The 558,872-nt window shown below is 44.1% G+C and overlaps 4 protein-coding genes, 1 long non-coding RNA gene and 1 other non-coding gene across 7 annotated transcripts; 2 read left to right on the top strand and 4 right to left on the bottom strand.

The window, feature by feature from the left end:
- Positions 1–52,176: 52,176 nt before the first annotated feature.
- VLDLR (very low density lipoprotein receptor) lies at positions 52,177–82,513 on the top strand. 2 transcript variants are annotated; one of them, XM_030293105.2, is made up of 19 exons: positions 52,177–52,314; positions 64,093–64,212; positions 68,209–68,331; positions 69,711–69,833; positions 71,779–72,150; positions 72,272–72,394; positions 72,482–72,604; positions 73,064–73,183; positions 73,321–73,446; positions 74,438–74,609; positions 75,211–75,429; positions 76,361–76,479; positions 77,013–77,152; positions 77,454–77,595; positions 78,410–78,556; positions 79,414–79,497; positions 79,874–79,954; positions 80,810–80,979; positions 81,861–82,513. In XM_030293105.2, the coding sequence occupies exons 1-19, from the start codon at positions 52,233–52,235 to the stop codon at positions 81,894–81,896; spliced, it is 2,622 nt and encodes an 873-aa protein (XP_030148965.1). In that variant the 5' UTR covers positions 52,177–52,232; the 3' UTR covers positions 81,897–82,513. The 2 variants fall into 2 exon arrangements, with proteins under 2 accessions (XP_030148965.1, XP_030148966.1); XM_030293106.2 differs by lacking the exon at positions 79,414–79,497 and having other exon boundaries at positions 52,180–52,314.
- A 70,677-nt stretch (positions 82,514–153,190) lies between these two features.
- KCNV2 (potassium voltage-gated channel modifier subfamily V member 2) lies at positions 153,191–165,368 on the top strand. The gene is made up of 2 exons (XM_030292892.1): positions 153,191–154,591; positions 165,087–165,368. Exons 1-2 carry the CDS (start codon positions 153,191–153,193, stop codon positions 165,366–165,368), a joined length of 1,683 nt encoding a protein of 560 aa, XP_030148752.1.
- Positions 165,369–212,604: 47,236 nt separating this feature from the next.
- Positions 212,605–251,000, bottom strand: PUM3 (pumilio RNA binding family member 3). The gene is made up of 17 exons (XM_030293398.1): positions 250,576–251,000; positions 249,047–249,265; positions 246,172–246,307; positions 245,493–245,568; positions 244,160–244,253; positions 243,830–243,896; positions 242,395–242,569; positions 241,342–241,445; positions 240,258–240,336; positions 237,995–238,093; positions 237,068–237,121; positions 233,308–233,388; positions 227,975–228,117; positions 220,738–220,960; positions 219,148–219,235; positions 216,246–216,336; positions 212,605–212,893 (listed from the first exon to the last, which is right to left on the bottom strand). Exons 1-17 carry the CDS (start codon positions 250,655–250,657, stop codon positions 212,761–212,763), a joined length of 1,944 nt encoding a protein of 647 aa, XP_030149258.1. The 5' UTR covers positions 250,658–251,000; the 3' UTR covers positions 212,605–212,760.
- Positions 251,001–310,039: 59,039 nt separating this feature from the next.
- LOC115499948 (histone-arginine methyltransferase CARM1-like) lies at positions 310,040–558,199 on the bottom strand. The gene is made up of 16 exons (XM_030294235.1): positions 558,073–558,199; positions 557,809–557,961; positions 554,736–555,119; positions 554,251–554,697; positions 457,102–457,227; positions 407,864–407,970; positions 407,230–407,334; positions 386,158–386,268; positions 348,050–348,227; positions 342,991–343,081; positions 327,800–327,881; positions 326,537–326,622; positions 323,160–323,249; positions 320,837–320,974; positions 311,785–311,874; positions 310,040–310,170 (listed from the first exon to the last, which is right to left on the bottom strand). The coding sequence occupies exons 1-16, from the start codon at positions 558,197–558,199 to the stop codon at positions 310,158–310,160; spliced, it is 2,328 nt and encodes a 775-aa protein (XP_030150095.1). The 3' UTR covers positions 310,040–310,157.
- LOC115499515 lies at positions 432,855–447,276 on the bottom strand. Its single transcript, XR_003964182.1, has 3 exons — positions 446,942–447,276; positions 434,606–434,974; positions 432,855–433,187 (listed from the first exon to the last, which is right to left on the bottom strand). It is a non-coding gene; the product is annotated as an uncharacterized LOC115499515 (long non-coding RNA).
- LOC115500230 lies at positions 455,693–455,799 on the bottom strand. Its single transcript, XR_003964466.1, has one exon. It is a non-coding gene; the product is annotated as a U6 spliceosomal RNA (small nuclear RNA).
- Positions 558,200–558,872: the final 673 nt, after the last annotated feature.

Genomic DNA, 558,872 nt, shown 5'->3' with positions numbered 1-558,872 from the left:
ACCCTATGCCAAGATGTTTATAAGCTCATTTACTGCTCTTAACACCCCTTTGAGGCAGGTATTATTATTGCCCTCATTTCACAGTGAAAAAACTAAGGTACAGAGAGGCTAGATAACTTGCCTGAGGTCACACAGCTAGAAATTGCAGTTAGGAATTTGAACTTAAGGATCTTTACTTTAGATCGAGGGTCAGCAAACTTTTTCTGTCAAGGGCTAGATGGTACCTATTTTTGGCTTTGTAAGCCATTTTCCATTGAACTGTGCTGTGGTTGCTACGTCAACAAATAGGCATGGCTGTGTTCCAATAAAACTTTATTTATAAAAATGGGCAGCATGCATGATTTAGCTTATGGGTCACAGTTTACTGACTCTTGCTTTAGAACTCTCACTGTTCACCTCTAGGTCATTAACATTTGCCTTCTTAACTTCTAGTGAAGCGCCTATGCAGATTAGGAGACTAAAATATTCTAATAGCTATACTGAGACAGGAAGGCATTGCAATTCAGATATTAATCAAGCATGCCCTTATTGCTAAAGAAGATGTAAAATCTATGTTCGTACAGCAGTATATTCATTACTGATGTGAAGAAATTTTGTTTTTTAATTGCAACATATGATCAAGTTAAGCAGATTTGATCATTTAAGCTCATACTGCAATTTTCTACAATATAAAATCTATATATAAGCTTGTCATTTGATTTTAAATAAGTATACAATCCACCTATGTTGGGCCCCATTGCTTTACATAATCTATTTGGACCCCGGGAAGTAGGGAGGCCAAGGGATCTTTGGAGCTACCAAGGATCAATACAGTCCAAAAATGTTTAGGAGACACCACTCTCAAGACTGAGGGAAGCTTCTGAGGCCCCATTATGTCTGGAAGGAGAACCCAATGCCAGTGGTAAGGAGTGAGGGCATTTTATTGTTTTCAGCAGTTGTACACAATGGTTCCTCTTATAAACTGAACTGTGTTTCTCCAAAATGCATGCTGAAGCCTAAACCCCCCATGTGACTATATTTGGAGATAGGCCCTTTAAGCATGTAAATAAGGTTAAATGAGATCGTGACTGTGGGGTCCTGATCTGACAGACCTGATGTCCTTCTAAGAAGAGGAAGAGTGACTAGAGCTGTCCTCGTTCTCTCTCTCTCTCTCAGTGCACATACAGAGAAGAGGACAGGTGAGGACAGAGCAAGAAAGCAGCCATTTGCAAGCCAGAAAGAGGACCCTTAACAGAAACCAACCACGCTGGCCAAGGACTTCCAGCCCCGACAACTAAGAGAAAATAAATGCCCGGGCACCTGGGTAGCTCAGTTGGTTATCCAACTTCAGCTCAGATCATGACCTCATGGTTCGTGGGTTCAAGCCCCACGTCAGGCTCTATGCTGACAGCTCAGAGCCTGGAGCCCGCTTTGGATTCTGTGTCTCCCTCTCTGCTTGTTTCTCTCTCTCTCTCTCTCTCTCTCTCTCTCTCTCTCAATGAACACTAAAAACAAAATTTTAAAGGAAAAGAAAAGAAATGTCCATGTATAAGCCAGTCTGAGGTGTTATGTCATGGCGACCTGAGCCGACTAACATAGCTCCCAACTTTAGAATGTGAAAAATAATATGAACTTCCATAAGATGTTAGTCATATATTCACTATCTCTTGACTGAGATTATATACAAATGCATACATACACACAAATAATTCGATATGACTTCAGTAATGCCCACGTTACTATTCATAACAGTATATAAATATCTTCGGGACAAATAGGTTTTGTGGGGTTTTTTATGTTTCAATCCCCTTACAACAGTAATTCCATTGACTACCCTGACATCCCCAGTCTTCTGGGAAAAAAAAAATCATCTATTCCTAGCCCCTTTTAAGTCTGACTAAATTTGCACTACTCTTGGCTCAGTCCCTCTCAACCCCAGCTGTGCCCTGACTGAGGGTGGGGCAGGCACGGAATATAACATGTCAGATGCAGTTTAAGAAAATGATCTAAGTGCAGGAATCCCAAGGGCCAGAACAGGCTTTAGGCCAAGGAACAATCATGGCAGCAGTTACACTGAATGCTGACCTCGTGCCATGTAACTAATCACGTTTCATTCTTATAGGCCTGACACTGGGAGCCCAATGGGAAGAAGCACCATCTTCAACTTGAACCTCTTTATAATTATTATTTTTTTTTTTCAACGTGTATTTATTTTGGGACAGAGAGAGACAGAGCATGAACGGGGGAGGGGCAGAGAGAGAGGGAGACACAGAATCGGAAACAGGCTCCAGGCTCTGAGCCGTCAGCCCAGAGCCCGACGCGGGGCTCGAACTCCCGGACCGCGAGATCGTGACCTGGCTGAAGTCGGACGCTTAACCGACTGCGCCACCCAGGCGCCCCTAATTATTTTTTATTTACGTAAATTCAAGTTATTTAATATATAGTGTAGTATTGGTCTCTGGAGTAGAACCCAGTGATTCATCACTTACATAGAACACCCAGTGCTCATCCCAACAAGGGCCCTCCTTAATGCCCATCACCCATTTAGCCCATCCCCCACCCACCTCCCCTCCAGCAACCCCCCTCAGTTTGTTCTCTGTATTTCAGAGTCTCTTATGGTTTGCCTCCCTCTCTGTTTTTATATTATTTTTCCTCCCCTTCCCCTATGTGTATCTGTTTTGTTCCTTAAACTCCACATGAGTGAAATCATGATACTTGTCTTTCTCTAACTTCTTTCACATGGCACAATACACTCTAGTTCCACCCATGTTGTTGCAAATGGCAAGATTTCATTCTTTTTCATCGCCGAGTAATATTCCATTGCATATGTGGCAGATATATGTGTATATATACACACATGCCACATCTTCTTTATCCATTCATCAGTAGATGGACATTTGGGCTCTTTCCATAATTTGGCTACTGTTGATAGTACTGCTAAGAACATTAGGATGCATTGCCCTTTTGAATTGGCATTTTTGTATCCTGTGGATAAGTACCTAGTAGTGCAATTGCAGGGCCATAAGGTAGTTCTATTTTTAATTTTTTGAAGAACCTCCAAACTGCTTTCCAGAGTGGCTGCACCAGTTTGCATTCCCATCAACAGTACAAAAGTGTTCCCCTTTCTCCGCATCGTTTGTTAATTTTAGCCATTCTGACTGGTGTGAGGTGGTATCTCATTGTGGTTTTGATTTGTATTTCTCTGATGATGAGTGATATTGAGCATCTTTTCATGTGTCTGTTAGCCATCTGGATGTCTTCTTTGGAAAAGTGTCTATTCATGTCTTCTGCCTATTTCTTCACTGGATTATTTGCTTTTTGGGTATTGAGTGTGGGAAGCTCTTTACAGATTTTGCATACAAACCCTTTATCTGTCATTTGCAAACGTCTTCCATTCTGTCGGTTGCCTTTTAGTTTTGTTGACTGTTTCCTTCACTGTGCAAAAGCTTTTTATCTTAATGAGGTCCCAATAGTTCATTTTTGTTTTTATTTACCTTGTTTCCAGAGACATATCTAGTAAGAAGTTGCTGTAGCAAAGGTGAAAGAGGTTGCTGCCTGTTTTCTCCTCTAGGATTCTGATGGTTTCCTGTCTCACATGTAGGTCTTTCATCCACTTTTAATTTATTTTTGTATATGGTATAAGAAAGTGGTCCAGTTTCATTCTTCCACATGTTGCTGTCCATTTAAACCTCTTCCCTATATCCCTTGTGAAACTTATCCTTATAAGCACTTAATATTGTTAAACAGAAAAGGGATCTAGACTGGGGGATTTTCAACCTTGGCTTATCATCTGTATTACCAGAGTAGCTTCTAAAAACATGGGCACCTAGCCCTACCCTGAGGGGGTGGACTCTGAGGAATTATGAGGTAGCTACACTCCTTGCACCCTCCCGATGGCAATCGAATGCAGCTACCTTGACACCATTTCTCAGATTTGCAATTTGATCATGGCATTAGATGAATATAACCCATGGCCTCAAATAATGGCCACCCCATATCCCTGCCCATTCCCCTGTAACTTTGTAGCACCCAAGCATCACACTTTGGCCAAGAGAATTTTAGGAAACTTGATGCAAGAAGAGACGTGGAAAAGTGTTTGCTTACATGTTTCCATTTCTTGCCTTCAATCCCTGCCACTGCAATGAGAATATTCCAGCCTAGCCCAGTGGAATGATAAGAGGCACATAGAATAACACGGAGTCATTCCGGGCAAGGGTAGGCTGGACCAGCTAGCCTCTGCCCTACCCAACACTGCAGATGCATAAGCAAGCCCAGCTATGGTCAATCAAGACCAACCCAGATCAGCAGAATCACCTAGTGAACCATAGACTTGGGAGAAATAATTAATGGCTATAATTTTAAGCCAGTAAGGAGTGGAGGTAGAGGAGGGTTTGGAGGATGTGTTCCACAACACAGCTGGCTGATTTAACTTTGGTTCAGGGGTGCCTGGGCGGCTCAGTTGGTTAAGTGTCTGACTTCAACTCAGGTCACGATCTCACGGTTCATGAGTTCACGCCCAGTGTCGGGCTCTAAACTGACAACTCAGAGCCTAGAGCCTGCTTTGGATTCTGTGTCTCCCTCTCTCTCTGCCCCTTCCCCACTCATGCTCTCTCTCTCTCTCTCAAAACTAAACATTAAAAAAAAAAAAAACTTTGGTGCAGAGCAACCAGGGGGACAGAGCAACTCAATGAGAGGCTAACATTGATGCTGTCAGAGACTTTTGCAGAACTTTTCAATTTACATTCCATAGGAATGTAAAAGAATGTAATAGAAAGGAAAGAGAGGGTTTCCCAAGGTCAAGTATCTGGGAAATGCTAAGTTAAAGTTTAGCTTAGCTGGTTTCTTTGCTGCAGAATTCCAAAGCCTTTAATATGAGCCATGATAAGTCTTCTAAAGGAAGAAATTATAAGCAATGTTTCCAAACGTATTTGAGCACAGAAACTTCACTTTCCTCCACCCCCATGCTGAGCATTACATGAAATGAATATCCTGTAGAACATATTTTGGACATTATCTAAGGCAAATCGGTCTTTGTCCTGCTTCCGTGTTGTTCCAGAGAGAAGAACAACAGCATTTAAAGCGTGAGAGTTACAGTGATAGGAAGTGGAACTCAAAGAAGTCAAACAAAGACTTGGCAACTAAGAGTCATCTGAAGACAGACTCGCCTGCCTAGGGAAGCAGTGGCTCTAAACCCCAAGACTGAAAGTGTCCAATCAGAGATAAATATGAGGTTTAGAAATTTTTTGTGTGTGACTACTAGTTACTTTCATTAATATTTAATAGCATGAAAAATTTAGATTCTTTCAGTTAAAGGTAGTATGATGGTTAATTTTTTTTATTTTAGAGAGAGAATATGAGTAGGAGAGAGGAGGAGAGAGGAAGGGGGAGGGGGGAGAAGGGGAGAAAGAGAGAGAAAGAGAGAAAGAGAAAGAGACAGAGAGAATCTTAAACAGGCTCCATGCTTAGTGCAGAGAACTATGCAGGGCTTGATTCCACTGCCCTGGGATCATAATCTGAGCCAAAATCAAGTCAGGCACTCAACCAACTGAGCCACACAGGTACCCCTATAATGGGTCATCTTATGTGTTGACTTGGCTGGTTATGGTGCCGAGTTGTTTGGTCCAACACTAGCCTAAACATTTGGCACATGTGATTAACATTTATAATCAGTAGACTTTAAGTGAAACAGATCTGTCTCCACCCTGTGGGTGGGTCCCAGCCAATCAAACTCCCTCAGTTTCTCTCTCAATCTCTCTCTCTATTCACACTCAAACACACATGCATACAGATAGTCTTGGTCTGTTTGGAGAGCCTTGGCAAAATACAAGTAGCTAGCAAGCATCATTTATATTTTAATCACTGTCCTGGATTTAAAATATCCCCTAAAAATTCTTCTCTAGCTGCCTCCCAGTACTTGTCCCAGGCAGATCAAAGTGCTAGGTTTTCCATTTGTTCCTCTGAGGACTCTCCTAGGCAGTCAGCTGCGAGGAGAGCTCATAGTTGCATTATAGTGATAGCCAGCAGGTGACATTTCTAAAATTCCCTTTTTAAGAAGGGCCAATTTTATGGGTCACCTTGGGGTAGCCTCGTAATTTTGCAGCTGTGCAATATTTGTGAAGAACTGACAGTCCCTTACAAGCCACAGTGACCCAACTTGGCAGGGCCCCAGAACCTATTTATGGCCTGAAATACAGGGGAAGAGGTTACAGGAGGTGGTTCTCTTCTGGAATTGAGTCAGACAGATGATAACACTCCAGGTCAGAGTTAACACAGAGTTTCATTTACTGCATCAAGTTCTCTGAAAGATTTCCAGGGAGCCTAATGGGAGCCTCAGTAAACTACTACAGATCTTGTGTGGATATCCAATACTCAGTCATTTAGGGAAAAACAAAACAAAAACAAAAAAACAAACCAACAAACAAAAGCAAGAAAAGAACTGGAGAAGGTCAACAAGAAAGAAGACTTTAAAATAGGAGGGGCACCTGGATGGCTCAGTCAGTTGAGTGTCTGATTTCGGCTCAGGTCACGATCTCACGCCTCATGAGATCGAGCCCCACGTCGGGCTCTGTGCTGACAGCTCAGAGCCTGGAGCCTGCTTCGGAGTCTGTGTCTCCCTCTCTCTGCCCCTCCCCCACTCATGCTCTCTCTCTGTCTCTCTCTCTCTCTCAAGTAAATAAACATTTAAAAATTTTTTAAATAAAATAGGAGAAATAAATAAGGAAAAGACTACATGTAGTCCAGTGACTGTGAGGATCCAGAGCCAGAACCACCACCCTCCCATGTCAGGCGCCCTGTTCAAGTATTTGTCCCAAGCCTTCTCACACTGTAGCAATGACCATCCGTAACTAGTTCCTTGAGGACAGATTCCTGTACCAGTCATTCTTCTATCTCCTGTACCTAGTTCAATGCCTGGTACATAGCAGGAACTTAGAAAATGTTTGCTGAGTAAATGAAAGCATAGAGGCATACAAAGCACTTGGCATCCATGTAGCTAGAGTATCCAGATAGCATTATTTCCCACCCGACCATTGAGCGTAACAAGCCCATCGTGACCCAGAGCCTGAGAATATTTCTTTCGAAACGTGCCCTGATAAATATGTGCAGATGTGAGTTCTCAAAATCTTTAGGGCTGGAGTCTTCCAACTGTGTATGTATATTTGTACTATTTCACAAGGGTTGCCATAATAATGCACCATGGCGGGGCGGGGTGGGGGGCACCGGGTGCTTAAACAATACAAAGGCATATCCTCACAGTCCTGGTAGCTAGAAATCTGAGATCAAAGTGTCAACAGGGTGCATTTCTTCTGAGGCCCCTTTTTGGCTTCTAGATGGCTGTCCTGCCCTGTGTCTACACATGGTTTTCCCCTCTGTGCCTTCCAGTGAGCTCATCTTCTTTTATAAGGACACCAGTCATATTGGATTAGGGCCCGGCCCAATGACCTCATTTAACTTAATTACCTTTTTAAAGCACCCTACCTCTAAACATAGTAACATTCTGAGACACTAGAGGTCAAGACTTCAACATAGGGATTTGATTGGGGGAGGGGGACGCAAATATACACACACATAACATATATGCATCATATATATGCAAGTATTTTCATCGTTTTAAGGTCAAGAAGGGAAGGTCTTCATATGTATTCTATGTCAATATCACCTCTCTCACCGAATAGACCCCCTCACTACGTGTGATGGGAGCGGAACTAGAAGCTATATTTTTTGTCTCTCTCCTCTAACTGGTAATGAAGTCACCTTCCAATTCATCGATTTCTTTTTCATTTATCTCAAGTTGTTATTTCTCCTTTCAGAATCCTTGAAAGCTGAACACAAGAGTCTAGCTGTGGCCCGCAGAGAAGCCACTAGATCCTGAGCTCCTTGAGAAATGACTGGAACGTGTACCTGTATGTTGCCAGCATATAACACATTACCTGGGATTTAGTACATGTTCTAAAAATACATGGTTAAAATAATGCATACAGGAAAAAGAACCTCATGCTAGGTTCCTGTTTTCAAGTTCCAGAATAATATTGGCCCCGTAAGCAATATTCCCATATGCTGACTCATGTTGAGCCCATTGTACCCTTAAACTTTTTAAAACCACATTTAGGTACAACCACTTACTTCCTGGAGTTTAACAGACTTGTGTGTGCAGCCATCTACATTAAAACAGGAGCTAACAGTCTTCAGAAACGTACTTCTGCATAAACAAAAACCAAATGGCATCACCTGTGACACAGTCAGCATTGCTGATTCAGGAACCAACCCCACTGATACATATACCAGCAGTGATGCATGGTGCCCTCTTGACTTCCATCACTGCTGAGGCAGCATATTCAAGAGGCACATACCTGGCAGGGTCAGCTTGACTCATGATCTGGCCTTTGCCCTGGCCCAAGTAGCATCGTCCAGAGGAAAATGTGGGTACTCGGCTATTCTTCAGGGCCCTCCTCGTCTAATACCAACCAGCCATTCCTCTGATGGCCTGTAATCCATCAATAAAAGGCCCTGTTGCTAAAAATCTAACATCTAACATACCGTATCTTGGACCCGTGGCTGGCTCTTTGACTCAGATCCCTGAACGAATGTTTCTGATCTGGTTAACTTCCTGTCTTGCAGCTGTGGACCCAGACTCCATGCACTCTAGTTCCTGTTATGACCTGCTTCTCTATCTACGATGGGGTGAGGACATCAGTAATGGCCACTTGACCCAAAGACTAATCAGCAAGTTTTCTCCCTGTTAATTCAGAACACAGTGGTCAAGAAAACAGAAAACTAAACCCCATAATCTCCAGATTCAGACTGAAAGGTCTTATTTTTTTTTGAAGTTTATTTATTTATTTTGAGAGACAGCATGAGAGAGCGCACATGCATGAGCAGAGGAGAGACAGAGAGAGGAGGGGGAGAGAGAGAGAATCCCAAGCAGGTTCTGCACTGGCAGCACAGAGCCTGATGAAGGACTCGAACTCACAGACTGTGAGATCATGACTTGAGCTGAAAGCCAGAGTCCAACATGCAACTGGCTGAGCCACCCAGGTGCCCCTGAGATTGAAGGGCCTTGAATGACAGATATGTGGATGGGTCACAGCTTAGCTCCTTAAGAAATGGCATTCATCTTCTACAAAAGCAGCGATAATGGGGCGCCTGGGTGGCTCGGTCGGTTGGGCGTCCGACTTCGGCTCAGGTCATGATCTCGCGGTCCGTGAGTTCGAGCCCCGCGTCAGGCTCTGTGCTGACGGCTCAGAGCCTGGAGCCTGTTTCCGATTCTGTGTCTCCCTCTCTCTCTGCCCCTCCCCTGTTCATGCTCTGTCTCTCTCTGTCTCAAAAATAAATAAACGTTAAAAAAAAAAACAACAAAAAACCCCACAAAAGCAGCGATAATGTAGTAATTCTGCCCTAGCACTGAACATCAATGCCAAGTCCTGGAATGTCACCACCCAGCACTCAACTAACAGTGCCACGTGGTTTCCCATCACCAAATGGAGTTAAAAGTATGATATGATAGGGATGCCTGGGTGGCTCAGTTGGTTGAACGTCCAACTTCAGCTCAGGTCAGGATCTCATGGTTCTTGAGTTCTGGCCCCGCATCGGATTCTCTGCTGTCACCACAGAGCCTGTTCAGATCCTCTGTCCCTCTCTCTCTCTGCTCCTCCCCCACTCATACTCTCTCAAAAATAAATAAAACATTAAAAAAAAAAGTATGGTACCATGAACACTGCACCAAGGGTCATAAAGGCCCAAATTCAAAACTCAGCCCCATAGTGACCACATTCTTTAAGCAAGGTACCAAGCTTGCGTTGCAGTTTATTTACATCAGAACACCCGTATGTAACAACATCAGAATTACCAGTACTGTAAGGATCCCATAAGATACGAATCATTCTGTCCAGTAGTCAACCAATACTGAGTGGGGCCACACTAGGTACCCAGCATCATTCTAGGATCTTAGGATATAACTGTAAGCGAGCCCTGGAGGGGCTCATATTTTATTGCGGGGCGAGACAGCCAAAAAAATTAACGCTCATATACATGAGTAGGGCAAGGAGACACAACTAGTAATACACTTCCAGAGCCTCTTATTTCAGACAAGGTGGTCAGGCAGGGCTTTTCCAGTGCAAAGACATACGCACAGAGCTCAGGATGGAGTATGGGACTGAGACATGCACATAGTAGAGGGAACAGCTGGTGCAGGAGTCCTGAGGCAGGACGAGGATGTTGGAAGTAGCATACAGAGGCCAGTGTAGATGAAGCAGAATGAGCAAGGGGAAGATGGCAGAAAAGGAGGTCAAAAAGGTGGCTTTTTATCACGTAGGGCCTTGCAGGACAGGGATAGGAATATGTCTGCATTCTGAGAATCACTGCTGTATTGAAAAAGACCAGTAGACGAGACTGGAATCGGGGAGAATGGTCTGGAGATCATGGTAGTGCGTAGGTGACTAAGAGTAGAGACCTGGGCTAGAGTGATAGGGGTGGAGGATACATTTTTGAGGTGGAGCCATTGGGATTTGCTAACAGGTTAGATGTAGACATGAGATTAAGTAGGTGGTACACGGTATTATTCAGTCATGTTGATTTGGGAATACTACAGGGCGGCATCCTCCTCAAGAACACAGATCAGAACGAAAAAGATTACACCCAGGCATAAACTCTAAAATCAAGGCAGAATCCTTCATAACCAAGATCTGCTGTGTCACCTTAACAAGACAATCCAGTACCACTGCCAGCAAGAGGAGACTAGACTTCAAAACTTTTCATATGGCCAAAGAAGGGATGTGCCAGCCAAACGGAGGTTTCTCCAACATGAAGACATATATAAGAAGAAAATTATGGAGTCAGAAGCTGCCTGTGTCTTTATAAACACCATCCAGAGAATGGGGAGCCTTTGCCAAGGGATGTTAATTATTATGTTCCCATTGGCCAAGCCAGCTCTACTGTAGGGATTGATGTAAGAAACTATAGCCAAATGACTTCGAGTATCCTGGACTTTTGGCAAGATAAGCCTCATTGTGGTGATGAATGTTGATTATTTGGTAAGTATGGCAGGCGGTAAGAAGGGAAATTTGGCTATTGAGTCCAGGAGGTGGCTATTAACAGGAGAGAAGGCACTAAGACAAAGGGCAGACAAATCAGCAAATTATTGTTTTTTGGCTCAGGTCTAAGAACTGTGGTCAAACATAAGTCCTCCATTCTATCTAACCCCCGGTTTGCAGTATCACCTTTAAATTAAAGGACACTAAGACTTGTCATGCATGCACAGACATGCTTGGATAAGAAGGCATTTTGATAAATTTTTTTTTAACCATGGTGCAAAGCAGTGGAGAACCTGATGGGTTGTTTTCAATGACTGAAATATCAATGCTAATTGTGTTAGCTCTTGCATAATTCAGTTTGAAAGGAATTTTTCCTCGGGGTGCCTGGGTGGTTCAGTCGACTGGCCATCCGACTTCAGCTCAGGTCATGAGCTCACGGTTCATGAGTTCGATCCTGCTTGCGATCCTCTGTCTCCCTCTCTCTCTGCCCCTCCCCTGCTCGCTCTCGCTCTCTCTCTCTCTCTCGCAAAAATAAACATTAGAAATTTTTTTTAAAAAATGAAATTCTTCCTTGAAAATGGCATGCTCATGCTACTGACACCCTAGAACATACTTTTTAAAAATGTTTGTTAATATGTGAGACTTATCAGGTTTTAGAAGACAGACCATTCCATCTCCATCAAAATACCAATGGTATTTTTTACAGAACTAGAACAAAGAATCCTAAAATTTGTCTGGAACCACAAAAGATCCCAAAGAGCCAAAGCAATCTTGAGAAAGTATCACAACCCCAGATTTCAAATTATACTACCAAGCTATAGTGATTAAAATGGTATTGGCACAAAAAAACAAACACATATAACACAATAAAGAGGCCAGGAATAAACCCATGCTCATTTGGTCAATTAATCTACAACAAAGGAGGCAAGAATATATAATGAGGAAAAGACAGTCTCTTCAACAAATGGTGTTGGGACAACTGGACAGCAACATGCAAAAAAATGAAACTGGACCACTTTCTTAGACCATGTACAAAAGCAATCTCAAAGTCAATTTTTGATTCTGTTTCCTCAGGCAAGGGCAACAAAAGCAAATATAAACAAATGGGACTGCATCAAACTAAAAAGCTTTCCCACAGCAAAGGAAACCATCAATGGAATGAAAAGGCAGCCTACTGAATGGGAAAAGACGTTTATATATAACATATCCGATACAGGGTTACCATCCAAAATAATAAAGAACTCGTACAACTCAATAAAAAAACAATCCAGTTAAAAACTAGGCAGAGGTCCTTAATAGACAATTTTTTCCCCAAAGAGAACATACAGATGGTCAACAGGCACATAAAAAGATACTCAACATTATTCATCATTAGGGAAATGAAAATCAAAACCACAGTGGGATACCACCTCACATGGGTCGGAATGACTATTAACAAAAAAGACAAGCAATTGCCAGTGTCGGTGAGGATGTGGAGAAAAGGGAACCCTTGTGCAGTGTTGGTGGGAATGTCAACTGGTGCAGCCACCGTGGAAACCAGTATGGAGGTTCCTTAAAAAGTCAAAAATAAAACTATCATGTGATGCAGCAATTCCACTTCTGAGTATTTATGAAAAGCAAACAAAGAGACTGATTCGTAAAGATACATGCACCCCTATGTTCACTGCAGTATCACTTACAGGAGCCAAGATGTGTAAGTAACCTAAATGCCCATAGATTGATGAATGGATAAATAAGTTGTGTGTATGTGTGTGTGTGTGTATGTATACACATATATATGTGTATACGTGTATACACACACACACACACACACACACACCATGGAATACTACTAAGCCATAAAAAAAGAATGAAATCTTATCATTTGTAACAACATGGACAGACCTGGAGAGTATTATATTAAGTGACGTGTCAGACAGAGGAAGACATGTACCATAGGATTTCAGTCATATGTGGAATCTAAAAAACAAAACAAATGAACTAACGAAACAAAACAGAGACTCCTAGATACAGAGAACAAATTGATGGTTGCCAGAGGGGAGGTGGCTAGACAAAATAGGTAAAGAGGATTAAGAGGTAGAATCTTCCAGTTAGAAAATACAGAACACACGGGGATGTAACGTACAATACAGAGCATACAGTCAATAATAAATAATGTAAAGACTTGGTATGGTGACAGATGAAAACTAGACTGATAATCATTTCATAATATATAAATATTCAATCACTATGTTATGTATCTGAAGCTAACATAATATTATATGTCAATTATACATCAATAAAAAGCCATTTCACATTAATGGGTATTTCACATGATTGATTGCCACCTGTAGACAAGCCAGTATTTAAAGTATACTGACAAAAATCATTCTAAAATAGAGTACTGTACCTTCTTTCTTCTTAAATAGAACTCTCTGAAGACCCTTCATACTTTTCTTAATGAATCAGACTCACTACTGTGAACATTAGCAATCATGATGCCCTCAGGAGCCACTGACCTCCACAAAGTGACATGCTCCATAAATAAATGGTCTCTCTTAAAAATAAAATGTTGTATTAGTTTTTTCTTTGATCACTCCCCATTGAAGGCCTTATTTATACTTTCTTTGGCTGTTGCTGCTCTATGTGACTTTAGAGGGTGCTGTGGAATGAATACTGTCCCCCTACAATACATATGCTGAAATCCTAACCAACAATGTAACGTTATGAGGAAGTGGGGCCCTTGGGAGATAATTAGGTTTAGATAAGGTCATGAGGATGGGGCTCCCATGATGGAATTAGTATTCTTATAAGATACCACAAAGCTTGTGTGCTCTCGCTTGCTCACTCTCTCTCTCTTTCTCTCTCCCCTCACACGCACATAGAGAACAAGCCATGTGAGAAGACAGGAGGCTACAAGCCAGGAAGCAGGCTCTTACCAGGAACCAAGTCAACCAACCTTGATCTTGGACTTCTGAGCCTCCAGAACTCTGAGAAATCAATGTCTGCTGTTGAAGCTCCCCAGCCTGTGGCATTTTGTTATGGCGGCTGAGCTGACTGAGCCACGGGGGGACCACATTTCCATTTTGGGTTCATTGCTTCCAATCTGCCGTGAACTGCTTGATCAATTTTTGCTTAAAGTAAAAGTTTGAATGTGATCCACGGGTGCTATTTCATTTATTTTGACTGCTCTGGTATCTTCACTATTTACTTTCAAATTCCCAGTTAAATTTGGCACGCAGACGTTCAGTATTTACATTTGTTTCCAAGGCTGCTAATCGCTCAAAGTTGGTTTACCAAATTAAAAGCACAGACCGTGATTTGGTGGGTTTTGTTTCTTCATTTCAGGAAAGAAGAAGAAAGTGCTTAATTGTCCTTCTAACTGGCTGAGCTAAGAGAAGACTTTTAAAGCTCTTGAATTCAAAGAGACAAGAGTTCCTGTGAGAGGCCATGCTATCTTCTGACTTTCAGCAGTGGTGGGGGTGGGGCGGAGAGCCAAGGGAAAATGTATATGCTAGCATTTGTTTCATCTTCAAGGATACAGTGAAGACGTTATTTTTAGATGGTTGGGAGTTGGGGAATCTTGGGGGAGGGGAGCCAGGGAGAGCTGTTGTCATAAAGCCTCTGAAATAATAAAAATGATTAGTATGCAGTTCATGTCAAACGTATTACTACTATGGTTAGATGACAAGAGAAGCAGAAATTGTAAAAGGCTATTATTATTTTCAGAGGACATAATCTGACCTCGGACCAGTTTTCTGAGTAGCGGGAGCTAGTAGTTTGCAAGGGTCCCTTGAGATGTTTTTTCCTAAGGTTTTTAGCAGACAGCTTACCAATGAGAGGCTAGGGTGGCTCAAGAGAATGGGGTCAAGGAATACCCGACGAGGAGCCTGCTGAGGAGATGACATTTTAAGATTATCAGTTGCTAATAAGGCCTTGAAGAGGAAAAAAGTGTGCTTTGCAAGTAATGACTTGTTATTTCATGTACGTTTTCTGCCATGTGTCTAGGATGAGGGCTCCAGGATGTAAGAGAGAGGAAAGGAAATGGAGCTTAGTTAGAAAGCAAATAAAGAGACCATTTACTTATTTCAACTTCCACCTTTGGAGCAGAGCCAAGTGCGTCATGCGGGCCATATGTAGGATGAATACAAATATTCTGTGGGCCAAGTGCCGGAATTTTAGGAGTGGCAATTGAAAAATGAAAATTAAGACAAGCAAGAAAGAAAATGATGGGATTCTCTCATCTCTGTGATAAGCACAAGATCACATGTGGAAGCGTCTACTGTGTCCCTCAGCGAATTGTATAACCTGGTCAGGCACAGTAGCTCACACAGTAGGGCAGCTGACAGATACTCGGGCACGAAATAGCTACATTTGTGAAACGGTTTGCTGTGCACTTTCCCCTAATTTATTCCAACAGCCTCTTAACACGTGGCATTCTTCTTCCTAATTTACAGATGTGGAAGGCAAAACTCACCAAGTTGAATTTTTTTTTACCTAAGATCAAATAGCCAAAGAGGATCAAAGAGAGGCTTCTAACTCAGACTTGACTCCAAATTAAACACTCCTCCCTACTCCTATGTTTTGACAATAGACACCAGAGAGGCACGGGGATCCCCAGCACTGGCTTCCAGCATGGTGTGGCAGCACAGGAAAATCAGCCACAGAGTTAACAACCCACATCCAGGTCATTGGTTTCACAGAATACCTTCAATTTCCTACCTTATTCCAGATACCTCATTCTAGCCAAAAGGACAGTGACATCCTCCCTTGGGAAGACCATCTAATCACGCGTCCATCATGAACCGTCACTGTAAGACATGCATGTAATTGCTCAAAAGCTTTCTGGCTATCATTTATTGCTCAGTTTTCAACTGTTTGTCTGGTGGTAGCATCTGAAATAACACAGCTTGTTTGCAGGGAATGACGGGGTCATTTCTAGGGAAGCTCAAGTTTATGGACCAGCAAGACCAAATATGTAAAGTGAGGTTGAAAATGCGATCACATCACACAGTTTTGAAGGCGTTTCAATATTTAAAGATTTTTCAAAGGATGCCTAAGAATCACCCAATCACTCATACGTGACTTTAGCGTGAGTGGAAAATAATTTCAAAAGCTACTTTTCCATGATGACTTTGAGCAGGATTTTTTCCCCCAGAATTTCTTATTTAAGTTCTTTGATCTGATCCGCCACCTGCAGCATTTTCTATCCTATTCCATCACACATCCTGTAGAGCCCAGCTCACCCTCCATGGAAAGGTCATGAGGGTTCCAGGGGTTTCTCCTTTCCCTGAGCTCCCGTGGCCTTCTCATGTAAGTCATTAAGGCTGACACATAACCCAAGGTCATCTGTTGTTTCTTCCTATAGAGATGTCTTTTGTTCCTTGTCAAGATTATACCTTCCCTGAGGGCAAGGACTGCATTGTATACACATCATACTATAGCAACATCCACAGACAGATAAAGTAATTGAACTGGGTCTTTAAAATAGTGGGGGTCAAGACATGGTAGGAGCTTAGAGGGTTATAGAAGAGTTGAGAAGCCAAGTAGAAGAAGGCACAAGTTAGCAACCCCACTCTCTTTGGGGTCAGGCAGACCATGGGACAGTGGTGTTACCACAGCCCAGAAGCCAGGGCCTTCCGGTAAGAGCTGGAACCACACAGGAGGCACAGCTACTGTCACAGACACCAAAGGAACAAAAAGACAGGTGAGGAGACCCTGATTCCTCCGTGATCCCTAGTCTTGCCCTCCTGTTTTTCACCAGTGGCTCCTTTGGGTCCCACCTCCTTGGAAGCCAAAGAGTGAGAGAGCCTCTATCTGTGATATAAACCAAAGAGGCAAAGGAGCAAGGAGTGAATCTGATGGTAAACAAGCATTTTGCAGAAACAGTGATCCATAAATTCCTCCTGGTAGACACAGACATCAATTAAATCCTATGTAATCATTATACATTACAATTCAATTTCCTTCAATTCTTCCTCTCTCCCTTTTCTTTCTTCCTTCCCTCCTTCCTTCCTTCCTCCCTTCCCTTCCCTTCTTTTTCCTTCTCTTTCTTTGAGAGAGCATGCATGCAAGCAGGGAAAGGGCAGATGCAGGGGGAGGGGGGGAGGGAAAGGGAGGAGGAGAAAGTTGAGAAATATTTTTTTTTAATGTTTATTTTTTTGAAGGAGACAGAGACAGAGTGTGGGGGAGGGGCGGGCAGAAAGAAAGGGAGACACAGAATCCGAAGCAGACTCAAGGGTCCGAGCTGTCAGCACACAGCCCGACATGAGGCTCGAACCCACAAACCGTGAGATCATGACCTGAGCCGAAGTCAGACGCTCAACCGACTGAGCCACTCAGGCGCCCCAAGAAATATTTTTTTAAGATGGTAAGATGGTAGAAAACATAGAAGTTTTAACATTCTTCTGGAATCCTGGAAGGAAAGGAGAGAAAAAAAATGAGGCCAAAGGAACTTTGAAGAAACAGTGTCTTGAGAGTTTTCCAAATTGATGAGAACCAACAAATTGTGTATTCCAGAAGCCCTCTGAATTCCAAGTAGGATAAAATAAAGAAATTCCCATGTACAGGCAAATCATAGTAAAACTGCTAAAAGGCAAACAAAAAGAATATTTTTTAAGGCAGCTGGAGGAAAGCAAGCAAGCAAGAAAAAGAAAACAAATGCTTTCAAAGAAGCGATGAAACCAACATAAAACATAAAAATGAGAGCCAAGTGTCAAAGGAATGATTTCTTCAAAGCCATTGCCTTTTGGGGGAGAAACAGTTCCATGCGTCTCAGGTATGTAACTAAACCTCACCTAACTTCATCTTTCTCATTTCTGATCCCAAAGGAAGCCTGGCTGCAATGAGCAAATAAATCTACTCATCGCAAACGTTCCTATCAATAGTATATGAAAGATGCTTCCAGAGCTTATTCTTAAAAGCCATTGTTGTTCTCAGGGCCCACTGCTTTTAATTATTTGTCAAATTTTAAGTAACAAATTCAATAAACAAAGGGGAAAAGCTAGGTCTTGTAAAATTAAGCCATCGTTAGTTGTACGATCTCAGATCCCTGACGTTTCTAATGTCTGCCTGCTATCAGGATGACCGGAATGGAAACGAACTTCATTCTAGTGGTGGCTGGACCGCATCCCTACCGCTGTCACACGTGCCCCCACCTCCCACCCAGGGGCTGTCACCAAAGCATGAAGAAAGCTAATTGCACAGAGTAAGAGTTTTAATTGGGGAGTACCAGGGGCGCCTGGGTGGCGCAGTCGGTTAAGCGTCCGACTTCAGCCAGGTCACGATCTCGCGGTCCGTGAGTTCGAGCCCCGCATCAGGCTCTGGGCTGATGGCTCAGAGCCTGGAGCCTGTTTCCGATTCTGTGTCTCCCTCTCTCTCTGCCCCTCCCCTGTTCATGCTTTGTCTCTCTCTGTCCCCCCAAAAAATAAATAAACGTTGAAAAAAAAAATTTAATTGGGGAGTACCTGACCATTATAGCAAGTTCTACTTCCAGAAGCATCCCAGCTGACATGGTTATAGAGTAGCATCACTGAAAAGAGAGGGGCTAATTGGAACAATTAATTAAAAACCCATAATTAGCTTCCATGGTAACTTTTGTTGTTGTTGTTGTTCTTATCCCCCTAGCTTGAGGCCTGTGTGGATTTTATTGAGTCTTCCCACACTGGAGGTTGTCAGGGCTGAGAATTAACAAGGAGAAACTCGGAAAAAGAGGGTAGAGCTCTAAGCCCAACCGAGTGATGGAGTTCGGCCGGTTTTCCTCCATGGCAAGCCAGAAACAAAGACCAAGAGCCTGAATGAGAACTCCAAGTGGGGTCTGAATGAGAGCCATCACAAAGGAGAGATTTCATTCTCTTGGCCCTCTGTCTGTAAAGGCGTAAGATTCCCCCTACTTCCTAAGAATATGGAGAAGCCTCATTAGTGGCTACAGTGTTAGCAGCAAGAACACCACCCCTTTGCAGTTGAACACTGTCACCCCCCAGCCTGACCTTTGGGGATTTCAAGGTTTGACAGCTGATTTCTAGAATAAAGTCTGATTTTTTCGTTCCACCTTGGAATGATAAGGAGTCGGAACATCTCTACAAGGACGTGAAGAGTCAAAAAGGGATATATTCTCCTCCACCCACGTCCTGATTGTACAGACAACTGAGCCCGCTATCACCTGGAAATGGGTAGAGACTATACCAGTAAGCCCAGCATGCAGGGTAGACCAGAGAAATCCCTTCTATATATTTAAAATCAAGATGTCAGGTGGCTGAAGCTTACACCCAGGTGTCTGGCCACAAAGGAAGCTGAAAGTGAATGACTGAACTCAAAGGAAAGAGTCTCATTAATCAGAGCCTTCTCTCTGGAAAAGGTCGCTACACGATCTCATACGTCAGTGTGCAAAGGACCTGCCTGGGTTTTCCTCCACAACCTTTTCCCGGGCACTCTGCTAGTAAATAACATTCCACAGAGGCTTCCTTCTGCCTATGAGCAATCTCTTCCAATCAGATGGAGCTGGATCGCGGTGACCAGGCTCTGTGAAGGAGATGCTCCAGTGAGTCAGTAATATGAATTAGGCTCTTTTTCATAGCTGCTTTCAGGGTCTAGTCATGTTATATTTGAACAAGAAGATCAATTTGATAATTCCTGGTTACAAATAAACCAGTGCCTTTGTTTCTCAATTTCAGTTCAAGCCCAGAACTTGAAATACCTAATTTCTTTTAATGTTTACTTATTTTTCAGAGACAGAGAGAGAGAGAGAGAGAGAGAGAGAGAACGAACACAAGTGGGGGAGGGGCAGAGAGAGAGGGAGACAGAGTCTGAAGCAGGCTCCAGGCTCAGGAACTGTGAGATCATGACCAGAGCCAAAGTCAGGTGCTCAACGGACTCAGCCACCTAGGTGCCCCAGTACCTAACTTTTTAATTATACTTTTATAGCCTTATGACAATCTAGGTGCAGAGGCAAAATACTGACCAGTTCTATAAATGCCTACACATTTAATAGGAACAAATAGTGAACAGATAGAAAACAGTGCAAAACCTATCTAAAAATCACTTGGCCAGAAATTTGAAATCAGTAAAGCTTGTAACAATGACTCAGAGGAAAGAGGTTCAATGTACCTTTATTCAGCTCTCCCACTTAATTCAGCTCTTAGCTCTTGTAGCAACGACTGAACATTTGATAGATTTCTCTTTAACCTCACACATCCTTGCATTTTCTTGGCCAACCCCCAGCTGAATGCACATAAATCCTACCTACTTACGTTCGGTAAATATGTACATCACATAGCCAATCAAGAATTTATGATGCTTCAGTGATTAATGCAAAATGGCAAAAGATTTTAATTGCGTTATATACCCCAGGCTTCCAGCTCACTCTAACAAAACCAATTAAGGCACCGGCATAACATTTGGCAGAATAGAATGAATAGACGTAACCTCAAATTGCATTCATTACCAAAACTGTTTCAATCAATCAGGGTGAGAGAAACTGTGTCAAAATGAGAGTATTACAGAGGATATTTAGAACCGTAGGTACTGATATTCTGCCTTAGATATCAACCTCCTCACTCTACCAGGATTGCAGAAGATGAGAATGCACAAGAAACAATAGCATATAGGGGGCAAGGAACTACCATGTGTGTTTATGGGCCTGATATCAAAGGGGAAAGCTTGGAGAAGTTAGTACACATAATAACTCCCCATGTTTTTCTATTTGAATTAGCCTAAATAGCTTTAGCCTGAAGCAAGCTGACCTACCAGCGCAGGCAAAAACACAATCAGAAACAGACAACAAAGCGGAGACTTTCCTTGGATCTTAGTCCAAGAACTGGCCCAAATTTCACCATTACCCAAGGGAGAAGAGAATAAAAAGGAGGTAATGAGATCGCTCATCCTTCCCTCGTTTAGGAATGGTCTTGACCTTTGTAATTCAGCTGTTATGTGGACAAAATGGAAACAGCAAGCTGTGGTCTGTGGCTAAATGTGATCTTGACTAATATTCGAGAAGCAATAGTCATCAGGAATGCTTTCCGCGGACAGTAAGAGAAAGCCCATCTAACACTGACTCAACTAGAGTATGTTTTCTTCCCAAAGGCAGGCTGGAGGCAGGCCATGATTAGTACGAGTTCACCAGCTCAAATACAGCACAACCTGTGTTCTGCTCTTCTCTCGGTCTTTCTCTTAGGTCTGGTACCCCACAGTTGCAAGATGGCCACCCAAATCCAGGCATCACATCAGAATTCAAGGCTGGCAGTAAGGGAAAGGGTTCCACTATCACTGTGCCCTCATTCAGAAAATGAGACTCTTGCCCCAAACCGTCAGCAAAGTTTTTTTCATATGCAATTGGACAAAGTTGTGTCACATGGCCACTTTTTGCTGCAAGTATATGGGGAAGTGGGAAAGGAAACTGTCCTGGAGAAGAGTGAAGGGTGACACCAGGGGCAAGACAGAAACAAGAAATCAGAGCCCTGACAGAGATTATCAGACTTTGAGGTAAGATCGCTAGAGGTGGCAAAGAAACACTGCCTTCCCGGATTTCGGTCACACAGGAGAATATTTCACCAAAGAGCAGAATATTTCACATCAGCTGACCCTAACAGGGAGAGCGTAAAGGGTTTCCCTGCACGAATACAATCAAAAGCAGGATCCAGAAATGCCAGAAGCTTCATCAAACTTGGCCGGCCAAACTCTTTATAGGGCTTTTTTTAGTATTTTTATTGGGCTATTTATAGTCTTTAGTATTTTTATCTTCCAAACAACAAATAAGACGGGAAAATAAATGTGGCAGTAAGACACAGTAAAAGCCCTCGCACTGACAATGCACGGCCTGGTATCGAAAATGTGAAAATAAATAGAACATGTGACTACGGATGAGAAAGGCAAGATAACTGAAACTTACTACTTCTTTTTTTTTTTTTAATATTTTTTCTCAAGGTTTATTTATTTTTGGGACAGAGAGAGACAGAGCATGAATGGGGGAGGGGCAGAGAGAGAGGGAGACACAGAATCGGAAACAGGCTCCAGGCTCTGAGCCATCAGCCCAGAGCCCGACGCGGGGCTCGAACTCCCGGACCGCGAGATCGTGACCTGTCTGAAGTCGGACGCTTAACCGACCGCGCCACCCAGGCGCCCCTGAAACTTACTACTTCTAAAAGCACCTGAGAGATGGAAAGTTTAGAAGTGAAATGGGAAAAAGGGGAAAAACAACCTAGAAAACTTTTCTAAAAATTAATTGGTGAGATGGTCAGGTCAGATCAAGCAGAAGTGGCTTATTTTTTTCCAAGTATATAGAAATCCACTTGGAGCAAAATACTTTGGCCAGGACCGTAATTTCACAGTATGTTTTTCTTTTCTTTTTTTTTTTTCAAGGTTTATTTATTTTTGGGACAGAGAGAGACAGAGCATGAACGGGGGAGGGGCAGAGAGAGAGGGAGACACAGAATCGGAAACAGGCTCCAGGCTCTGAGCCATCAGCCCAGAGCCTGATGCGGGGCTCGAACTCACGGACCGCGAGATCATGACCTGGCTGAAGTCGGACGCTTAACCGACTGCGCCACCCAGGCGACCCTCACAGTATGTTTTTCAAGGCAAACATACACTACTTAGAGTTTAATGTGCTTTGATGTAAAAGGGCTTGGAAGTAGTTTTCATTTACACAATTAGCCAAGTTTTGAGTTTTGTTTTTTTTTTTTTTTTTTTGAGAGAGAGATGGAAAGAGACAGAGAGAGACAGAGACAGAGGGAGATAGCATGAGCCAGGAGAGGGGCAGAGAATCTGAAGCATGTTCCACACTCAACACAGAGCCCGCTGTGGGGCTCGATCCCATGATCCTGGGATCATGACCTGAATCAAAATGAAAAGTCAGACACTCAACAAACTGAGCCACCCAGGTGCCACAGCCTATTAACTAGACTCATTTTAGGGCTTTGAAATTTCCAGATGTCTTGGCCCCCAACTCCTCAGAAATTGATTTAACTGGTCTAGGGTAGAGCTCAGGAATAGGCCCATTTTGTTTCTTTGTTTATTTAAGCCTCCTGCATCCATTCCAAAGCGAAGTTATAGTTAAGAAAAATTGGATCCGGGCCCCTGGGTGGCTCAGTTGGTTAAGCTTCTGACTCTGGATATTGTCTCAGGTCATGATTTCATGGTTTATGAGCTCGAGCCCCACATCTTGCTCAGCGCTAACAGCACAGAGCCTGCTTGGGATTTTCTCTCTCCCTCTCTTTCTGCCCTCCCCCGCGTGCACACACATTTTCTCTCTCTCAAAAACTAAATAAATAAATATTAAAAACACTTAAAAAGAAAACATTTAAAAAGAAAATGAAAAATTGGATCAAAAAATAATACTCAATGGCATTGAGGATATAGTTAAGTCAGAGCACACATGAACACTGATGAGTGAAAATTAGTATCATCTGCCTAAAATACAATTTGGCAAGATGTCAGATGCCTAAACGAGTTGATTCCCTTTCTAAAATCAGATCCCAACGAAATGGGCAGAGAATCAAAGATAAATCTACTGAAATGTTCACTGCAACATTAGTTGTTGTTGACAAAATCCAATAATGGGTGTAATTAAACAGTCTGACACATTTGTGTTAAAACATCTTCAGTGAAAACCTTCACAAGTAAGCAGCCACCAATGAGATGTATCTAAAGTTAGGATGAAAGTGTATATATGGGCTGGTTATGTGAAAAATACACACACACACACACACACACACACACACACACACACACAACACAGGAAAGCAAACACACTAACGTATTAACATCAGAGTATTAACAATAGTCTCATGATGGGATTACCTTAGCAGTACTTACATTTTTATACTTTTCAATATTTTTTCAAACATGTACACATAGTGATTTTACAACCTGGAGGGAAAAGCGCTTCTTTTCAAAGCCTTTGGTTGTAGTATTTGTGGGATCCTTATTTGGTTAGAAACCCCTAGATTACTGCTACATTCCCTAAGTAGAGGGGCTTCTGGTTTGAAGAAGAAACGATCATGTTTTTTCATCATGAAATGATCAAGTCAAGTAAGTGGGAAAGGAAGTACTCAAAATACTTTGTAAGAAAGTTTCCACAGCTCCTTTACAAAATTAGCTCTTCTATTTTATAACAAGTATAATTTAATCTTCAAAAATATAATTTTAAAGGAATGGAACTCTCTACAGTATGTCTGATGAGCTCAGGCCAATTTTCTATTATGCTGTTGCCAAACATATTAACCTCTTGGGAGAAATTTAACCATAACTGATTCTTAACATGTTAAATATGTTTAGGTAATCCGTGATACAATAAATAATAACAGGAAGGCTGTGGATAGTCATTTATTTTTATTTTTTTAATTTAATTTTTTAATGGTTTATTTTTTGAGAGAGAGAGAGAGAGGCAGAGACAAAGCAGGAGGTGGGGGGGGGCAGAGAGAGAGGGAGACACAGAATCCGAAGCAGGCTCCAGGCTCTGAGCTGTCAGTGCAGAGCCCAATGCAGTGCTCAAACCCACAAACTGGGAGATCATGACCTGAGCTGAAGTCGGACGCTCAACTGACTGAGCCACCCAGGCGCCCCTGTGGATATGCATTTATAAAGGTGTTCTCCCAGACCTGGATACTCTTTTTGCCTCCCTTCTTGTGTTCCCATGACTGTTTCCCCAAAAAAGAGAGGTAGTTCACTGCCCCCTCTAAACTGAACTATTTATGATACTTGCAATATTTGGAATGTTTAGTTTTGTCTCACGGAAGCTCAGGGCTGAGGCAAGCACATTGCAGCAGTGGCCTCGAACTGCACATTTCCCCAGGGAACCAGCTGGCCTAATGTCATGGTTACTGAGTTAATTGCTGTTTTGATGACTTGGGGTAATGACTTCTATAACCCCCTAATTTAAACCACTTCAGAAAATATGCACAAGCTCTGGAGGGTGTGGACAAGAGTCCAGTCTGAGTCACGACGTTACAGAGGAAGATGGCTGGTGCCATGTTGGCTGAAATGGTAGAAAAGGAAGCTGGCTACGTTGCTGGCATTATAGGGTGGGGACCCCTTGCTACTTGCTTATCAACCTTCCAAAAAAAAGGCTGCTTCTCAGTGGTTTGGGAGAACCAGACTTGAGCTACTGTTGAAGCCAGGAGACTTCAATATGCTCAAGGGGGGGTGGGGGGGGAGTGTGTAGTTATCACTGGACACACAGAGGAACATTAGTTTACATGGATTCAGTTCAGCCAAATTAGTGCATAGAAGAGGCCAATCTAAAGGCCAGGGATGGTTAAAGAGTCTGCAATTGTTAAGGGTGAAGACAGTGGGCTCTAGATAGTATCCTAGGCAGTCCCAGCAAAGAAGCTGAGTGTAAATGAGCTCAGTAAATCCTCTAAAATAGGCTGTTGGTCTTTGGGTATCACCTGCTCTACACTCTGGCACCAACGCTGCTCCCCAGGACCCACCTCAGGTCCCTTCTTTGCTTTCAAACAATTGTCAGTTAACTCCCACTAACTCTAAAACAGCAAACGGATGGGCTGATGGGCCACACTGCAAGGGGTGACCCTCTTCATGTCTATTTACATGTTGGAGGGAGAAGTGAAGGGATGTGCAGAAGTCCAGGAAAAAAAGACCTTACTTGCTGCCTTGCAGGACCAGCGGCTCCCGTCCTCCCAACCCCTCAGCAGGAGCTTCCATGAAGGGGACGTAAGGCATCTCCATTTCTCTGTCATCATCCTAGTGGTTGGGGGTGAAGTGGGGGCTGTACTAGATAGAATTAAAGGGACCCTAGTGATCGCTTGAGACTCACTTAAATTTAAATGAACAAATCAAGACAGTAGGTCTTGTGTGAAACATCACTGACTGCTCATCTAAACCTTATAAGCAGTTTACCCTATGCCCACCTCAAGTCTGCTCACACCCCCAGAAATTCAGCAGGGATCTAAGACTTTGATCACTGAGAGAATATTAATCATGTTATAACAACAGTTATTGGACATTCACTACGCTCTAGACTCAACTTCATTAAAAAAACATGAAATGAACTTGGGTTAGACTATCACCATTATTGTCATCCTCCTCTTCCTCCTCCTTCTCATCATCATCATCATCATCATCACCACCACCACCACCACCACCACCCTTTCCAGATACAGAAATAACCTCAGCAAAGTGGAAGGTTTTGTCCCAGGTGACATAACCACAGTTGGATCCAAGGTCAACCCCAGGCAGTCCCATCACAGAGCCATGTTTTGAACCACTGACTAGACAAGGAGGAAGAGAAGGAGAGGACGTAGAGGAAGAACAGTAATTGTGAGGCAATCACCCCAGAGTGCTGATTCTATGCCACCCTCTCTGCTAAGCACATTTCACACACTACATCTGCTTATTCCAGCATCCAAAGATAGGCTTGTTTCATCTACTCCTATTTTACACATGAGAAAATTGATGTTCAAAGGGGTTACCTGATCTGTCTCTGTTCCCCGGGCTGGTAAATGCCAGAGCCAGCCAGTGTCGCTGGACCCAGTATTCCTTCCGCTCTTAGGAAGAGGGGCTCCCTGAGAGGTCTGGCTGGTGCTTCGATTTCTGAGCATGTTCTAATTTCTAGGAGGATGAAGAAAGTTTTGTTTTGCGTTGATGTTTTACGTTGTTCAGTTTGTTTCCCTTAAAAAAGTATGGGGCACGGGGATGGGGAGAGGGTCCTTGAACACTGTATCTTAACCTTGAAAAGAGATGCCATTACAGCACAGAGAAAAAGTGGTTTAAGTACTCTTCCTCATGGACCGCAAGTTTCATCATTGGGGAGATACAGAATCCAAAAAAAAAAAAAAAAAACCCACTAAAAATGGTACATGCAAAAACAGGGTTGTTCTTTAGTAACATTATCTAATCAGAGACTCTAAATAGAATCCCCCCACCCCCACCCCTGTAAACCAAATACAATTGACAGCCTGAGTCCTGAATCTCAGATGCCTGTTGGGGAGCCTATTACCCACCATATTATTTCCCTGGTTTTTGAGAAAAGTGTGAAGGGATGATGAAAATTTTGGCAGGCTTTATACAGGGCTGATCAATATTTTCTATTTCCCCGTTTTATGTGCGTCTACAATTCACCAGCTGAGAGGACACGGTAACCGGATGGAGCAGGAGAAAGCCACAGGGACCCATAAGTCAAGGCAAAAGGAGAAAAAAATTAATGGAAAAAAGCTGGAAGAAGAAGGGTTAAGAGGAGCACAGCCTCAAGAAAGTCACAAAACGGCTTGTGAATTGACCACTACCCGCAGACAAAGGTGGCCAAGCTAGCGAGAAAGTCCCCTACCTACACCCAGCACTGGCCCAGCATGACCAGTCTCGGGCTCCACGGTGTTGCCAACAGTTCTGGGAAGCCCAGGTGTCAGGTGCCAGGCTTAACACCGCAAGGAGACCCAGAAGAGAACCTTGGGACCATGGCCAATCTCAACACCCACTCCCTCCCTCCCAGATCGGCACTGGTAGGCTGCAGGTGCCTGTTAAAAGGGATGTTGAAGCTTAGGCTCTAGGCTCCAGAGCCACTGACAATGCTGAATTTTGGTGCCTTGCTTCCTGGGTACGCCCTCGCTCCCGAGGGCTTGAGAATTGGCAGTAATGAAACAAAGCCATGCAGATCCTGGGCGAAGTCACATCTTAGCCAGATGGATTACCAGCCCCTCCCTCCCTCCAAGCCCACTAGGGGGTGTGAGGTGAAGAGAGTGAATCAAGCCCACTGCTGGGTTTCTTCAACTAAATCAAGCAGAGCCTGGGGACGGTGTACATTTAAGAATATCAAAGTCAAACCATCACACGACCAGGGGATCAGGAGACAGCCAGGAGTCCAGGGTTAGAAATGTGGATATCTGGGGCGCCTGGGTGGCGCAGTCGGTTAAGCGTCCGACTTCAGCCAGGTCACGATCTCGCGGTCCGTGAGTTCGAGCCCCGCGTCGGGCTCTGGGCTGATGGCTCGGAGCCTGGAGCCTGTTTCCGATTCTGTGTCTCCCTCTCTCTCTGCCCCTCGCCCGTTCGTGCTCTGTCTCTCTCTGTCCCAAAAATAAATAAACATTGAAAAAAAAATTAAAAAAAAAAAAAAAAAAGAAATGTGGATATCTGAATCCCAAAGAAGACAACAATAAAGAGTGGCATCAGGAATGCTGAAGGCCCAAGCTAGGGCTTCTGGGATGGAAAGGAGACTAGGAGAGGTCATTAAGGACCTAGCTGCTTACACAGATGGGAGGCTGGGGAGACAGAGCTCCAGAAACAGGCCCTGCGGCCTCCAGGGGCCAGCTGCACCTGCTACAGTCTCCTACATCAGATTCTTCCTCATGAGTTTGCCATTCCATCTGCTTATTTTCCCACCCAGTTTGGGTAAAAGTGGACCTTTATTCGATTTGCTTCTGAAATAGAGTCCCGTCTAGCATGCAGGACCTAATGATCATGTCAACTGGACCTTCACAGAAGCAAGAGGACAGCCTTCTGCTAAGCTCCAGTTGACATGACTGTGCAAAGAAGGGCCATCGGATGAGTCTTCGAATTAGTGAAACACACACCTGGTAAGGGTTACCTCTAGGACAGGCAGGGAAGGATATGGGACCAAGCATCAAAAAGAACTTTATTTCTATCTGTAATTTTTTGTTTTATCTAAAAGGTGACATTTGGAGCTTAAAATGTTGATTATAAATGCTGCGTGGTGGAAATAAATTGTTATTCCCAGTGCTTTTCTATTTTTTTTAACGTATCAAAATAAGAAGAAGAAACCAGGGGGCCTGGGTAGCTCACTTGGTTGAGCTTCCCCCTTTTGATTTTGGCTCAGGTCGTGATCTGATACCAGGGTCGTGGTATTGATCCCCATGTCAAGCTCTGTGCTGAGTGTAGAGCTTGCTTGAGATATTTATTCTCTCTCTCTCTCAAATAAAAAAAAATTAAATTAAAAAAAAAGAAGAAAACACCACACTCCCCCCCCCAAAAAAAAAAAGATGACAGGGAGGGAAGAAGGGCAGGGGATAAAGAAGAGGGGGTAGAACTAGAGTGAGGCAATAGGAGGTGAGGGCTCCATGGGAACAGAAGAGGGAGGGAAGAAACAGTCATGGTGAAGGGCTCCGTGAAGGCTAATGAACCCAGTGATTAGTGGACACTGAGACCCAACTCCATCTAACTGCTCACAAGTACCCAAACTAAAGGAAGAATGGAGATGTTCTCAAAGTCCTGAATACAGAGGGACATGCTTAGAATCCAGGGACAGACCCAGACAAGTCCTTCTAGAAACAGTGCTACCTGAGGCCCCAAAGGAGAAAAGAGAATTACAGGCCACAAGTAAATCCCATGGATGGTCACAGAATCGCAGGGACCTGGTCACCACGTGAACCTCCCATCAGACGTTTCGAATTGGTTCCTGTAATGCAGCATCACAGTGTCCCTCCGGATTTAGAGTAGAAGCCAGTGACAAAATTCACTTGACTGTTACACTCTGAGTCCATGTGTCAGGAAATTGGCCTTTTCCATGACGGAGCACCTCTCCTGCATTTACGTTTCTGAAATACAAGCATGGGCGGTAAACATGCTACCTGGTGACATCCTACACGTGCCAGATGCACAACAAACGGTTCCTTTTTGGAATAAGAAAAAAAGCTGGGTGTTAGGTCACTGTAGTTTTTTTGTATACATAAGACTTTGACATCCACGGGTAAAACAAGCGGCTTAAAAAATTTTCCATGTTGGAGAGAAGAAACCATTGCCAACGTGTATTGATTGTTTCCTTTCATTAACTGAATACTGGTAACGGAGGAGAATTCGTAGCTGCAGGACAAAATCTACTCTCTCATCCATCCTAGCTGCTTAATTAAATCAACAGAAAGGTTCTAATTTTATTGTGTCTTTTCAAATACTTGCCTTCGTGGATTGGGAAAGGAAGATTTTAGATGGCCCAAGTCACATTTGGTTGAATTTCCTCAGAAGAAACAGTCTTGTACTACAAAAGGGATTGTCTGAGACAATCTACTGACAGATTCCCTCCCGGTACTTTTTAAGGCTGTCAGAGAACAAAGCAATCATTCACAGTGGGACTGATTTCTATGAGCCACAGATGATAAAAAGAAAAATGGTTAGCCTCTTGGCTTCATAGTCGCACTTCAGTCCCTGGAGACAGTGGAATTGTACCGCAGCATCTGGCCTGCACAAAACTACCACAATTTCAGAAAATGCACTTAGGTCTCCCTTCCGGGAACGGAAGGTAATTCAAAAAGAAACGCAATAAGAAATCTACAGTAAAGGAATGTCAGAACCTAGAGGTCATTCAAGACAGGACTTCAGTGAATGTGTGATTGTATTTAAGCATCAGCAATGTTGTATTTCTGGGAGGAAGAAATGCAAAACTGAACAAGGTGAGTGAGCGATTGCTGGGATGTATTTGCATATGAGGACGAGTTTGAATGTAGACGCCAGGGTTTCCCTCTATAATCAACAGGTGACTTTTGGCCCCTTTCTCCCCAGGAAAAAAAAGAAAAATCTTGACCATGAAACAAAAGGGACACCTGGAAAACCTAATTTAAAAGAGAAAAACTTGGGGTGCCTCGGTGGCTCAGTCAATTAAGCATCTGACTCTCGACATCAGCTCAGATCATGATCTCATGGTTCGTGGGTTCGAGCCCTGTGATGAGCTCTGTGCTCACAGTGCAGAGCCTGCTTGGGATTCTCTCTCTCTCTCTGCCCCTGTCCCACTGGCACATACACTCTCTTTCTCTCTCAAAATAAATAAATAAACTTAAAAAAAAAAGATGGTCTTTTAAATAAATATAAAGAAAGAAGAAAAACTTGCCCAAGAGTACCACTCTATCACATTATTTGACCCATTCAATGTTCTATCTCTTTTTATGAAAAAGCACGCGTATATTTTATAAAGTGCTATAGGAGATGCACTTGTTCCATCGCGAGATACACATGAAATTGAACCTCCAATCCCTCTCTCAGCGGGGGGGGGGGGGGGGTCTCAGAAGGTCATAAATCCTTAGGGGGCTTCTGATTTCACAGTCAGACCTCCCTCTGATTCTCAGTTTCTGCTGAGTTCCTCCCCTCCACTCATCTCACCACTCCCACCCCACACACCCCACCACCACTAGTTGCTTTACTCATTGCCAATCCATTTGAACAGCTGCTTCTCATTTCCCCCAAGGCACCGCTGACTCATGGCATATCACATTTTACGGAAGGTCTGAAAACCATGGAGGAGAGTATATCACAGCACGACATATGCCCCAATAATATCAACCATGATAGCTTATTCTATGCTGCTTAAATGAAAAGTGATACAAAATTGTACGTAAATTCTGATTTTGTTGCCATTACCCATGACGAAAACAAAAAAGGGAAGGAACCATAGCCAAGTGTTAACAGTAATCATCTTAAGGTAATACGATTATTTTTTTTTCTTCCCCAAACATTCTCCATCTTCTTTGATGCACTTCTTCCGGCCCCCATACCTTTGCTTTTCCTTCTTCTATCTGTAAAGGAATGTCCTCTCTGCCCCAGCTTATCGACCAAGTACAAGCCTGTGGCTCTGCATCTATGGTCTGCAGAGAACTGCATTCCATGAACTTAGGAGAGATGACCTCCAACTCTTTGCTGCTCAATATTTTGCAAAAGTTCAGTTGAAAATGAATAGTATAAATGGAGAATTGTCTGGAGGTTCTTTCTTTTCCTTTGTAGAATTAAACTTTGGCAAAACGCCAACAATGAGGGCTGTTCAATAAAGCAGTCCTATATAATTCAGTGGCAGTCACTGTGGGGCATTTGAGGAAATTCATCATCAGAGCTCAGAATAGCCTCTTTATGCATACCTTGGAGAACACATACTTCTGTTTCCAGTGGCAGGGACAAGCGAGCTCCTCCTAAGAAAACTCATTTTTAAAAATCATGTAACCCAAAGAGATTTTTCCTCTTTGCCCTGGTCTCTGGGAAGCCCAGAGCTAAATTTCCTTTCTGCGAGCACACATTTTCTATGTGTAACTTTCACTATTTTTCTTTCCCCTTAGTCCTTCTATTTTGTACTCTTACTGTTTACATTGTGCTAACGTCTTTATGAAACAAGGCAATTGTAAGAAAAGTGCTTGCCTTAATGTTATAAAGGAAAACAAACTTGAAAAAGTGCCCAGGAAGTGATGGAAGCAGAAGAAGCCGGCATCTTCTTTGGCAAAACAACGCCAATAGAAGAAAACAGAAACTTCCTCAACCTTTAGGATTGTCTCAAAGAATCCTGGGCTGCTTTCCGTATGAAAGCTGGATCTCTTTAAGAAGTTTCTGAGCTAGCAAAATGTTTTCACTGAATACATTCCAACAACTTTTCTCTGTGGTTTGTCCCTGGAAAATGTGTGTGCATGAGAGTGCCTGGTTGCTTCTTTTCCATCCAGATAACCACACATTAATATTTGCTTTTTAGGAAAAGAGTGTGGGTTAGGGAGAATCACATGAATTTTTGTCCCAGGTCCCTTTCACGCAGAGCAGTGAGAGATTCTAACTCGGCCTAGTTAAGGATAAGATAACGAACCCGTGAAACCATGGTGGCCATCGCATTCACCTCCAGCTGTATCAAGATTATTGTGTGGCTGTCATAATGCCTTACTCAGAGGTCCCTTGGGACCCAGTATGAAGTAAGAAGAATCAATACCCTTACATATTCAGGGTTAAATAAAGATATCTGCTTTCATGTTTCAAACACTCCATGCAAGACAAACCAGAGTTTGCACGTTTTCCTAAATTACTTTCTAGAAAAACTCCCATCCCATCCCTTTTTGCTGAAATATAACTGTACCTTGTCACAAGGCTGTTCTAGGTTGCCTCCACTGTGACTATGCCATTCCCCACAAAAATAAGCCCTCAAAGAATGCCCGTATCACATAAGAAACAGTAGTTCAATGGATTATCTTCTTACCATATGCCTGAAATCCTACAAAGCTCTTTACTAAAGATGTCACAATTCCTTATCATCAAAGAAGGAGGAGGTTTTTCCTATTTTCATGTTGAGGTTGACACCACGAGTAACTTGTCCAGGGTCACACATCTACCAGAAGACAGAAACAGGTTTCAAACCCAGATCTAACTTCCAGTATACCCCCTTAAACATAACCTGATTGGATTCTGCTTGTCCAGAAGAGCCCCAAGTCTAAATTCTCTTTCCAGGGCCTGCCCACCTCAATAGATCTAAGGACTCCCCAGGCACTTACCCAGGGACAAAGGGCCTATTAGTCCTTCTTGCTCCCAGTTATCCCCTAAAGCCAGGACTCAGACATCCTCCTTTAATATCAGAAGACCGTAATAGCTTCCAACAGACGATGGTTGCTTTAGAAAATAAAGTTAGGCTAGAAACTTGGTTTGGTTATGGACTGAATGTTTGTGTCCCTCCTCCTCCCCAAAATTCCTATGTTGAAGCCCTGGAGGGGAGTTCTTTGGGAATAATTATGTTTAGATGAGATCATGAGGGTGGGGTCTCCAGGATGGTATTAGTGTTCTTATTCAATGAGGAAGAGACCAGAGTGTGCTCGATTGCTCTCTCTCTCTCTCACTTACTCTCTCTCTCTCTGCCTTTACGGATGCAGAAAGAAGTTGGCCGTCTATAAGCCAGGAGGAGAGTTTTCATCAGGAACCAAATCAGTCACTCTGTCTTAAAATTCCCAGCTTCCAGAACTGGAGAAATAAATTCTTGGTGTTTAAGCCACCAAGTTTATGGTATTTTTAGTACGGTGGCCCAAGTTGGTTAATACACCTGGTGTCCCATTAAGTACAAAAAGTCTTCCACTGGGGTGCCTGGGTGGCTCAGTTGGTTGAGTGGCCGACTTCGGCTCAGGTCATGATCTCGTGGTCCATGAGTTTGAGCCCTGCATCGGGCTCTGTGCTGGCAGCTCGGAGCCTGGAGCCTGCTTTGGATTCTGTGTCTCCCTCTCTCTCTCTGCGCCTCTCCTGCTTGTGCTCTATCTCTCTCTGTCTCTCAAAAATAAATAAATGTTAAAAAAAAAAAAACTTAAAAAAAAGTCTTCCAATGATATATAAAGAACTTAAACAACTCAACACAAAAACAACAAATAATCTGATTAAAAATGGGTAGAGGATCTGAATGGACATTTCTCCAAAGAAGATCTACAGATGGCCAACAGACATGAAAAGATGCTCAACATCACTCATCATCAGGAAAATTCAAGTCAAAACCACAATGAGACCTCACCCTACAGCTGTCAGAATGGCTAGAATCAAGACAAGAAATAACAAACACTGGCGAGGATGTGAAGAAAATGGAACCCCTTATAAGCAATATATAGATTCAGTACAATCCCTATCAAAATACCTACAGCATTTTTTCACAGAACTAGAATAAATAATACTGAGATTTGTCTGGAACCACAAAAGACCCCAAATAGCCAAAGCAATCTTAAGAACAAACCTAGAGGTACCACAATTTCAGATTTCAAGATATACTACAAAGCTCTAATAACCAAAACAGTATGGTACTGGCACAAATATAGACACACAGATGAATAGAACAGAGAGTCCAGACATAAATCCACAGTTATGTGGTCACTTAATCTACAACAAAGGAGGCAAGAATATACAACGTGGGAAAGACAGGTTCTTCCATCAGTGGTGCTGGTAAAACTGGACAACTACATGCTCAAGAATAAAACTGGACCACTTTCTTACATCGTTAAAAAAATACCCTCAAAGACCTAAATGTGAGACTTGAGACCATAAAACTCCTAGGAGAAAACATAGGTAGTGATAACTTTGACACTGGCCTTGGGAACATTCTTCTAGATCTGTCTCCTCAGACAAGGGAAACAAAAACAAAAATAAACTACTGGCACTACATCAAAATACAAATATTTTGCATAGCGAGGGAAACTATCAGCACAACAGAAAGGTAAACCACTGAATGTGAGAAAATATTTGCAAATGACTTATCTGATAAGGGTTAATATCCAAAATAGAAAAGGAACTCAAGTAACTCAACACCGAAAGAAGGAAGGAAGGAAGGAAGGAAGGAAGGAAGGAAGGAAGGAAGGAAGGAAGGAAAGAAAGAAAGAGAAAGAAAGAAAGAAAGAAAGAAAGAAAGAAAGAAAGAAGAAAAAAAAGAAAAGAAAAACTGATTAAAAAATGGGCAGACAATGTTAAGAGGTTTCCACAGAAGACCTACAGATGGCCAACAGACACATGAAAAGATGCTCAACATCACTCATCATCAGGAAAATTCAAGTCAAAACCACAATGAGACATCACCTTACAGCTGTCAGAATGGCTAGAATCAAGACAAGAGATAACAACTACTGGCGAGGATAGGTTGAAAAACTCTTGTGCACTGTTGGTGGGAATGTAAATTGGGGCAGCCACTGTGGAAACCAGGATGGAGGTTTCTCAAAAAATTACCAACAGAAATACCCTATGGTCTAGTAACTCCACTACTGGGTATTTACCCAAAGGAAACAAAAACACTAATTCAAAAAAAAAAATGTAGACAGCCCTATGCTTATTGCAGCAATATTTACAATAGAAAATTACGAAAGCAACCCATGTGTCCATTGATAGATGAATGGATCAAGAAGATGTGGTATATTCACAATGGAATATTACTCAGCCATAAAGAAGAATGAGACCTTGCCATTTGCAACAGCATGGATGGACAGAAACAGTATTTTGTTAAGTGAAATAAGTCAGATGGAGAAAGACAAATATCCTGTGACTTCACTTATGTATGTGGAACCTAAAAACAAAACAAAAAGCAGAAAGAGATTCATAAATACAGAATACAAACTAATATTTGTCAGAGGGAAGGAGTACGGGGGGATGGGCAAAATGGGTGAAGGGGAGTGGAAGATACAGGTTTCCAGTTATGGAATAGTCATAACGATAAAAATGTAAAGCATAGGGAATACAGTCGATGGGATTATAATAGCATTGTATGGTGACAGATAGTAACTACATTTACTATGGTAATCACTGAGGAATATACAGAATTGTTGAAACACTAGGCTTTACCAGAAACTAATGTACCATTGCATGTCAACCATACTTCAATAAAAAAATTTTTATTAAATATAAAGTCTTCCATTGGCTATCTCTGCCGTCACTGGAAAGCGTGGTCACTTCCAGCTACATTCAGAGGAGTGTGGTGAGCTGGGCCTCTACCCTAGTGCCTCTCAGTGATAATGGTCCTACCTCCAGAGGGGGTTGGGGGACCGTAAGAACACATTTTGGTTGTCATCATGACTGGAGGTGTGCTGTTGTCCCTTAGTGGGAAGGACCAGGGATTCTAGACAAAGACAAGCTGGCGACATATAGAACACACCAAGAAAAGTGGCCCACACGATTCAAACATCCAAAGATATCCCACCAAGTATTAAGCGCTTATCCTCTGCTGATAATGATCTGAGCCTAGATCCCGGTTCTGTTTTCTATGTAAGCACAACATATCTACGTGGTTTTAACATATGCCCAAATTTCCAGGAATGCAGCTACCAGGTCCGGTACAGGGAAGATGGCTGTTTATTGTGTTTCGAACACGACTACTTATGGCTCACCATTTGAAAAAATCGTGTAACTAATAGCTACGCCCTTGTGATAGGAGTCTCCAACTCACTACACCCTTGGCATCCATGACCATTGTGCTCACAAATATCGTGCGTGCACAGTATCTGACTACTGGATAGCGTCTTCTCATGTGGTTGTGTCATATTGCCTTAGGACAAATCATTTATCATTCCTTTTTATGTTACGCTTAGGACATTATTCTGATATCTTGTGGACTATATGTATATATGTAATATTATCTATGATTTTCATTTCAGGAGAGGGAAGGGGCATTTCAAGATACTACATAAAGGGAACAAGTGAGTAGTGAGAACCACCCCCGTCTCTCACCAAACAGAGTGCAGACTCCTGTCTGAGCAACACGGATCTTCAGTTAGAGGGACAGAGGGCCTCCTATTCAGTGTTATCTCAGCTGAGAGAACTTGGGATGCCATTCAACAAACAACCTGGGATCCCACGTGCCATTTCTTCGGATTCATCCACCCAAGCCATTTGCTCAAGGCCAGATCTCTTGCTTTTTCAAACAAGCCATCTAGCACCACTTTCTTCCAGTACATTTTTCTATCCCTAGTGCTTTGAATAGAGGCCTTTTTATCCTTCTATGCTATTTGGTCACCCACCCCACCCTGAACGTTTCTATAACCTGAAACACAATAGGAGGGCATTGAGATTTTGGACCCTTTTTCTTCCCCAGGAGGGTCATTAAAGTCCTTACGTAGATTTACTTACCCCATCCCCTCCTTCCCTCATAATTTTATTTATTTTTAAATGTTTATTTTTGAGAGAGAGACAGAGCATGAGTGGGGAAGGGGCAGAGAGAGAGAGAGGGAGTCACAGAATATGAAGCAGGCTCCAAGCTCTGAGCTGTCAGCACAGAGCCCGATGTGGGGCTCAAACCCACGAACCGTGACATCACGACCTGAGCTAAAGTCGGGTGCCTGACCGACAGAGTCACCCAGGCGCCATATTCCTTTATAATTTTAAATTCTGACCATCAATACACTGTCACAGTGAAAACTTCACTCGATGCTCCGTGCAAACCACTGACAATCACTTCTGTGTACAGTCTCTCTCTGGAGCCAGATGAAATGCTGTAGGAAGTAGGGAGGGAGAAACTGGTCTCCCTACTCCAGATAACCAAAGTGAGGTTCAGCAGGAGTTAAGGAGCCTCCTCAAGGAGGCAGAGCTCAGGACAAACAGAGTCTAGATGCAAACCCCAGTTTCTGAATCCAAATGCCAGCACGGGTCACATCGCATTAAACTGATAAAATCAAAAATGTTGCAAAGCCATCCCAGAGTGAAAAAAAAAAAAAGTCCCTTCCACAACACTCCTTTGAAAATGTATCCTTTGTTTCTTAAACAAGGCAATGGAGTCACCCTCTAGACAAGCAGAGAGGACATGACTTACATTCTGGGCATTATCTTATCACCAGGGGGGTCCAGAAATCCTTCGCAACACACACGCACTTAACCATCTCCTACCTGTTATTCACTCAGCTGCTTAGTAATGGAACATGTCCAGGCAACTTAAAATTGTTTAATTTTTAAGTTTATTTATTTACTTTGAGAGAGTGAAAGCGAGAGAAGGGGACGAGCAGAAGGAGAGGGAGAGAGAGAATCCCAAGCAGTCTCCTCACTGTCAGGGCAGAACCCAATCCAAGGCTGGAACTCAAGAACTGCAAAGTCATGACCCGAGCCTATATCAAGAGTCGGACGCTTAACTGACTGAGCCACCCAGGGGCCCTCCAGGCAACTGAAAATTGTATCCGAGGGCTGCATACTTCATACTGGAATTATCAAACACCACTGATTATTGCCCAGCACGTTCCTGAACTCAAAGGCCCTAGAGAACCCAGGGAAGAGCAAAAACTTTCAAGAGTGTCACTTTTTAGTATGTTCCCCATCATGGCAGGAGGGCTATGTGTTCTGAAATCCCATGTTGCTTTGACAAGGGCCATTCTCTCTTTCCCTTACCAAACATGGGCACCTGTTTCTCCTCACAGGGCACCTGTGAACTCCCAGAGAGCTCTCCAGGTTCTAATGGAATCGCTCTCCTGCACACGTCTCAGAGCTGACCCAGATCTGTGAGCACCTGCCGCTCTGTGAGAATGGCTATGGGTTTCTGAGACCTTAAACCAGTGCTCACTACCATGAACTAGAGCATCTCCAGGTTGCAGGCATAGGACAGACCCTCCCCCCGCCCCATCTCCAGTGTCTACCCATCAGAGCTCATTCCTTAAGAATGGTGTATGTTCTGGGGCACCTGGATGGCTCAGTCAGTTAAGCGTCGGACTCTTGATTCTGGCTGAGGTCACAATCTCACGGTTTCATGAGTTCGAGCCCCGTGTCGGGCTCTGTGCTGGTAGGACAGAGCCTGCATGGGAGTCTCTCTCTCTCTTCCTCTCTCTCTCAAAAATAAATGGATAAACATTTTTTAACAAGAATGGTGTATGTTCCATATAATCTAGATCACTGAACAAGTACCACGGATCACATCCAATGGTTAAAATTACACACAGTGGAACTCTACTGGTAACTTCTTTCCATGAAACAATGTTAGTACGAGACAGGTGTCTCTTGTGTCCGGCCCCAGACCCTGTGTTGCCAACTCACACAAGAATTCTAGCATAAAGCATCACATGTAGGAGAGGGCCGTGCTACATGTTCCAAAGGACAGAACTATATGAAAACTTCAAACATGTTAGATCTGAGATCTGATTCCAGTAGGAATTTCAGCAGTTTATAGAAGGTACAGTCACAAGATGCAGATTATTCCCACGAACCACTTAAAGGCCCTTTGCATATGTGTACATGTTGGAATCTCCTAATTGTTTGGGCTCCATGGTTGTGATCCCCAGAATTATCAGAATGTCAATGCAGTTGAAGAGACTGGACAGAGTCCTAAAAGTTTAAGAACAACAAACGGAAGGCAGAGTTAAGTGGAAAATAGTAATGCTTTGTGATCCCCAATCTTCTCAGGTATGACAGCATGTACGTAATGGCAAAATATTCGTATACCCCTTTGCACAGGATACTAGCAACCAGGGTCAAAGGTAGAATGTGAGAAAACACAGGACTGTAGCAGGGGTTCATGAGGAGGAAGAGGGGATGATGAGCTCACAGAGATAGGCGGACGCAGGAGACCCCAAGTGTCCAGACTAAGGGGGGTTAGCTTTTGGAAGGAAAGACACTGGAAATTTCTCACCAAGTGTAATGTGTACAAAAAAGGATATCTATGAGGATGAATTTGGTGGTCCAATTATAAATAAATGTCGCAGTCTCTTTACTCTCTTTTTAACATTTTTTAATGTTTATTCATTTTTTTGAAAGAAAGAGAGCACAAGTGGGGGGGGGGAGAGAGAGAGAGAGAGAGAGAGAGAGAGAGAATCTGAAGCAGGCTCCAGGCTCTAAGCCTGACATGTGGCTTGAACTCATGAACTCGAAGATCATGACCTGAACCGAAGTTGGACCCCCAACCAACTGAGCCACCCAGACGCTCCCACAGTCTCTTATTCAATGCAAATAAATCAAAGATTCCTACCATACCCCCAAGAAGATTTTTTTTAATTAGGGGAGTATGTGAGGAGAAAAACACAAAGAGCCCTCCAAAAATCCAGACAGCCACATGAAAAGGCACAGTCGCCTTGTTACTATGGTGTAAACTCAACGTGGACACTGCCAAGTCTGGATACAGAACAAGTATTTATAGCTGAGCAAGATTTAAATGGCCAGTAACATTTCCTTCCAGAGGTGCTTTGGTGATGAAGAAAATAAAGATTCTCCTCTATCTGACAGGGTACCAGACCTGTTAGCAGAAATAAACGAACTACCACCATTTCACATCAGAGCCCAGGGAAATGGGAAGAGACTTGACCTGATATGTAAATAGTTCCCGCCTTCGCCTTCATTTTCCAAAAAATCCCTGCTGTGATATTTCCAATAATTTTTCCAGCGAATCTGCCCCTGAAGTGGGCCTGATTTCAGGAAATATTAGAGCTACAAGACACAGTTTCATTCCTTTTCATATTCTCTGAATTTCCTTCCATGGGCAGAACCTCCTGAGATTTCCTGAGAGAGCCAGTCAGGAGTCAGGGCAGAGATTGAGGGGGTACGGGGTGGGGGGGGGGAGGCAAATAAGCAATTTCATTGGATGGGATTAAAATTTCCTTGCAAAGACAGGCACAGGAATTTAACTGTCACAAATGAGAACTACTGGTCCCCACCCCCCTCAAGTTATCAACAAAATCTCTCACTACTGCTCTCTGCCATGAGATCCTAATCAAAACAACAAAGGGAGATGGGATGTTTTCATTTCTCTCTTCAACGACCCTTCCCTAAGACTCCAGGTTCTGTGTGAGGTGAGCCAACGAAAACACAGATACTACTTGGTATCTCTTGTTTTGTTCTGTCTTTTTACTTTTGTCTTGTTCCAGAAACAAGTGCTAGGTGGAAGCCTACTCTAAGCATGGCCATTTGGGGGGGAAAGAAGAAACTACAAAAATGTTCAGTGTGCCTTTGTAAAGACTGTGGCATAGGGTGAATCAAGAGACCTCACCTAGACTTCAGCTAGCCGCCTTTAGTGTGGACGCCCATCTTTCCGTGAGATTTACAACCCAAACAATCTGGAAAGACTCGCTTTGACTCAGGAAGGGCACTGATGTGTGTTGCAGCTCCTCCAAACTGCTGAAGGGAGATGATTCCTGAGTGTGGGTCCTCCCCGGAGTAATGAGGTCATGCGTGCAGAGTGCTTTGAGCCTTCTCAGAAGAAAGGCAGAGTGCCAATTCAAGACATCCTTCTCACCCCATGTAAGACACAGCCTTCATTTTTTTTTTTTGGTTTCACCTTTAGAAAACTGCCCCTCTAGACAGATTATACCAGAAAAGAAAGAGACAACCTTCTATCACCTTCACAGATTTTCTATCAGGAATTCTGAATAATCTTTATGCCAACCAGCCCTCTCTCCCTCACCTCTCTGTTCTTCGTTGCAGTCTTTGGAAAAGCAAAGGAAGAAATGAAGAAATGTCAGGTGGTCAACCTCCCTGCAGTCACTTATTCCCAGAAAGGTGCCTCTCAGGAGTTCACCAAGAGAACCGAAGAACCAAGGGGCGCCTGGGTGGCTCAGTTGGTTAAGTGTCCAACTCTGGATTCCAGCTCAGGTCATGACCTTGCTGTTCATGAGATTGAGCCCCCCATCGGGTTCTGCACTGATGGTGTGGAGCCTGGTTGGGATTCTCTCTTTCTCTCTGTGCCCCTCCCCTGCTCATGCTCTCTCTCTCTCTCTCTCAAAATAAAATAAAACATAAAAAAAGAGAGAGAGAGAACCAAAGAACCTGAATAAAAGATCTGCTCGTATATTCACTCTAATTCAATTTCACAAACATGGCAGGCCCTCACATATTTAAACCATAACTTTTACCCTCAAGGTGCTTACATCTGGGGGCAGGAAAGGAGTAAGTTTTGATTGCAAAGAAGGATGTTGGGGATGTTGGTGTGTTAGTGTTAAGGAGGTGAAACGTAAGCATTAGATTTAGTGCAGGTCTCAGGTATGTGTCTTCTCCCAAATCCCCTTATCCCAGTTCCCGTACTATCCCCCCTCTCCATCTCTCTAAAGACTTCTGATCTGTGCTTCCAAATAGCCTTCCATTACCTTCTTCCCAAGGCAAAGCCAAGCCAACTCAGGAACAAGCTCTGATTGGGGTCATTAACCATCAATCATCCTTCCATATCGGTCAGTAACCGAGAACGATCCTTCACCTCCAGAAGGAAGCCTCTCCCAAAGGTTGAAGCATTCTATTTCCCTCCCACGCAAGAACCATCCATCCAGAAAAACAATCAGACCCAGCCCAGAAAACTGCTGTAATAAACACACCTTCTGAGAGAGTTCCATTTCTCCGGGACGGGGGGAAATAATTCTTAAGATTGCAAGATAGGATTCCAGTTTCTAGCAGGTGTTCATTGTATTCCCACCATAGTTATCAAAGCCACAGCCTGCACTTTGTGATCCTATCCAATGATCTGCTGAAATCATTATTCGTTTATGTTCAAAACCATACTTTCTCTCCCACACAATTTATTCCAGGGCTCCTTTAAAGATTTCAGGGGAGGGCTCAGCTCCTGCTAAAAGTACTCCTCCAATTACAATGGAATCCCCTTAAGTCTTTGATCTGTCTATCCATTTATTCCCGACTTCTGACTCCAGGAATCATTAAGTGGCCTTTTCTCTCTTAGATGGCAAACTCTGTCATGCCTCATAATTGAGTGGGCACTCGATAAATGAATGCTACAGTGCTCTGAAGAATAACACACTTCCTATTGGCAGCGAATCCGAGAGAAACTTCCTTAGAAGAAAGGACTGTCAATTACCACTGAACAAGCCTGAATTTTGGCTCCTGCAGAAAAAGCAAACACAACAGTAACAACTCACCCCCAACAGCAGCCACATCGCTATCTGGCCACTGCCCTCCTGTCACCTGGCAAGCGGCTGGCCCCACAGCAGATCTATGTTGGTAGACTGACTCATACAGGCCTGAGACCGGTGATACGTAATCCATCACTGATAGGTAGACGCCAGCTGGGGGCCTGACCGTCTGGCTCGGCAGAGCTTCTGACCTCCCGTGGTCCTTGGCTCTCTTACAGATGACACATCTAGCTGCCTGAGAGATGTCAGGGCCGGGAGCAGGATGCACAGGGAAGGCTGGGAGAACATTCTGGAACACTGGACTTGCCTTTGTTCCTTCTGCAGCAGGCCGCCACGACTTCCCCGTCTCCCCAAGGATGAAGCCTGTTCCAGCAACTACCCCGCCTTGCTTCTACGCTGCCCTGGGCCAGCCTACAGCTTCGGGCTCGACACCAAGGCATCCACACGTAGAATGCCAGTCGCCTAGGAAGCTCACACCCCGAGCTCCACTTCCAAACTTCATTTCCCAACTGGCCTAGGGTAGAACTTCAGTGTCGATATTCTGACCGGCTCTCCAGGGGATCTGAATGTGCAGGCAAGGGGGCAGGACCACTGCACCCACTTTTTCCCACCCCAGGGCCCACACCTGCAATCGCTTCCGTGTCTTTTACAGAGGGGAGGCTGCTGCTGACAAGAAATGTCATTATCAGTAATAGTAGCTCAGGGTGCCTGGCTGGCTTGGGGTTAAGCTCCTGACTCTCGGTTTCGGCTCAGGCCACCATCTCACGGTTCGTGGTTTGGAGCCCCGCATCAGACTCCACGCTGGCGGTTTAGAGCCTGCTTGGGATTCTGTCTTCCTCTCTCTCTTTGCTCCTCCCCCGCTCATGCTGTCTCTCAAAACAAATACATGCAACTGAAAAAACATAGTAGCTAGGGGCACCTGGGTGGCTCGGTCAGGTTAGCGTCCAACTTCGGCTCAGGTCACGATCTTGCTTTTTGTTGGTGAGTCCGAGCCCCGCGTCGGGCTCTGTGCCGCCAGCTCGGAGCCCGGAGCCTGCTTCGGATTCTGTGTCTCCCTCTCTCTCTGCCCCATCCACCACTTGTGCTCTCTCTCTTGCTCTCTTTCAAAAATAAACATTTAAAAAATAAAAAAAAAAAAAGAAAGATTAGACACTTCAACTATCCACTTTCACAAAACTCCTAAACGCTTAAAAGTTGCATTATCGTGACGAAATGGTAGATACTTCAAGACCTTGCTGCGTTACTCCTATAACTCGCAGATTAAAATTCTTAGGCCCTAATGAACATTTAGGCTTAGCTGGCTCCACAGCAGCCACAAAGTCCCCATTTCCTTAGAAACTCCCTGTGTATGTGTGTCTTATTATTGTTTTTTAATCTTTATTTTTGAGAGAGAGAGAGAGACAGAGTGCTAGCGGGGGAGGAACAGAGAGAGAGGGAGACGCAGAATCCGAAGCGGGCTCCAGGCTCTGAGCTGTCAGCGCAGGGCCCGACGCGGGGCTCGAACCCACAAACCGTGAGATCATGACCTGAGCCGAAGTCAGACGCTTAACCAACTGAGCCACTCAGGCGCCCCTCGTGTGTTTTAAATGCTATAGCACTACGTCCCAAAAACCTCCTATAAACTGCGGTTACGACATAGGAGACCAATCAAATTCGAGGCCAGAATCTTAGGAATTAAATATCAAGAGTTTCTGGAAAATACACTTAAAACTGGTCCAGCGCTTCGTTCCTTGATTGAAGAACAGACAAAACAAAACCCCGAACCCTGAAAATACAGGACAGCTGTGTCACAATGCAACCAGGCTGTGGATGTCCTGTATTAGTCTACTTCAATTTGAAACATAAACTTCGTGTGGTTCACTTTACTTTTCCCAGGTCGGTAAATCCCCCTACGGCCCTCTGATGCTGCATTCACATCTGTTTTTCTACGGAACAAACCCCCAATCGTGCTTTCTTTGTTCAGACAGAGAACATCTTTCTACCAAGCCATCCAATTTCCAAATAATGTCCCCTGACCCTACTCATTACATACTGCACATTACAGAATCATCTGACTTCTCTGGGTAGCTCAGGATGTCTCAACCGTGGCACCACTGACATTTTGGACCAGACAGATCATTGTTTGTTGTGGGGGCCTGTTCTGTGCCTTGTAGGCTGTCTGTCGACCAGCAGCCTGGGCTCTATCCACTGTATGTCATTAGTACCTGTCCCGGAGGCATGAAAACTAAAACTCCAGACACTGCCAAATGTTCCGGGGGGGTGGGGGGGTGGAGGAGAGGTGGGGGGAGCAGGGGACGTGGGGACAAGATGACTGGCAGTTGAGAACCACTGGTCTAACCTCATCCTCAACCTATTTGGAGTTTTATTCCGGCTGTAAACTCTTTACCAAGTTTGGCTACATTTTCACTTTCTGAAATTGTTCAAAAGCAGCCTGCCAAACAGCATTCGGCCTGGATTTCTAATGAGGTTTTGCGAGAAGGTAATCCTCAGTAGGGGCACTGAGCATTTGATTTGGGTTGAGGGAGGGGTGGGGAGCTGACTTGACCATGATGCACAAGAAAGTAGCTTTTAGCAGAGTCTTTCCTAGTACGCTACCCTCTGAATTCCCTCCAGGATGAGCAAGTTACCTTCACTGGATGGAGTTTTGCCCAGTGCTTTACAGGATGCCCACTACATCCCTTAAGAGGGCACCTCGAGGGGCACCTGGGCAGCTCAGTCAGTTAAGCGTCTGACTTCGGCTCAGATCTCACAGTTCGTGGGTGCAAGCCCCGTGTCGGGCTCTGTGCTGACAGCTCAGAGCCTGGAGCCTGCTTCGGATTCTGGGTCTCCCTCTCTGCCCCTCCCCCACTCACACTGTGTCTCTCTCACAAAAATAAGCATTAAAAAAATTTTTTTTTTTATTTTTTTTATTTATTTATTTATTTTTTTTTGGGGACAGAGAGAGACAGAGCATGAACGGGGGAGGGGCAGAGAGAGAGAGGGAGACACAGAATTGGAAACAGGCTCCAGGCTCTGAGCCATCAGCCCAGAGCCTGACGCGGGGCTCGAACTCACGGACCGCGAGATCGTGACCTGGCTGAAGTCGGACGCTTAACCGACTGCGCCACCCAGGCGCCCCAGCATTAAAAAATTTTTAAAAAGAGGGCACCTCTGTCAGTCAGTTACTTATTACCAAGTGAAAACTCAATCCAAAAGGCCTAATGCAAACAAAGGGAATTCACGGGCCCAGGTAAGCGGGAAGTCCTACAGAATCACAACTTGCAGGAGACTGGCCTCAGGCTGGGGGTCAAGTTTGAGGGCCGTCTCTCTGATTTTCTCAGCTTCCTCTTCTCCGTGAGTCAGGCTGGCCTTCAAACCGGCTTCCTTCACGGTGGCACAATGTCTGTACATGTTCCGGCCAAATGTCCATACACCACGTTGCTCTAAAGAGGGTGCCTTTCTAGCCAAGAAAAGTCTTGTATTTCGCTGCAAGGAGACAGGCCTGAGTTAGATGCTTAGGGCTGAATCATCCCAACAGCATGGCCAGAAGGCCATGGGCTGACAGGTTGAGGCCCTTGAATCAATCACAGGGGCTGAGGGGGGGTAAGTTATGTTGAGGAGTTTAGAACACTGGTTCTCAAAGTGTGTTCCCTGACCAGTGGCATCAGCATGACCTGGGAACTTGCTGCAAATACAAATCTTCAGGCCCCGTCCCAGACCTGCTGAAACAGCAAGTCCGGGGTGGGGCCCAGCAATCCATGTTTTCATAAGACCTCCGGGTCATTTCTGACAGAAGCTGGGGTTCATGCCCACGGGTTTAGACCACCAGGCCCCGCTCACAGAGCCTGGAGTGGGGTGAATCCCATGCACGTCACTGGCCTGTCACTCGATCAGAAAAGGATCTGGCGGAGGCCCCAGAAGTTACAAAATCCTTTGAAGGGAGAAGTTTACGTCACTTCTCCCTATGGCACAGCTACGGGGGAGAAAACACAGTAATTAGTGCTTCAAACTATCAGTTCGAGGATGCCTTCTGCTGTCCCAATTTGCTAGTGCACAGGGCTTAAAGAAAAGGAAACGTCCCACGTTCGCACTTGCATTTTCTGGGGCCCCACCCTGCCGGCCCTGGAGACATTGGACAAAGACGTGTACGCATATCTGAGAACAGTGAAGCTGCCCGGCTGTTCAAATTGCAGCGAAGGAGACGTTCTCTAACAAAGTTTCTTAACCACAGTCCATCCTAAGAATCAACTGGACTGAGATAACACACACGGCCCTCTTGGGCCCTCTTGGGATCCACTGAGTCAGGATCTCCAAGGGAGGATCTGGGAACCTGCGCTTTCAGCCGCCATTGCTAGGGAGCCTCATGAATTATGTGTTTTTGGAAAACTCCATTCTAAGAGATACAAGCAAAGGACTGAGGAGAAAAATCTCACAGGGGCGCCTGGGTGGCTCAGTCAGTGAAGCGCCCAACTTCGGCTCAGGTCGTGATCTCTCAGTTCGTGGGTTCGAGCCCCACATCTTGGTTCTGTGCTGAAAGCTCAGAGCCTGGAGCCTGCTTGGGATTCTGTGTCTCCCTCTCTCTCTGCCCCTCCCCCGTGCTCTCTCTCTCTCTCTCAAAAATAAACATTTAAAATAAATTTTTAAAAAAGAAAAATCTTGGGGCATGTGGGTGGCTCAGTCGGTTGAGTGTGCGACTTCAGCTCAGGTCATAATCTCACAGCTTGTGAGCTCGAGCCCCGCGTCGGGCTCTGTGCTGACAGCTCAGAGCCTGGAGCCTGTTTCCGATTCTGTGCCTCCCTCTCTCTCTGTCCCAGCCCACTCACATTCTGTCTCTGTCTCTCTCAAAAATAAATAAGCATTAAAAAAATTTTTTTTAAGAAAAATAAAAGAAAAAATAAAAAGAAAAATCTCACAAAGAAATTATATGAACACGACTGAGCACAAAAATAGTTTCTTCCTCTTGCGTACACATTCCCCTCACTACCAAGGCCCGTAAGTGTTCTTCTTCTCATCTTACCTGCTTCCCAAATATGTCATTCTTCATACCACTGCCAGTGTGAATGTTCTAGACTGCACCGGATATCAGGGCTCCAATCAAAACTCAAAATAACAGTGGACTAGATGTGTTCACAGGGAATGACCTCCATAGATAGGTGTTATTGTCAATATTCTGTTACTAGGGAACAGCAGTGGGCCCGTGGATATTTTTTTATATTTACAGAAGTAAATTAGCAAATAAAGAGAGCCATAACTATACCGATGATAGGAATGTCGATATAATTTGTGCCCTGAGCGTAAAGTTAAATATATTTTTAAAAGTTAAGAGATGGAATATGTTAATCTCTCTCAATACTCAGAGTAAGGTTTAAAACACTTTTTTCCTGTGTATTTTATAATTACTCCTTAGTGAATTATATGGCTTACTGAATTAAAGTAAAATTATTTTAAATAGTTATTTAAAGTTAAAAAGAAAAAAAAGCCCATCACCTCGCCACGGCCTTCAGGATGGAGAGCAAAGTCACCATGACGTACAGGTCTCCACGGAATCCAGTCCTGACCTTTCCTCCGCGGCCTTCTTTCACCCCATTGGCGCACTTGAAACCCACCCTTGAAACATCCTGCATCCCTGGTATGGCCTTGAACACCTGATTCTCTTTTGCCTTTTTCTTAACTTGCTCAACCCCACCTTCCTTCTCCATTCTCCCAGGGAGTCAGCCAGGGTTAATGCTAGTCAATGCTTCTCCCGAGACCCAGGTGGCAAATATTTCAGGCTTTGCGAGCAACATAGGGTTTCTGTTACATATTTTTCTTCTTTGTTTTGTCCGTTTGTTGTTTGGGGGTGGTTGTTTTTGGTATAATCCTTTTTTAAAAATGTAGAAACTGTTCTTAGATCCCTAAGCCCTCCAAAAGCAGGCCGCTGGCCATTTGCTGACCTCTACTCTACGTGACCACTGCCAGACCCATATAGACAGCAGAGAATTACTCACATAGTCATCCACAGATCGGGTTCACGAAGCAGTCCTATGTTGAGCATTTCTGGTCATCAGACGGCAGACAAAAGACGGGGTCTCACTGCAAGCCATGAAATGCTCCAGTCCCCAAGTGGCGCCCTGTGACTTCTCACAAATAATTGGCCAAAATTCGTCTTTCAGTCCCGCCCAACCAACAGGGGAGCCGGAAGGTGGGATCCCAGCACGTGCCCAGCAGTCCTAAGAACTGGAATAAACGTGGAATAAACATGATGCGTCTACTCAGCCCCAAGACACCTGCTCTGGAAAGCCTTGTTGGACACGCTCGTTCCCCAGCCAGATTAGCTACTCTTCCCCTGTCATCTTATAGCACCTGGAGCATTCCTTGGGCTGTGCCGAGGATGCCGGAGCTGCTGCTTCTCTGCCTTCCCCAGCAGACCTTGAGTTCCTTGGGGAGGCATCTCCCTATGCCCACCGCATAACACAGGGACCACGAGCCAAGGATGCCCGATGTGTGTTGTCTCAACAACAACAAAAATGAATGTGATGGACTGTGGGAGTGAATGGCTGCCTCTGCATTTCCCCGAAGGCTCCTGGAGCTAGCAGTGTTAACCCTTCTGAGACCAGCTAGTTCAACCACACCAGTCTCCACTTGTGCTAAACATCACCATCTTGGTTATCCAGCCCTTTTCTCTCTTCGTCAAACTCCTTTCTTCTTATAGCTGTTTTCTTCTAACCATCAATGCTTTGCAGCAAGATGGTCCCTGAGACCAGAGAGCACTCTGACTTTACGTGGACTGGTTTGTTTTCAGTTTACAGGGCAGAAGGCAGGCACAGGGAGGCACCGTGATTTTCCTACACTGCACAGCCAATCAGAGGTAGAGCCAAGAGTTACGCTTCCTTTCGAAGCAACAATAAAGCGCCACGATGGAGCCCAGAGCCTCAGCTAAATTCACCGGCGGTTTATTTATACCCCTTGGAGAGGCAGACATCATAATACGTGTGTGTCAGCCGTGAGCCTACTCCGTCATACCCGTGTTTAGGTCGTGGTACCCAGGCACTGATCTCCGAGCAAACTATTAGAAACAAGCCCCATGACTATTTATTAACGTGGCGCTTTTTCCATATCGCTTCCACTCATCTCTTCCTCTGGAAAGTGACACAGCTCACTCTCAGAGGGCCTCTCAGAACCCTGAGGATACCGGAGACGATGTGCCCCGAAGGCTGTGTACACCTTCATGCCGACGAGGGGAACGACCCTTGCATGCGTTTTCACTGCTGAACGGCCTACAACAAATTTGGATTCCGTTTCACATGCCCCATGTGTATGGCTGCTGCATTTCGTGTGGAATGCGCAAGCAGAGGCTGGGCAAGACAGCATGCAAAAAGCCCTACAGTGCCACACTCCACCAACACACAGGATGGAACCCTTGAAGGCTGATCAGTCACCACCCTGACATCCTCTGGCCCCGGCAAAGTGTGTCCTGACCTTAAGTTTTCCCCTCTGGCCATCTCCTGGAGACAGGAAGTTCCTAACGAACGTCCCATCTGGTGGCCAGCCTTGACAAAAGTCCAGAAGCACTGGGGGCAAAGAGAATATAGCTAAGCAGTGCCCACCAGATCACCAAGAGACTCGTGCTAGAATGAGATCCCCTCGAAACCTGTGAATGTGGGGTCATCCCATATAAAAACTTAAAAGCCAAATAGCTTGGTACGCCCTGCAACTCTCATGAAGTGCTTAAAAGACCACAGCAGACCCCGCACCTCAACCAGGGGAAAGTGTGCGAGAAAGAGGAAGCACCCCAAACAACAAATCATAAGCTCAGGTACCGCCGGACACCAAACAAGAATCAGTCCTTAAAAGGAATCCTGGCCTTGACTTCCTTTTTCTGTTTCCCTAAGCCTCATAATTGAATGTTACAAAGTGTATCAGGAACCGCCAACCCAGGTTCCCCCCTTCCCCCAAACAAGAAAAGGTTAAGCTTTTAATTACAGGCCCTCAAACTACCGTTCTGTGCAATTATCAATTAACTATAATCGTGGATGAGCGAAGGCAGGGCTGCGCTAGCAAATTCCGTCCGCCCAGGCTGGGTTATTTCAGTCCCCTTCCATTACCGAGAACAAACCACAAACGCACGCACCCTCGCGCGCACACACACGCTCTCGCTTAAAGGCACATTTCACTTTTGGCGAAAATGGCACCTCGGCGTGCAGTTGAGACCCCCCCCCCCCCCCGGGCTCCATCACTTTCGGGTGGAGACAGGAGGCCCGAGGAAGACGCTACCTACCAGCCTTAGAGTACCAGCCTCTCTGGGGCGCAGGAGAGGGGGGAGGGGGAGAGAGAGGGAGAGAGAGAGAGAGAGAGAGAGAGAGAGAGAGAGGAGAGAGAGAGAGAGAGAGAGATGCGTGTTGCCCTTGGAAGCCGCAAGTCCCCCCGGGCGGCCAGCCCCGTTAGCGGGAAGGCGATGGCAACAGCAGCAGCAGTTGCATCAGCGCTAACTACTGCCGCCGGCCGCCGGGAGGGTACAGTAACGACCGCAGGGAGCGTGCAGCTGCTGCGGCGGCAGGTTCCCTGGATCAGGAAATTAGGGCAGGCACCGGGGATTGGAGGCGAGGGCGGCGCGCGAGCCAACCAGCGGCCGCCCCGGGCCCCCGTGAGCCCCGGGCGGACGCGCGGAGCCGCCGGCCCCAGGAGCAGTCCCGGTGGCGGCGGCGGCGGCGGCGGCGGCCACGGCCACGGCCACTCACGCACGCACACGCTCGCACTCAGACTCGCACACCCCCTGCGCAGGCACCTGGCTGCCCGGAGCTTATAAAAGCGGCGCGTCTAGGGGAAAGGAGGGCTGGAGCCGCCGCTCCCCACCCCCTCACACCCCCCTCACCCCTCGCTGACCACTCCCCCTCCTGCCCCCTCCTCGCAGCTCACCCCGCGCTCCGGAGGCAGCCGCCAGTGTGGGTGCTCCGCGGCCGGCTCCGCTCTCCTCTGCCTCGCTCCTCTGCTCTCGGCTCCCCACCCCACCCCCTCCTTCCCCTCCCCTCCTGTACCCTCCCCTCCTCTGCAGCGCCTGCATTATCTTCTGCCCGCCGGCTCGGCTTGCACTGGTGCTGCAGCCCGGGGAGGTGGGTGGGTGGGTGGGTGGGTGGCTGGTGGGGAGGAGATTGTGCAAGTTGTAGGGGAGGGGGGGTGCCCTCTTCTTCCCCGCTCCCTTTCCCCCTTGCTAACTCCTTCCCCTCCTCCTCCCCCCTCCCCCCTCCCCCCTCCCCGCCCCCACCTCCTTCCTCCTTCGCGAAGGGCTGGTAACTTGTTGTGCGGAGCGAGCGGCGGCACCATCCAGGCGGGCACCATGGGCACGTCCGCGCGCTGGGCGCTCTGGCTGCTGCTCGCGCTGTGCTGGGCGCCCCGGGAGAGCCGCGCCACCGGAGCGGGTGAGTGAGGACGCGCCCCTCCGCTGGCTGCCCGGACCCAGCCTGGGCGCCAGTGGGGGCTGGGGGGGGGCGAGGCCCGGGTCTCCTTTTGCCCACCCCCCTCCTAGGAGGCGCCTCTCCGCTCAGCTCGCCTTCTTTCCCTCCCAACCCTGGTGGCGCCTCTGAGCCGACTGTCATCGCCGCGGCTACGGGGAGCCGGGCTGGGGGGGGGGGGGCGGGCGGGCGGACAGCGGGATTTGGGGTATCCTAAAGCCTGGCCTGAACTCTTCATTCCCTAACACTGTCTCCCCCAGAGCCACTGCCTTGCCTCGTTTTTCACCCTGCTTGGTCGGGGCTGGGGAATGTGGGCTTCTGAGCCACTGAACAATGGTTCTGTCTGCCAGGCGGAGTGTTAGGAAGGAGGCAGAGGGCCGGGTCTGGCCGAGACGCGCTCGGGAGCCGGGGGCGCGCTCTTGGGACTTGAGGTGGTGGTGGGGGGGTGAGTGGGCGATGGACGCAGGTGGGCGTGTGCGGGGACGCGGGGCGCCGGGTGCAGGTCCTGGCAGCGAGACCCTGGCGGCGGCGGGGAGCGGGCGCACGTTCAATGGGCGGCAGCGGGCGGGCTCCCGGGGAGCCACTACAAGTGCACAGCCTGCTCACCCGGACTGCGACTCCCCCGGCGCCCGGTGGTCGCTGTGGAGTACGGGTTCAAATAGGACTCCCCACTGGGTGTTCCTCCCCTGCTCGCTCCCCTTCGCGCAGTGTTTGTAAACCTCTCGGGTCTCGCGTACAGCTGAACGGGGGAGGGGAGCGGAACGAAGACTTAATCAGGTTAGTTTGCTGCTCTTGGTTCCCGGTGAGATTTCCTCGAGAGAAATTGAGCCCTAATCTGGTGACTGTGTAATTAGCCTTCATTCCAAACAATAGATCAAAGGGAGTAGCGCGAGTGGCGGTGGTGACGGCCGTGGAGTCCCCAGGGTCTGCCGCACTGGGCCCGGGAGCCCTGTGCTCAGCCACGCTCCGCTTGGAGCCGCACAACTTTGCTGGGCAGGCGACAGCAAGCCCTTCTAAGGATTCCGTGGGAAGCCTGGCGGGTCCCCGGAGTGATCTTGACAGGACAGCACGGGGCTTGCTGGCCAGCTCTACGGCAGTGGGACAGGAAGGTGCCCCCGTCCCGAGTACCCATTTCAGAGTCCCTAGCTCCTGCAGCCCGGTGGCCTAGGAGGCCGGCCTGCCTGCAGTCACGTGTCTCCTAAAGTGAGCCAACTTTACAGTGTGCGGTCAAGCAGCCTCTTTCGGGCAGGGCAGTACGTGGGGGCTTCAAGCCTCCGACCGCCCCCCTGCCCTTTGGTCCAGCTGTCCCGAGCGAGCATGTGAAGCAGGGACGGGCTTTTCTGCCCTGCGCGATTGGCTGGCCGCCCGAGCACGTTTGGGTCGGTCACATGTCTCCGCGTACAGCAGCCGAGGAGCATTATCTTTAAGGGAATGTACAAGACCCGACAGGCTCCCCCGGACTGTTCGCTGAAATGCTTTCCCCTTGAAAAAGGCGAGTCCTGGAGATAGCCTGTAATGTGCCACACACGTTAAGAGCCTGGAAAAGTCCTGCCTACAAGAATTTGCAGACTGGAACATGAATCGTTCATGGATGAGCAATCCCAACTTATTCAATGATTTCTCACGATAGTGCGGTGCATTATACTTTCCGTAACATCTCAAAAGACTGAGGTATGCCAGAAACTACTGCTAACCGGCCAGGAGGTGGGAGACAGACTCATTTTTGGTGCATGTTCTGTTCCTATTCTTTTAATTTAACATGTGATAGCTTTCCATGTGGGGTTAACTTTATCCTACAGGAAGCTGGGGATGCACTTGAACTGCTGAGATGGGTTAGCTGAAGCTCTGTGTTCACCTTGGAAGAGGCAGGTGAGGGTCCCCTTGGCTCCCCTACGTCCACGTGTGAAACACGTGCGGTGCCATGAGTAGTGAAAAGTAGGAGCCCATGCAAGACTTAAATTCTTCCAAGGAAGAGAGGCACATCATTTTTCACCTGGATAGAATCTGGGGTTGGCCGAAGGAGGAATGGATCCCAAGCCAACCCAGACTGGCTTCTGTCTGAAGTTCAAAGTCCCAGGCCACATGGGCCGGCTTTTGGCCGTTTTCTCTACATCCCTTCTTCCCAAACCCTCCCCACATCCATACATGCTCACGGTAGCCATATAAAATATTCTAGGATGGGGGAGGGGCAGCTGTGCCCTGATATCCTGGCCTGGAACTTAGGCCAACAAGAGAGGTTGAAGTTCAGTAGTGTAGTATGCCTGATGGCAGACACCTGGGAGTTTTAGCACGTGTTCCTCCAGCCCAGGTGCTCAGGATTAGGCTGTGGGGTACCACATTTTCAAGCCAGAGTCTGGAAGAACCAAGGTGTTATGAGGGGTATTCAGATGTGGCCAGCACCCAGGAAAATGAGTAGGCAGAAACTTCTCTAACTTCGGGAGTCGGTTGGGGAAGCCGGCAGTAAGAGGAGACCTGGAGGGCAAGGAGCAAATAAACTTGAGCCAGCCTGTAGCACCGCGGGAAAGTGTCACGGCGATCACGAGCCTCAGGCCGAGGAATGAACATGTGAGTCTGGACTCCTTAAGGAGGATCACCAGGCAAGTGACAGCTTCCTCAAGCCGGAGCACCTCCCTTCCGGGCAGCGGCCTGTTGCTACTCCATGTGACATTTGGCTGTAATGTCTGTCCTGTGTTGTTAGGATTCTTTCCTTTTCCAGCCTGCGGCCCCAGATGCCTGATGCCTGCGTAAAGGCCAAGTGCAGCCAACTGTTGAGACTTTACCACAATAAGCAAAGGTAGTAAGGGCACGGCAGTCCCCTTGCTTTGAAGAAGTCCTGATCGAAGTGTTTCTGCCTTTCGTAAAGTCAAATAATCATCAATTTGATTTCACGGGAGCAGTTTGACTACCACCTACTGCTCGAGACGCGATGAAAAGTAGTTCCAAGCCCCTTCTACTCCACAAGTATCAAACTGATAAGACCACAAGAACTCCTCAAACATGGCTGTAAGGTCAAGGGAGTAGGTAGCTCTCAGGCACATGGCTTTGCGTTTTCAGCCAAAGATGGGAAGACTCAGAGCACAGCATAGGTAAATGGGTACCTCAGAGTAAATATCTAGAGCGTTTTCCATTTCTTACAGAACGTGAGTGAAGCTGTCCTTTTTGGTAGAAAGAAGAACGATCAAGGGTAGGCGGTTACCTGTTTTATGTCAAGTCATAATTACGTTTACTGTGGCTACTGACCGTTCTTTGGAAAGCCACCTTCACCTACTAGCCTAGGAGACGTTAAATGCCTCAAAGAGCTGTGATAAGGTCTGTAATGATGTTTATGATACATGTACCTGCCTTAGGAGAGCTGTTCAGGGTGTGCCTCTCTCTAGATGGTTAGTTGATAGACTCAGCATGGTCGAGTGTGTTCCCTTCTACTTTAAGTCAATCTCAAGAGGGTTCTCAGGGCACAGCACGAAGACCACTTCCAAGACAAAGGGTCCAAAAATACCTTCTGCAGAGGTGACGGAGGAGATGTATCTGTTGAGCAGAAGTGGTCCAGGGACATTTTCTTCCCCCTCTCCCCAGCTGAAGAATTTTTAGCTAGGAAATTGAGGACTGATTGCTTTTTAGTTTGCAGACTTCACTGTAGCAGAAATCTTGCTGGATCATTTCCCTCTGCCCTTTTCAATATGAATTGGTGTCCCTTGGCTAACCTGTTTTGTTGACTTAGCAGTAAAAGCTCTAAGCATGGCTAATGCCACCTGGTTAGATACACTAGCCCCGCAGCAGCAACGCCCTGAGAGGGCAGGTGATACCTTAAAGTTAGCCTATTTTTTCCTTCGTGCGATGTGTCCTGGGAAAGCTTAGGCCTGCTGGTTATGTGGGGGCCCTAAATTAAGCACAAGGATGCCTGCTGGGTGCTGGGAGACTTCGTACAGAGATTATGCAAAAAAAAAAAAAAAAAAAAGAAGGAAGGGGGTGCTTAATGTTTGCTTGGAGAGCCTTTGACTTCTTTGTATTTTAAAAATGTTCCATGGGTGGATAGAGTTAGGGAAGGGCATGCACGCTCTTGTTTTTAAAACGTAACTTTGGGGACAGAAACCAGAAGATGGGGACCACTGGCTGGAGTGGATGATTTTGCCACCAACTCAGGTCTTCTGGGTTGGCCCTCCTGGCTAGGAGCCTTTATGTATATAGCCATTTATGTATATGCTTTTGGCGGTAGGGGGGTGGGGCCGGGCTTGCAACTTGCCCAGCAAAGGAGATGATAAAACCTTGCTGATAGACAACATTTGCAAATTGCTTCGCGGGTTCGGATGTTATAACCTCACACTTCCCCCTAAACACATTTGCAAATTACTTCACGTGTTACCACTTAATTCTTCCCACCAAATACTGTTGAGTTGTAGACAGCCCCTAGTCTTTCGTTTTTCTAGAGACTTCCCAAGACCTGACTTATTAACTCATCTGCAGGTTCCCTGAGTAGGTGGTAGAGTCGCACTGGCGTCCCTTGTACTTCTGCTTATAACCACTGGACATCCATCTACTGAGCACCACCAGGCATGGCCAGGGGGTGGGGGTGGGGGGTGGACACAGTAACTACGGACTTGGTCCTTTCTTTCATGGCATTTGGTCTAGTGGGGAAGTCAGATCAGAAGATCAATGCTCCAGGGGCACCTGGGGTGGCTCAGTCAGTAAAGCGTCCGACTTCAGCTCAGGTCATGATCTTACAGTTGGTAGGTTCGAGCCCCGCGTCAGGCTCTGTGCCGACAGCTCGGAGCCTGGAGCCTGCTTCGGATTCTGTGTCTCCCTCTCTCTCTGCCCCTCCCCCACTCAGGCTCTGTCTCTGTCTCTCAAAAATAAAAATAAACGTTAAAAAAAAACTTAAAAAAAGAAAATCAATGCTCCAAAGACAGCCTGGACTACAGGCTCTGGAGAGAAGTGAGCAGATCCGTATTAAGGGATTAATCATACAACAGGCAGATAGCAGCCAAAGGTCACAGGAGTTCTCCCCCGCTACGTGTGTGATAGCCTACGTTTTCCCAATCGTCCCCAAGCACTTAGACCTGAATCTGACCAAGCCAGACACTATTCCACCTCTGCAGATGATCTTACAAAAGTGACGAGATTCGAGCAAGAGTGGGTTGCTACCAACGTGACCAAAGAGCACTAAAACATGTCCAAAGTGAAATCCGGGTCCCCTACGTCAAATTTCTAACTTTACCAGTTAGCTGCTGCTACTGTTTCCCTGGGTCTTGGAAGCTTGCTGCTCACAGGGAAATGAGGCCGACGTACCCTCACTGACACACTCCCCCCCGCAGATCAGTGTGGAAAGTGCACAGTTTTTAGGTAATAAAGTGGCACAAAGATGAGGTGATGGTACGCCCGCAGGCAGAGGGAAGAGTGGATTTTATAGCATAGAGTCTCTCCACCCAGGAATACTCATCAGTGCTCAAAGAATCTTTAGAGGTCAGGAACCTGGTCCCAAGTTACAAATTCTAGGCCCTTCCTAACGGGCCTAGAAGATATAGAGATGGAAACAGGCAGGTAGGACAAGTATTCCCAGTACGTGACACCCATGTGACAGGCACAGGGGACCACGGTGAAGCAGCCAGACCTCACCTGGTTGGTCAAGAGAGGACCTGAGGGCCTCATTCAAGGGCAGACCTCTGTGCACACTTATCCAGTGGATAAGTGGACGGGAGTACCGTGAGTAACAGTGAAGACACAGGCCTGGGGAAGGGGGTGGGTCCCTGGGTATACTCGCAGCAGGTGGCTGGTGGGAACCAAGAGGGAAAAGTTGGGTGAAGTAGGGAGGGAGCAAGGCTCAGCCCTAGAGCCGGTGAGAAGCCTAGAAGCAATACGACCCTTGGCTTTTCAGGCCACTCTAGGCTGCTCGAATCGCCGTGTCGATTTGGATGGAGACTGTGGCAACCCGGAGGCAGAGAAACTGGAGAGGAATTCACATCAAGTAAGGGATGAGAGCCTGGACAGGGCCAGGGCCTGATGGCGAAACATCAGGGGACAAGAACCGGGGCTCCCTACCGGACCACTGGTTTCAAGCAAGGGAGGGAGCCCCTCAAGAATAGGGCTCCTGGGGAAGAAAAGAGAGACTTTAGAACTTATTTATGGTGCACGGCTGTTAAGGCATCTTGACTGAGTTTGACCTGCCTCAGGTTGTCACCATACTGTCAGCCTTAAGACCAGCATTTGTCACCTGTGTCCATCCAGTGATGGGCGGGACAGCTTATGGGGGCAAGAGATGTGCAGTCCAATCCCTAAAATGACATAGTCCCTTCTGCTGTGGTGGAATCTTAGCCTCCTAACCTTGAGGGAATGATTTCTGAGTGTGATCAGGGCCCAGCAACACCAGTTCTGTCTGGAAACTCAGAAATGCAAGCGTGGGCCCCGCTCTGCTCCCACTGCATTTGGAACTCTCGTGCTGACTAAGCCGTCCACCCGCCACGGAAACTAGTAGCTCCCCAATATGCCGCAACTTGGCCAATGTGCCCTAGACAAGAACCAAGCTCTGTAGTCCTTGTAGAAGCCCCCCTCCCACCTCGCTGAAGATACTCCAGCAGCTTTTTCTTTTTAAATGAAAATGGGGGAGGGATGGAACACCATCCCTCAACAATAAGACTGTGTTAGGATAGCGTCATCCGGACAGGTGAGACTGCCTAATTCTGGATTGCTTTCAACTGACTCCACTACCTGAGTCGCCAAAAATCAACAGAAATATTCTAGCGGGAAGTAGTCCTGAGTTAGGTGTTTTAGATTGTGGGCATGCTCAGTGTCTGGAGACAGAATGCCAGGGTTCAAATTCTCATACCACCCAAGGGCTGTACCTCCCCCCCTTCTGTGGACAGGTTTCCTGATACATAGATGGGGCATCGTAACGTTCAAAGTATACGATTCAGAATCTACCTGAATTAAAAGACTAAAGTCTTAGAGCTGCGTTTAGCAAACGATGTTTAAAAAATTATTTACCCACAGTTCCTGAGATTATCTGAATCTAATGTCAATGGAAACACGGTCAGTGGGACTGTAAGATTCACTTGTTTCAGTGAATGAGAAGGATTAACCTACGTATTTAACAGTTTTTCGCTGGTTATGGCAAGTGCTTTAGAGGCTGACTCGAGGGCAGGGACACAACATTTGTGCCCGACACTCAGGCTGTTTTCCTGACTTCCTGTCACTAACTAGCCTCCTCTCCCGAGAGAGAAAACTGCTTTGCTGACTCAGAAGTCAGCTTGTCCTGAGAGGAGTTTTAGCCTGTAAATAGAAAGATTGGCATTAAAGTAGCAGCGAAAGTGAGCGGGACTAAAAATAAATGCCCTCGGTGGCCCCAGAAGTAGCAAAACAAATGGACTCAAGAAATTCCTGTAGATAACACCCCTGTGCTCTAGCGATGAGAGAGAGAGAGAGAGACATCTGAATGCTTGGCCCTGCTGGTCCCAGCACAGTGACAGCCTGAGCCCCTAGGTGCAGGTTCAAATTCATACCTGAGCCCGATACTCAGAAACCCCTCTGCACTCAGGGCCGCCCGGAGCCCTCTTGGGAAATGCGTAGCCCACGTTGGAGGGTTTGTATTTACTGTGAGATCTGTACAGTTCAATGAAGCTTCCATACTGTTCTTCCCTGTTAACCTTTGCGGGGAAAGTTAGACAACAGCAGATCGACTTCTATAGGCATTGAAAACTCTGAATTTCTTGGAGGCAGTCAATTGCCAACCTGTCTGGGAAGCAGCATTCACTCTTTAGGTAAACGAGGTTCCTGGGACAAGGGTGCCTTGAACTAAGTTTGCAGGGTCTGATTCCACGTGTGCGAGTGACAGAATTAGGCAGCTGGCCTTTGACAGACACTCCTGGGCCTTCGTTCATGACACGATAATGCAAACAGCTGTGACTAGGTCCATAGGTGGCTACGTACAAGCGACTTCCTACCCACTGACCCAAAAGGGGAGGGATATTCATTCTTAAGTAGCAGAGCTAAAAGAAAACCCAGATCTAGGCCAACAGTTTGAGGTCTTAAAGCAACAGAAAGAGCCCTTTTTAAATCCTTAAACACAAAACTCCTGTGTTGAAAAGAAAGCCTTCCCGGTGGAAACAGGTGGATTCCCCTGGTTCGTGACCAGGTTCCCCACGGTCATGGCCTTTCTCCCTGGTTCAACCACCCTTTTGGTGCTAAGGCATTCCCATGAAACCTCATGGCTTTGAGGAACCTGCCAAAAAACACATTTACTCCAACTGTTCTCCTTTCTGAGCTAAGAGACGCTGGGATACAGATGTCTAGAGCCTCTACTTACAGGGTTATTTTTTGAGGCATCGGCGGCCTTAGCTTAGCCTAAGAATTAACAGCACCTTGGGTATAGATGATTGCAAGCTCACCCCGTTCGCTTTATGCAAGACTAATGCTGAACCTGAGACTTAACTGTCATGGATGAAAATAGACTACAGGTCCACAATCCTGTAATCCCCCAAAAGCTTTGGAAACCTAAAGCTTCTTAACTTGTTTGGTGCTTTCAGTTCTCCCGGAGCTGTGTACGGCCACATTGCCAGCTGAGCACCAAAACGGGTGAGGGAGAATCTTTCTGAAACCTGGACAGAAGACACACAGCCCTGCAGCCTGGCTGAGGTCACAGCAGTCGAGATTCTGGCGTCAAAGCCCTGGTTGCTGTGCACAAGGCAGGGGATTAAACCGAATCGGGAGGACTTCCTGCCCAGGAGGCATCTCTCACGACTGAGTGCTTAGATAACAAGAAACTGAGGCAGGGCCAAAAAGACTTAAGGTCTTTACTCACCTCTCTTTAAAGAAGGCATCGTTTATAAGGCAGCCAGCCAGCCTTACCCACCCCCACCCCGACCCTGCTCCCCTTTTAAACAAGCAGCAACAGTCAATAGCTTGTCTCCACATCTAACCCCCATGGTAATGGAGAATCTTGTGTGTGTCCTGGCAAAACATACTTTTATGACAGTCGGGCAGAAGCTTGGGTGGGGTAGAAATATCTGAGATCACAAAAGGTAGAAAGTAAACTTCTGTTTGTCTTACGGCCTTGGAATAAACACGAAGAAAACAGTTATGACTCCTGGTGTCAGCTCAGGTCGTGGTACCACAGTTCGTGAGTTCAAGCCCCGCGTGGGGGCTCTGCACAGGCAGCGTGGAGCCTGCTTGGGATTCTGTCTCCCTCTCTCCCTGCCCCTCCCCGTGCACTCACGCACGCTCCCTCTCTCAAAATAAACAAACAAACAAACAAACAAACTTAAAAAAGAAAAGGCTAATGTCTGTCCGGAGTCTGCTCAGGATCTGCCCTTAAAGCAGCGTTGCTGGAATTTTAGTGTCACTTAGGACTGACTGTTGGCTACAGCTGTGTTCAGAGACCCTCCTTAAAGGTGCCGGTGAACCCAACGCTAGCCTTACTGTACTGCGTGCCTGTCCCGCATCCCTGGCCAGCTTGGCTGTCCATGTACTCTGCGGCTTCCAAACTCACTGTCACGATCTTTCGGTACCTCGGCCTCGGAAAAGCGACATTTGACACCTACTTTCTTCTCCCCGTCCAAGCCTGATTGTGCGGTTACCTTTTGGGCGCTGTAGATATCCATGTCTGAGTTTGTGGCTCATTTTGACTCAACAACCTTTGGCACTAAAACCTTGAGAAACAAATTTAGAGCCTTCCCGTCTCCACAGCGTCCTCATGGCAACCTGACTGGTCTTCCCAACCATATTTCTATCGATGTTCTCTGATGACTGACTGTTCTTTGTCTGCTTTTCACATAGAGTACTCTAAGTAGATCCTGACCAGTCCTATAGCCCTCAGAAGTCGTGGGGACAGAGAACTGAAGCCAGTGGCCCCTAGAGCAGCACTGGGAACAGTCACAATCTATCGAGACTATATGCCTGGTGTGGGGGGGGGAGGCAGCCACTCCAAATCGGTTAGGAGTATAAAAATCAGCAGGTACCACTTCCTGGCAACAACATCTACCCTTCTTTTTTTAACTTTTTAAAAAATATATATTTATTTATTTTTGAGAGAGAGAAAGAGACAGACAGACAGACCAGGAGCAGGGGAGGGGCAGGGAGAGAGGGAAACACAGAATCCGAAGCAGGCTCCAGGCTCCGAGCTGTCAGCACAGAGCCCGACGCAGGGCTCGAACCCACGAATCCTGAGACCGTGACCTGAGCCAAAGTTGGACGCTTAACAGACTGAGCCACCCAGGCACCCCAACACCTACCGTGCTGGATCCCTGACACCTTACCCCCAATAACCTACTTGTGGAATGAACACATAGTATGAAATACAGGTAGGGAACGCCATCAAAACACACTGCTTTGTAGCTGGGGCCCCGCTTAGCTAGACCCTTGACAACAGAATGGCCCATACAGCTACCGATACATTTAGTAGCTAAGAATGTACATTCATAGGGCAAAGCTGACTTGGACCAAAATTCGTGTCCGCCAGGGAATTAGCCACGCGGGTCTAGAATGCCCCCGGACAGTGGGGAGGAGCCGAACGCAGGGAGGCCAAGGAGAGTATTGTGTACTCAGCACAAGAGTTCTAGTCTGTGCTTGGCACTGTCCCATCTGCTCTCAGGCCAGCAACACCACAGCTGCAGATACTGAAAGGTGGCAGGGCATCGGACGGCTTTCTGCCGGGAAGGCCTCCCTAAGTAATCTGTACGAGCCACGGGGCACCTCTCGTCTTCTCGCCTCTTTGCAGTATATACTTGCATTAAGCAACCAGATCCTTGCCTTTGAGCTCAAAGAAATCGCATCCTCCAGAAGGACAGACATAATGGTAGGAGACACCTGAATGCTAGCTGTCCCATGCCAGGCAAAAAAAAAAAAAAAAAAAAAGACGCTCTACTTACAAGTATGAGTGTATACCACTGTGTGAAGTAAATACCCATCAGAAAATGGAGATTCAGAGAAATAGACCCCAGGACTGTGGTTCTACCCGCCCTTCCCCGCCCCCGTCACTAAAAAGGATCTCTTCACCTCTCAACTGTACCTTCTTGATCCTTGTCGTGGAGCCATTTTGTAAGCTTGTCTCTTTCTAATTAGACCTCAAATCCTAAGATGAAGAGCCATGTACTAAACCTCTATTCTGTCCCTTCCTTGCTACCCCTTCTAAATCTCCCTTAGTCTGCTTGTAATAAGGGGCATCCTCTGTGAATCACAGTATAGAATATGGCCAAGAAATGCTATTAATGGATTAGGATTTGGCTGTGTGATTACAGCTACGTGAATGAGTTAAAGGAGGGGAAACGAAGCTAGAGGCAGGTGAAGCCCAACCCCACTCCCCGTGTTTTCTGGACGATCCAGGTTCCTTCTTTCTCGGTCTGGCTCCATTAGCCCAGGATCACTACTGCAGACACCGGGGCCACTTTTCACGAGCCAGAAAGGAAAAATGGGCAGGAAAATGGGATCCCTATGGCTTCGAGGACAGTTCCCAAAAGTCCTATTTACTATTTCTGTTGATATTCCAGTAGCCAGACCTTAGCCCCATCCGTGGCTATGCCTCACTGCAAGACAGGCTGGGAAATCTAGTCTTCCCCAGATCGCATGTGCCCAGCTAAGAACTCAGTCGCAGTCAGTCGTTGCTCCAGTGCCCACCCCACCCTGGCCCCTAGAATGTTCTACCTGCCGAGTCTGCAGCTGCCCCTCCAAGAAGGACCCTATCCACGGGTTTTGGGGTAACTTGCATGTCTGAATTACCACACTTGTATCCCAGCTTAGCTAAGCACTCCCTCCTGATTTTAGGAAGAAAAGCCAAATGTGAACCATCCCAATTCCAGTGCACAAATGGCCGCTGTATCACGTTGTTGTGGAAATGTGATGGGGACGAAGACTGTGCTGACGGCAGCGATGAAAAGAACTGCGGTAAGTAAAGAGCCTGACAGCATCACTGGCCTCCCCACGAGGACACATGCATTTGCCGTGACGCTCTTTCTAAATGTATTGAGGTTCGGAAACTATGATCCATGGCTAAGAATTGCCCTGAAATAGATTGATTGAATGATAAATAAATAAATAGATAAATAAATAAATCAATAGGGTGCCTGAGGGGCTCAGTTAAGAATCTGGCTCTTAATCTCAACTCAGGTCATCATCTTGAGGTTCATGAGTTCGAGCCCCGCATCAGGCTCTGCGCTGACAGCACGGAGCTTGCTTGGAATTCTCTCTGCACCTCTCCTGCTCGTGCACTCTCTCTCCCTCTCAAAATAAATTAACATTTTTAAAAATATATTAAAAATTATATATTTTAATACGTTTTATTTTTATTTTTAGTTAATAAATATAAATATATTCAATATATATTTCGTATATATCATATATGTTAAATACTTAAATATATAATATAAAATATTATAATAAAAATATTTATTAAATATATTTGATACATTTTATATATTAAAAATATATAAAAACTCCAAAGAGTCTATACGTCCTGGTCTAGAGGAATATAGTTGAATGTTTGACATGGGGCTATCAACCTGAGTGTGGGACGTGGAAGATAAAGTGGAGGTGCTTTCAAATGACAGGACCTGTTTGTAGATCAGGCAAACATGTGGTAGAGGAAGCAAGGAGAGGGGACCCCAGGACCCGAAGCAGAGACAGACAGAAGCTTGCTTGGAACAGACTTCCTTTTATTTAATTCTCAAATGGCTCTGATCCCCACCCCTGAAAATAAAGGAAGCCACGAGCAGTAAGAAATCCCCTAAGGTTTTATAAGGTTAATAAACTCCTGGCATAGAAAATACAGGCCAGTGCAGATCATACATCACAGTACAGAATATGGTAAGGATTTTTTTTTTTAATTCTCTACCTACCACAACTGGTAATTCTAAAGCACTAAGCAGAGTGCAAGACAGTCTTTCCCCAGGACAGTGGGGATATACCATCATAAGCATTGATCAGCATCTATCCAAAGATCATTGTGAGAAATGCCCCTATGCAATCTGTGTACCCTCGTGTTGAGCCACCACAGCTGAGAAATACATATCAAGGTGGCACGGAGGGACCCTGAATATATGCCCCAGTTTGCTTTTTGATCCCTTTGTTCTGTGGTATAAAAATCCTGAAACGATGTTGTGTACGAATGCCGGGGACAACACTGTCATTTGCCTCTTAAAAGATGTTATACACACACATGTCCGCTGTACAAATTAGAAACACACAAGAAAAATAGAAGCCAAATGTAGATTGCATCAATTGCCATCTCGTTATTCCTTTCTCTGCTTTTTCATGCATCATTACAAAAATGGCATAGCCTAAGCATCATGGCGGACGATCTTATGCTTGAGCTCGCCGAGCAATAGCATAGGTGTTTGTACATCGAGATAGGGATTAGCAGCTCACTTGGAAACAACAGAAAGTCCTTTCTAGTCTCAGGGAAGAAACTCATCTCCAGTCTCAGGACCAAGAGTCTTCCTGGCATCAATATGCCCCTATTTACACCCTAAAACTGGGATTTTAGTCTATCCTACAAGACATGGAGTTCTTGCCACTGCTAGGTTACGTAGGTGATATAAATCCTTCACGAAGTATCTCCCTGCAAGGACTCACTCTTGGCAACTCTTCTTTTGGAAAGTAACAATTCTTCCTGCATGCCCAAATGTATATTTGGCAAGACCCATTGTTCTTTGTCTTTCATTGTTCTTTCCAGAAGCCTCCTTTTACCATCTAACTTGGTAGCACCTAACCTGGGGCCTCTTAGGGGTCACCACTGGCTTTTCCTAAAAATAGTCTCCACCTCAGTAACTTCCAGACACACAGCAGGAAGATTGAGAAGATTTGAGGAGGCAGATGTAGTCATCACTCACAATCACATGAGGTGGTAAAAATTAAACATATCCTTGGCCAGAATTGGTCTCTGCCTCGTGGTTCTGAAGGTAGAGAAGGAACATGGGAGCCCTGCTCAGGGAAGCTCTGAATGCTTGTTTTGAGATCTTCCTCCCTGGAAGAAAAAGGCAGCAGAAATGCTTAAAACTCAGAAAGCCTTGTAGTATTCTTCCTATCCAGCCTCTTGATGCTGAACTTGGTTGCAATTTCAGCAGGGCTGTTTCTTTCCAGCGTGTCGACCAGCATTTTCAGTCAGTTGAAGGGGAGACTCCAGAAGGCAGGTGCTTCCGTGGGTCTCAGTAACTCATCGTTTTACAAGTGTTGGGCTGATCTGATTAATCAGTAACTTTAGCTCTCCGAGGAGGAAACGGGTAGCCCTCCTTCCCGGTGGCACACCTGAATCTCTATCCACTTCTTCAGGTCCCATTCCAACAGCCTTTCTTGACCCTCCCAGACTGTGTTCAGAATGGAGAGAGACAAACTCAAGCAATTTGTCTGTCCCTGTTTGCCGTCACACTTTGCAGAGTCTCCCCTCTTGCCCATCCCTGTACCATTTTAATCTGTCTTCAAACCAGTGTGGTCTCCTTAAAGCCATTTCCTGCCTCCTCTTCCTGAGGACCATCACAGGTTGAATTGCAGCAAGCAGCTCTATGGATGTTCTAGCACCTTCCTACATGCGCGGGAGCACATGGGCCCTGGATATGGCCTTCACCATTAACACTGGGGTTTGAGTATTTCAGGGATTTTACAAACAGGTGCGAATCCAAGAGCCAATGTGGCTTTTCTTGTTTCCTTGGCTACACAATTCAAGGAGATGAATAATCCTTTTCAGATCATCATGATTCATCACCACAACGTGAGTTCTCGGAATTGACCGTAGTCACGATTTCCCCTGCCGCACGGTGTCTGAGGCGAAACGAGAGCGGCCCTGTACTTTAGCGTCCCCTACACCCTGCAAGTTGTATGCAGCTCAAACCCTGGACCTGAAGCAGTCCCTTTCAAGTTTTTAGCAAATTAATGGGGTTTATGCTGATTTACCAGTACAGAATATTCGTTCGAGAAGATCTTAAACTGGAAATTTAGGTAGAAAGTATAGGCACATGAGAGAAGGACAACATAGCCTGGGAAGGATGAGCCTAGAACACCCTGTGTGGCTGCTTATTGAGATTCCTCTTTCTCTCTGACTCCCTTGTGGAGAAGGTGACCAAGCCACCCGGCTGGTTTAAGAGAGTCCGGGTTTATGCTTATCTTCCTGGTATTTAACAGTGTCCCCTTCCTCCTGAGATTTTCCTTATTTGGACAACAACCTGAGTCACCAAAATTCTAGGAGAAAAGTCCTGCCCTAGTAGGAATTCACAGACACGTGATACCTTGTTATAGGCGACTTTCACTCTAGGCCTCAAAGAGACTGGTAGCTTCCACAGGGGCTTCGGTGACTTTCAGTCAGTCGATGTTAGTCTGTCTCTAGGACTCTAAATGTGACTTCTTTTGTCCTCGTGTTTAAGCTTTTTCTGTTTCTTACTGGGCGGGTTCCTCCACCCCAACAGACCTGTAGGAGTGACAGTATTCAGTCCTGAAGCGTGTCCCAACTCTACACTAAACCCGTGGACTGTTTAGAGAAGCCCCTAGAACAATTGTACTGTGATCCAGTCATAGGATGGAATGTTTGGCTTTTAAACCTTAAGGAGGTTATTCCAATGACTTGGAAGAAATGCATAAAAGCATGAAACTATGACTTACACTCAACAATATGAAACTTGCAAGAAGTTCATTAGGAAGTATCCCTGAGCTGTCAGGTAATGAGCAACCTTACCGTGACTTCTGTCCCCTCCAGCTCTCTCAAGTGGGCCCCTTTCTCCTCTGGAAAAGTGAAAATAGGTTTTTCTAGTGTTCTCCTGGACACTGTCACAGTTGAGAGCCAATTGACTCAGCCTTATTGTTAGAAGCCAACGTACCAGCATTCATTTTTACCCCCCATGGGAATATAAGCTCTTGGGTGACTTCGACTTTAACCCTGCAAATACACTTTTGTAGTGAAGAAGACATGTGCCGAGTCGGACTTTGTTTGCAACAATGGCCAATGTGTCCCCAGCCGGTGGCAGTGTGACGGAGATCCCGATTGTGAAGACGGCTCTGACGAAAGCCCCGAACAGTGCCGTGAGTGACTGCTTTGGACCTTAACGTTTCCAGGCTGGTTTGTGTCTCAGAGCTCCAAGTATGGTTTCATCTGAAACTTGGTTGTAGTTTCCCTTTGCCGACCGTGATGTGTAGGCCCTTTGACTCCAAGGTCAGTCGAGTCACGAACAGTCGATCCGTGTCCTTTAAAGAATGTTCTCCCTAGTCTAACAAGACTCACGTCCTCTTGGGTAGCTTCACTATTGAATATTTACGACGGAAGCCAGCAGATTTGATGAAGAACTCCTTGACTAGGTGCATAGATTGCAAATGTTTGGTAATCAGGACTCCGAGCAGATGGCACTGTGGTCCTGGAAGCTGAGCTATATGAGGGACCACTTGCGCCAAGGATAAGCTTTTAGATGCACAGCTTAGGCGATTGGAAAAAAAAATCAATTACTGATGGGGTAAGGTGGCTAAATATAGGGGGACATCGTGATTTTTAACAAACCTGTTACCTAAGGTTATTGAAGTAGGGTAAAGCTTACAGTTTGTTCTTAAATAAGAGAAACCTCATAGGTATCCAAAGGTCTATCTGTGTCCTTAGGCTGATATTCAGGAAACGGTCTGTGACATCACAGAAGAGGAGGATTTGGGACAGATAAATTGGGATCCTTTGACTGTCATGGTGAAGCATGTCTTGGCGTTCATTTCAAAGCAGGAGAGACCTGTGAAAGCACTGAACACGCAGTCCCAATAGGAGCGAAGTTTAGGTCTGGAATAGGATTTACAAAACACAGTGACGCAGAAAGGAAGCTAAATGTGTCCATCTCAGTTTTCTAGGCAAGAAATAAGGGGAGCGATCAGAACATTGGTCAAGGCAGGTAAGTCCCCACAGGTAAAGACAGGTTCCACAAAGACGTGGCCCTGAGGATGGCCCGGTGAGGTCAACCTGCAGGAGCCGTCCCCGTTTTGCCAGTCTAAAGTAGGTTGTGAAGAAGCCTATAAAGGAATCTAGTCAAAGGAAGACTTCACAGGTGTTAGACCTTCCAGCCTTTAATGAAGTTGGCATCGGGTGACCTTATCTGATATCCGATAAAAAAAAAAAAAAAAAAAAAAAAAAAAAAGGTCAAGGAGCAGGCCGGCCAGTAAGCCTAACCATGCCAAGTAAAACAAAAGCCAGGACTGAGCGCGCCATGGAAACTTGAAGGAGTAACACGGTCCAGGCTCTCAGGTGCACTGCCAGGTGGCACAGGTTGGCAGGGCTCCCGAGCCGCCCCGGGCTTCCGCCACGGTAGGTCCGATCGCATCCGCCGGCCAGGCCGCTGAGGTGCAGGTGTGACCACTCACAGGCAGCACAGGAACAGCAGCTTTGCCCTGATGAGTTTGGAGGCTCTTTTGAGACTGTATATCGTCAACAGATATGAGAACATGCCGCATTAATGAAATCAGCTGTGGCGCCCGCTCCACTCAGTGTATCCCCGTGTCCTGGAGATGTGATGGTGAACACGATTGTGACAGTGGAGAAGATGAAGAGAACTGTGGTAAGAAGACCAGTGTGGAGTGGCTTGTATCCCAGAGACCCCTTTTCTCAAGGGTGGGCAGGGAAGCTCCCCGGAGCGTGAAGAGAACAGCTCCGTTGACGCGCTTTTCCGTGATCTCACTCTCTGCTCGACTCCTTGGCTTTCCTCACTGCCCTGAAACTCGGCCACACGTTCCCATGGTAACTGACCACGGCTTGCTTCGGGGTTTCTTCTAGGCAGATAGCGAGAAGCAGGTAAGTCATTCAGGGCACTAGCGTTTAGAAGCAGCTCAGTGAAGCCACAGAATCGTGCGTTGGGCTCCAGTCTCCGTCAGGACAGGAAGTCGTGGGCCTTCCTCACTGGGGCTCGATGAAACGAGGAGGGGACTAGGGCCAGAAAGCTTATTCCTCGGTCTCCAGTGGGTCTGCTGATTGGAATAAATTACGTGAACATCATACAAGCCTTTCGTAGCCCCCCCACGCCCACGCTAGATTCTAGCTCGACCTTTCCCAAGGGTAACTTGGTGCACAAACGTTCGTTCACATCTTGCCAGCACATGCCCAAAGAAAACTCCATCCCACCGATGCCACTTTTGTCTCTTCTCACGGTCCCTGCCTGTAAAAACGAGCTCGGTTTCCTATGCTTTCACGTGTCTGTTCCTGGAAAATGTGTAATAAAGTGCCGCATGTCTCAGGCCAGGCCCTGGGAAAATACCTAGGTTGAACAAACACTGCTCTGAGCACTCTTTCGAGCTACCGCCCTTTTATAGGGCCCAGAAAGCTGCACCTCCCAGGTCTGACGGGCACGGGCCTCCTGATGCAGCAGAGTAAGTGAGCTGAGGGTGTTTGCGGTCGAAACGTCCATTTTGCGTGTGTACAAGTCGACTTCCAAGGTCAATATCACCGCACCTAGTCCAGTGAGTTTTGGTGTTCAATCTTAGAATGGAGCTTTTATGGCTTGGTAAGCCCGGGAGCTGCCCAGAGTTTCCCTCTTCAATCTAGACTTTGCTTCCCAAGAGAGTCGTGGTTTCTACCCTAATTACCACTAAACTGTGACCTTGATTCATTCGGCAGGAATCTGAATCCAAGCACAAACTGGCTAGTCTGCCTGGCTTATCGTTATCAGCCTAGCGGGCTGCTAGATTGAGATTCTAGCCCTAGCAATGACTTTCTAACACTTGAAAATATTTAAGACCCGTGATTCCGGATCCTCATTTGAAGGACCAGCAGAGAAGGAACCATGTGTGGTAGTATAACATGATGACTTCTTTTTGGTGACAGTGTCATAATGCTTATTGCGAGTGTCTTGCCTGTATACCTGGTACACAATAGTTTTAGCTAACAATCCGATCCGTGGTCTATCCATTGAGAGATAACTGAGTCTTTGCCTTTCAAAGTGAACTGCCCCTTTCTCGTTCAAGTTATCCGTCGCTTTAAGTTACCGATAGATTGTGGTTCTCCTCTCCAATTAACTTAATTGTCTTCAACTCTTTTCTTTTATTTTTTTTTTTTATTTTTTTTTTTCAACGTTTATTTATCTTTGGGACAGAGAGAGACAGAGCATGAACGGGGGAGGGGCAGAGAGAGAGGGAGACACAGAACCGGAAACAGGCTCCAGGCTCCGAGCCATCAGCCCAGAGCCTGACGCGGGGCTCAAACTCACGGACCGCGAGATCGTGACCTGGCTGAAGTCGGACGCTTAACCGACTGCGCCACCCAGGCGCCCCAACTCTTTTCTTGGTCCTTTATTTCTGTTCTTATTCAAGAGTCCCTGCCTCTTGTACATACCGGGACGGCTTGCTAGCTACTCCACGAATTTGGATATTGATAGAGATCCACGTTAGCTTTTTAGTGAAGCTGGAAAGCTAGGGCTCGTGATCTGAGATCCCGCATGCTACACTGTGGGACCAGAGTCTGGAAAGCACGCGCGGGACACGTGCTCAGCGGAGCCCACTGTCTCTCCGCAGGCAACATCACGTGTGGCCCCGATGAGTTCACGTGCTCCAGCGGCCGCTGCATCTCCAGGAATTTCGTGTGCAACGGCCAGGACGACTGCAGCGACGGCAGCGACGAGCTGGACTGCGCGCCCCCGACGTGCGGCGCCCACGAGTTCCAGTGCAGCACGTCCTCGTGCATCCCCCTCAGCTGGGTGTGTGACGACGACGCCGACTGCTCCGACCAGTCCGACGAGTCCCTGGAGCAGTGCGGCCGCCAGCCGCGGATGCACACCAAGTGCCCCGCCAGCGAGACGCAGTGCGGCTCGGGCGAGTGCATCCACAAGAAGTGGCGGTGTGACGGGGACCCCGACTGCAAAGACGGCAGCGACGAGGTCAACTGTCGTACGTAGCCTTCTTATCAGTAGGGCCTATTCCCTCCTCCCCCTCCTCCCCTCCCCCTCCATTCCTCGGCTGGGACGGCTTGGCTGACCATCCCTCGGTCTTGCCTCCCCCCGCCCTGCAGCTTCGCGAACCTGCCGCCCTGACCAGTTTGAGTGTGAGGACGGAAGCTGCATCCACGGCAGCAGGCAGTGCAATGGTATCCGAGACTGCGTGGACGGCTCTGATGAAGTCAACTGCAAAAACGGTAAGGGTCTCGCGTCCTGGGGGTGAGTCGCAGGATTGCTCTGAGCGGCCCCACCGTGGAATCTCACTTTTGTGTTTCTCTCTGTAGTCAATCAGTGCTTGGGCCCCGGCAAGTTCAAGTGCAGAAGCGGGGAATGCATAGATATCGGTAAAGTATGTAACCAGGAGCAGGACTGCAGGGACTGGAGTGACGAGCCCCTCAAAGAATGTCGTAAGTGGACCCCGGCGGCCTGAGTACAGGGTGGGGAAGGTCAATGACCTGGCCCACAGTTAATGATGCCACACAGACCCGTACAGTGCCTGCTTAAACCACTCGTGGTGAACCGACTTCAGTTGTTGGGCTCCAGAGTGGCATTTTTATGCCTTAGAAGTCGAAGCAGTGACAAACTGGTACACAGTCTTACCTCCTTATAAATGACAGAGCAACAATGGGGAAATTGACTAATTATACTTAGCCAACTAGTAACTTGCCAAGGAGACGGGTTTTCTATCCCCCAAAACCCTCCGAGATGCATACCTTGAAGACAGATTAGATCTGAGGAGGAAAATCTTGGGTTGGGCCCGACTAACTAGATACCTTATCACAAAAAGCCCCAAGGTTGAATGTTCATCAGGGCAGACACCAATTTGGAGTAAGGTGCTGAGTAACTCTAGTCCCTTTTTATTTCAGATGTCAACGAATGCCTGGTTAATAACGGTGGCTGTTCTCACATCTGCAAGGACCTTGTTATAGGGTACGCGTGTGACTGTGCAGCTGGGTTTGAACTGATAGATAAGAAAATCTGTGGAGGTGAGTCAGGGAGGGAGCCTGAGCCCTGGCCGGGGTCGGGGGGGGGGGGGGGGGGGGGGGGGGGGGGGGGCTTGGAAAAGACTGTGTATCTCTGTATCATCTAGGCACAGCAAGACTGATTCTAATTTCCCTCCTAGACATTGACGAATGCCAAAACCCGGGAATCTGCAGCCAAATTTGTATCAACCTAAAAGGCGGTTACAAGTGTGAATGTAGTCGAGGATATCAGATGGATCTTGCCACTGGCGTGTGCAAGGCAGTAGGTAAATGGACTTGGGTTCGTGTTGCTCTGGTACCTTAGGAGCAAGTGCTTACGAAAGCTACAGCCAGTGACTCCAAGAGTCAACTCAGTATGGAATTAAAACAGTGCAGCTCTTCCTTGACTTACGATGACGTCACAATGCAATAAACCCGTTGTAGGCTGAAAATATCCTAAGTCGAAAATGCATTTAACATACCTAACCTGCCAAGTCGCGTGGCTTCGCCAAGCCCACCGTAAATGTGCTCTGAACGCTTACATTAGCTTATTGTTAGGCAACATCATCTAACACAAAGCCTGTATTATCATCAAGTATCGAGTAGCTCCTGTCACGTATTGAGTACTGTACTCAAAGTGAGAAGCAGAATGGTTTTATGGGTACAGATGGGCGTTGGTGGATCGGTTGGTCACTCGTGTAATCGCGGGGCTGACCCCGAGCTCCTGCTCAGTATCGTGAGAAAACATCCCAAGAGAGGTTGGTAGCACCTATCCCTGGCCCCGAGAAAAGATCCAAACTCTGAATTCAAAGTGTGGTTTCTACAGAACGCAAACCCCTTTTGTACCATCGTAAGGTTAAAAAGTCCTAGTTGGGGACTATCTGTACTTGGGAACCGTGCTACTGATTCACAGTGCAGTATCATAGGTTAAACAGACTATCGTTTCCCCAGACACCTGCCTTAGTCAGTTTCTTTTGCGTCTGACACCATGAACACCTCCCAGGTTTGCTTACTCTCTACTTCCCAGACTTGAGCGCAATCCCAGTAAGTAACTTACCCATCAGCCACCCTCCCATTGAGTGCTGTGACCCCAGGATGGCGTTTTTCCGATGGTGGGAAGTACTTGCAGTCCCAGGGAACACGGAGTGCAGCAAGAATATTCCTCAGGTGTTTAGCATTGCCTTTACTTTCCAAGTGCTCCTCCTCCAAGAGGAGCGGACTCAGAAGGACCTTGCCTTCTTACAGCAAAACCAAATAAACCTGACTCCTCTCTCGCAGGCAAAGAACCAAGTCTGATCTTCACTAATCGAAGAGACATCCGGAAGATTGGCTTGGAGAGGAAAGAATACATCCAACTAGTTGAACAGCTAAGAAACACAGTGGCTCTGGATGTGGATATCGCTGCTCAGAAGCTGTTCTGGGCTGATCTAAGCCAAAAGGCCATCTTCAGGTAACTTCAGTTCTGTGCATGGTGTCTCGACATCAAGTCCTTGTCACTTGGTCTTTGGGAAGGTTTGGAGGAATTTGTAGCTCCAATCTAGTATCTAATGAGCTGGGACTCTTAAATCTGAACGCTGATTGATCATCCAACTATTATATGACTATTAGTTCCTCCTTAGAAACTAAATCATCTGTCAAGTACAAGGTGGCTATAGCTATAGGATTATCACAAAGCACATCTTAACTTTTCCTATTTTCACCCCTTTCTCTCTAGTTAACTGACAATTGTTCATAGCTGCTATTAGCTAGAAATGGTAGTGACAGCTTTTTCTTAACCGCAACTAGGGAAACACAGACGATGGTTCCTGAAACAAATAGCTTCACTTAGAAATGGGTCATTCTTGCATATCGAATACGTAACAGCAACTAAATAATGGACAGTATTGTGTAGGACCAGTAAGAGGCATAGTGAAATAATCTGAGTGGTGAGCTGTGGTGTTACTAGAGTTTCTTCTGAACAAAGCTGTTGACCATTTTGTAAACAGAAAGTCCATTCTCCAGGCTCTGATGGTGTCAAACTCTTAAATTTCTTGTGACCTATTCTGTTTCAGTGCCTCAATTGATGACAAGGTTGGTAGACATGTTAAAATGATCGACAATGTCTATAATCCTGCAGCCATTGCTGTTGATTGGGTGTACAAGACCATCTACTGGACGGATGCGGCTTCTAAGACTATTTCAGTAGCTACCCTAGATGGAGCCAAGAGGAAGTTCCTGTTTAACTCTGACTTGCGGGAGCCTGCCTCCATAGCTGTGGACCCACTGTCTGGGTTTGTAGTCTGCTTTTCATCTTACAGCCTTTTGGATGCTATCTGTGTATGCCAGGAGCTATCCCCGTGGCTGAAATAGTACTGAAATCCCAAGACTTATCAGCTCTCTACAACAGACGAGGTGGGGCACGTTCAGGGTGGTGTGGCCGTAGACTCAGCCCCCCACAACAAACAATTATCCAGTTCAAGATGTCGGCGATGCCATGGTGGACTGTACTACAGGCCCTCCCTGGCTGTATGACCGGTGCTTGACATTAATGAAACGACAGGTCTGCTGTGACATGCACCAAAAGCTGTACCTGAGCCCTTGTGGCCACCCACCTTCTTTCCGAGTGATTTTTAATTTTTGTCTGAATTCTTTGTCACGTTAGCTCCCAACGAGCAAACCCAAGTACCAGCACGAGTCGGGGGATTGTGGTAATCACAATACCTCAAAGCTTTCATCTACATGTCCAAGTTGTCTGAGAGTCCAGGGGAAATAAATGGACCTGTCTAGCAACACTTCACAGAGACATCTCCCTAAATTGCCACTAAATAATATAGGGAAGCAGCTGGGGAAGTTGACTGAGCCTGTAGTACCCACTGTTGACCCCCATGAATCCTCACTAGAACATAATCAGCCAGCCCCTACCCTAAAACTTAGCATGTATTTGTTTTTGGGTCCTCTGAAAGAATTGGCCTTTTGGAAAAGAAAGACCTAACCTGTGACTTGGGGTTGAAATATAAGTGCCACACTTATATAGATTAATATAGTCCATAATGAGCTTGTAGATTTCTCAGTGTTCACTTTTGTTTCCCCAGAACATAACTTAGACCCTGAATTGTCACTGATCGTCTCTCGAGTTTTCTATTCATTCTTTAAATGTGTGTCGCAAACTACGAGTTTATGCCTTCCACACTGCTGAGGCTTATCTCATTTAACTCTTCCCAGCTTTGTTTACTGGTCAGACTGGGGAGAACCCGCTAAAATAGAAAAAGCGGGCATGAATGGATTTGATAGACGGCCTCTGGTGACAGTGGACATCCAATGGCCTAATGGAATTACCCTTGGTACGTATGTTCTTCCTTCCTTGACCGCCAATTCTGCAGTTTTCGCTTCTCTCTACAGTTTATTCTGCACTATGGCAGACAGTTCTCTATGGTTCCCTTCGTAGCAGGACTTTTGGAAGAGAGTAACTGAGCAATTCAAGTGGGACAGTGGACTTAGCAAATTACTTGCTGCACCACCGCTAGCTTTTATGTCCATTTGGACCCAATAGGTGACAGGAATTCAGGGAAGCCTGAACTTGGGCCTTGGAAACTCTCATCCCGTAGGGGCAGAACAACACGCTAGCTTAATACTTCTATATAATGTAACATTTCTCAAGGCAGCTCCCTGGAGAACCTCAGGCACTCCCTTAGTCTCCCAGAATGAATATGTGTACAGATTCTGCCAGCTGCTTCACAAGGTTTGTGGGACCCCCTTACGAAACTGGGCTGGAGAAGGAACCCGCGAGTGTAGAATGTTGGACTTTTTGGATATTTTCAATGGAAGCCAGAGCCGTGACAGCTTATCATGCCTTGACAATTCTTTTCTTCCCCAGACCTTATAAAGAGCCGTCTTTATTGGCTCGACTCCAAGCTGCACATGTTGTGCAGCGTGGACTTGAATGGCCAAGATCGTAGGATTGTCCTCAAGTCTCTGGAGTTCCTAGCTCATCCTCTCGCACTAACGATATTTGAGGTGAGATGTGTGCCTCATGTCTAAGTGTGTACCTCTGAGTTACTGTAGCGTCCTGGGAGAGAAAGAACAGGCACGCGGGAAGAGGGGGTTGGACACTTACAACATGGGACAAATTCTATGCTGATTTCTTATGGCACTTTAAGAAACCTCAACTTGCATCTTTTATAGTCTGGGACATCCAGTGTCCCAGACCAGTGTTCAATAAATTTGGTCCATTAAATTGCAAGTAAATGATGATGACTTCAGATAATGACTTGTGTTAATCCCAGGTACACATGCTCGTTTGGGTGTTCTGTTTTAGGATCGTGTCTACTGGATCGATGGGGAAAATGAAGCAGTCTATGGGGCCAATAAATTCACTGGATCAGAGCTGGCCACTCTCGTTAACAACCTTAATGATGCCCAAGACATCATTGTCTATCACGAACTTGTACAGCCATCAGGTAATGTGGATGAGCACGGCCCGGCAAGGCCACTGTAAGGACAGCAGCATGACGTAGTACCTGCTTGGGTAGCGGTAACTCTTTAGCAACTCAACTTGGTCTACAATGGAAAATTTCCCTTCCTTCCCCTCACTTCAAACACTTCAAAGCTGATGTTTTTTAAAATTTCTGACTTCCTCGAGAGCTGTAGAACTTCAACTCATGTGTTCCCTTCCAACCCTCAGCGTTCAGTCTTTTATTTCAGGCTTTCCATAACTTTTGGCCGTCAATCTCTTATACTAAGATGATTGTACTATCATCAAAAGTAGCTTTATGCCAGAAACTTTCTCTGCCTCCCCATCATGACACATCTTCTATGTAGATCCTCAACCACATCTGTTCATACTATCTCCTGCTCAAAATACTTGACTGTTTCTATGTAACAGAAAGCCTTAAACCTCCCTGTAGCTGGGCTCCTTCCACTTTGTGGGAGCAAGGCAAAGCAAAGACGAAGGAGAACATGCTAATCTCCTTCCCTTGAGTCTTCACTATAAGCTTTGGACCAGTAGTGGGTACCTCCTTCCCCACCCACCTGTTCAAGGCATAATCCTTATGCGACTTCCCACAAGTTTCTTTGGATCTGTGGTATCCTTAGAGCATGCTTCCTGTACCCTTATATTTTTTCTTCACTGTACTGGTTGAGCTCCAAGGCTTGACAGATAGACAAGTTTCATCTCCTTGGGGACAAGGGCTCATGTCTTCAGCATCTAGAACAGGGCTCCATGTATAGCAGGCACCAGAATACCTATTTTAAAGGACTTTTATTTCTCAATAGGTAAAAACTGGTGTGAAGAAGACATGGAGAACGGAGGATGTGAATACCTGTGCCTGCCAGCACCACAAATTAACGATCACTCTCCAAAGTATACCTGTTCCTGTCCCAATGGGTACAATCTAGAGGAAAACGGCCGGGAGTGCCACAGTAAGGCTTTTTCCTTTACAACCACCAACGGGACGCAACAGTAGGCAACAGAATAAGACACTAGCCATAAAACCAGCCTGGGTTTTTAAATAATTCTGTTCTAACTGATTCTTGGAATAGATTTGGGAATGTATCTGCTACTTGCACGCCAGGGTTTCATGTCTGTACTTCAGAACTGACTTCTAACTCACGTCAGCATCAGGCGAGTCTGTAGCTGACTCAAGAGTGATTGCGACTATACTGATTTGCACCAGTGAGGCCCGTAACAGCACTGAGCTAGCCAACTTGCAGATAACTAAACCGAGTCTTAATATTTTCCTCCCAAGAGGCCATCATTACAGGAACCCTTACGGCCCCAGTGGGCGATGCCATCTTCTTGACTTTCATCTTTTGTCCTTAGCTTTTCATTGCGTGGCAAATTAAAGTCACTTCTTGTGAGCAAGGAATTCGCAGTGTGAGGCTTTTATTAGCTTACTAAGGAGTCCCTGCAGGGCTTAGGTCAGTTTACTAAGAAAGTCATTCATTGCAAGGCAATCTGACAGTAAGAATAGTACGTTTGCTAATCTGGTTTTGAGAGCGTTTCTTGTAACTTCCAGGACGGTGCTGACAGGGGTAAGTGTGGCTGTGCATCTTCTTGAATTGTCAAATTCCAAATGTTGACTGTTCCGTCCCAAGTCTTACGTGTCTTTGGTTTTGCATGAAGACTTTCTTTCAGCCTTGGCCGTGCAACTTTAGCTCAGCAGTGATTTGTCTGTCTCCCGTGGCGTTAAGTAACCATTCTCATGATTTATCTGGACGAAACGGCTCGCCACTCAGGAACCTTGGCATTAACCAGGTTCTTGGTCTTTGTAATTCAGGTACTGCAACTACTGTGACTTACAGAGAGACAAAGGGTTTCAACACGATAGAAAGTTCGCCAACTAGTGGACTAGCTCCTGGAGGTACTGGGCCAGTACTGCCAACTGTGAATCTCAACTAACAGCCACACTCCCTGTATTTATTGCTTATGTAATTAATGCAGCCTGTAACTACTCATTCTGCCCCTGATTGGTAACATGCATTTGAACTCCAAAGACTTAGAGCCTGCGATTCTTAGCCTGTTCTGACTTATTAAGATTTCTATTAGCAAACTGTTAGTGAAATAGCTGTTCTAGCACGTGCCTCTCAAATACTTGTAGACCAGTTGCTCCTGGTATACAAAGCAGTAGATACTAAACATCAGTAACGAGCACCGGGTATGAGGTGCTCCGCCAGACGGATGCATTTCTAAGTCTGAATTCAGGTCCATCTAAACCGATTCCTTTTATTCTCCTGTAGGGATCAATGTGACCACAGCGGTAACGGAGGTCACTGTTCCTCCGAAAGGCACTTCTGCTGCCTGGGCCATCCTTCCTCTCTGTAAGTACATTCCCTACGTATCTGGGTCTGATGAATTTGTTCACCACCCACCAGATGGACATTTCTCATCCATCTAGAGACCCCTCTCCCATGGTCACAGTACTCGTGACATTGACCACATTCACTCTGTCCCCAGCATGGCACACGGAGTCCATACCTTTCTCTTCGATGGTATACTTAGCACAGTGACTCGCAGTGGTAAATTCTCAGCTATTCCATGAATGGTGCTGATTGCTCTCTACTCCACAGTTGTTAGTCTGGCTCTTCCCCTTTCACAACCCATCCCTTTAGGTAAAGAACACAGGTCTGTTCCCCTCTTTGAAATGTATATGATGCGTCACACAGGGGTGACATACAGATACTTTAATGCCTTCCTGAGGAGTTGGAGGACTTGTACAGGGTAAATTAAAAATGGTTAAGAATTATTAAACCCCGGGGAAAGAACTTCTAGAGCAATTTTTGGGCATGAGGATTCTAAAGCACTGGGCTAAAAGGGTCACTTTATCCTCAACTACTGGATTCCAAGCCTAGCTAACACGCCTGGGGGAACACTTGGAAAGCCCTCCAGAAACTTGTGCAGTTTTAATTCAGTTGGCCCGGGAAGGGGGCCCAGGACTCCACACTCACCCACATGGCTGTGTGGAGCTTAGCACCAGTCCACGGAGTGACACTTAACCGCTGGTCTGAACTTGTCTCAAGCTCCTGACAACATTTATCTTCCAACATTTAGCCATGCCAACTTCCTAAAACCTAAAATTTGTATTCATGTCACCTATCACCGATCCCTGAACATGACCCTTTTTTTTGGACGTTTTGAGACTAGAGGCTGCCTAGTCACCTTCTCACTTTTTTCAGTGCTGTTGGCAATGGCAGCGGTGGGTGGCTATTTGATGTGGCGGAATTGGCAGCACAAGAACATGAAAAGCATGAACTTTGACAATCCTGTGTACTTGAAGACTACCGAAGAGGACTTGTCAATAGACATTGGCAGACACAGTGCTTCTGTTGGACACACGTACCCAGCAGTAAGTCAGCTTTGTGTCTTGATACACCATGGCTTGCTGTAGGACTTTCTGGAAAGGAGACGGCTGACTCAAGCTATGGCTGCTTGGGCTGGAAAGAGCCATTGGGATCACAGAGCCACCAAATACATCTACCACCCGGAGAGTAGACAGTCTAGCCTGTTAGAACACATGCCAGTCAGTTGCTAAGCATCTGCCCCATATAGAACAAGTAAGTCGATCTAAGGTCATCACTGTACTATTGGAGATATTTCTTGGTTATGGAAAATGTATGTACCAACTTATATGAACCAAGTGGCTCCTATCTGAACTGTTAAGGCCGCTGTCTACCGGACACTTAAAAATTAGCACATCCTATATAGGGGAGTTGGCTTAAAGTCAGTGTATTAAGCGAGATTCGTTTAGCCATCAATACCAAATGCTTGGAAGTGGCCTATCCCATCTACTATAGCTAGCTTCCTTTCAGCAGCAGAGTCAGCTGCTTGTTCTTCAGTTGAAACACAACTGGAGTATTTGGCCTTCACTTAGGGAAGAATGTGAACCCAACAAGTACTCAGCACTCCCTCTCTCAAGCTCTTGGGCAAAACAAAGAATGGTGGTCAATTGATGGCACACATGTGTCTTTCCCCTATTCTACTTAAGATCATTAAGTAGAATGGCAGCATCAGTTCCACTGTTTTCTCTGTCTACCAAGTAGATACCAGTGGATTCAAGTTAAAAATGCATCAAGGACACAACTCAATACTTTTTTGAGATCTGACTTCCTTCGATGCCCCTTTGGTCTCTGAATGACCAGCCCAAAAGCAAGGTCCTTCATTTCAGAGACTGGAGTTACTACCAGTGAGTGACCACCAAGCTCATTCTGTACTCTTTCTCTTCCACAGATATCAGTTGTAAGCACAGATGACGATCTAGCTTGACTTCTGAGACGAGTCTTGACCTTTGAGGTCTAGACCAATACCCTCCCCCCACTTCGGAATGGTAACCGAGCCAACGCCTGAAGTCTTTCTTCCTCCAGTCTGGAAGAACATCAAGATATCTTTACATGGATCAAGCTTGTCTACTTGACCGTTTTTATATGACTTTTGTAAATATCCCTGCCCACATTCTACTTCAGCTTTGGATGTGGTTACCAAGTATCTAACCCTTGAACTTCTAGACAGTATTGCCACATCTGGCCAAATATGCACTTTCCCTAGAAAGCCATATTCCAGCAATGACACTTGTGCTATAGTGTAGACCACCTGTACATACATTGTATAGGCCATCTGTAAATATCCCAGAAAACAATCACTATTCTTAAGCACTTTGAAAATATTTCTATGTAAATTATTGTAAACTTTTTCAACGGTTGGGACAATGGCAATAGGATAAAACGGGTTACTAAGATGAAATTGCCAAAAAATTTGTAAACTAATTTTGTACGTATGAATGAAACCTTGGACCTCAGTGGAGGCTTGCAAAGACTGAGTGTTCAAACTACTGTACATTTTTTTTTCAAGTGCTAAAACAATTAAACCAAGCAGCTTACCCACGGTTTGTGCCTATTCCTCTAGGATAAACTTCTATAAACAGCCTGAGTAGAATCAAGCGTTCTAATGAACTATAGGAGCTACGTGATACAGACCTTGATGTTGCATAACTAAGCCTGTAATTTGGCTACTTTCTCTTACAACCAAGTACCAAGAGAACAAGGTACCACTTCATATTTGTTCCCCAATTATTTATTTTGTAAAAGAAGCTGACTTAGCCTATACCTAGAATTCCTCTTGTTCAGGGGAAAGTTCCTTTTCTCATTCATTTGTTCCCTGATCTAGAAACCTGTGCTAAGATTTCTGCCAATTCTGCTTGTTCATGCTTAAGTCTCTGTTTTCCGTGTCCTATCATTATATGTAGCTCCACGATGAGTGCTTCTTGTCCTTGAGCTAAGTATGTTCTGCTTTTATACGTGTACACAGTCTTCCATGAAGAGGGCTGGAGAGGTAACATTCAGTGCCATTCTTGAACTCTAAGGTAGTGGTTCTCAGTGGGGTTAACATCTCCATCCTCTGAGAACTTGTTAAAAATGTAAGTTCTCAGGTCCCTTCCCAGACCTGCCGAATGAGAAACTCTGGGGGTGGGGTCCAGGAATATGTTTCCGCAAGCCCTTCAGGTGATTCTGATGTAAGCTAACATTTGAAAAACCACTGTTCCAATGTGACTTCATGGATAACCTGCAGTACCTTCTAATTTTTCAATCTGGCTGGCATGGATTCCTTCTATGGAAAATGTCTGACATTTTTAGTATGAAGGGCAGATAAGGAATTTGGGTAGAAGAAAAAGTAGCACGGGGCTTTAATAAGTTTTCCATCAGGTTGGCCATTGCCTCGTTTCTCTCAAGTCTCAGGATGTGGGCAAGCAAGGGAAGATAGGAGGCGTGAATTCCTGGGAAGATGCTCTAATTCCAAAATGAGGTGCGGAGTCTGCTGCAGAAGGCAGGATTCCTTTTGGGATTAAATGACCAATGTGGGAGCAAGAGGATGAAGAGGTATTTTGAGATAAGTGGATGACAGATCGGTGGGTGACTCCCATTCCACTTGCACGTGGAATATAAGTAAGGCAGTTGACACCTCGGTTGTGGCTTAAGCAGAGATCAACAATCCAAGATGAAGTTGCTTCTGCCATATTGTTTAATAGATACCTGTTGTGATTTTGGTCAGATGGATCAAGGTGAAAGGCATGGGCTTTTGTTGGGGGGTGTGCAATTCCGGAATATAGAAGGAAGAGGCTGTAGCCGTGAAGGCAGGATTCTTCAACTGTCCACCTGTTACTTCCTCTTCAAATAGTCACTACAGTAAACAGGATGTGGCCTGCCGACATAGGGTATCTGAAGTGCCCGTGTGATAAGTAGGTTAGCATTCATCGTATCTGAACTCTGAAGGTCCTTTGGTTGCCTGGTACTTTGACCCTATGCTACAAAACCCACTGATTTATTTTTTTTAATTGGAGCAACACAAAGTTCCCTCCTGGGAAGCTTGAAGATACCAGTATTTTCCCCCATTACGAGGTCAACTTTAAGGCCCAAAGCCATAGTTTTTAAGAATAAAATCAAGCATTATTCTCCATCATCTCCTCTTACATTCCAGTCCCACCTGTATTCTTTTAGGTTCAAGGTCCCAGTCTCCAACCTTCTAAGAGTCTCCAACCTCCATCTTTTACCTTGCCCTACCCCCTGTAAGTAGCCAAGGACAGAAACTCTAACTCAAGTGCTGAAGATATGAAGCAACTACGTATTAAGAATAGTTAATATGGCTGGTCAATTCAGCATGTAATGACACTTTATGAAGAACTAGAGCCTTGGGCTTCAGTATCCAAATAAGAGCTATAAGAATCCTACATGAAACATATTGGCCTAAGTTTGCTATGTCCACAGAGTTTACTAGACAAGGCGAGAATTAGTTAAGAGGTAAAATATGAAACTTATCAAACAATGAAGGAAGATGCTTGGAATCAAGTGAGTCGTACACAGTCACTGAAAGTGGGTCCTCCGGAGACTTTAGGACTTGCTGCAAAGACTGGTAAACAATGAGTAAATACATTTGTGGCCCCTGGTAAAGAAATCCAGCCACGTCCCTGAGTCCAAATTTTTAAGTGGCCTTTGCAAGCTATTTGGCAAGCAAGTACCCCCAGTTGTTCAAACAACCCCCTTAAGACATTCTTACAGCTATTTTAAAGCCATGGCATCATCTTCAAGCCTCCAGTGTTCTATTCTTGATGAACACAAGGCAAAAAAAAAAAAAAAAAAAAAAAGAGAGAGACTTCGACTTTGTCACTTACTTCTGTTCCTTGTATCTTTGGAAGTCAGATAGCCCTTCTCAAAAAATGAGAAGATGGGCTTTAAATAGCAAAACTAGAGGGCATTGAAAAGGACTAACTCTTCAGTTTAATGCTTACAAATGGGAGACCTCACTGAAGTATACCTTTTAACTCTTCTCACCCCCCTGGTGGAATGTTCCATCTCATTAGTCTAACTAGAGGAATTTTCTAAAATTCTTACCTAGTGAAGAGGTTTATTCTTTTGAACCCAAATGGAAGCTAGAATCCCTGATTTTAGTGGGCAGGAAACTTACAAATGGCTTATTCACTTTTGCTGTGATAACTTAGGTTCGAGAATTTAGAACACAACCTGCTCGTCCTGATCATGGAGTTTGAGCTCCACAGTTTCACAATTAAGCAACCAGCCTGACTCTTTGGAAAAACTGGGAATTATATGATCAATGTTTCAGCCACATCATGGACCTAAACTGTGGAGGTTCAGGAATATGTAGAAGTAGAAATAGTCTCCAAAGATACCTTGTTTCCAAATATAGGAGACATGAATCTCAAGATTCTACAATGGCGTTTTGGGGACTTACTTCTCTCAAGTCAAGCATGGAACTTTTCCAAGTCAAAACGGTTTCATGTGAGGGGGAGTAAACCTTCTATGTACATCATCCTTGTCTGCTTTCACAGATCAAAAGCTGAACACGAGTTAGCAGCGAGGTCCTATGCATGAATCTTGGGGGTTCTGCAGATAAGCTATTAAAGAACAGATGACAGGAGTGTCTCATCTCTACTGTGTCCCCCAAATCCGTTGAGCACTTCTGAGCCTGGCTAATTCAAGAAACAGGAACCAAGGGGGACCACCTACTGACAGTCTCCCTGTAAACCTACTAGCCATGATTTCAGAAGGAAGCCTAAGATAGGCTGTAGGTGGGTCGTGGGCTCTGCAGGGGAGCAGAGCATCCCGAGTTTGCTTCTTCACTTTGCTTAAGGAGAAAGTCACAGATTGGCAGCAAGGAGGTTCACAAGCACTGACTGTGGTGTCGGTCTTGATGTGGTCGTTCGGGCAAGCTGCTAAGCCCTTCTCGGGGTGGACGTGGTGCGGACTGTGTTGCTGTGCCACGGTGAGGGTTAAGTGAGAGTCCACAGAAGGGCTCAGCACAGTGCCTGGCACGTAGCGGGTGTAAGGCGAGCGTTCCCGCTGGAGATCGCTCTCGATGCTACGCCTCCATTTATTTGTTGTGGCACCATCTCGAAAGTGCTAAGTGACTTTGCCGGTGAGAGTGACAGTAACTTGACTCATTACTGAGCCTAACACGCATGAGACCTTGTCCCAACTGTTTCCCACGACACTTGTCTGATGAGATCGAGGTGGGAAATTCAGGTGGTGGTATCACCTTTATACAGTTAAAAAGTCTTCAAGGCTTACGTGATTTGAACCCTAGAAACGGAGCTGGTGTATCTCTGCCTCGACCTTTTGGCTTTACTGCCTGGGACATGGAAACGAGTTTTTGGTGGCCTGCACAGTGTTTGGATGGCAGCTCACACACTTTGACTCTCCCTTCACTTCTTACCGTATGCTTAAGAATATGCTAGATCGATGCTGGCATGTATTTTATGTGATCTTTATGTATTTTATGTGATTTTATGGGACCTGGGTAGGTCAATGTCTGCATCTTACAGATGGGAAAACTGGGGCCACTGATAACAGCAGATTCCAAACTCTACATGCTTACTGCCATTCCCCTCTCAGAAAAGGAGGCAGAGCTGTGTCAAGGTTAAGATGGATGTCACTCCACACGGTTGCAGAGTCCACTTTACTACCGATGTTAGGGGTCCTTGAGCAGTTTCCTAGGTGTCTCAGATGCCCTTCATGGCTGGCGTCCAATATGGGGGCATGCCGGAAGTAGAAAACTAGCGGTCCCTCGGGTCAGCACAGAAGAATATTGTCAGTTACATGCTGTGAGCCAAGAAGCCAGAAGTCCCAGCGTTATTTTCCTTGGCCGTCTATATCAAGTAGCAGCAGGTTACTGGATTGCAACGTGAGAGGTAAAGATTCTCTGAAGGAAGCGCTGGGCATGCAACATCGCTCCTGTGTAGACAGATACTGGAGCCAACAAGCTGTACTACCCCCTGTCATACACTGTAAGGTTCTCCTAAGGAAAGACACGCCCAAGCAGAGAGGAAGGACGATAACTTGGGTCAACTCAACTGACTGATGGGTCTTAGGTATTCTGGAATCCACCCCTGACACCTGGGTTTTTCTCAGTTTATACACTCGCACTGGGGGAAAGAATTCTTTGGGGGAAAAAATAAAATGACTGGCTTTGAAAAAACGGTCTTGCCCCTTCTAAAATGTCACTCGATACCAAAATGCGATTTAAGAGCATGTAATGCCTCAGGAGTCCAGAGCGTATGACGACGTTCTAACGCTCAGGATCCTCAATTCCTAGAGTCTCATGTTGGGAACACATCCAGTCCTGCTGACCTGTAGATAAGCATCTTTCTTTTATTAATAAACTGTACATGTAACTTAAATAAAAGTTTATTTTTTGAAATAACTGTCATAAGCCTTTCCTTTTTTCCTACAGAACTTAAAACAAAAAAAAGCTTTTCCTCACGTCTTTCTCCTTTTTTGCAACTCAATCACTGAAGACGGCTCAGTCACCCCTTTCTGGAAAACGTCCTCAAAGGGTGGAAGATGTCACCTTCCTTGCCATACTTAGAAGTACAGTTAGTGTCTCACCAGAAGAAGCAAAAGCCTCACCCTCTCCAACTCCCCCTTCCCACTCCTCCCATGAAAGAAATGAAAATCAAAGCTACTCTTACCAGGGAATATTAGGCCTCCCTGTGCGTGACAGAACAGATGCTTTGTGGCCTAAAGGAGGAAGCCCCCTGGGGTGGCAGGACAAGACTGGTCTTGACAGACAAGTAAAATCATTTTGATACCTTATCCCCATCATCTCCTAAGTGGTTTGTGTTGAAACTCACCTAGGATTCTCCTGTGGTTTCCTTATCTTTTCTTCCCCCTTCCTGTATGTTCATCTGTTTTGTTTCTTAAATTCCACCACAAGAGACTCTTAAAGATAGAGAACAGGGATGCCTGGGTCGCTCAGTTCATTGAGCATCCGACTTTAGCTCAGGTCATGATCTCATCGTTCCTGAGTTTGAGTCCCACATCAGGCCCTCTGCTGTGAGCACAGAGACCACTTTGGTTCCTCTGTCTCCCTTTCTCTCTGCCTCCCTCTCTGTCTCTCACTCTCTCTCTCAAAAATAAATTAACATTAACAAAAAGAGAACCAACTGAGGGCTGATGGAGGGAAGTGGGTAGGAGATGGTATAGATGGGGGAAGGATACTAAGGAGGGCACTGTTGGGATGAGCACTGGGTGTTGCATGCAATCACAGAATTCTACTCCTGAAACCAGGATTGCACTGTGTGTTAACTAAAATTCGAATTAGAAAAGTAAAAGAAATTCACATATGACAAACCTAAATGCTTACAAGTCTTAGAGATATTCCATCTGAAATTTTTCTAAGCAGTAAGCCCCTGTTGAAATCCTACTGTGTGCTAAACCTTGATATTGGCTCAAGGGATCAGAAACAGTAGTGGGGGGGGGGGGGGGGGGGGAGAAAAGTAAGTTGAGGGAAAAAGAAATTGCTCCCCCCACCAAAAAAATCTTTAAAAGCTCCAGAGTAAGTCCTTAATGAATAAAAGGATTCACTTAATGAAAGGTTGAGTGAATATCAGCTGTGCAGTGAGAAGGAAGCAGTGAGTTTGGACCTTTCTTCCACTACTTAATTAGCTACACCCGCAGGTTAACTGCTTGCCATCCAAGCCCTGGCCTCCCGTGGAAGTAACACCCACTCTCGTTGGCTTCTCATAAGAAAGAGAAGCAGGGGTGCCTTGGTGGCTCGGTCGGTTAAGCGGCCGACTTTGGCGCAGGTCATGATCTTGCGGTCCGTGGGTTCGAGCCCCGCGTCGGGCTCTGTGCTGACAGCTCAGAGCCTGGAGCCTGTTTCAGATTCTGTGTCTCCCTCTCTCTGACCCTCCCCCATTCATGCTCTGTCTCTCTCTGTCTCAAAAATAAATAAACGTTAAAAAAAAAAAAGAGAGAAGCAACCGATATCAAGTGCTTCACTCAAATAACTAATGTTTTCCTCTCTCATGCCAAAAAGCCAGCGTTCATTTTAAAAAGAATGTAAGTCAGGGGCCCCAGAGTGGCTCAGCTGGTTAAGCAGCCGACTCTGGATTTTGGCTCGGGTCATGATCTCGTGGTCATGAGTTGGAGCCCTGCATCGAGCTCTGTGCTTACAGCTCAGAGCCGGCTTCAGATCCCTTTTCTCCTTTTTTCTGCCCCTCCCCCACTCGCTCAGCCATGCTCTCTCTCTCTCAAAAATCAATACACATTAAAAAAATAAAATAAAAAGAACAGAAGTTAAAATGTTTCACTTGTGCCCTCTTGGAGATCTGATTGTGGTCTGCACGTTCACATTCAATCCCATTTGCAAGGGTGTCCCCTTGAAATGCTAGCATTTGGCCGTCGGTTTTTACCCCCAAGAGAGAAAGATGAATCTTCCTGCCTCTGGAGGCTTTGCGGAAAGTCTTGTGTGCACGGCCCTCTGCTGATTAGAGGGCACAGGCTACTGCTTCAATTATACAGAGAGGTCTGTTTCATCAGTGGGAAGGGACAATGCGAAACTCTGCACTGCTCCAGAAGGTCAAGTTAGCATGCTCTTTCGATCCATCAGGCTCCATCATGTGATGGGCCCATAATCTAGGACGTGTCGGAGAATGCTAAATTTGGGTTCTGAACATTTAACTAAAGCTGTAGTCTCTCCTTTGGAGACATTTTTGCCTACCTGTTGATTGAAGACAGACCAGATTTTTACACCCATGGTTGCTTATGTTTTCTTACATTCACCCGTTTACGTGTGAACTTTGCTGAGAATGAGGACTTTTAAAGCCAAAAGCCCATTTGCCTTTTGGGCCGACCCAAAAGAATAGCCCCGTGATTTCCCGAGGAGGGCTTATCAACACTGGACGATGGTTTTAGGTATAACTAGTTACCAACTGGCCTCTGGGGGGCCTACAGTGACGGTTACTAAAGTATCATAGATGGTTTTATACTTCACATGTCCTAGTATGAATGTGCATTATGGGTTAATGCAAAACATTCTTGGATTTTTAATGAAACTGAGGAAGGATGTATGTGGACCAACCCTTCAGAAGGTGCATATGTATGTGCACATACACACACACATACACACACACTCCCCACATTATCTGTCCTCGCTTCACTCATTTGGTCAACACCTCCCATGTGCCACACTTTGTTCTGGATTCTGGGGAACTAGTGATAGGCCCAAGCCCCAAACTTCCCGGGGCTCATTCTAGCTGGGAGTCAGGCACAGAACATTTAATATGCCAGATAGTGATAAGAGCTACAAAGGAAAACCAAACAGAGTAAGGGACCGAGAATGACAGAATGTGCTGTTTTAGGTACAGTGGTCAAGGAAGCCCTCCAAGGAAGTGACCTGAGCAGAGATGCTGGACCAGGATGTATGGGAATGAGCCACTGAGGACACAGCAGAGGTGGGAGGTCCTGAGGCAGGAACCTGCCTGATCCTTGTATGACAAAGCAAGGCAGCCACATAGCTGGAAGTGGCCATGGTAGAGAGGGAGAGAAAAGCAAAGACCTAGTGGTGTAGATTTCAAGGGCTATGCCTGGGATTTAAGACTTTTGGGGGGTGGGTAGGTGGCTCAGTCGGTTAAGTGTCTGACTTCGGCTCAGGTCATGATCTCACTGTTCGTGAGTACAAGCCCCGTGTCGGGCTCTGTGCTGACAGCTTGGAGCCTGGAGCCTGCTTCGGATTCTGTGTCTCCCTCCTTGGTCTCCCTCTCTCTCTGCTCCTCTCCTGCTCGTGCTCTCTCAAAAATAAATGTTAAAAAATTTTTAGAAGTCTTCTTTTTTAGAGCAAGCAAAAGAGAGAGACAGTGAGCAAGCAAGCAGGGGAGAGGGGCAGCAGAGAGAGAGGGACAGAGAGAGAGAGAGAGAGAGAGAGAGAGAGAGAGAGAGAGAGAGAGAGAGAGAATCCCAAGCAAGCTCCACACTCAGTGCAGAGCTCTTACATGGGGCTCAATCTCACAACCCTGGGATCATGACCTGAGCCCAAATCAAGAGTCTGACACTTAGCCAATTGAGCCCCAGGCTCAGGCACCCCAGAATTTAGCGTTTTAAGTGACGGGACATCGTTAGAGGGTTTGGGGGCAGGAGAGTGACTTCCCATCTTAAAGGGATCACGTTGACTGATCTGCTGACATAGATTGCGGGGACATAATGGCAAAAACAGGGAAATCAATTAGCGGGCTACAGCAGGAAGGCAGGTAGAAGGCCATGGCTTGGGCTGGACTGGTGGGGGTGCGAGAAAGCTCTACTCCGCATCTGGCCTGCAGGGATGTGCACAGGCTTTCTCCCGGAGTGGCCAACCTGTCATGACAGGTGGTCCCTCCTTCAGGAGAACCTAGCTGGTTCCTAGCTCAGCTGTGCTATCTGCACGGTATCAGTTCGGCTGCCCCCCGCCTGGGCAGGGGTGACAGGCACCGTCCCTGCATCAGTGGACAAACTCAGCAAGGCTGCACGGAAGCTGGGAAGCAAGCCTGAATCGAGAAGGAAAGAGCCTGGAGCGTAATTCCCAATTCACCCAAGTACAAGGGTTTCACCCGTTCAAAGGGAGTTCTTTCCTACCTTCAGGATAGAGCCCTCCCCGGGGTCACAGCTTGGCAGGGTCATTCTGGTACGGAGCTCTGTGCAGGCTCTTAAGTAATGTCCTCTAGAGGCAGGTTTTCTGCAGGTGGCACCAATGACATCTATGTAATGGCTTTAGACGGGATCGAGCAGTTTCCATCTATTCAGCTGCTGTCTATTTTCCATATTAACTGCCTTATCCCTAGAGGCACTGGAGAATTCTCCAAACCACGTTCCCTAAGAAACTTCAGGGTCCTGGGTCAAGAGAGACCCTAAGGTCACGGAGGCTGGTACTTGTCTGACACAGTTGGTACCAGGCCCCAGGCGGGGAAGAAGAAAAGGTCTATCTCAAGTGACCCAGCAAGGAGACCCCCATCCACCAGGCAGCACCCGAAGTCACCCACAGCGTAATGTTCGCTCTCGTAAGAAGGCTAGAAACTCAGCAACAGCCTGTGACCCTTGAGCATAAAAAACAAAAGAGAACACTGTTTTGGAAAATAAAAAGCATCCTAGGATACTGGTTTTTTCCTTTATGTAGGAAGAAGGTCAGGCTCTGAAGGGCACCCGTGCACGTCACAGAGTAGAAGCCAAATATTAACAAACAGTCCTGAGACCGAAAAAGCAGCCTCTTCTCAGACGTCAGCCCCAGTACCTGCTTCCACTCAGAAAAGAAAACCAAACTTCTTTATCTCAGGATCTGGGATCCTCCCACAAGGAGGCGGCTGAGCATAGAGGCTACGTGCTCTTCTCCTCGCTTCTCCCTCCCCGGCAGCGGGCACTGTGTTCCAGGCCCCTGCGCACGGTCTCCATTAGGGGGCAGATAAGATTTCAAGGGGCCTAATTTATAGTGCCAATTTGCCTACAGTGGCACACCAGTGAGTTCTCTCAGAAATCCAGGGAAGTTGGGCTGGGAAAAGGTTGCTTTCAACCCAAACTGACTGTAGCTCCTTTTGTCCTGGGAGAGGGCTGGCAACATCCTTGGGAAGGGAAATTTCTATATTGCGAAGAGAGGAGGAAAACCTTTGGATTCGCCAAGAGAGTCCCCGGCTGAGGGTGGGGTTGGGCTAGAGATGGCTCAATGGCGCTGTACCCCGAGAGGGCTTGGACCAGGGGTGGGGAAGGGATGGGAAGGACCAAGGCGGTGCACCGTGGACGTTGAGGCTCAAGCGGGCGGGCCACAGGAACACGTCACCTACAACTGTGGACAGGTCACATTCTCTGTGCCCCCAACCCAACGCTCTAACGTCTCCTGCCCTCTGGTCAAGTTTATGGCACCGTGACGGCTGGTGTGACTGGCTTTTGATGAAAGTCCTAGAAAGGAGCCCAGGCCTAGGTCTGGGCTGACACGGCAGAACAAGGAAGGGACTTTCAGAACAATCCAGTAACTCAAATGAACTTAGGAGTTTTGAGAGCTCAGATCCACAGAGTATAAAGCTTCCAGAAGTCTCTGGTGAAGAAAGTGGACTTTCCACACGATGGAGAATGGAAGTTCCAGCCCACACTATCTGGTGCTTAGGGGGCAGAGTGACTCCACCTAATGTCATGAATTATTAACTTTATAAGGTGAGATCAGGTGGCTTTTTGGATGCTGTACTGCTTGCAACCCCCCCTTAAACACCACCCCTCCCCCCAAACTCAAACACAGGGCTGCTTTGTACACAAAACTGTCCCTTTTCTCATGCTCGTTTCTCTGCTCTCAGTGTCTTTTTGTCTTTCTCACTTGGCTCTTACTCTCCCTTCCAAGGTTTTGTTCAGGTATCACCTCCTCCAGGAAGGCTTCCCTGTTGCCCCAGTTTGAGTCACAGGTCTTGTGCCTAACCAGCATTCTATAATAACACGCACACCATTAGACTGAGATTGCCTATTTTTACGTGTGGCTTCCTGAGTGAAATACAACTGCTTTAAGAATGGAGCATTGGTGGGGCGCCTGTGTGGCTCAGTCGGTTGAGCGACCGACTTCAGCTCAGGTTATTATCTCATGGTCTGTGAGTTCGAGTCCCGCTTCGGGCTCTGTGCTGACAGCTCGGAGCCTGGAGCCTGCTTCGGATTCTGCGTCTCCCTCTCTGCCCTATCCCCATTCACTCTGTCTCTCTCTGTGTTAAAAATAAATAAAACATTTTAAAAAATTAAAAAAAAAATAACGGAGCATTGGTAAACTTTGTGGCCCCTCCCACAGCACATATACCACAAAGTTAAGCACTTTTTAAGTGCCCCAATACTATTTGTTAAGCTACATTGATCCCACGAATACAAGCAATATTTTGTTAGCAAGCATACCAAAGTTTAGGCCTTCAATTGCACCTTTTCTCTCACGAGAAGTTCCCTTAAGAAATCATTTATCTATGGGAATGAAATCCCATACCCCACACAAATTGGAGGTCCTTCTGTGAACATATGTTCAGGGAGCACAAAGCTCCTTGGCACACATATCATTGTAGCAAACCTTCCATCCTTGAGGGTAGACTTAATATCTTGGAACAGGAAAAAATCACTGTGTGTTCCGTCAGGGAACACGATAACTTAACACACCAGTTAAGAGCATTTGGAGACCCTCCATGGCGGTCCCAACAAGAAAACCTTACAGAACACCCTTAGAGCCAAAGGCGCCATCTTTGAAACGAACGCACAAGCAGCCATGGGGATTACGCTAAATGCAGTAACACTCACCTCAGTTTCTATATCCCGTGGAGACCATGGAAAACCTATCCCGATACTTGAAAATCACACCGGTTACTTCATTTTTGTCTTCAGACTCGATCTGCCAACTAAATACCTTATACAGCATGGCTACAAAAATTCTTGATCCCACAAGCCTCCGCATGCTCTAGGACAGGAATTTAAAAGATCCGCGCTCCCATCTTCATTTTGCCACTCACCCGCTTTATAATCCCAGTAAATTCTCTTTCATCTCCAGGCCTTGATGTCTTCATCTGCAAAATGAGTTAATGATAAAATCTGACTTAGTGATCAGAGTGCTGAAAGTTGACATTCTTCAATCTGTGATTTTTTTATGTGTATTTGTTTGTTTTGGGGGGGGGGCAAGTGTGAGCAGGGTAGGGGCAGAGAAAGAGGAACGAAGAGAATCTCAAGCAGGCTCCACACTGTCAGTGCAGAGCCTGAAGCAGGGCTCGAACTCACAGACTATGAGATCATGACCTGAGCTGAAATCAAGAAGAGTCTGACGCTTAAGTGACTGAGCCACCCAGGTGCCCCCTGCCCCTGTGAACAACTACTCCATACACAGCAGCGTTCCGGGTACTCTGAAAAAACACATAGATAATAGAGACACAGTCCCTCTTTCTTACACATGCAGTTAAGTAACAAGACAAAGAAACCCATGTTTAATGGGCACAGATCAATATGGCAGGCAGACAACATGCTCTCAGGGAGCTCAAGAAATGGAAAAATCTTTGGGGACTGCGTTGGTAGCAGAAAGAAGGAACTATGTCTACGCCCATCAGAGTAATGGTTCTTCAAAAAACACACTCCTCTTTAAAAGTATAACCGATTGGGGAGCCTGGGTGGCTTAGTCGGTTAAGCGGCCGACTTCGGCTCAGGTCATGATCTCGCGGTCCGTGAGTTCGAGCCCTGCGTCGGGCTCTGTGCTGACAGCTCAGAGCCTGGAGCCTGTTTCAGATTCTGTGTCTCCCTCTATCTGACCCTCCCCTGTTCATGCTCTGTCTCTCCCTGTCTCAAAAATCAATAAATGTTAAAAAAAAAAAAAAATTAAAAAAAAAAGTATAACCGAACAGGGGTGCCTGGGTGGCTCAGTCAGTTGGGCATCTGACTCTTGATTTCAGTTCAGGTCATGATCTCACAGTTTGCGAGTTCAAACCCCGTGTGGGGCTCCGCACTGACAGCGCAGGGCCTGCTGGAGATTCTCTGTCTCCTTCTCTCTCTGCCCCTCCCCCACCTGTTCTCTCCCTCAAAATAAATAAACAAACTTTAAAAAAAATGTCTACCAAAACCAAAAACTACTCCCAGAAAGAAACATACATACGCACAAATTTTTATTTTTCATTTCAGGGAGTCCTGTACCTCCTAGTGCCTATGTATGGATTTTAAAAATGCCCTCACCCCAAGTTAGGAATTTCTAATTTATACATTTAAGTAAACTCGCATTTTCTATGACTATCTCCTTTTTCCCTAAGATTCTATTCATCAGGTCTCTGAAACATCATCCAAACAGTGTATTAAATGGACCGAAATAATATCTTACTTACCAGCAAAACACAATGGTTCTTTCTCTATGGAAATGTAACGTTTGGGAATTTCTTTCTAAAATGTTCAAATCCAGGGGAGTAATACTGGCTTGCCCTGTGTTATGACGTACCAGGTATGTGTGTTTTGAGTACCGCAAGCTGGTAAGCTCTTAATCACCATATCCGTATTTTCATTCCAGAGAAGCAAGGTGCCATAAAGGGAAAGGCACAGAAGCCAGACTTCAGAGGTTTGAATTCCAATCTTTGCTTTGCCACTTATCTCCTTTATAATCCTAGGAAATTCTCTTCATCTCCAAGCCTCCATTGCTGCAACTGTAAAATAAGTCAATGAAAAAATCTTAGTCCCTTCCACATACATGTTCTAAGGACCAGATGGGATAACAGATGTGTACTACCCGTATGTGAGTTTGTTCCCCACCCCCCCCCCCAGGGCTGTTTGGAAGAAAAGACATTTTCCTTGCGCACAATTTGCAGGTTGACTTCCCAGAAAGAGAGTTTATGGAAGTTTGACATCACGGATGTGTAGTTTACAATGAAAATCACTGTGCAGGATTTTCTGTTTAAAGTGACACCACCCATGTTGACAATGCTAAGTCACTCACACGGATGCCAAGTGAAAGCCGTACCCCAATCCACCGAATTTTCCATTGATGTCACCTGTGCCTCCCTCCCAATGGCACATTATATTAGAAAGGTGTGTGCCAGCTTTTCTAATATGTAGGCATCGTTTGAGTTGCAGGGCAGAAAAGTGCTTCAAGCTATTCACATACGACTGATAGGTGGGGAAAGATGTTCCCTCGTGCGCTGAAAAGAGCTGGTGGAATACAATGGTTTCAGTCTTCAATTCATTCACGTTGTTCGTTTTGCAGTTTTAGTTACTAAGCTCTTTGGCTGGCACTGGCCTGGCCTCACCTATCCCGAGCACTGATGCAATACAATGAAACTCTCCGAGTGTGGCTGCTGCCATCAGATGATCAAATTGCAGTATTGTTCTTCACTACTCATCAACAGGGCAGAAGGGGATTTGGAGGCTATCATGCCCAAAACAGGTGGCTGGACTTGTTCAAAACAACAAAGGTCCAGTGTTGGGGGAAAGTGGCAAAGTCCCTAAGATTTGTGTTTCTTTTCTGACTCTCTCAACCTGTAAGGGAAATCTGAAATAATCCCTTTCCTAAAACAAATAACAAACAAAAAAAAAAAAACAGTCACTTAAAAACGCTGCCCTCGGGGCGCCTGGGTGGCACAGTCGGTTAAGCGTCCGACTTCAGCCAGGTCACGATCTCACGGTCCGTGAGTTCGAGCCCCGCGTCGGGCTCTGGGCTGATGGCTCGGAGCCTGGAGCCTGTTTCCGATTCCGTGTCTCCCTCTCTCTCTGCCCCTCCCCCGTTCATGCTCTGTCTCTCTCTGTCCCAAAAATAAATAAACGTTGAAAAAAAAAAAATTTAAATTAAAAAAAAAAAAAAAAACGCTGCCCTCTGACCGTGGTCTTAGCAGTTCATGAAGCAAGTGTCCAACCGGGCTGGATTTATTTAGCTGAACGAGAAACCCTGGCCACCAAGGGTCATTTTTAAGTGACAATGGCTGGAGCCCCCTCATTGCCCCTCCATCAAGAAAAAGCATCTTTCAGCCGATTTTCGGTTTTCAGCAAATGGAGTCCCCTTTCTTTCTGTGTGGAGAATTTCCTACAGCCTGTGAAAGAGTGAGCCGAGCTTTATCATGCAGGAATTTGGGAAGTAATAATATAATGTTGCTCCTAGTACTTAGAGCTGCTAGCCTCTTTCCTGCCCAAGGCTGCCAGATTCAACTTCCCCAAACACACTTTGTGGACCTCATCTTCTTACCATGGGAGCCTGTGAAGGTTTCAGAGCAAAGGCCAAGCTCTTGAGTCTGTCATTCAAGGCCTTCCGAGTGGCTTTACTAGTGAATTCTACCCAACACTTATGAAAGAAAGAATACCATTCTACCCAATCTCTTCCAGAAAGCTGAAAAAGAGAGGATCTTTCCTAACTCATCCCAAGGGACTCTGATACCAAAATAAGACAAGGACATTACAAGAAAACAGATTAATATCCCTGATGAACATCAGTGTAAAAATTCTTAACAAAATGTTGGCCAGTCAAACCCAACAACACATAAAAAGGATAATACATCATGGTTACATGGGGTTCACTGTAAAATGCAGGGCTGGTTTAACATTTAAAAATAAATCAATGTAATTTATAACATTAGTAGATTAAAAGAAGAAAAACTCTATGATTGTCCTAATAGATGCAGAAGTAGAACTTGACAAAATGTATCTACTCCTGATAAAAACTTTCAGCAAACTAGAAAAAGAACTTCCTCAACCTCACAAAGAGCATTTTCCAAATGCTTAGAGCTAATAACACACTTAATAATGACAGACTGAATGCTTTCCTCCTAAATCAGGAACAAGACATTTTCTCTCACCCTTTCTATTCACCATTGTATTGGAGAGTCTAGACAGTGCAATAAGGCATGAAAAAAAAAATGAATAAAATGCATCCATACTAGAAAGAAAAAAGTAAACTTTCTTTGTTGACAGACAACATGATAATCTGTATAGAAAATCCTATGAAATTTTCCCATAAAAAACCCACTAACATTAACAAGTGTATTTACCAAGTTGCAGGATACAATTGCAATATCAAAATATTGTCTTTCTATATTTAACAGCAACAATTGGAAATTGAAATGTAAAATAACAGTACTTTTTAGATCATTAAAAATATGAAATACTTAGGGATAAATCTGAAATATATGAAGATCTAAACACAAGAATATAGGGGCACCTGGGTGGATCAGTTGGTTAAGCGCCCAACTTCAGCTTGGGTCATGATCTCATGGTTTGTGAGTTTGAGCCTTATGTCAGACTCTATGCTGACAGCCCAGAGCCTGGAGCCTGCCTCAGATTCTGTGTCTCCCTCTCTCTCTGCCCCTCCCCCACTCACACTGTCTGTCAAAAAAAAAAAAACAACAACACTAAAAAAAACCACAAAAATAAAATCTATCTTGATAAATGTCACATGTGCACTTAGACTGTATTCTGCTCTTATCACGTGGAGTGTTCAACTTATGTCAAATCAAATTGGTTGATAGTGTTGTTCAAATTTTCCACATCCTTGCAGATTTTCTGTCTTATCAATGATTGAGAGAAAAATGTATTGAAATCTCTAATTACAAGTGTATACTTCTCTTTTGCTTCTTGTATTTCTATCAGTTTTGGCTCATGTATTTGATGCTCTGCTTTTAAGTAAAATAATCCTGTTCTACAACTGAGAGTGATTGTGTACATGCATACACAATCACATACATGCCCCTGTAGATTGGTGTCACTTGTGAATGCAGATGAAAAAAATCCCAAACCAAATGCTACCACATCAACTTCAATGATATAAAGGACATAACTCACCATGACCAAATCATAATTCTCAAACTATGTTAGGATAATTTAATATAACTAATCTAATGTGGCATATCAATGGATCAAATGAGACAAGTCTTACAATGAAAAAAAAAATGTCCCAAAGGCACTTTGTAAAATTTATTAAGCATTTTTAAATAAAAATTATTTGAGGGGTGCCTGGGTGGCGCAGTCGGTTAAGCGTCCGACTTCAGCCAGGTCACGATCTCGTGGTCCGTGAGTTCGAGCCCCACGTCAGGCTCTGGGCTGATGGCTCAGAGCCTGGAGCCTGTTTCCGATTCTGTGTCTCCCTCTCTCTGCCCCCCCACCCCGTTCATGCTCTGTCTCTCTCTGTCCCAAAAATAAATAAACATTGAAAAAAAATATTAAAAAAAAAATAAATAAAAATTATTTGAAAGTCAGGATTACAAGGACATTTCTTAAAAATGATAAAAATATATAGAAATGTTAAGCCAATAGCCATTTCATATTCAATCATGATATAAACTAGAAGCATTCCCTTTAAGGTCAGAAATAAAACAAAAAAAAGCTGGGTTTTTTTCCAAAGATGTTTCCAACTTGCTCACTTTCACTCTCTTCATTTTATATGCCTCATGGCACCAGAGTCCTTCGGTTCCCTGAGTTCATGCCAGAGATACTTGCTACAGGCTATTAGATTACTTGGTGTCATAGGGCTTGCACCATACACTTCCTAATTTAGCCAAATAATCATGCAAAAACATCTGTGAGCCATACAGATGACAATATTAGAAGTAGAAAATAAAGAGTCAAAATGACTGGGAAAACTATTTCCTTATAGCTGTATCACATGGGAAAACAATTTTTTTTTAAAAAAAGATAACTTTTTAGTCTTTATTTCTGAAGAGCTCTGTCCCCTGGAGTAGCGTATCAACAAATCCCTTGTCTTACTCCTGAAATGTTTATGGAGACAGAAACTACAGAGTGAGGAAGTTCTTGGTTGTTTTAAATAAAAAACACTATCCTAGGGGTGCCTGGGTGGCTCAGTCAGTTAAGCATCTGACTTGGGCTCAGGTCATGATCTCATGGTTCATGGGTTTGAGCCCTGCTTCAGGCTCTGTGCTGATAGCTCAGAGCCTGGAGCCTGCTTTGGATTCTGCGTCTCCTTCTCTCTCTGCCCCTCCCCCTTTCATTCTCTTCTCTCTCGAAAATAAATAAAACATTTTTTTTAAAAGAAAAGACACTATCCTATTACACATATCTTATAGGCTGCATATTTTGCCATATGTAATGACCATTTTCCTAGTAATGTATGCTGGTATACATTATGACTTTTATAGGCTTCATAATATGTCATGATGTGGCTGCACCACAGGTTACTTAATCTTGTCCCTATTAGTGGGAATTCATTTGGCATCCAATTTTTTAAAATTTAGCATTTTAAAGAATATTTCCACCTCCTCCCACCCATACAACAAATAAGAGACCCCTTAGATTTTTCCTTTGAATCCAGATGATTTTTTCCCATAATCCTGATAGTTGTCCACAAGTTTACACTCTGGAAGTAATCAATGAGAAAGACTGTATAAAAATATAGCAAACAAGTTGGGAACCCACTTCGTCCATTTCAAAGGCTCCAATCCTTCTTAGTTTCCAGAATGATTCAACCAGATTTATAGTCCTATCTTCATACACACCAGACCAGAATTTGGAGATTTTGATTCAACCAAGAAAAAGGATCTGCAGTTACCAATGATTGGAATTCCCACTCAAAATGGCCAAACCCTGGACTCTATCATGGGTAGGGAAAACCATCAGTCACCAAGCCCTGCTCACGCACAGTTTTACTCATCATTTCAGTCCATTATTAAGTAAGAAAAAGCCAAGGATCACTCAAAGCCAAGGATCACTCAAATTTTTAGAAAAACATTCCACAAAGAGACTAAATTAAACAAAGAGAAAACAAAAACTTAAGAAAGAATGTCAATGGAAAAAACAGAAGAACTTGTCCAAAAAACCCTTGTAAATCATAGCTTGGAGACAAATGATATTGCAATGTATAAAGTAAGTACAAGATGCTCTTAAAAGGAACACTCAGAGACTATGAAAAGCTCTTAGAAGTTAAATACTGTAAGTAAAATATTGATCCATATATACTTATTGCCATCTTATTATTTTTTTCTAGCTGTTTTTATGGTTATTCTCTGTTCCTTTCTTCTCTTGCTCTCTTCCTCTATGGTATGATGGCTTTCTTCAGTGGTATGTTTCTGTTACTTTCTCTTATTATACCCTTGTGTATTTACTGTAGGTTTTTCTTTTGTGGTTACCACGAGGTTTACATGTAACAGCTGGCATGTGTAAGTCTAGTTAACATTCTAAGCCTCAACATCTTTACTCTCCCCACCACGTTTTTGATGTCACATTCTTTTATCTTGTGTATCCCTTAATTATTATAATTATAGTTATCTTACTACTTTTATCTTTTAACCTTCACACTAGCTTTCTAGGTGATTAATCCACTACCTATACTGTATGTTTACTTTTCCACTAAGATTTAGTCTTTCATGTGTTTTCTTGTTACTAATCAATGCCCTTTCTTTTAGGCTTAAAGTCCTTTTAATATTTCTTGTAAGGTTGGTTTGGTGGTGATGAACTCCTATAAACTTTGCTGCTCTGGTTGGGTGTATTCCACCACTTTGTCTTTGACTTGACTGATCCTTTCTTCTGCTTCATCTAGTCTGCTGTTGTACCCCACCCTACCAGTGTATATTTCATTATTGAACTATTTCAATAATTTCAGTTATGATATCATTCCGCTATGAGACTTCTTCTATTCAGTACTTTCTTGTATTTTCCTTCTCTGTGTTGAGGTTCTTGCTTTCTCCATCCGTTTTTCTCCCTAGTTCAGTGAGCATCTTTATGACCATTACTTCAGATGCATTGGGTAAATTACTTATCTACATGTCATTAATGTTTTATTTTCTGAGGTTTTATCTTCTTCTTTCATTTGGAACATATTCCAAATATGTTTCCTCATTTTGCTTTGCTTGACTCTTCTGTGTTGATTTGTATCCAAGAGATGAAGCAACTATCTCTCCCAGTCTTGAAGGAGTGCTCCTGTGTAATATATGAACGTTGTCATTCAACCTTGCCTCAGCTCTTTGTTTTCTAACCTTTGTACTTGCCCAAGCACCCTGTTATATTTTAATAGCTCACAGGAATTGAGGATGTACCAAGAACTTTCAGTACCACAAAGGGGAGGATCTCAGCAGCTAGATTTAGGCTGAATGGAAGCCAAAACCCCAGCAGGAGCTTTAAAAAGTATGCAAATACAGACAGTCTTGTGGGCCCACAAACATAAATCCTCATGGTCACCAGAGCCAGGCAATATGGGAGTGTCCTCTGGGTAGGAGGCACAAAGATTGGGGCTTCAGGTTAGTATATAAGTTCTTTTCTGGGAAATACCAGTTAACTGGGGCAAGGCAAAAGGAGAGCACTAAGACGGTGCCCACAGTCTATGTTCCTTAAAAGCAGTACATACCTTCAATAATTATTGTAAATGTAAATGGAATAAATTCTCCAATCAAAAAACAGACAATGGATGAAGGGATTTAAAAAAAGAAAAAAGAAAAAGAAAACCCATCTTTAGGCTGCCTACAAGAGACTTGTTTTAAACTCGAGGGCATACACAGGCTGAAAGTGAAGATACGGTAAAAGATATGCCATGCAAATGAAAACCAAAAGCTATAGCAGCTATAATTAGATCAGACAAAATAGACTTTAAAGCAAAGACTGTAGTAAGAGACAAAGATGGGTGTCACATAATGATAAAAGGTCAACCCAACAAGAGGATGTAACATTTATAAATATGTACACACCCAACAATATTAACAGATCTAAAGAGAAACAGAAGAATAGATTGCAATACAGTAAAAGTAGGAGACTTTAGTATGCCACTTACATCAGTGGATCATCCAGACAGAAAATCAATAAGGAAACATCAGCCATAAATGACATACTAGACCAGATGGACTTGACAGGTTGATACAGAATAGTCTATCCAGAAGCAACAGAATACTTTTTCTTCTCAAGAGCACATAAAACATTTTCTAGGCTATATCATATATTAGGCAGAAAACAAATAAATTAAAAGAATATTGAATAACAAATAAATTAAAAGAGTATTCTTTATTCTTAAAAGAATAAATTTAAGAGGATTGAAATTATATCAAGCATCTTTTTCTATTAAGTTTTTAATTTTAATTCCAGTATAGTTAACATACAGTGGTATATTAGTTTCAGGTGTACAATATAGTGATTTAACAATTCTATATGTTACTCATATAGTGCTCACCATGATATATGTACTCTTTAATCCCCATCACCTATTTCATTCTTCTCCCCATCTACGTCCCCCTCTGGTAACCATCAGTTTGCTCTCTATAGTTAAGAGTCTGTTTCTTGGTTTGTGATTTTTTTTCCCTTGCTCATTTGTTTGGTCTCTTAAATTCTAGGTATGAGTGAAGTCACACAGTATTTGTCTTTCTCTCACTTATTTTGTTTAGCTTTGTACTCTCTAGACCCACCCATGTTGTTGCAAATGGCAAGATTTCATTATTTTTTATGGGTGAGTAATATTCCATTGAATATATATACCACTTCTTTGTCCATTCACCTATCAGTGGACATTTGAGCTGCTTCCATAATTTGGTTATTTTTGCTTCAATCAACATAGGGGTGCATGTATTCCTTTGAATTAGTGTTTTTCTGTATGTGGGGTAAGTACCCAGTAGTGCAATTACTAGATCATAAGATAGGTCTACTTTTAACTTTTGAGGAACTTCTGTACTGTTTTCCACAGTGGCTGCATCAGTTTTCATTCTTACCAATAGCACACCAGGGTTCCTTTTCATCCACATCCTCACCAACACTTGTTTCTTGTGTCTTTGATTTTAGCCATTCTGACATGGGTGAAATGGTATCTTACTGTGGATTTGATTTGCATATCCCTGATAATGAGCCAATGTTGAACATCTTTTCATGGGTCTGTTGGCTATCTGGATCTCTTCTTTGGAAAAATGTGTTCTCGTGTCTTCTGCCCATTTTTTAATTGGATTATTTGATTTTTTGGTGTTGCGTTGTACCCATTCTTCTTAAACTTTGGATACTGATCCTTTTTCAGATATGTCATTTACAAGTATCTTCTTCCATTCAGTAGGTTACCTTTTAGTTTTGACTGTTTCCTTTGATGTGCAGACGTTTTTTATTTTGATGTGGTCCCAACAGTTTATTTTTTGCTTTTATTTCCCTTGCCTCAGGAGACATATCTAGAAAAATGTTGTTGTGGCCAATGTCAGAGAAATTACAGCCTGTGTTCTCTCTGAAGATTTTTATGGTTTTAGGGCTCACATTTAGGTATTTAATTCATTTTGAGCTTATTTTTGTGTATGCTGTAAGAAAGTGGTCCAGTTTCATTCTTTTATATATTGCTGTCCAGTTTTCCCAACACTTTTGGTGAAGAGGCTTTTTCCCCACTGTATATTAAATATGGGCTTATTTCTGGGTTTTATATTCTGTTCCTTTGACCTATCTATTTTTGTGCCATTACTATACTGTTTTTGTTTACCACAGCTTTGTAATGTAACCTGAGGTCTGTAAATCTGATACTGCCATATCACATGCATCTTTTCTGACCACTATAGTATGAAACTAGAAATTAATCACCTGGAGAATACTGGAAAATTCACAAATATGTGAGATTAAACAACATGTCACTGAACAATCAATAGGTCAAAGAAGAAATCTAAAGACAAGTAAAAACTACTTTTGGACAAATGAAAAGGGAAATATACCAAAATTTGTGGGATGTGATGAAAGCAGTTCTAAGAGGGAAGGTCACAGTGATAAATTCCTTCTGCAACAAAGAAAAAAGGTCCCAAATAAACAACCTAACTTTATAACTCAAGGAACTAGAAAAAGAACAAATGAAGTCCAAAGTTAGTAGAAGGAAAAAAAAATAACAAAGGTTAAAACTTAAATAAATAAAATAGAGACTAAAAAAACATAGAGATCAATAAAACAGTTGATTCTTTGAAAAATTAAACAAATTGACAAGACTTTAGCTAGACTCACCAAGAAAAAAGGCCAGAGGACTCAAATAAATAAAATCAGGAATGTAAGAGAGATGTTACAACTCTTACCACAGAAATCCAAAGAATCATAAGAGACTGCTAGGAACAATTATACTCCAACAAGTTGGACTACTTAGGAGAAATAGATAAATTCTTAGAAACATACGACCTACTAAGACTGAAACACAATGAAAGACAAAATCTAAACAGACCAATCACTAGTAGGGAAATTAAATCAATAGTCAAAAATCTCCCAACAAATGACAGTCTAGGACAAGATTGGATTCACTGGTGAATTCTACCAAACACACCAAGAAGAATTAATACCAGGCCTCAAACTCTTTCAAAAAACAGAAAAGGAGTGAACTCTTCTCAACTCATTTTATGAGGCCAGCATCATCCTGATACCAAAACCAGACAAGGACACCATAAGCAAAGAAAATCACAGGTCAATATCCCTGTTAAACACAGGGGCAAAAATCCTCAATAAAATATTAGCAAACCACATTCACGATACATTAAGAGAGTCATGAGATTGTAGGAAGATGGCGGTGTAGGAGGACGCTGGGCTCACTGTGTCCTGATTGCTTAGATTTCACCCACATCTGCCTAATTTACCCAGAAAACCGCCAGAAGACTAGCAGATTGGACTCTCCAGAGCCAAGAGTAGACGAGAGGCCCAGGAAGGGGGTAAGAAGGGCAGAGAGGCGGTGCGTGCTACACGGACTGGCGGGAGGGAGCCAGGGTGGTGGAGGGGCAGCCAGCCCACCCGGCAAGGCAGAGCCCCCTAGTCTGGCTTGCAAAAGTGGAGGGGCCAGATGGAGTGTGTTCTGACAGCCAGCGGGACTTCACATCTGGAATGTTACAAGTCAACAGCTCTGCTCAGAGAGCAGGAGGGAGAGTTGTTGACCCTGGAGGACAGAGCTCAGCTTGGCGGGGAACAACTGCTCTGGGAAGCGCCATCTCCCTCGCCCATCCCCCAGCCAAAATCCCAAAGGGAACCAGTTTCTGGCATAGAACTTGCTTGCACCGCACAAACACCCAATACTGTGCTTCTCTGAATCCATCCTTCCCATGGGTCTGCCTCCCTCCTGGTGCCACAGGGCCCCTCCTGAAGTGGACCCCCGAAGGCAAAGCGAGCAGAGCATGCCCCCCCCCACCACCCGTGCACCTTGCGGATCCACTGCAGCTAATATGTGAGATCCCATCGAAGCAGCACAAGCCTGGCAGTGTGCAAGTAGCCCAGACAGAGGCCACACCACCCCACAGTGAGTCCCGCCCCTGGGAGAGGGGAAGATAAGGTACACACCAGTCTGACTGTGGCCCCAGCAGTGGGCTGGGGGCAGACATCAGGTCTGACTGCGGCCCCGCCCACCAATGCAAATTACTCCATACAGGACAGGGGAAGTGCCCTGCAGTTCCACGCCACCCCAGGGACTATCCAAAATGACGAAACGTAAGAATTCTCCTCAAAAGAAACTCCAGGAATTAGCGACAGCTAACGAACTGATCAAAAACCATTTAAGCAATATAGCAGAAAATGAATTTGAAATAATAGTCATAAGATTAATCGCTGGACTTGAAAACAGTATAGAGGACAGCCAAGAATCTATTGCTACAGACATCAAGGGTCTAAGAAACAGCAAGGAGGAGCTAAAAAACGCTATAAATGACCTGCAAAATAAAATGGAGGTGACCACAGCTCGGATTGAAGAGGCAGAGGAGAGAACAGGTGAATTAGAAGATAAAATTATGGAAAAAGAAGAAGCTGAGAAAAAGAGAGATAAAAAAAATCCAGGAGTATGAGGAGAGACTTAGAGAACAAAGTGACACAATTAAACGAAATAATATACGCATAATTGGGATTCCAGAGGAGGAAGAGAGAGGTAAAGGTGCTGAAGGTATACTTGAAGAAATCGTAGCTGAGAACTCCCCTGATCTGGGCAAGGAAAAAGGCACTGAAATCCAAGAGGCACAGAGAACTCCCTTCAGACATAACTTGAATCGATCATATCATAGTGAAACTGGCAAAATACAAGGATAAAGAGAGAATCTGAAAGCAGCTAGGGATAAACATGCTCTAACATATAAAGGGAGATCTATAAGACTCGTGACGGATCTGTCTACTGAAACTTGGCAGGCCAGAAAGGAATGGCAGGAAATCTTCAATGTGATGAACAGAAAAAAAAAATGCAGCCAAGAACCCTTTATCCAGCAAGTCTGTCATTTAGAATAGAAGGGGAAATTAAAGTCTTCCCAAACAAAAACTGAAGGAATTCATCACCACCAAACCAGCCCTACAAGAGATCCTAAGGGGGATCCTGTGAGACAAAGTACCAGAGACATCGCTACAAGCATTATATAATAATTACAGGGTCTATCCATCAGGAAGAGCTAACAATTATAAATGTCTATGTGCCAAATACGGGAGCCCCCAAATATATAAAACAATTAATCACAAGCATAAGCAACCTTATTGAAAAGAACATGGTAATTGCAGGGGACTTTAATACTCCACTTAAAACATTGGATAGATCATCTAGACACAGGATCAATAAACAAACAAGGGCCCTGACTGATACACTGGATCAGATGGACTTGACAGATATATTTAGAACTCTGCATCCCAAAGCAACAGAATATAATTTGTTCTCAAGTGTACATGGAACATTCTCCAAGACAGATCACATACTGGGTCACAAAACAGCCCTTCATAAGTATAAAAGAACTGAGATCATACCATGCATACTTTCAGACCACAATGCAATGAAGCTTGAAATCAACCACAAGAAAAAGTCTGGAAAACTTCCAAAAGCATGGGGGTTAAAGAACACCCTACTGGGGCACCTGGGTGGCTCAGTCGGTTAAGCGTCCGACTTCGGCTCAGGTCACGATCTCACAGGCCGTGAGTTCGAGCCCTGTGTCGGGCTCTGGGCTGATGGCTCAGAGCCTGGACCCTGCTTCCGATTCGGTGTCTCCCTCTCTCTCTGCCTCTCCCCCGTTCATGCTCTGTCTCTCTCTGTCTCAAAAATAAATAAAAACGTTAAAAAAAAATTAAAAAAAAAAAAGAACACCCTACTAAAGAATGAATGGGTCAACCAGGCAATTAGAGAAGAAATTAAAAAATACAGGGAGACAAATGAAAATGAAAATAAAACAATCCAAATGCTTTGGGATGCATCAAAGGCAGTCCTGCGAGGAAAATACATTGCAATCCAGGCCTATCTCAAGAATCAAGAAAAATCCCAAATACAAAATCTAACAGCACACCTAAAGGAAATAGAAGCAGAACAGCAAAGACACCCCAAACCCAGCAGAAGAAAAGAAATAATAAAGATCAGAGCAGAAACAAACAATATAGAATCTAAAAAAACTGTAGAGGGGTGCCCGGGTGGCTAAGTCAGTTGAACGTCCGACTTAAGCTCAGGTCATGATCTCACGGTCTGTGGGTTTGAGCCCCACATCAGGCTCTGTGCTGACAGCTCAGAGCCTGGAGCCTGCTTTGGATTCTGTGTCTCACTCTCTCTCTGCCCCTCCCCCACTCATGCGCGCACGCACGCGCGCACTGTCTGTCTCTCTCTGTCAAAAAAAAACATTACAAAATTAAAAAAAAAACTGTAGAGCAGATCAATAAAACCAAGAGTTGGTTTTTTGAAAAAATAAACAAAATTGATAAATCTCTAGCCAGGCTTCTTAAAAAGAAAAGGGAGATGACCCAAATAGATAAAATCATGAATGAAAATGGAATTATTACAACCAATCCCTCAGAAATACAAGCAATTATCAGGGAATACTATGGAAAATTATATGCCAACAAACTGGACAGCCTGGAAGAAATGGACAAATTCCGAAACACCCACACACTTCCAAAACTCAAACAGGAAGAAATAGAAAGCTTGAACAGACCCATAACCAGCCAATAAATTCAATCAGTTATCAAAAATCTCCCAACAAATAAGAGTCCAGGACCAGATGGCTTCCCAGAGGAATTCTACCAGACATTTAAAGCAGAGATAATACCTATCCTTCTCAAGCTATTCCAAAAAATAGAAAGGGATGGAAAACTTCCAGACTCATTCTATGAAGCCAGCATTACTTTGATTCCTAAACCAGACAGAGACCGAGTAAAAAAAAAAAAGAACTACAGGCCAATATCCCTGATGAATATGGATGCAAAATTTCTCAATAAGATACTAGCAAATTGAATTCAACAGCATATAAAAACAATTATTCACCATGATCCAGTGGGATTCATTCCTGGCCTGCAGGGCTGGTTCAACATTCGCAAATCAATCAATGTGATACATCACATTAATGAAAGAAAAGATAAGAACCATATGATCCTGTCAATCGATGCAGAAAAAGCATTGGACAAAATTCAGCATCCTTTCTTAATAAAAACCCTCGAGAAAGTCGGGATGCAAGGAACATACTTAAACATCATAAAAGCCATTTATGAAAACCCCACAGCTAACATCATCCTCAATGGGGAAAAACTGAGAGCATTCTCCCTGAGATCAGGAACATGACAGGGACGTCCACTCTCACCGCTGTTGTTTAACATAGTGTTGGAAGTTCTAGCATCAGCAATCAGACAACAAAATGAAATCAAAGGCATCAAAATTGACAAAGATGAAGTTAACTTGTCACTTTTTGCAGATGACATGATATTATACATGGAAAATCCGACAGACTCCACCAAAAGTCTGCTAGAACTGATACATGAATTCAGCAAAGTTGCAGGATACAAAATCAATGTACAGAAATCAGTTGCATTCTTCTACACTAATAAGGAAGCAACAGAAAGACAAAGAAACTGATCCCATTCACAACTGCACCAAGAAGCATAAAATACCTAGGAGTAAACCTAACCAAAGATGTAAAGGATCTGTATGCTGAAAACTATAGAAAGCTTATGAAGGAAATTGAAGAAGATATAAAGAAATGGGAAAACATTCCATGCTCATGGATTGGAAGAATAAATATTGTTAAAATGTCAATAGTGCCCAAAGCTCTCTACACATTCAATGCAATCCCAATCAAAATTGCACCAGCATTCTTCTCGAAACTAGAACAAGCAATCCTAAAATTTGTATGGAACCACAAAAGGCCCCGAATAGCCAAAGTAATTTTGAAGAAGACCAAAGCAGGAGGCATCACAATCCCAGACTTTAGCCTCTACTACAAAGCTGTCATCATCAAGACAGCATGGTATTGGCACAAAAAGAGACACATAGACCAATGGAATAGAATAGAAACCCCAGAACTAGACCCACAAAAGTATGGCCAACTCATCTTTGACAAAGCAGGCAAGAATATCCAATGGAAAAAAGACAGTCTCTTTAACAAATGGTGCTGGGAGAACTGGACAGCAACATGCAGAAGGTTGAAACTAGACCACTTTCTTACACCATTCACAAAAACAAACTCAAAATGGATAAAGGACCTAAATGTGAGACAGGAAACCATCAAAACCCTAGAGAAGAAAGCAGGGAAAAACCTCTCTGACCTCAGCCGCAACAATTTCTTACTTGACACATCCCCAAAGGCAAGGGAATTAAAAGCAAAAACGAACTATTGGACCTCATGAAGATAAAAAGCTTCTGCACAGCAAAGGAAACAAGCAACAAAACTAAAAGGCAACCAACAGAATGGGAAAAGGTATTTGCAAATGACATATCAGACAAAGGGCTAGTATCCAAAATCTATAAAGAGCTCACCAAACTCCACACCCAAAAAACAAATAATCCAGTGAAGAAATGGGCAGAACACATGAATAGACACTTCTCTAAAGAAGACATCCGGATGGCCAACAGGCACATGAAAAGATGCTCAACGTCGCTCCTCATCAGGGAAATACAAATCAAAACCACAGTCAGGTATCACCTCACGCCAGTCAGAGTGGCTAAAATGAACAAATCAGGAGACTATAGATGCTGGAGAGGATGTGGAGAAACGGAACCCTCTTGCACTGTTGGTAGGAATGCAAACTGGTGCAGCTGCTCTGGAAAACAGCATGGAGGTTCCTCAAAAAATTAAAAACAGACCTACCCTATGACCCAGCAGTAGCACTGCTAGGAATTTACCCAAAGGATATAGGAGTACTGACGCATAGGGGCACTTGTACCCCAATGTTTATAGCAGCACTCTCAACAATAGCCAAATTATGGAAAGAGCCTAAATGTCCATCAACTGATGAATGGATAAAGAAATTGTGGTTTATATACACAATGGAGTACTACGTGGCAATGAGAAAGAATGAAATATGGCCTTTTGTAGAAACATGAATGGAACTGGAGAGTGTTATGCTAAGTGCAATAAGTCATACAGAGAAGGACAGATTCCGTATGTTTTCGCTCCTATGTGGATTCTGAGAAACTTAACAGAAACCCATGGGGGAGGGGAAGGAAAAAAAAAGTTAGAGAGGGAGGGAGCCAAAACATATGAGACTCCTAAAAACTGAGAACAAACTGAGGGTTTATGGGGGGGTGGGAGGTTGGGGTGGGTGGGTGATGGGTATTGAGAAGGGCACCTATTGGGATGAGCACTGGGTGTTGTATGGAAACCAATTTGACAATAAATTTCATGTTACAAAAAAAAGAGTCATACACCATGATCAAGTGAGATTTAATCCAGGGATGCAAGAAGGGTTCAACATCCACAAATCAATGTGATATACCACATTTAAGAAATGGGTGAAAATCATATAATCATCTCCACAGATGCAGAAAACACATTTGACAAAATTCAGCATCCATTTATGATAAAAAACCCTCAACAAAGCAAGTACAGAAGAAACATACTTCAACATAATGAAGGCCATATATGACAAGCCCACAACTGACATTATACTCCCTGGTGAAAGACTGAAAGTTTTTCCTCTAAAATCACGAAGAAGACAAGGATTCCCACTCTTGCCATTTATATTCAACATAATATGCTAAATCCTAGCCACAATTAGGCAAGAAAAAGAAATACAAGTTATCCACATAGCACGAAGAAGAAAAAGAAGAAGAAGAGGAAGGGTCACTATTCGCAGATGACATTATTCTATTATATATTAAAAACCCTAAAGACTCCATCAAAAAACTATTAGAACTAATAAACAGATTAAGGATGCAAATTCAGGACACAAAAGTTGCAGGATGCAAAATCAAAAATCTGATGCATTTCTCTACACTAATAAAGAACTATGACAAAGAGAAATTAACAAAGCAATCTCATTTACAATTGCACCAAAAAGAATAAAATACCTAGAAATACATTTAACCAAGGAGGTGAAAGACTTATATGTTGATACCTAAAATATATTAATGAAAGAAATTGAAGATGACACAAACAAATGGAAAGACCTAACCCCAGTAAAAGTGTTCACAGAAGAACTCAAAATTAAAGTTGAAAAAGAATTTCCAAAATATAGAACATAAAACAAAGAAGAAGAAAATAGAGGACAAAATAAATGACAACTATAATATCAATATAGGAGATCCAGCATTCAAAAAGAGTTCCAGAAAGACAGTTCAGAGAAAATGAAGAATATCAAGTAAATAACAGGAGTATTTACTCGAAGAGAAAGACAAGAGTTTCTAGGTTTGAAAAAGCCCAGAGAAGGTCCAACACAGTAAATGCACACACGCGTGCGCACGCACGCACACACACACACCACACCACACCACTTCAGAAACTTGACAAAGTACAGATCATAAATACTTTCAGGAAAAAAATAATCACCAATAAACTATCAGACATCAGAATGTCATCAGACTTCTCAACAACAATGCCAGACACTAAAAGAAAATGTAATAATGGCTTCAAAATTCTGGAGAAAGGTTAGTTTAACCTAGAACTTTATACTCAAGCTACTCATCAAATGTGAAGGTGGAGTAAACCTGTTTTCAGATATACAAGATCTTAAAAAGATTAACCAAAAAATACAAACTTAAGTGATTATTATTTCCAAGGAAACAAAAGGTAACTGTACAAGAGAAATAATACAAGTATCTGTATGAGAAAACAAAAATATTATAGTTGAGGATGAGATTTACATCATTCTAAAAAATAAACACCAACTGTTAATATAATCCAAAAGTGTGTAATGGAAGCCTATAAGGAGAGAAAATGTGGAGGAACCAAGTAGGGAAAGACTGTTAAGTAAGGAAATTTTTCATCTTTTATCCTAAAAAGTCAGTCGGTAATATCTAACTCAAGAAAAAACAAGGTATAGCCATCAAGTCTTATCATGTAGAAAGGGAGCGGAAGATTAGCACTAAGGACAGTAACAACAGTACCTGTCTCCAGGTGGCCAGGGTCAGGGACCAGCAGGGAGACTACTGTCTTACAGTAAAGTCACTGTAGAACTTTCACTTTTTTTTTCAATATATGAAATTTATTGTCAAATTGGTTTCCATACAACACCCAGTGCTCATCCCAAAAGGTCCCTCCTCAATACCCATCACCCACCCTCCCACCCCCCATCAACCCTCAGTTTGTTCTCAGTTTTTAAGAGTCTCTTATGCTTTGGCTCTCTCCCACTCTAACCTTTTTTTTTTCCTTCCCCTCCCCCATGGGTTTCTGTTAAGTTTCTCAGGATCCACATAAGAGTGAAAACATATGGTATCTGTCTTTCTCTGTATGGCTTATTTCACTTAGCATCACACTCTCCAGTTCCATCCACGTTGCTACAAAGGGCCATATTTCGTTCTTTCTCATTGCCACGTAGTACTCCATTGTGTATATAAACCACAATTTCTTTATCCATTCATCAGTTGATGGACATTTAGGCTCTTTCCATAATTTGGCTATTGTTGAGAGTGCTGCTCTAAACACTGGGGTACAAGTGCCCCTGTGCATCAGTACTCCTGTATCCTTTGGGTAAATTCCTAGCAGTGCTACTGCTGGGTCATAGGGTAGGTCTATTTTTAATTTTTTGAGGAACCTCCACACTGCTTTCCAGAGCGGCTGCACCAATTTGCATTCCCACCAACAGTGCAAGAGGGTTCCCGTTTCTCCACATCCTCTCCAGCATCTATAGTCTCCTGATTTGTTCATTTTGGCCACTCTGACTGGCGTGAGGTGATATCTGAGTGTGGTTTTGATTTGTATTTCCCTGATGAGGAGTGACGTTGAGCATCTTTTCATGTGCCTGTTGGCCATCCGGATGTCTTCTTTAGAGAAGTGTCTATTCATGTGTTCTGCCCATTTCTTCACTGGATTATTTGTTTTTCAGGTGTGGAGTTTGGTGAGCTCTTTATAGATTTTGGATACTAGCCCTTTGTCCGATATGTCATTTGCAAATATCTTTTCCCATTCTGTTGGTTGCCTTTTAGTTTTGTTGGTTGTTTCTTTTGCTGTGCAGAAGCTTTTTATCTTCATGAGGTCCCAGTAATTCATTTTTGCTTTTAATTCCCTTGCCTTTGGGGATGTATCAAGTAAGAGATTGCTACAGCTGAGGTCAGAGAGGTCTTTTCCTGTTTTCTCCTCTAGGGTTTTGATGGTTTCCTGTCTCACATTCAGGTCCTTTATCCATTTTGTTTATTTTTGTGAATGGTGTGAGAAAGTGGTCTAGTTTCAACCTTCTTCATGTTGCTGTCCAGTTCTCCCAGCACCATTTGTTAAAGAGACTGCCTTTTTTTCCATTGGATGTTCTTTCCTGCTTTGTCAAAGATTAGTTGACCATACTTTTGTGGGTCTAGTTCTGGGGTTTCTATTCTATTCCATTGGTCTATGTGTCTCTTTTTGTGCCAATACCATGCTGTCTTGATGATGACAGCTTTGTAGTAGAGGCTAAAGTCTGGGATTCTGATGCCTCCTGCTTTGGTCTTCTTCTTCAAAATTACTTTGGCTATTCGGGGCCTTTTGTGGTTCCATACAAATTTTAGGATTGCTTGTTCTAGTTTCGAGAAGAATGCTGGTGCAATTTTGATTGGGATTGCATTGAATGTGTAGAGAGCTTTGGGCACTATTGACATTTTGACAATATTTATTCTTCCAATCCATGAGCATGGAATGTCTTTCCATTTCTTTATATCTTCAATTTCCTTCATAAGCTTTCTATAGTTTTCAGCATACAGATCTTTTACATCTTTGGTTAGATTTATTCCTAGGTATTTTATGCTTCTTGGTGCAATTGTGAATGGGATCAGTTTCTTTATTTGTCTTTCTGTTGCTTCATTGTTAGTGTATAAGAATGCAACTGATTTCTGTACATTGATTTTGTATCCTGCAACTTTGCTGAATTCATGTATCAGTTCTAGCAGACTTTTGGTGGAGTCTATCGGATTTTCCATGTATAATATCATGTCATCTGCAAAAAGTGAAAGTTTGACTTCATCTTTGCCAATTTTGATGTCTTTGATTTCCTTTTGTTGTCTGATTGCTGATGCTAGAACTCCCAACACCATGTTAAACAACAGCGGTGAGAGTGGACATCCCTGTCATGTTCCTGATCTCAGGGAAAAAGCTCTCAGTTTTTCCCCATTGAGGATGATGTTAGCTGTGGGGTTTTCATAAATGGCTTTTATGATGTTTAAGTATGTTCCTTCTATCCCGGAACTCTTTCACTTTTAAAACTATGCCTACATAATTGCTTAATAAAAATAACTATGAAGTGGAGAGTGAAGCAAGTGCCTTAATGCCATCCACGCATAGGGTCGAGGAAGGTCCTTTACGCTTTGGTGTAAGGAGTAGAAGATGTTGTTCCAATAAACAGGTTGGACTCCGAATTCCATGATGCAGTGCGCCATTTGTAGGCTGGGCTGGCAACGCCGAGGCACAAGGAAAGGAATATGTGCTCCAGTTGAAGTGGTGGTTCATTACGTTTTCAGAACACACACACACACACACACACCTGGATTAAGAAGTGCTTTCTCTCTAGGTATGCTTCCCTGAGCCCAGCCCAGGGAGAATACCATCTGATAGAAATCTAGGCCCCAGGTCAGGGAACCCGATTTTGCAAAATGGAAGAAATCAAAGTGATGGAGAATGATGCCGGGCAGGCTGGTAAGGATATAGGAATAGGGGAGAGAGTGGGAGAGAGATGAATTGACCATTTGTTGCCTGCCTACCTTGTGTCAGCTACTGTGCTAAAGCATTTTATACATATGATGTTTATTCTCACATCATAATTCTGTATTTCTATGATCTCCATTTTACCAATGACAAGGCTGGAATTTTGTGAGGTCAACTAGTTTGACCAAAGCCCCCCGTCCTTAAATGGTGGGGTTTAGATTTGAGCTGATTCTGTCTGATGTCAAAGTCCTTGGTACCAGAAAGAGGAACAGAGAAAAAAAAAAAGGAGTTTCATTTGTTTCCTGGGCATATCAAAATATCAGTTTTTGTGACTGACTGATTTTTAAATGTTTATTTACGTTTGAGAAAGAGGGAGAGGGAGAGGGAGACAATCCCAAGCAGGCTCCACAATTTCAACCAGAGCCAACTGGTGACTCAAACCCATGAACCATGAGATTATGACCTGAGCCAAAATCAAGAGTCAGTCACTCAACGAACTGAGCCACCCAGGTGCCCCTGTGATTTGTTTTTTTAACCAAGCCAAAATATACATAAAACTTACTTTGTTTTTTTTTTTAATTTTTTTTTAACATTTATTTATTTTTGAGACAGAGAGAGACAGAGCATGAACGGGGGGAGGGCCAGAGAGAGAGGTTGACACAGAATCTGAAGCAGGCTCCAGGCTCTGAGCTGTCAGCACAGAGCCTGATGCGGGGCTCGAACTCACGGACCCTGAAATCGTGACCTGAGCGAAGTCGGATGCTCAACCGACTGAGCCACCCAGGTGCCCCAAAACTTACTTTGTTAACCATCTCTAAGTATACAACTTAGTGGCATTAAGCATCTTCACACTAATACCTATTTCCAGAACTTTTTCATCATCCCCAACACAAACTGTGTACTCATTCAACACCACTACCCTCTTTCCCCTTCCCTAGCAACCTCTAGTTTTGTTGTGTCTATGAATTTGTCTGCTTTACCTCAACAAAGTGAAATCATACAATACATTCCTTTGTTTATAGCTTATTTCACTCAGCATAATGCTTTCAAGGTTCATACATGTTTGGAATGTATCAGAAATTCATTTTTTAAAGGCTCAATAATTGTTCACTGTATGCATAGGACATATTTTGTTTATCCATCACCTGTTGGTCAACTATTTGAGTTGCATCCATCATTTGGCTATTGTAAAAATGCTATTATGAACACTGATGTACTAATTTCTGCTCACGTCTGTGTTTTCAATTCTTTAGGGTATAACTCTTTGCTCATTTTTAAGCCTTTTCTTCTCCTTTGACTTTTTTCTCTAAAAGTTACAAATTTTCTTGAACTTCCCCTAAAATCATTCTCCACTCCTATCCCATGCTTCAAACCTCTTCAGCCCATGAAGAAAGAATAAAGGAACGTCGGCTTTTCCGATAGCTCCTAGTACTCTCTGGACCTGCTGAATTAATGACCAACATACCTGCATCCTTATTCATTCGTTCTTTTACTATTCAACAAATATTTTGAGCACTTATTCCATGCTTGACACTGTTCTAAGTGCTTGGGATATTGGGATATTTCAATTAACAAAACAAAGCTCTCTGCCCACTGTGAAACTTTCATTCTACCTGTTGGTTTTCTGACCCAAGTTTATCAGACCATTTCCAAATCACAGGAATGGATTTCATAGGACAGGAGAAGATAGGGAGTATTGGTCATTCAAGAACGCAACTCTCAAATATGAGTGAATTGATGCAAGACATGGTCCTTCTGAAAAACTTCGGACCTTTCAGGAGGAAAATGATTATTTCACCAACACCACCCCCCATCCCCCTTTCACCATCCTAAGGCATTGACCAAAGCAGAAAAGCAGGAGAAGGAAAAAGAAGATGAAGAATCAAGAGTCTTTATTCTATATCTTACTTTGATAAGTCCCATTTCCAAGAGCAAGCTATGAGTGTGTTTGTATCCATTAACCATGACATTTGGAAGTTTAAAGTTTATTTGTTTATATATGTGTGTATGTATGTATGTAATCTCTACACCCAATGTGGAGCTGAAACTCCTGACACCGAGATCAAGAGTCACATCCTTTTCCAACTGAGCCAGCCAGGTACCCCAGCCCTTGAAAGTTTAGAGACCCCAGTGGTTTTACTGGATCATCTAGTACATGACAGGCAGTATTTCTAATTCAGGACTCCAAGCCCATGAGGATTCTAAAAGAAGTTTCCAGTCCCCAACAAATTAGAAAAGATAACTTTTGCAACTCTGTTCCATATAAAGGCATAGCCTTGTACATTTATTTTAGATTTTTAAAAAATTTCTGGTGCCCTTGTCTGTAGTCCACTGCTGAATTCATAAACTATTTTAGAAAGAGCTGTGTCTCTTCCTAGCTCTCAACTAACTTCAAAAGCATCAGCACCATTGCCAACTGGAGCATTAGGTTTTTCTCGAGAGGGCATGGGTTTAAGGTTCAGTAACTGTCATCAACCCAAAAGCAAGTCTTGGATGAGTGCAGCCCTATTTGGTATGTGGGCAATGCAGTGCAGTGGTTCCTTGATCATTTTAGGGCACCAGCGAGAATTCAGTGTGCATTAGCATCTACAGGTTGAAATGAAGACGTACTGTCACTGAAAAAGGACATTGAAGAAATAAGCTTCTCTAGGTTGGGCAAGGGGAGCCGGACGAATTACGAACTGTTCAGTGACACATACGAACACTAATCCCTCTACTAAAAGCAAGCCAAAGTTATCAAAGTCTGAGCACTCTAATACCCTGACAACTTGACTGGAAATTAATCCTAGCACAGCACATAGAAACAGGTTTACCAGTATGACCTGCTTGAAAACATGCAACGGATTTGCTTTTGAGCCCAGGAAGGACCTGGAGTGGGGTTTTCACAGGTCATTCTATCTCCTTCCTTCCGCCATCTTTCTTGTCTCTAAATGCAAATTCTCTCTGGCCTGATTTTTCTGGGACAATGATGTTCCTTAAGATACCACAGTGGTACGATGTTCTCAGGGACGTTTCAACAAGTGAGTATTCAAATTGATTTTAAAGCCTGAGTTATCCTCAAGTGAAGGTTTAGCAGGTAAATATTCAGTGGCACCCTCCCTGTGGAGGGCCTAAGGACATTATAACAAAAAACACATGCTAAGATACCAAGAGAAGGAGGTAGGAAGCACCCTCACTGGGGCATTAAAATTATATACTGTAAATGTGATCTCAGTTACGATGGATGGGCTCAATTACAACTCACTCTGTGCCAATTCTGTGCATTTCACAAGACTGACTAGCTCCTCCACACTCTCTGGAGCCAGAGTTTTAAAAAACCTAACATACAACAAAGGGCTGTGAGCCTCCCAGCTCAAAATGAAGAGAGAGTCCTGAACCCTCTTCCCTCCTTGCAATCTTTACCCCTATTTTCCTACTCTGTACCTATGTTCACCTGTTGCTTGACCCATGGGGATCATCCTCAATTCCCAGACCTTATTTTGGATGAGCTTCACACCTTCTATTGTTCTTGTCTGGCAACTAACCTTAGACTCCCTCTGCTTTAGAAGCCATAGACTACCTACCTTGTCCAAGCCTGCCATTGACCCTTCAGCCAACACCCTCAGTGGATCTGCCTATGCCTCACCAACCCAAGGAAAGACTTGGGCTATTATACCTTCCACCTTCTCAAATCCAGACTAATCCATTATGGATGACCCCTACAGGCACTGAGGTTAAGGTCATGTGTTGAGGTCACACACTGAAGGAGAGAACAAGCCACAATGGAGAACATCCTAGCCCTGGGTTGAGGTAATCTGGCTTCCACCCTACATCTACCCAACACTCAAGGGTACGCGACCAAGTGACTTGAGTAAGCCCAAACTTTACATCTTAGCACACAAAGTCCTTTTCCATGGGATTCCTGACAAATTCCCTGGCTTCATCTCCTATGACTACCACCATCACTCACTTCCATCCAGCCCCAGTGGTAATTCCTCACACCTTCTATCTGTGGAAAGCTGAGAGACTACTTTTGTGCTCTTGGAAGGTGAAATTTTTGCCCTATCAACACTACAAGAAAGAATAAGTGTGGGTAACTGAGTGGGGTTAGAAGACATGGTGAGGGGGCAGAAAGCAAAACAAAGCAAGTAATAGTGGGTATAAGGTCATGAAAGTTAGGACAGCTCATGACTAAGAATCTCATGATCACGTAACTTAATGGAAAGGCTCCTTTGCTGGAACTGGTAAAACCTGTCAATCAAGGTTTCAAGGTTTCTTTTAGCACAATCATCCAGTTGCTGATTTTCTGTAACAACTTCATTTGTGTGGCTTTGGAAGTCTATGCTTAGAGCTCTATGGTACCTTCTGTAAGTAAAGTGATCTCCGGAATAAGAGCTTAAGAACAGGGTTTTGGACACTTATCACCAGAATCTTAGAAAAATGCATTTTAACCAAAAGTTAAACGGTCTTTAAGGGCAGCGTACAATCAACTGTTGTGGTTCAAAGTATACGTGTGGGGGGTGGGGTGTATGCTCAAAAGAGGGAGAGATTGTGTGTTGAGGAAGAGAGGAGATGTATATATCATCTAGCAATTAACAAATATTGACAGGTCTAATAATAGTTTATCCTCAGCTAATCCTATGATTTGCTCCCATAATACTATAGCTAATCACGTAGAGGCTTGAACTTCTACCAAGCTTGCCTCAGCACCCAATTCCCTGCTAGGCTGGGACCCCAAGTAAACACTGAACTGACATTTCTCTCTTTTAAAGATACTGACACAGCTGTGGGTGCTTTGCCTGTGTTTTATCAATTGGGTTATTAATGCCAGCATCTTGTTCTTGCCATGAATTTCACATAAAATATGGAACAGATTGCTTTTGCGTACAACCTTAAAAAAAAGAAATCAAAGCCCTCCCCCCCCCCCCCAAAAAAATCTGTGTAAATGTTAAACCATTTTAAATTGGAAATATTCTACTACATCTTTCCCAACAAATAATTGTGAAAACTGCTCATTTCTGTAATATATTTACAAGGTTTATAAAATTTGCAACGGGTATTTTTTTTTAACAAGACTAGACTTTTCCCTATTTTAACAGTTTTTGCTTCCTACAATTTTCTATAGCAGAAGCAACAATGAGAAAAACCTACCTTTATGTTCTTCCTATTAAACTGTAATTTATGAGCAATGAAGACTCTAATTTTCACCCAAGTTATCTGCATAATAACTAGCAAAGTGACATGATTTGGATGATTTTGGCCTCAAGTGATAAAAATACTTGAATGTCCAAATTACCAAGACTTCATCATTCCACTTAATAAAAAATCCAGAAACAGGGATCCTCCACAGTTGGTCTCTTCAAGGTTTCAACACCATCATCATGAACTCAAAATCTTTCCATATTGCTGCGCTGTCACTCTGGGCTTCTCACCCATCCTCAGCGGGCCCACCCCTGATTATAAGCTGACTGCAATAGTTCCAGGAGTCAAGTAGACATGGCAATAACTAGGAGGGTGTCTTATCCAAGGGATCTCTTCTCATCATTGAGCAAACTGTCCTAGAGTCCTGCACTGATTTTCCCCTGACTTACCATTGGCCACAATACTTAATCACATGACCATGCTTAACCCAATCACAGGCAAAATAAATGAAATCACTATTTTCCTGAAACTTATGGCAATGTGGAGGAGGGTAGATATTTAAACCACAGCAGATTTCTAGAGGTACCTGGGTGGCTCAGTGGATTGGGCATCTGACTTTGGCTCAGGCCATGATCTCCTGCATTGGACTCTGTGAGTTGATGGTGTAGAGCTTGCTTGGGATTCTCTCTCCTCCTCTCTGTCCCTCCCCCACTCACTCCTACTCTCTCTCTCTCTCTCTCAAAACAAATAAACTTTAAAAAAAAGAAAGGAAGAAAAAGAATAGGGACGCCTAGGTGGCTCAGTCAGTTAAGCATCTGACCTTGGCTCAGATCATCTCACGGTTTATAGGTTTGAGCCCCATGTTGGACTCTGTGCTGACAGCTCAGAGCATGAAGCCTGCTTCAGATTCTGTGTCTCCCTCTCTCTCTCTGCCCCTCCCCTGCTCATACTTTCTTTCTCAAAATTAAACGTTAAAAACAAATTTAAAAATAAAATTAAAAAAAGAATTTAAAAAAATAAACAACAAAAGATTTCTATCACAGAGCTGAAAAGAGGAATGGCAGTTGGGGAAGACAACAAGAATCATCTACAAATGCAAAAGCATAAGTTTCTGCAATATGGGCATTTAGTATATTCATTTTTCATTCATTTAACAAATGTTTCCAGGGGCTCGCTATATACCATGCCCTATCCTAAGTAGCAGGAGGGCACCATAGTAAGAAAAAAAATACACACAAGTCCCTGATTTCCTGGACCAAATGATCTACTGGGCATTTCTTGATTGTCCCCGTTTTGTATAGTCATGAAGCTGGAAGGAACCACAGAGAACAAATATCCCAACCTTCTTGTTTTAGAGGTGAAAGAACAGAAGGCCGGAGTGACTAAGTCATTTGCTGGACCAAGGATGCATCTGACTTTGGATTACAGGCTACTTGTATTTTCTAAGGTACCAATTATCTTGGGTGCAAAAGCTTTTTGTATGTGTAAATACCACTTGCCATGTTAATCCAAAATAGGATTTATGATAAATTAAATCACTTCAGAGGAAACAGTTTCCTTTGTGAAATGATTCCCACAGGATTCATTTAGAGGATGTCTATGTGCCATGAAAATAAAATTTAACTTATAAAATTAGTTCATAATCTTTTCTGGAGATGACCTCTTTGCAAAATTCAAATTTCTTCCTCTTGTATCCTACCCCAAACACCATCATACCATCCTCTCCAGCTCTGGGAAATGCTAGTCAGCCCCTGTGGGTGGTAAAGGACCCTCTAACCTATACCCCTCAAAGGTCATTTGGAGCCTTCCAGGTACTCTGAGGGGCGGGTCCTCTGTTTACCACTTCCTCCTCTATTCTGCACAGTGGCAGTTAAGACACACCTACACCTACACCTACAAACTCAGGCCACGTTCTCTGGGACCCATATTAAAAAAGGTCTCCTGCAAAGATTCAGAACCACCCAGGGTCTTGGCCTGGTCTGGACATGACCTGTAATGAACTCTAATGAAAGTGGCCAAGACTCTGCTCAGAAATGTTGCTTCTGTTCTTTATGTTGAATCGTTAGCTCTGATTCCCCCTTCGTGTATTTATTGAGACAGAATCCCACAGGGACACAAGTGTGCAAGGATATTCACTGCCACATTACTTGTCGAAGGCAAAGATCAGAAAGAATCTTAATGCCCCTCAAACCACCATAGATAGCATAGGCCTGAACATCCTTGATTGATAAAAGGAGGTTTTGACTGATAAAATGGAGGTATCTCTATGAATGGATATGCAATGGCCACCAGGAAACTTTAACAGGAAACAGTGAGTGCAGGAAATTAGGTATAGCATGGAGCCTGTTTTTAAGTAAATATTCAAAGAAACAGGAGTATGTAATTGAATATGCTTGGAATGCCTCTAGAACAAGGATGATTTTGGACTGTGGCCCAAAGGCCAAATCCAGCCCACCATCTGTTTTGGTATGTCGTGCATTGGTTTATACACCTTTTAGTAGTGAAAAAAACCAAAACAAGAGAATATAATTTCATGAAAATGACATGAAATTCAAATTTCAGTGTCCACAAATAAGCCTTATGGGAACACAGACACGCCCTCTGTATTGTCTGTGGCTGATTGTAGACTACAACAATACGGCTGAATGGTTGTGGTAGAAAAGCAACTGCCCACAAAGAGTACAGTATTCATGAATTGGCCCTTAACTCCTGCTTCGAAGAATAATTATAGTTTCCTCTTGGGAAAGGTACTGGGATGTAAAGGCAAGGACAGGAAGAAATGGTTTTACTCTCTACAATTCCATACATTTCTTAATTTTATGTAATGAACAAGCATGACCTAATTCAAGAAAATAAATGATTTTATTAATAATTTTCCTAAGCTATTTAACCAATAACCCAGTAAGTTTTTGAAATTGTCTGTTCTTGATCAACATCATCTCTTCATTGAGGCATTCTGTCACTGGCCCAATGACTCCCCAGGATGGTCCATGTGAGTGTCAGGGAGACTAGGGAACTGGAGATATACAGTTTTATTACTGGATATGTGCGAGATGTGTCCTGTACTATTTTACCACTCTATTTAAAATAACCACTTCGGGGTGCCTGGGTGACTCAGTTGGTTAAGCATCTGACTTCAGCTCAGGTCATGATCTCACGGTGAGTTCAAGCCCCTTATCAGGCTCTGTGCTGACGGTTCGGAGCCTGGAGCCTGCTTCAGATTCTGTGTCTGCCTCTCTCTCTGCCCCTCCCCTGCTCATGCTCTCTCTGCCTCTCTTTCTCTCTCAAAAATAAACAAACATTAAAAAAAAATTTAAAAATCAAACTCTGCTATGAGGGGAAAAGAAAGGAAGAAATGTTCAATTTCCTTTTTTCTCATGGAGTATACGGAAAGCGGTTTTCTGTTTCATGCAATGTCACAGTACTTCATGATCCCTTTCTCTGGAGCTACATTGAAAAAAGTACATTAAAATCTTGCCAGTGATTGGCCAGACCAGGCTACACAGGCACAGAGGTAACTCCCATCTCCACTGACAGAGGAAGAGAAGGCATTCAAGAACCCAGAAATGACCCATCTGGGCATCTCTGAACCGTAAGTGGGTCTGGAAATTCAGAAGAAACCCCAGGAAGGTCCCCTGTAGAGTGTCAATAGAAGAAATAGTGAGGGCTGTTAACATGCCCTATATTGTTTCTCAGGTGAGCTTTTGTTTTTTTTAAACAATATTCCAGGGGTGCTGGGTGGCTTAGTCCGGTAAGCAACCAACTCTTGATCTCAGCTCAGGTCATGATGTCACTGTTCATGAGATTGAGCCCTGCATAGGGCTCTGCCCTGACAGCACAGAGCCTGCTTGGGATTCTCTCTCTCTGTCTCTGTCCCTTCCCACTCAAGCTGTCTCTGTTTCTCAAAATAAGTAAATTTAAAAGAAAAATAATATTCTAAAATAAAGGTTTGAACTTGACTATGAATGCTGGGGATAGCGCTCCTCAAATGAGTCTAGGCTACATCCAGGGTTAGGAACTCTTACTGTGAAAGTGCATCTTGAAAATTAATGTTAGTATAATTGCAAAAAAATTACAATGAGAAAATTATCATCATCAAGTATCTGAAAGCAACTTTCATGAGAAAAGTATGTGACCTCATACCGAGAAAATAATGAAGCTTAAGGAAGGCTTGAATGAGTATAGAGCCCTAGCTTCCATGACTCAGTATTTAAAAGATGCCAATTTGTTTCTTCAAACAAAAACCCACAGAATGTTTTCAACTTGACTACGTGATTCTATATTAATAGGAAAGAATAACTGAGCTGAAATACCAAAAATAATTGTGGAAGATATGACATTAGAAGATTCTGGAAAGACAGCCCATGAACGCATCCTGCCTTCCCTACATACACTACCGCACACCCAGCTTCACCTCACTTTTCCAGGGTCTTGCATCAGTCCAGGCAGCAGATAGGTAAAGTGACTCTAGTGGTGTGCTTTAAACCTCTGAGCCAGGTGGGAGCCTGGGGGGCAAGGGGCAGTGGAATGTAATCCTAGGGCAAGGATCCAAAGGAGTCAGCTTTTGGGGAGAGCTTGACCCACAGAGATCCCTGGACCCCATGGGGGAAACTGACACTGGCCAACCTGAGTGTTCCAGACACTGGCCGGTCTCCAAAGGCTACAGAGACCTGAGGAGGAGCTCAATAGGTAGGCCAACGGTTCCCTGCACCTGTCCCTGAGACAGCCAGCGGAGAGACTCTCCTCCACCCCTCTCCCCACCCCCCGTGCCTTGATAGGGAGCTGATAGCTTCCTGCTGCAGCCTTGCCAGCTTTCGGGGTGAGATTGGCACACCCTCCATCGCCCCCACCACCCCGTCCATCTCCAGTCAGGCGTCCCAGCAGCTGAACCCCACTGAGCAGCACAGACAAAAAAAAAAAAAAAACAACACTAAAAAAGCACAGCAGCCTGAAAGACAAAAAATAAACAAGGCCTTGGTGGAATAAAGCTGATTGGAGACAGAGGGCAACCTTTTAAAAAAACTTCAAAGAGCAAGGACAACGCTAACCAGACCACTTAAAGAGATTCGTGTTCAGCACGTGATAGAAGACTTCCCAGGAACACATGCTTTCGTTTCTTAAAATATCAGCAGATGAGTTTAAGGAGATCATCAACTGTGGATACTCACCTCCAGGGGCCAGAAGATCAAAAGGATAAAGTGAGTAGAACCAGAAGCAAAAATAGGAAGATCTAGTAATCCTGTGGGAAAAGTAAAGAGGCTTGTACGAGAGATCCAGCAAACTCACATGTGGATAGTAGAGTTCTGGAAGAAAAAGAAGGAAAAACAAACAGGAAACAAAAAAGTTTCCCTGAAAACAAAAAGTTTCAGATTGAGAGAATCTAATGAATTGAGGCAAAATCACTGGAAGAAGAGAAGCATGTATTCATAGTCTGGGAAAACTCCCAAACTCCCAGGGCAAAGAGAAAATCTTAGAAACATCCAGGTAGAAAGGACAGTTTTCTTGAAAGTACAGAAAATACCTACGTGCTTGAAAAATCTTTATCCCAGCACTGTTTGAAATGGAAAATGCAAATAAAAAGCAAAAAAGGAAGAAAAAAATTACACATTTCCATGCAGAGAGGTAGAACTAAGAAAGTGATCAGGTTATGTGAAATTTTATACAGCCATTAACAACAATCATTAAAGTGGCTGAAGGAGGTCACAGGTCTCCAATTATATACTAAATAAGTCCCGGGGATGTAATAGCATGCTGACTACAGTGAATGATACTCTATTACAGATGTCAAAGTTGCTAAGGGACTAGATCTTAAAATTTCTCATAAGAAAAAAACTTTGTGACTGTATGTGGTAATGGACAATAGACGTACCATGTCAATCTCACAATCTATACAAAGATCGAGTTAACAGTATTATGTTAATTCTCTCCCCGTTGGGAAAAAAAAATGTCAAACAGATTCTATAGTCACATGGCAAAGTACAGATAAAACGCAAGGTGGCCCGTTATAAAATAGAGGATTCTGATAGTCTGTGTGTGATGTGATTAAAAACTTCTTAAATGCACAGGAAGAGATAGAAGGAATTAAAAGAGGATGGTTGGTGGGTTGAAGTAATTAATAGGAGGACGGGTTCTTTCTCTGTTTCATAAACTTTTTACAACAGCTTCTGAAGCGATAGTCCTGTGAAATTGTTTTTTTTTTTTTTTCAAGGAGTTACATTTTAAGTAAGTAACATGAAAAAAATCATGGTCATCACCCATAGATGCTGAAGCAAATTTCACAAACAGCACAAGCCTGGCAGCCAGACCAGATGATTTAGGGCTCCAGGATCGATATGCCGGTATTAATCTTTAAGACTGTTAGTTCCAGGGGCAAGAGTTTTCCCTACAACTTGTGGGGGGTTAAAATAATTTTCGTGTTATATGGAATAGAAGAGGCCTTGATGCCCTGATTTGCCTTGATTGGAGCAGAGGTACACCCAAGTCTGAAGGAAACCTCCCATCCCTCTTTGAAGGCATTCCCTCCGCCCGCTTGTCCCGTGGGCACTGATTCCGATCAGGTTCCTCCAACTATCTGGGGTGACAGAGACAAAGGCAGCCTGACAGCTGGGAGCTGGCCGGGAAGTAGGGACTTTATCGTTGCCAGAAGGCAATGTCAGACAAAGTCATTCCATTACTGTGATAAAGTGAGACAAAAATAAACCCACTCTGTAACCATGTCTGAGCACAAAAACAAGGTGTGAACACCACCAAAATAACCAATTATCTCTCCCTCTCGGCTGGGAAGGGGGACCGTCCCTGCTTGCCAAGGCTGGTTTTAGCCATGTTCTGTTTCCCCTGCATTCCACATAAAAACGAAGACACCCCTAGACTGGCTCCCAAACTCCCGATGAGCACACGACCCAGAGCGAAACCCCTGCTTCCTTGGCCACTCCCCAAAATCACCTCACATAAGCTCACATCCTGAAACGTCAACCTTCTGTTATCTTCCAGACGAGATGCTTAACAGTTGTCGTGAAGAAGACTGTGGCCTCCCTCGATCAAACAAATCAAAAACCCCAACTCAGTTCCACTCCAGGTACGTTCCTGGTACTGTTTGGCTTTAGGGCACTGACAAATGGGATAGCATCTTTTTTCCAGGGTTGGGTCAACTTTAGGGCAAGCGATCAAAATTGAGCGGGCAACCCAGAAGGTGCACAAAAAGTGAATTCCACGCTCATTGTTACCCGCCATTTGGCAAAGGTCACTTGAAAGGAACAATACCGTTGTAGTGCCTGAGGCATACCTAACTCCCCTCTTTCTCGAAAGCCTGGGACAGGACACCTTTCTCTCAGCTCCAGGAACCTGGCAAAGAGCTCTGTGCCTGAATCCCACTGCTCGGCATCCCTAGAACCGACTTAACTTCAGCTTTGATGGAACACCGTGGGGGCATTCATGAAGCTTCACTCGTCCACCGTCTGGATGTTGAAGACACCAGCCACGACATAAGACAGTTGGATAATTCTCTGGAGAAACGCACTGCTTTTGGTAAGAGCAGGAACAGGTTTACATGTCCCAAGCAATCTGCTTCCACGTGGCATACAGTGTGAGTGGTAGAATTGCACCTTTCCATTTGCACGTTGGTTTCTCGAAAAGCAAGCCAAGCCTGTAGCAAGTCTGCTTTCTGATGGTGGCCCCATTCCTGGCTCCTTCATTGGAGGCTAGAGGTCCAAGACCACAGTGTTGGCAAGATTGATTTCTTTTTTTTCTTTTTTAGTAATATTCATTTATTTTTGAAAGAGAGGGGAGAGGCAGAGGGAGAGAGAGAGAGAGGAACAGAATAGGAAGCAGGATCCAGGCTCTGAGCTGTCAGCACAGAGCCTGACGTGGGTCTTGAACCCATGAACCGCGAGATCATGACCTGAGCCAAAGTCAGATGCTTAACCGACTGAGCCACCCAGCCACCCCAAGACTGGCCATTTTCTGGTCCTGCTGACACTGTGTTCCACAGACACCACACTGTCTGCCTGAGAGGGCCAACTCTCTCTTCTCCGTTCTCATCCCTGAGCAGAGGAAGTTTGAGGTTGTGCTAACACACCCTCTCGAGGTCTGTTATTGAGAATGCATTGATTGAGTTCTGGGAGAGTAAGGCTTTGGTTAGTCTATTCCTGCAAGAAAACCAACAAGCTTTCTGCTTGATCCCAACAACCCCGGGCTGGCCTGTGTGACGCAGGGCCTCCCTGCCACTCTAGTCTGAGCTGGAGGTTGTGTCTAGCACCTGAATGGATGTCACAGAAAACAGCAGGCTCTCTGTGGAAACACCATCATTTCTGGCAACATCACCAAACCCCCGCCCACTATGCGAATGGGGAGGAAATGTCACATCCTTTTAAAAAGGTTGCATTACTTCCAGTGTGGTCTCGTTCAAACACCAAATCCTCCATTAGGAAAAAAAAAAAAAAAAAAAAACAACAACATAGAGCTCATGACATTTTCTGTGCTACCTACTGAATATCCTCTTTCCAATAACAACTCCTGACATTATAATTTAATCACTTCAATAACGGGTCTGTTAGATGAGCAAGAAAATTCTCTTCTTGCCTCGATTATAATCTCTTTGGGTTGGTTTCTACCTTCTGTGCAACCCCAGCAACACGAGGCTACACAAACGAGCAGACGCCATCCCTGAAGATTATACCCATTCTCCGCGTGGTTGACTGAGGTCGCCCTCAATTTTCATTCCGTAGATCTTTTTGAGATATAATCATTAAATGGGTAAAGATGGGCCTCAGATCCAACTTGAAAAGGCTTAAGCTGGAAAAATGGAGACTAATTAGAAGTTTTTGAATAAGAGGTGGACAATAAGAAAATTCTCGAGGTTAGAATTCAAGGTTAGAATTCTGCAGCATTCAAGGCAGAAAAGCCTAGAGAAGGGCCAAAGAGGAGGAGTCCGGGCTATGGGGCACTTACAGCACCCCAAACCTGAGGTTAGACTTCAAGTTCTTGACCTCCCCAAAGCTGTGTGAAAACAGAGGACCACAGGAACGAGGAGGAATCTTTAGAAATACCCACAGTTAAAGAAAAAAAAAAAAAAAAGCCAGCCTAGGAGGGTAGTGTGACAAGGATGTTAGGACAAGGGATCAGATGAGCACCAGGGCTTTGAAGGTGGACTCTGTGTCCCAACGTCGTGCCAGACCCTGTCCACACGTCCTGCTAGAAGGAACAGCAGAACACACGACAGGGGAATGTACAAGAACTCGTGGGCGAGAAGACGCCCCCAAGAGAAGCCCGGGGCCTCCCAGCCCCTCTGTGATCTACTCTCTGCCCGACTAGCCTGCCAGCCTGTCCTCGTTTGGATACTGATGGGGTGAACAACCGTGATTGCTGCTGGGGTTCACACTACTCAGCATCACCACCTGGCTCCCTCCCCCGATGGGGTGGTGCTGATTTAGTGAGATTATCCCTGTTGGTGGGAACAAACTGCCCAAGTCTGAAGAAATCAAAGTCAAAGGCCTCGCCCGTCCAGAGAAGAATGGATGAGGTCAGGACATACAAGTCCCTTGGCCTACGTTCTCCTCCACCCCTAATAAATCCACTATCTTGCCTTTGGGAAGATGGTGTTTTTTAAGGTCCACAGCGTGAGGCCAGAACTGGCATCGGAGGAGGGAAAGGCAAAGGGAGGTGGGCGGGTGGGCACAGGAAGGGTGTGCTCAAATTCTGGTCCTGTCGTTTACCGGCTGCGACCGTGGCCGTCCCTGAACTTCTGAGATTCAGTTTCCTCCTCCGTGATAAATCAGGCTCATGGTGCTTCCTTTGCACATTGTAGAGAAGAAAACGTCTGACAATTATCTCAACATGGGGAATGCTTAAAAAAGGAAGGGGGCGCCTGGGTGGCTCAGTTGGTTAAGCGTCAGACTCTTGATTCAGCTCAGGTCAAGATCTCGCAGTTCGTGGGTTCAAGTCCCGCAACGGACTCTGCTGACAGTGTGGAGCCTGCTTGGGATTCTCTCTCTCCCTTTCTCTCTACCCCTCCCCTGCTCTCTTTCTTGCTCTCAAAAAAGAAACTAAATTTTTTTTTTAATTGTAGCTTAAAAAACAAAAAAAGACAGCTATTTCTGTCATTAAGAGAGTGACATTTCCTGACTGTATTCTTCGCACCAAGCAGTGGCCCCGTATTGTTGACATAAATTACCTCACTTAATCCACATATTTGCCTTATGCAGGAGTTACTGCCATCCTGGTTCTGAGAGGTATGATTATTAGCCCAAGGTCACTTGGCTGGTAAGGAGTGGCCCCAGCTGTCACCCCCAGATCAACTTCTCTCCGGGGGTGCTTCCAGCGGACCACAGGTTTAGCCAGGTTTCAATGGGCTGGGCCAGGACATTTGGCAGGAATGTTGCTACTTCCCTGGACTCTCACAGCCTCCTGTTAACTAGCTGGCCCTGGAGCTGTCACTCTGGAGACGCCTGGGCCACCGTGCCCCTTCAGTGGCACCTTGAAGAGGCTTGGATACACATGCGCATGAGGTTCTGTTCTCCTTACCTCCTGTCCACCAAAATTCTACTTTTAAGTCATTCCACGGACCACAGCTCCTTCCCCTTGGACTGCTGCCCGATCAGTCCTGATACCTGAAGCTATGCCTTTGTCCTGCACAGACACACACACCCACACACGCGTGCGCGCACAGGGAAGGAGCGGATCGAGTTCTGTGTGCGTATGTGAATGTCCGCAGCTTCACTTGTTCCCTTTAGACACCAGATTCGTGACCTACATTTCGGGATCCTTCCCCAGAGCGAGGAGGCCCCCTCACCCCTCATGATGCCTTTGCATAACTGATGTGCATCTTTGTGACTTGCTACCAGAATGGTCCTCCTGTGTTCTTCTCAGTAGCAGACAACTATTCATTTTCTACATAGGAATTTATCTAGTTTTTCTGACTTTCAAAATCCACTGAAACCCTGCACCCTTATATATATATATATACATATATATATAGAGAGAGAGAGAGAGAGAGAGAGCGCGCACATATATATTGCATAATATATATATATTTATGTACTTATATTTGTACTTATTTATATTTCTTAATATTTATGTGTGTGTGTATATATATATATGCATGTATTTTAAAACTTAGATACTCAATTTACAACGAGTATCCAACTCTTGATTTCAGCTCAGGTGGTGATCTCACAGTTCGTGAGACTGAGCCCCACACTGGGCTCTGCGCTGACGGTGTGGAGCCTACTTGGGATTCTCTCTCTGCCCCTCCACCACTCGCACACTCCCAACGCTCTCTCCCTCAAAATAAACTTAAAAGAAAATAGTGCTTAAGACAGTTTTATGTCCTATGTATCTTTCCATAATGAAAAAAAAAAAAGTCAAACAAAACAAAACAAATGGTGAGGATGAGTTTTATCGCAACTCAACCATTCCAAGCCTCGGTTTCCCCCACAGTTTCATGGGGACAGTAACACCTTCCTCAGAATATTGCTGTGATAATGAAGCTCTGTCACCGAGAATGCACCCAGCCCCACGTGTGGCACACGGTGAAATTCAGCCCATGTCATTCCCTTCCCTTTGTCCACCACCGATATCTTTCTTCATTTACTCCTCAGGCCCAGCTCAAGGGGTCAGAGAACGTGGGCCCTAAATGCGAAGCGTGCCTGCTATTTACAAGTGGTAGGACACTGCAAATCTCCGGCACTGCATACGTACCAATCAATATTTATCCAACTAAATTAGATTGAATAGGTAAACCACAAGGGAACAGTAGAAGACAACTGGTGTCCTATTCTGAGGTGGTTCCATGGGTCATGGACTCAATTCACAGGAGACAGGAACAATATTTGTTGCTGGTGAGGCAACTCTGTGGTTCCCTTGATTTCATTCCTGATTTAGACTATTTTTTTAAAAGCTGCCTTTTTATGTGCAGTTTTACTATCTCGAACAACTGGAACCCATGGAAATGAGCGTTTGGGGAACCATCTATAATAAAGGAAATGACAGTAATAGGTGCAAGAAGCAAATTCACAGGGCATCAGCTACTTAATCCCCAGTTGGGGATGTACACCGAAATCTGACAAACGAAAATAGGCGTTAATTGCATCCACCTTTCATTTTTAAGGTTGCAAAGCGTCTATATGGGAATGATCATCATAATTAGGTCATTTTGGTTATACCGCTTTTAAATTCAGAGCAAGGAGCCTAAAATGTTACGCCACAAGTTTACAACTTCTCACCGTATACAGGCATTGCATTTCCCACACTGTTCGGTTAAGGGAAGAGGAGAGTGAGTGGAAACAGGAGAGGAAGGAATAGAGCCGAGGAGGGGAGAGGAAGCACAGAGGATTCTCAGGCTTTGAGCTTAGGACGCGTGGCCCCATCCATCTCACCTAGTTCCCAGCTTGGGAATTTAAAGGAAAAGCCCGATCAACCACCAGTAAATAAAAAGCTACTTTTTCTTGGTCATTGTTCTTTGTCGCAAGGGCCACGCACCTACCCCATCCGGAGGGTAGAAGTCAGTACTCTGGATCTCCTGGCCTCCGTCCCATCACCGTATTAGCCAAATCTAACCCCCATTCCTTACAGGGCACAGCTCAGAGCCTGGTGGAAAAGCTGGGGCCCAGGGTCCAGTAGTCAAGGGTCTCCTCCTGGCCCAGTCTTCTAATGGCTCTGTGCCTTCTTTTTTCCATGGGGACTTCAAGCACGCCTCACAGGGTGCTTGAGAGGCTCAAGTGAGAAAAACTTTCCAAGTGTTTTGACAAGTATGAGACCTCAGTCACCTGTGCTAAGAGTCCCTTCTTTTCAAGAAGCACCGAGTCTAAGCGCTTACCACAAAGCACACAGTCCGGGGGCTCCTTCTGGGTCAAGCATCTATCCTGATCCTGACGTCCTTCTTCCAAGGGTAGAACGTCACATCTGGAACCCAGTGATTTCAGTCTGTGTTCAGATTATTTGGCTCACAGCAAAACATTAGCTGTTTGTTTTATCTTCAACCACAAACATAAAACAGGACTGGTCTGTGCCTGCTTAGTCCAAAATGTATGAACCAAGGATCCCTGCCTTCTGGACTCTTACGTGGCAAGGATTCACCCATGATGGTATCATGTTCCCAACTATGTAACGAGACCTCCGACAGCTGACTCGTCAGCATTAACTATACCCTGGGGTGGACCAGTAGTCATACCACTGAAACATTTTCTTGGATTCACAGCTATTTCAACAACCTATGTTGCCTCGTCTTTTCTGGTAATGCCTCAACTGCTACTTTCTGTGTTGTTGCACAGTACTTTATGGGGTTACATGCACAGACACACATCCTACTTTCCTACAAAGGGACATTGATACACATCGGTTCAGCTGAACAGAGTTTCCTAACAGGATGGACCCAGCTTGCAGCAGCCTCCACAAAGAACTCCTGTACGAGGTGAAAAGGCGGAACAACAGTGGGCTCCGAATTGGATAGAAACTAGCTTTTGTTCTATACTGGACACTGACGGGCCGTGTCTTATCTCTATTTCCAAACCACCATCCAATTTGGGCAATGTTAGCTCTTTTTATCAGATGAGGAAATACAAGACATCGAGGTTAGGCAATTTCAAGCCAGTTGGTCACAGGGTCGGAAAGTGGAAGTCAAATAGAAAGATTTGATCGATCGCAAAGCCATTTGTCAAGATAGGAGTACAGAGGCATCCTTTGTTGTGTGTTTAACCACAACAGCAAAAACAGCCAACACACCTACCTGCATCCCTAAGTCACAGGTTTGCCTGTCGGCCCCGTCTGTCTGTCAGCTTCCGCAGAAACAGTGAATTCTAAGCCTTCACACCTTCCCTTATGTCCTACCACCTCCAAAGTTCTTGAAAATAGAACACATTGAACATCTCGTCGTCTACTCTTTCTTTCTTGGAAACGGGCAGGGACTCCTCCTTGGGCGCAATGACCCAGCAGTATGTGCCATTCACAGCATTCAAAAAGTGGAGGAGTAGAGAAGTGAGCATTGAGATTTTATCATGAAACGGTATTACTGAACATCAATTAAGGAGCCGTGGCTGGGAGATGGAGGCGAGGGGCGGGGGGGGGGGGGGGGGGGCATGAGTTGAAAGGATAATGCATATAAGCTTTTAAAAACGATTCATCCATATTGTCATGAAATAGCTTTAAAACAGCATGGATGGGGGGATGGGGTAAATGCGTGATGGGCATTAAGGAGGACACTTGTGATGAGCACTGGGTGTTCTATGCAAGTGATGAATCACTGAACTCTATTCCTGAAACTAACACTACACTCCATGTGTTTTTTATAAAGGCACAAACAAAATAAATATTTATTTTGAGAGGGAGGGGAGAGACAGAAAGAGGGGAAAGAGAATCCCAAGCAGCCTCCATGCTGTGTGTTTTTTTTAATCAAGGCATAAACAAAATAAGTGTTTATTTATTTATTTTGAGAGAGAGTTGGGGAAGGGCACAGGGTGAGGGAAAGGGATAATCCCAAGCAGGCTCCACACTGTCGGCACAGAGCCCGATGTGGGGCTTGATCTCATCAACTGCAAAATCATGACTTGAGCCAAAATCAAGAGTTGGACACTTAACTGACTGAGCCACCCAGGTGCCATGCTATACTATATGTTAACTTACTTGAATTTAGGTAAAATCTTGAAGAAATAATGTAAAATGACTTAAAACTGGGAGGCTGCCAGTGTCCAGAAAACTATTCGAAAAACGTGAAAAGAAAAAGGTCATGGATGATGGGAGTGAACAGAGCATTCCCAACACCAGCTTAGTCCCGGAAACTCCTCCGTCCCACTGCTGGGCACACCCTCATCTTCCAGCCATGCTTCCCCTATCTAGTTATGAATGAGCATCTACCCCAGAGCTCTTAAAAACGCAGATTCTCAGGTCTGGGTTCAGATCCAAAGAATCCTTGCAAAGCAGGGGTAGAAAGTGGTATTTATTGGACTTTCACATATGTATTATTAGTTGAATGTAATTCAGATAGTCACTCCAGGAACCAGCTGTTTGGACAGACACTGGCAAACAAAACAACTTTCTGGAAGAAGAAAGAAGTCCTCTGCAATTGACATCAGGCTTCCTTGTTGTTTGAAATGGTTCTGGGAGATCTGAAGACGTATTCTGCGGTGACAGCATGAGCTCCTTGGTACAGTTCACCTCTGCTACCAAGTCCCATGAGCCACTTGCTTATTTTTTTAACAGCTTTTCTGTGTAAGGAAATGCTAACAGTTTTGTAACATAATATTTCAATTTGTATTCTGGACCGCAAAGGATGCCACGCTCTGCTGACAAACCTATCACATTCCCATGGAGATACTTATATGAAGGCAAAGTGGGATCCCTGCGCCAGCTTTCCTCAAAGCTTCTCTCATCACATACAGGTGCCACAGCTAAAGCTTAAACCCTGGCTAAGATCAGCAATCAAAGGACAGTGAGCAATTTAAAGCACTTCCTATTCCCAAAGCCAGGTTTTTGCTTAAGTAAGCAAAGACTTCTGGCTGGCTCCTCTTTGTGGGATAGTTCTATCAAATAATATTTGCATAGCGCTTTAGTTTCCAAATCACTTTCCCTTTCAACACGATCTTAGCTAATGAAAGGAATAACCCAGAGAAGTGGGTATTATTGCCTCCATTTAAGCTAAAGGGGCGGAGGCTCAGATGAGCCTACTCAAGGTCACAGAGCTCGGAAATCGACAAACAGGATGTGGAACTAGTCTTGTGCTTTCAAGGGTGATCATGCATTTGTCCCGCCCTCCAGGCCTAAGAAATATTGTTGAATGAGGAAATGAAATGACGGGATGGGCCGATGGATGGAAGATCCTCTGTGAGGCAAACAAAATAGCAGAGATTCAACTTAACCTTAACAAACGTTGTTAAGGTTGCACCAAAGCAGTCATCAGCACTTAAATAACTGCACCGGAAGTGCATTGCCAAGAAGAAACCTAAGGTGTGAATGTGTGAGTAGGTCTTCTCTCCCTAAGAGATTTGTCAGGAATTTCTCTTCAGAGCTGTCACAGAGGTAGAACGATATGGTGATTAAGACTGCAACCAGGAGCACCTGGGTGGCTCAGTTGGTTAAGTGTCCAACTCTGGATGTTCTTAATGTTGGCTCGGGTCACCATCTCACAGCTCATGGGTTCGAGCCCCACATTGGACTCCACGCCGACAGTGCAGAGCCTTCTTAGGATTCTCTCCCCACCCCCCTGCTCCTTCCCCACCTGTGCTTTTTCTCACTTTCAAAATAAATAAACTTCAAAAAAAAAAAAAAGACTGCAACCAGATAGCCTGAGTGCGAATCCCAGCTCTGCTATTTGCTAGCTGTGTGACCAAGGGCAAGTGCCTTCTTCGTAACTCAGTTTCTTTATCCACAAAATGGGAATCATCATCATACATACCCTATGGGGTTTGTTGAGGATTTTAAAAATTAGATCTATATAATATATTGTGAATTATACCTGGCTCACAGGAAGTTTTCATGCACTTCTACATTAGTAAAACTATCTGCTCACACGTTATCAACTCTCAGCTGTCTGGGTGTGGATGGATTACTCCCTAAATTTTAGGTCTCGGTTTGGGGCTAGTTTTATACTCTCACACGTCGAGATGTGTGACTCTGACACACAGCTGCCCTCGGGGAGGAAGAAAGGACTTTGCACTTGTAGAACGAGTACTGCATACCAGGTACCAACCACACACACTACACATGTCATCTTACTTAATTCTCTTACCACCACCACAAAGCAACTACCCTTGTCCCTGTTTCACAGATGAGAAAATCCAAGGCTCTGAGATTTCAATAAACCTAACCTGGTAAGTGGAACAGAAAAGGAGACCCCAGTCCTTCTCATTCCCGAGCCCTTACTTTTTCAGACCGTCTCTTGCTCAATACAGATATGAGTGCTCAAACCACAACCACATGCCTTCTCCCAAATCATGCAATAAATCTCAGTTTAGCTCTAGTCCTGGGGCAGCTCTCCATGGCCTGGAGGAGCCACCAGCTAGGAGATTAAATTGCATAGGGACATCAACCATCCAGTCAAGACACCATCGAATCAATACTTTCAGTCAACAGCAAAGGGGTGTCATGTGTTATGACAGGCAACCTACTGAGGATGATAACAGTTCTTGCTGAGATGGTGACGACTGAGTTACCACAGCTCTGACCACAGGGCCAACACTCACTAGCTGCCAGCTGTAAAAGGCCGTGTCGCATAACGTTTAAGAGCATGAACTCAAGGGCTGGTTGTTTGGGTTCAAATCTTGGCCGTGTCACTCACTAGCGGTGGGACTTTGGGCAAGTTATCGAAACTCTCTGTGCCACAGATGTTCAACTGTGAACTGGGGTTAATGAAAGCACCTTTTTAACGGTGAGCTAATATAAAGGAAGCCAGAGAACAGTGCCTAGAACACAGTAACTGCTCTACAACCGGACGTTTTCATTTTTACTTGAAGAGAACGGGGAGGTTATCACTGGAGACGAAAATGGTTGAGGACACATGGAGAATGTGCACCTACTATGTAATAGTAAATGTACATGCACATATACTATCAATGGAGTTTTCTCATGATGCAACATGCTGGGAGGTGATTTGGCAATATCCAACAGCATTTTTAGTGTTTGTGTCTTTGTGTCTTCTCATTTATCGTTTCCGTGCAAAGAATGTGAACTGCGTCTGTAACTACAGATATACTAGCACAAGTTCGCGTGTACTCGCGCGTTGAGGGCGTCAACTGAGAGTGAGCAAGAACTCTCTTACCCAATAAGGATATTCTAGCAGTGGAAAAACGTCAGAAAACTCCCTTAAAAACAGGAACAGAACAAGGACACCCACTATCAATGTTTCTAGTCATCGTCACACTGAAGACCAAGCCACCTGCATTAAGGGGGGGGGGGGGGGAATAAGGAATGGAAGGAAAGAAAGCTGCCGGAAGTGCATATGAAATGTCTACACACATCTCACCATCTACAGACAACTTATTATTAATGAAATTAGTAAGAGAGCTTAGCAAGGTAGCCGGCTAAAAAAAAAATAACGTAAAAAAACAATGTGGTTTCCATACAGCAGCCAACAAAAAGAGCGTTTTTAACAAGGCGTATTCGTTATATATTATTCTGTAATGAAGTATTCTAAAACCTAGTGGCTTAAAACAATAAACCTTTTTTTGCCTCTTACCTCTCATGGGATTGAGGGTTAGGAATGTAGGAGTGGCTCAGCTGGATGGTTCTGGCTCAAGGTCTCTAATAAGGTTGCCGTCACATGGTAGAAGGCATGTCGTCACCTCAATGGCCTGACTGCAGCTAGACAATTCGGTTCCAAGATGGCCACTCATGTGGTTGGAGGCGGCAGGGCTCCACCAGGTCTCAGTTCTCTGCATTTGGACCTCTCTCTACGACTGCAGGAGTATTCTCGTGACATTACAGCTGCATTCCTGCACAGAGAACGATCTGAAAAAGAGCAAGGAGGAAGCCTTTATGCTGTCGTTTCTGAATTTCTTCTGCTTTATTTGTTTTCTTAGTCCGAAGTCTCTCAATCTGTCTCGCACCTAATAGGAGGAGAATTAAGCTTCACCGTTTAAAGGGAGGCATTTCAAAGAAGGCGTGAACCTATTTTAAAATCACCAGAGGCAGCATACATAATAGCAGAAAAAATCCAAGTCAGGAGTAAATCCAGTGAACGATGTTCAAAACCTTAAGGAGAAAATTTTAACACTCATTTTACGTTTTTATTTAAATTCCGGTTAGTTAACATAGAGCTCAATATTAGTTTTAGGTGTATAATATAGTGACTCAACACTTCCCTCCAATACCCGGTGCTCATCACCAGTGCCCTCCTTAATCCCCATCACCTGTTTCACCCCTACCGCCCGCCATCCACCTCCCCTCTGGTAACCATCAGTTTGTTCTCTATAGTTAAGAGTCAGTTTCTTGGTTTGCCTACTTCCCCTTTGCTCCTTTGTTTCCCGAATACCACATATGAGTGAAATCATATAGTATTTCTTTTTCTCTGACTTATTTCACTTAGCATTATACTCTAGCTCCATCCATGCCGTTGCAAATGGCAAATTCCATTCTTTCCTATAGTGGAGTAATAGTCCATTGTATAGATCTATACCACGTCTTCTTTATCCATTCATCAGTCGATGGACACTTGGGCTATTTCCATAGTTTGGCTGCTATAATGCTGCTATAAACATCGGGGTGCACATATCCCTTTAAGCTTGTATTTTTGTATTCTTCGGGTAAGGAGCGCAATTGCTGAACAAGAGGGTGGTTCTATTTTTAATTTTTTGAGGATCCTTCATACTGTTTTCCAGAGTGGCTGCACCAGTTTGCATCCTCACCAACAGTACAAGAGGAGTCCCTTTTTTCTTACCTCCTCACCAACACCTTTTGTTTCTTGGGTTAATTTTAGCCATTCTGACAGGTGTGAGGTGATAGGTCACTGTAGTTTTGATTTGCATCTCCCTGATAAGTGATGTTGAGGTGAAAGACATTTTTAAAAACCTGAATCAATGCAGAGATATAGATTAGCTATTCTAAATAGCAACTCTTTCACAATGACATATCAAATGAATTCATTTCTAATCCAAGCCCCCAACGTTTTGTTTGTTTGTTTGTTTTTTGAACTTGAAAAGTAGATTCTGAAACTCATATGGAAATTCCAAGGCCCAAGAATAGCAAACACACTCTAGAAAAAGAAAAGTTCAGATTGAGGAACATACCCCACATATGTAACAACTATTTATAAAGCTTGATATCAATACCAAGTAAAACAGGGGGTCTAGGTGGCTCAGTCGGTTAACTGGCCGACTTTAGCTCAGGTCATGATCTTACAGTTTGTGAGTTCAAGCCCCACGTCGGGCTCTGTGCTGACAGCTCAGAGCCTGGAGCCTGCTTCAGATTCTGTGTCTCCCGCTCTCTCTGCCCCTCCCCAGCTTGCGTGCTCTCTCTAAATAAACTTTACAATCATCCTAAACAAAAACAACAACAAAGGATTTGCCCCAGCAACAATAACTGTTATAGTTTTTATTTTTTTGTCACTTTAATATGTAACAATGAAACTGAGTATTTTTCATTCATTATGGTATGTTTTATCTTACTAGAGTGGGAGTTGGCATCCTTTTCATGTGCTTGGTTCAACCGAGGTATCTGCAGCATATATTAATTGGGTATTTCTCATGCTACTTTGTAAATTTTCAATTCCTATTCTCTTCTGTAACTTTTCAATATTTCCTTGGAGCTATGAGCAAATTCAAAGAATATATTTTGGATACGTGTTAAAAAGCAGAGGTAACTCTCTTGATTTATTGATACGATTTTGTTTCTAGAAACACAAGGTTTTTTTACAAAATTGCTAGAATAAGATCATTTGGTAAGATGGCTCAATGTAAGATAAATATACAAAGTTCAATAACTTTTTTTCTCTACTAGCAATGAGTACCTAGAAATGGCAACATAGACAATATCTCATTGACAACGGCTGGTCAAGTGAATAAAGCATTCAGGAAAAATTGAACAAGGTGGGCTTGGAATTTTTGTAAATAAATCTACAAAACCTTACCAAGAATCATAAAACAAGATATATCCAAATGGAAAGACAACCTACTGTAGACAATTCCTTTACGTTCATGTTTGGCTAAAAGCAAGATGGCGAGGGGGTGGGGCGGGGAAACGGGTCCTGGTGTAATTGAATAATTCAGAATGCAGCTAAGACTGCACTTCCAGTCACTCGGCAAATTTTTACACAATCCTGTATATATATATAATTATTTATAAAAATAGGAGTGGGAAATAACACAATGTGTGTATACAATTACATATGTGTGGCTAAATATGCATGTGTACACATACATATGTATATATAGACATAAAGAAATGTAACCATTTCTGGATGAAGTTTCATCGTGATGTTAGTAGTTATTTGGGGCTGTAAAATATGAGGTGGATTTTATTTTCTTCTTCGTACATTTCTCTGATTTTTTTGGACATGATCTGGGATCTTTTTAAAGCAATACAATTCACAAGGTAGATTGTTCTGAGTAACTCCAGGTATCAGGATCGTGACCAGAGGTTTGGAATACAAGTTCATGTTAGAACATGGACACTGGATAGAAAGATCACAGCAGAACCTACTCATCCAGAAAAAAAAAAAAAAAAAAAAGAATGACAAAACCAGTGTGTATTTGGGACCAAATGATGCACCTTTCTACAGTTTACAAATAATCATGAGGAGTCTTTGTCCTTGGTGACACCCTTACCTTCCAACAACCCTGGACTGCCAATCTCGGTCACAGGGACAAAGTAATGTCTACGTGTAAATTCTTAAGTTAGCTTTCTGTTCCATGAAACCGAATATAATCATAACCTATGCAAGAAACACAGCCCCTTAAAATAACTTCATTTAGTCATAGTTTGTGATGTTCTCACATAACAGAAGCTAAGATTGACTTTTGCCAAAATAATTTTAAATCAAGAGTGAAATTACGGGGCCAAGGAAAATCATTACCCTTCTTGAAAGAATAAGCTACTTATTAATCACCAGCCTTTTAGCAGCACCATGCACAGGGTTACATACAAATAGTTGCTCTGTCGATTAAAGTAATTTGTATCTCTTCTGTAACTCTTTTTGGCAATGCCTTGCTAATCAAGTTCCAAACTGACGTTCAGTCCAGAATACTGACTTTTCTCATGGAGTTCGCTAAGGTCAGTTGCACTGCCTTAGAATTTCTTCTACATCAATAGAAGAACAATACAGCTGCAAATATATTCACTTAAATCTATTATTTATGCTTTTCAGTGAGTCTAACTCCCACACACTCATTCATGACCCAAGGTCTAACTCTTCTGTTCGGATTTTGTGAATAACCTTTGTCATGCGGAGACATGATATTCTAGAAAGCTGGGTGGAAAGTACTTACCTGCACTATGTAATTTGGTCTGACTGGTAACTTTGATCCGTACCCAAAAAACCAAACCAACAACAAAAACCAGAAACGAAACCGTCTTTGGAGGGCAACTACGCAGGCAATTTTAACAATATAACAGAGTCGTTATTAATCATATATAATCCCTTCCCCTGGCCCCATTTATTCATCTTTAAGGGTTCCCCGAGAATTGTTCTAGTCCAGAGTTCTTCACGTACCATCTGTTCAGGCACATTCTTTGTATTTTTACTAGGTTTTCACAGATGCCACATTTCAAATGGGCAAATCTCCCCAGGACCATCCACTGGCTCATCTGCACCCCGACTCCAGGGAGCCCCAATCATCACAGTAATACCAGCATGAAGCAGATGTTCCATGGTCTCTGGTTTATTTCCCTCCCTTGGCAGAATTCTCAAACACAAATTTCTGTCTAAATCAAATGCAGGGCTCAGTAGCCTCATTTCTGGTCTTCTGGAGACTTGGTCAGAGAGAGTTTCTCCTCTCAGAGTACGTGGAGGAGAAAGAGACACCCAGAGACAGAGACCAGGGGACAACACTAGAAACCAGAAGAACGGAGATGCGAAGCTGTGTCAAATTATACAAGGCTCAACTTTTTAAAGATCAAATGGAGTCTACTCTACCACAGAAAATAGGCAAGGTTCTGGTCTGAACCAAAGAGAGGATGTTGGTTTTGGATGTTATGCGAAGTCCAACTGTGACTACACCTCGTCCAACACACAATGAAGGACTGAGACATTTGCTGTGGAATCAGACCAGCCAAAGCAATTCGTCTGCGGTCACCGACCTTAGCTCTCTATTAAATGTCAGGATCTGATATTTAAGTTACTCAAAAGCACGCTTTCCAGATGGCTAATTTTCTTGTTTCACATGGACACAAGTCCAAAGTGAAAAATGAGATGCAGTGATGCTAGAGCAATGTCAAGTTAGGGGGAATGAGAACAGGGTTCCAAGGTCAGGCAGGTACCAGCTCAACTGTCTACGGGACGCTGGGTAAGTCACCTGATTTATCGGACACTTCAGTTTCCTTATCTCTAAAGTGAATGGTGGGAGCAGACGACCACTGGGTCCCTCCCAGTTCAGAAGTAGCACAGGGTCTTAGACACAGCATGTTTACACTTTACATTGAACTGGATGGCGTCCACTTCCAAAATGGCGGAATAAGTGGCAAGATCAGCCATGGCAGTGGGGGCAAAGCGAACAAAAAAGAACCACGTTGGGGTGCCTGGGTGGCTCAGTCAGTTAAGAGGCTGACTTAGGCTCAGGTCATGACGTCACAGTTTGTGAGTTTGAGCCCCGTGGGGGGGCTCTGTGCTGGCAGCTCAGAGTCTGGAGCCTACTTTGGATTCTGTGTCTCCTCCTCTTTCTCTGCCCCTCCCATGCTCATGTCTCTCAATAATAAACATTAAAAATAAAATTAAAAACAAAAAAGAACCATGTTGGAAGACTGTCTATGTATGTTTAGAGGAAATGAAAACTGAAGATCAGAAATCAAAGGGGAGGTTTTCTAAGGAAAGGACACACCATTAGAGGTCGCACAGAGGACCTGAAGGTGCCCAAGTGGCAGACAGAGGAATCCCAGATTCCGGATCCGGTTCTACCAGCCACTTTCAGAGCAACATCAGGCAAGAAACCACACTTCTTAGTCACAGGCTCTTCACCTTTAAAAGAGGTAATTAAGAAGGACAGATGAGGGATGCCTGGGTGGCTCAGTCACTTAAGTGGCCGACTTCAGCTCAGGTCATGATCTCATGGTTTGTGAGTTCGAGCCCCATATTGGTCTCCATGTGGACAGCTCAGAGCCTGGAGTCTGCTTCTGATTCTGTGTCTCCCTCTCTCTCTGCCCCTCCCCTGCTTGCATGTGCAAGCACTTTCTCTCTCTCTCTCTCTCAAAAATGAACATCAAAAAAAAAAAATTTTTTTTAAAGGATGGATGGGCTTACAGAAGGGGGAGCACCCCCCACCACTAGATGAAGCCTGATTACAGGACATTGGCAACAAAAGTGTTTTGTTAGAAGCAGCCGCCCACATCCCTCACTCTTTTTTCCTAAACCCACAGACAATTTTCACTGGGTCAGTGACGATTCCAAACAACTGAGACACTGCAATCTTTTGCTGTTTCCATTCATTGCACACTTTACCTAGGACGAGACAGGCAAATTTCAAGAGAAGGAGGTGAGCAAATACTTAAATAATTCAGTTATTGGAAGAAATTCACCAGGCTTAACAGATACTTTTCCTCTCAAAAAGCTACTCTTTTTTCTTTATTGAAAGCTGGGAAGATTGTTGGGTCTTGTTTTTTGATAATTTCTTTGTTCTGGCTTGAGTATTAATCATCAGCTCTTCATCTGAATGTCCCAGTTTACAATTACAACCCTAATCATTTACTGATGGGGACGTCAAAGATCTTAAAGGAAATACAGTTTCTCGAGTGAATACTAAATCTCTCTCTCAGCCTTTCTCAGGACTAGGTCTGGGCAAAATTGCAAAGGTGTTTGCATTCAGCAACCGTGGTCTTCTTACAACTTGCCTTAGTTACTCCCCTTGTGCTCTAGGCTCTTCCTGAGCCACCGCCCCCCACCCCCACCCCGCCCAGGATCTGAATCTGTTCTGAAATGCCCCACCCCCAAGTCTACCCCCCCACCATTCAGACTTCTCTGCCTCATTCCGCAGCTCTATTCATTGTCATATCCAAATTACTTTTCCTCTCACTCCCTTTTAGTCCTAGAAGTAGTAGGCCAGTTTATGCTGGCAACCTCATGTGACCGAGGGGTCAATGTCTTAAAAGGGCATTGCTCCTGGGGGCCAGTGCCTATTTTAAAAGGGACAATCCAGGCACAAGTTATTTTAATACTGTCCTGTACAACATGGTAGCCACTAGCCACACAGGACTATTAAATATAAATTAATTAAGATTAAATACAATTTTAAGTTCTGTTCCTCAGTGGCACTACTCACGTTTTAAGCCGTAAAAATATGTCTATCAACATATGAAGTTCTATTAGTCAGCACTGCATTAACATAAAGGAATTCATTTTAATGGTGCGCTCCAAATGGGACGGTTATTTGTCTGCCGAGAAACTCTCCAGGAGCTAAAAATGAAACCTATTTGTGTCGTAGGTATATAATCAGGAATTGGGGTTGGACTTGGCCGGATGCAGAAGAGATGGCTATCTTTCCTATGTTCTAGGATTTGGCATAGGGAAGCCAACTGAAGATAAAGTAGAGGGGCGTTCTCTTTTCATATTAACAAGAAATCCCCCAGCGCCCCCTTTCACAGATGAGGAAACAGATGATCAAGGTCGAGGCAATTTTCCCAAAGCTTTGAACCAGAAAGCAGAAAGCAAAATCCCATGTGCTTTAGTTTCAGTGTCCTTCGTATTGTACCACGCTGCCTATCAATGTGTGTCACCAAAGACAAGCAGGTAGGACCCCCACCACTTTCCTCAGAGCTCGCTAGTTTTCTTCCCCTCCCCAGTGGGGCTTCGGGCTACGTCAGTGCAGAGCAGTCAATCTGCTGTTGTTGTTTCTAACATTTTTAAGATGATTACAGATTTACATGCAGTTGTAAGAACTAATACAGAGAGGTCTTCCACCGCACTTGGTGTTGGGGCCAAAGAGACAAGACGGTCTTCATCCTTGAAGACGTGAGAGGCTAGTGGGGAACCTAGAAGTGAATCAACAGTATAGGCTTGGGTAAAACAAGAGGGTCATGTCATTTTCACTTCTCATTGAGCAAATAACAAGGAGCAGAGCCTTTGTGACTAAGCCGCTGTGCAAGACACTCCCTCTCTTCGGGGCTAAGAGTGGACCGTGAGGCAAACTGCAAAACAAGCTGGCCATAGACATCAAATACTTCACTCTCTCAGCTGGCAGTTCTGAGTGCCAGCTACCGGCCAAGCACTGGACTGGAACCTGGGGATCAAACGGTGAACAAAGCAGCCACTGTCCGGCCCTTCTGGAACTCGCAGTCCTGTCTTGTTTGCAGGCAGATAGCATTTGTGTTAAGGGCTCTGCTAGGCCAAATGAAGCTGTTGGGGCAGAACAGGTAGGGGGAGGGGGCTGAATGCGGGGAGGCCGTCCTGGAGGACAGGCTAGAAGGGTTAGCCTTCCGCCTACCCAAGGCGAACAGGAGTTGGCCGGAGGAAAAGAGGACAGGCTGGAGTGGAGAAAGGCTGTCCTCAGAAGAACAAACGTCAGGCCCAGGAGCACATGGGAAGCCTCCATATTGAAAGAGAATGGTGTAAAAAAAAAATCTAGCCAAACGGTCTCAAAGAATTACTCAGAATACAAAAAACAAAAACAAAAACAAAAAACCTTAAGAACAACAACAACAAAAAGCTCTCAAACCTATTTTTATCGTTACTTATAATAGTAGAATACTAAAACGTATTTATTTCCATAAGAGAGATTTGGTTTAGTTACAGATGGCACAGCCAAAATACAGAGCATTTTGTAGCCTTTAAAATAATGCTTACAAAGGCTTTTTTTTTTTTTTTTTTTTTTTTTTATCAAAAATGCTTCTGGGGCACCTGGCTGGCTCAGTTGGTGAAGCATCCGACTTCGGCTCTGGTCATGTTCTCAGCCCCACGTCTGGGTCTGTGCTAACAGCTCAGAGCCTGGAGCCTGCTTCGGATTCTGTCTCCCTCGCTCCTCCCCCTCCCCCGCTCGTCTGCTGTCTCTCTGTCTCTCAAATATAAATAAAACATTTTAAAAATTGCTTAAAATTGCTCCTGTGAAAATGCTGAAGACAGTAGGATATATAATTTTATGTTCAATATGACCACGACCAGGTACCAGGTTAAATACATATATATATCCGTGTGTGTGTGTGTGTGTGTGTGTGTAATTGAATGGAAAGACACAGGTTAAAATATTAACAGTAATTGTCTTTGGTTGATGACACTGTAGGTAGTATTTATGTATATGCTATTTTGCAACCTGTTGGTTAGCCTGGTTAGTCTGGAACAAAACCCAGCTCTACCACTTACTTGCTGTGTACTCGCAAGTAAGTCATTTAACTTCCCTGTTTCCTTACCTATAAAACAGGAATAGCACAACAGGTTGTTGTAAGCGTTAATACAGTTCAGAATCTGGGCATGCTATTATTGTTGTAGTGGTGATTAGCGCTCTACTCGATTTTTAAAATTTTTCTCTAACGCACTTCTAAAACTTCCTAATGGGAAAATGTTTAAGTCTCTCTTCATTGAAATAAGTGCCTCACATTCTATGTTAGTGATGTGTGTTCCCTTAAATGACAACACCGAAAAGGAGCAGCTAACCTACCTTGAGGAAACAGAGAGAGGTGTCAGAGAAGGACTGCTCCAAGAGGAGGGTGATGTCTGAGCTCACTTCTGAAGGGCAAGGATTGTAGGAGAAGAAAGGCAGAAGGGAATTCAGGGCAAATGAGTCCTCGAGGAAAGAGTTGGAATAGGAGTCATTTCAAGGCAGAAGCCAGCCTGAAGATCATACAGGTTTCCCTCTGCCCTGCAGCTTCTTGAACGCATTCAAGGAGGAGGAACTCATCACTTTAGGAACACACACGTTCTTTTTTTGGACAGTTCTCTTTGGTAGAAAGCATTTGCAGGTATGGTGACCGTCGCCCTCGCAAAGGTAAAATCCAAGGGTGAAGTCCAAGCTACACACCCACACCGAGAGACGCATTTGGGGGGTAAGAGACCATTCCGGGGGGCCCAACAAGGGCATCCACCCCCGTCCATGACAGGGTTATGTTGTGTTTAGCTTTGAGAGGTCCTACAAACATGACCACCTCTCCTGCTTTTCAGTACTAAAGCCACAACGATGTTGAGAGCTTAGGTAAGAAGCCGTCGATGACCACAATGGAAAGAGAGAAAATGAGAACTATGAAAACAGTGGTAATTTTTTCTAATAGTACGATCGATTCAGAAGAGAAAAGGTACTTGTTGACAGAACGGAGCACAATATAAAGAAGAGATAAAACCGGAAAGCAGTTCGTGGTGCGAATGGAGAGACAACACTAATACTCTATGTCAGAAAGGGGTGCCTGGGAGGCTCGGGCGGTTAAGTGTCTGACTTCGGCTCAGGTCATGAGCTCAGAGTTCCTGAGCTCGAGCCCCATGGTGGGCTTTGTGCTGAGAGCTCAGAGCCTGGATCCTGCTTTGGATTGTGTGTCTCCCTCTCTCTCTGCCCCTCCCCCATATGTGCTTTGTCTCTCTCTCAAAAAGAAACACGAAAAAAAAATTTAACTTAAAAAAATATATCGTATGCTAGTAAGAGAACGCTAGAAGTGCATTTATGAACTTAAAGGCTAGGCCTGCTTAGGTGTTATCTTAAGCTTGTAGATTTGAGGCCTATTGAAAGGTTAACAGTGACAGCAGGTGCGGACCCTGTAGAAACTGCTACCTGGCCCAACAACCATAAGGCGTAATCAAAATTGAACTACGTGATGAAGATAGCATTATACAGCAGTGAGGAAAAGAGAAATCATTCAGTTAATGTGTAATTTATCCAGATAAAATCCGGAAAACAGAGCTGGGTCCGTATCTCACTCTTTACATCAAAATTAATTCTTGATGGATCAAATCCTTAATTGTGAGAAGTAAAACCCTAAGAAGAAAATTCTTAGACATTACAGAGTGGCAAAGACTTTCCTAATAGGACACAACACTGAGAAGTCCTCAAATAAACAATTTACATGGGGGGAAAAAAACCCACCGAAGGATAAAATTGCAAATCGTAAAGCCCCCACCAAAGGGTCTATTCTCAGAATGTAGAAAACTCTCCCACAAATCGGTAAGAAACGCAGCGAAAAAATATGGCTAATGACATGAAGAGGTGCCAAACTGCATTCACAGTAAGAGAAATAAAAATTAAAATTATCCCACGTGTCAGGGGTGCTTGGGTGGCTCAGTTGGTTAAGCGGCCGACTTTGATGCAAGTCACGATTAGGTTCGGGGGTTCCAGCCCCACGTTGGGCTCCTTGCTATCAGTGCAGAGCCTCCTTTGGATCCTCTCACCCCCTCTCTTTCTGCTCCTCCCGGCTCTGTATCTCAAAAATAAACAAACACTTACAAATTAAAAAAAAAATGATCCCACATGTCATTTTTCACCTATAAAATGGGCAGAGCTGAAGAAGTGTGATGATGAGTTTTAAATTAGTAATATTGTTAGCAGGGACATTGGCATCATCGATCAGAATTGCAAACATGGGGTCTTGGACCTGCCAATTCCACCTCTAACAATGTATCCCTTATGTGTCTTTTTAAAACCTGATTAGGAAGAAATTCAAACACATTCAAAAGGAGAGCAGTATAACCAAGCTCTATATTCCCAACACTCAGCAGTTACTGACTCACAGCCAGTTTTTTGTTAAGTTTTGAAAGAGAGAGTGCGAGCAAGCACATACACATGTAGGGGAGGGGCAGAGGGAGGGAGGGAGGGAGGGAGGGAGGGAGGGAGAGGGGGAGAGGGGGAGAGAGAGAGAGAGAGAGAGAGAGAGAGAGAGAGAGAGAGAGAGTCCCAAGAGGCTCTCTGCTGTCAGTGCAAAGCCCCATGTGGGGCTCAAACTCACTAACCCGTGAGATCATGACCAGAACTGAAATCAAGAGTTGGACACTTAACCGACTAAACCACCCAGGTGCCCTGACTCAACGCAATGCCCACCCACTTTCTCTCTCCTGTATTATCTTGAAGCGAATCTCAGGTATCCAATCACTCCATCCATACATACCTCAGTATGTTTGTATAAAAGACACACAGCCTTTCGCTTCTACATGACAAGACCATTATCATAAAAGCATTCCTTATTCTTTTTTTTTTTTTTTAACGTTTATTTATTTTTGAGACAGAGCACCACCAGGGGAGGGACAGACACAGAGGGAGATACAGAATCTGAAGCAGGCTCCAGGCTCTGAGCTGCCAGCAGGGAGCCTAACGCAAGGCTCGAACTTACCAGCAGGAAGATCATGCCCTCAGCCGAAGTCAGACGCTCAACTGACTGAGCCACCCAGGTGCGCGCGCATAAAGCATTCTAACGGTTCCTAAATATCATCAAATCAAATTTCCAGTGGTCTCAACAATGTTTTAAGCTTTTTGTTTGAATCAGAAATTCCAAGTAAGGCCCACACATTCCTATTGGACAGAATGTTATTTTAAATAACCCTGATCGTTCCATGTATGTGTAAGATGATGTCATTTTCAATCTTTCCCCAAGGTATCTGTCCCATTTGTTCTGCCCCCGTCTGATCAGATTTCTTTGTGATCCTTCCTACACATCGTAAACACATATAAAGTAACGCCCATGACAGGGTTATTTGCTGCTCCATTGTTCCTAAGAGCAAATATATAAAACCATCTGAATGTTTATCACTGTCAGACTATTTTCAAAATTAGGCAGACATCTATGTTCACACATAAAAACACCTCTAAGACACATGGTTAATTGGAAAAAGCAACATGTAGAGAGTACTATGATTTGTGTTGATAATAGAGAGATTTTCAGATGACGGATGGAGATAGGATTTTGCGTGTATTTGTTTAGAATAGTTCTCAAAGAACAACCAAAAAGTATTCTGGATGAGTAACAGTGGTTGCTTCTTCAGTGGCACATGTAGTAACTGAAAGTTTGGTTTGGGAAAGAGAAACTGTCCACTGTAATGCACCTTTGTATCTTCTGAATTTTTTTTTTTTTTTTTAGGTACACTTCATGCCCAGTGTGGAGCCCCCCAGGGAGCTTGAACTCAGAACCCTGAGATCAACAACCAAGCTGAGATCAAGAGATGCTCAACTGACTGAGCCACCCAGGTACCCTGTGCCTTTTGAATTTTTTTTTTTTAACCATAACCATGAGCTAGTCAACATAAATTGAATTTAAAAACAAATTCCCTGCTCAAAACCAGTCTCTTCCTTTTCTCTGCCACCCACTCTTTAGCTGGGCTCGCCTGTTTCCATCACCTACAAAACCGTGAGCAATTGTGTCTCCATCGGGTTTCCATCCCCAGCCTTTAGCACGTTACTTGATCCCTGGAAAGAAAACCTAAAAAAAAATTTTAACTGAGGTTTGGGAAAACGATCAAGACCTTTTCCTTGGAATCAAGTCTGGCCACCTTTACATATGGCCTAACACAGCAGCTAAGCAGGGCTGCAAGAACATGTACCCACCAGTCCTGGATTCTTTCTGGAAATACGTTCTTACCATTCAAGAGAAGGAAGGGAAAGAGACAGAGAAACAGGCCAACGGAAATCCAGTAGGGCGAGGCTGCTAGGCAGAATCCATTGGGAAACACGACTGTGATCGTGTGACAGAAAGAGCCTGGGAAACATGCGAGGTCTTAGGTGATCTAAACAAGGGGCTACACGGAGTAGAAGACAGACTTGTGACCAACTCGCTTTGAGCATTCTGCTGCCGTCTCTTTCCTTGATCACAGGGGCTCCAATTCCATCAGTTAGACCAAAACACAGCCATCCATGCAACTACAGCTAATTCACGGATTCCCCCGGGGTCCAAACTCGCTGAGCACTTCCTGAGGGCGGGCCTGAGGATTGGCGACATTTTTATTAGCAATCACCTCTGCCGCCTTCTGATTATCTGCAGATTTAAGACCACGTAGTCAACCCCTACGTCAGGCGGGGCAGGGAGAGGGGGGAGGAAAGTGGCTAAGAGGCTCTAAATCCCTCCTAACACTTGCTGCTTCCCTATCAGCAAGATTAGAGCAGCAGTCATCAGCCATCTGCCTGCGTCTGGGGAGTTTCCCCGGGGCTGGGCTGGGCACGTCGGTCGTCTGGCGCAGGCCCCTCTCAGACAGAGCAGGGGTTAGGATCCGTCCTCCCGGTGGCAGTCCCCAGGCAGAGCAGCGGGTGCACCTGCCGCAGCCATGCTGAAGCAGAGCGAGAGGCGGCGGTCGTGGGGCTACAGGCCCTGGAATACTACAGACAGCGGGGACGCGCCCCAGGCCGGGAGCACCCAGCACCGCAGGAGCGTCTGCTCGGTGGGCGCCCGCTCCGGCTCCCTGGCCAGCATCCCGCCGTGGACCGAGGGCAACTATAACTACTACATCGAGGAGGACGACGACGGGGGGGAGGAGGACGAGCTCAAGGACGACCCAGGCGAGGAGGACGGGCGGCCGGAGGCCGCCCCTGGCGCGCAGCCCGACAGCCGCGCCGCCCCGCCCGCCGCGTCGTCCACCCTGAACGTGAACGTGGGCGGCCAGAGCTACCGGCTGGACTGCTGCGAGCTGGCCTGCTACCCCAAGACGCGCCTGGGCCGCCTGGCCACGTCCACCAGCCGCAGCCGCCAGCTCGGCCTGTGCGACGACTACGAGGAGCAGACGGACGAGTACTTCTTCGACCGCGACCCGGCCGTCTTCCAGCTCGTCTACAACTTCTACGCGTCGGGCGTGCTGCTGGTGCGCGACGAGCTGTGCCCGCGCTGCTTCCTGGAGGAGCTGGGCTACTGGGGCGTGCGGCTCAAGTACACGCCGCGCTGCTGCCGCATCTGCTTCGAGGAGCGGCGCGACGAGCTCAGCGACCAGCTCAAGATCCAGCGCGAGCTGCGCGCGCAGGCGCAGGCCGAGGAGGCCGAGGAGCTCTTCCGCGACATGCGCTTCTACGGGCCGCAGCGCCGCCGCCTCTGGAACCTCCTGGAGAAGCCCTTCTCGTCCGTGGCCGCCAAGGCCATCGGCGTGGCCTCCAGCCTCTTCGTGCTCGTGTCCGTCGTGGCGCTGGCGCTCAACACGGTGGAGGAGATGCAGCACCGGGCGGCGCAGGGCGCGGGCGGCGGCGACCCGCGGCCCATCCTGGAGCACGTGGAGATGCTGTGCATCGCCTTCTTCACGCTCGAGTTCCTGCTGCGCCTCGCCTCCACGCCCGACCTGCGGCGCTTCGCGCGCAGCGCCCTCAACCTGGTGGACCTGGTGGCCATCCTGCCGCTCTACCTGCAGCTGCTGCTCGAGTGCCTCACGGGCGAGGACCAGGCGCGCAGCAAGGGCGCGCCGCGGGAGCACGAGCTGGAGACGGTGGGCCGCGTGGGCAAGGTGGGCCAGGTGCTGCGCGTCATGCGCCTGATGCGCGTCCTGCGCATCCTCAAGCTGGCCCGCCACTCCACGGGCCTGCGCGCCTTCGGCTTCACGCTGCGCCAGTGCTACCAGCAGGTGGGCTGCCTCATGCTTTTCATCACCATGGGCATCTTCACCTTCTCGGCGGCTGTCTACTCCGTGGAGCACGACGTGCCCAACACCAACTTCACCAGCATCCCGCACGCCTGGTGGTGGGCCGCGGTGAGTAGCGGGCCCCCGCCCCCCTCCCGGGTCATCAGCCGCCTGCCTGCCTTCAGCCTGGTGCCCTGACCTGTCCCCTGCCTTGCTTAAGGGCCGCTGCTCCCCTCCCCACCCCCATCCGTGCCTTCGCCGCCTCCAACTAACGAAAACCGGAGGTGGCTGTCGCGGAGTTGGAAAGGCACAGTCTTTCAGTAAGTCACGGAATTTGACTTCCGTCCCGGGCACCTCCACATCTAGGTTTCATCTTGAGTCCCTGGACAGGCTGAATTTACGAAGGTTTCCTTGTTGCCCCCCTAAAGGGGACCATTCGTCATCGTCATTCTTGTTACTCGCCACTTACGGAACACCTGGGGTCCTAAGCGGTTTGCAAAGTTTGTCTTATTTCAGTATTGCAATCCTGTCAGGTGGCTACGATCAATGGGTTTTTTGTTTGTTTCTTTAAGAGGACATGTTGGAAGTGGCTTCAGATTTGAAGCAAAAAGCAAACTGTACGTTTATGCCAGGGAAAGGGGAGACCCAGCCGGCCAGCGTCCACCCTAACTGAAATCCCCCTGGTTTGGGCCCAATCAGAATGTGGAAAGAAGCATCGAACAACTGAAATTTGCTCCAGTAGCACTCAAGTTCCTTTAGGACCTAGCATTCTTGCCCCGCTGTACAGCTAGAGGAACTGAGAGGGTTTGGGTGTAGACGTACAGCTGAACGTAGCAGAGTGAGGACTGAAACCCACGCCCCTCCCACAATAAATCCTTTCCTTTCCTGCACCCAGCATTCTCCCTTTCAACCGTTACATCTGCCCCAGGCCCGGCCTAATTAGTAGTCTTTTATTTTTGCTGTTTTCTTTAGTATTTGCTTTTTGGTAGTCTCTTAGGCCATTTACTCAAGTATCTGTATTTCTGGTGTGCTAGGCTAAATCCCCAGAAAATCCCTAAGTCCCTGGAAATGCTGATTGACAAGTTGACATTTGTACAGAGAGGGAAGAACTGGGTGTGTGATTTCCTTATTTTTAAGAGTAGGTGGTTTGTAATGCCCTTAAAAACATTAGGCAAATGTCACCAGGTTTTTCCATGTGAGGAACTAGGTATTTTCAACACTAATGTTGGGTATGGTAGAACCCACAGTCTGGGGCGGATTTCTGAGATGAACCAGCCCAGGGCTGCTAGTATTGTAGTTCAGCAAGATGGGAGATTTGGGTCCTAGTCCCCGATCTGCTAGTGATAAACTGTGTCCCTAAGTAATTATGAAACCTCACTCCCTTACTCCCCCATCCTCAGTTTTCTGGTCTCTAAAATGGAGTGGCTACTGAGCTCTACAACTCAGTGAGAGTCTTCTGTCACTGAAAAACAGAGCACTCACGTGTCCAACAGGATTTGGGGGGCTTCTTTTGTAACGGGGATGGCGTGAGGCTCTTCCCCATGAGCTAGCCCAGTGCCACACCTGTGATGATATTCCAAGTGACAAAAGGTCGTCGCCATAGTCGATAAACCACGTGTACAGATAGAGCTGAGGGAAGATGATTGGTCCCCAGCAAATGACATTTACTTTGGAGCTGAGAAAAGCAGGAAGAGGAAAGAGCAAATCCACATGCTGATGATATGCTACTAAGTCTGAGAGTCTAGGTCTCCATCCATCCAAGTATCTTAGAAGACTCCCATATATACAGGCCAGGCCTCGGGGATGCTTTGATACTTTACCTTTAACCCACAAAACTTTTTAGGACTTTGTATATTAATCTAAAAACTGATAAAAATTCAATTGCTTATGATTTCTCTTTCTAAAAAATTCCCCGAAGTGCATGCCTATTGATTGCATCTAATTTCTTGATCTGTTTAATGTACAACGACACTCAAACCCTTCAAATTATCCCTTTTATTTTAACTCAAATTATGTTAGTCAAAATTAGTGTTTTCCCTTAGTTTTACAGTAAAAATTGTATCATCATTTGGTCTTTATCTGTAACACATTTTACCAATTATTGCTTTGGTCAATGTGAGTTTTATTTGTGGCCATTATCTCCATCCGGCACTGTTTTCACAGGCCAAAATTTGCACGTTTTCCCAATGGCCTTTGTGCATTTCTTCTCTGAGAATTTGGTAGACTAGTAAAAATCCTTATGACTAATGCATTTGTTTGCACACTAACCTATGAAAACATTAAGAACAGTCCCCCTTGAACATTTAAAGACTGCTCTGTGCCCCCCAGACAATACAGATCAAGCAGGTGCTTCCCTGTACTTGTGGTGGCATTCCGTATTGTGTATCAAGGGCACATATTCTCCGTAGAGCAAAGAGAAAAGAACGCTGTCAAAATTATGTAGACAAAACCTCTTGTTTCCTGATGTAAATGCCCAGTAGAGAGACAACATGTAGATGAATTCTTTGTGAGATTCACAAAATCCATCTTATTCACTCACTGAACCAACTAGTAATGTAAACACTGGAGATCTTGAGGGACAGAACAACATTAACACGATAGGAACTTCTTTCCCTCATGGAGTTTACATTCCAAAGGAGAAAGAGAATGTATCATTTCAGATACTGATGTGTCTTGCATAACAGGATAGAGAGGGACCTGGCGGGTGGGCGGGGGGGGGGGGGGGGGGCGTGCACAGCAGAATCTACCTTTGATAGAGAAGCCCCACTGGAGAAGAATGACATTCAGCTGAAATTTGAACAATGAGAAGAAACCCGTCTCTATAGACATGACTCAACAGAGAAGAAAGAAATGGAATCCCCAAAGTAGCTCTGATCCAGTTGTCTCCAAGCCTCTTATTGATCATACATCTCATGATTTAAAATTTTTTCAGCATACGCCCATGATAAATGTGTATTCCAGCTATGCCCAAATTAGGTTATTTATTGATGCACAAATTAGGTTACTCATGGCTATAATAATGATGCATCGCAAACTACCCAAACTTAATGGTTTCAAATGTCAAACATCTATTTGGCTTAGGAGTTTGCCTGTCAGCAATTTAGGCTGGATTCAACTAGAAGGTTTTTCTCATTTGGGCTGGTGCCAGTCACTCACAGGTCTTATGATCTACTGGCTGACAGCTGAGATCAAAGAGGAGAGGAGACCATATCTCCTCGATCCTCCAGCAGACATGGACTCATGGTCATGGCCCTGTGCAAGAGGGAGAATGTAGACTCAATCATGTGAGCACTGTCCTTTGCTCAACCCACTGGTCAAGGCCAGTCACAAAGCCAAACTCAGAGTCCAAGAGCAGACCAGGTTAGCCCACCCAGTGTAGGGAAGCATTGGTAAGTTCTGTGGCCAAGAGCTTAGACACAGGAAGCTATGAAGAATTAGGCCCACTGAATGGACATTTTTCCAAAGGAGACATCCAGATGGCCAACAGACACGTGAAAAAATGCTCAATATCACTTATCATCAGGGAAATGCAAATGAAAAACCACCATGTGATATCACCTCACACCTGTTCAGAATGGCTAGAATCAGAAAGACAAGAAATAACAAGAGTTGGCAACGAGAAGAAAAAAGCCTCATGCACTGTTGGTAGGAATGTAAATTGGTACAGTCACTGTGGAAAACAGTATGGAGGTTACTAATGAAATATAGGAATACTGTATAACCCAGGAAATTCACTATCCAAAAAAAATGAAAACACTGGGATGCCTGGGTGCTCAGTTAGTTGAGCATCCAACTTTGACTCAGATCATGATCTCATAGTTTGTGGGTTTGAACCCCCGTCGGGCTCTGTGCTGATAGCTCAGAGCCTGGAGCGTGCTTCGGATTCTGTGCCTCCCTCTTTCACCCTCTCCCCCACCCTTTCTCTCTCAAAAATAAACATTAAAAATTTTTTTTTTATTTTAGAGAGATAGCATGCTTGCATGCAAGCAGGGGAAGAAGAGACAGAGAGAAAACCTTAAGCAGCCTCCAAGCTCAGCATAGAGCCTGATGTGGGGCTCAATACCACAACCCTGGGATCATGACCTGAGCCAAAATCAAGAGTCAGACGCTCAACCAACTGAGGCTCCCAAGCGCCCCCAGGTTCTCCAAAAACACTAATTTGTGAAGATCTATGAACACCTTTGTTCATCACTGCATTATTTACAATAGCCAAATTACGGAAGCAGCACCAGTGTCCATCAATAGATGAATGGATAAATAAGATATGTGTGTCTACATACACACACATACACACTCACACACAACGGGAATATTACTCAGTCATAAAAAAACCAATGAGATCTTGCCATTTGCAACAATACCAACGGACTTAGAGGGCAATATGCTAAGGGAAATAAATCAGATGCAGACCACAAATGCCACCCGATTTCACTTATATGTGGGATCCTAAAAACTGAAACGAATGAACAAACCGAAAAAGCAGCAACAGATCCATCAATAGAACAAACTAATGGTTGCCAGAGGGCAGGGTGGTAGGGGAAGGGGCAAAATGGGTGAAAGGGAGTAGGAGACCCAGGTTTCCAGTTACCAAATCCTTAAATGACAAGGATGAAGGGCACAGCACAGGGAGGGACTGTCATCAGTAGTATTGTAATTCGGTTGTATGCTGATAGATGGTGAGCAGGGCATAACGTATAGACTTATCAAATCGCTGTGTTGTTCACCTGAAAGTAATGTAACATTATGCATCAACTATACTGTAATTAAAAACAAATTAGGTCAGTAATACGATCATTCTCCTGTAGGAAGATTTTACTGCTCAGACATATTATTACACGTTGGAAAATATGCACTCACACGTGGAAGATTTAAAGATGAAGAAAAACATAATTGAGATTTTCTTCCAGAATGCAGTGCTGTGTTCCATGTATATTCAACCACACTGGAGACAGATTCTCTAAGCCATTCATCCATGTGTTTTTAGTACTTTCAGACAGCCCCAGAATCTGACTTGCTGTTCATAATCTTCCCTCTCTCTATGCCAGGGATCCTACAACCTTCCTCTGTAATTCAACTCAAGGTTTTAAGAGGAATACAATAGTTTTCATGATTGTGAATACTTCTACAGCTGCAAAACAAATCCCTCATGGCCATTCATGTCTGCAAATGCTCATGCATTAGGATACAAGATAGTCCCCTCCCACTCGTCTGTCAAATGAAGATTATTTGTAAGCACTCGTGTAATAAGAAACATATGTAAAATGCTAACCCATAGCAAATCCACAAGAAATACAAGCTACTACATCTGTCTAGTTGATAGTCTTTATCATGTAGAAGCCATAACCTTTGCTTGCAGATTCTTTGGGGGGAAAATAAAACAGAAGTGATTCCCTCTCTACTGAAGAGAAGAGAAACCCTAACACATACGTAGGGGTCAACTGTTCTCTCCCGGGAGAGCTTCCGCATTTCCAGATAAAGGGATGCCCACCTCGAGCAGTTCCAGCCATGTCGGGGGCTCTCTGGGCTGCCTGGGTGTGGGAGATGCATGGCACACTCAGCAAGAACAATCAGCTCTCTGATGAAGCAGTCATCATTGCTTCCAATGTGGCCATGTTTTAAAGCAGAAGAGGGCACTGGACTGTTCAACAGGCCATTTCCTTCTGGGCTTCAAAAGTGAGTTAAAGCTAGAGATACCCAACAGGAAACCATGTCATGAACTCACTGCTTCATAAGCTAACAAAAACTCTTCAAAAAGAAAACGTATGTCTAGCTGAGGGAACAGATAATGGTGCCACAGAGACCTTGCTCCTATCTTTGTTTTCCCAAAGTACACTATCATTTCCTTGCAAATAGGTGGCCCTTACAAGGTCACTGAGATTTCCTTTTTTTTTTTTTTTTTTTTTCTTATGGAGTGATGGCTGGCTTTTAAGAAGACCCCTTTGGAAGGTGCATCAGTCAAGTTACAATCAGGAAAACCAAGAAACCAAGAAAAGTAGATATTTTAAACAGAGGCAATTTGATACAGGGTTATAGATACACAGGTGTTTAGAAGTCTGGAAGAGCAACACGGGCAAACAAAGATAACCCAAAAAGTGGTTACTCCATCAACTAGCTGTCAGCCCTAGGACTGGGGGGCCAAATAGAAGGAACCGGAAGTACAGAGAAGGAGCTACTGAGGGACTCCTAGGATGACACCATGAGGTTAGTGTCCCATGTGCTAAAAGATGCATGAGCTACATCTGTCTGCTGTATTGAAGGATGAGGACAAAGACCAGAAGCAGGAGCGGAGACCCTTACCTCCTCATCCGCCTCCAGTGTGCCAACAGCCTCTCACTAGCAGAGCACAACCAGAAAATAGCGAGCAAGAGAGTCTGGGAAATGCAGTTTGTGGACTCCCAAGCAGCAAGACTACAGGAAAGAGTACAGAGGGGTGTCGCGCTTGGGACTGAGAGACAGTGGGTACACGTCTGGCACAGGCAGCAGTAAAAGGAGGCGGCGGCGTTGTAGCTGCTTCAGAAATGGCACAGGAGGGGCCATAGTCACTGGGGCCAAGGCTGTGAGGCACTTTTACGACTTCTGCTCCTGTAGACTCCTGACTCTGGGGTGGCCCCCTCCTTAGAAGGTCTTTGACCTAGGATCCTCCTGAGGGCCAATAGGACTTGAGTGGGACACGATGGAGTTGTAGAGGGCAGGGAAAAGTAGCGAGTAAACAGAAGATGTGGAGGACGCCAGCATCACTGTGTACCTTTCTATAGCGACATGCATAGATCCCACATTTGCCTTAGCTTTTTCCACACTTCCTCCTTACTGTGCAATTGACGTACATGTCAGGACCTCAGTGGACAGATGAGGCTGGCTGTTCTCTCCAAGGTCCTCTCCTCACCCATGACCTCATTCTAACAATGCTTCCACCCATCGAAACATTCTTTGAATTCCACGGAGGCATTATCTCCAGAGACTGAGACATGTCCGTTTACTTCTTTGTAATGGTGCCAGCTCTTCACCTTTGGTATTTTAAAAGAGAGTTGAGACCCCTGAGTCTAAGATTGGCACCTAGCATTAACCCTCCAGGTGGCTAAGACCACTTATTTCAAGGTCATGCCACTGAATCCTCTGTGCAGATTATAATCCAAAGAGGAATTCCTAAGGTATTTGTGGCAACAGCAGCATGGTTAGGCTTCGTATGGCCTTTGAACTAAATCCTTTCAAGGACAACAAGCATTGAGGTATGTACTATTTTTAGCCAGGAACCATTAGTCCTTACTACCTCAGATTGCCTGGGAACGCTAAAAGGGGTGCTCATTATTTTGAAAAATCAGTTATGTTTCCTGGGATCATAATTCCTAGATGGATGGATTACCAGGTGCCGAGATTTCATCTATGCCTCCTTCGTTATGAAGGAAACAAACATTCCTTGTTGGAGGAGAAATTCCCATGTAGCTGTTCTAAAGTTTCAGAGAAAAACTGGATGCTTGTCTTCCTTGTCGTGTTTAGGAGGCCAGTATTTGCTGATTAATAGGGGCATTTCTGGGGGAAGGTCACGTTCTGGCTTTTGGGACCCAAAGACTAGGGAAAATATATAAGCCTTCCAGTGCTAAGTTTCCAGTTTACAGAGGGCTGAGCCAGCCAATGTTTTCAGGAATCTCAGATGGATTGCAGGAATGTTGGTCACATTTCCAAGCCCAACTCATGCTAATGTGAGAACTCACTGTGAGATGAAATGTATCAGTCTAGGGCCTTCAATTTTTAATATTCATTCAGGGAGAAACGGGTTTGGTCTGAGGAACAGGGAGACAAGTCCCCCAAAGCCAAGGAATTCTGCATTCCTCTTGGAGCCAAGGAGCACGAACCAGGTCACTGGTTGAGTCGAAGTATCCACAGAACAGACAATATAAAGATACACTATCCATTTTGAACAAATTCTTCGGGACCAGTCATACAGAGCCTCCTAGCAGAAGAGATCTTTTCTCTAAACATAGAGATCCAAGATATACAAAAATATTTTTACCATATTCACATCAAATATTTAATCTTCCTTAAGCCAATTCTCTTTGCTTTTGACTCTTCACTCAAAGTTCAGCCAAAACAAAAAACTGAAGTTGAGGTTGGGAGTGCAAGAAAGCCAGGGTAGGGATTGATCAGAAGTTTAAAATAGGTGCCTGGGTGGCTCAGTCAGGCGTCCAACTCTCGATCTCGGCTCAGGTCTTGATCTTAGGGTTCATGAGTTTGAGCCCTGCATTGGGCTCCATACTGACAGCACACAGCCTGCTTGGGATTCTCTCTCACCCTCTTTCTCTACCCCTCCCCTGCTCACACACGCTCTCAAACTTTAAAAATATATAATTGAAAAAAAAAATAGGCACTTTGTCTCAATTATCTCCCTCGGTATGCTCCTAGCCCTTTGCCCCCTGTCTTGCACCCTTGAGGAACCAGTTCACCTCAAAGCCTGTGCTCTCACCTTTCACGGATGCTTACTGTCCTGAGCTACCCCTTAGTGTCACTCAGCCCTGCCCCCAGACTCCCTGTCAGTCTCCTCCAGGGCAAGTAGACTGAGTGACTCAACATTCTTACAGAAGTAGGAGCGCTGCGGTTAATGACATATGAAAGCCAGGGTTCAGTTCATGTATCTGGACAGAGACCTGACTCAGATTCTTTTCCTTAGGGCGTGGCCAGTGACAGGACACACACATGTAGACACACGTACACATGCACCCACACACACTTCGAGATTCACCCACGCTCTCACTCTACCACTGCCTCTCATCACCCTTTGCTGCACAAAGCTGACAAAGGAGATTCTCTCCTGGAGCCAGAGTGCCCTCCACCCTTTGTCCCCCCCCTTAGGCAGGTGTCAAGCAGGAGCCTGTTTCCACAGCCCATTGGTCTACACTCCGCTGGGAGGTGGATTCAGAGCCACATAGCCTCATGCCATCTCTGTTTCCTTAAGGTAACCCACACCAGCCTGCCTCTCTTAGATGCTTGCTTGCATTCCATCCCCATGGGAAGGGGAGGCCCACCCTCAGCAGGTCTCCCACTGGAGATAGAGCAGTGAGAGGTTGTCTATCACCTACCCCAGAGAGGAAGTCAAGCTTTCACTTTGTATGGTCTGGAGGATGCTGTAGCTCTCATTAACGCCACCAGATTTGCCCAGCTGGCCCACTTCTTCATTCCCTTCTAACTCATCAGTCACACATGTCCTAAGTTCAGGCCAACCCTTACATCATCAAAACAAAAATGCTTACATTTCTAAGCTAAACACTGTGCCAGCATGGGTCCATGGGCTGACTATGTCTTACTACCGTCTGCTAGAAAATCATGGCAACACCACAAATTGATGAAGCAAACAGTGCCCCCTGCAGTTGTGCAATGCACAGGTTTTTTGCAAGGATTCAACAGCCCTGCCTAAAAGTAATTTAGCCATCAGTCTGGGGACCAGAAAGAGACTCAGTACATGAGGCTTAAAACACAGGCCCCAAGAGATTTTCCCAGGTTTTCTCTGGCTACACTGACTGATAACTAGTCCCACGGGTATCTGCATTTTAAAACAGAAGCTTGTTAACCTAAATAAATCTCTAATTAGCGGAATTTAAAGCAGTGTGCAAGAGTGATGGGAAAGATTTCATGCAGGGTGAACATATTTTTGGTCTGTGATGTCTTACAAAAGCCCTTTTGCAAAATAATGAGAGTGTTTCTCCAGACATTTGCAATTAAAGCACCTTCATCTATAATATCTCATTTGAACGACGTAATAACTCTGAGAAGTATTATAATTGTCTCCAGAGAAGGTTGTCGGATGCCTTTTGTGTGCCTGACACTGTGTTAAGTGCTCTGTATTCCTCTTCTTTAGTCTTCAGGAGAATCCTTAGTGTTAGGGATTATCCTATTTTATTTTATTTTTTTTAGTATTAGTTTTTGAGAGAGCACAAGCAGGGTAGAGGCAGAAAGAGACAAATACAGAGGATCCTATGCGGGCTCTACACTGGTAGCAGCGAGCCCGATGTGGGGCTCGAACTCAGGAACCACAAGATCATGACTTGAGCCGAAGTCTGACGCTCAACCAACCGAGCCATCCAGGCGTCTCTATCCTCCTGTTTTAGATGAAGAAACCAAGGCTTAGAGACTGAATGTTTTACCACGGGTACTCAGTGGGGAAGGGTCAAAGTTAGGACTTGGACCCATGTCTGACAGGCTCTAAGCCTGAGCTCTTCCCGAACTGCCTATCACGTAGGCAAACCCAGGGTCCCCAGTCCCCAAGTTGGCCCCTCTGAGGGGAGGCAGAGACCAACATTTATTGAGCCCATGCTACACCAGGAACTTTACACAAGGTATCTTACGTGCTCTTTACAACCCTATAAAGCAGCTGTGATCTCCTCTATATTGTGTATAAGAATATTTATAATAGCCAGAATTTAAGCCCAAGACTTCCAGCTCCACAGGTGGTCTTCTTTCCATGATTCAGGTCCTACAGGCAGACCTACTGCTACCTCCTAAAGCTGGCTCTGCAGGAGCTGTTACATGACCCACATGTACCTTCAGGGAGACAGAGGACATTTTCCTGCCCGGTTCTCTGTCTTCTCCTCCATCACAGTGCTAACCATTCTCTCCCACTTTCCTTCCTATACAGGTGAGCATCTCCACTGTGGGCTATGGAGACATGTACCCAGAGACCATCCTGGGCAGGTTTTTTGCCTTCCTCTGCATTGCATTTGGGATTATCCTCAATGGGATGCCAATTTCCATCCTCTACAACAAATTCTCTGATTACTACAGTAAGCTCAAAGCCTATGAGTACACTGCCATGAGAAGGGAAAGGGGAAAAGTAGAGTTCCTGCAGAGAGCCAAAAAGAAGATGGCAGAGTGTCTGGCTCGAACCCACCCGCAGCCCACCCCAAGGCAAGAGAGTTGATGTTTCCTAGGATGCGTGGCTGGTAGACCCTATGAACCTCAAGGCTTCAATTCTCCTTCTTTATATTGTCAGAATTGGCAGTGCATGGACACATTTAACAGTCATACACGAAAGGCATCCAGTTCAGAGTTCTGGCTCTAGAAGTATTCATTTTGGCCCCAAGTGGGACCCTGTCATTTTTTTTTCTTTCACTGTGGTGTAGGAACCATGACCACCCCCCTCCAGTGACATCGGTCCTCAACACTCCTAGACAGGAGCACCATCTTAGGTTTCTCTTGCAAATTCTCATGGTGTCTCAATAAATATTTTCGGATTTGAGTTGATGTGAGAAGAGTTTCCTTGAAGAAAAAAAAAAAATCCTTAATTTTCTAGTCAGAATGTCGCAGCCATGAACTAGGTAAGCTTTAGAGTTAGACCAACCTCAATCACAAGCCCTGAACTACTGGCTGTGGGGTTTAGGGCCATAGCTTTAAATATCTGAGCCTCAAAATATCTGAGCCTCGGTTTCATCAACTGTAAAATGTAGGTAGTAAGACCTACCTTGTAATATCAGCATGGGGGTTGGAAATAATAAATGCTCAATAAATGGTAGCTGTTCAATTGTGTGAGTGAGTGTTCTTAAATACATTCTCTAGACTGGTGGTTCTCAGCCCAGGGACATTTGTCACCCCAAGTCCCTTTTGCCCCTAGGACATTTGGCAAGGTCTGGACACACTTTTGACTGTCACCACCGTGAGGGAGTGTGAGACTGTCACCACCGTGAGGGAGTGTGAGACAGGCTGCTGGCATCTCATAGGTAGAGGTTTGGGGATGCTGTTCCACATGCACAAGAGAGCCCCACAACAAAGCAGTATCTGATGCAAAAAGTCAGTAGAGCCAAAGCAGAGAAACCCTGGTCTAGACTGATCATGGGAGGCCCCAGACTTGCCCTTTGAAACATACTCAAATGTGCCAAAGGCCCTCCCTCTGTAGCTCTCCCCATGTGTCATCCCCCCAGGACCTCCTCCCCCTTACCTTTCTACACAAAATACAAAAACAACTTTGTAAAAACCCTGCCTTTTGGACAACTGTCCTCGACCGAGCACTGAAAGGGGAATTAAGTGAATGTGACCCTCCACGCTGTGTCTGTCCGTGGGTCGGAAACCAATGCTGGTCCTCCTGCCCTGCTCCCTCCCTTTCCTCCTAACTCCTTCCTCCCTCCACAGGACTCATGGAAACTGAATTCCTGAAAATGAAAGCCTTGTTTGAACTGAGCAAACAGAGATCTTCCCTGTAATGAGGGCTTGCCATACTGACCACTGAACTTATCTCAGGGCACGACCGGACCTCCATTTGTAGGGTAAAAGCAAGAGTAATCGTTTCGTGCATTCTTACATTGACAAGCACCGTGGGTCATCTTTCTTAATATATAATTTAATCCTTAATATATCCCTTAATTAGGTATTCGAGTTCTATTTTGTTTCAGAAGAAACAGAGGCTCAGAGAGGTTGAGTAATTATGCCAGGTTGACCCAGCCAATAAATGGTGGGTCTGGATTTCAAGCCCAGGTCTGCCTGATTGCTAAGGCTCTTGCTCAGGGGCTACACTTGTGGATCTCAAGCTGTGTCAGCACCACCCGGAGGGCTTGTCAGACACACACTGCTGACCCCACCACTGAGCGTCTGATTCCGAGGTCTGGGGCAAGACATGCAATTTGCATTTGCATTTCTACCAAGTACCAGGTGATGCTGACAATGCTGGTCCAGGGACCATGTTTTGAGAACCTGGAGTCTAAATCACTTCACAGGGAGCTACGACTATGACTCCAGGGAGCAGCTGGCAAAACTCGACACAGGTCTTCCCCCCGCCCCCTTATTCCCAAGTGTCCTTAACATCATCATAAATGATCTAGCAGCCGAAGGGTAGACGGAAACCCAACTATTCTAAGGTTGCAAGATAACGCGCGGGATGTCCAGGTCGATTTGATTTCAGATAAACAGCAAAATTTTTTTACTGGAAATGTGTCCCCAATATTGTATCCTATATACCCATCCTGAACAATTATCTATTGCTCACCTGCAATTCAAATCTAACCAGGAGCCTCCTATTTTCATTATCCAGCAAACACTATACTACTGCTTTTGAGACACAAAATTTCCTCCTATGGATGGAAATTACTCCCAAGTCCTAAAGCCCCACCCAAAGAGCAGGGCACTCAGCCGGGGGGCACTTCGCCCCCCTCTTGCCAAATAAAATCGGGAGGAGTTTTGCACCTGGCTTCTTGCCAGAAACAATCATGAGAACAGAGTTCCAGCAGGCAGGAGGTTAGGCAGAGCTTAGGTAACCACCTGACATACTCAGAGCAGCAGCAAGCCCCTCGGGTCCACCTCCAGCATTCCAGTGACTTCTGAGGTCTCTAGGGGACGGGTCCGTTGATGAAGTATATCTGCTAGGCTGCTAAGGGCAAGGGGAACAGGAAGAGCCCGTGTCCATCACCCTCCCCTGGGATGGAGGCAGGAGAGATGCCCTGATGCAGACACGTGGGAAGAGGCGGGCATGGGCAGGCTTGGCGAGGAAGAGAAGCAGTTCCAGGTCACTGAAAGAGATCTGGTAAATGGCAATGTGCCATCCCTTCCCCATCACACTGGTCACATCTGCTCAGACAGCTGCGTTCTACCTTCCTAGAGACTGAGACTAACAGAAGGAAGTTAAAACCAAAAACAACGAACTTTCCATGAGCCCCACTGGGTACCAGGCACAGAACCAACATTATTTCACTGAATCCTTTAGAGCCTGATGATGTAGGTCTCAAGGTGGTCCCATACAGAGGCTCAGCCACACTGAACTTGCATAGTCTTTGGATCTCGATTTGAACCCTGGCTCTGCCATTCACTACGAGGTTGAATCAAAAATGGCTGAAGGTTGGCAATTTCGTATGATAGGCTAGTAGTTGTACGGCCAATTTCTCTGGACCTCGGTTTCTGCACCGTTAAAGTGAAGATAATAATAGTGTCTTTGTCAGGGCTGTGTGGCAATTAAATGACAATGTATTATGAACCCTTAGCACACTGTTTTACACATGTCAAGGACTAAATAAACACAGGCTGTAATTATCACTCTCTTGCTGGCTGCACAAGAAAACTGTACAAGCCCAGACAGGGTCACCTGTTATCAAGGAGAGGATTCCGCTGGTGAAGACAGCTTTTGAATCCTGTTGGCCATCCCTGCCCATCCAGGGCCATGACAAGGACCCAACAGAACTCTCTAGTGTGATGGAAATGTTTTCTGGTGTCCTGCACAACACAGTTGGAGTGATTGAGCACTTGCAATGTATCTAGTGTGCTTCAGAAGTTAAATTTTTAATTTTCTTAATGTTTATTTTTGAGAGGGAGAGACAGCACAAGCCAGGGAGGGGCAGAGAGAGAGAGAGAGAAAGAGAGACAGAATCCGAAGCAGATTCCAGATTCTGATCTATCAGCACAGAGCCCAATGCAGGGCTTGAACTCACAAACTATGAAGATCATAACCTGAGCTGAAGTTGGATGCTTCCCCGACTAAGCCACCCAGGCACCCTAAGACCTTAATTTTTTAATTTAAATTCATTTAAAATTTAAACGACCACATGTGGCTCTAGCCTGCCCTACTGGGCAATGCAGTTGTAAGGCTTCTCTTCTGCCCTCATGGGGGCATCTAATCTGAGGTTGGAGGGGGCGTTTGGCTTTTGGGAGGGGAGTGGGTTCTGAGCAAAGAAGAAAACCTGACTGTCCCCGGTTCTGGCCCAGAAGCTGGGATGGGTTTTTGTGACAACAACAACAGCATTAGAAGCAGAGGCTATCTGACTGGTGGCCTGGAAGGGTCTCCTTTGTTAAAGAGCAGAGAAGATAAATCTTCCAAGGCATGGACAACAGAAAGAGAACTCTCAGAGGATTATCGCTGTCATTTATGTGGGTCCCAGGCTTCCCCTTGAGGGATTTTGGGGAGACTTTTGGGCTCCCTCACTTGGGCCAGTCCGAGACCACGTATCATCTCTCCTTCAACTTCTAACCCAAACTGGATCAAAAACACTTCTCTTCTTTTGCCTCAGCCTCAAGGATAGAGGCAGACATGTTCACAAGAAACCTTTCCTAAAATAAGGCAAAGTATTGGGGCGGCCTGGGTGTCTCAGCTGGTTAAGCATCAGACCTCGGCTTGGGTAATGATCTCACTGTTCGTGGGTTCAAGCCCCATGTTGGTCTCTGTGCTGACAGCTCAGAGCTTGCGGCCTGCTTCAGATTCTCTGTCTCCCTATCTCTCTCTCTGCCCCTCCCTGGCTTGCGCGGTCTCTCCCTCTCAAAAACAAACATTTAAAAAAAAAAAAAAGAGTAAGGGAAAATATTAAGTTATCACCTAAAAACAAACAGCCATTTTCCCCCAAGAGTTTAGGTCCAGGAAAATAGGTTTAAGTTTTGCTGCGCTTCAAAATTGCTTCTCTTGGGCTGGTGCCCTAGCCCCGCAAACGAAGATGGAGGTGGTTCCCTACATCTCAGGGCTCCCCATGCCTCCCTGGTCAACTCTGACGTGACTCTCAGACTCGGGAGTATTCTAGCTCGTGTGTCTGTTCTTGTGTGCTGGGCCTTCTCCGTTGGTCCTTTTCAAGCCATAATTCACCCCTCTCTGCCCTGCTGCAGGGTCCAAGGGGTCTGTACCACCCTGGCTCCCTTGCCCTTTAACAGGATGTCAGATGAGAGAACATTCTGGGCATTACCCCCACCCTCTCTCTGCCTGTGGGGCAGTCGTCTGGGCAGCAGCCGAGTTACAAGAGCCACGGAGAGTTGAACCGCCCTTCTGTTTGGCCTCGGCACTCACAGACTCCAGGAATGCCTTCCCTTCCAGTTGTAGCTTCAGACCTGCCAGGGGCTGCTAATCACTGCCGGTCTCCCTAGTCCCTGTTGGTCCCCTTAATCCTAAGGACGTCTCTGTAAATAGAATCTTCATTACAAGCTCTTTGAAAAAAAACCCTTGGTGTGTGCTAGCAATTTCCCACTGGGACCCTCATTAGTGTATCCTGTCTACCTTGAGAAAAATTATTGCTGTATTCTTCCCATCACTGCTGAAAAGATGAGGCATTTCTGTCTGAGGATTCAGGCCTCCCCAGCCTATCACTCCCAGACAGAGAAATACAGCCCTTGGAATTATAGACCAGGAGCATATATCCAGCTCACGGATGTTTGGTAGGGCAGTGATGATTGGCATCCTTAAGTGCCAATAAATGATTCATCCTTCCTACCAGAGGCCTCCAGCTCTGCTCTCCTTCGTTTTCAATGACGATCTGTTGCGTTCCCTTCCCCAACCCCGGCCCATACATACTAATGGATTTTCGTGACTACAGGAGGAAACACTATGCATAAAGCAAGTGGGAATATACGCACCAGCAAGAGAAGCTTTGGTGCCTTCTCAAGACATCAAGAAGTTGTCTTGGCCAGGCTCATATCTTTATTCCGATATGGTTTGGTTAACCTTGTTTCATAAGTGAACATAGCAGAAACCCAAAGACAAGAAAAATGCCCAGAGATGACAAACATCTGTTTGCCATGCTGCCACCCCCACTCCTGTGCCCAGAGAAGACATTCTTCATCAATCACATCACTCCTTCCCATTAGAGAGTCTTCTGATGACAGTTCTCTAGCAGCCAACTCGAATCTGTCAGAGCTGACCCTCAAACCCATTTGCCATTCTGGTACGTGCTCAGATTTCAAAAATTAAGAAGCAGAGCTAGAAATCAGTTCCATAGTGTCCTAGTGCAGTCCTCTTTTTGAAAGCTTTCCCTACAAATCGAGAACTGCAGACTTTGATCGTGCAGTACTTAATACTATTAAGTCTTTGTAAGTCAAACTCCCTGAGCCCTAATTTCTACATTATAATATGGAGATTATTAAGACCTTCTTGGGAGGATTAATGGACATATGAATGGAAAGTACCTGGCACAGTAACTATCACGTAATAGGCACTCAGCTCATGGTGGCTCTTATTATCCCTTTTGTGTAAAGAGAACGTTGATGATGTTCACCATCCAGAGTATGCCCTTCTGTGGTGATCATTAGGGTCCATGGCCATTGGGCTATCCACAAGTATTTTGGTTCTCCTTGAATATATGCATGGTAGATCGCATTCCTCCACCACATTCGACTTACATGTGGCCAAATGTCTTGCTTTGGCCAAACAAATGTGAGCCAAAGAGATATGGGTTACTTCTGCATAGTATTTAGTTACTGCTTCTCTATACCAGCCCCCCTTTTTCCTGTATTGGTAATTGTGGAGACAGAGGTCAAGATGGAGCATTCATCTGCCAAGGGCTGTGAGTGACAATGATGAACAGAACCCCAGGTAGACCCCGTTAGACTTGTAGGGTAAATGAGAAATATAACTTTGTTGGGTAAAACCACTGAGATTTTGGAGTTGTTTCTTTATGCAGCCATAAACTAAACCATTTGATGAATACTTCTTTTTCTATCGAGGTTCCAGGGAAGCTGAAACTTTTCCATTGCACAGTAGAGAAGGGACATGAAATATTCATATGTCTTCAAAGTTCATATCCCCTGTCATTTTCTTAGCCCTAGGCAGTGCTGGATAAAAATCAACTTAAAATGTATCAAATGCCCATTATGTGCCAAGCATCGTTCTGGGTACTTTTGTGAGCCAACGTGTACACTTAGCACAATGTCTGTCATCTAGTAAATACCCAAATTCATGCTAATCATCATGGTCATAATTACTATGCATCATCTCCAGTCCTTATGCAACCCAGTCAAGTAGGGACTGGGATCTCCATTTGACAGAAGAGGAAACTAAACCACAAAGCAGTTAAGCCCTATTTGCCAAGGTTTCCAAGATAGAAAGTAGTCCAGCAAGGATTTGAACTCAAGTACAGTACACCTGAAACCAAAGTTCCTTGTTCTTTCCACACTGTTCCATACATCTCCCACCAAAGACTGCCATTGTCTGCAGTGTCCTATCCTGACACGTCTGCTTCCCACTGGTGGGGTGGGGGGTACTCTACCATCAGACCTGTCCCCTGGTTCTACCATTTGCAACTATTCTAGGTTAATTCATTGAGGAGAGAGAGAGAGAAACCGGCCTCCCCCCAAGCCAATGCACACATCGAAATTAAAACTTGGCGTTCAGAAGAGAAGTGTTTCTCTACCAGCTTCAGGATTCACTATCAAGAGGGGTTTCTTCCTCCCTCTTCCTTCAAATTTCTTCAGAATCTCTAGGCTGTCATTTATTTCTATTTCAGAAGTAGCACAGGACAAGGGACCAGTGAGAAGTTTGCCCTGCTCTGCCCATCCCCCTAGATCTGCTGAGGCCAAATCAGGAGGAAGAGAGGGAACCCAAGCACGGACAGCCCCACCAACCGACCTCTACTCACTACGTCTTCCTTCAGGCCATTTATTTCATTAAAGCACAGGATGCTCAAGGGAACCTCAGGAAAGGGGACAATTTCATTTTTCCCACACCTTGGAAATTAAAATTCTTTCCAAAAAATAATTTGCTTTGTTCTTTGAGAAAGCTAAGGAGAGGAGAAAAGGGGTCAAGGAGTAAGAGGTAAGAAAATGAGAGGCAAGGCAGGATGGAGGGAGGGAAAGTGAGAAGGAAAATAGGTACATAGAACAGGGGAAGGGGCGCCTGGGTGGCGCAGTCGGTTAAGCGTCCGACTTCAGCCAGGTCACGATCTCGCGGTCCGTGAGTTCGAGCCCCGCGTCAGGCTCTGGGCTGATGGCTCGGAGCCTGGAGCCTGTTTCCGATTCTGTGTCTCCCTCTCTCTACCCCTCCCCCGTTCATGCTCTGTCTCTCTCTCTCTCTCTGTCCCAAAAATAAATAAATGTTGAAAAAAAAATTAAAAAAAAAAAAAAAAAAAGAACAGGGGAAGAGAAGGGGATTACAATGGGAAGGAAGAGAAAGGAAAGAATAGCAATGAGCAAGAGTTTTGTGGTTTCAGGAGATCAGCAACCCATCTGATTTTTCATCTGTTTTCAAATTTTTATTTGGTACTATACTGCCAGTTACTCGTATCTGGGGTGTTTGGTCATGTTCCTTTCCCGAGATCTCCCCCACACCCTCATAAAAGCCACTAACTCAACAGTTCTCACAACTGTGGTTTATCTTGAAAGGACACAGAATAATGGGAAGGAGGAACTTTCTAGTCTATCTGACCTGTGTCTAAAATGCAGCCCTAGCATATTTTTTTTTCAACCAACCAACGTTGATAACCATGCATGTGCCAAGCCCTGTTGGAGACAGTGGGTTTTAGTGAAGAAGATTCCCTGCCCACATACAGCTTCCATCCCAGAGGAATGAATAAAAAGGAAAATATGTACTATTTTAGTGGTAAGTACCTTGAGACAAGTAATCCACAAGGAACAACAATGTCGGAGGAAGGGCACTTTTACATAATAGACCATGGCAAAGGATGATGCTAGGGCAAAGCTTTGAGGAAACAGAGGAGTGAACCCTGTAGGTATTGGGTGGGGGAGAGCAAACCCCAAGTACAAATAGCCTGTGGCAAGAGCATACTTAGTGTGGGCACAAGGATCAGTGGATTGTAGGTCCCGGGGCTGTGGAAAAGTTTTTGTTCAGACGCCACAGTGAACTGGAAAAATAGGAAGTCATGAGTGAAAAATAGGACATTTGAAATAGACTTGCAGGACTTTAGTTCCCTTAGTGACATCTTCTACGGTAATAATATGTAAGTGAGGGTCTTAAGTAGAAGACAAAGCTATTAAAGGAACCAGGAGACCAGGACATTGGAAGTGTTACCTGTGTAGGTGTTAACGTTACCAAGAACTGGAGGAGAGTAGTGTTGCAGACAGTGATGGGGAGCTGGGTCCTACTCTTCAGTCAATTAGAGGGAGGACCTGGAGATCACTAGAGGATTGCAATAAGAAGGGAGAGGGGTCTGATGATTAGCAATTCAAATTTGGTTTAGAGCAGAATGATCTGGAAGCAGTCATACTGATCAAGGAGGACACCCATCTTATGCTAGCCTAGTAGGTAAGGGCTATTGGAATGGAAACCACCACCACTTGAAAGAAATGCCAAGAACAGGGTCCTCCAAAGAGAGTCAATTACCTATAAGTATCATCATTTCACTGGAGAACACCATAGGAACTTACTGTGCTGGTAGACCAAGTTATGTGGCTCAGTTACACGTATCTGAGTTGAGATCTGCCTCTCACTAAGGGTATGATCTGGGGCTAGTTATTTAACCAAACAAGCAACATGGCATAGAAGAATCCCATAGCTGATCGGCCCACCCAATGGTGCTGCCATTACAAAACATGTAATAGAGTTAGGGAGTACATTCAAAATGCAAAGGAGAGGTGAAGGGTATAAGGAGAATTATTGATGATTGATGCTAGTTCCAAAGCCCCCAGTAGAAGAGTTGGAGAAATTAGCAAAGGTAAGAGTTGGGGTTATAATAGGGGGTGTCCAAATACAAATCCAGGTGCTGATCCTGGACATCCAGTCTTCATACAGTAACTCTCAAACACAGACAAAGAGGTGGTGAGATAGTCCTGCTGGTCTCAGGGCAGGTGGTGGTGGTGAAGCTGTGGGCATGGAAGGTGGGAGGGACAGACTCCTGGATCCACCATGCATACGTTCTGATGGAAGCACGGAGTGGGGACAAAACAGCATGTAATCTGGGGCACCCGGTGCTTAGAATTCCCTCTTGGCCCTGGAGACTGAGGGAAGGCAGGACTGACATTCCAAACTCATCTTGATTTCTGCCATGTCTAAACTCTGTGTCCTTGGGCAAGTTATTTAACCTTACTGAGCCAGTTTTATAATCCATCAAGTGGCCCAGTAATACTTATCTCACATGGTCGTTGCAGAGCTTAAAATTAGATAACATCCAGAAAGCATCTAGAAGATAGAGCCCAACATGTGATGGGTGCTTCCTGCTATCAGGCCCATGGCCTGTGGCTCAGTTACACACATCTGAGTTGAGATCTGCTGGTCACTAAGGGTATGACCTGGGGCTAGTTATTTAACCTACCTGAACTTCAGTGTCTTGCATGTGACATTGGGAGAACACTACCAAGTGCACTGGTCTCCTATAAAGAATAAATGGAAGCATAATGTGATGAGCTGAGAAGTTTTGCCTTCTCTTGGCTGGAAGAGGGGCCAAACCATAAGAAATCAAATTCCTCCTTCCTTCCCCTAACAACTTCTTAGGTCAATCAGAAAGCCTCTGTATTCTAGACTCCCCTGCACCAGGGAGAATTAAGAAAAAATTTTTTAATGTTTATCTTTGAAAGAGAGAGAGAGAGAGAGAGAGAGAGAGAGATAGAGAGAGATAGGGAGAGAGGGAGAGAGAGGAGGGCAGGCAGAGTGTGAGTGGGGGAGAGACAGAGAGACAGAGTGAGACACAGCATGTGAAACAAGCTCTAGACTCTGAGCTGTCAGCACAGAGCCCGACATGGGACTCAAACCCACAAAGCGCAAGATCATGACCTGAGCTGAAGTCAGACACTTCCCAGGTACCACCCAAGGTGCCTTAGGAAATCCTTAAGGTACAATCAGAGATGCTACTCAGGCCTTTGGGAGGCTAGAGCCCACAAATGGGTAAGGTGGCATCATGCTGAACTGGATGGCTACAGAGACTGGAGTTTGGAGTTGACATTGGGCTAGGAGTAGCCCCAACCCAGGAAAAGAGAGGTTGAATTCCCTGAGATGGGCGATAGAGGTGTCCCAGGGTCTGAAAGGAGAGGGCAGAGGCCCAGGTGGCTGCTAAGGCAGACCTAGGGACGTGAAAGAATGCCCCTGGGACAAAGCCTTCAGTCTTCATTTCTGTTTCCAGTCCTGCCAACGGGTGGCCCTTTCTGCAGCCTCCAAGTCCAGGATACCCTGTCATATGTAGCACAAGCAGGGTACATTTTCCCCCTATCTTGTTCTTGGCTCAGAGTTTAGCAACCCGCCTGTTCCTGACGCTATTAGATAGCTATGACATCAAGGTCATTTTGCACACAGGTGTCCCTGGAGGTTGCTTCACCCTTTCCACATGGGGTGGTGCAGCTGCCTGGCCAAACACTGTGGGTGGCTGTAATGAAGTCACCCTGCATCTGAGGTGTCGTAATTCACTTTGCCCTCATCCCAGCCTCCAAACCTCCAACTCTTGCCTTCGACTCATTCCTTGGTGCCTTAGAATCAACCGTTCAGCTAGAACTGAGTTTGTTTTAGGATTAGTTTTTTTCCCCTGTATAATGGGAATAGTTTCCATGGCATAGGATTGTTGTAACTCACAGGGATAACACAGAGCTTTGAAATGGTCATGGCAATTAGCGGATGCTAAATGAATGGCAGAGGTGGTTATGGATAGAACTGGTAAAACTATTATTAATGGAAACACTACTGCAACAGATAAAGCTGTGGCTGGCCCAGATTTAACCAGCCCTACAGTCCTAAAAATGGTATTATGCCCCCAGCTTTGCCACAGACTGTCTGGTGACATTGAGTTAATGCCAGCACTCTCTGACTTTGTTTCCCTGTCTCTCAAATGGGGAGAGTTCCACCCATTTCAGAAAATGCCCTTGCATCTCTAAAGGTCCTTAGAGAACATCTGGTCCACTCTTTTCTCCTCTGTACCCCACTTTACAGAGGCTAAATCTGAGGCCCAGAATGTAAAGCAGCCTACCTAATTCATACAATGAATACTATTTCTAAATCCACATAGGCTTGGTTTAATCTTTGCTTTGTTTCCTGGTGTGGGTTGGGAGGACTGGGGTTGGGGAAAGGGCAAGTGACCTAGAAATGTAACACTCTCTTTACTGGAGAGGCTTTTGATTTACTGGGAAAACAAGATAAATTCATGTAAAAACACAACAAAAAACCAAAGTTTAAAAATGAGAGAATGTATAACACGTTCTCTGAAAAAGATACGATACTTGTACAGACAAATTGTGGTAGCCTGCCTCCAAGATGGCCCCCAATGATCACACCTTTGCATAGCTTCCTCCCACATGGTACCAGGACTCATCTGCGTGATCGATAGACTACGCTGGAAGTAATGGTAGGTTGCACCAGACCTTTAGGTAACAGAAGACTGCATCCTGGGATCTTTCTGTACCACTTGCCCTCAAGAAAGCCAACTGCTGTGTCACGAGGACATTCATGAAGTGATAGAGAAGCCTATATGGTGAGGTACCCAGTCAATAGCCAGAGAAGAACCGAGTCCTAATAATAACCACGTCCTAGGAGTGAGCAGATACACCAGCTCTGGACACAGGCCCAGGTGACAGCTTGAGAGCAACCTCATGAGAGATCCTGAGCCAGAACTCTAATCTTGCCTGGATTCTTGTCCCAACAGAAACAGTGAGATATTATGTATGTGTTGCTGCAAGGCGCTCAATTTGGGGTAATTTGTTACGCAGCAACAGATTGCTAACACATAAACACAGATCATCATCATTCTCCATAGAGTACTTACTGTGTGCCAGCCCTGTGCTCCCCAAAGAATAGGTAGCAAAGACACAGGACAGAAGCTCCAGCTAGGAATTTTGACAGCATTGGGCTGAGATTGGTACCTTGGGGAAAGGCAAGCCATACTGATGGCAAAAACGCAGAACCCTCAAGAGAGCTGACCAAAGTCAAGCCACGATTTCTTCCCCAAAGTGAGATCACAAGGCTCATCTGTGTGCCTATATGGACGTATGTGAGAGAAAACTCGCACACTCACATGAATATCGTGAAGGGGGTAGGGCTCTAAGTCGTGGCTGCCTTCCACGTGGCCTTTCGAAGGAGGCAGATTCTTAAAGGTTGCCAACAACTGGTAGGAATGAAATGCCTTCTGTGGAGTAGGACCTTCAGCTACTCCTATTTGGAAAAGTCTGGCTGCTTCTGTGAACCAGGTTTGAGTCCTACATCCTACCTACATCAATACGGTGTGAAGTCAAGTCAGTCTCTTATCCATTTCCAAAATGGGCAAGGCAGCTTTTCTACATTCCCAAAAGGATGCAGTAAAGGTAAGACGAGAAAATGCTTTGCCAACTATAAAACAGTACGATAATGGGCAAAGTGAGATCTTGTATATGTGGGCCCAAGAGCCAGCCTGGCTCAGCACATCAAGTTAACAAATGGTAGTGTTCTTTTCCTATGGACAAGCTGACCTCTGGAAACAAGAGTTAGAAGTAAAATCATGGCGGCAGGTGTTTCTGGACTTTTGGCTTGTGCCCACTTGTCACTTTCCTCCCAGGGAGCCATCTGTGCCCTCAAGCATCCCCACGTCCCCCACTCCTCCTCCACCCAGGACTCACCAAGTGGATAGAGGAGACCTCTCTGCAGCTCTGCTTTGTTCAGAACAGGCAGGATATGGATCCCAAAGCAGGAGGCAACAGGGAGGGAAGGGTTTGACCTTGCTCTCACTAGGATCTGAGGAAGCTCAACTGCCTGAGGGCTGGAAATGGAGTGATAACAACCAGCAACACTGAAGGGGTAGGGAAAACACATGCCTAGTTTCCTTTTATCCATCTGCCTAGGGCCTGGGCATTGATTTCCATTTCCAACTCTAGCATTAATGGGACAAGGCAATACACATCTGCACACAGGCGTGATTGTCCCCAAGAAAAGGAGAGGAGGTCTGTTCCAGGCTCAATTGTGTCCCCCGCAAAAGATGTTGAAGTCTTTACCTCCAGAATCTGTCAATGTGGGAGAGAGAACAGAGTCTTCTGCTTGTATTTCAAGTCTTCCAAGAACGGACTGGATCGGGCAGAGGTCAAGTGTCCCTTTTAGCACCAGACATCCCTACAGGTCACAGAATTTCAGTTTTGTACACTTGCTTATGGTGTCCCTGGGTGTGAGCCGAAGATGCAAGTTAGTAGGTTCATTTCTACAGTGGCCAAAATACTGTGTTCCAGACACACAGCTCTCTTTGGGTAAGCTTGTCTAGCTCCAAAGCCCAAGTCTAGACTATCTGTCTGCAAGAAAAATGAAAGGAATGCATTTTTTTGCGTGTGTAAATAGGCCCGTGTACGTATATGGGGAGGGGGGAATTTCCCCTCATTTGCTAATTGGACAGTGGGCAGCTGATGAGGACTATATTCTCTGCCAAGGTCTTGGTATACATAATTTTGCCTTGCAGGTTTTAAATCCATACAACTTAAATAGGTCAGGAAAAATAGTGAAAAAGTTTGTAATGGGCAAAAGGATAATTAAGTGTCCTTAGGAAAGAATGTTAGCTATTTAGATGAATTCTCCAGGGCTATCTGATTCTGAGGCCATCCTACCTTTCATTGTCTCTATTTTGCAATTCTGTAGAGCTAGAAGCTAACTCCTGCACGTCTAACAGGATGCAAATGATGCTTGCTTATAGAAATGCAAAGATTGGGGAATGAAGATACAATGAATACTCAACACTTGTAACTTCTAGCATATTCTGGTAACACTTCATTCTAGAAAGAAAAAAATAAGCCCCCCTTCCTTTTCTTTGAAAGAAAAGAAATTTAATTCCCTCCAAGGAATGGGAGGGGGTCCTTGAGACAGCCAGCTAAGCAAGAGTCATAGTCATTGAGGAAGGGTGGAGGGGAGTCTTATTTCAGAGTAGGTGAGATGAAGGTGGTCCTTTACAGGTAGCCTTCTCCAGGAACACTGGGTTCATATAAATGTCAACACGGTCAATTTACAGCAGAATGAAACACTAAGGAAAACCTCGATCTCTTGTATTTAAATTACAATAAATCCAGACTTTGGACCTAACATAGCTGGAATAGCATCCACCATAATACAAACTGACCATTGTTGGAAGACAGGTAAAAGATCGAAAAATATCTACATCATGAATTTAGAGTCACTCATTGCTCTTTTCCCATAAATTTGGAAGTCCTTTGGTATAAAAGGTACCCAAAGTGTTAATTGACCAATAGCTTTAAAGCACATGACTTCTATAAAGCTAAAGTCAAGTGCTTGGAATTTTTCAAATTTTGAATTTATTTTCCATGTTGATAGAAAAGCCTTGTGTTTTATGAGCAATTTTTGCTTAATTCAAGATCTTTTACCTTTTGTCAAATATTTTTCAGCTTCTCCTAATTTATTTAGAGAGAATGAGAGAGACAGAGGCAGACAGAGAATCCCAGGCAGGCTCCACATTGTCAGCACAGAGCCCAATGTGGGGGGTCCATCTCGGGAACGATGAGATCGTGACCTGAGCCCAGATCAAGAATTGGATGCTTTAGCTGACTGAGCCCCCCAGGCAGACTTCATCCTCCCAATTTTTAAACAAAGTTTCCATAACTGAATTTTTTTTTTTTTACCATTTCTCCATGTAAAAATATTTGTCTAGAAAACCCTAAACACTCTACCAAAAAACTATTAGAATAAATGAATTTGGTGATGTCACAGGATACAAAATTAATATACAGAAATTTGTTGCATTCTTTACACTAGTAACAAATTAGCAGAAGGAGCAATTAAGAAAAAAAATCCTGGCGCGCAGGGGTGGCTCAGTTCATTAAACATCCAACTTGGCTCAGAGCATGATCTCCTTGTTTTGTAAATTCAGGCCCCTCATCAGGCTCTGCACTGCCATCACACAGCCTGCTTGGGATTCTCTTATCTGCTCCTTCCCCATTTGTGCACTTACGTGCAAGCCCTCTCTCTCAATAAATAAACTTAAAATAAAAAAAAGAGAGAGAACACCGTTTACAATTGCACCAAAAAGAGCAAAATACTTATGAATAAATTTAACCAAGAAAGTAAAAGATCTACATTCTGGAAACTATAAAGCACCGATGAACAATAATTGAAGATGACACAAACAAATGGAGAGATACTCTGTGCTCGTGGATTGGAAGGATTAATATTGTCAGAATAGGCATACTACCCACAGCAGTCTATAGATTCAATATAATCCCTACCAAAATACCAATAGTATTTTTCACAGAACTAGAGTGATACTAAAATGTGTATAAAACCACAAAAGATAAACTTAAATTTTAAAAAAGGGGTAGGCGCCTGGATGGCTTAAGTCAGTTAAGACTCTGACTCCTGGTTTCAGCTCAGGTCATGATCTCAGGGTTTGTGAGTTTGAGTTCTATGTCAGGCTCTGTGCTGACAGTGTTGAGCCTGGTTGGGATTCTTTCTTTCTCTCTCCCTCTCTCTGCCCCTCCCCTGCTAGGGCTCTCAAAATCAAAACATAAGTTTAAACACACACACACACACACACACACACACACACACACACACACACATAGCCAAAGCCATCTTGTAAAAAACAAAAAACAAAAAAACAAGCTGAAGCATGTTCTCTGATTTCAAATTATACTATAAAGTTGTAGAAATCCAAACAGTATGGTCGTGGCACAAAAATATATCAATGGAACAGAACAGAGAGCCCAGAAACAAACCAAGGCTACATGGGCAATTCATCTACAACAGAGGAGGCAAGAATAAAGAGTGGGGGAAAATGGTCTCTGCAATAAATGGTTGTGCTGGGAAAACTGAACAGCTACGTGCAAAAGAAGGAAACCTGGCCACAGAGTAACTGAGCTCAGCCTGGACAGGGCCACAGTTTGAGGAAGTCACATGTTTTATCATGGGCTGTAAGGAAACCTGCTGGACTCTTACCCTCAAAGTAGATACTATTTCTATTATGCTACGTGACTAAAACATTTTCCTTGGACTTAGAGATGCTCTATTTTATAAGGCTGTCTGCTCGGCAAACATTAAGTTAGTTTGTTTGAAAAGTGGTTGATGTCAGGATGCCTGGGTGGCTTAGTTGGTTAAGCATCTGACTTCAGGTCAGGTCAGATCTCATAGTTCCTGAGTTCAAGCCCCCTGTCAGGCTCTGTGCTGACACAGAGCCTGGAGCCTGCTTCGGATTCTTTGTCTCTCTCTCTGCCCCTCCCCTGCTTGTGTTCTGTCTCTCTCTCTCTCTCAAAAATAAACACAAAAAAATTTTAAAAAGAAAATAAAGGGACACCAGGGTGGCTCAGTTGGTTAAGCATCCCACTTTGACTCAGGTTATGATCTCACAGTTTGTAGGTTCAGGCCCCACATCGGGCTCCATACTGACAGCTCTGAGCCTGGAGCCTGCTTCAGACTCTGTATCTCCCTCTCTCTCTCTGCCCCTTGCCCACTTGTGCTCTTTCTCTCTCAAAAATAAACATTAAAAAAAAAGAAAAAAAGAAAAGTGGTTGATGTCCCTGCTCACATAATGTGCAGAAATCCAAAGATTTGGATGTGCAGAGACCCAAAGAATCGTCCCCTTAGACATGACCCCTTTAAATATTCTAGCACACGTACTCTCATGTACAGTTACCCTATCCTCCTCACAAGAAATTTGACACTGATTTCCTAATTTCTTAATTCCAACAATTCATTAATATCAAGTCCATGTTAAAATTTCTCCCATTACCCCAACCATCTATTTTGTGGATTAGAGAAAAAGCCAACCAGAATCATTTCAAGTTTAACAACTATATTTGGTTGTTTTGTCTCATTAGTATCTCTGTCCAGTACAGCCCCTTCTCTTAAAAAAAAAAAAAAAAAAAAAAAAAAAAAAAAAAAAAAAGCCTCGCATTCTGAATTTGTCTGATTACCTCACTGTAAGATCATTTAACCTGCCCCTCTCTCCTACATGTTTCTGGTAAGTTAGAAATTGAATCAATGGGCACCTGTCTGGCTCAGGAGGTAAAGCACATGACTCTTGATCTCAGGATTTTAAGTTTGAGCCCCACTTCGAGTGGAGATATTACTTAAAAAAAAAATTAAATCTTGAAAAAAAAAAGAAATCGAGACTAAATAATATTCAGATTAATCCATCTTGGCAAAAGTACTTCCTCGGTGACATTTATTTTAAATGCAGTGAGAGTGCATCAGATCAATAGGCATATACTCTCAGGGGGTTTTGCTACTAGTAATATTAAGTTTGACTACTTGGGGGGCACTTGGGTGGCTCCAGTAGGTTAAGCGTCCAACTTCGGCTAAGGTCATGACCTCATGGTCTGTGGGCTGGAGCCCTGCATTGGGCTCTGTGCTAACAGCATGGAGCCCACTTTGGATCTTCTGTCTCCCTCTCGGTCTTTGCCTCTCTTGTGTTCTTCTCTCAAAAATAACCATTAAAAAAAAAGTTTGCCTACTTGGATAAACATGACAACTGCATGATCTCTCCTTCCAAGAGACCATCTTCCCTAAGAAGCTAGTAAGAAATCTGGGATGTAATCCTTTTGGCATCAAGAAAATCGGGGGCACCTGGGTGGCTCACTCAGTCAAGTGTCTGACTTTGGCTCAGGTCATGGTCTCTTGGTCTGTGGGTTCGAACACTGTGTTGGGTCTGTGCTGACAGTTGAGAGCCTGAAGCCTGTTTCAGATTCTGCGTGTGTGTGTGTGTGTGTGCGCACGCACGCCCCTCCCCAGTTCACACTCGTCTCTCTCAAACATTTCAAAAAATTAAAAAAACACCCATCCCTGTAATAGGTTGGAAATCTATTAATGATTCTTCCCTGAATGAATTATTGCACTGGGGCTAGGCTTCCCTACTAATCATCAAAGCCAAGCTTTTAAAATTAAAAAAAAAAAAAAAAAAAAAAAAAAAGGGGAGGAGGGGGGAGAATGAGAAGAAGGGATTTAAGAATCAGCAACAAGTCTCTTCCTACAAAAATGCCAGCCTCTTAAAATTGATCATGGTGGCTCTCAAGATTGCCTTTAGGAACACCAATCAAGAATTTTATTCTGTAATTAAAGGTCTCCAGGATCCATTCTTGGACACTAATGGAAAGATGACAGAACAAAGAGGAAGAAAAGGAAGGAAAAAAAGGAAAAGCACATCAGGGAATGTTTCAAATGTGAACAAGCTATATACTTAAAGAGCTACCCTTTTGTATGGTGGAGGTAAAAAATAATCAGCAGATACTCCAACTACTAAGCAAATGTTTGAGGACAAAGTATTTATATGGTCTCAGCGTGCATTCCAAGTTACTTATCAATTTAATATGAAAAGTATAACTTTGAAGTTGAGCAGACAGACCATCCTTGACCAAGCCATCAAAGTTAACATAGCCAATAGGACAAAACAGCAGCAGGTGCCTCCTGCTGTGACCTTACCTCCCTGATATTCCTACCCAAAATGCCAACTCTGGATTTAATTGGGCAAAGCCAAGTTCAGAGGCATGCTGGGCTAACTCTTCTGTGCTCTTAAACATTCAGGTTGGGGCGCCTGGGGAGCTCAGCAGGTTAGGCATCCAACTCTTAATTTTGGCTCCTGTCATGATCTCACGGTTCATGAGACTAAGCCCCACAAAGGGCTCTGTGCTAACAGTGTGGAGCCTGCTTGGGATTCTCTCTTGCTCCCTCTCTCACTCTCTCTGCCCCTGCCCCATTCATTCTCCCTCTGTCTCAAAATAAACATTTCTTTAAAAAATGTTAAGGTCGAGGGGCACCTAGGTGACTCAGTCAGTTGAGCGTCCAACTTCGGCTCAGGTCATGATCTCACAGTTTGGGAGTTCAAGCCCCATGTCAGGCAAGTCAGGCTGTGTGCTGACAGCTCAGAGCCTGGAGCCTGTTTTGTATTTTGTGTCTTCTTCTCTCTCTGCCCCTCCCCTGCTAGCTAGCACTCTCTCAAAAAAAAATAAGAATTAAAAAAAAGTTGAATTTTTTTTTTTTTTAAAGATAAGGTCGGGGCGCCTGGGTGGCGCAGTCGGTTAAGCGTCCGACTTCAGCCAGGTCACGATCTCGCGGTCCGTGAGTTCGAGCCCCACGTCGGGCTCTGGGCTGATGGCTCAGAGCCTGGAGCCTGTTTCCGATTCTGTGTCTCCCTCTCTCTCTGCCCCTCCCCCGTTCATGCTCTGTCTCTCTCTGTCCCAAAAATAAATAAACGTTGAAAAAAAAAATTAAAAAAAAAAAAAGATAAGGTCAAGAATGGCAAAGAAATGGTGAAAAACTATTCTAGATAAAGGATACTAAAGAGGTAAAACAACAAAATGCAACAGAGGATTCTGGACTAGACCTTGAGCCAGAAAAAAAAGTCATCAAAAATGTTACAGGGACAATTGACAAAATTGGAGTATGAATGGTAGATTACAAAATATTATACCCATGCTTTATTTCCTGATGTTGAGAGTTGTATTTTTTTTAACCTGAAATTTATTGTCAAATTGGTTTCCATACAACACCCAGTGCTCATCCCAACAGGTGCCCTGAGGATTGTACTTGGATTGTGTGAGAAAATGTCCTTGTCTAAAAAAAGACACATCTAAGTATTTAGGGACAAAAGGTCCTATGTCCAACTTGCCCTCAAATAATTCTCCTATATACCCTGCACATGCATTAATCTATTTAGACAAAAAAAAAAAAAAAAAAGAGAGAACATGGGGCAAATATAAATAACGGGTGAATCTGGATGAGGTATATATATATATATGGTTTCTTGCAACTTTCCTGTGAATTTTCAAATTTCATTCCCTCCATCAAAATAAAGCAACCCTTGTTTCTCTCATGTCCCCTACTCTCTGCTCTAAAATTGACCGGAGATAGGGAGACCTGGTTATATTCAGCACGTTCAACCAGACCTTGCTGGGATACACTGGCCTAGACCCTTTGTCTCCCTAGGTTTCTGACTGTGCATCGGCATAAAGGTGAAGTTGGCCTGTAAGGTTTAAGGATTCCAGGACAAATGGAATCTTTTGCCAAAATGGAAAACCTTGCATGTTTTGTTCACTTTGTGGGATTTTGCTATGCTTACTTCCAGATACAGCCTTTCTCTCCAATTCCCATCTCTTTTCCAGCTACCTCTGAAGCTCCCAGAGTAGGATGAGTTATTCAGTTTCTCATCTCAAGTTGAATCAGGTAGAGGGAGGTTGTTTGTCTCAAGGGATGTTGACACCAAGATGACAATGTCGTGTCTTGACTGTCCAATATAGGTCAGAAAGCCCAGGACTTCTATTGCTCTTTGGTGCAGCGGGGTAGGGGGTTGGGGCAGCAAAGTTGGTCAAGCAAAGGCAGGAGGTAGCGGTTATTTGCTCAGGGGAGAAATGGACTTCAAAGCATCCCTCAAACAGGGAAGGGGGAGGAACTAGCGTTCCCATCTCAGAGTATCCACGTAAATGCCACCCATACATCTTTCTTCAAAATGCCAGGCAGAGCGTGTCTGAATATAAATAAGTGACCAATTAAATTTTGCAAGTTTAACATCACTAACCATGGCTCTAATAATGTTGTGTTAGGGGAGAAAAAAAAAAGTATTATCTCTAATTGTTCTCTCCCCTTTCCCATTCTGAGTTTTTTGTTTAAGAAAATAGTCAATGTATGGAGTCTGGAAATTTAGCATAGTTAGAAATTAAATACCAAGAGTTTAAAACAATAGTTAAAAATCTATTTGAGTAGGGGTGGAAACTGCCCAAAGCAAATCACCAAGCCGTGAAAACTTCCAGCCCTGTGCATGTCACTTCCTGAGGACCCTCATGCTCAATTTCAAGTTGTTACATCTTCACTTAATAGAAGGTCCACATTTTGATGACTCAAGATCAGAGAAAAAAAAAGTCTCCTATATTTGGGAGAGTTAAAGATTTGGAGAAAAGAACCCCACAGTTGACTTCACAGACTAGAAAGTCAAGGGCTGTAGTCTAGACTCTGATATCAAGGTATGTGAATCCTGTTTGTGAGGGGATCTTGGGGTTCAGAGAACAGACCTGAACAGCATTGTAAATATTCCCTCCCCAAGGAAACTTAATAAGCAAAAGAGTGGGCTACCCAACCCCAAACAAATCATCAGCCATCTAAAAAGGCAAGCGTCTTAACATAATGTACTGAAAGTTGCACACCAAGAGCCAAGAATGTAAAAACAGTCCCGTGGAGTTCAGAAGGGTTCAACCTACTCCATGCTACTCCAAAAGCTTTGCCAGTGAGTTCACAAAATCCAGAACACCATCGCAAACACCCCAAAATCTAGAAAGAAACACATGAGGAGCATATTAATTTTCTCAACACAGCTGATAAGTTACCACAAATTTAATGGCTTGGAACAACACAAATTTATCATCTGACACCGCTCAAGTTCACAAGTCCAAACAAGGTTTCATTGGGCCAAGAGTAAAGTGTTCACAGTGTTGTGTCTCTAGAGGAAAACCCATTTCCTCACCTTTATGTAGGAGAATAAATCTTCGCAATGTTACTTATTTATTAAGCTATCTAAGAAAATGAAAGGAGAGATTATAACAATTAGGAATAAGACAATAAACACATTAGGATTTATTTGTACAAACCAACTAGAGAACTAAGAATGAAACTCTCAAACTATTCTAGAGAACTAGAATGAAATAAGGAGTACCAAGCTCTTGAATGGACCACACCACAATAAAATAAAGCAAAGACTAGAGATAAGCATAATGAATACATAATACAAAGAGAAAGAAATTAAGGCAATGAGCAGAAGCTATTGATCACAAGACACACAAAGGTGATCCACCATTAAGGTGACTGGTTCTCTGAAATGGAAAATCCAATACATGGGAAAGAAAACAGGTTAAAAAATAAGAAAAAATAATCTTCAGATCCATGGGCATGGTGTAATTAAAGAAATTCTGGATACAGTCCCCTTACGCCATTGAACATAAAAAAGAACACAAACACAAAGCTAGAAAACAAACCACCTGCAAGGATTGAAATTCAACCTGTCTCCAGTTTCCTCCGCAGCTAAAGACAGCAAAGCACCTTTTACAAAGTCTGGGGGAAAAGAAGGTGTGACACAATGATATTATATCCAGCCCGGATATTCCACAAATACAAAGGCAAAAGGCAAAGTATCTGAATGTATGAAAGACGTCAAGAAATGCAATACCAGTATCCAGCTAATTAAGAAAGAATCCAAGGCTGGGGCACCTGGGTGGCTTAGTCTCTTAAGCAACCAACTTCAGCTCAGGTCACGATCTCACAGTTTGTGGCTTAGAGCCCCGTGTCAGGCTTTGTGCTGGCAGCTCAGAGCCTGGAGCCTGATTCGATTTCTGTGTCTCCCTTGCTGTCTGCCCCTCCCCTGCTCATGCTTTGTCTTTCTCTCAAAAATAAACATTTAAGAAAGGAAAAGAAAAAAGAATCCATCCAAGGATATCTGGATGGCTCAGTCTCTCGATTTTGGCTCAGGTCATGATCTTACTGTTTGTGAGATTGAGCCCCACATAGGGCTCTGCGCTGGTGGTGTGGAGCATGCTTGGGATTCTCTTTCTCCGTCCCTCCCCTCTGGTGTACTTTCTCAAAGTAAATAAACGTTAAAAAAAAATCAAGAACAATGAGGATGCAAAGATAAAAGGTCTAAACACTCAACCACATTAAATATGCAGCCAATACCAGATGGCATGGGAGAGGCAATGACAGATCATGTGAGCTATGAAGCCAGGCACAAAATGCATCCATACATTCAAACAGAAACCAACAAAGGTAACAGAAGTCAGAAGTTTAGAGAAGGGGCAGCAAAGGAAGAATGGATGTTCCCATGTTAGGTTTCCAACAGGGACACCATCAACACTGTTCCCAATTGGCCCTTGAACTTAAAAAATACCTCGGGATTCTCAACGTTTCTCATAACTGCTTTTTAAAAAAAGTATATGATCTTTCAAGAAATACTATCTCTTGTAGTTAAAAAATAAACTTTGCTTACGTCTTTCTATTCTGCTGTTAATTCAAGTAAACTTCCATTTAACCATTTTCATCCAAAGACAACATGTATAGCAGGACATTTTTAAATAAGTGTTCCTCTCGGTCTATCCATATATTCCTCAAACTGTGTGTATTCATAGGAAATTGTTCAAGTAATGTCAGCGATGGCTATTTCTGGGTGACATATTTAGGGTGGCTGTTCATTTAGTATCTATGCACTTGTCTGCATCATTGAGCATGTTTAAAAAAAATGGTTTTCTTTTAAAAAAAATTTTAATGTTTATTTTTGAGAGAGACAGAGACAGAGCACAAGTGGGGAGGGGCAGAGACACAGGGAGATACAGAATCCAAAGCAGGCTCCAGGCTTTAAGATGTCAGCACATAGCCTGACTCGGGGCTCAAACCCATGAACTGTGAGATCATGACCTGAGCTGAAGTTGGACACTAACCAACTGAGCCACCCAGGCACCCCTACCATGGTTTTCTTTTAAAGGAAGATTGAATGTTGGGATGAGCACTGGGTATTGTATGGAAACCAATTTGACAATTATATAAAAAGAAAATAAAGGAAGATTGAAAATAAATGGTACAAGTGGTTAACCTCGGTATGGATGATTATCATTTTATCTTTCGACTTTTAAAATATATGTATATATTTTTAATGAGAAGTCTGGATAGAGTTAATAAAGCTTGGGGACCCCAAATTAGACATTGTTTCTAGCATCTTCAGAGGAATGGGTCTGGACCCATAGACCCACATTTGGACAGGTGTACTCTCAGACTATCAGCAGGAGTATCAACATACCACTGGCTGTTCAAGGTCAAGTGCTTCACCACCTTTAATTTCAGGCTCACAAAGCATCTTTCTGATCACAAATTGGCCTTTGGTGTAGCTTTTCTACAGAGAGAGAATGAATGACCAACAGATTCTAACCAGGCAAGGCCAGAGACCCTGTTTGTCATGGTCACAGTTATATTCTAACACTTGGTGCACAGCAGACACTTGATGAATCTTCATTAATTGACCTTACACAAGCTTTGATCTGCCTGACAGTTAAATGTTTGTGATACAAATCAGTAGGTTGACATTCTGGCTTATGCACTGGGCTCTGTGTGCTGGTTGAACAGTCCGAGATCAACCATCCGCTGGAGAAGGACAGAATAATGATGGAGAATTTACAAAGCTGACCACCTGTAAATGTTCATGACATCACCAAGACCGGGCCTCCCAAGGGCCCAGCGCTGGCCACAAGCTGGCTTCCCTCTACAGCTTTCTCACCTTGCCTCATTTCTCAAACCATTAGGCAGGGCATCAAACGTTAGGTTCACATTTTTACATTTATGTGTCTATGACAGATTTATTTTGGTAATTTTTGCCACTAAAACTGATTTTTGCTAACATAGAAGCCTCTTAGAATGAAAAAGTCATCTGTACCACTCCTTCCTTCTTCCTAAGTACTATAACCAAATATTTGTTGATTTTTTGTTGTTGTTGTTGTTTTGTTTTGGGTAGTTTTGATGCTCTGGACTCTGAGTTTTTTGTGACTTTGGTATTTCAGGATCAAAATCAAGAATGATCAGAAGTCTCCATTATATGGCTTTTTATTTGGAAGTTGAGGGAGTAAGATTATGCAAAAAACCCCAAAAAACAAAAACAAACAAAAATACAAGAAGTAGCAGATAAAGGGGGTGCCTTGAGTGAACCAGCAGAATTGGGTAGGTCTTATTTACCCAAGGGATACAGGAGTACTGATGCATAGGGGCACTTGTACCCCAATGTCTATAGCAGCACTCTCAACAATAGCCAAATTATGGAAAGAGCATAAATGTCCATCAACTGATGAATGGATAAAGAAACTGTGGTTTATATACACAATGGAATACTACTTGGCAATGAGAATGAATGAAATATGGCCCTCTGTAGCAACGTGGATGGAACTGGAGAGTGTGATGCTAAGTGAAACAAGCCATACAGAGAAAGACAGATACCGTATGTTTTCACTCTTATGTGGATCCTGACAAATTTAACAGGAACCCATGGGGGAGGGGAAGAAAAAAAAAAAAGAGGTTAGAGTGGGAGAGAGCCAAAGCATAAGAGACTCTTAAAAACTGAGAGCAAACTGAGGGTTGATGGGGGGTGGGAGGGAGGGGAGGGTGGGTGATGGGTATTGAGGAGGGCACCTTTTGGGATGAGCACTGGGTGTTGTATGGAAACCAATTTGACAATAAATTTCATATATTGAAAAAAAAAAGAATTGGGTAGGTCTTCACAATCATTTTTCGTTCTGAGTATTATTCACAAATTATATTCACATGTAATCCATAACTTTTAAGTTACTTTGCTTTAACTTGTAAGTCCCTTGCCTGATTCCAAGTCTTCACGTCAAATCGGTAAGGAATTCTGTACAGGCCAGACCCCAACCTGGCACCTCTCCCTTCCTTGAGACTTTATGAGTCACCAGTGGATTTTAAACAAACCTTCTAGACAACCCACGGGAAGGGGCAGCAATACATTTTTATCGGTTATAAATTACCAACATTAAATTACCACAAAGAACACAAGCCAGTATTTTTCTCTCTTCCCCTCCTCCTCTCCCCAGGGGCTGGGGAGGGCCAGAAGCTTTATTTAAAGTGATAAGCATTGCAGTTAACTGCTACCTATCAGTGGGCACTGTTTCATTGAGGCTTGTAAGTGACGGACAATCCTGCTGGTCCCAAAACTGCCTTGCTCTGTTCAGCAGAGTGCTTTCCTAGTAGAGATGCCAACTAAAGGTCAAATGAAGATTCAGGAGTTGAGCTAATTGGTAAGTCTTACTTCTCCTTCCATTGTGATGTTCCATTAGGGACATAAGACCTTCTGATCCTAAGTGGAGGAAATGTTGAAATTCTGAAATCTGGTTCAAGTTTACAACTTGCATTTCCCAAGAAGCCTCAATAATGTTGCCAGTCCCCTGTGTATAATGCTCAACTCACAAACTCTTTCATCACTTCATTTGAAACTTAACCTTCTGAGATAAGGGCAGAGCAGACTTTACTTCCACCCCCACCCCCATCAGATGAGAAAAGCAAAGCCCAGTGCTTGTCCAAGATCACAGAGTCAGCAAGTAGCCAGGGTGCAACAAGAACCCCACGATAACGAAGGATTCCCTTTGGAATGTTAGAGCCATCGTGCCCTACTGCTTCTTGGTTTGGTGACCGAGGAACTTGGTTCCAGAGGCCTTCCTTTCATGCCCTTTTCCCCTGCCGAAGGATAACTGGAGCGAAGAGGCCTTAGCAAGTGAAGAGCCAGCCATGTGGATGATGTCCAGGAACAGTATTTTGACTATAAAGGCTGTAACAAAGCCATGAGAAAACTGTGGGCCGGGGCAGGCCAGGGGTGTGGGCATACCACCACCACCAGGGAATCAGGAAGAATGCGTTTGCCAGTTGGTGATTTCTAACATGAGAACGAGTTCCCTAAACTGAAAGATGAAAATACAAAATTAAAAGGGCCAGATAAAATGGCTCACTAGGAAGCCTTAGAGCATGGGTTTAGCCACAGTGATGGTGGCCTCAGAAGTCTTTACATCAATGCACACACACACACACACAAAATATGTAGGAATGATCACAGATTTTCAATCCAAGATGGAAACCAGTCTTCTGGGTATTAAGAACATTTGGTGGGTTCAGATTCTCATCTAATGATAAGAGCCAATGGAAACTTGAATCTTTCAAAAGAAATCTCTAGCAGAAGGGAAAAGGCAATCACATGAAATGCCTGGAGGGTATAGTCTTATTTGGAAATCATAACCTGAAATAGACCATCAAGAGGATACAGGTAAAGCACAAGGAGAGAGAAACCAAAATTCTACTAGTACGAGTATGCTTCTGATCAACCTGTCTATACGTTGTTGAGAGACACATGCATCTCAAGATTGGAGAACAGATTAGAAAAGACCTCCAGTCCCTTTCCATAACGCAGTCCTCTTGGCCCCTAAGGGTTAACCAATCAGAAGGGAAAGAGATGTTGGCAAAATTACAAAAATGAAAATGACCAACGTTAGAAAAATTCTGACCTTAATCATTTCTGATTTCTCCCATGGCGTATACCCAAAATAATCTGTAAGAGTGAGGGAAGACACAGGCAGTGTCCAAGTTTTCCAAGTGGGAAGAAGGACAGATTCCAAAACAATAAACCACTGGCAAGCAATAAAAATCCTACCAGAGCATTTAGCAGGTGCTTTGCCATTTAGAAAGGAAAGCGGCGATCTTCAGGAGGCAGCATGGGTCATTAAGAGCAAGTCATGGCCTGGTGACTTTATTTCTCATGGCAAATAAATGGACAGAGCTGAGAGATTTAAGGATGCAGAAGACTTGCCATTAGCAAAATGTCTGACATTTTCTCATGATAACGGAGAAAGTGGAAACATGGGCTGGATGTTGGGAAAAAGAGCTAAATTTGTAGCTTGTTGGACTTGCCCAAGGAATGTTGATTGCTGTGTCCACATCCAGTTGGGCCACAGAGGAAAGTTCTCTAGTTGGCTTTGGAGCTTAATCCTTTGTTTAGTCTTGGCTAATGTTTCTATTAATAACTTGAGTACAGACATAGAAGCATAGTGTGAAGCTACCTTATGAGAACTGATAGCTAAGTTCTCAGAAAATTTATAATGTTGACATCATGCTGTTAGCTTGTAATTGTTCATGGTGGGTATTTCGACTACAGAAATTAGTAAGCACTATAAATCAGGGCCTTTCCTTTCTCCTCCCTGCAAGAATTGGCTGTTAAACATTTACCACCAAACCACTGAATAGAAAACAGGTGGATTACTTAGGACTCGCCTAAAAATAAGATTGTTGGGTATTTTTTTGCCCGTTTGCTTAAACAAACCTCAAGTCACTGTTAAGTCCAGGTTAGATCTGGTTTCAGGCAGAGTTGGAGGCTGGGCACCTGACATCCCAAGACTCCGTTTCTCTTCCTCTCTTGTTCTCCCCCTCCTCTGCTCCCTACCACGCTGGCTTCATCCAGTAGTAATTCAAGGGTCTTCTAGCAGTATGGCAGCCCCAGTGGAAGGAGAACTCCTCTTTCTCGATTCTTTGAGCAAAAGATCCTATCACTTTGGTAAGGGGAAGACAACACTGATTGTTTAGTCTGGGTTACGTTTTCATCTCTGGGTAGAGACACTGAGAATGGGGAAGTGAGTGGCCAAAGGAAAATGATGATGCAGTGACCAGGAGGAAGGGAGATGGATGCTGGATGTCCAAGGAGCACGTGGCAACCCAGTACATTTGCTTCATCTGTGAGAAGGCAGAGAAATGATAATTCAGCTAAAAACGTATAATCACAGGATGATAGAGTTAATGGGCCTAGAAGGGCAGATCAGGAAATGTAAGAGCTATGCTCCAAGTGTTCAGCCACTCTTAAGAGTATTGTATTCAGTTCTTGGCACTGTTTTTCACAAGGGACATTAGATATTTACAGGAATATCCATGAGGAGTTTGTCCTACAGCGATGTATGTAGAAAAACATATGAAAAATGGTTGAGGAAACTAGCAAATGTTTGCTTAGGGGAAAAGGACCCAATTTCTGGAAAGCTATAGAAGAACTGGATATTGCATAGTAGAATGGCAATTTACATGGAAGTTAGGTTCTCAAGTCAGTGGGTAAGGCAAAAACCACATCTAGCCAAAGTCTCCTTGAAAATTACCTATGAAGCATGGTAATACAGACGATGGGCTGGTACATGTGACATAGGTGTATAAATGTATCATGTACTTAATAAAGCACAATATAATACAGATGCCTGGGTGGCTCAGTCGGTTACATATCTGACTCCTGATTTCGACTTGGGTCATCATCTCACGGTTCGTGAGCTCAAGCCCTGCATCAGGCTCTGTGCTACCAGTGAGGACCTCCCTTGGGATTCTTGCTCTCCCTCTCTCTCTGCCCTCCTCTGCACACTCTCTCACTGTCCAACAAACATTAATAATGTACAACCTAATGAAGAGTACAGTCATTTAAACACCAGTATCACAAAACCCTATAAAAATGTATGGTGAGCAAATAAAGCCATTCTCCTATTTCACATCCACTTTGGGGCACATGGCAATGGAGTAGAATAGTGGGTGTGTTGTCGACAGCACCCCACTCACCCCTCCCTCTAAAACACATTTAGCGGACTCGGTCAGTTGTATAAAAATTTTAACCAGCGTTTGTTCCTGGGAGAATTGAAATCTTGGCATTTCCCCAAGTAATACAAGTGTCTTTGTTATTTATAAACACCCGAGTTTATGCGAAGAGATGCCACAGCCTGGATGGTGCTGGTCACCAATAAGAGATGGGATTTGAGTGTTGGGACTTTGAGCCAGCCCAACCTTGAAGGAGGGAAGAGGGACAGAGATCAAGTTGCATCACGCAGCCAATGATCCAACCAGGTACGCCCATGTAACAAAACCCCAGTAAGAACTCTAGACATGGAAATGAGTGGAACTTCCTGATTGGTGAACATGAGAATGTATATGGACAGGGTGGAGCTGTCAGACGCACAGTGGCCTGCGGACTCCTCACACATGGCTGTCATCTGAACAAAGGACAATCTTGTTGGGAACCATGACCTTGAACCCATGGAGCCTGACACTAACACCACGTAATTGGCATCTAAGTTGTATACCAGTTGGTGTGCGAGCTATCAGAAGTTCGAGAAACACGGAATCTGAGGGCACAGTACTTCTGGGGTCATAACTCCAGAAACACTACCGTTTCAAAGTAGGGACCAGACAAAATTAATACCCTGACCTTTGCCCCTAGAAAAACCATTAGGTAATGGTCTTTTGCTATCTCACTTTAGAAACTTTACATTTAAAAGATGCCACCCAACTGTCATTTAGGAGTCTCGTGCTCATGCAACGTCATGTTACTGTAAACCAACGACAGCCTAGTAACAGAACTGATCACCTACAGGAAGGTCTGGCCAATTAGAGAAAGGCGGCAGAGCTCCTCTTTTTTGTATCAAAGAGCATTTGAATACTTTTGAGAGGGAGAGCATGAGCCAGGAGGGGCAGAGAAAGGGAGACACAGAATCCGAAGCAGGTTCCAGGCTCTGAGCTATCAGCACAGAGCCCGATGCGGGGCTCAAACCCACCAACCAACCGTGAGATCATGACCTGAGCCGAAGTCGGACGCTTAAATGACTGAGCCATCCAGGTGCCCCCAGCCCCTCTTTCTAAATCACAACAGAACCTGAGAGACCCTAATACTGTAATAACGAGGTAGGTACATCGATGACCCAATGGCTTCAAGATTGGCAAGGTTGTGCTTTTCCCTTTTTGTTTCAGAGAAATGGGCATCACAAATACAGTCAATTTCACAGACATTTAAGGTGAGGGGGAGCCCCCTCACAGACTCTCTCAGGGCCACAAGGACAAGGCAGGCTTTTCCCAGTCCCTCCAGTCAAAAGCTAACAGCAGTAACACACATCCCAAACATGGTGTCTATTCCTATCCCTTAGGACACTCAGGGCTCCTGCCTGCACACCTGACACTTGAGGGCAGGGAACCCATTCCTAAGGGGAATTAGAGTCAAAGGCACGGTGACAGGGGTACGGTCTCATCTGACCTAAGGATGGACTTTCCAAGGGGAAGATCCTCCTTAGGAGACAGAGAATGAACTCCCTGTGACCAGCATGGTGTGAGCCGAGGGTCACAGCCACATCACGAGGACAGGCGGACAAGGATAGACACGTGATGGGGGAGGGGGCAGTAAGGACACCAATCCTTTGCAGCTCGGGCAGCTTCCGGGCTCACCGGACTGTCGGTACAAGGGAAAACCAGGGACAATCATCCCACATAAGGAAACCCTCCAGCTGGGTCCCCACCACCCGTTTCTCCACCATCAATCCTTCCAGAATTCCTCCTGCAGGATGTTATTTAGGGCAGTTAAGGGAGATTTTGGAATTACTTCAATGCCATTTAAATTCATTATCTAATGCTAATTAAAATGATTTGTTTCGCTGTCACCAAGGAAAATCTTGTTAGGGAAACAGACGAACTGCAGTAAACTGTGTCACCGAGCTGGGAGCTGATACGTGCTTACAGCTCCCCACGTCCCAGGTCAGTGCCAATTACCGGGGGGTGGGGGGAGTGGGGGTGGGAATTAGCCTGGAGGCATACCCGGCCTCCAGCAGGTTCCAAGGCCCAGCCAGGCATCTGAGGAGTGCTCCGCGGGATAGCAGGAGTCCTGCCTCTGACCCTCCTTCACTTTGGGGCAGTCACCACACCTTTCTGAAGGGGTTTCTATCAGAGGTTTGCAACTCGAGAATCACCAAGGGCACTTTTCAACAATCCACATACCCAGGCCCCGCCAAACACCAATGCCGTCAGAATTCAGGGAGACAGGGTCCAGGCGTCAGGATGTTTAAGCTCCTGAGGTGAGGCCAGTGTGCAGGTGAGGCTGTTTACCACTGCCTCTGACGGTCTCAAAGGACCCCCCCCCCCCAGCCCTGTGCCTGGGTCTCCCCCCCATTTCCAGACTAATTGAGTCACAGGCAATCACTGGCTTAGCTCACCACTCTCCGGCAGACACTGGTTATGATGAATCGGACTCCACTGAATTCCACCGGAGTGATCAGTGAGGAGGGAGCTGTGGTTGAATCATGGCCCACGTCTTCACGTTGGGTTGATACATGCCAAGCACATTAACTAGGTTCTCGGTCCCCATTTCACGAATGGCCCACAAGCCAAAAAGTCAATTGGCCATGCACCACCCGCCTCCTTCACTTTGAGTAGCATTTTCATCATTTTGCTGCTCTTTGTAACTTACCAGAGCAAGAGGAGTGTGTTACTAAAGTTAAATTAGACACCTCTTTAATAACAGAATACCCCCAAAATAGTAGTGCTTTCAACCACCAAGAGTTTATTTCCCTAGCCTATAAATAAAACCCTGGCTTTCCAAACATGGTCCTGGGACTAGCACAATCCCGATCACCTGGAAACTTGTTAAAAACGCAGACGCTTAGGCTCCAAACCGTACCTACTGAATCAGAGATTTGGTGAACGGAGCCCAGAAACCCATTTTAACAACCCCTACGGGTGATTTGGGAACCCTGCCTTCATCAAAGAATTTGAGAGTTGGCAGACCAAGGCTAGAATAGTGACTCCATGAAGTCGTCAGGGGCCCAGGCTCTCTTCTGCTCACCATTTTCATCCCAAGGGTACCAACCTTGTCCACAGGCTTCAGACATGGCTGCTGGAGTCCCAGCCATCACATCTAAGTCGAAAGGAGTAGCACGGAGAAGAGACCAGAGACAGGCACTCACCTTAAGCAGGAATTCCTCTCCCTGGCAAAAATCTTTTCTGTGGCGGAGCTTAGAAATACCGTCTTTGAATTGGGCACAGACCATCCACCTAAGACTTGGGGTTCTGTTTCTGAGGTATTGAGTCAACTAGTCGTTCTGTCTTAATTAAGCGCCCAACAATGATACTAAGGAAACCCCAAACTTAGGGGTGCTCTCCCTGTGTCCAGGCGCTGCATTAGATGTATGCTAGGACAGTATCTTGTTTAACATCCTAATTCCATGAGGCATGGTTACTCTTTTTGTAGATGCAGTAACTGGGATTTGAAGGGGTGGGTTCCTGTGCCCGAGGTCACCGAACTAGGAAGTGGGTGGACAATTTCAACCGAGGCAGTTCATCAGCAGACGGTTCTTAGCCCCAAAGCTGTGCTGCTGATACAAGTGTTGGTGGAGGAGAGGAGTTGTAACTTGCCTCCTATCCATTCCTCATTGGCATCAACGACCTAGCTGTGGTGTTGCCATTCCTGAAGGAGGTTGAGCTTGTATAGCAACCCTCCCCTTATTCTATATGCTGGTTTCTTCTTTTTCAGACTCACTTTCCAATTGACTAGGACAGGTGAACAGGGTGTCTGCACATTAAGAAGCTCAAGCCTGGGGCGCCTGGGTGGCTCGGTCGGTTGAGCGTCCGACTTTGGCTCAAGTCATGATCTCGTGGTTCGTGGGTTCGAGCCCCGCGTCGGGCCCTGTGCTGACAGCTCAGAGCCTGGAGCCTGCTTCGGATTCTGTCTCCCTCTCTCTCTCTCTGCCCCTCCCTTGCTCACATGCTCTCTCAAAAATAAACCTAAAACTTTTTTTTAATAAAAAGCAGCTCAGGCCTAACAGGAAGGAGAATCCAGGTTTTGTGGGGCCTGAAGCCTGACAAGTTAGCATCTCCCCTGAAGATTACGAATACAAATTTAGAAGCAGGCCTGAGAACGTCCAACGGTCAAGGGCTCTGATACATAAGCCCCACTGGCTTCACAAGAAATCGGCTTCCAGCCTAATGCTTCCCTTCTGGCACTGCTGGCTGACCCCGTGTGGCACTGGGGACACACGGCAGGGGGGTGGCCAGCAGGCAATCGCCAACTGTTTCACTTCGAAGGGCCGTTGGAGAGGACATCGGCCAACGGTTTTCTAACTCAGTGTTTTGTTTTTAACAGCTGAACCCGGTTCGAAGCGGCAATCTCGCTCCACATCTGAGCACATTCCACAGATCTAAGTGCTGCTGCTCTGACTGGAGCCCAGGCGGGTGATCAGGACCCCCCATGTGCTCTGTCCCTACCTCCCGCCGCATCCTGGCTCCCAAGGCATCTCAGGGCTCCCCGGGCTTTTTGTTTGTTCTTAACGTTTTATTTTTCAGAGAGAGAGAGAGTGAGAGAGACAGGACACCCCGAGACACGCCTGCACCCACACACACACACACACAGAGGGGGAAGGGCAGGGGAGGGAGACTTTCCAAGCCCCTCTTCTTACAGGAGACAGAGTTGAGATACAGAGCTCAGCCCGTAAGTCACACAACCTCGTGGTTGGCAAGCTGGGGACTTGAACTCCTCCCTGCCCACAGATCTTTTCCTTCTCCCATGACAATTCTTCAATTCCTAGGCCAACCCTTGAAAACCGTGTACTGAGGGCTCTCGCACCTTGTCCCCAGTGCAGGATTTGTTGTACCATAGAATCAAAGCACAAGGTGTTGCCTTGGTGTTTCAATGGTGACTCAGGACACCCAGCTTCCCCGCCCCGCAGTCCTGGACGGGGAAGGCCAGATACTTCTGCTCAGGTCCCGGGAGGCCATTCCCCCCAGACTGCTGGGCCTTTCTCCCCCTGGCACACACGGGGGAAGGCAAGAGGCAGGGAATGGCCTTAGTTGGCATTTTTGAAAGAAGAGTAGGCACCCTGGGGTCACTTCCAGGGTGCTTATAAACGAGCAGAGAGAGAAGCTATCTTAATACCGTGAAAAAAGAAAGGGTTTAAGACATACTGCACGTAGGCACCATAGAGATTTTCTCTTCGGTCTGGGATTTTTATTGCTGGTGGACTTACATACAGACTGCACACGGATTACTCTCTACTCGCTGGGATTTCAAGTCTTCCTGACTGCGCTTCGGGTCTGGGCAGAACTCCGAGAAACTTCTCTCGACAGTTTACTTGAAGTAGCTCCTTCCCATTCAAGGATGGCTGTACGTTTTGCCCACTTCAGTCTCGGGGTACACACTTGCCCATCAAGTGGCCTGCTCTGTCCTTCACCACTTTTCTTGGTTCATCCACGTCTCTAGGAGTTCTCTGTGGCTACGACTTAGGTCTTCTCATCACAAAGGGGAAATTCTCTTATCGGGCCCTTTTCTCAGTGATTAAATCTCCCTGAAAATTCGCAAGCTGGTGGGCACCTGGGTGGCTCAGTCGGTTAAGTGTCAGACTGCCCAGGTCATGATCCCATGGTTTGCTGACCGGGCAGAGCCTGATTGGGATTCTCTCCCCCTACCCCCCCTTGCATGGGGGCTCTCTCGCACGCTCTCTCTCAAAACAAACTTAAAAAAAATCGCAAGCTGGTCAGAAACCTTCATAGTATTCCCTAACTCCAACCGTGTATCTGTAAAGCTTTCTTTAAAACGCATTACATTTAAAATGCCATCTGAGGGGCGCCTGGGTGGTTCAGTCGGCTGAGCATCGGACTTCAGCGCAGGTCATGATTTCACGGTGTGGGAGTTCGAGGCCCACATCGGGCTCTGTGCCGACCCGCTTCAGATCCTCTGTCCCCCACCCCGCCCCACCCCTGTCGCCCCTCCCCACCTCTTGCAACTGCAATCTCTCTCAAAAATACGTTTCAAAAAATGTTTCAAAACTTAAAAAGTAAAATGCCATCTGAATATAACAGGGTCTTCTACAGAATGGCCGTGTCCTAACTGCAGTGGACAAAATTCAAGCAGAAATGCAGGGATCTCGGTCATCCTCAACTTTCTCACGCTATGTTGCTCTCACAGAAGACCTGCGTTAGTACCTGTTTTTTGCTAACTGAAAGAAATACAAGAGGGATTTCGCTTTTGGGGAAGCGGAAAGCTACAGAAGGCTGCGGCGTTCAGGGTGTTTGTGCCGAGCCTCTGTGGAAGGGGGGCACCCCGGCAGCGGGCAGTGCCCCCACCAAGTTCCGGCCCAGGGCAGCAGCACCCAGCCTTTCCCACGGGCGGGCCGCCCTAGTATTTATTAAACTGTGCCTGCGAGCAGGTGCGCTTAGCCTCGATTTATTTCGCTCACCCCTTAGCACAAGTCCTAACCTAACAAGCCTCAGGCCGGTTATTTCCAGGGATCTGGAAACACTCAGAAAACCTTCCGGATTGATTAATAGTAACTGCTTTCTCCACTTGATCCCATTTTGCTTCCACAAGGGCTCACAGGATCGCATTACTTTCAGAGAGTGGGAAAGCCTGTCCTCGTTTCTCCTCTTTGGAAATGGGCATCCCCTGACGGCTACCTTCTAGAAAGGGGGAATCCATCTCCCAGGGTTTTTTGTCCTGCAAGGTCGCAGACAAACGGATCATTACATCGGAGGTGCAAGGCAGAAACGAGAAGCCAAGGGGTCAGGTCAGAAATATTTTCGGAACAGGAAAAACATGGTTCTCCTACAAGTATGGAAGAACGCATTGAAGGAGGAAAAAAGCAGGACGGTCAAGCTCTGTATGTTGATGGGGCTCAGGACACATGTGCTAGAGGAATCTGGCGAGCAGCAGGGGTAGGACAACTTTCTGACCTTCTCCAAGCAGGTCCTAGGACCCGCACGGGAGAGGTTCCCTCCCTCCACCTGCTGGAAAACGATCACCCTGGTGTCCCAAATGGAGGGACGCCAAGAGAAATCCTAAGGAGCGGGACTTGTTGTTTCCCCCAGTTGACTAAGCTCCTGTCCTTTTTGTTTTATTACATCTTCCCGTGACTTTCCTCTCAAAACGCCCAGGTTTACTATTTCTTTGGGTCTGAATTTTCTCACCAAGGCTCTTGTGTCATGGAGAACTTAAATCAATTTGTGCCCTTTTCCCCTGCTCCTCTTCTGCTACCGGAGCTCCAGCTCAGAAAGGGTAGCTTAGAAGGACTCAGAAGAATACAGAAAAAGATTATTTTTCCCTCCTCTGACACAGACGCATTTGTGTTCAATGAAAGACTACTAGAATAAAATGACAAAGTTACAGCAACATTTACAGGGCAATAGAAGTCCTCTCTTGAGTTGTCTCCACTTTGGACAGAAAGTATTTGTGGCATATTGATCTCGACATTTTACGACCCACCTTTCCCGAATCTGAGCTCTAATTAACAGTGTGTCAAGCAACATTATATCCCCCTAGAAAAATCAAAAAATCTTGTGGTTTTGTAGATAACGCTCTAGTAGGCCTTTAAACGGGGCACATCTTTTTTGCCCTACTTCTAGACTTTTGATAATTTTACTTAACATAGTTTTGTATACTGCAGCCCTGTGACTTGGTAAGTAAACAAGGCAAGGTGTTATCCAGAGGAATCATAAACATACACTGTGACAGGCTCCACTCACATGCAAATCTCACGGGCTTCTGACCCCAACCCCCTCCTATCTTCAGATATCATCTTGAATCTGACACATAAGCAAACAAAGGTTCACAAAGATTGTGACTTACTTACATTCCTGGTCGGAGCCGGGGCCCAGCCTCAAAGCCAGATCCTCCACAAACACCAAGCCGTTTTTTTCTCTGTGATACGACCCTCCACATCCCCTCCCATTTGTAGGGAATCTTGTTTGCAAAAGTCTTTGTAAATTGAGGGAATAGGAGGCAGGTGGCCTGTGTCGTAGATGAGACACTGAAGAGGGAGATCACCTCCCCAGCAAAGGCAGAACTCAGGCAGGGCCCATGTGCCCTCCAGAAACCCCCCTGGAGTCAGCCGTGTTGTCTCTGGGCCAGACCCACAGTCCACCCCTGGAGGCCAAGGCTACTGTACCAGCTGAAATCCCCCCACTTCTTTGTTCTTGCCTACCTGAGCAAACAAACAGCCCTTCCCAACCTGCCTAGCTCTTTGCCTCCTACTGGAGCTGGCTGATAGACTCTGCAGGAAGGTGGGGGTCACCGCTGAAGGTGCTGTTCCCATCAAGGTCATTTGCATCTTAACAGCTGAGTTGAGCTCAAGTATTTTCCCTCTCAGCCCACCCTGTGGGGAGAAGAGATGAACTAAGGGGCCTGCAAACCCGATCTTACTACCCTCCTACCCTGGGCACCAGCTACAAATAAAACAATGACTTACACCTGCGACTACTTGCCTACGGAACCTCGCTGATATTTTAAACTGTAAAATATGTACCTGAAAGTGGTAATGAGTTCATGGAAGTTTCTAGGTGATTTCTTAGCCAATATATACCCAAACGGGGCGCCTGGGTGGCGCAGTCGGTTAAGCGTCCGACTTCAGCCAGGTCACGATCTCGCGGTCCGTGAGTTCGAGCCCCGCGTCGGGCTCTGGGCTGATGGCTCAGAGCCTGGAGCCTGTTTCCGATTCTGTGTCTCCCTCTCTCTCTGCTCCTCCCCCGTTCATGCTCTGTCTCTCTCTGTCCCAAAAATAAATAAACGTTGAAAAAAAATTTAAAAAAAAAAAAGAAAAAAAAAATATATACCCAAACGAACAAGTATATTTTGCCTTCTAGGGCAAGGATTGCTGAAATGTTTTGATTGTTGTTTTTTGTTGTTGTTGTTGTTTATTTTTGAGACACAGAGAGACAGTGCGTGAGCTGGGGAGGGGCAGAGAGGGAGAGAAGGAGACACAGAATCTGAAGCAGGCTCCAGGCTTTGAGCTGTCAGCACAGAGCCTGACACAGGGCTCAATCCCAGGAACTGCGAGATCATGACCTGAGCCGAAGTCGGAAGCTTAACCGACTGAGCCCCCCCGGGGTCCCCTGAAATGTTTGATGTTGATGGAAGGTTCCAGAGCCGTCACAAAGGCCTTTCTGGCCATCCCCAAAGCCTGGCCCTGAGGGAGCCCCGCCTGGGCTGTGTCAGGCCCAGCTGAAGGTCCTTTACATATTTCACTTTCAGGACTTACCCACTGGTTTGGAGTTTGTATATTTAAACGACCTCTAACCTATTTTCCTCCTCCCCCAGCCTGGTAACCACCATCGTTTGCTCGGTTTCTTTACAAGTTTGGCTTTTTTAGACTTTACATATAAGTGGTAGCATAACAGTGTTTGTTCTTTGCTGTCGGACAGCTCTCATTTGGCATGAATGCCTTCAAGATCCATCCGTGTTGTTGCAAATGGTGGGATTTTCTTCTTTCTCATGGCTGAATAATGCCACACCATGTGTGTCTATATATAGATATCAATATATAGATATAGATATAGATTAGATATAGATAGATGTATGTATGCATACACACCTACCATATTTTCCTTATATATTCTTCCATTGACGGACACTTAGTTGGTTTCCATCTTGGCTATTGTAAATAACCCTGAAATGAACTAAAATACGGTATGGTGATTTCGGGTAGCAATCTCGTATTATAAACATCCAACTTGCAAAGAGACTAGATCTTGCTATTTCTCACCACAAAAAATTGTAATTGTGTGACTGATGGAAGGGTTAGCTAATGCTACAATAGCACTCCAGTGGAAATATATAAATTTACCCATCAACCCGTTTATACACTGCCACATGTCAGTGATCTCAATGTAACATTTAAAAAAAAAGTTTTAAAGCCAAAAAAAAAAAAAACCCAACCTCACATATATAAGCTCATGTAATTCTCACAGTGACATGACCTGTGCATTATGTTTTTATAAATGAGGCAGCTGAAGCAGAGAGGTTATGTGACTTTTCCGAGGAAGCCCAGCTACGAGCCAGGCTTCAAATCACAATGGGGCTCTGGGCGGATGCTCCCAGCCACTATGCTATACTGCTTCTAACTTGACTGGATTTTCCTTTTCCAAAGGGGTGTATTTTGTGTGCAAATATATAGAAGATACCTCACCCTAACCCCACCTCTAGGAGTCCAGCAATAAACAAAAGTTTTGAAGGCAGTGGAAAGCTATTATGGAAAACCAAAGTAGGCTAAGGTCCAGAGGAAAAGATGGGACGTTGTATTTTCCCATCTGTAATCAGCCTGGATTCTAAGACCCATGATTTTACGTGTCACTAACAAACACAGCTGCCTGTTAAAAATGGCCAGGCCAAGATGCCATCAACTCTAAGATGCATCCTTTCAGATTTGTCAGACTAGGAAAAAAACAGATGTGCACTTTTTAATATTTACTTTTGAGAGAGACAGAGCATGAGTGGGGGACAGGCAGAGAGGGGGAGACACAGAATCTGAAGCAGGCTCCAGGCTCCGAGCTGTCAGCGCAGAGCCTGACGCGGGGCTTGAACTCAGGAACCGTGAGATCATGACCTGAGCCGAAGTCAGACGCTTAACCGACGGAGCCTCCCAGGCGCCCCCAAAAGATGTGCATTTTTAGCACTGATGAAATACAGTAAGATCCAGACAAGCAGACGAAAGAGCTCGAGACCCAGGGGAAGGAGCTTCCGCAGCATCTCCTGCAAAGGCCTGCCACACTCCCACGTCCTGGTTTTTTTTTTTTTATTTTTTTTTTTTTCAAATTTTATTTATTTTTGGGACAGAGAGAGACAGAGCATGAACGGGGGAGGGGCAGAGAGAGAGGGAGACACAGAATCGGAAACAGGCTCCAGGCTCTGAGCCATCAGCCCAGAGCCCGACGCGGGGCTCGAACCCACGGACCGCGAGATCGTGACCTGGGTGAAGTCGGATGCTTAACCAACTGCGTCACCCAGGCGCCCCTCCCACGTCCTGGTTTTAACGTTCTCCCACATTCTAACCAGATGCTAGTTCAGAAGAGTATCAACACCCGCTAACTGTGGCCAAGGGAAAGAAAGGTGGTGTGATTTGCAACACCTGGGTCATCTGCGCCAGGTGGAGGCAGGTCACGATGGGTTCACCTTCCCCAAAGAGGGTGACTGAAATGTGGGAGGGGAACCCTGTATCTGCTGGGTTATTGACACAAGCAGACACAACAGTTCTCTATGCGGAACTAGACTTAGGTATTAAGCAAAAAAGATAGAGCAGAGGAGTCCATTTGGCAACAGAAATGAGCCCCGACTTGTCCTTTTCCCCCATGTGGCTTTCTTGCTCACACACACACACACACACACACACACGTCTTTAAGAAGCATGATCTTTCTTGGGGCGCCTGGGTGGCTCAGTCCGTTAAGTATCTGACTCCGGATTTTGGCTCAGGTCGTGATCTCACGGTTCACGAGTTGGAGCCCTGCATTGGGCTCTGCACTGACAGTGTGACGCCTGCATGGGATTTTCTGTCTCCCTCTTTCTGCCCCTCCCCTGCCAGTGTTCTCTCTCTCTCTCTCAAAAAAAAAAAAAAAAAAAAAAAAAAAAAAAAAAAAAAAAGCACAGTCTTTCTTTTGTCCACTGCAAACGGCTGAAGGTAACAGCAAGTCCAGCACATGTCTTTACTGGTAGGTTTAACAATAAAAATATGAGTTCTAAATGCACGAGGGTTTCTAAAAGGAAAGTCTGTTTTCAAACATCTGGAAGTCATTTAAACTATCTGAATTATTCATTATGCTTCATTACAGCCATCAAGAGCACAGTCAGATGATTCTCATAACCTCACCGGGTTCCCATCAGCTCCATTCAAGCGGTCATCACACAACAGGCACAACTAAGCGCTAATCATTTTCCCTCAAGACAGAATTAATTCCCCTCAGAACAACAGGAGAGCACGGACCAACATTTCTCACTGCCACGTTTCTGCAGCTTTTGTCCACTTAGATTCAGCAGCGGGCACGAACCCATGTTTAAAAGTTGGATGAGGGGCGCCTGGGTGGCGCAGTCGGTTAAGCGTCTGACTTCAGCCAGGTCACGATCTGACGGTCCGTGAGTTCGAGCCCCGCGTCGGGCTCTGGGCTGATGGCTCAGAGCCTGGAGCCTGTTTCCGATTCTGTGTCTCCCTCTCTCTCTGCCCCTCGCCTGTTCATGCTCTGTCTCTCTCTGTCCCAAAAATAAATAAAAACGTTGAAACAATAAATAAATAAATAAATAAATAAATAAATAAAAGTTGGATGAAACGCTTTGACCGAAGAGTCCAAACATTATTCCTTTATAGGGATGGGAGTGGGAACAGCAGCGTATTCTCTGGGGCACAAACACGGACACGGCGGGCAACGTGTTTGCACACTTGGGAGTGCACACAGAGGAGCCCTTTAGTCGCTGTGCAGGAAAGTCACGGGATCCAAGGAGCAGGCTGTGTCTCCCGCTTACGAATGTTCATTTAAAAGACTTGAGAATTCGCCAGGGAGCAGGTTAGGGAATTTGGGTTAGGTCCCTTTAGTGGTGGTGTTTTAAAATTTAAGAAAAGATGTGAGGCACCTGGGTGGCTCGACTGGTTAAAGGTCCGACTTCGGCTCAGGTCATGATCTCACGGTCCGTGGGCTCGACCTCGCGGGGGGGGGGGGGGGGGGGGGTCTGCGCTGACAGCTCAGATTTTAGGTTCGGTGGCTTCCTCTCTCTCTGCCCCTCCCCTGTTCACACCCTATCTCTCTCTCTCTCAAAAATAAACAAACATTAAAAAAATTTTTTTAAACAGAAAAGATGAATTAGTTTGCTAGGGTGGCCATAACAAATACCACAGACTGGGTGCATTAAACAACAGAGATTTATCTCCTCCCAGGACTGGAGGCCAGAAGTTCAAGATCAAGGTGTCAGCAAGGTTGGTTTCACTGAGTGGCTTCCCTCCTTGGCTGTCTTCACGTGGTCTTCTCTTATGTGAGTGGGGTCTCATCTCCTTCTAAGGACGACAGCCGTATGACTTCATTTTACCTATGCTACCTCTTTAAAGGCTCTGTCTCCAAATATAGTACATTCTGACTTATAGGGGGGTTAGGATTTCAACTCACCAACTCAAAGGGGCTTAATTGAACATGTATCAGGTAGAGATTATTATACATTTAGTTTCCTTAGGTTAAGCAAGATCAGAAGTGAGAAAAGAGCTCAAGCAGCAGATTTTTATGTTTGTTTAGTTCATTAGTTCTGGCGTAGAAAGTTTATGGTTAGTGGCTCAGTATTAACTGCTGTTTTTGAGACCTTGTGCTCTCTTAGTCTAAAAATACACACACACCCTCATCTTTCTCAGACTTAAGAGTGATTAACCTGCTATAATTAAGATGTAATCTTTTCAAAATTTCTTTGAACGTAGTAACAGAAGCGCCATGTCCTAGAAGAGCCAATCCTCTGAGATCAAGCATGCAGGAAGTTTCCTGTAAGGGTCCTGATTCCATTACACAAAGGCATGGCACCCCAGGCTTAAAAGGAAAACAGGGTTCTTCCTTCTTTGTAGGCAGAGTCTGATCCCTGGGGAAAGCGTGGGGTTGGTGCAATCTGAAAACTGCAAAAAGCTGAATTTTGCAATGAAAGACATTCTCAAATCAAGCTCTTCCATGGAAAATAACCTCCCCGGCTGCAGCCAGCCAGGTTCTTTTCAGTTTGGTTGAAACCATGTGTAGATTTCTGCTAAGAATAAAAACGGTACACGCTCACTGGAACAAAGTGCCTGGGAGAGAAGCCACCGGTGAGTGTGCACTTGCAACAAGTATCTGGAGGAACAGAGAGCAGTGAAGAAGGAGGCAGGGCTGAGAAAGGTGAATGCAGAAGAGCAGGTGAATTCTCCCCGTGGTATAAACGACATGTCAGCAGTTCGAGGTTCTAGGTACTGGGGAGAGACGTGGGATGGAAAACGGGGGACTGCTTCAAAACTGGTTTACTACCACTCCAAACCTTGGCAGAAGTCCTCGTCTGGACTTGCATTGGTTCCATTCCACTAGGCTAGGGCCCCGGTGGAGAAGACAGCACGACGGAGAGGCACTGTCCTTACGGTAAGTATATGGGTTAATTCAGATCTGCACAATGAGTGTTGAGCAACTAGAAAACTGGCAGGCAGGTGGATTTCTCTCCAGAGGCACGTAAGGGCCCCAGACAAAAGGCCTAGACATCCTGAGGTCTGGAGGACTTCAGTGAAACAGCGGCCCCTACACCTGTGCTATAATAACAGGCTAGGCCTGCCCATTTCTAATCAGGTTTCAGGGTCTTAAATATACAGAGAACCAAAGATCTCTCCAGCAAAGCCTCAAACGCAAGAGACCAAAGTAAACCAAAGAGCAGATAATAGAAAAGAGACAAAGCAAAGTAAACCAAAACAAAGCAAAATGAACATAAAATACAACATCCCGAGAAGTAAGAGAGTTCATCCAAGGCACACACAAAAAAAAGGACACTTCAGTGGAAAGGCTGGCAGAAGATGGAGAGGAAATAGGTCTCTCATTTCTGGGCAAAACAAAAAGCCAAAGAAATGAAAATAGAAAACTAGAGGATCAAACCAGCATTCAAAATGGTAGTTAACAGCAATTCCAAAGAATAAAGAAAACAGGAAAAAAAAAAAAAAGAGAGAGAGACAGAGACAGAAATGATACAAATGCAACTCTCAGAAGGGAAGAACTGAAATTTTCTAAAACATCTCCAAATGTCCAGCATGAAGGACGGGAAACAGACACACCTCATACAATGACCTGCAAGATAAGGCAGCTGGGGATTAAAAAGTGTCCTGTCACCTTCCGGAGGAGCACTGCCCCTGCAAAAGGGCACATATAAAAAAGGGTGGGAACGAGGGTGGTGTAAGGGTTCCATAGCAACCCTAAATCAAAGAAAGTATTGACCCACATCCTTAAAATTTTGAGGCAAAATTAATTTCCAACCCAAATTCTATATCCAGCTCAACTAGGCACCCAGGCATGAAAGGGTGTGTAATGAAGACGTTCACTCTCACCTGCATTCTTTCATAGCAAGTTACTAGAGATTATGCCCCATTCAAGAGGGGCTTAAGCAAGAAAAAAATGCATGGGATCCTGGAAATGGGCTTTCCATAGGAGAAACGAAGAGATGGCCAGGATGATGATGGTGGTTGTATAGCAGGTCCTCAGGACATCCAGAAAGCCAGCTGCCTCCAGGAGGGGTGTCTCTAAGGGAAAATGGGAATGCTAGTTGGCTCAATGTGTTGCAGTGTGGAAACTAATATTGGGAGTCAGGTTAGCACACTCTTGGCAGCAGGTGTCTAAGGATCCAATTCAAAATGGCCTGATGAGTGGGCTTATTGCCTCACGGAACCAGGAGTCCAGTAGCAGGGCATCTCCCAAGGGTTGATTTCTCCCGAAGATTGACTTTCCATCTTTGGCTGAGCCATGGTCAGCATGCTGTCTTCTATGGCTGTGATAGCACACCTGCTCTGAGTGTCCAGTGAGCACATCCAAGGTTGGCTGGCAGGAGAGGGACCCTTCCTGGGGCGGGGGGCCTGTGATCTAAGAAACCTTCCCCAGGAACCCCACTTCCAAGGTTCACTGGCCAGACGCCTTCAATCCACCAGTGACTCAAGGAATAGGCCCCTGGGATTAGTTCACACCAGAGTTCTTTTGGACAAGCCACACCACGAAGTGTTCGTGTGGCCCCGCGGAGTGACGGAGGAGGCTGCTAAAACCTCGGCACTTCTAGGACCCACGTGTGGCACAGTGGCACCAAAGCACACCAGTTAGGACACCAGAGCCACGGGGAAAGGTGGGGACACCTGAGTAACATGGGAGCCTTTCCAGGCTGAAGAAAGGAGGAAAATGGTACCTGCTAGAAACGTTGAAGCAATTCTGATGAGAAGTTTGGGAAAAACCAGGAAGGATGTAGAAAAATAAGCAAATGAAAATGAAGAAAGCTAGTTGATTAACACCAGGAAAACTGAAATGGTATGGGCCACGTAAGGGCAGTTCACTGCTTAATTGTTTACCAACCTAGGGCAGCATCACCACGTAAGACCTGAACATGGACTTCTCCAAAACGATGCCGTTCTCCTGGGACGATGGAGAGAAGATGGGGACCAGGGCTGGGGAAAGGTCTCCATCTGTAATGCCCACAACCAACATTTGAAAGGGAACAAATAAAACCCGCAATAAAAACTCCAAAGCGTTTCAAAACGCAGTGGAGCTGAAAAGAAGGGGAAGTAGTTCCTTCCCAGCTGGGCAAAAGCAGGGGTGTGGAGGAGCGGGCAGAGGAACACAGGCTGCGTTGGCCCCACTCTACTCTAATTTTATATGTTTGTTTAGTCTCGTAGACAGAACAGTAGGGATTTTCTCCTCCTCTTGGTGAACACGCCCTTTCCGTGGACAACACAAGCTCCCAGTGTGTTCGTCAAACAGAAGCAAGCTCTGCTGTTGGCTTTTCTGTATTTACCTCCTCACCTCAATCCCCCACCACCCTGAGACCCGGTGGGGGTTGGGGAGAGGACCCCCAAGTTATAGGCATGGGCTCTCGGGCTCCAGGGCCAGGACTCCCTGTCCCTGGCAAGTGGGATGCTGGTATCCTGTGGGGGTGCAGTGGGGGGCAGTGCTGGACCGCCACAGTCCGGCCAGGTAAGGCACAGCAACTCGGCAGCAGGTGCCCTGCAGTGACAGACCCCAGGGCGTGTCCGGACAGGCTACTGGGAGAAAGCTTTGGGGCTCGGTGTCCAGGGCAGCCAGGCTGTCACAGGCGGGGGCGACGATGAGTCTACCAACCCTTCAACTTTGTTGCTAAACGCCAAGCACAGTTTTAAAATTCAAACAATCTACCTGCACCTAAATTTAAATTTCTGCACTGTTCACAAATTTGCATCGCCTTTCTTCTAACTCAAACCCTGTCAAGTCTTCAGCTGCTTAAGGCAAAGTCCTAAGGAAAAACGCCTGATCACAGGGAGCTATTTACTGGGAAGGCGCGGCTCCCAAGATAGGGAGACTTTCCCAGTGACCTTGACCTTCACCCAGCCCCCACTGTGACCCCCTCATTCTTGTAGCACATTTCCTCTCAGGAGCCTGACCTTATCTGAATGCCTGGCCAACAAAATCTAACCCAAAACCCAATCCCCAAAGCAGCAGGGAATGTGGCGGCTGCTGTCGCCTCAGGCCATCCTGTCTCTGGGGCGTAAGGCTTCCTGAAGTGCCTGCAAAACGCCTAATTTTCACCTCACCGCTCCCAACAGACTCCCCAGGGCTCCCTTTTTCTACACCCTGACTTCCTTCAAGGTCCCCAAGTGCCACCCCCTCCCTGAAGCCCTCTCAGACCACTGCTCAAGGAGACCTCTTCTCCCTTGAATCAACTCTTGCTTCTACTTGGGATGTATCTGGTTGGTCCCCCTGTATACGATGGGTAAGCCTTTTACGTCACAGCCTCGTGTGATTTGCTCAGCACTCCGAAGACAGAAGACTTGGCTGGGATTTAAAAAAAAAAAAAAAAGACCATTTTTAGAAAACTGTTTTATAAATAGACTCTTATACAAAGAAGAAGCACATATACAGAGCACCCAGACTCCCAGGAAGGCGGCCCCTGGCCCTTCTTTCCCGCTCTGGGAAAAGAGAACAGGAAAGAAGATTCCATTCTGTTCTGGACTATCTCCACTATGCGGCCAGTTTTTCAAGCAGCGTTTCTATTCCTTTGCTGGCATTTTTGTTTTTCTCCAATGTGGGAATGAGGCCTTTGAGTCCGGCCTTGACTTTGTTTGCAACTTCTTGATCGGAGCTCTGGAGAAGGCTGAGAAGACAACAATCAACCAATAAAAAAATGACATTTCATAAAAACCCCTAACCGTCTGCCAATACTATCTCCACCCAAGGTAGAAAAAGTTCACCGATTTGTGAGACAAGCCTGACAATCATAAACACATCTTTTTAATTCACCAGATGAATGAGGGGGGCTGGGAGCCTATATTCTGAGAGCACGTAAATAGAAAACGTTTTATAATCTTGCTGGCAGATCACACGGAACTCCGTTCCGTACAGAATGGGTCCTACATTCGCTGGTTATCTTAGGACCAACACCCGGTCTTAAATGTGTTTACTGCATGGATTCTAGCCCCTCTTTCCTACCCAGATGAAACTCAAGAACAGAAACCTTGCGTTTTACTTCTCTATTTCACGGTACCATGGGGCACACAGATGACCGAGAAGACTTCCGTGAGCGACCGCGTAGCACCAGTGACCAGGGGCCACGCAGGAAAGGTGGAGGGCCCGAGAGGGAAGCAGCTAAGAGCCTTCCTTCTAAACTCCGTGGCTAAAACATCCAAAAGGGTGAGGAGCTCAAGGGCCTAGATTTGAAACCTCCCTCAGCCACTCGGTAACTGTACCCGCCAGAGCGTGCTATTTAAAATGTCTGTTTCCTGACCTAGAGACGGGATCAACAACACGAGCCACCCCCTACTGGAGAGACTTCTTGAGGCTCAAAGGATCACATATGGGAGGCACCTCGCCAGGGCACGGCACTTAGCGAGTACTTCATGAATGGGAGCCGCTAAAACAAACCAGTCAGCTCTGCTTCCTGGAAGCCTGCTGGAGCCCTATCCCCACACGGAACGGAGTCCCAGAGACTGCTACCAAGAGCCCGCGAGACCCCTTTCTCTTTAAATAGGGGCTGGGGCACAGGCACCCGACTGTAGAAGACCAGGGCTCCCCCCTTCTGCACGACCACATTTAACGCTGACCTCAGAAACACATCCTAGAAACAAACCACTTGGCATTTCCCCAAGTCCCTGGTCCTGATAACTTGCGGCACGTCCACAAAGAGGACGGTTAGGTCAGCAGCACCGAGCAGCACTCTGTCGATGGCGGGGGACAAGGCCCAGCTTGCCACTTGCAAAGGTGCGAAGTAAAGTGCCCTTTTAACAGATTCGTGACTCACCGGGTAGTTTCTGGCTAAGCACGCACTCACACTACGCGTAGACGTAATAAAAGTATTTCCTGAACACACGCGCTGGACGTAAAGCTAAGAATTTTACATACACCATCTCCTATAGTTTGCATAACAGCCTATGATTATTACTAATCTAATTTTACAACCAAGAAAATGAAGGTCCACAGAAGCTGAGTGATTTGCCCAAGACCGCACAGTGAGCTGGGATCGAAACCCAGGCAGGGTGTCTAGAACCCACGATGATCTAAGTGCTAGAGGATTCTGCTGCCCCGAGTCGTTTTTCAGATAGCCGACAAGGCTGATACTCTTTCTCACCAAGGATGCCTTTTCACTTACTGTAAAAAAGATCTAGGGAATACTGCACAAGTTTGAAGTAAAATACACGAGCGGAGAATTTTACCAAACAAGTCAAGCACATGACTGTTCTAAACCCATTAAAACTGATTATTATATCAATTATTAGGTTATTGTAGTTCAGCACCCCTTCACAACCTCAAATATCTTACATGCCAATGTTCCAAAATAAATCTGTAGTATCCTTCTAATGTTTGAAATCCACCCAAGAGCAGCTTTGATTGATGAGCAATCTTTACAAATTAATTTCATGGGCATGGTTGAAATTTTTAGTTAATTGAGCGTTAATGAAAGAATATGTCAGTAGGTGTTAACACTCCAAACGCCTGGTAAAGAAACTCGTATTAAAAAAGTTCATGTTTCGGCTAATGGATTCTGGCTGTTCAACTTCAACTGGAAAATGAACTAATTTTCATAAAAAATGAACAAAATGAACCGCACCACCCATATATTTGGAGATCCTGATCTACCTGAAGTAACGGATGTCTGTATGGACCGTGTTTATGGGTGTATGTGTACCAAAATCAAACTGTAGACCGAAGAAAGACTTCTAACTTTTACAAACAAAACAGATCAAATTACACAGCATGCTGCATGTGACATACTGTGGGAAATTCAAACGTATCCCCTTTTCCAAACCTCGGTAACACAGCAGGGGAAAAAAAAAATCAGCAGTGATTACTTCACAATAACAAACAAATCTATTTTAAATGAATGCTGTTAATAAAAGGGTTTCACATCCAGGAACAGAAAGTACGTAAGTTTCAATGACCTGTTAATTATAAACTCCAAGTAACTCTGGAGAACAACAGACAAGTTGAGCACATGCCTCAATTCACAAATCATCAGTATTCTATCATTTTAATTAGAAATAAACAATTAGCATGCAGACTTCAGTAGCAAATGCTCCCAGAATCCTTTCAAGAATACTGGAAAGTAAGAAAAATGACACGTAAAGTCAGGCATGATTTAAAAAGCAACTTTGTCAGTTTTCACAGGGACAAGACTAATTCGTTAAAAAGAATGCAATTACAATTTTGGTCGAAACCATAAATGTGATGAAACAATCAAATGATACACTGTGTGATCTCTTATTTACACATGGAGTCTAATTTAAAACAAAAAGAAAAGCAAAACAAAACAAAACCCAGCTCATAAATACAGAGAACAGATAGGTGGCTGCCAGAGGCAGGAAGGGTGTGTGAGGGGGGAGACCGTGCATATGCACGAGGAGGGTCAAAAGGCAAAATGTCCAGGGGTTGCCAACACAGCCTTCCAGGAACAAGGACCAGGTGAGGAGATGTGACGCTGGCCGGACTGATGGCTTATTACTTCGGAACGTACAGTTTAAGCCCAACCAACGCGAAATGACAAAAGGTGAACTAGTTGCTACAGATTCCTTTTTTTTTTTTTTGAGATCTATAATTCCCAATGGCCGTAATAATGTTCCAGAAAACGTATATACTTGGCAAATCCTATGAATTACATAATTTATAATAATCGGGTGTCGGAGGGCTCCATAACCTGGGGAGGAAAGAAGGCCGTGAAAGTGACCCCTACATGTTAATCAGAGGTAAAGCGCTTTCCTGAGTAGAGCGAGGGAGCAAGAGAGAGAATCCAATTCTATTTTGGTCAAAGCCGTAAAATAAACTTTTAAGAACCGACTGAAAGAGTTACGTCTGGCCTCTGCTATTTGTTGTGCCCGTATGCACCCTGAGGGACCGGGAGCGATGGCCAGCGATCAGACACCAAGGACAGACCCAAGGAAGAATGTGGAGGAAGGGGCTTCTGCGCCAACGGGCAGGAGGAGGGGCCTCTCCGGCCAAGGCACACACGTACGTACCTAGCAAGAATAATGGCACCTCGGTTTACACTGGCCCAGGACCTCAGGTTCTTCACACCAACATGCTCTACAAGTGTTTTTGCGAAACAACCTGAAAAATTGAAAAATACACTGAAGCTTAGTGAACATCACACCAAGATTTAAACTCCCAATCTACTTCTCTACTGCCCTTAAATCTACAAATATTCTAATAAAAAAGTGAATAAAGAGAGTTCTGACTCAATCTTCCTTAATACTAAAAATTCCAGCTCTGATTTACTTGATGTGTGTTTTTAAATTTTTTTGTTTATTTCTCGGAGAGAGAGAGAGAAACAGAGAGACAGAGTGAGTCAGAGTGTGAGTGGGGGAGGGGCAGACAGAGAAGGAGACACAGAATCCGAAGCAGGCTCCAGGCTCCAAGCTGTCAGCACAGAGTGTGATGTGGGCAGGGCTCAAACCCACAAACTGTGAGATCATGACTTGAGCTGAAGTCTGGCGCTTAACTGACTGAGCCACCCAGGTGCCCCTCATTTTTATTTTAAAAAGCCATTAATGTCCTACAATTCTCTTCTTTTTTACAAAATGTTTTTTATTTATTTTTGAGAGAGACAGAGTGCAGGGGTGGTGGAGAGAGAGGGAGACACAGAATGGGAAGCAGGCTCCAGGCTCCGAGCTGTCCGCACAGAGCCTGACTCCGGGCTTGAACTCTCGAGCCGTGAGATCACGACCTGAGCCGAAGTCGGACGCTCAACCGACGGAGCCACCCAGGCACCCCTGTTTAATGTGTTTCCAATACAGCCATTTCCTTCTACTCTGATCCAGGTTTTAGACTTTGTTTAGAAATAATTACTGAGGACAAACAATGAATTCTTATAAAATGAGCACTTGGTCGTGCTTGCTTCTCTTTGTACTATTTAATGATTTAACCCTGACCTGAAAGGCATTCAGGAAGTGAATGTTTGACAGCAACACCTCGTGCTTGGATGAGAGCAAGTTCTCCCTCGTGAAAAATGCTCACTCAGGAGGTGACTAGTGGTCACGTGACTATTGTGATTGACACCTGGTAATTTCTGTCTACAAAGCTAGCCATTCACCCGTCAAAAATGTTACTCATCTTGTGTTATTAGCTTGCTTGTCATTATCAGATTCCCAAGGGCTTGGTATATTATCTTATTCACCGTGCGATGGAAGTGTATGTAACTAATTCTTGGACAAAGCAGAAATTCTGAAAGCTAGGGTTGGCTACAGATGGAAGTGAAGGCAAACCTATCTTGAAGGTAAGTATCTTGGGTGGTTGCATATATAATTCACTCAGAAGATACTCAAATGTGAGGACCCTTTAAAAGCCAAGAGGCCTACGGTCATTTAGCTCTTCACGGCACAGGTCGAAGGACAGCAATCGGCCAGTGAGGCAGATGGTGTTTTCCAAAGGTGACTGACCATGACAGTATCCCTGTCCTGTGTGCTCTTCTAGAATGCTGCACACGCCCACCCCCACCCAGAGCTGGAATCAATGTCTTCTTTTGAACTCTGGTGGGTCTGTGACGGACTTAACCAAGAGAGAAGGGAAAGAGCAATGTTAAGTAACTTCTATGGCTAAATCATAAAAGCACCACGCACCTGCTTTCTTCTCTTAGAGCCCACCCACCATGTTGTGAGGAAGCCCAAGCAGCCTGGCAGGATGGCACGAGGCTGCTGGACTTGGCCACCGCCAGCCATCGCCCAAGTGCAGAGATACTCAGACCCTAAGCCGAGCTGCCCCAGGTGACAGTGAGGAGAACAAAACCAAACCCCGATCAGATGTTGTTTGAGAACTACCAAGTTTTGGGGTGGCTCGTTACACGGCGACAGAGGACCAAGACAGCCAGCCATGCCCATTCGGAGCTCCGTGAATGTGAGGAACACGGCAGGTCCACACAAGCATGTTATAAGGCTGCCAGTGTAACCGAATTAGGGACAAAAGTCACTTGAAAATTCTTTGGATTTTAAAAGTAAACCAGACAACTTTTCTGACATAAACTCAGCTCAACAGAGCACTGAATTCTTAATAATGAAAAAGATGATTCAATACATTATTTTCCCCTCAAACTGTGTTACAAGCTGTCTCCTTTACGGGAAGCGTGCAATGAAAAACAGCCCCAAGTCTGTGATCTTCAAGGGAGAGTGAGAAGTGACAACTGTACTACTGTACTGATCGCCCCACTAGCCATCAGGCTGCAACTTGCCTCAAGACAGAAATTCGTGATCTGTCGCTTTGTCCAGACACAGTGAGGGTTTGGGAAAGCCCTTCAGTGGCTACAATACTGGATGGAGCTCGAACTCAGTAACAGAAGGTCTGGTCAAAGACAGGACTGAGACAGGAATGGGATGCCACTTTTCAGGTGGATAAAAGAGGCTGTCCTTCTCTTGAAAGCTGACTTTCTGCAGAGCAGCAAGTGGCCAAGCACTGGCTTGCTCTTTGGTCATATGTATTTTCAATGCCAAACAGGCATTAGCTCAAAATTCTGATAAGGATAGTTTTTTTCTGCTTATCCTTTCCTCCAAAGTAGAGATAAATACACTTTTCAGCTGGGGGTAGTGACACTCACAAATCTTCCCCCCCTTCCCGCCCCCACCCCCTCAAGGAACAGAATGGCATTTCAGGGCTCTGGCCAGCCAGATCCGAAGCCTGAAGTAGCGAGGGAGGTGAGACAGTGAGGGAGGGTGGACAGAGAAAGGAAATTAAAGGATTATGGGACATAAATTTCCAACATCTACTAGAGCATTATTTGCAACCCCTAAGTTACTTCTCGTTCATAGACATCATTCGTAAACACTCAGCAAGTTTCACTTGAACATAAATGACCGGCATACAGTTCAGGGACGTCAGGAATTACTGAAATTCCACATGAGATACAGGAGAAGGTCAAGTTTCACAGCCTACCTTCTCTTCCGCTTTCCTTCATCTTCTTGTCTTGTTCTATTAACCACTTCAGAACGAGATGTCCCGCAGGATGCTCTGCGACGTGAAGCTGTAAGGGGGCAAGAAGGCAGGGACTTAAACAGCGGTCTTCAGCCACGCCTTGGCCGGCAGTCCATTCTCTATCACCGCACACAGGTGAGGACTCAGACAAGTTGGAAGTTCGATAACACTCAGGAGGGAGGTCATGATCAGGAGTGGCCCTGACGCCTGGAGGGACCAGAGATCTAGCCCAATCCCCAGATTGAGAGGAAGAGGGACACCGCGGCCAGAGCCACTAAAAGGCACTTCAGGCGCGGCCTCATGACCTCCACGCTGAATAGCACCACACGGCGCTCGCCCCGACGTCCTGCCAACCACTGTTCAGGCTGCAATAGGCAGTTCTGAGTGCAAATGAACCTGTGGGACGAAGCGTGACAGCAGAAACACTGACACTTGGTCCCCACGGGTCCCACAGCACCTAGGATCTCTCCTTATCAAGCACGGAGACAACGGGCTCCATCCCTTGCAGAGAAAACTCATCACGCCTACATCCTCCTGGCCGGTTTCTACGCTCTGCCCTGTGAGGGGAGGGTCCAGACCCAGGGCCCGCAGCAGGAGATAGTAGACTCCCCAACACACAGGCCCTGCCCGGTCTGACCTCTGCCTCTTCTTCCCTCTGCCGGCTGACCTCCCCCGAGCCCTCTGTCCCCAAATGAGCCGAGACCCTTCCCTCCTTCCAACTGCGGCCCATGTTCCTCCCTCTGCCTTTCTTCACTGAGCTACGATCCTCCGGCCTCAGTGTAACCTTCACTGCCTCGGGGAAGCCTTCCTGGGGACAGGCTGGCTCCCATTCTCATACGGCCCCAGAGAACACGTACGTGTCCTTTACAGCAGGTATCTCCATCCTCTAGTGGGTAATTATCTGGGTACGTATTCGTCTCTATGTTGTGTTCAGCAAAACGGTAAGCTTTGGGGGATGGGGGAACAGGGCTGACCGCCGCCCAGCACAGATGAGGCGTGTGGATCAAGGAACTTAAGAGGTAAGGCAGAAGGAGTCCCGGGCCAAGGCAGGCAGGCAGGGGAGCTATCAGCAAGAGCGGACTTTTTTAACGGGAGGGAACTTGGGAAGACTTCAAGGAGAGGGACTCTGGGCAACTTCTAGGATGAGTGAGGCTTTCTACAGGGACAGCACGGCAAAATGGGGACACAGGTGGCATCCAGGGTGAGGAAAGAGGTGCATGCGAATGCAGAGAGGTGCAAGAATCCACAGTGAATTCAAAACAGAGAGAAGAACACAGCAAAAGCTAGGAAGGCAGCCTGGTGCCAACCACGGGCCGCAGAGAGCCGCGTTAAGACGACGGTCTCGACTCTGTGGGTAAGAGGAAGTCACGGGAAGCTCTGAGAAGGACAGCCCTGCAGCGGCACCGTGTTCCGAATCCGCAGGATCAGATGTGCTGCGGGTTCGGGCTGCGGGGAGGCAGTCAGCATCGGAGTTCTCTTCGAGCCCTGATCTCGGTGGCCGGCGTCTGTGCGACGCTGCAGCTTTCCGCCCGTCTCGCGACAGCACGTTACCTCTCCGTCCTGGCCGCCCGGGTGCAACTCTGCGGCCGCCAAGCCGGCGATGGCGCTCATGGCGGGCTGGACGTCTCCCGTGGCAGCTCCCAGAATGCCGGGCACCAACACGCATGCAGACTTATCCAGCACCACTTCGCGGGCGTGTCCTTGCAGGTAGCTTAACAAAGCCGGAGAGACGGCCTCCAGGAGCTCTCGCCGGCGGATGGCGGTGTCCTTCTTACTGTAGGAGCGTGGGGAACGAGGCACTCGGGTGAGATGAGTGGCGAAGGAAAGACAGTGATCTTATCACCACAAAAACCTCTACGGGCTTTAAACAATCTGCGTCAGGGGCCCCTGCGTGGCTCAGTCGGTTAAGCATCCGACTTCGGCCCAGATCATGATCTCGCGGTTCGCGGGCTCGACCCCCACGTCGGGCGGCCTGGAGCCTGCCCTAGATTCTGCATGTCTCTCTCTGCCCCACCCCTGCTCATACACACACTCTCTCTCTCTCAAAAATAAATACACACTAAACATTTTTAAGAAACAGTCTTGGTCCAACTTGGCGTAATCGTTTCTCTCGCTGTGGTGTGCAGGTAGTAAGCAACTTATAAGGGAGGGATACCTCGCTTTCATCTTTCTGTCTCCAGGATCTGAACAGTGCCTGTCACAGAATGAGCACTTAATAAGTGAACCTTGCCCGATGTAATACCCAAACAACAACAACAAGTTAGAAGACAGGATTAGACTACTTTATGGACTCTACTCTCTACAATATCGAATTGTGTGATAACAATAGCTTTAAAAATAAAGCAAAACTGATCTCCGGGGAGGACGGCAGAAGAGGACCCTAAGCCCACCTCCTCCCGTGGATACACTCGATAACACCCACATCAGGGTGAACAGCCCAGAGAACGACCAGAGGACTGGCAGAACAGCGTCTAAACCGCTAAATCTAGAGATGAGGCCATACTGGTGAGGACAGGAAGGGAGGAGACGCGGGTCGGAAGCTGAAAGGATGCCCAGGACTGTCTGCAGTGGGGGTGGAGGAGGGAGAAACAGCCCCTCACGAGAGGCGGGCCCTACACGGGGTGTCTGCCTGGGGAAGACGAATCCCTGTAACATGTGGGAATGAAACATGTGGCTTTGACAATCAGCGGGGCATAATCTCATGGGTTCTTACAATCAATCGGTGGGGCTTAACACCCAGAACTTTCAGCATGCTTGGCTCTGGGAGAGCAGGGAGGGTGACAGAAAACGGAGTCCCCGCCTTAGAGACAGCATGACAAAAAGGCCTGTGAAGATACACAACATAGAAGCAGCAGTTCGAAAAGCACCTGGGATATGCGGGAGGGAAATCCGTTTACTAAGCTCACAGCCTGGGATGGAGGGGCAGGGATCTTCGGGACACTTCTACAGGAAAGAAGAAGCTGGAGGGCGCCACTTCCCTCCCCCGTCCCCTGGCCGAGGCCCACGGACCCCTGTGGGAACGGTGCCCACGCAACACCGTCCACCTGATTTGCTAACAGCGCCCCCCATCTCTGAGCACTTCTGTAGACTCAGCCCTCCCGGCTAGGCCTCAGCTCCGGGACCCCGCCCCCCCGCGCGCCCCACCCCCCCCAAACAGACTAGCTCCACGCCACCGCCACCGTGTCCTCTTGCAGACCTCCCTCCTCCAACACGCTCTTGGCCCAGAGACCGTCCGAGGCAGGGCCACAAGCTGAGGCCGTGTGTGAGCAGCTCTGACAGGGGCCGGCACCACTCCGCAGCGACTCCCGCCCGGGGGAGAGGGGGAGTTAGCCACACGCAGTCCAGGGCAGCGCCAGCAGGGTCTGGGTGAAGACCTCTGGTCTGACAGCGGGTCCCACCCCGGGGAAAGCTTCTCAGGGACAACACAGGGAAGGCACCGCTGCAGGTCGGGGCTACTGCACCGTGGCAGACACCTGGTCTGACTCAAATCGAGCCTAGGCGGCCCCACACTGGCCCACTAACACAGGAGCCAAACAACAATAGAAAATGAAAAGAGATTAAGGGAATCAGCAACATCACCAAGCGTAATAATATTTGCATTATAAAGATCCCGGAAAAAGAGACAGAAAAAGGGGCAGAAAACTTACTTACAGAGGTTAACAGCTCAAAACTTCCCAAATCTCCCAAAGAAAACCGATCCCCAGATCCAGGAGGTAGAGAGAACCTCAACAAAATCAGCCCAAGGAGGTCCACACCAAGACGCACAGTAATTAAAATGGCAAAACTTGCCGGAGACTTTTTAAAGAAACAAGAGAAAAGAAAACATTTACATACAAGGGAAGCCCCCTCAGGCTATCAGCTGATTTTTCAGCAGAAACTCTGCATGCCAGAAGGGAGTGGCGTGATATATTCAAAGTTCTGAAAGAAAAAAACATGCTACCAACAATACTCGATCCAGCAAGGATATCATTCAGAATAGAGAGATTAAGACTTTCCCAGAGAAACAAAAGTTAAAGGAATTCATCACCACTAAACCAGCCCTGCAAGAAATGCAAAAGGAGACACACCCTGAGTGAAAAGAAAAGACCGTAAGCAGGAGTAAGAAAAGTAGGAAACATAAAGGCAGCAAAATTAAGTCTATTTATACCAATCAGTTGAGGGAGTCACAAAATAAAAGGATGTAAAGTATGACACCATGCCTAAAACGAGGAAGGGAAAGAGAAGAAAAGTAACAATTTGGTGCTTTTAGAATAGGTTTAAACTCAAGTGACCATCAACTTAACAGATTCCTAGATGCGTAAGATGCCATATATAAACCTAATGATAACCCCAATTTAAAAACCGGTAATAGATATGACTAAAATAAAGAAAAAGGAATCCAAGTATACCACACTACAGAAAGCCAGCAAACTGTGAGAGAAAAGAGCAATGGGAAGGAACAGAACTACAAAACAATCATAAAGCAAGTAACAAAATGGCAATAAGTACGTGCCTATCAATATTTACTTTGAATGCAAATGGACGAAACACTCCAATCAAAAGACATAGGGTGACGGAACGGATAAAAAAAGATTCATCTATATGCTGCCTACAAGACTCATTTCAGACCTAAAGACACAGGCACAATGAAAATAAAGGGATGGAACAGCATTTATCAACGAAATGGAAATAAAAAAGATAGCTGCGGTAGCAATACCTGTATTGGACAAAACAGACTTTAAAACTTACAAGACTGTAACAAGAGACACATAAGCATACTGCAGAATTATAAAGGGGACAATCCAACAAGAAGGGATAGCAATTGTAAATATCCATGCACCCAGTGTGGAAGCACTCAAATACATAAAGCAGCTAATAACAGACATAAAGGAAGTAATTGATAATACATTAACAATAGAGGACTTTGAGAATCCATTTACATTAACAGACAGATGATTTAAATAGCAAATCAACAAGGAAACAGTGGCTTTGAATAACAGTTTAGACCAGATGGATTTAACATATATACTCAGAACATTCCATCCTAAAACAATAGAATACACATTCTTTTCAAATTTATATGGAAGTCTCCCTAATACATCATATTAGGCCACAAAACAGGTCTCAACAAATTCAAAGACTGATGTCATATACCACGTATCTTTTCTGACCACAATGCTATGAAACTAGCAATCAACCACACGAAAAAATCAGGAAAGAACACAAACAGATGGACGCTGAATAACATGCTACTAAAGAATGAATGAGTCAATAAGAAATCAAAGAGGAAATAAAAAAATTCATGGAGACAAATGAAAATGAAGACACAACAATCCAAAATCTTCGAGATGCAGCAAAGGTGGTTCTAAGAGGGAAGTATACAGCAATACAGGCATACCTCAAGAAACAAGAAAAATCTCAAAACAACAATTTAATTTTACACCCAAAGGAGCTAGATAAGAACAACAAAAACCCAAAACCAGTATAAAGAAGGAAATAATAAACAGAGCAGAAATAAACACAACAGAAACTAAAAAAACCCAATAAAACAGATGAAACCAGGAACTTGTTCTTTGAAAAGATGAACAAAATTGATAAACCTTTAGGCAGCCTCAAATAAACAAAATCAGAAATGAAAAAGGAGAAATAACAACTGACACCACAGAAATACACAGGCTTACAATATAATAGTATAAAAACTTGTGTGCCCACAAATTGGACAAGTTAGAAGAAATGCATGAATTCCCAGAAACATAGAACCTTCCAAAACTAAATCTGGAAGAAACGGAAAATTTGAACAGGCCGATTACCAGCAATGAAACTGAAGCCGTGATCAAAAGACTTCCAGCAAACACAAGTTCAGGACCAGAGGACTTCACAGGTGAATTCTACCAAACATTTAATGAAGAGTTAATACTACCTATTCTTTTCAAACTAGTCCAAAAAATAGAAGAAGGAACGCTTCTAAATTCATTGTATGAGGCCAGCATTACTCTGATACCAAACCAGATAAAGGCACTACAGAAAAATACAGAGAATCACAGGCCAATTATCTCTGATGAACACAGATGCAAAAACACTCCACAAAATAGCAAATCAAATCCAATAATACACTAAAAAAACATTCACCACAATCAAGTGGGATTTATTCTTGGGATGCAAGGGTGGTTCAATATTCATAAATCAATCAAAATAATGCATCAACAAGAGAAAAGATGTTTCAATAGATGCAGAAAAAGGATGTGACAAAATACAACACCCGTTCATGATAGAAACCCTCAACAAAGCAGGTTTAGAGGGAACATACCTCAAGATAATAAAGGCCATATATAACAAAAACCCACGGCTAACCTCATCATCAATGATGAAAAACAGCTTTTCCCTAAGATCAGGAATAAGACAAGGATGTCCACGCTCAGCACTTTTATTCAAGAGTACTGGAAGTCCTAGCCACAGCAATGAGACAACACGAAAGAAATAAAAGGAATCTAAATTGGTAAGGAAGACGTGTAACTGTCACTGTTCGCAGAGGACATGATACGATATAGAGTAAACCCTAAAGACTAGCAAAGAACTACCAAAACGGATAAATGAGTTAGGGTCACAGGATACAAAATTAACAATCAGAAATCCACTGCATTTCTATACACTAATAATGAAGTAGCAGAAAGAGAAATTAAGCAAAAAAACTCCATTTACAATTGTACCAAAAAGAATATGTAGGAATAAACTTGAGCAAGGAGGTGAAAGACCTATACTCTGAAAACTATAAAACACTGCTGAAAGAAACTGAAGACACAAACAAATGGAAAAACATTTCATGCTCATGGATTAGAAGAACAAAAATTGTTAAAATGGCCAGGCTCCCCAAAGCAGTCTACAGATTTAATGTAATCCCTACCAAAATACCAATACCATTTTCCCCAGAACTTGAAGAAATAATCCTAAAATTTGTATGGAACTACAAAAGACCCTGAAGGACCAAAGCAATCTTGAAACAGAACACAACTGGAGGTATCACAATCCCAGATTTCAAGATATACTACAAAGCTGTAGAATCAAAACAGTATGGCACAGGCACAAAAAACAGACACATAGAACAATGGAACAGAAGAGAGAGCCTAGAAATGAACCCACAATTATACGGTCAATTAATCTTCAACAAAGGATTGCAAGGCAAGAATATGCAATGGGACAATGACAGTCTCTTCAACAAAGATATTGCAAAACTGGACAGCTATATGCAAAAGAATGAAACTGGACCACTTTCTCATACCATACACAAAAATAAACTAAAAATAGATTAAGAACCTAAACTGGACACCTGAAACCATAAAAATCCTAGAAGAGAGCACAGGCAGTAGTTTCTCTGACATCGGCCATAGCAACATCTTTCTAGATATGTCTCTTGAGGCAAGGGAAATGCAAACAAAAATAAACTACCGGGGCTCCATGAAAAGAAAAAGCTTCTGCACAGCAAAGGAAACAATCAACAAAACTAAAAGACAGTCTACGGAATGGGAGGCGTTATTTGCCAGTGACATATCTGATAAGGGGTTAGTATCCAAAACATATAAAGAACTTGCACAACTCAACACCAGAGAAACAAAGAATCAAATTAAAAAAGGGCAGAAGACATGAACAGACATTTCTCCAAAGAAGACCTACAGAAAGACAACAGGCACATGAAATGATGCTCAACATCACTAATCATTAGGGAAATGCAAATCAAAACAACGATGAGCTATCACCTCACACCTGTCAGAATGGCTAAAATCAGATACACAAGAAATAATAAGTGCTGGTGAGGCTGTCAAGAGAAAAAGGAACCCTGTTGGTGGGAATGCAAACTGGTTGCAGCCACTGTGGAAACGAGTACAGAGGTTCCTCAAAAATTTACAAACAGAATTACCGTATGATCCAGTGATTCCACTAATGGGTATATACCCAACGAGTGCGAAAACACTAATTTGAAAAGATAAATACACCCCTATGTTTATTGCAGCGTTATTTAGAATGGCCAAACTATGGAAGCAGCTCAAGTATCCATCAATAGATGAATGGACAAAGAAGATGTGGTGTATAGAGACAATGGAATATTGCCCAGCCATAAAAAGAATAAAATCTTGCCGTGTGCAACAACATGGATGGAGTCACAGAGTATAATGCTAAGTGAAATAAGTCTGAGAAAGACAAATAAAATAACATATGATGTCACTCATATGCAGAATTTAAGAAATAAATCAAATCAACTAAGAAAAAAAAAGAGAGAGAGACACACCAAAAAACAGACTCTCACCTATAGGGAACAAACTGATGGTTACCTACCCAGAGGGGAGGCGGGGACGGGAGTGGATGAAATAGGTGAAGAACACACTTACGATGATGAGCACTGAAGAATGTATAGAATTGCTGAATCACTATACTGTACCCCTGAAACTAAAATAACACTGTATGATAGCCATACCAGAGCTAAAAAAAATAAGTAAAATTAAAAAAAAAAAAAAAAATTGCTCCAGTTTAAAACAAATAAATGCAGCAAAACCAAAACGGACCACACAATGAATGCCTACTCTGTGCCAGGCACTCAGAGGCATTCTTTTGGCACAATACATTTATCTCCTTTTCTAGATAAAAACTTTAAAGAATCTGCCAAAATTACAGGCTTAAAAATGGGATTCACCTTCCAAGTTTTAGAGAAGCACAATAGAGGATATGCATGCGTGAGGAGATTTCTGGAAATGTAAGCTACTCAAAATAAGCAACCACACCAGAAAACAAAGGGCTCAAGCCACTGTACTATTCTTACCTGTGTGCGTTCCCATCTCCTCTCTGCAGAACCTCAATAATTTCCCGCACTGTGTGTGCAGGATCTCTGGGGCTCAGTAAATACAAGAGGACCTTCCTTCCGTATTTGTCATTTATTATGTTAGGCAAGGAACTAATAATTTCCTGTGAAATCAAAGACACAAAAAATGAATCTAGGTGCTTAAAATAATGTGCGCTTGAAATCCAAGCGGTACAGAAGGGTACATTCTCCACTATTTTTCCCAATGTACATAAAAGAAAAGATGGAGCTAAGTTTGAAATCATGTCATTAAAGCACAAGGATTTACACTCAGAACACAGACTGGAGTCTGCACTGTGACTAGCATTACTGAACAAATCCATTTATATAAGTGACCGAGCTCAAGGACTTAAAAAAAATATTTAACGGAGTTCTCTTCATTCACCATGACCAATAGTTCTTAGGCCACTATTACTAGGGACACCGCTTGCTGGGGTCACTGAGCAGATACAGTCAATTTGCAGCTGCTTTAAATGCAGCATCAGCATCGATGAAGAACATTCTTATTAGAATTTCCCCACTGAGATGTATGTGAAGACAGATAAAGGAACTCTGTTAAATCGCACAAGTGAATAAAGGCTTTTAAAGTTAGCTGCTTATTCATGGCAAATGAAGACTGTTTAAGGATTGCATTGAAAACAAAAATGGGCGGGGAAGGAAATAAATGCAGAAAGACTCCACGGAGCAGTTACAAATAATTACACTCTACGACATTTCCAATCAACTAACCAAGAACAATAATCTCCTTTTCTAGTTGTCTGAATTTAAGTAACAAAGGCAATGTCATCCCCACCCCAACTAAGCTCCTGTATAAATGCCCTGATGTTTTCAGACAGGAAAGTCACTGTGAAAAAATTCCTGTATTCTTAAGAGAGAATCTGCAACAGAAAAAAATCGTTCCCCCCCACCCCAACACTCCTATTTCTTGCAACAAGCCCTAATAGATATTCAAAGCCATACGTGTTTGAGCAGCAGGGATTTCTGCAGAAGTGGCTGGGGCCACAGAAAGAATTCAGTCCAACACTGGAGGTTTTCAGATGAGGAACCCATAAACGGGGCAGGTGACCTGCCCGAGGATAGTGGCAGGGCTCTGACTCCATGGAAAGGAATTCTCCGTGAGATAATATATACTTAGATGTTCTGATCTCTTAAATAACTACTGATTACAGTGAGGTTAGTAATTTAATGCAAGGAACCGAGCCAAAGATGAAGTTGGTCATCAAGGAGATCACAATGCTACCAAATCTGTGACCCAGACATTGGCAACGCCAGCTCCAGATTCCACGCAAGAGCCATGGTTCTCTTTTTAAGATCCCAAGCTTCCCTCATTATCTGCGCAAAAGTGTATGGTGCCTCCTGTGATCACCAACAGAAGCTAACACTTGTTAAGAGCTTACCAGGAACCAGAGCCAGTGCTGTGAGCAGAACATCCTTCATCTTAAATACCCTTCACAGCACCTTGACAGAGGTACTAGGGCTCCTTCCATTTCACTAATAAGAAGCCCAAGGTTTACACGAGTGAAGTGACTTGCAGGAGAAGTGTAAAGGTCACTCATCACCAGTTTGTTCTTTGTATTTGAGTATATTTCTGATGTTTGTTTTGTGTTTTATAATGAGTAAGTCACAGGGCTGTAAAGTACAGCATAGGGTACAGAGTCAACAATATTGTCATGACCTTGTTGGGGACCAATGGGGACGCATCACCATGAGGAGCACGGAGGAATGTAAATAACTGTGGAATCATTATGCTATACACCTGAAACTAATATAATATTGTATGCCAACTTTACTTCAATAAAAAAAAAAAACTATGCAAAAACACAGGGAAAGGTTAGGATGGTAAGTTTGATATTATGTGTATTGTACCGCAATTAAATAGGGAAAAAAAAAAAAAAAGAACACGAAACCAGGAGCCTCTATCCCTATGGAGCTCAAGTTCCTAGAAGCTGGCAGCTACCTCCTCCTTTCCCCATAGCCCACCCCCCCACACCCGGCCGGGCTCCTCATGTGCCCTCCTGGTCTGTGAACGCGTCTGACTCTGTGAGCCCCAGGTCACGTCATGATTAACCGCTGAATGAATGGAGAGCAAGGACAAACTGCAAGGATGTGGAGAGCAGGTCCGGCTGGGAGAGCAGAGAGCGCTGTCTAGAGACTGAACTGGGGCTTGGTCATAAAAAAGGAGAGCGTAGGCTGTGACTTCCACCTGACATTTCAGGAAAGCCAGTTACTGTGAACAGAATGCTTAGTAACACTAAGCTGTCTTGGCTATTTTTAAAAGCACTGCATAATGCAACAGGTTTTGTGGTGTCTGGGTGGCAAATACCACACGTGACTCTTTGTAAACATCTGTGCAGGGTATCTGGCAACCCATCCATTCTGCTACGTAAACGCCTTAGAAAAACATGGAGACCTACACGAATGCTCATAAAATCACGTGGGATAGCAAAATCTAAAGAGAACTGAAGTATTTTTAAAATTATAAACAATCTAAGTCTCCAACAGAAAACTGGAAAAATTATTCTACTCATAGTACAATACTATTTGGCACTGAAAATCAGGGATTTAGAACAGGGCGGGCAAGCCATGGCCCGTGGGTCAAATCCAACCTGCAGCTTGCTTTCACATATCCTAGGAGATAAGAGTGGTTTTCATATTTTGAAGGGTCGTTAAAGACAAAGACAAAACAAAACAAAAAAAAAAACACACAAAAAAACCAAGACTAGGGAACAGAGATCATAAAATGGCTCACAAATCCTAAAATAATTACAATCTGGCCCTTTATGAAAAACTTGCCAACCCCTCCTGAATCGCACAAAGGCAATGCCAAAAGAAAAAAGCAAGGTGCAGAAAAAAACAGGCAAGGCATCGTTTATGGAGAATCTGTAAACATGCAAAACAGTACCACATACATTTACATACACTGAAAGGGCAAGGCTCCCAAACAACAGAGAATTCATCCCAGCGGGTATGGGGGAGGGTGGGATACACAGTCAGGACAGGTCCACAAAAGGCTCGAACTTCAGTGTGCCTGTCAGGTTTTACTTCTGGTCAGATGCTGGGAGGCTGGGTGTCTGCTGCATCATCCTTTGTACCTTTGTGTACATTTAGAAGATAATATATTTTAAAGTATGCATCAATATTCTTCACTTTCAAACAGCAACTGGCCGGTTTGCCTACGTCCTTTTCAGAGGAACGTGCCGTCAGAGCAGCCGCACCACACCCACGATTCCAGGTTAAAAACGGATCAATTTTAGAAGCATGTTTATTTTGGAAAGTAAAGCAGGTGGAGAAAGAGGAAGGCTCAGATGACCGGGCTGTGGTTTCAACCTGACGTTTCAGGAAGTCTGGTTACCCCTGAACAGAAGAATGCTTAGTGGCCACACTACGCTTTCTTGGGTATTTGTGAAAAGCACTGAACGCCACACCAGGTTTCGTGGTGGTATCGGCATTCCCGAGTTCCGTCGCTAGCTATAACAGAGCGTAAGGATACACAGTTTCGTCAGTTAGAAGCAAGAGTTCGGCACATGAGGCCACTCTCAGGGAAAGCTGTCCCAAGTATGAGCAAGTCATCAGGAATGTAGCTTAAGTAGTTATGGGAATCAAACCGGTAAGCACAAGGAATCAACACTGTTTCACAAGCAACTTCTAAGTGGGATGAATGCTTGGGCAAAAATTAATCTAGCAGACAACGGAGGCAAATCCTGAAGGGAGTCTGGCCTCTCTTGAAATCCATTTGGAACACTTATGCAAATTGCAGTTGTTGTGAAAATATTAAAACAAAAGCGAACTTTCAATAGCCCAGCCTGTTTCCATTTTCGTGAAACAACTTTATTCATTTTGCCAATTTATGGCCTCACATCTCTGTCACCGGAATGAAAAACAATCATTATTGATTGGAGTCAAAAGGGTAATAAAGTCACAAGGAACATGCCAAAATACTCAGTTTGTGACATGAAAGTCTTGCCAACTTGTTTCTTCCCACAATCCTACCCCAAAGAAAGTCATCGCAATCTTAAAACAGTCAAGGGGAAAGTCGCAACATGACAGCGAGGGCATGAGAAATTCACACACACTGGGACCGACAGCTGGCATCTACCCCTGGACCAGCTGGTCCCTTTTTTCTACTACACCAGCTCTACCGGTCCAGACCGGCTGTACAGAGAGGCCACAGCACCACCGCATGCCAACAGGTAAAGTCTCTTTCTGAACATCCACAAGGGAGAAGCTGCTTTTGTCACTAAGATTGGCCGAAGGGCCCCACCTGTATGTATGAAACAAAGGTTCGTGTAATCCAAGTCTATACAGATCATACTGTTTTAAGAGGCTTCTAATTTTGGTCACTGCTACCAATGTTGCAACTGCTCATCCCTACCCCCGTGACCTCTGTCATGTACCCCACACCGTTTATGCACTAGAAAGAAAGGAAGGGAAGGGAAGAAAGGATCACATAGTCCGAAGTCAGAAAAAGAGGCAGGCATCGCAGAATGCCAAAAGGACGACTTAGTTTTCCTGAAGGCAAACTTAGGGTTAAATGAACTGCATTTCTTTATTACCACTTGATGGTTGCTGGACCAGGCTACCAGGAACTGCTGAAATGAAAAGGAATTTTCTGAGAATTTTTAATAGGACTCCGACAAAGCTTTCACGGAAGCTCTAAGGAGTATCGCAATCGAGGGAGTTTTATCAGCTCCATCCAGGAAGGGGCACTGATAAGTTGGGTAATTGTGCACAGGTCGTTTCTCCAAAGGAAGGAGAGAAAGGTCATGGGCATCCGCTCCCTGTGGGTTCCTGACTAACTGCAGAATTACTATGGCAATGCATTTCTGAGCAAACCCGAGCACTGCGTTGCTAATTTTTCATTTAGCATGTCCTGTGGTCTGACAGCCATGTTATCCTAATTTAACCAGTCTTGTGCAAATTTAAAATAATATTATTAATATCAAGTTACAGTATTGTTGTTTTATACAGGAAAGAAGCAAGTGTCCAAAACAGACTTAACTGAGTCAACTAAAATAATAAATAAAAACTTGGTGGTAATCATTTTGCAATAAATGAGTATCTCAAATCAACACAATGTATTCCTTAAATTTACATAATGTTATACGTCAACTATATCTTATTAAAATCAGAAAAACAAAAACAAATGAAATACTAAACAAACAAATTAATAAATAAAACTAACAAAATACTGGCAGAAAGCACACTTCCAGGTCTTTACACTTATAGGTATGAAGTCAAACTGACACAGTCACAAATTTAAGTTCTATCCAAGACCATCAAAATTAATTACTTACTGATATGATTATCTGCTTCACAAGCTTAGTATCATCAATACAATCAAATGCCGCCAATAAGACCAAATGGGAGTACTGGCCCTGTAAGAAACGGAAGCCAGGAAAGGTTAGAAACCTGTACAGCCTCTCCCCTTTAAGATTATCAACCCAACGACTATCTAAAGTGATAGAAACAAGACAGATAAAAGCCATTCAAAGGAACTTCCCCTCTTATCAGGACCTAGTTAATGATATTCTAGGTTGATTACAAGAAACAAAGAAAAGCAAAAGCACATTCTTCAGTATCAAATAGGCGAGACTCACTTGTTTTTTAACCAGGATGTAACACCTCTCAAAAATAAGTATCCTGTTAATAAATTACTACTTGAAATTAAACTCAAAAAGTTCAAGTGGAAGTGGGAAAAAACCCCAAGAATGTAGAACTACGTATATATAATTTCAATCATGAAAAAGAAAGTATATAAACTCAGATATAATCACATATAAGATACAAAATACACATGTGTACACAGAAAATCCTGGAATGAAGGACACTGTAATAGTTTCATTTTCTTTTGTATATTGTCTAATTTCTTTCTTTTTTTTTTTTAACGTTTATTTATTTTTGAGACAGAGAGACAGAGCATGAGGAGAGGGAGACACAGAATCCAAAGCGGGCTCCAGGCTCTGAGCTGTCAGCACAGAGCCCGACACAGGGCTCGAACTCACAAACTGCGAGATCATGACCTGAGCCGAAGTCCGATGCTCAACCCACTGAGCCACGGCGGTGCCCCTATTGTCTAATTTCTTTAAAATAATCCTGTTTGATTAGAATAGAAACACTAAAAAAGTAAACTAAAAAAATATATTTATATAATGAATACGAGAATTAGGTAAAAATAACTGCTTTTAATATAGCAGCACAAGATCAAAACATGTCCGTGGTGACTTAAAGGTCACCTCTTGAAATAAGAGAATTACTTCCGCGATGCTGACACTGTTCCAAAGTTTAAGAACTTCTACTTTATGAAAAAAAGCGTTTTCACAGCTTGTGGCATATTCTTTTTGTATCCTAGGTAATGATATCAATCATTTTTACTTGGAGAGGGTATGTGACTTCTGAAAGTACTCATTCAGAGCCACGTATAAAGAACATGGCAGGTAATAATGTTTCAGTTAGAAACTAACCAGAGAGGGACGCCTGGGTGACCCAGTGGGTTAAGCTTCTGACTCTTAATTTTAGCTCAGGGTCACGATCTCACAGGCATGAGATCGAGCCCCATTTAGGGCTCCATGCTGAGCGTGAAGCCTGATTAAGATTCTCTCTCCCTCTCTTTCTACCCCTCTCCCTTGCTCACACACACACTCTTTCTCAAAATAACTAAACATTAAAAAAGAAAAAACTGGAGAAAACTGACAAAGTCTAACATCGTTACCATAAAGACCAACCCTACTAAAAATGGGCAAAGAACATAGTTCACAGAAAACATGGGACAGCTGGCTTTAAGCATAGCCAGCTTAATTAATACTTATTAAGGACAATAATTAAAACAACGAAATACCATTTTCCACCTATCATATAGGCAAAAGTGAAAACTCTTGCTAATATACTAACTTGACAAAGGTTTGAGAAAAACAGGCGTGCTCGTCACTGATGAGAATGTACAGTCATTTGACTTCTTTGAAAAGCCAAGTGACAACATTCATAAAAACTTTAAATGCACATACTTTCAGATCTAGCAATTCTATCTCCAAGCATTTATCTTCCGCAAAGGCACAAAGGGCATGTTCTTTAGCACTACTAGAAATAACAAAAAACTAGAAACTACCCAAGTATCCCACAGTCGGGCCTGGTTAACTGAGTTATGGAAGTCCTATAATGAAACACTATCCGGTCATTAAAAAGAACGAGGGAGGTACAAAGTGTGTGTGTGTGTGTGTGTGTGTGTGTGTGTGTGTGTAGAAATAAAAGGACCCTGAGGTGAATTAAGAGAAGCAAACAAAGCATAACAATGTGTACACAGCACACAACCACCAGTCTCTGATTTTTTAAGTCCCACACACAGAAGCATGCCCACATACACAGGATCTCTGGGTGAATACAAAAGAAACTGGAACAGAACATCAGTGACAAAAAGACACCTCTACAATTACAGCTGGAGATTTTTAATACACTTTTCTCAGCACCTGATGGAAGCAGCCAAGGAGAAACAGATCAGTAAAAACGCTGATGAGATGAACAACGCTGTCAACCACCCTGATCTGACGTTTATGGAATACCACACGCACCAATTCCACAAAACAAACTCTCCTCAAGATCCTGTGACAGACCACAGGCCAGGCCACAAGATGGTAAGTCTTTATACGTGTAAAAGGACTGAAATAAGAGAGTATGTTAAGAATCCCCAATACGTGGAAAATTAAACATGTCTAAATAACCATAAATTAAATCCATGGGCAGTTACTAGTTTATCTCCTCTCTTTAGAAGCAACTCCGTGGGATAAAAAAGGCACTGCGCTGTCCATTTCTTGTTACCATCACAACGCCTTGCTGGCATCAGGTTCTCCAAAACAAAACAAAAACAAAAACCCCCAAACTGTTTATACAACTGTAAAATTAAAACAAATCTAATTTTATTATTTAAGAATGTGTTTTACTTTTGGGGCTACCTGGGTGGCTCAGCCGGTTAAGCATTAGACTCTAGATTTCAGCTCAGGTCATGAACTCATGGTCTGTGGGTTCGAGCCCTGCATCGGGTTCTACACTGACAGGACAGAGCCTGCTTAGGATTCTCTCTCTGTCCCTCCCTCCCCTCACTCTCTCTCTCAAAAAGAGAGAAAGAAAGAAAGAAAGAAAGAAAGAAATGTTTTTTACTATTAATACCTTTCAGAATTTTCTACTAACATTCGGTTTTTACTCATTTCTAATTTAAAATATTCAAATTAAAATGTTAGAAGATTTACTTCACGATGAAAAACAAAGAGTAAAATCTCATATGTTGGAAACAACTCACTAGAGAATCTTTTCTTTCATTTTGTTACAGAAAAGTTACCTGCCTTACATGGCCTTATACTCCCTCCCCGGTCTCCAGCTGCAAACGTCCATAGGCACAGAGTGCCAATTTATCGGTGTCCAAAGTGGCTACCAGCTGCTAGGAGTTCTCTTTGCATTTTTCATAGGATACAGTTGTTGTGGCCAATTTTAGTTCCCCAGTAAATCAGAAGCTTTAACATATGTTTGCTACTATGTATATTCTAGAAATACTATGGAAAACTAGTAAGTAAATACATGGAAATACTATCGTTCGAGGCGATTAATCTCTCTGGAAAAAACTTTTCATACCCTCTATGATTTCATGAGGAGAGCTTTTATAGCATCTCCAAAGGGTTCCAAAGAACTACAAAACTTAACAACTGGAATTTTCTCTGCTGACTTTACAAATTTATTCTAGACAGTAATTTCTGCGTTTAATAACATAAATGGACGGATTCATTAAAGAAGTTAAATATCAGGTCTTCAAAAATACCTAATAAAAATGGAAAGTTGTCACAGTATGAAATTAAATGCAAAAAGGAGAAATCTCATTTAGTATAAACTTAATGCCATAAAAAGGCAGATGCACAGAAAGAGATTGTACTAAAATAATGAATAATTTTCTTGTTGGCAACTTTCTGAAGTTTTCAAATTTTCTACAACAGACGTGATTTCATTTCATTAAAAATAACAAAAAGACAAAAAGCAAACAAAAAATAACAGAAATTGTACTTTTCTTATACTTACATTAGCCACCTTTTCAACGTAAGTCTTCATTGTTTTCACAATCACTTTCCTGTCCTTAAAAGAGAAAAGTTAATTTCTTGTAGTTATGGATTAAAAACTACATGGCCAAAAATGTCTAGAATGCTAAATTTCCACCAGTCTGACACACTTTTCTCATGAGTGAAAACAGGTACATGGCCAGAACCAAAAAAACGGCAATATACTTTAAGTCCTTCCAGAGCTATTCCAATCCTATTAGACCTGTATGTGACAATCCATCGTGACCTAAGTACGGAACCCTAAAGTTATTAGCTGTGAGGCAAACCCAGTGGAAATACCTTCTTTTACAGGGAGAACGGAGAGATCTCTTTCAGCGTGTGAACTGACTGGAAATGCGTAAGGGTGCAGCATACAGACGGTATTCAATACTTATTGGTTCACCAGAAACTCAAGTGGTATTCATTTAAAAAGTGGGCAAAGCACAACACTTTTACAAGACAAAATTATACTGATCAAGGAAATGTGGATCATTTCGTGTTGAACTCCTGCAACTAACACGGATCTTTACCTCATCCCTCAAAGTACTGAACACCCACGAGAGCATCATCTCGCGTGTTCGTCATCTCCTCCCGCCTCTCCCTCCCCCACTAAGATCACTGAATGAGGAATCAAAGAACCTGACAGGTACCAAAACTTCTACACGGGTAAGCCTGATATACATATTGTTTCTACTTGCTTGACAGGTCCCTTCCCAAATAAAGACAACTCAAGCTTTTTGTACTTTAATGAAAACTCCAACAGAGAAACACTAGGCCCTAAGAAAATCCAATTCCTGGGAGGCCCTGAGGCTCAACTTTGCAAAGATAATGTTGATACACATCAGGGCAAAGACCAAAGGAGCGGGAAAGTGGAGGGGAAGGCGGTTCAAGCCGTGAGCGACACACTCACCTTGGGCGTGCCGTGCCACAGGCAGTGCATGGCCACTCTGGCGCCATCGTGTGTGTGTGCCAGGTATATTACTGCCTCGCGGATGGCTTCGATCACTTCCTGGGGAACAAACGCCACCACGGCTTTATTTTGTCCTTTCCTCCTGCCTTTTTAAAATCTTCTACTGAGAACCAGTTATACACAGAGAATCACAGAGAGTAGAGGTGGAGAACAATTTCATTTTTAATCGTATAGAGACGCGTGCAGAAAACACAACCTTTTCCTACACCTCTTTTTCGCCATCGAGGGCAGTGAATACCGGTGGTACGCGATTTCTATTAAAATACCCGAGGAGTTTTACCAATATCTATTCAGAAAAGTATGTATGTGTGTTGTATATTCTAAAAGATTTTTCAAGAAAAATAAAGGTACGAAGTGGCTGTAGAAGGAGGGAGTTTTTAATAGTAAAGCCAGATAAAAAAGATACAATATTATTCCCTAAAACGGTCGTGTGTGTAATGCGCAGAAAACAAAACACTAATTTGGGCTGAAAAAGTTTCTCTTTTTCAGTCTGTCACTGGATTACTTCTAGAAATCATTTTCGTCATTCACCGTAAAAACACTCAACTGATATTTCCCTAAGAATAATGAGTCTGTTAGACTAGGTCCTCATTTATCAATGACCCCTTTAGTAAAATCCCAATTATTAATGCTTTACAAGGTAATTTAGCGGATTTTTAATCTTTCTGCATGGTCAATGTACCTAATTTCTTAATTGTATCTGGGAAGCCTAGCACATAGAGGTAAATGAGTTCTGACAGTTCTGCTAGGCCTCACGTTAGTCTGTTCCCGACTTAAAAATTTATATTAAATAAATAAAACATATACAAAGTCTCCGACCAGGAAAGAGACTATTTTCTTCAATAAGAAATACGTGGGGCGCCTGGGTGGCGCAGTCGGTTAAGCGTCCGACTTCAGCCAGGTCACGATCTCGCGGTCCGTGAGTTCGAGCCCCGCGTCGGGCTCTGGGCTGTTGGCTCGGAGCCTGGAGCCTGTTTCCGATTCTGTGTCTCCCTCTCTCTCTGCCCCTCGCCCGTTCATGCTCTGTCTCTCTCTGTCCCAAAAATAAATAAATGTTGAAAAAAAAATTTAAAAAAAAAAAAAAAAAAGAAGAAGAAAAGAAATACGTGATTTCATCTGTAACGATTTTGTAATCTTATCCCAGGATGGGTCCCAGAAATACAGCGCTCAGCTTACATATCTAAACTTATGAATCTATTCAAAGCTATCCAGTTGGAGAGTTAATGCCCCCAGGGCCAGGGAAGATTTGTCCCATTACTGTACATTCACACCAAGTTCCCAATGATGTTCTGTGATTAATACATTCAACACTAAAAAATAAATAATAATGACAAAGATTTTCCACCACTGACTATATTCCAGTGCTCATATTCTCGTATCTCAAAGTACTGTTCCGCCTTAAAATATCCAGGACTGTGAGATACTGTGCCCTGCAGAAAAGAGAGAAATCCCCAAAAGTGAAGCAGCACCTGCTACAGTCGTTGAACCACAAGCTGAGGTGAGCAGCTTACTCTTGGAAAATTCTCTTCTCTATGCCAACTTGTGAGAGGGTCAAAATTCCTATGAATGTTTAATCTGGCGTATTTGTTAAAAAGCAGTCAGGGTTATTATTTTAGTTACCCCTTACTAATAAAATGAGGACGAATGGGCAATGTGGTCACGGTTTGATGAGGCAAGCAAAGTTCAGGGGAGTAAATGATGAATTCTCATTTGTATTCCCATCACTGACCTGAAGGGCAGTACAAATTACCTTCCCGCTCTGTTCCTTACCTTCTATCATATGAGGTCCAGTCTCTCATGGTCCATTTAGTTTTACATGAGTGTCCTCCCCTAACCTTTTCACGTCGACGTGAATTTTGTATCAGCACGGGTGAATTTCAAACTACTTGAATGCCAAGTATCTATCCGTTAATTTTCAGTGTGGTTAGCTGGAGGACTGGCTTATAATTAAAGTATCTGGCTTATAATTAAAATATAAAAACCCAACAAAATTCATAAAACTACAGTCAATTCCACAGTCTTCTGGCAAATATCTACAGAGAATTGGTAGACTCGTTCAAAGGGAGTTTAGTGCTTTATCTTCTCTAAATAAGGAAACAACTCTTTAAAATTTCCAAAAGACAATGTCCATCAAAGCAGTGTTTTACATTTTAATGTGGCTCTTCCTCTATGTTTGGTTTAAAAACTAAAGGCAAGAACTTACTGATCTTAGCTTGGCAGGTGCGTAGGTAAAGAAGTCCAAGAATACTTTATGCACCAATGAGTGCTTAATCACAGCTTCCCTGAAAGACAGACAAGGAGAAGAGAATATGTCAGATCTGGCACTACAATAATAGGGACACAGATAACCTCAGTCGTCCTAAAATACTCAAAGTAAGTAAAATGGTTTTAGAAAATGTTGTCTGTCACAAGACAGAGTGCATCTTTTCAGTAATACACTAAGAATTAAAAACGACAACAACAACAACAACAAACTTTTAGATGATAAAAATTTTTTAGTGTCGTCCACTAGAACCAAAACCAGAGCACAAATGTCCAGTATCTCTAGAAGAAATCATCATTCCAAATAACTTTCTCCCATCTTCAATAAGGACATCTACATTTTCTTACCCAACAATGGACTTGTGATTAGGAATCCCTATGTGCATCTATTTTTTTATAGCTGTTTTCTGTCAACCACCCTTCACAACGCTTAGTTTCATAAAATAATCCTAGCACAATTAAAACATGAATAGAAGGAAACAGTATCAGTGACCTCAACAACACCGAATCGATCTAAGCTTCTTAGCGCGACACGTGCTGAATTCAGACGTACGGTGGAGGCTCACGGTCAAGGCACCAAAGACCTGGAGCTGATAAGAAGTATCTACGCAGCTGGCAAACACATGTGGCCTTTATGGGCAAAGCACTGCTTCTGAGTGTTTTGGAAATATTAACCCATTTAATCTTCATAATCCTCCTCGGAACGTGTACTACTATTATCCCAAATCTTGTAGATGTGGAAACTGAGGCACACAGAGGTTAAGTTATTCAACGTCACAGCTAATAATTGAGGGGGGCACCAGGATTCACAACCAGGCAGTTTGGGTCGCAAAGGATACCCCTTAACCACTCCACTATGGTACAAACTCCAGGGAGGCCATATGCCTGAGCATCTAAGTTTTATGATCCAATTCAAATAATTGAATCTATTTGGGTCACTATCTACCTTTCCTCTGCAAGGGTTATAGAACAATTTCTTCCTTCGAATGCCATCTGTTAAGAAAAGACAAAAATAGCTTTCTTACTTTTGGGCCATTGGAGTTAGAATCTGCTTCATTTCATCCATGATAAGCTCTAGCTTTTCGGGCTGTACCTCTAATACTTTGTCCAGAGTTGGGTGATCCGTAGACTGCAATGAGAAAAAAAAAAAAAAAAAAATCAAACTCCTTTAAATTTAATCGAGTTTCTTCAACATCACAGCAGAGACAAATCAATTATAGTTATTTTAAGTAAACTCAATATAAATTTCCGATTTCCCACATTCACATAACGAACGCCCGGCTGTAGATACCCTCACAGAGTAACCTGATTTTCTGGTTCCCACTCTATACACCCATCAACGTATTTAAACAACCGTCCAACTCAGCCAGTCAACAGGCACCTTACCTGGCACGTACTTCATCGTAAGATCAGGTAGTCAGCTCACAAATCCTTGCCACCATGGATATTTCCAGAGTGACAGTTACAAAAGAAACGAGCTAGGAGCTGGACCTGACTGGGGGAAGCAATCTCTGGAGAGAGATGGGTACATTTAGGTCCCAAGGTCTGAAATAGACCCTTTCATCGTCCTAGTCCCCTTATTGGCCTCTAACGGATTCAACCCTGTACCGTGCCCAAGGCTGGTTCTCTCTACTCCCTTTCCTCCCTGGATTCCACCTAGAGAAGGACAGTCCACACACAGGAAGAAACACAGAAGGCAGCTACAGGGAGCCCGATACACGTGAGCCCAAGCTGGTTAGGGGGTGGTTACAAAGCTCTGCTAACTATGAAGAGACCTCTACCTCAGTCCAGCAGAAACGGATGTCCTGAAGCATTACGCAGGGAACTCGGGAGAGAGGAACAGTGCAGTCTAATTTAAAGGGGATTCAGACATCGTGCCCCGGAAGAAAGGGAAATGGAAGTCTGATCATTTGCTCATCACACCAGAGACAAAATAATCCAAGAGAACGAAGAGTAGGAGAATCTCTTAATGGACCAGACAAAGCAAAAATAGAACATTCTGAGACCAGGGCACTGGAAGGTCAGGAACGGCACACGGAAAAAGTAAAAGCGCCAGTGAGAATGTTCTGGAAGGTCACCTTGTAGAGCTGAAACGTGTTCCCATAGAGCTCCTCCGTCAGCATGTTCCTCTGCTCCAAGACGGCCCTGTCATTGTACGCGTACTCCACGATGGAGGACGCCTCTGCGTGCCGCAGCATCTTCCTCACGTGCCCTTTGAAACTTCTCATGATCTCTGCAATCTGCGGCTTACTCCTAAAGCCGGGGATGGCGGGAGAACATCAGCGACAGGAGGAGGAAGTGGGGCAGCCACAAAACCCAACTTCTCCTGAAACCGGCCCATTAGAACGCGGGGCGGCCCACCTGGGGCAGGAGAGCCACCCGCCTCCCCCCCCCCCATTATCCCTTATTGGCCTTGTCCTTCCCCCCCACCCCCCCCCCGCCCAGCTCCCAGCTCGCTCAGGAGCTGCCTCACCCACCCGCCATTACTCCCCAGCTCCCAGCCTGCTCAGGAGCCAACTTGCTCCTGGCCGCTGAGACCTGACTTTGCCAAGCAGCTGAAAGATCCTGAGCAAGTTACTTGAATTCTGTGACTCAGCTTCTTTGGTCACGTCACAGACAGAACATGGTCGAGGTAAGAGGTGAATGACTTAAATGCACAGAGAACTGTGGCCAGCACTGGGTTCCTAGCGCCAGGAGCCCGTATTAAACTGTCTGGCATGAAAAAGTAGGGGAGACGGAGAGAAAGGGAAGGTGAAAGACCAAGAGGCCAGGAAACAGGATCGTCTAATTGAAACAGGACTTCAGGGTGCCTGGGTGGCTCAGTCAGTTAAGCGTCTGACTCTTAATTTTAGCTCAGGTCATGATCTCGAAGCTTCATGGGTTCAAGCCCCACACAGGGCTCCGTGCCGATGCTATGGAGCCTGCTTGGGATTCTCTCTCTCCCTCTCTCTGCCCCTCCCCACTTGTGCTGTCTCTGTCTCTCTCAAAATAAACAAACTCAAAAAAAAAAAAAAAGGACGTCATTGTAAGTATTTACGTTACATTCTAACATGATCAAGCAGCTGATAATTATAGGCAGAAACACATTTTTTGAAAATTCTGTCAACTGAACTTTTCTATGGTTAGCACATCTGGGCACGTGGTGCTCAAACAGAGAAGTCAGGGCAAGCCGCAATTCCAGCTACTTTAGGAAGTGTTCCCATCCGGACGTTCCCTAACCTACTGACCCCGCCGGGCCTCCTCCCCTTCCCCTCCCAGCCCTGCACCTTCTAAATACGGGTAATGAATTCTAAGCTAATCATTCAATTTCTCTTCTTCCAGGATGTCAAAATAAGAGTGGAGAAGGCAGTATCATCATTCACATTACTTGGATAATTGTTTTTCACACCATGCTCCCCAGCAACACGACAAGCATCTGCCCCGGGCTGGTGATTATGATCCCAGACCAAGTGCCCAAGTGTTGTCCACGCCTTTAAAAGACTAATGACAATATATGTTATAAACAAAACTCACCCGTACATGAGAAATTTCTTAACAATATTTCTGGAATACTTAGCTTTACTCAATTGGACAAAATCATCTGAAAAACAAAATACATTATCATGAGCTGATAAGCTCACGTCGGCCCTCCAGTATCAGAGAACTGTGTAAACACACAATCCTGGGAACAAACAACTCTCTTACTCGCCCCACGCAAAGAACCCACAGAAACAAAAAGAGGTCCTGCAGAGAACACATTGCTTTCCCTCAACAAGGATGATTTTCCAGGGCAGTCCCAGGTATCTCAAGAGAAAAAGTGACTTATTGTAAGCATCACGATTAATCTCAACAGAAGAGACCTACCTCGCAGCTCCTCAAAAGCCTGTTTTCGCTGTTCTTCGTTACCATACTGAATGTAACACTGGATCACACGAGTGGAGTCATGAGCAAATGCCATCTGCAGGGAAGACAGTTCGGGCTGTTAGACGGATCTCTCTGAAGAGTTCTATCACAGCACTTCTGTTTTGCTGCTACTTTCCTTCCCAGGAACAAGGGAGGGTCTTCATGGACAAAATCAAACCTAGGTTACTCGGGAGTAGAAATGCTCGTTTTAATCGTACAAAATGACATTCCTTGGTTCTGCCGCTTACCGTCCAACACTGGGACAGATTTAACCATCTTGCAAGATTCCTACCATTATAATTAAAAACAAAGCAAATCAAACCAAACCTCTTTAATGGTTATACATACTATTATTTCTCATGGCTCTGAAAGTTACTTTGCCTAAAGGAAATTTTCCAATTCAAAAATTTTATTATTCTCTGATTTTTTTTGTTTACGTAAGTGATCTAAGAATGTCTGGCCTTGGCAACATAAGGTATAGATAGAAGACTGATCTAAAAGCCTTGCTACACGAGTAGCAAGTCATTTTTTGACTTGTCGGAACTAAAAAATTTTAAAGCCAGAATGAGCAACAAATAAAAAGCACTCTTAAAGTAGACTGGTGGGGCGCCCAGGTGGCTCACTTGGTTAAGCATCTGACTTCAGCTCAGATCATGATCTTGCGATTCCTGGGTTCGAGCCCCGCATCGGGCTCTGCGCTGACAGCTCAGAGCCTAGAGCCTGCTTCAGATTCAGTGTCTCCCTCTCTCTCTGCCCCTCCCCTGCTCACACTCTTTCTCTCTCTCTCTCTCAAGTAAACATTAAAATAAGCAAATAACATGGCACAGTAAAGAATCATTTTGCATAACTGATTATTTACGGTTACTGATCGAGTCCTGCGGTGAGGATCTGATTTATCCAGTAGTTGTGAGGCGGGTGGAGGTGGTACATGAAATACAACAACTTTTCAGGGTGCCTGGGGCTCAGTTAAGTGTCTGACTCTTGGTTTCGGCTCAGGTCATGAACTCATGGTTTGTGAGTTCGAGACCCATGCCAGGCTTGTTGATTTACTTTAAGTAAAATTTTTGAAAATGAATTTTTAAAAGATCATTGATATTTTACTAACTCCCCAGGAGTAAGGTCCCTCACTACGAAAGGTTTTATTCACTCAGTATCATAAAAGGTATTTGAAATTTGGGGCCAAATACATTTAAAACTGTATCGCGCCTATTGTGAACGGTCGGTCACCCAGCCTTTACTGAGAGCGGGCTGGTTTCAGTTGTTACAAATGCCATTACCAGCCTGCCCTACTTACTGTTTTAATCTTCCCTTGAATCAGCTTCTGCAAATCACCCATCAACTTGACTCTCTTTTCTTTGTCACAGTCTTTTCTACAAACGAGAATAAAGGAGGAGGAATCACGGCCGAAGTAAAGACGTTATTTCCAACACAAGAAACTAAAAACCACGCCAGGGTACGTCCGCCCAGTTAGAGGGATTTTTCTCTCCGGAGGCAGCGGACCTCCGAGGTGAAAATTACTATTCCAGAGCAACCGGAGAAAAGTGATTTTCTCAAAGACAAGAACTCATGTCACAAGGTATAATTTTATGCATCAGCTTACATCTTCATGGCCCAAACCTCAAATGTCAAGAAAACAATAAAACAAGTCCAAGAGACCAAAGGCTTAAGTATCTCAAAACCTAGCTGGTAGGAAAGTGTCCTTCATTTTCTCAGAACTCTCCCAGGAAGAAATTTCCAACCCATTCTAATTCTCATACGTTTTCATAAACATATGTGACATCATCCTATGGATCGCACACGCGTGTGCCGTGGGCAGACATCTGATACCGAGGTCTCTCCCGGAGCGCTGGGTTCTCCGCGAATATCCCAAGCGCCGCGCAGTTTACCTTAGGACATCTCGCTATGAACGAGGGGTGCCCACAACCCTCCACCCTCTCAGAGGGACTAACGAAGAGGCCGTCAGGTGGCACTACCGTCGTAAGGTCTCCCAAATCTGCTTCGCACGAACAACGATGTCATAGTTGGTTTTATCACTGAGCTGTCTGCTCTGTTTCAGTTCCTTCTTCTTCTTTTTGAAGTCATCCCACTTCGGTTTCTTGGCCGCTGATTCTGGTCAGTAAAGAAATTATTTTCAATTACATTAGTTCCAAGTGCCACAGACCACTATCAGTCAGGTACACAGGGCAATCACTTATCGGGATCAACACTCCTTGTAAAAACTAAAAGGGGAAAAACGTCATTCCCCGTAAACTTATACTTTCCTTCACTTTCTGAGCAGTTTATACATTGTAAATTTAGTTGAAACCAATCAACCATTCGGTCACCAGCTTTGTACCGATTCTTAACAAGACACCTATTAAGAAAAAAACAAAACCAAAAGGACTATAAAAGGAACTGAAAAGGGTTAAGCTTCTTTTTCAATTATAAAATAAAAATTCTACTTTAAAACACCACAATCATTGGACTTCAGGTATAATCAATTCTTAATGTAAACAAAATTCAGTCCAAACTAAAACGGGGGGAAAAATTATTAACATTCTCAGTACTCTGAGGGTTGTTATGTACCTTTGAACTTTTACAACAATGCTGTGAGGAGAACACTATTAATATGCCCTTTTTCCCATCAGAGGAACAAAGGCACTAAATAGTTCCGTTCCTTGTCCAAGGTCAGGCACATCCTAAGTGGTAGAACCAGTGGGAACCCGAGAGACCGCTCTCAAACTTCCTGCCCTGCTCCCTCTTACTCAGACGTATGCATAATCAAAATTTCTAAGTCTTCTCCAGAGTAATGCTCTGTAAATCTTGTATCTTCCAATGAGTATTTTGTTTCCTTCAAAATCTAAGGAACTTATCAACTGAATCAAAAAACCCCATAAGGCCTAACAAAGAACAATTTAATAAAACAGGTATTATTTACGCAAGTGTCCTGCAAAGAACCCTTTGGAGAATTACTGACTTCTAAACCTCTCCCCTTCTCGGATTGGAAAATGCACTCATTATAAAACACCTAGAAAATGCAACAACATCCTATCACCTCAAAACCTACACAATGACCGGCAACTTCTATTTTCTTCTTGCCATTTCCCTATGCCTGTTTTATATTCATCTTTAAAAATTCCGGATCTTACTGCTTCATTTCAACATTATTATACTGTAAGCATTCTTCCATGAAACAAAATTATTTCTCAAGAACGTAATTTGTAGTAATTTTTAACGGCCCGTACAATTTACGACAATGTATTTAATTATTTCCTTTACTGTTTACTTATTTGTTCCCTGCCTGGTAATCAGAGATGACAGGAAAGAGCGGGCGCATTTCCCATTCATACTAGGTGCACTGTTCGTGGTGCACTGTATGGAAGAAGGCAAGGGCTGCTCCGGAGCTCGTGTAATTCCACAAAGCTCTGGGCGCCCTTGACACCTGCCACACTAGGTTGCAACACATGTTCACAACTTCCGGGATCTCTAGTACCCAACCTCCCTCAGTTGCCGATATAAAAACATGAGAAAACCCAATCAGAGTCAGGAGCCGATCTCCCACAGCAGAAGGAACCAGGGCCACAGGTCTTCACGTGAGCAGGCACGTGTTCAAAATGCGGTGGCGAGAACTCTAGCAGGGAAACAGACTTAGCACCTGCTAGAGAGGCTACGAGAAACAGCAACTCTGGGGGGGCGGACAGGGTGGAGAGAAGGATGAAGAGACAGGGATGGAGAGAAAACAGGCTTGCTGGAGCATAAAAGGATCCTGCCAGCCGAATGAGAAACAATGGGATTTCCCTTCCTTCTTCCGTCCCCACCTCCCCGTCCCCCTCGTGGGCGGTCCTCCACATCTGTCCCCACCTCCCGTCCCCCGGTGAGCAGTGCTCCACAGAGCAGAGCCAGGACCCGGGCTGGGACACCAGACTCAGAAGGCTCCCCGCAGTGGTCTCAGCTGGCAGCAAAGGAGCCGTATTAGAGTTGCCACGTTGAGGACAATGAGGACACTGGAGAGATCCTCGTGACGCTGCAGAGAAGGGTGCATGTCTGTCAGCACATGACATCCGGGAACGGCTTGTCTGAGGCCAGGACCAAACCACGCACAAGTGGCGGAAGGTGGGGGGCGGGGGGGCGGTTCGCCCTGAACAACAGCCAGCAGAGCTCTGGGTGAGGAACCATCCCTTGAACATAACGACGAAGAGAACGATTTGTTTCAAGGGGCACAGGAGCCCTGCCAACGCTTTCATCAGTCAGCAGCTGGTCCTGAGTCTCAACCTGCCATGTGTCCACTACGATGGCTGTGCCCCGTCTCCAGAACCGTGCTCCAGATCCAAGCCGCCTGGTGGGCGGACTCTGTTAGACGGGCCCAAGCTCCCAGAGGGCAGGCTCTACACGCCTCCTGTTGACCAAGGCATCCTTAGCCAAGGGAGATACTGAGCTGAAACACACTGGTTCTTTAAGCTTCTATGTTGCTTATTCGGGGCCTATACCCTTACTGGTTGTTACACTTTTTCGTCCCCATCTCCTGGCAAGGTGCGCAGAAAACTCACGTTTCTTGGTTGAACCATTCAATCAGTCAGTAAAATCTGGCCTACAGAAAGGGACGTTTCACTGAGGTTCTACTGCAGAAAGCTGTCACAGCTCAGCTGAACTCCATGGCCAGGATAACTGAGCAAGAGCCTAGGAGATTAGGCACCCCAAGCACCGGAAGACAACTGTGCCCAGGGAAGGTGCTTTCTGGTGTTTATCTAACCCCATCTAGTCCCCAGCCCAAATGCTGCCTGTCAAGGAACAAGAATGGAAGGTCTCTACCAATGGCACAATGGTGTCCACACTGTCCACAAAGACGATGCTCAAGGAACCAGTGCTTACCATCACTTTTACCATCCGCCTGGAATTTTCTCTTCCTGTTGAATTTATTTGCCTGCTGGAATTTGTTCTTTGGTATTTTATCCCCTTGCTGCTTATTTTTGAACTGCTTTACACCTTTTTTCCCGGGTTTTGTGGCACATTTCTCGAAGTTCTTAGGTGTGATTTTAGGTCCACCTTCCTTGACAACTTTTCTTGGAAAGGTCTTTGACGAACCAGAATCTAGGGACAATAATAATTATGAGAGTTCAGGGATTTGGAGCCTAGATCTCTTTTATCCACTGGGCTGTGTTTGTTACACAAAAGAACACGCTCCTTAGAGAAACACACTTTGTCTTACTCTTAAATATGGAGAATAGAATTTTTAAAAAAATCAAAACACAATTTTAAAGCTTTTTCTGATTTCTAAAATTAGAATACATGTTCACTAAAGAAAATCGACAAAGTAGGGAAATGCATAATAAAAATTACCCACTAATTCTACAGATAAGCCACTGTTGTAAGTCACGCGTATTTCTGCTTTAAGCATATAATTTGATAATATGACATTTTATTTCTATCTCCTGTATTCTACTTTAATGACACCTTGTCATTCAAGTCTTCATACGTTATTTTCAGAGGTTCAATAACATAATAGGGGGTCTAATAAAATGAACACTTAAAATTTAGAAAGTATATATGTTACGGGTGCCTGGGTGGCTCAGTCCTCAGTTGGTGAAGGGTCCGACTCTTGATTTTGGCTCAGATCATGAGTTCACAGTGGTGAGACAGAGCCCTATGTTGGGCTTTGCACTGGGCATAGAGCCTGCTTGGGATTCTCTCTCTTCCCACCACCCCCCCCCCCTCTCTGCCTCTCCCCAAAGAAATAAATAAACTTCAAAAAAAGGAGAAAGTATGTATTAAATGATGTATCAAATTTAAAGGTTATTTTTTTTACTTAAGGACGTTATTTTATTAAATATCACATTGAATTAAAAGACATTAATTTTTCCAAATTTCTAACTTTGAAAAAAGTTTTTCAAAGCCCATGATACAGGTATTTGATAAAAATCTTTGGCTAACTAAGCTTGCAAACTAAGTACCTCACAAACGAGATGAATCAGTTAGGCACCGACAGAGTCCCTGACTTTTCCCTTCTGCAACACTGACACCTGATGGCGTAATAGCGACTTCACATCCAGAGATCTGGAAGCCGGAGGTCAGCCGGGTTACCAGCAGCAGACATTGCTCAGGCACAGTTTCTCAAACACGAACATAAAATGTTGCGGTAAATTAATGACAACAATGAGGCAGCAGCATCCGCAGCTGAGATCAGGGGTCTTCCGTGAAGAGAGCACCCCCAATTTTCCAGGCAATGTCTTAAATGTCTTAGTTTCACAGGGAACTCGCAAACTCGGACACAAGAACTCGTACTTCCCCCTAATCCTAACCCGGGAATACAGACCCACATCTGCTCTAGGCCCCCTCATCCCACCACCCCCTCCCTCCGGTTACAAGGGACACGGCCACATGGTTTGGGAGGACTATCTTACCACTGTTTTTATGAAATTTGTTTTTGTCTTGTGAGGTCTTCACATCTTTTCCTGTGATTTTTTTTTTTCCTTTAACTTCCATTGTAGCAGTTCTGGAAGATAAAACAAAACCCAAAAGGGATCACTGGATTGCTCTCACCCAGTAAGGGTCATCAATCAAGCCACGTTTAGTCCTTGGATTTCATGGATGCAGGACAAATCACCTGGACAGACCATGGGTCAACAAGTCCAGGGACTACGCAGTCACCGTTTCTAAGATTTTAAAAGTGGAAATGACAAGGTACCAACACAAAAATTAAGAACATGTACACCTAGCGTGTGATGTACGTGGAGGCAACACTTTAGCAATAATTCTGGGTAAAAACAGACCATGACATTTAATATGACACAAGTGTCAGTGTTTGTGTTTCTTATAACTTTAGGAAGACTGTGTGATGAGAAACTGACAGGGATGCCTAGGTGGCTCAGTCAGTCAAGCGTCTGACTTCGGCTCAGGTCATGATCTCACGTTCATGAGTTCGAGCCCTGCGTCGGGCTCTGTGCTGACAGCTCGGAGCCCGGAGCCTGCTTCACATTCTGTGTCTCCCTCTCTCTCTGCCCCTCTAAGCTCATGCACTCTCTAACATTAAAAAGATTTTAAATAAATAAACATTAAAAAAAAATAAACTGACAATATCGTCATGTGGATTTCTTGGTTTCCATCCTAAAAAGTCCAGAACAAAAAATAGGTTGCACTCAACCATATATTCAAATTTAACGAAAGAAAATCAAAGTTACCTACAAGTTCCCTATGTATACCACTGTAGCTAAAACAAAGACTAACTTCAAATGCTTAATTTGCTATTCTTTTAGAAGCAACCAGTAATTTTCTCAGTGATCTCCAAAGTAAGGTTATGTTGGGATATTCAATATTTCATTTGGAAGAAATCTAACAGGTCACTTCTGGGTCCAGAGAGCTCACTATACACAGGGCATGCAACAGATAACCCCTTGATTACCCGAGGCTCCTGAAAGCTCAGAGAATACGTCAAGGGCAAATGTCACTTGCCTATTTCTCTATCTTCCAAAGTTGTACATTTATTTCTAAAGTTCTGACGTTGACGCTCTAGAGTAGATGTTAGAAATTCCTAGACAATACCAGATATTCCTAAAACAAGAATTTTCTACTCAAGAACAACTAATTTTGCAAGATTATTAACGGGTATAAGAAAAAAGAAGTGTTCAGGGGCGCTTGGGTGGCTCATTTGGGTAAGCGTCCGACTTCAGTTCAGGTCACGATCTCACTGTGGGTTTGAGCCCCATGTTGGACTCTGTGCTGACAGCTCGGAGACCAGAGCCTGCTTCAGATTCTGTGTCTCCCTCTCGCTCTCTGCCCCTCCCCTGCTCATTTTCCCTGTCCCTGAAAAATAAATAAACGTTAAAAAAAATTAAAAAAAAAAAGGGGTTCAAAGATAGCATGTATTTGAGAAATAGTGAATTAAATGAAAATAATTAGGCTTTTTAAAGAAAGGCTTTTCAGATTCTTTTCATTTGCTAATTTAAGCCATCAATCACCAAACACAGGCTAAAGTAGGAAAGATTTTTCCAACCCTAATTGAGTCCCTTTTTCTTGAAACATCTCAAGGGACCAGTAAGGTTGCAAAGAACTCTCTGGAAAGTGCAGCTGACTTCAGTCTTTCCTATTATAATTCCGAAAAATGGAGGGCCCCTGAATTACTCCGCTTCCTTAGGTCATTCATTGGTTAACTGTGGGCTCATTTCAGCACTTGGCTGCTTTATCACAACGACGCCTGTATCCCTTAGTTATTCTGTGCTGCTGTTGGTCTAAAAATGCAGACATTTATATATTTTCTCTGTACATTTGTTTTCACCGTTCATTTTGAAATAGTTTTCGTTTTACACAAGAGTTTGGAAAGAGAAACCGAATGCTCTAGTCCATTCCTCCGACGTTAGCATCTTACCACAGCACTTTGTCAAAACTGAGAGAGAGGATCAGCACAATACTCTTAACTTTGGATTCTGCCCGTCCTTCCGGACCAGGATCCACTGTAGTTAGTCATCAGGTCTCCTTAGTTTCCACCAACCTGTGACCGTGTCTCGCTCTTCTTTCTCATGACCCAGATGCTACTCAAGAGTACTGGTCACTGTGCACAATATCCTCCTTTGGGGTTTGCCTGAGATTTGCTGGTGATCGGACTGGTGTGGATCTTTCTGAAGAGTATCACAGAGCTAAGTGCCCTTCTCATCAGGTCACAGTGGTACTGACTGGCATTACGTCTACCAATGATATTTCTAATTCTGCTGCAGGGAGAAGTGTGTCCCTTCTTCATTTACTTATTTAATCACGTATTTACATCAAGATGGCCTTGCACGCATTTTACTCCTTGGGTTCGAACCCAATCCTATAGTTGCTTCGTTGCTCAAACTGCGCCAGCTGTGGCCAGCGGGAAATCTCAGAGGCTGCTTCGGTCTTTGCGACGTGACCCGTCCGGTTGGTTTCCCACGCCCTTACCTCCTGGCACTTGTGCCAAGTTCATCCTGCAACTTCCCTGCACTGGCCCTGAAACCAGCCACTTCTCCGAGGAACCCTGGTTCCTTTTATTGAGAAGGGCAGGATCCGAGCGCGAGGCGCACTTGACATCACTGCTTCTAGGGCTTTGCACCAGACGGGGCTGGTGATACCCAGGTCCGTATACCAGCGTCTGTGGACCCGGGAGCCTGCATTTCTTTGTCTGTCTGGTAAGTAAGTTCACACTAACGTCTCCAACTCTAATCAAGCGCCACAAGGTTCATTCTGGTCTTCCCCTCTTGCCTTGTCACTTTTTTCTCTTGACAGGGAGAAACTTGCCACCAGTGATCTGCGTAGCACATGTAGTTTCAGAATGCCACACTGTATGCCCATGGGAAACGAACTTCCCAACTCCACCAGAGTTTATTTACAACTTTCTTCCCCCCCCCCCCCCAACAGTATCCATTTACAGTACTGTTTTTCAAAATTACTTAGGTCAACTTCCCCCACCACTCCCTTCAGTGAGGTCATTTTATAGGTTTGTACAAGTTAGATTTAGTTTTCGCGGTCTGCATTCCATTTCCAGACACGACGGCTGACTTTTTTGCACCCGCAGTCAAGCTCACTCTTTGGTGGAGGGCGCTGATTCTGACAAATGCAGAGTCCTGTCTCCTCCACCAAAGTGCATTAGGGTACTGTTTTAACTCCAAAAAGTCCCCAGGGGAGCCCCTCTGCCATCATTCCCTCCTGGCAATCACTGATCTGTTTTCCGTCCCTCTGGCTGCGCCTCTTTTCAAACAGGTGGTATAAACAAAGCCAAGCTGCATGTAGATAGCCTTTTGGGTCTTACTTCACTTGGCAAGACGCATTTGCTTGGGGAGCCTGTACCATCACATCTAATCAGCACCTTTCTTTGGCTTTCAGAATGGTCTCCTCTTTTTCCCCTTCCGCTATTCCCCATTCAGGCTCTGTTCTGTATCTCTTGCTCAGCTTGGTTTTTGCTGTTGGATCCCAGCTGCTGTGATCCACTCTCCGCTGCCTGATCAATCTACAAAGTCACCAATTTCGTACCATCTCGCTGCTCCAACAGCTTCAAAAGTTTCCTGACAACAAGAAATACTTCAAACCAAACCGCCATCCAAAATTTAGTCCTAACATACCCTCATCACAAACAACACACCCAAGCCAAACGTCTGCACTGTTCTTTTTCAGGATCCAAACTTTAAAGCCATTCTATCAAATATTAACCCCACCCACCCTTCAAATCCAGCTTAAATGACAGCTTTTTTTTTTTTTTTTGGTTTATTCATTTTTGAGAGAGAGGGAGAGCAAGAGAGAGAGAGCACGCACTCGCACAAGAGAAAGAGCAAGCAGGGGAGGGATAGAGAAAGGGGGAAGAAAATCCCAAGCACGCTCAGGGCAGTCAGCACAGAGCCCAACACAAGTCTCAAACTCATGAACACGGGGGTTACGACCTGAGCCAAAACTCAAGAGTTGGACACTTAACTGAATGAGCCACCCATATGTCCTTAAATGAATTTATTATTTCTTCTCCACATGCCTACCTTCTTTCCCAAATGATTCTCATTCTTAATCCTTTCTGGCACATTTTGATGGCCTTCTTACAATTTCACACCTTGGACTTGAAACATACTGCATACCTATACACTCTGCCAGAAAGCCATTGCGTTGAATAAAATATATGAAAAAGAAATTCAAAGTGGTGGAGTAGAAGCAAACAAAATTAAAACACAACATAATCGGGGCGCCTGGGTGGCTCAGTTGGCTAAGCATCCGACTTCAGCTCAGGTCATGATCTTGTGGGTTCGTGGGTTCGAGCCCCACGTCGCGCTCTGTGCCGGCAGCTCAGAGCCTGGAGCCTGCTTCGGATTCTGGGTCTCCCTCTCTCTCTGCCCCTCCCCTGCTCACACACTCTCTCCCTCAAAAATAAATAAAACGTTAAAAGGTTTTTTTAAAATAAATAAATAAAACACAACATAACTGTTACAACTGAATCACATATAAAGCGTTCAAAAAGCCACAGAGCTAAGAGGCCAATTTTGCCTTGTGGAATGAAATAGCAAAGATTCTCCAGGCACAGAAGGGCAGGTGACTGATCCCACCCTCTCAACAAGCTTAGCACTGAACTATGAAAGAGGTAAACCTTCAATATGCAACCTCCAAATAGTGGTATTTCTCAAGTGTGCCCCTCTCTCTCCACATTCCTCCCTAAGTGATCTCATCCAATCCCATGGCTTTCTATGCTGAGAACTCCCAAATTACTTCCCACTCAGAACTGCTCCTTGGGTTCCAGACTTGTGTATCTAACTGCCTCCCTGACACCTTGGTTTACGTGTCTTACAGGCACTTCAGCCTTAATAAGTCCAAAATAAATTCTTCAACTATAACTCCACTGCAAAACACCCCCAAAGAAAAACATCCTCATCTAATCCACCCCACCCTATTTTTGCCATCTCAGCCAGCCACACATCATCTCAGGAGAACCTAAGAGTTACCCTTGACGTTTTGCTCTCCCTGGTTTGCTATGTTCAATCCTTCCATAAATTCTTTTGACACCGCCTTTAAAAATACTTCCAACTCGTCAACTTCCACCTCCACTACCACCAACCTAATGGAAAACACCAATACTTTTCAATGACATACTCAATAATAATCGAAATTGTAGACAATTCCTAAAGAGAACCTGGGTCAACCAGGTTTCTTCCTTACAAGCCTCCAATGTTTTCTGCAAATGAGAACAGAAACGGGTTTCCCCACTGTATAGAAATCGAATCTCAACCACTCATCACGGCCTTTAAAGCCTTACAGAACCGCGGCCACGCTACCCCTCTAACTTTATCTTGTATCGCTGCACTCCGAGCTCACATTGGTCCCCTTTCTCTAGCTGCCACCCCGGGGACTTAGCCCAAGTTACTGCCTCTGCTTAAAGTAGTTTTCCCTGGGCTTCCAGATTTCAGAGTTGCCTCTTACGCTTTAGGTATCAGCTTAGAGACCCCTTCAGACTCCCCTATCCTCCACCTCGGCACCAAGCTCGTTTCCTTCCCAGCGCTGATAACGTGCAACTACGTTCAGCCTGTACCCTCGGCCCCCAGCGTGCACAGGGTCGAGTGGATGTTTGCCACACACGACAGAAAGGCTGACCGCCACGGGCACGGGCCGGGATTCTAGGGGGAAGGAAGCTCGGGCCAACCCAGCAGCCCTCTCAGGGCAAAGTAAGAGGAAGACAAGTCGTGAACCCGCCCCGGTCGCCAGTCTCCCGTCTCCCCCGACTCTCCCAGAACAGAAAAGGCCACAGAAGACTATCCAGCGGGTGACAGGCGCGAGCACCTCTACCCTCTGGCGGCTCGGACAGACCCACCCCCTGCAGCTCGGGGAAGGGGGCAAACGAACCCCTCCAGGGACGGCCGCCGAGGCCGCCGCACTCACCGCACACGTGGGGCCGAGGCGGGCGGGGGCCAGGCTCCGCGGCGCCGCTTCCGCTTCCTCGACTTGCCCCGCCCCCAGGCCCGCCTTTTCCTTCTAGCGCAACGGAGCTGGGGTTAAAGGAGAGGCCTTAGCCAGGAAAACGGAAATTCGGCATTTCTATTGGTCCGCTTCCAGCACTTCCTCTGGAGGCGCCACGGCTGCGCCGTGCGCGGGTATTGGCCCTTGACAGGATCCGTAGGGCGATCGCGTATCGCCGGCGCCTAAAAGTGACGTCGTTAACCCTGTCGTTCCCAGGCCCGAGAAAGGAAGGCAGCTTCTCGCCCACCCGTCTGTTGTTGAAACGTAGTCCTGGGGTGGCGACTGAGCTAATACCAAAATAATTGATTTTTTTTTTTTTTTTTAAAGAGTGCTTTCATTTGCACCCTCTCTGGTAGTCTAGCCTGAAGGATAAAAGGGTTTTCTTGGAAGTCGGTTTGAATTTTAATCCCGGGTTTTTTCGCTTTGTGGCTTTGGCAAATTACTGTATGTCTCTGAATGTTTGTTACCAGCTCGATAAAATAGAGATCGCTAAATCATACATAGTGCTTAGCACAGTGAATGAACCTGGTAAGCGCTCATTAAATGTCATTTTTAACGCCTCCTCGTGTCTCCAGGCTGCATTATCCCATTTTCCACTCTAGGAAATGAGACTATAGTTAGGATATTATCCCCACTTTTCAGCTGGAGAAACTAACACCACATATTTGGTTATACTTGTCATTGGATTTAAGGCCCTTTGAGATAATACAGGACGATCTCATCCGAAGGTCCTGACTTAGTGATACGGCAAAGATCTTCTTTTCCCAAATAAAGTCCCTTTAACAGGTTCTGGGGTTTGGGACATAACACATCTTTTGACGACCCGGAAAGTTGAGGAATTAGGACATGATTCCAAGCGTGTCAAGCGTCAGATTTTACTGTCTTGCAATCGACACCATCTCTTGTCCCTTAAGGCATTAGGCTTAAGACTGGTAATTTTCTAGACTTCCTGAGGGCAGGGCTGTCATTATTCAGGCACACATCCCACTACTCAGCACATAGCTGTTTAGGAAGTACCTACTGTTTGCCTTAAGTATTATAAGTGTTTGCATTTCAGTTCACTTAAGTCTCTTAAGAACAACTGCAGTAGGGCTTCTCCCTTCATTTTATGGAAACAAGGGGAAACACAGTAAAGTTGATCGGGTGAGCCTGACTCCAAACTCAACAGGACTGCCCCTGGACTGCTTTCCCTAATCCATTGGTTCTCTAGTAAATGCTCAAAAGCAGAGATACACCCTACCACACAATACCTGGAACGGATACATTTTTCTTTGTAAGGCCACAGACAGTGGCGCCGCATATCCTCTCAAACACGTCCATGTAAATACCTTCCACATAGACATCAAAACCCTACTTACTATTCATTTGTCTTTTCACTAGGGAGGAAAAATAATGATCACATACCAAAGTCCTAGATTATTACCAATAATGCTATTTGTCAAGTCCTTTGTGCTACCAAAAAATGAATTGACTTGAGTCAATTTTGTTTGGAATGAGTCTAAAGTGTCTCCTGTCTTTGCAGAACAGCAACAACAACAACAAAAAAGCTTGTCTATAACTTTGCAATGAACCAAATTAAGCCCATTAATTCTTCAAATATCTAATGATCTAAATGTCGAGCATTAAGAATATGTGTATTCCTACAAGCATAAAATGCTCTTGTTAAATGATAGAGCATGTGACTTAATCAGAACCATCAGACTTGTACACATCTAAGAGGTTTTATAGCACTGTAATTAAGATGATTGGTACTGGAATCAAATGAATCTGGCTTAGAATCCAAGGTCCATAGGGCCATGGACAAGACAGTTAATTTGTATGGGCCTCAGTTTCTGCTTACATAAAATGAGAAAAGTAGTATTTATCTTTTGAGGTTGCTTACATGACTCAAGAAATAACTGTAAGGTTATTAGCCAGTAGTAAATGTTGAGTGATTCATACCTTGATCTAGGAGAAAGACACAGAGAGAGAACCAAGCTGTATCCATTAGAAATGCTCTTGGGGGCAAGGAATGGAAATTTCCGCTAATAGTGGCTTAAGCGGTAATTTTCTTCACAACAAAAATTCTAAAGGTAGTCAGTTTTCTAGTTCAGTGATACAAGTGTCATCAAAGACCCAAGCTCTTTCAATTTCTGGGCTCCACCACCCTTAGTGTGTTGACTTCTAATGTTCTCACTTGTTGCTTTTATTTATTTTCTCCCTCCACCCCCGTCCTTTGTTCACCCTCAGCCATTCTCCCCGAGTGCCCCCTCCCCCACTCTGGCAACCACCAATCTGTTCTCTGTTTCTATGACCTTGGATTTTTTAGATTCCACACAAAAGTGAAAGCATACCGTATTTGTTTTTCTCTGACTTATTTCACTGTTGCTTTCTGAGGCCAGATGTACTCAGTTCCAAGATATATATTAGAGTTTAGGACTAGGAGAATGGGGAAAGGGATGAAATCTACTTTTCCACCCAAATAGGACTCTGTCTTTCTATCCCAGAAGGAAAAAAAACGAGCAGCATTTACCTTCTATTTCAGAGCCCGGAACTGGGTTACATGGCCACCCTCAGGACTGGAAGACCATCAAACATAATGTTAATCATGGCATTTGGATGTAATTATTTTTCCAGTACTCCAGTAAAATTAAAGGTCACTTGGCAAATATGCTTCTATCCAGCAGTAGAGATTTAATCTACAATTTAAACTAATCTGGTTTAAAACTTAAAATAACTGTAGTAAGCTAAAAATAATAAAATAATTGTAGTATTCAAGGTGGTGGATCTCAATCTTGGCCACACATCAGAATCACCTGTGGAGTCAAAAAAGCAAAACAAAACAAACCAGTAATGCTGATTTAATTAGTCCGAAGTAGGACCTAGGCATTGAGGGTTTTGAAAATTCCCCAGATCAGGCTACCATGTAGCTAAATTAAGAGCCACTCGTTTAAAGAATGGATTTCTAGTTGTTGATTTGATTTCCTAGTTATGTGAGGATTAAACCCTTTAATCTTCTGGTCCTTCCTTTTGCATCACCAGAATTAAAGAATTAAATGTATAATACATTTGTTTCTGGAAGTAGAATGTCTTGGGCATAACTGTATCCTCCTTGCTGCTTGAGGTCGCCATTAGTTATTTAATATTATTATATGTTGAAAATGGCTTAAATTTGAAATATCTACTGTTAAATGTATTCTGAAAGATGTTTGCTTTTTTTTTTTCAATTCCTCATGATTTTGTGCAATTTTTCTCTTTTTCATAAAAATAAAGTGTTAGGTGTTAGCTCCCACACATCTCCCCTTTCCTAAAATCAGTTCTTTAGAGTTCTAATTAATGGATTTTTAACTAATTGGTGTTGTTTCTCTGCTTCCCAAATGTGTAAGCAAGGATAAAGGGCATGTTATTGATATAAAGCATAAGTGAGATTTTGGCAAAGATCGAGTTTTATTTTCAGGGCCTATTAGAATCACAAATCCATGGAAACGGAACAGTTGCCAACACATTTTCCTTTAGTAAAAAAGAACTGCTTCTGAGTAGGGTGGATTATGTTTTTCAATACCACAGATTTGCTTAAAAGTACACTAATATAGTCCAAACATTAATCGTGCACTCCTAATGTCCTGGTTGCTATCTTAGAAGCACAAAACCGATTTTGTCCTAATTTACTTTCTTTGGTTACACGCTTAAGGGCAGCACGAAAATGACATGACCAAAATAAAAGTTTATCTGACTGTAGTATAAAGTATCGCTTTTAATGCAAGATCCTGTCAGCAGGTGATGGAGACATGAAAACCAAGACTAATTAATATCACATAAAGCCCACGAGTTACCATTTATATGTAGAACACTTACAATGCACTATGGTTTTATAAACCAAAACTCCTCAAGCGATGGGTACCAGTTTCAGGTTTGAGCTAGAATGAGAACACTTCACACGTTTTTAAGTTTTTGTTTAACTTTTGTTTAAATTTTCTTTACAGGCTCGATAAGAGGTGTTCCCTTTGGAAAGCAGTGACCGGTTTTAACCTCCGATTTCCTGGATTTGTGAGCAATAAAGACTTGATAACCAAGCATATTAGTAATTCTACATTTTCCCATTATTCTCATTTAACTTTTAAAAACGATGGGAAGTACACGTCAGGCGTTACCGTGATGCCCTCCTCCTAGCCACCCCGATTTCCTCCTCCCTTGAAAAGAAAGGAAAAAAAAAATAAACCAACTAGCCTCAACCCATTGCGTCTGCTTGAAATCTCCAGGAAGCAGATGCCAAGATAGGATTAGGAGGCCAAGAAACGTATTGGCAGACAAGCCGATGAGGGGCGAGAAGAGAGAGAAGAGGGAGCAATGAGTGGGAGGAGGCTGAGACCATGGTGCTGACCTGATACCTGTGAAGGGAGACACGGAAGGGAGAGGATGTGGCGGACGACGTTCGGACTGTAGTGGAGCTCTGAGGAAGTCCAGGCCAACACGGGGCTCCCGAGCCAAGCCTGCCCATTAAAGGAGACCGAGATGTGTAGGCATGGCCCAGCTCCAGTACCCTCTCTGTGCTCAGTCATTGTTTGGGCAACCCAGGGACAGAATGGCCTCAACATGAATGCTGTGCTGGAGCCTGACGTTGTGGCCTCTGGAGGCCGTCAGCTAGCCCCTCCACCTGATGATCAGAAGTAATAGCCCCTGCCGGGATGGTGACTCCTTTTCTCACCACTGGTCCTGGACACAAGGAATCCATTATATCCAGCTGGCATCCACAGCTCAATGGAACTCTTGCTCTGTCCCCTGGCAAGAATGCATTCTCTCTGGGGACAAGGACCTCTAATCCTACAGAGCCCAAAGTCTTGGGGGGCAGGAAGCACAAATCGCCCCAAGTTTCATTGAGAAGGAGAAGTGGGGCCATGCTTGCTTCTACCCCTTAGTTCCTAGACCCCTGCATTCTTCCTACAGCATCATATAGGGATCTTGGGTTTGGACTTATTCTACATTCTGGAAGAGAGCTCCCCATGTTTGTAGATGATGGCCTCTTAGGGGGTGCTCCAGCTGCCCTGTCAGCAGGCCATTGCAATACTCTATCAGGCTGACTGCCTCTGGATGGTACAGCGTGGAATATGACCTGTGGATCACATGACCTTTTTTGACTTAAATTATATCCCCCGCTCACATACTGTTATGTAGGGTTCTGTGCCTATCGATCAAGCACTTCATAAGCTTTTAGACGGTGATGCTGACAGAGGCTCCGTGGGCAGGAAAGGCCAGCCCATACTTGGAATAGGACTCCGTTCCTAGGGAGAGAAACTGCTGGTCATTCCGGATTGAAAGGAGCCCAGTGTCATCAACTGTGGGTGGATGGTAGCTGTTGGTCTCTTTGGGAAATAAAGCCATGTCAGGGGCTCAGCACTGGTTCTGTGGCTGGCAGTTTCGACATTCAGAGGAAGTAATTAGGTTGGCGTTGGTAAGTGGAAGTTATGCCGTTGGGCCCATGTGTAGCCTCTATCTCTGACATTATGACCACGCCATTCATGTACCCATCATGCCAGTTCTAGAGTACCCAGGGCTGAGAACTGATGTCAACTGGTTGAGTCATCTTGTCAACCTAGTCGTCCAATGTTCAGGGCGGATGCCTTTTGACTGGTATTAACATGAAATGTTCACATCTTGTGTCCATTCCCATATGTCTCATCCACACGCCTTTACCCTGTGGATGGTTTTTATTTCCCATCATCCTTTTCCCTCCAGGCTCTGACCAGCTGGTTGGGCCACTGCCCAATGATTAGGAATCTCTATATGTTCTCATCTTGGGCCACTTTCCTTCTCCATAAAGCGGATGACAAGGAGCACTGCCTGCCCTCTAAAAAGATTTTCCCTCTCCACTGTCTTTCGGCCCGTATGAGAATGTAATGCTGTTGTCGGGTTTCAGTTTCTCCCCCACAAACTGAGCCCAGTCATCTGTAATCCATGCTTGGGCTTTCTCCTGCTCCTTCAGCTGTCTGTATGACACCTTATTATCAGATCATGGATGAGAGCTTGGGGAAGGGAGCTGGTACCATCATGTGGGTGATATGGAGGTCTGTGCTCCCTGATCATGCAGCTAACTTGTGTCCTCTGGTCTTACTCGGGCCCAGTTCCTGATGCATCATTTCTGTCTTACATGGCCGGGCCCATCTGGCTTTGTGAATTGACAGGCAAGACAGAACTCGGCTCTTAATGAACAGATCTGGACGGATGGTCAATGCTATGCTATAGTCGAGTATTCTATCTCTGTTAGGGCTCAGGAACATGCCAGGAGCTCTTTTTTGAGATGTGTGTAATTCTCCATTACACATGGCATGATCCTGGGCCAGAACACCAAGGTCCTGTGGTGGGATCTTCCTAATCGGGTTACTATGAATTCTACGCTGCATTTTTTTCTCACCACTGACACCTCCACACCACAGCGTCTGCCAGATGTTCTGGTCTAAGTGGGAAATCTGCCTTCACTACAGCCTGGACCTGCTGTGCAGTTCTTTCCCGATCGAGGCCCCACCTAGGGCTGGCATCCTTCCATGTCCTCCGGGGTACGCGCTGGGACAGGATCCCTACATGTGCAAGAGGTGGCATTGTACTTTTTATTTCACAATAGGGAACGCAGGATGTAGCAAAATGCCCTTACTGGGGAGGGGACTGCCTGACACATCCCTGGCCTTAAAAATGTGTACCTCCTTCTTTTCAGCCCTACCTTTTAGGATGCCCGAAAGCTTTACTGAAGTGGTCTGTCCCTGAATCTTTACAGAGTTTGTCTTCCAGCTTCCGGCACACGTGTTTCTTACCAAGGTCTCCAGCCCACTAGCCGTGTCTTCATCTGATCGATGTGACGGATCAATGTGAAGTTCTTCAGGTTGTCCAGATGGTCCAGATCTCTCCGGACTATATTAAGACAGGAGGTGGGCGAGCTAACATGGCCCTGGTACAGAACTGTAAATGAATATTGTTGTTCATTCCAACGAATGCGAACTGCTTCTGATCCTATTTTCCATCTATTTTTTTCCATCCTATTTTACCATCTGCCACGGCAACTCAGGCGTCTCACCTTTGCTCTCCGGGCTTTAGAAAGCCACATAGCAGTGTGTTCGCCGCCTTCCCCGGGGTCCTCGCCGGGGTGTTAAATCCCATGTCCCAAGAAAGTGACCCCAAGTCAACGTTTCCCTGCCTGTTCACTTTCACCTTCTAACCCCTTGGTCAAACACCCTCACGATCCGCCTCCTGCCCCTGGCTCCTCCTTTGCCCCTGACGGTATATGCTGGCCAATCCTCGCAGGTCTTCGGGGGCATACTCTCTTTTCTCTGCAATCAGGCCCAGGCTGTCCCCGGCTCGGTTATGCTGGGAGGTAACTGCAGTTATTGGCCTGCCAGCCAGGAGGGGCAGCTGAGGGGGGAGCGGGTGTTGCCTTGCAGGGAGAGGCATCTGCAGTATCTTCCTGCACAAGGGAAGTCTGGCTCTTAATTAGAAAGGCGTGGGTCACCTCTGCAAGCTCTGCATGGTACCACCTTTGTAAGTTACCATGGAGGCCTCTGGCTCTCCCGGTGGTCCTTATTCACCTGCTTCCAGTTTCTCATTATCACTCGGCAGGGAACCCTCCAACTTCACTCTCCTTAAATACACCGGACCCCCTTTAACTTTCAAAATGCCTGGGCCACTGTACTGGCAATTCCCCTCCACCAGATGTCCCCCGGTCACCCGCGGTGATTTTTTTTTATTTTTATTTTTATTTTTTTGTAACCGAGCAACCAACCGTCTGATGCCAAGGACTAGCCGTGCCTCACATACCACTTGGATTGTGAGCCTCCTCGCCAGCCATGGTGAATAAGCCAGTCTCAAAACCCCATCTGATTGCCAGCTTTCTGGAATCACTGCTGGTACCTTTTGTGTTATTTCAAGCTTTCTGGGAAGTGCAAAGCAAAGACAGAGTTAGAAATGTAAGAGATGTACGCAGGGAATATAAAGGAAAGTGGAAACACGGTTAAGTGGGAGCGCCTCTAACTGCAACGCAGGAAGGCAGGATTGATGGGAAGAGACCCAGAGAAAGGTCCAGAAGGTTTTCGGCCAGGCTGGAGTGTCTCCTCGGAAGAGACCCAGTTGGGACAGGAATGTGGATGGTGCGCCTTGGCCATTGCTCTGTGCCTGGCTTGCAGCCACCCTGGGAGACTGTGGCCTTGGCTTGAATACTGTGGTGGACCCAGAAGGGGTGAGGGCTGGAGGCTCTCAGCCCACCATACCTCTCACCTCTTGCAGCAGGTTCTGACTCGTGGGGGGATGGGAGCGTGTGCTCTTGGCCTGCCGCAGTCACATGACTAGTTCCGTGGCAAGACCAGGATGAAAACCAGAATCATCACTAGGGTTTTAGAAGACTTGGGGCGCCTGGGTGGCTCAGTCGGTTGAGCGTCCGACTTCAGCTCAGGTCACAATCTCGCGGTCCGTGAGTTTGAGCCCCACATCAGGCTCTGGGCTGATGGCTCAGAGCCTGGAGCCTACTTCCGATTCTGTGGCTCCCTCTCTCTCTGCCCCTCCCCCGTTCATGCTCTCTCTCTGTCTCAAAAATAAATAAATGTTAAAAAAAAATTAAAAAAAAAAGAAGACTAATCCTCTGCCCTTCTTATATTTGGGAGGGCAAGATTTAATTTCTGTTATATATTCTTCAACATATGATCTAGTATTGAACAACTCAAAGCAATAGGCCCTCAAAAAAGCCACCATCGACAATAAATTATACAAACTATTGAATCAAAATACATCCTAGTATTGAAAGTAGAAGTTCAGTCTTGGGGAGCTACACAATTCGGTGTTTGTTTTGATACATCTTTGTTAAGATTTGGTATATGTAAGGCGGGGTGCCCTTGGTACCTGTCTGTAAGACAGGGACACTAAAATAATCTAGAATTTTAAATTTGGTGGGCAAGAACTTTACATATTTTAATATGTTTTTTTTTACTTTTTTATTTTTATTTTTTAATGTTTTTATTTATTTTTGAGACAGAGAGACAGAGCATGAGCAGGGGAGGGGCAGACAGAGAGGGAGACACAGAATCCAAAGCAGGCTCCAGGCTCCCAGCTGTCAGCAGAGCCTGACGCAGGGCTCGAACTCATGGACTGTGAGATCATGACCTGAGCTGAAGTCAGATGCTTAACCGACTGAGCCACCCAGGCACCCCTTGATATGTTTTTTTTTTAATTTTTAAAGTTTATTTATTTATTTTGAGAGAGAGAGAGTGAGCATGGAAAGGGCAAAGAGAAAGGAAGAGAGAAAGAATCCCAAGCAGGCTCCACGCTATTAGAGTGGAGCCCGATGCGGGGCTCGAACTCATGAACCAAGAGATCATGACCTGACTGGAAACCAAAAGCTGGACGCTTAACCAACTGAGCCACCCAGGCGCTCCAATATGTTTTTTTTTAAACATCATTGTACCATTTCTTTAAAAAAAGTTTTTTATCGTTTATATTTGAAAGAGAGAGAAAGGGAGAGAGAGAGAGAGAGAGACAGCGAGCATGAGCAGGGAAAGGGCAGAGAGAGAGGGAGACACAGAATCTGAAGCAGGCTCCAGGCTCTGAGCTGTCAGCACAGAGCCCGACATGGGGCTCGAAGTCACGAACCCACAAGATCATGACCTGAGCCAAAGTCAGACACTTAACCCCATCATTGTACCATTTCAGATAAATTTGCCATATGAGAGCTGGGAAATTGTCTTGGTTGCTGTCATATTTCCAGGACTCGCTTCCAAGATTGCTTGGCATGTATTTGGTTGTCAATAGTATCTGTTAAACAAGTGCCACTGCTGAACTAGAAACCCCTAAGAGTAGGGATCATGGTCATTTTCTTCACTGGCACACAGTAAGAACTTACGTCAACAAATCCAGCAACCATCTTTATTCAGGGGCTGCTATGTCCTGGGCACTGTGTTAGGCGCTAGGGACATATTAACCAACAAAAGTAAGACTCCCTGCCAATAAACATCCAACAGTAACAAATGAGAGCTAAGTGCACTGGAGGAGACGTTACGGGTACCACAGTGGAAAGAATAAAGCCAGGTAATGGGAGAGCCAGGTTAGGCGGACAGATTACAATCGTAAATGGGGTGGTCAGAGTGACGTCATTGAAGGAGAGATTTCAGAGAAGACTTGGGAGTTGGCCCAACATCTCTGGGGGAGGAGCCTTCCAGGCAGAGGAAAGAGCTAGAACAGGGGATACAAGGCGGGAGTCATCCATCATCACACATGACTGGTGTCCTTGAGGAAGAGGGAGGAGGCCTGTGTCCCTGGTGTCCGTTAAGGGAAGAAACTAGCAGGACACAAGGTCAGTAGGAGTGCTTGGCAAAGCATAAATGGATTTTTAGGCCAGATTGAAGACTTTGGGTTTTACTATGAGCGAAAAGAGGAACCATCGTAGCGTTCTGAGCAGTGGAGAAAAGGATCTGACTTCAAACAATAAACTTTGTTGAAGCGCCTGGGTGGCTCCGTTCATTGAGTGTCTGACTTTGGCTCAGGTCATGATCTCATGGTCTGTGAGTTCAAGCCCCGCGTCAGGCTCTGTGCTGACAGCTCAGAGCCCGGAGCCTGCTTTGGAGTCTGGGTCTCCCTCTCTCTATGCCCCTCCCCCACCTGTGCTCCATCTCTGTCTGTCTCTCTCAAAAAGAAATAAGCATTAAAAAGAAACAGTAAACTTTGTAGAATTAATGCATATTGTGAAGTAGCTATGATCATCTGATTCTGTGGCCCAAGAACGGGTTCTGGCAAACTCCATGTAAGGATGTGTATTTTCCTGATTTTTCCTGAGCGTCACATTCTTGCTCTCCAGGGAGCCCCTGGTCTTATGCCACCGTATCATTCCTACTTTACAGCCGTAGGGGGAGTTTTCTACCAGTCGTGTCGTCACGACTAACTTCTGGATACACTTGTTAGTTTCTAGAGCATTTCTACGATTTATTATGCCACTCAAATTATCACGACAACAACATGTGGTGGGGATTAGATCACACCTATGTCACAAATAGAAACAGAGGAGTTGAGAGTGATATCTATGTTGACCACAGTCACTCCATTAATAAATGGTAGAGTCTGGATTTTGCCTCCTTGTCTAGTGTTTATGGGGCCACACTGTAGGTCTGAAAGAGGTGAAGTTCATCTTCCCCAGGCAGGGCTCACCATCCAGGTGGGAGACCAGGATAGGAGTCAACAAAGTGCCAAAAATATCAGAATAAAGAAGTAGAGGCCAAGTGCCAAAGTCGTGGTGGGTTTAGCAGAAAAAAGGCCCACAAAGAGGATGCAGGTTGTAATGGTTGGTACCCTTAGATATACTGAAATGGGTGGGGGGAGCGTTGAGGTGGTGGGAATTGTGCCCCCAGCAAATTCTCGGGGTCAAGACAAACACTGTGTCCCCTAGGAAAGGGTGCGTAGACACAAACGGTTGCAATCTCCATGTGGAGTGGGCGTTCCAGGAAATAGAATTACCGTAGGTAGAAAAAGGCTGTGTTATACCGAGTCCCAGGTCATAGACTAAGAACCATTTGTTCCATTCACTGGAGGTTGACCATAATTTCTGAGTGGAGATAGTGATGTTTGCAAAGGTGGTTTGTTTTTGCTACTCTCTTTGAACTTTATTTTTTTAAGTTTATTTATTTGGTTTGAGACAGACAGAGACAGCACAATGGGGAAGGGGCAGAGAGACAGGGAAAGAGAGAATCCCAAGCAGGCTCTGAGCTGTCAGCACAGAGCCTGATGCAGGGCTTAAGCTCCCAAAACTGTGAGATCACGATGAGAGCTGAAAGCAAGAGTGAAATGCTCCACCGACGGAGCCACCCAGATGCCCCAAATCTCTTTGACCTTTTTAAGAACGCTCAATGTAACAAGACTGTGCCAAAATGCTTTAGCAGCATGGCAGGCAGTGTCTTGGAACTGAATTCCTCCAGAAGTCAACCCTAAAACAAAAATCCAAGGGAAAAGGACTGATTTTGGACGCAGTGCCAGGAAATACCAGTATGGAACTGGGGGAGAGAGGGAAAAGAAGGCTGCCGACAAAGTGTTCACTCTGAAGCTACCTACCATTGTGGGTAACTGGAGATTAACCTTGTTGGGGAACTCTGGGAGCCAGTGTAGAACACACACCCAAGGGGTGCAGGAGCTGGGGTGTTTATACACGTAAGCTCCCACCAGTTACGGGTTGAGGGTTGCTTCTGGAAATGGCGGCTGTAGCGAGGTAGCATCGGCAGAAACCCTCAAAGATGCATCTGCTGGCGGGGGAGGGGGGTGGACGGTGCTCAGTGAAGAAGTGACGGTGGCAGATATGGACAGGCCACCGGCAGGCATAACTGAGGATCATTTCAGTCCCCTGAGCACAGAGTGACATGGGCCCAGACCGATGTGCCGAGGGCAGGGGGTGAAAAGAAGGAACAGATTTTAAGAGCTCTTATAAAGGAAGAGTTGCAAGCTTGGTCTTCCAGACTCTTGCCTTACAAGGGGACAAGTGACTCTAGCCCTTTAATGACACTGAGGTTAAACTCTGAGAAATGTTGGCCTGGCCCCACATGCCATCTTTTGAATACATCTGAGAACATGAGTATTCATAAGACTAATTTTAAAATACCTATAAATTACACATATTAGGCAAGGACCTGGGAAGAGGGGTGATAATACTTCTAAACACGCTCAAGGGAGAGTGCTGAAACACACGACCCAATTCCAGACTCGCTCATTTAGTTACCCTGCCTTTTTCATGGGAACGAAAGAAAAAATAATGAAGAAATAATGCGAATCAGGAACATTACCTAAGAATAACTGACACCAACAAAACAAATAAATAAATAAGGTTAGTACAACCTCACCGTTGGCTCAAATATTTCAAGCAGGGCTTTTGAGAAAACTCACCAAAGTCTGAAAATCAGAGAATAGAAGCATTTGAGAATAAGTTACTAGGGCATGAATGTGGCCTCATTCTCATAGCTAGGACTGAAAGATCGAGAGGCGTTTGTCCTGTCCTCACCCCATGTTCCTCGGCAGGACAGAAAAAGGAAGGAAGGAAGGAAGGAAGGAAGGAAGGAAGGAAGGAAGGAAGGAAGGAAGAAGGAAAGAGAAAGAGAAAGAAAGGAAAGAAAAGGGAAGGGAAAGGAGAAAAGGAGAAGAGGAGAGGAGGGAAGGTGAGGGGAGGAGAGGGGAGAGGAAGGAAGGGGAGAGGAGGGGAGGGGAGGGGAAGGGAGGGGGAGGGGAAGGAAGAGAAGAAAAATAAAAAAATAAAAAAATAAAAAAGAGGAGATCCTGGAAGAATGGAGCCTAAGCGGAGGGGAACTGCTGCAGGGGTTGGGAGGGCTGGGATCGGAAGGGGGTGGAGGCGGAGTCAGGGCTGGTGGGACTCTCGGAAAGTGCGGGAGGCGGAGCCAAAGGGCCTGCCCTTCAAGGTCGTGGGGCTTGGCGAATGGGCGTTTCCTTGGCAGCCATGATGAACTAAAACATTACAGGACCCCTTCCTCAATTTTACAGGCAGCTAAGAGCCTTGGAGGACTCCATGATCCATGAACAAGGGAGGACTTTCTAAACCAGCTGAAAACATTCACTCCCTCTGGTGAATGGGAGTGTAGGCAAATCAATCTGATTTTTTTTTAATTTTTTTTTCAACGTTTTATTTATTTCTGGGACAGAGAGAGACAGAGCATGAACGGGGGAGGGGCAGAGAGAGAGAGAGAGAGACACAGAATCAGAAACAGGCTCCAGGCTCTGAGCCATCAGCCCAGAGCCCGACGCGGGGCTCGAACTCCCGGACCGCGAGATCGTGACCTGGCTGAAGTCGGACGCTTAACCGACTGCGCCACCCAGGCGCCCCTAGATCAATCTGATTTAAAAAGAAAAAATGCTGATTCTTGCAGCAAATTCGCACCTGCAGTGGACAGGAATAACTAAGACATAACCTTTACTTTTCGTTTTTTCTCCTGTTTGCTCTGTTGAAATTAGGCAGTGGAAGTCCCGTTTTGAGGTTCACATGGGTGGGGGGCTGTGGGTGATATTCTGCCGAATTTGTGGTTGGAACCGCACGACTGTTTGCAGACCCTGTCCGTCGGGAGAGGCTCCTCCCCACTGACATTCCGTGGTGACTTCTCAGAATTGGCTTTCCACCCACTTCTGGATCTTTCTCTTCCCTCCATCAGAATTTGATCTGTGAACAAAAAGGGAGGCAATATGCCCAAGGGGATGGAAATCTTTGAAAGGTATATGCCTGAGAGGAATAAGGACAGAGGAAGGAGAGCAAAGCAAAGAGAATAGACGAAGCCAGAGAGTGAAGCAGAACACGAGGCTGGGAAGAAAAAGCAAAGGAGAAGAGCAGAGGGGGAGGGGGGAGAAGGAGGAGGGGGTTGTTCAATCTCCGGTCCTTCTGTCTTAGCAAGTGCTACCCACGCCTGAGTATTCAGTACTCACTGCTCCTTCCTCTGTCAGTGTGAGCGCCCCCGGAAGTGCCCCCCAAGCCAGCTTGTTAGTAAACGTTTATGGACACAGGGGCACTAGCCAGATGTCTCCTGGGACTATTTCATTTATTTAGTAACATGGACATATTTAGAGCCACATTTAAAATAATACGCAGGGGTGCCTGGCTGGCTCCATGGGTTAAGCACCTGACTTCAGCTCAGGTCACGATCTCACCATTCCCAAGTTCAAGTTCCACGTCAGGCTCTGTGCTGACAGCTCAGAGCCTGGACCCTGCTTCAGATTCTGTGTCTCCCTCTCTCTCTGTCCCTCCCCCCTTCAGGTTCTGTCGCTCTCTCTCAAAAACAAGCATTAAACATTTTTTAAAATAACATGCAAACGTGGAATATCGTTTGCTCTTACTCTCACATTTTATCAGTAAAGTCTCCCTATTCGTTTTTGGTGGGAGTGCCCTTGTCATCAAGAGAGGCACATTTGAAGTCACCCAATACTGTATTCAGAAAGGACTTACAACATTGAAGTTTACAACTTTAAGAAATAATTATATATATAAATACACACACACACACACACACATATATATATATATATATATATATATATATATATATATATTGCCTTTTTGTAAAACAAATTCTTTCAGGTGCCTCTATTTAGCACCCACAGTACACATTAATGGAGCTAGTAAACAGCTCACCTTCTCCAAGCAATACTGCATTTTTTAATATAAAGTAAGGGAGAGAGAGCCCTATAAATGAGAACATTTGTAAGGACTGGATTCAAAGGTGATTTCCTTTTATTTTTCTTTGAAGTAAAATTCAGGCAGGTAGAATATAGTTTTTCTAGAAGAGAGAATTTGAGGACTCAAGGCAAGGGCTGATTAGTTTCAATTTAGGATATTCCAGAAATTACTGAGAACTCCAACCAAATTCTACAGAGAGAACACATCCTTGAAGATAGTTCAGCTTCCACTAGGTTCTAGACTATTCTATCCAGGTCAGCCTCTCCAGAAACTAAGCTGTGAGAGAATGCCAGCCTCATCTGCCCCCCAACCCCTGCCCCGGGGGTCACTTGGCAATGCCTGGAGACATTTTCAGTTGTTACTACTGGGGCTGTATTAGAGTTGTCCAGAGAAACAGAATCAGTAAGAGCTGTGTATGCATATGCAGAGAGACTGATTTTATTTTTATTTACTTTTTAGTTTTTGCTAAATCATATGGTAAGTTAAAAAAATTTTTGGCGCATGGACTTCAAGCTGTATTACAAAGCTGTAATCATCAAGACAGTATGGTACTGGCACAAGAACAGACACTCAGATCAATGGAACAGAATAGAGAACCCAGAAATGGACCCACAAACATATGGCCAACTAATTTTTGACAAAGCAGGAAAGAATATCCAATGGAATAAAGACAGTCTCTTCAGCAAGTGGTGCTGGGAAAACTGGACAGCGACATGCAGAAGAATGAACCTGGACCACTTTCTTACACCATACACAAAAATAAACTCAAAGTGGATGAAAGACCTCAATGTAAGACAGGAAGCCATCAAAATCCTTGAGGAGAAAGCGGGCAGAAACCTCTTTGACCTTGGCCACAGAAACTTCTTACTCAACATGTCTCTGGAGGCAAGGGAAACAAAAGCAAAGATGAACAACTGGGACCTCACCAAAATAAAAAGCTTCTGCACAGCGAAGGAAACAATCAGCAAAACTAAAAGGCAACCGACAGAATGGGAGAAGATATTTGCAAATGACATGTCAGATAAAGGGTTAGTATCCAAAATCTATAAAGAACTTCTCAAACTCAACACCCAAAAAATAAAAATCCAGTGAAGAAATGGGCAAAAGACATGAATAGATACTTCTCCAAAGAAGACATCCAGATGGCCAACCGACACGTGAAAAAATGCTCAGCATCACTCAGCATCAGGGAAATACAAATCAAAACCACAATGAGATACCACCTCACCCCTGTCAGAATGGCTAACGTTAACAACTCAGGCAACAACAGACGTTGGCGAGGATGCAGAGAAAGAGGATCTCTTTTGCATTGTTGGTGGGAATGCAAACTGGTGCAGCCGCTCTGGAAAACAGTATGAAAGTTCCTCAAAAAATTAAAAATAGAACTACCCTACAACCCAGCGATTGCACTAGTAGGTATTTATCCAAGGGATACAGGTATGCTGTTTCGAAGGGACACAGGCACCCCCATGTTTATAGCAGCACCATCAACAACAGCCAAAGTATGGAAAGAGCCCAAATGTCCATCGATGGATGAATGGATAAAGAAGATGTGGTATATATATATACACAATGGAGTATTACTTGGCTATCAAAAAGAATGAAATCTTGCCATTTGGAACTAGAGGCTATTATGTTAAGCAAAATCAGTCAGTCAGAGAAAGACAAATATCGTAGGACTTCACTCATATGAGGACTTTAAGATACAAAACAGATGAACATAAGGGAAGGGAAGCAAAAATAATATAAAAACAGGGAGGGGGACAAAACATTAGAGACTCTGAAATATGGAGAACAAACAGAGGGTTACTGAAGGGGGTTGTGGGAGGGGGGACGGGCTAAATGGGTAAGGGGCATTAAGGAATCTACTCCTGGAATCATTGTTGCACTGTTTGATAACTAACTTGAATGTAAATTAAAAAAATAATAATAAATTTAAAAAAAAAAGAAAAAAAATTTTGGCGCACCTGGGTGGCTCAGTTGGTTAAGCATCCGACTTCGGCTCAGGTCATGATCTCAAGGTTTATGGGTTCGAGCCCCGCGTCGGGCTCTGTGCTGGCCGCTCGGAGCCTGGAGCCTGCTTTGGATTCTGTGTCTCCCTCTCTCTCTGTCCCTTCCCTGATCGCGCTCTGTCTCTCAAAAATAAATAAAAATGTTAAAAAAATTTCTGAATATAATTTATTGTCAAGTTGGCTAACATACAGCGTATACCGTGTGCTCTTGGTTTTGGGGGTAGATTCCCATGATTCATCGCTTACATACAACACCCAGTGCTCATCCCAACAAGTGTCCTCCTCAGTGCCCATTACCCATTTCTCCCCTTCCCCGCCCTGCCCCCATCCACCCTCAGTTTGTTCTCTGTATTTAAGAGTCCAGAGAGACTGATTTTAAAGAATTGGCTTACACAATTTCAGGAGCTGGTAAGTTCAAAATTGTTAGTTCAAGTCAAAGGGCCATCAGGCTGCTGACCTGGGGGAGGGGGGTGGGTGGATACCGCAGTTCAAGGGCAAAGGCTGTTTCCCCGGCAGAAATCGTCCTTGCCTCGGGGGATGTCAGTCTTTCTACTTTCTACTCAGGTTTTCGACTGATTGGATGAGGCCTGTCCACATTGTAGAGGGCAATCTGCTTTCCTCAAAATCTACTGATGTAAATGGCAATCTCACCTCCAACCACGCTCACAAAAACACCCAGAATAATGTTTGACAAGAGAGCTGGGCACCGTGCCCCAGCCAAGTTGACACAAAATTAGCCTCATGGGGAGAGTGTGTTCCTGGCATCTGGCAGCCAGGGATGCCTACCACAACCCTCCGGTGCACAGGACAGCCCCCACAACAAAGAATTAATTATCCAGCCCCAAACGTCAATAGTGCCGAAGCCGGGAAACCCTGGGACCACAGGCTTCAGTCACACGCTTGGTCACATGACTATAACATTTTGACTGGAGGTGATGGGTGTTTTTCAGTGTGTGGGGCACCATTAGGTTCATCTGGAAAGCAACTGGTGACAACATCTTAAGTGACAACATCTTAATGAGGATCCTTCTTCCCACTTCGACTTGCTGGGAAAGAGAATTATTCCACTGAGACCCACTTATGACAAGCCTGCTGGTTTGGGATTTCTGAGCAGACACAAATTCAATTCCTTCATGTCAGCTGCAGAAATGTTCTGGAGAAAAGGAAAGGAAAGGGAAGGGAAGTCCCCTGACCAGGGTAGGATGTGAGCTCCGATGTTACTGGAGTAAAAGCAGCCTGGGTCTAACTCTACCCAGAAGCGTACCCACCAAAGCAAGACAGGCACACTCAAACTGACAATGAATTTGCTGAGAACAATACAGCAAATGGGTCAAGGACACAATGGCTCCATTCATTCATTCATTTACTCATTCATTCATTTCTCCATTGATTCATTCATTCATGCATTAATTCATTCATCCATTTACTCATTCATTCATTTCCCCATTCATTCATTCGCTCACTCATCTTGTGGAGGGCCTAGAATGTGCTGGGCGCTGGGCACAAAACGAGAAGACAAGGACATGTAATTGGAAGTAGGCTACCGAGGAGAAGTAGAGGTTGTTATGTGTGGCTATACAATCTCCCGTAGAGGTGACTTTTGCTCTCCTCTCGTGGGAAAGAGTCCTGGACTCGGGGCCAGAACTGGATTCAGATCCTAGCTCTTACACTTCCTGGCCAGCCCTGCCCAGTCATTCTCTTGGATCTCCTGTAAAATGGCAACCAAAACACCTGCCCCCCCTCCACGCTCCCCCTGCCCTGCATGCACTCGTGAGAAACAAGAACAGTAATGCATGGCTGTGCTTGGTCAGAAAGGACTGAACCAGTGTTTCTCAGCCCTGGCTGTACATTACAGTCACCTGGTAGCTTTTTAAAACTACCAAAGCCTGGCCATCCCCCCCTCCCATCCCCCAGCTCAGATTAATGGGATCAGAACCCCTTAGTGGAGGGCTCTAACCATTGGCATTTTTTAAAAAAATCTTTATTTTTGTGAGGGGGGGCAGAGAGAGAGGGGGAGACACAGAATCCGAAGCAGGCTCCAGGCTCTGAGCTGTCAGCATAGAGCCTGATGCATCAACCAAAGTCAGAGGCTTAACCAACTGAGCCACGCAGGTGCCCCTGGCATTGGCATTTTCAAAAAGCTCCCGAGGAGGAGGAGAAACTAAAACGCAACCTTCCTATATAAGCATCGTCAATTTGCATTCACTTACTGTTCCCGGGTATTCACAGTCAGAACTTGTAATTGGGTGATCCTTGTATCCCAAGATTGGTTTTCATGATTGACATGAAAGGTAGATTGGGGCCACTCTGCTTTTCGGAGTTTTGCTTTGGGTGAGTCTGGGGCTGGCGGCGGGGGACAGATCTCGTGGCCGGCAGTGAAACCAGGTCCATCCACAATGGAGAGTGTGATTTCCTGCTGGCAGGAAATAGGAGCCTTTAATCCAACAGACGTCGGATTCTCTGCTCTGTGGCTGGCACTTGGTAGACAGAGGGGAGGCTACAATCAACTGAAGAGAGAATAGTCGCTGCTCTCATGGAAATCATGTTCTAGCAGGAGGAGGAAGACAATAAAAGTGAGAAATACTATGCAGGAACATTAAATAAAGAAAGCGTATGGGTCTCTGATCCTGTGAGAGAAGTGAGAGAAGGAGCCTTGTTGGTACCTGGAGGTACCCAGTTTTAGGCAGCGGGAACAGCAGGTGCAAATGTCCTGAGGCAGAAGCATCATGCATTTGTTTGGGGAACTACCAGGAGGCCAGCGTTGTTGATGACAGTGAGTGTAATAGGAGACGAGATCAGAGAGTTGTCTGTCCGCCTGGACATTTCCAAAGAGGAGACATAAAAATGTGATTCTGCCGAACCTTGCTCGAGGATTCTCATGCGCTGCGTCTGTTAGGCCGGGAACTGGCAAGACTGGACAGATGCAAGGCAAACAGGGTAGAGCTAAGCCCTGACGGTTGGAAATGCCCCTGCGGTTTGCGGGAACGTTCCTAACCTCAAGACGAACACACGTGTGTGGCCCAGGAAGGGCATTTGCCACCAGATGGCGCTCTTCCCCCTGAACCGCCCGCCAGAACCCAGACCCACAGGACGACTTCCTCCCCAGGATTCTCAGCAAGCTAGACAGAAGAGTGGTGATCATTATTACTCTCTCCTAAAATCGACGGCCTGGAGCCCCAGAGCGAAGGGGTGAATATAGTCCTGTGTGTTCTCAAGCAATTCTGCGGGCCCCTCTGGCGTGGACCGCCCTGAAGACTGGGTTCTTCCCCATCGAGCTCTCAACAGAGTTGAATACAGGGGTTCTTACCCCCTTTGGCAGGGCGCTGAGGCTTCTGAACTCCTTCTCAGCATCCTGCTTTTAAATGCATAAAACAGAAGGCAGAGGATTATGAAGGAAACCAATCATATTGAAATGCAGCTATCAGGATATTTGAGAAAATGTGCTTCTTAATGCACTAAAGAATAAGATCCCAGGGCAGGCGTCCTATTCAGCGTACTTCCGAAATAGTAATGAGCCAAAATGATACCTCAAGATATCCGCCACACCTGTAACGTGATGTTTGTAGCCTGCCATCGTGTCTGATGAAACTGCCTAATTTTAGTCAGAATTTAATGAAAATAAAGATGGATTTTCTTTTTTTTTTCTTCCTTTCCTTTCCTTTCCTTTTTTTTTTTTTTTTTTTTTTTCTTAACCAGTCCATGAACCTCTTCAATTCCATCCAGGGACCTCTTGGAGATTGCATGACCCTACATGAATAATCCTTGGTTCGACGTCCCTTTAATGGGTCTATCGCACATTTGACAACTGAAGGGAGCAAAAGGTCACTCAGGCTAGCCAGCCTCAAGTTCAAGAAGGAATGGTTCAGTACAAGATCCAACACTCCTTTTGCCTCCTCACCCTCCCTGCTCTCACCCTGCCCTACGGTTCTTCCTCTCCTCATCCCTTCTTGTCACACTTCGGAAGCTCTAAGATTTCTTTACCATCTTCTCTCCCTGGGGTTTATTCTCTCCTTTAGCAGCTCCAGCCAGAGTCACTTCTGGGGACCTCCTTGCTAACCGCCCCTCCCCCCCTTATTTCTTTAGCCAGAGAAAAGATCAGTCACCCTCTGTCCCAGAAATGACACTCCGTCCTCTGCTTTTCCCTGCCTTTCTTCTCCCTCCCGAGGTGGAGGAGGAAGAGGGAGGACGTGGTAATTGATGAAAGCCAGCAAATCCCAATCATCAGAATAACAGAACATCTGGCAGCTGTACAATCTCTACAGCATTCTACCTCAAGTACCCCTCATTAGTCTCTATCCTCTACCCCGCTTTATTTTCCTCCTAGTTCTGCTCCTTCCCTGAAATTACTTCTTTTGTATTTACTCTGATTGTCCGTATCCCACACTAAAATGCAAGCTACCTGAGGGAAGGGATGTCTTTGTCACAAGGATCTCTCTAGAGCCTACAGTAGGGCTGGGTACACAGCACATGCTCACTATTTGCAGATGCATAGTATTTGTTAAAGGAATGGACCAGTTTGGAATAGAAGGGGAATACAGGGAACTCTGGCATTTCCACCATTCAGTCCTTCCCCTACCATTCTGTTTTCTTGGCTCTGAAAGTCCAAAAACACCCTGAGGGGGTTCCGCAGGGTGATGTCAATGGAGTCGAGTGGCGCAGAAGGTGACTTCTTAAGAGTTAAAGGAATAAAAGTAAGGATGAGCTTTGGTAACTCTAAGTGATACAAACATAAATACCATATTCCTATTACATAAAATGAAGAGTTTATGTAATGCAAGTATATGTTTGCCTTGTTAAATAGGCTAGAAAATATTTAATGAAAGCACATGTTTTTCTCCTCTTTTTTTTGAAATATGAAGAAAGAAATCCCGTATTTCATACTCTCTGTAAAAGGCTTGTGATTTTCTACTGAGTGAATTTCTTTTACATACGAAATTGAAATTGAATATATATATATATATGTATATATATGGAGATACACATATATTGCCAATTATTAGAGGCTGGGATAATATATATGTATATATATACATACACACACACACACACACACACACACAAATGCAAGTTGTTACTTTATTATTGATAATTTAATTGCTTTGTAAATTGTCTTAATTTACTTTACTCAACAAGCCAAGATAGATGACGATATTTAATCATTTTACCTTTGTGTGTGTGTGTGTTGGCCCAGGTAAATAGAGGAGGAGTTTCCTGAGATATTGAACTGCTCCTGGTGGTACTTTTGTAGCCTAATGGCGTAACATGAGTAACAGGAGACTCTGCGTGAAAAATCCACAGCATTTTAATTTTCTAAGAGGAGAAAAAGTAAGTTCTGCAAATCCCAGACTGGGAAGCTGAGTCTCAGTGACCAGAGGAGAGCCGGCCGCCTGGACAAGCTGTAAGAGCCCCTGGGGCCAGTAGGTGGAGCCAGTGCGCAGTCCCCAAGCACAAATGGCCGCTGGGTAACTTCACTCTCTTTTTCCTGAGCACCACCCTTGGACTTCCATACTAAGACCAAATTGAGTCCCCTGAAAGACGTTGGAAGACCACACTAATGGTGGCATATTTTCTGACAAGTGAAGAGATGTAGGCTAAGCACAAATTAGGTGAGTTCAAAGCATTTAAAAATAAATAACTGGCCATTCTCAAACCTTCCAAATTTTAAGATATGTTACCCTAGGCTTCTTTTTATGATCAGCCAATTTTTAGACCCACACTGGCATATCAACTCGTTTTCAACAAATGGGTTAACAAGAAACAGAAGGTCAATTGGGGCGATTTCAGGCTGCATTGAATGAGGCCTAATATCTAGAATAAGATGTGTTTACTCTGCTCTGGGTGAGGCAGACTCCTGGGAAACTTGCAATTGGTTTGGAACACCATGTTTTTAAAAATACAGACAAATTGGAAACACTATAAGCAGAATGACAAGGATACTGAGGACTTGGGATATGCATAGGAACTATGTACAAAAGACCTGGGAATGTCTAAGGATAAGGGGTAGCAGGAGTCAGAGGGGGATAAAGTATGCTACTCAAATCTTGAGGCTGACAATAAGAGACTGTGCAGTCTGGTCGTATGTGCAGTTGCTGGTCTAGGATCAATAAAGGAAAGAGAAAGAGCTGGAATTCGGTTCAACAAACAGAAGAATATTCAAATAGTCACAGATGTTCAGAGATGAAGACATGTTATTAGGAAGGAGTGAGTTCTCATTCACCAAAGTGTTCAATCATGGATAGGCTGTAGCTACGCTTTCCAGGGATTGGGGGAAGAAGGTTCGAGTATTAGATGAGTGGTAGAGGAGGTCAAGGTTCACCATATGCTAATCTAGGTACGGGTGGCAATCCGGTATAAAATTTTTACCAAGTCCCTAGAAAGATATGGGCAACACGCATCATTAATCTTATTAACTTATTCCATTTAAAGGACTATTATTTATTCTGATACTTTTTGCTTCTTGCTTTACTTGACTTTGTAAGGATACAATGCCACCTCTTATGAACTAATGTAATGATAAACAGCAGTAGGTTTTGAAATATTCTCTACCTGGTACAATAAAACATTTGGCAATCCTCTATTGAAATCTCTCACCAGTCTTGAAATATAATAAAAACTGAAATAAAAAAAAAATCAAAGGGCTATTTTGCTTTGTGATCTTTAAGGTTCCTTCCAATCTGGAGATGCTACCATTCTAGAAGGTAACGATGGAGCATTGTTAGGGAATGAGATTCCCTTAGATTTGATTTCTCTCCCAGGCGAGGCGAGAGCGGAGTTAGTGCACGTCAGGCCCTCCCCTCTGTGCTCATCCCTTCCTGGCTTGTCTTTACACTTTGCATGTAAGTGTGCACCTCTGAACACTTCTTGTGCTATTCTAAATAATGCTCCTCTGAACATTCTTAGTCATGTCTCCTCCTGCAGAGTAGAGAAGAATTGACGTAACTTGAATATTGTGTACGAAATAGAAGTTATGTGCAAATCACGTATCTATTGCACGCACAATGACTTGACCCAATCGTTGTTGCCCAGGAGGGACGTATGACAGACCCTGCAGTGTGGGCACCCTGACCTTGCACTGCCAGCTTCCAGACTGTGGGGAATGAATTCTTGTTGTTCATAAGCCGCCCAGTCTGCGGTCTTTTGTTAGAGCAGCCTGAATGGACTAAGACAACATTCATTTTCTATCTACTTTCCTTTGCCCAACATTTAAAAAAAAGGATTTATTCATACAGTTGTTTGTCACTGTGGCTTATTATTTTTTTTTAAGTTTTTGTTTCCCAGTTAACATACAGTTTTACATTAGTTTCAGGTGTACAATATAGGGATTCAACACTTGCACACAACACCCAGTGCTCAGCACAAGTGCACTGCTTAATCCCCACTGTGTATCTCATGCCCCAACCCTCCCACCCCCCACCACCACCTCGCTTCTGGTAACCATCAGTTTGTTCCGTACAGTGAAGAGTCTGTTTCTTGGTTTGCCTCTCTCTTCTTCCTCTTTGATTCTTTGTTTCTTAAATTCCACATAGGAGTGAAACCATATGGTATTTGTTTTTCTCTGACTTATTTTTCTTGGCACAATACTCTCCAGCTCCATCCATGTTGTTGCAAATGGCAAGATTTCATTCTTTTTGAAGGCTGAGTAATATTTCATTGTATATGCATATATATACATACACATATCCATTCATCAGTCAAGGAACACTTGGGCTACCGCCAAAATTTGGCAATTGGAGATAATGCTGCAATAAACATTAGGGTGCATGTATCCCTTTGAGTTAGTATTTTTGTATTCTTTGGGTAAATACCTAATAGTGTGATTGCTGGATCATTGAGCGATTCTATTTTTAACCTTTTGAGGAACGTCCAGACTGTTTTCCAGAGTAGCCACACCAGTTTGCATTCCCACCAGCAGGGCCAGAGGGTTCCCTTTTCACCACATCCTTGCCAACACCTGTTGTTTGATTTTTGTTGCTATATGGAAAACCACTGCATAAAAATTTCACAACTTATCAATGTTACTTTGATGGTCACTTGTTTCTAGTTTTGCCATTATGAATAATGTTGTTCTGGATAGTCTTCTACATGTCTCCCAATGTGATTATGCAGACATCTTCTAGAATTTATATCTAGAAGTCAGATTGTTGGATCAAGAGGAGGCATATTTAAAGCTTTACTGAATACTGTCAAACTATTTTCCAATGTGGAAATGCATATTTATATTCCCATCAACAAAGCATGTGAAATCTCATTCATTGCTCCGTGCTCTTGTCACATTTGACAATGTTAGACTTTTATTTTTATTTTTTTTTAAGTTTGTTTAAAAGAGAGAGGATGTATGCACATGGGGGAAAGGCAGAGAGGGGGAGAGAGAAACTCCCAAGCAGGCTCCATGCTGGCAGCACAGAGCCCAACACGGAGCTCAGTCTTACAACCAAGAGATCATTACCTGAGCTGAAATCAAGAAATCCAGGTGCCCCTAGATGTTTTAAATTTAGTCAGTCTAGAGAATGTGTAGTGACAGCTCATGGTGGCTTTGATTTATGTGGCCCCTATATTAGAACAGGTGAGTGCATTTTTATTTGGATCCCTCACTTGTTAAGTGCTTAAGTCTTTTGCTCATGTTTTCTACAGAGTTGTTTCATTGCCTGTAGGAATTCTTCATTTACTCTGAATAATGTGTTGCACATATCTTTTCCCATTCTATGGTTTGCATTTTCAGTCTTTAACTGACTGTGAACAATCAATTGAGATAACTCACTACCTTTGGACCAGCCAACATTTTCAGGCTTTAACAGTATCTTTTGATGAACCAAAGTTTTAATTTCAATACAGTCCAATGTATTAATATATTCCCACAATAGCGCTTTCTGTCTTCTGTTTAATATTTTCATACTCTCAGATTGTGAAGATATTCCGCTACATTATCTCACAAAAGATTTGTTTTGCCTCTCACATTTAGAGATTTCATCCCTAGAGCTGGTTCTTGTGTATGGTTTGAAGTAAAAATCAAGACCTCTCCTTCTCTCCTTCCTTCCTTCTCTCCCTCCTCCTTTTCTCACTTAAGGACATTGAATTGTTACCAGCACCATTTATTTAAAAAAGACTTTCTTCCTCTATGACTTTTCAGTGGCTCCTTAGTTATAAATTAAGTGTTAATTTATGTATGAATCTATGTCTGGCTTTTCTACTTTGTGCCCGTCTGCTCATCTATCCCACATGAGCACCTCACTATCTTGTATCTACGGAACAATAATTCCTCTTGATAGATGATGGAGCGCATTCCGCCATCTTGTCCTTCTTCAGGAGCGTCCGGCCTGTTCTTTGTCCTTTGCTTTTGTGCTGAATCTTCAGTCATGAAAATGTACGTCTGTTTGGTTCCATTTCTTTCTTCCCTCCCTCTTCCCACTAACTGCCCCTAGGAAGTCTTTTCATCCAAGTCCATCTCACTCATCATGGCCTACTCGCTTATGCAATTCTCGTTGCCTTCTTTTAGACTCAGAAGATTTGAGCTGTAGGAGAATTGCCCTCGCATACTTTTTCAGTAGAAAATAATTTTTCTACATACCCAACAGCATAGAAATGAGACCAGAGATGAACTCTTCTTAAGGCCTTAACATCTCACTTACAAATGACCTTGATGGATCATTGGGACCCATTTTATATTTCAAGTGAGTTGAGAAACAAGATGACATAAAACGGCCAAGTGCCAGAGTGCCACCATACCGTCACCCTTGTCACTCTTATGCCAGCCTCTCTGGTGGGCCCAGTCACCTCCTTCACTCTTCCCAGACTTTCCTCTCCTCCTTGGTAATTTTGGCTTCATCTTTCCAGGCACCGAGGCCACTCATGTTCTTCCTTCTAAGTTTCTATTGAGTCTGTTTCGGGAATTACACTGGGTTTGTATCGCCAATAAAGCCCCTTTTGTCCCCAGTGATATTTATACCTAAATAATAACCAAAGACATCTAACAGAATTTCACAAGCTCTACGTATATTTTTATGCTGCCTTCATATAAGAATATTGATAACTCAGCATTAGGAAAACTGGGGTAAAATTTGCAGAAGAGAGGGTCTGGGTCTGTGCTATATTCAGAATCAATCTGTAAGAATGCTACACTGTAATATACAACTTGACCATATCCAGGGAGATCTTGCTAGGTAAAAGGAATATGGAAAGAAAACATCTTATTTTCTCAGACAATGTCCCCAAAGACAAGAGAGGAATCTCTGAGGCCTAGGAGATCCTGCTAGGCCAAGTGGTAAGGAAGCTTTAAATACAAACTACATTAATGAACTTGATTCTGTAAACATTCCTAACAACTAAGAGGTGGGAGTGGGGAGGACCTACCAATGGAAAAGATCTGGTTAATGGTGTATTGATGATGTCAAGAGGCACACATTAGTTTAGTAACCGTGAATTTCAGAGCTGCAGCTTTTTGATTAGAAGTACAGTCCTTTCCAAATTCCTCAGACCTCTGGAGTGTGTTCTAATAATGAACTTATTCCCCCTGGCTATTCTTAGCAATTCGATCCTTTTCCTTCTAGTCTCTTCTCAACAAGGATCTAAGTAAAGTGACAAAAATCCATGGAAGGAAGTCTAGGCACCAGACTGAGATGTCTTAGAGGAAGCAAGAGTCTTCCTCGTATCACAGAAGGCACATCACACATGCCCTCCCTCCTCAGCACCACTTGCCTTATGTCTTCTGTTTAGGTAACCGACACATTTGGCCACTGGCGTTAGTCAGGCTCATCTTTTACCAGTTCCCTTCACATAAGTTTGGAGGCCACTAAGAGTCATTAGGGGGAGGTTGAGTTACACTTGGAAAACTAGAGGAAATGTATTTTGCAGATGTTCTTTCCATTTTAACTGCCCACATCTGCTCACTCCTGTGTATTACTTGGATACGACCTCGCTACGCGTCATCACCCACCTGCTCCAGGGCTGCCACAGAACAACTGGATTTGAAACATTTAAACCAGAAAATAAACGACTTGATGATTAATGTAGGTTTCACAGTATTTCAGGAAATGGATGTCACCCAAATGCCTGCAACCTAACAGAAATTTACGGCACGTGTGCTAGTGAAAAGAGCTAACTAAGCTCAAAAACTTAACTAAACGTTTAATTGTATTTGACTGCTATTAATCAGAGACCTGATCTGAGTGACTTAAACTGAGGAGGGGTGTATCTTTTGATATTAAAAAAAGGTCCAGACCTGATAAATAAATTCAGTAAGGCTGTAGGATACAAAAACCAATATACAGGAATCTGTAGCATTTCTATATGCTAATAATAAAGTAGCAGAGACAGAAATTAAGAAAACAATCCCATTTACCAGTGCCCCCCAAATAATAAAACACCTAGGAATAAATTGAACCAAGGAGGTGAAAACATTGGTGAAAGAAACTGAAAAACACTGCACTGTGCTCTGAAAACATTGATGAAAGAAATGGAAGATGACACAAACAAATGAAAGACATTCCATGCTCATGGACTGGAAGAAAAAATATTGTTAAAATGTCCATACTACACAAAGCAGTCTACAGATTCAATGCGATCTCTATCAAAATACCAACAGTATTTTTTACAGAACCAGAAATTTTTTACAGAACCTAAAATTTGAAGAGAACCACAAAAGACCCTGAATAACCAAAGAAATCTTGAAAGACAACAAAATGGGAAGTATCACAATCCCAGATTTCAAGATATACTACAAAGCTGTAGTAATCAAAATAATATGGTTCTGGCACAAAGACAGATACATTGATCCATAGAACAGAATAGAGAGCCCAGAAATAAACCCATGATTATATGGTTCATTAATCTTTGACAAAGGAGGCAAGACTATGCAATGGGAGGGGCACCTGGGTGGCTCAGTTGGTTAAGTGTCCAACTTCCTCTCAGGTCATGATCTCACAGTTTGTGGGTTTGAGCCCTGCATCTGGCTCTGTGCTGACACCTCAGAGCCTGGAGCCTGCTTCAGATTTTGTGTTTCCCTCTCTCTCTGCCCCTCTCCTAGTCTCTCTCTCTCTCAAAAAATAAACATTAAACAGAAAAGAATATGCAGGGTGCTTGGGTGGCTCAGTTGGTCAAGTGTACGACTTTGGCTCAGGTCATGATCTCACAGTTCGTGGGTTCAAGCCCCCCGTCGGGCTCTGTGCTGATAGCTCCGAGCCTGGAGCCTGCTTCAGATTCTGTGTCTCCCTCTCTCTCTGCCCTCCCCCACTCATGCTCTGTCTCTTAAAAATGAATAAATGTTAAAAAAAATTTATGGCAATGGGAAAAAGACAGTCTATACAACAATGGTGTCGGGTAAACTGGATAGCTATATGCAAAAGAATGAAACTGGACCACTTTCTTACATCATGTACAAAACTAAACTCAAAACAGATTAAGGAACTAAGTGTGATACCTGAAATCATAAAAATCCCAGAAGAGAGCATAGGCAGTAATCCCACTGACATCAGCCATAGCAACATCTTTCTGGATATGTCTCCTGAGGCAAGGGAAACAAAAGCAAGCAAGTAAGCAAACAAAAAACAACTATTGACGGTATATCAAAACAAAAAGGCTTCTTCACAGCAAAGGAAACAATCAAAAGACAACTTACTGAATGGGAGAAAGATATTTGCAAATGACTTATCCAATAAAGGGTTAGTATTCTAAATGTATAAAGAACTGATACAACTCAACTAAGAACAGCTCAACAAAAAACAACCAATTAAAAATGGGCAGAAGACATGAACAGACATTTCTCCAAAGAAGACATACAGAAGGCCAACAGACACATGAAAAGACACTCAACATCACTAATCATCAGGAATATGCAAATCAAAACCACAGGGAGCTATTACCTCACATAGTCAGAATAGCTAAAATCAAAACACAAGAAACAACAAGTGTTGGTGAGGATGTGGAGAAAAAGGAGCCCTCATGCACTGTTGGTGGGAATGCAAACTGGTGCAGTCACTGTATGGAAAGCAGCATGGACATTCCTCAAAAAATTACACACAGAGTTACCATATGATCCAGCAATTTCACAACTAGGTAGTTACTCAAAGAATATGAAAACACTAATTCTAAAAGATATATGAACCCCTATGTTTACTGCAGCATTATTTACAATAGCCAAATTATGAAAGCAACCCAAGTGTCCACTGAAAGATGAATGGATAAAGAAGATGTGGTACACACACACACACACACACACACTCTCTTACACAATGGAATATTACTCAGTCATACACAAGAATGAAATCTTGCCATTTGCAAGAGCATGGATAGATCTACAGAATATAATACTAAGTGAAATAAGTCAGGGAAAGACAAATACCATATGATTTCACTCCTATGTGGAATTTAAGAAACAAAACCAATGAACAAAGAAAAAAAAAGACAGACAAAAAACTAGACTCTAAACTAAAATACAAAGAACAAACTAGTAGTTCCCAGAGGGGAAGTGGGTAGGGGGGATGGGTGAAATAGGCAAAGGGGATGAAGAGTATACTAATCACGATGAACACTGAGTAGTGTAAGAATTGTTGAGTCACTATATTGCACACCTAAAACTAATATAACACTCTTCACCATCCTGGAATTACAAAAAAACCAAAACAAAACAAAACCCAAAAAACCCCAAAACAACAACAAAAAAACAAAGACCCAGAGTAGGCAGATAAGGCGACTCTCTGGCACCAGGAATGCAGACATCTTCCTTCCTTTGCCTCACCACCCTGGGCCAGGGCTGACCCCCCCTCAAGCTGGCTTCACCATGCAATATGGTGGCCAGAAGGCAACCGCTCGTTGTGTAGTTGAGCAAAGCGTGAACGAAGTGAACAGGTCACAGGAAGCCCCAGAACAGGACTTTGCCTTGGAGGGTCAGAACAGACAACATGGGGAGCAAATTTCCCCTGACAGAGCAGGGGTCAGAAGTCAAAGTCTGTCCCAAGCCTTTGCTTGCATCTTCGTATAGATCTCGGATTGTAAGTAGGCCAAAAGGATCTTGATTCCGGTTTTAAAGATGTTTTCCAGAGAAGCTGTGAGCCGTCTAAGAGCAGAGCATGCCTACCTCACTACCCAACCTGCCCGCATGCCTGGCCTCACCTCCAGCACCCAGTGTGGTCATGCTCTTCTTCAACTTCCTCCCAAGCCCCGGCTTCAGGTAGGACTCGAAGATCTGTATCACCAATGAAGCCCATGACTCTGCCCGTAATCCTTCTATTTAAACACTCACTGGGGCACCTGGGTGGCTCAGTTGATTTAGCGTCCAACTTTTGATTTTGGCTCAGGTCATGATCTCACGGTTCATAGGTTCAAGGCTCGCATCGGGCCCCGCTATGACAACACAGAGCCTGCTTGGGATTCTTTCCCTCTCCCTCTCTCTGCCCCTCCCCCACTCATTCTCTCTCTTTCTCTCTCTCTCAAAAAAAAAGAAAACTTTAAACACTCATCAAAGACAGTGAAAACTGATCATTGTAATTGCTTTACACTTTTTACAATTTGGGATTAAAACAGTATTTTACTGCTTTATCTTCTATGTATTTTATTTCTAGTAAGCTTGGATTTTTTTCATGTTGATTGGCCTTTTTTTTTTCCTTCTGTTTCTGTCAGGAATTTTTGCTCCTTTCCTTTGCATGCTTAAAAACTGGAGTGTTCAGGGGTTTTGCTTTCAATTCGTACAGGTTGCTTGTACACTAAGGTTATCATCCCACGGTCTGTATTTGTTACAAACTGATCGAATCCACTGTTTCATCCTTTAGCTGTATCTGCCCTTTTATTCCATCTATTATATTCGTATTTTATTTTATTTTATTTTTTTATTTATTTATTTTTTTTTTCAACGTTTATTTTATTTTTGGGACAGAGAGAGACAGAGCATGAACGGGGGAGGGGCAGAGAGAGAGGGAGACACAGAATCGGAAACAGGCTCCAGGCTCCGAGCCATCAGCCCAGAGCCCGACGCGGGGCTCGAACTCACGGACCGCGAGATCGTGACCTGGCTGAAGTCGGACGCTTAACCGACTGTGCCACCCAGGCGCCCCAATTATATTCGTATTTTAAATATAGTTTCCACCTTTTTTTTTTCATTTCTTGTTTTCTCATGTATCTATCGCCCCTTACCACAGGCATTTTTTTGTGTTCATTTTTTTTTAACTTTTTAAATATTTATTTTTGAGAGAGAGAGACAAAGTGTGAGCAGGGGAAGGGCAGAGAAAGGGAGACACAGGATCCGAAGCAGGCTCCAGGCTCCGAGCTGTCAGCACAGAGCCCGAGGCGGGGCTTGAACCCACGAACTGTGAGATCACGACCTGAGCCGAAGTTAGATGCTTAACTGACTGAGCCACCCAGGTGGCCCATGTTCATTTTAAATTCTTGCTCCAGAAATGCTGCTTGGAATGGAATCCGAGGGGCTCGTGTGTGTGAGTTCACCTGAGTTAGAGGAGAGAGCACCATGGCGGAGCTCCGGGTGCCACAGAACCACCGCTGGGCTTTGCCGCTGGCCGCCATCTTACAGGGCAACTCCTCAGTCAGGAATGCCTCTTTGAAAACTTAGGGGAAGCAGCACAGGGGCAGGGAGTCCCTTCCCTGGGATTCAGGAGGAGGAGCAGAGTGGATGCTCCCAGCTGCTTATTCCCATGCCTCCTTTCATTCCCCATCCACCCCTGCCCGTGTCCCCATCACACGTTGCCGGAGGAGATGGGATAGGTCAGTCAGTGCTTTCTCCAAGAACCTGGAGGAGAGGCGAGTGCAGAGGCTCACCTCCAGGTTGTCTTGTCAGCATCCTTTTGGCTGCCACACCCACCTGTCTTATCCCCACGCAAGACAACTTTTGGTCTCCTTCCTCAGGGGCAGCTCACATTTTTTATCACTAGTTTCTAGAAGCCACGTTTCCTCTTGGTTCTTGAGTTTCTCCAGGGTGGTTGTGGAGGACAGAGCCCGCAGCCTGGGTCATAGTTGGTCATTAGTTTCTTGGGGCCTGCTGAAACAAACTGCCACAGATGTGGTGGCTTAAAGCAACAGAGAGGCATTCTTGTGCAGTTCCGGAGGGCAGAAGCCAAAAGTAAGCCGTTGGCAGGATTGGCTCCATTCAGCACCTCTCGCCTAGTTTCTGGTGCCTTTCAGTGACCTTTGGGGCTCGTTGGCTTGCAATGCATCCCTCAATCTCTGCCTTCATCTTCGCAGAGCCTTCCCCCCTTGGTGTCTTCTCCTCTTCTTATAAGGACACTTGTTAGTGGATTTAGGGCCCACTCAGCTAATCCAGGATGGTCTCAGCTAGAGATCCTTAACTTAATTACATCTGCAAAGACCCCTTTTCCAAATAAGATCACCTTCACAGTGTCCGGGACCACCACTCAACTCCCTATAGACATCTTGGCAGAAGCTAAGACCTCCAAGGGTAGCTGGTTCACGTCTATCCGTTTTCATGAACTCATTAAGCAGGACTTCTGTGCTCCTGACGTCACCTGGCCCTCTTGTGAAACTCTCATTCTTGTGCTCAGAAGCCAAACTCCTCCGATATCCACCAAATGGTTCCTCTTTCTCAAATTTTCAGGAGTTCGTTGGAATTTTCACGAAGGAGTTGTTTCTCGTCAGCCTTGGAAGAAAGCCACGCGTGTGTCCTCCTAGGTCCTTTGACCTTCTCTCTCCTCTGTCAACCTTAATAGAGACTTCACAGGCATGCCTAGTGGGGCCAGACTATATAAAAATCCATAAGCCATTAACCACAGGTATATTACACCAATAAGAATCAATTCCCACACTTGCCTTCAAAGCATGCGAGGCTTCCGAAGTGACCTGACAAGTAACAGTCGACGGCCGGGCTTGTGATCACAAGGGGCCGGCCGGGCACAGACAGCTCCTCAGAGTTTACAAACGGTCCGACCCTCAGGAGAAGGTTCTCTGGCTTCATCTCAGGAGGATGATTCCTCAGGAGTTTCGAAGGCCATTCCTTCGCACGGCGAGGGAATGAAGGCCCAGGAAGGATTTAACAGGAAATTAGCAATGGCCAAGCTCCTGGAATAACTGGGCTTTGAAAATCCTGAGGTTTGCTTTTCTAAACGACTCCGGGTTGCATTCTGCTTATTGATCTTCTGAGCTTTTGCAGCCTGTAAATGATGAGCCTTTTACCGCACTCCATGACTGAGGGGCACACAACTGTGAGAAGAGCTCATTTCATTTTTTTTCGATTTATACAAAAGTGCTGTGGCCCAAGCCCTCTAGGTACCCATCTCAATACATAAATATGCCAATTAAGCTAAATGGAAATCCTGCAGGTTAAAAGTGCCTCATAAAAGAAGGAGGCTTTTTCCAAAGCCAGGAAGTTTATCCACAGAGGAAATACCAAATCAACACAAGTAGGTTTGTGCCAAACCGGTAAGATGAAAAAAAAAAAAAAAATCAAGAATTCTGGGTTCCAAAAAGGAAGAAAAGACATTTTCCTCCCAAAGCAAACAGAGAAAAGCTACCTCTAAGCGGTGAATATGGAATTGTAATCAACTGAATTTTTATTTATTGCACTTTTCCGGCAGGGGGTGTTGTTGTTGTTGGTGGTGGTGGTTGGGAAGGGGAGGAAGGCAGTTCTAGAGCTGAACTGCCACCGAGAGTGTGTTAGGGTCCCACTGAACGTCACAAAGGGGGGTGTATCAGGTACGTTATAGTCCTGCTTCTCAAAATATGGTCCTTCATGCTGGTCCTCAGAACATAAGCACCAGTACCGCCTGGAAGCTTGTTAAAAATAGACTCTCAGCACCCCTGCCCCACCCCCATCCCCATTAATTTAGGCAGAAACCTCATTTTGGCAAGATCCCCGGGTTTGGGGGGGGGGGTTCTCATGCACACTAACGTGTAAAAAGCCCTGATCTGTAGTCATTGGCCAGTTGGATACTCACCACCCACCCCTGCAAAGCTTAGACTATTTCTGCCAGCCAACAGCATTCAAGGAGGGGGGCTCTGGTTCTAGGGAATGAGCTGAGGGGAACAAATAAATAGGTTTTCATCCAGCCTCGGTCGATGTGAGCAAAAGAATCTCGGGAGACCCTCCTGAATGGATTTAAATTTAGAGACCCACATTTACACATCTCTGAATCCTTGATGACCAGTTTCCACCCACAAACTAATATTCCCGAGTCTTCTCTGACGGGCACCTTATTTCGGATCTCACGCAACTGGAGGGCACCTCAGAAAAAGCTGGTCAGTTTAGGGAGCCACGGATGGTGGCAGGTGAAAGAATTTTTACCTAATGTTCTGGGTTAAAAAGTGGGCGGGGGCAGGGGGAGTGGCTGAAGATATTGTATTATCCTCCCCCTTCTGCTCTCACCATTACCAAAAAGGCATAAAGGCGACAGACCTAACCATGTCAACAGTTTCAAAATTATTTAACGAGACCCCAGGCATCTTCACTCACTCATTCATTCATTCACTCACTGCCTCACTCCGAAACTCCCTCGGCCTTTGACTCAGGGGGGACTCACCAATCACCTGCTTGATATAACCCACTGGCCTTGGACTGCTGCCCCCCTCCTCCTTCTCTTCCTGCCACCATACCTGATAGTCAACAGTAATTGCCTTTCTTAAGACCTTGCTCTGTTTCTCTGCCCTCTGTCTCCACTGCTCTACAGAAACAAGGCTTGGGAGTCCTGTGCATCTCCTTGTCATAGGAAAGATCGGAATAGGAAGTGAGGCTAACACTCTTTCTGTGGCTTCCATGAAATTGCATTCTATTTGCTTTCTCACACCCGTGACTTTGCTCTCCATATGCTGCCTTTCTTTCTTCTAATCGTTCATCCAGGTAGAAATGATAATTACAGATTTTTCAATTCCCCCACCAGGCTCAGAACAGCGACGACTTTGGAGTAGCTGTGATGTGGGGCACGCGCTGTATTAAATATTTAACTTACGTTCTCAATTACACTTACAACCTACCGTCAGGTGCTTCTTCCCTTTTGACAATAAGAAACACGAGGCTCAGAGGAGTTAAGTAACTCACCTAAGGTTACCGAGCGGTTAGTGGGAAGCCAGTGAGGCCCAGTATATAGCCGGCAGGAGTCTGTCGCCCCCTGGGGGAATCCGGAACAGACCGATGGGAGCTGTGGCCCCAGTGCACCTCCCAGCAGGAGCCCCATAAGGTTGGAGTACTTCCTGGAGAGGGCTGGAGAAAGGGCGGTGCTGCATGTGGAGTCAGATCGAGGTAACTGTGGGAACCGCTAAGCAGAAGGAATTAAATCTGAAGGAGAAGCGCTTCCGGATGCTGGCGCTGGGATAAGGAAGAGTCAGTAGGGTCAACAGTGAAGAGATGTGGCTCCAAAGACTAAGTCTTACTTGTTTCAACTATAAGCCCCGTGACCCCCAAATTACCAATTTTCAAGTAGGTGTTATCACAATTCGGTCCAGCCCAGTGGACACCAATGCGGGTTTTTTTTTTTTCCCCTATGCCCCATGTTGTCTACGGACGAAACAGGTAGAATCACGTTGATTTAAGTGCCCAAGCTTTGATAACGGACAGATGCGGATTCCAAGCAGGGCTCATCCACACACTTGACACGCGGCTTTGTGCAAGTTACACATCTCCTTGAGCCTCCGTTTCCTCATCTGTAAATGGGGATAATGGTGAGGTCTAGCTCACTCGATCGACGCCATGTCTAAAGAGATCACGCCCACGAAGCACTTACTTCCTAGAAAGCCTCCCTGAATTGTTTGATAGGCTGGAGGTTGAGAAGGAAGGGGACTAAGACACAGCTTTCAAGGGAGGATAGTGAGGAGTGGGAGGGAATAGACTTCAAATTCGGTAAATTACCCATTAAGCCAGCCTTCTCTCAGGGGATTCTCAGGGGGAAGCATCTGTTGGGTAAACTGTGAGGTGAGAGTCTGGATCACACAGAATGATAAAAATGATGGAAACATGGGGGAACAGATTCCAGCTCATCGTAAGTGGTAGCTCTCTAACGATAAACATTGTGAAACAATTCTCGACAATGAGGGAGTGAGTTTCCCAACACTGAGATGATACAAGCCAGAGATGGATGGCCCTGTGTAGGAAGTGCCATAAAACAACAACAACAACAACAACAACAACAAAAAGCCTTCAGAGGAATGAACAAGTGAATTTATGCCGTTTTGCTCCTACTCATCTGCCTGACCTTGATGTGTGAGAGGTTCAAGGTGAGGGCGTCTCTTTCTCCTCCTCTTAACTTTCATCCTCTCCTCCAGAACAATCTGCTGCTCCTCTCATTGTCTGAGGCTTCTCTTCTGAGCTCCAGACATGCATTCTATTGCTGACTTCACTCGGATGGCCCAGTTCCCCAAGTCCCAAGTGGAACCTATGATCTTCCCCCTGGTCCCCTCCAATCTGTGAGCAAAGACTCAAAGGCACCTCGCTTTCAAAGGACGTCCCTGCTGGGTTGCGAGGGGAAAGACAGAGACCGTACGGTCAGTAGAGGGAGATGTCAGATAAGAAAAGAATCTCATAGGCCCTGTCAATACGATTTTAAATCCTTTTTTTTTCCCCTTAACTCAAAAAAAGACTTTAAAATTCGGTATTTTATGAGCTCTGAAAAAATTAATGTTGTTTTATAACTTCCGACAACGTATTTTCTTTAGTCGGGCGGGTTCTTTGTGTTAGCATGCCTTCTGCAAGCCAAGTGGTATTTGCATTTGGGGTTTAGCATCCACAACACTCACAGTCACTCATAGGTAGCTCTGTTTTCTCCCTGCCACTCGTTCTGCAGGGTTCACCCCATGGAACCCAACTGGGTGTGCTGAGTCCAAGCCATACACGACCAGAGAGACAGATCTGAAGAGGAAGACACATGCCACAGGCCAGAGCCCTGGGTTTAGCAAGATGCTCCCTCTGGGTCTGGGTGTCACTGCCTCTCTTTGCCACAGGCCATCCCTTAGAGAAGCACAGAGATCCAATCCAGCGAGCATGTGGGGTCAGCCCAACTCTCGGCTCCATTTTGTCCCCATCCTAGTATTTCTGTGTTATTCTATCCAATTATAGTTTATATTATATCATCATATACAACTAATCCTTGGAAATCAATGTAAATTCTTTCAGAAAAAGGCAGGGTGGATGGATGGAAGAGTGCATGGGTGGACGGATAGGTAGACAGAAATATAATTTTTTTAATGTTTGTTTATTTTTGAGAGAGAGAGAGAGCGAGCAAGGAAAGGGCAGAGAGAAAAGGAGACACAGAATTGGAAGCAGGCTCCAGGCTCTGAACTGTCAGCACAGAGCCTGATGCAGGGCTTGAACTCACGAACCATGAGACCATGACTTGAGCTGGAGTCGGATGCTTAACCGACTGAGCCACCCAGGTGCCCCAGTAGACAGAAATATAAATGGATACACTTCCATCGAGGAAAAGGGCTATTGATAAAACCTTGCCATTTCCATTGATTCCACTTACAGTTGCCCTCTCTTTCTCCCTCTAATTTAACTTCCCTTTGCACTCATTCTCCTCTCCTGCCTCCTGTGTCCCATCCCTGCTCCTGTCCTCATTTCTGGACCAGGGTAGGACTTGGGATAATTACAGCCTACAAGCACTATTAGAACTGTCCATAAAAAAGAAAAGAGAAAACAAACAAACAAACAAACAAACAAACCCTCAACTGTATACCAGTAATGCTAGGCCAGTCCTGATCTCACTGACAGCTTTCCTACTCTTGTTTTGTGGTCTGCATTTTGGAGAGCTCACCTCCACCTTGTGTCCTGCCCACGATGGCCTGAATCTAGTTTTCTCCAAGAATTAAGGTCAATTTTTACTGGAGGCATTTGGGTACAACTGCAATAAGATGGATGAGAATTCTGGAGGGAGGGGAGTCTTGAGGAGGGAAACGTCAGAGGAGAAAGAAGTCGTATTAGCTTCTGGCAAGAAAAGTCTCATGTTGGAAAATTCCTGTAGACCAGGGATAAAGTACTAATGCTTACACACACACACACACACACACACAACCCAGACTTGTCACATTCTAGTCATGACACTAACCTTCACACGTGCCCTTATGTTTACCCCCAAGGTGGGGAGAATCAACCCTCAAGTCAGCTCCCACTTTTGCTCATCAGGACAGTGGCTTCATCCAGGAGGGATATACACAAAAACAAAGCCTACTGAGTCCATTCAACAGTGGAGGCTCATCACACAGCAACTAAGAAGACTCTCATTCAGTAAACATCTATTGATCACCTGCTGTATGCAAGGGACTCTGATAGGCAAAGGCAGTGAGGGTGGAGAGTAGAAACCCAAAGATGTGTTCGAGTCAGTTCCGTGAGACTCTTTGTGGAAAGTACCGTAAAGAAAATATTTATGCAGAATTGGCAGATCAAAATCACCAGATGTGGTGAATCATGGTTTTGCTTGGCATTCATTGCCATGACATGAATCAAGCAGAATTCTTCCGCCATTTGTATGGACATATTGTGCATTTCAGCCTCTGAAAAGAGAGATAACTATGGCTACTGGTTCTCCAGGAAGTGTAGTTATCCTCAATGAAGCCCATTACTGAGTCATCAACAGCTAGGAAAATACTTATTCCCAAACCACTGGAAGAGGGACCAGGTTGGACCGGGAGCTGGTAAGTGCTTTTCCAGGAAATCGGGGAAGCAGCAGCGAAATGGTGGGGGGGGGGGGGTTGTCGATGGGAATGAGTATCAGGCATCTCTCTCCAGGAACGTGGCCATAAGACAGGCTAGACAGAGAAGCCTAAATGTCCTACTTATTTTCTGGTTTATCTGCCGTCGTGATATTTTAATCAAAGCTATGTATTACCGATGTAATAAATGAAAGAACAAACAACCTTCTCTGGCCAGACAGGTGTCCAACAGCCCTCAATCTTGAACACTTCGTTACAGGACCTCAGTCTGGCTTGACCCTCCTCCCACGGAGTGTCTCTCTTAAATTGGCAATGTCTTCATTCTTGCCTCCCTGGGTTCGGCACAGGTAATGCGTATTTTGTGCTTTAGCACCATGGTCTGCTTCTGCTATTTCCTTTTGTAAGAACCTGTCTGTTTCCTTCCTGTTTCTAAGCTCAGGCAGTAAAATCATTCCGTTTTGTTCTCTCCTTAAAGCCACCATCACCCCTAACATATTATGACAGTGTACATAAAAGTGCTTTATACACAGGAAAGCAACGTACCAATGTTAATTGATGTGATTATAAGTAGCTGTTCTAAGCATCTCAAGTTGATTTCCAATCACAATTCCTGTTATCAGGTCAAATATGAAATCAAATTGCCCTCCTTGCTTCTGCGATGACTGAGCCATCCAGGCACGAAGCTATTATGACAGCTGGGAATCATTTGAAAATGAGCTTCACTTTGCTTGGCATATCAGATGATAATTTTAAAAACTGGGCCCGATTTTTTTTTTCAAGTATTAGAATTGGTTCGCATTCAAGAGGCACAGGCTCCCTGCTAGGAGAAGGGCTCAGACACGGCAGCTGCTGGTGGGACATCAGACCAGGAACATGGGACCTGGTTACACAATAAACCCTGATGTAGGCATCCAAGGATGGTCAGCCAGGAGGGAGACATTTGCAATTCAAGGCCAATTTTGACAGGGGACAGGTGGTGATCTTGGCAGCTGACGGACTTCAGAGAGAGCTGGCCAAGGCACCCCGTGGGTGTGCTGGCAGGAGGGCAGAGCCTTCCCAGAAGTGCTGGAAGGGATGGGATTATGGCGAGCAGGCACATCACATCAGTGATGACTAGGTTCCGTGACAGTCTCTGGGAACTGGCATCGGAATGCTTAGGCACAAATGTCACATTTCCTATTTTTGTTCTCCCGGGAACCTTCCCCCTCCTCACAGGTTCACCCCATTCAACAGATGCTCCCAGACATATGAGAACTCAATTTAGACTCCACGTATCATGCCTACTACCTAATAAAAAACTTTCCCAAAAAATATTTAGCATGAATTCAGTAGCTGTTAGGTGAAACTGTAAAAATCCACTTCCTTCCACGTTGTCAAATTTCTGGCTTTGTAGATGCAGAAGAGTACGCAGGGCATAATAGCACTTGAGTCAAAAGACGGAGAAAGGAAAGGATGCCTATGTATTTGCAGGTGTGTGTGGAAAGAAGGATGAGACACTTACATTAGTTGACTTTGGAGATGTGAATGGAAGGCTGAGGGACAGGGGTCGGAAGGAGACATCACTGCACCTCCATTATACATTTTGAGTTTGGAACCATGAGACTATATTGACAATTCAAAAATTAAAAGAATTCCCAGCATTGTGACCATCTGTCATCTTGCTTTTAATTGCTGTTCATGTGAGGTCTCCGACTTTCTTACCATCGCTACTCACCTTCTTGATGGTCAATGCCTTTTGGGGGACATCATAGCATTGTCAATGACTGCTCTCATGTACGTGGAACTGTTCTGGTTTTGGAAAGAAAAGAGGACACTTTTTTCTTTCTCCTTTTGTCCATATCTCTCCAGGGCATGTGGTTTAGTCTTACTTTAAGTGGAGATTTTGGTAGGCAGGAAGTTGTGCTCAGGGTAGTCTGGCAGACAGTTATGTGTTCCCAGACGTGAGGCGAAGATTCAGGAAAAGATTCCAGCCCACATGTAGTCTGTAAAGCTCAAGATGGGGCTCAAGTCTAACCAAAGTTGGAGGACATGAGATTACGCATGTTGTCAAGGCAGATCTGGATACAGGGACTCAGCTCTCACCCCATTTTTTTGCCATTCTGCACATCCAAACTCTGGGGGAGAGCTGTCTAGTTCTACTTTCTCTGCTTCGTCATTCTTCCCTCTTTACTCCCACAAAGCAAGTTGTTACTTGTTACTTGTTCCAATTGCCAAATCTCCATTTCCGTCATATTTGACTTGCCAGCCATATTGGACATAAAGTGCTCCTCTCTCCTCTTTGAAACAAGTTCTTTTGTTCCATGTCACTCCAGCCCTTTGGCCTCACTGGGCCAACTGCTCAGTCTCTCCTGATGACCCTTCCTTTTCTAAGTTTTACATGTTTGAGTTCCCAGCTCTTGGTTCTCTTCTCCTATCCATGCTACCTTCCAAGGGACCACAACCAAGCCAGTGCTTGAATTACCACTCCTAATGCTCCATGACTCTCCAGCCCCTATCTCCAGACTCTCTCCTCCCGAGTCCACATGCACACATCTAACCACTTGCTTGATAACTCCACTTCACCATCAAGTGGCCCCCTCCAACCCCACAAACTCACAACAGAACTCTTGATTTTCTCTCCCAGACCTGCTCCCCACCTTTTCCATCTTCGTAAATAGAAACCAGTGGCTCAGACCAAAATCCCAGGAGTTGATCTTGATTCTCTTTTTCCTCTCCTACTACAGCCAATCTCCAATCGACCAGCAAGTTCTTAAAATTTTTTCTTAATGTTTATTTATTTTTGAGAGAGACAGAGACAGAGCACAAGCAGGGGAGGGGCAGAGAGAGAGGGAGACACAGAATCCGAAGCAGACTCCAGGTTCTGAGCCATCAGCACAGAGCCTGATGCGGGGCTCGAACCCACAAACTGTGAGATCATGACCTGAGCTGAAGTCAGATCCTTAACCGACCGAGCCACCCAAGCACCTTGTCTACCAGCAAGTTCTATTACTACCATCTCCACACCAGATCCTGAACCTGGTCACTGTCAACCTACCCCAACACCCCCTCTCTCATTTGTTTTACTGCATCTGAATTTTCCTGTTTCCATTCTTACATACACTCTGCTTATCAAAACCAACCAGAGTGAGCCAGTAGATGGGATAGATTCGGTCCTATCCCCCTCAGCTTCGAATTTCCGAATTGCTGTGAAATGTCTGATTTTGTTCCTCTAAATCTTGAGGTGGCTTCCTCTTCCCCAGCTCAGAACCCAGCACTTTGGTGAGGTTCCTCTGAGCACTGGTGCCCAAGTAGCAACCTCCACGGCCCTCCACATTCCCTTCCCTGCCATTATATTCTTCACGGCATTCTGCACATTGCAATATTCTATGTATTTCTTTACTTGTGTGTCTGCTACACGTATCCCTCCTGCCACCATGTGCAAGGGAGACTTAGCCTATCTTGTTTATTTGTGTATCCTCTGAGCCCGGAATGATGCTGTATTGGATTGGATGGGCTAAATAACACCGTGATAAGAAATGCTCCCAACGCTCAGTGGTTTAAGACAACAAAGGTTTGTTTTTGCTCAAACTACATGTATAACATAGGTTGACAGGGGAGTTCTGAGGTAGTCAGGGACTCAGGCTGAAGGCAGCTTTATGTGCAGTGGCTTCCACAATTACTGAGGAAGGAGGAGGAACAGGCCTGGAGAATCTCACACCATCTCTTAAATGCTTCCACATGGAGGTGACGTGCATCACTTCTGCTCACATTGTAGAAGCCATAGGAAATCACAAGGCCGTCCTAACTTGAAGGGTCCTAGGAAATGTGATCCTCTTACATGCCTGGAAGCAGAGCACTGGAAATAGTGGTCGGTGGCACTTTCATCCACACACGAGCAAACCTAGTGTGCCTGATTCTGAAACTCGCAGTGGCTCCATGTTTGAGAGACTATGGCCCTAGAGTTTTTGTGTTCATGAACCTATTCTTTCACCCTGATTTCTAGGTATTTCTTAACACCTGGGAAACTGTGCCAGGAGCCTCTGGTGCTTGTGAGGTGTAAGTGCTTTTGTTGTGTCCCCCACATAACTTGGATCCTGGTCAGTTACAGGTAAGTGGGATGTCCATAAATTATTTTACTGATGACATTATTATAACAATGATGGAGTATGTTTTTAATGGGGACAATATACCTTACATATCTAAGTAATGTACTCTTCTTTCTTCCTTAAATCATCATCCTTTGTGATGTGGGGCAAGAAAGGGTGAACAAATGGAGGGATGGACACACGAATGAGGTGATTTCTTTAGTGAGATGATGTGTTTAAAATTAGGCTATTAACACAAGATGGGTTTTTCTAAATTCCTTTCGTAAATGAGGGACCCTGCCAAGAGTTCCTTCTGTAGAGAGGATGCTATACCATATTGGAGAGCTAGACCTTGAGGCTACTGCCCAAAGGTAGAGCAGAAGATTATGAAGTAGGAGAAGGAAAAGTAACTCCTTCTGCCCCAAGGAATTATGGGTTGCGGAGGGGAGAGAGTCTCGCTGATGGCGGTGGTCAGGCATGTGGGCGTTTCCTTCTTGTAAGTGACAGCACAGAGCTTTTAGAAAGTATATAAATGTGAGACTATGAGAAACTAGCAAGAATACATTTCCTATGATAATATACTAAGAGCTACATGTAATGACCCAGGCACTGTCATGTCCCTCATATACAATCATTTCTTTCAACTCTCACAAAGAATCCTCCCACTATTACTTGAACAGATACAGAAAGTTAAGCTTAGAAGGTGTGTGACTGGCCCATGTCTAGCTAGGAAGGACAACCAGGATTTAAACCCAGGTAGCTCTAACTAAAGAGCCCAGACCTTTAGCTCCTGTGCTAATAATGTCATTTTCATTAATAGTCCTTCTAGAGTTTAGTTGATTTGCATGCCCAGTGTCTCTTCTTCCCTGAATTCCTACTCCACACAGTCACCAGAGATCCATCGATTATGTTACTTCTCCAATCAAAAAAAGGAAAACAGGCTCCCCGTTGCCTATCTGCAGGATAAAGTCCCAAGTGTCCATGGCATACATTTAGGAAAGGAGCTACAGAAGGGGACATGTCGCACAGGGAGAAATTACCCTCTTCACTGCCCAACTTCTTCGCCCATTCCATTAGGTAAGTTCATCCATTCAAGAAGCTTTTGTATAATATCATGTCTTAAAATTGTGTCTACCTTCTCCACGCATGGATGTTCCATTGAAACAAGGTACCACACCTGACCTCTGTGGCCAGGGTGTGTGATCAGTGCAGGCTCATGGGGTTCTGTGCTCAGAAGGGTGTGGGGCTTAATGCCCTGTGGTCGTCATCTTGAAATCCACAAATACTTTTATCTTTGAATTGGTGTTTTGTAAGTGAAATATGCTGGAACCCTGGAGCCTGCACCCGGGGCTTGAAGCCTTATCTCACAGGTGGTCCCATCTCCCTACTGCCCCTCTAGGATGAGAGCTCATCCACCCACCAAACTTCAGGCTCTGCCTGGCCTCCCATGTCTCTGCTCCTGCCCCCGATTACTGCAGCAACCAGGTGGGGGTGGCCCAAGTTCTGCTACATTCTGCTCTGCCCAGGTACAGGTAGGGTCAAAGTCAGGCACACATCCTGCTGCTTCTTGGGGTAGGGCAAGGCAATGCTAGTCTCTCCTGTGGGCTGATTTGATCACAGTAAGTTCAGCGGGCAACTCCATGTGACCTTCTCACCCACTCCCAATCCTGGGAAGTTACAATCTCTTGGGGGGTCACCTATTGACTGAAGGTCAGAGCAAGAGGCCCACGAAATGGGAGATTAACTTATCTACCCAGACCGGTGTCTGCATCTTCTGTTTGCATAGGGCTGTACAAATTATGAAGCCTGCTCTCTTATGATTCTCTGATGTGTTCCTTGAAATATAGTGGAAATGTCAAGTCACAATAAAAGTGTGACATTAATGTTACCTCCAAGGGTGCTGAGTGCAAGACACTAACAATTTAATAAATTTGGGCTTTTGCACTGACCTATGTTAATGTGTGATTTTATGCTATTTTGCATGGCAAGGGAAGCTTCTCAGAATTCATTTGATTGTTAGATCAATGTGAAAATGCATTATCTGCCTGCCTTGAGCATGGCCAACTGTTGACCTCTTCAATTAAGCAGACTTGAGAATGAAAATCCAATTACAATGAACAAACATTTCTTGAACACTTTCTATGTGCAAGGCCCTATGGCCAGGCCTTGTGGGGAATAGGCAGATTTGTAAGATGCGTTATTTTTAGAGTGCTTACAAGCAAGAGAGGAGGTCGAGATACGTGCGTGGGTAACGACGGTAACCCACTCTTTTTGCTTTATCAAAGCAGAAGAAATGGGATTAGTCAAGCTGGGCTGTTTTTAGGCAATACCTGAGAGCAGGAAATGCCAGTTCCTTGAATTATGTCCATCTCCTCTCTTTGGAACTAGCATTCTACTTTTTTTCAGGTTCTGTTCCTTGGGAGAGATGAGCCTATCTCCAGCTCAGTGATAAAGCTTCATTGGCTTCTCTCTCCTTGCAGTAATCTCATGACTCTCTTCAGTGATTGGTTTAGAGATGGCCATGTGACTCGGTTCTGGCCAATCAAGCATGAAAGCAAGGCTCTGGGTTGCTTTTGGAAAGGCTTTCTTAGTAGAGAGAACTTTGTGATTAAGGGCACGGTCCCTGAAGTGGACTGAAGTTACCAGCTGTGCGTCATTAGGAAAGTTACGTCACCTTATTTACTGCCATTTCCTCATCTGTTAAATGGGGTTAAGGATAATACACACTTAATGGGGTTGTGATAAGGACAAAATTTAATATCTGTAAAGCTCTTAGAAGAGTATCTGCTACATACTAAGTGTTGTGTTAACTCTCATGATCATTATTTTGAGAGGAGATGCCAGAAGCGATGGTCTCTTTCATGACTCTGGACGTCCGTGTGTCTGGACGTGACTCCTGTAACTTGCTTCACGGCCTTGGGCCTTTGAGGGGGACTGGCCTAGGAAGAAGGAAGAGCCTCAGTCTTTGATGAAATCACCAAGAACTGTCATCGGTTCTTGAATCCACTCTCCCTCTGGACTTCTTGTAAGGAGATATGATACATGTATTGCGCAGGGTGTTTTCAGTCAGAGCGCTGTGTTAATGGCATCGAAGTTGGCTTCCTGGTATATGTCCTGGAGTTCCTCAAGTAGTGTGACTTCCAGGTCCCACAGGTGTGCTGGCTGTGGGCTATCTCAGAGCAGCTCCTGACCCCAGTTCCTGCCAACAACGTGGTTCTGGCCTTATCTTAATTATGATGGGATGGCGTCAGGAAAGACTGAGATTTCCAAGATTTCCCCAGATCCACAATCTACTCTTGATACTCACACCGGACACACTTTGAGATCACTTTCAAAGCTGCAGACACTATGGCAATGTGATTTCCCCACAAGACACAATACATTGACACTTAAGCAATCGCCTTTGAATCTTAATAACCCTAGAGATCGGAGGACAGGAATAAGTAGTAAAGTTACTAAATTTTCCCACTAAAATAAACTCTACCCTACATTACATCATTTTTTAAAAAGCAAAACTAAGAACTTGTTTACATTTCCGGATATAAGGTAAAAAGAATGAACAAAATTTTTAATGTTTTAAAAAAATTTTTAATGTGTATTTTTGAGTGAGTGAGCATGAGTGGGGGAGGGGTGGTAGAGAGAGAGAGAGGGAGACACAGAATCTGAAGCAAGCTCCAGGCTCTGAGCCATCAGTACAGAGCCTGATGCCAGGCTTGAACTCGCGAACCATGAGATCGTGACCTGAAGTTCGAAGCTTAACGGACCCAGGCACCCCAAGGATGAAAAAAAATTTAAGGAATACATCAGGAGAGTTATTGATTATAGAGAGATGCATTCTCTAAATGACTAAAGGCACTTGCCCACACCCACAGTTATATATATACTGCATACTGTATATATTTTGTGTATCTGTATCAAATTTGTGCTTCAGCAAAATTACAAATTCATACAGACTACCTACCTTTGGGATCATTGAAAGATTGGGAAATACTATCCATTTTTCTGCATCCTTAAAAGTCATGCTTTTTAGCTCTTGTGCCCTCTTGCAGAGACTGATAATATCTTCCTAGAGGGTGGGCTGAGAAGGACTGTGAGGGCCTGTCTGGTTGGGCGGGGAAGAGTGCTGGGGTCAATCAGGGATGCCTGTCCTGGGTGTGGGTGGGACCGGTGGCACCAGCAATTTAGTGCTTTCTGTGATGGAGGGTTTACCGGTTTCTGCCTATTCTGCTTGAAAGGCAATTACAAGGTCGTCGGGCCTGACTCCACAATTACAATGACTCTCAACTTCAGGATAAATTTATGTACCTAATCAATGTACATGTATTGAGCACCTTTGATGCATGGGTGTGCCCTTGGGCATCGCAGGAAATTAAAAAGTGAATCAGACTCACTCCGACCCACAAAGAAGTTGGTTAATCGAAGAGAAAGGTGTGTGTGTGTGTGTGTGTTTAGGGTCCGGGGTCACACATTGCTGCAAGAAAGGGTTAGACCAAGGGAGGGACAGGAGAGGTGTCGGGGTGGGAGAGCATCCTTTTTGTGAGCGTGGAAGGTGGGCAGTGACACACGCTGGGGAAGGGGCAGTGGAAGGGAGCCCCACAGTGATGTGAGGAAGACTGTTGGGCTGGACAGAAGGGCAAGACTGTTAGAAACAGAGCGGCCAGAAGGAGCCAGAGCGGCCGGGTGGCAGGCTCACAGCCGTGGGTGACTGGCTGGCTGGGGGGGATATGGGTACTTCCAGGTCATTCCAGCTCCCTGCCCCTCCACAGTGAGCGGGCTGCCGGGGGCTCCATTAGCTCATGTGCTGACGTGACATCCATTTGTATAAGAGCTGTCGGGGTCAGGGGAGAACCTGCCCTTCGCAAAGATCGTCTTTTTATCACCATTTGACACGTGACATATAACAAAGTCTTCAAGTAAAGGAGAGGCCTCCATGGTATCTCGCACTGTACGTTTTTATTGCAAACCTAAGAGAGCTGACCAAGATTCCATCTTTATTTTCTTAACTGCACACAGAGTCATCAGATATTGCCGATGAAGCGCATTCCTGACATCGTATTATTCCCCTACGTGAATAAGGCAGAAATTCTTTCACGCATGGCTGAGCTGGAGATGAGCTGCTGATGTGCTGAAAATATTGGCGAGAACAGCTTAAAATGGTCAATCGAAGATCACTCCTCACATGCTCTTAGGTTATGTCATACATACGCATTCATATAAACATGAGGTAGGGGTTTGTTAAATTCCCATTTTTAGGTACGTCAAAAACAAAAGCAATGCTGTGGGCTTTACCGAGATAATGATACAGAGAAATCACACATTGAAAACAAGACAAAAAAAATTTGTTCAGCTCACATGCAGAAAGCTGTAAAGAGCCAGTCTAAGAAGCACCAAGGAACAGACTTGTCAATAAAACTAGGAGGCACATTTTAGAGTCAGGGGGCAAAAAAAAAAAAAAAAAGAATTTAAATAAACCTAATCATCCTTGTAAGATGCAGAGTGCACGTTTGGAACGTGAAATGTGAACCCGGATGGCGAGCGGCTTCTCAGGCCTTCATTTGACTTAGTGACTGGCTTGGGACTATCTTCTAAGCAAACCTAAAACAGAGAAGGTGATTTCTATGATACAGAGTCAGTCAGTCCCACCTCCATCCAAAAGCACAGGAAAGCTAGTTTTGTGTTCCTGTCCCCTCCCTCCCTCCTGGTCCCCCGCCCCTCCTCCTTTCCACTCCCATGCCCTTCCTGGAGTTTTTATTATGGGCAGCCTTAGATCTATATTTACCCACTATATTTAGTAAGTTTGATTATGCATAGCCTAAATTCAGATCTGAGATGATGGTCCAGATTTTTGTTCACTGGAAGAACTTTTTCTTTTTTTATAGGTTGACAGCAAAGGCTAAGCACCAACTTGTTTCTCTCTCTTCTTGCTGTTTCAACAGGCTTGTTTCGCCTCAGGCCTTTGCCCTTTCCTGGGCCCTTGTCGATGGTGGCTCAGCTCGCACACCTGTCCACGCCACTCCCTTCCTGACCTTAAGTCACCACTCGTCGCCACCTCTTCCGAGAGGCCTCCCAGACTACTCAGTGTAAACACCACCCATCTCCCGTCCCTGGCCTTGCCACTGTCTAGCATAATGTTCTATTTGTTTTCTGCTATCCCTTTATGTAATGCTGGTGGGTTGTTTTTGTTTTTGTTTTTTTTGGTAAGTTTTCATGTAATTGAGAAAAAATTTACATACAGTAAAATTCACCCCTTTTACTGTAGTTCTGCAAACTGTGACAAATGCATACATACATATACTACCAGTGCTATAATCAAGATCTAGAAAGTTCCATCGCCCCCAAGTGTTGCCATATCTCTTTACAGCCAAACCTTCCCCAAGGCCAGCTCAGAGCTGTTCTCTGTATCCGGAGTGTTGCTTTTTCCAGAATGTCATAGAAATGGAATCATATATTATGTAGCCTTTGCAGTCTGATTGCTTTCACTTTCTGTAGCTCAATTTATTTGAGTCTCATCTGTATTACTGTACGTATCAGGAGGTCTTTCCTTGTCCTTACTGAAAATCACGGATCATAGTTTATTCATTCTCCACTTGCAAGGCATTCTCGTTTCCAGTTTTGGTGATTACAAATAAAATTGCCATAAACATTCAGATAGAGTTTTCATCTGTCTCGTATAAATACCTTGCAGTGAGATGGCTGGGTCACGTGGTAAGCGGATTTTTTTTAACCATCTAAGGAAGTGTCAAACTATTCTCTAAATTGTCTGTACCATTTTGTATTCCTACCAACCATGAAGGAGAATTCTCAGTCCAGATTTTCACCAGCACTTGGTATTGTCAGAATTTTTATTTTAGCCATTCGAATAGGTGTATGTATCTAATGGAACTATGCCACGATGGTTCTAGTTGTCAGTTCTCTGTTGACTAATGATGCTGAACATCTTCTCATGTGCTTCTTGGCGATTATATCTTTTTTTTGATGGAGGGTCCGCTCACATCTTTGGCCCTTACCAAAAACGTTTTCCCATTACTAGGCTTGAGAGTATTTAGCATACATTCTTTTTATATTCGGCATATGATTTTTTCCCCCAGACAAGTGATTACCAAATATTTTCACCTAGTTTATAACGCATCTTTTCATCGTCTTTCAAAGATAGGTTTTTCATTTTGATAAAGGACAATTTATCATTTTTCCCTTTTTAGGAACTGTGTCATATGTAAGACACAGCTGTCTAACCCAAGATCACGAAGGTTTCCTTCTATGTTTTATTCTCCAAGTTTCATATTTTTTAGATTTTATGGTTCAGTCCATGATCTCTTTTGAGGTAATTTTTTTTAGACGGTGTGAGATATGGGTTGAAGGCCACTAATTTTATTGCATATTGATATCCAATCATTCCTGTGCCACTTCTGGAAGACTGTCACCTCTCCGTGTAATTGCTTTTGCAACTACGTCAAAAATCACATTGGTTGTATATGTGCGAGTCCGTTTCTGACCGCTGTTCATTCCATTCACCTATGTGGATGGCGTCGTTTTTTCAGCTTACACTGCCTGGATTACCATAGGTTTATCCTGAGTCTTGAGATCAGGTAGCTATTACTCTATTTATCTTTTTTGGGGAAAAACTACCGCTATTTGAGATTTTCTCACTTGTTTACTTCCTGGATGTCTGTCAGGAAACCCACCAATCCTTGAGACTTTCAGGAACCACGAGACCAGGGAATTCATACCCCCATCATTCTCTGTTATACCCTAGCAATGAGAACATCTCCTGGTGCATGATAATTACTTAATAAATTCCATGGAGAAGAGCAGGAAGGACAGTGATAGTTCAGTTGGGGAAACTGAAGGAATCTGTGTTTGGGAGGAGAGAAGGACCACGTTGTTTGGGAGAGGCTGTGAAGGGGACAGAGCCCTGGCTTGTGGCAGCAGCACGAAATAAGACATGCTTTTGGCTCCAGAGCCCCAGGGTTAGAAACTCTGGGGCCATTCAGGAGCTCCATGGGGCCATGTTCATCCACCCACCCATCAGACATTCACCCAGCACCTGCTGTGTCAACACCGTGTTACAAACAGCAGAAGGCAAGATGCTGTGCTCAAGGTAGGAGGGGTTGCGGACAAAAAACCCAGTAATTGAGACACATGCCCCCAAAGTGGTGTCTGCAAAGAGCTGAGTGCTCTGGGAGGGACATCTAAGCCAGCCTTGGCCTTGGAAGGCTTCTTGGAGGTGGGCATGTTTGGGGCACCTGGGTGGCACAGTCGGTTAAGTGTCCGATTCTTGGGCTCTGCTCAGGTCATGATCTCGCAGTGTGTGAGTTCGAGCCTTACATAGGGCTCCGTGCTGATGGAGCGGAACCTGATTGGGACTCTGTCTCTCCCTCTCTCTGCCCTTCCTCAGCTTGTTCTCTCTCTCTCTGCCCTTCCTCAGCTTGTTCTCTCTCTCTCTCTTTCTCTCTCTCTCAAAATAAATAAATAAACTTTGCCACCATGTACGAAGCGTTCTCCAGCTATTGCTGGGTGAGGGGTACCAGTGGTGGGTTTTATGGATTCATTCTGCTCTAGGTCTCCCCATCAATGCTCTCTTGGCACCCTCTACCCCTCCTACTCATCACGCATTGCAAGTATGATGACATAATTGTGCAGTTAGCTGTTTAAGGCCCTGCCCTCCCTCCTACTACAACACAAGCTTCCTGGAGGCAGGGACTGCCTGGTCGCCCCGCCAGCCAGATCTGGGGACAGACTGTGTGGGACCCGAGTGATGAAGGACTGGCCTCACAGTCCTTGGAGACTCTGCCGGGTTACTGGAGAGCTTTCCCTTGCCGATGAAGCAGTTCTGTCCCTTCGCTCACTTTTAGCAACATTTGTGAGCCCTTCTTCTATTTTCAAATTACTTTAGAATAATAGCGAAAATCAAAGTCTCCCTAGCCTGCCTAAGGAAAGACAGAAACCTGTACATCACATTTAATGGTGGATATTCAAGGTTTTAGTAATTAACCTGTCGATCCTTAGATGTTTTGGCATGCCCCATTAGATGTTTTTAGATGGTACCAGGTATCAGCCCAAACCCAAAAATGAATTTTTTGTTCCTGTGTGTAAATCTATCGTGCCCTAAAAATGGGTAGAATAAAAAAATGGAAAGTTACTCATTTTGATAAAGAAATTACCAATAATTACCTCTAAGTCACCGATAATTTCTCTGGGTAATGCCACTTCCCCAACACACACACACACACACACACACACACGCACGCACGCACGCACGCACACACATGCTCCTGTGCTGCTTCTCAGGTGCTGTGACTGTGGGGGACCCGAAGAAGGGCATCACCACAGCTGAACATTTAACTGTTCGTGCACTCGATGCGAAGTGCCCTTCAAAGAGTCGGTCGTTTAGCACCCATCATCACGATTGTGCTAGACATTAGGAAAAGGTTGGTGAAGAAGTTTAAATAAGATGTGAAGTGCCTAGGGGAGTCACATTTTTAAGCACCCTTATCTGCTTAATTAATTAAATACATCAGTCAGACTTGGTACTGAGAGAAGGGAAAAGGAAAGGCATCCGCTGCCCCCACACCATCACCCAACAGTGTGTCTGTTCTGTCGGTGCTGTGGCCATCTTGCGAGTCGCTCAACCTTGACCGGTCCTCCCTGTGACCTTATGGCCACTGTGTTTGTGTCTTCATGCAAAGCAGGGGCTGGCCAAGGCCAAGGCCCAGGCCCTGTCTGTGTCCTGCTTAGAATCTTGTCCTAAGACAAAGTGGAAGCAGGACTCCAGTTACTGGTTCGCATGGTTCTTGCACTCAAAAGGGGGGTTTTCTAAAACCCTACAAAAATTCACTTTCTATCCCCAAATCCAAATGATTCTCTTTGGAATGAAGTGCAAGACCATCATCTATTTACGTACTGAGAGAGGAGGAGCACAGAGACCAGTAAGAAAAGGGAGAAAGACAGCAAACTGGCGATTACTGAACACCAGGAACAGGAACTGCTTAGTGCTTGGACATGTGATGGGCATCCCTGCAATCTCCCAGTGAGGCATGTGTTGTTAATCCCATTTCACAGAGGAGAAGACTGAGGCCTAGGCAGGTCAAATTGTGCTAGTGAAGAGTCTGCATGCTCTGAGGCCACAATCTGTGCCCTCGACTTGAGTGACGGGATTTTGTACAGGGATGGGAGGGAGAACTCCCCTTTTCCCTCAAAGTTAAAGATGACATCCATATCCCTAAATGGCTATCAGTTTAAGATTCACACGATGCGTGACAACTCACACACAGCATAAACAAGAGAAGCCTTGCCTATGTTTTGCCTCCCGTGCTTCGAGGTCACGATTTCATTTTCTCATCTCTGCCAAAGAACTTTTGGTTTGGTTTCCCGTGTTTATTCTTCTCTTTATGCTTTTCAATACTGCAGAGACATGAAGCTTTGAATACAAAGCCTTGGGAGACTTTATAGTATGAAGGAAAAGTCTTTTTTTTGTTTTTTGGTAGGGAAGTCAAGAGTGACAGTGCCCAGTGGTTTTAATTCTGGGGTGGATTTCATGTGTGGATTAAAAAAATTTTTTTAAATGATTATTCATTTTGTGAGAGAGAGACAGAGCGTGAGCAGGGGAGGGGCAGAGAGAGAGGGAGACACCGAATCGGAAGCAGGCTCCAGGCTCTGAGCTGTCAGCACAGAGCCCGATGTGGGGCTTGAACCCACGAACCATGAGATCATGACCTGAGCCGAAGTCGGACGCTTCACTGACTGAGTCACCCAGGCGCCCCTCACGTGTGGATTTTTAATGGGCTCATATGGATGAGGTGTAAGAGATGAGGGGTTCTTCCAGAAACATCTGTCATATCCCTCTCACTGTGGCAAGTTTTTACATCAGACAAAACCTGCATGGCTTCTAAAGAGGGGTTTGTCCTGACTTACGTGATCTCAAAAATATCTCACAAACTTACTTTAAATGGACTTCATGTTTCAGGTGTAGTGGAATAAATGCGGCACAAAACCATCTGTTAGTGAATGAAGGTCAGAGGAGCCCATATTTAAACTCCGCATCGTGCAGATGAGAAAACCAAATACCAGAAGGAAGCGACTTTGCCCAAGGTCACGCAGCTCATTATAGCTCAGCTGGAACGAGAATTCACTTTGTAGGACTCTTTGTGGTTTCAAGATCAGGTTGTTACATATTGAATTCCATTTAATGGAACTAGAACACTCAACTCCATCATAGGATCTAAGTCTCCTTAAGGAGGAAGGGTAGATGCCTCTTCTCCTCTTAGGAAAGGTGGAATTATCCTGAACCTCTTTACCTGGTCATATGGTCCACTGAGATTTCATACACATGGCTGGGACATGGCTGAGAGCATTTCTTACCTAAAGAAAGGATTCTTTAGATCGAGGATGTTCCCAGATCTGAAGCCTGTCTGGTTTACCAGCGCCACGATATGAATGTCATAGCTCTGTCTGTATGGCAGAAAACAAAACAAAAAAACAAAACAACTCCATCATTTTACGAGGCCGGTCACCTCTTCACACACACTGAAGGCACCTTGGACACGTACCTACTTACTTCACGAGGGTTTTAAGAGTGTGGGGTTGGCATCTCGTCTACGGTCGTGTGTGTTTATGGGGATGCTACCAACATTAGTAGAGGCAACAGAAGGCCTTGTTTATTTGTTAGAAGAGTTTGGCAGTTGTAATCTCTTGAGCTAAAAATTACAAAGTTAATGGTATTTCTGGTTTGATCAACAGCCAAGGACAGAAATGGCTTTAATTAATAGAGGCACTTTATGGGTCACCCACCGAAGTAACCAAAATAATCTTAATCGTGCAAAGACTGGATACGTTAAAGTCTTAAACTGACATAAAACAGTCAGTAAGTGTGACTGATTTTCAGAGGCCCCAGATGAAGGCTCATATAATTCCAGTGGGAATTGGCTGATAAGAACAAGTCATATGACATATCTTTGATGACTAATCTGAAGGACCTATGTTTGTGGGATTTTTATTAGTCATATGTATTCAACAACACATGTATTTCTTTGGATTATAAAGTGCTACCTATTCACTGTAGAATAACTGAAAAATAAGGAAAAAGAGAAATTAAATAAAAGAATTCATGATGTCACTAGACAAAGAATCTTCTAGCTAACACTATAGAGTATTTTCCTGTGTATTTTTTCCTTCTATTCTTTTCATAAATGCGAATTTGTAATACAATGATCTTAAATATTCCTTCATATCTCCTAATTTGATTTAACATAAACAAGCATTTATCCTATAATTCTTGACAACACATTTTTCAGTGGCACTAACGGGCATTACACAGGATAATTAATGATGCCCCATGATCAAATATTTACATTTTTATAACGTATTACAAACATGTTATAACATATTATTGCTTTTAGTAACAAAAGCCTAATTTGACGACAGATATTCTGCTGCAGAGGACATTCTTGTAGTACATCTTTATGTCCTATTGGCGATTATTTGCCTGGAATAATTCTCAGTGTTAGACTCGCCAGGCTAAAGCACGTAAATATTTAAGGTTCCCAGCACCTATTGCTAAAACATCTTCCAGAAAGTGGACTAAACTACTTCCTCACCTACAAAGTATAAAAGTGCTAATTTCATTACATACCTTCCAATCCTTAATATTTTAAATGTCTGGGGTTAACATATCATTGATTACTTTAACTGGAATTTCCTTGATGGTCTGGCTTCTGTGTCAAATTCTAGAAATTGCTGAGTGTTACAAATGCCTCTCACCCTGTTGTCACCAACAGTGGCCTGGGCAGGCTGACGTATAATGTCAGATCCTGTGAAGCCTGTACCTCAAGTTCCAGATTTTTATCGGGGCCAAACAAAGTAAGAGGGAAAGATGGGCACAGATTAAAAAACAAAAAATCAATGTCTTTTGATTGTATTTCAACTCATGTAACTGACTCCGAATTATTTCGTTATAAAATGTTCCCTCCATGATACATCGAGGAGGAGTTCACTGCATTTGTAACACTTGAAGGTAGACACAAGGAAAGCGAGATACTGAGACAGCGAGCTCCTTAGGAATAAGGGCAGCCCTTGCTGGAATCACAGAAAGGCTGAGAAATCAGGGAGGGACACACTTACTTATTTTCCCAAATGAGAGACGCCTTCTTAACAATATTTAAAGCAATGAACGTAAGACTTAACACAGAAACAGAGTACCCCGAGGTCTGCGCAAATGTGCGTGTCCATGGATGTGCATATGACATAACAGAGAACTGAATGGTTCCAGGTGGGGTCTGGAAGAACAGACAGGAAGTTCCTGCTCTAGGGTGTTGTTCAGCAACGCTCTTTCCAGAATGCTACATAGGAAGGCGCTTGGGTGGCTCAGTGGGTCAAGTGTCTGTCTCTTGATCTCCGCTCAGGTCATGATCTCACAGTTCGTGGGTTTGAGCCCCACATTGGGCTCTGCGCTGATGGCTCAGAGCCTGGCACCTGCTTCGGATGCTGTGTCTTCCTCTCTCTCTACCCCTCCCCTGCTGGCACTCTGTCTCCTTCTCTCTCTCAAAAGATGAATAAACATTAAAAAAAAATTTTTTTAAATCTACAGAGATGGAACAAATGACCTAAGAGGAGACATCCTTTAGTTGAAGAATTGAGTGCAAAACCATCTACCCCAAAAACCAAGAGCACACTTTACACACTGTGTGGTAGCCACTTTGACAATAAATTATATTTAAAAATAACACTAAATAAATAAACTTAAAAAAAAACCAAAAAAACATAAAAACAAAATCATTGTTTCTCATACCAACATTCCTTTTGGAATAACAGATATTGGAAGCGTAAGAACAACATATACAGGACACATCTGTCTGGAGAGTGTGGTAATTCATGACAATTTCATCTTAGAGAAAACAGAAGGTATAGTAGAGGGATAGGCTGAGCGCTCATGATCAAGGGAGAATAGGATAAACAGAAGTAGCAGGAAGCTTGGGGAAACAATGGCTCAGAAAAAGAGAGGGAGGGAAACAAGCCACAAGAGACTTAACAATAGAGAACAAACTGAGGGTTGATGGAGGGAGGTGGGGGGGGGTGGGCTAGATGGGTGACGGGCATTAGGGAAGGCACTTGTTGTGATGAGCACTGGGTGTTGTATGTAAGTGATGAATCACCGAATTCTACTCTGGAAACCAATATTGCACTGTATGTTAACTAAAGTTTAAATTTTAAAAAAAAGTAAAAAAAAGAAAAAAAAATGACTCAAGTCACTGAGGGTTTACCGATAGGCGAAGGAAGGAATGAGAACCTCAGTAGAATGGACCCTGGACCAGCGTTCTTCAGAGGGGTTTGAGTGTGCCCCAAGGGGGTACACGGGGGGGGGGAAGAAAATACTTAGCTCCGATTTTTAATTCTTTCTTTTTTGATAGAGAGAAAAGGGCAGAGGGAGAGGGAAAGAAAGACTCTTAAGCAGGCTCCGTGACCAGTGCAGAGCCCGCTGTGGGGCTCGATCTCATGATTGCGAGATCGTGACCTGACCTGAAATCAAGAGTCTGACACTCAACTGACTGAGCCACCCAGGTGGCCTGATTTTTAAAATTTTCAGCCCTGGGAAACGAATATACGTGTTCACCTAACACATACTGAACACTAGTGAAGTCACTAGGAAAGTGCCGGATTCGTTCTCTATTATGCTCACCTACTTTCTCGGGTTTTGCTAAGGCAGGACGGTTCAGGGAGAATCTGATTACACCGCAGACAATGTGGTACAACATCACTGAGTAAATACCAACTGGGCGGTGGAGACACTGGTCAGAGCCAGAAGAATCTGAGTAACAAAGCACAAAGAAACATCCCTTAAAGCTGAGCCCGCGCATGCTAATGCCTCACTGTTCCCGATCGTCGACAAGAGTTTCGCCCCAGAGCTCCTGCCAATGCAGCTGTCCAGACCCGTAGATATTTGGTCTGAGGCAAGTTGAGCGCAAAACAGAGCAGTTTAGAGATGACCTTTGGGAGCGCCACTTGGAGCTTCCAAACCTTTAACTCTTTGGTCAGCATTCCTTCTAGTTTCATAACACAAAGCTCATGGAACTCTCTGAAAACCAAATTCCCTGGCAGACCTGAGTACTGCAGACCTTCATAGGGACGCCCAAATTTTAAAGTATATTCCAAAAAATCTTGGCCCAGGGTGAGTGGCTGAGCTAGACCCCAAGTCAGCCTATGTATATTTGTTTTTTTCCATTCATTCTTTTTTATTTCTAATTTTGTGTCCTATGACGTATACACCATGTAAGTTTCTATGTGTGTATATACACAGAGACATGTCTATGCATGTGGGTGTATATATATATAAATAGTATATAAATAGTATATAGTATATATATCTCTATATCGAGCACTCCACTTTATACTTTCTATTATTACTGTAGTACATTCACAGAATTATAAGATAAATGCTAGTCTATAATCGGGGGACGCATATACAAAATGTCTTTACTCCGAGGTGCACATGATCAAAAAACTTCATGGACACCAGCTTCTGTGCACTTGAGGGATATACATTTCATAAAGTTCATAAAAAACATAAGTTCTGTTTTATTGTCCACAGCAATAATATGAATGACAGCCGAAGAATGATGGAAGTCTGTGGAAAATAAAACGCTAACAATACGATCCCAAGGGGTCCTGGCTGGGAAGAAAAGGGCAGCCATTGTCACGCCAGTGTGGCTTACCCTGGGGGCAGGGGGGGGGGCAGTTCTCCCGGGAGGCCAGAGTTTAAAAAAATATTTGACAAAAGGAAGGGGGAGATCCTGTCCAAAGGCAGGACAAACCAGCAGCACCTGACTGAAAAGAACGTCAAAGCACTGACATTCAGGAAGTGCTGAGTTTGGAGAAAATGCCAAAGAAAATAATAATTTTAAAGCAAAAATGAGAGTAAGGAAGAGAAGAAGGCAGGAAAAAATGGAACTAAGATTTTCTGTGGACCTACTGTGTGCTGATAACTATACTATGTTCTCTCCTTTAATATTTGCCAAAGCCTGGTCATGTCTCAGGTCATGACCTCAGAGTTTGTGGGTTCAAGCCCTGCATCATGCTTGGCACTGATGATGTGAAGACTCCTTGGGATTCTCTCTCCCTCCTCTCTCTCTGTTCCACTCCCACTAATGCTTTCTCTCTCATAATAAATAAACTTTAAAAAATCACGTTTAAAAAATATTAAAGGGGCACCTGGGTGGCTCAGTCGGTTAAGCCTCCGACTTCAGCTCAGGTCACCATCTTGCGGTTCGTGAATTCAAGCCCCACGTCGGGCTCCGTGCTGACAACTCAGAGCCTAGAAACTGCTTTGGATTCTGTGTCTCCCTCTCTCTCTGCCCATCCCCTGCTCACGCTCTGTCTCTCTCAGGAAATGAATACACATTAAAAAAATCTTTTTTAATATATTAAAAAAAAATCTTCTTTCCGCCTTCCTCCCTTTCTTCCTGCTGCTAAGTATCATGTGTCCATAATCTCTTAGCGTCTGCTTTCAACTGAGCCAGACTAAATTCTTACTAAAAGGAGGATCCTGACATGACTTCTTCATTCAGGTGGTCCTTCCATATCACTGCCGAATCTCTGAAATGAATTAAGTCAGGAGGGATACACCATAGAATGAGACTCGGGCCTTCTTTTTGGGAAGTTCACATATAGGCAAATAACAGGGATACAACACTGGTGCTTTAAGAAAGGTGTGGAAGGCTGGAGGAACCCGGGAGTCATGACACAGGTGTATGAGGTAAATGGTTTGCTTCTTTCTTACCCATCGGGGGAATAAAGGAGGGTCAAAAAATATGACTGAGAAGGATGAAACCCAAGATATGTTAGAAGAAAATAATGGAGGGGTGCCTGGGTGGCTCAGTCAGTTGAGTGTCCGACTTCAGCTCAGGTCATGATCTCATGATTCATGAGTTGAAGCCCCGCATCAGGCTCTGTGCTGACAGCTCACAGCCTGGAGCCTGCTTCCGATTCTGTGTCTCCCTCTCTGTCTCTCTGCCCCTTCCCCGCTCATGCTCTGCCTCTCTCCTCAAAAATAAATAAACATTAAAAAAAGGTTTTGTTTAAAAGAAAGAAAAAAGTAATAGGAAAATAAGATGATTTAAATCCACCCACCTAATGATACCCTAAGATACCTTCAAATATAAATATCTGAAAGCAAAAGAATGTTAAGCAGAAAAGGCAAGTCCCAACTCCAAGCTGATGTTGGCTACTGCTCCTTAGTAATTTTTTTTCTTTAGAACTGGTCATTAAATAGATGGTTTATGAGGATTGAGGAAGAAAGTGGTGACTTCCAGGATGAACGCAGTATAAATCAGCATTTCCCAACTTTGCCTCCTGGAAACCATCCCCTAAACAAGCAGAAGAGAAAGACACTGTAGACCAGGGACCTCATTTTCTGTAAAACTGGGAGAAAGATAGAGTCTGCAGTCTCTAACTCATGTATAAGGGCTACAGAAGCACTTGGCATTGGCTGTAAGGCACATGGGAAAAAGCATAGAAGCGCAAAGAGAAGCAAGAGAGCCCAGCGGGGGACGCGTCTCAGAGAGTGCTCCCCAAAACACCCAAGCTGAGGATGAGGAGCATTTTCCGAAATGCAAAAGCTTTATTCCTCATATGTAACGTCTTGTGCAGGCCCTGGGGCGGGCAAGACGTGCCTAGAACTGCAATATGGTAGAACCACGGAAACAAGCAGAAGAGGAGCCATGTTGGCAGGAAGCAGGATGACTCTGCGGCGGCACAGGAGAGAGAATGTGAGTCGAGAAAAACAGACCGCCTGAAGATGGTCATGTCTCTCCCGCCACAGGAACTCCCTTCTTGTAAATTACTTTCCAGAAAAGTCCCACCAACTCTCCAGAGGGGCGGGCTTAGAACCTCCAACAATTTAAAAATCACTCTTACAGGATGTTAGCCTATAGCCAGCCAGGAAGACTGGCAGGATTTTGGTAGAGCTCTCCAAATATTTCAACAACTGCCATTTGGAGCCTGGAACAGACTCAGATGCAGAAGTAAGGTCAATGAGTAGACTTACTAGGAAGTACTTGTAGGATCAACAACAAGAATAATTTTTTAATGATCAGAGATGTTTGAAGTACAAGACATCAATAACCAAAGACCATATGAAAAGTTATTTACCCCTATTAGTAATTAAAAAAATATAAACCAAAACAACCAGATGCAACTTTTAAAAATTATATTTGGAGGGGGTGCCTGGGTGGCTCAGTCAGTTGAGCGACCGGCTTCGGCTCAGGTCATGATCTCGCACCTCGTGAGTTCAGGCCCCGTGTCGGGCTCTGTGCTGACAGCGTGGAGCCTGGAGCCTGCTTCGGATTCTGTGTCTCCCTCTCTCTGCCCCTAACCCACTCACATTCTGTCTCTGTCTCTCTCAAAAATAAAAAAACATTAAAATAAAATAAAATAACATAAAAATTGTATTTGTAGGGGCCCCTGGGTAGTTGAGCGTCTGACTCTTGACTTCGGCTCAAGTCACGATCCCAGACCTGCGTGCGTGGTCAAGCCCTGCATCAGGCTCTGGGCTGGGTGAGAAGCCTGCTTGACGTTCTCTCTCTCCCTTCCCTCACATGTGCACACACATCACTACTGGCAAAAGCCACAGAGACCAATCACAGGCAGTGTAGGGAAAAGAAGTGCAGAAATGAGCCTGGCCGTCCATGGCCGTCCATCACCGTGAGTGGACATTGGTGCAACCATTGAGGTTGCACATAAAGGTACAAATACATAAAATACATAAAAGGTAGTATTTATCAGAGTGTCACAGGTACATACCCTTTGATCTAGCATCTCCATTTCTAGGGATCTCATGTAGAAATATTCTTGTCCCTGTGCAAGCTTTATGTTCAAGGGGATTTAGGGCAGAGTTTTTCACAGTGGCCCAAAAAAAGGGGAAACGTGGGAAGCAACCCAAGTATCAACCCATCAGCAGTTTTTTAAAAAAAATGTGTTTTTTTTAAGTTTATTTATTTATTTTGAGAGAGAGAGGCAGCATGAGCGAGCAGGGGAGGAGGAGAGAAAGAAAGAGGGAGAGAATCCGAAGCAGGCTCCGTGCTGTCAGCACAGAGCCCAGTGAGGGGCTCAAACCCATGAACGATGAGATCATGACCTGAGCTGAAACCAAGAGTCAGATGCTTACCCAACTGAGCCATGGAGATGCCCCGCCGTCAGTGATTTTTAAAAAGACATGTAATACATCTATGCCCTCCACTATTACGCATCGATTAAAATAACAAAGCAGATCTATGTGCACAGATTCAGGACTTAATGCTAAGTGAAAACTTAAGTGGGAGACGGCTAGTTGAATCTTCTTGTAAAACAACAATAAAAACCCCACAATGATGTTATTAGTACATGCACAGAAAAATCACCTGGAAGCATATGGACCAAGGGGCCCCATCTGGGGAGTGGGTGAGGGGTGGCAGCGAGTGTGGACTCTAAATACTTTTGTAGTTTTGAATTTATATGTGAGCGTGTTAGGCTTTTGTAAGGAAAGAAATGTAGACTTTGAAAATGGAAGGGTTGGGGCACCTGGCGGCTCAGTTGGTTAAGTGTCCAACTTCGGCTTAGGTCATGATCTCACGGTTCGTGAGTTCGAGCCTCACACGGGGCTCTGTGCTGACAGCTCGGAGTCTAGAGCCTGCTTGGGATTCTGTGTCTCCCTCTCTCTCTGCCCCTCCTCTGCTCATGCTCTGTCTCTCTCTCAAAAATAAATAAACATTAAAAAAAATGGAAGGGTTGATTTGTAAGGGGATGAGCTCTCCATCACAGGAGTGTTCAAGTGCAGGTCCGAGAAGAGGTGGGAGGTAGGGAGAGAAGGAAGTTGAGTGAGATGATCTCTGAGTACCCTTAATATCCTGAGAGTCCTTGAACGGCTCTGCTATTCCTTTCTCCCCTGATTCACCCCGGAGAAGCTCCAACAAGGTGAAAGAAAATAGAGCATCTTAAAAATGAGATAAATCAAAGTCATCGCTGCAGAGGAGAGGCCTCGTGAAATCCATTACCAGAGGGACACAGCCAGTCCTGCTGTGCCCACACCACACATCGCCCTGCTGTGCCTGTCCCCTGGGGAACAAATCGATGGTATTGTACTAAATTTGAGGGCGTGTGGCTAGATGCAAGGGAAGTCAGGAGCTGATGTGGGATTTCAAGCACTTGATAATTCAAGCGTTTGGCAAGCACTCCGACCACCTCCGTGCTCAGGTGGAGAACGCTGCCCTTGAGTCACCCCAAGCTCCCCATCCCTGTGGCCCTCATCGCAAGGAAGACGTTTGCTGTCTTGGTAGCAGAGTGAGCTGGGCTTTTGTAAAGTCTGCTGCCCATTTCGAGGTGCTGAAAACGCTCCCACCTCTCACACCCCCTTGCCCAGTAGTCAGTAGTCTAGTTCCCAGCTTACCGTCTGTTGGCTATAAACAGCACTTTCCCTGAGAGGGTCTCTCCTTCTTTGGCAAAGAGGGGAGTGTGGAGAAGGCACCGCACCTGATACCAATGAGTCAGAGGCTCAGTTGGGGCTGTCGACAGCCAAACAGTTACCCTGTGGGACGGGAGAAGAGTTAAACGTCAGTTACGCTCTGGGGCCATATTGCATGGATTGCACTGGGGACTTAGGTTGATAGTTGGTTTGCAGAGTTTTCAACTCATGGAATCCTTTTAAGGTAAGGGTAGCTCAGTTTAGGTCATTGCCATGGCAATGTCCCAAGAGCTTTATATATATTCCCTAACTAAGTATATACAGTAACTCAATAAAGTCAGCACAGGGAGGTTAAAGGACATGCCCAGCATCACACAGAAGACAGTTGGAGAGCCAGGCTTCAAACCTGTGGATTTGGCCATTCTGTCAATCTGTCTTTTTTGTTAAGTTTATTTTGAGAGAGACAGAGAGAGAGAGAGAGAGAGGAAGAGAGACAGAGAGAACAAACATGAGCAGGGGAGGGGCAGAGAGAGAGAGACAGGGAGAGAGAATCCCAAGCAGGGTCTGCGCTGATGGCAGATGTGGGGCTCGAACACACAAACCGTGGGATCCTGACCTGAGCCGAGATCAAGAGTCGTCCCCTTAACGGACTGCACCATTCGGGTGCCCTTCAATCTGTCTTTCTGAATCAAAGTTCGTTAGAAGCCCAACAAGGAATAGAGTTAAGTTGGGAACTGAGTTGTCTGAAAATTTTGTGTCTCTCAAGGTAACAAGTCTGGAGTCTGGCCTCCTACCGTCTCATGCCAACCTGTTCAGGGAACCTGAGAGGGCTTCTGGAAGCAAGAAAAGCCCTGGGGCAGATGGTCTCTGCTGTCCTTCCGGCTCAGACGTCCCACACATGTATGTGTGTGTGACAGTGTTTACATGGGCGTTCTTCATTTCATACGAAGATGCGAGAATACCTGGCTGTGCCCCCAAACACCAAGGTCACCTGTCCTGGTGACTCACCCGACCGTGTCGCTGGTTTGGATGGAGTAAGGTATGCGTGGAACACACAGCTGACCCCTACAGGGTCTATTTTGACTTGAAGGTGTTGCAGCGAGGGGGGTGGGGGGGTGGGGGGTGCATTTTACAAAATTTCACCGCTAAGTAATATAAACCACTCTTCTATCAAAATATACTCAGGCACATGTGGGAACAGGATGCAAGCTGTCTAAAGCTTTGTAGGATAAAGCATTTCACCTCAAAGGAACTGTCCCCTTGGAGCAGGCCACTTCAAGCTTCTCTCCCTTAGCCCTGCAGGAACAGATTCGCTGGGGGAAAGTCTGAGAAACCAATGTATGGATTCCTTGAACAAATATGCTTCTGCGGTGTAGGGACGACTCGTACAGCATTTTCTTTTTCTCTGATTGTCAGCCCAGACGAGGCTGCCGGGGGTCCCCTCCTCCCCGGAGCACCCCCACCCCCACAAGCTCCCTGAGCTTTATCGCAGACCCACGGGCACTCCTGTTCTCCGCGGATGTCTTGATAAGCCTGGATGTTTTTACGAGGAGAAGAGAGGAGTGTAATGCAAAAGCTTTCCTTTCACCTGGTCATGTGACCCAGAGCTACTGGGTTCACCAGTCAGAGAGCATGAGAAAGCCTGGCAAGAGAGTAGGGGAGTCAGAAGGAGAGTAGAGGTTTGGGGGTACGGTAATGGCACAGCCCTTACGAGGAAGACCAAACACGGACAGTCAACTTGTAGGTGGTCTTTCTCCTCTTTCCTCTGAGCTTTCCAAGCTCTTCAGGAAGGGCAAGGAAACGACCTTGATGAAATGACCTCATGTTGCAATTAGCATTAGTGGTATATGCCTGCCTGATCATTGAGGAAGGACTCTCTAGCATCTTCTGTGAGGCGGAGGGCGTGAACAGAGTCAGGGAAGGTAGGATTCCAGGTATCACTCAGGTACAGGAGGTTCTCTAACCAGGATAACATGCTGGAAGCCAAGGCAGGGGCTGGGGGTCCTTCCCACCCTCTATTCTGGAATAGACCCAAGAGGGCTGATGAAGCACAGACCCTTTCCCATCCCTTTAAGTCTCAATCCAGTTGGCTTAAGAGGTTTTGCACTACGTTAGCCAGAGCCGAGAGGACACCATGGAAAATTGTCTCATTTTGACTTCGCCCTAAAATCCAAAAGTGCCTTCCTTTCTCGGAACCCAGAGAAACAAGTATTACTGTTGAAATCAACTTCAAAACACTTTCAAGCCACGACTACACAATGTAGAGAATGGCGTAGGACAGAATAGTCAAGGAAGGGGTGATACTTACACAGATCCAACAAAGGCCACGTCGAACCAGAACGCCAGGCCGTGGATGAGGCCAGACTGTGTCATCTGAAACACAAAGGGGATTTCTACTCTGCAAGGAAAGAAAAAGGAGAGAGCGTAGAAACATTTGGAATTATTTCGTTGTTGTTGACAGGCACACTAGACGCATTTGTGGGATCGGGGAAAATCACGGAATATTTTCCTTCCCTCTTAAGCACAGTTGCCTTGGCAGCAAGGTTCTCTCAGTGTGTGATTCATGCCTGGGTGATGCCACACATGGGAGAATTCTGCGTCTTGACAAAACTCTGCACGAGTTTCCCACCAGGCTACGGCAAGCGTCACGCCGAGGCGGCCATGGCTTATACCAAATGCACGATGAGCGGGAACAGGAAGAACAGTGGCGAAGGTGCAACAAAATCTAGGTGCTTACTTGACAAGTCACTTAAATTCCCTGAGCCTCAGTCGCCTCATCCGTTGATGGGCGACGAAGGCTCTCTCCTACTTCCCTTTGCAAGGTCCTCGTGTGCTCAAATGGGGAAAAATGTGTACGGGAGGGCTTTGCAAACTATAAAAGTGTTACACAACTCCAAGATGGTATTATTCGTCCACCGCTAAGGGGAGACATGTTTTAGAGAGTGCTCTAAAGATTTTCAAGGGAGGTGGTACCTTATTTGCATTTATGGTGCCCCCCCAAAGCCCTAACTTCTTTCACCCTGTGGCAGAGCATTTCTAGAGTTTTCCATTGTACCGATCACACTGAATTTTTTGACATTGCATGGCCATTATTTCCTCCTGTTTTTTTGCATTCCCCTAAATAGACTATGAACTCTTCAAGGGTAGACTTTTTTAAAATTAAATTTAATTAAAAAAAAATTTTTTTAACGTTTACTAATGAGAGACAGAGAGACACAGAGCATGAGCAGGGGAGGGGCTGAGAGATGGAGAGACACAGAATCCGAAGCAGGCTCCAGGCTCCGAGCTGTCAGCACAGAGCCCGATGTGGGGCCCGAACCCGCGAACTGTGAGATCATGGCCTGAGCTGAAGTAGGACGCTTAACTGACTGAGCCACCCAGGCGCCCCTATTTTTTTAATTTTTTAAAAATTTTTGTTTGTTGTTTGTTTGTTTGTTTGTTTGTTTATTTATTTATTTATTTATTTATTTATTGTTTTTCCTTTTTTAGAGAGAGACAGAGAGAGAGAATCCTAAACAGACTCAGTGTGGAGCCTGATGTGGGGCCCGGTCCCACCACCCTGGGATCGTGACCCAAGCTGAAATCAAGGGTCGGATGCATAACTGACTGAGCCACCCAGGCACCCCAAGGGTAGACTTTTAAAAATTACCTTTTGCACCTGTGCAAGCACCAGCACTCTATCTGGCACAGGGTAGGATCTCCATAAACATTTGCTGAATCAACACACAAATAAACTGAATGACAGGTGACATCTCTGGGAAGCCAACACAGATGTAGTTTTCAAAAAATTCCCTGGGACTCAGGAGGGGGCCCGGAACAGCAGATAAAGTCAATAGAAGTCCATTTTGTCTGGGCCTGTGGTACTTACTGGAGTTGTTCCCAAATGCCAGTTCTCTTGAGCTGGGCATAGGGTAGCATTGCAATTATCCTGTCACCCAGGCTCGGGCCCAGCCACGTGATTTACTTTGGCCAATTAAGTGTGAACAGAAGTGATCTGTGTCATTTCCAGGCAGAAGCTCTTATTCCCAGTACAGACTTCGCCACGATCCTTCTTTTTCCTCAGTGAGGAGGACTGTTCCAGACAGAGGCTGGTGCACCAGGGTGGGTGATGCTGTACAGAGTGAAAGCTGGGCACAGTAGATAAAGAGTGTCGGGGAGAGAGACTCCTGTGTTATAAGCCACCGAGGCTTCTTTTTTTTTTTTCTTTCCAAGATTTTATTTAAATTCAAGCTACTTAACATACAGTGTAGTCTGGCTTCAGGAACAGAATTTAGTGATTTATCACCTACACAGAACACCCAGGGCTCATCACAAGGGCCCTCCTTAATGCCCATCCCCCATTTAGCCCATCCCCCCCATGCACCTCCCCTCCAGCAGCCGTCGGTTTGTTCTCTATAGTTAAGAGTCTCTTGGGGCACCTAGGGGGGCACAGTCAGTTAAACCATCTGTTCTGTTTCAAGGTTTCTTTTTGTTAGTGCTGCAGGTTCTAGCCTGCGCTGATTAGACACAGCACCCTTTGTCCGTTGTGATCTCCGGACAGATGATGGTTTGCGTTGGCCAGCTGCACCTGCTCGAGTCTGGCCCTTGCTTCCTCAGGGGTCCAGGAAAGACGACAACTTGGCTGGGTCTTAAATTTCGTACCCAGAAAAAAACGTGCATAGAGATCTCCTTCCAGAGAGAAAAAGGCAAAATACCAGTGAAAAATCATCCAAAGGGGATTCAGAGCACCATCTAAGGAGTGAGTTCCCATTACAGAGTCTCTTCAAGTGGAGGGAGGAGGGCAAGGCTAACATTTACTGAATGTCCTCTTTGAAAAGGAGCCGGGGCCTGTGAAACACTTAGCCCAGCACCTAATGTAAAGTAGGCTGTACTCTTCTTGACGTTAATGTGGGCACTGGCCTGAGTGACAGGTCAAACAGCCCAGACTCTGGAGCCTTCTGAATGGTTCAAATCCCAGGTCCAATATACTCATGGGGCACCCGGGTGACTCAGTCGGTTGAGCGTGTGACTTCAGCTCAGGTCATGATTTCACGGTTTGTAAGTTCGCGCCCCGCATCGGGCTCTGTGCTGACTTGGCTCGGAGCCTGGAGCCTGCTTTGGATTCTGTGTCGCTGTCTCTCTCTGCCCCTCCCCCACTTGTGCATGCATTCTCTCTCTCTCTCAAAAATAAATAAACATTAAGAAAGTTGGGAGCATTCACTTTTGAATGTCGCCACTCTACTACTATTCTTTCTAATCTTATACATTAATAAACTTCTGCCTGTTGCTCAAAAAAATTTTTTTTTAACATACTGATTCTGTGATCTTTTGAAACCCAGTGTTCCACTCTGCCTCACATCTGTCACCATTAAAATGGAGGTAACAACAGTTCCATGTGTAGAGCACTGTCATGAGGACGAAATGAGTCATTGGAAGTGAAGGGCTCAGAACATCGAGTGGTTGCAGAAGTTCAAGCCATTACTACTTAGTTTTTCTCATTCAGCTCTTAAAACAACCCACGAAAGAAGCAGCATTATCCATGTTTTGCAATAAAATGGAACGAGTATTGATATAGCATCCCTGTGTGTGACTCACACCCGAGATCTCGCCCCTGTGTGAGCGGCAAAACCCTGCACTGAGGTTCTGGGGCTGAGAAAGGCTGAGAAGAGGCTTTAAAGACCAGGAGTAATGCTGATATTTACAAACCTGTGCAGATCGGCTTCCTCCGCATCCATGAAGTTTACCGTGTATTTGACCGTCCGAGCCATCAAAATCCTAACGTCAAACGTGTCCTTGGGGGCAAGGAAGCAGAGGCATTATCTTTCGGTCAGGATAAACCGAACCCAAGCAAGCCTGTAAAGTGGCTTTCCTCTTGAAGTGTTAAGTCAACAGGAGTTAGGATTTAGAAGGCATGAGCTTAATGAGAATGCCTATCAGTCGGAGTAGCTAACAATTATTTCACGTTTTCTACACGCCAAGCCCCAAGTGCTTCATGCTCTCCTGCGTGCTAAGGAGCAGCTGTTTGGTGTATCTGAAAATCATCCAGATTTTACCACTTCTGCACATTCCAGGAAGTTCCAGAAAAACTTAGCCTACCTCTGCTCCGGGTGTGGCCTGTGACCCTAGCTTGGCCAATCACTGATCACTTTTTCCCTGAATACAGTTTCAGATGCAGGAGCACGACCCAAGGGAGGGCGGCCAGCCTCTACCCAAACTAATCCTGGGGCTCTCGCTCAAGTTATTGGAAAAAGGCAGGTCCTCCTGTGGGACTTAAAAGAGTTGTAAGAGTCTGAGGCTGGAGTCCCTGAAGCCATCTTGCTACCACAAGGGGAGATCCTGACTGAGAATAGGGTTAAATCAGAGGCAATGGAGACAAATTACAAGGATGGAAAAAATCAGACTCGGGTGACATTGTCTGAACCCCTGCAACAGGTCCCTTGCTTCAGGCTTTGCGGTTCTGGAAGCCCAGTAATTAAGCCAGTTTGGGTTAATGCAAACTTATCGTTGTCCAAGGTCGCACAGTTGGATGGGGCCACGACTGAAACCCCAACGTGTTCGACAGCAAAGCTCCTGATCTAAGCTATTTATTTTACAGAGCTTCCTCCTCTATGCCTGGGGCCACCAGAATCAATGGGAAGATATGAATTATTGAACAAGTACCAGGGCTGAGTGTGTACACGGGGTGAGTCAGGGCAGTGGGAGAATTAGAAGTGACTTATTGAAAGGCGGTCAGAAAATCTCCTTGCCTCCGACAGCATCATTCCCTGAGAATTTTCGTAATTGATTGGAAATGAGAGCTGGAGCACTCGAAAACCCAGGGCTCCAAGGAGCTCTTTTTTCTCTTCTGTGCCGGCTTCACAGAGCCTGGCAACACGGTGCCTCCCAGGTGCGTGAGCGAGCGGGCGAGTGAGCGGATCGATAGACGAACACATGGGGGGGGGGGGAGAGCCTGGAATGAAGCACACTTACCACTATCGGCTGCCTGAAATATTCGTCCACCGCGGCCCCCCGGAGACTGGACAGGTTGACCCCATAGAAACACTGCTGGTGCCTGAAAGAGGGAACACAGAGAATTGCCATGCATCTTGCCCCTCCGCAGAGTCCCCGAGCCCCTTACAGCTGTGACGTCCTGGGAGGCCACCTCCCAGGTCCTCAGAGGCAGCCTGGGGCATGTGTGCGAACACGGGAAGGGAAACTGGTCTAGGGGGACAAACAGAGGAAGGAATCTTCTCCAGCGAACATGAAGACCTGTACGTGACCTGTGGTGGGAAAAGACAGAAGGGGGAGGTGGTTGAGGTAAAGGACATTATTTGTGGAAGATTACTGAGGATTTTTAGGAGGATGTTTAGAAGCTCTGGGCTCCCACCCCTGACCTCGGGCCCCAAAGCGGCTGCCTACTCTAGCACCTACTGTCCAAGTCCTGAAACACAGTTCCTTGGCCCCCTCATTATCCAACCCAGAGCATGACTTGAGCTCCCTAAAGCCCGTTTCAGGAAACAGATTTCTGTTTTCTATTCTGCCATAGCCCCCGGCCTGCAACTTCCCGACGACGCTTGCCGGGGTGGCCGACAGCAGGAGAGTCCCAAGTGAGCGAGGGCCGTGCCTGGTGGGGAGCCTGGAACCTGCTTGTCTCAGCGCACTGCGCACAGTTCTTCTCAAATCTGTGGTCAGCGACGAGGACAAACGCGACACATTGTGCTTCCTTCCTTCTGAGAGCCAGAGGCAAAGCGTTCACCTGCACACCCCTGGCTGTCTTACCTTCACGTAAGGGAAGGACCATGCCTCAGACCACACCTGGGACCCAGCAGGCGCTCTGGGTCAGCTTGGCTAGTGGTCTAAACTCTTGAGAGGAGAGATCTAGGGTGTCGATTAAGAGTAGCTTTATTTGACCGGGGGCGGGGCGGGGGGGGGGTGTGTGCGACGGGCGCCTGGGTGGCTCAGTGAGTTATGCATCTGACTCTTGACCTCAGCTCAGGTCATGATCTGATGGTTCGTGGGTTCCAGCCCTGAGCTGGGCTCTGGGCTGATGGCGCGGAGACTGCTTGGGATGCTCTCTCAGCCAGTTCTCATCCGACAAGTGAAAAGCAACCCCACTGAACTGCAGGCGAATCCTGAGGGGCACGAGCCATTTCTTAGCTCTCAGCCTCTGCTCGGTTTCGCCTCTGCCTCGAAATCCCCTTCCCCTCTTTTGCCCTGTTCATTCCTACCCGGTCTTTGAGACTCAGCTCAAATGGTCCCATTGAAAACATTTTAAGGGGCGCCTGGGTGGCTCAGCCAGTTAAGTGTCCATCGGCTCAGGTCATGATCTCACAGTTTGTGAGTTCGAGCCCCGTGTCAGGCTCTGAGCTGAGTTCAAGCCCCAGGTCGGGCTCTGTGCTGACAGCTTGGAGCCTGGAGCCTGCTTCGGGTTCTGTGTCTCCCTCTCTCTGTCCCTCCCCTATTCATGCTCTGTATCTCTCTCTTTCTCTCAAAAATAAACATTTAAAACGATAAAAAATAAAAAAAATTTAAATCTTGTGTTACAATACGATATTTAAGTTTAGCCCATTTAAAAGTAAAAGTATTTTCTTATTCATCACTGTGTATGTACTTAGCACAGGGCTGGTATATTATTAGGATTAACAGTCACGTAGCTAGCTTTCATCTATCTATCTTGAGGGAATGAACGGAAGACTGGGTGTCCGTAACAGGCCTATGCATGGGCACAGGTGCCAATGAAGAAAATGGACAAATGGAAGATCATTACCCCAAGATTCTTCAGTTGCATTACGTGTTTCTTAATCTTCTCCTTCCAACAAGGGGCACGGCCAGGCTGGCCCACAATGCAGCCAAAATACGAATACATATATTGAACACAAGGCTCCTGTAAGTCTAGAAAATTCTGGAAACACTGCAGTGTTTAGAAGGAGAGTGAAGGTGTTTTAGGGGGAAATAAATAAGTCACTGTCACAAAGTTTTCATTAGAGGGAAGGAAGGGGAGAAGGAAAGTGAGGGAGAGGGGGAAAGAAAGGAAAGGGACGGAGGCGGGACAGAGTTTCCCAGAAAGCCCAGAAGGACTCCAGTCCATCCTTTAGAATCCCTGGGAGGCTTTTAAAAAGCTGATGCCTGGACTGCATCCCTCCAACTGCGATTCATTTGATCCAGGGTGTAAACCTACTGCCTGTTTCCAAAGCTCAACAGGTGATTCTCACGTGCAACCGGGGTTGACCACTCCTAAGTTACCGGTTCCACAATCCTCACCAAGTAGGGGAAAGACAATCCCCAAGGACAAAGGCAGCTTTCCACCCGGCAGTGCCTGAGGCTGCAAACTGCTCTCTATCCCTTGTACCCAGCCTCGGAGGGACCAAGTCTGTGCCCTTTGCCTTGTGTGGTACCAATGAAAGCCCAACAGCCACGATCATTGTGGTACACGGAGGTACCACTCCTGGGGTGTGCACTGTGGTGGGCCAACAGCCACCGCCTGGGTTTTAAAAACTTTCCGGCCAGACCATCTTTCTGATTCTTAGAAATCTCAAATCTTCTTCTGAAATGCATCACAAAATAATTAAAGCAGATGGGAGCTGGCATCTCTCTGGGTCTCCTAAGTGACAATGTGGGGGGATGAATCAGGAAACGAGTCTGTTGACTTGGAAGCTGGGGATAATTTCCATTGTTTTCATCATCTGTGGGTTTTATTTTCCAAGTTAACTTATGGCCTCTTTATGAGCCCATAAGGCGGAGACCACGTGTGTTTTCTTCTTCTGACTTCCCAGTTCCAACTCCCCTCCCCTCCCTCTCCACCATAATACATGCAACGTCTGGAAAGTCCTGCCAAGAGAGCCCAGAAGGAAAATAACGGTCCTATTAGCTAGGCCTAAACAGACCCAGAGCACAGAGAAAGAGGCAACCCGTTTATGCGGACATGAACTTCTCCAGGTTCTACATGCAGAGCTCAGCTTGGAGAGCCATGAGGGGGAAGCTACCTCTCTGGCCTCCTTTGTTCTTGGGTCTTCACCAATTCATCTTGGTTTTTGTCCTTCCTCCTCGTCCACACATCTCTCCCCACCAGCCTCCTGGATCTGTCTTGGAAGGAAAGTAGTACTGCCTTTGTTCTCTTAGAGGAGTCAGCACCGGCCTCTTGCATTCACAGAGGGGAGCTTCTGTGACGTGAGCGCTCTCTTTGACGATATGAACATGCGCTCCCACAGCACAGCTCGCACATTTTGTTTTAAAAAATATCTTTACATCTTCACCTCCATTGAGGAGCTTCCTTCCCTTGGAAAAAAACAAACAAGAAAGGAAAGAAAGGGAAAAAAGGAAGGAAAGACCCTATTCTGCTGTTGACAATTAAGCAACTCTTTTTAAAAAAATTTTTAATGTTTAATTTTGAGAGAGAGAGAAGGAGGAAGGGCGGAGAGAGAGGGAGACACAGAATCTGAAGCAGGCTCCAGGCTCCAAGCTGTCAGCACAGAGCCCGACGCGGGGCTCAAACTCGCAGACCGTGAGATCATGACCTGAGCTGAAGTCAGACGCCCAGCCGACTGAGCCACCCAGGCACCTCGACAATTAAGCAACTTTTTTGTGTCTTAATGTACTATATACTTTACCAACAGTGACAACCAAGGTTATGCCAACCTGATGAGAGATACATAAACCCTACAAACCAAGGTGATGCCAATGTGAGGAGAGATGTATAAACCCTACGAACTAGAAAACAAACACAGGGATCGAAGGACGTCACCAAAGACACACATGGTGCTCGTGGTACTGTGGATGCAGAATGAGAGGGTGGCTGGGATGGCCTTGTGGGGATGGCTCACAGGAAAAGGATGCACGTCTAGGAACAAGTTATATCTTCTTAGTTTCTTATACGTCTCTTATATATACCGATTGCGACCATTTCCCCCATCTGTAGAATGCAGACATACCACTGTGTAAAGTGGTATCTATAAAGATGCTTGGCTCATGATGTCTTTGGTCTTTGGGGTTTAAACTCCAGCAAAGCAATGTGGCTTATATTTTATATGTGATATATGTATATACTCTACATTTTTTAAAATATGGGTTTTTTTTTTTTTTTGCTATAAAAAAAAGAGCGGGAAATAAATGCACAGTCCTTAAAAGAAACCAAGCTTCAGACTGTGCATCTTTCGTAAGAAGTAAGGGCAAGCCTGTGATTCCATAAAGGAATCCAAGGGGCATCCCTAGGTGTGCAGGTGTAAGTGTAGACATTACCGGTTTGCCTAACAATTGGACCTATGGAAGCCTGTATCAGAAGGAAGAGTGGGTCCATCAAGACAATTAGGTGGACATCTCTTGTTCGTTCTAAGCAGCAAACAGTTGCTCTTCTTCTGGAAACAGCACCAGATTTTCTTCTGGAAGGCACCTCTCCCTCACACTCAGTCCTTGGGACTTGGGTGGTGTCTTATCTCTGCCCTCGACTCATGTGGTTCCGTCCCAGTCAATCAGAGCATCTTACTGCCCTGGTCTTGGCAATGATCCCAGGGTTGGGCATCTGACCCAGTGAGGGTCAAGTCTAAGACTTTTCCTCCAACAGCTGCAAAGGAGACGTGGGTATGGAGCTATGAGTTCCTAAATGTGCATTTGTTGTCTATGGGCTCAAGAGTAGAAATCCTGGAAGAGCTAGGTTACGAAAAAGATGAATATGGAAGTTCAAGCTTCTTCTTTGAACAAAAGCCCGTTTGTAAACACTGAAGAGTTTTTGTTGAGATGTGGCATGAAGGATTCACCGCTCTATTTGTAACAGACACTCCCAAGGCTCGTGCACCTGCCCTTCTAGCTGCAGTCCCGAACACTCTCCATGACTTTAAAAACGGCTTCCCCTCTAGTGCGAAGTGCGCAACGTCTAAAATGCTCCTATTCCCACCACAAATTTTAGTTTCTTCCAAGCCCATAACTTGCCTGCTGGAACTGCAGTGAATGCATGGAAAGAGGAATTCACCATTTTAAAGATCAGACTCCTTCACAAAGGCACTTTGCCCATAGGAAGAGTGTGTATTCAGCCTCATCCTAGACCACACTGGGGTCATCTATTCCATTACTCCAAACCTCCCTGTTAGTTTCCCGAGCCTGGCTTGGACCTTGGCATTGCACTTGAACTCCTTCCACTTGGGACACTTGTACTGTGTCTACAACACTGAAAGAGACACTACATGGTTAAAGAAAAAAAATAAGGTCTCAGTGTGGGTAGCCAAAGGGACGGATATTGTGGAAGACCTAGGAGTTTGACATAAGTTACATAAAAGATGAATGTAGGGGCGCCTGGGTGGCGCGGTCGGTTAAGTGTCCGACTTCAGCCAGGTCACGATCTCGCGGTCCGGGAGTTCGAGCCCCGCGTCGGGCTCCGGGCTGACGGCTCGGAGCCTGGAGCCTGTTTCCGATTCTGTGTCTCCCTCTCTCTCTGCCCCTCGCCCGTTCATGCTCTGTCTCTCTCTCTGTCCCAAAAATAAATAAACGTGGAAAAAAAAATTAAAAAAAAAAAAGATGAATGTAGAAACTGAAGCTTCTTCTGTGCACAAAAGCCAGGTGGGTGCCGGAACTGTAGCTATACACAGAGAAGCAGAGGGGATATCAAGAAGAAATACCAGTGGCTGAAAGGAGACTACAGTGAAGCAACCGTGAAGGCATACATGGAACAAGGACACGGGCGCAGGGGAACTGAAACACGATTACACTGGTCATGGCCGTGTTCCTTCAAAAGTTCCCTCTCTGTGGTATGTGGTGCCATATTCTTGGCTTCCCACCAAAATTCGGTTACATCATATTCCAATTTGAAATGTTCTCATTTGGTCCACATGGTGTCTCTGGGTACCGGTGACTATCAGGGCCAAATATATTTTTGGGAAAGACCAGAAGGCACGAAACTCTTGCTACGCCAAAAGAACCTTCAGTAGAAATTTCTGTTTGGAGGCAGAATTAGCCTGGGAACAAACCATCCATTACCTTCTCAGTGGAATTGAGCAGTCTGTCCATTCAGATGAATGGATTTCCTTAAAAATAATGTGTTTCTCAGCAGCACTGTGGTCAATAAGACATTTAGCAGTCTCAGCGCCATGGTCAATAAGGCATTTTGTAGACTCAGAGTAGACAGGTGCGAGAAGAGAGCACTCAGGGCCCGTGGAAGATTTCCCACATTCGTCTTCCCTCATCCTTTGCAAGCACAGACTTCTGATTTTCATAAGTACAAACGACTACAGGACATCCACCACCGGCATCCTGCTATCACCCAACTGGCACTGCCCTTGTCCACCATGATGGATGCATACCACCTGCTCACAATTCCCTGGAAAGGAAACTGAGACGTATCTTTTGGTTCCTTAATGGTGTACCACCATTTCAGTGCCACCTCAGATCCTCTCAGTCTTACCTGTTCTCTGAAATCCTCAGCCATGTATTCTGACCTGTCGTGCCAAGGTACAAGCTCTTTTGACCCCACGTGGGCACAGCCCAACGGTGCGTCACCTCAGGCCGGCACTGTGCATCCTTCCACTTCCACCCGAGGGTATTCCTCTTGACTCTGGGGCACGGATGCCGTGAGACCCATCTGGTGTTCACACATTCACAACCCAAAGGTATAGGCTAGTTAATATTGAGGGGTGAACAGTTGACCAACGGGGAGATAACAGGCAGTGGACAAATCTCCCCAATCCTCTGTATACACTGTCTGGAGATGTGGTTCATTCAGCCTCTGGAGATGGCCGAGGGATCAAGCAGTCTCTTGGTGTTTGATACCATGTGGTGGTCAGATGAGTAATGTGCTTCTGCATTAGCTCTCCCTCCTTCTCCGAATCTCTCTTACTTCTCATTCTTGTTTTGCTGGGATTACATTCTTTAATGAAGTTGTAGCTTATCAACTCTACCTAACACTGAGTTCCTTGGGGAACCCAAGCTGAGTTCAAGATAGTAAACCAGCAACAGCAGAAGAGCTGCAAAGGAGATTGGGAATGCAACCTTGATAGGTCTTATGTATCATAGCTGGCACCCTGGCTAGCAAAGAGTAGGACCCCGAGGTCTGGGACTGGGAGAGTTGAGTGAACAAGGGGCAGAATCCTGAAAACATCTTCCCAACTCTCCCTGAATGCTTCAGGTGAACAGAAGCAGAATTCTTATCCTTCTTGTCCAAGCAGTAGCTTCCTGAAGGCTGCACAACCCCATTTCCTGAAGCCTGTGCCTTGCAAGATAATTCTGTTCTCCTCAAGATCAGTTTCACTATTGCCAGCTGCCTTCAGGCTAATGGTCCCTCATGGCTGTCAGGTTGATAACTCAAGCACAGCCTGAGCAGTAAGTCAATTCCTATTCTGGAAGAGTCTAACTTACATACTGAAGACAATGTACAAGCTGACTAATATTTCCTGCTAAGAACCAGGGAAATACGTATAGAAGTGAATTTTAAGGATCTTGAACTAGAAAGGGTAGAATGTAAGTCAGGATAGGACACAATTTCATTGACGTGGGCACTCATAGGATTCAGTGTTCTAACAAAATACCAGACCTAACAGTCTGCTGGGATGTCACTTTGAAGCTTGGTCATCATGATGGCCTGCAGTCAATGAAGTGGTGATTCCAGAACGTCTGCAGCGTAGTATTAAGGAAGGAGTCAGAAGGCTCAGAAAGGCTAGAAAGATCTACCAAGTAAGACCCAAGAACATTTCCCCCGACTACATTCTCAGGAAAGACCCAGGACACCCTCCTTTCACAAAGGTAATAGGGGATCAACAAGTAAGAGAGCAATGGCATCTTTGGGAAGCTTAGGGTGGCTGTCCTCGGCAGATTAAAAATGCTGCTGCTGCCATTACACTGCGTTCCTAGTGAGCACAATTTGGAGGGAACTTCAGAGGTCAGAATCAAGGAAGCGATAATTACCTGTCATAGTCAAGAAGGACATAATTACAGTGTTGGGAAGCAAGGCAACAGTGACAGTGAGGGTACCCTGACCTGTGGTGGTGGTGAACAGACCATCGTGTTCCCAGAGATGTCAGACAGATATAGAGTTAATTAGGATAGTGTTCAAATTATGTAACAACAATGACAACAACACATCTGCCAGCCGGTAAGCAGGATGATGTCGGCTGCCACAATGGAGAGATGAGGTCCCTCACCCAATTTCCAGGTCCAATTTCCAGATATGGCTTATGGGTCTAGAGACCACTGGTCCATGGCTGCCGTAGAGGCCCAGCCTCTTAATGAATGACGCTGAAGGACCACCACCGCACACATGGTAAATGTTCTCCAACCTTTGGGCCAAGTCCATCTCACAGAGACCCAGTGGGCTCCTACCCACCCTGTGGTTATTTTCTGAGTCCCCGAATATACAACTGGGAGACCTTCAGAATCTGGCAGAACCCTCACATTGGCCTGTGAAGAAAGGGCTATCAAAATAGCAAAGAACAAGTAGAGGGCCCATCTCTGAAAGGCCCCCATCCCCAGGTAGGGAGTATTAGTACCTTTAATTTATGAATAACGATACTGCGTCTCAGATAGATTAAATTAACTTGGTAAAGTTTTACAGTTAGAAGTTGACAGGGGCACCTGGGTGGCTCAGTCAGTTAAGCGTCTGACTCGGGCTCAGGTCATGCTCTCACAGCTCGTGAGTTCGAGCCCTGCATCGAGCCCTGCGTCGGGCTCTGCACTGACAACTCAGAGCCTGGAGCCTGCTTTGGATTCTGTGTCTCTGTATCTCTCTGCACCTCCCGTTTGTGCTCTCTCTTCTCTCTCTCAAGAAGAAATAAACGTGAAAATAAAAAAAAAATTAAGCCCCTGAACCAATTATTTTAAATAATATCAGTAGTAACATCACATAAAGAAGTTTTACAGCTGGGGATGATGATTCTTTATGACTGAGATTATTCTCAGGAGGTAGTTTCTAGAATCTTAATTAATAAGGGGCAAGAAGTCTTGATCAAATAAGGAAGTTGTTAATTTTGTAGGTGACTGCTACTAACATCAGAATGTAGTACCCTTGTCTACTGAGAGAGCCTCATAATTGGTTATTTAGAAAGGATAAAATTCTATGCTTACCACATACTTAAACTACAATGAATTTTAGAGTTAAACATAAAAATTAAAAAATGTTAAATGGAAAAAGTGAAAACATGAAAGAAATAGAAGTTAATACTAATCTTACAGTGGGGAAGCCCTTTTCCAAATAAAGGAAGAGAAAGAAACTACCAAAGAATACACTGGTCGATCTAGCTACCCAAAAATATTTTAACTTCTTCTGTGGTGAAAACCATCACAAAGATGGTTACAAGGCAAATTAAAAATTCTGAAGAAAATACAACAAAGTCTTAATACCCTTAATATGTAAGGAATTCTTACGCCAATGCATTTATCTGCCAGTTGATAAATGAATATGGAACTACTACTAGCTAGATGAGATGATGCGGAATGGCGCGAAACAAATAGCCACTATTATGGAACCTGCAGACAATACATTAAATAAATAAGTAAAAACATACAATGCAGCAGATGATAATAAGTGAAGTGGGGGAAAACGAAGTGAGAAGTGAGATACGGGCTTCCAGGAGGGAAGAGACTGTAATTTATAATTAAGAGCAGGTCTCCTGGGAAGATGGCGTGTGAGCTAAGACCTGAAGAAGATGAGAGCAAGCCATGGGGCCATCTGCATTTCTGGCAGAGGCCAGTGAGGTGGCGGCAAGCCTGGCATGTCCATGAAGAGGCAAGGAGAGCAGTCACTGAAGACCCAGAGGACAAGAAAGGAGTGGTAAGAAACCACATCACAAGGGGAGCAGGGTGGCACTAGATCCTGGAGGGTCTTATCAACCACAGGGAGAAGTTTGGCTTTTACAGTGCAGAAGGTGGGAAGCCACTGGAGGTTCTGAGCTGAGGAAGACTATGACCTGAATTATGTGTCATCAAGGAAGAAGAGGAAGCAAGTTGGAAGGCTATCGCAAGGCTATAGCAGAAGCAGGGTGTTTTGTTTGGCTTCTTGTCTTTTTGTTTTGCAGTGGTGAGCAGGGGGGTGGTGACAAGGGTCAGCAGCTTGCCTTTGGACGTGTTAAATTTAAGATGCCCAAGAGACATCCACACAGACTTGTCACCAGCCAGTTGGACACTTAAAGTCTATGGTTCCAGGGAGAGGTGTGGGCTGGAGTTCCCACTACAGAAGTTTCTGGCATAAAGACCGTATTTACAGCCAGGAGATGGAATGAGATCAGTATGGAGGGGAAAAGAGACCGAAAGGAGAAGACGGTAAGAGCCAACTTGGAATCAATCCAACCCTGAAGACTTGGGTCATGAGGAAGAATCAACAAGGAGACCAAGTTGGGGCCAATAATGAAGGAGGAAAACCAGACTTAGGCTCCAGAAGTGAAGACTCAATGGTGCCAAGTACTGATTGATGAGAAAGTCAGGTGAGGACCGATCACTGACTACACCTGATGATCTTATTTATTCGGCCTGTTATTCCTCAGTTTCTCAGCTCCCTTCTCCAGAATATATCTAAATCACTTTTTTTCATTGCTTTTCCTCCTCTCAGCCAGCACTTTCACGGTCATCCCTCTCGTTTTTTAATTTTTAAATAAATTTTTTAAATGTTTTTATTTATTTTTGAGAGAGAGAGAGAGAAAGAGAGTGCGTGTGTGTGCACCAGCGAGTGGGGGAGGGACAGAGGGGGAGGGAGACACAGAATCCGAAGCAGGCTCCAGGTGCTGAGCTGTCAGCACTGAGCCCAACACGGGGCTCAAACTCACAAACCACGAGATCATGACCTGAGCCTAAGTCGGGTGCTCAACCGACGGAGCCACCCCGGTGCCCTTCACTTTTACACCTCTTGTAATGGCAACTGCACACACTTTCACCACCCATTTCCCTGCACAAGTGCAACCAGAGGGCCTCATCCCAGTCACCCTAATGCAGAAACCTCTTCATAGAGGGAGGGGAATTAGAAGGAGAGTGAAGGCTGGGAATTTTGTTAACTAGATATTTTTTTGAACATTTTTTTCATGTTTGTTGACTAAAAATAAAACCGTTCAAATGCACTAGCTATCAAAGACATACAGATTAAAAATAAACTGGCCACCATTTTTTTTTTTTTCAAATCAAATTGGCATTTAAAAAAACATAGCCCGTATGGGCAAGACTCAGCAGACATTCTCATATACCCCTGGTGGAAGTGTTAATTGGTAAAACTTTTTCTACAGGGCAATTTGGCAATATATAAGAATAATTTTTTTAAAGATCCTTCTTCACACCTTTTGGTCCAGTAATTCTGCTTCTAGCAATTTATTGTAAGGAAATAATCAGAATGCAAACCAAGATTTCTATAAAAGGATGTTCACTGTAGTATTGTTTCTTATAGAATTTAAGATACAGAATTCTATAAAATTCTATATTCTTGTAGAATATAGAAATAATGCCTTAGTGTTGCTTTTTTGTTTTTGTTTGAGAGAGAGAGAGAGAGAGAGAGAATTTGTAAGTGGTGAGAGGGGCAGAAAGAGACAGAGAGAGAGAATTTCAAGAAAGCTCCAGGCTTAGGGGCGCCTGGGTGGCGCAGTCGGTTAAGCGTCCGACTTCAGCCAGGTCACGATCTCGCGGTCCGTGAGCTCGAGCCCCGCGTCGGGCTCCGGGCTGACGGCTCGGAGCCTGGAGCCTGTTTCCGATTCTGTGTCTCCCTCTCTCTCTGCCCCTCGCCCGTTCATGCTCTGTCTCTCTCTGTCCCAAAAATAAATAAACATTGAAAAAAAAAATTTTAAAAAATAAAAAGAAAGCTCCAGGCTTAGCGTGGAGCCTGACATGGGACTTGATCCCACCAACTGTGAGATCAGGGTCCAAGCTGAAATCAAGAGTTGGGACACTCAACCGACTGAGCCATGCAGACAGCCCCCTTAGTGTTGTTTCTTATGAAGTTTATAGGACTAAATTAGCAATTAAAATAGTTTAATATCCAGGGGCACTTGGGTGGGTCAGTTGCTTAAGCGTCTGACTTCAGCTCAGGTCATGATCTCACGGTTCATGAGTTTGAAGTCTGCATTGGGATCGCTGTTCTCCATGCAGAGCCTGCTTTGGATCCTCTGTCCCCTCTCTTCTTTCTGCCCCTCCCCTGCTTGCACGCTCTCTCTCTCTCTCTCTCTCTCAAAAATAAAGATTAAAAAAATAATAATAATTTAATATCCAACACTGGATAGCTTGAGTTGATAAATTATGATATAGTAACAAAAGAAATACTCTGCAGCAAGAGAATATTGAGAAAATTTGAGAACAAGGCAACAAGGTCCTGAAATCAAAACTAAAAAAAAAATTAAAAATAAAATTTTAAACAGTAAAAAAGCTGTAAAATGATATTCACGGTATTATTTTTTTTAATAGAGAAATTGAAGAGAGAACTAAAATTTAATAGTAATTATTTGCACACTCACTTGAGATTACTGGAGTTTTTACTCATTCAAAAATATTTATTGAGGACCTACCATGTGACAGGCACTTGACATGTAGGGTGTTTGGGATACAAGAGTGAAAAATGACAGAATTTGGTCTTCTGCAGGGCTTACATTTTATCAGGAAGGATGGAGACAGTAAACAATAACAAATAAAGGAATTATAGTTCTTTTTTGGAGGTGATAAGTGCTAGAGGAAAAACACAAATCAGGAAGAGTGGGATAGGGAGTGCTATGGCCGCCATTTTATAGGATGCCCAGGATAGCTGACATTTTGACAGACTTTATGGAGGTGCAGGAATTAGCCATGTGAATAGTGGGGGAAAAGTATTCCACATAAGAGGATAAGCAAATGCAAGGGCTCCGAGGTGGTTGGATATGTCTGAAAATCAGCAAGGAAGCCTGTGTGGTGGGAGCTGAATGAACGTGGTCCTGGGAAATGAGGAACCTGACTGGACAGAATTTACCAGAAGGCTTTGGAAATGCTGGGAATAGACAAGTTAAGAAGCTGTCACAGTAATGGAGATGAGAGAGGACAGTGTTGGGAACAAAGGGGAAGAGTGAATATAGTTGAGACTGGACAGGATCCTGGGTATAATTCAAAAGTAGAACCAACAGAATTTCTCAATGGTTTAGATATGGTGACAAAGAAAGAGAGGCCTTCAAGGTTTGGGGTCTGAATGATTGGGAGCACAACGTTATCATCGGCTGAGACGGAAAGACCGTGACCGGTGCAGATTTTGAGGGGAAGTGGGGGAGACGAGTTGAGTTTGGATGGTACGTCTCTGTAAGGGGAGATGCGCAGGGGGCAGCTGGCTATAACAATATGGAGTTTCCAGGACATGTCTGAGCTCAGGAGATACACTTGGGAATCAGGAGTGTACAGATGCTATCTGAAGCTACGGGAATGGGTGAGTTTGCCAAGGCAGTGACTGTGGACAAAGAAGAAGTCCAAGACTGTGTCCTGGGGCGCTCCAATGTCAGCAGGTGAAGGAGACAGGTAAGAACCAGAGGAGGACTGGTTGAGAAAGCGACCAGTGAGGCAGGAGAGAAATAAAAAGGCGGTTTTGGGCGTTTCAAACGCTGCTCAAATGCTGGCGTGGGTTAAATAAGCTGACAGGTGAGGTCTGATCACTGGATGTAGACACGTGGAGGTCGGCAGACCGGTGACCTTGGTAAGAGTGGCCACGGAGGAACGTCTTAGGAGAGAAACTGAAGGAAAGAGTTGGAGACTGGAAGGAGAGACGACGCTGTTTGAGGAATCTGGCTGCAGAGGGACTCAGAGAGATGGGTGGTGGCTAACTGGGGAAGTGAGACAGAAAAAAGGTTCTTTTTTTTCTTTTCAGATGGAATAAATAGCAGTATGTTTGTATGCTGCTGGTGGGCCTGGCCGATCCGCTGTGATCATTACCATTCACTCGCAGGGAGCTAAGCTGGCGGCAGGTGGTAACAGGTGGGAAGGCACACGAGGCTACCCGGACAACGCGCTACCCCGCGGCCCCGCTGGGGGCAGGAGTCTGGTCTCTTCCGTTACCTGAAATTCCTGCCTCTCCAACCTCTTCACCCACTCAGGAGGCTTATATTTAAAATATAAACATTGAGGGTCGGCAGGAGCCCAAAGAACAATGATCATAATTAGGGTCTTCCCCCGCCATGCTCCAAGAAGCCACTCACCCCCATTGGGAAGTATGTGGCTTGGAGCTTCAAAGGTACAGATTGAGCCGACACCACGAAGTGCAAGTCTGTGCTAGGAAAGCCTATTTTGCAAGAAAAAAAAATCAGAGAGAAAGGAAGAATTTCAGCCCGCTGACCCTACTCCTCAAAGAGCTGGTAACCTGGGAAACCAAAGTGCCTCCTATCTGCTGCTTCTTCACCAAGAGAGAGGATTGCAAAGAGAAAAAAAAAAAAAACAAAAACAAAAACCCGGAAATCAACTGTGGATATATCTCTGTGTTGGAAGGCTCTGCGTACGTCAGCTGGAACTCAAAGCTTAAATTTTAGCATCCATCCGCTTCCATATGCCAGTACATGCCTGTCCTCCTACACACCCAGCATTCCCACTCGGAGGGTATCTGTTCTGTTTCTCCCTCCCGTGGGTCCAATATCATCATTCTCCTTGTAAAAACCAGTTCTCAAAAAAGAATGTCAGCAAGAATGGCAGTTTAGAACCGGCAGCGGCTTTGTCTTGGTTCTCGTTTTACAAACGAAGAAACCAGGTCTCAAGAGAGAAAGCGAACTGTTCAAAAGCCAATAGCCAACTAGTGCGAAAACTCCAGAAAAAAATTTTGATCGACTCATGTACATCAAGAGGTACTGATTCCCACGCCCTCTGACCGCGAGGTGCGTTCTAACGGAGGCCATAGCTCTGAGCCCAAGGAGTGGATGGTGTTCAGTGGGGAAAAACGGCCAGCAGGCAGGGGGAGGATGCTGTCATTCCAGCAACAGGTGGTCTTCTGGATGGGTGACAGTGCGTAAGCAGCTCCCTGGTTTGTCTACTCCAGTGATTCTCAACAGGGGATGATTCTGTGCCCCGCTTCCCCTGCCAGGGACATCTGGCAATGTCTGGACAGACATTTTTGGTTTCACAACGGGGCGAAAGGCATTCCTGGCAACTAGCAGGTAGAGGCCAAGGGTGCTGTTAAACATCCTATGCATGCACAGCACCCCTCTCCTTGCCCCCCAGCCCCCCGCCAACTGGGTAACCCAAAATGCCGAACTCTGGCTCACTCTAAGGGAAAAGGAATGGAAGAGAGAAGAGAACATTACCAAAAGTTGGCTCTGGAGTAATGCTCCATGTAGAGCTGTTCGTCAGAAAAGGGGGCCAAGTGGATGTCGCTGAAGGTCGGGAACATCATTCCTAAAGAGCAAAAGACAAAAGACCCAGACGTTGAACTTCCACAGCCTTCTGAGAGAAGGGTACACCCACCTGCCACTTGGCCAACATATTCTTTCATTCTAGTTCAGTTATTACACAAGAGGCTGAAAACTAGTCTTGCCTCGAAGCCAGGATAAAAAAAAAAAATTAGGCAGAAGACTGGAGGAAATATAAGAAGGGAATACTAATGCAAGTCACAAAGCTATGCTGCAATCAAAGCTTATGGGGAACTAGGTGAGACATCGAACCTGGCGTACTGCCTTCTCTGCTTTTGGCTTTTTCCTCCCTATATGTCCTGTGCTGCGAATTCCGTGCCCTTCCTTCACTTTACAAATCTTATTGTTGTAAAAACAGCTTTGAAAATAATTTACATTCCCATCATTCCGTCACATTATTATTTCCATTCTCAGCCTTCGTCCCTGTATAATCGTGCTGATTATCTTTTTAAGTGTTTCTAGAAGCTCGGCTTCTCTGGAGGTTCACCACCCTCCTTGCTGGGACACCCACTCATGTGTTTTGTTCCTGATACGTACAGCCACCTTGGGAAAGGCAGATTCTTTCGTGGGCAAACACCTAGAATGCGTGCCTGAAGTCGGGCCTTTCTGGACAGGCAGACACAGTGATCAGCGTTATTATTCTTGTCATTTTTAGGGAGGCCCTTTTTCACAGTCACTTAGGAAACTGCGCACCAAAGAAAGATGAACGACTAACCCCATTTCAGAAGTGAGAATCGCCTTAGAAATTGGAGATGCGGTCACAAAAATAATGCCTAAAATTGCTAGATTATGTCAACTCTGCCATGAACTTTTTTTTATGGGTTTTCCAAGTATTAGTTCATTTAATTCTCCTAACAATAGAAAGTCGGCTCTATTATTAGGCCCATTTTATAAATGAGAAAACCAAGGAACAGGGAAATTTAAGCCACTCAGCCACAATCACAGAGCTAATAAGCAGAAGGGAAAAATCCCGACATGGAGTCTCATCTTCAGTCAATGGCCCATATTTTAACCACGCTCCTGTCAATGTCTGTGAAAATAGAACAGATTGTTGTATTTAGGGTATTTTCAGAGGTGGCCAGAGAAAAACCTCCATTGTTACATCATCCACATGTCTCCACCTAAATCTCATGCACTGGTGTCAAAACAATAATGACTTCTTAGTGGGTTTTCAATTTCAAGACAAAAGGAGATTAAACAACCTTAGAAAAGCAATATGTATCCCTACTTGTATAAACCTGGGAAGCTTTAGAGATGCCCTGAGCCTTGAGCCTAATGGGAATTTCAAAGATATACAATGGAGGGGGAGAGATCATCAAAGGTAAAAATATAAGAACAATCCTTAGAGTTGAGGAAAATGAGTCTTCTGATTAAACATCTTCACTCCATGCCCAATACGAGAACTGAAAAAGCTAGAAAGGCTAGAGAGAAAGCAAGATACTAAAAGCATCCAGGGGGGAAAACTATGTCCCTCTAAAGGATCAGGAGTCATAAGCCTATGGGACCTCTGAGTAGCAATATCGCAAACCAGAAACCAAAAAGAGATGTCTTCAAAATACTGAGTAAAGGGGCGCCTGGGTGGCTAAGTCGGTCAAGCGTCCGACTCACGGTTTGTGAGTTCGAGCCCCACGCGGGGCTCTGTGCTGACAGCTCGGAGCCTGGAGCCTGCTTCGGATTCTGTGTCTCCCTCTCTCTCTGCCTCTCTCCCACTTGTGCTCTGTCTCTCTCTCTCTCTCTCTCTCTCTCTCTCTCAAAAATAAATAAAATATAAAATACTGAGTAAAAACTGTGTCCAAGTTCACATTCCCTACCCTGCAAAATGATAATCCAAGGGGTTAATGAAAAGTAACTTCTCAAATACCTTTTCTCTAAAAGCTGTTAGAGGATACTCTTTGCTGAAATGACGGAGTACCCCAAGAAAGAAGACAGAAGAATAATGATGGAAAGCATGCAAGAGGACTGGGAACAAGCATGTCCCGTGTAGGAGAGAAAGACAGAGGGGCCACAGAAGGAAGGCCTCCACAGACTACATATTGAGAGGATCTGTCTGACCTCTTGGAGCATGGAAACAGTTAGCCATGAGCTTATAAAAAAAAAACAAAAACCCAAGCTAATGAAAAAATAACTCCAAGAAAAACAGAAGATTTCATGAGAAAATACAAATGCACCCACTATACCCCTTGACTCAGCGCGGAACGATATTTGCGTTGTCGTCATAATATAAACGTCGATTACTGATCTCGCCAAATGATGATTGCGGTCTATATTTCTTTATATTAAATTGTGAAATCCAAAAAAAGCTCTGTGAAGCAACCGAGCTTTGTACGTTTGCAGCAACATCATCTGACAGCCAACCCTGACCTGAGCCTACGTGAGTTTATTTACAGCCTTCATTTATCACACTTGGTAGCCACATTCCCATGTTTTGTGGCAGAAATGTAACATGTTTCATTACGGAGCCTTGCCTCAGGCCCCACTGGAGATTTAAGTAATCCATGGTAATACGACCGTATTACCAGTCCCGAGTCCTCCAGATTCTGAATTCTGAAACACATCTGGCCTCAAGGGTTTGGCAAAGGGATTCAGGACCTGTATAAATATATTGAGAAGATGGGGGAGGGGGGAGGGAAGCAAGGGGAGTGAACTTCTCAACCAGAGAGTGACAAAAATAGCAATATATACGCTTTTACATCGAAATATACTTTTATGTCAAAATATATAGGTACATCATGGAAGAAACAGCGGATGTGGCTGAAAGGGATAGCCTTCGGTGGGGGAAATGTGAGGACAGGAAGAGGTGAGGCAGAGGGTTCCTATCTATTAGAAGTCTTTTTAACATTATTTGATGTTGTAAGTTACGCCTTATTTTCACGGAGAATAGAAATAATTAGCAAAAAACCAATCTTCCTTCAGGAACACATGGGTTAAAAGGAAGATCAAGTCGGCATTCATGTCTACTTGTCTAGTTAAAGATATACAGCCTAGTCATATCCATTACAAATATCTGGGGGGAAAGAATACCCCGATATTAGGTCTAGATACTTGGCCTGGAGGGAATCAACAGATGCAGGTGAATTTACCATGTTCACAATCTCCCCAGGGGCAAGCACTCAGCCATGTGAAAAGAAGTCCGGAAAAAAAAATGTAAGAATTCTTTCTGAAGGGCACTGAGTAAGAAATCCAAGCAGCCTGTTCCTTTACATGCATTTCCACAATTCAGTTTTGTCATGTAAACAACAGGCTTAGGAGACCTTCCTGGGCTGTTTACACAACAAGCATGTTAATGAAGTTTGTGACATCAGGTATACTTTACCTTTTTACTCATTTATTTTTGCAGGAGTTTCTTTTTTAAGTGCTTATCTCAGAGTCCCTACATTTTGAACCACGCAGGAAATTATAGAGGAGCCTCAGGCTTTAACTTAACATAACACTTGGGGGCACCTGGGTGGCTCAGTCGGTTAAGCGTCTGACCGGCTCAGGGCATGATCTCACGGTTTGTGAGTTCGAGCCCCGAGTCGGGCTCTGTGCTGACAGCTCGGAGCCTGGAGCCTGCTTCGGATTCTGTGTCTCCCTCTCTCTCTGGCCCTCCCCCACTCGTGCTCTGTCTCCCTCTCTCTCAAAAAATAAACATGAAAACAAAATTAAAAAAAAAAACATGCATACACTTGGAATGCATGTGCTGCCTAACGGGGAGTAAGAACCGTGCTGGTGGCTGTCACTATTTTGTCTTCACTGGATGTCAAGGCAGGGAGCCACGGCATTGGTAAGGTGCTCGAAGTGTAATGGGCCACTTTTAAAGTGTAATAGCCACTTTTAAAACTGGCTGGTCACTTCCCATGCTCTATTTGAAAAAAGACATTCTGTGGAAGCGTGTCTACTCTCTCCAGTAGAGAGGAAAGTTAGGGCACATGCAGGAGTCCTGAGTGTGGGCTTCAGGGTCAGACCGACCTGGGTTCGAACCCCGGCTCTGTCATTCAGTAGAGGGTGTCCTTGTCAAGTTGTTTGCTCCCACGGAGCTCCATTTTCTCTTCATAAATGGGGGCTGGTCTCAGTCTTGGTATTGCTGACGTTTTGGGCTGGAGAGCTCTTTATGGGGGGGTAGGCGGTCCTATACTCTGAAGGACATTGAGCAACCCACCTGGCCTGTCCTACCAGATGCCGGTAGCTCCCCTCCCCGAGTTGTGACAAACCAAAAGGTCTCCAGATGTTGCCAAACATCCCATGGGGGAGGACCGTAAAATCACCAAGAACCTCAGCGCTGACCTTTCAAATAAATTAAAAACCTCCAACCTTCACACTTGGTAAGATCCTCATAAATGAATTTATGTAGATTGCTTAGCACATGTAGATACCTGGTAAGCGCAAAAAGAATGCGGGATTTTATATTATCATCTCAGTACTGATCACAGGGAAAGAGAGACAGAGTGCGAGCCGGGGAGGGAAGAGAGAGTGGGAGTCACAGAATCCGAAGCAGGTTCTAGGCTCTGAGCTGTCAGCACAGAGCCCAACGCAGGGCTTGAACTTACGAACCTGTGAGATCATGACCTGAGCCGAAGACGGACGCCCAACTGACTGAGCCACCCAGGCGCCCATAGAAAGTTTTTTTTAGAGATTATTTTTAATATACAGATAACAAAACCAAAGTCAAAAGGTCAAGTGTCCGGCCAAGTTCCTTAATGAAGAAAGTGATAGAAACAGGACACAAATACATAGCTCGGAACTGGTCCTCTCTACCCCTATTTAATACTGTGCAGCACACTACCCTCTGTGGCTTTATGGCTGGAGACTAGCTGATTTCTTATGGAAGATTAAGATGAGAAAAATTTAAAAACTGCTATCATAGAAATGCCCTCCCCTCCTTTCTGGCCAAAATTAAATATGGCGGGGGGGAGCGGATGGTAAAGTTTTACGGAAGAGTTAGCTTATCTTCTGAATCGGGAATTGGCCAACTCACCATTTGCTTTTAGCCACTTTTTGGAATGAAGGTAACTCTCCAACATCCTTTCATTAAACAGCATGTACCCCATCGGTTCGGACACGATCACGTCGATGGCTTCGGGAAGAGAGATGTCTTCGATTTTCCCTGGCAAAACAATGATCTTGTCTGAAAGGTGGTTATTTTTCACCAGCATCTGAAAAAGATAAGACAGGGTGCCAGGTGCCAGTACTGATGTTATACAGGGTCTTACAAAAAAAAAAAAAAGTCTACAGATTAAGGGTTGACACTGTGATAGGGATGAGAGGGAAGAGACATGTTTGTTTCTATAAACCCTTGAAAAAAAACAAACTTGTTTTTCTTAATGTAGAAATAGGTCGTGTTTACTGTGAGAAGACACAGATATGACACAAATAAAGACACCTGTAATTGTGCCACATGCAAATAGTAACTATGGAGAGTTTGATGTATACCCCTCTCCGGACTCTTTACACACATGTACATGTGTGTGTGTGCATGAAGGTGTGTGGGGGTGTTGTCTGCGTATGTGTATATTCATATGCACCTGTACTTTTGAGGGAATTGTTTTTTTGTTCATGGTTTCAGCTTATTTTCCATCATTCTGCCTTCAGTAAAGACGCCAAAGAGCTCTTTACAAGAATCTTGCACAAATTAATGATCCTGACGCTCATTAAATTATCCTTTGGCCTTTGGATTCCAAAAATAAGAGCACATTCTTGCCCTTTCTGCAGAAGCACATTTTACAGTTATGTACTCATTTTTCTTTGATGTCTTCTGTATTCTGTTTAATAACTTTGAGTTCTCTTCAAAGTGGGACCTTGAAGAGATATGTATTTATTATATTTCTAATGTATTTCTTCTTAATGCCAAATATGTCAAAGAACTTGCATTATTACATTTATGTCTTTCTACTGCCTGAAAAATACATTTCCTAATAAACATCTTATATGCACGAGCATAAATGTAGACAGCACATTCCTTTTGGAGTTGTGGCTCTCCGAGACTCTTAGATCTTTGCTCGTTGTGTTTATGCACAGACAACTTCCATTTTGTATTTTCACAACTTGATCCCTTTGTCATGAATGTGGCACACCATGTGTTTGTCATGATTCCATTGCATTTGTTCCATTTCTGATTACTTCTTCACATAGCTAGGGTAACCTTCACCTCGAGACAATCCTTCTAGGGTGTGCTTACCAATACATGCCCCGTAAACTTATTAAAAGTCTTTTCTACTTAAACTTTTTTTTTTTAATGTTTATTTATTTTTGAAGGAGACAGAGACAGAGCATGAGCGGGTAAGGAGCAGTGAGAGAGGGAGACACAGAATCCAAAGCAGGCTCCAGGCTCTGAGCTGTCAACACACAGCCTGACGCGGGGCTCGAACTCACGAACCCGTGAGATCATGACCTGAGGTGAAGTTGGACATTCAACTGCCTGAGCCACCCAGGCTCCCCTACTTAAACTTTTTTTTTTTTTTTTTAAAGACGGAATAAATTAATCTCTGATCTGGAAAAACAATGAAGAAAACTATGAATTCGTCACCCACTGTCGACATTTGTCCATCCACAAGGACTCTTGGAATTCCATTTTATCATGGATGATACATGTGGAAGTCTAGGTCATGGGGCTCATGGGATTTTTCCCTGTAGAGACAAAGCCTAAAGGTTAAGGCTTTTGGTGCCCTGCTCTTCTCGGCTTCCTCTAGACTTTCTTAAAACTTCTATATAATCTTGTATTTCCTTGATTCTCTTTTGTTCACGAATACAATAATCTTCAACATCCTGGGGGCCTAGCTGCTTCCCACAGACAATTAGTAACTGTGTTCTCTTATGTCTACCTTTCAGAAATATCTCATTTCCACCTTTTCCTTTCTGCCTGCATCAACTTGTTCGGTTCTTAATAGCTTCAAATATGGAATTTAAAAATAGCATTTATATAGTAAAAAGAATAATAGTAGTGCTTATCTCACAGGCCGGCTTGAGGATAAAACAAGATAAAGTGTATTAAAGGCTGTGTAAGTTTTAAAATTATTACTGTCACATTATTTTTGTTAAAGAGTACTATGCATTAAAAAAGAGAAACGCAGGTGAGAAAAAACATGAAAATAAAGATCGTTTGTATTGTCATATCCAGATGTAGGCAAAGTATATCCCTCAGCAGACATGTGAGTGTCTCTCTGTTTATGAAAATGTAAAATATTTTGTTTTGGCACCTTGAGATATTTGAGCTGAGGGCTCAGGTTGCACTAGAACCTGACTAGCTCCCATGGGGACAAAGGGCATCACTATATCCGTCCTGGCCTACCTGTCAGGAAGTTCTGTTTTAAACACCATTCCATGAAGTTTTCTACAACACCATTTCTACTGGTTGTATAGTATTTCAGAAAATACTCTGATTCATTTAACCAACCCCAAGTTATCGGACCTTGAGGTTACAGCACATTTTTCATCGTTATAACAGCGTTTGAACAGATAATAACAAATAATAACAAATACTTCCCAACTGCTTCTGGCGCATTTAAAGAACACGGCAATTTTATATTATTATTATTATTATTATTATTATTATTATTATTATTTTAATATGAAATTTATTGTCAAATTGGTTTCCATACAACACCCAGTGCTCATCCCAAAAGGTGCCCTCCTCAATACCCATTACCCACCCTCCCCTCCCTCCCACCCCCCATCAACCCTCAGTTTGTTCTCAGTTTTTAAGAGTCTCTTATGTTTTGGATCTCTCCCTCTCTAACGTCTTTTTTTTTTTTTTCCTTCCCCTCCCCCATGGGTTTCTGTTAAGTTTCTCAGGATCCACATAAGAGTGAAAACATATGGTATCTGTCTTTCTCTGTATGACTTATTTCACTTAGCCTCACACTCTCCAGTTCCATGCACGTTGCTACAAAGGGCCATATTTCATTCTTTCCCATTGCCACGTAGTATTCCATTGTGTATATAAACCACAATTTCTTTATCCATTCATCAGTTGATGGACATTTAGGCTCTTTCCATAATTTGGCTATTGTTGAGAGTGCTGCTACAAACATTGGGGTACAAGCGCCCCTATGCATCAGCACTCCTGTATCCCTTGGGTCAATTCCTAGCAGTGCTATTGCTGGGTCATAGGGTAGATCTATTTTTAATTTTTTGAGGAGCCTTCACACTGTTTTCCAGAGAGGCTGCACCAGTGTTCATTCCCACCAACAGTGCAAGAGGGTTCCCGTTTCTCCACATCCTCTCCAGCATCTATAGTCTCCTGATTTGTTCATTTTAGCCACTCTGACTGGGGTGAGATGGTATCTCAGTGTGGTTTTGATTTGTATTTCCCTGATGAGGAGTGACGTTGAGCATCTTTTCATGCGCCTGTTGGCCGTCCGGATGTCTTCTTTAGAGAAGTGTCTATTCATGTGTTCTGCCCATTTCTTCACTGGATTATTTGTTTTTTGGGTGTGGAGTGTGGTGAGAAGAACATGGCAATTTTAAAGGTTTCTGATACACACTGCCCCTCTGCCTACCACAAAGGGATTCCACTTCTGGATTTTAAGCCCTTTCTAAATTCTGCCTATGGGGTACGAGACTTTGCACAAGGTAGTGTATAAAACTGCCTCGTCAACTTGGGTCGGAATGCTAGAAGGGGAGCTTTCTAAGTTTTGCTAGAGAGACCAATGTGATAGGATATCCAAGTGAGCATGATATTATTCTCTATGGAGAATTTACAGAGAATAATCCTGGACTATTGACCCCTTAGGAACATCTGAGATATAATAAGGCTTTGGAGGGAGGATTTTGTGAGCTGTCAAAAGGGCAATTTGGGATTCATAGGAAATAATTTTGAGTCTCATTATTCTCACTGGTAAAGAAGGGAATACCGCATTATGAAATAGGAAAAAAGGCCTGCCGGTAGGTCACTGTATCATGTGACTTCATTTAATTTCATTCAATTCAAAGCACACTAGATCAGGAATCTGAAGATATGAATTCTAGCCCTACCTTTACTACCAAAGAGCTGTGTGATCTCGGGCAAGTCACTAAAGCCCATAAATTCTGGTTTCCCTCCTTGCAAAATTAAAATTTTTTTTTTAATTTTTTTTCAATGTTTTTATTTATTTTTGGGACAGAGAGAGACAGAGCATGAATGGGGGAGGGGCAGAGAGAGAGGGAGACACAGAATCGGAAACAGGCTCCAGGCTCTGAGCCATCAGCCCAGAGCCTGACGCGGGGCTCGAACTCACGGACCGCGAGATCGTGACCTGGCTGAAGTCAGACGCTTAACCGACTGCGCCACCCAGGCGCCCCGCAAAATTAAAATTTAAAACGAGTTGATCTAAGGCTCCTTCTAGTTCTAACATTTTATGATTAGAAGAAAGCCCAATTTCCCCCCAAATATATTCCTGGAGTCCACGAACATAAGAGCTTCCTGATCAAATAATTTTGGAACTTCTTTATAATATATATCCCTCTTACAAAATCAGAGATATCCTTAGCAATATCAATTGCTTTGAAGAATTTTGCAGGAAAGAAAACTGTTTGGCTTGGTTAAATCAAAGACACCCAAACTTATTTGGATGCTTTGCAGTTCTTTTTTCACACTGGACATTTATTTATCTCCTGCAGATCAATAATGAGGAAACAATGAAAATAGTTTATTTGGTAATTCTAAATCTGAATACAATTTGTTGACAAAGGTATTTGAAAACAGGACATAAATCCAACCAATAATAGCTCTAAGACAAGAGAATAGCTAATTCTGGATATAAGTCCTTGAGTCAATGTTGCTGTTTTCCTTCACCTTTGGTTTACAACACTCTCAGTACAGAAAATTTTGTGTTAGCCTGTCTTCTCAGACACCCTTCTTCCAGAGCCGAAACTTTGTAGCACTATCCTTTACAGGAAAAAGGAACTTTAATGCATCTCCCCAAGAGTTGGAGAAGGCTACTAATCCAGAGGAAGGCTCCATCATCCACCATGGTCACTGCTGCACAGATTCTCCCTATGGGACCTGGTCCTTCTCTGAGAGTTCAGAATAGAGGGAGGTTCCAATAAGGGCTCTACTCTCCGGACACCATCAAGGTACGAGCAAACCCACATTACATCTTTGTTTGGATCTTGTTTCCTTGCAATTACACTGGGTTTCAAAAACCCTTCAATAGTTCTGTCACTTGTATTGGCTGCTTAAATTGTGCCCACACATGCACACACACACACACACACACGCACACATTTTAGGTAGTGGCAGCAGGAGAATTCACCCTTTTAGTATCACAGTGATTTCCAAGATAGATCATGGTAATAATTTCACTTGGTGAAGTTCTTATCTTGCTTGGGAGGTTTTTCATTGAGTTACATGCATTAAAAGGTGTTGTTTATTTATGCCTGTGCAGTTCGGAAGCTTAGTTAGTCTTAGAAGCTATAGTATTGAATTGTATCCTGTCTCAAAGAGGTGGAAAAATCAAGCATTTTGGAGGTGAAAGACTTGGGTGCTACTGTCAGATTCTCCACTTAGTAGCTCTAAGACTTTGGCCAAGACACAGAGTTTCTTGGAAGTCCTTTCATTCACATGTAAAATGAGAATAGGAGCGCCTGGGTGGCTGAGTCGGTTGAGCAGCCGACTTCGACTCAGGTCATGATCTCACCGTTTGTGAGTTCGAGACTCGCATCGGGCTCTGTGCTGATGGCTCAGAGCCTGGAGCCTGCTTCGGATTCTGTGTCTCCCTCTCTCTCTGCCCCTCCCCCACTCATGCTTTGTCTCACTGTCTCTGAAAAATGAATAAACTTAAAAAAAATTAAAAGAAAATGAGAATATAATAGCACCGATCCCTTCATGTCATCTTAAGGATCAAATCAAATGAGAAAGTAGGAGAAATGTATCAATCAAAGAGAATAGGGATTAAATCGAACACGATTTTAAAGACAAGATGATAAGGCAAAAGAGCTGAGATTAAATGAGACATTTGGGGTCCAAAGAAACAACCAAAAAGCAAAGCAACATAATAACGGAATAATACTTAACTAATATGCAGGGAGAAAATCTATTACATTCCAATTGCTTATAACCATTTTGGAAAAACATTTGGCATCAAAAAAGTTGAAAAAGGTACTCACTGTCCAACTCAGAAATATCACCAGCTAAAAATACACACTCCAGAGGAATATTTGAACGTATATTCAAGATAAGCTATACTAGAAGTGTCTGGGTGGCTGTCAGTAAAGGGTCCGACTTGGCTCAGGTCATGATCTCATGGGTTCGTGAGTTTGAGCCCCACGTCAGGCTCTGTGCTGACGGCTCAGAGCCTGGAGCCTGCTTCAGATTCTGTGTCTCTCTCTCTCTCTGCCCCTCCCCACTCCTGCATGCTCTCTTTCTCAAAAATAAATTAATGTTAAAAAAAAGATAAGCTGTACTAAAGATTTAATTATAATACTGGTAATTATAGGATGTAAATTATAATTTCATTATAATTTGTAAATTATAAATTGTAATTATAAATATGTAAATTATAAAAATTTACAATGAGCCAGAAGTAACTACTGATAGGGAAACAAATGAGTAAATAGCAGTATATCCATATGAGGAATACTCTTCCACAGTCAGAGAGAACCAGAGGTACACGTGTTAAACATAAATTAATTTCACAAACTGAATTTTAGGGGGGGAAATCAGGTTGCTGAAGAATGATTTCTTTCATTAAAAAAAGGTTGAATGTATTCAAAAGTAAACTATGTTGATTAGGATATACTAAATCATATTTTTAAGCTTTTTATGCTAAGCACAAGACTCAAGATGTTATTAACTTTTGAGACTGAAGGGAGGGGAGGGCATGGAATCAGGGCAAGGCAAATAGGAATTTTAATACATGGTTAAGATTCGTCTAGTTCTTACACTGGGTTGTGCGGATATGTGGGCTCATTTGGTTAGTACTCTTCATACCTTATATTTATGCTCATCTCTCCTTTTGTATGCATAAAATGTTTTATAATAATAAATTTAAAATCAGGCTATCAATAGAGAAGCTCGAGGTAATCAACCCAAATGCAGATTAAGTAAGACAAACTGATTTTGCCATCAGAGAGAAGCTAATAGACATGGAAGACAGATGAAAACAAAGCAGCAATAAAGGAAATTATGTCTCAGAAGTATAGGAAAATAGAATGCAAAAAAATCACTGAAAAATAGAAGAAAATCTCCCTGAAATAAAACCCAATTCTTTTAACAGGAAAAATATACACTGGCCATAGGAAAATTTCATACAGTAATAGTACCATGGAAATACATTCTGCTCAAGACTTTGGATTTAAAGAAAAAAGAATCAATTCCTTGGGCACTCAGGCAGAAAAATAAATCACCTTAAAAGGGAAAGAAAATCAGGATGGCATTAGATTCCTCTCGAGTCACGTTCATTTTAAGAAATTTCTACAGGGGCACCTGGGTGGCTCAGTCAGTTAAGCATCTGACTTTGGCTCTGGTCATGATCTCGTGGTTTGTGAATTTGAGGCCCATGTGGGGCTCTGTGCTGACAGCTCAGATCCTGGAGCCTGTTTCAGATTCCATGTCTCCCCCCCTCTCTGTCCCTCCCATGCTTATGCTCTGTCTGTCTCTGTCTCTCAACAATAAATGTTAAAAAAAAATTTTCCACAAAATTTAGAAGAAAAAAAAAATTATGACCAAAAGAATATTAAATCCAGAAAGTGCTATTCACATTTCCAACATGAAAGAACTCAGACTATATAGCACACATACGCCCTTCAAAAATGCTTTCTCAGAAAGAAAAAAAGAAATTCACATATTTGAGAGATGAATTAAATAAAGAATTTGGCCATACGAAGCTATAATAAGACTCATGGTTAGAAATGAGTCCATTTAATTATGGAACAAATAGTAAAAAATAGCAAGAATTTGGTTATATTTCAATGAGAACTATATTACACCTTCACAGTATATAATTAACAAAAGAGGAAGGAGGAATATGAGGGTGTTGATAACTTCATTTTTTTTTGCAAAATTTCAGAAGCAACCTACAAACAAACATTAAAGACTTAGTGGAGCGTTCTAAATCTTGACAATATAGAAATTAAAAAAAAAGAAGAAGAAGAAAATTAGGAGTTGTACCAGAAGGAGGAAATTTCCTCTTCAGTTATACAGGGAGAGTCAACACTATCTTCAAAGCTGATGATTCAGGAGAGAGAAGTATGAGTATTATGACATAAGGTTATTATGGTAATCAACTAAAGCCAAATGGGGTGCTTGGGTGGCTCAGTCGGTTAAGTGTCTGACTTTGGCTCAGGCCATGATCTCACGATTTGTGAGATCGAGCCCCACATCGGGCTCTCTGCTGTCAGTACAGAGCCTGCTTTGGATCCTCTGTCCCCCTCTCTCTCTGTCCCTCCCCCACTCACACTCCTCTCAAAAATAAATAAACATTAGAATAATGAATGAATGAATGAACCCAGAACCACTCAAGAGTAGTTAACATTGCGAAAAATGAGCAGGCATTAGTAGGGTGCATGTGAGAAGTTTCCTTTTTTTCTTAAGGCCTTCCTATACAGCTTGATTCCTTGTGAACAGGTATTACTTTAATTTAAATTAGAACACACACACACACACACACACACACACACACACAGAGTCAATGAGGAGTCCTGCAAACAGCAGGATACCTAATTAATCTTTCTCTTATTCTCTCCTTTCAGAACCCCGTCCTTAAAATGGGCAATTCTGAACATCTGCTCAAACATTTAAAAAAGCACTATTAACCTTCCTGTTAAAAATTCAACGACTTCAAGTTTACTTAAGTATTCTCTTGAATACTTAAGCTAAAGTTCTTTGCCAACTACCACTTCTGATTCCATCATTTTATCAATCAGAAAACAGAGTCCTATGGGGGTTAGTGTCCAACCCAAGAACATGTCACAGGGGAGAGACTTGGAAGAGAGCAATTCTATTTACCCACGTGTTTAAACCAGTTCAGTTCGTAACTGTTACCAGAGACAGCAGCACTGAGGCCTGGCTGGTCTCTAAGAAGAGTCTAGGAGGGAGTACCCACGGTCGCTGTCTCTCTCCCTTGTCCCTTTCCCTCCCTTCTGCCTATAATCAAGGTATACACTGAGCACAGCATAAGACCCCCCACCTTGGGCCACTGGTGCCCAATTATCAGTGTGCAGGAAACAGGGCCCTCTGAAATCTGCCGCCAGGAAAGAGTAAATGGGCCCCTGGGAGGAACCAGCCAGGGATGTGAGTGCAAAAAACCTTTGCAAACAAGAACTGGTTGGCAGGCAAATGAGGCCAACACACAAAGTGAGAAAGACAGAGAATGACCAAGGAGGGAGACAGACACAGAAGGAAGGTGGGGGGTGGGGGAGAGAGACAAAGACAGGAACTTGTTTTTCTCTTTGTTTCTCTTTCAGATGACATAAGGGCAGAGCCTGAGGAGTCCAGGAACATCTCTGTGCTGAGCGAGAACGTATCCACCCCCATACAACTGCAGAATCTCCGAAGGGCGCAGAAGTCACATAAAGCTTTTATGAAGGCAATGTTGCCAACCTTGGAGTTTGGATGCCAATTAAAAAAAAAAAAAGGCACACTGGCGACTTTAAGACACTTAGTTGTTTCCCTCTGATGATGTTCCAGAAAGCTCAATAACTGGGGAAGAAGAGCATCAAGGAGGCAGACAAGCTGTCTAGGCTTGGAAAGGATACTTTGACCAAATTATAAAGTAAGCACTAAGAAATACATAACGTCTACAGAAGCAATTCAGAGTCATCTGTGGATGTGTTGGGGGGGGTGGTGCACCACCATACATCCTGTTAGCCAGCTTGCTTACCCTCTACTGGAAAGTGTTTTCCCTTGTAGGCTATAAATATCTGACAGCAGGTACAGGTCTGTTTTGCTCATCTAGCAGAGGGTCTGTACATCAAAGGCATCCGGTAAGTAGTTGTTAATTACCTCACCAAGGGTGATATGGCAGCCTTGGATTCAATGTTTCATCTTGGCTTGGAAAGTTATTACCAACGCACTGGGGCAGTTCAAACAGGAGACATCACTCCTTTGCCTTTCCTAATCTCTGGGAGCGGGCAAATGGAGGGTACGTGGGTAAGAGAAATTTGGGCAATAGTCTCTAGTCCTCTCTAAATGCTGGCATCTCCGGTAACAGGAGAGGGTGATTTAGGTATGTCAGGACAAGTTTTTCAAATTAGGAGACTTTAACACGGACACAAAGGTTATGGAGTGCCCCGTCCGGTATACCCTTCCTTATAGGTTACGTTTGCCTTTCCGTGTCTCAGAGCTATCTTACAACTCTGTAAGTCAAACCGATGATAATGCAGGCAATTCTCTTATCGTCGAAAACAGAAAGGAGTTGTGTCTGGTGGAATGTAATTGATTATCGCCCTGTGGACAGACTGGTCCTGTGTCTATTTCTAAATCCTTTTCAGTATTCCTCATCCACCTATACACATGTGGTTCTCCGAATTCCCCTTTCAACAGGCTTAACATCTTACTAGCTTACCCATTCGTAAGCTAAGGGAAATATGTGACACATGTTCATTTTATATCTGTGTGAAAGTCATACAGATTGTTAAAAAAATGATCTTATTGGAACGTACCACTTTTCACATTAGTTCTGGGACTGCATTTATTCTGTCCCCTCTTCCTGACTTTCTTCCTGCTCCTTTTTCCTTCCTTTTGCAGGTGATGAAGAATACTGCAATAGTTAAGAGACCGCAGGCTTGAGGTCAAGTCTCTGCCTATCTGCTTTCTAGCAAACTCGGTCACATTAACTGATCTCGAGCCTCAGTTTCCCTACATGTAGAACTAGGGGTAACATTAGTGCCGACTTCATGGGTTGCTCTGAGACTTAATGAGTAATACCTATAAAGTGATTATGCATCATTTGGCAAAGAGCAGGTGCACAATACATGCTAGCTATTATTCCCTCTTTTCCTGTGTTGGGTGAGCCAGGCTAGTTATTAGTGACCAGCTCCCAGTTGAAGTGGAGTAGGGATGTAGACAGTTAATCAGGCTGTCAGGAGAACTCCCCTTGACCGTAGGGTTTCACTGTCTACTCTTTCCCCAGAAAGGCCCAAGTAACTTACACTTTGTGTGGCAACTGCTCACTGCCTATCCAATCTCCATTTTTGCTTTTTATCTAATTAGTGAAATGCCTGTGTTACCAGAGGCAACAATGTACTAACTTAAAAGACTCTACTTTCCAGCCTCTCTAGCAGCCAAGCATGGCTAACTGACTAAGTTCTGGTCTAGGAGGTATAAACATGAAGTGTTGAGAGGGACCTCCAGCAGGTCTCCCTAAAATAGGGGGGAAGAAACCAAAGGGAAGCCATTTTTGAGCCCTCCCTTTGTCATCTTATTACCTACACACAGATTTGTTGGCTGAAGTTCCAGCAGCCGACCTGGCGTTGACGTGACCTTCAGATGATAAGCTCTACCAGGAATATGTAGCAGAGAGAGGCAAGGGGTCTAGGTCTCTACAAATCCTTTGGAGCTGCTACCTTGCCTTAGGCTACCTCATCAGACTTTTTTTTTTTTTTTTTCATTTTAGTTACTTAACATACAGGGTAGTGTTGGTTTCAGGAGTAGAATCCAGTGATTCATCCCTCACAAACTTTACCCAAGGCTCATCGCAACAGTGCCCTCCCCAAGGCCCATCCCACCTTTTGCATGGAAGAAAAAAAATCTCTTGGGTGTGTAAGCCAAGGTTCCCTTGGGTTTTCTGTTACACGCAGGTGAGCCAACAGATAAACAGTGGAGGTCTTGTTCAGCCCAAGGGACCTCTCAACCATGACGGCCATAACAGAACCATGGGGTTCAAGGACTTTAATCAATTTTTACTGTTTTGCTACCTGAACTTGGGTTCCATGTGGGCCCTGAGGGAGCGTGCAGGAGAGGGGGGCTGATGCAGAAGAGTGGAGACGCTCCTCCTCTATCCACACCTCCTCTTATACGCATGAGTACGTTTACCCACTAAGGAATTGTTTCCATCCATAAGCAGTCTTCAGGATGTAGAGGTCTGTGAGCCTCCAGCATAATTATGGGCCTTAGAGGAACGCTAAATGTTAGTATATAAACACGAGCTAACTTTTCATTTCTTTCCTCTGGGCAGACACACCAACAGTACAAAGTTATGTGATTCTATGTACGTCCAGTTACATTATGTGATTATATACTCACATAGTTATATTTTGGTGGCTTTGCTTTTGGTAAAATCAACGATAATGTGGGATCTTTACCCCCCACCTTTGCGTTTTATTTATTATGTCTATTCCACAATTCTGTGGGAGGGGCTTTATTATCTCCTCTCTATAGATAAGAAGACCAAAACTCAAATTGATTTAAGTCTATCAAGAGCACTCTGGTTTTTTGTAGCAACTGGTCATGAAATAACCTCTTGACTGGACTGAAGTTTTTTGTTTTTAATTTTTTTAACGTTTATTTATTATTGAGAGACAGAGCATGAGTGGGGGAGGGGCAGAGAGAGAGGGGGAGACACAGAATCCCGATCGGGCTCCAGGCTCTGATCTGTCAGCACAGAGACCGACGTGGTCTTGAGCTCACAAACCACGAGATCATGACCAGAGCCGAAGTCGGACGGTTATGACTGAGCCACCCAGGCACCCCTGGACTAAAGTTTTTAATAGAAAAAGGGATTTTAAAATTTGCACCAAAGGACTATTTGAAGTTAGGGACTTCCATTTATATACATGACCAACAGATTACATGCTTGATGTAGCTGATGGGATAAAAATAATACAAACAAACTACTTACAGGCCAAAGAAAAGTGGGGAGCTTCGTTGAAAACAAATCTATCTGCCTATAGAACGGAGACCAAACAATATTTTGACAAATATGAAGGAATGAAGGTCATTTGGATTTTAATTTCCACCAAATGTTACGAGCCCGTAAAAACTGTCTCAGGTTTTACCAGACCTCAAATGTTTCATCTTTGCAAATGGCTTCTCATCAAACGTGATATTCAGATAATTAGCCCATCCTTGGCTTTAAGAGCCACCGGTGACTTGGAAATACAAACAGCCTGATGTGCAGCTCACTCCTCGGAGCCTGGAGGGACAGCAGGTAAGTACAATCACTCCTCTGCAGTGAGGGCTGATAAAATGCGTACGTCACAAAAAAATGCAGCAAAGGCATCCTGAATTTCCTTTCCTGTAGGTCCTTCTTCAATTTTTTTTTTTTTTATGTTTTAGTTTTTTATTTTGGAGAGAGAGACAGAGTGTGAGTGGGGCAGAGAGAGACACACAAAATCTGAAGCGGGCTCCAGGCTCCGACCTGTCAGCACAGAGCCCGACGCGGGGCTTGAACCCCTAAACTGGGAGATCACGACTTGAGCTGATGTCGGATGCTTAACCCACTGAGCCACCCAGGCGCCCCTCTAGGTCCTTCTTAAGAAAAAGAGTATTCAGTCTAAGAAAGCGGCTCATGAAAAAACAAAAGACAAAAAAACAAAACACATTTCTGAAAGGTCAAGCCAGGAGTATTATGAATCACCAGGGATATTTATGATCTAAAGAAAACTGTTACCTTATGCAAACCTCCGTTACGGAATGAAATGCAATTAAGGATTTATAGAAAAAAACACATTGGGCCTCTACTAAGAAATCAGGGCTGAAAAAAAAAATTTATTTTTCTTTTTCCAAATCACAGACTCTCAGAATCTGATCCTTCGTCCGTGTGTCCCTCCTTCTGTTTCCTTGTCACAGGAATTGTTCCATTTCGGAACATCTTCCACAGCCCGTCCCTTCTTGCTTCAGATAAATATCCAGTCACCATTTGAGCGCGGTGACCCAGATCGCTCTACGCTTACAAAGCATCTTTCTTCTGAGACAGTCCCGAACCATCCATTGCCTCAGTTAAACTTTCCCCGGCCAGTGGATGCTCTAATTTGTCACCTCTCAAAGTGTTTCAGCAAGCTCCTTCAGCAAGTGACCTGCTGATATACTTCCAGAAGACCCTTCATCTGTTTCTGTCATTTATTGATGACCTCAGTCCGCCTGCTAAGAAGCCCTGAGTTAAAGGTGAGGTCCGGGGATGGTTTTCACTTTTTGTATTTCGTCCTCTCAATCTCAGTTTAACGCTGAGCCTTTACAAAGACAGTGTGATATAATAAGAAGTATACATATTTGGTCCCTGCCCTGCAGTTGCTGACACAGAGCTCCTAAATCCCTTGGAATTTCCCGGGTGAGAGCAGAAATTTTTTTTTCACGAGAGGGTTCCTAGGGGCTTCCTGGATAGCTTCCGGATGGGGGCTGCTTACCAGAAAGACAGAGCACCGACTGGAAGCTTGGGACTTTCAGTCTCACCCTCTATCCTCCAGGGAGGGGAGAGGTGCTGGAGACGGAGTTAATCAATGATCATGCCCACATGATGAAGTCTCCATGAAAATCCCTCAACGATGGGTTCAGAGAGCTTCCGTGTTAGTGAATGATCCGTGTACTGGGAAGAAGCATCCCTACTTCACAGGGACGGGAGCTCCTAAGCTTGGGACCCTTCATTTGGCCGTCCATCTGCACTCTTCATAACATCCTTTACGACAAACGGATACAAATGTAAGTAGATGTTTCCCTAAGTTTCTGACCTGTTCTAGAAAACTATCAAAACACAGGCAGCCTTGGGGGACTGAGTCCTTGAACCCATGGAATCTGACACTGACTCCAGGTAATTGGTGTCAGAATTGAATTAAATTACTTGACCCCAGTTGGTGTCCAGAGAGTTGGGAAATCGGTTGGCGTAGGGAACAAACCCCCACACGTTAGGTGTGCGAAGTATCAGGAGTTAGGAAAACAGTTTTCCTTTTACGTTCATGCGTGATGGCCAAGGAGAGTCTCGACTTACAGGCAGAGCCACTCAGACAGCTTCTCAGTATTAAGAAATAGAGTTGACCTCGTGTGTCCCTTGTTTCATTGGATTCACTTACCAAACAGGCTCAGGATTTCATTCCAGGCTCGAGTTCAGTTTGAGACGATGCAATTTAGACGCAGATTACTTTTGGGTTCTAGGACCCAATTCTGATGAGTGTGTGTGGAGGGGCTTCCCACATAGCACCCAGCAATTCTCAGGTGCCAACAGGGTGACAGTTCTGCCACCGCTTGGAGACAGCACTAGATTCCACAGGCTAAGGGTTGAAACCTACACAACAGCCCACTCCCTCCACACGCCAGTGGCAAGCCCAGGCTGTGACCCGTGCTTCTGACCCACAGGCTACAGGTAGGAGGTTCCCACGACCCCCTCCTCTAGTTCGTTTACTTTGCTAGCAGCTCACGGCACCCACACACCCATTTTACTTACTGGGTCGCTGGTTTATTATAAAAGGAGGTAAGGCAGGAAGAGCCAGTTGGGAGAGATGCACGGGGCAAGGTCTGAGGAAAGGGTACGGAACTTCCGGGCTCTCTAGGCAAACTACTCTCTCCAGTCTCCACGTACTCACCAATCTGAAAGCTCTCGGAACCCTGTTCTTTTGGGTTTTTACAGGGGCTTCATTACTCAGGCGTGGCTGATTGCATCATCAGTCATTGGCAAGCAAACTCAATCTCCAATCCCTGTCCCCTCCCCCAAGGTCAGGGGTGAGAGTGAAATTTCTCCTCTTCCATCCACTTGGTTGGCTCCCCGGGCAACCAGCCCCTCTCCTTAGGTGCAGTCCTAAAAGCACCTCATTAGCATAACAAAAGACAACTTGATAGCTCTCAACACCTAGAAATTCCAGGGCTTCCGAGGAGTTCTGTGCCAGAAACAAGATGATACATCATCACAGTACCACGCAATTATCACACGCTATTGACACTGAACTCCAAGAGAGCAGTTAAAGCGTGGGTTGTCAGAAACTATAGCGATTGCAACCATTGAGCCCGGACACAGAAGACCAGGGCTCTGTTGGTTTATGGACCACAAGGCAGAAAGGAAAAGCACAAAAGGGAACCTCAAAGATCAGTCACGGTTCAACAACCTCATGGTAGCTAAGAGGAAACAGAGACCCAGAAAAGTGACGTGACTTGTCGATTTCAAGAAACCAGGGTGCAACCCAATCAAGGCTACATGCGGGACTCACTGTCCCCCACGCAAGCATCTTTCATGCCCGCGTGGAGATGACCCCCACTTTGGCTGGAAGAGGAGGAAGATCCATCGGTCAGGATCCAGACTGTGCCTCAAATATCTGCTGCACGACAACTGTACCTTGTTTCCCTGCCCTTGCTTTGTGCAGAAAAATTGAGCCACCGTTGCCATCATTAGCTGCTCTTCAGACCAGCTGAGGAATTCTCATGCTGATTTATTAGTCTCTGCTGGGCTGTGTTCCACATAATTTTCAAGCAACGGAGAGAAAAGATTTCCATCAGCTAGGAAGCGGTGTGCAGCGCAGAGGTTAAAACAACATCTCCCCTGAATAATACATTTAAAAAGTCACCCAAAGCATGTTATTCAATCTGGCACCTAGATTTAAAGATTGCCAGATGGCCCACCCAGGCCTCTGAGGAAGAAATATCACATTGTTCTTCCCTTCTTTCTCCTGCCTCGCAGTGATAATATCACAACTGAGTAGAGAACCCCAGAACTGCGGCATTCAATTACGCCAATAACCAAAGGTAAGCGGCTCAGGCAGCGTGAGCTCTCTCCACCTGGAGACAGAACAGCATTTGTATGTGTAAAACCAAATTCCCTAAGCCTCTCGAAGCAAGCAGGAAACCAAGAAAGAAGAGGGGTTTCAAAGTCTTCCCGGGCCAATCTTCTGGGACCCCGCTACGCGAATGGCACGATAACGTGTCATCTACCAAAGGGACTATCTGACAAATGTACGTGGACGTTGAATTCCAGCCCTGCGATCACCCCGCATTGTCCCTGCCTTCCATTCGGTTTGGTCAGTTCAGCTCAGAGACTGTGTACCAGGCATACAGGGCTCTGCTGTATGTTGCACAGTTTATGATGCAATACCATCGTCAGTGTATAAAAATGCCCCAGCGAGTCTGCCCCCACAGCTGGTTCGTGAAGGAGGTAACCGTCCACGCGGCCCAGAATCCTAGCTAATGCTGAGGGAGGGCTTCCTGGTGGCTTGCTCTGTCTGAAGTGCTTTACGTACGTTAATTCATTTAATCACGCGTCCCTAGAAGGTGGGCTATGTGATGATTCCATTTGACTAACGCAGAGACTGAAACTAGGTAATCTGCCAAGAGTCGCTGTTACAGGTTGAATGTGCTTCCCCCACCCCATCGCTATGTTGACGCGGCAATCTCTGGTACCTCAGAATGTGACCTTGTTTGGAAATGGAGTCATTGCAGATGTGGTCACTTCATCAGAGTGTTGAGTTCGACAGAGGCTGGAGTCACACTGGAGTAGAGTGGGCCCCGAATCCGGTGCGACAGGCTTTCTTTTCTCCCCAAGAGGAGGAAGCTTGGGCACGCGTGCACGCGCACGTGCACGCCCATGTGAAAATGAAAGTAGAGGTCGGGGTGATGTCACAGAAGCCAAGGGATACCGGCAAAGCAGCAGACGCTTGCAGAGAGGACGCCATAGAATCTCCGCCACAGTTCCTGGGAGGGATGAACCCGGCCACACCTCGATCTCCAGCTTCTAAGCCTCCAGAACTAGGAGGCAATGAACTGTGTTCAAGTTCACCCAGTTTAGGGTACTTGGTTATGGCTGGTTATGCAAACTAGTACAGTCACCAAACAAACAAACAAATAAAAACCCACTGGGGTCAGAGCTCAACCCAAGCAGTCTGGCAGCAAAGTCTACATTTTTAACCATTTGTGCCTACACTACTTAAGGCACTGAGCTAAACATAAGCTTCCCTACGTATAAGGAAGAATGAGAGACGCATGAAGGGACATATAAACCAAGTGAGTTCAAAGACAGATTTTGACCGGCCTAATTCAAAACATTTACTGGATAGGCATTTGCTGATATCTTACATCTGTGGGGACTCAAAAAGTGCACAGGTAGGTCTCTATTCTCGTGAGACTTGATAACCTAGTTGGATCTCCGAAGAGCTAAAGATGTACTGAGTTGGGGAGGCTTTACATCAGAGGTGGCAGGTTAGGAAAATCTAGAAGGTCATGGGGGAGCTGCGAGGTCAACACTGGGGCAGAAGGGGATTTCGAGCAGAGAGAGCAATGTGTATAATGTCACAGAATCATGAACTAGAAATGGCAAAGCAAGGAAGAGAAAGCCTGGATTTTGAATAAATCATGTAAGGGTGGGTGAATGCCTAATCTATGTCAGATCCCTGTGCCAGAGACTTGTAGAAAGCAGCCTTGGGCTAGGCTGCGTTAACTCTGGTGTTGACCCAGAGTGCCGTCTTGCCGCCATTTTGATTTACCATTCCTCCTTTGTGTCCTCGCTGGCTGCCTGAGTCCTCAGATCTAAACCCCAGCTTCTGAGGACCACCTCAAGCCTGCCGATCTTCTTACCCCTTTTCAAGGGCTTCTTGGTTTTGACTCTTGGCTTTTTTGGGGGAAACCATTTAGTTCTTCTCTCCGGCTCCACACATCTGGCCACTGGGGACTTGGGTCGGCCGAACCTACCCTGGATTCAGCAGTTAAGAGAGGAGAAGAGGCCAGGCCAGGAGTCAGAATAAGGGGAGGAAGATGAGTTGTTATGGGCTAATTGTGTCTGCCCCACATTCATATGTTATAGTCCTTATCCCCAGTACCTCAGAATGTGCTATATTTGGAGATGTAGTCTTTAAAGAGGTAAAGTACAATGAAGTCACCAGAGTGAGCTTAGTCCAATATGACAAGTCCAGTATGTCCTTAAAGAAGAGGACGAAGGCACACCCAGAAAAAAGACCATGTTAAGACAGAAGGAAAAGAAAGCCATCTACAAGCCAAGGAGAGAGACCTTAGAAGAAGCCAACCTTGTGGCCACCTTAATCTTGGACACCTAGCTTCCAGCACTGTGAAAAAATTAATTCCTACTGTGTAAACCACCCAGTCTGTGCTACTTGGTTACAACAGCCCTAGCCAACTTCTACATTGGGGGGGGGGGGTCAAGGGAAAGGAAAGAAGGACATTAGTCCGTGAATCCTCACCACCTCCAAAGTGGCTCTGCTTCCTGGAATGGAGTCAAGATGGAGACCGGGCCTTTCTGGATGCCAGCTGGGATAAAGGCCCCAGCCAAGGAAGGATCTGGAAAGTAGGAGGCTCACAAAGCAATGGGCCCCCTAGTGAGTCCCCTACAGAGACTCCATCAGGTGAAGCGTGATTTCAGACACCCACACGCCTCTCCTCAGAAGCTGTCATCTACCCAAGTTACAGTTCAAGGCCCAACATGCAACGCTGCTCTAGAGGGTGAAATTCATTAGCCCGAGAGTAACCTGAGGGATCTGTCAACATGGGACAGTGACAATTATTTCTTCTTCCCTGTTTTGATTGGAAAAGCAGAGGGCCCTGGGTCCTGGAGGCAGGAAGAGTGTTCACAACAGACATGGATGCAGTGTGTGTGTGTGTGTGTGTGTGTGTGTGTGCGCGCGCGCGCGCGCGTGAGGAGATGACTATAGGAATGGTGCCTGGGGCGAGGGACACAGCAGATTTTTTTTTAATTCTGCTTAGTATTGGCCTTCTTTACCTTCAACAGGGTTCTTGAGGAAGTATGCTGGTTGCACTCACACAGACGCGCTGCTGGGCTTCCAAGGATTTATGAAGATTTCTTTTGTGACTTCATTATAAAGGCGCCTCTTTCCCAAGGGACCCATTCATCAAGGTATCACGGCAGTGTGCTTCCTGCCTTTGGCCGTGCCGAGAAAGCCCTTTCAAACGAACTGTGCACCAGCTGCAATACAGAGCGTGCTGCCTGGGGCACATGAATTAAATTAAGCAACATCCAGTAAGCATGAGAAACAGGCTGTCAAGGCATCAGGAGGAAAAGTGAAAAATTCAGTCAATTTGTCCTGATCCTTCCTCGACACAATCTGCATATTCGGAGCTATCGGGATGTGGCTGGGGTGAAATGTGACTCCGAGAGAGGGGTTGCGTCTTGTTCTTCCAGAATATTCCCGAGCACCACGCCAGGGACCAGGAGCACTCAGAAAATGCACACTGCAGAACTCTTCAACATTGTCACCGAACAGTTGTCTTGCAGGTACAACCTCATTCCGAAGTAACAAGCATCACTTCTGGGTTTAATACGAAACGGGTTGTCACCGATGTACTCAATCCACTGGGAACCCCCTGCCTGTTTACGGAAACTCTACCTTCACCTAAGTAAGTGGGTGGAACGACGCCGGCCAGCCACCGGCATTAATTTACCCCAGTAAATAATGGGGCTTTTTTTTTAAACTTAACTCAAAAGGAAAAATAATAGCAATTAGCATTTGGACAATGCTTTACAGTTTACAAAAGACTTGCACAAGCTTTATCTTCTTTAGAGAGAGCAAGGCGGGTATGTGTGCGGGCCCTCGGTTGATTTCACCTGCGCAGGACCAGGTCTGTCTGGGAAATTCTTACTCCCCTCTTCTGATGGTGTGATGCTGTAAGGTTGCCAGGTGCAGCCAGCCTCCTCCTCTGCCCCAGCCACAGAAGTTGGCATATGAACCGGGTCCAGGCGATCACAGAACTCCATTCCTCTGGGAATGAGGGTCAGAAGAACAGGTGGCTAGACTGATCAAAATACTTCACTAAGATGTTTTTTCAGTGTAGACCTGGAGAAGATTACTTGTTTCCTGAGTCATGGGTCTGAAAGGGTGTTACTCAGGGGCCCCCTGTGTGCCAGTGGTCTTTCCCGTCCACACGAAGACGGACTGTCTATAGTAGGAGAATGAATCCCACATAGAAAGCAGCAGAGCTCTAGTGGGGAAGGAGTGGGTGGAGGAGACAGAGAGAGGGAGAGAGACAGAGGATGAAACTTATCTGGGTCACTAGCTATTCTCTGGAGGCCGGATGGTATTACTCAGAAGCCCTCTGGACTGCCTGATTATATGAGCCAATAAATAAATTCTCTCTTCTCTTAAGCCAATGTGAGTTATCCTTCTGTGGCCCAAGCAATAGGTTTTCCAAAATCAGACTGATTTTTGAAGATGAAGAAACCAAGCTGTTTTCACATTGTCCATGAAAATTTTCTTCCCTTCTCCTTGGTAAAATCATACGTTTTTGCCCCATTCACATTAGTCTTGGTCATGTCACTTGCTTCAGTCAATAAAAAAAAGCCATAACCATGAACATGTACATGAGCAAAAAAATAAACCTTCTGTTGCCATTACCCTGACAAGTTAGTCTTCTGTTAGTTTAGCAGAGCCTCGTTCAAAACCCTTCACTAGACTGACTGATCTATATCTCTCTCTATATCTATATGTAGATACATATAGACAGACTTCTATTAATTAAGTGCTACAGCAGCCCAAGTATCAATTTTGTTGGATGCCCATTTCTACAGTTCTTATGGATACCATGCCAGGTTGGTTCTAGCAAACCTAACCTCTCCCCATTTTCCAGAGCCTCTCTCTTTGTGTGTGTGTGTGTGTGTGTGTGTGTGTGTGTGTGTGTGTTTATGATTGTTTTTCTTTCTGGAGCATTTCTCAAAAATCAAAACCATATAATAAAATAACAAAACAAAACAAAACAAAACATGGTCTCAAACCGTAGGTAGTACCAGGATGACTGATGTAAACACTAATAATAATTAATAAGAACAGCGAATATTAATATCCACTAACAGGCATCACACATCAGCAAGTTCTTAGAGACAAATCTTTGTAGGAAGAAGCCCACATGGGGCTACGGGATTTCATATATATTTAGAAAAAGGCCTTTATGAGATAGCAGACTGTTTATAGTACTTTGTGAGAACATGGGGCTATCCCTGAAAATCTTTCCAGCAATAAGCGTACCCCGGTTATTTCATAGCAAAGTACAGAGAAGAGTCACTCTACTTATAGACGAGGCATGGAGTTTTCTTGTTAAAGACAAGAGTTGTCATTTGCTGAAATTTTCCGTGATGACAAGTAGTGGTCAGAATTATTCTACTAGCAGACATTTTTGAAAAAATAAAACGTAAGTCGCCCTTCTGAAATAAAGATGACTTTGAGTAATAAATGGAGGAGGAGCTATTTTTGAAAAGAAACTCGTGCTATGGAGAGAACATTTTGAAAATGGTTGTTTGGGAATATTTCATTGTTATGCGATTTTGTTTCTGAAAATGATAAAAAGTCTCGTGGCTGGAAAATTTTAAAGACTTGGGGGGACACCTGGGTGGCTCAGTTGGTTAAGAGTCCAGCTTCGCTCAGGTCACGATCTCACAGTTTGTGAGTTTGAGCCCCGCATCAGGCTCTCTGCTGTCTCTGATTGACATCAGAGAAAAGAGAAATGTATTAATTGAATTTCAAATACATTGCATAATGGTAGATGGGCTGAAAATGAATCATTGTGATTTACTTTGCTCAATTCATTTTGCCTTCCTTCCATTTGAATTTACACATTTTTGTATGTTTTCTACCCCACAGCCTTCACAAAAAGCATCAAGATAAGTTTAACAAAGAACCAGACCTTTAAATCACGTTATTAGCAAATATTACATAGTTTTTTCCAAGTTTATTTTGAGAGACGGAGAGAGTGCACACACGGGGCAGGGGCAGAGAGAGGGTGACAGAGAGAATCCCAAGCAGGCTCTGTGCCAGGAGGAGCTTCATAGCAGGAACCATGAGATCATGATCTAAACCACAATCAAAAATCAGATACTTAACTGATGGAACTACCCAGGTGCCTCTATATCAATATTTTAAATCATATTAACTCTATAGGTTCTTGTGTGCCAAGAGCGAAATATTATGCATTTAAAAGCCATGTGGATTTTTATCTTTCCTCCTTTTCAATAATTTTATTTCTGGTTCTTATACATATGATTGCATGGGCTAAGATTTCTAGTACTAAAGTGAATAGAAGTTTACCTTTGGTTTTAAACAGTACGTTTACTGAATATTTGTTGAATAATTCATATATAACACACTCATCTTAAGTGTGCAGTTTAACGTGTTTTAATAAATATGTATACCCATGTAAATACCACCGCCATCAAGATACGGAAAATACCCATCACCGCCAAATGCCTTCCCGCTTCCTCCCAGTCAATCCTGACCCTGCTTCGCCCACTTACCACTGATCTGCTGTCACTGATTAGCTTTACCTTTTCTAGACTTTCACATAAATAGGTGAATATGCTTTCTTGTATCTGGCTTCTTGGCATAATATTTTTGAGATCTGTCCATACTGTTATACGGAAAAGTAGCTTATTCGTTTACGTTGCTTAATAGTATTCCATTGTTTGAATATACCACCAATTGGTTTGTCTTTTCATCTACTGATGGACATCTGTCTACAAATCTTTGTGCAAACATATATTTTCATTTCTCCCTGGTAAATGCCAAGGGATAAAACAGCTGGATGCTAGGGACAGTGCATGTTTAACCTAAAGAGAATTCACCTGATGGTTTTTGAAAGTCCCTGTCCCATGTTACATTCTCACACAAGGTGAATGTGGGTCCCACTGGTTTATTGTCAGTCTTTAAAAATTAAAAAAAATTTTTTAAATGTTCATTTTTCAGAGAGAGAGAGAGAGAGAGAGGCAGCGTGTGAGTGGGGAAAGGGCAGAGAGAGAGACAGACAGAATCTGAAGCAGGCTCCAGGCTCTGAGCTGTCAGCACAGAGCCCTGCACGGTGCTCGAACTCGCGGATCGCAAGATCATGACCTGAGCTCAGGTCGGATGCTTAACCGACTGAGCCACCCAGGCGCCCCAGTCTTGTAAAATTTTTAAGTTTATTTATGTGTTTTGATAGACACGGAGAGTGAGGGAGGGGCAGAGAGTCAGGGAGAGAGAGAATCCCAAGCAGGCTCTGCGCTGTCAGCGTAGGGCCCAAGGCGGGGCTCGAACTCACAAACTGAGATCATGACCTGAGCTGAAACCGAGAGTTGGGACACGCATCTGACTGAGCCATTCAGCTCCTTTATCGTCAGTCTTCTAAATTTTGGCCATTGGTACATGTTTAGTGGGTATCTCATCATTTTAACTTTGGAGTCATTTATAACATACATGGTATGTTAGCACAGTAGCACATCCATAGTTTTCAAAACAAATCAATCTGCATATATCACAGGATAGCTGAAAAAGTATGGCAATCATGAGACACAAACGGGATGCTGCAGACACATTACACGCAGTAACGACCAGGTTCCTGCCTGGAGCGCTGGTCACTCCAAACCTAAGCAGTTAGTTGCTTTTTTAAAGACAACCTTACAGAGGTTTTGAGGTTTCCAATGTTATATCCTGAAAAGAGTTTAGGGAGGAGAGAAAACCATTTTCCTGCTTCCAGTTCTAAGTTTGGGACCTGCCAGCAAAGGCTACTTGTCCACTGGAGCCAGAGGGCAGACCGTGGAGCGCACTTTCTTTCCAGTATCGCACCCCGCTGTGGTGCCGACCTCGGTTTCACTCCTGATTCAAGCTCATGGGCACAGAAGGTAACCCTAAAGAAAAACATGTTTCCACCTCCAGGGTGGCTTCAGGGGGTGGCTGGGCCCCAGCAGCTTCTTGGGCACTTGACTTACCATTCACACGCAAGTTTAGGGACACTCATCTGTCATTTCACGGCTGGCTGGCGGAAAAGCATCAGTGCAAATACCAAGAAACCTCAGCGGTAAGTCCGTCTCAAGCAAGTCGGATGTCCCGTAATACGCTCAGTGTGATAGTTTAATCAGAGAATCGTGAGGTACCATTGCCTCTGCCCAAGAGGAACAGACTTTTCTTCTTTTCAAGAAAGCTCTTTTCAGATAGCTATTAGGTTGTTGAATGAGGAACTGCACAAAAGAAATGCTGGCTCCTTGTGGTCTTTCAGATCATTAAAAAGTTACCCAGGTGGCAAAACCAGTTATCATTTCCTAAGCTACGGCGGATGAAAAGAGCAAGGCTGGACACCAATCTGAGGCTGCATGACGGCCAAACCACCAGCCCGGAGCGAATGAGGATTCATCAATTCTGTGGAACATAAGGAGTCACGGTGATTACTTAGCATTGTGCGGGAAAACCAACCTGTTGATTTGACTGAATATTTTGCTCTTCAGATGCTGGTCTGGCTTCCAAGAGCGTCACACAGCCAACATTGATCGTGTGTGTGTGTGTGTGTGTGTGTGTGTGTGTGTGTGTGTGTCTGTGTGTGTGTGTGTGTTTCTCTTGTGGCACCTGGCACAGGGTGAAATTCTCCAACTACCGGGAGCTGGCTGGGAAAAGTACAGCTAGGGCGGGGTTGGGAGGGGGGAGGGGGGAGGCGTTGCCATGGGGAGGGTGTGAGTGTGAAACGGGTTCACTGTTAGGGCTGAAGGGAGCTCTAAGACATCAAAACCTTTTTAGCGATGATAAGTAATCAACCGTCTGATGCTTTTCAGTTTCATTCCCCGGGAGAGCTCAAAGGGATGCCTTACTTATTTGGCCAAATTTAAATTACAGTCTGTCTTACCTTCCCTGCTCTGACTGCCAAGAAAACGTGTGCCCTGATCGCAACTCCCCCTAAAATGTGTGGGTGCCTTGCAGGAAAATGCTCTAGGTCCACAGGCGTTTTTTCTGCTGCTTCCCTCAAACTGGCCAACAACAGACAGTCGTGCACACTGGGGGCTGCTAGGGGGTAAAGGGAGGAACAATGAGCTGAGTGGCCATGAATTAAGACTGAGGCTTGAGGAAAGAATATTTCAGATGCTGCAAAGTGAGCCAAAGAGTTGTTTGATTTATTGAATTATGGTTTAATGATCGAGATGACTGACAGTGCCGTGTTGAAATGAGGACACCTTTCCACCACAGAGGACAGACAGCTACGGATTTGGGCGAGCCTCTTACCTTCTCCAGCCCCTCCTCTGTAAATCTGTAAATTGAGGAAACTGGGCATCAATTTCAAAGTGGTTTTTTTTTTTTTTTTTGCCTCCAGACCGTTATTCAAATAAAAGATGATCTAGAAGCCCCCCCCCACCAAAATGTGTTGTTGTTGTTTTTTTCCTCCAGATCATTACTCGAATAAAAGTCGATCTAGAAGCCCAAAATAAAATCTGTTTGTTTTTTTTTTTGCCTCCAGACCGTCATTCAAATAAAATTGATCTAGAAGCCCAATAAGCAAAACAGATAAAAGGGATGTTGTTCTCCTAACCATCAGGGAAATGCAGGTAAAACCCACAATGAGATATCACCTCACACCTGTTAGCAGGGCTATTTCCAAAACACCGCAAAAAGGTAAGTATTGGTGAGGACAGGGAGAAATTGGACTGTTGGTGGGACTACAGAGTGGTGCAGCCCCTCTGGAAAACGGTGTGGAGTTCCCACAAAACAATAAAAAATAGAGTTACCTTGTGATCCGTCAACCTGACTTCTGAGTATATACCCAAAAGAAGTTAAATCAGCCTCTTGAGATATTTGCAACCCTCACTGCAGCTTTATTCACAAAAGCCAAGCCACAGAAATAATCCAAATGCCCATCAACAGATGAATGAAGGAGCTATGGTAGACACGCCCACAATGGAATATAATCCAGCCTTAAAAAAGAAGGAATTCTTGTGATTTGCAACAACAGAGATGAATCTTGAGGGCATTATGCTAAATGGAGTAAGTCAGTCATAGAAAGACCAGTAACATGATTCCATTTACATGAAGTACTTAAAATGCCCAATTCACGGAGGGAGAGAAGGGAACTGTGGTTGCCAAAGGCTAGGAAAGGGGGAAATGAAATTCTTTATTGGATATAAAGTTTGTGTTATGTGGAGCGCCTGGCTGGCTGAGTCAGAAGAGTGAGTGACTCTTAATCTTGCGATTGTGGGTTTGAGCCCCACACTGTATGTGGAGATTACTTAAGGAACTTAAAAAAAAATAATAAAGTTTGTGTTATGCAAAATGAGTACGTTCTAGAGATCTTCTGTACAAGATGGCACCTGTAATTAACAATGTGGTATTCTGTACTTTAAAAGCTATTGAGAGAGTAGATCTCACGTAAGTGTTCATATAAAACAAAAAAACACAGATACACAAACAAAAACAGAACACAGGGACATTTTTGGAGGTGCAGGACATGGTTAGTACCTTGGCGGCTATAGTGAGGCTGTTATGGGAACCTGGTCTGGATCACCCAGCAGAAGAACCAAGCGGCACTTGGAGATCTTGGAAGGCAGGAGGTTTATTTTACACCGGCGGGCTCAGAGGAGATCACTCTCCAGAGGTCTGAGCCCCAAGCATAAGCAGAGGGAACAATTTATAGTTTGTTACTTCTGCATTCTGCATTAGGAGTAATTTGCCGTGTGTGTGCCCGGCAAGTGGGGTAGGAAGAAGAACCGGGAAAGAGAGGCTTTGGTCAGGGACTGGAATTTCCCTCTCAGTCCTGTCGACCATCTTATAACAGATTGTTCCCTATCAATTGGTATCATGGATGTGTGTATATACTTTTCAAGATGTACATATTAGTTGTTGTGTGCAATTTTAAACTATCAATTGTACCTCAAACAACAACAACAAAGAGAGGGGGTATAAAGGGAATGAAAACGCTAACTTGAAAAGATATCTGTATTCCCATGTTCATAGCAGCATTATTTCTAATAGCCAAGGCATGGAAACAATCTAAGTGTCCATCAATGGATGAATGGATAAAGGAGTTGTGGTATATGTACACAATGGATTATTATTCAACCCTGAAGAATGAGGGAATTCCTACCATTTACAACAAGATTAATGTTCCTTGAAGAGATTATGCCAGGTGAAATAAGTTAGAGAAAAACAAATACTGTATGTATGATCTTACTTATATGCAGTCTTAAAAAAACAAACATGATACAACAAAACCCCCAAATTCCACCAAACTCATAGAAAAAGAGATCAGATTTGTGGTTACCAGAGGTGGGGGTGGGGAACGGAGGTAAATGGTTCAAGGGTACAATCTTTTACTTTTGAAGTAAGTATTGCAGATACAATATATAACGTACTGACTGTAGCTAACACCGTTGTATGATGTCTGAGAAAGTTGTTAAGAAAGTAGATCCTAAGAGTTTTCATGGCAAGGAAAAATTTCTTCTCTTCTTTGTATTTTATCTGTATGAGATGACAGATGTTAACTAAACCTATTGTGGGAATCATTTCACAAAATACCTAAGTCAAACTATCGTGCTGTATACCTGAAACTTAGTGACATCTGTTAATCATTTCTCAATACAACTGGGAAAGAGAGGAAACTGAGGTTAAAAATAAAAGCAAACTTTCCAAAAGTCAAAAAAAAAAAATGACAAGTTAAGTCTGTTGCTTTTAACCATGTCTCAGTGATGTGCACAATACATTCTGGCTTCCAGCCTTTCTGGCTATTTACTAAATTGGATGTGGTAAAATCTATCCATCGCGAAAAGAAGGGGGTGTTCCTGTCACTGTAGGGAGCTTGGGGCAGGAAGGCTCCTCCCACTGTTCCCATCCAGCTCCCTTACTTGCCCAACTCAGACATTGTGGGAAACCCTTTCTGGGGGCTGTTTCGTCTCTGATGTCATACAATCCCAGTAATTCTCAAAGTGTGGTCCCCTGACCAAGCATCAGCAACAGCAGAACTTATAAGAAATGTGAGTTCTTGGTCCACATCCCTGTACCTACCGAATGGGAACCTGTAGGGTTGGGGCCCAGCAACCCGTGTTACAGAAGTCCTACAGGACATGCTGATCTACCTTAATCTGAGAGCCACTGTGTTGTTTATTCCCTGATGCCCAAGTGGTTTGTTTCTTCTCAACAGTCACCAAACCCGAGGCCATGTGACAATTTAGGAGATTTGGGTCAGCAAGCACAGTTTCTACCCGGGAAAGGATTTAGAAACAGCTCTGAATTTCTCCCGAGACCCGGATGTTACAGAGCAGCTTAACACACGGCTCTGGCCAGTCTGCAGAATTGCTGAGAAGGGCAGGGCATAAGTACAGAGGCTCTGCCTCTTGCAACTGTCTGGGTTTTAAAAAGGGGTGCTAAAGGAAATTGCAAAATGCAATTTAAACGCACACTCTTAGAAAACGTGCTCTGTCCCATGCCTCCCATTGTTGCCTGGGGATCACCCTTCCATGATCTCTGTTGGGTTGACTTGTACAGAGACAGGGGTGAAATGAGGCCCCATAACAGCAACGTTAATAGCCACAAGGAATAGTGACAAGGATAACAATAGCAAGAGAATGTCAGGCACTACGCTAATTTCTATATCGATTTTCTCATGTGATTTTCGTAAGTATCTTCACAAGGGACTATTTAAAATTTTATAGGTGAAGAAAATGAGGTAGAGAAAGGTAAACTAACCTATTATAGTAGGCAGAATAACACCCCCCACACACAAAAGTATACATCCTGCTCCCTGAAAACTTTTGAATGTGTTACCTTACATGGCCAAGGGACCTTGCAGATGTGATGAAATTAAGGATCTTAAGATGGGGAGAGCATACTGGATTGTATTAGTGGGCCCCATATAAACACAAAGATCTTTTCATGAGGGAGGTAAGAGGGAGAGAAGAAAATGATAGTGAAGAGCAAAGTTCAGAGAGAGCCTGGGGGGCTCAGCCAGATAAGCATCCGACTCTTGATTTCCGCTCAGGTCACCATCTCACAATTCGTTAGATCGAGCCCTGCCTCGGGCTGTGTGCTGACAGCATGGAGCCTGCTTGGGATTCTGTCTCTCCGTCTGTCCCTGTCCGTCCCCTGCTCACATGCATGCATGTGTACTCTCCCTCTCTCAAAATAAATAAACGTTTAAAACAAAATAAAAACTCCCAAAACAAACAAACAACAACAACAACAACAAAGTCAGAATGATGCAGCCTGTAGGCAAGGAATGTGGGCGGCCTCCAAAGGCTGGAAAAGGCAAAGGATGGATTCTCTGCCAGAGCCTCCAGAAAGAACACGGTTCTGTGACACCTTGATTTTAGCCCCACAAGATCCACTTTGTATTTCTGAGGCTCAGAACTGCAAGGCAATGCATATGTGTTGTTTTAAGCCATTAAGCTTGTGTTAATTCGTTACAGCAGCAAGAAGAAACTAATACCTGCCGAGGTCACACGGCCATTAGGCTGTGGATCAAGGATACAACCCCACCCTGGGTGATTCCAGAATCATCAATTCTAATGCCGACAAAGGTGTTTAGAGCCTACGTTATAAGGAACTGAGTGCTGAGACAAAGAGGCAAAGATACTTTCTCCCACGTGGCCTTGCCTCGATCACCAATCCAGCTGTAAGAAGGGTTCTTATTTCCTGGGTAGGGTTTCGTGGCAAATGAGGTGGCGTTCCCCGTGGATTTCTTTATGCTGCTCTTGTCCCAAGTGTGTTCCTAGCTGATACGGCCAATGGAGGAAGGTTTCCCTCCTACATGGCAGACCCGTCTGCCCGTTTAAGTGCTTCACAATCAGTTCCTTACAAGAAAAAGATGGGTTTTCTGCTGTATCTTGGAAGAACTATCTGAAGGGTAGGTGGTCCAGCTTCTAGCCAACACATTAACCTCTTCATCTCCGAGGGAACCATGAGCCCCTGGATGTTCACAGGCTGTGTCCCATCTTCAAGACCTACCACGGCCATCACTTCTCGGCCTTTTGGCTAAGATCAGGTGAAGACCTACCATGTCCAAGGCACTGCATTATCTATGATAAGGGGATGATATTACCTGCCCCAAGCCCTTCACGGATTCTTCTGGAAGAACTACATGTTTGTAGATGTAGAAATGCATCCTAAATTCTAAAAGTTCAGCTACGCAAAAATGCTTATTATCGTTTCCTTAACAGATTCCTTGCTGCCACCTTTTAATTTCATTGTCAGTGCAAAAATAAAAAGTGTTGATGGGCTGGATGGAACTTCATGACTCAGGCATTTTGTCTGTGGAGAATGAGAAGGAAGTAGAAGTAAGCTGTAGGAGACACTAAAAATACTGGAGAAAAAAGCTAGCTCAAAGAGTTGAAATCAGGATAAACTCAGAAAACTTCAAAGTATATGCTCTTTCAAGTGTTCAAGAATTGGCCTTCAAAGTATTTTGTGAAGAGATTATCAACACACGTAAGATAAGGAATCGCGTAAGAACCAAAGGGCCTTCAGAAATCTCCTTGTCGGCAGTAAGAGGCGAAGCTTGAAAAGAGGGCATTTCATGTCTTTCGCCCTTTAGGATTCAATTCAAATCCCATCTCTCCTCCACCAGCCTCCCTGACCCGCCCAGCCGACGGGAGCCGTTCCTGGCCCAGGAGCTTCTCATCCCTGCCGTTCACACGTTCTTGCTGTCTTGTGTCAAGAATTTCACTTGTTTGAAATCCACCTGGATTGTAAGCCACTTGAGGGGAGAGATCGTGTCCTAGATGTATGCCGTGTCTTCACAGGGCTTCCGACAGAAGGCGCGTCGCGTCAGGTGGTGTAGTCCATTTCTAGACAGTCTTTGCTCGCACCTAAAGCACACGTGACAAAGTGCCCTGTGGCCTCGTCTAAGCTTGTAGTATCATCGCGCTTGTTCCATCACCTCCTGGCTTTGCTATTACATCTTCATCCCCATCCTCCCCCAGCTTCCTATCTATAGTCCCAAGTTAGGATCTGGAATCTTGATCTTGTACTACCTGCTCTGGCATATGTTACAGATCTCTGCTTCGGGACCATGGGACTCATTCCCCCAGCTGCTGGAACACTGGCAACGATGGCTCTCAGCTGGGTCTTGTCTTACCAAACTCCCTCCACCCACACAGCCATCTGACCCAAAGCCACAGCCCTTCCCAAGGGAGTGCACACCAAAAAGGTGTGGGATGGAAAGCCCTTGCCGCCAGGTGATTCAACTCCCAGAGGCAGCCCCAGCTCAGGAACTCCCGTGCAAGTGGACATTCACTTTATTCCGATCGTAACGCAGCTTAACGACTCCTCGCATAGTACCACCCTCCCTCCTTCATTTCTCCACACATCAGGTTCCTGAGAGCCCTCCGTGATAAACTTCCTCCATGCAGATCTCTGCACCACAGTCTGTTTCCTAGGGAACCTGTTCTGTGACGGATCTCACACACAAATCAGAGAAAAATAAACAATGCCAACAGCATGAGGGACTGGGGAGGGCGCCTTACCTAACATCAAGCCAGTCCAATCCGGCCAAGGCTCCCAATGCCTGGCCGTGAACACAGACACCAGCCTGGCCATCCAATGCCAGCCAAGCGAAGTCTGGTCACTTGTGTCCTCTGCATCGGTGCTTCCCACTAGAACTTTCTGCAATGATGGACATGTTCCCTGCCTGCCCTGTCCAATACAATAGCCATCAGCCACTTGTGACTGTCGAGCACTTGAAATGCAGCTAGTGTGACTAAGGAATTTCATTCTTAAAAATTAACCCATATTTAAATACAAACAGTCACATGTGTCTCGTGGCTCCCATGAGGCACAGAACAGCCGGAGATTACGAATCGGGCAGGTCTAGAAAGGCAGTATCTCGAAGGCTCCAATTCCACCCGCCTTTACTTCTGCCTCTCCATCATCTAGAAGTACCTGGTCTGACTCCTTCAAAGTCATCCTAATGAGGCAGACAGAGGAACTGTGTACCAGTAAAGTCTAATTATTAAGTGGCCCAACAATGATTATGAATACTGTTAAGTCTCAGTGCCAGAGAGCTCTATTTCAAGATTAAATTGGTTGTAACGCATCAATCTATTTACCATTGCTTACCCTCATAGTCTTGTATTCCCCCGGCCCCCCAAGGAATTAGATGGAGCGAAATGACCTGTGTTTGCGTGCAACTGAAATTAAGGAATACCCCCTTTCTTGACTGTGTATGTGTGTACGTTTGATTAATGCCTTTTTCTTTGCCATTTGGTCTATATGATCCTGGAGCTTCAGCTCTATGTTTTGTACATAAGAAAGCAAAAAGAGAGAAAGACACAGCTGCCATTTTGAGGTGGACAGGCTGGGAACCCAAGGGAGACTTTAGTCCTGCCCTGTTTCTTGGACAAGGACGATCTCTTATTACTGACCCAGAAATGTCAGAAGGGGCCCAGGATGAGAGCACATGGCTGCACTTGGGTAAGTTCATGACTATCCCGCAAAAACTGACTCTGTGTACATGCCCTCCAGACAAGGAGTCATTCACACCATCCTGCCGTCTGAGGGTCAGCCTGGACACAATCCGGGTGAGCCACTGAAAGCAACTGAAATTGAATCCAGCGCAATTTGAAAATATTCTGTTTACTTAAAGCCCAGAAGCCTAGCGTGAGAAGAAGAATCCAGGCCCAGGCGATGGTAGTTAAATTTGTTCATTTTTCTTTCTTGTTGCAATTTTATCTTTTCCGAGCAATTTAATGAAGACTCCAGAGGAAAGAATTAAATGTCTGCTGGTTCAATTACCAAATAATGAAAAGGTCGAAAGGAGCCCCATGCACTGTGTGCTGAGCCGCTATAAAAGCCTGTGCTGACAGTGAAAATCTTTTGTGTGCTGTTCACACTTGCGATTTGCCACCCGCAAATTGTACAGATGATTGTCAGTGTAAGAAGCAGAAATCAAGAGCTGGTACAGGTCGCCCTCCACAAGGGTGAAAAGGCCTGGCCCACGGGGGCATCTCACGACACCCACGGCAGCAGCCAGAGGCACGGTGGGGACCACAGCCTTCATCGGGAGGGACCAGACTGGCATTAAATCCACCCTTTGAGAAGGTTCTAATCACCTTTGGCCCTGAATGCATGGTGACTAGCCTGTCCTTGGGGCCACATGCAGGGTACGTCTCCGGGGCCAAAGAGACTTGGCAGCAAGGATTTCAAGGACTCCGGCATCTGAAAAGCTACCCCCGCCCCCAACCTGCCCCAACTATATACAGAAAAGAAAGATTACAGAAACACAAAAATCCTCTACAGAAGCCAAAAACAAAGATAAAATAAAACTACGGTTTTTGGAATTCAAGCTTTAAAAATCAAGTCTCTTTGGAAATAATAGGCAAGCAAAAAGGCAGCTCGGCATAGACTCTCCTAGCCCCAACACCCACGATGACCATCTCTCCGCTCATGCTGCAGCTTCTCCAAAACCTTTGGATCAGTGACATCGAAAGACTCAATGGCCAAGTCGTTGTACAGCTTCTTTTTTCACTCTTAAATTAAGTTCTTCTTTGGTTATTTCAGAGAATAGCCTCATTCTTAGGAAACACACACTGAAATGTTTAAGGATAAAGGGTCATAATATATATCGCTGACCCATAGTAAAAAGTGTGTGTGCGTGTGTGTGTGTGTGTGTGCGTGTGTGTGTGTCCTCCTCCTTTATCTCTATCGACATATATGTAAATATTTACATACACGTGTATATACATTTGGGGGAGGGATGAGACGGAAACCAGACTAAACGATAAAGCAAGGGGGGTAAAGTGTAAAGAGAATTTGGGCAGCCTTTGAACTATTTTTATTTTTAAAACGTACCTGCAAGTTTGAAATTATTCCAAGTTTTAAATAGTGCAAAAAGTTTTAAATAGTGCAAAAAGTTTTAATTCTTTCTCTTTTCTTCTCCTGTGTATTAGCTCCTTGCTAGATACCCTCATAATTACACAACAGCCACACTCTGGGTAACAGTGTCCGTGAGGGGAGCGCCACTCCATGAGAAGGCAACAGTTCTGCTTATATGTGTAATCAGGATGAAGATTCTCTTGGAGAAACCAATCGCAAAGACAATTCTAGAACGGCCCCTCTTATGGTGTGCTGGTGATTACTGAGGGTTTATGCTGGGGTTGGAGAGGGACTATGGATAGGGAATGCAAGAGTATCTCTAGATAATTCCTTCCTCTCTTCTCTTAAAATACTACAGCCAAGGGTATTAGGTTCTCAAGGTTTTAAAAATCAGGACTATTCCTCAAATCAAGTTAAAATATACGTGAGGGGCACTGTTAAGCGTCAGACTCCTGATCTCAGCTCAGGTCATGGTCTCACGGTTCGTGAGTTTGAGCCCCGCTTCAGTCTCCATGCTGACACTGCGGAATCTGCTTGGGATTCTCTCTCTCTCCCTCTCTCTCTCCCCCTCCCCTGCTCATGCTCGCTTTCTCAAAAATGAAAAAAATAAACTTAAAAAAATAAAATATATGTAAACATACGTGAAAACAAACTGTATGAGAAAAAGAAAATCTCTGAATTATTTATGCCACTTTTTTTGGGGGGGTGGGGGGAGTGGTGTCTGAAATGAGAGACCATAGGATCATTCTGTTATCAGAAGAGACCCTCTCTGGGGGCACCTGGGTGGCTTAGTCAGCTGAGCGCCCGACTTTGGCTTAGGTCATGATCTCGCAATTCGTGAGTTCGAGCCCCACATCAGACTCGCTGCTGTCAGTCTGTCAGCATAGAGCCCACTTAGTATCCTCTGTCCCCCTCTGTCTGCCCCTCCCCCACTTGCGCTCTCCCAAAAATAAATATTAAAAAAAATAATACAAGAATAGAACCTCTCTGAAGACTGACCTTAATCGGTACTGCTACTCCTATATTCCCAAAAAACACAACTGTGGGATGCACTTGAATGAATATATGATTAAATGATTGAGCAACACCTGAGATAAAGTTCTAGGCTCACTTCCTTATCCTTAGGAATACCCTGTAAGATGTATGAAAATCTAAGCGGAGGCATCTTTAACTATAGGGTTCTCTCTTCATAAGCTTCTATTCTCCTCTTCTCCTTTATTTAGAATTCCATATTTAAATCTACCAGCATCATAAAGAAAAAGGTGAGATCAACTGGACAAAGCTATTTTTCACACATATAATGGAACAGGATTAATACCGAGAGTACAGAAAGCATTCCTACAGATGAATTAGAATTAAAAAGATAATTCAAAGTAAAAATTGTCCAAAAGAGCCCATGAACAGGTATTCCACAGAAGAGAAAGCACAAACGGCCAAAACGCTCTGCCCAGGTGCTCAAAGTCATTAATAAGTGGAAAATGCAAATGCAAACGCAAATAGCATGTCGTAAAAACCAGATGGGCAAAAATTCCAAAGCCTGACAATATCAACTGCTGACGAAGCTGTGGAACAATGGCACTGTCGTTTACTGCTGGAGGGAGGGAAAGGTGGAAGAACCACTGTGGGAAACACCCGGTCATTACAGAGCAGAGTTGAAGGCATGCATGTCCTGTGACCCAACAATTCTACTGCGGGGTATATACCGAGAAGCTCTACCAAAGACGCAGCGGCGGGCGGGTGCTGTGCAAGAATATTCCTAACAACACTTGTATAATGGAGGCCATCCAAAGTCTGCCAACAGAACAGTAAACCAGCAACTTGAGGCATTTCATACAATAGAACAGTATCCAGCACTGAAGATAAAGAAACAATAGTTGTGTACATCCACAGAATGGTCATCAGGAACACGATGTTGGACGAAAAACACAAATGATACAAGAATGCATACGTTATGATTCTATTTATGAAACAGGGTTTGTTTTTAGGGATAGAAATAGGGGTAGGGGCGCCTGGGTAGTTCAGTCGGTTGAACACCCAACTTCAGTTCAGGTCATAATCTCACAGCTAGTGAGTTCGAGCCCCACGTCAGGCTCTGTGCTGACAGCTCAGAGCCTGGAGCCTGCTTCAGATTCTGTGTCTCCTCTCTCTGCCCCTCCCCAGCTTGTGCGCTCTCTCTCTCTCTCTCTCTCTCAAGAATAAAATAAAACAATAAAAAAATTTAAAAAAAGAAATATATAAGGTAAAACTATACATAACAAGGGAATGAGAAACAAAAATTCAAGACTGTGGTTACCTGTGTCTAGAGAAGAAAGGAAAAGCAATCAGGAGGAGACATACGGACCTTGAATGGAAACCCTAATGGCCTATTTCTTAAAAGTAGAGGGCACATGTCCATTGCATCATTATCCTTTATACTTACACATCTTACAAATATTCTTTTGTGCGTATCCAATATTCAACAAAAAAAACTTTTAAGAACTGGTGAAGAAGGAAATGACCAAAAATATTTTATCAAGACTTGTTGGAAAGGAAAACAGAGGAAAACAACATTCCAGCCAGCAGGCTCTGGCAGTCTTTCCTTCCACACACGCCATACTGGCCTGTCTCTGATTCTTCTTTGTTCACTTGATCCAAAACCAACCACGGCTCCGAGTTACCAGTTGTCCCGGGTTGGGGAAACATTTCACGATACTCATTAGAAGGAACAGCCAAACTTCCTTCTCTGTCCTCCTAACCCTCATTAAAATCCAGCCCTCCTCCAGGTGTGAATGACAAGCACATTACCGCATTCACGCATGCGCACACACCCATCCAATCTCTGCAGCTCAGTCAGGTTATTATTATATCCAACCAACTATTACTGAAAGCCATTATGACCTGACTTTTGCCTTTGACTTATTCTCTAATATTTGCACATATTTAACAATGATAATAGAATACCATATTCAAAACAAAGAATCTATCCTCCAACCTATGCCTGAAATCTGAAAAAGCTCCTTGAAACACAGACATCTGTCTATGCTCCAAATACAACCATGTAGCAACAGCCCTTTAAAGCTAAACTAAAATTTAAAGTGAGTGGTGCAGGGGCGCCTGGGTGGCTCAGTTGGTTAAGCGTCTGACTTCGGCTCAGGTCATGATCTCGTGGTTTGTGAGTTCGAGCCCCGCGTTGGGCTCTGTGCTGACAGCTTGGAGCCAGCTTGGGATTCCTCGTCTCCTCTCTCTCTGCCCCTCTCCCTCTCACGCTCTGTCTCTCTCTCTCCCACAAACATTTAAAAAAATTAGGGATCTAGAATGTTAAAAAAAAAAACCTTTAAAAAAATAAGGTGACTGGTACAGTTGGTCAGTACAGCACTTAAGAACAAGATAAATCTCGCTCCAGAAAGTCTGACTCCTCACCTTGGTAGGTCATTAAAGATAAAAAGACATTCATCTCCCCCTCTGGCCCACCTGCCACCCAGTGGATGGGGAAGAAGAAAGTTTTGCTCTATTTTCAATGTCATGAAATTTTTTAAAAACTTGTTTTCATGTCAGTTACTCCAGTGACGTCTGGCTTCTCTCAGCAGTCAATTGCCAACAGGAACAAAATAATCAGACTGGTAAAAAAAAAAAAAAAATGCTTCTAAATGACCCACCTGGAAGATTCCATCACTTAGTCCCCTGACGTTTACTGAAGACCTAGTTAGGAGACGCTGTAAAAATACAACCACTTACCTCCGCGTACTGTGCGACAGAACTGGCTTCAACAGCATACACTCTCCTAGCTCCAGCCTGCACGGCAAAAAATGATAGTATTCCTGATCCACAGCCAACATCTAGGACAATCTGGAAGAAAGAGCGAAGACAACAGAGGGGTGAGAAAATGCACAGGTACGGCTTTGAGCAATTGTCTTCAGGCTTAACGCCCCAGCTTTGCTGTTTACAAATGGTCTCACCTTAGTCAAGTTAGGAATCTCTGTGAAACTCCATTTTCTCAGATGTTTAATGGGATAACAATATCCACTTTTTAAGGTTTGTTGGAGGGATTAAGTAACATGAAGTATCTACAGAGCACCTGGCAGGTAATTGGTGTTTTTCAAATCACTGCTCTTACTACGATGGTGTCTCTGTTTTTTGTTTTTAATTTATTTTTGAGACAGAGAGAGACAGAGCATGAGCAGGGGAGGGGCAGAGAGAGAGAGGGAGACACAGAATCCGAACCAGGCTCCAGGCTCTGAGCTGTCAGCAGAGTCCAACGCGGGGCTCGGACTCACAGACTGTGAGACCATGACCTGAGCTGAAGTCAGACGCTGAACTGACTGAGCCACCCAGGCTCCCCTACCATGGTGTCTTTGTAACACAGATCGCTGTTAGGACGTCCAGGGCCACGAAAAGTAAAGCGTCATGAATAAGCTCGCCTATCAAATCTGTTAGCAGGAACAAAACGAAAAGTGTCACCGATCATTTTATATGTTTTTATACGTTCTGTGTTTTATTTTATACATGTAAAATTTTTATATATAAGTTTATTACATATTCATATACGTATATATTCAGAAATAACTGAAGATAAAGTCTTCAAAAATCCAAAAGTCGGGTTTGTGCTTGCTTTTTTTTTTTTTTTTTTTTTTTTTGCAGGCCTCCCTCCCCCGCCGCACACACAGTTGGGGAGGTTTACAAATGGAGGGTAGGAGGGAATTAAGGCAGTGGACAGATAGAATTCTCAGAAGCTTTTTTTTCTATTCTCTGGGTTCAGACCTTGGACTTAAATCAAGACAATCACCTTTCGCTAGCACAAGGGCCCAACATTTGAGAGGCAGGAGGTACGTGATATGTATTGGGCCTCCTCCCCAAACATGTCTGCAGCCAAGGCCCAAATTTCAACCTGATCACTGGGATTTCAGGTGACTGCTCCTGCCACATCAGTGACTCTTAACTCAGCATCTTTCAGCACTGGCTTTGAGCAAGACGTTTTGATTGGCTCTGAATCCTGATAATAAACGTCTGAGTAAACAGCATTACTAGGACTACTTTGGAGATGACCACACTGAAATTCGGACACGGACCAACGGGCCCAAGTTCATCTAGCAGCAGAGAGGGGAGTGAAGACTCGCATCTGGGCACATCTGCCTTCCAAGCGCATGTCCCGTAACACCGTACCCTTACTTACGCCCATCTTCATAAATCTGTCATTTTCACACGGCGACACCGATAGGCAATGTTAGGTGAGGAAACCAAGTATTACTTTTCGTAGGAAATTTAGAAAAGATCTCTCTTTTTTTTTTTTTTTTACTTTGATAGCAGGAAAATTTCCCCCCAAAATAGGAAATATCAAGAGGGTGTGTGTGTGCGTGTCTGTGTGTGTTTTAACCGCAGTATCACACTGTGCTGACACAGATACTGTGCCATTATTCTAAGAGAGCGTGCTGTTAGTAACGGGTTCACAGTGCTCACTTATATTAATTCTAGAACTGTGGCTGTATTCCATATGGTTTCCTAGGGTTTGGGTAATTAGGAGCATTACCAATTTAAAATGTCACCCAGGCTCTGGAATTTGCTGTCAGGCTGTCTACACTTTTAGAAATACCAACATTCCCCTCCCCTTGTCCTCCCTAGGAAATACATCATCTTCACATGGCCCTGCTCCGTTGCAAGAACACCTGTGACCACTCTTTAGCGAATGCGGCCATTAGGGTGGGGAGTACAATTCACAGCACCCCCCCCCCCAAATAGATACGCCAGATCCAGAAGAATCTTTCTGGAGTCTTATTCAATAAAAATATAAAACTTCAGAGTCTACACCCAGTCCAAAACATGGATGCAAAATGAAGACACAATGAGAATTGCACCTGTTTGCTCTGGTGACAGGTGCCCTGAAAACCTGTGAGTGGTGCTCTTTGTCTCTTTTATTAGGGAGCTGTGAAGCACATCTTGGAACAGCATTTTTCAGCTCTCTTGACCCTGCAGATTAAAAACCAAAGAAATGTTTGCCGCAAAAGAGAGGAAGGAGAAAGGTAATGGAAAGAAAAGAGAAAAAGGTCAGAGGTGGGAGGGAGCCTGATGGATGTGGTTCAAACTTTGCCCAGATTAGTCCATTTGGTACGCTTTAATAGACCCAGACCCTATCTGATGAAAAATCCCAAATGAAGGCAATTTCCCAGGTACCTTATTTCAATACCTCTTTTCAGGCCCAAATAACCTTATTCATTTGGTTATTTCAAAACAGTGCATAGGCCTTGGAAAAGAATCTGATCTTTTCTTAGCATTATCCAGATAATGCCATCTGCTTCCCACTTGTGTATATATGTAAAAAGTTAATAAGGGAATTTTCAGTCTGGAGCTGATGGGAGAGGGTGGGGAGAGGAAGGAACATTTTGCCTTGTCTACGTAAGCCTTGCAATGTTGGAAACAAAGCTCTGGAGGGCTTAGAATAAATCCTCTGGTGAAAAAACGAAAGGTCAAAGCAAATATTTAGGCTCTAATGGAAATATACTACCCTTTCCAGCTGGGGTTTCCAAATCCGAGAGGAGAGAGGCCACTAACACAGATAACTCTGTTATACGCTTTCCTACATGGCACTTCAGGAAGCCTTGAAGCTACCTCCAATCATATTTTCTTGCCCTCACAGAAGATCACATTGGTCCCAGTTTTTATTCTAGCACTGGTAGGCCACCACGGGACTGGGCACGTGTGAGGACCTTGGCAGATATTAAGTTATACTTTCTTGCCCTAGGGAAAAAAATATCCCCCCATGTTGGGCAGAGGCAATAAAATCCCCTTGTATCTCCAAAGCCATCCAGTTTCCCAACGATGTTCTCCTGACACTATTTGATTGCGATGTCTCCCTGGAAAGGGGAGTTCATAGATTGTCCCCATTTTATTGATGAGGAAACGAGGCGTGGACAGACTACTTCCAGCTCAAGGTAACGTGGCCGGTAAGCGGCAGAGTTGGGCAATGCTCAACCCTCCCCACCATCGTGGCCTTCTCTCTGTGTAGTAAAAGATGAGAGAAAAGGGGTGCGCTGTGAAGAGATGAAAATCTGGGCATATCAGACACCCCCAATGGTGCCACGCAGCTAAGCGGAAAGTCCCCATCTCCTCGATGTGCTGTCCTTTCGGCCTCAGCCATCCGGCAATGACTGGCTTTCCTGGTCTCTTTTTCTGTAATTCTCTTCTTTCTTCCTCCCCCCACCCCTCCCGGCTTGCCAACTGCAGGCCTTTCCCTGATTCTAGGCTCCCTCATGTGTGATCCCCTGTGGCGGAGGGAGCCGAGAGCCTGCCAGACGTTCATGCTCTCCCAGATCCTGGACGACAATCTCTGCTCCCCTGTATCTCCATAGGGCCACGGGACCACTTAGCCCAGTGGAGTGTGAGGGGAAGTGACGAGCGTCCCTTCTGTGGGGAGGTGGCTGAAGGTGTACCTTGCCTTCCTTCCCCACACCCTCTGCTCCTTATGGAGTCACGCTGGAAACCACCTGCTGGAGGTGAAAACAGCCTGACTCCCTGGGTCGCCACTTTGGGAAGAGCTGCTCAGAACACCTTGGACGTGCCATTGAAACAATATTTTTCTGCTGGGTGAAATCCTTCTCACTCTTCCCCCTGGGGAAGTGACGACCAAGCACAGATACCACATCTCTGGGACACGTTCTCTGACGTCCCCAGTCTAGGCTGCCTGGTACATGGCTCTCCAGAAGAGCTTACCGCAGGTCACTGCATATACAGTAAAACCTTGGAGTGCGAGTAACTTGTTCTGCAAATGTTCCGCAAGACGAGCAGACATTTCTAATGAATTTTAACTTGATAAACGAGCCATGTCTTGCAATACGAGTCGTCCGTGATGCCGAACGTCACGCGATCACAGCTGAGCCAATGGTTCTCTCTCTCTTTCTCTCTTTCACTGTGGGATTGTGGGTAATCATCCCCCATGCTTGGATGTTCAGTCTCAGGCTGCGGTGTTTGGCAGAAATCGGTAATTTTTCAGAACATTGGAAGGTGCCCCCCACTGGCAGTAGTGTATTTTTTGTCACTTCAAAGCACCCATGGATGTTCCTCTGGTTTTCCGTACAAGAGTAAGCTTAGGAATGCTTTGCTTCATTCTAGGCCAGGCTGCCAGCAGGTTATAGACCCTTTCCTCTGCTGCCTTATTGCCAGTTACATTACATAGAGCATATGACAAGAGTTTTTTTTTTTAATTTTTTAATGTTTTTATTTGTTTTTGAGAGAGAGACAGAACACAAGCAGGGGAGAGGCAGAGAGAGAGGGAGACACAGAATCTGAAGCAGGCTCTGGGCTCTGAGCTGTCAGCACAGAGCCCGACGTAGGGCTTGAACTCAGGGACCGTGAGATCATGACCTGAGCTGAAGTCGGATGCTCAACTGACTGAGCCACCCAGGCGCCCCTGACAAGAGTTTTTAATACTGCACTGTAGTCGACATTCGTTAGTGAAACTCGTCCTACTCAATAACCCTCCTCTCTCTCGTTTCCCTCACACCAGCCACAAAGGTTTTCAAAGGTAAATGTAGGTTAATTTGCTTTTTTCTTGATAGCTTGTATTTTCGTTATTATTTTGTATATTGCAATACTGTAATCATTTTTATATGAATATTTTTGGGTTGTGGAACAAATCATCTGAGTTCCCATTATTTCTTATGGGGAAATTCGCTTTGATACACAAGTACTTAGGATTACAAGCACGTTTCCGGAACGAACTATGCTTGCAAACCAACGTTTTACTGTATTTTTTTTTCTTTTAAGGTTTTATTTTATTTTATTTTTTTTTTTTAATTTTTTTTCAACGTTTTTTATTTATTTTGGGGACAGAGAGAAACAGAGCATGAACGGGGGAGGGGCAGAGAGAGAGGGAGACACAGAATCGGAAACAGGCTCCAGGCTCCGAGCCATCAGCCCAGAGCCTGACGCGGGGCTCGAACTCATGGACCGCGAGATCGTGACCTGGCTGAAGTCGGACGCTTAACCGACTGCGCCACCCAGGCGCCCCCTTTTAAGGTTTTATTTTTAAGTAATCTCTGTGTCCAATGTAGGGCTCGAACTCACAGCCCTGAGATCAAGAGTCACACACTCTACCTACTGAGCCAGCCAGGTGCCCCGATGATACCGCAAATATTTCTTTACATGTTTGCCTTCCCTGCCAAGCCTATGAGTTCCCCAAAGATAAGAAGCACATCATTTATCTCTCAGCACCCAGCACAACATGAAAGCAAAAATCGTTAATAAATATTTGTTGGCTAAATGACCAAATGCGATGACTCATTAGGGCAGTCTCCTAATTCCAACATCACCTTGAAATATTTCTGGAAAAGGCGTGGGACGTTCCCCAGCCATTTCAACTCTGGGAGTGTCCTTGCATGCAAAGCTAGCAGCCAGAGGCTAAGCCCAGGATGCCCTTGCCTTATTCAGCACTTACATGCTGAATTGTTTCACTCAACCTAACCTTCTGCTTCTTGGTCTCCAAGCCATCTCACAGACCTGACTCTACACTGTTTCTTTTTGTGATCTCCATCCTTCCTCCTTGACTGTGATCCCAACATGTCTCTTGGGTCACCCTTGTGACTATCTGAGGCAGCCTTCTGCCTGACCCAGGCCTCTTGGAAGGTTCCATGTTCCTTTCTGCCATAGGGCCTTAGTAAATGCTGCTCCCTTTGGGGTGCTCCCCACTGCATACTCTATGGTATCAGCCTCTGGTAATGTTTTTGTTTTTACCTAGTCAACGCCCATTAAGCTAGATCTTTTCTATTTGTTCCTCCAGGTCTGTGCTCCACTTTCCTCCACCTGCTTTTTGTCACAAGTCTCACCTACGTGGACCGCATCAATGGCTTCCTTGCCCCTGGACCCCATTTGGGAGCAGTCAAGAGAAAAGACAACAGAAAGTCAGAGGGGGTGGGGACAGTGAGGTCAGGTGAGTTATTCTCCTGGCTTCTTCCTTCCTGGCTCTCCAGAGACTGGTTGTCCCCTCCACCCAAAGCCACAATTCTCGGTGGGTTTCCATCTTTACGGCTATGACCGTCCCATCCACTTTCCAGGAAGCACCCATTGCAGCCCACATGTGGTAACAAGTCTCTCTGGCTACTGCCAGGTTGCTTCAGCATCCTGTGTTGGTTCTCTTAACTCCGCCCACATCTTGGTACACAGTCCTGTGATTTAACTCTCCCAAAACACCCTGTCGAGTGTGTAAACTCTCTCCTGCGGAACCTTTGGCTGACACAACAACTCACCCTTCAGATTCCAAATGGCTCTCCGTGAGAGAAGATATCCCTAATCTCTGTTCCCTTCCCAAGCTAAGTCCTCCTGTTGTATACCCTTCCTTTGTAACACTCCTCCTGGTTATAATTTCCCATTCAATGAGTGATTATTTGATTAACATCTGCTCCCCTGGACTATACGCTTGGTTAAGGGAGAGACTTCCACCTGTTCCCCACCCACGACCGAATCCCTGATAAGAGCATACGGTCTGGCACATAGTAGAGACATTCACTACCTCTCTGTTGGACAAACTGAATAAGGAAAATGTGTCTCTGGGGAGCCTGGGTGGCTCAGTCAGTTGAGCATGTGACTCTTGATTTTGGCTCAGGTCATGATCCCAGGGTTGTGGGATCGAGCCCCACATCAGGCTCCATGCTGGGAACGGAACCTGCTTGAGATTCTCTCCCTCCCTCTGTCCCTCTCTTCTACTCACACTTGCTCTCTCTCTCTCTCTCTTTAATAAAAGAAAAAAAAATGTGTCTTACTGCCACAAATAGGGAACCAGTTCATGATCCAGAAAATACTACCTCCTTAAAAAGCATCTTCTACCGGCATAACACAACCTCTCCAATCTAGTGATCGTAAGCAACTTTCAAAGGACTTTATTTTATTTTATTTTTTTTTTACATTGCCATATTATATCACACTATGATCCAGTTAGCTCTTGTGTACAATGCTTCTATAGAGAGAGAATAAATCCTCAGCCGCCCCCGGCTGCACAGGCAGTAAGTGAAGATGGCGAATTTGGGGCTCCTATCAGGGAACACAAGAAAATGGTGTGAACTCCCTGCCAGGACTCATGGGGAAAAGTCAACAACTGGTCCATGTAATAGTGGCCAAGAATTCTAAGAATGTATTTATAAATAAAGTAAATTCGAAAAATATTAAACAGATAGGGTCATCCTTTTGTTTATACAGATGATTTTAATTATATGCTCTGGTGGTTTTCCCGGGCAAAGAAACCCTGCAAAATGTTTGGATGGGGCTAAAAGAGCTCCAAGAAGGTTCAGAGACACTTATTTGGATTTTACTAGGTTAAAATTAATGAGGAATATCTAGGTCTTTATGAAAGTGTGAAACAAAATCACTCTTGAATAACAGAGTAAAAAGAAACTAAATACGTACCCTTTGTTTTATACTTATTATGTTGTTATGCCTGTAAGAACTTTGTTGGCATTACCTCATTTACTTGCGGCGACAATTCTATAATGAGAGTACGATTATTTTCTCCATGTTGTAAAGAGGCTGAGAATCTGATAAAGTTACAGCTACGGACTTAATAAACAGCAGAGATGAAATAAAAAAAGCAAACGCGTCTAACTCAAACCCTATGCTCTCAGCCACTCCCTTCATCTTCCACTTACGTTATTATTATTTTTTTTTGAGTTTACTTATTGATTTTGAGTGGGGGGAGGGGCAGAGAGAGAGAGAGAGTCTCAAGCCGGCTCCGCACTGTCGGCCTGGAGCCCAATGTGGGGCTCAAAGCCACAAACCGAGGTCACAACCTGAGCCAAAACCAAGAGTCAGATGCTTAACGGGCTGAGCCACCTGGGTGCTTCCCACTTAGGTCATTCTTTGCACTCTTCAGGCTATAGTAATATTGGTCACGCTTGGCCTTCTTATTTCACCCCAGCAATTCTATAATTATCTTCCAAGACTGGGGTCCTGATTACCCCACGATCAGCCCCTTGAGTTATGCCAGTTATTATTATTATTAATTCCTTCTTTCTTTCGTGGCTTGAGCATATCAATACCTGATCCTGAACTGAATATCCCAACTGGAATTTCTGTACGTCCTATACGCCGAAATCCTGTGTCCAACCCACCTGTCCACTGCCAAGGCCACCAATGCTTCTTCTCGCCACTGTCATCTCACATCTGGAAGACACCTCCGCCCAAACCACCCAAAGTGACGTGGGCCCCATGCGCTTGCAGCGCTGGGCCTGTTTCCATCACCACCTGCCATGGACTGCCTACCTCCATAGATTTCACTCGACTCTTTCAGTATCCCAGCTCTTGACTGACAGATGGACTACACAGCTTCTAGACGGTAACAGAATGACGGACCTGCACAGCTTTCTTTGTGGTCAGAGAAGAAAATTCCAAATCATCCCAAGGCCTGCAGAAGACATCCTTTTACGGCCTTTGCAGCTAAGACTTCAATTCTGTTCAGATAATCAGCACTTCCATTATGGCATAAGAATCCTGCAGCGGGAGCTCCTCAGAAGGTAGAATTCTATATCTGCTGTGCAGTGAAACTTGGTTTCGGCCAAAGAGCTGCCTGTATTTGAACAATGCATGTTTAATGCTTAGGAACCCTTGTTTCACCTTGCCCAGTCCCCTGGCAGAAGGTAGATAAATCCATCACCCATCTTTTAAGAGAAGTACCTTTCACCAGTTCTCCCATGATTTTCCTCCGTTGTTGTGGAAAACACAGAGTATATGGATCACGCTTTGCTTATCTCCCGATGATCAGCCCCCTTCAGAGGCTGCCAGTGGTCTCAGACAGTGGTCTCGGATTAAAGCTCACCTAGCTCTAAAGCTTTAGACACTCAACCATTCATCGGACATCTACTAAATGCCTCACGTTACCCACTGTGCCAAGCACTGCTAGGCGCTGGGAATGCAGAGATGAATGAAGCACGATTGTCTGGGACAGAGAGAGACAGATGTCAGAAAGAAGTACAATTATGTGTTGCATTATTGTATGACATTAATTATTTGTATGCAATACTGTGTTTCACGCCTGTAGGACAGAATTACATACAGGGCACGGTGAAAATACCAAGGAAGAAGAGTTTATTTTATCAAGGAGTCTGGAAAGACTTCCCTGAGGTAAACTGAGCAGTGGACATTGAAAGTTGAGTCAAAGTTGTGCTCTCTGAATCGACGGAGTAGTGGGAGCACCTAGAGCCTGTCACACTTAGGAGGCAATAGATGTCCTCAGAGCGTCATCTGTGTGTTACGGGTAGAAGTAGGGACATGGCTGAGACATTAACATGACACGAGCCAAAGCTGGAGCAACTGTCAGCCACCTGATCACAGACGGTCTTGTATACAAGACCAAGAGCTTGGACTTGATCCGCAAGTAAAGAAGGACCATAAGACATTTCAACAGGAGAATTATTCTCAATATTACTGAGTACTTATCCTCCTCCGTTTAGTAAACCATCCCCACTCCCAGGGAGGGACCCTGGTGGCCTATGTCAACCCGAGCTGGTTCCATTCCTTTTGCCAGTGATGGCTTTAGGCTCAGGTGTGTGATAAAATGTTATTAATGAGACCGGAGGGCAAGTCCGCGAGGGGCTATTGGCAAGTATCTCTTCCCTTCTGAGACACACAGAAAAGACACCTCTTCTTTCTCGGACACAGTTAAACTAGGATGTGATGTTCAGAGTAATTGGGTTAAAACACCTTGGAGTTATACCACCTCTGACAGTTTCAGCCGACGTGAGTGGGGACTTTCTCCCACGTAAAGCCAAAGGTATTTTTCACTCTGGGGCCCGTAGGGAAACTAAGCGGGAAACTTGCAGCATTCCAGAAGGACGATATGAATGAGAGCTACGAATGAGCAAGGGGACAGAGGGGAACAGGAGGTGCAAAAGCTAAAGTATTCGGAGCTAAAGTATTTGGAGACTGGACAGGAAAAGGGAAGGTCTAGACTGCCTCCCAGGTCTCTGGCTGGGGTGGCGTTTACGACACGCTCAGGTTTTGCGTGATGCCAGAATGGGAGCAGTTGCGTTGCTGTGTGGCCAGGGTGGCCCTAGAAATTGCTTGTGGTCATCTGCGAACGCTGGAGCTGAGTTTCATGGCTGCTGCCACTGCTACAGCCACTACTGCCCAAGGCTCTGCTGCGGGGGCGCCCCCGGTCCCTCATGGTGGTCATGGGCAGGACAAAACAGCGCACGCTCCCCACTCACGCCACCTGTATTTTGTTCCACGCCTGTTCCCGCAATTTCCTTGCTGATTTTGAGGCATGAGGCAAGCCCAACAGCACCCGCTTGGCACAGGCACGTGTGTGCCCTTGAAACACAAGGGAGTTGACACCTTGTGGAGGCGAACCTTGGCCAGTCCAAGTGTGGCACCCAGGGGACAAGTCTTTCCCCTTTTCTCCCCTTCAATGAATGGCTTGGGGATAAAGGGGCCTCATGTGGCCTCTTTGAATATATCATGTGACACCAATCAGTTTTAATAAAGCTGTGGCAAGGTCAGTAATATGCTCTCCTGCCCTCTCCGTCCTTCCCGGCCTCACTCTCCTCCTCCTTGAACATGCTTTCCTAAGATCGGCCTCCCTAATAAAGCACAAGCTCGTAAGCCTCTGCCTCAGGATCTGTGATTTAGGGAAGCTAGGTGAGGAAAATGACGGAAGTTACGCGAAACTCGACATGACCACTGAGTCCACAGCTCAGATTAAGCGAAAAGAGGAGTCCAAGTTCTAAGCTCATCAGAGCCCAATTCCCGGTTCAGTGCTAGATAAGCTCAGGTGCTAGTAGAGTACTTACAACTGCCTTTTTCATGGATCGTGTGGTCCTATGTAACTGCTTATTGATTTTATCCTGTTTGCCTACTTACGTTCTTATACTGGAAAGCGGACACTAAAACAAAATCACGTACCTTAGAAATAAATGATGGCTGCACAGAGGGTTCTGCCTAATCCTGGGCACTGCCTCAGGAGTACTGCCTTAGAGGGAACAGGGAGGTTTAGAAATTCAACCCTAGGAACTTTCAAAAATGCCTCGTATCCAGTGGGGAGGCAATCCATCCGGCAGAAGTTAATAGTAAGTTAACCAATAAAACCGCAGCAGTGAGATATTAATCCTTCAAACCCTCCCGTTTTTTCCCCTAGTTCCCTCTCACGCACAGCTGATGCATTGACAATATCACCTTAGCAATCTGTCCCTTCTTTAACGATTTTGCAAAAGCAGCATCTGGTATGATGGTCATTAGTGCCATTTACCGACTATTTTTGGTACTCCTTATGTGCACGCGGTAGGATTGCATCTCCTTGCTCTTTCGAATTAGCAGTGACCCCATGACTTGCTTCGGCCCCCGTGACGTGGTCAGAAGTACCGTGGGTCACTTCCGGTTGGCAGGTTGAAGAACTCGGGGCCGGGTCTGCCATTCTCTCCCTCTCCCTCTCCCACGTGGAGGCCGCTCCTGCAGTCTGGGGCCTGGGGTGAGCCTAAGACAAGGCGGGGCCCTCAGCCAGCCCCTAATGGATTGGCTGGGACGTAAGCTCTGGTGGCTTAAACCACGGAGGCCTGACGGTCGACTGCTATAGTGCCATCACCCCGTGGTGCTGCCGGGTCGGAGTCAGTCTCATCTCCATTCACCATGAGCCTCAGAAAGAGTAAGGGCGCTTGTCACCATCTTGAAAGACGCAGAGATGGGCTCTGAGCACAGGTATCTTGGCTAGAAATCCATCTAGTGCATGGGAGCCCCCCGCTCCCTCATGCCCAAATGCCCTAAACAAGAGTCTGAAACCACCGCGTATTCAGTCTCCTTGGCTCTCCCTGAAAGCTGCGCTTTGCTCTCGTACCAAACGAAAGCAGTTTCCTCTGACGGCTCTGGCATCTTTCTCCCTGTGGTCTTCCGGCAGCGGCTTCTATTCAGGCTCAGGAGAATCCTGGCACAGACACGCCATCTGCCTTCACACTCACATTCTACGCAGAGAATCATTCTACGTAGAATCATTCCCTTCACATTCTACGAAGGGAAATCTACGCAGAGGCTCCCTTGAGGCTCAAGGGGCCAAAGAGATCAGTTAAGACCAAAGTCCATTTTTCATGGCACCTGCGTAGCTCAGGCAGTTAAGCTCCTGACTCCTGGTTTTGGCTCAGGCCACCATCTCCTGGTTTGTGGGTTTGAGCCCTGCTACGGGCTCTGTGCTGACAGCGGAGAGCCTGCTTGGGATTCTCTCTCTCCCTTTCTCTCTGCCCCTCCCGTGCTTTCATGCTCAGTCTCTCTCTCTCTCTCTCAAAAGAAATAAACTTAAAAAAAAAAAGGAAAAAAAAAGGCCAAGGCCCATTTCTCTATCTTTCTGCTCACCCCTACCTCACAGAATCAATCCGTGGGACGAGTTCCTGTGGTATACAATCTAGCATGAATCTTGGCCTCCAGAGCGGGTTGAACAGTGTCTCCCAGAAGTCACGTCCACCCAAAACCTATGAATGTGACTTTATTTGGAAATAAGGTTTTTATAGATAATTAAGTTCCGATAACAACATACTGGATTATAATAGGTATCATTAGAGGAAGAGACAGATTAACACACAAAGACACACAGAGACATTGTTACAGACAATGGAGACAGAGATTGGAACGATGCATCTACAAGTCGAGGACCACCAAAGATTGCCAACAACCACAAGGAACTACGAAGGGGCCAGGAAGCCCACCCCCTCCCCCAGGGCCTTTAGAAGGAACATGGCCCTGGGACACCTTGATTTTGAACTTCTGGCCTCCAGAACAGGGAGAGAATAAATTTCTGTTGTTCTAAGCTACCGAGCTTGTAAGGCAGCCCTAGGAAATGAAAACAGCCTCCAAAGTCCAAGCCATAGGAAAACAAATGCATTACTCAGGTCTTTCGGGGGGGGGGGGGGAGAGAGACCTGAGTTTCCCTATAACTCTACCACTCAGTAGCTGTGCACCCTAAAGCAAGTTAGTCAAATGTATGTATCTGGTCCCTTTATCCATACTATTAGACAACAGGTGTCGTGATTGTTCGCTGCATGGTACGGTGGGCATTTGCCATTCCTATGCCTGTCAGCATCTGAACCCCTTCCTGTGTTTGGACAACGCCCCACTTCTGAGGCAGCACCAGCCTCCCAGCAGGAGAGCTGAAGGCGTCTGATGGTCCTTTGTCGCACCCTCGAAGCTGAATCAGAGGCAGGCCCGAAGTTCCACCAATAAGATGCGTTTTGCAGGCGAAGCTCAGAATGTGAAGATTCAGGGCTGCCAGAGAATCCGCTCAGGGGAGGTCACAACTGCGTCCGGGTTCCAGCTCACCAGAGGGGAGTTCTAAGGACAACACTCAAGGGCACCAGAGGGTGAAGGCTGGGCAGGCATGGTGCCCATGTCTGGCTGCACTGCTGTCTCTCTGAGACCAATTGTACAATGTGACTTTGGAACTTATTCTTGGTCACGGAGCCTCCACGCCTACTGTCTGATGACCCCGTATCCTTTAAAGAAATTATTTTCTCTCTTTCCTTCCCTCAAGTCGGGAGAGCTGGCTTTTGAACTTGGCAGCTAACAAGTTAACACACAAGTACTAAGGGAGTAAAGGTATGCCAAGCACCTAGCAGGAATCAGGAGTGATCTCCTTTCTTCCTGCCTCCCTACACAGCACTGAGCAAGGGTTTTGCCGTCACCAGGTCAAAGATGATGCTCAGGGGCGAGAAGCGGAAGATGTAAAGAATGGATTTTTGAAAACGTGGTATATACATACAATGAATATTACTGCTCCTTAAAAGGGGGATTCTGCCATGAGCAACACCATGGATGAATCTGGAGGGCATTCCGCTCAATCAAATAAGCCAGGCACAGAAGGACAAAGGCTACACGATTTCCCTTGAATCAAAGCATCTCAAATAGTCAAATTCATTGAAGCCGAGAGCAAATGCTGGTCGCTAGGGGCTGGGGAGAAGGAGAAATAGGAAAGCATTAGTCAAAGGGTATGAAGTTTCAGCTGCGTGAGAGGAGCAACTCAACTCCGAATTCCTGGATGTCCATTGCACGCTGTTTGCCACTAACGATGCTGCGTCACATACTTAAACATTTGCTAAGGGGATGGATCTGCTGTTGAGTGTTCTTATCACGGAATATTAAGTAAACAGCAGGACGAAACTTTGGAAGTGATGTGATGGATACGTTTATGGCGGAGACTGTGGTGATGGTTTCCCGGATATACGCTGATGCCTCCAATATCAACAAGTTGCACATGTCAAATATGTATCATTTTTTGACCTGATCCATACCTCATTAAAGAGGTTTTGTTTTGTTGTTTTTTTTTTAAATATTTTTTTTATGTGCATTTATTTTTGAGAGAGAGACAGAGCGTGAGTGGGCAAGGGGCAGAGAGAGAGGGAGACACAGAATTGGAAGCAGGCTCCAGGCTCTGAGCTGTCAGCACAGAGTCTGATGCGGGGCTCGAACCCACGAACCGCAAGATCATGACCTGAGCCGAAGTCGGTCACTTAAACTGGCTGAGCTATTCTGGCGCACCCCCTCCCTTTTTTTGTTTTGTTTTGTTTTGTTTTGCTTTTAAAATAAGGAGGCAAGAGCTGTTTCATCCCATACAGACAGGACTCCTGGGCGGGCCTGTGCTGCAGCTTTCTTCCTGTCGATGATGAAGGTCAGACCTCATTAGTGTGTGGGCTTAGCCAAGGCTCTGCAGCGTTTCAAAGCGGGAGGAGAACTTCTGAGGAGGATGAGAGGCAGACTCCAGGGCCTTTGACCAAGCTGATGATAAGCCCACAGCGAAGAAAAGTCACGGTGGAGGGGCCTGGAGCTCAGGCTCTGCAAATCAGAGTATCAGCTGACAATCGGGAGTGGGTTGCTTTTGCATGTTTGTTGTTGTTATTTACGGGTTTTTTTTTTTTAAGCTTTCAAATCCCCGAATCCCTTCGGCCTAAGCCAACTGCACATTTGAATGCACCAAGCAGCTGTTGCGGCGGGGGATTCTCTCCTCTGTGAAAAAGCTGATTTAAAAAAAAACAAAAAACAAAAAACAAAGTAATAAGCTCCCGGCTCCCGCTTATTCTCCCAAGGTTCCAGCAACTGGTGCCCTGACAAATGAAGTGTCAAAACATTTCCAAATTAAAACCCTACCGCTCACACAGCCCCACACCCTCAGCAGGATGGACTTTCCCTGCTTGGACCCTGCACACCCTGGAAGAAACTAAAAATAGCCAGATGGCAATTAACAGAAACTCTGAGGAGGGGGAGGGGGTGAGTTCCAGCAGGGGTCAGTTTCCTGGATGGATTCCAAACGGAGTCTTCAGCCAGCAGTGCTCTGGCCAAGAAAGGCTTTTCATTAAAAGTGCGTGGGGGAGGCAGCATGGGAAAAAAGAAATCAAGATTTGAAACTATAGCAGAGGCAGAACCCACACCACCATGCCCAACACCATCAGTGACAATAATAATACTTGCTACCAGGTACTGAGTGGCTACCATGGGTCACCGAGCCTTCCATATGCAATGTATCATCTTAACCTAGCAAGGACTCCAAGAAGTAGTCGCCACTCTAACAGATAAAGGATATTAAAGCCCAGAGCCGGTAGCAGCCAACTAGCCAAAGACGTCAAAGCAAACAGGATAAAGGCCTACGGCAGGTGCGTGGTGAGTGACCAGGCTGCTGTCTGAACTTGGCTTTCCAGTTCTGGAACTCGACCGTAACCATTGCACCATGCTGCCTCCTACATGCACGGGGATATCTGAGTGACCAAATGTTTCCACGCTGTCCTTAAGCTCAGAGAGACAAAATTCTCCCTTGGCAATTTTAGCAGTCCCTTTCCGGGGTTCATATCTGGGTAGGGGGGGTGCTCTAAAGTAAGACTAACTGGGTTCCAATCCTGGCCTTTTCATTTCCTAGTTGTATAAAATCAGGTAAGTTAATAGCATCCGCAGGCCTTAGCTCTTTTGTCTCTAAAGTGGCAGTGATGTAGGCTTTTATCTCACAAAATTATAATCAAGATCAAAGGAACCTGCTCTGTGGACTGAGTAGCTGTGTCCCCCTAAAATTCAAATGTTGAAACTCTAATCCCCAGTGGAATGGTATTTGGAGATGGGGCCTTTGGGAAGGAATGCGGTCACAAGGGCGGAGCCATCGTGAAGGGGATTCGGACCCTTATATGGAGAGACATTAAATAACTCGCTTCCTGTTCTTCTGGGTCGTGTGAAGATATAACAAGACGACCTATGTATGAGCCAGGGCATGACTCCTCCCCAGACACCGGCTCTACCAACACTCTGACCTTGGACTTCCCAGCCTCCAGGACTATGACAAATAAATATTTGTTGTTTAAGCCACCCTGTTTATGGTAGTTTTGGGATAGCAGGGTTTGTCTGGGGAGACCGGCTATCCAGCATACAAATGGGTGGAAAAGTTCAGTCTGTGGGGGAAAGAAATAGGAAGGCCTTATTTGGCCACAGGTCCAAGCCTTGTTCTCCAAGCAGCACTACTAACCATAAAGCTGATATTATTTCTACCTGACATCTGGGTCTATTTCTAAATTGGTTCAGAACTCAGAAGGGAAAAGAGATATAATTAATTATCAACCATGTGATTAATTTTCACCTTCATAAACCCCAACAGATAGACGTCTATTTTATTTCACTGGCAGACAAACCCATTTCGGGCCGGCAGGAAAAGGATATTTTGCAAAATCAAATGAGGTTACAGCTGTGAGTGACCTTAAAGATGATCCGGGCCAGTATCTTCATTTTTGTGGATGAAAAGATAACACAAATGAAAGGGTCAAGTCACATAATCCATGTGAAATTCTGTGAAAGATTAGAATGCAAATTATTCACATGATCAGTCGTTTGGGGAGTGGTCTTAAGAAGCCATAAACCCCAGAATTAAAAACAGATTATAGATAACACAGAAAATAGATTGTAGATAATAGAAAATAGATTATAGATGAAAACTAAGCAACTCCAGAGGGAGAGAAGTTTTCCTAAGCAAAAGTATTACCTCCAGGAAACATCTTCAAACCACAAAACAATCAATAGTTTAGAGGTGATTATTTTTTTTTTCAATTAGCAAAAAATCCCTATCTTAGGTCAATAAGATTGCTTGCCCACTCTCTTGAATACGACATGGAGAGTCAAAAGAAATAAGCTTCCCCCCTCTCCCCTAATCCTGTCCACCTGCCATAATCAGGTCCTCTTTGTTAGGGATGTTCACTTCCTATCTATTAACCAGGCAGGACCCCACTGGCAAAGCAAAGGTGACGGGCACCTCGGGACATATGACAGGACATCTGAGACCCTGTGGCCAAACAGCCATCTCTGGTCTTATCACCCTCAATCATCAGAGTACACAGTTTTGCCTTTTAGAAAGCAAGTGGTCCTGGGTAAGTTGGAGAGAATTCACTGTACCGTGTCTCTTCCACTAAATACAGAATGCATGGGACAGGTACTTGGAAGACTCTAAAATGTGTACAGGAGAGGCAGACTGGGGAAGACCAGAATTCAAATACTGCCAAACCATATCCTCCATGATCTGAACTCAACACACCGGAAATAGGCCCCAGGGCGCAGACAAAAGAGCTCCTGGGGACACCTAGTAGTTCTGGCTCCAACATCAAGAAAGGACGCTACAATCTCGAGTATGAAAATGCTCCGGTTTTCCCTTCCTCTTCTTTTTTCTTTTCCTCTTCTCTCTCCTCTCCTTCCTTTCTTTCCCTCCCCTTTCCTCTCTTCTGTGTTCCAGCCCCCAGCGATCTAGTGGTAGTGACTGCCTCAGGAGCCGAAACGATGAGGGCAGGCAACCTACCTCCGCATACGATGCTGTCATTCCCAAAGGCTGAGACCAACCTCGCCCCGCCAGCTGCCTTTCTTCTTTCTTTGTCTTCTCTCTGCTTGGCCAGCGTAGGCCAAGTTGTGGAAGCGCACGAAAAAGCGAGATTTTCAGCCCGAGACTGAGAAGTGGTCCCAGGGAATCAGAAAGCACCGGGAAATCAGGGAGAGGAAGGAGTTTGGCAAAGCAACTCCATAAAGTTTTCTTTCTCTGAATAAATTCCTGGGCTGGGTGCTGGGGTGGCTCAGTCAGTTAAGCACCTGACTCGTGATTTTGGCTCAGGTCATGAACTCATGGCTCGTGAGGTTGAGCCCCACGTCGGGCTCTGCATTGACAGTGCGGAGCCTGCTTGGGATTCTCTTCCCCGACCCACAGCCCCTACCCTGCTCTCTCTCTCTCTCTCTCTCTCTCTCTCAAAATAAATAAATAAAATTAATTTATAAAAAAATTAAAAAAAAAATTCCTGGGCTCACCCTCAATCTGTACATGCAGGAATCTGATCTTAATTAGCATACCAATACTTTGAGAACTCTCCCCAGATGCCAGACTGACCATCGGGTGACACACACGCAGACCCAAACAGCATTGCCAAAGGCTTTGAAAACCGAACTGATTTGAGAACCAGAGCCCTCAGAAGGCCAACTAGTGGTGTGGAACTCGCAGCTTGAAACTAACCAAGCTGAATGAACACGAAAACACAAACAACATTTTCCCTAGGCATTAAGCAAGAACCTAGAGTCTCTTAACATAATATTCAGAATGCATAGAATGCTATCCACAATTCCGCGGCATATGAAGAATCAGGGAAGTTCCAATTCCCTTGGAAAACGCAACCAACTGAAGCCAACCCAGCAATAACACGGATGTTAGAATGATCTGACAGAAACGATGGTAAAGACGCGCCAACCAGCGATCGTGAACACTGCTGAAACCAATGGGTAAGACAGAAAGCCTCAGGCAAGAAACAGATGCCATGAAACAAGAGCCAAAAGGAAATTCTGGAATAACCAACGTAACATAAAAAGTACCAAAAACTCTGATGGGCTCAGTAGCAGAATACGACAGAAGAATGAAGGCCAGTGGCAGATCAGCTTTGAGCTGGGTGCCCATTTATCGCTACTTTCTCACGAATTTTCTCTCTGTTTTAATCAACTGGTACTGCAGAAGAAGCCACATCAAAATTTAGCGGATTAAACTGGAGACAATTTATCATTTCTGTCAATTCCACGGGAGGGCCAGGCAGCTTCTCTGCTGATCTTGCCTGGATGCATTCACGTTTCTGCATTCTGCTGCAGGGGTGGCTAGACAGCAGGCCAAGGTGGCCTCACTCACAGGACTGGCAGTCGGTGCTGGCTGTTGACTGGAAGGCCTCAGTCCTCTTTTATGTGACCTTTCAACCCCCAGTAGGCTAGACCGGGCTTCTTCACTGAGTACGGTAATCTCAGGGTTCCAAGGGGGTAAGGCCAGGAGCCACAAGGCCCCTTAAGCCCTAGGCTCTGAAATCCACATGATGTGACCTCTGTCATCGTCTTTGGTGAAAGCAGATCATACGAACAGCACAGAGATAAAAGTAAAACATTAGACTATCTCTTGATGAAAGGGAAAGCTATAGGACTTTGCAAATAGGCATGGACACGAGGAGCCATGAGTCATTAGGATCATTATTTCAATGTTCTACCACACCCTTCCGGAGGAGCTAATACTGCAGATATCAGAGGCTGTGGTCTACAATTTACTGTGGCAGTAGAATCGATTGCGACGCTCAGAGAAGTTTAGTGTTTTGCCTAAGATCGCACAGCTAGTTAGGGGGAAAACATAAAACTAAATCCTGGGACTGCTGATTCCACTGACCTGTCTTCATGCCTCCGAGATGGGCCATATAGTATTTTGAACGCTGGCTTTGTATTTAACAGGTAGGAGAATAATAATGGACAATACTTTCATAACGTGTTAGCAGTCATTCATCATTCAGATGCATTTTGTGAAGGAATTAAGTGCAGGCACTTGTGGAGTCTATGAAAAAAAATCGAAGGACAGTGACTTAATAAGAGCTATTCATTAGGTAGGAATAGAGGTCCTAACCCATTCCATGCACCAAGAGATGGTCATTCAGTCTCTTGAGTTCCTGGCACTCGAAACTTAATTTCTTTATTGAGGTAAAACTCACATAACGTCAAACGAACCATTACTCATTTTAAATTGTAAAATTCAGTGCCATCTGGCACATTCCCTGTGTTATGTAACTGTTACCTGTCTCAAGTTTCCAGCCATTTCTAGCACCATAAAAAGAACGCTGTACCCATTAAGCACCACTCCCCACTCCTCCCTTCCTCTGCCCCTGGCTCCCACGAGTCTGCCTCCTTTCTGATTTGCCTATTCTGGATGTTTCATGTAGACGGACTCATCTTTATGAGCTTCTGTCACTCATTTCACTCAGCAGGTTTTGTGGTTCACCCATGTTGATGCACGTATCAGCACTGCATTATTTTTGTGGATAAGGTAAATACGAACGATGCCCGCAATATTCCATTGTACGGATGTACCACATTTTGTTTTTCCATTCATCAGGTGATAGGCATTTGGGTTCTTTCCACTCTGGCTATTGTGAATCGTGTTGCTATAAACATTCATGTCCAGGGGCGCCTGGGTGGCGCAGTCTGTTAAGCGTCCGACTTCAGCCAGGTCACGATCTCGCGGTCCGTGAGTTCGAGCCCCGCGTCGGGCTCTGGGCTGATGGCTCGGAGCCTGGAGCCTGTTTCCGATTCTGTGTCTCCCTCTCTCTCTGCCCCTCCCCCGTTCATGCTCTGTCTCTCTCTCTCTGTCCCAAAAATAAAATAAACGTTGAAAAAAAAAATTTACGTCCAAATAGTTGTTTGAATGCCTGCTTTCAATTCTTTGGCATGTATAATTAGGGGGTGGAATTGCTGGGTCATATGGTGGTTCTACCAAAGCTTAATTTTGATTCTCGTTTTTGACAAGCCTTCTTAAAATGGTCTGAGATAATAACATGCTGCTGGCATTACCTTGTCTCTAAAGTCAATGTGGTTCTGGAGGATGGCTCTGTGGTAAGTGGCTGTCCTCACAAAATCTTGCATCATGTTCTGCTGCTGGGAAATGCAGCCATAAAACTGTGGGGGAAAGACAAGGACAGGGACAGTCAACAACCCATAAGTCATCACCTTCATGCACATATGGTTCTGAGAGCCACCTTGGTCAAGGTAGGCTTAACCTAATACACAGGCAAGCTGAGGCTCTGAAAGACAGTGACCTGTCCTTCTTAGCTCTGTTTGTAAGGTCTAGAACTGTAAGTGGACCCCAGACTTTCAGCAGCTGCTTCACGAGATAGATTCAAGCCTCGATGTTGGTCAGACAAGTAAGTGCCCAGGGTCCCTCCTCAAAGCAGAGGCTATGAGGGTCAAGAGTAACCGCGATAAGAGAGAGAAAGGCCAGAGGCAAAAGGGATGTCCCGAATGAGTCTCATGAGCCAGTAGAGAAAAATAGGACTTGGACAGAGGTCTTGAGTGAGAGCGGGAGGAGAGCAGGAGGTAGTGACGATGACCATCCTGATCAGGCAAGCCAGCCCTCTAGCCCGCTCAGGTGTATCCGCAGGTGTGCGTCACATGGAAACTCAGTTCCACCCGGAACAACTTTCCTGACCTGGAAATACTGCACGGCCGATGCCTCTTCTGTCCGCTGGCTGAACACCGAGGACTCCTTTTTCTCATTCCGGCAGCTTTTCAAGGTATTTGAAAATGAGCTGAGATCTGCAGGGACAAAAAGCAGACCCGTTTCTACACGGAGGGAAGCACAGAATTCACCACTACGCTCTTTACAAAATTCTGGGAAAACAGTAGAGGATTCAAAGGGCAGACGGCACCTGGGTGGCTCAGTCGGTCAAGCATTCATCCAAGTCTTGATTTCGGCTCAGGTCGTGATCTCGCAGATCCTGGGTTTGAGCCCTGCATCGGGCTCCACGCTGGCAGTGCAGAGCCTGCTTGGGATTCTCTCTCTTTCCCTCTCCGCCCTCCCTGGCTCATGCCCTCCCTCTCTCTCTCTCTCAAAATAAATAAACTTATAAAAAAAAAAAAAGAAAGAAAGAAAGGGCGCCTGGGTGGCTCAGTCAATTGAGCACCCAAATTCAGCTCAGGTCATGATCTCACGGTTCATGGGTTCGAGCCCCATGTCGGGCTCTGTGCTGACAGCTCAGAGCCTGGAGCCTGCTTTGGATTCTATGTTTCCCTCTCTCTCTCTCTGCCCCTTCCCTGCTCACGCTCTGTCTCTCCCTCTCAGAAAAATAAACATTAAAAAATTAAAAAAAAAAAAAGAAGATTCAAAGGGCATGTTCATCCCCAAACACACACATGATAAGGAACGGCAAGGTGGCTATGGGTGCCACTCTGAGATGTGACACCCTTATGTACACTTGTCACACATATTTGCATTCACCAATATCACATGAGAGAGCTTAATGGAACACATAGAGACTGGGCTCATGGGATCCTCCTCGTCCCACATTCACAAAGCTAAACAGGTTTATTCTAAGTAAGTCCTCTGGGGAAGGTGATTGTTGATAAGGAAAAAATATATATGTGAATACAAAATGTGCATATAATGGATATATATACATATGTATATCTATATAATCTCATTCTATTGTAACAACAGGGTTCTTTTTCACATTTCTCTAGGTGCACAGAGAAAAAGGAAAATAACTGAAGATATGTGAATACAAGGCAAAGCTTTCTATTATTTGAGGAAAAAAATACGTAAGTGAAGGCTCAAAAAAAAAATCCCCAAAGTGGTATCACTAATAGCTAACACAGCCTACAAGGTTGTCAAGTTTTGTGACTTTTGCCTTAGAAATGTCTTTGAGGGGCGCCTGGGTGGCTAAGGTGGTAAAGCGTCTGACTTCAGCTCAGGTCAGGATCTCACGGTTTGTGAGTTCGAGTCCTGCCTCAGGCTCTCTGCTGTCAGCACGCGGCCCACTTTGGATCCTCTGTCCCCCTCTCTCTCTTCCCCTGCCCCATTCTCAGTCTCTCTCAAAAATAAACACAAAATTTTTAAAATAATTTAAAATTTAAAAATTTTTCAAAAATGTTTAAAAAAGCAAAAAAATTTTGCATAATTACAAAATCAGTATTTGAAAAGTGTAGAACATTCACAAAATGCAACAAACCCAAATGAAGAAAATAAAAATAATCATCTCATTATGCAAGCTATTAATTACTGTTCACGGTTCAGTGTATATTCTCTTGGTGTGTGTGTGTGTGTGTGTGTGTGTGTGTGTGTGTGTGGAAAAATTCCTCTTTGCACAATTTCATCCCATTATTTTATAAATACATCTTTTAATTTAAGAAAGTATCGGGGCACCTGGGTGGCTCAATTGGTTAAGTGTCTGACCTGATATTGTCTCAGGTCAGGATCTCACGGTTCGTGGGATCAAGACCCATGTCAGGCTCTGTGCTGACAGTGGAGCCTGCCTGGGATTTTCTCTTTCTCCCTCTCTCTCTGAAAATGAATAAATAAACATTTAAAAAAAAAAGAAGAAGAAAAAAGTACATGAATAACTTCCCGCATTTTTAAGTAGTCTCTTGACATGACTGTTAATGGATGTATGTTTCAGAGGGACATGCCATTTCCCTACAGTTGGACCCCAAGTCCCTACCCTGGCGTACTATTTTGGGATGACAGAGCCCAGCATCTGTATCTTTAACTCTGTCCCTGGTGACTCTGATGACAAGACATTCTTGAGAACTCCAGTTAACAGAACCTCCGTACAAAATAAGTATCCTAACTCTATATTACAGTAAAAGAGACTCTAATTCTTTACGATTTCCTCCTACGTGGGCAATCAACAGACGAATCGGTATTTCTGTTCCCCCGTGACATTTACCTTTTGGCTGTTTTCTTTTACAATTAAAAAAAAAAAAACTCTGTAAATAATGTGATCATATGAAATTTAACAATTCAGAAAAGAAAGCCCAGAAGCAAAAAGAATTCCGAGGTATAACCACTAATAATATTTTGGGATAAAATCTCCCAGTAATTTTTTTTCATATATTTTTATCTCTCTCTGTATTATTTACAATAGTACTGAACTCTCCTGTTTTACAACCTGTTTTTTTCTTTTTTCCTTTTTTTTGAGAGTGCGTGCGCGCATGCCTGTGAGTGGGGAAGATACGGGGTAAGGAAGACGGAGAATTTCAAGCAGGCTCTGTGCCCAGTATGAGGCCGGACACGGGGCTCGATCCCATGGCCCTGAGATCATGACTTGAGCCCAAATCAAGAGTCGGATGCTTAACCAACTGAGCCACCCAGGCCTTCCTATAGCCTGCTTTTTCATGAACAATAGTTAGCTTTTTCTGGTCAGTACTTTTCATATAGAATCTCTCAACTACACATAAAGCTATAGAGCCCATTAATTATGGTTTCCTTTTGGTCTTGTTTTTCCGGTTTGTTCCCAGAGGCAACAGTTTCACAGACTTAGGAGATATTAATTTCAACAAGATTTCTAACCATGTTCCTTCAAATTTTGGACCTAATTATTTCCTTGTCAACTTCTACAGGGGGTCAAAAGTACCAACTCTATTCAACTACAATTTTCTATATTTGCATTTTATTCCCTTCAAAAGACATTGGGTACTATTTGGAAACTTCAAAAATGTTTTAAAACTTTGTTAGATAAAAGCTTGCAATAAACTGGGTGTAAAAAGGGAACACACCTCAACACGGCAAAAGCCATACATGACAGTCCTTCAGCTGACAGCGTACCCAACAGTAAAACATTGAAAGCTTTTCCTCTAAGACTGGGAACGAGACAAGGATGCCCACTGTCGCCATTCCTTCTTAACAAAGTGTTCGAAGTCCTAGCCAGAGCAATTAGGCAATACAAGGAAATAAAAGGCATCCAAATTGGAAAAGGAGAAGCAAAATTGTCTCTATGTGCAGACAACATGATATTATCTATAGAAAACTCTAAAGACTCCACCAAAAAAACTGTTATAACCAATGAATTCCGTAGAGTTGCAGGATACAATATCAATATACAAAAATCAGCTGTGTTTCTAAACACCGACAATGAACTACTAGAAAGCAATCCCACTTAAACCTGAATCAAAAAGAATAAAATATTTAGGAATAAACGGGATCAAGGAAGTGACACCAGCATCTACATGCTAAAATCTGTAAGACGTTGATGAAAAAAGTTGCAGATGACACAAATAAGGGGAAATATATCCTGTGCTCATAGTTTGGAAGAATTAATATGCTGAAAATGTCCCACACTACTCAAAGAAATCTACTGATTCAGTGCCATCCTATCAAAATTCTGAGGGCATTTTTCACAGGAAAACAATCCTAAAATTTGTATGGAACCACAAAACCCCCAACAGCCAAAGCACTCTTTAGATAGAAGAACAAGGCTGGAGGCATCACACTTTCCGATTTCAAACTATATTACAAAGGTGTAGTAATTAAAACATTATGGCATTGTCATAAAAACACACAGATGAATGGAACAGAAGAAAGAGCCCAGAGGTAAACTCATGTTTATATACTCAACCGAAATTACAACAAAGAAACGAAGAAGGTATAATGGAGAAAGGATAGTCTCTTCAATAAATGATGCTGGGCAGAGTGGACATCCACACGCGCCTCTGGATATCCACTGGACCCCTTACACCATGCCCAACAGTCAACTCAAGATGGATTAAACTGTGGAACGTAAGATCTGAAACCGTAAAGCTTCTAGAAGAAAATGGGGTAAACACTTCAACATTGGTCTTGGCAATGATGTTTTGAATTTGACACCAAAAGCAAAGGCAACAACAGGAAAAATAAAGAAGCGGGATGACATCAAACTAAAAAGCTTCTGTGCCGCAAAGGCAATACCAACAAAGCGAAAAGGCAACCTACAGGATGGGAGAAAATATTGGCAAATCACACATCTGATAAGGAGTTAATATCTAAAAAATATATAAAGCCCCACAGTCTGAAAAAAAACTAATCAATCTGATTAAAAACTAGGCAACGGAATTGAACAGGCACTCTTCCAAAGGCATGCAGATGGCCATCAGACACATGAAAAGACGCCTCATATCGCTCATCATCAGGTAACGCAAATCGAAACCATAGCGAGACATCACCTCCCACCTGTCAGAATGGCAATCATCAAAAAGCAAAAGATAACAAGTGTTGGTGAGGATGTGGAGAAAAGGGAGCCCTCGTGCACTGTTGGCGGGAATGTAAACCGGTGCAGCCGCCACGGAAAACAGTAAGGAAATTCCTCAAGAAGTTAAAATAGAACTACCATCTGATCCAGCAATCCCGCTCCTGGGTATATAATCCAAAAGGAAGTGAAATCATTATCTCAGCAATGTCTGCACTCCCATGTTCATTACAACGATATTCACAGTAGCTAAGACAGGGAACGAGCCTAAGTGTCTGTCAACAGATGAATGGATAAAGATGTGAGAAATACTTTATGTTAATATATATATATGTATATTACATATTATATAATATCTGTTCCCCACAATGAAATATTATTCAGCCATGAGACAGAAGGAAATCCTGCCATTTGCGACCACATGGATAGAACTTGACAGCATTATGCTAAATGAAGTAAGACAGAGGAAGACAAATATAGCACGTTATCGCTTACACGTGGAATCTTCTTTTAAAAAGTCAAGCTCCTAGAAAGAAAGAGAGAGTAGAAAAGTGGTTGCCAGGAGCTGTGGGGCAGAATAGGAAAGGGATATAAATGTTCAGCTACAAGATGCACAGGGTCTGAGGATCTAATGTGTAACATGGCGACTACAGTCGCTAACAGTGGATTGTATAATTGAAATCTGCGGAGACTACTGAAATGTTCAAATGTACCAAAAAATGAAATGAAATGAAATGAAATGAAATGAAATGAAATGAAATGAAATGAAATGAAATTTCTCAGACATACTAGAAAAAATACCAGAAGATATTAGATAATATTTACCCAGCTCTGGTCTCTTGGCCCCTGTCCAATTCCCTCTGATCTCACAGAGACAGCCAGCTGTGGTTTGTGTCACCCATGTGTGAGTTCTTTGAATCCTGGGCATCTAAGCTGTTTGGGCTTTCAAAGCCTACAGTAAATTCATTTGTTCAACACACAGTCTTTTGAATATTCTCAACCGTCTCCATACTTTGGGGGAAATCTGAGCTCTTAATACAGCCAAAAATAAAGGGTGCCTAATTTAGCAAACAGGATGCGTGACAAGTGGAAAAGTATCATTTTTGGTTAACACACAAGATTATGACTATCAAGTAACACGGCTAGTCTTGTGTCACTCACCAACTGACTCCAAAGGAGACAACCGTCTCCAAAGGAGACGACGGCAAAAGAGAAGTTCCAACAAAGTTTTAGGTTACAGCAGTATCCATGCAACACATAACCAGCCTTCCAAAATAAACAGTAATTGTATCTATCAGCTCTATTATGTTTGCTATTTGCAAAATCCAATATTATTACACTACCGACACTACAGTCACAACTCTTTCAGTCTCTTGTGTAACAAGTTTACGATGTATTTATGGGATTTAGAAAGTAAGAAGCATCCAGGAAAGTGCAGGAAGCAGCATCAATTAACTCCTGCCTATGATGATTTCTGTCCCAATGGCTGCCAGGAAAATGTTTTCTTTACAAGCCACCCTTACCTTTACTTTAAGTGGTTAAATGAATATGTACAAATAAAGAAAATGTCTGTGTTCCCATGCGAGGTATGAGGATTTTTTAAAAATTTGTTGTAATTATTTTTTTAACGTTTGTTCAGTTTGGAGAGACATAGAGAGACAGAGCACAAGCAGGGGAGGGGCAAAGAGGGAAGGAGACACAGAGACTGAGACAGAGACACAGACACCGAGCTTCCCAACGCGGGGCTCGAACCCACGAACCGCGAGATCACGACCTGAAGGATTTTTTTTAAACACACTTTTAAAAGGACAAGAAATTTAATTGTTGACTTCTCCCTCCCCTCAGTGTCCAGAAGATAGGACTCTGGAGGACACTGTGTTAAACGATCCAGGCCCCTCTAACAAAGTGCCGTAGAGTGGGTGATTTATAAACAACAGAAATCCATCTCTCACAGGTCTGGAGGCTGGGAATTCTGAGATCAGGGTGCCACGCATGGTCAGGCCCCAGTGTTGCAGACTGCTCACTTCTGGCGGTGTCCTCACATGGTGAAAGTGGTAAGGGACCTCTCCGGGGTCTCTTTTATAATCACTTCCCAAAGACTCCACCTTCAAATACCACCACATTGAGGATGAAGTTTCAAAATATGAACTTTGGGGAGACATAAACCTCCCGTCTGTGGCAATTCTCAGTGGAGGACCCAAAATGAGACGCAGCCAGACGCAACTTCTCTTCCTTGATTCTCCAAACTAGGGGGAGGGACTTTCGCCAAGAGGAGCGAGGGAATCTTTAAATCCAGCAGATACTTTTGCCTTTGGAGAACATTTTGGCAAGAAGCACCTTTTTTTTTTCTTTTTTTTTTTAATGAAAAAGCTTTTTGATCTGCAGGCATCATTTGTTTACAAGATGCCATTCATTCTGTAGGGCCGGGAAGGCTCCCAGAGGAGAGAAAAGAAAGGCCCGCTGTTTAGAACATAATTAAGTCTAAATGGATGTTCACGTTTGCATATTGGCTCCTTCCGGCAGCTCAGGGTAGAAAAGGTGGGAGGAGAGGGGTCAGAACCAGGGCTCTGGAATAAAGAGGTCCCAGTTGGGTAGATTCCAGAAGCGAAGCACAGGGCGGGGCATATAGGAAGGAGGAAATGCCCTCTATTCCTAACAAAAGCCAAGTCCCTCCGGCAAGGCATGAATCGTGAGTCAAAAGGGGACTTCTTTCAAAGGACACACTTATCCACACTGTTTGTGAAGAGGGCAGCCGCTCTGGCTTAAACCGCCATGTTTTGTCATTTTCACCACAAACAAAAAGATGCAATTTTCTCTACCACGTAGATATTAACCGTGCTACAGCCATGGCTCTCATCATTTTCCTTGGATTCTCGAGCTCGATTTCGGCTTCTTCGTACCAAGCCATTACTTTTCAATTTCAGCATGCAGTCATACTCGCGGATCAATAGACTGCGGAGATTCACCGTTTCCTTATTGTTGTTCCTTCCAAAAGACCAGATTGAAGGGATCTGTTTTTGTTTGCTCGCTTCTCTTAAATAGCTGCTATTTACAAGAGATACTGTCTGTAGTGCTTTCCATGCAGAGTTTATTTACCAAGCATCTTTCTTTGCAGGAAAGGGTAATACCTGTCTGACTGCATCACCTGTTCTGGCCACATGTCCCAAAATTGTACCAGAAAATACACAACTGACAGTATGATAATCGCGGTGTGGATTTCTCCTCCTCCTCCTCCTCCTCCTCCTCCTCCTCCTCCTCCTCCTCCTCTTCTTCTTCTTCTCTTCTTCTTCTTCTTCTTCTTCTTCTTCTTCTTCTTTTAAATAATATGTCAAACTCTAAACACTAGCAGACATGCTTTGGGGCTATCGTGACTCATTTACCGACAGCCTCTTTTATTTTTTTCTCGAGCTCATCAGCTCAAGTTTGCCAAATCAAGCTCAGCGCGCTGGGCACCTAAGGAAGCGATCTATTTTCCTGCAGTCAGTACACAAAGGAGACAACAAAGCAACGACTCGCCCCATTCAATTCTCCTTCCCCTAGCTTCACGGTCTGGGTGCCCCCCTCTCGGGATGGAAATGGGTTAGGGAAGACTGCACTGTTCCTCCCATCTGGGCAGAGCTGGACAAACAGGTGTACCCATGGGGGCATCACTCAAGCAGTATGGGTAGGAGGCCAACAGCTGCAAGCTGGTCTTCTCTCTGAACATAACCCCCACACGTATACTTGCAGGGGACTCTGCTGCTGAGTGAAATTCAACTGAAGGACGGCCCTTCTTATTTCTCATACAAGCAGGTTTTCTTAGGAAAGTAGCAGAAGGATTTAGACCTAAAGTAGATTCCTTGAGCGGTCGACAGAGCACTATTACAGGATACTGGCTATTTCTGGGGCGCTTGGGTGACTCAGTCGGTTAAGCGCCCGACTCTTGATTTCGACTCAGGTCATGATCTCACGGTTTGTGAGTTCGAGCCCTGCGTCAGGCTGTGCGTTGACAGCGTGGAGCCTGTTCGGATTCTCTGCCTCTCTGTCTAGTCCTCCCCCGCTTGCCCTCTCTCTCTCTCTCTCTCTCAAACCAAATAAATAAACATTAAAAAAAAAGGCACTGGATATTTCTATTGTACGCATGGGAAAACTAGACAAACAGACGGCTTCACCAAACGTCCAGCTAATTTCTCTCTCGTACTGTTTTTGTCTCCTTTTGGGGTAAAAAAAAAACAAACAACAAAAACAAAACAAAACTTGTCAGCATTCCTTGAAAGCAACTGCCAAATCAGCCTCTCTCAAAACAAAAGTACTGAGGCACTCTCAGAAACTGAATGTTCGACTCGCTTTGCTTTTCTCTCCGAGCCTTGCGATTTGCAATCCAAACCTGTAATTCATGATCCATATACCACTTACCTAACACTATTTTTGTCCAACCAAAACATTAGTACAAGGCACTGGGGAGAGCCATTCGGGAGTATTTTCTATACTTGTTACATCTATAAATCTTTAGAGACTTCTGCAAAAAAAAAAAAAAAATGGGTCACAAATTTTATCAAGTTTCTGAGGCGATTTTCATGCATATCTTAAAAACCAATTAAACACTTACTGAGATGATCAGCATTGACCTAAACATGTGAAATGGCCTCACCATTTGTGAAGGTAGGTTTGGAGGGAGGTTCATTCATTTGTTTGAAGGTTGAGCCAAGTCCCTCATCCCCGTGGGATCCTCATCCTCCCGCCCTGGTGCTCCACCGCCGACAGCAAAAGCCCAGAATCTAAGCACTGTGTGGTCTCCAGTAAGCAGAAGGAACAGGGGTCAGCCTTGGACAGAGGGATAATTGACTGACCCCACGCAGGACCAAGATTCTAAGCAAAGGACATCAGTGAAAACTCGTTGGTTGGCAAGTGGTGGAAATTCAGCTAGGTTGAACTGAAAGAGAAATGCTCCGGTTCACAAAACTGACAAATCAAGGATTAAAATTCCATTTTCAGGAATGGCCGTGTCCAGGATCTCAAAGGATAGCGCTGAGACACCCTCTCTCTACCTCTCCCTCTGTTTCCTAGCTCTGCCTCCCCATCTTTCTATCACTGTCTCTTTCCCTCTTTCTTAATCCCTATTTCTCGCTTCAGGCTTCACGCTCAGGAGGATGAGATGACCCATCACAGAACAAGATTACCACCAGCGTCTCGGGAACGACACCGCAACCACCCCAGCAGAGCCAATCTTTCTAAAACGTTCCAACAAAAGCCCCAGACCGAACCTCATTGAACCCTGTTCAATTAAAGACCCATTCCTGAGTCCGTGGTTCTGGCCAGGGGTCCGTGCCCATTGACCAGACTCGAGCCAGCCCTGTCTGAACCCAAAGGAAAACTGGGCTTCTGTCAGCAGAAGAAAGAAGAGTAAGGACAGACCAAAGCACAGCTGACCAGTGCTGAGAGAGAAGTGGAAACATGACAGAATAAATGGGAACGGGAAGTACAAGGGAGAAGATCTGTGTGCCTCAAGGGGCCAACTGGGGAAAGGTGAGCCATGGAAAACACACATTCAGCTGTGTGGCTTCTGCAGTGTTTGAGCTGTGGCTAGCCCAAACCCAGGTTTTGCTCCCAGCAGCAGACTGAGTCAACACTTCCGGTCCTGGATCATGTTGCAGCCCTGATGTGGCACGTTTTTACCAGCTCCATATTGCTGTCCACACTCGCTGAGAGTATCTGGCCCTGCTCACACCTCCTGGCATTCTGTTTCTACCACTGGATTCCCATATCCCACCCAGCAGAGCATCGGATCCTGTGTCCCACCTTAGTTAAGAATGAGTTGCCGGTGGGGCGCCTGCGTGGCTCAGTCGGTTGAGCGTCCGACTCCGGCTCAGGTCATGATCTCACGGTCCGTGAGTTCGAGCCCCGCGTCGGGCTCTGTGCTGACAGCTCGGAGCCTGGAGCCTGTTTCGGATTCTGTGTCTCCCTCTCTCTCTGCTCCTCCCCTGTTCATGCTCTGTCTCTCTCTGTCTCAAAAATAAATAACGTTAAAAAAAAATTAAAAAAAAAAAGCATGAGTGGCTGGACAGCAGGGTCACGCAGGCTGAAGAAAGAGACTCAGATGCCGTTATACAGTGGATGGGCTCTGGGACTCTGAAGGGAGGTTATCCTGCAGAAACTACTGATTGCATTCCTTTTCACACCCAAAAAAGTTCTGGAAATAGATGGTTACCAGACAGGAGGTGGGTGGGGTGGGCGGGTGAAACAGGTGATGGGGACTAAAGAGTATGCTTATCATGACAAGAAGAAAAAGAAAAGGGGGCGCCTGGGTGGCGCAGTCAGTTGAGCATCCCACTTCGGCTCAGGTCATGATCTCGCGTTTGTGGGTTCGAGCCGCACGTCGGGCTCTGTGCTGACAGCTCGGAGCCTGGAGACTGCTTTGGATTCTGTAACGCCCTCTCTCTCGGCCCCTCCCCTGCTCATGCTCTCTCTGTCTCTGTCTCTCTCTCATAAATAAATAAAACATTAAAAAAAAATGTAATGACATTTAACAACTTTAATCAACGTTTAAAAAATTTTTAACGTTTTATTTATTTTTGAGAGAGAGATAGAGCACGAGCAGGGGAGGGGCCGAGAGAGAGGGAGGCACAGCATCCGAAGCAGGCTCCAAGCTCTGAGCTGTCAGCACAGAGCCCGACGCGGGGCTCGAACCCACAAACGCAAGATCATGACCTGGGCTGAAGTCGGATGCTCAACCGACTGAGCCACCCAGGAGCCCCTTAAAATCAACATTTTTATGGTTGCTCATGCCATATTCCCTACATTCTCCAAACAACTAACTCTGGGTACGCATTAATATAATCCAACATAAAATGTTAAAAACTAGAACAGCAGCCTGTACTGTCAGAGCATAATGTTCAGGCTACTTCATTTAGCCAAGTGAAAACTTAGCATAATAGGTAGACAAAAAAAAAAAAAAATTCTCTCTGGGATTCTCTTTATGTATTATCTGTAAATGGATGAGACAGAAGGACCCTAAACTCAGTTGAGCACATCTGTACCTGTTCCAAGGCACAGGAAAGAAGGTACTTTGTACCTGACAGACTTGAGATTTGAAGTCACATAAAAAGACCACTTCAGATGACAAGGAGCATCTTTTGCTTTTTCAAAACAACTTAAAATTTTTTTTTAATGTTTATTTATTTTTGAGAGAGAGAAAGAGAGAGACAGCACAAGCGGGGGAGGGACAGACAGAGAGGCAGACCCAGAATCCAAAGCAGGCTCCGAGCTGTCAGCACAGAGCCCGACGCGGGGCTTGAACCCACGAACTGCGAGATCATGACCTGAGCCGAAGTCCAACGCTCAAGCGACTGAGCCACGCAGGCGCCCCAATACAACTTTTTTTAAAAGTTTATTTATTTATTTTGAGAGAGAGGTGTGGGGCAGAGAGAGAGAGAGGAAGACAGAGAATCCCAAACAGGCTCCACATGTCAGCACACAGCCCGACTTGGGGCTTGATCTCATGAATGATGGGCTCGTGACCTAAGCTGAAATCGAGAGTCGGACACTTAACCAACTGAGCCCCCCAGGTGTCCCACAATAGGGGACTTTTACTTTTTTTAAAATTTTTAACGTTTATTCATTTTTGAGAGACCGAGAGAGACAGAGCATGAGTGGGGAAGGGGAAGAGAGAGAGGGAGACACAGAATTGGAAGCAGGCTCCAGGCTCCGAGCTGTCAGCACAGAGCCTGACGCGGGGCTCGAACTCACAGACCATGAGATCATGACCTGAGCCGAAGTCGGATGCTCAACCGACTGAGCCCCCCAGGCGCCCCAACAGGGGACTTTTAGATCGAGCTTTTAAGATCTCAAAGCTAGCTCTTTGTAAGATCTAGCTCTTTTCCACTCAAACATGGATTTAACAATAATACTACACAGCTGTGCTACCTTACAATGAATTATTCTTGTCTTCCTTTTTTATTTATTTTTTTTTTGAGAGAGAGAGAGAAAAACTCACCTACGGTGGTTTTCTCAATGACACGAATCTGTAATTGGCTGGAAGCAGGGATATGCACGTGCCTCCTTCGTAGCTCAATCTCTTTGCTATTCTGTTGTTTTCTCTTTCACATTTATATAGCTGGTTCATTGGGTGCAAAATGACTGAGCACAGGCTAAATCCAGCCCTCAGGCATTTTTAAATTTGGCCATCCTGTGTCTTAAAAACCAGAAAAATTTCACAGGAAATGTGAGTTTCTGGCTAAAAGTGTGCATCAGGATATCCCTGGGTCTGAATTTCTCCGTGGCAACAACCACCACAAGGGAAGGAGCTGCTGTCGTGTTTTGAATGCAAACGGACCTCCAGGTGGCCAAGGCGGCAGGCTTCTCATATTTGCAACCGGCCCTCTTCGGGGCACTTCTGTCCCCAGCCTGGGCCCTGCTGGCATTTGAGTCTGTGCTCCCATATCCCCCAGGATCCACTAGAAAATTAAGTGGACAGCAAGTCTGCAACTTAAAATATCAACAACCCCTCTTCTATTTCCAAGCATCATGAAATCAGAAAAGCTACAGAAAATGACAGACGAAATTTTACCATGCTACCTTTTCAATCACATGTTAGTTTCATTTCGAGCTTATAGAAGAAGCTGTTGATCTTCTTGGCAGTGACTTTACTTGGCTATTTTGTGCAGATGCTCAAGAGAGCACATTCAGACTCTAAGTCTACAGCTCTTAGATAAGCTCTAGGGATGGGGCAGGATCATTCCTGAACAACTCACCTTCCCAGCACTGTGGGGCTGCCGACTGTCCTGAGTGTCATTTCAGCTGTGAAGATGAGTTTCTATCAGGGCATCTACCTCCACTAACCCTCCCCTACAGCTAGAGGTGATCTAGGACCTCAGGAGTGTGACCTCCATAGATGAAAAGCAATCCTGCCCAGCAAGGATGCCCATAGCATGGCCTGCATTATCATCCTCTCCTCACAAACTGGCCCAACCATCTACTTCCATGAGAAACGGGCCCAAGCATCTACCTCTGTGATAAGCAACCAATGGGTATAGTCGAGTTGAGTGAACGCTCCTTGGTCGACATCCATCTGTACTCTCCTCATATGGAATGGTGTATACCATGGACCCAAAGTCAGGAGGATTACACTCAATGATATTGGTTACAGGCAGTGTTTTCATGGCCAAAGCCAGCAGGTGTTGTGTTTTTTTGCTTTGTTTTTGTTTGGTGTGTGTGTGTGTGTGCAGGGGGTGACTTAGCTGAAGCTTTAACTACACGCCAGCTCTCGAACGAGCACTGAGCTTAGAACTCTTGATACTCTCATTTGAAGGATGTTCCTCATATGATTAGGGGCCCACGCTGAGAAACTTTCTTCAGATCTAATGCCAAAAGGAGCTTTGCTTGATATAGTCTGCCTGCTGGCCACTGCTCTGCCCCTGTGGGCATTGGGAATCTTGTAAATTGATCACGTTTGCCCTTCTGCTTGGGTGCCAGGATGCTGAGAGCCAAAATCCTGGGTCTGCAGTAGTATCTGTGGGTCCTGTGCTATGCAGATTGGTGTTTTAATGTCCTCTTGGCCTCGGTTCTCCGTGCTTTCTAGATTTTCCCTGATCTTGAAATGTATGGATTTTAATTTTCTTACAGAAATATGCGTGGGGACTCCACTTTCATGGCGGAAGAAATCGGGAGCTGGATTCACGGATGGAGGACGGACAAAAAGATCGATCTGTTGATTCCGCCGTTACGATATGAAGATTTGACAGACTGGTTAAATCGGTCTGCAACTTTCTGCCTCACTTTCCACACCATAACCACCCTCCCCCTCCCCCGGCTCTGAGCAGCAAATACAAGGACTTTGGAAGCAACAGTGTTGGTCCCATATGCTGAAAGCAGATGGGAGCTGCACTGTCTTCATAGTAGCATCTGCCCAGGAACCAAAGTGAAGAGGAGGAGGCTGGGGGAAAGAGCAGGAGGGGAGGTAAACACAAAAGAGCAATCAGGAGTGGAGAAGAGAGATACTTCCTGCTACCAGTCTCAGCCACGGTTAAAAAGCAAGCACATATTTATGAACTGCTCCATTTGATATTTTCACATTCGCGGTGTTGTTTAATTCAATCCCCACTGCCGGGAGGTGTTGTGATCTCTGCTGTACAGATGAAGGTGAGATAGAGACACAGTTTCCTCCGAGTCGAATTAGCGAGGCCAATGTTTATTGCCCCTATCAGCATCTGCATTCCAGAAAGTGGGGAATTCTGAAACACAGGACTTTGTTTTTTCTTTTTCCTTTTCCTTTTCTTTTGTTTTAGAGAGAGAGGGAGAGAGAAAACACCAGAGTGAAGGAGGGGCAGAGAGAGAGGGAGAGCAGGACATTCTTGAAGAGCATGTTCTACACCGGAGGACAAAAGGAACAAAGACAGAATTCAGAGGTACTAGACCGAGGTGACATAACTAACAGAGAAATGACTTAGCTGCAGCCAGAGAGACTGACTACACAGAGAAATATTTTTTTTTATGCCCAGCACTACAAAATCATGACAGCCACGGCTTTGACGTGTGTAAATGCAGAATTCCCTTCTTTGGAGACTAGTTTTCCATTATTCTAGGTTGGGAAAATTATGCCCAAAACTTTTCAAAAATACTCGAGCTGATCAATAACTGTCCGTATAAAGCAGGTAACTACCAATCACACAATGTATGACTTATCACAGTAAAGCAACAAGAACGCCAAGTTTACAGCGATGTCAGCATCAGACCTGAGTAACACATCCCTTGTGTCTACCGCCCAACCCATCCCCCAGCAAAGAGTTGGCATCCACGCATGGCCTAAAGCACCTTCGTGGGAGCTGTGGGATCTAGCCCTGTACACAAAAAGACAGAGGCAGAGTCTCACCCCACCACGTGTCAGGTGCCAGGTACAAAGATCTTGGTTCCAGCAATGGACCCTGCAGGGACCTATGAACTAGCGCCAGCCCTTCTCAACTGTGGTCTGAGAGTCCCCAAGAAAACACTATCTTGGATAATCACCTATGGATGAGAGCACTTTTGTGGAAATCCAGGTTTTCAGTGGGTACGTGTCAACACACTGTCAGAGCAAAAAAATAAAATACGAATTTGGACACACTGGAGGGGGTAAGAGGAACAGTCTGACTTTACCCACATCGCTCCTCTTCCAAGAAAGCACATCTTAAGGCTAGGAGAGATCTTCTTGCCCATGATTTCTACCACGGGGGAAAGTGAGAGTGTGTAAGTTCCCAGCTTCTCCAGCTGTGCAGAATGCTGCCAAAGATGTTCACTTCTTTTCCACCCTGTCCAGACTACCGAATCATGAGAAGCATGACTGGGAATGGGAAGAGACTAGGAGAGCGGCAGACAGGGCTCACAGAGGGCATTAAAGGGACAAGAATCCTACGAACTTGGGTTATGGACTCCATCAAGAAGCTCACTAACAAGCTGCTGGAGACATCTTGCTCACGGATCTCTGCAGATGGTCCACAGGCATGTTCAATGCTCTGCATGACTCAGTCACACACACCTCCCCACTATGGCCAGCTCTCTGTGTGAGCTCCTGATGGTGGCAGTGAGGGCAAGCTCCGGCAGGTGGCTGGTGAGCATGTAGAAAGCCAGCCCCAAATCGTGGGCCAAGAAGAGACCACACACTTAAGCTTGAGCATCATCTTTTGGGAAACAAAGGAAAACCATCAGTACTTGACCTCGAGCATCGCAAGATTGAAAGAAGAGATTAAGGGTTAAGAATTCTCGGGGCGCCTGGGTGGCTCAGTCGGTTGAGCGTCCGACTTCAGCTCAGGTCACGATCTCAGTCGGTGAGTTCGAGCCCCGCGTCAGGCTCTGGGCTGATGGCTCAGAGCCTGGGGCCTGCTTCCGATTCTGTGTCTCCTCTCTCTCTGCCCCTCCCCCATTCATGCTCTGTCTCTCTCTGTCTCAAAAATAAATAAACATTAAAAAAAAATAAAAAAAAAAAAAGAATTCTGCCACATAAGGAAACAAGAAATGTAGAGCAGGTATATCCACAGAAGGTCTAAGACAGCCTCAGAATCCTTAGCAGGACTGATGGAAGGTATTTCTCTCCCAGTTAGTAAAGACTGGAGTAGGTGATACTTCTTCAAATGTGAAGACAGCTACGCTGCAAATTTCAAGGAACATGAAAAATCAAGGCCATGTGATATCACTGAAGGGTCACAATAATCTTCTGGTAACCAATGACAAAGACTAGACTATGATTTACCCAGTAAATAATTCAAAATAGCTGTTTTAAAGAAACTTAATGAGCTATTGGAAAACACAGAAAGATAATTCAATGAAATCAGGAAAATAATACATGAACAAAATGAGAAGTTTAACAAAGAGGCAGAAATCATAAAAAGAATCCAATAGAAATTCTGGGCTAAAGAATACGATGAGTTGAAAAAAATGCAATGGAGAATATCAACAGCAGACTGGATAAAACAGAAGAAAGAATCTGTAAGTTACAAGACAGAACTTTGAAACTGTCTGGTCAGAGGAGAACAAAGAAAAAAGAATGAAAAAGAGTGAACAAAATAATATACATAAATGAGGGTACCTACATAAATTTATATGTTTGATATTTAAAAAACAAAGAGTGAACACAGCATATGTGACCTATAGGATACCGTAAAAAGAAAAAACGTGCAAATTACTGGAGGTCCAGAAGGAAAGAGAGGGAAAAGATGGCAGAAACCTTCTTTAAAGGAGTAAATCTCCTTTCCTCTGGAGAGAGACTTGGTATCCAAGTTGATGACATCCATAGTACCAAATAAACTCAAGGTGAAAGAATCCTCCCCAAATATATTACAATAAAACTGCAAACCAATCAACGAGAATTTTATTTTTTTAATTTTATTTATTTTTAGAAAGGCAGAGACAGCATGAGTAGGGTAGGGGCAGAGAGTGAGAGAGAGAATCCCAAGAAGGTTGTGCACTGATAGCCCAGAGCCCGATGTGGGGCTCAAATTCACGAAACCATGAGACCTGAGCTGAAACTAAGAGTCCGGCGCTTAACTGACTTAGCCCCCCAGGTACCCCAAAGACAGAGTATTTTAAAAGCATGAAAAGAATAAAAAGCTTGTAACTTGCAAGGGAACCCCAATTAGAATATCAGCGGATTTCTCAGCAGAAACCTTATGGGCCAGAATAGAGTAGGAGGATATATTTAAAGTGCTGAAAGAAAAAACTACCAAGAATACCCTATCCAGCAAAGTTATGCTTCAGAAATAAAGGACAGGAAAACTTTTCCAGACAGAGAAAAACTGAGGAAGTTCACTGCCACTAGACCTACCTTATAAGAAATGCTGGAAGGATTTCTTTATGATGAACTGAAAGAACACTAATTAGTAACATGAAAACATACGAAAATATACAATACACTAATTCAGAAATACTGTCATTCTATCATATGGCAGGGTGTTAACCACTTAATACTAGTTTAAGTGTTAAAGGACAAGAATACCAAAAATACCTACAGCGGGGGCACTTGGGTGACTCAGTCGGTTAATCATCCGACCCTGATTTCAGCTCAGATCATGATCTCATGGTTGGTGAGACTGAGCCCTGACTCGAGTTCTGTGCTGACAGAGCAGAAACTGCTTGGGATTCTCTCACCCTCTCCTCTGCCCCTACCCTACTCGCATTGTCTCTGTCTCCCTCTCTCTCAAATAAATACAATTTTAAAAAACTATAAAAAAAACTTGGCTAGGATATAATGACATCCAAACCATTTAAAACATAACTATAGCTATAACAATTGTTAATGAATACACAATATAAAAACAGGTAAATTGAGACATCAAAACCAAAACATGGGGAAAGGAGGCTATAGAACAGTTTTGTGCAATTGAATTGTCGGTGTAAAATTGCCTGTTATAAGATTTTTTTTAAGTTTATTTATTTTGAGAGAGAGAGAATGCGCACATGCACGTGATCATGGGGGGCAGAGAGAGCGAGCGAGAGGATGCCAAACAGGCTCTAAGATGTCAGTACAGAGCCCAATGTGGGACTCAATCCCATAAACCATGAGATCATGACCTGAGCAGTATTCAAGAGTTGGACGCTTAATCAACCGAGCCACCCAGGTGCCCCATAAGATGTTTTATGTAAGCTTCATGGTAATTATAAAGCCAAAACCTATAGTAGATTCACAAAAGATAAAGAGAAGGGAATCAAAGTATACCACTACAAAAAAAAATCATCAATTTACAAAGGAAGACATTAAGAGAAGGAACAAGGAAATACAAAACAGCCAGAAAACCATCAATAAGATGGCATTAGTAAGTCCTTACTATCAACAATACCCCACCAATAATTACTCTAAATGTAAATGGATTCATTTCTTTTTTTTTTGTTTCTAGTTTTTATTTAATTCTGGTTAGTTAACATATAGTATAATATTAGTTCCATAAATGGATTAATTTCTAATTAATTTTCAATCAAAAGGCAGAGAGTGGCTGGTTGGATAAGCATATGCAAGTACATGCGCGCGCACACACACACACACACACACACACACACACACACGGCCCAACTATATGCTGCCTACAAGAGACTTATTTCAGCTTTAAGGAAACACCCAGGCTCAGAGTGAAGGGGTATAAAAGGACCTCCCATGAAGGGGAAACCGAAAGAGCACCGTATCTGTAGTTAGAGCAGAAAAAGTAGACTTTAAGCCCCAAACCATAAAAACAAAGGAAGTCATTATAAAATGATAAAGGAATCAATTCATCAAGATGATATAACAATCATAAATATATATGTACCCAACATTGGAGCGCCTAAATATATTAAGCAAGTACTAGCAGATCTGAGGGGAGAAATAGATAAAAATACAATAATAGGGGACTTCAATTTCCAATTCTCACTTCAATACCCACCCAGACAATCAATAGGGAAACACTGGATTTAAACTATACTTCAGATCAAATGAACATAATAGACATCTATAGAACATCCTATCCAATGGCAGAATATACATGCTCCCCAAATACCCACAGAACATTCTCCAGGATAGGTCATACGATATGTTACAAAACAAGTCTTGGCAAATTTAAGAAGACTGAAATCATACCAGTATCTTTTCTGACCACAAAAGCAGGAACTAATAATCAATAAGAGGAAAGCTGGAAAAGTCACAAATACACGGAAATGAAACAACACTCTCCTAAACAACCAATAAGTCAAAGAAGAAATAAAATATATTGATACATACAAAAATGGAAAACATACCAAAACCTACTGAATACAGCAGAAGCAATTCTAAGAAGGAAGCTTTAATGATAACTACATAACGAAAAAAAGATCTCAAATAAACAACCTGACTTTACACCTCAAGGAAGAACAAAATAAGTCCAAGGTTAGAACAAAAAAAGCAAATATCAGAGTATGAATGAAATAGAGAACAGAAAAAAAATTACATCAATGAAACTAAGAGCTGGGTTTTTATTTTATTTATTTATTTATTTGTTTATTTATTTATTTATTTGAATTGTAATTTATTTTATTTTATTCTATTGTTTTTATGAAATTTATTGCCAAATTGGTTTCCATACAACACCCAGTGCTCATCCCCAAAAATGTCCTCTTCAATACCCATCACCCACCCCCCCATCAACCCTCAGTTTGTTCTCAGTTTTTTAGAGTCTAAGAGCTGGGTTTTTAAACAAACAAACAAAATTGGCAAAACTTTACCTAGATTAGCTGAAAAAAGATGACTCAAATAAGTATAATCAGAAACGAAAGAGGAGACATTGAAACTGATATCACAGAAATACAAAAGGTCATTAAGAGGCTACTATGAGCAATTTTATACACGAACAAGGTGGATAGCCTAGAAGAAATTCCTAGAAACAACCAAAGTACCAAAAGTGAATTATGAGGAATTCGAAATCTGAAAAGACCAATAATGAGTAAGGAGATTGAATCAGTACTAAAAAAAAACCCTCCCAACTAAAAAAAGCCCGGGGCCAGATGGTTTTTCTGGTGAATTCTACCAAATATTTAAAGAAGAATTAACGCCATCCCTTCAAACTCTTCTAAAGTTAAAAAAGAGGAAACACCCCCAAACTCATTCTACAAGGCGAGCATGGCCCTGACACCAAGCCATATAAGAACACTACAAGAAAAGAAAACTACAGGCCATTATCTTCGATAAACATAAATGCAAAAACTCTCAACACAGTATTACCAGGCCAAATTTAACAACACACTATGATAATTTATCCCTGGGACACAAAGATAGCTCAACATATGCAAATCACTAAATGTGATACACCATGTGAATAGAATGAAAGATAACAGTCATTCAATCATCTCCGTAGATGGAGAAAAAGCACTTCATAGAATACAACATCCTTTCCCGATAAAAGCTCTCAACAAAGTAAGCACAGAAGGAACGTATCTCAATTTAATAAAGACTATATATAACAAAACCAGAGGTTACATCATGCTGAATGGTCAGAGGTTGAAAGTTTTCCTGTAAGCTCTGTAACAAGACAAGGGTGTCTACTCTCACCCTTCCTATTTAACAGGGTGCTGAAGTCCTAGCCAGAACAATTGCGGGGGGGGAAGACATTCAAATCAGAAAGGAAAAAGTAAAACTCCTTGTCTGCAGATGATATGATCTCATAGAGAGAAAATCCTCAAGACTTCACTGAAGCACTATTAGAACTAATGAACAAATTCAGGAAAGGTGCAGGATACAGAATTAGTCTACAGAAGTAAGTTGCATTTTTATATACTAACAATGAATCTAAAAAGAAAGGGGAAAAAATCATTACAATAACATCAGGAACAATAAAATACTTTGGAATAAATTTAACCGAGGAGGCGAAAGATCTGCCCACTGAAAATTGAAGAAGACTTTGATAAAAGAAACTCAAAACACCAACAAATGGAAATATATCTATATCTATATCCATATCTATATATATCTATATACCTATATCTATGTCTATATATCTATATCTATATATCTATATATCTATATCTATATATATATATATATATATATATATATATACCATGTTCATGGTTTGGAACTAATATTGTTAAAATGTCCATAGTACCCAAAGTCATCTATACATTTCATGTATCACCATCAAATTCCAGGGACAAAAAAAAAATAATAATAATAATAATAACACTAAAAATTCCACTGGCATTTTTCAGCAAAATAGAATAAACAATCCTAAAATTTGTACAGGACCATGAAAGACCCCAGAATAGCCAAAGCAATCTTGAGAAAGAACGACAAAAGCTGAAGGCATCACACTTCCTGATTTCAAAAAACACTACAAAGCTATAGTAAGCAGAACAGTATGGTACTGTCATAAACACAGACACATACACCAATGGAATGGAACTTAGACCCACAAACAAATCCTCACATATATGGAGAACTAACATTTGACAGGGGAGCCACGAATACTCAACGGGTAAGGGCTAATCTTGTCAACAAATGGTGATAGGACAAACGATGAACCACATGTAGAAATTTGCAATTGGGCCTCCTGAGAAGTAATGTGAAATAGACTACAGACTTCAATATAAGAACTGAAACCATAAAACTCCTGAAAGAAAACAAGGAGAATCTCCTTGACAATGGTCTTTGCAATGACTTTTTGGATGTGACACCAAAAGCAAAGGCAACGAAAGTAAAAATAAATGAGTGGGATGATACCAAAAATCCTGCACAGAAAAAAAACGACCAACAAAATGAAGGAAGATGGAAGAAAAAATTTGCAAAACACATATCGGATAAGGGGTTGATAGACACACACACACACACACACACACACACACACACACACACCCCTCACAACTCAATAGCAAAAAAAAAAAAAAAAAAAAAGCCAATAAAAAAATGAGCAGAGGGACCTAAATAGACATTTTCCAAAGGAGGCATACAATGGTCAACAGGTACGTGAAAGGATGCTAATTATCACTAATCAGAAAAGCATAAATCAAAACCATAATGTTGGTGACAATGCGGAGAAAGGGAAACTCTCTTGCATGGCCGGTGGGAATGCAAACTGGTGCAGCCACTCTGGAGAACTGTATGGAGGTTTCTCAAAAAAACTAAAAACAGAACTACCCCACAATCCAGCAATTGCACTATTAGGTAGTTGCTCAAAGGATATAAAATACAGATTTGAATGGGTACATGCACCCCAATGTTTACAGCAGCATTATCAACAATAACCAACATATACATACAATGAAATATTAATTAGACCTCAAAAAGAATGAAATCTTGCCATTTGCAATGACATGGATGGAGCCAGAAAGTATCGTACTAAGTGAGGTAAGTCAAGAGAAGACAAATACCCTAGCAATGAATGCATGTGGAATTTAAGAAATAAACAGATGAACATACGAGGAAGGAGAGAAGGAACAAACCACAGGAGACTCTTAACAACAGAGAACAAACTGGGGGTTGCTAGAGGGGAGGTGGGTTGGGGGATGGGCTAGAGAGGCGATGGGGATTAAGGAGGGTGCTACTTGTGATGAGGACTGGGTGCTGTGTGTGATAATCACTGAATCCTACTCCCGAAACCAGTATCGCACTGTACGTTAACTAGAACTTAAATAATAAATAAAGATGAGGGGGAGAAAACCATCATGAGATGTCACCTCACACCTGTTAGGATGGCTATTATCAAAAAGATCAGAGATAACAAGCGTTGGTAAGGATGTGAAGAAGGAACACTTGTGTATTCTTAGTCGGGATGTGAACTGGGGCAGCCACAATGGGAAACAGTATGGCAGTTCCTCAAAGAGTTATAAATAGATGAAAATGAAAAACAGGATCCAGCAGGAATGCCTGGGTGGCTCAGTCAGTTAAGCGTCCGACTTCGGCTCAGGTCATGATGTCACGGCTCATGGATTTGAGCCCCACGTCAGGCTCTGTGCTGACAGCTCCGAGCCTGGAGCCTGCTTCGGATTCTGGGTCTCCCTCTCTCTCTGCCCTCCCTTGCTTGTGCTCTGTCTCTGTCTCTGTCTCTGTCTCAAAAATAACTACCATTAAAAAAGTAGCACGCAGCAAACCCATTTCTGGGTATATATCCAAGTAAAGTCAAATCACTATCTTGAAGAGATATCTGCACCCCCCCCCCCAGGTCACTGCAGTATTATTCACAGTCGCCCAAACCAACCTAAGTGTCTGTCTATGGATAATGAATAAAGAAAATAGGGTTCATCTACTCAATGGGATATTATTCAGCCACGAGAAAGAAGGAATTGTGCCATTGCAACAACATGGATAGAACTTGAGGGCATGAAACCAAGTGAAATAAGCCAGACAGAGAAAGGCAAGTAAGAGATAGTATCATTTACACGTGGAATCTAAAAAGACTGAACCCACAGAAACAGAGAGTAGAATGACGGTTGTCCAGGGCTGGGGATGCAGGAAATGGGGAGATGTGGAAAAAGATACAAACTCCTGGCTATAAAGATGATCCAGGGCTGGCGATCTGATGCACAGTGTGGATGATTACATTAACAATACAGTAGGGGCGCCTGGGTGGCTCAGTCGGTTAAGCGTCCGACTTCGGCTCAGGTCACGATCTCACGGTCCGTGAGTTCGAGCCCCGCGTCGGGCTCTGTGCTGACCGCTCAGATCCTGGAGCCTGCTTCTGATTCTGTGTCTCCCTCTCTCTGTGCCCCTCCCCCATTCATGCTCTCTCTCTCTCTGTCTCAAAAATAAATAAACTTAAAAAAAAAACAAACAATACAGTATTGCGTCCTTAAAGCTGCTAAGACACTGAGACCTTAAATGTTCTCACCACCACAAACAAATGGTATTCGAGGCGATGGAGGTGTGAATGAACCCTACTGAGGTAATCATTTTGCAACAGATAAGGATATCAAATCACCACACTGTACTCCTTAAACTTACACAGTGTTCTATGTCCATTACACCTTGATAAAGCTGAAGGGGGAGATCCCGAAATAATACAAAGCAAAGGAAACAAACAAAAAAGAATATCAAGTTTACAAAATACTGCGCTTGAAATTTGTTTCCAGCCTCTTGCACACTCAGGTACACACACACAGGCACACACGTACACACGCACGCACACAGGTACACACACACGTACACGCACCCACAGATGACTCAAATCCCAGGAAGTACAGTCTACAAGTCCACACTGTAGATACCAAGGGTGCAGGCTCACTCTAATCTGTCTGGCATCCAATGGTGGTTCCTCTCAATCCTGCCTCTCCTGCTTACTAGTTGTGTGACTGTGGACAGATTCCTTCAAGATGTGTCTCCATCCCACCCTTTGTATAATGAGAATGCAAAGAACACCCATCCCCCGGGGTTGTGGCTGAGTATGTTTATATTTACTCACACGTGTGCATGCGCCGATTTATATTTTATACAATACAAAAGTACGTTCCTCCTTGCTTACGTATGTAAGCAATTTACACTTGTAAATGTGTATATTTACATACACGCGTTATCAGGAAGCCACTCAGTGTTAGCTCGGGTTGGAAATTATTTTATTCTACAGAAGGAAAACGAGTGGACATAGGTGTGAATTTTATCCAAGTGGCCACAAGGGCTGTCCTCGCTGGGGAGCTCTTCGTTTCACAATGACTCAAGGGGAGGAGGGCCCTTTCTGGGTGTTTCACTGAAGGTCCAGCGTGGAAATCACACTGGCACAAGGAAGGGAGCCAAGAAAGCCAGCTTTGCTCGGAAGGCTGCAAGCCTCTGAACAACCTGAGCCGCGGTGGCCAGAGGGCTGGTGGTGAGGCACCTCCTCATCCAAACGCATTCGCTGATCACTGTGGTATGCTAGGCAACAGGTATGAGGGGCTGTGGAGGGGCTATAAACAAAGTTAGAATGAGTTCTCACCCTGAGGAATACGTGACTCCTCACACACACACACACACGCGCGCGCAAGAACACTACAGAGCAATGCACTTTTACACACCAAGTGTTGCACGATGATCTGTCTTCACAGATTCCAGAAGGCAGAGTGTATTCCTTCCAGGAGGAAAGGCTGCTTAGAGGATGATGACAGGCGAGCCAAGGTAGAAAGGAGGAATGCGAGCAGGTGAGGAGGAAGAAGGAAATGGCCGGAAGCAAAGCCCACGGCAGGGAGGTGTCCGAGCGGGAGTGCAGGTGGGGAAGGTGGCCTGGTTTTCCAGGGTGCAGAGGCCAAGACAGAGAGTTAGGGAGAAAACGACAGCTGAAGAGAAGGGCCCCCTGGTGATGCAATGCTCAAAGTGAGCTGGACTTGTTAACAGGGGGAGGGTCAGATGCAATTTTAATGATCTTTGCATTGAGCTTTGGGGCTGCCAATGGGTATCACAGGTGACTTCTTGATCGGTTCCACCAAAATGCATTGGACTGCAACCCAGCTTGCGTGAAAGAAAGAACCACTCTGTCCAGGACAGGGCTGGACACACTGTGGGAGCCAGGCACGACTTCCGGAATAAAATTCACCTGTTTACGAATTAAATGAGTGAATGTATGTCAAGTGCTTACAAGAGTGTCCAGCACAAAAGACGCCCTACAAAAGTACTGCTATTCTCCCCTCCCCCTCTTCTCTTCGTCCCCCTCCTTCTTCATGAGTACGGCAGTACCATCCAAAGTGTGCATCACAGCCTCAAGGAGTCCAGTGTACTGGGCCAGGGTAGCCAAGTATCACCACACAGGTTGTGCACTGCACAAAACATCCACAGAGGCTATGAAGAGCGTCGTGTGGAATTATTTTATACAGCAGCCAGCCCAGGCAAGCTTTCCATGTCATACTCAACTTGGAAGTTCCTCTCACACTTCAGAATTCCAGAGTAACCTCAAAAATCCTTCCCACTGTCAGAGCAGAAGGCAGATCAAAGAGTGGACAGAGCAGAAAGGAAGCGCAGCACTGCAGAAATGAGACAAGAATCCCCAAGGTAACTGGAGCTGCGGCAGGCATTTTTTAAGGATATCGAAGAAAAGAGTTTGCAAAAAGGAAGGAATGAGAAGATCACTGCTTTAAAAGCTTGAACTTAGGTAACTGCACTCAAAGCGTGAGAAAGTTCTGCGATTGGTATGAAAATACGTGACTCGAGAGGGTAAGGGGTCAGCGTGCACGGAACAGAACAGCACAGGATTCAGGACACAAAAGGACTCATGAGTGATGTCAACTCAGGAAAACTTGAGGAAACAAATGGAAAGGGGCAGGACTGTCGCTAAGTAAGGGGTTTACTCCTCTCTGGAGGGAAGATCGACAATTAGTGAGTTACCGCTACTTACCGTTATGGTCTCAGAAGGGTGCCTGTGACACGGATGTTGTCTAAAAGAAAACAATTAGAAACTATGCCATCCCAACCATATGGAGGTTTTAATCATTCACGAGTCACTTTGTCATCTTTTGTCTTTACAGGCTGAGTCAAAGGAGTCGATACCTAGGGACAGACAGGTGGTCCCCAAGCCCATTAGGATTCTAGGCGGTGGCCGAGGGGACGGGGGAGCTGGGCCCTACTGCCACGGGGTGCGGCGGGCTGCAGGGGTTCATAGAGGTGCACGCATGGGCCTTGTCGCAGCAGTCCCAGGTGGGTGGGTCTGTTCTTTCTTGGAGCCAACACCCAGAGCATTCCAAAATCTCCAGCAGCTGTACTGCCCCTGTGGAGATGACAGATGGTCCCCGCTGTGCCTCTGTCACAGCCATGATCACGTTGTCACGTTGTGTGACAGGGACCGGGGCGCGCAGACCCTTCTTTGCCGGACTCCCAGCTCCTGGAGAGGGCAGCCCTGTCTGCTTCACTCTCGGATCTCCCACAGAGACCAGCCCAGCCCTGGGGGACACTTACAGCGTGCTGGGCTATGCACACGACATCCACCATCTCGTTTACTGGGATTATCCCCTCTTCGCAATGAGGAAACCAAGCCTTAGGGGATAAACTAACCACAATTAAATTACACAGCTGACTGGTGACAGCACCAGGCTTTGCACCAAAACAAATCACGCTCTTAAAAAGAAATCTTCTTTTAATGTTTATGTATTTTTGAGAGACAGAGAGTGAGCAGGGGAGGGGCAGAGAGAGAGGGAGACCCAGAATCCGAAGCAGGCTCCAGGCTCCAAGCTGCCGGCACAGAGCCCGACGTGGGGCTCGAACCCACATAGTACAAGGTCATGACCTGAGCCGAAGTCGAATGCCTAACCAGAGGAGCCACCCAGGCGCCCTACAAATCCTCCCTTTAGTTACCATGTTACCCTGCCGTTAGATCACCGGTAGGCAAACTATGACCCACGGGTCAAATCCAGCCTCTGGCATGTTTTTGTATAGACCAAAGGCCAAGAATAGTTTTTATATTTTCACATATTTTTTTAACTTTTTAAAGTTTACTTATTTATTTTGAGAGAGAGCGCGCATGAGCAGGAGAGGGGCACAAAGAGAGAGAGAGCAGACTCTGAGCTGTCGACGTGGAGCTCGACACGGGGCTCGAACTCACCAACCGCGAGACCACGATCTGAGCCGAAACCGGGAGTCGGATGCTTAGCCAACCGAGCCACCCAGGCGCCCCCAATTTTCACATATCTTTTTTAAAAAAGCAGAAACAAGAATACTTCGTGACCAATGAAAATGATATGAAATTCAAACGTCAGCGTCCCTAAGTTAAATTTTACCGGAGTACAGCCACACGCATTCTTTCACGTATCATCTATGGCTGCTTCTGCGCCTACAACGCCAGAGTTGGGTACCTGTGACAAAGACCACATGGCCCGTGAAACCTAAAATATTTACTGGCCAGCCCCTCGTCATCCCACCTCTAGATACACAGGTAAGCAGCACACATGCTTCTGTGCCCAGCTGTGCAGGCAGATTGGCAGAAAAGGTCCGAGAAATCAGAGTGAGGAGTGTCGGGTCAGCCGGGAGGCGTCACCACCCAAGGCCAGGCTGACAACCTGGCCACACCTGGAACCAGTGAGGCGGGCACGAGGTGCTCGGCCACGGGCACTGGGACCGGAGGGATTGCTAACGGGAGTTCTGGGGACCGGAGGTTTTGCTAACGGGAGTTCTGAAGGTCAGTGAGGATGCTCAATAAACCACTGATTGATTTGGCCACCTTGCAAGTCATCAGGATCTTACGGATGACTGAGCTCTGCGGATGATCCGAAAATCGTATTTAGCCCTTGAGTCAGCAACACCCCTCTCCCCGCTGAGCTCTCTGCAGACATGCCAACAAGTTGCAGAACTGACAGATTTGAGCATCCCCACCCTCTGCTGGGGATGCTAATGACTAGTGACATAGCCAGGAGGCAAACAGCAGGAAGGGAGGGGCAAGCCAGATGCCTGCACATCTTGTACTGGCAGGACAAGAAGGGCCTGTTGAGCCTCCTCTCTGCACAGCCAGGAGGACCCAGCAGAAGCGGCTGGGAAGCATGAAAGGCAAGAAATCACTCTGTGGCAGGAGGCTCAAGGGGAGGGAGAGCCCTACGTTTTATGGGTCTCCTGCTAGACGGTCAAGACAGACGACAACCCTGCCCCAGTAGGAGCTGGAACACAGTGGTCACCGCACGAGTCACCAGTTCCGATGAGCTACTAGTACAGGATGTCACCAGCTGTGACCTGCTGTTCTCCAGTCACTCCTCTGCAGGACGGCTACCCCAAAAAACGCGCTGCGACGAGGAGCTGGAGGTAACAGACAGCACGTCCTTGGACAGCAAAGTCTTACAATAGATAAAGCAGAGGCTTTGGAGCCAGAACCCCCAGGCTTCGGTTTCACCTCTGACCCTATAGCTTCCTGCCTGACCCTTACCAGGTAGTGGAAGTTTTCAGATCCTTGGCAAGCTCCTTTGCAAAATGAACTTAGAGAGTTAATCGATGGGCTGTGTGTCCTGTGGGACTCAGAGTTGGGTTTATCGGCATACAGCGAAAAACCCAAATAATAATGACTTCAACGAGACTGTGATTTTGATTTATTTTTCTGTCGCATAAAAGAAGTCCAGAACGAGGCAGCTCAGGGCTGGTGGAGTCATTCCACAGACATACATAGGCAAGTATCATGTGCCCTTCCCTTGTGATGTGTTCCAAACATACTTTCCAGGGCGCCTGGGAGGCTCAGTCGGTTAAGCGTCTGACTCTTGGTTTCGGCCCAGGTCACGATCTCACGGTTCATGGGTTTGAGGCCCGCAGCAGGCTCTGTGCTGAAGGTATGGAGCCTGCTTGGGATTCTCTTTCTTCCTCTGTCTCTTCCCCTTCCTGCTTGCACACACTGTCTCTCTCTCTCACTTGCTCAAAATAAATACATAAACTTTAAAATAAATAAATTTAAAAAACATACTTTCTATCCTCAGGGTGCCTCACAGCAATCATGTATACATCCCAGGCAGCAAGAAACTGAAAGGGGCAATGTATAAGTAGCAAATAGCCCCTGTTAAGGAGATTTCCCAGAAACCCAATCAAATAACTCCAGCTCCCCTCTTTATCTGCAAGGCTGGCTGGGAGGTGCAAGTTAGCTATGCTCATTATCACCCCTAACAGTATATGACTTCTGACAACATGGAAGAAGGTGAGAAGAGAAGAAGGAGACAATTAGCAGTCTGTGGCAATCAGCCACAAATGCTTACTTCGTTTGAGGGCTGATGCCATTCCCAAATGACCTCATGTGTAGGAAAGGACACTGTAAGGCTGCACTGGGTCATGCAAACAAACCCACTCTTTTGCTTCCATACAAAGCCCTTCCTGACTGTGCCCCATTCTGCCCTAGAAACCAGTCGGCCTCATTCCCGCCGGCCTCGCACTGGCTTCTCACCAGTGTGGGCAGTTCCTTGCATGGCTTGTCTCTGTGCCGTGGATCTCGTGTCTTTTACTGTTCTTTGCCCATATGAGAAGCCTCCTTAGAGCTCCAGAGTGAGCTAGGTGTCTCTTTGCTGTGCTCCCACAGTGCCCCAGGGATGTTCTATCCCATCTTTCTCCTTATTACCTTGAAATGATCAATCTCTGCCTTTGTGCTTCCCACTGAGCGACACAACCCCATGCAGCAACAGAGCCCTTCCCATGCGGCCAGTCCAAATTCAGATGTGCTGCTAAGTGTCAAACGCAATCTAGGAGATTCCAAAAAGCACAGCACAAGAGAAAAAGAACATGAAACATTGCATTAACAATTTTTCTGCACTGGTTTCGTGTTTAAGTTACGATGTTTTGGGTTTCCTGGGTTAAACCAGATTATTAAAAGTAATTTTACCTGTTTCTTTTGGCTTCAAAGACATGTTTACTAGGACACTTACAATTCCAAAAGTGGAAAGAGTTCTGGAGACCGATGTTGGTGATGGTGGCACAGTATGAGTGTACTTAACACCACGGAATTGCACTTAAAATGGTTAAGATGGTAAATTTTACATTATCATTATTTCTTTTTTTTTTTTTAATTTTTTTTTCAACGTTTATTTATTTTGGGACAGAGAGAGACAGAGCATGAACGGGGGAGGGGCAGAGAGAGAGGGAGACACAGAATCGAAACAGGCTCCAGGCTCAGAGCCATCAGCCCAGAGCCTGACGCGGGGCTCGAACTCACGGACCGCGAGATCGTGACCTGGCTGAAGTCGGAACGCTTAACCGACTGCGCCACCCAGGCGCCCCAACATTATCATTATTTCTAACAAAATATGGAAAAATATTTTTTAAAACTACATGCGTGGCTCACTTTTCGGCTCACGCCTTACTGCTCTTGGTGGGAGCTGCTCCAACGTATAAAGCCTCTGGAGGGAAGCAATAGCAGCTCATTGACTTTCGTGTCTCGGCCTGCACAGTGCCCGTTCGCTCAGCATGGGCTGGACAGACTTCTTATACGGATAAAATCTTTGATACATATATGGCAAAGGCGGGTGACAGGAAAGGTGGTAGGACAAGGGTCTGGAAGAACCAAAATGTGCCCGTGTGGGGCTTTGAGAAAAGTTTGGGAAGCCACAATGTGGCCCCTGTCACGTAGGGGCTGGCACACAGCCCCACGGACCTGGGTTCAAATCCTAGTAACCCGTGACTAACCGTGAATGACCCCGACAAGTGACAATCACCCTGAGCCTCAGTTTTTTCATCTGTAAACCAGGGATGATAATAGCACTGACCTCATTGTGTTGCAAAGGGAAATAAAGGGAATCTGTTGCCACGGTCCCTGAAGCATAATGAAATGATCAGTAAATGTTACCTATTATTATTATTATTATTATTATTATTCGCTTTTACGGGCCTGTCATGAAGGAAAAGCAATTTTTACAAAGTTGCCCGAAGCCAACCTGCATTAAGTCACTTCCTGCCGAATATTAAAACAATTTTTAATCTGAGAGGACAAAATAATTTGAGCTGGCAGATGGCATAATGTTGTCACCCACTTTGTTGCTCGGAATTGAGTAGATTATACATAAATACCAAACTCTTTCCCTATTTGGGAAAGCATCTGACTCCTGGAGCTGCCGCGTGTTCTGTGGTCCCGCGGCAGCCGCACGATGTCGCAGCAGCACAGGCAGGTGGACCGGCTGTGGTGGCTGAATCACACAGAAGAGGCTTGTTTGCCTCTTCACACTCCAAATCGCAGAGGTGTGGGACAGCATCTGCTGCTAATTTAGGCTCTGTGTCCACGTCCGGTCAGCACGGGGGTCTCTGTTTCACGTTATTCTCACTCAAGGACCCAGGCAAGAAAGTGCCTCAGGACGGTGGGTGCAAAACACCAGAAAATGACAATGGCCACACGGGCTTGTAAATCCTTCAGAGAGAAAGGACACAGCTATTGGCCAAGGCAAGTCTCACCTCCACGCCTAACTTGAAGGAAGCATGGCAGGGGAACCCTATCTCGTGGCCGCGAGAGCGACAACAGAGCAAATATCCGTGCACAGCTCTTCTCACTGCCTGAGTAGAGGGTCTTCCAGAGGCAGAGATCGGATCGCACCCAGTGTCCCGAGTTCAAATTCTGGGATTCTAACAAAATCTCCCCCAATTTCACATCAACAGAAAGCAGTGAAATGCAAATTCAACTGATGCACTATTTTTTAATTGTTTTCTTTTTTTTAAGTAATCTCTATGCCCAACGTTGGGCTCGAACTCACAACCCTGAGCTCAAGAGTTGTGTGCTCTATGACTGAACCACCGGGGCACCCCGGATGTATTCTTTTTTAGGACAGTTGAATTAGTGGCGCCTGGGTGGCTCAGTTCGTTAAGCATCTGACTTTGGCTCAGGTCACGATCTCATGGTTTGCGAGTTCGAGCCCCGCGTCGGACTCTCTGCTCTCAGCACAGAGCCCGCTTTGGGTCCTCTGTCTCCCTCTCTCTCTGCCCCTCCCCCACTCATGCTCTGTCTCTCAAAAATAAACATTAAAAAAAAAAAGGACAGCTGAATTAATAAAACCTACAACATCCAATTATGTTAAGGTTTCAATGAAACAATACACAGAAACCCCACTAGAGTCATCATAAACCAGAACACGTGTTCTGGAAAGCAACCCAGCGTATGTACAGGAGCAAGAAAGAAAACTTCATATGCTCTGGCACATTTGTTCAACGCCTGGGGATTGGGCAGAATGAAACCATCCAAAAGCTATGGACGCAAAAACATTTATTTATTTGTAATACGAAAAATGTCGCTATTACTAATTAGAATCGCAAGATTATTATTTATACTGAAAAACAGAAATCATTTCAATGTCCTACTGTAAAGGATCACGTAAGTATTTTATAGGAACTCGTTTGTGGAATATCACTCAAGTATTTTCAATGATGCTTATAAAGACTAACAAACAGGGAAATATACTGACGACAGAATGTGACATGAAAATAGCACGGTACGAAATAATACGTAAACAACAATCACAACCATTTAGAGACGGATACAAAACAAAAATGCTGAAAATAATGAAGCCAAAATGCTAACAGCAGCTGTATTGATAAGATCTTCACCCCAGATACAATAATAATGAAAAATAAACTTTAAAGTGGAATCTGAACAAACGACAATTATCTTCGATTGAGAGGGGTTCTGTAAAGTGGCTGCTTGGGCTGAAGTCACTTTTGGAAAATGGTCTTTCCACAAGAGCAGGGATCTATGATAGTGCAAGCTCACAGAAGGTGCTCAAAAACATTTATTGTATAAATAAACACAGAGAGTGAATGAAGCAAAGAAAGAAAAATAGCAATAAATTAATGTCAAATTAAGAACATGAAGATGTAGGGATCGTCTCTCTTGAGAACCCTGGCTAGACAACCGTTAATCATTAATCAGAGAAATGGTTTTCAGGCCCAGAAAGAACAGTCTCTTAGGATCAGTTCTGCGTGAGCACAAAGTTCTAGCAGCCATGGAAACTCTTTATTTCTTCCTGATGGCACCTTTGCTATTACTTCCTTCTCAGTCACGCCCTCCTTGAGTGACATCCTCACACCCCCAAGATTGGTCCAGGATAGGGTATCAGTCAGAACATCTGACTGGTATAAAGAGAAGCTATTTTCCTTTAGCCACAAAATATATATATATAATAGTGATCTTACCTTCACTCCATGATCTGCCCTGTTGTCTCAAAGATCCTCTGTAAACCCTATTATTTAATGAAATTCCCAGGAAAGCCTAATTCTAGGTTTCCCTATGGAATCCAGACCTTCCTTAACCTAATTATGCAAGACTGCCACGTATGGTTGCACAGGATGTGCACTGCACAACCCAGGAACTAGATTATTTATCAGAAATACTTAGATTGATTAATTTATTACAATTCTTTAGCAAATGACAGTCAATAGTATTTTTTTTCCCTAGCAAAATCATGATTACTTTCTGGCAGACGAAAGAAAAACTGTCTTAAGGAAGGAGGTTTTTGGGTTTTTTTTTTCCCCCTAGTTTAGACAAAGTGTTATGTGCACCGCAGTGGCTCTGAAGTCTGCTCAATGAGCACATATATTAGTCCCTGCCTTTTCCACCATGGCCTGACCTTACAAAGGTGGCACATTCAAATGCTTCATGAGCCAGACAGGTTCCGTAAGTAAGTGAAGGGGCCCACGTGTGTGCATCTCTAGAAAGTAGCAGCGGCTATAAAGAAACAGGGCTGGAGAGTAGAGACCTAGTGTAAGTGCCTTCAGGTTTAATTAAAACACAAAGTCACCCTGGAGGCTAAATGTAACCCATCTTGTAAACCCATCTGCCTGGTCCACAGTCCACAAACTCTGGCTCTTGGTCAAGTAAGTGACGAGAAGAAGGACAGAAAGCAGCTTATTTGTTGAAACTTAATCTTCCTTATTTCCCGCAGTCAAACCCACAGAAACCTCAAAAGGCTTCCGGGTTGGTGCTTCTCAACAAGGGGTGATTTTTCTCCCCCAAGGAACATTGGGCAATGTCTGGAGAGGGGACAATGTCACAACTGGGGACGGCGGTGCTGTTGATTATCTAGTGGGGAGAGGCCGGGGCGCTGCTAGACTAACCCAACAGGGTGCAGCACAGCACCCCCCCCCCCCCCCCCGCAACAGAGACATCATCAGCCGGCCTCCAACGTCCATGGTGTCACGGTGGAGAGAAAAAAAGAAACAATTTTTAGCCTGATGAGAAGAGAAGCCTTAAACCCTGGGCAGAATCTACAGGTGTGGACAACAGAAGAAAGGGTTAGCCCATTTCTCGACGGGGCACAGTGGAAAGGGGTGACTGAGACGTGGCCAAAGAGCTGTCGGTGTTTCTAGGCCAAGGGCTGTTTCAGCTCCTCCTTCTGGGAACCCCGGGAAGCACCCGTGTGCTTCTTGTTCACACGACAGGAGCCATTACCGTACGTGCGACTTGCGGGCAACCGTTTCCTTACCCCCTGAACCATCGCCGAACATATTTCGGCATCTTCAATTCTCTCCGCAGAGAAACCTTGACTCACGTGCTGGAGAGGGACGTTAGACTCTGCAATACAACTTGTTGGTAAAGAGGTTGAGTGCCGTGATTCAGGTCTCGGGGCCCGAACACTGTGTGCAGATAGCTTCAGGAGAGAAATGACTGCTGAATTTCAAACTATCAGAAGCAGATTTTAACTCCATTCTGATGTAAGAGATTGCCTCTGACTACACATCCCAGTAGATCTGATGACCCTGAAAACAGGCAAACCAACACATGCTGTCTCAATACATTCTTTTTTTTTTTGAATGTTTATTTATTTTTGAGAGAGAGAGAGAAAGAGCATGAGTGGGGGAGGGGCAGAGAGAGAGGGAGAGACAGAATCTGAAGCAGCCTCCAGGCTCTGAGCTGTCAGCACAGAGCCTGACAAGAGGCTCGAACCCACGAGCTATGAGATCATGACCCGAGCCGAAGTCGGACGCTCAACCGACCGAGCCACCCAGACGCCCCTTCCAAATCATACTTTAATGGACTTTCCCATGTATCATTTTAAAATTTTTTATCATGATTTTAAATTCGCAGAGAGTAGTATAAAGATTTCTATCATCCATAGGGGCGCCTGGGTGGCGCAGTCGGTTAAGCGTCCGACTTCAGCTCAGGTCACGATCTCGCGGTCCCTGAGTTCGAGCCCTGCGTCAGGCTCTGGGCTGATGGCTCAGAGCCTGGAGCCTGTTTCCGATTCTGTGTCTCCCTCTCTCTGCCCCTCCCCCGTTCATGCTCTGTCTCTCTCTGTCCCAAAAATAAATAAACGTTGAAAAAAAAATTAAAAAAAAAAAAAAAGGGGCGCCTGGGTGGCGCAGTCGGTTAAGCGTCCGACTTCAGCTCAGGTCACGATCTCGCGGTCCCTGAGTTCGAGCCCCGCGTCAGGCTCTGGGCTGATGGCTCAGAGCCTGGAGACTGTTTCCGATTCTGTGTCTCCCTCTCTCTCTGCCCCTCCCCCGTTCATGCTCTGTCTCTCTCTGTCCCAAAAATAAATAAAAACGTTGAAAAAAAAAATTAAAAAAAAAAAAAAAAGATTTCTATCATCCAGATCCAAAGCTGACTGAGATTTCATCAATCTCCGTTCATTTCTACTGCCGTGTGTCTTGTGTTTTGTTGGCTGGACATTTTAAAGCAAATCCAAGACTTAATGCCATTTCATCCACAAATATTTTAGTACTATTCAGGTATTTTGTGCGCACGTTCCACAAGAAATGGGGACCAGAGGGTACGTTCCTATAATAAATCTTGAGAGCAGAGAGGCACGGAGGGGGCCAGGCTCCAGCTGGGTTCAAGCGAATATGAGTTTTCCCCAAAAGAGAAAAAAAATTGAAAATCGGCTGCTAAAAGCTTGGAGTCTTGACTTTTTGCTTTCTTGAGTCATTATGTGAAGCATCACTGCAGAAATGCTCAGGGGAGTATCAACTTTCCTACAGCAAAGGTGCAGACACAACTATAGGGAAAATCCAGCTATCGTTGCTAATTACGACTCTCCTTTCTCAATAATTGATAGACAAGTAGACCAAGAATCACTAAAGATCTTGAACTACCTGACATTTAGAGAAAAATCCAAGCTGACCGTAACATAACACGTACTCTTTCCAGAAACACATGGAACATTCCCCAAGATGGACCATACTATGGGCCCTAAAACAAACTCCAACAAACTTGAAACAAAACATGTTCTCAGACCATAAAAGAATTCAACCAGCACGGTGAAAGGTATGTGGTAAGTCTCCCAATGTTTGGAAGTTAAACAATTTATTTCCAGATAATCCATGGACCAAAAAGGAAAAACCACGGGCCAAAGAACAACACACATTATTTCGAACTGCGTGGCAAGGAAAACACAACATACCAAAATGTATGGGAGGTACAGAGAAGAGTGTGTAGAAAAAAATTTGTAGCATTCAATGTGTCTATTAGAAAAACAGAAAGCACTTAGGTGAAGGCTTTAAGCATCTACCTTAAGAAGGGAGAGGGAGAAGAGTAACCAGAGAATCAAAGTAATCAGAAGGAAGGAAATCATAAAGACAAGAGAAAGAGTCAAGAAGATGGAAAACGAACAAAATAGAGAAAAATGAGCGACACCGAAAACTCTTTCACCGGAAGGCTGAATACAGTTGGTAAGTCTCTAGCTAGGCTGATCAAGGTGGGGAAATAGCTGTTATTGATATAAGGAGGGAGATCATACCAATACAAAGAATGATTACGCGGAACATAATGGCAGGTAATTTAACAACTTGAATGAAATGGAAAAATTGCACGGAAGACATAAATAAGTAAAATTCATTTAGTTAACAGTACATATATTTACTAGATCTCTATATATAAAATAAATTGCCTTTGTAGTTAAATATCTTCTTACAAAGAAAACTCAAGGTGCATTTGGCTTCCGTTGTTACTTCTGACAAACATTTGAGAACGAAGCAATGTCAAATTCCACACAAAGAGCTCACAAAACTAGTTTGGGGAACATGCCCCCATTTTACAAGACCAGCATTAATCTGATACCTAAACCAGACAAAGGCATTTTACTTATTTTTTCCAAAATGTTTATTTACTTATTTTGAGAGAGAGAGAGAGAGAGCATAAACAGGGGAGGGGCAGGGAGAGTGGGGAGGGAGAGAATCCCAAGCAGGCTCCACGCTGTCAGCACAGGGCCCAACGCGGGGCCTGAACTCATGACCCGTGAGATCATGACCTGAGCGGAAATCAAGAGTCAGACGCTCAACTTCCTGAGCCACCCCCAAAACCCCCAAAGACATTTTTAAAAACTACAAAGAAACACCTGAAGAACATAGACACAAAAACTATTTATGAAATTCTAGCACATCTAATTTATAAAAAGAAACACACATCATGACAATGAGCTTTCACTCAAAAATTCAAGGTTGTTTTAACATTCGAAAAATCAAATTCACCCTATTCACAGGCTAAAAATAAAAATGATACTCTCATCTTCATCTATCGAGAAAGACATTTTGCAAAACACAATTCAAGATGGACATGACTAGCAAATTAGGAACAGAACGGACTTTCCTCAACCCAACAAAGGATGTCTATAAAAATACCTACAGCTAATGGTGAAAACTGAATGTCTTCCTTGAGGTCATGAACAACGTAAGGATGTCTAGGCTCACTTCTTCTATGCAACACTGGCCTCCAGGTCCTAGCTGGTGCAGTAAGCAAGAAAAAGAAATAAAAAGGGTACAGATTGGAGAGGAAGAAGTACAACTGTCTCTAATCACAGATGACATGATCACTTATATAGAAAACCCTTGGCATCTACAAAAGAAGTCTACAAGAACTAAGTGACTCGGCGGGACTGCAGGATATGAGACTAATGTACCCAAAAATCAACCGTGTTCCCAAAGCAATGGATAATCAATGCATACTAAATTCGGGCTATTTGAAGAGGAGCAGGCCATTTATGTAATTTCAAAGTACCTTTGCCCCAAATGCTTATTCGTCACGACGAACAGGGAAAGCACGGTAACGTTAACAGTAAAGAAACGGGAAAACATGTTGACCAGGTGCCCGAAATTCCTATTACCAACAAGAGGCAGAGACCTCAGTGCTCCCTAATGGGGTATCTACAGAAGGACACAGCATCAGGCTATACCTGGTAAAGCCCAAAGTACTCAAATAGATCAGAAATAAAGCGATAGCGTGTGTGGGTTTAAGAGATCAAATGTGAGAAAATATGTAAATTAATGAATCTACTTAAAGGGTACTCAGAAGTTCTCTGTCACGTTCACGTACCTTCTCTGTAAACTGGAATGTTTTTCAAATTAAAAAAAAAAAATGGGAAAGCTTTCCCATGATTCACCAACTCCTAGAAGAAGGTCCACCACTGTCTTTCTTCATTTCCTTTTCTCCGTGAGTGAGATGTTGACACAAGCTGGCTTTGCCGTGTCTGTCGTTAGCATCCCAACTCAAGGTACGAGTTTTCTACGTTCAGCGTCAACCAGTGAAAAATGAAAAGGGCAGCTTAGAAGCTGGGTCCACGGGCCTTGCATTTTCTTTCTGTCACTTGGGCGCCTTCCTTCCTGTCTGTGAGCCTCGGTGTCTTTGCTTAAAAATGGAAACCAAGAGTGATAACACGCCGGCCTCACACGGCTGCTGTGACAATCACAATGAACGGAAGTATGACGCTTGGCAAATGCGCATAAAAATGGCATAATGCTCACAACAAAGCTGGGCCTCCGCTTCAAGGCTTCCGGACGCTCTCATTCTCCCTTGGGATGAAACCAGGATCCCCACCATGCCTCCAACATCTCACCTGATCTGGCCTCTGTTCTCTGACCTCGCCCCTCTCCTTCTCCCTCGTTTCATCTAGGCCCCCCGTTCTTAGTGCCTTTCTTCAGACACACCCTGCCTCACGGTCAATGTAATTCTGCTCCCCAGTCTGGACACCCCCCCGCCTTGTCCAGATCTGCACAAGGCTCCCTGTCCTGCACGGCAGGCCTCTACTCAAATGTCACTTCTCCATAAGGCTTCCCCCGCAAATTACCTACAAACGGTACACATGCTTAGTCCCCCGTCTTCCTCTGCCTCTTTCCCTGGTTTACTTTTCTTTTCAGCCTTTATCACACACAACTTCACTATAACTCTTCATTTATTTATTGTCTGTGCCCTTCTCTTCAAGTGTCAGCCACGGGGCACCTGGGTGAGCGTCTGACTTCGGCTCGGGTCATGATCTCGCAGTTGGTGAGTTCGAGCCCCGCATCGGGCTCTCCGCTGACAGATTCTGTGTCTCCCTCTCTCTCTGTCCCTCCCCCAACTCATGCTCTGTCTCTCTCTCTCTCAAAAACAAATAAACATTGAGATAAATGTCAGCTATATCATTGTAAGGACTTCTATTTATTCGGCACTCTGTCTTCAGCACATAAATGTGTGCTTGGCACGGAAGAGACTCTCGATAAATATTTGCCAGATGCATAAATGACTGAACAGGATGTCAACCTTGCACACGCCTAGTGCAAATCCACTAGCAGAGACTACTGCTTCACAGAATTTACCCCAAGTCCATTTAATTAAACATTTTTTCTCCATTGGCATCTGTCACTAACTATCTCCACTGCTTCTAAAACGCGGTGAATTTAAATGTACTGGATTTCACAGTGGTCTCTGAGATTCCCAGAGGTCATGGGACATGTGACAAAATCAGCCTTGGAGATCACGGAGTCACAGTTCTGAAGAAGGAGAAAAAGGGCAAAAACACTCCTTGCGCAGACATATTTGAGTATTTGATCCTTTCTTTCCCAGAGATGCCACCTAATTATCAATACAGGTCAACTCCCCAATAAAGTTGGATTTTTCTCTCTTACCCAAGTTACAGATAATTGGCAGCTGTTGACTCACTTCTAAATCTAAAATAGCAGCCTCACATTTCAAATGCCACATTCTCTCACTCCGGAGAAGCCGAGCGCATCTCAAAAATTCAGCAATTGTGTCTGATGGGCAGTGACACCAGCCGACAGCTCACTGTCAACACCTAGGCTGACAAATGACAATCAAGACCCCCCTGCCAGCAGAGACCCGGGCCATCTGGGACCCTCTGGGCGACAGCCAGCTTGGCCCTCCCTTGCCACCACTTCCTACAGCTGGGGACTCCGGTCTTTCGCTTCATAACGTGCACTGACAGACCCAGAGTGAGGAGACGGCCGTTCTTACCGTGAGTCTCCCAGGCCAGGAAAATCAGACAGGCAACTAACTCCTCCGGGGACTTTCACTGATTTTGAAAACTATTATTAGATTAAACCGAGGAAGCCCATCAATCCGTAAACACCTGCATTTGCAATCGGTGTGGTTCAGGGATTCACGGAGAGCAGTCAAGAGACAACATAAACCACAGAATGCAAAGGGGTTAGGAGGCGTCCGTGGGAAAATTCTCAAGTCCAGTCTGAAACTCCTGATAGCAATTATTTTTTCCTTCTTGGAGAACCAGGGAGACTGAGAGATTAGAGCCAGCGTTCTAAAGCAAGGCGGGGGCGGGGCGCGGTCAAGGCCATTATGCTCATTCCTGAAATATAAGTGACGCACTGAACTGATGAAATATTTGTATCAGAATTGGTCCCACTTATGGGCTCCTTACTTAGAAATGTTCCTCTTGCTTTTGTGATGGATGTCAACAGATTAAGGAGAACCTTGATCGTTTGTATTCTATATCAGGCAAAAGCAAATTGAACCTGGATTTCATTACTGAGCCCCAAATCCCTGTCTCAGAGAATGTAATGAAAAAGGTCAGGTGATTCTCCCCCCCCCCCCCCCACTTTGTCTGGTAAGTGACTAGAAATCATGTACAGAGGGCTTCGTGTAGGATCAGGGCAGCCGACTCCCATTATTGGCCTCATCACTATCTAGGCTCTTTAAGATACTTTCTTTCACGAAGAAGCCGGGAAGGAGTACAGGTGGTGGATAGAAAATATTTGGTCATTGGATATCCTAGGGAGTAAAATTCATCCCAATTTCTTAGGACCGTTTCTTCTTTAATTTTTAAAAATATTTTAAATTACTTTTGAGAGAGAGAGAAAGGGAGAGAGTGCAAGTGAGGGAGGGGCAAGAGAGAGAGAGAGGGAGACACAGAATCTGAAGCAGGCTCCAGGCTCCGAGCTGTCAACACAGAGCCCGTCGCTGGACTCAAACCCATGAACCTCGAGATCATGACCTGAGCCCAGGAGGGACGCTTAACCCACTGAGCCACCCAGGAACCCTGAGACCTTTTCTATTGGCATCTCAAAATTTCTACCCCGCCACAACATAAAGAATTAAAGAAAAGGTTTTGTCCGGAAAATGAAAGGCAGCCTCAGTTTTGAGAGTCCCTGAAACATCAAATCCCCAGGTCTGCTCAGACTTTTGTACCAACTCTGAACAGTACCCTCACGAGACACGGATACCGTAGAAACGCGCACTCCATGTGGGCTTTACGAGTATGTTTCCTCGAGGATTAAGTGTTCCAAGTGTGAAGACATTGGACGAAAGGCTTTCCTTGTGTTTTTCTTGTGGCACAAGCTCTCTTCATTGTTTCCCTGGCTTCTTTCTCTCTTAAAACTACCCAGGTGTCATCGGGGAGGATGTGCGAGAGCGTGGGAAGAGTGTGTGGGCTTTGGAGTCAGGAAGCTAGGGATTCCAATCCGTGGTCGGTTAATTATTAGTCATATTACCTTGAGAAAGTGACTGATCTTCTCTGAATCTCAGTTTCCTCATCACTAAGATGATCTGTTTAATCTTCCCTCAAGTAGACGGTGTCTTATGTGACAGGTCAAACGTGTAATGGTGTAAAAATGACATTGTGCCCTTAGCCTCATTATGTCCCATTATATAGGACAGAACAATTTTCCATTGCTTAAAGCCTTGCCTTCCTGAAAGTCGTGAACTCTTGACAAACATTCTAAAACATTTGCATCCTGAGGTAAGCCACATCCTGATTCTCATTATCGAACGTAGGAATTACTTGCCTTTATTAAAACTGACAGCTTTTCACGGGGCCTGGGTGGCTCAGTCAGTTCAGCATCTGAGCAGCTTAGGTCATGATCTCATGCTTCATGGGTTCAAGCCCCACATCGGGCTCCTTGCTGCTGTCAGCACAGAGCCCGCTTCAGATCCTCTGTCTCCCTCTTTCTCTGCCCTCCCCCCACTCTCTCTCCCTCCCTCCCTCTCTCTCTATCAAAAATAACATTTTTTTAAAAAGTAAAAAACAAAAAAACAAAAACAACTGAGGGCAACGCCCATCTAAGCGTCTGCTCAAGACGTGGGCGCTTGGCCTGCCACAGAGGACCGGACCACAGCGCCCACTGCTCAGGCTGCTGAGCGGCTGCAAGGACCACTGAGTGGTCTTAAGCTGCTCAGCCAGAAAATGGAAATAAGCTTGACAGAAAATAAAGAGTTTCTAAAAGCTGTGATCAAAAAAAACCCAACAAAACAAAAACAAAAAACAAACAAAACACAAATATACCTTAAAACAAAAACAAAAAAACACCCAACTCAAGTGTAATCCAGCTAGAACCGCAGAATGTTCTATTTGACCCACAAACATGGCCTTCTCTCTTCATCTGGGAGCCAGCTGTTGGGAAAGCCAGACCCCCTCACATATGTTTTATTATTGCAGATATAACTCCGCTCGGTCCTCGAAAAATGTTTATTAAGTTTGGCTTCTTTGTTTGACTTTTAACACGGAGGTCTCACTGAGATGCTCACACAGACTTATCCACCAGACCTTCCAAGCTGCATTGCTTGAACCGTGTACTTTATAAGCCGAGCAGGTCCAGCCCCATGTTCTCTGGCTTCTAGGGTGAGTCTAACTGTACTAACGTAGAGATTTTGTACTGACTTAGTCTGTTTCTAAATTATTTTTTGTCTCTTGCTGTCTGGATATCTGCTTTTATTTCTGCCCAAAGCCTATTTGAATTATTTCTACCTAATGGATGTCTGGTCCCCTCTAACAAATGAGAAGTGCCGAGAGGTTGGTGTTCATTTTCATTTGGTGCTGTTGGTCTACACTTTGGGGGCTACCTTGAATGACAGAAGCATCTGCTTCTCTACATCAGGTGTTTAGTTTACCAAGACCAGGGGCCTGTCTCAGTAGAATTGTGGAGAGAGGTGCCCTGTGGGATGTCCTTCACTATTGATATTTTCTTTTAGCTATAAGAGACATTCTAAACTGCCCTGTCCGTGCCTGTCTTTGCTGCAAAGGTTGTTCACATATGCATTTGTTCAACTCACTGTGACCTATGAATGAAATTTCCAAGACTGTCATTCTCTGGGTGTTTATAAATGAGAAAATCTCCCTCCTCCTCACAGAGAAAAAGTGTTGGGAGTAGTTCCTCTGCAGGCCTCTTTCTGGGACTCCTGTCTTACTTAGTATGCCAAGAGTTCAAGGCCTTGACTACTCTTTGCCTGGGCTGTTTCTCAGGGTTGTGTATGCAACAATCAACCTTCAGGTATGAAATAATATCTTCCTCTGGAGCAAAGAGCTTAGCTTGCTTACTGCTTGCTATAAAACAGCGGGTTCTCCAAGCTTGCTGTTCCTCTCCTGTAATGCCTACCATTGCATACCATTGCATACCATTACATACCATTGCATACCATTACATACCATTACATACCATTACATACCATTACATACCATTGCATACCATTACCTACCATTACATACCATTGCATACCATTACCTACCATTACATACCATTGCATACCATTGCATACCATTGCATACCATTGCATACCATTACCTACCATTACATACCATTACATACCATTACCTACCATTACCTACCATTACATACCATTGCATACCATTGCATACCATTACATACCATTACCTACCATTGCATACCATTACATACCATTGCATACCATTGCATACCATTACATACCATTACCTACCATTGCATACCATTACATACCATTACATACCATTACATACCATTACATACCATTACATACCATTACCTACCATTACCTACCATTACATACCATTACCTACCATTGCATACCATTACATACCATTACATACCATTGCATACCATTACATACCATTACCTACCATTGCATACCATTACATACCATTACATACCATTACATACCATTGCATACCATTACATACCATTACATACCATTGCATACCATTACATACCATTACCTACCATTGCATACCATTACATACCATTACCTACCATTGCATACCATACAATGCATGGTCAGACACCCACTGGATCCTCTGCACCTGCCTCTGGGTATCGGGGCTCAGAAAACTCACAGTATGCTGACATTCTGTCTACTGCTCTTTCTCGGAGTCATTAACTCCTTACCTCTGAGCCAGAAGTCTCGTGCCTTCTGTCAGCATTCATGAAACAATGGCAAACTAACTTATTAGCTTGCAAGTCAGATAAAATTTCACCCTTCGCCATTCGTGGCAGGAACAAATGGCTTTGTAATAGGGTCTGTAATTGTAACTCTTTGTGTCTATGGACAATCTTTTGAAAGTACCCTTGAAGATCATAGGAAGATTCGGGAAGATCATAGAAATATGTCATTGGCATGCGTCACAGATATATCAAAGTCAAAAAGGCAGATCTACCACTGAAGGGAAGGAAACGTTTGCAAATATTTTGTGAGTTGAAACTCATTTCTCTTGGCTTGCAGGACAGAAGGCTCTGATTTGTGGGTTGTACGGTAATTGTACAAATGAGCTAGGATGTATGCTAAAGTAATGAAAATGTTGATTGCTTCTGGCTTTTCATGAATACCCATGACTACTGCCCGGGAAATGTGAAGTGTTCTGAGTGTGTGAATTTCTTTCTTTTGAAAGAAACAGGGAACACTCCTCTCATAATCATGACAGATTAACTGGTACCATACTTTTCCTTCCACTGAAACAAGAAAACTACATGAAACAAGGAAAATACATGAAACAGTACCGTCAGACAGCAGAGAACAGACAGGCAATGCAAAATTGTGATCCAGAAGGGAAACCAATGAGGACACTGCTACAATTAGCCTGGTTTTCTGTCTAGAGACATTATCCACACTGCAGCACATGGTCTGGAAAGCAAACCAGGACGGAGAGATCTTGCTGAGTGGAAGATACAGACATTGGTATTCAGAAAGGCTGAAGCTGCTGGAATTTCTAAGGCCGATTACTCGAAAGCAAGCTCTTTCTATATGAAGAAAAAACTAAAAATATTTGCATAGGGCTCCCCTTGAGTTTCTAGCTGAATAAATCTTAAATAAAATATGTGTAGGGTTGATGCCCAGAAGATGGTCAAAACCACAGTGGGCCAGGAATAACTATGAGAGAGCTCTAAGCTGAACAATTCCCAGAGATAACACAGGGTGGGGAGAGTTTCTAGTTCCAGCCAGAGTGGAGAGACCTTGCTGAACAATTAAGACGTAACAGCAGAAACCAAGGATCAGACACACCTTAGGAGCATGTCGAAACTAGACCTAGAATAAAGACTTCCCTAAGCCGGCCAAGGCAAAGCTAAAAAGCAAGTCTCACAAGAATCAAGCTGACCTAAAATTAGCTAATCCATCTGAGCGAACAAACCTTAATACTCCGTAAAGGAAGTCAGCAGAATCCAGACACTCAATAGCACAACACTTAGAATGTCCAGCTTCCATGACGGAAAGAGATCTGCACAACTTCCAAGTACCTGAAAATTAAAATAATTCTCAATATCTCAGAGACCAAAGAAGTAATCAGAAGAGAAATCAGAATGTATTTGAACAGGATGACAACGAAGATGCAACAGAGGGAAGTCTGGTTATATATCAGGAAAGCCAGAATTAGTGGAAGGTTAACGACTTCAGGAAATTATACTAGAAAAGAATAAAAGGACAAAATACCGACTTAAAGCTTCACTGTAAGAAGTTAAAACACAAGGGCAGAGCAAAATCACGGAATAAAAAAACAAAGAAAATTATAAAGAGAAATCGATGAAATAGAAAAGAGGTAAGCAAAAGAGAAAAAAAATGCAACCCATAGCCGATTTGTTGAAAAGACTTATAAAACTGATAAACCTCTAGCAATGCTGATCAAAAAAAAGAAAGATCAGACATTAATAACCAATTATCAGGAAAAAAGAAATTATAATAAATATTATGAAGAGGATAACGTGGAGGGGCGCCTAGGTGGCTTCTCGGTTAAGTGTCTGACTCTTGGTTTCAGCTCAGGTCTTGACCTCATGTCTTCGTGGGTTCGAGCCCCACAGCCGGCTTTATAATGGCAACACAGAACCTGTTTGGGATTCTCTCTTTCTCCCTTTCTCTCTGCCCCTCTCCCACTCATGCTGTCTCTGTCTCTCTCAAAATACATAAATAAACTTTAAAAACAATGATAAAAAACGAGGATAACACGTAAACTATGAAGAAATTTTAATCTGACATCTTAGATGAAATGCAGTAATTCCACGGAAGAATATAAAACATCAAATCGACACGAGGAAAAAATCTGAAGTGTCCTATATCTACTAAATCAATCTATTGCTAAAACCTTAAGCCCCAGTCACTTTGCAGGTGAATCCTATCAAAAATTTAATGAAGAATTAATACCAGTTCTATGCAAACTATTTCATTCCAGGTAATTCACTACATTTATACAATATGATAGTCTCAACAGATCCAGAAAAATACTTAACAAAATCTAATGCCTAATTATAATAAAATTTTCCAACAAGCTAGGGAAAGAAGTAAACTTCCCCGATGTGATCATTGGCACCCACAAAAGATAGACCACGCACATTATACTTAATGGTGACAAGAGGACTTTCCTTACAATCAGGAGAATGTCAAGGACAACTGCTTTCCCAGATCTATTCAACATTGTACTGGGAATCACAAGAATTTCAAAAAGTCAAGAAAAAAACATAAAAGGCATAAAGATCAGAAAACAGGGAAAGTCATCTCTATTTGCAGATGACAGTTTTGTTTTTGTTTTCGTTTTTATTTTATTTTATTTTTAATTTTTTTAAATTTACATCCATTTCAGGGGTAGATTCCTTAGTGCCCCTTAAAAATATGGAACGCTTCGCAAATTTGCGTGTCATCCTTGCACAGGGGCCATGCGAATCTTCTCTGTATCGTTCCAATTTTAGTATAAGCGCTGCCGAAGCGAGCACGACAGTTGTTTTTTTAACATAGGAAATTTTCAGGAATCTAAAAGAGAACTACTAGAACTAGTAAGTGACTACAAAAGGTTGTGGTATCCAAGATTAATATTGAAAATTAATTAGAGACTTCCAGGGAGGGTGGCGGAGTAGGAGAATCCTGGGCTTAACTTGTCCCATGGATACACCTAGATAACACCCACATCAGGGTGACTAACCCAGAAAATGACCCGAACACTGGCAGAACAGAGTCTCCACAGCTAAATGTAGAGAAGAGGCCACACTGAAGAGGGTAGGAAAGGTGGAGACGCGGTCGGGAACCAAACTGACCCACGGGACTGTCTGTAGGAGGGAGGGATAATGTGGGCACAGAGAGGGGAAAGAAACAGATTATCACACCAGGCACCCCAGACACAGGGACCTACACTGGGAAGATGAATCCCCGTAACATGTGGCCTTGAAAACCAGAGGGGCTTAGATGTGCTGGTTATTATCATGTCCTCTGAAATGCATCATAAAAATAAGATGGACAGATGGATGAACAGAGAATGGAGAGACGGACAGACACGTGATATGTTCCTCACTCTGGCTGACTCCGGCATGAGTAGAATTTCAAAACAAGAAACCAGGTTAACTTCTTTATCCCAAGTAGTTATGAAACAGCTTAGGATATTTTAGCTAACCAGAGGAGACTATTTACCAAACCTAATGGTTTACACTGTCTGGATTAACACCAAGGATCAATTTATATCCAAGCTAAAAAAAATGACCATCGTCCACCTAAGGTAGACCTGAGGCACTGATAGCCTTCATTTCCTTGATCAGATTCACAATCTTCCAGAGGGCCTTTCCGTCCCTTCTTAAAACACTTCCGGTTATACTCTACCTCCCTGCCACTGTTCATTTGTCGTCTGGAGTCTAAAAATGTTCAGCTGATGATTCAAAGACAAAAACAAGGTCGAATCATTCTGAACGGCACTCCACTTGAAACGCCACATTTCTGCAAGCAACCTCCTCTTCAGGAAGAAGCAACAGTAAGTGACAACGACCGGGACAATCCTTCCTGGCCTCTCCCGCAGCTCTGGATGGAGGAGGACCAAAAGGGGGGCCAAGAATAACAGCATTCTCATGGTCGACGAAAAGGCTGGTTGTTCTCTCTAGCCACGGTGTCAGGTAAGCACCGGTTTCAAAGCCGGGTCTCGGTTGATGACAGCTCACATCAGGAAACACACCGCCAGAGCCAGCCAATCAGTAACAGCAAAGTCACCCAATCAGGAGACTCGGCCTCATTAAAGCCACAGGCGCAAAACTTACCTGCGTGAGATTCAAACTTCAACAGAGCACTGCTGTATCCCAGAGTGATCAAGACGGATTCCTTCCCCACGCGGCAACATTCCGTGTCTCTGTTGAGTAAGCATTTAAAGACACAGACGCCATCAGCTACAAAGGGTGAAAAAAAAAGACAGGATTAGGAAAACCCATTTTGAGCATTGTAAAAAGGTTCCGCAACGCCATTCCTCTATTTCTCTCATGTTCTCAAGGCTCTCCATTTCTTTCTACTTAATAGAATGCCTCTTGAGACGTAAGAGGATATGAGGGTCGGAGATAGAAGACGAATTTAACTATGGCCCCATACCAATTTTTTGCAGGTGGGTTAGCACAGAGCTCAAAACTCTTGACTTATGTCCAAGGCCCCATTCCCTATAAACCTTGTACTCCCCGAATCATTTTGTATCCCTTGATGGCATTCCAGGAAAGTCAGGGAATGTCTCTGTGGGTGATTCTTTTTTTTTTTTAAGTTTATTTATTTGAGAGACGAGGGGAGAAGGCAGAGAGAGAGAGGGAGAGGGGGAGGGAGACGGAGAGGGAGGGAGGGAGGGAGAGAGAGAAAGAGAGAGAGAGAGAGAGAGAGAGAGAGAGGGAGAGAGAATCTCAAGCAGGCTCCACACCGTCAGCACAGAGCCTGATGTGGGCTCGAACTCACGAACCATGAGATCATGAGCCGAGCGGAAATCAAGAGTTGCTGCTTAATGGACGGAGCCACCCCGGCGCCCCCTGTGGGTGACTCTTGAGGTGGGTGATTCACCTCGTATGTGCCAGAGATCTCACATAATCTTCACTGTAAGCATTGTCACCACCAGCGTCTTGGCACAAAGACAAGGCAGAGACTTTAGGTCCAAATATGCATAGCTACAAAGTGGCAGAACCAGAATTAAGACCCAAGATTAAATTTGACTCCAAAGCCCACTGTTGCTCCTCCCACATTGTGCAAGGCAGGCTCAGTCAACAGGGAGCTTAGTTTGTGCAAGCGGGGCCACGGTGAGCAGCCAGGCTCTCGTAAGCTTCATACATAGGTAACTGGGAAGTGACCTGCTATTTCTTCTTTTACAAGTTAAACAGGTCTTGGCGTTGGGGCAGCTGTAGGGTGGGGACAATAGTAATTAACTTGGGTTCTGTTCTTATCTCTGAGATTTACTCACCTAGGGACTCCAAGCACCTAATTGCACTGAGTCACATTTTTTTTTCACTATGTAAAATGAAAACACTGAGCTTATTCCACGAGCTTTGTGTGAAGACTGAATAATAAAGGTAAAATAATTTCCCAAATTCCATGAAAAGGAATTTTACGTGATGTGATTTAATGTCATTGCTCTCATTATAAAGATCTTCATTCCCATCCTTAATGTCTTACATTTTCCCTTACAAGATCAAATGTAGTTAAGTGCTTTGACTTAAAAACATAATTACATATAAAACTCTACTGTTACGTGAGTATGTGGCACATTCATGCACACCCATTCAACACACACACACACACACACACACACACACACACACAGACACACACACACACAGAGTTAAGATGACCAAATATCTTCAAATATTTTCAGCCGTTACTTCAACTGAACGATTACCTCCTGATGGAAGCATTCACATATATTTCGCACGAAACATCTCGGCTGGTTAAACAGCGCAGATGTTTTGAAAACATTTTCCTGGCATAAAGCATGATTACAGGTTTAACTGTTACAGCCCAGTCAGTGTCTCAAAGGCATCGATGTCTCCTCACAAGAACGCAGCCACTAGTAGATGCAGAAGAGGGAGTCTGGGGCTCTTGTATATATAATATGTTTTCTTTAAATCACAAGAAATGTGGCTTTTTCCAAAGAAGTTAAGATTTTCTGCATTAACCAATTGTTTTCTTATGGTTTTGAAGTAGGATGAGAGAAAATAAAGATGCTGGCCTTCTCCAGGACCTTGCACACACACAACTATTACAGCCTGGGAGCTGGGAGCTCTTTGCAGGCAGGAGTGACTTTATTTTTTAGAATCATGGTCTTTTCTTCCTCTGAATCAAAACCCGGCACAGTACCTCGTACTTAATACCTTTTGAAGCAGTGAAAGCATTTCTCCACATATTGATTACATGCCTCTCAGAATAGAATAAAAGCGTCAAAATTTATCTGGTTCAATTCTCCTGAACTAGATATGGTCAGAATTTTTGTTTGTTTTGCTGTTGTTTGTGTGTTCAGTTATGATTTGATATTGCTGTTTTTTCCTACTTTCAGACGTTGCAAAATGCCTGCCCATATATCCCCTTTTCTTCATCCTCTCCTATCCTCTGTTTAAATATGGGCGGAGCAGATCTTTTTTAAGTATGCCAAAAAATCCAGGAAGTACTCGTAACTGCTTAATTTTTGTAATCTACCTTTGCAAAAAAGTTTTATAAAGTTTTTTTTTTAATGTTTCTTTTTGAGAGAGAGGGACAGAGTGTGAGTGGGGGAGGGGCAGAGAGAGAGAGAGAGAGAGAGAGAGAGACAGAGAGACAGAATGTGAAGCAGACTCCAGGCTCTGAGCTGTCAGGAGAGATCCCGACACAGGGCTCGAACTCACGAACCACGAGATCATGACCTGAGCTGAAGTCAGAAGCTTAACCGACTGAGGCACCCAGGTGCCCCGCAAAAACAAAAAACAAAAATCAAACAAACAAAAAAACCAAAATTAACGCTTTAAACAAAATTGAAAAGTAATTATCAGCTCCGAAAATATTTTCAGCACACCCAGCAAACATTTAATATCCTCATGATACAATTAACTCAAAAAAATAAGAAGGAACATCCTTATTGATTAGTAAGAGGGATCAGTAGGCAACTGACAACTAGAAAAAATGCCAAAAGCAAAAGGAATACGAGTAATGAATTTCAGGGAGACTCAAAGAAATGTGTAATAAAAGAATGAGATCTAAATTTTTATGCCTCAATGTCAAAATTTTTAAAATATATATTAACAACGCCAAATACTGGAAAGCATATACGAATACGGTGAACAGCACTTACTATATAAGTTTGCACGTAAACCTCCCTATTTCTGGGGTGTATTCTGCCCACGGGGCTCAAAGTTTAAAGTCAGTGTATTCTTTGCTGGACATTCTGCTCATAATCATTTCTTCCAGGATGTACCTGATCAAGTGCGGATGAATGTATATTCAAGGACGTTCATCTTAGAGTTGTTTACTCGTAGGAAAATGCAGAGAAGAGGAGTCCACCATGTACGTAGTTGGTTAAATCGAACATGATGCCTTCGTGGCAGGTTGCAAAACAGTACATATAATGTTATTACAGCAATTTAAAATGTTTATCTTCACAGAAAGCTGTTTAAAAAGGTACACACCAAAACGTCATCAGGGGTTTCCTCTGCATGGAGAGATGTGGGGTCATTTTTATTTTTCCCTTTATAGGGTTCTGCCTTGTTTGAATTTTCCATGTGACTACTTATTTTTAACAATCAGAGAATACAAGCAATCAAATAAAAAACACACTACCCTTACTGGTGTATTTTACCACATTCTCATCTTGGTGGGTATTACCATTCTTTTCATTTTCTCATTTATTAGATATTAATTGGTAGTTTTAGATATATTCAAAAATATATTCATTCAAAAATACTGACTTCGGGATTAGTGTATCTAATATAAGCATTATTTTAATTCTCATTAAAAATTTTTTTTTTTACATTTACTTATTTCTGAGACAGAGAGAGACAGAGCATGAATGGGGGAGGGTCAGAGAGAGGGGGAGACACAGAATCCGAAGCAGGCTCCAGGCTCCGAGCTGTCACAACAGAGCCTGATGCGGGGCTCGAACTCACAAACCATGAGATCATGACCTGAGCCGAAGTTGGTAGTTCAACCAACTGAGCCACCCAGGCGCTCCTAAGTCTCATTTTTAAAATCATTCATAGGAGTGAGGAACACCCAGTCGGTTGAGTGTCCAACTCTTGATTTCGGATCAGGTCATGATCCCAGGGTTGTGATATCAAGCCCCATGTCGGGCTCTGCACTGACTGTGCAGAGCCTACTTGGGATCTTCTCTCTCTCTCTCTCTCTCTCTCTCTCTCTCTCTCTCTCTCTCCCTCTGCCCTTCTCCCCTGCTCATGCTCTAAGAAAATAAAATTTAAAAAAATAAATTAACTCATAGAATAAATATTTTCTCATGCTTTCTGTTTGCTAATCTTATAACTTGGACTAATTTCCTTCCCTATCCTTAGACGATGTTCGCACATAAACCAAACATTCTAGTTGCTTTCTGTTAACTAATGTGAGCAGTATAATAGTGTAGCTATCTTACAATCAAGTGTATTATCCACCAAGAAATGTTTCTTTTTAAGTTTAAAGAATCTGTATCAGAAAAATGAAGGAATACAATAAACAACCGTTGGGGGCACATCAAAATCCAAGACCACAAAACACCATTACAACACTGACGAAAAGTGGGGGTGATGGGGAGATCATTTCCACCATACATTGTACATCTATCTTCCTACCAAGTTATTACTAGTAATAATAATAAAAAGTACATTTCCAGAACATTCTGATTCTACAAACATTTCCTTCATCCTTTCAGTGGCACAGAAGGCCGGGTGCTTCTGTGTCCTTACTGTCATTCTGCTTTTGAACTTTGCTTCATCTGGGACACCTTTGCTTACTTCTTCAAAGGGCAAGTCCTGGATCTGCGAGCCGGGGTAACAAGCACCAGAAGTTCACGTGCACAAAACTTGGGCAGCTTTAGAAAAGCCCAGAGCTTTGTTGCTTCCTCCTTGAGGAAAAGCCATTTGTTCTCCCAGAAGATTCTCAAAGAAAACCTTGACAGTGGTAAATCTAGATGCCTGTTCTATCTTCCACCTAGCCTCATCTGACAAGACTCCCAGAGGCATACCAAGAAATCCAGGATCTACCTGTGTTACGAGTACATCCAGCTGTCAGCGCTGAGCCTGATGTGAGGCTCGAACTCACAAACCATGATATCATGACTTGAGCCAAAATTAAGAGTCGGACGCTTAACCAACTAAGCCACCCTGGCGTCCCTATTCACTAAAATTTTCTACCTCTCCACCTATGTACCTCCTCTTTTAGCCGTCGCAAATGCCAAAGTCAAATCTCCACAAAAAAGCTACAATACTAGTTGACCAAGAATATTAGGTATCAGGCATGGTCTAGAACAGAGGTTCTAAAATAGATTTTTATATATAAAGTCCTGGAAAGAAGAGCACTCGTGACCTAATAATATGGCATTTATGCCAATTCTTTGCCCAGCGACCCTTTTACTATTTTCCTGTCTAGAAATACAAGTTAGTCTACCTAAGGAATGTGTTTTCTAGAAAGAGATCTAAACAATGATTGTATAAGCAGCACCTCTATAGATAGAATAAAGTATATAGACAACTGTGCAGTTATTATTTTTGACAAATTTAACCAGAAAAAAGGTATATATTAAAAAAAAAAGGACAGGATTATGTCACTCCAGGAAATCTATTAGAATTAGCCATACTGATTGTATTCAAACACCACCATTTCCTATGAGATATGACCCAATACTAATAAATGATACATGACGGCCTCTCCCTTCTCCTCTGGAGAATTTTGTATTTGAAAAATTAGATCCTAGGCTTTCGCTTGCTGGAGTGAAAATGGAAAATGGATTGATTGATTCAGGTCAAAAGGGGCCAAGCGAGCGTTAACAGCAGGAAAGAAACGAAGAGAACGGGAAGGTATGTGGGAAATGCAAGACAGGGCTTGGGAGGAGCTTTTGGAATTGAGAACTGGGATAGTTTCTGTAGGTGAAAGAGAGAAAGAGAGAGAAAAACACGGAAGTGAGGCTCTTAAGGCATTAGTCTCAGAAGACCAACACTGTCGTCACCGATTATGATTACTCAGTTGTCTGGTTGTTTTGCTGTTGGTTTCGATTGGGTTTGTCTTTGTTTTTGGGGGGGTTTTGGCAAATGCTATCATCCCCTTCCTCTACATTTTTTTATAGTTACACTAAACCTGCACTGTCAGATTAGCCATCCATCACGTAGCACAGTGGTTTCCTCCCAGCCACCATTTAGCAACTACTTAGTGCTCACAGCTAGTCCTCTGTAGATGCCTCTCCAGTCGCTGTGCTTGTCCAAAGTCATTGTCTAGCAGAGTCTGAAGAAGGGCTCAGGGAAACACAGTCTTCGGCAGATTCCTTAAGAAGGGTCACGGGAGCAATATTCCCTGAACTCTTGCAGGCCAACAGTCGTCACTGTCCTTTACATTTTTGAAGGTCAGTTTTTCCAGATATGGAACCTTGGCTCACATTTTCTTTCTCTGCAGACACCTCCGATACATTCATCCAGTTTCTTCTAGCGCACAGCACTACTGTCACAAAGACTGATGATAATCCCCTTTTCTTTCACGTATAGGTAATATACGAATGTTACCCAGATATCCAGAGGGTTTCCTCTCTTTCTTGAAACATCAGTAATTTTTACTGGAATGTGGTTTATACTAGCCATTCTAGGTCAGTATTTTCAGGTACAAAGGTATTCTTTCAATAGATATTTTCCATTTTTTTATGTTGACAAAATTTCTCAATTATAATTCTAGTATTTGCGTTATTTCTTTGTTACCTTCCTCTCATCTATATGTTGTATCTTCTTGGCAGATCACTGATATTTGAAATTTTCTTTTGACCCCTTTTGATCTCTTTTCACATTTAAATATTTTTCCATCTTTTCTCCTTTATTTGATGTATTTCCTGTTCCTTCTAGTTTAAACTTCATTTCTAAAATTATTTTAATTATTTATTTCTAAGTATAATTTGAATTCTATCATTTCATTTCTGTGTTGGCTAATTCTTCCTTATGTTATTCTTGTATGTCTTGTATGATTTTCTTAATTTCTCTGATTTTTAAAAAATTTTTTTTAAATTTTTTTATTTTTTTAAAATTTACATCCAAGTTAGTTTGCATATAGTGCAACGATTTCAGGAGGAGATTCCTTAGTGCCCCTTACCCATTTAGCCCATCCCCCCTCCCACAACCCCTCCAGTAACCCTCAGTTTGTTCTCCATATTTATGAATCTCTTCTGTTTTGTCCCCCTCCCTGTTTTTATATTATTTTTGTTTCCCTTCCCTTATGTTCATCTGTTTTGTATCTTAAAGTCCTCATGTGAGTGAAGTCATATAATTTTTGTCTTTCTCTAATTTCACTTAGCATAATACCCTCCAGTTCCATCCATGTAGTTGCAAATGGCAAGATGTCATTCTTTTTGATTGGCGAGTAATGCTCCATGGTATATATATATATACCACATCTTTTTTATCCGTTCATCCATCGATGGACATTTGGGCTCTTTCCACACTTTGGCTATAAACATGGGGGTGCATGTGTCCCTTCGAAACAGCACACCTGTATCCCGTGGATAAATGCCTAGTAGTGCAATTGCTGGGTTGTAGGGTAGTTCTATTTTTAGTTTTTTGAGGAACCTCCATACTGTTTTCCAGAGTGGCTGCACCAGCTTGCATTCCCACCAACCACGCAAAAGAGATCCTCTTTCTCCACATCCTCACCAACATCTGTTGTTGCCTGAGTTGTTAACGTTAGCCATTCTGACAGGTGTAAGGTGGTATCTCATTGTGGTTTTGATTTGTATTTCCCTGATGATGAGTGATGTTGAGCATTTTTTCACATGTTGGTTGGCCATCTGGATGTCTTCTTTGAAGAAGTGTCTATTCATGTCTTTTGCCCATGTCTTTTCTTCACTGGATTGTTTTTTGGGTGTTGAGTTTGAGAAGTTCTTTATAGATTTTGGATACTAACCCTTTATCTGACATGTCATTTGCAAATATCTTCTCCCATTCTGTTGGTTGCCTTTTAGTTTTGCTGATTGTTTCCTTCGCTGTGCAGAAGCTTTTTATTTTGATGAGGTCCCAGGTATTCATCTTTGCTTTTGTTTCCCTTGCCTCCGGAGATGTGGTGAGTAAAAGTTGCTGTGGCCAAGGTCAAAGAGGTTTCTGCCCGCTTTCTCCTCGAGGATTTTGATGGCTTCCTGTCTTACATTGAGGTCTTTCATCCATTTTGAGTTTATTTTTGTGTATGGTGTAAGAAAGTGGTCCAGGTTCATTTTTCTGCATGTCGCTGTCCAGTTTTCCCAGCACCACTTGCTGAAGAGACTGTCTTTATTCCATTGGATATTCTTTCCTGCTTTGTCAAAAATTAGTTGGCCATATGTTTGTGGGTCCATTTCTGGGTTCTCTATTCTGTTCCATTGATCTGAGTGTCTGTTCTTGTGCCAGTACCATACTGTCTTGATGATTACAGCTTTGTAGTATAGCTTGAAGTCTGGGATTGTGATGCCTCCTGCTTTGGTTTTCTTTTTCAAGATTGCTTTGGCTATTTGGGATAATTTCTCTGAATTTTTTTTTTAAATCTAACCTTACAGACATATTTTGGAGCGTGTATCTTTCTAGCATGCTTTCATGGTTGGTGATGATGTTGTCTTGCCCCTTACTTGCCTTTTTTCTCATAGTAACTCTGCATGGCATTTGACCTCAACACTTTTCTGTTGTTCATTTCTTGTGAATACCATTTTACTAAACTTTTGAAGGATGATAATTGCACATATAGTTTTATAAGACACACCAAATTGTTTTCCAGAGTGATGGTGCCATTTCACATTCCCATCAGCAATGGACAAATAATCCAATTTCTCCACATCCTCAAAGCATCTGGTGTTGTCACTATTTTTTGCTGTAGACATGTTTATAGTCGTGTGGTGTTATCACATCGTGGGTTCAATGGGCACTTCCCTGATGACTAATGACGCTGAATATTTTTTATGTGTTTATTTACCATCTGTATATCCTCTTCTGTTCATGTGTTTTTACCCATTTTTTAAACTATTTTTTTAACTGTTGGGTTTTGAGAGTCCTTATATTCTAGATCCTGGTCCTTTGTTATATACATACATGTGGTGTGCAAATATTTTTCTCCCATTCTGTAGTTTGACTTTTCATCCTTTTAACAGGATATTCCACAAAGTAAAAGTTTCCAATTTTGATGAGATCCAACTGATCGTTTTTTCCTTTTGGTGTCAAGAGGAACCTGACCATCTTTTGGTGCCAAGCCTAAGAACTCTTTGACTCCTTGACTTTGCTCATTCTATGGTTTCATTACATCTTGACAACTGTGACCGTCTCTCCACTGCAATCTGCTCTCGTAACTGAAGTGAGTTCACACTGCTTCCAGGTTACAATTAATGAAGCACATGCACGGTCATTGCACAGCTCTGCTCAAACCTTCAAGGATTTCTACCCCCACCCAGGCACCTTCCCAAACCACCCCTCCAAACATATACCAGATAGCCAAACTAACGACCAGCTGATCTCCAAAAAGGGTTTATAATTATGGGGCAGTAGGGATGTGAAATTCAAGAGCGGGACTTCTGAAGTGACACAGCTCCCCTTCTGCCACTCAAAATACGACGCAACTTACAATGTCCATTTCAAACGCCACCACCTCCATGGTACTTTTCCTGATGGCCCCCAACTGGTAGATGTTATCACCCCCACCACCCCAAAAGCACGTTGTACCTCTCTTACAGCCTTTTGCTTCTTCTCTGATTTGCACCCCCATCTTACTCATTGTGCAAGACATCATACCCGTCAGGCGCAGGAACTGTGACCCCTTTGTCTTTGATTCCCGCGGGAGACCTGGTACACAGCAGGGACCAATGCTGGTGACATGACCGCAACCACCAACGGCATCACTCGCGTTCAGACACACATCACTCAAGTTCAGACTCAAGTTCAAACTCAACTACATGGCCTATTTGCCATACCCACCGTTAAAAACAAAACAGAGTAAACGGACAAACTTCACTCATGTCTCTAGCCTCTGAATCAGCTTTAAAATGTTTTTAACCATTGCCTCTTTTCTTCCATATCCTTCTCTCCACACATGAGCACGGCAGAAAGAATAAACACTGAAACTAACTCTGTAATGAAACTTTAAACACCTTTGTGACCAATATTTTCAAATCAGAAGGAAGTAACTTTTCATTCTGTCTTTAGCGAATTAGCACCCCACCTCCCGAATAGCTTCCCTAGGCACCCAATGCTCCCTCAAATTTATTTGAGATGCTTGCCTGAGTAATCCTTCACCCCCCCCCGCCCCCCGCCATTTCTCAAGGTGGGAAAGTGACCAGGTGCCCAGAGAGCCCTAGGAATTCTAGGAAAATAGGAGCGGATCTTGTTCTGTTTTTAATCCCAACACTTTCTGATCATACACTCGTCTACTGCTTCTAGCACGGCACTCAGCACATAGGATGGGATTGATACACACTTATTGAATTAAACAAGTGAATCAATACAGTCACAGAGGTAGCTCCCTAAACCACATAAAAAAGAAAGACTATGAAACCTCGGAGCATTACAGATATCAAAGTGCCCACTGAACACTTGGTATTTTTAATTGACTTTTTTTTTTCTGCTCTGGCAAATGGTTGGGATCTTCGGGTTTATAAAAGGTTTTCCCAGTTATGGTAGGAGGTCAAAAGAAAAACCTGTCTTCCTCATTTCTCCACAAAAACAGGCAAAACCCTCCTACTCTTCCTCAGGAAGCTGCTTCTCTTAGATTTCAATTTCATTTCACTGTGAATGTATCTTTAGAGTGACTAAAAACTGTACAGTCTACGTGCTGTCTGGGCGGCATTTTCTCCGATCACCAGCTCTCTCCTGGTGGCTTCGAAAGACTGTAAACTGACTTCTTGTAGTTATTCAATTGGGGATAATTGCTCCAGGGAGCAGCTAGCCACCCTTGTGGCACACTTTCACGACCTCCACCTCGTCTGTTCCTCACTGCTTGTCATGAGGAAGGGCTCCTGATGCCTCTTCTCTCCACAGCGATCCTGACGCTCAGAATTACCTGGATGTTTGCGTCACCTCACCTCTGTCCGGATCGCTACCCTCTATTTTCATCGTGCCGCATCGCACAGCTCCCTACCACAAGTAAAAGCAAAGAAGAAGAAGAAGACAGACAGAGGCATTTCAAAATTTCTCCATACGTGAGCTCTGAGATCCTGTTTTCAAAGCAGTAAGGTGTAAATATTCCCGACTTTTGCAGCTTAACCTTAGTTACTCTTACAAGCCTATTTCGGGGCACCTGGGTGGCTCGGTGGGTTAAGCGTGACTCCTGACTTCGGCTCAGGTCGTGAACTCACTGTTCGTGGGTTCGAACCCCACGTTGGGCTCTGTGCTGACAGCACGGAGCCTGCTTGGGATTTTCTCTCCTCTCTCTGCCCGCCCTCTGCTTTCTGTCTTTCAAAATAAATAAAAATAAACTTAAAAAAAAAAGCCTACTTCAAACTCCAGCTGTCATGAATGAATTGACCGTGCATGCAAGCGTTTATTTCTGGGCTTTCTATTCTGTTCCAGTGGTCCAGGTACCTGCTTTTATGCCAGAACCATACTGTTTTGATTACTGCAGCTTTATAACACAGCTGAAAGGTTAGAAGGGGTGAGGCGTCCAGCTTTGTTCTTCTTTGTCAGGACTACATCGGCTGTTTGGGGTCTTTTGTGATTCCATAGAAGTTTCAGAATTGTTTTTTCTACTTCTGTAAAAATGCCACTGGAACCTTGATAGGGATTACACTGAATCTATAGATGGTTTGGGGCAGCAGGGACATTCGAACAATATTAATTCTTCCAAGCCACGAACCCAGAATACCTTTCTATTTTTTGCGTGTCTTGTTCAATTTCTTTCATCAGTGTCTTGTGGATTTCAGTGTCGAGATCCTTCCCTTTCTTGGTTAAATTTATTCCTAAGCATTTTATTATTTTTAATGTTATTGCAAACAGGATCATTTTCTTTATCTTTTTCAGATAATTTATTGTTAGTATAATACATGTCTTTAAAATGAAAGAGGTACTGGAATAGAACCAAATAGAAATTTTAGAAATTAAATTAAAAACTACAACCATAGATGAGTTTAAAACAGAGTTGTGAGAAAATTTTTAATTGAAAAAAAAAAAAAACAGATTACAGAGATACCTGGGTGGCTCAGTCGGTTGAGCATCAGATTGCGGCTCAGGTCATGATCTCCCAGTTCAGGAGTTTGAACCCCACATTGGGCTTGTTGCTATCAGCACAGAGCCTGCTTCCTGTCCCCCCCCCCCCCGCCCCTCCTCCACTGATGCTCTCTCAAAAATAAAAAAAAATTTTTTTAATAAAAATAAAAAAACAGATTAGATGCAGCTGAAGAAAGAATGAACAGAAAACACATGCTGGGCAACCTTATAGATTGCCTCGGAGAAAGACGAAGACACAGAAAATGTGAAATCAGTTAAGAGACCGAGGCCATAATAAGATCTAATTTAGCCTTCATAAGAATTGTATGAGAAGGGAATAGAGCAACAAGGAGAGAAATATAATGGATGACAACATCGGAACTGAAATTACGGAAAATATGCATCTTCATATACAAGAAGCAAGAGTTACCGTCAGGATAAAGGAAAATAAAATTCTGTATTTAGATACACTATGGTAAAATTGCAATGCCCAAACAAGCCAAAACAAAGACAAATATGCCAAAACAAAGACAAAAAACATGAAAAAAGCCAGAGGAAAAAAACCAAGTCGACTACATGGGAATGAAAAGTACACTGACAATTTCCAAAAGAACGGAGCTTCCTTTTGTGTTCTTATCACAAACAATTGTCAGACTCAGAAATCAAGAAGTGTTTTTTTGTTTGCTGTTTTTTTTTAAGCTGACACTCTGGCTCAAAACTAACCTGAGGTTTTAAACCAAACTCCTTTATGAACTTATGGACTTGAAAGACCCTTGAGGTCGTATCACCTAACTACTTACTCAAGGAGGACCTAAAGCCTGGGTTTTAAGTGATTTCTCTAAGACCTTAGAGTTAGTTCAAAGAGCAGGTCTGGCACTAGACCTTTAGTGTCTTCCATTAATCTCCCCACAAGTGGAAATCTGCAAAACTGGGATTATCTTTAGTTTGCTATATTTGCCTTATAACGCTTATTCCAAAAGCCTTAAATTATCTGCCAATTCATACACATGTGCATTCATACCGACACGCCTCTTGCACATGCTAATAATATTACCACTGATTAGAAAACATACCAAAACATGGTCACGGTTTCTGAAACCCTTGGCAAATCAGAGGCAGCTCTTATGGAGTCTGGACGGCTCCCTGCAGATACCAATCGCTTACCACCCGGTGCACGAGACTGCATGAGACTCTCCTGCGCCTAAGCTGTAACAGCGTTTTCCTTGCTCAGCACTGCCCAAGTTCCGTTGGCTATTTCCAGCTGGAGAAAGCTGAGCACATGCTATCACCTTCCTTATTACCTTCAGGTGGTAAGTAATTTATTTGCGGGGCAAGATTCTGGATGTGTGGATGATTCACACGTTGAAATAGAAATAGACTTGGAAAAATTACCCCCAAAGTTATCTCTTTACCAAGTAAACAAAGAATCTCTTCCTGTTAGTTAGTTAAGCCGAGAATTGCAGAACGAGAAAGAACCCAAGTTTCCGCATATCATTGCTGCCCAAAGGGTGCTCCATGGACCAGCGCCTTAGCATCACCTGAAGCTTGTCGGAGACATAGACTCTCAGGCCTACGCCCAGAATCTGGATCCGAGTATGTATCTTTGCGAGATTCCAGGACGACTCATGAACAAGAAAGTTTGAGGACTGGTCTAACCATCCTAGCATGAGGGTTCCCTATCCTAGTTTTATGTCACACCACATATTCCCTTTTCTCATTCCTTTCTGTTCGTTCATACATTCCTTTATAGCACATGTACCTTTATTCACAGCACTGCCACTATTTGAAAAAGAAAATTCCATGGAGCACCTGGGCAGCTCAGTCGGTTAAGCATCCAACTTTGGCTCAGGTCATGATCTCACGGTTCATGGGTTCAAGCTTCACCTCTGGCTCTGGGCTGACAGCTCAGAGCCTGGGGCCTGCTTCGGATCCTGTGTCTTCCTCTCTCTCTCTGCCCCTCCCTGTGTCTGTCGCACTCTGTCTCTCTCTCTCTCTCAAAAATGAATAAACACTTAAAAGTTAAAAAAAAAAAAAAAGACAATTCCTAGATGTGAGTAGTAGACCTCAAAATACCATCAAAACCATTAGGCATTTGACTACATCTCTTTCTCATTCAAAAGTAATTTCTAACACCACTTAAATATGCTTATTAATTCAATGAATGCTTCAATTCCCCTTGAGAAAGATATAATTTAATGTTTTTGCTCCTTTGTGTACATAAAGGTACAACAAGAAACACTCTAATCAGTTATTGAGTGAATCCAGCTCTATGTTCCACCAGTTTTCATAAAAATCAATGATTTAGGAAGGATCAGTTAATGTTTTATTTTCCAAAGTGGTAACTCGATAGATACGCCATCTAGAATCCTTTTTAGATTTTTTAACATGTATTTATTTTTGAGAGATAGAGAGAGACAGAGCAGAAGCAGGGAAGGAGTAGAGAGAGGGGGAGACACAGAACCTGAAGCAGGCTCCAGGCTCTGAGCTGTCAGCACAGAGCCCGACATGGGGCTCGAACCCAAGAACCACGCGATCATGAGCCAAAGTCTGAGGCTTAACCAGCTGAGCCACCCAAGTGCCCTGAGAATTTTTAAATGTAGAATACTTTCAATATTCTTTTACTGTTAGGGAACAACTAGGAAACGTTTTTTCTAGTGCCATTTAATGCAGGTGACTTCGTCTTGGAATTTTCCAAGAAATTCTAGGTTTGAAGAAAGGACAAGATGATAGGAGCTTCACAGGCAGTCAAATGATAATTTTGCCACCACCCCTCTCATTTTATGAAGGAATCCAAAAGTCCTTTAAGAGACTTGATCTAGGGGCACCTGGGTGGCTCAGTTGGTTGAGCCACTGACTCTTGCTTTCCGCTCAGGTCATGGCACTTGGGAGTGCCAAGTCAGGTTCTGCACTGACAGCGCGAAGCCTGCTTGGGATTCTCTCTCTCTCCCTCTCTCTCTGCCCCTCCCCCGCTCATGCACACTCCCTCTCTCTCTCTCTCTCTCTAGTAAATATACTTTAAAAAAACAAAAATATTTTTTTTTAAAAAAAGAGACTCGATCTGATAAAGCACTTGCATTTTTACCGCAGTCACAAAAAGACTCTTTAATGTTTAGATGAGCATGTTTTTATAGAGCACCATGCGATTTTTCAAATAATTTGAGTTACTCTGTAACTAGGAAAACACAAATAAGTGGGGACAAAATGGATTGCTCGATAATTGTGTTGAGACAATTGGATAAACATTTAAAATCTGTGGGGGGCCAGGCCCCGGTGCCAGGCCGAGACCGGGTCGAGCCATGTTCCCCGTTGACTCAAGCCAACCCGGTGGTTCCCCCTCCCATTCATGTGGGAGGCCGGGCCCCGGCGCCGGGCTGAGACCGGGTCGAGCAACGTTCCCTGTTGACTCAAGCCAACCCGGTGGTTCCCCCTCCCATTCCCCCACTTTCAAGGGCATACGAAAGCCTTGTCAAGGCTGAGAAAGTTAATTCCTGAAGACTGTGGTCTGCAGGTGTTGGCAGTAATGCTACCTCCCTTTTTCTACCCGGAGTCAGATAGAAACAAACATGGGAATTGTGTTTTGATAGCAATCTTATCAACAAGGACTTGTGACCCGTCTAGAAAATGCACAAGAAACACAGAACTAAATGTTTTGGTGGGCAGCAATTATGTGAAACCTGTTTATTCTTAGAATGACCTAACCCATAAGAGTCTGGTTATAAAAGATTGTGTACAGCAACAATAAAGCCGTCACTTGGGCCATCAGCCCAGGGGACCCTCCTGTTCCCAAACTTTCTCTTCTCTCTTTTTTTCCTTGCATTCCCCTACCCTCAGGACCCTGACCTCGGTGTTTGTCGCGCCGGCCGCGACAAGTGGCGCCCGAACAGGGACCTGAGACAACAAGGAGGAAAGTGAAAGCGGACCGCGCGCGGCGTCTAATTCAGGTAGGGGAACTGTGCCGGCAGCACAGACGACGGGAGTAAAACTATGGGACAGAAACAGTCTACGGAACAGGGATATTTTATAACTGCCTTGCAGGCTCTTATGAAGGAGAAGGGAATTAAGGTTTCTCGGTCAGCCCTTAGGGAATTTTTTTGACATAGTGCATGATTATTGCCCATGGTTTCCAGACAGGGGTACAGCTGATTTAAAGGATTGGCAGCGAGTTGGTCAGGAACTTAAAAATCAAATGAAGATTCGTGGAGATGCAGTACCAGGGACTTTGTGGTCTACTTGGACCTGTATTAAAAAGGTCCTTGAGGGGCGCCTGGGTGGCGCAGTCGGCTAGGCGTCCGACTTCAGCCAGGTCACGATCTCGCGGTCCGGGAGTTCGAGCCCCGCGTCGGGCTCTGGGCTGATGGCTCGGAGCCTGGAGCCTGTTTCCGACTCTGTGTCTCCCTCTCTCTCTGCCCCTCCCCCGCTCATGCTCTGTCTCTCTCTGTCCCAAAAATAAATAAACGTTGAAAAAAAAAAATTTAAAAAAAAAAAAAGGTCCTTGATCCGGGAGGCTGCTGCTCACCTCATAGAGGAACAACTGCAATTAGGTCATTTAGTTCCCTCCACCAGTCCCTGGAACACCCCAATCTTTGTGATTAGAAAAAAGTCAGGGGCGCCTGGGTGGCGCAGTCGGTTAAGCGTCCGACTTCAGCCAGGTCACAATCTCGCGGTCCGGGAGTTCGAGCCCCGCGTCGGGCTCTGGGCTGATGGCTCAGAGCCTGGAGCCTGTTTCCGATTCTGTGTCTCCCTCTCTCTCTGCCCCTCCCCCGCTCATGCTCTGTCTCTCTCTGTCCCAAAAATAAATAAACGTTAAAAAAAAAAAATTAAAAAAAAAAAAAAAAGAAAAAAGTCAAATAAACGGAGGTTGCTGCAAGATTTGAGAGCAATTAATGTTGTCATGAAGCCCACGGGGGCTTTGCAACCTGGCCTCCCTTCCCCATCGGCCATTCCTTCACAATATCAATTGTTAGTTTTGGACTTAAAAGATTGTTTTTTTACCATTCTGCCAGCCCCTAGCGACGGAGTACATTTTGCATTCTCTCTGCCTTCCACTAACTTACAGGAACCTGCTAAGCGGTATCAGTGGAAGGTCTTACCGCAAGGCGTGGCTAACAGTCCGACTTTATGTCAAGAGTTTGTGGCCAGAGCAATTGCCCCTTTTAGACAGAGTTTTCCCCATGTATATTGTATCCATTATATGGATGACTTACTTTTGGCTGCTGAAACTGAGAAATTATTACAAGAGGCTTTTATTTCTCTTCAAAGATGCCTTAAAGCATATAATTTGATTGTTGCCCCTGAGAAAGTTCAAAGGGAAGCACCTTTTGAATACCTAGGGTATCTCATCTCCAAATCAACTGTCCGACCTCAGAAAGTATCAATTAGAACCGGACATTTGACTACTCTAAATGATTTTCAGAAATTATTAGGAGATATAAATTGGATTAGAAATACACTAGGGGTCACCACAGAACAATTACTGCCTTTGTTTAACATTCTAAAAGGAGATAGTTCTCCAGTGTCCCCGCGAAGTCTCACTCAGGAAGCTAAAGAAGCTATAAGACATATAGAACAGGCCATTCAGCAGGCCCAAGTCACTAGAATTAACTTTCTCAGCCTTGACAAGGCTTTCGTATGCCCTTGAAAGTGGGGGAATGGGAGGGGGAACCACCGGGTTGGCTTGAGTCAACAGGGAACGTTGCTCGACCCGGTCTCAGCCCGGCGCCGGGGCCCGGCCTCCCACATGAATGGGAGGGGGAACCACCGGGTTGGCTTGAGTCAACGGGGAACATTGCTCGACCCGGTCTCAGCCTGGCACCGGGGCCTGGCCCCCCACAAAAATCGTTACATATTTACCTCTAACTTCTCCCTCTAAAAATTATTAGTAGGTTAAAATTTCATTTGTAAAAGAAAAACGAAGGCATGAGAGGAATAACATAAAGGTAAGTTGTTAGATTAACTTGGGCCGCAGAATATTTGGATACGTTTTCCAGGCAGGATACCAGTGACAGGAACCATGAAGAAAAACACCAAATACATCTGGCAATCTATTCTTTGAAAGGACACAAACGTAAGACATTACAAACTGGAAATAGGCTACCATATTTAACAGAAGGAGAATATCGCTAAAGACTCACAAAGAGATAACTAACCTTTCTGTCATTTAAATCTGCGCAGATATTTTTCTATGTTTTTAGTGAATGCTAACATCCAGAGAGATAATACTCTTACACGATGAGAGTGTAGATGCTAGGACATTTTGGAAGGGCAATTTGGTAATGGATATCACAAGTTGCTAAAGTAATTGTGCCCTCTGACCCAGTAATTTCAGTTTGAGGAGTTTGCCCTTAGAATAGAATAATGTCTTTGTGGAAGGATTTAATTACAATTCTCTCCACTGTGGTGCTGCTTGTACTTTGGAAAAATTGGAAAAAATTAAATGTCAAGCAATGGGGGATTCATTAAGTAGATGGTGGTAATCCACATGGGAACGCCATGGAATTGCCAAAACTAATGTTAACGTGGGTAGTTGGTCCTTATGTGTTTTAAATGACATGTTTAAATAAAATATTTTGTATAACTCTAATTTTATAAGGAAAAAAGTGTCTGGAAGCATCAGCACATAAACTTTAATGGTTTGTGTTTTTTTACGTTTTTATTTTATTTTTGGGACAGAGAGAGACAGAGCATGAGCGGGGGAGGGGCAGAGAGAGAGGGAGACACAGAATCGGAAACAGGCTCCAGGCTCTGAGCCGTCAGCCCAGAGCCCGACGCGGGGCTCGAACTCACGGACCGCGAGATCGTGACCTGGCTGAAGTCGGACGCTTAACCGACTGAGCCACCCAAGCGCCCCGGTTTGTGTTTTTTTAAGTGGTAGGTAGAATCATGGTTTATCTCCTCCCTTGTCCTCATTTTTTAAAGGTTTCAGTAATTCACATGTATAAATTTTAATAAGAAAATAAAAGTTATTTTTACAAAAAAAAGAGAGAGACACATAGTATATGTCTTCTATGCCTTGAAGTGGTAATAACCACTTAGTATTATATTGAATTGAAAGGCACAGAAAATGAATCGTGTGCATGTACATTTCAGCGCACTGAAATTGTCCTCTAGGGAATCACTGGAATGCGTCTGACACTGAACTCAAGAAGTGCACCATAAAGAACGAAAACATCAAGGCTGAGTGTGTTCGTCTTCCCGCATTTCCCTAAAATGATCTCCAAAGAAGTGCAAGTTCATAAAGAGTAGTTTATGCACATCTTCCTAACTCACCATTATTTCAAAATACCATGCTGTATGCTGAGTAGTAAGCTGTCCTAACTGGACCATCTGCCTTTTTTTTTCTCCTAACTCAATCTGTATCTGTTTAATTTTTCCGATAAATCCAGAACTTGATACAGTGTCCAAAGGAGAGCCTCTGTCCAGAGTAAGGCCACCCTCTCAAAAACTACAAGTGTATATATTTATTATACATATATGTATATATATGTATACATTATACATATGTATATACTATATATTACGTTATATATTATATATTATATATATTACATATATATACATATGTGTAATATATACATATATATTACACATATGTAATATATATATGTATACTACATATATAAAGCTATATAGTATATATTCAGGTATTTTAATTTACTTTCTCCGGCTGGTGTTCACTTCTTCTATAAAGTTACACACACAAAAAATCAGTAGGAATGCTAAAAGGCACAAGTTCAATTCAGAAAAGAAAGCATGGATGAACGCTAGAATTGTTCTAGGCTGCTGAGTTAGAGGGTAACAAAGAAAAGCAGGAAGAGGTTCTGCCCCTCAAGGTGCTCATAGTCTCAACTTACAAGCGGAGTGTTGCAAATATAACATGGTGTCATGGTGACAATGTGTAGGAAGAAAGAGCACCTGCCAGACTTGGAGGGGAGGAAGGGTACTTCAAGAGACTTTCCGGAGATGATTCCAGATTTCCAGAGGCTCAAAACATAGGTAGGCAGGGAAGTAAGATTGAGATGAACCAGGCTGGAGTGACGACAGGTGCAAAGACACAGAGGCACGCACAAGCAGGGTATGTGGGGGAAATGACCCTAGTCTGATGGAGCTGGGACATAAAGTGTGGGGCCAGGAAGGACAGGAGGAGGATGTGAGTGGGAGCTTCATATACCATGTTCATCCATCAGTCTAGAGCTGAAGGAGCAGAAATCATTCTATCTAAGGAAAAAAAGACATTTCCTTTGGAGAAACAAGAGCTTAGAAAAATCACTGCAAGGGCGTTGTGAGCAGCTGCGAGGCTGATCTTTAAGGAGTGACACCCACTCCAAAATGACCCTCCACTGAAGCCACTGTCTCAGTCATGATCAGGAATCAGGGAATCAGAGCTAGTGCTGTGGCTGCTGGTTCCAGGGCCACACACGTTCAGCTACAAATGACGTCAGCAAAATGGATATTTCAGTCCTTGCTCTCAACACCCATGTAACTATGGACCAGTCCCTGGGAACTCTGCTGCCTCTGGCACCAAAAAGAAATAATAATGAATTTAAAAATCCAGGGGCATCCGGGTGGCTGAGTCGGGTTAAGTGTCCGACTCTTGATTTCAGTTCAGGTCATGATCTTGCGGTTCATGGGATCGAGCCCCGCGTCGGGCTCTGTGCTCTCACCCTCTCTCTCTCTGCCCCTCCCTGCTCATTTTCTCTCTCCTTCTATCTCAAAATAAATAAACATTTTCTAAAAATAAAAATAGATAAAAATCCCAAAGCATTTGTGACAGAATGACCAGAAGTGATACCTCTGGATCCTTTCTGGCTTTCAAAAAGCATTCCTGGTCCACCATCTCGATGGAAACTCTTCAGCATCTAGCATGCATTAAGGATTGCTACAAGACAGCTGAAATGCATTCAAGTCATAGAAAGTATGATCTCTGGCCCACCATGACAATGAGCCTGGTTTTCACCAAGGATTTTTTTTTTGAGATGTAATTCATACACCATAAAATTCACCATTTTAGCATGTGCAACTCAGTGATATTTTTAATTCACAAGGCTGTACAACCATCATCACTATCTAATTCCAGAACATTGTCATCATCCTAAAAAGAAACCCCATCCCCATCAACAGTCACTCCCCATTCCTCCCTCCCTCCAGCCCCTGCTAACCACTAATTTCCTTTGTCTCTATGTATTTGCCTGTTCTGGACTTTTCAAACATATGGATTCACATGAAGTGTGATCTTTGTGTCTGGCTGTTTCTACCTAGCATGTTCAAGGTTCATCCATGTCATGTTCTAATACCTCCCCCCTTTGTATGGCTGAATAATATTCAAATGTATGGATATGCCACAATTTGTTTATCTATTCATGAGATTATCCACTGACCAGGTGGGTTGCTTCCATTTTTTTTTTCTTATCATGAATAATGCTGCTATGAACATTCCTATACAAGGTTTTGTTTGAACGTGTTTTCAGTTCTCTTGGGTACGTACCTAGGAGTAGAATTGTGACATCATATGGTAACTCTATGCTTAAAATTTGAGGAACTGTAAAACTGTTTTCAACCACAGCTACACCATGTTACATTCCCACCAGCAACGTATGAGGTTTCCAGTTTCTCCACATCCTCTCCAACACTAGTCTTATTTGGTCTTTTTGCTGTTACTATTACTATCATTGGCCATTTGATATCTTCTTTGGAGAAATGTCCACTCATATCCTTAGCTCATATTTTAATTGTTGTCTTTTCATTATTGAGTTGTAAGAGTTCTTTGTATATTCCAGATCCTAGACTCTTATCCGATACGTGATTTTCAAAAATATTTTCTCTCTCTCTGTGAGTTGGCTTTTCACTGTCTTGATTCTCTCTGTTGATTCATAAAAGTTTTTAATTTTGATAAAGTCTAATACGTGTTTTTTTTTTCCTTTAGGGGCTTTTGCCTTAGGTATTATATTTAAGAAACCATTGCCTAATCCATGGTCACAAGATTTAAGCCAAAGTTTTCTTCTAAGAGTTTTACAGTTTTAAATCTTAGACTTTTATCCACTTTGAGTTAATTTTTGTATACAGTGAGGTGATCCAAATTCATTTTTTAATGTAGACTTCCAGTTGTCCCAGTACTATTTGCTGAAAAGACTATTCTTTCCCCGCTTAACTAACTTGACACCCTTGTCGAAAAATCAACTGATCATAGATGTATGGGTTTATCTCTGAACTTCCAATTCTAGTCCATTGACCTACATGTCTAGTCTTATGCCAGTTCCACACGGTCTTGATTACTATAGCTTTGTAGTAAGTTTTGTAATTGAGGAGTGTGAGTCTTCCAAGTTTGTTCTTCTTCTGCAAGATTATTTTGTCTATTCTGGGTTCCTTGCATTTCCATATAAATTTCAGGATCAACTGGTCCATTTCTGCAAAAGGGGCAGTTGGACTTTCGACAGAGATTGCACTGAATCCGCAGGTCAGTTTGATAAGTATGTCATCTTGACAATATTAAGTCTTCCCCGCATTAACACAAGATGTCTCTCCATTTATTTAGGTCTTATCTAATTTCTTTCAAAAATGTTTTAGAGCTTTCATTGTTTCTTGCACTTCTTTTGTTAAATCAACTACGAAGTATTTTATAGTTTTGTTCAAACAATTTGGAATTTTAAAATATTATCATCACATTGTTCAGTGTTTAGAAATGCAACTTAGTTTTGTGTGTCGATACTGTATATTGCAAACTTGCTGAACATTTATTTATTTATTTATTTATTTATTTATTTATTTTGAGAGAGAGAGAGAGAGAGAGAGAGAACCAATGGGGAACGGGCAGAGAAAGGGGGCGGGCAGAAGATCCAAAGCAGGCTCTGTGCTGACGGCGGACGGCCCGACACAGGGCTCGAACTCATGAACGGTGAGATCATGACCTGAGCCAAAGTTGGATGCTCAACTGACTGTGCCACCCGGGTGCTCCTGAACTTCTTTATTAGCTCTAACAGTTTATTATTTGCAGGGGGGAGGGTGTTCCTTAGGATTCTTTATATACAAACATAAATGTCTTTACTTCTTCCTTTTCAATCTAGATGCCTTTTATTTCATATTTTCTCCATAAATCCTTCGGCAAGAACCTCCAATACTACGTTGAATACAACTGGTGAGAGCAAACACCTCTGCGTCACTCTTGACCTCAGGGGGAAAGTTTTCAGTGTTTCCCTGGTAGGTATGATGTTAAGGATTTTAAGCAGTAGACTGAAGCATTACAAGATGGGAAGACATGGAAATGAAGGTCAATAACCGAGAGATCCACTCTCTCTGCGTTATAAACCAAGGTCAATTATATCGTCATTATATTTAGTGTCTGTTACGTCTTTCAGTATGTTGTGTCTCTCCACACCTAACAGTCTCTACAAAGAAGAGGCAGTTCCTAGGCTCCTGCTTTCAGTGAGATCACTTATCTCCCAGCCCCCTACACCACCTCTGCGGAAAGACAAAAGCAGTAGTTCCATCGCCAAGAGAACAGTTTCCAAGAGAACTTTACTCGCCTCTTTGCTATCACACCACCAGGGACCACAGAAGAGAATAATGACCCAGTGGCCCCATACTTCCCATCTAGCTGCCCACTTCCCTAACATTCAGGATTTTCCCCCATCATGCCTCACGCTCCTGTTAACCTCACGCAGTAATAGAATGGCAAGCCCCCCAAGCCATTCGTTTATCTGACCCAGCATCCCATAATTCCTTGACCTCCAACACCCCTGTACCATACACCTGTTCTTTCCCTCCGTCACCTTGATCTTTTATCAAGTGTCCCTCATCCTCTTTTATATCAGAAATCTGGGGGCGCCTGGGTGGCTTGGTCAGTTATGCGTCCAACTTTGGCTCAGGTCATGATCTCATGGTTCATGGGTTCGAGCCCTGCGTTGGGCTCTGATAGCTCAGAGGCTAGAGCTGCTTCAGCTTCTGTGTCTCCCTCGCTCTCTGCCCTCTCCTGCTTGTGCTCATCTCTTTCTCTTTCTCAAAAATAAATAAATATTAATTTTTTTTTTAAAAAAAGGGAAATCTGGCTACACCTAATGAGCCCATTTCTCCTGCAGGCCTCTCAACTCAATGCTATTTTTTTTTTTTTCCTGACAACAAATTATCACCACCTTAGCAGTTTAATCAACACAAATCTATTGGCTCACAGTTCCGTCAGTGAGAAGTACTTTTCTTCGTGACTGGATCCTTTGGGGGCATTCAAATATCAGTTTAAACATCACTTCCTAAATAAAGCTGTCCCCAACCTTCCATCTTTAGCCTCTCAGTGACTTCCTCTCATATAACCCTATTTTAATTCTCCACATAGTTTTTTCGTTGCCTAATGTTTTTATTTATTACTTATGTCTTAGTATATTATAAGTTCTCCATTAAAATATTTACTTGAACTTTTTCTCCCCTTTATCTGGTAATTTTACCATTCTCCACTATTACACCTAACAGTATTTGCAGTTGGTTCTAGGTAGATAACCTACCATTTGGAAACAATGACGATTTTGTAATTTCCTCTCTGGTACCCTTTTTAAAAGCTTATTTTCTCGTCTAAAAGTTCCATGACACCATGGAATAAACAGCAGTGAGAGAAAGCATCTATGTCATAGTTTTTAATATTAGATTAATATTGGGGCACCTGGCTGGCTCAGTCGGTGAAGCACATGATTCTTGATCTCAGCAACATGAGTTCAAGCCCCGCGTTTGGCATAGAGTTTACTTTAAAAAAATTAGAAGAGAAATATTAGGTTAATGTCTCTATTGTGTGACTAGTACGATGTTTGCTATAGATTTACGACAGAAATTCCTTACCATATTAAGAGCACTTTTTAACATTGTTTACTAATATTTTTACCACAAATGAAGCTTGAATATATTGATTTTCAGCATCTATTTATGTTTTCTTTTTTAGTCTATTAATGTGCTAAGTGCAAAATTTTACCCATGGGTATTCTGTTAAACGATTCCTTCGTTTCTTTGTTAAACTGACTTGGATACTGGTAAGTGTCGTTCTTATAAGTGAGTGTATTTAAATTGGTGAGAGTTTTGTATATTTTCACTTCTTCACTCCTATGGGAGACTAATCTATGGTTGCTTTGTTTTTCGACGTATTTGGCCATCAGTGCCATGCCAACCTCATGGAAATGAACACAGTGCCTTAGAAGTTCGACCCAAATACTCTAACTCTGGATCCATTTTAACAGCATTGGAATGATCTGTTTCTTAAAAGACTGATAAAAGTCTCCCAATTAACTATCCTGAATGCTGTAAAATATGGCATTAAAAAAAAAAAAAAACTTCTCCAGAATTCTCCTCTTTCTTATCTTTTGGAAATGCTTTCAAAACCATGTGCTGATTTCAAAAAATAAAAAAAAAAAAAATGCAGGTTTCTTGCTTTACAAAACTGCTGACCAGGGTTTCTCAGGTCAATCTACCCGAAAAACAAGGGAGACGATGGAAGCAAGGTGAGAAAGTGTGTGCTTGGGTCAACCCACTTCAGGCTATCCTAGTGTGTGTAACAGCTCCAGAGACATCCAAGAGGATGGATGCCAGATCATCTGTGACTTTTGCTATCTCCTATCTCCTTGTCCTCGTCCGGTAAGTCCAAAGGCAGGAACTGATTATGGCTTAAAAGCCGCTCACTCTCAGTGTAGACGCCCTGGTTTCTGATGCTCCTCAAGTTCCCATTATTCCGCGACTGGAAGAGTCAGCGTTCTGCAGAATGAACTCCGCTAATACTTTCCCATTAATCAAAATGTTTCTTTTGACCTATTTCTTTCAAGACAAATGTATACCATGACCTTTTACGCTTGTTCCTTGATAATCAGATACCACTTTTGAAGGAGATGGACTTATTGCTTTATGGTTTCTAATGATGAGCAAGGTGGGCCTGAAGAAGAAATTGACCCTGTTGTCTCAATAGTTGCCAGCAGGAAGAATTTCAGAGGAACCACTATTTTTACAGCAAATAATTCCTCATAGCACATTGCACCAGTCACTTTGGCTTGCATTTCACAAACGATTAATCTTGGAAGACACGCCAGGGGGCTGTCCTGCTCAAACCCAGCCTTCTGGATGTTTTACTGAGTTACGACTCTGGTGGGCATTCGCTTGCACCTGCTTCAGTGGTTTTTCCGGACTGAAATTTACGTGGTCATGCTATATGGTGTAGAACTTTTGGTCTTGTCTGCACATGCTGGCTCTGTGTTAGCACAGATGGACATGTTTCTCTTATGATAATATTGATCCTGCCTTTGGGTCTCTACTCTCAGCCCTGTCCCGCGGTTCACGGCCCAGCAGAATATGTGTTGAGGAGTGCAGGCGTAAGCAGTGGAATGGGGTAGGGCACAGAAAGTGCTCATTCAGAGCTTCCTCAGACACAGAATTGTGAACTCTCTACTACCCAGGACCTACCCAAACACGGGCTAACGGTAATAATGTTTATAAAATACTGTCTTCCAGGCTTGACCACTATATTAAGCCAAGTCAGCAAAAAGATGTGTAGCACGTGGGCGCCTGGGTGGCTCAGCCGGTTGAGCGTCTGACTCTTGATGTTGGCTCGAGTCAGGATCTCACAGTTAGGAGATCCAGCCCTGCACCGGGCTCCATGCTGAGCGTGGAGCCTGCTTGGGATTCTCTCTCTCCCTTTCTCTCTTCCCCTCCCCCTACTCTTCCTCCCTCTCACCCTCCCTCCTTCTAAATAAATAAATTCTTCATCCTGGTGGCTTAGAACTAAGCTTGCAGTCGATCCCTAACCAACATACAGCACAGTACCACACGTTTGCTGCCTCTGTCTTAACGCTGGTACCGTTTCCTATCCGTATCCTTTTTTCTCTTTATCTCCCTACTTGTAATTTAGTTTTCTTACTGTGTCTCGTATAACCTTTATAAGTCTCCTTCATTTAATTTTGGAATAAAACAGGGGTCAGATAAATAGTTGATCTCCCCGCCTCTAAAATTGCTCTCCCTAATTTTTATCCTCCCCAGGGATGCTGAGTGAATTTTCTGACATACATTTTATCGTGCCACTGCCATCCTTAAAACTCTCCAAGGGGTTTCCATAATATAAAGAACTGATTCCAAATGGACTCAGATAGGCCCTCCAAGATCTTTCTCCAAACTCACATTTCCTATTTAGGAAGCAATGTGGCAGAGAACTTGAGAGTTCAAATCCTGGTGTCACCAATTACCATATGCTATTAACTGGACAAATTATTTAAGCCTTTTGGACTCAATTTCCTCATCTATGAAAAAATGAGAAGAGTAACTACCATACAGGTTGTTGAGAAGGTGAAAACAGTTGCTATATATAAAATACTAAGAACGTATGGAACCACAAAAGACCCCGAACAGCCAAAATAATTTTGAAGAAGACCAAAGCAGGAGGCATCACAATCCCAGACTTTAGCGTCTACTACAAACCTGTAATCATCAAGACAGCATGGTATTGGCACAAAAACAGACACATAGCCAATGGAATAGAATAGAAACCCCAGAATTAGACCGACAAAAGTATGGCCAACTAATCTTTGACAAAGCAGGAAAGAATATCCACTGGAAAAAAGACAGTCCCTTTAACAAATGGTGCTGGGAGAACTGGACAGCAACATGCAGAAGGTTGAAATGGACCACTTTCTTACACCATTCACAAAAATAAACTCGAAATGGATAAAGGACCTGAATGTGAGACAGGAAACCATCAAAACCCTAGAGGAGGAAGCAGGAAAAAACCTCTCTGACCTCAGCCGCAGCAATTCCTTACTTGACACATCTCCAAAGGCAAGGGAATTAAAAACCAATTTGACAATAAATTTCATATTTAAAAAAGACTATTTTAAAATAAAAATAAAATAAATAAAATACTACGAACAGTTTCTGAGACTTGATGTTAAAGCATGTTAGCCATTGTTACAGGTCTTTAGTGCTTTTGGCATTAACTGTGATCTGCTCATAACAAATTACTTGGAGTTACCTATTGTTCCCTCTATGTGAAGTATGTCCTACAACATTCTTTTGCCAGACTCAACCCAAGTATCTAACCTCTGCAAATGGTAGATAGATAGACCATTCTTTCTAATTCTTCCATCCAACCCAACCTCCCTGGACTCGGAAGCTGAACTAAGCAACCCTTTCTCTTACCACGATACCCTGTAGAGCGCTGAGCTCACTGCATTTCAAAGATGTATTTATCTACTAGCCTCTCTTATAGGATGGGGAGGTCATGGAGGCCCGAAACTGTGACCTAATTACAATTCCATCTCCAGGAACTTGCACTGTGACTGGCATAGAGTAAGCTCTCAATAAATATTTGATAAATTATGAATAAATGAATGAGCAGCTGAATGAATGAATGATGGTACCCTGATAGGTACAAATAATATAAGCAAAAGAAATAATTCAAGGAAAGAATAAAGGCGATTAATGGGCAGGGAGGGAGGACACAAAGAAGACTGTGTTTTAGCAAGCAGTACAAAAGTATGCTGTATTTATGAAGGTCAAATAGACAACCATGCAAATTTCATTTTAAAGACAATGCAGCTCTAAATGGAGATGTGCTCCTTACTGGATAACTGTCTGCTCCTAAGCAAATTAAATTTGTATCTCTATGGATTGTACACATTATTATAAGAGTTCTGCATACATTAATAATGTTAGTCCCTTGAAAGCTACTCAAAACTGCATGTTCAAGGGACGTCTGGGTGGCTCCGTTGGTTAAGCGTCCAACTTTTGCTCGGGTCGTAATCTCACAGTTCATGAGTTCGAGCCCCGCATCCGGCCCTGTGCTGACAGCTCAGGGCCTGGAGCCTGCTTCGGATTCTGTGTCTTCCTCTTTCTGTCCCTCCCCCACTCACACTGTCTCTTTCTCTTTCTCTCTCTCTCTCTCTCTCTCTCTCTCTCCATTCTCTCTCTCAAAAATAAATAAACATTAAAAAAATTTTAAACTGCATGTTCAAAAAGATGAGGAAACTGGGGTGACTGGTGACTCAGTTGGTTCAGTGTCCAACTCTTGATTTCGGCTCAGGTCATGATATCACAGTCATGGGATGGAGCCTCGTGTTGGGCTCTGCACTGACAGCACAGAGCCTGCTTGGGATTCTCTCTGTCTTCCCTTCTCCCCTGCTTGCACTCTCTCTCTCTCTCTCTCTCTCAAAAAATAAAAACAAATTTAAAAAATTTTAAAAAAGATAAGTACATGTTCCCATGGGAAAATATTATGGTTAATTATATAAAAAGAAGTCTTCTTCACGGAAGACTTACACTATTGCAGCCCTCAGTGTGATATGGCCACCTTGGATTTATCCTGAGGCACATATATATCCTTTCCCCTGGTCTGTGTCAAGGCCTCTTCAAGGGGGTTACTGGAAGCTACGAATATTACCTATGGCCTAAGACCCATCAAGATCATTGTTCCATCCAGGAATATATGATCATGAGCTCTTTAGACCCACAATCTAACCCATGTAGTTTCCTAAAGTTTCACCTTCAACAGGTCTAGTGCAACATGTCAATAAAACAAAGCTTTACCTATTCAATTAAAAAAACAAGAAGTCCCTCAAAAGCACATATAAGACAGACAAGGAAGGAAGGAAGGAAGGAAGGAAGGAAGGAAGGAAGGAAGGAAGGAAGGAAAAGAAAGAACAAAAGAAAGAAAAGAAAAGGAAAGAAAGAAAGAAAGAAAGAAAGAAAGAAAGAAAGAAAGAAAGAAAAGGAAAGAAAAAAAGAAAAGAAAAGAAAAGAAGAGAAAAGAAAAGAAGAGAAAAGAAAAAAAAAAAACCAGACAGACACACAGAAAGAGACAGAAATTGAATCAGAAGGCCATATTCACTTTCTTGGTTGGATCAGACCAAGTCAAATGCCTGTCCAAGTTATTAGATTTTAAAGAAATTAGTTAGCACAAGAAAGTCCAGATCATTTAAGAGATTACTGATTATCACAATGTGAGATAACTTTAATCTGAGTTTCACTAGACACTTATTTATTGATTTGGTGTTTCTGGATGAAGGCATGTACGCTTGCTGAGGAAGAGGAAAAGATTTAGTTCCGTCTTACTGCTGTAGAATATTCCATTTTAGGAGAAGTCCACCATTAAGTTACCTCTTCTGCTGTTGATGGGCATGGGTTGTTTCCAGTGTGGGCTATTCCGCACAGTGCTGCTACAAACACGTGTACCTGTCTGGGGTACACACCTATCTGCATTTCTGTAATCTACCTGCTGGAACTTCTGGGTGTATGTTCAAGTTTAGGAGCTACTGAGAAACAGGTTTCCAAGGTGGTCGTAACAATTCCGTGTATGAGAGGTTCCGTTGTTTCAAACTCTTACCGACACTCGGTAGGGTCAGGCTTTAAAATCTTACCCCTTCTGGTGTGTGCGTAATGATATATTATTGTGGTTTTATTTTCTATTCCCCTAAAAACCAGTGAGATTCAGGGCTTTTCCTCGTGTTTATTAACCATTTGGATAGCCTCCTTTGTGAAAACCCTACTTAAGCTTTTATACATTCATCCTGCGATATGTCTGCCTTTTCCATATTGGTTTGCAGAAGTTCTTCACAAAGGATGCCTTTACTGGATATATATATCAACACTTTGCACACTACATGTTGTCAGTTTCCCGTGATCACCTGCTGCTTGGTGGATGCTTTCCATTCATGCCGATGGCTGTTCACCATGAACTTCTCTCTTTACCTGAAAGCTTCTGGTTCATTGACAGAGTTAGCCCGTGTTCAGAGGAGGCTAGGAGTGCCACAGAGTTCATGCTCTTAGGAGCATTCTCTCCAAAACTGGAGACCCATCAACACTTCAGAGCAAAAACCCAACCCTTGCAAACAGAAATGTAGGTTGGGGGGCACCTGGGTGGCTCGGTCGGTTAAGCTTCCGATTTCAGCTCAGGTCAGGATCTCACGGTCTGTGAGTTCGAGCCCCGCATCGGGCTCTGTGCTTGATGGCTCAGAGCCTGAAGCCTGCTTCGGATTCTGTGTCTCCCTCTCTCTCTGCCCCTCCCCCACTCACACTCTCTCCAAATATGAATAAATGTTAAAAGAAATTTTTAAAAAAGAAATGAAAGTTGGCCTACTTGGAATAGATGGCTCTTAAATGTGTGTGCCAAGCAAACACAGCTAGAGACTGCAGCCTGCTCACTAGCAGGGTCTTTCATTCTCCCTTCTGTAAAACTCCATCACAGGCTACAAGCAGAGATTATTAGTCCCTCGATGTGCATGTGCACATAAAAACCGGCTGGCCAGAGTGTTGTTTCCCGCCAGAGTTCATTCTATTAATAGCAACTAGCTGTCGTCTAAAGACTCATCGTGGCTGAGTGAGCAGTCCTGATGTCTGAACATTACATCAAAAGCGCTGGTGCGTGTTTCCTGATGCTCAGTATAGGTGCTGATGACCACCAGCCGTTGGGCACTGTGAGTGGATTCACCCGAATTCATTCAGGACAGTGCTCGAAGACAGAGCACTGTGGTTTGGTAACGACTTTTATAAATGACTTCAAAGAACAGAATAACAGGGTTTTTTTTTTTTTTTAATTTGATTTTTACAGGATAGATAATAGCTTAAGGCAAAAAAGATAACTGGCTTCAAGAGGAAAGACAAAATCACAGACACGGTCCATACGGAATGTTGGGAGTCAGGAGGCATCGTTACTAGTTTGGGAATTTGCTTGTTCATATTTGTGTCCATAGACTCTAGCACAGACCTGAACTCAAAAACATCTGTAATGAGTGAATAAATTCTTTTAAGTTTATTTATTTTGAGAGAGAGGGAGAGAGCACGAGTTGGAGAGAGGCAGAAAGAGAGAATCCCAAGCAGGCTCTGCACGGCCAGCGCAGAGACCAATATGGGGCTGGAACCCATGAACCTCGGGATCAGGCCCTGAGCCAAAGTCAAGAGTCAGAAGCTTGGGGCGCCTGGGTGGCGCAGTCGGTTAAGCGTCCGACTTCAGCCAGGTCACGATCTCGCGGTCCGTGAGTTCGAGCCCCGCGTCGGGCTCTGGGCTGATGGCTCAGAGCCTGGAGCCTGTTTCCGATTCTGTGTCTCCCTCTCTCTCTGCCCCCCCCCGTTCATGCTCTGTCTCTCTCTGTCCCAAAAATAAAGAAACGTTGAAAAAAAAAAAAAAAGAGTCAGAAACTTAACCGACTGAGCCACCCAGGTGTCCCAAATGAGTGAATAACTTAATGAGCAAATCAACAGCGCAACCTGTTAAATGTGTTAACTGTCTGACACCCAAACACATGTCCCATGTAAATCAATGTTTTATGAAAGTGAAGAGGATCTTTCTAAGAACTAAATCTTTGGGGGGGGGGGTATTTAATCACTTGTAATAAAATCTTTCTGAAAAGGTAGAAACATTTACGCCAGTGGCAAGGCTTAAAATCTAACATATATAAACAAGTAAATGGCTTTTTCATGCGGAGCAGCAAGCACGATTTAACATCATATCAGGACGTACTCTTGCCTTATCGTATGCTATAAGAACCTGCTCCACAATCTTTCGTTGAACATATATTTATTGATTGTGCCTTGCGTTGGCATTGCGTTGGCATCCATCAAGAGCAGGCCAAAACCAGAGAGGAGTTGACCCGGGGAAGACAGGAATAGCACTGTGTTGATTCTCTATCTTGCAAAGCATGTGGCCTGAGAATAAGACCCCGGTGTCCCACGAAGGTTGGGCAACACTTTGAATGCAAAAAACAAAAAGTAGTCTTTCTGGCCCGAAGAAGAAGACACCATTATGGGTGCCCACAGCTGCCAGACAGCAAGGGGATAATCCCAGAAAGAAGACAGCCAGAGAGGGGGAGGTGACCCTGCAGATGTGCTCCACAAATACCTCCTGACAACTAAAACACGCACACGTGGACAAACGCGGAACAGTTCAGCTGAAGTAAATGAACTCAACTGAGATGTAGGCTCTTATAAAAGAGAAAATCAGCTCTGGAGGAATATTACAAAAACCAGAGGCTCCACAATGTAACATTCACCATGTTCAGGATACAATCCAAAAATTAGGTGCCTTATATATAAACAGGAAAAAAGTAACCAGTTTCTCAAAGAAAAGACAATTGGCAGGAAACGCCCCCAAGATGATCCAGATAAAGAATTAGCAGACAAGAATTTTATTTTTTTATTTGAGAGAGAGGGAGAGGGGGAGAGAAAGAGAGTAGGAGCAGGGGAGAAGGGCAGAGAGAGAGAGAGAATCTTGAGCAGGTTCCATGCTGAGCATGATGCAGGGCTCAATCCCATGACCCTGGGATCATGACCTCAGCTGAAATCAAGAATCAGATGCTCGACTGACTGAGACACCCAGGAGCCCCCAGACAAGAATTGTAAAGCAGCTACTTACATATGGTCAAGGACATAAAGCAAAAATAATTGCAATGGATTAAAAGATAGGAGAAATTCAAAGAAAGAGAAACTAGCAAGCGAATCAAAAGAGATTCTAAAAATACGAAAAAAAATATCTGAAATTACAAATGTACAGAATGGGAAAAATTGAATGAGATGAGAGGAAAAAACAGCCAGTGAATCTGTACATACGTAAAAACTGTCCAAGAGGAAAAAAAATGTTTTATAAATTACAACAAAAGACTCAAATGAACTGTGGGAAAACATGAAAAGTTCGAGCATACAGGTCATCCGAATCTCAGAAGGAGAAGAGAGAGAACGCAGCAGAGAATATATTTAAAGATATAACGGCTGCGCGATTCCCAAACTTGGAAATACCAGAAGCTCAGCAGATCCTAAGCAAGATAAATACAACGAAAATCGTGCCCCGCTAACCTTCTAAAAAGCAAATATAGAAACCTTAAAATAGAGAAAAATGACACGTAACATACGGGGAACAGTAATCTGAGCTGTCAGTGACTTCCACCTGTAACCACAGAGTTCAAAGAGAGGAGAACATTGTCAAAGTACTGGAAGGAAAAAAAAAAGTAGCCAATAACCCCAAATCTTATATTCAAAGAAAACACCCTTCAAAAATGAAAGCAAAATTAAGATATTGTCAGATAATGGAAACTGAAAAGAATTTGTTGCTAGGAGGCCTGCAACATACAAAATGCCAGAGGAAATTACAAAGACTGAGGGAAACTATACCAGATGGGAACTTAGATCTTCAGGAAGGAATGAAAGACATCACAAATGGTTAAGTACAGGTTTTAACGAAAACAGTATTTCTCCCAATTGCTTTAAAATATTAATGACAGTTTAAAGTAAAATTTTAACCATTTTGTTCTGAGGTTTATAGCACATGGATATGTAACACATATGATAAATATAAACAGTAAGAAAGTAAAGGGAACCGAATGGATTGAAATTTCCTACATTTTACATAAGCGGTACAAGAATAACTCTAAGTAGACTGTGAAAAGGTAAAGTATACGTTATAATTCCTGAAGCAACCCTTAACACAGCAAAGTGTTTTTAAAAGCGCTGAAAAGTCAAAAAATAAATTTAAATGGATTTCTCAGAAATACTCAAATAATCCACAAGAAGGCAAGAAAGAAGAAACAGGGAAGCCACCCACAGAGGAGACAAACAAATAAAATGACAGACCTAAATCCAACCATATCAACAATTACATTAAATGTTCATGGACTCGGGCACCTGTGTGGCTCAGTGAGTTAAGCGTCCAACTGTTGACTTCAGCTCAGGTCATGATCTCACAGTTTCAAGAGTTTAAGCCCCACATCAGGCTCTGAGCACTGACTGTGTGGACCTTGCTTGAGATTCCCTCTCTTCCCTCTCTCTCTGCCCCTCCCCTGCTTGTGCTCTGTCTCTCTCAAAATAAATAAACATTTTTTAAAAAATGAACGTTAGTAGACCAAATGCTAATTAAAACATAGAGATGATCAGAATTGATTGAAAAATCAAAACCAACTACATGATGTTTACAACAGTTTAAACATAAAGATACAGATATGTTGGGATAAATTTATATACATGTACATAAATGTATTTATATATATATGCAATCAGTAAGCTTAAGGCTGGAGTAGGTGTACTGATATCAGATAAAGTATATTTCAAGAAAAAGGGTATTACCAGAGATCAAGAGAGTCGTTTGATAATGTAGTGGGGTCCTTTCATCAGGAAGACAATCATAGAAGTAGATGTACCTAGTAACAGAATTTCAAAATATACAAAGAAAAATTTGACAGAAATAGACAAAAAAAGTAAAAGCATGCATGATTTGAACACACCATAGACCACCCTGATATAACTGATATTTATAGAACACTCACCCCCAAACTGCTGAATACATATTCTTTTCAAGAATACAAGTGAGCCTGGGTGGCTCAGTTGGTTAAGCATCTGACTTCAGCTCAGGTCATGATCTCATGGTTCATGAGTTCGAGCCCCACATCAGGCTCTGTGCTGACAGCTCAGAGCCTGGAGCCTGCTTTGGATTCTGTGTCTCCCTCTCTCTCTCTCTGACCCTCCCCTGACTGTGTTCTGTCTGTCTCAAAAATAAATAAGCATTAAAAAAAATACAAAGTGTACTCTCCAAAATACATAATATCATAGACCATAAATGAAGTTTTGAATATTCTAAAAAGTATGAAATCATATTGAGTGTGTCCTCTGCCCACATAGAATTAAGTAGAAATCAATAATAATAAATCTATTTTTTAATCCCCAAATTTGCCATTTAGATAAAGTGGATAAATATCTTGAAAAGTACAACTTAACAAAATGACACAAAAGGAAATAAAACGTCTGAAAGTCCTATATAAATAACAAACTTTTATCTGTTATCAAAAACTTGACCAAAAAGAACTTTTTACACGCTCAAATAGTTTTCTTCGTGAATTTGATGCTAAACGCTTAAAGAAAAAGAATACTAATCCCATAAAAATGCTCAAGAATATAGAAACGAGAACCCTTCCTAAGTCATTTTTGAGGCCAAGAAAACTGCAATACTTATTCAGGATAACTTGTGACAAAGAAGCAACAAAAGTAGAAAATTATATGCCATTTTTCTTGGTGAAACAGATACAAAATTTCTTTCCCAAATAAAAGCAAACTGCATCAGTAGTATATACAAAAGACAACATATCATGATCAAGTAGGGTTTCTCCCGAATGCAAGGCTGGTTTAACGTTCAAAACTCGATCACTATAATTCACACATTAACACTGTAAAGTTTTAAGTAACAAAGAAAACACATTTGACATAATTTAATAATCGCTGACTACAACAATTCAAATAACCCCCCAAGTAGGCAAAAGACTTAAAATGATACTTCAGAAGAGAAAACAGGCACAGAACATAAGCCCCTGAAAAAGTGCTCAACATCAGTAGTCATCTGAAGAATTAAATCAAAACTCCCAGGAAATACTACTAAAACCAGGCAGAATAGCTAAAGTCATAACCCTAGTGGTGGGTCTGTCAAACCCTGGAACTCTCACGTGTCACTGCTTGGAATGCAAAATGGTACAATCACTATAGAAAAGGTCTGTCAGTTTCTTATAAAACTCAACATGCATCCTGGCACAAAAATGGATACATAGATCAATGGAACAGAGCAGAGAATCCGGAAATAAACCTGCGGTCAATTAATCTATGACAAAGGAGACAAGAATATCCAATGGGGGAAAAGACAGTCTCTTCAACAGATGGTGCTGGAAAAACTGGACAGCTACAAGCAAGAGAATGAAACTTGACCCCGTTCTTACAGCATACACAAAAATAAGTTTAAAATGTATTCAAGACCTAAATGTGAAACCTGAAACCTAATAGAAACTCCTAAAGAAAACACAAGCAGTAATCTCTTTGACACTGGCCTGAGCAACATTTTTCTAGATACGTGTCCTTTGGCAAAGTGAAACAAAAGCAAAAATGAACTATTGGGACCGCACAGAAATAAAATGCTTTTGCACTGAAGGAAACCATCAACAAAACAAAAAGGCAAACAACTGAATGGGAGGAGATATTTTCAAACGATATATCTGAAAAGGGGTTAATATCCAAAATATATCAAGAACTTACACGACTCAACACCAAAAAACTCACAAGTAATCCAATTAAAAAAATGTGCAGAAGACCTGAATAGACATTTTTTCCCAAAGAACACATACAGACGGCCAACAGATACACGAGAAGAGGCTCAACATCACTCATCGTCGGGGACATGCAAATCAAAACCACAATGAGATACCACCTCACACCTGTCAGCACGCCAAGAAACAAAAAGACAAGAAATTACAAGTATTGGCGGGGACGATGAGAAAAAGGAATCCTCGTGCACTGTTGGTAGGAATGCAAACTGTGCAGCCACTGTGGAAAGCAGTGTGGAGGTTCTTAAAAAAACAATTAAAAACAGAGTTACCATACGATTCAGTAATTCCACTACTGAGTATTTGCCCAACGAATACAAAAACACGAATACAAAAAGATACATGCACCCCCATACTTATGGCAGCATTATTTACAATAGCCCAAATATGGAAGCAGCCTTTATTGTCCACTGGTAGATGAATAAAAAAGATGTGGAAATTGCTCAGCCAGAAAAAGAATGCGATCTTGACGTTTGCAACAACGTGAATGGACCTAGAGATATAATGCTAAGTGAAACAAATCCGATAAAGACAAATATCATATAATTTCACTCACATATGAAATTTTTTAAAAAAGAAAAAAAAAACAAAACAAAAAACAAAACCCCAGACTCTTAAACACGGAGAACAAACTAGCAGCGTGCTGGAGGTAAGGTGGGAGGGAGGGTGGGTAAAATAGGAGATGAAGAACACACTTATTGTACTGAGTAATGTATAGAATTGTTAAGTCATTAGATTGTACACCTGAAACTAATATAACACCGCATGTTGATACATACACTTCATATACATTTACATATACTTCAAAAATTTTAACAACAGGTTAAAAACATCATACCATGAAAACCATGCCCATGAAAGCACCAGCATTCTTGGATAAGGCATGACTGGATGCTTCAAGATTTTCTTGCTAATGTGCATCTCTGGAAATTTCTTTTGTCACCTCTTAACACCATAGAGAAAGAGTTGCAAACATAGAAACTTTAAGAAAATTAAATTCATTTATTTTCTGCTGATTGAAAAAAAAGGCACAATGGCTCCATTTCAGAATGACATAACTTCATTAAGCTCAGAGAAGAGTAGAGTCTTATTTGGGCCTTCATTAAGAGCCACTGGAATTAATGTGTTAATTTATGATATCAGCAAAATGCATGGGCATATCTTGAAATTAATGACAGGAGACTGATTAAATGTCTGTTGCGAAATACAGAGCAAGGAATATTTGTTTTACTTGAATTAGTTGATTTATCAAACCCAAGAATACTGTCCAATTTTTCAGAATCATGGAGATAAACAGAAAAAAAAATTTTTTTAAACCCATATACCCACTCTGTGACCCAGAACTTCCAATCCCAGGTATTTCTGCAGGAGAACTGAAAACATGCATCCATCAAAAAACATTTTGTGTACAAGAATATTTACGGCAGCTTTATTTATAATAGCCAGAAACTGGAAAGAGCCCATATGTCCGTCAATAAAAATGTATCAACAAACTGAGGTATATTAATATAATAGACTAGAACCCAGCTAAGAAAGGACAAAGTACTAATACTCAAAACAGCATGGGTGAATCTCAAAACCATTATGTTGAGCGATAGACACTTTACACAGAAGCATACACACTGTGCGATTCTACATAGAAGACAGGCAAGACTGAAACTCAAGGGGGAAAATGTCAAAATAGTGGTTGTGCCTGTGGGGGTGGAGAGGTGCAAGACTGAGAAACTTCCAGGGGTAACGGTATGTTCTCTATCTTGATAGGGTTTAAGTTGCATGGATGGAAGCATTTATCACAATTCATCAAACGGTATACATAAGATTTGCACATTTCATTTCACGTAAATTTTACAAAAAAAGAAAAAACAGTAAACAAATATCAAACTTTATGATATGCATGCTGAAGAACTTAGGGTGAAATGGACTGATGTCTACAGCTGATTTTAAAATGTGTCAAAAACAAAATGGTGAGGGCGCCTGGGTGGTTAGGTCGATTAAACATCTGACTTCTGATATCGGCTCAGCTCATGATCTCAGGGTTGGTGAGATCGAGCCCTGACTCGGACTCATGCTGACAGCATGCAGACTGCTGGGATTCTTTCTCTCCCTTTCTGCCCCTCCACGACTCATGCCAACACACGTGCACTCTCACGCTCTCTCTCAAAATAAAGAAATAAGCATTTAAAAAAAACCCAACAGGTGGATTTATTAATGGAGAGAGGAATGGATTAATAAATAGGCATGATAGAGCAAGAATAAGAAAACATTAATAACAGAATCTAGATTTTAGGTATATGGATGTTCACTCACAATATAAAATTTTCATATTCAAATATTTGGGGAAAAAGGAAGTTTGATTCTACTTATGGATATTTAGGTGAAAATATTTCTAAGTGGTATTATCTTTGAAAATTGAGGGTTTGTGGTCCTATTTTTATAAAGTCAATGTGTATTCATCTGGAATATAACCTAAAATATAAATTTTGAAATAGCCACATTTATGTTATCTGGTATTTTTATTAAAACTACATCAGAGGGGCGCCCAGGTGGCTCAGTCGGTTAAGAGTCCGACGTCAGCTCACGACGTGAACTCACGGCTCGTGGGTTTGAGCCAGGCATGGGGCTCTGTGCTGACAGTTATGAGACTGGAGCCTGCTTTAGATTCGGTGTCTCCCTTTCTCTCTGTCCTCCTCCACTCACGTTCTGTCTCTCTCTCTCTCAAAAATAAATAAAGCTTAAAAAATTAAATAAAAAACTACATCAGAACGCTCAATCTGTATTCTGTGGATAGAATGTAACTTTGAAAGCAGTATTTTGAAAGTCAGTGATGAACTGGTTTTTAATAATTGTCTTCAAAAGAGATAATTATTTACCTCTACCCAAGCTTCTTTTTAATATCTATACGTGTCAAGTTCTAACCAGCTGGGAAACTTAATGACTTTCCATTTTGAGTTGTTTAGGATAAAGCAATCACTTTTTTTCTTCAACTGTTTTCTACATAGGGAAGTAAAGAAAACACATTTTAATAGTAACAGATGGGTTAAAGTAGAATTTCTCAGTGGCAATTCTAATTCCGAATAATTCTATCAAGAAGATTGCAGCATTTCTAACTCTTTAAATTTTTACATGTGACAGACTATGAACATCTTGGAATTACCTTATGTAGGGATATGAGAACCCCATGTGGCTCCTTAGGATATAATCTGTAGCTCTTTAGAACTGATGGCATAAAACAAGGATGACAGATACATGATAATTCACTGATTCAATGTAGATCATACTAATCCCCCAGGGCACTCTTTCCTACCTGGCCCAATAGAGTCACAGAATCCTTCTCAACACAGGGACAGACAGGCCTTACTAACTGATCAGACCTGACACGGGATAAAGGTAGTAATCTCGGCCCTTGCCTACATGTCTTTAGGTCATGGATATAGAAGTCAGATTTCTGTTAGCTACAAACGTGACTTGACAGTTACATAATTGAACTCTGTTGACTGTGGAGTATTCTCTTTGGCAACACAGTCTGGGTTCTTAAGGAATTTTCAAACCACGAGGCTGAAAAACTCTGTGATGGCAGAGGCAAAATAACGCTTCCCATTTTAGCAAAACAAATTTGTTTGCTATGAAAGGTAGTGTTCGTTAAAAGAGTACAAATTTGAAGATCCTGGTATCATCTTTTATTTAGTAACTTTTAAACTATCTCATTCCAAAAGGTTCTGAATGTCCTGAAGACATCTTCAGTAGAAATGGATTTTATTAGTTCGTTCATTTTCTTTTGTGTGGTTTTTAATGAGGAACTCCTGGTTACAGATGGTGGATTAAAGCTATTTCAATTCAATTTGCCTTCACATAAATCCATCGGATGGAATAACTGGGCTAAAAGGGCAAGCAGTGATCTCTAACTCCATTTAAAATAAACCAGGATTAATGGAATGTGAGAAACAATGATATCACTTGAGCTCCTGGATCTTGCTATGCCTGAAGCAGATGCATTCTTGAAATTTTGTTAGTCTTTTTAACTTACTGCAGTTTAAGATGTGATTCTCACACCTCCAACAAAGAGTCCCCAGAAGGAGTGCTATTCTAATAATACAACAAAGAGTCCCCAGAAGGAGTGCTATTCTAATAATAATTATGTGTGTGTGTGTGTGTGTGTGTGTGCGCGTTTATAATGTCATAAAATAAAATAAAAACAAAAAAGAATTGAGAACAATGGTGGGAGAGCAAAACTGATATGAAACTTAGTATGGAAAATTACAGGTACCACAGACTGTTCTAATTGCTTTACGTATAACACTCATTTAATTCTCACGACAAAACAATGCGAAAGATACTACTATTATCTCCCTTCTACAGATAAGGAAACTGAAACACACAACGACTGAGAAATTAACTTACCCAAGGTCACAAAGTCAGGAAATACAGTACTGGGAATTGAACCAAAGCTGTTCAGTTTCAGAGGCTACCCTCTTAATCGATAGGCTACTCCACCGCTCCTCATAAAGGAAGAATGACTACATACACATACAACCCACAGTCTTATACATTCTCTAGAAATGGGCTAGCCATTTGTCTGAGACCTTTCTATCTGGTTAATAAGCTGTTACACAGAGAGATGACCACATTCAGACAGTGGCCCACTGTATCCAGAATATAAACATGTATGAATTACTCACGGAAATCAGAGATACCTAAATAAATGCCGCCTCTGAATTTTCATAAACACATACAGTGATGTGGTAGACAGCGCTCTCAACATGCCCATAAAATATACCAGGTTAAGTTTCATACAGAAGTTGTAATTAAATCAAAAGCCATTCTACTAGAGATCAAAATAATGCTCTTCAGTCATAAATAGCCTAGTTTTATCCACAGTAAATCTTAGTCCATCTAGAGTAAGGGATTAACTTAATTGTTTTGGACATCTACCTCCATGAATATTAATTTACATTGGTGATTTTCACAAACTCCTGGCAGATGGTCTCTCTCTTAAGAGACTAGTCTTTTGAGAGCGAGACTAGAATGCCCATGTTCTCTGTTTTCGAAAAAACAAACAAAAAAAGCTATGTGTCTTGATATAAAAAAAAAAAATTGAGGAGTCTAACCAAGATCCTTGTCCAAAGAATAAGACACCCCACCTTCACAAGAGATGAGCCCAAGGAGCTGTGATGGACGATGAGCCAACATATGTGGAGAAAACAGCTCTGGGTCTGTTCTCATCCAAAATGGGGAAATGGGGGAAAAGAACGACTGCTCACGCTTTTTCCAAAAAGAGCATGGCTATGATAGTTTCTTTCTGGAAATTTTTCAAAATCGGCATTATCAATTTTAAGCAATGTAACCTCCTGATGAACCCTCTAAGATGAATCAGTTGCAAAATTAACCCCTAGGCAACACCCTGAGCTGACCTTTTGCATAGTAACTAGATATACGCCAATTAAATATCATTAAAACATCTGGTAAAAATAATTATTTTGGTTGAGAAGCAGTTGATTGTGGGCCATCGTGTGTTCTGACCGTAATTAGTTATCTCGCTGAACCAGGTGTCAATTGAGTTCGATCCTAATTTGTGGTAATAAAATATCTTATATTTTACTTCTCTAGATAAAGAAATGTGATCCAAAAATTGTCTGACATCTATACGATCAAGTTAAGCATAAGAGGAAAATATGTCCAAACTTTCCCAGTTTTACAGCATGAGGAATTATTATTCCCTGTGTCAGGAGATCTGTGCCTGCTCATCCTGATTTTTTGGGGGGTATTAAGTTTTAAGCTCTACATAAACATCTGTAGACAAAGTTTTTATTGAAGTTAAGCAAGTTAGCTAGATCTTGTACAGAGGGTCAAAGATAGAAGAAAGAGCAATAAAAAAATCTGGAAATAAATATATAGTTCTTGACAGGTTTCTCAATGAGGTTATAACTAATATAGTAGTGTTCTATTTTATACCAGCTCTACCTAAATCCACTTGCTTTCTAAGGTATAATAATCACAGCCAACAGACATTGATTCTGGCAATTTGATAGGCAATATTCTATCTAGATTTTAATGTTGTTGTCTCATTGAATCCTCACAGCAATCCTATAAATTAGGTACTGTTATAACTCAAATTTACAGATGATTTAAGCGAGGCACAGAAATATGAATGAATTTGTCCCAAATCGCACATCTAGAGGGTGGCTGAACAGATTTCAAACCTAGACAATCTTACTTCAGAGTAATCTTCTACTCACAATGCTCTGTATGCTGTACTCTTTTGGCTCATAAGGCACATGGTTTTTCAGGGAGGCTTAGAATACATTTTGGATGAGATGTCCAAAAAGCTAATGGAGCTACAATCTGGGGAGAGGATGGTTATGTAAGATCATCCTTTAAATAAAAAAGAACAAATGACAGCAAATGCAAAGGCAACAGCAACAACAAAACAGATACATTTGACTTCATCAAGATGTGAAACTTTGGGGGCATCAAAGGACAACATCAAGAGAGTGAAACGACAATCCAAAGAATGGAAGAAAATATTTTCAAAGCATATATGTGATTTAAGGGTTAATATCCAGAATATATAAAGAACGTCTATAACTCATCAACAACAGCGAAACAGCTCAATTCAAAAATGGGCAAAGGACTTGAACAGACATTTCTCCAAAGAAGATATACAAACTGTCAAAAAGCACATGAAAAGATACTCAACATCACGAGCCATTAAAGAAATGCAAATCAAAACCACAATGAGATACCATCTCGGACCCATCAGGACGTCTACTATAAAGACAAACAAACAGAACAAGTGTTGGTGAGAGTGCGGAGAAAATAGAAGGGACCCTGTGCATTACTGATGGGAATGTAACATGGTACAATGACAGTGGAAAAGTTGCGTGCTTCCTCTGAAAGTTAAACATTGAATTACAATACGACCCAGCAGTTCCCTTCTAGATGCATACCACAAAGAATCCAAAGCAGGGAATTAAAAGAAAGAAAATTCTGATCCAGGCAGAGAGGCGGGACCAGGGCAGGTAAAAAAAAAAAAAAAAAAAAAAAAAAAAAAAAAAAAAAAAAAAAAAAAAAAAAAAAAAAAAATCTGACACATACTACCAAACGGTGTACTTAAAAATGTTTTAAATGGTAAATTTCATCTTATTTCTATTTTAACACAGTAAAAAAGAATTTTTTTTTTAATGAACAGAATCTACAATGGTTTTTATCACATCCAGGAACTGGTTTACCTGTAGAATTAAACACATGAATTACAAGGGATCAGAGTAGAATGTGAAGAGTTTCAGAGGTGGGACATCTTCACTGGCTGATTCAGCTATCTACAGAGAAGACACCAGCTGTGCCCAACTGAAAGGAGCCTCCTCGGGAACTCGAGCTGGCCAGTGACCCTTGGTTTATAAAGCTGATCAAAGTGTGTCTCTTGGGTCAGGTGGAATACGGGCACCCAGAACTCTCACACCTGAGCTCTATCCCAAGGGAAAATGAACCAACATTACACGGACGGTTCCACTTGGACGACAACAAGTTTGGAGTGAGATCTAAATGGAATGCCCGAGAGGCGGCTGTGCTGAATTCCATCAAACTCACTGCCCTAGTGGCTAGGCTGCTACCCACAATTAACCTGGAGGATAAAAGGCAAGGTTGCTTTCCCAGTCATCTAAGAAATTATCTGACAAACACAGAGCCAAGCAGCAGCCATTCCTCTGTGCAAAGAGGATAGAATTTAAAAAAAAAAAAAAAAAAAAAAAAAAAGGCTTGATTTAAAATTTCAAAATGGCTTCCAAGATGCCAACCAACTGGGTATGAAACTTTAGCATGTTGCTTAGGGTCTCTGAGCGTTGGTTTCTAATTTCTAAAGACAGGATAAGAATTTCACTTCATAGGGTTTTTGTGTAGCTTGAGTAAGATCTAGCATAATGTCCAGTATGTAACACATACTCCATTGAAATGTATTTTGCTATCACGAGGAAAATTCTTGGGTGCTGTAACGGTCAGTATTCCCCCAGAGAAACAGAACCCATAGAGGGCGAGACGTTAAGGAATTGGTTCACACTATTCCGGGGCGCTAGCAAGTCCTAAATCGGTAGGACCGGCTGTTGAGCTGGAAACCCAGGAAAAATCTGAGGTGGCAGTCTCAAGTCCAGACACTGTGTGGAGGCCGAATTCCTTCTTCCATTGGGAGACCTCAGTCTCTGCTCTTAAGGGCTTCAACTGATTGGATGGGGCCCACCTGTGCCATAAAGGGTAATCTCTTTTACTTAAAGTCAACTAGTTTTAAATTCACATCTAAAAAATGCCTTTACAGCAGCATCTGGACTAGCGTTCGACCAAACAACTGGTGCCTATGGTCTAACCAAGTTGGCACACAGAATTAACCAGCACAGGTAACAGGGGACTCGGGCATGTACCATTTCCAGTTAATCATTTTACATGACTAGTTACGTTGACTATGTGTCTCAAGATAAGGGCTGGGGGGAGATCAGCCCATAATGGAAACATAAACATTTAATAAAGACACTGAAAGAGAGGGAGAAGGTGGTTTTCTGGAAAGGGTTCCACGTAGGAGCCCAGCATAGCTACTGGACTTGCTCTCGGAATCCCGGGTTCTCTACCCGACTGGGCTCAGTTCCAGACGCACAATGCTCTGTGTCCCATTCCCTGCCTCACTTTGCTTTGATTTCATAAAAAATCTGTGATTCAAAATTTTCTGAGGTTATATTTGGAGTGTGATTGGTGGCTCTATATAAGGGATGAATCACCAGCTACAACTGGCATGGGGATGGTAATATTTGACACAATATGGGACACTTGTACCATATGCTATTTATAAGATCTTACGTATAGGCCAAAAGAGCTCAGAATACCCAAACGGTGAGTCCTGGATTTTTAGTCATGTCAACCACGTAAGACTGATCGCTAATACACGAGCTAACTCTTTGGGGTAGAAATTAGTGACAGAAAAAAAACCTAGCATGACTTGTGTAAACAGATTCTACCTCTTAGCTGGGCCACTGGGCTACATAACTCTGTTTGTGGCAATTCTCTATAAAACTGGTTTTCTCTCTGTAGAACAAGGATACAGCTTGTTTCCTCCCCTGTGGGATTTGCACGAATCTGGAGGAAACCACCCAGATGTTCAAATAATATTGTTTCATGAGAATCAAAGGCTTCAGGAAAGTTTGACCAGTGGCAGTCTTTCAAATATAAATTTATGAGGCATCTCAGGTATTGACGTGCTGGCTGTAATTAGAGAGCCACACTGAAAAACTTCCTTCTCATTTCAAGAGAATGTTCACTAAAATTATTCTGCTCCCATCCATCCCACCTCAGAATTGGAAATATGAAACACGGAAACTCACACATTCTTGCAGATTAACAAACCAATAGCCACCTTAATTAATTCTTCTTTGTTAGACATTACATTATAAAAAATTTCCTTGACCTAGTTTCCATCTTCGAATATATGAATAGGCTGCTATAGGTTTTCCAAGCTAAATAAATCTCTACCATTATGGAACTCTGAAATCAGACCTTTGGTAACAAATAGATTGAAATTACTATCTTAAAAAAAAACTGTCAGCTGTGCACGTTGGTGATACAAGGCTATGATGCATTTTATTTTCTTAAAAAAGAAACTTCATTCAAAACCTAGTATTGTTCAAACAAATGCACCAAATCCATTAAGTCAAACACAATCACCAATTTTTCTCAACAGTTAATAAGAAAAACCTTGAAGGTTGGTATAGCTTTCCTCGCCCGTGGTATAATGCTGAACATTTCTGTAATATGACCATTCTTATAAGATGTTGGAAATACACACAGAAGATTAGCACATCAATACAGATTATTAGAAGAGTGTGTGAAGAAGGGAAAAAATACTCCTGCCTCCAAAGCACATTCTCACACAGCTTAAAAACAGACGGAGGCATTTTCTTTTTTCTTTAATTTTTTTTAACGTGTATTCATTTTTGATAGAGAGAGAAAGACAGTGAACGGGAGAGGGGCACAGAGAGAGGGAGACACGGAATTCGAAGCAGGCTCCAGGCTCTGAGCTGTCAGCACAGAGTCCAACACGGGGCTTGAACCCATGAACCGTGAGATCATGACCTGAGCAGAAGTCAGACGGTTAACTGACTGAGCCACCCAGGTGCCCCAGATGAAGGCATTTTCATTAGCAACTGAACTGTCTTAGCAACTCCAAGGAAAAGGGGAAGCAAGCTATAACTTTATGACAAGTGTTATTGCCCAAAAAGGGGGGAACACAAAATAAAAGTGTGCACACCATTGGAAAAACTTGAAATTTCAGTGTCTTGACTTCATTATCTGTTTATTATCTGATGAGTCCTTCATTATTTTTAATGCTAATTGCATCAATGTCCTTTATCATTCTCCAGGAAGCCACCTGACATTTGTATCTATAATAAGTTGCAATTACATTTACCTTGAGAATTCTTTCTGGAATTTTCTAACACTGCACAATCACTGAATATACTCACGTATCACAAACCAAACATGGGAATTGGTACAGATCAACAAATGTTGAGGTTCAGGACAGCACTACTCTATCGCGGCAAGTTACACGGTCCAAAGTGAAGAGAGCATTCTGGACGGGCCATTCTTCAGCCACGGAGTTCTGGGGTGATCTTGGTATAATCCTTCCACCTTCAACCATTAAAATGCTGCATGCATTTCCAATTGTTATTTGATGACAAAATAATATGAGTTACAGAAATCAAAGTCCTGATTTGGGGAGTCACAGAAATCGAAACAAGTAGAATCCTCTCCATATTAAAATGAATCATGAAGGGGAACTTTGTACCACATATAAAGTCAGATTTAGGAAACAAAATAAGTCAGACATAAGTCACACTGGGTACTTCGATGTGTGCCCAAAAAAAGACCTTCTGCATTCTCCTTATAAGATCCTAAAAGCTGCCTACAAAGCATGAAAACTCACTCTGTAACCACAAAATAATTACTATTCTCTGTAAGGATGAGATTGTCCTGACCTTATGAAATTATTCTCAAACCCAAAAATATCATGGCAAATAATGGTAATGCTCTCAAATAAAAGTAATTTTTATAAAACAGATTTACTGCAAGAAAAAAATGTATAATTCAAGTTCTCGATAACATAAATTACATTTTTTAAAAAAATGTTTATTTATTTTGATGGAGAGGAGGGGCAGAGACAGAGACAGAGAGAGAGAGAGAGACAGAGAGAGACAGAGACAGAGAGAGAGAATCCCAAGCAGGATCCACACTGTCGGCACAGAGCCCAACATGGGGCTCGATCTCACAAACCATGAGATCATGACCTAAGACAAAATCAAGAATTGGACGCTCAACCAACTGAGCCACCCAGGTGCCCCAAAGAAACTGCCTTTTTAAAAATAAAGCAGACTAGGGGGTGCCTGGGTGGCTCAGTCGGTTGAGCGTCCGACTTCGGCTCAGGTCATGATCTCACAGCTTGTGAGTTCGAGCCCCGCATCAGGCTCTGTGCTGACAGCTCGGAGGCTGGAGCCTGCTTTGGATTCTGTGTCTCCCTCTCTCTCTGCCCCTAACCCACTCGCATGCTGTCTCTGTCTCTCTCAAAAATAAATAAACATAGGGGCGCCTGGGTGGCGCAGTCGGTTAAGCATCCGACTTCAGCCAGGTCACGATCTCGCGGTCCGGGAGTTCAAGCCCCGCGTCAGGCTCTGGGCTGATGGCTCAGAGCCTGGAGCCTGTTTCCGATGATTCTGTGTCTCCCTCTCTCTCTGCCCCTCCCCCGTTCATGCTCTGTCTCTCTCTGTCCCAAAAATAAATAAATGTTGAAAAAAAAAATTAAATAAATAAATAAATAAATAAATAAACATTAAAAAAAGTTAAAAATAAAACAGAGCAGACTATTATCAGAAAGGCATAGGCTAAGCTAAAGAAAGCCTGCATTAAAATCATAAATGTGGTAGCACCTGACTTAAAAACTGTAATGTTTAACCTTAGATTAGTTTGAAATTCATTTTGTTTTATGATAGGAGGTGAGGATCTAATTTATGATTCCAGCAAAATTTGCTGTGTAATGTTTCCTCCTGCTGATAATGATGCCAATTCTTACCATATACTAAATTCTTTTAAACACTAAATTCTGTTTCTGGGGTATCTACACAATGTGACACCAGTACAACACAATTTTAATTTGGGGAGTTTTGCAATAGCTTCAAATCTGATAGGGGAGAGTCTCCCCTAAATATTTTTTAAACAATTTTTTTTCGGGGCGCCTGGGTGGCGCAGTCGGTTAAGCGTCCGACTTCAGCCAGGTCACGATCTCGCGGTCCGTGAGTTCGAGCCCCGCGTCGGGCTCTGGGCTCATGGCTCAGAGCCTGGAGCCTGTTTCCGATTCTGTGTCTCCCTCTCTCTCTCTGCCCCTCCCCCGTTCATGCTCTGTCTCTCTCTGTCCCAAAAATAAATAAACGTTGAAAAAAAAAAAAACAATTTTTTTTCAAATTGCTCTAATTATTAAGTCTTCCATACAAATTCTGGAATCATTTTGTTAAGCTCCACTGAACTTCTAGAACGTTCAGTTGAGATTCTTATTGAAATTAGATTAAATGTCTTTATTAATTCTGAAACCCAAATGCACACCTAAGTGGGAAAGAAAACACAGAAGGGAAGACATAAGAAAATTAATAATGATTGTCTTCAAGTGATGGAATGATGAGTCATTCTAAATTTCTTCTTCATTTATTTTTGTGTTTTTCAAGCTTTCTACAACAATCATTACTATAGCCAAGGACCACTGACATATAACAGTGCCTATAAATGAATCCCGGAAATCCATGACTCATTTCTAAGATGCTCTCAGAACACAGGAAGTATTCATGACAATTAGTAAAGGGATGAATTGTGGGGACAGAGAAAATACTATATTAATTATATTCCCTAGGAGTCAAATTTTGTTATATTTTATCTTTAATAATTATCCAGGGCCACCTGGGTGGCTCAGTCAGTTGTATGTCCGACTCTTGATTTTGGCTCAGGTCATGATCTCGTGGTTCGTGAGACTGAGCCCCATGACAGGCTCTGCAGTGACAGCGTGGAGCCTACTTGGGTCTCTCTCTCTCTCTCTCTCTCTCTCTCTCTCTCTCTCAAAAATAGACAAATAATACTTTACAAATATAGAGTTAGGAATACACTTCAAAGACTTAAGGATAATATGTTAGAAGAAGAATCAGGATGCCAATTTTTCCCAAAACTTGGACAACAAAACAGTATGAACTAACATTACCATTACTGTCTGCAAGTTATGTGCCACTTACTTCCCCAGGTAATAGGAGGTACTGTCCTCACATTGCGGCCATGGCGGAAACAACAGTGAACCACAAAAATGAGCAGATGTGGGATTTCAGTCCGTGCCTGTCAGATTCCATGGGGTATTATTATCTTAACAACCTCCACATATGCTCCCTTCCACAATCACATCCCCTAATATCCATGTTGGTGAAATTGGATATTTGGACCGGCTTCTGGAATATCATCTCTCTTCCAATGATCAATATGTTGATTATAACTTGGGAGTGAATTCTAATAAAAGCATTAATAATGATGAATTTTTCCAGCGTGAAACACGGCATGTTTCTTCATTTATCCAAGTTTTCCAAGGTTCTCAGTCAACATTTCAAGCCTCTTTCTGTAGATACCTAGACATTCCTTAAGGTTATTTTTGGAGATTTTACACTTCGGGCAACTCTCTAAACAGAATCTATTCCATTACAGGCTCAATAATGCTTCTGCTCATCTGTGGTAGGGCTGATGATTTTTGTATACTTCTTTTGAATTGGGTCACTTAACTCTTGATAATCATAACGTTTCCATTGATTCTCCTTTCTATAACAGACAATTAAACCATTTATATATTTCTTCTCCATTTTTCCCTATTTTTGACACTTGTCTTCAAATAGGTTAGAATTTCCCAGAATTGTAATTGTTAGAGCAGACACCCCTGTCCTGGTCCAGGCTCTGTAAGGAAAGCCAGAACTCATTTTCAGCCGGTCTACTGGTGTGGATTTATGGGCTGGGAAAGAGCTGCTGTCTGGACACTCACAGAAAAAGCCCAGTTCTCTGCCCAGAAGAGTTCATATCTCACATAGCAGAGGCCTCCAGAGAAAGCCGGTCCAGCTCAAAGGTTCCCGGCCACCCTGTCCAGCGGTCCATGTGCTATGCTCCCCAGTGTCTGCACTTTCTCCCATATCATCATTATGAACCAGGCTGGTGGGTATATAGATCTGTAGCCTTAAAAATATTAAGAATCCTTCTCTTCCTTAGTTTAATAGCATAATATTACGGTGGAATTTCCTTTTTTTAAGTTTTATTTATTTTGCGGGGGTGGGGTGGGGGGCAGGAGAATTCCAAGTAGGCTCCATGCTGTCAGCACAGAGCCCAACGTGGGGCTTGATCTCACGAACTGATCTCACCAACCATGAGATCATGACCTGAGCAGAAATCAAGAGCCAGATGCTTAACAGACTGAGCTACCCAGGCGCCTCTATGGTCGAATTTCTTAATGCTAATACCATAGATTCACTTAGCATGCCATTTAAAAGGCACCAATTTTATATACATTGTAAACACAGACACGTTAAAAAAAAAGTACTTCAAACAAAGAGACGTCGCGACACAAAGTATTATGGATGATCGTCTCACGGGACAGTTTTGGTTTTTCTGTTTTCCACCTTTACAGTTTCCTCTTTTCTTTACACAATGAGAGTGTAGTATTTCTACCCTGGGGGTGGGGGGCAGCCTTTTATGTTGAAAAATGAATATAATTCGGAGCTCTCAAAAGCTTCAAGAGATAATCTGCACATCCATGAAACTGAAATAATGACCAAACAACATCCAAAAAAAAAAAAAAAGGGACGGGGGCAAGAAATTAGCATAAGTTGAAGCATAGACATGCACAGAGGAGGTGCTGGCCAGAGCGCACAGTGGAAATTATCCATTTATGACTTACATCCTTACCTACTTCCGATACGAATCTCAGGCTGTTCATAAGATGTGGTGAGGTCAACATTGGGAAAACTTGCAAAAAAGCTCCTTGGAGAGTGCGGGTGAACTTGGCTTGTGTCAGCCGCAGCACAGGGAGTTCTGGGTCACGGCACCGTTAAATACGCAGAGCGTTCGGAAAGGAGTCGTTGTGCTGGACAATCAAAACAAACTGGCGCTGAGACCTGACGTCACTTGAACCCACCTGTCCGTCTTCCTTTCTTGCGAGAAAGGCTGAGAAACAATGTCTAGTGAATCCTTTTCTCTCGCTATTGGTCTGCTAAGGAGGCGCCGAAGGAAACAAAGACTTCAGGCTTCCCAGCTGCTTTCAGGCACGACAAGGGAAGGAACAGGATGGAGTGTTCTCAACTGCAGAATTACAAAATGTAACTCAGAGACACCCGTGGCCACGTGCTTGGTGGCTAGGGGCCCGTGGGCCAGGCTGCGCCCCGCTTGGACGCACCACGAGGACGGACGCTTCGGCGAGACGCCAGGAAAACGCCAGCCCCCAACCCAAAGCTCTTACTTACTACCAGGCAGACTTCACCTGGAGTCCGTGACATTTCATCAGACCTGAGTGTGAATTAACTTAATAAAGGCCATGCATTCCCACTGCAATTTAAATTAGCACAAAAATCTGGGATATTAGACTACGAGAGCATACAAGGACTACACGGCCATGTGTCTTTATATCATTTCCACGTACAGCCACCAAGGGGAAGTGAGCTTAACGACGTCCGCAAAGCAATCAACACTGGCTTGTGAATATTATTCAACTTCTCTAAGCCTCAGTCTCCTCATCTATAATTGGGGGGGGTGGTGGTGGTGATGACGACGACAGTAATAATAATACCTTCCTCGTAGGGGTGTTGTGAGGCCATTCACACACAGTGCGTACTACTCACGTGCGGATTTGTAATCACCGTGTGAAGATGTGCTAGGCCCTACTCTTCTCCTCTGATTTGATTTCCTGGCTCTCTTTCCCACGGAGATCATCCTCCACAAACGACTACAACGCCAGCCACTGTATTTCAAAACAAGCAGAGAGCCAGGCTACCTTCAACACTCCTGCAAAACCATTGTAAATGGCTGGCAAATGGCCAAGGGACTCACGCAGGCAAACAGAGGAGACAGAAGTACGAGCAGCTAGAACCTTCGGCCGCGGAAGATGCTTCAAATGAATGCAGGTCAAATAAGTCACACAAGTTGTTTTTTTCGTTTTGTTTTTTTTTTTAATCTTTGCTTATTTTTGAAAGAAAGAGACGAGAGTACAAGTGGGGGGGGGGACAGAGAGAGGGAGACCCAGAATCCGAAGCAGGCTCCAGGCTCTGAGCTGTCTGCACAGAACCTGAAAGGGGGCTCGAACTCACGAGCTGTGAGATCGTGACCAGAGCCGAAGTCAGACGCTCCATCGACTGAGCCACTCAGGTGCCCCAGTAACACAAGTCTTTAAATGCTAACAGGGAAATGGGAAGCAAAGTCACAATTGTCAGAAGAACAGACAGGCTGGACAGTGACTTCAGATCCTTGCATTACACTGGAAGCCCAGCCACACAGACAGTTTTGTTTAATCAAAGGACTCCTAGACAAATAAATGTATACCCCATGCACCTGTATCTGACTAAAAACATTTATCGCCAGCTGAAAGGCCTCTTTTTGGACAATCCCACCGTACAAATGTTACTCCGTAGAAACCTAACATCCAGCTGGTGGAAGGCTGGCCCACTAGTCGTTCGGTGAAAAGCCTAAACTACAACACGGAATAAATCGGTGAGTTAGGGCTCTTGTACTTTGTCAAGACGTTCTGCCTTGATGAAAACACTAGCAACTGTGAGAGGAGGAAACTGTGAATTTCCACAAATAAGCTCATTTTCATTTCACACCTCTTATGACTCTCAGATCAAAAACCTAGATTCTCCTAGGTCTTCTGTGCGGCTCATGAAAGCAATCCACTCTCAGGGCACCAAATCCTTCTCCTTCACAACAGGGCAGTAAATTGGTTAACACATTTAAAAATTCACAGAAGGTTAAAGCTAAAGGATCCTTAGAAATTTTCGTCACGGGGTGCCTGGGTGGCTCAGTTGGTTAAGCATCTGACTTCAGCTCAGGTCATGATCTCACAGTTTCTGAGTCTGAGCCCCGCATCGGGCTCTGTGCTGACAGCTCAGAGCCTGGAGCCTGCTTCGGATTCTGTGTCTCCCTTCTCTCTCTGCCCCTCCCCTGCTCACGCCCTGTCTCCCTCTCTCAAAAATGAATAAATTAAAAAAAAATTTTTTTAATAAAAAAAAGAAATTATAGTCTGAATCGTTTATCACTCAGACGAGGGAATAAACAAGGGCACAGAGAGGCCCAGGCACTTGACCAAAGTTGCACAGCAGATTAATTTCTAAATGAATAGCCAACACAGGAATGAGCACTTCAATGCTTTTTTTTTTTTTTTTTAAAAACCAGTGGTTTTTCAAATCGTTTTTAAGGGAAATGCTTTTTACTATTTTCAAATGTAATCTTACACAGAACTCCAATATACATAAGGGTCAGAGATGCCTACTAAAAGTCAAGGGAGGGACTATCTAACCCAGCATCTCCTTACCCCTCTTCCCATCTGTCTTACCTCCTCCCCCCATCCCCAGCCCTGGCCTACAGATGCCTCTGCAAAAGTCTGGAATTAATGGAGTGGAGTCTGAACCTTTGCATATATCATCATGAGACTCTGGTTTCTGCTGAAATGCTGGGGCCCCTTGTCTATGCCTTCCCTATTGGGCATTATCCTCTTCGATCGGCAGGTGCACTACTGGGGCCTGAGGCTCCTAGACTCGTATCTCCTGTTCGTCTTCCTTTCCTTCTGCTCGTGTACGTACACAACTTAATTATTTCTCCTGGTGTCTTCTCTCCTTTTAGGCCACCATCAGGGACAAGTCTATTAACTGCACTGGATGTCTGAGCAAATCTATTTTATTTTAAAATGCATCAAAGCAAAGGAAAACAGATTTTCTGGTTCAGAATGTCACTAGTGTTTTATAGCTGGCCCCTTCTTAACTTGGCAGTCTGTTGGAAAGAAAAAAAAAATGGAAATTTTTTTTTTCCTGGGGTTTCATCATTCTGAGAGTGATCTGGGCGGACTCGTTCTCCAGGCGCTTGAGAAGAGGCCCCGGACCCTCGATGGGCATGTTCAAGCAAACACGCATCATCACATTAAGCTTTGGGAAAGTCATGGGATTGAAAAACCAGTTCAAGACACCCCGACCAAAGGCAGTAGATGGGAAAAGAAGATTCCCGCTTTTTAATTGCCTTTATTTTCACAAATGCTGCGAGCCCAAAGCAAATCTTTTCCCCAAGCCTATAGTACACACAGCATATAAATATGACTCCTTTGGTTTCCCCTCTTTGCTCAATGTTTGCCACCCACAACACCGCTGACATTTGTCAGACAACTGGTTTTGCTGCCTGACATTATCCTGTACATGGAAGGCCTTCACTCACTGAGGGCCAATAAGGCCACACCCCAATCACTACGACAACCAGAAATGCACCTATACATTCTCAACACCTCCAAGGAGTGTAGAACTGGCCTCTGACTTAGAACCAATCCCCATCCATCACCTACTCCATTTTTCCCTTCCTTCCTTGCCTTCTCACGTCCCCTTAACATCACTCTAGTTCTTTACCACTGTCCCCATAAGGTGTATGACAGTTACCCACTTGTGCACCTGTCCCCACTGCTTCCTGCCCCCATCCTTGAATATCTTGAGAGCAAGGATCACATCCCAAACTCTGTGTCCTATAAATGCTCAATAAATGTTCCTTGGGGGAAAAACTGGCTGACACAAACACGAAATGGGAAGAGGTTTTGAAATATGCAACATTTTGGAACTTCTACCTGCTCAACTCCCTGAAACTGATTTTGTAATTTTGGAGGAACTACGTGGAGACATTTTTATTCTCCGGAGGAACGTGTATTATTAGTTTTTGCCTGCTTTTGAGCCTCCTTGCTACCACGGTTACCAGGAAAAAAAAAATCTGATTCCACCACCAATCACAGATCCACTCAAACTAATTAAACTATGTTTGCAAAATTTGCAGAGTCAAAGTGGTTGTGAAATGGGGAAATAAAAACCTAGGTTTTACCTTAAGGGAATTTCAAATACCAACGTCAGACATAAGGGGGTAGATGAGTGAAGTGAAAGGCCTCGCAGGAGTGTGCGAATTCTAAAAGACACAAAGATCTATATATAGATACATCATATATAAATACACGTCATATAAAATATATATGTAAAAGATATAATGAAGGGCTCCTGGGTGGCTCAGTTGTTTAAGCGTCTGACTTCAGCTCAGGTCATGATCTCATGGTTCATGAGTTCGAGCCCCACCTCAGGCTCTCTGCTGTCAGCATAGATAGAGCCTGCTTCAGATCCTCTGTCCCCCTCTCTCTCCGCCCCTCCCTGGCTCATTCCCTCTCTCTCACTCTCTCTCTCTCTCTCTCTCTCTCTCTCTCTCTCTCAAAAATAAACATTTAAAAAAAGATAATGGTAAGAGACCTAAAATACCACAACACAGAAAAACATCCATGGGTCCGCTATGGCATGAGGTTTCCATATGCTTTTCCGTTTAACCTTCCCTATTTAATCCCTTAGCCAATGATACTAAGACTATCCCCACCTAGACAATAAGGTTGCCAGAGATCAAGTAATCTCCACAGAGCCACAGAACTCATATGGAGCAGAGCCAGGATTCAAGTTCACCCAAGCTTGCATTTGTTCACCTCCAAGCTCTGAATCACCCCGCCCAACCATCTCCCCCCGCACTCAGGGTTGGACCCTCCCCACAGAACTAAAGGCACTTAAACACAAATAAAATAAATTGTGCCACAGCTTCAAAATCACACATCACACTACGTCTTTGTGTGTGTCACTGTTCCCATGTCACGGCCGCTTGCCCAGAAGGAAAGAGCAGAAAAGAAAGGAAAACATTTTTTGATACGTTTGATGCATCCGGTCGTGTGCTTTATAGTGAAATCTCATTTAATCCCCATAAGAAGCATCTGTGTTTTCGGATGAGGACACTGAGATACTGAGGGTAAGTCACCTGCCAAATTTCATCTTTCTCTGTGGTCCTACACCTGGGGAAGACTCTACCTGGGATTCAATGTAAGTCCCATCATGCCATAATGCCACCTATATGATTCTTTTACATAAAAATACTGAAAGAGACCAGGTTTTCTACGGTATACAGAAATACTGCCTCAGGCAGGGAATACAAGATACCAACACTTCAAGTAAAATCGCCAGTTCTGCTGGGGTGATCACTTAAGCTCCCGATGGAAACGAAATGATGCAAACTTTTCCCAAGGAGAAGAGAGAGTCAAAGTTCCACTACCTTTATTTCTGCGTGTTTTTTGCAGAACGAAGAAACAAATCTGGCAGGGGATTTATTGGCTGATCCTCTCCGTCTTCAAACAAATTCTGCCCCGTCAGCCTATGTGTTCAAGGCTCAATTTCCTGATTGATAATTATATTAAATTTTGCAGATAGAGCTGTAGTTCTCATCTGATTCTGTGCCTTATAAGAGTCTTTTCTAATCAGTGAAGTTTCGTTACAATATGCTTTGTATTAGTAATTATAAAACGGCCATGGTATTTAGTTCGCTTCATTATATTTTCAAGCATCAGGTTCTCAGGTTATTAAATTAGACATGTTACCACTGGGAAGTGTGGCAATTTTTCCTAATTAACAAAGACAAAGGGAGACAAAGGGAAATATTGTTTCATGGTCTAAAGGTATTCAGAAGCTAATAACTTCTAAGAGTCACTACACTTGGTGAGACTTGTGAAACACACACACACACACACACACACACACACACACACACAGGACTCCACTTTTGCCAAATAGCACAAAGCAGGCACTCAATAAAACAGGAGTTCTAAATGAAATCTCCCTTTCCCCTCTATTTGTGCTCTGGATGCTATTTTAACACAAGTGCAATCAAAATGATCATTGAGGGAAATGTTGCAAGTTATATGTGGTCACCGATGAAAATCAATAAGGCCTCTCAAATAACAGGTCTGAGGAAACAAATTATGCGTAATTCTTAACCTTCACAACTCAATGATGCTTGAAATGAAATCCCTTTATACCCTTTATGCAAGAATGTCTTAGTAGTAGTTAGTGACTTGAAAAGGGGGGTTTTCATCAGCAAGATTTCTGCGGCTGCACGTCTTGCCTCAACTTCAGGGGTGACAGGTGCCGGATCAATGTATTCAGGTGTTGGAAGCATGCTGTCGCTTAGCTTAGGAGAAATGCTACCTACGGGCTCTTCCTGCTCTTAAGAAGGGGCAAGAAATAGACAGGAAAAAACAATCCTTCACATGCAGAGGTTTTTAACTGCCTCAAAGTCCTCGTAAGTCTCAAAATTACAGTTCTGAAAGGGAAAATTAGAGAAACAATCCCTTAATTTCTTTCTCTCTCTACTTTCCAAAACAAAATGTCTTTCTCAGGCAAATTTTACCAAAATAAATATGAGCAAGATTAGACACAAGGAGGGGCGCCTGGGTGGCTCAGTCGGTTAAGCGTCCGACTTCAGCTCAGGTCACGATCTTGCGGTCCGTGAGTTCGAGTTCGAGCCCCGCGTCGGGCTCTGGGCTGATGGCCCAGAGCCTGGAGCCTGCTTCCGATTCTGTGTCTCCCTCTCTCTGCCCCTCCTCCGCTTGGTCTCTCTCGCTCACACACGCTCTCTCTCTCTCAAAAAAAAAAAAAAGAGGGGCGCCTGGGTGGCTCAGTCGGTGAAGTGTCCGACTTCGGCTCAGGTCATGATCTCACGGTCCGTGAGTTCGAGCCCCGCGTCGGGCTCTGTGCTGACAGCTCAGAGCCTGGAGCCTGCTTCCAATTCTGTGTCTCCCTCTCTCTCTGACCCTCCCCCGTTCATGCTCTGTCTCTCTGTCTCAAAAATAAATAAACGTTAAAAACAAATTAAAAAAAAAAAAGATTAGACACAAGGAAGTATTTACACTAAGTCATGGAAATATGTATGCATGTGTGTGTATATATGTGTATATATATATGTGTATATATGTATGTATATATGTGCATATACATATATGTGTATATATGTGTATATATATGTGTGTGTGTATATATATATATACATATATATATACACACACACACACACATACATACACATACCCACACATGCCTATAATGATATAGATATATATGCACAAATAAAACATATACCAATGGTATAAATGTATGTATATGTATGTATACCTATACAATCTTTGGTGTATACTTTATGTATACCTATACATGTATCACTATAGGTATATTTATAATATATACATATGATTTTCATAAAGTAGGTACTAATACAATTTTCACATTACAGATGAGCAAACCGTGGCATAGAGACTTCCCCAAGGCACACAGGAAGTAAGTGCTACAGTCAGGATACGAACCCAGGGAGCCGGGTCCCTGGATCGCGGCACATTAAAGGCAAAAGCCACTTAGCAGCACCCAGAGGACACTGCATGTACTAATGCCTACTGCTCTCTGACTTCTTATTGTCTGTGCCGGCCAGAGGGTCTTTGCACGTACTGTTCACACTTGCTGGACCCCCTTCCCTCTCGTCCTTTTCAATGTCAGCTCATCTGTCACTTTCCCGGAAGCAGCCTTTCATGACCTCCTGAATTATCTTCTGCCCCATCTGAGGTTCTCCCAGGACTACATATTTCCCCTTTACAAGACTACACTTATCTGAGTAATCATGGGATTAAGGTCAGCTTCTCTCACTGAACAGTCAGCCCTAAGAAGGTGAGGACTGACTCTGCTTGTGATCATCTCCAGCTTCTGCCAGTGCCCAGTACAGTATGGAAGGGTCTGTGAAGGAATAAATGAACTGCTCTTGCAGCCTCTGAGGAGATGAGTCTTTTAGACAAGGTTTTTCTCAGTTTGAAGGATGGAAGTCATTAACGTCGAGGGCCAAAATGAGAAGGTGTGCCAGAGAATGAAGGGTTGGAGATGGCTGGGGTGGGGACCTCATCCATCCATGTAGCCCACAATCACTAAGCACCTACCTCTCTGTTAAAGATCAGGTTACTATCAACGTCATAATGAAGACAGCTCCACACGGAAATCGTTTTTGCTCTGTGTAACCAAATAAATGCAGCACGGTTCAAGGGCGATGGACACAGGGAGGGGGCTGGAGGAACGAAACAGCTCAGCACTGACTACAGTTAGGAATGATTTAAGTGGCAAAGAGATCTCTCAGCGAAGTCTAGGAGGAGGCGAATGTGTTTTTCACGTCGATGAGAAAGAATCAGATACAATCTTCCGTTCGAAGTTACAGGCACCTGAGAGAAGACAGCTTTCAAGGTGCCACAAAGGGCTTAAAAATGCAGGAGGGCACGGTGCCGGGTCGTGGAGGAAACTGTGTGCATGCACAACACTTCTGACTTCTTCCCATGGCTGATGAGGAAACTCTGAATAGACATACATGTAGGACAAATATGATGTCAAATGGCACAGACCATTCTTCTCTTAACTTCCCAAATTCCTCTTGTCTCTCCCGCCCTTGGTGCACCGGGCAAGACCCCTGACCTCTTCTCATTCAGACGCTCATGGCTTCTCTCCTTCTCACGGCATCAGGGCTCACCTCCACGGAGGTGACTCTCCAGATACCCGTGTCCCTTCCCAAGTGTCTCCCTCACACCTCTTCCCTCCATCTGGGCATTTGATGTTTGTTCTAGACTCCAGCAGCTGTCCACCATGACTTCCCTGAATCTGTAGGTACAATTTCACTCCGCACGCTCACATCTCCCTCTCTTGCTGGACAAGTGGGAAAGTCGTGCTTAGGAATATTAGGAAGATCTGGCTGGTAGCAAAGAGGAAATTACATTGAGGTGGGAATTGGGGTGGGCACTCAAAAAGCAACGGCACCCTTCCATCTAGCACTCTTCACCCCCCAGAGCTCTTCAAAATGACCTACACTCTGGGGCAAACCCTTAGGTCCCGGATGCAGGTAAGGCCATCACACACGGGTGTGCAGTTTGCACAGTGCCCATAGGTTCCCGGCCAGGGGTGACACGGGGGCCACCTTCTTGTTAACCACAACTTCTGCATCCGTGCAGAGAGGGATGCCTTCTTCTAATTCAACAGTGGACCTGTGTGTAGAAGTCTAACAGACAAGCAAAGTTGACTACAACTCTTAAGCCACACAATAGGGCACGTAGGAGGAAAACGAAGAAAGATCACTCTGTCCGGCAACAAATACGCTCAAGTCCTGAAGTCACACGCACCTTTGGCAATTAGAGCAGAAGTCCCCGTGCTGTCTCCTCCGTACCCACAGCGTAAAGTGAAGCCTGATGACCGACACACCTGCCTTCTTACACACAGCCTACCGTCAGCCTTCTCACTGAAGAGAAAGATGTAATGCCGGTAGAAACTCCTGCCAACCTACAGAATAACCAGTACACGATTGCTTAAGAAACTCCTACCAATCCTATATGCTAATCAATCTAGTCTTTTAAGAAATATATATAAGAAACTAATAAAAACAACTAATATAAAATATAAATAGCTAGGGGCGCCTGGGTGGCTCAGTCAGTTAAGTGTCTGACTCTTGATTTCGGCTTAGGTGGTGATCTCACGGTCATGACATCGAGCCCCGCATCGGGCTCTGTGCTGACAGCTCAGAGCCCGGAGCCTGCTTCGGATTCTGTGTCTCCCTCTCTCTGCCTCTCCCCTGCTTGCACTCTGTCTCTCTCTCTCTCAAAAATAAACATTAAGAAGATATTTGAGGAGGTCTGCTATCTAGACTCCAAAGAACATTCCATCAACGATTAGCAATAGTTGAATCTAGTTGGAGAGTATTAGGTATCCATAGCACCCACTTCTCAGTATTTCCCTGCGTTCAGATTTTTTTTTAGATGTTAATAGGCAAAATGACATTGCATCAATAAAAGGAAAAAGGCTACTATAATTTAAGAATGAAAAATAAGAATTCTGAAATGAACTGGATTATTTTAAGTTCTTATCTGAGTTCCAGTTAGGTAACATACAGTGTTGTGTTTGTTTCAGGTGTACAATATAGTGATTAGACGCTTCCATACAAACCTGGTGCTCATTACAACAAGTGCATTTTTTTAATGTTTATTTTTACTTTTTATTTTTTTTGAGAAAGAGAGAGAATATGAAGTGGGGAGGGGGAGAGAGAGAGAGAAGGAGACACAGAATCCAAAGCAGGCTCCAGGCTCTGTGCTGTTGGCACAGAGCCCGACGCAGGGCTTGAACCCACGAACTGCAAGCTCATGACCTGAGCTGAAGTCTGATGCTTAACTGACTGAGCCACTCAGGCACCCCCAAGTGTACTCCTTAATCCCTATCACCTATTTAACCCCACCCCCCACCTCCCCATTGATAACCATCAGTTTGTTCTCCGTAGTTAAGAGTCTATGTCTTGATTTCTCTCTCTCTCTCTCTCTCTCTCTCTCTCTCTCTCTGTTTTCTCCCTTTGCTTGTCTGTTTTGTTTCTTAAATTCTAAATTCTTAAATTCTTTTGTTTCCCTTGCCTCGGGAGACATATCTAGAAGAAAGTTGCTACAGCCGATGTCAAGGAGGTTACTGCGTGTGTTCTCCACTAGGATTTTTATGCTTCCCGGTCTTAAATTTAGGTCTTACATCCATTTTTAATTTACTTTTGCATAAGGTGTAGAGAAGTGGTCCAGTATCATTTGTTTGCATATTGCTGTCCAGTTTTCCTAACACCATTTGTTGAAGAGATTATCTTTTCCCCATTGGATGTTCTTTCCTCCTTTATCAAAGACTAATTGGCCATATAGTTGTGCGTTCACTTCTGGGCTTTCTATTCTGTTCCATTGACCTATGTGTTTATTTTTGTGCCAGTACCATACTGTCTTGATGACGACAGCTTTGTACCATAACTTGAAATCTGGACTTGTGATGCCTCCAACTTTGCTTTGCTTTTTCAAGGTTGTTTTGACTAATTCAGGGTCTTTTATGGTTCTATGCAAATTTTAGGATTGTTTGTTCTAGCTCTGTGAAAAATGCTGTCGGTATTTTGATAGGGACTGCATTCAATGTGTAGATTGTTTTGTGTAGTATGAACATTTGAACAGTGTTTGTTCGTCCAATCCATGAGCATGGAACGTTTTCCCATTTCTCTGTGTCCCTCGTCAATGTCTCTCATCAGTGTTTCCAGAGTACAGGTCCTTTACCTCCTTGGTTAGGTTTATTCCTAGATATCTTATTGTTTTGGGTGCAATTATAAATGGGATAGATACCTTAATTTCTCCTTCTGCTATGTCATTATTGGTGTATAGAAATGCAGATGTCTACATGCGGATTTTGTGTGCTACAACTTTACTCAATTTGTTTATCAGTTCTAGCAGTTTTGGGGTGGAATCTCAGGTTCCCGATATAGAGTATCATGTTATCTGCAAACAGTGAAGGTTTTACCTCTTCCTTGCCAAGTTGGATGCCTTTTATTTCTTTTACTGTCTGATTGCTGTGGCTTGGTTAATGGTTAGCAGTGGTTGAATCTAGTTGGGGGGTATTATTTATTCATAGTGCCCAAGTCTCAGTATTTCTCCGTGCTCAGAATTTTTTGAGAAGTTAACAGGCAAAATGATACTGCATCTATAAAAGGACAAAGACAGGCTACTGTAATTTAAGAATGAAAAACAAGAAGGAATTCTGACATGAAATGAATTAACTATTAAAATGAATGGGTCTAAAAACTAAAAAGGTAAAAGACCACCTCATGCTGAGGCAGATAAATTTTAAAAGAAAGGCTTAAAAACTTCTGACTCATGGGGCCCCTGGGTGGCTCAGCCAGTTAAGTATCCAACTCTTGGTTTCAGGTCAAGTCATGGCTTTGTGGGTTCAGGCTCCACATCGGGCTCTATGCTGGGAGCTGGGAGCCTGCTTGGGATTCTCTCTCTCCCTCTCTCTCTGCCTTTCCCCCCACTTGCGCTGTCTCTCTCCCTCAAAAGAAATACACTTTAACAACAACTTACAAGCATTCAAATTCATTATTTTGAAGTTTCAGAGCCCCAAGTATAAAGAGAAAAATAAAATTAGATTTACCGTTAAAACACGAGATCAAACGGACAACAGACTTCTCAATACAACGGCGAATACCGCAGGACTATGGGGAAATGCATGCAAATATCTGAGGAAAAAAAAGTCTTGAAGCTAGAATCGTATAGGTAATAGACAGAAATCAATCTGAGGGCAAAATACAGACAGCACGAATCCATACAGGACTCAGAGAATTTACCTCCCCTGGACCCAAAACAGTGTTCAGGGATGACTTAAAAGTAGCAAGAAAGCTCAAAGAAATTAAAAAGAAGCAAAGGGTCCTTGACATTAGGACATGCTTCATTCATTAGCAAAGGTTTGAAGATATGGCAATTACTTCTTTTCCGAGAAGCCCTGATCAGTACTGGATGCTGCTGGAAGGCTTAGATGATCATAATCATAATACTGAGCTCTCTTATTGAACATATAGAAAAGCAAAGCAGACTTGGAGACATGGAACCAGGTATAAATGGTCAAAACATCAATAAGTAAAAAAAAAACAAAAAAAAAAACTGGGTGCATAACAAAGTCAATAATGCTAGAGAAAAAATGCCCTGTATTTCCCATCTTCCCCAGCAAGAGCCCACAGTTTGAACACCAAATGGAACCCAGAGAAAAGCGTATCATTTGAAATCATAAACTCTTAAATGTGGTCACATATCAGGGACCAGAGAAGGTTAACGTGAAGGTAATGTTTCGTTTGTTTGTTTTAATCTTTATTTATTTTTGAGAGAGAGACAGAGCACGAGCAGGGGAGGGGCAGAGAGAGAAGGAGACACAGAACCCAAAGTGGGCTCCAGGCTCCGAGCTGTCAGCACAGAGCCCAACGTGGGGCTTGAACCCACCAACAGTGAGGTCATGACCTGAGCTGAAGTCGGATGTTCAACTGCCTAAGCCACCCAGGCGCCCCAAAGTAAAGCTTTTAAGATGACAGGGCCTTGAACACAGCCCACTTTTAAAATTCCTATTTCAAGAGGACATATTGTAACATGAGCTCGCATAAGGTGGCAGTAAGTGTTCCTTTTAAAATATTTTCTCTTTTCATATTTTTCATTCCAGGAAGCCTCAATACAGTGGCAGGTGTATTTTATATAAATGACCAAAATGCAACAATATAAGGATGCCTCACTTGATCTCCATCTGTCTCCCTGCGAGAAAATTAAACAGCCTTGCCACAGCTAATCCTTTCACAAATTATTCTTTCAGATGGCCTCCATGGGGGGGTATTCATTTGAGCTTTACCTCTCTTAAAGTTAGAGTGACCTCTTTCGGCTCCGCTCTTGGGACATCAGTGTTTTTCCAACACAGACTCTGTCTTCAGATTCTCCCAGCTGACAATGAAATTCACTTGACTACAGTGAAATGTGGCTTTCATAAGGAGTTCACGAGTTAACTGTTACTGGGGGGAAAAATATATATGTAGGAGGAAAAGTCTGTCATGGTTAATGATATGATTTATTGCAATTACAGAAAACTACCCTGATTGTTCAAATTGCGGTCTGTGGGCCTCAGCCAGATTAAATGCCAGGCTGTGACTAGCACAGGGGAGGTAATCAAATAATTGCCTTTGCTAAATAACATTGTTCTTAATTCACACGGCAAACTTTTTCAAGTACAAATTGGTACGACATGGCTGAGAGAAACAAAACACCAGGATTTTAAAAATTAAATTATACAGCGAAAATGGTCAGCTGTTAGCTACCCAAAACCAATTCTTGAGGCAATTTTTCTTCAAAGACATTCGGAGTGTAGCATGTTATACAGAGGCGAAGATTTCACCTACCCTTAATCTAGCTGCTACAAAATGTAACGTTGCCATGTGTGAATGTTACTGTCCCCCCAAAATCCACATATCGAAACCCACCATGATGGTGTTGGTGGTGGAGCCTTTGGGGGGTGCTGAGGTCACGAGGGTGCGGCTCTCATCCATAGGATTAGTGGCTCATTAAAGGGCCCCCCAGGGGCGCCTGGGTGGCGCAGTCGGTTAAGCGTCCGACTTCAGCCAGGTCACGATCTCGCGGTCCGTGAGTTCGAGCCCGCGTCGGGCTCTGGGCTGATGGCTCGGAGCCTGGAGCCTGTTTCCGATTCTGTGTCTCCCTCTCTCTCTGCCCCTCCCCCATTCATCCTCTGTCTCTCTCTGTCCCAAAAATAAATAAACGTTGAAAAAAAAAAAAAAGAAAGAAAACCGTAAAGAGGGGCGCCTGGGTGGCTCAGTCGGTTGGGCAGCCGACTTCGGCTCAGGTCATGATCTCGCGGTCCGTGAGTTCGAGCCCCGCGTCAGGCTCTGGGCTGATGGCTCGGAGCCTGGAGCCTGTTTCCGATTCTGTGTCTCCCTCTCTCTCTGCCCCTACCCCGTTCATGCTCTGTCTCTCTCTGTCCCAAAAATAAATAAACGTTGAAAAAAAAAATTAAAAAAAATAAAAAAATAAAAAAAATAAAAAAAAAATAAAGGGCCCCCCAAAGCGCTCTCTCCCTCTTTCCACCATGTGAGGATGTAGTAAGTCAAGCCGTCTGCAACCTGGAAGAGGGTTCTCACCAGAACCTGACCGTGCTGGCCACGCTGATGCTGACTTCCAATCTCTGATACCAGGAAAAATAAATTTCTGGTATTTATAAGCCACCCAGTCTATGATATTTTGTTATAGCAGCCTGAACTAAGATAAGATACTCATCACTCAGGAAATTTGAAGGAAAGAGAAAACTTGAAAAAAAGCAAGGGGGTAGGGAGACTTAGCTTGGCAAGAGAAGGAGGAAGAACATGGAGACAGTACATATGTTCAATCAGATATTATCCTCTCAGAGGAGAGTCAGCCTGAACCAGCTGATTTGAAAACAAAGGATGGGGAAGCATTTTCTAAAGTCTGTCAACTGTCACAATTAACTGGTTCTAATTAAAATAAAAAAAAAAAAAAGAATTGGTCACCCATATTGTCAGCGATAAATGTGGATAATCAAAGAGTTCTCAGTGGTTACATAATTACGGATATGCTTTTTTTAGTCCCCAATGAAAAATGGTACGAAATGTAGTAAGAATAAGAAGAGTGAATATGGATGCTTACTGGGTGCATTACCTTCTATAAACTCTGTAAGATCGGTTTTTATGTAAGTTTTTTTTATAAATATTTCATAAGTTTTTACATAAGCCATTACTATCCCTAGCACGTCCATACTCCCGCGTTTCCAAACAACCACTAAAGGGTATATGTTAATTACAGCTTACAGTGAGGGCACCAGAATCATAAAAGGCTTTACTGCATCCTCCCAAGAAGCATAAAATTGAGATGTGTTCTAAAGTTTAGGGATGGGCTAAGTTTCAATCTTGCCTATGCCGAATTTACAAACTACTAAGGAAGCAGGACAGGTACCGAGAGATACCACAAATATCCCACCAATGGCTCACCAGAGACCTACACAGATTCAACTGGCACAAGGCAACTATGAAACAAATATGCATATAATTTACATATATTAATACACAAATTGGTTTGAGCGACTGGTTTGAGCACCATGGGGCGCAGACCATTCTGGATTAAGGTAAATTAACGAACAACACGTTGCTGGGAAGACATCACGCAAAACGTGAAAGAGATGTGGACTGTCGGAGGAAAGGGTAGAAATGTAGAAATCCTAATCTAATTTGGAACACTGGCCAGAGCCCGGGGCGTGATCATACCAGGGGTGTGCACCTGCAGAAACACCCGTCAGATCCACTCCAAGATGCAAGAACCGAGGCTGTGAAACTGATGCCAAAATTTGGCATGAGAAGGATGGCTTGCAGGAGTCAAATCCAGAATCAGAGTTGTTCTTGTTTTCAACAGTGAGATAGACAGATTAGATAGGTGACAAAAACTGGAAACCAAGAGAAAACAAATCATAGAAGAAACATAGAAGAAACATAGAAGAAAACAAATCATAGAAGAAAACAAATCCTTCTCTGAAGGAAATTCCCAATGAGTTTCAACAGTCTTGCTGGCTGTGCACAGATATAACACTGGACTTCTCATTCTTCCAGCTGCCCTTTTAATTGTGCATCTATTTGGTCCGTGTCCGTGTTCTTCTTCCTAAACTCAACATTCTTTAGAGGCGGGAACTCTGACAACACAAAAGAAGGCCCAGTTGCCCTTACGAAGTCTTTGGGATGACAATCAAGGGGGTTGGTACCATTTTTCAGAAATGTAACAATCGAAGAAAAGGGTTGGTGATCTATTGTTTCTTTACCTTTCTTTAATGTCGTAATGTTTATTTGTCTCCAGAAAAACTTGTTTCTGTCCCTCTGGGTCCTGGCTTGTAAGTTACAGCTTCTCCTTCATTCCTGAAATACCATCAGATATTTTACTATTAAACATTGTCAGTTGTTTGAAACTACCACTAGGAAGTAACCAAGAGCGAATATGAAGATTCTTTAGGCACAGAAGGAAAAAAAATAGAGAATCTTTCAATTAATGTAACTAGACATGTCTACTTTATGCCAATCATAAGGTTATGGAACAGGTATGGAATAAGGTATGTGGAACAGGAGAGGAATATGTGTTTCGTTACAGGGACATTTTTTAAAGCTTTTTTAAAGTTTATTTATTTATTTTGAGAGAGGGAGGGCGTGAGCAGGATACGGACAGGGAGAGAGGGGAGAAAGAATCCCAAGCAGGCTCCACACCTTGTCAGCGCAGAGGCCGATGTGGTGCTCGAACTCATGAACCGCGAGATCACGACCTGAGCCAAAATCAAGAGTTGGACGCTTAGCTGACTGAGCCACCCAGGTGCCCCTAGTTATAGGGATATATTGATGAATAAGGCATGATTCCTGAGTTTAAGATATAGAAAGCCACAAAAGAACATTACCCTGGCCCTAATTTTATATATATGATGTTTAATTTGCCAACTTGACTGGTTCGTGGGTGCTCAGATATTTGTCCAAACATTATTTCTGGATGTGTCTGGATGAAATTAGCATTTGAATTAGTGGGGTCAGAGGAGCATCTTGCCCTCCTCAGTGTGGGTGGGTAAGCATCATCCAATTTGCTGAGGGCAATCCAATAAAACAGAAAAGGTACAGTAAGGAAGAATTCAATCCCTCCTGCCTGACCGCTTGAGCGAAGACATTGATCTTGCCTGCTCTCCGTGCTCCTGGCTTTTAGGCATTCAGACTCAGGCTGGATTACACCACTGACTTTCATCTGTCTCCAGCTTGCAGAGACCAGATCAGGGCACTTCTCCGCCTCCGTGATTGCACACGCCAATTCCTTAGAATAAATTCTTCATTTCCCTATTGGTAAATGTCGGTTCTATTTCTCCGGAGAACTCTAACTACAGTTGCGGTTACAAAGCAAACAAGCAAACGAAATTCAGTGGGGTGCCAGATCCCTCTGAGGAGAAATGGGAAACACAATTTGCTCTGCTTCTTGGAAGGCTCGGGGAGAAAGCGGTGGCAAACTTAAAAGCAGGAACGAACAATCAATTAGGAAGATTAAAGACTGAAGAATTTTTAAAGGTTGAAGGCAGACGAGCATGAGAGTTTAGAATCCCCGGGAGCCCCAGATGCGAGTGGAGTCCTAACCCATCACCAACCCCTTCCTATGCGCTTCCCCTCAGGGTGATGACAAAGACCAAGAGCAAGACAGTTAACCTGAGGATCACGCCTGCTCGCCCGAGATGCAGAGCCCGAGAGGAGCGTCTCCCTGGTCCTATTAAAATAATAAATTAATGGATTTTCTAATATTCTTAGAATGACACTTCCTTGGTTATTTAAAGGATACTCTCTGGGGGTCTGTTTACTTTTACTTCAGATGTTTGCATCAATAGTCCTAACCAAGACTAGTTATTCATTTTGATAACTAATAAATTTTTTATGCCATCTTTCTCAGTTTTGAGATCAATGATACATGTTTGATAAAACACATCGGAAAGATGTTCCTTATTCTGCTCCGGAATAGCTTAGGTATTTCTTCATATAATTGACCTTTAAAAAGTCTGACAGCCTTCCCCTGTGACACCATCGGGGCCTGGTGCTTGTACTGGGAGTGCTCTTTAAATATTTCCTCAATTTCCTTTTATGCTAATTGATCTTTTCAGAGTTTCTGCTTCTATCAGGGTCAATTCTGTAAGCTACATTTAGAAAAATATACTCATGGTATTTACTCTTTCCATGTTTTTGATAAAAGTAGTACAAAGTAGTCCCATGATCTTTTACAAGTTCCTCCCTTTTAATAGCTACTTGCCCTTATTGATCCTAGTTTTGTGTATCTGTGCCTTCTCCTTTTTTCTCAGATTAGGTTAGCTAGTGGTTTCCCTTTTGTTGATTCTCTCAAAGAACAAGATTTTTAAGGTTTATTCAGTATTTTCATTTCCTAACTCATGAAGTCCTGCTTTTAATGCTAATTCCTTTTATTTTCTTTTGGTTTGTTTACATAAATATTATTTCGGTGACTTAATGAGTTGGGTATTGCATTTTTTTATTGATATAACTCAATGCCATAAATTCCCTGTAACCCGTTTTAGTGATTTCCTGCAGGCGGTGAAATGTTAAGAGATGTTCAAAAGCTTGTTAATTTATTTTGCTTATTTTTTAATTTCCAGGAAAAGGAGTCTGCTTAAAAATTTTTTTGTTCCCAATTTCTCCTTTACACTAATGACCTTAAGGGGATTTGAGAGTGCTGATAAAAATGTTTTCAGAGTAAGGAGCCTTTGGATCCCACAAGATAGAAAAGCAGTAAAGCAACGAGTAGATTTATAAAATGGGAAGAAAAAGGACCAAAAGGCCTAAGCTCTTGAATAGATAAAGAACCACCATGAAAATGTGGCAGTCCTATCCCACTCTACCCACATAGGATTTCCGGACCAATGTCGTAAACCCTCCAATTTATGGAAGAAGCTGAAAAATCCAGATGTTCATGCTAAATTTCTCCATTTTTAACTGATGGCTATTAATTATCATTTTTAAACATTTGTTTCATGGACAGGCGAGCCTGTTGCAATTAGACCATAAGATACTGAAGTTTAAGATTTCAGAGATGGAACATTTCTGGTCGAGAACAAATTCTAGAGTGTGGTCGACGTAGTGCATGGTCAAATTGAAATTTCAGCTTGAGGTCACAGAGGTTACCCAAAGACCACAAAACTACCAAGGATCATGAGAGGATGAGAAACTGAAGAGGAAAACTGTGAACGGGTGCCATCGTCCTTAAGGAGGAGGTTGGATGACCACAGAGGCTTCACTAGGGTTGGACGCTGAAGGCGGGCATAGTAGGGGCTGGTAGATTTTTAACTGACCTCAGAATGAAATATGGGGTCATGGTGTGAAGCTGAGTTCTTGACCACAGAGATTGGTGGGGAGCTTGGATAGAGGCTGCAAAAAGATCACAGGAATAATACGTACAGCTCTATGAGAACCACTATTCCCTATCTTCCTAATCGATCCTTTTAATGCCCTAATATAGGAGTCTCTGAATATTAGGGCCAACGTAACTGATCTAGATTAAATTATGACATTTACCCATTTCTAATCATTAGTTACCTCTGTGATTCTCCCATTTCCCTAAAGACAACCAAGTACAGTTCAGAATTCTCCCCATTCTCCAAGTACGTGGGATATCCAAGCTGCAAGCCAACTCAGGGGTTCGTAAAATTTTCATTCTATAACCCCCTTTGGCAGTCTGATGAAGTCTACGGGTCCCTTCTCAGAATAATATACTTCAATGCATAAAAATGTATGACATTATTAAGAAAACTAATTTCGAAACGCAGTTTTCAAAATATAATAATATATGCTTTCTTTATTGAGAAATTAAGTAACACGATCTAGTTGTAGTTCTAATAACTATTTTAATTTTAAAGCAGTGATGTGCATAAATGATATTTTGAGGCTGCTACAACTATTGTAATATGATACAAAAATATTATTAGTGATAAAGTTTAATGCTGATTTTACTGTGGCTTGTTGCCTACATTCAAAATTGAAGGAAACATTAAATTGAAGCCAGAGGTCAGTGAGAATAAAGATGTATTTTTCACCCATTCAAGTTTTGAACTATCTGAATTCTCTCCATGGTTTGCTTGGGAGTCTATGGATCCCAGGTTAAGAACTTCTGAGCGTTTAACTTTTTCTAACCTTCCACAGACATTGGAATTCTGGTCCACCTTATTAAAGAACAGAGAGGCAATTGGGGTGCCTGGGTGGCTCAGTTGGTTAAACGTCCAACTTTGGCTCAGGTCATGATCTCGCAGTTCATGAGTTCGAGCCCCACGTCGGGCTCTGTGCTGACAGCTCAGAGCCTGGAGCCTGCTTCGGGTTCTGTGTCTCCTTCTCTCTCTGCCCTTCCTTCACTCACACTCTGTGTCTCTCTCCCTCTCAAAATATAAACATTAAGTAAGTAAGTAAATTAATTAATTAATTAATTAAATAAATAAAGAACAGAGAGGCAAAACAGAGTCTGCTTTTTGTTACCAACTAACATTGTACCATTCAGCCCAAAGTGGTGGTGCAAATCATCGAAGCATTTAAAAATCCTTTGAGTTTTACTTTCAACCAGTTTCAAACCATGTAAATTGTAGGTTTTCTGGTTAATTTATTATTATTTTAATTTAAATCCAAGTTAGTTAACAAACAGTGTTATTACACTATGGTTTCAGGAGTAGAATTTAGTGATTCACCATTTACATGTAACACCCAGTGCTCATCCCAACAAGTGTCCTCCTTAATGCCCATCACCCATTTAGCCCATCCCCCCACCCAACAACCTTCCAGCAGCCGTCAGTTTGTTCTCTGTATTTAAGAGTCTCTTACAGTTTGCTTCCCTCTCTGTTTTATCTTATTTTCCCTTCCCTTCCTCTATGTTCAACTGTTTTCTTTCTTAAATTCCACATATGAGTGAAATCATATGATATTTGTCTTTCTCTGAGTTATTTCGCTTAGCATAATACAGACACATGTAAAGATGCTCAATATCACTCATTATCAGGGAAATACAAATTAAAACCACACTGAGATACAACCTCACACCTGCCAGAATGCCTAAAATTAACCATTCAGGAAACAGATGTTGGTGACGATGTGGAGAAAGAGGAACTCCTTTACACTGTTGGTGGGAATGCAAACTGGTGCAGCCAGTCTGGAGAACAGTACGGAGGTTCCTCAAAAAAATTAAAAAAAAATAGAGGTACCCTACCACCCAGCAATTGCACTACTAGGTATTTATCCAAAGGATACAAAAATGCTGATTGAAGGGGCACATGCACCCCAGTGTTTACAGTAGACCTATTGACAATAGCCAAATTATGCAAAGAGCCCAAATGTCCATCAACTGATGAATGAATAAAGAAGATGTGGGGTGTGTGTATGTGTGTGTGTGTGTGTAATGGAATATTACCCAGTGATCAAAAAGAATTAAATCTTGCCATTTGCAACAACGTGGATGGAACTAGAATGTTCCGGCTAATTTCTTACTGTTCTGTGTGTTGTGCAATTATTTATCCCTAGTTATATCTCTTTACTTCATATGTTTTATTCATGGGCAATTAAAACCCATTTTCAAGTTCTTCACATAATCATCAAGTCTTCTAATGGGTCACCCCTTTGTTCTTTGTTGGAATTATACACCATTATTTTTATGAGAATTTCAATTTTAATAACATTTCAATCATGACGAACAATCTTCACATTTTGAGTCCTGAACAAAGTGACATATACATCCTAACATCCAGAGTACGTATCTCCAAATGCCCAGAGTTCTCCCTTCTAGAATAGGGCCACTTTTATCCAAAGTTCCCATCACGTTTGCATCTCTAACTCATTTTTCCCTGGTGTGTAGGATGGATCAATTCTTTTGCTTCCTAAAGGAAGGAATTGTCAACCAAAAAAAAAAAAAAAATCAAACATTTATTCAATACAGTGTCTATACCACACAGGAGATGACTCAAATTCCTCACCCGCGGATACCCAGATAACTGAAACTTCTCACCCTTCCTGTACCTTTCCTTAGGTGATTGCTGCCAGGCATGTAACATCCATCCATGTCTTCTTTTAGGTCAGGAATTCTACTACACATTCCCATCTTGACATCATTCTAGCTCCCAAATTTCTATCTCAGTTAAGAGCTTCCATGGGCACATAGCTTGCTGATACAACACCTCTATCTCCTTTTGAAGAGCCTGCTTCCCTTGCAACAAGAGATACCCTTCCAACCCTCTGTAATCCTTCAATGCAACAATTTATACTTTACGGATTTCTTGCAGAGAACCTAGAAAAACGTAATGCAACTGAATAAGCTAACTCTCAACCTGCAATCTTCCCTATATGTCATGTGCTCTTATCTAAAAGTGAAGGGTGGCTTCAGCTCCTACGGTCTCAAACTATTCAGTTGACCCTTTTGTACTATAAAATATTCACGGTTTTTTTTTTCCCTCATACTCAGAATGTTTTCTAAGTATCTGAATCAAGAAAAAGTATCATCGTTACGAGGATATATCCTCTCTGTGCAAATGTTTCTTAGATTTCAAATTCTGTACATGGTTAGCCATGCTCATTAGGTGATTTATATTTAACTCCAAGGTCCAGAGAAATGTTGAGCTATATTTTTACTCAGTCTCAAAATAATACAATTGGACTGAGATTATGTGGCACAAAGTCCCCCACTACAAGGCAGCCACATGACCTCAGTCTCCAGGCCAGGGGTCACGATGCGTCCTCTTCTCTCTGTGGAATCTCCTTCTGTCTCTCTCTTATAAGGACATTGCTTATGAGATTGAGAACCCATGCAGAAAACCCAGGATAAGCGCCTCCTCCCAAGACTCTTAACTTAATCTCATCTTTTGTCATACAAGGTAATACTCACTTTCACCATATAAGGTAATATTCACAGGGTCTGGGAATTAGGACAGGGACCTATCTTTTTGGACACACTTACTTAGCCCACTACATTTTGACCTATATAATCCATGAATAGGGTAGATTTTGTTCTTAATAAGAGAACAACTAAATAATCTTTAAAAAATTGGGTTATTACTTAATGGAAAATTACTGTTGTCTATAATATCTTAAAGTCTTTATTCAGGATGATTATTATAAGTGGACGTTGAATGAAAATAAGTGTTCATATTCTAATACTAAATAATAAAGATACTCAACTTCTGCACATGCCTGCTTGATCATTGCTCCTATAGACTGTGTTATTTACCTCGAAGTTCCAGCAAGTCTAATAAAAAAAAAGATTTTAGAATTTTTTCAGATTCCACTGATGATTTTTTTTAATTTAATATTAATTTATTTTTGAGGGAGATAGAAACCGAGTATGAGCAGGGGAGGGGCGGAGAGAGAGAAAGACACAGAATCTGAAGCAGGCTCCAGGCTCTGAGCCATCAGCACAGAGCCTGACACGGGGCTCGAACCCACGAACCACGAGATTGTGACCCGAGCCAAAGTAGGACGCTTAACCGACTGAGCCACCCAGGCACCCCTATGATTTTTTTTTTTTAACTTCTGAAAATCATACTATACCAACATAAAACAAAGCACATTAAATTTAATCTATTTTCACACTCTCTGAGTTATTTTTTATTTGCAAATATTCTGATTTCATCTAAAGAAATGATATATGAAGCTATTTCCTTAAGCCAGATCTCAGAATGGAACTTTAAACGTCTTAAATGCTATAGGTTTGCTCAATGTCGTTATGGTTATTATTGTAGTTATTTATTTCTGTCTTTAAACCAGAATTGAAAGCACAAATAACAAAAGTGTGATAATCTAAGATACTGTATCGATCAGCTACACCACAGGATCAGAATGTCTGCATCAGCCAAATTTGCCTGGGCCTACATCAATTTTAGGGTGCCATTTTCATCCCTCCCCTATTATTTTATCACGGACTCCCACATTTTTGGTACACAGGCCTTCTTCTCTCCCACAACCACTGCATCTTTCTCCTCTAACACAAATTGCTTTCTAACAAGAAGGTGATCAAAACAAGGGTCGACTGGATTAAATACTTTTAAGGCTTCTAATGCTCACACATCATAGAATTTCAATTTATCTCTCACAGAGACTTTAGTGTGGTTACATCGTTTGTTCACAATACTGTTCAGTTTATGTCTCTGTCTGTATTCCAGCTGAAAGTCCCCCCCCCAATATATGCTATTTTTATTTATTTATACTGAGTAAATAAAACATCAGCATAGTTCCGTAAGTAAGAGCTATCTAAACACATGTAGTTTTAAAAATGCCAACCCTCTCCCCTCTAATTACTTCTACGCTTTGTACCTGATTCCCATCTACCCGCTTTGGGTAACCAATCTAGTTTTTCATTTATCCTTCCTTTCCTTCTTGTTGGTATGAATTTCAGGTGCACATATTTTCTTATTTCTCCTTCTTTCTTATACAAAACATAGCGGATTATAGCTACTCTTTTCCACTTTGCCTTTTTCATTTATCCTGGAAATCACGTTATAACAGCTCAGAGAGACGGTCCTCGTTCATTTGTGTTACACGTGCACGGTTCTCCAGGGCACGTGGGTAACTATGTATTTTAATCCATCTTCAACGTTTCAGCATTTAGACTGCAATACTGCACAATTACAAATTGTACGGCAATGAAGAAACTTCACATATGTGTTTACACACTGTTCAAGGGGGTACCTTCAGGGTAAATTCCTAAAAGTAGAATTGTTGGATCAAATGGCAAATACATATATAGTTTTGTTTTGTTTACGTAGTGCCAAACTTTCCTCTATGAAGACTGTACCAATTTGCATTGGCACCACCAATGTGTAACAGTGCCTACGTTCTCACAGCCCCAAACACAGAACGTGTTCACGTACTTTTTGATTTTTACCAATCTGATACATAGGAAGTGAGGTCTCAGAGTATTTTTATTTTTCATGTTTCTTATTAAAGTGAGGCTGAATAGTTTTTCATAGGTGAGAGGGTCATTTTATATCTTTTACTTTGAGTTGCCTGTTCGTGTGTTTTGCACATTTTTCTTTTCCTCTAATTTTTAAAGATTTACTTATATATTGAGGATATTAACTCTTTGGGCTATTTGTTGCAAAAAACGTTTGCATAAGTTTGTCACTTATGTTTTAAATTGCAAGCCTTTGTGTTTTTCTGTAATAAATTTGATTAATCATTTATTTTATTACATCAGTATTTTGAATCCGGTTAAAAAGTCTTTTCCTTCACCCAAATAAGAGAAGAATCATGTATGTTTCTGCTGGTACTTACATGATTATATTTTTTTATATTGGGATTTTTGATCCATCTGGAGTTTATTCTTGTGTATGATATGAGCTATGGATCTCACTTTATCTTTTGCTGATGGGCTAACAAGTTGCCTCAGAATAACATACTAAAAAGTCCATCTTTGTGATTATTTTGATGACTTTTTAATATTTCCATATATTCCTGGGTCTATTTCTGGAATTTTTATTCTATTCCATCAACCTATTTTTCTCATCATGTTTTAATTATAGAGGCTTTGAGGGACGCCCAGGTGGCTCAGTTGGTTGAGCGTCCAACTTTGGCTTGTGGTTCACGAGTTAGAGCCCTGCGTAGGGCTGTCAGCACAGAGCCTGGAGCCTACCTCAGATTCTGTGTCTCCCTCTCTCTCTTTCCCTCCCCCACTCCTACTCTGTCTGTGTCTCTCTCTCAAAAATAACTATTTTTTAAAAAATTATATAGGCTTTGTGGTGTGTTTTAGTGCATGGTAGGGCTAGTTTTCCCACATAGCTTTTCTTTTTCACTGTTTCCCTGGCTATTTGTTGTTCCACATAAACCCTAGTATCAACGCACTCAATTCCATTTAAACAAAAAGCTTGCTGATATTTTATTAAGACTGTGTTAAATCATATGCTTTTGTGTCTTTCGGGAGTGCTTTTGCAAATTTAGTGTTGAATTATTTCAAGTATTTAATCTCCTTTGTTACTATTCTTAAATCACTTATTAAGTTTTTTCTTTTAAGGCTAATATAGTTAACAAAGCTACCGAAGGGGAAGTGGGTGAGGAGATGGATAAAATAGGTGGTGGGGATTAAAGAGTACACTTATCCTTTGTTGCTGTTTAAATGGGGCTTTTCTACCATTATATCCATCAACTGGGTATTGATTCTGTATCAGAATGCTAGCAATTTCAATTTCTTTATGTTAAGTTTCACTTTTGCTATTTTCCTGAATTCTTTTTATTTTGAGGGAAAGTTTTACCATTGTTTCTCTAGGGTTTTCCAAGTACATCATCACATTATCTGCAAACCCAAATCATTTTCCTTCTTTTCCAGTATTTATCCTCTAACTGCACTGGCTATTACTTCCAGGACAAGGTTAATTGTAGTTGAGATCTATTTTCTTTGCTCTTAATCTTAGTGGAAGTGCCTCTAATGTTTTCCCATTAAGATGCTGGCTTTAAGAATGAATTATATGTTTTTAATTAAATTGGATTTTGCCCAAAGACTTTTTTAGCATCTCTGGAGATATTCATATTATTTTTTTCTTCCTCCTTTGATCTGTTAACATAGTGTATTACTCTACTGGATTTACTAAGAGTGAACCAGGCTTGCATTCCTGCAATAAATGTCACTTCATTGTAATTTATTAGTTTTTTTTATTGGGATGTTGGATTCTGTTTGCTAAGGTTTTATCAAGTACTTTTACATCAATATTCAAAAGTGATATCGGCAATAATTTTCTAATTATATTGTCACTAGCTTACTTCTTTAAAATAATTTCATAATTCTAGAATAAGTTATGAAGCACTGGGTCTATCTGATCTCTGAAGGTTTGGTAGAATTCCCCTGTGAAACCAACAGGGGTTAATGTTTCCTTATGGAACAACTACCTTATGACTTTCTCTATTTCCTTGATGAAAATAGGCATATGTAACCTTCTATTTCCAACAGAGTCAATTTCTTTAGGAAATTGTGCATTCTGTACAGATTTTCAAATTTATTTGTATGGATATTGGCAAAAGAATCCCTAAAATATGTTTAATTATTCTGTTTTAATGATTATTTCCTCTTTGCCAATTCTTGTTTTGAATATCTATGCTTTCTCATTATGTTACTGGTTTGTATATTTTGCAAATTTTTTCAAAAACCATGATTTTGACTTGTTAATTATATCTACATTTGTTCATTAACTCCCTCCTTTTCTTTTTTTTTTTTTAACATTTTCTAAGTTCTTAAGTGTGGAATTTAATTTGTTACTTTTCATCCTTTCCCTTTCATTGATGAAAGTGTTTAAGGCTGTGAATCTTCCTTTAATCACCAATTAACATATATTTTTTCTATCCTCATCCCTATGTTTTATTTAATGTTAGATGTACCCTTAAATACATCAAATTCTCCTCATCAGTCCTTACACTGAAGCTTATCCACTCATGTTTTAGTGGAGTTCCAGTAGATTCTCAAGAAGCCTCCTGGATACACATTCCTGAGTTCCTGCATTTATTTAAAAAAAAAAAAAAAAAAAAAAGACAACAATGCTACTCTATTGGTGATGCACTTTGTATGTTGCTTTTGAACAACAAACATGTTTTTGAACATCTAAAGCCAGCCTAGCACTCTTGCCTTTGTAAGATATTTTATCGTTTTTGCCACTAACTCTGAAGACTTTAAAAGACATCTTCATAATGTTTAATAGAGCTACTCAGCTAGGTCTCGGAATTAGTTGTTACAGACCAGTAGTCCCTGGTACCCAGGAAGGCCTTTCAATATTTATAATCTAACTTTTTATTTATAAGAAATAAGGTGTTTTTTAAGTTACAGTTTTAAATATTAATTTTGTTCCATTGTTTTTTATATCTTTTTTCAGGGACTCCAATTATAACTAATTGGATCATCTTTGCTTACATTTCATTTCAAACACTTTCTCTTTTCTTTTTTTTACCTTGTTTTTATTCTTGTGATATATTCCTAATTTTCTTCAATGCTCTTATTTTCATTTGAGTGTCTTATTCCTTAGGGAATTTTTAAATTAGTATTCATTTCTTATGTAATTTAAACTACTCAATGCTTTTCCTGAATTTAATCAACCCTTATTTCAGTCTTTTTTATGTTGTGTCCATTTACGTTCTTGGATTTTAAATTTCTATCTTGAAGTGGTTTGTTTTTCGAATCCCCAAATGCTTATTTGAGAATATTTTATTCTATTGTATTTAGTGGGTGGAATTTTCATCAGCTGCATTAATTTCTCATTCACTGCTGTATTTTCATGGTAGTTATATATAAATGAAGACTGTTTATGCCTCTGCATTTCTGTGTGCTGTATAGGTGGTTTCGAGTGGTTTAAGAGACACCTCATTCTATCACGGTAGTGAAATGTGATACATTTACTGGATGGCTTTGGGGGGGGGCGGTGTTTGTTCTTCTCTTTTTCTTTTACGTCGAAGGATCACAAATGTGCTTTCCCTTACCCCTTCTTTACCTACGGCTTTCAAAAGATGCCTCTCCATTTTAAACTCATTCTCTTCTCCTGAAGTGTCACTTTCCCAAAACTGCCTCCTTTGTTTGCCATTTTAAGTTTCTCCTGTTATCAGTTTCCTGATCTACAAGATCACTTTTTTGTTCCCTGTCTTCTCACTCTTATGGTGGACTTTCTCTTTCTGGTGATGACTTTAGATCAATACCAGGCCTGCTGCTAGTTTTTTCTTCTCTATTCTATGAAAATGTTAAGGGGCTGCCCTTGTAATTCACAAGGGTTTACAGCAGGAAGACGAGAGACAACTCACTGGGATTCCATGTTCACTTTTGTAGTGGCAGGTATTTTGACAATGTTTGGACAGTATCTGTCTTCTTGTTATGCTGAGAGCATGAGTTTTAGTCCTCTGTGGCTGTTTTTGTTTTGGGGGAAGGATATATTGGGGGATTAGGATTTACACCATCACCATCGGCTCAACTCTGCCGCAAATGAATGTTTAATAACATTGTCGTACCATATAAAATATTTCTAATGACAGCTATGAGGGCCTAGTTTTCTACCTCTATCAGAATACACACCGCAAAACAGGTTTATTAATTCGCCAGTAAACTGTTGGCATGTACTGTTATGACTGCAGTGACATTAGAAGGCTGCACATCTCAAGAGTCACAAAAGACTTATGTGTATTTGAGAGTCTATCCAAAAAGTCAGAGAGCTAATTGGCCGGAAGTGAAAAATATGAGACAAAAAGGAAAGCAGAGTGCTGGGGAGCAGTCATGTGGTGCGTAAATATCCAGTAAAAGACGTTTGCTGCATAGGAAATGTGACACTTGGCAATTACTTTCTGAGGCTACTATAAAAAGACGGACGTGGGCTTATGGTTCTTTCTAACCTTGTTTGCCTCTCATGCCTCAGTTCCCCTGGGTTACATGTCTCTTTTCTCTCATTCTGTTAATACTGTGGTTTTGGGTGTCTACAATAGAAACTTCATTCTATGAATTTAAGAGCTGGTGGGATCCACAGGCACACTCAGGAGGACCACATCAAGAAGTATAAGGGCCAGTGTGTGCCTTTTTCATAAGTCCTGGGACTGAGTCCACCAACCGCTGACAACAGTCTATGTGTCTACTAGGTAAAATTATCAAGAGTAAGAATTATACAGAAAAACTGATTATTTTTTGTTGTTGTTTTTGTTTTGTTCTGTTTTGTTTTTAAGGAGGCTTCATGCCCAGCACAGAGCCTAACATGGGGCCCAAACCCATGACTGTGAGATCAAGACCTGAGCTGAGATCCAGAGTTGGGCGCTCAACCGACTGAACCACCCAGGCACCCTGTAAACTGGATATTTTTTTTTTATTACTAGGAAGGTCTTATAATGGTGCAAAGAAATGTGCTTAATAACAATTACAAATGAATGAACAACTATCAGAAATAATGAAAATGACCATGACATTTCATAATCTTGCTATCTGTCAAGGACAGAACATCCTGCTTTGGAAAAAGTTTGTGTCAAGGAAGCCATCGGGCCTCAAATGATGTGACGGCCCTGTCTCTGAGGTCTAAGCTCCATGGAGAAAAGTGTCTTCTCCAGCTTTCTGGGAAGCTTGATTTTTTTAGCAATTCCAGGACCTTTTAGAAGATGGCTATTATCTACTCACCGCAAGTCTGTTTGGCCCCATGTAAACTGAGCTAATTAACAGCGTAACAACACATTTAAGAAAGAAGCAGGGAAAAAGAAGTGGAGAAGCCTGGAGTTGATTCCCAAAACACTAAATGATGCTTTGTTGAGGTGAACATCACAAATTAGCTCAACTGCTTCCCCTCATGTGTTGGACTATTATTTTAAAGTTCAAAAAATAAACTCAAAATGGATGAAAGACATAAATGTCAGACAGGAAACCATCAAAATCCTAGAGGAGAACACAGGCAGCAACCTCTTTGACCTCGGCTGGAACAACTTCTTACTAGACATATTGCCAGAGGCAAGGGAAACAAAAGCAAACATGAACTGTTGGGACTTCATCAAGATAAAAAACTTCTGCACAGAGAAAGAAACAGTCAACAAAACTAAAAGGCAACTGATGGAATGGGAGAAGATATTTGTAAACAACATATCTAATAAAGGGTTAGTATCTAAAATCCATAAAGAACTTATCAAACTCAACACCCAAAAAAACAAATAACCCAGTTAAGAAATGGGCAGAAGACATGAACAGACACTTTTCCAAAGAAGACATCCACGTGGCTAACAGACACATGAAAAGATGCTCAACATCACTCATCAACAGGGAAATACAAATCAAAACTACAATGAGATACCACCTCACACCTCTCAGAATGGCTAAAATTAATAAGAAACGACAGGTGCTGGTGAGGATGTGGAGAAAGGGAAACCCTCTTATACTGCTGGTGGGAATGCAAACTGGTGCAGCCGTCATGGAGAACAGAATGGAGGTTCCTGAAAAAAACTAAAAACAGAACTACTCTACGATCTATCAATTGCACTACTAGGTAGTGCATCAAAGGATACAAAAATACAGATTCAAAAGGTCACTTGCACCCCAAAGTATATAGCATTATCAACAATAGCCAAACTATGGAGAGAACCCAAATAGCCATCCACTGATGAATGATGAAGATGTGGTGTATATACACATATACGTATATATATACACATGTATATATACACACACACATATATACGTATATATACACACACATATATATACATATACGTATATATACATATATATACACAATGGAATATTACCCAGACATCAAAAAGAATGAAATCTTGCCATTTGCAATGACATGGATGGAGCTAGAGTGTATTATGCTAAGCAAAATAAGTCAAACAGAGAAAAACAAATACCATATGATTTCACTCATGTGTGGAATTTAAGAAACAAAACAGGTAAACATATGGGAAGGGGGAAGAAAAAAGAGCAGAGGGAAACAAACCATAAGAGACTGTTAGATACAGAGAACAAACTGAGGGTTGATGGAGGGAGGTGGATGGGGGATGGGCTGGACGGGTGACGCGTACTAAGGAGGGCACTTGCTGTGATGAGCACTGGGTGTTGTAAGTGAGGAATCACTGAAATCTACTCCTGAAACCAATATGGCACTGTATGTTCACTAAAATTTAAAATAAACACATAAAAATAATAAACTGTAGCACATGTTCTGAGTAGGAAGGATTTGCTCCAAGAAGAACAAAATTACGCAATAAAAGAAGAGAAACTTGGTTAATTTATAAGAAGGGTTACAGAAAACTTAGCTCGCTGTAATAATGGCTGAATAAAGCTGATCTGGAATCTAGGCCCATATCTTCCAAGGAAAAATTACACTTTCCACCCCAGAAGCTACATAACTACGCCCACTAGAACCAGGGGCTATTGTACATCTCCCTAGAAATAGAGAAATGGTTAAGACATAAGCCCTGACCTCAAGACCCTGACAGTAAAGGGCCACGTCAGAATATGGGGGAATGCAGGGCGCCTGCTTACTCATCCAACTCCTGATCTTAGCTCAGGTCACGATCTCACAGTTATGGGATTCAGCCCCACGTCGGGCACAGTGCAACAACAGGGAGCCTGCTTGGGATTCTCTCTCTCTCCCTCTCCCTCTGCCCCTCTGCCACCTGTGCTCGCTCGCTCTCTGTCAAAATGGATAAATATTTGTAAAAAGTCATATGGGGAAATGCAAAGACACAGGTAATGCCGAAATGCGTTATCGCCAGATAATGTACTCCCAGTCTGAGCGGAATATCAAAGAATCAAATGCTATATGCAAAGAAAGAGAGAGACAGAAAAATCACAACTATTTCTGCGAGGCAGGAGAAAAAAATCATACAAGTTGGCTAAGAAAGCACATTCTAAATATTCTGCCAGGAGACCGGGAGAGAGAGCTGAGGTGGACAGTGGGGGACTGATCTCCAGCCTGGCTCTTTTATATGCAGGAGCTGGCTGAGCCTATACGTTGATGCCACGTCTCTGAACCACAGCCTCTTCTAAAGCTGTTATTATTCTATGGATTAGGAAATTAATATTCATTGCCTAGAGCTGACATGTTCTGTGCTCTTCTGATCTGATACTCTAAAAACCTAAGGAAACAGCATTCAAACCCTGAGGGGTTTGTCATCTGTAGAATCTGTAGATTAAAAGAAACAATTCTCGGAGGAAGAAAAAATACGAAATCGGGAAAGAGCGTCCCTGGAAGGAAAAAGGAAGCTTCATCCAACGGAAATGCATGAAGCAATGTCAGAGCATTTGTTCTCCAAGCACAGAGAAGCACTATGAGGGCTGAGACTCCAGCCCAGCGCCTGGGCTTACATCTCAGGTCTGTCCTTTCCTCTGAACGTCGGAGGCTTTCCCGAACATGTTCTTATTCTGCACGTAGCATCTCACATTAACCTGCGATACTCACCTTGGGATCTGGGCAGCCGTTAGCCGCACTCGGGTGGGTGAAGAGCAGTGAACACCATTCAGACCCACCTTCCTCTTCCCTGTTCCGACTTACGGATTTTCATTCATCTCGGATTTTCTGATACCTGCGATCCAAGGCAGAGCTGCTCTCTCAAGCCTGTCCAGAGTCTATCTCCAAGTCTTTTAAAATACAAATTCTAGGGGCGCCTGGGTGGCGCAGTCGGTTAAGCGTCCGACTTCAGCCAGGTCACGATCTCGCGGTCCGTGAGTTCGAGCCCCGCGTCAGGCTCTGGGCTGATGGCTCGGAGCCTGGAGCCTGTTTCCGATTCTGTGTCTCCCTCTCTCTCTGCCCCTCCCCCGTTCATGCTCTGTCTCTCTCTGTCCCAAAAAATAAATAAAAAACGTTGAAAAAAAAATTAAAAAAAAAATAAATAAAAAGAAATAAAATACAAATTCTAGGGCCACCTGGGTGGCTCAGCCGTCTAAGCGCCTGACTTGGGCTCAGGTCATGATTTCATGATTCGCGGGTTCAAGCCCTGCGTTAGGCTCTGTGCTGACAGCTCAGAGCCTGGAGCCTGCTTCGGATTCTGTGTCTCCCTCTCTGTCTCTGCCCCTCCCCTGCTCACGTTCTTCTTTCTCGCCCTCAAAACTAAAATAAACATTAAAAAAATAAAAAAATAAAATAAAATAAAATATGAATTCTAAACCCATGACTGGGTAAATGTCAAGGTTTGTGAAACAGGTTTTAGATTATGACTTTAAGTCCTACAACGTGACCGCCACAGAAAACAGCGAGATCCGTAGAGTGTACCCCTCGTTTATCACCTAAGATGCAATAAAAACACAGTGAGGGCTTAGCTTCCTTCCTTCCTTCCTTCCTTCCTTCCTTCCTTCCTTCCTCCCTCTTCCTCCCTTTGTCCTTCCCTCCCTTCTGCCCTCCTCCCCTCCTCCCGCCCTTTCTCCCTACCTCCCTTACTTCTATCCTTCCTCCCTTTCTCCCTCCCTCCCTTTTGCCCTCCTCCCTTCCTCCCTCCCTCCCTTCTTCCTTTCTCCCTTCCTCTTCCTCCTTTCTTCTCTTCCCTCCTTCCTCCCTTCCTTATCCATTTCTCCTTTCCCATACTGCACCGGCCTCCTTGTTCACTCCATACAACGGCCACTGTAATTTCTCACGTTTGAAACAACGTCGCACTGTGTCCTGTGAGCAACCTGAAAATGCTTCAGTGTCTGAACCTAAGCACAAACTTACCTTCAATGCATCTCTTCCCCACAAAGAAGAATAGCTAGCTAAGCCCTCCACAAAAAGCAATGAGGTCATGATGAAGTAACCCTGACTAAAAACTAAACACGAGTTACCACCACGGGATTTGTCTTGGTCCTAGACAGGGGCCTCTTCCGTCCAGCTCTCCAAAGCAGAGCAAAGGACCTAGAAGCCAGAGGCACAGTGGAGCTGATTTTTGGCTCTATCGATCAGTGCAACTCTGCTAGGAGATGTTGTATACTTTTAGATACGTTCTTTTGTTCTGCGATTTAGCTGCAGACTCCCTGGGAGATTCAGGGCAGGACTGTACTTGATAACTAATTTAAAGAAGAAGGATTCTTTACATGATGTTTACCAATTCATGTTAGAACTCCAACTATGTTTTTCTCAGCCAAGACTGCAGGAAGTCCAGCACAAAGTCCCTGATCCTTTCCAAATGGTACTAGAATGTATGCTCTGTGAAAGTGGTGACCTCTTTTTGTTCATTCCACATGGCAGGGCAGACTCCAAGATGGCCCTCAACGATCCCTGCCTCCTGGGAGGGCATGATCGTGCCATCATGTAATCCCCTCTCGTCAAGTGTGGACTGGCCTAGGGACTAACCAACAGACGATGGCGAAGGTCACGGGCGTGGCTTCCATGATTAAGTTACATTTGACCGAGACTTCCATCTTGTTATCAGACCCCTTCCTCTCTTGCTGGCGTTGAGGACATAGGGCCACACTGTGTAGGCCCATGTACCACTGAACTGGAGGTAACCTCCAGCAAATGGGCAGTAAGAAGCCAAGGCCTACAGTGAAAAGCGCTTAAAGAACGACTCAGCCAACAACCACACAAGAGGATCCCTTCCCGGTCAAGTTTTTATATTGAAATCTCAGCACTGGCCAGAGCACTGACTGCAGGTTCTGAGACCCTACGCAGAGGATTCCGAAGCCTTGCCCAGACTCCTGACCACAGAAATGAGGAGGCAATCAATGCATGTCGTGTTAAGCCACTAAGTCTCTAGTTATTTGTTACCCGGCAATAGATAACTGATACACTGCTATTTGCCCTGTACGGTGTCTGGCTCATGGTGGGTATGCAATACATATGAACTGCACGAATCAATAAATGAAACGAATTCCTCTCACAGGTACAGCTAGAGTTACTAAAGGAAGTTAGTAAGCTATTCATCATGGTGCTGCTGCGTACAACACAACAAGGCGAATAAACTCAATTTTCCACAACAAACATGCTAAAGAATGCAATTTTCTAACATAAACGTATAGTAAGTAAATACAATTTCCCACAACAAACATGTTAAACAAGCTTTTCAGCAGTCTTAATCGCCTCAAGGTTGACTTCTATTTCCCAGCAGATAACCATGGCCTTTCCACGGTTAAAAACGAAATACGACTGGAGACCTTTTTGCCCTTCTTAGTAAAGACACTGACCAGGAACTCAGTTTCACGATGACAAGATTCAGAACGTGCATAGCTCTGACCGAGACAGAGCTTTCTCCTGACCCGGCTAGTACTCACCATTCTCCAGGCCTTCACGGCTCCTAATTGGAAAACACACTTCAACCTTGTCGCTCATGCTCGCAGAAGCATTTGGGTCAACCTCTTCCTTGCCTCTCAAGGTTTCTCATTAAATCCTCTTGCAACCTGTAGTCTGCGTTTCCAACTTCGATTTTAACCAACAGTAGGTCATAAAATTCTTTCACTTCTCATTCCAAGTTGTGATCATCGCCACGAAAGCAGAGGGCTTAGACAAATGGCGGTGGGCACAGCGGGCCATGAGAGGTCCTTTCTCCAAAAAGGATTTCCAGGCTTTGACGTAAAGAACGAGAAGGACCCAAATATACAAAAAGGCTGGAGTGGAGATGTGGAGTAGGAAAAGCATTGTAGGCAGATGGAACAGTACCTAAAAAGGCCCCGAGAAATGATCCCTCAGTAGAGAGACAGACTGGTGTGACTAAGAGCCACAGGGTGAAAGTGGCTAGAATCACAAAATACATTTTTCCCGAAGAGTCCTGTGGGAAGTCCACCATGGACAGAATCCCACAGAAACCGCTTTGCAAATGGTTCTAGAACGTTAAGTACGCCCCAGAGAACGTGGTAACTTTGCTTTACGACTGCTTGCCGAGCGTCTCTGCGTTATTTTTATTGGAGCGTTTTGACCCTACTTCCTTCAAAAATAAATGGAAGTCACCGTATTGTCTTTCACATTTCATTATTCTGTTTCTCCCTGTCCCCCCCCCCCACCCGCCCCTCATAACCTTATGAGGTAAAAATGATCTCAGCTTCTACAAGAGAAAACAAAGTAAGCTTCTGGTAGGTTCACTAAACCCAAGGTCATGAAGCTAAAACATGGGGAAATCTGATCTGGTTAATCCAACCACCTCGCCACCCTCCTTATAACACAGGGGTTAAAATGGTGAGAAGCAATTAACAAAGGAAGGTCACACAATTCTATTTAGATGACTGGTCCAGAGTTTAGAAAACCTTAATTCTGCCTGAAATATGCCAAGAGGCGTATCATCAGCCACGCGACTCTCTTACTCGGGTTTCCAAACTCACTGATAAATCTAGTTGCTGCAAACCATGAGCAAACAGTGTTTTCTAATTCCGTGGCCTAATCCGACTTTGGGTTTGTGGCTAGAAGTCCCACCTCGCCCCAGGCTAAAGACTGGGTGATTAAACACAAGACAGTATCACGGAAAGGGGGACAGAGTCAGGTTTTGAGGACGATACACCTGGGACAGAATGAACCAATAAAATCAGGTCAATATTATTTTTCCCTCCAGCTCACAGTGAGTCTAGACATAACATGTCTAGCACCTACCACGAAGGAGTAGCTTAGCTGAATGGAGGTAAATACAATTGGAGAGTGATTAAGGATACCCAGCAATCTCTCAGACCCGGAAAAAAAAGACCTTGCTCAAGAATGCAAAGTCATTCCTCTGAGTGAAACATTCAAGGATTAAATGCTGGGAAAATCTAACCCCTCAGCTTTTATCTGCAAATCTTCACTGTGAAAACCCAGCTGCAGGGGAGAGAGAATTGAGGGTTGTGGGGAGATCTCCCAAGCACTAGGGGCTTATTTGGGGGGGATGATCCTGGGAGGAGAACTTCTTGCCTAGATAAACCTCTTCGTTTCAAGTACTAACTCGTCAAATTAAGGGACGGCTGTGCTGTCCGTTGACTCACAAGATGCCCATGTCTGTTTTCTCCTCCATGTGGCACGGACTCTAAGTCTTAATCCGTGGAGTGCCTGTCTTTAAACTGGTTCATTCATGGGTACTCAATACAGACCACAACTCAGCACAATTATTCAAAGTGGAGGAAGAAAGGAATCATAAAGAGTCCGTATTCCGCCAGGAAAAGGAGTCTTTTCATTCATTTTCCCTTCAGTGACGTTAGACTCAAACACACAAGGGCTTTGGATGGTTTTATATTTTGCATCCATTCGAGATACCCCTACTGCCTCACAGAGGAAAGCAATGCTTTCTCTTCACTGACGAACAGCCCACAGGGCTGGAGCCCCAAACCAGGTCTAGCTGGGCGTCCCCGTTTAGTTGTATTAAATATCTTCCTGGGAAAACTAAAATGAAATCATGCAAGTGTTGCTCTTGGTAAAACAGCAAGAAAAGAAAGAAGTTACTCGGCAGGATTCCTATTCCTTTAACAACCCTTTGGTCCAACCACAATGTCTGAATAGTTGCCGTGATTAAATGGTACCACGGTCGGACCGGACTGTGAACAGGAGGGGTCTACTGTTGGGAAGAGGAACTACCATGCCAAAGGTACACGCTGCGTTTCTCTGGTGGTCTAGATGGAGAAGTTCAGAGTATTTGAGTTTGTGATTATCGGGGCGTGAGCAGGGGCCAGAGTTCTGCACTTTTCCTTCCCCCTGTGCCCACGTGAAGGGCATTTGGCCGGCACACATGAACTTCTTCTTCGCTGTCACAGAAACAGGTACAACGGGGGGGGGGGGGGCGGCTGGCACCTGCCACCAAGGGGCCAGGGACGCTAACCTCTCTGTGATGTCTCTCACAACGAAGAACTTCCCCAGCACACGCGCTACCCATGCCTCACTCAGAAATGCTGCTCCCCAGTGGCGATTCTAGCCTCGCTGCACCCCCTGTCCCCTCAGGGTTCTCCAATGCCTTCGGGAGAAGGACAGGAGCCCACCCATCCCAGCCCCCTCCCACCTGCTTCATGACCAGCTGAGATGGTGTTTTCTGGGCTGCTCACCAAGTGGTAGGCTTACAGGGGTTTTGTGTGTTGTTTGTTTGTTTGTTTTTGCAGGGGGAGGTGAGGAGGAGCAAATTCAATTCAAGAGAGAAGAGTTAAGGAGTCCGCTGTGGCACCTATCAAAATCCATGCTCTCTAACCAGCTTTTTCAGTAATTGCGATGGAGAGGGAGGTTTTCATGCCCCAAACCCCATGAGTGAGTGAGTGAGTGAGTGAGTGAGTGAGAGAGTGTCTGTGTGTTACATCCCATATGACCTGGTTGGTCTAACTGGCAGTTTTAAAGTTGTATTTTTATTTCTGAGAGAGAGAGAAAGAGAGAGAGAGAGAATGAGCGGGGGGGGGGGGGGAGGACAGAGAGACAGAGACAGAGACAGAGACAGAGAGAGGGAATCCCAAGCAGGCTCTGCACTGTCAGCCCCAACGTGGGGCTCGATCTCATGAACCATGAGATCACGACCTGAGCGGAAATCAAGAGCCACTCAGGCTCGCCCTAACACAGTTTATACACATAATCCCGTGCCACTCTGGCCATAAAGAAGCGGGGTCTACACACTCTCTCCTCGAACCTGGGCAGCCTTATCCCTGCGGTGATCAATATGGTACGACACAGGGGATGTCGTACTGATTTCCAGGTGCGTGTCACCAAGAGTAATGCGGCTGCTGCTTAGTCTGTGGGAAAACTCTCTCTTGGAGCCACGCGTCTCCATGGAAGAAGTCCGTGGTGGGAGGAGCTCATGTGGGAGGGAGCCAAGCCCTACGCAGGCTCCCCACTGACTGTCCTAATCTCCGAATCCTCTCCATTTTATGAGGGTTCTCTGGAGAAACAGTATCCATAGGGTGTGTGGGTACATCGGGCCAATCTAAAATCCACAGGGTAGGCTGGCAGAGTGAGTACCCGGTGAAGAGCCAGGGCTGCTGTTCAAGTCCAAAGGCCATCTGCTGGCAGAATCCCTTCTTGCTCGGGGAAGATCAGGCTTTGTCCTGTTAAGGCCTTCAACTGATTGGACGAGGCCCACCCACATTCGGGGGGGCGGGGGAGGGGAGTGCAATCTGCTTTACTCAAAGTCGCCAATTTAAATGTTAGTCTCATCCAAAAACACCCTCACCTAAACATCCAGGTAATATGTGACCAAATATCTGGGCCCGCAGCCCACCCAAACTGGCACAAAAGCTTAACCGTCACACCAGCCCAGATACCAGCCCAGGTAAAGGAAGCTTTCTTGCATCCCCCCAGACCAGGCTGGCCACCAGCTGGGTCCCAGAGGGCAGCCTCGGTCGATGCCACAAGGAGCAAAAGCCTCACCCAGCCCAACCCTGCCTGGTCCCTTAACCCACAGAATCTGGAAACGTGATCAAATAGTGATTTTAAGTCACTGGGTCCGAGATGGCTCATTATACTCTAAGAATAATTGCAGCACTAACTTTCACTCATACCACTCCCGTCCCTCTCCACCCGGTCGCAAACACAGCTCCTTCCAGCCTCGGGGCCTTGCCACCTGCCATTTCTTCTGCCCGGGGTGCTCGTCCTCCGGTTCTTGGCTTAGCTGGCTGCTTTCATCCTCCCTGCCTCACATCAAATGTTCCTTCCTCAGAGAGACCTTCCCTGACCACTCTTTGAACTGGCCTCCCTCCCTTCCTTTGTCTCTTTTTTTTTTTCTTTCCCTTTGGGTTCAAAACATTTATCTCGCTCTGCAATTGCCTCGCTCTGTCATTTGGCTATTGTCTTCCCCCAATTAAAATATTAGCTCCATACAAATGGGTCTTTCTCCAGCTCATTTACTGTTCAGCCAGTGATTCGCGCAGAACACGTGTCCGATAAATGTTTGTTGAATGAAAAATAATGAATGCCTCTATCATTTGTAGGTGACTGACTTCAGGATCCTGGTCATAGGCTCCAACTTACTCACTTGCTACCACAGAATTTAATGAAGGGAGATTAATACTCCCATGTGATACAAAGGATGTTTTTCTCTGACTTTTCCTCTGTTCTTTTTTTCCCCCTCTAATGAGATGAGCAACCGCAAGGGAACAAGATACGTAGCGTCCTTTTAAAATACCTCGGAGACAAGAAAATCATTGCTTTTTTATACTTGATTACCTATGAGGCTTATTCATGTATCTTCCTAACTCTTCCAGATTAATTAAAAGACAGCTCTAAACCGAACAAGGAAGAAAGCGTCTGTCTCCTCTCCTGGAGACCCGGTCTACCATTAACCTTTGTGTGACACAGTCCCACATCTTAAATTCCTTTGTCCTCTGCCCCCCCCCCCCCAATCAGGAAACCTACCTTAGGGAAGGGGTAGAGAGGAGGCAGGCCATCCCCCACCCACTGTGTGGTTCCTCTCCATTTTCCAGTTCCTTAACATATTTGAGGGATGAAAATAATATTCTTCCCCCATCACCTGAACTCAAGACCTTATCCACAGGCCCTTCCTCTGTGCCACCCCCACCCTATATACTAACCGATTCCGGTATGTTCTGATTCTCCCTTGTATTAACTCTTTCTTTCTTTCTTTCTTTCTTTTTTTTTTTTTTTTTAATTTTAGACAGAGAAAGAGTATCCGCAAGCAGGGGAGGGCAGAGGGGGAGACAGAGGATTCAAAGTGGGCTCTGCGCTGGGAGCAGAGAGCCAGATGTGGGGCTTGAACTCATGATCTGCGAGATAATGACCCAAGTCGAAGTCGGATGTCCAACGCACTGAGCCACCCAGGTGCCCCAACTCTGTCTTTTATTCCTGTATACTGATGCTTTGACATTTGGGACCTTGGGGACCCCAGGGAGACCGCCCCTCCTAGATGAGCCAATTCCTGGAGACAGTCAACAACTCACTGCAAACACACTTTTCAAACACAAGCCGGTCAATCCAGAGCCCACACCCCCAACACTCCCTATAGCGGGCTCTCACACTCCAACTCCAGGCCACCATCAACGATAATCAACCCAGGGCCAGGTGCCCGGCAACTCAGGAGAGACCCTACACCCCCAGCCTGCTGAAATTATTCAAAGCAGCCACCCTCAGCCTGCTTACCCCGCCTCCCCCATTCTTCCCCCACAGAAACCACAGTGAAGGCTCTTACCCACAATTCCCCTTACTCCCCCTGCCCCCTGACCCGCCTACTGCTTCTCCACGTGCTCACCACCATGGTGTGGCTTGCTTCCTTCTCTTGGGAACCCTGAGGAACTAACCTTCCAGTGGCAACCATCTCCAGATTCGTTGACCTCACTACGCTGCAAATTTCCTATCAATACACTGTATTTTGTTTGAAAAAAAATTTTTAGTGTTTATTTATTTTTGGGAGAGAAAAGAGAGAGAGTGAGCAGGGGGAGGGACAGAGAGAGAGAGAGGGAGACACAGAATCCGAAGCACGCCCCAGGCTCCGAGCTGTCAGCACAGAGCCCGACGTGGGGCTCGAACTCACGGACCACGAGATCATGACCTGAGCCAAAGTCGGATGCTTAACCAACGGAGCCACCCAGGCGCCCCACAATATTTAAAAATTCTTGATTTAAGGGGCACCTGGGTGGCTCTGTCAGTTGGGTGTCCACCTCTAGCTCAGGTCATGATCTCACAGCTCGTGAGTTCAAGCCCACTGTGGGGTCTGTACTGCCCGCTCAGGGCCTGGAGCCTGCTTCGGATTCTGTGTCTCCCTCTCTCTCTGCCCCTCCCCCGCTCGCATTGTCTCTCTCTGCCTCAAAAATAAATAAACACTAAAATAAATTCTTGATTTAGATCCCCAATTCACTCAGCAAACACTTATTGATGCCTTGTGGGTACCAGGTACTGTGGAAGGCTGTGGGGAGAAAAGGATGAACCAGGCATGCTCTTGGGAAGGCTCGCGGTAGAAAGAGGGACTCAAAAAAATATGTTTGAGAAAAAAAGGAATAAATGATTGTCTTCTCAGACTTCATAAGCTGGAGTGCTGGACCCCCTGGTGTGTTCCCTTCATAAAATCATTTGTCAGTTTTGGAGGGCCTGAAATTAGAATAAACTGGTTTGTCTTGTTCTGTTCCTTTTTTTTTTTTTTTTTTTTTTACATGACAAGCTATTGAGACTGGGACTCTAAAAGATTGTTCAGTTTTTCCTAGTTATTATCGACTAGACTTAATGGAGTTTCCTCTGGAACATCTTCACAAAAATACAGCCTGGCTATCCCTCAGAACAGCCAAGGAAACTATTATTTGGGGGGGGGGGCAGAATACAAATATTAATAATAATGGTAAACACTTGCTGAGCTCTTAATACATGGCATGCATTATACGTGGTATATATGTTATTTTATTTAATGATGTAACACGCGTGTGACCATTCTTACTTTACAGATGAAGAAACTGACGCTTGCATAGGGTGAATCATCTCCTAAGAGCAGCACAGCTAGTAAAACACATCACCGGGATTTGAATCCAGGCACAGTTACTCCAGAGTCTCCTTGTTCAATAACTAATTCCATACGTGAGCTAAGAAACTGTATCATTTTCTAAGGATACATTGCTTAGACCCATTCTTCCAATCCATTAAAGACTTTGCACCCATCCCAAACACTTCACCCGGGGAGAAAGCCTCGCCATTCGGACTTCTGCTACTCAAGGTCCGATATTTGAATACAACACCATACTTCTTCTAAGAGTATACTAGAATCTGTTTCTCAACCTGCTCTGCCTGGCCATCACCCACAGTGGTCTAGTTGGCCACACAGTAAGACGAGCTACTAAAAAAACAACTCCAGAATAGTTTCTCTCCAGAAACTCTCCATAAAAAGAGTAGCTAGCTTTAACAACTGCATTTTAGGACTCAAGCTGTTAAGAGCGTGAGTTCTCTGCTTCCTTGTTAGTGAATCTTTCCCAAGGAGTTTTCAAAAATTCACACAACGACTGCCTGCCTGCCTCAGCTTTAATTATTCCTTCTATTTCCATGAGTCTGGTCTAATCCCTACCACAGAGGTCACCTCTAGACTCTATTTACGGCTTTAAGGGAAAACATATTCTTCTGTGTAAAGGAACTTCGTCCTTATAGGCCAGGCACTGGGTTACTTGTTGGGGAGTCTACGAGTTCAATGACCTCGAACCTCCAACATTTCTTCTCTGAACACCTATCTGTGGGAAAGGAATTCATAGGACACTGAGTAATGTGTAAATCTCAAACCTGGTCCTTTGTTTCTCCATGTGTATGGCTACGGATTAAATAAAATTACCATCCCTGGGGTGCCTGGGTGGCTCGGTCAGTTAAGCGTCCAACTCTTGATTTCTGCTCAGGTCATGATCTCACGGTGACTATGGAACCTGCTTAGGATTCTCTCTCTCTCTCTCTCTCTCTCTCTCTCTCTCCCCGCCCCTCCCCTGGGCTCTCTCATGCTCTCTCTCAAAAGAAAAAACCAACAACATTTAAAAAAAATTACCATCGTTGACAAACTGAACACTTTTCTGGCACCTTGCGTTTGAAAATTCCCAGGGGAAACACTGAAAGCTACTTCCTTTTCCCTCCTGCAATCCAGGAGTTGCTGAGTAAGGCTTCTGATCCCCGGGCCAAGACTCAAACTAAGACACCAAACAGTATTTAATACTTATTTTTTAAAGGCCCAGACTTCTCCATTCCAGCCCAGAGTAAAGGGAGAAAACACATCGCATGGTTTTCTCTTCTACCACAACAAGCATTTATCGAATGCCTACTGTGTGCCTGAGTCTGTTCTAAGGCCTTGGCGGTGTAGCAGTGAACTTGGATTCGCTTTGTCCCAGACGAGCACGTCTGGACCTGAGAGTTATCTGAACTTGTGGGAATTCTTATCAACGGAACCACATCACGACAGCAGAGCGTTTTCAACTGTACTCAGAATCTTAGAAGTTAGGGTCGGAAGAAAGAAGCCCCAGGAGTCTTTGGAGGCTTGCAGCTGTCTGGGGCTCTGCTCCCCACCCTTACTAGGATGGGGTGTTTAATACGAGCCGCGCCGTGGAGCTGTTTGTTACCCCTTCATATCTCTATGCAAAGTTTGGCGCTCCCTATGCACATTTTGTGGGGCCAGGCTCTATGGGTTTCCTCGGATGCTCAAAAAGGTCCAGGACCCTAGAAAGATCAGAAGCATTCGCGAGCCCACAGCTCCAGGGACTGGAAAACGTGCACGTCGTGGGAGAGGTCGCTTTTTGAACCACCCCCGGCACAGCCCTCCCGGCGCGTCAGAACCCGGCCAGCACCAGGCTGCAGGTGCGGCTGGAGGGCGGCCCGCCGCCAGGGAGGGAAGGAGAGCCCAGCAGGCCTGGAAGAAAGGAGACAGGGTTTCCCGTCCCGCTCTGCTCCTGGGTGGGTGCGTCGCGCGCCTCTCTTCTCGGGACCTCGCTCCGGACACCTCTAAGTTACGGCCAAGTTCTCAGGGCCCGGCTGCCCACGGCTTCCAAGTTCTCTGAGCGCACTAAAGACGCAACGCGGGCCGGGCCGGGTGGGCGGAAGCCTCCCGGCACGTCCCCCCCCCCCCCAACGGGGAGCCGCGGGGCGCACCCCGCACTCGCCCGCGCCGCGCACCCCCCGCGGACGCGCGGCCGCCCCCGCCGCCCGCACGCCGCGCTCGCGCGCGCCCGGCCCCAACTTCCGAGCGGGACTGGGTACTTCACCGTCGGTCACCGTCGCGTCCGCCTCCTCCCCCGCCGGGTGCACCTCCAGCCGCAGGCACTTCGGGCTGGGGGGAGACAGCGGCCCCGCCCCGAAGAGCTGCTCCTCGGTCACGAAGCGCAGCTGCACGCGGAACTGCAGGCGCGCCGGGCCCCGGGCCATGCTGCGAGCGCCGCCGCCCCGAGCCCGGGCGGCGCCCCGGGAAACGGCCGGGGGAAGGGGAGGGACTTGCAAGCGCCGGCCGCCCTCCTCACCTCCGCGCGCCGCCGAGCGTCGACCTCCGGCAGCCCGCGGGCTCCTGCCGGCACCTGCCGCCCGGGGCCCCGCCCGCCCCGCCCCTCGCCCCCGCCGGGGGCGCGCGGGGACGCGGCGACCCCCGCCCCGCGGGCGCCGCGCAGGTGCGCGCGGCCACGGCTCCCAGCCGCACGTTGGCGGAGGGCGCGAGGCACCTGGAGGCGCCCGGGCTTTGCAAGCGGAAGGGTGACACCTGCTGTTCGCTGGGTCCGCTCTGCGGGCGTGGGCGCGGGTTTGGGAACGGCCGGGGCCCGGGCTCTCTGCCGGCTGCGCCTTCGCCCGGGTTCCGGGCCACTCACACCCGCGGGGGAGCGGCCGTCCCGAGTGCGGACGGCGGCGGCCAGGCGGCGGGGGACACGCTCGCGCGGGCACCTGGCTGGCCTCCAACGACCGCAGTCCCCTCCGGTCACCTGGCGTCGCAGGCTCGCTCTGTCGGATGGACCGTTGCCCTCGCTGTGGGTCGGGAGGGCCTGGGACGCTCGTCCCCAAGTTGACGCCCGGCCCCAGCTGCTACCCAACCTGGCCGGTTGGCTCCGGCGTCCAAGGATGGGGGGGTTGGGGGGGGGGTCTCCAAACCCTGGGGAGCCACATCACACGTTAGTCTCGTGCGAAGAGAAATTGGTCCGCGGCAGGAAATTAAGAAAAGAAAGACGTCTTTTTTTTTTTTTTTTTTTTCTTTTTGACCAGAGGCTCCACAGCCATAGACTCAGTGCCATCAGGGGAACTTTTCTTCACATTCGGAACCAACTTCTGTGTGTCCTTGGTCGGTGACCCCCCTCTGGCGGAATGGATTGCGGGAAGGAAGCAAGGATTGTAAATCCGTTGGGATTCCACGGAGGGGATGTCCTTAACTAAGCAGGCTGACTTCAGAGGAATGAGCTTCCCTAGAGGCCCCCGGGGGTCCCGACCCTCAAACCCTGCCAGGTCTAAGAAATCCCTGGTCTCAGGGTCTCCCCGCCCCCTCCCTCCAGCCCCCTCCACCCCCCATTGTGGTCCTGCTTCCTGATGTGGCCTTCTGACTCCTCACCTTGTTCCCTGAAGAGGCCTTCTCTATGGTCTTTTGTAGCAACGTGGATGGAACTGGAGAGTGTGAGGCTAAGTGAAGTAAGTCATGCAGGGAAGGACAGAGACCATGTTTTCACTCTTATGTGGATCCTGAGAAACTTAACAGAAGACCATGGGGGAGGGGAAGGGAAAAAAAAAAAAGAGGTTAGAGAGGGAGGGAGGCAAACCATAAGAGACTCTTAAAAACTGAGAACAAACTGAGGGTTGATGGGGGGTGGGAGGGAGGAGAGGGTGGGTGATGGGTATTGAGGAGGGCACCTTTTGGGATGAGCACTGGGTGTTGTATGGAAACCAATTTGACAATAAATGTCATCTTGAAACAATAAATAAAGAGGCCTTCTCTGGCCTCCTTCGCTGTCTTGTCTCTTATCGTCTAAGCACCGTGCTCTTTTTACCTCATTCTCACTTCCTTACCTCTTACTCTCACTTCTCACAAATCATGGCTTCGATTTGTGCCCTCGGAGCTTCCAGGGATCATAATGATATCCAGAGAGTTGGAGCTGTGGAGAGGGTTTCTGGGGTGGGGACCACAGAGCACCTGCATGCTGCCCCACCCCCCACCCCTCACCAACCAGGCTGCCTGCCGTGCTCCCAGCCTCCTCTGAGCACTCTCCTGCCCTTCCCTCGTCCTTTCCCCTTACTACCCGCTGCCTGCATGGTGCTAAGTACTTTCATGCTGCTGAAGACCCCTAAAGTAGCTCTTGAACCTCTTTATCCTTCTGTCAAAGAAGCCTGTTCAGGGGCGCCTGGGTGGCTCAGTCGGTTGAGCCACTGATTTGGAGCTCAGGTTCGCGGGTTCAAGCCCCGTGTCAGGCTCGCGGCTGTCAAGCACAGAGCCCGTTTTGGATCCTCTGTCCCTCCCTCTCTCTCTGCCCCTCCCCCATCTCTCTCTCTGTCTCTCTCTCAAAAATAAACATAAAAAGAAGTGAATGGCAGATGAAAATGACTCATAAAGCATCTCTAGGGGCAGCTGGCTGGTTCAGCCAGTACAGCGTGCACTCCTGATCTCTAGGTTGTGAGTTAGAGCCCCGCACTGGGTGTAGAGATTGCTTAAAAAAAAAAAAAAGGAAAGGAAAGGAAAGGAAAGGAAAGGAAAGGAAAGGAAAGGAAAGGAAAGGAAAGGAAAGGAAAGGAAAGGAAAGGAAGGAAAGGAAAGGAAAGGAAGAAGGAAGGAAGGAAGGAAGGAAGGAAGGAAGGAAGGAAGCAAGCACCTCTAAAAGGGCACTATCTTGACCTTAGTAGAACTCCCACCATACCCTCAAGAAACCAGGAGTTTTGTGACTTAAACAAAAAAACGTAATGGCAGTCTTTCCTCCACATTAATACGGGGGGCAGAGACTCAACTTCAGCTAACTGGAGCAAAATACCAAAATATTATGATTCACTGCGAAACTGGGAAATCTAAGCTTTGGTCATGACTAGATTTAGGGACTCAATTAAGGTTACCATATGGTCTCGCCTCGCCTCTTACAGGAAGGTCTTAGTCATGTGCTGGAAGCAGCCGCCGATTTCCTCCATTTCAGCAAAGGCCAGGCCCCTTCTACTCGCTCCAAATCAGCTTGGGTCAGTGGACCATAACCGGCTTGCTGTGCCGGGTCTGCCCGACCGCGGCCTGGGCCAGGGACACTGGGAGCCTTCCCGAATTTGCATCATCAGAATGAGGGATGAGCAGACACCCACCAGAGGAAGGTAGCTGGGATGCGAGCGATGGCATCTCATCGTGCTTACCCCATGCCTGGCGCGGTCCCAAGCATATCATGTGCATTAATGCACTGACTCCTCCCCGCCACCCTGAGAGAGAGATACTGTGATTACCCTCATCTTTACTGATGAGGAAACTGAGGCACCAAAGAGCAACGCACTCGCCCGGGCTCCCAGCTGAGAAGTCGCAGAAGCCCTCTCCAACGGTTCAGACACAAAAGTAAGTTTGGAATAGCCCTTACTACCATTTTCCAACGTCAGAAGCTAGGAGCCTAATTTCTTAGTATTCCAAATGGATACAGCTCGAGCCCCCACAAGTGTGGGTACAGAAATTCCTACTCTCCTTTCCTTCTTGTCTTCCCAGGCTCGCGAAGATGTCTAAGACTTCCTTAGGCTTCCCCTCCCTGGAATGTTTCACCTTCCAGCCGTTGTTTTTACGGTATCTGAGCGGTATCTGCCCGGGTCCAAGCACTGGGAGAAAGGGAGTCATTTCTTCTTACCTGTGTGTTGAACATAAGGCAGACCCACTCCATCTATTGAATCATCTAATTGAACCACCACGGCTTTCGACTCTCTAGCGTATCCCAAGCTTCTGTTTTCTGTCCGACAGCCGTCACTCTCTTCCTCCTCCTCGTTCCGGTCATCAGCATTTTCTTCTCGGGGCCATCCAGCTTTGTTTTACTCAGTTCGGGAGGGTGGCTGAGACGACACAGGGGCCCCACCGTGCAATGGAGCGCTCGTGGAGACCAGCTGGGCACACGCACCTGCTGAGGTCCCGTCTCTGGTGGGCCGGCCTCCGACCGTGCCGGGGGTGGGGGTGGGGGGATGTCTCCCAGCTATCCGTAGGGACTGAATGGAGGTCAGAGGATCAAATGGGGAAACCACAGCCATAATCCAGAGTTTTCCTCTTGTTTATCCCCTAGACGGAGCAACTCCTGTCAGAAGTGAGAGGAGGACCCCCGTAACACGATTTCCCTGAAACCACCCCACCTCCATTTCCGCCTCCCGATGGACTCTGTTGTCATTGCAGCATCCAAAGCCCTGACTTTTCTCATGAGGATAATCTGTCCAAAGCTTTGAGAGATGATTTCTACCCTCTTCCTTCTCCCAATGACACTCGGAAAGCGACCTCTGGCCAACCTCTTCTGCCCGGGGCCTGTGACGGCAAGCTCGGCATCCAGAGGGACATCGCCGGACAGCTGCTGAGCTGAGAGCAAAGAAACCCAGAACTGGGTGCATTCCCGGAGGTCAGGTGGTCTCTGGGTGAGCATCTGCCCCTTTGTCTATCTCTTGCCTCCCACGGGGAGCAGCCCAATCTGGTAATGGGCTGCGATTCCATAGGTTGAAGTCTAGACCAAGGTCTTCAACACCCCCCATGGGCTCTCCCTCATACCTCTTAGCAGACCCCACCTCCTGGTCCACAGTTGCTTCAAAGGAACTCGGACCAGAGTGTCTCCTGCCCCCTTCTCCTCACTCTGAAGTGTATTATCCTCAGCAATATGGCAGCCATACCACTTGACATGGTGTTCCACAAAACTATTTGCTTCTCAGCCAAACAATTAGA

The sequence above is a fragment of the Lynx canadensis genome, chromosome D4, assembly GCF_007474595.2.
Source record: "Lynx canadensis isolate LIC74 chromosome D4, mLynCan4.pri.v2, whole genome shotgun sequence".
NCBI classification, from domain to species: domain Eukaryota; kingdom Metazoa; phylum Chordata; class Mammalia; order Carnivora; family Felidae; genus Lynx; species Lynx canadensis.
Note: the sequence above shows the minus strand (reverse complement) of the source record. Positions and strands in the feature narration are given on the sequence as shown.

Excerpts from the sequence above, each read along its gene's own strand:
- VLDLR (XM_030293105.2), top strand. The coding sequence starts at position 52,233 with ATGGGCACGTCCGCGCGCTGGGCGCTCTGGCTGCTGCTCGCGCTGTGC. Across the intron at positions 52,315-64,092 it reads GAGCCGCGCCACCGGAGCGG|GAAGAAAAGCCAAATGTGAA; the intron begins GTGAGTGAGGAC and ends TCCTGATTTTAG. Across the intron at positions 79,955-80,809 it reads CTGGGCCATCCTTCCTCTCT|TGCTGTTGGCAATGGCAGCG; the intron begins GTAAGTACATTC and ends CACTTTTTTCAG.
- KCNV2 (XM_030292892.1), top strand. The coding sequence starts at position 153,191 with ATGCTGAAGCAGAGCGAGAGGCGGCGGTCGTGGGGCTACAGGCCCTGG. Across the intron at positions 154,592-165,086 it reads ACGCCTGGTGGTGGGCCGCG|GTGAGCATCTCCACTGTGGG; the intron begins GTGAGTAGCGGG and ends CTTCCTATACAG.
- PUM3 (XM_030293398.1), bottom strand. The coding sequence starts at position 250,657 with ATGGAAGTTAAAGGAAAAAAAAAAATCACAGGAAAAGATGTGAAGACC. Across the intron at positions 245,569-246,171 it reads ATTTGGGAGACCTTACGACG|AAAAGACTGTGACAAAGAAA; the intron begins GTAGTGCCACCT and ends TCTCGTTTGTAG. Across the intron at positions 238,094-240,257 it reads CACCTGCCAAGCTAAGATCA|GAAGTGATCGAAGCCATCCG; the intron begins GTAAGTTCTTGC and ends TTTGTTCCCCAG.
- LOC115499948 (XM_030294235.1), bottom strand. The coding sequence starts at position 558,199 with ATGGCTGTGGTTTCCCCATTTGATCCTCTGACCTCCATTCAGTCCCTA. Across the intron at positions 348,228-386,157 it reads CTGTCGCACAGTACGCGGAG|ATGCTGGTGAAAAATAACCA; the intron begins GTAAGTGGTTGT and ends TATCTTTTTCAG. Across the intron at positions 320,975-323,159 it reads GTGGCCTTTGTTGGATCTGT|GGTAACTGTTTGGCTGTCGA; the intron begins GTAAGTATCACC and ends CCCGTCCCACAG.